Source organism: Pelodiscus sinensis, chromosome 2 (genome assembly GCF_049634645.1).
Source record: "Pelodiscus sinensis isolate JC-2024 chromosome 2, ASM4963464v1, whole genome shotgun sequence".
Lineage (NCBI taxonomy): Eukaryota > Metazoa > Chordata > Testudines > Trionychidae > Pelodiscus > Pelodiscus sinensis.
The window spans coordinates 14028803-14605518 of record NC_134712.1 but is presented as its reverse complement, the minus strand read 5'-3'; the positions used below and the strand labels follow the sequence as shown (position 1 = coordinate 14605518).

Genomic DNA, 576716 nt, shown 5'->3' with positions numbered 1-576716 from the left:
TTGCATATCTTATTTTGAACTACAGTGCAGTATAGACGTAGCCTATTAGACCAATGTACTCTGATAAGAAAGACAAGCTTTCAAACCAGAGTTCTGCGTACCTAAAGAAGTGCTTTTGTGTGGCTCAAAACTTGACTCTCTTATGAATAAAAATTGGTCCAATAAAAGACATTACCTCACTCATCATTTCTAAGTGCACATGGCATTCTTCTTCACTTTCTACATAAAATTATTTTGCAAATGTTGCTGTATGTTGTTTAAACAGTCACTGCAAATGCTACATATCAGTTGAGGATTAAGTTTGTAAAGTTGGTTGGGATATTTTGGGCTGAATGGCATTTGCCACGAAAGATTTATGATAGTCACAATTTATTTATAATTCCTCCCAAGATCACGTGCTCATAAGCAGAAGTGCATGAATAAAGTGAAGAATTCCTAGTCAGCAGACTCAATGATAAAATTAAGTCAGGTTGCCTGCTTTGTTTTCATATTCTCTCTGCCTAGTTGAAGAAAATGGCAGATCTCTCATTGATTTCAGTGGGGTCAGGATTTCATTCAATTTAGAGTTCTCTGACAGGGTTTAGGCAGGGACAACTCAAACATGACAGTGACAATAATTACACAATCAATTACTGTTGTTGTTGCTGGAATCCGGAACTGGACTTAAAGGTTAAACAAAGCAACTGGTTTCAAACATGAAAATTTACCATTGGTTTATGGGGGGCAGGTACATTGGCTAGTTGATATGATTGTCATAATTTTAGTGTCTAATATATTTTTTACTTAATTTCCTGAGATTCAAAATATATCTAAATCTCATGGCCCCAAAAATGTTTGAGATAGGACCCATCTCAAGATTCCCAAATAAGTTTCTCATTCTCAAAAAAAAAAAAAAAAAAATCTTGTTAATATAGAAATGAAAGTCATTTTGCTTTCCAGGGCACTTGAAGAAATAAAATTAAACTTATCTTTCATCCTTTCTGTAGCAGGATAATGACAGGGCAATAGAAAATAGAAGCAATTGGAATGTAAAAGCAATTTAGAGATATTTGCTTGATTGCAGTAATTACCTTATTTAGATCAGTCAGGGTTGGTTAGAAAGGGTTATGTATGTTTTTGTATTTACAACTATGTTTCTTGTGTTTCAGAAGGGAAGCCCATGTTAGTCTGTAATTGAATAAACTTAAAAAACAACTAATAGACTTGCAGCACCTTAGAGATTAACAAAAAATGCAGATGGTATCGTGAGCTTTCATGGGCACAACTCACTTCATATGAAAGAAACTTTCTTGAGCTGCAGTAAATATGTGGTATAAATGTTTTATCTGCTCTCATAAGCACTGACTTCCCCTCTACCTGGAGTGGAAGGGGAATGCTCAACCCCCCCCTTGCCTGGTCCCACCATCACTCCACCCCTTTTTCCAAACCCTGCCCCTTCCCCACCTATTCTTGTCCCTGCTCTGTCCCTGCCCACCCCATTCCACCCAAGCTCCCACCCTGTCTCTTCCCCACCTCCTCCCCAGAGCATGTCATGTCCTCACTCCTTCCCCCCCCCCTTTTGGGCAACTTGAACGCGATAAAGCAGAGGGAGTGGATGAGTGGAAGGTGCTGGGAGGCAGGAGGAGAAGTTGATCAGTGGTGCTGCCAGCGGGTGAGAGGTGAAAGAGGGAGCAAGGGAGGAAGAGATGGGACTTGTTTGTCAGCGGATACTGAGCACCTACTAATTTTTCCTCTTAGATGCTCTAGACCTGGAGCACTTACAAAGTCAGTGTCTATGGCTATGTCTACACTACAATGATCTATCGGGAAAAGGTAGTTTTCTCATAGTTTTTTCTGAAGAGGCTTTTCCGAAATATGGCCCATCTATACTGGACCAAATTTTGGAAAAGTCTCTTCTTTCAGAAGAGCCTTTCTTCCTCGTGGGAGGAGGAAGACAGAGTTTCCGAAAGAGCACATCTGCTCTTCTGCAAAAACAAACAAACAAACAAAAAAACCGAAGAACAGATGCATTCCCTGGACACCGCTGAGTTTTTCTGAGGTATCCTGGAAAACCTGAGTAGTGTAGACATAGCCTCAGTCTGCTCTTCTGCCAAACCATAGCAATAAAAAACTAGAATATGATCAAGCAATAGGTATTTTTACCTTCTGCAAATTTTTACCTTCTGGGCCAAATTCAGTTTATTTATGTGTACGCAAACTCATCAATGGGCAGTCATTTGGGAATATAAAATCAGAAATGGACCCTGTGAGCAAACTCTGAACAGAATTCACACAGTGATATGAGAGTTCACAGGTATTAATAATCAGCATGTTAAAAATCATGTTTTTTAAACAAAGTACTATCCATTTAAATACATAATTATAAGCTGGGTAAAAGACTGTTAACGACTGAGTTAAAACTTCATAGAGATGGATAGGTATGAACACACCCTTCCGTTAGCATAACTGTAAGGATAAGACTCCACCTAGGACAAAAGGTGTATGTGAACTTACCGAGGAGTTTTGGCTAGGTGGGTGTGAGCAAAGGGAAGCAGAAGACAGGTGTCCAGAGGGAAACATGGGGGGAGCAGCTGAAAGAGTGGTTTCTGATCCCAAAAGAAATCTGAGGAAAGGTTCCTGAATGAAGGAAACAGCCTGAGAGGAGAGAGATTTTTGTGAGCAAAAGAAGCTGCTTTCTGCTATTTGATTCCTTCTGTGTTTAGAGAAACAGAGCTTTGCACATTCTTTATAAATAAGTGTAACCATTCTTCCAGGTGGAGCCAGACCTTCTGCCAGGTGGTGGTAGCAGCAGCCATGGAGCTCCTCCCCATTAATCTAATTCAGAACTAGCTAAAGCCCCCATCCAGTAACCTGGGAAATTCACACAACACCCCTGGGTGCCTCTGAAAGACCATGCTTCCCCATTTAAAAGCAGAGAGTCTGAGTGCAGAAAAGAAACATTTAATAAATGGAGGTAAGTAACTTGGCATTAATTTGGCAAAACACCACAAATAGAGGTTGATAAACAAAATCCATGAGTAAAAGTCCACCCCAAGTAGGTTGGGCAATGACCTTTTCCTCTCAGTTTCTTAAGTTCAGCAATCGAAATATTCCTTTCACATGCCCAACCTTTCTCTGCACCTCACTCACAGTTGCTGCCCTTAGTCAGGGCAGACCCAGAGTTTAAGGTGCATCTATGGAGTTCACCTCCAGTTCTAAGTGGAGGGACGTAAAGAGACATCTTACTCACTCTGCTGGTCATTCGCCATCACCTGCTCACTGCCACCACCCTGCTTGTCATTCCTTTCACCTCTCTGCTGTCAGCCTGCTCTCTGCTCATTACACCTCTCTGCACCGCTCTGCAGGCTTCTCATCATGCTGCTGCCACTCTGCTGGACACCCATCACATCTCTCTGGTGCCACCCTGCTCGCTCTTCATCACTACCTGCTGCCATCCACTTCTTGACTATGACTTCTGCCCATCAGTCTCAAATGATTTCAGCTCCCAGTGATTTCAGCTCATAGCAAGCAAGGTAGAAGAAATACAACTCCAACACGATTAACATAAGAAAAGAGGCACCTAATGATGCCTTTTAGCTCTGTTCTTTGAAGTGTGTGGGAGGGGGAGGAGGAAACAGGTCAAACTAGTTTAGGCAGGAGAGTCCATATGACCTCTTGACCAGAATAACCTTCCCTCTTTCTCTCTTAGGGCATGTCTACACTAGAAAATAATAAAACTCCCGAAATAAACTATTTTGAAATAGCATGTCCACCCTTCAGGGAAGCCTTGAAATTAGCCACAAACTCAGTCTGAGGCACGCTACCTGAAACGTCCACACTACTGCTATTTCAAAATAACTATTTCAAAATAAGTGTTATTACTCATGTAAAGCAGGAATTATTATTTCGAAATAACCAGCCCCTTATTTTGAAAAAAAACCTCCCTAGTGTAGACCAGGGCTCATAGACCTCTGAAAGCCCAGCCCCTACATGAGAAAGATTCTGTCCGCTAACTGTGAGCCCCTGCATTTGGAACAATTTAGTACAGTCCTGCTTTTCTGTACTCCCACAAAATTCTAAACATTGTTAGCCATATTTTAGCTATCCCTGCCTTTAATACAAACATAGATGGTGTTGGATCACAAATTAAGTTGGTTATAATGAGTAAAATACCATTCCATCTGTTGAATATCTAACAAATCTAATCAAAGCAGAAGCAAACATTATTTACATAGATACTCCCAGGTTCTCTCTCCATTTCCAGATCTCTGTAAGGGATGCATTTCTTCTGATCCTGCTTGCATAAGCAAAACTGCATCAAAGAAATATCGGTCACCAATTTCTACTCCTAATTCAAACATTCCCAAAGCTCCAACTTTTGACTAGCCACTCAGGACAAACAGGAGCAACAATATGCACAGTATTTCATACAGTACTTGGACATTCAGATTACTTTGGGAATGTCAGATAAATTTCACCTCCCACTAAAGTTACCTAGAGTTGACGAGGACACAAAGGGCATTATGGGCATGTCTACAAAAGAGGGCTAAAGCCGAAATAAGCTGCACAACTTCAACTAAATCAATAAATTGAAATAGTGTATTTCGGCCTTTGGCGCTGTCTACACAGCAGGAAGTCCGAGGAAGAACACTCTTCCTCCGACATCCCTTACTCCTCGTAAAATTAGGGTTACAGGAGTCTGAGTAAGAAGTCCTTCAGCTGAACATTATTTCGACATTATGTTGAAATAACTGCTTGTAGTGTAGACGCAGACTGTATTATTTTGGAATAACGTTATTTATTCCAAAATAATACTGCTGTGTAGACGTACCCTATCAGTGCCATTTTTTCTAGGTCACTGAGACCAAAAAATTCAAGTTTGGGTGCCTAGAATCAATGAATATTGCTCATATGCAGCACCTGTGAAAATCAGACTACTTAATTAACTGCATAACTTTCATAACTCAGAATCAGGAATCACAAATGGCTCCTTTGTGAGCTTCTCACATCACTTATGAACCAATTACATACTGGGCACAGCTAAAAACCTAGCATACATTTCTGTCATATTTGTACACTTGTTTTAATACTGCTTGCTTACTTACTTAGCGGGGGGGGGGGGGGGTGTTTGGGAAGACTAATTAATTAGCTCATGTTTGGAAAACACCATAAATATAGATGTTATAAGAAAAGAGCATGAGACAGTCAGTTTTTCCCTTTATAAAACCTAAATTTTGGACCTAAACTGGCAAACGTATCTTTCATATTCAAAGACATTTTAGATCCAGAAATTAATTAAATCAATGCAAGCTTAATACTTTAAACTGATTTGATTTCAGTTAGCAATTTAAAAAAGCTGCAAGGGGTTTTATTCCTTCAGTTTTGCTCCCAGAACTTAAAATTCTGACCACCAGCCATTACTGAAAACACACATTCACACACAGAGAATAAACCCAACTAAATTTTCTCTTGTCCAATTATCTGGGAATACTTTGGAAGTATTTTTGACTCACCGGCCAGATTGTTAGGTGGTGCATGTCAGCATAACCCCATTAATTTTAGTGGAGCTATGCCAGTTTGTATTAGCTGAGAGTCTGGATCACTGCAGTTTGAAGCAACATTTTTTCTCCGTGCAGATTATGTTCTGCAATCCTTTCAGAAATTTGGAGTGTATCATTATTATTTATATGACACTATATTGTCTGACTGCAGTACCTTCTTGCAATAGACTTTAACTATGCAACATTTTTTATAAAGCATTTTTTATTATATAGAACATAATGGGGAGCATTTGCATTCCTCATACAAAACTGCAGAAAAAATGGTCTTGTTATAAAAAGGAATAAGTTCATTCTTTTCTACAGGGATTTAATCAATTCTCAGAAAAGTCTAGTTGAGACAAAATGGAAGAGAATAATTAGCTTCTATTTCTGGAGATTATGATACTCAAAAATTCTGACATTACTTTTTTACTGCACAGCAGGAGGAAAAAACTGTTTCAGGTGAAGATACACAGAATATGCACAAATACATTATTTCCAGCTTCTGTGAAAATGGATTGGAAACTTGACTAATATGTAAAATCTTTCATGTGGGAGAGGGGAATATAGTGTGATCTACACATACATACCTTCAGTAATGGCTAACACTGCAGGACCTCTATATAAAACAAATCCTATTTAATATCTTATACTGTTCCCACCCCCACTAATAAAGTAACTCTAATTCCATTTTTACAGCTCCCTATCAAACCAGCAAATTAAATTTTAACACTTTAACTCTTGATTTAAATCTTTTATAATGAAACTATTCATTTAAAAAACCACAAATATCCCTAAAAGAACAAAACTAATTTTATCAAAGTTATTCTGATCTACGGGAAAACTTATCACTGCAAACATTTCAGATGCCAGAGGAAAACATGAAGTACTATTTGTGTAATGTAACTACAGTAAAACTCCAATAGTCCGGCATCCAATAGTCCGGCACTCCTGATAGTCCGGCATCAAAATGGCAAGAGCCTAGTGAGTGAGCTTCAGCAAAAAATGAGTCACAAGGTAACAGCGGCAGCAGCTGAACAGAGCAAAAAGGGTAAAAAAGGCTTAAAAAACCCTAAAATATTACAGTATACTGTATACAGTATGTATAATAAAAAGGGTTAAGAACACTTTATATACAGCATATAATGTATACAGTATATATATAAGCATCTTATAGTACCTCCTGATAGCCCGGCATATTTGATAATCCGGCACCACGTAGGTTCTGGATTATCGGAAGTCTACTGTAGAAAGACTTTTTCCCTCATTTGACCACAAATGAGTTTTCTTGTATCATTACGTAGTATTGGACTGCAAACAAGATATAGATTAATAGAGCATTTCCCATGCCTATCAAAACAGTGTAATAACATATCTATTTTTATTCCTCTGTTATTCATATAGACTGTATTCTGTCTGAATATATGCATTTCAATATTTATGACCTTCATTTTCAAAAGTTATTAGTGATAGTGGGTGCAATTTTTGATAGCCCAATCTGAATTACTTTAAGTATAGTATGTTTAGTTTTATGAGTGTGGGTGCTTAGCACTTCCTGAAAATTCTGGAGTTACCCTCCCCCTCCCATTCATTTTTTCTGTGCCCGATAGGGGACTCTGGTGGGAAGAGAAAGTGGTATACTGCTGTCACCCTGGGAAAAGAGTGGGGTGAGTATTTGCAGGGAGCCACTGGAGGGGATTTATGAAAAACATTTTCAAGATCTCCCTGCTGTGTTTGGATCTTGACTGTAAAGCTATTGGACTATAAAGCCAGCCAGAATCAGTCTAATAGATCTGATTCCTGTGTTTAATTATTTTTTGTAGGTATATCTTCTCTCCTGGTCTAAAATCCACCTGTTATAAAATATTCTAATAAAATATTTATTAATTCATATAAAGAAAAAGTCAAGGAAAAACAGTATACTTGGAGTAGAATTTAAAAAAATACAAAAGTTATCTAATTGGAATCTGATTGTAAAGACAAAACATACTCACATTTTTAAATATGCTTCTTTAAAATCTATCATCTCTTACTGGTAACATAGGCATTGCTACAGTAACTACCAATACTTTTTTTTCCTTTTCTTTTTTTAACTAATGAATACTAGAGTATATAGCCTTGAAAGATCTATATAATGTGCTGGATGGTAAATGTAAACCATCACGGGTCAATCATTGGATGGCTACAACCCTTATCTTACCTCCTTACCTAATTTCCTCAATGATAAATCTGCATTAAAACCACATGAAATAATACATTATGAGCCTGATTATCTTTTCACGAACACTAGTGTAAAATAGAGTAACTCTTGATTTACACAAGTGTGAGGGGGAATCAACATCACTGGTTTATTTTCCCCACAAACGCAGAAAGGTCATGAGCCAAACTCATGTACTGCGTTTGCCATCTTGCACTACTTGACACCCCCGTCTCTTTGAACTTCCATTGACAATTTTAGCTAAGGTACCTATTATTGCTGAAATGTTCCCTGTTTCTTCATTAATGTGAAGTAGGGTATATCTACAATATACAATTAAGTTAACCAAAATTACATTGACATATAGCTGCCACAGAGAATGGCAGCAGTCCCAGACATGGTGAGGAAGAGGGGAAGAAGGCGATTAAGGACAATAAGAAGAGAGAGCACATGGGCACCAATATATACAGATAGTCTACGTCTAGACTGGCATGATTTTCTGGAAATGCTTTTAATGGAAAAGATTTCCGTTAAAAGCATTTTCGGAACAGAGCATCTAGATTGGCACGGACAATTTTCCGCAAAGCACTTTTTGCAGAGAAGCGTCCATGGCCAATCTAGATGCGCTTTTCCGCAAGAAAGCCCTGATCATCACTTTCGCGATCGGGGCTTTTTTGCAGAAAACAAATCTCAGCTGTCTACACTGGCCCTTTTGCGCAAAAGTTTTGCGCAAAAGGGACTTTTGCCCGAACGGGAGCAGCATAGTATTTCCGCAAAAAGCACTGATTTCTTACAGTAGGAAGTCAGTGCTTTTGCGGAAATTCAAGCGGCCAGTGTAGACAGCTGGCAAGTTTTTCCGGAAAAGCTGGCCAGTCTAGACACAGCCATACAGCAATTGCATTGAATATTGGCACGATTTTACTCCCGAGATAGAAAGAAGGTTGAACAGCTCCTGCATATGTCTGGCTGCAGACTCATTTGTATGCTGATAGCCCAGGGGTGGGCAATAATTTTTGTAGGGGGTCAACTACAAGAATTTTGGTTAGTGGTCAGGGTCCACATTTTTCTATTATATTAATGGAGGAGATGCAGGGTCTGGGACACAGTCTGGGTGCAGAAGGCAGCTCCAGACAGGGGATTAGGTGTAGGAGGAAATGCAGGGTCTGGCAAGGAGTTTGGATGCAGGAGTGGGTTCTGACCAGGAGAATAGATGTACGGGAGGGAATACAGGGTCTTCTGGGAGGGAATTTGGGTGCAGGAGGGGTTCTGACCTGGAGCAAGCAGTTATGGTGCAGGAGGGGTGCAAGGTGGAAGCTCTGGACTTTTTCAGATGTTTATCATACATAGCTCTTGGCCAGCAGCACAGTGGTACGCTCAAGCAGGCTGCCTGCATATGATGATAGCTTCATGCCACTCAAAGCAGCTGGCCGTCACTAGCAAGCATCTCTGTGCATCTCTTGGAATAAGGGAGCTAGCCAATCTCCGTGCACTACCTATACCCACAAGCTGTGTGGCCAAGGCTGCAGCAGGCATGCAGACTGCCTGAGTGCTGTGTTGCAGTCCAGAGGGTCATGGACTGGCTGCCCCAGAAGCAGCCTCACTTGGTCACGCAGCCCGCCAGCTTGGCCACGTGGCTGCCACGGAGCTGGAATTGGAGTGATGGTGAGGCTGCTCCAGTAGGGACTGCCTCACCGCAGTCCGATGGCAGCTGCCTGCCATGTAGCCCTGCTGGCCACACCGCATGGCAGCTGCAGAGCTGCTATCAGGGCCGTGGTTAGGCTGCCCCGGAAGGAATAGCCTCACTACGGCCTGGCTCCGGCTCTGGCACACAGCTGGGGGCATGACCTGGCAGAGTGCGATAGTCCGGCAGGCAGGGGTTTGCGACCCATCACCAGTCCATGGACCAGTGGTTTGGAACTGCTGTGGTAGAGGAGCATGCACTAAGCTCTAGAAGTCCCAGGTTTGGTTTGATTCCTTCTGCAAATGAACCGGGGTCTGCCAGTGTTACATTGTGTTAGTTGAAAGTTACACAATACTATAGGTTTCTATCTCTTGATCACTAGTGTATTATAGAAGCTAAACTTGACCTTTTGGGGGAATTTATTTATGGTATGGTTGACTTCAGTACAGAGATTGTTGAGCATAAGCAGCTGGAGCTCTGTGCAAATATAAAATTGGCACCTGCATTAAGGATGTCAAAATGTATTTAACCATGAAGCTGCTGAAAATTTCAGCAGTTATATGTGGGGTGGAAATTGGCTCCCTAGGAGCTGGTATGCGCACGGAGCTGACTTTTAAGCTGGCTCCGCAGCTCCTGTCTGCTACCCCATGCTGCTGTGTCCATATCAGAGGCGGCAGCAGCATGGATGGAGTGAGGAACATGACAGGTAGATCTCTGGGAGCCTGCTTTTAAGCTGGCTCCCCACACTTACTGGGAGCCTGTGTGTAACCATGAAAAATCATGTAACCGAGGCGCATTGGTTAACCCTGTACATAGTTACACTTTCACATCCCTAATCTGCATCAACATCTGTAGATATCTGCAAATTTGCAGGGTTCTTGAGCTGTGGATGCAGATACCCATGGATAAAAAGTGAATATCTGTGGGTTTGCAGGACTCTATAAATAGGCTCTAAAATGTTTACATAAAATTTCATTGAGAAATTACTGATTTAGGGGATTAAAATACTGATTGTAGGGCCATTACCTTGGGAAAACATCACTGAGACTTTAAATTGCTTCTTGAAACACACTATGGACTCTTTCATAGAAGGGAAAAGACACTTTTAGAAGTGCCAAAATGAGTAACAGTTGGCAGATCTATGACTGCTCATTCAGAGAAAAGTGTTAAAAGTGGAACTGAAGATAAATAGCTTGCAAACACAATTAATTTCCATTTTCAAATAGTATAATGTGAAAATGCTTGTGACGGGACAGGCGGTTCATCCGCGCTACCCCGCACTGGGGCGGACGCCGGGGAGGGGGATGAGGGTCCCAAGGGAGGATTAGGCGGCTGGCAGCGCACCGCCGAGAGCCCGGGAACCGCGCCAAGTGACGGCGCGGCCGGCTAGCCGCGGTTCAGTTTTGCACCTCCCAGTGACGTCAGCAAGGGCGTCGGCTGGGACGCCGAGGAGGGCGGGGCCACGCAGGCGGAAGCGATGTCGGCCCGAGACACCGACCCGCGGGAAGTTCAAAAGGGCCGCAGCCGCGGCCAGGAGGGGGAGAGCGTTTGGCCTGGGAAGGAACCCCAGGCCCCAATGGAGTGGTCGAGTTCAGCGGGGCTCCCGCCGCTAAACACCCTCTGGAGGAGAGGACGCCGGGTGAGTTTATCCCCACGCTGGGGGAACCGGTGAATGACTGACCGGGAAGAAGAGACCCAGGGCGGGGCCGCGGACCCCGTGAGCGGAGGGTTTGGGGGAGCTTAACCCCCTCCACTGACAAGGGACGAACGTCCCAGTCTTAGGGCCCTGGGTCGGGGCTCAGAGAGAGGGAGGGCCCGAGCCCCCTTCCCGGTCCCCTGGGATCCTAGCGAATGCGAGTTACACTGAAATCACGAGCGACGTGCGGTAGCTAGGAGGCCGGCGGTCGCAAAGGCCTCCGACATAGGACGCCTATCCACCCAGACTCGAGGTGGCCTTTAAGGAGACAGTTACAATGCTAAACTTTCTTCATGCTTTCCTCTCCTTTGCTCTTCTCCTCTTAACCCTATTCTGGGTTAAACACCCTGTATGGGGGTGCATATGTATACCTAAATTTGGAATTTCTTTCTGATAAGAGACATGGGAATTCTGGCAACATTGACATTGCATTAGATTGTGCAATATTAAACCTACAAAGAATATGACTGACCTTCTGTTTCAGATCTAACAAAATGAGATAAAGAACATAAGAATGGCCATCCTGGGTAAGACCAGTGGTCATTTAGCTAAGTCTCTTGTCTTCTGACAGTGGACAGAATCAGGTTCATTCAGAGGGAATGAACAAAATAGAGTAATTAGTGAGTTGTCTGGTCCCCACTGCACATAGATGGCATTGGTTTGAGCCTCAGACCGTCTTGACTAATAGCTATTGATGGATCTGTCTGCCATGAGCTCATTGTTTTATAACTCATTTATATATTTGGCCTTCACAACATTGCCTGGTAATGAATTCCACAGAGAGTGGGTGTGTTGTGTGAAGTACTTCCTTAAATTTGTTTTGAATTGGGAATTAACCAGTGTAATTAATAGTAGGCTTTTGTTTGTGAAAGGGTGAATAGTGCTTCCCAATTGACTGACTGCATGCCATTTTCCCAACACAAATACAGTTATAACTCCAAGGAGGGGAATGGAGAAAATTCTCCTTGGGCAGAGATAATATACTGAACTTCAGAACAGGTTACTTGTTTGTAGTTGCTTCAATATTAATAACTTTTAACTGTAAGGATAGTTAAGTATAGGAATAGATTACCAAGTAGGTGGTGTAATACCTGTCATGGAAGGTTTTTAAGAAAAGGTTAAAAACACATCAGAGATGATTTAGATGACCTCTTGAGGTTTTATGCAGCCCTGAATTTCTGAAATTATTTACACGCTACTACAGTGAGTTCTAGTAGGTGCCCGCATTTTTATCACTGATGGATGAGATTCCCAGATGATTGATGGGTTGGTTTCTTAGATATATGTTGTAGAAATCGGCTGGGTAAGGCTCCACTGTTCTAGCTCCGGTAGCTTTAAAGGAAATAAACTGTTTCATGAATTTTGTGACATGTATCATCTGTATTTTGACATTGGCTAATGATAGGGGATTTAAACAAAAATGTCAATGAATGGAGTTATCATAGTTTAGCATAGAAAGCAAGAGTCTGACAGCCATTTAAAGAATCTTAAGCATCTCCAATAGTACATTTTTATTCCATAATATGTATGGTTTTCCATCTAATCCACTTGCATCATTTGTATGTGATTAAATTATATACATGCTATGTTATCCACATTTTCAGGTGATTTTATTTTAATATAGCGCTTCTCTAATATTTTATGCTAGCAGCCCCATTCTGAGGTAGCACTTCAGAGATGGGCCTTAACTGAGAGAAATGGAAACTGGTGGCTAGCATAAGTAGCTTAGGAGCATCATATCAGGTTGAAATAAGATACTTGTCAGTAAGAAAATTTCTTTCTACCCACTTGTTTCATATATTTTCTTGCTATGTTTTATAATTTATTGAAGAGTTGTTTAAAAACGGGCTTCTTCTTTTTCAGTCGTCTTTTTTTCCTTTTGAATGGATTCTGCAGCATATAAAGGTTGAATCTGTGGTAGTTTCCATGGCAACAGTGTCATAATATTTGTACATATACATTAGTAATACCTACTGAGGATCACTATCTGCTTTACACAAAAAATGCATTTAGCCTCCCAGATACCCCATGTGACAGTCTCAAAATTGCAGATAGGGATCTTGAACAGAGGTGGATGGCAAAGTGTACAAGTGAACAGTGACTTTGAATGCATCAGTTCTTGGGGGCCCAACCTGAGATTCTTGAGGCTTGATTATATTTCCTGGAGGTACTTAGTACCTATATCATTCTCTTTATTTGGACTTGAGGGCTTCAGCCACTTGAATTCTGCTTATAGCCTGGGCAGATGAATTTGCCACTGCATTTGAGAGTACTGAACAATATCTGCACCGGGTATTGTGAACGCACAGCTCTGAGATTTTGGCCTTGGTCTACTGCCATGTTCCTTTCCAGGGGCGGATGAGAGTTTTGCGGGGCCCAGGGCAGAACAATTTCGCGGGGCCCCCCTTTGGAGAAAAAATAGAAAAAAGGCATCAAATGCACAAATTGATGGCTATTTTCATATTAAATGTGAATTGGGTAAATTCGATAGAAACTTAATTTAGTTGGAAATTTTTTTTATTTTAATTATATTGTCATTCTTAAACAAAATTCTGCATTAATAATTAAACATTTTCATTTGTATTTAAGTCTATTATAACTGTCTAGCTCTTTTGGCAGCACATTCTTCAATTATGTCATTAAAGTCCATTTCTTTACACAGGTCATTTTCAATCGATATAATCGAAAGACCTACAAAACGCTCCTGGCTCATAGTAAATCTTAAGTAATTCTTTATTAGTTTCAATTTAGAGAAACTTCTCTCTGCCGAAGCTACTGTCACTGGACTAGTTAGAAGTATCCTAAGAGTGATATAGATATTAGGATATATGTCTTCCATATTGTTCGAACAAATTATTTTCAAACAATCATGAACTGTAATACAACTGTCTGGAATAATTCTACAAAAGTTCTGCAACTCTTCGTAAAGATCTAAACCTTCAATGTCACAGGCGTCACCAACTTGTAGATTGACATGAAGATCCATACAATGTTTTTTTAGTGTGTCCTTATCCATTTCTTTGATGCTTTTCATATCATGTAGAAAACCAAATATGTTTTTGTGATTTTCGTACAACTCGAATCGTTTCTCCATAGAAACAAGAGCAGAATCAACAATTATCAAAAAGTAGTTATTCGGTATGATTCCTCTGTGTTTTCAATAGGTTCGTCATTTCCCTCATATGAAAACTTGTTCGTTTTATTTGTTAGACATTTTTCCTGAAATGTTGGATTGATGTTCAATTCATCACACATCTCTTTGGCTGTAGTTAATGCACTTTGGAATCCTGAAGATCTGTATTCCTCCAAATATGATACAAGATACTTTAAATGATTTAAAGCAATATCCATTTCTATATTTGTCTTCTGCAGAATTTTGCTGGTAGTATTTAATTTAAGTAATACATCATACCAAATAACAAGGCTGGTTAAAAATTCATATGTTCATAGATGCTTTCTGACAGCAAGTACTTCACATTTAAGTTTGTGATCCGTTACCGTATTTAAAAGTGCACTTAAAGCATTGTCCAATCCAGTTGTTTGAAATCAAATTGCTTTAACGCTTTTAATACGGCACTCCCATCTATTTTCCGAAAGTGGTTTTGGTGAAAGTAGAAGGAGCATGTCTTTTAAATACATCCCATCTTGCTGTTGGCACCGCAAAAATTGTGTAAACCCTTTGTATTATCCCGATAAAAGTCACCGCTTGCATGGACGATTTTGCAATATCTCCCAACACTAAATTCAAATTGTGACAAGCACAGGGTACATAAAAGGCTCTTCAATTTTCTTGTAAAATTAAAGCCTGCACTCCTACATTTTTACCCTTCATATTAGCCCCATTGTCATAAGTTTGTCCTCAACAGTCCTTTAAATCTAATCCTACATCTTGGAGTTCATTTTTTAACCTTTCTGCTAACCCTCTTCCTGTTGTATCATCAACAACTAAAAAATTGATAAACTTTTCATCTATTTTAAAATCTTGATTTTCTATATTCACAAATCAGAGTATCATCGATAACTGTTCTTGGTGACTGACATCAGAAGTACAATCTAATATTATCGAATAATATTTTGCCCATTTTACTTCATCAATTATGTGTTTCTTAACTTTTTCAGATATTGATATAATTAATTCATTTTGAATTAAGTGACTCAAAAAATGGTTTCGAGTATCCTTTTCTGTAAAATGGTATATATGTTCTGCCATCACTGGGCCAAATTTAGCTAATAATTCAATTATTCCCAAAAAATTTCCATTATGGGATTGAAAAAGTTTTTCAGTTTTTCCTCTGAATGATAAATTTTGACTCGCCATAAATGTAATTATTTCAACTATACGTTTGAAAACTGCAACAAGTCTTTGTTTCTCTTTTTCTATCATGCTTTGCGTCATCTTATCGATAGTTACTTTATTCGTCAAACGTTTTTGTAGATCTGTCCATTTAATCATTCCTTCACGATGATTCTGTGAATTTTCATGCTCTTTTAATCTTTCAGCCAAACGTTTCCAGTCATTGAAAACGCCAGTGACAAGGGCAATTGGAATTGGTGCAAACAAGTTGCAGCTAAAGCAGTACACAGTATCTTGAAGTAAAGAATAAACTAACCACCTTCTTTCCATCATTTCTCCATTGTTTAATAATCTGGAGTAATGATTTGCTGAAAAAGATCTGTTTTGTTCATCTCTAGGAAATTTTAAACTTTTTATTTGTACGGGTCCTTGCTCAGCAATAAACAACCTGACTTTATCAGTTAGAATAGTTGGCCATTTTGCAGGGTTGGTTAAGCTACTTTTCGGGGCACATTCTAACTCACCATTATCTTCTTCTGATGAAAGCTCTTCTGAATACTTGGAATCAATTTCGGCAAGATCTTTGCTACTAATGTTGACTTCAGCTATTGTGGAATCTTCTAAAAAAAGTGGATGATTTTGCTTTAGTTTGTCTAATAACCTTGATGTTATTGCAGTTAATGGGTCATCTGGCAGATCTGGTGCCATTGAAGACGAAGTGAATGTTGATGTTAATGGCAGATTATGTTCTGTTGTCGCAATTTGGAGTAAATGTGGATAATTCCACAGAATCTACTTCTACTGGATCTGAATGTGATGACAGTGACGATGATTGGGACTGTTGTGGTTCTTCATCTAATTTTTTTGTCTTTTGAACAAATTTTTCCATAGTACCTTTTAGACTGAGATTACATTCTTCAAGTTTTCTTTTCTTCTTTAATTTTTGGCTTCCTGACAAATATTTTCTACCTGCATCTCTCGCTCTGCTAGTCATTTTATAATTTGGGGTTGTTGGCAAATTTACACTTATAAAATTTTTATTTATCTGTAAAAAATGGAGTGAGTGACATGGAGCATGTGCCACGAACACAACCAACTGGTAGTAGTGTATGTGCAAATCAGTTTCAATTTGTCACCCATTGCGTATTCACATTACTTCATTACACATGTTTCACATATCAATGTTAAATGTTCATTATTAAAAAAACTAGCCAATAGCGCTTTCCAGGTCTCTCCTCCACGTCTGTCTCTTTCCTCCTCCTCCAGCCTCACTCTCCTTTTCTCTTCTTCTCCTCCTGTCTCACTCTCCTTTTCTCCTCTTCTGCCACACTCTCTCTCTTCTTCTCCTCCTCCTCCTGCCTCACTCTCCTTTTCTCCTCTTCTCCTCCTGCCTCTCTCCTCCTGCCTCACTTTCTCCTTTCTTCTCCTCCTCCTGCCTCACTCTCCTCCTGCCTCACTCTCTCCTTTCTTCTCCTCCTCCTGCCTCACTCTCCTCCTGCCTCACTCTCCTTTCCTCCTCTTCTCCTCCTACCTCACTCTCCTTCTGCCTCACTCTCTCCTTTCTTCTCCTCCTCCTGCCTCACTCTCTCCTTTCTTCTCCTCCTCCTGCCTCACTCTCCTTCTGCCTCACTCTCTCCTTTCTTCTCCTCCTCCTGCCTCACTCTCTCCTTTCTTCTCCTCCTCCTGCCTCACTCTCTCCTTTCTTCTCCTCCTCCTGCCTCACTCTCTCCTTTCTCCTCTTCTGCCTCACTCTCTCTTCTTCTTCTCCTCCTGCCTCGCTCTCCTTTTCTCTTCTTCTCCTCCTACCTCACTCTCCTTCTGCCTCACTCTCTCCTTTCTTCTCCTCCTCCTGCCTCACTCTCCTCCTGCCTCACTCTCTCCTTTCTTCTCCTCCTCCTGCCTCACTCTCCTTCTGCCTCACTCTCTCCTTTCTTCTCCTCCTCCTGCCTCACTCTCTCCTTTCTTCTCCTCCTCCTGCCTCACTCTCTCCTTTCTTCTCCTCCTCCTGCCTCACTCTCTCCTTTCTTCTCCTCCTCCTGCCTCACTCTCCTTCTGCCTCACTCTCTCCTTTCTTCTCCTCCTCCTGCCTCACTCTCCTTTTCTTCTCTTCTGCCTCACTCTCTCTCTTCTTCTTCTCCTCCTGACTCGCTCTCCTTTTCTCTTCTCCTCCTTTTGCCTCACTCTCCTTTTCTCTTCTCCTCCTGCCTCGCTCTCTTCTCTTCTCCCTCCTGCCTCGCTCTCCTTTTCTCTTCTCCTCCTCACTCTCCTTTTCTCTTCTGCCTCACTCTCTCTCTTCTTCTCCTCCTGCCTCTCTCTCCTTCTGCTGCACTCTCTCCTTTCTTCTCCTCCTCCTGCCTCACTCTCTCCTTTCTTCTCCTCCTGCCTCGCTCTCTTCTCTTCTCCTCCTGCCTCGCTCTCCTTTTCTCTTCTCCTCCTCCTGCCTCGCTCTCCTTTTCTCCTTCTGCCTCACTCTCTTTTTCTCCTCTTCTGCCACACTCTCTCTTTTCTTCTTCTCCTCCTGCCTCACTCTCCTTTTCTCCTCTTCTTCTGCCTCACTCTCCTTTTCTCCTCTTCTGCCACACTCTCTCTCTTCTTCTCCTCCTCCTGCCTCACTCTCCTTTTCTCCTCTTCTGCCACACTCTCTCTCTTCTTCTCCTCCTCCTGCCTCACTCTCCTTTTCTCCTCTTCTGCCTCACTCTCTCTCTTCTTCTTCTTCTCCTCCTGCCTCGCTCTCCTTTTCTCTTCTTCTCCTCCTACCTCACTCTCCTCCTGCCTCACTCTCTCCTTTCTTCTCCTCCTCCTGCCTCACTCTCTCCTTTCTTCTTCTCCTCCTGCCTCACTCTCTTTTTCTCCTCTTCTGCCACACTCTCTCTTTTCTTCTTCTCCTCCTGCCTCACTCTCCTTTTCTCCTCTTCTTCTGCCTCACTCTCCTTTTCTCCTCTTCTGCCACACTCTCTCTCTTCTTCTCCTCCTCCTGCCTCACTCTCCTTTTCTCCTCTTCTGCCACACTCTCTCTCTTCTTCTCCTCCTCCTGCCTCACTCTCCTTTTCTCCTCTTCTGCCTCACTCTCTCTCTTCTTCTTCTTCTCCTCCTGCCTCGCTCTCCTTTTCTCTTCTTCTCCTCCTACCTCACTCTCCTCCTGCCTCACTCTCTCCTTTCTTCTCCTCCTCCTGCCTCACTCTCTCCTTTCTTCTTCTCCTCCTGCCTCACTCTCCTTTTCTCCTCTTCTGCCACTCTCTCTCTTCTTCTTCTCCTCCTGCCTCCTCCTCCACTGACAGAGCCCAAATGGCGGTTTGCCCCGGCTGAGCGGTGCAGAGCCGAGTGCCAGGGCGGGAGGCGAAGGGGGCGGGGCAGTGACTTACGCGGCTCGGGGGCAGGACCTGGAGCTTCTATCACGCGCTTTGCCTCTGCCAGGGCCCTCAGCTGCGTTCTGTGCGGCGCAGCCGTGACGTCACGCGGGAGCAAGCGGCGCCGGTGCAAACCGCCGTTTGGGCTGCGCTGGAGTAAGCGGCCGCTTCAGCCCGGCGCGGGGCCTACTGGAGCGCGGGGCCCGGGGCAGCCGCCCCGCTCGCCCTGCTGAATGTTCTGTTGACATGAGGAAATGCAAGTCCTAATATCCAGTGAGTAGCTTTATATAAAGCGGCAGGGGAAAGGTCTCTCTGCATTGCACACCCACAGCTTTAGAGAAATGCAGGAAAAGCTGTTAACCAGTATTCAGTGTCGCTCGGATGTGGGGACCATGCAACAGATTTATTAGAGTGTCTGGGGCAACAGCTCCTTTTTGTAGAGTGAAAATGCTGTCAACTAAATAAAAAATGCTCTGTTGAGAGATGCCGTGAGACATGGAAGGTTAAATTCTCGGTGCAGATCAGCAGCGGAGAGGGTGTTCATTGTTGACTGCCCAACAGCGAGCCCTGATTGCTTTGGGTGACAGTTTCTCACAAGGAGAACATGACGAAACACATTTCAAGGGACTGATAACCATGCAATTGGCCTGTAATTGCCATGCTTTGCCCTTGTAGAGAAACACTCTGTTTTGTTTGTTCTTTTCCAGGTGCCCAAACTTTGAAGAGTATTTGTTGCAGGCTGATGCTCACTGCTCCCAATCCATCTTTGAACAGGTTGGGGAAGAATATCAGACCAAACAGTACATCCATTCTGTAACTTCAGAATGGTCTTTCATACTTCCTCAACTGATACAGGGGATCCGTTTTTGTCTCTGGGTCTTCGGCTTAGGGATGTTAAATATCAGTTTATTGTATAGTTGATTAACTTCATGAATTCTTATCAGTTACTCGACTATTCTGTAGTACCCTGGGATGGGGCTAGTGCGCTCAGGCCCCACTTCTGAGGAGTCCCCTGCCACTCCGCACTGCTGCCTCTGATGTAGATGCGGCAGCGCAAGGTGGCAGCAGCTCTTGTATGGGGATGTCTGAGCTCCTGGACCCGGTGTGAGCTGGAACTGAGCTGAGCTGCCTGCCCCTCTGGCTCCTAATACTCTTTAAATACCCCTGCAGCAGCTCTGTATGTCTCAGACTCGGCACAAGCTGGGACTGAATCAGGCTGCTGGTCAGTCTGCTAAAAAATGTACTAAGGGGGGAATGCATGTAGTCTATAGCATTAACCGATAAGCTTTTGCTTATTGGTTAATCAGTTAATCGAGTACACTATTATATCCCTACTTCAGCTGCCATTCATCGCTTTGAATAGCTGTCAGTGACTGTGTGCTTCATCATGTTTCATAATGTGTTTTCCCTCTATCTGGAGACTTGTCTATCAATGAACAGGGACAGCTGTACGATTTTGTGATGGGGATTCTGGAAGATTGTTTATGACTGCCAGCTAACTTCCTGGTGGCAGTAAGCAATATGCAAATGGTTGAACTTCAAGCTGTCCTCTGCTTCCTCATCTGGAGAGTTTATGTAAATCTCAGTCCTGTTTTGCCATGGTTTGGAAAATGCCTTTCAACCTTCACAGACCCCAGGAAGAGCTCGCACTGTTCACACTGCATTTGTTAAGCATTAGCTCTTTGCAGCAAGAGACCTTGTATATAAAGCATCTAGTACTCACCAGTACTGAATATAAATGACATACAAAAAATTATAATAAAACAATATTGAAGTTGCTAAGTCAAGCACTCAAAGATTTAAAAATGCCATAATTAAGGTTGCACAATTCAGTTGTGTGTGTGTTAGGATATAATTTTAAATTAAATATTTTCCATGGGACCCTTGCCTCAGTCAGTGGGTTCTAGCTAATTCATTGCTCAGAGAAGGAAGGCTTTCCTGCGTTCTCAGCTCTTTTAATCAGAACTACAGCATCCCCCAGGAACTGCAGAAAACTTTTTGCTTAACCTCTGCAATTTTGGGAAGAAATGAGCTTAGAAGCTTCATAGGGATGGTGCATGAGTGGTCTGGGTAGCATATGGTAGCTTTTGGGCATGGATAAAATGACAGTATTTCCCAAAGGGAAAGTTGGACACTGCATGTGTGCCCTGTTTCCCCTGTCCTTGCAAAGCATTGCTGCTTGCCCACTGAATATTCCTATACACCAGACACCACTGTTTTGACAAAAGTGGGCATTTGGCCCATTTGCTGTTGCTGCCTGATGAAGACAGGAAAGGTAAACAAGATAAATACCCAGTTTTGTGGAAAAAAGAGTCGGTACAGCCAAGACAGGACTTGTAAAAAGGGACTGTCCTGCCCAAAATGGGACATACAGTCCTCTAAGGCATTGTGCAGATGGAATCCTCCGAGAAATCAGTTGCTGGCCTCTCACATAGCTTTGTAAAATGCAGAGTTTCAGGAAATTATAACTAGGTCAAATTTGGAGCCATTACTTTTATTACTGGAGTGGTAGGAACCCTAGTGTTGAGCCAATACCAGGGAAACGGTTAACTGGTTATCCCTTTACATCCCTCATATCACACAGCACTAGGAGCTCTGAATACAGTACAGAATGCTTACAAACTAAGAAAACAAGAGATACAGTTAGGGTAGGGATGTAAGCAACTAGTTGACTATCCGATAAGCAAAAGGTTATCGGATAGTCGACTAGTCCCTCAACTAGTTGTTTTCCTCCCCTCCTCTCCCCCCCCCGCTGCCTCTATCAGAGGCAGCAAGGTGGAGAGTAGGAGCCGGTGCAGGGGAGCTGGCTTAAAAGCTGGTTCCTCCCCTCCACCATCCCTGCAGGCGGGTCACAGGGACTAGGCATGAGCCGGGAATCATCTGAAGCTTGTGCCTAGTCCCAGAAGCTGCGCCTGTGCTTTTTAAATGTATTAAGAGCCAGCAGACTTTTAATACAATACGTTTCAAAACAAGAACTACAGTGGTGGGAACCCAGTGCAAGTCAGCACAGCAGATTCCTGACTCAGGTAGGGCCCTCCTCCCCCCAGCTGCGCAACAGCAACTAAATGTTGTCTTAACTTTTTGCTAACTGAAGGATAATCAATCTGTACTTTCAAACAATAATATAGCTCATATTTCATGGCTAAATTTTTAGTTTTATGATGTTAGAAAATGACAAATTATTTACTCAATGATTTTTTTTTCACTTGTGAAATGTCGAGCTGCATTTGGATGGAAAATGGAATGCAATTAAATGCACCAAAATGCTTTTGGTTTTTTAGTTATATAAAACTGCCTTCAGTGTGATGTATACGTAAGGGGAAAATTTTATCAAAACATGTTTTGCTTTTAAAGTAAATATACTAAACCAATGTGTATAATGTCATCTAACTCAGATAATGTTTTTGTTTTTCTTATAGCTTATTTCATCTTGCAGAACTGAAGACAAATTCCTGGATAACAATGCCTGGTAGTAAGTATTGCAACCTTTAATCACTTTGAGAAAACATTGAAAGACATCCTGCTGTGCATTAAATATTGCTTAATTGGGGTGAGAGAAATAAGGGAACTAATAATGCAGATATTTTTAGTTTAAAATGGAATTTGATTTGTAGAGGACCGCGTGATTGGCCATACATTATTGAGTATATTTTAAAAATTAAATCTAATATATAAAGTTGGAGGCTTCTTAACTGCTCAGTGATAATAAAATCTTTCATGGTTTACAAAATTGTTTAAATTACATTGAATTTAGTATGTGACTTGAAGTATGTTATTTTGGAAATTTGTGGTGGTGCCAAAGAAAACTACAAAAAAATCTGTGGTACTTGAATACAACTCTATGCCCAAAATACTTTAAAATAGTAAGTAACACTGTATAATACATAGAATTTACAGGTAACTTATCAAATGGTAGGCCTAAATTAGGGATGTAAAAGGTTAACCAATGGGATGGGACCGCAAGCATCCAAAATATCCCCTGGGCCGTGGTGCAGCATGGCACGAACCTGGTTGGCTGGAGCAGACCATCTGTTGCTGCTAGTTGGGGGAGCTCTACTCTGGCAGCAGCAGCAGAGGGACTGGTACTGAATGAAGGGGGATGGGAGGGTGCTTGAGGGAAGAGGCAGGGTGGCTGTGGAGCCTGGAGCTTGAACACTAGAAATAAAGTATTTCAGTGAACTTGTTCATAATGTATAGTCCTGAGATTTCTGCTGTTGCAAATTTTTGCCAAGAATGATGTATAGTAGTGCATCTACCATAAACAAGCTCAAATTCAGCAAAATGCTTGTAGCTGTATTTCCCCCTTTGTAAAAGAACTAAGTAATAATGTGTAATTCCTTAGGAAGCAAGGGAAATAGAATATTCTGGAGCAACCTGAAGATGGATATTTCCTTCAGGAACCAACAAAACTTCTATCCAAATTAATTTATTATGATGTTAAGGTCCTATTGAACTCTAGTATGGACAAAGCAGAAATATGTGATACTTAGTGGGAGCCCAGAGTGTAGTTTCTTTGACACTGAAATCACAATAGTCTATAAATAAGTGAAATTAGCATTTCCAGTGAAAAAGAAGCTACGGGGTTTAAAAAAATTCTCCTATGAAATACAGTTTTAAGTGATTGCTGTGATAGACAATGTTTCCTACAGTCTTAGATATGTTTTAAATGTTTGTATCTTTGTATTCTGTATTGTGATGTTGAAGCCCTCACTGTATCTTGCATAGGCAAGATAAAGAGTTAGGCCATGTCTAAACTGCCAGTGCTTTACATCTGCCAGTGTCACTGCTATGCTCAGTGAGCAGTGCTGTTAATGCCTTCTTTACCAAAGGCCCAATACCCCATTGTTTCCCCCTTTCCCTTCCATTCCCATTCTTTTTGTCTCTGAAACTTTCTCTATTTTTCTCATTGTCTTCAATTACAGAAGACAGTACAGTGAGGCTACTTCTAGATTGCAAACCTCTTTCGAAAGAGGCTTTTTATTAAAGATACTTTTGAAAAAATCTTCTTTCGAAAAAGAGCATCTAGACTACAACCAGTACTTTCGAAAAAGCAAGCCGCTTTTTCAAAAGAGAGCACCAGGCAGTCTTGATGCTCTCTTTCGAAAAAGCACAGTTTGCATTACATAGCGCCTTTTTTTGAAAGAGCACTCATTTTATGAGGAATGTCCGCGGTCAAAAAACCTCCACATTCTTTCAGTTTACTTTCAAAAGAATGTGTCAGCAGTCTAGACGCAGGGGAAGTTTTTTCAAAAAAAGGCCACTTTTTTCAAAAAAACCTTGTAGTCTAGACACACACTGGGAGAACTGGAGCTCAGTTTCTCTGCCCTTCTGCCTCAGCTATTCAAGTCTACAGTGAAGCCTAGGGAGCCTTGATGTTCAAGGTCGTATGCAACCACAGAAACTTTGAGCAGGACAGTTGGGGCCGATATTACTTAAAGAGAATCTTGATGAGCCCAGTTTTTTCACTGATTCATCAGGCCAATGGAATGGTAGCGTATCAGTTAGCTTCAGAAGAAGAATAGTGATTGATTGGGTTGTGTCTGAAGGGAGGTGTCCTGACCTGGCCTGTTGATTTCTGAATCATGGGATGGAAGGATCAGACTTGTACTCATTAGTCTTTTGATTTGTTAAATAAAATATAACGATAAATTGGTTTAATTTTTGTTTGCTATGTGACTATGTGCATGTTATTATTGAAAGACCCAAAATAAACTGGTTTGAGATAATTGATAGTAATTTGATGATACACTGAAAGTTCTTGGCCTCTGACAAATGGCCTCTGGGTTTTCTTTTTTTGCCTACTGAAAAGGACCAATGATCACTTTCAGATCAGATACTTTGTGAATAATCAGGGGTAGAATTTAATTGGATGCCTCAATTCCAGCTTTCAAATGGTGTAATCTTATTTCTAGTAGTTAATGAGAATGTGTGTTGCTAAATTCATGCTGAAATTGAAGGAAGCTGATAATTGGAAAAACTAGATCTTAAAGCAAAGTTAAGATCATCATGTTTAAGGAGCCCTCTGGCAGTTACAGCCAGAACTCAGATCAGTTGGTAGAAGAGCGAAGGGTTTTAGTGATCTTTGGTACGAGTTGGCGGTGTCAGCTATGGGATGTCAGCTATACATCAAAAGATGATTTTTTGCTGAGTCATTCCCACTGTCGCCTAATAGAACTGGAATCTACTACTACGTCACCCTGTGCTTTCCATGGATGGAACTTTCCACTACCTCATCCACAAGGATCGGAATCTTCCATTACCAGTTATTTTGGTCAGCCATATTGAATATTCTAAATTTAAACTATGAATTTCTATTTAATTAAAACTTTAATAATTTAAGCAAATTAAGTGCCAAAAGCATGTGACAGATGTGTCAGATTGTTAATGTAAGAGACAGGGGTCCCTGAGTTTTTCATGACAAAATGAACTGAATAAAGTTTGATTGTTTATTACTGTCTGATATGGGTTGGAAGAGGGAATGCCTTTTGGAGAAAGTGTTAGCAGTATTGTATACAATGTAAAGATGGTAAAGAATACTAGAATGAAGCTGTTTTGAGTGTGTAGTGTGGGTTTTGTTGCAACCATAACGCATTAAATTTAATTTGTTTGTTAATTTCTCACACATTAACAACAAGGGGGGCATCTTGAGGGTTAAAGCCACGTTGTGGTAGGTGCTGTGTAGAAACATAGTATAGTATTTCATAATGTAAATCATTACCATATACAGTAGATTTCCAATAATCTGGAACCTTTGGGACCTAGCTAGTGCCGGATTATCAGGTATGCCGGACTATCAGGAGGTACTATAAGATGGTTTCTCTCTCACACTCTCACGCAGAGAGAGACAGTGTTTTTAACCCTTTTTATTGTAGCATAAGCACTGTCCAGCGTGTCAGAATGCCAGTGGCAGACTGACTCGGTCCCGTCTGGTTTTGCTTGGTTCAGCTGCTGCCGCTGCTGCCGTGTGACTCGTTTTTTGCTGAAGCTCACTCACTAGGCTCTTGCCATTTTGATGCTGGATTATCGGGAGTGCAGTACAATTGGATGCCGGACTATTAAAGTTTTACTGTACTTGTCTGTTATTTATGAAATGTCGCTTTTGTATCTTTAGCCACATAGTATCTGTGTCAAAGATGATATGCAATTAGAAAATGTTACCATGAATATTCTGTGAAACTTGAAAGTAAAAGTTTAATCCAAGATCTTCGAAAGCATCTAGGAGTTTGTGCCTCTATTTTGGGGGTTCTGCAGTTGAGACATACTAAGGTCCAAATTCATCAAGTCATTTGTGTCTTTCTCTTTTAACTTGACTGCGTCCCTAACTTAAAGCATAAACTGCTCAGATGCTTAGTTAGGTGCATGTTTAAGTATCTTGCTCAAATGGGATCTTAACTTGTCTCATGCTAGGTACCAAAATCATTACTTTTGAAAATTTTGATCAAGGCATTTATTTTTTTAATGTCAAACAGAGATGGCCGTAGCCTCTTATTTGTGGCCATGTAACATTAAATATCCCCCTCCTGATTTTATAAAATATAAGGTAGATAGGGAGCAAGATGTTCTGATTAGGGAACAGTATTCCAAGATGCAAAATAGATTGGGGGTTAATTGTTCCATAGCTAGGGTAAACCTTTAGAACAGGAGTGGGGAACCTTTTTTAGGTCGGGGTCTGCTGACCCACAGAAAAATCAGTCGGCCATACATGAGACGCAAACCCTGCCCCCCCCCCCCAAATTAAAAAAAAACAACCCAAAACAAGACAAACCCTCACTGATGTGGTCTCCGACTGAGAAGCAAAAAGACACTCCCCACATTTCCCTTATACACCAGAGCCTAGGGGAGCCCAGCCTAGTTGATGTTGTATGTTTGAGCCCGGTGGTGGGGATCTGGAGCACCAGTGCAGACCCCACGATTCTAGAGCTTCAGGAGCTGGATCCAGGCAAGCCACAAGCTGCATCTGGCCCCCCAGCCTGAGGTTCTCCACCCCTGCTTTAAAATGTTGACTGTTTCCTGAGAAACTTTTAGATTTAGCCAGGTTATGAAATATAAGTAAGATCTTGATTAGAAAACATGGATACAATCCTGTCTATTCGGTATGTTTTCTGCAAAAATTTTGGGACCAACCATGTTGTAAACAGGTTCTATTTTATGACAATATCTCAAGTCCAAATCTGGTCTAGTGCGCCTTGTACACCTGAACAGTATTACCAGGTTTTCAACTTGTTAGTGACATTCGTTGCTTCCAAATGTGCCATTTGTATATTATATTTGTTGAACAGTAATTCTGGGTGTTAGTTTCCCATCCAGCAGTCTAGGCTCTCAGAGATGTTGGCCTCTAATAAGGTTAGATCTGTTTAGAGGATGCTGTCCATATCATCAGACTGACTGGCTCTGTGTCCCATACATCCCAAACAATGGGGTATATTGCCTAATATGTTGTTGATATTACTCTGCATATATTATGAGGACTTGTGATGTCCTGACTTTCTCTGAATGCACTGATAAGTGAAGTCAGTATGGTGGGTATGAATACATAAACGAGTTTGATACTTGGTTTTGTTGGGGGGGGGAAGCAGTTCAGGGGATGCAGCTCAATCATATTTATTTACATCAGTATTTATACATCAAAAATGTGTAACCTGGCTAGTTTAACATTTGTAGTGTACAGATAGCCTTATAGAGAGGAACATGTGTGATGCGTGTATTGGAGGGGTAGAAAATTAAAGCTGCTTGGAACTAGGGATGTGAAAGCTTCACTGCTAAGTTGCCTCATTCTTGGTGAAGCTTACTGGTTTTGGTTAACAGGTGGACTGGAGCAAACCCTGCAGACCATGGGTAGGAGCTGCTCTAGTCATGTGAGGCCCACCATGGGCAGGGGCACTCCAGCACCTGCTGGAACAGCCAAGATGTAAAGCCTCCCCCCAGAAACTCCCGTTCAATCAGTTAACCAGTTAAACTTTCTCTTTAACCAGTTCACGAATTAAATGTGATTTTTTTTTTAAATCCCTATTTGGAATGTCAACCTATTAGAGAGCTAGGAGCAATCATTTGAGAATCTTGTGAAACTGCAGAGCTCAATATTACTCTTTAATTAGGTATAATTGCCCAAAAATGTTGTATTACGCTTTCAGAGTAGTAGTAGGCATCCTTCATCTTGAGAGGCCAAGGTACTGGAGCGAATATTACACTCTCAGAACTTAATATAATAATCAGATTTTCTTGACATGAGTTATGAAAAAAGTAATCTTAAAGCTGTGGCCCCTGTCATTACTATTTATAATGCGATAGAACTATATTAAGTGGACAATTGTAAGAAAAACTTATGACTTTTATTGTTGTTAGGGAGGCTATGATGGAAAATCTAATTTTGGACCAATCAACCTTGGCAGAGTACATCTTAAAGTAGTGTTGTGTATCTTACTGCCATTTGCTTTCTCAAAGTAAGCCAAGCAAGCAATAACCAAAGCAAGAAACACTAACTTCTATCAACATCTTCCCTTTCTGAAATGGTTTCTTTCTGAATTTCTTTGTTGTTGTTTGTGAGAGTAGCATTTGGGACTAATAAAAATAAGATCATTGTATATGGTATATTTATATTAGTCTCATTTCCCCTCCCCCCCCCCCTTTTTCCCCTGGAGATGGTGATCATGAGTTTTATGGCAGCTGACAAACATATTGGCAAACATTACAAGCATTTTTAATAGTTCAGAGAATACACCTTAGAAAGCTTTAAAGATTTTCAGTATAAGCCATTTTTGCTACAAATTTTCATCTTTGTTTGACTTAAACCTGCATCATTTTTCATTTTTAAATTTTATCAGACGACAGCATGATGGCAGATATTGTCTCTTCCAGAATTCTGGTGGGAAGTAAGATGTGATTTATACAGACCCAATTTTGAATAATATCTGTCAGAAAGGCAGATGATAGTGAGAGGTAACATGAAGATTTCAGTGATGGATGTTGCTTTCCTGCAAGCCAAATCCGAATAGCAGTCTTCTGTCTGTGATGGTAAATTGAGTCAGGAGCCAACTACAGAGAGGAGTGCAGAATTCACCATCATATGCAAATTTGACATTGTGTTCCTTGGCTTGAACAAAGACTTGAACTGGATAGACCATTATAAAGTCAGCTTTCTCACATTCAACACCCCCTTGACATCAAAAGCTAAGTATGCTACTGGTGTGCAGCACAGTCTGCATTGCCAGCACAGAGGAAGCCTGCCTTAGCACCCCCACTGATCACCCTGCCGCATTGATAACTAGTGCCTAACATTCCATGACCCAGAACTGGGTCGTGACCCCTAGTTTGTATGATCTATTTTCATATGTGTTATATTAGTGTTATTAGAATCTAAGAAGCAAAGTACAAGACATTTGGGCAATTCTGTACAGCCCTTCTGATTGAGGTTTAGAGACTTATGACATTGATCTTGGTCTTCACCACATCCTCTGGCAAAGAACTCCACAGAATTGGCTGTGAGTTGTATGAAGAAATACTTTTTTGTTGTTGTTGTTGCTTTTAAACCTGCCACCTATTAATTTAATTTGGTGACCTCCCCAGTTCTTGTATTATGTGGAGTAAATAACACTTCCTTATTTACTTTCTGCATGTTGGTGATGATTTTAGAGACCTCCATCATATCCCTCCTTAATTGTCTCTTTTCCAAGCTGGAATTTCCCAGTCTTATTAATCTTTCCGCATATGGAAGTTGTTCCAGACCCTCCCCCCCTTCTTACGCTATAAGGTTATTATATACAAGTAGCTTTAAGGTGATTAGTCTCCTGACTTTTAAATGGGTGTGTCATGATCATGAGAGATGGCCAGCAGCCTGGGGACTAAAGGGTTAACTACGCCTAAGCCAGGTGGAATGGCCAATAGGAATGTAGGTAGGAATTTCAAACTGGGACAAAGGAGTTTTTGGGGGGGGTTTCCTCCCTCCTTTTGACCTGAGCAGTTCTTCTCCAGACTGAGGGAGAGACAAATGTGTCTCTCTCCAAGAAACCATTCTTCACTTTCTGTAAGTAGGATAAAGTTTAGATGGTTTTATTGTTTTATGGTTTGGGAAATGGGATGTGATGTCTGTGCACTTTTTTAAAAAAAATGTTTTGGCTTTCCTTTGTAACTAAGTTCTAGGCCTATAGTGGAGTAGTTTCTCCATGAGAATTATTTTGTTACTTTTCCATCTAGACATTATGCTTGCAACAGGAATATTGTGGCAATAATAATAGTTCTTTCTCTTTTTTTTGTATTAACCTGGTATTGGTTAATTTTTGTGTCCTGATTTGTACTTTAGAGGTGAGATTTCCCAAGTGATCTCTCCCCTGATTTTGTATCAATACTTGGGTGGTGGCAGCAGAATTTTTATCCCCAAAATATAGGTTAAGATTTTGGGGGGGAAGTTTTATACCAAAGCCTGGTAGATAAGGTTTTGGGGTATTTTTGCTGCCCCCCCTGTTTCTGTATTTATTGTGCCAGAGTGGGGAAGGAGCCATGACAGGGTGTCCCTATCTTCAAAATTTAATATTCTTGTTTAAAAGTTGGTTTTGTAAGACTTATTAGCCAGGAATTTTAAAAAATTGATACTTAGTTAACATATTAAAGGATATCAAAATTGGCAATTTCTGATACTACTACTGAAAAGTGATATACAATGGCTGAATTAGCATGGCTTTTTAAAAACTAGACTATTTCTGTTCTCATAAAAATGAAGGGCTATACATACGTGAAAGTTAGATTTAATGAGACTGACTGTGTCAACTCATTCATAATATATACTTCATTCATAATATATCCTGTTCCTGGTGATGACAGAATTTGATACGTGGGTTGTCTTGTGTTTGGTAGCTTTATATTGATGTTACCCACACTTAATTAGATAAGTTTACAGCCTTCTAGTACATTTCAGCTCAATTTAGCCGTGCTTAATTCATGTAAAGATACTGAAATTTTTTTGGAAAAAAAAGACAGCTTAAAAGAATACCTGGAAAGTAACGTCGCGTACAGAATGAGGCAATATGTTCAAGTTCCGACAACTGAGCAGGAAAAAACTTATGACTACAATGCTGCATGGGAGCCAAGTCCATTTATACGTTTGGGTAGGTGGGAAGAAATCACTTTCTCTTTTTTGATATTTTGCAACATTTCTATCTGTATGTTCTGTAGAATACTTTAAAAAAGGCCATACTTTTGTTAATAAAACCTTGAAATGTAGACTATGAAATCTTGATTTAGGAGAACATGCATTTGAATTCTAGGAAAATATGTAGTGTTAAAGCTAGTGCTACTCTACTGTTTTAAACCTTTTAAATGGAAGAAAATGTGTTGGCAGCTTTTTCCACTGACCCAACTTCAAGCTTCATATATTTATTTGATTATGACTATTTTCCCCTTTGTGTGTGTGTGGGGGGGGGGGCATTTTTTTTAACGTAAGCAAATGAGATCAGGGCACAAAAGCATTCCAGACTTTTTTTCTTTGTTCCTGTTGCTCAGATGTTAAAATTATATCAGATACACTGCACCAAGATAGACTTCAAAGATAGCAGGGGAAAATTTTAAACCAACATATTAGTCTTCTTTAATATATGTCTAGTTTGATTATGATTATTTTTTTTTAGTTTGGCAAATCATTTGGTTGAACAAAATTCAGTGTGAAGAGGATATCCACCACACACGAGCAAGAATTAATGTTAGGTCTTTCACGTGGTCTGGTTTCCAGAATGAGTCGACAAAGCAGCTCATAAATAAGTGTGCAGATCAAATCCTTTTAGTTACTGTACATCATCTTACAATATAATTTTAGAAATGTGTGTCTGTCCTTCTGAGTCCATTTGATCAAGAATTCCTCCTAAATAGTAAGAACTAGGATAATCAAATTTGGTATGCCGTTTCCACTTATCATGACTTAAAGCACAAGGTGAGGGTTTGGTTGGGCCAAGACAATGAGGTGTGCTTGAAATTCTGTTGTTCATCATAAAATGGAAAGGGAAGGGTAAGAGGAACAGTTATACTGTAGAATGACCATAGGGGAGTAGCAAAGGGCTAGGAATCTATAACATCATTGGGACAGTAGGGATTAGGGGTGAAGGAAGAGTCATCTATCTACTATATAATTCAGAGTTTGTCTGGGTGTTTGTCTGAACCCGAACTGAGGGATATGCACTCCTCCCTAAGTTGGGCCTGCTGGAGCTGCATCAGCCATGGATAGGCACTTCTCACCTGAACCCAACCTGCTGTGGTGAAAGAGGCTGGGTGTGTTCTCTGTCCCTGGGGCAACCCACATACTGAACTCCTCTTTGTCTACCCCACCCCAGAACAGTGATTTAAATGAAGAAAAACAAAGCTTATTTGAGTTAAGAAACTGAGCTGCGCTAGGTAGATCTTCTAGTAAGATATGGAAGTCTGTATCAGAGCTTACCTTTTTTATACAGGCAGTCCCCGGGTTACATGGATCCGACTTACATCAGATCTCTACTTACAAACGGGGTGAGGCAACCCCGCACTAGCTGCTTCCCCCCAGCAGACCAGGGAGACGCGAAGCTAGCGCCTCCCCCCCCCCTCCCCCCCCGAGCAGACCAGGGAGATACGGAGCGGCTTTTCTCAGTAGACACCTCAGCTTGAGAATAAAGGACTGAGGGAAGTGAGGTGTGGGAGAATAAAACTGAGCTCTGGAGAAATGTTTGGCTAGAGTTTCCCCTACAATATGTACCAGTTCCGACTTACATACAAATTCAACTTAAGAACAAACCTACAGTCCCTATCTTGTACGTAACCCGGGGACTGCCTGTATTTAGAAAGTTTTTCTTAATATCTAGCCTAAATTTCCCTTTTTGCATAGTAAGTCCATTACTACTTGTTCATCCTTCCTTTTGTGAACAAGGAGAACAGTTGCTAAGCAGTCTCCTTATAACAGTCTTTCATTATATCTGGAGACTGTCAGGACCTTTCTGTATTCTTTTCTCAAGATGTGCCCAGTTTTTAAAAATCTTTCCTTGAATCAGATTTTTAAAATATTTTATCATTTTTGTTGCTCTCCACTGGACTGACTTCTGTTTGACAATATCTTTGCTTAAGTGTGGCTTTGCTAGTGCTGAGTGGAGCAGAACCATCACTTCCCATATATTATATGTAATGCCTTGATTAATACATCCCACAATATTTGTCTTTCACAGTTCCATCCACTTCTTGATTCATATTGAATTTGTGATCAACTACAGCCCCCAGATTCTTTTTAGCAATACTACCACCTCACCAGTTACATCTCATTTTTAGTTGTGTTGGGCTTTTTTATTTGTTTTGCATTTGCTTTTATTGAATTTCCTCTTGGTAATTTCAGAACAATTCTCCAATTTAAGGTAATTTTGAATTCTAATCCTGTGCTTACAAGTCCTAGCAATCCTTCCTAGCTTGGTGCCAACTACAAATTTTATAAGCATGTTCTCCACTCTATTATAAAAGTCATTAATGAAAATGCACAGATCCTTGCAGGACTCCACTAGATACTCTCTCTCTCCCTCTCCCCTTCTTCTCCCCCCCTCCCGGTCTGATAGCACACTGATGACGAGGCACTGATTTTCAACCACTTTTGCACCTACTTTTTGATAACTTCATATAGAACTTTTTCCCTGTTTGCTTATGGTGATCTTCAATTTAAATATAGTGTTGTATACTATATACTTGTTCTAGCCAGTTATTGCAAATTCAGTCTTATTCCCTTATTTTAATCAATATCAAATATTACAAAATGTTGTATGGTACAAAATAGGTTTCTTTAAGAAATATGTAGATATCTTTTTAAAGAAAATCACAAATGTCTTATATTTCACAAGAATCCTCCATAGCAAAATATGAGCCAAGTAATTTTTTTTCCTCCATCTTATAATGAAATAATATTTCTGTTCCTATCACAATCTAATCTGTGGAAATTATGTATTATTCTGTGTTTTCAACTGTGTGTTTATGAATGACTCAAAGGATTGATGAAGGTAAACTGAAGGACCAAGTGCTTACAAACAAATTGTTGTTAATGTCACAATAATTGTTTGCTAGTTACATGGGATAATTAAATTGTCGGAAAATTGTTAATTGTTATAACTGCAATTTCCCAAATGGATAGTTAATCATTTGGAGGTAGAGAATAGGTGGATAGGGTAATAGTATCTTGTGCTATACAGTTTCTGTAATGGAGAGGGATAAAGCAAAATATACAAGGAGTTGGGTTTCTGTTACAGCAACGCCTCTTGACTTATAGAAAGCAAGAGTGGAAAATTCCTGACCAATTAATGAGTTTGAAACTAGCAAATAGCTTATTCTTGAATCTCTCGTGAATCTTGTTGGATGATAAATATGATTAAAATGACACAGGTTTCTCAGTTGCGTTGAGTAAAGTCATATGACTGCAAAGGTAATCTTCTTCACCATATACCCCTACTCCTTCAGAAATACTTTTCCTACCCCCCAAATAAATGAACTGCATCCATCAACATAGTGCCAAGACATTCTTATTTCTTTTCCAACATGAGTGTTTTCTCTTAGCAGCCTTCCCTGTTTTAGCTAAGTTTTTGTATGTTTGAATTAGATATTAAGAAGTGGATCAGGTTGTTAGGTGGCTCCTCCTAAAGTGCCACCTCTGTTATATTGCTTGTATTGAGTAGGTATTTTATTTAGAGATTTGAGACAGATACCCAGTGATTTTTTTTAGACAATTACTAATATTAGCTTACCTCCTCAGTGACTCATTTGCATTTAAGTTCTACTGTGGATCTGTGATTTGACTAATGAATTGGAATCGCATCATATCTGACCCATTTCTGGAATAATTTGAAATTAGATTGGATAAAGCACTTAAAATACTGTAGGGAATAAATCTGTGCTGGTAGAGGAATGTACAGATGGATTGCTATATTCCATTTTTTATTTTTAATGTGTTAAATTACTGTAATGGCTGTTTCTTATCATGTATGTTGTAGTCTTTTTTCCTTTGAACAGTCTGGTTGTGCTCTACCCCAGGAAAAAATTAATTACAGGCAGTCCCCGGGTTACATGGATCCGACTTACATAGGATCCCTACTTACAAACTGGGTGAGGCAATCCCGCACTAGCTGCTTCCCCCCAGCAGACTAGGGAGACGCGAAGCTAGCGCCTCCCCAGCAGACCAGGGAGACGCGGAGTGGCTTTTCTCAGCAGACACCTCAGCTTGAGAATAAAGGACTGAGGGAAGTGAGGTGTGGGAGAATAAAACTGAGCTCTGGAGAAATGTTTGGCTAGAGTTTCCCCTACAATATGTACCAGTTCCGACTTACATACAAATTCAACTTAAGAACAAACCTACAGTCCCTATATTGTACGTAAACCGGGGACTGCCTGTATACCTAATCCATATTTTCTTGTCTTGGTGACATGAAATGTGATGTGTGCTGCTTATTATGATAGAAACTGAATATTTTACTCTGAGAATCTTAGTATATCAGAGTAGAATATTATTAGTTAGTGCTATTGACATTTTAAATGGGTCAAGAAAGTGGAGGAACAGGCATTTTAAAAAGTAATTTAATCTAGTTGTCTTAATAACCCTCAAGTGGTAGAGAAATAGAATGGGAAAGGAACATCTAATTTACATATTTTATATCTTAGTTTACATATTTCATTCACAAAATAATTGGCTACTGAAATACCAGGCTAATTTTATTGCTTACTGTAAATTACGGGTGTTTGTATGGAAAAAAGTGTGTGCGCATGTGTGTTTATATATACATATATATGTAAAATATTCCCCTTCTTTATATTGTGAAAGGATAATTCAAAGTCAAGATCAGGCAATAAATAGGGCAGTTCCTGTACAATATATTGTCCTGTTTGTAGATGTTTGCGCTTTTCTTTTGGCTTCCCTCTCGCCTCCTGTTTAATGTGACTTACATTGGCAAAGACATCTATAGGACGAGGTGGATTCCAGTGCTCAGGAAATTTACGTATTGTCTTGAATTTACATATTTAGAAAGTGGTTATAACAGCTTTGTAACAGAACAGGAGTTTGGATACTTTTCTGTTAACCATGAAAAGTATTTTCTCAGGGTTTTTTAAAAATAATTATTGATTATTTAAGAGTTTTGGTTTGGGCTATGAGAGTACTGTGAACATAAGATTAACTTTACAACAAATTATTTACTTCTAATATATGACTTATTATTTCATTGCCCCAGTGAAAGCACATTATATATGTATTTCAAAATATTAAACTGCCCCTAACAGCCATATAAAATCTAATGTTGTTCCTGTGACATTCTTCAAGATGCAGCATGAGTTGCTTTGTCCTCTTAGCTCTTCAGCCTGGAATGTTTTTTACACAGCTTTGCTGGTGAACAGCAAACCTGTCCAGATAGTAATCACTCTCAGCCATCAGCATGTAAAGCAGGGTGGGCAAAATACCGCCTTCGGGTTGGATCCGGAACAGTGGGACCCTAAGGGTACTTCTAAACTATGGGGTTTTTTTTGAAAGAGGATGTGCAAATTCCATGGGAATTTGCATATCTTCTTCCGATCTCACTTTCGATAGTGAAAGTCTGGATGCTGTTTTTTCAGGAAAAACCCTTTTTCAAAAAAACCATGTAAACCTTTTTTTTTTTTTTTTTTTTTTTAAAGGAAGAGCGTTTTTTTTTTTCCAAGGGTTTTTTTCCGAAAAAACCCACATACAGACTACTTTCACTTTCAAAAGATTCTCTTTCGAAAGTGAGGTCGGAATTTGCATATCCTCTTTTGAAAAAAAAAAAAATGTAGTCTAGACATAGCCAAGGGCAGGCTTCCTGGCTACCACAGCACAAAGAGCCACTCAAAGCAGAATTGCTGGGGCCGGTGTGTTTGTCTCTGTTCCGTGAGGGCGTGCTTGTATCTCTCTGTGTGGTGCCCCCCACCCTCAGCGCAATTCTTGTAGCTCCCATTGACTGGAAACCAGCCAATTAGAGCTACAGGGTTAGTACTTGTACTGAACATGTTCACATGGACCCAAATGGTCCTGTGCCCCAAGGCATATACCATATAGACACATACACATTGCTTTCAAATACCTCTGATCGGTTCTTGTTGACCCTCTGGAGCTAGTATGTGGATGTTACCCAGAGCTACAATATATTTCAGTAACTATCCTACAGTAGAACCTTAAGTCCATACACACTGTTGCTACACTTTTTTCAACCATACAATAATATTCAGTAGATTATGCACTTTCAAATGATACCCTGTTAAAAGGTGAATAATTGGGTAATCATGTAGTCAATACAGTTTGTACTGACTTCATGATTAGTTGATAAGGAAAGGTGCTACCCCTGCTATGGCTCTGCATTTTAAATGTAGTAAGAGCTAGGTACGTAGGCAGCTCTGCTTCTAGTACATTTAAACTGCAGAGCTGCAGCAGGGGACCCAGATCCAGCTGGGAGTGAGCTGGACTTGCTCCATCCCAGCTTGTGCTGGGTCCAGCAACCCGTGTCCGTGGGCAAGCGGTACTGTGGAGATGGTGCTGGGGGAAACTGACTTTTAAGGTGGCTCCCACCAGCACCAGCTCCTGCTCTCCCCCTGCTGCCTTTGAGGGGAGGGGAATACGAGTAGATGACTCGACTACCGGATAAGCCTAGTCACCTACTCAGCTATACTCTTTTACATATCTAGTAAAAAATGCCATAACTATCTAAAAGAACATATGGTACAGGGTGTCGCATGGGGTATAGTATCAGTTCCTTATTGTGCTTTCATGTGAGAGCCTCTAAAAGTCTTCAGACCAACAGAAGTATCTGTTCCATATTAACTAAAGAAAGCAATAAATCCTGAAATCTAATATATAAAGGAGAATGTATGTTTGTGCGCTAATAACTTGGGCACTATAAGAGCTACCGCAACCAAACTTTGCATGGGGTAACCTTTCCTCCAGGAGAAGGTTTTAAGGTACTTTTGGCAGTGCGGGGAGAAACAGCTTCCTGGGGAAAGCGGCAGGGACAGTCACTCACTGAGGCTGGAGGCGCAAGGGGAAGGGTGGCACTCCAAGCAGCAGCTGCCCCACTCGCCTCTACCAGGCCGTTCCACTGCGCAGGAGCGTCCGGGGCAGGGGAGCCCCTACCTCCCTCCCACCCGTGATGTCACTCGGACCAGGCCCCTCCCCTCTGATGGCGGCTGAGGGTTGCTGAGCGGAGGGCTGGAGCTTCCGGCCACCGCTAGCGGGCGGTTGCAGGTGCAGCGGGGCAAGCCCAGTGGGGAGGTGGTGGCGACGGTGCTGGGAGCGGCCCGGGGTCCGGCTTCCTGGTTGCGTGGCGGAGAGCCTGGCACCTGCTCGGCACAGGCAAAGGGAATCCCTGACGCGGCCCCGTGGTGTAGCAGGTAGCGGGGAAAAAGTTTTGGGGTGGCCGGTGCAGTCATTGCCCCCACAGCACCTGCAGCCCTGGGCATGAGCTGGGCAACCCCGCCCACCCTAGGTCCCGTGCTCGCCCCCTCCCACCCACCTCTTCCATGGGGCACCACTGGCAGGACCCCACCGCCCACACTGAGCAACGCCGGGTAACGCCAGCTAGTACTTAAATATTGTATATGTTTTGGTAAATTTCAGACAGATGTATTACTATATATGTAATACTACAATAATTATATTATAAATCAGTAGCTTAATGACTGGAGATGGGGGAGGGAAGAAGGTCTCTCAACCTAAATATGTGGAAAAAATCATATCCTTCCCCTTATCCTTTCAGTCTTTGGGGCAGAAAGGACTAAAAATGCTCAGTAATGGAATTTGTGGATTCCCCCCCCCCCCCCCCCAGCTGAGTTGATTCCCTTTCCTGCTGCAAAGTTTATAATAGCTGCTAGCTGTAATCTCTGTGCTTCTTCTGGCAATGCTTTCTTCTGCCCGTGTAGGAGGTTCTAATGTTCTAACATATCAACGGGCAACCAAGGCTAGTGTGTGGGGCACATGTGTGGCCCTCCTTCATCTCAGTGGGCCACAAGATTGAAATCAGGCATGTTCACTAACCTATGACCCCAAGAATAATCTTAAATACATTGCACTTGTTTCTCTTTCTTTACTGTGCCTTTTCAACACCAACAGACAGAACTATGTAGCACTTTAAAGACTAACAAGATGGTTTATTAGGTGATGAGCTTTCATGGGCCAGACCCACTTCCTCAGATCAATGTGTGGAAGAAAATCGGCACAACCATATATACCAAAGTGATACAATCAAAAAAATGAACGCATGTGAAATTGACAAATCAAATTTTAGAGTGGGGGTGAGGGAGGAAGTTTAGTTTCTGTGAGGTAATGATATTAGGGGTGATAATTGGGGAAGCTATCTTTGTAATGGGTGAGATAATTAGAGTTCTTGTTTAAACCCATACATAAAGTGTCAAATTTAAGCATGAATGACAATTCTGAAGCTTCTCGTTGAAGTCTGGAGTTAAAGTCTCTTTGAAGCAATATTCATGTTTTAAGGTCATTGAGGGAATGATCAGTCTGGCTGAAATGGCAAGTAACAGCTATCTCTCAGAGAGAGTCTTATGTCTGTTTTGTGTGCATTGATTCTTTGGCGAAGTGTCTGAGATGTTTGTCCAATGTACATAGCAGATGGACACTTTAGGCACATGATGGCATAAATTATATTTCTGGATGAACAGGAATATGTGTTCTTGATCTTGTAACTGGCATGATCTTGTAACCTAGGGGGGAGGGATAGCTCAGTGGTTTGAACATTGGCCTGCTAAGCCTAGGGTTGTGAGTTCAATCCTTGTGGAGGCCATTTAGGGATTTGGGGCACAAATTCATCAGGAGTGGTACTTGGTCCTGTTGTGTAGGCAGGGGACTGGACTCGATGACCTTTCAAGGTTACTTCCAGTTCTAGGAGATAGGCAATCTCCATTAAATTATTTATGGTTAGGTCCAATAATGGTGTCAGCAGAGTAACCAAGTGATTCAAAGTATTAGGGGCAGATTAAATTGCCAGCAAAAATAACATAAAGCTAAACTTTTTTTTCTAGCAACATCCACCATAGCAAACAACTTGATATTTTACTTGTTAGATTATACTGCTGAAAGGCGTAGAGAGAATCTTGAAGACTGATGCATTGCAAAGTTGATCCGTATTGTTCTTCAGACATATCCAGATCATTTTCTCCCAATTAGCAGCTTTCCCTATGATGATTCATTTTTGCAGCTAGCCCCTGCATCATCTTGCACTGCGTATACCTGATGTTTTCCTTTTTAACCCAGGAAACAAATTTCTTCAAAATATTCCCAGCTAAAGTCTCTTTTACACCCAAAAGCCATGACACACTTTTATCATAGAAAAACTAGGGAATATAGGAAGCCATGTGTGTGCTGAATAATGTCTTCCCTTTTCCTTTCCAGTGCATTCCAATGTTCCTTTCTGTGCTGCTTCCATCCATTCTTATATAGTGTGTCTCTGTCTTTAGACAAAGTCTTAACTAAATCTGCTATGTTTGGCCCAGGTTCACTACCACTTAAGCACAGAACAAAAACAATCCTGTCGAGCCTGTGTCTGTCTTTGCCCATGTTTCTCAGCAGACTAACAGAAATTGAAAGCCCAGAACTTTCAAGAAGCAAGAGCTGGTTGTTAGGTTGGACAGACTAGAGCCATTAATTCATATTTGTGAGGCGACAAGTGTCTGTGTAGTCTGTTTGTGATAAGATTTAATTGTAAATGTTATTTTTAAATGAGAAATTTAGTATTTTATTGGGAATTTTTAAAAACATAAAATCTGATTTAAATAAAAACCAGTTTGGGTGTTTGTTTTTTATCTGCCATGGACACATGACTTCTGGGTATGCTGATCAATTTCCCTCCAGTGGCACCATGACTAGTTAAAGATTGAATCTGCTACAGTCTGAGAGTGATGTGGCTTTCAGCTCGTGTAGTATATGCTCATGTACAAGTTGCCCGTCTCAAATTCAGGATTCTCTTGTCTGGCAGCATCCATGGTCTGGATGAGTGTGTCCTGGAGCAGGGGGGCCAGCAGTGGGGAACCTGGTGCAACCCTGCAAGTCTGCTAGCAGCAAGACTGCAGCAGCCTTGGTGGAGCGCGATCAGAACTGTCTGCCCCCTAGCAATGAGCCTGGGACCACAGCAGCCCAAGAGGGGAAGCCTGTCTGGGCTGCAGCAGCTCAGAAGGTTGTGGTGGCGGCGGCGGCGGCAGCACGATTGGGGTTGCCTACTACTAGGTAGCGAGGTCGGGACTATGGCCACAGCAGCCTGGGAGGGAAAGCTGGCCGCGGCAGCTCAACAGAATAAGCACGGCCAGGGCCACGTGCAGCCCAGCAGCAGGGCTGGGGCTGCTGCAGCCCAATTGGGCCATGTGCTGTTCCTCAGTGGGCCTTCAGCTGCCCGGCCAGCAGCAGAGCTGGAGGTGGGGCTGGCCTGTAGACAGCCCGTCTGGGATGAAGAAACTGGTCGCGGGGAGAGGCAGCGGGCCGAGGGACTGGTGTCAAGGACCTCCTGTTGTCTGGCAAATTCTCTCCTCCGGGACTGGTCAGGTCCGAGGTTGGCAGACGAGAGGTCCAACCTATACTAAGCTACAGAGGTTTCAGGTTTGATCCTGACTGCTAATGAACAGGGTCTGTTCTTGTACTCTTTCTCTCTTAAATGATTCTGTACAGCTTTAAAAAACTTCTCTTTATAATAACTTGTTTTTTGGTTTTGTAAATATTTTTCCAGGAGTATGCTGTTGTTGTGCTGCTTTGCGCCCTCGTTACAAGCGTCTGGTGGATAACATATTCCCTGAAGACCCCAAAGTAAGTTAACGATTTAACTAAACCTTAAAGCAGCTTCAAATTCTGAATTTTGGTTGTTTTCAAAAATATTATTTTAAACCTTTTTTGGAGAATGAGGCATTCAGTTTTAATCGGCCAGAGCCTTCTCTAGTAAAAGAGAAATCTGCAAAACTCTGATCCAAGCATTGACCACAAATATGTTAACACAGGATTTTAGTTCAGATATGACCACAAGTTTTAATATATTTCCTTTTCTCTGTAGGCCTAGCATTTTAGTCTTTTTCATTTTGAAATATATAGTTTAGTTTACTCCATGGATTATGATCCAGCTGTTTTTCCTTTCTAGTTGTGCACATGTATACGTTTATTGTAATGTTATTTGGATACACAGAGTAGAAATCCTTTCATATCATGTTCCTTTAATTCTTGAGTATTAGTGCTGTTGGAGCTAAATCTAGAGTTTTGTCTAAGACTTCCTTCTAAATAGAAAGAGTTAGAACAGCGGTCTCCAACCTTTTTACACCCAAGATCACTTTTTAAATCTCAGAACAAGCAAAGATCTACTGCCCCATCCTTCACCTAAGACCCCACCCCTAATTGAAGCCCCACCCTCTCTATTCTCCTCCTCTCCATCACTTGCTATCCCCAGCCCTTACACACTCTACACTGCCATTTTTTTTCCAGTTCTTATGTAAGAAGAGGTTTTTCCAACATTTGGCCTGTCTAGACTGGACCAAATGTTAGAAAAAATCCTTCATTTGGAATCCCCCTTATTCCTCGTGGGGTTACTGAAAGAGTATGTTTGCTCTTCCACTAAAAAAAGCAGAACAACAGATGCATCCCTGGATGCGGAAGAGTTGTTTCAGGATATCGCTGGAATCCTGGGGAAAAACTCCTACAGTCTAGCCATACCCTCACTGGGTTGAGACAGGATGTGTGGGCTCTGGGGTGGGAATGAGAGATTTGAGTGTGGGAAGGTGAGAGGTGCAAGCTCGGGGAGGAAATTTGGATGCAGGAGGAGGTGGAGAAGGGGATGCTGGCTCAGGGAGGGAGCTCCAGGCTGGGGAGTGTTGGGGTCAGATGGAGGGTTGAGGTACTAAGCAAGCCACAGGCTTGTGGCTGTGAGGGTGCAGTAATTTGGGTTGGGGTATGTGAAGGGCTCAGGGCAGGTGGTTCCGGGGTATGATACCCTCAGATCTAGGGTCTGGCGGGGTGCAGGAGTGTTATAATGCTGTGGCCAGATGGGGGCTTGGCCCCAATTGGGGGTTTGTTAGCCAGGCTTCATTTTTAACTAAAATACTATGTCAAACACAAAAAGTTTCTGCATTGTCTTTATGAGAAGGGCAGGGAACTTGTTTTGAGTTCACTGACCCACAGAAAAGCCAGTTGGAGCCACACAAGTGAGATGAAAAAAAAAAAAAAAAAAACCCTAAAAAAACAACTTTTCCCAAAACCCCCCCAAGCATCACTAATGTGGCCCCAACTGTGCTGGTGAGAGCTGGGGACATGGTATTGGGGAAGGGTGCTAGTGGGTACTGGGGCAGGTGACAGAGTGCTGTGGTGGAGACAGGGCTCTGCAGCAGGACCCAGGGGAGAGAGGACAGGGTGCCAGGGGGGAACAGGAGAGAGGGGACAGGGTTCTGCAGCAGGGGACAGGGTGCCAGTGGGGGCAGGGAGTCCTTTTCCCCCGCCTCCTCCCAGAACTCCCCCCTCCCCCATCCCTGCAGAGGGAAGCCCCCGCACATGCCTCTTCCGGGGCCAACTCCCCCCTCCCACGGCACAGGGGAGCCCCTGCTCGCGTGCCGCTTCCAGGGACCACCCTCCCCCCCCCCACACACACAAGTTCCGGCAATCCACAGACCTGAGGGATGGTAGCAGCTAGCGCACTTCCAGAACCCCTGGAAGTGGCGTGCAGCTGCAGGACTTCCGTCCACCCCGCAGGAAGCCGGCACTGCCTCAATTTTTGCTGGAGGTAGGTAGTGGGGCTTCTCGGGGGTGGGAGGAAATTGGGGGGGGCCTCGAACGCCTCGCAATCGACCAGTTGGTGACCCCGGTGTTAGAACCACCGTATTCAGCGTACAGCTTCCACTTAACGTAACTTTAAGCAACGTAAGGGGTTTGTTGTGCTAGGAAAACGGAATGTGCTGGAACGGGATTGCTTCTCATAAAACCATTTTTCTTTAAAACTACCATTTTTCTTTAAAATTGAAGGATGTGAATAGTATAGCGCCAAGTGTACAGGTCTCGCATTAGGGATGTGAAAAGTTAACTGGTAGGGGCTGGAGCAGCAACCTCCTGATGTGGGCAGGCGGCTGATCCAGCCTTGTGGGGCCCACTATGGGCAGAGTACCATCTAGCCTAGCCAAAGCAGCCTCTGTCTGCTGCTGGCTCAGCACAGTGCTCCATGAGCAGGAGTTCTCTAGCATGGCCGTGGAGAGCGGAGGGAACCAGTTAACTAATTAAATGGGATTTTACATCCCTATCTGGCATAAGTATGAGACAGAATTTGTAACGTGTGTTAGAGATGTTAAAAGGCTCTTATTTTGGTAAACATGTAACTGCTGAAAATTTCGCATGGGGAGGGAGTTGGCTCTGCAGGAGCTGGTGCTCAAGAAGAGTCTACTGAAAAGCCAGTTCCCCGTGAGCACTGGCTTCTGCCTGCCCCCTGTTTTTTCCCATCCGATACAGCTTGGGGTGGGCATGTGGCTCTGCAGGAGCTGGTGCTTGCAGAGAGCCTGCTTAAAAGCACTGGCTTCCGCCTGTCTCTCCCTGTCTCCCTGCTGAATCTGATACTACACTATCACATCCCTAGCATGTGTGGGCTTTTCCTTGAAGATCTGCCTTTATCATTGTAGACTTCCTACTGAAGTTTTGTAAAATATCAGTTGCAGGAGAGACTTATTCTTTCTGTTGATCTGGTCTCTTCAAAACATGGATTTTTTTTAAAATGTTATTTCCAGAGGAAACAATTGTTCGGAAGCATCTTGTTTATCTACAAGAGAAAGATGCTGATGATCTGTTTTCTATATGCTATCTTAGAAAGCAAATACTACTTAAAACTTGGTTGGTACTACTGGTATAGAGAAACATCTTTGAATATCTTTGTACTAGCCTTATTAGTGCTGTGTGTGCTCTCAAAAGCAGCCCTGATGCAGCAATGCCTCAGAATCGCCAATTGTGTTGGTGTGTGCAAAAGTTGGGGGAGGACAGAATATTGTCCAGCCCACAATTTATGACACTGCAAATCATTGTAAGCCTAATTTTACATGTTTAAAATATTTAATTGCATGATATCTAACTGATCTGTTTAGTTCTCTGGGACTTCTTGATACTAAATCTTTTTCTAATGACTCATTTCATATACCGTGGACATTATTTCCTTTGATTGCTCACACATAAGTTAATCATTCTTGTGAGAATTTGAGGAAAAACAAATTTTTATGTAACTTTTATATGTCTTAAATTGTTTTGAATTAATGAATCTGAAATATTGTTTAAAAAGCTATGCTGTTCATTGAATTTCCAATTAAACTGCTTTGTGGTGTCAAATAAGTTAGATGATAATAGACAATCATAGATCAATTATCCAGCCAGGAAAGAAGACTTTAACAAGAATACAGCTTTCTGCACCAGTAACACTGCAGAAATGTAATTATCACTGAGGGTTATAATGTAGCATATCTAATCACCATTGTGTGTTTTTTCCATAGTAATTGATCCCTATGTTCTCCAGTTGATTAAACATGAAATTTTCAAAGTGTAGAAAAAGTGAAGAAAAATTCCTATGCAATTACTAAGTCATTCTCTCTTTGAGGCTGATGCTCCTATACAGAAAGAAACCATAATTTTAAATAGGACTATTTGAAGGGGTTGAAGCCCTGATTGTGGCTCGACTTTCACCTTGATATCAGTGAGAGAGCCACAAAAAGTTTTAAAAATGTTCATGAATAACCCCTTTCCACTGAAAAATATATAAGAAAAGTGTGGTGTTTACCAGCTGTAATCAGTTATTCAGATGAGAAATGTATATTAAGTAGGGATGTAAGCAACTAGTCAACTACCTGATAAGCCTAGTTGACTACTCACATTCCCCCACCCTTTTATCAGAGGCAGCAAGGAGGGGGAGGAGCAGGTTCCCCATAGCACCGTCTCTGCAGTGCAACCTGCCCCCTTCCCCTGCTGCCTCTATCAGGTGGCAGAGCTGGCGGAAGAGGGAGCCAGGGGAGGCTGTCGCGAAGCAACCTCTGCCCGCAGTCTAAATGTTCCATTGCTCCTGCTGCGCTTCTGCATTTTAAATGTAGTAAAAGCCAGGTGGTCAGGCAGCCTGACTCTTACTACATTTAAAATGCAGAGCGGCAGCAGGGATCACTCCTGGACCCAGCACAAGCCAGAACTGAGCGCCTTCCCCTATTGACTAATTGTGTTGTCGATTAAAAATCCTGTCAATTACATGATTAAATATCCTCTTCTTAACATCCCTAATATTAACCCATTTATCTCTGCTCCGAAAATTAACATATGATAAGGCTAAGTACTCTTTATATGCCAATAACTGTAATTGGTATTGGGATTTCTAACTATCAGGTTGCTTCAGCCCCTTAATCACCAGCTGTAATACAGCAAATATGAAAGCAGTGGTCTGATACAGAGGAGAATTAGAACTGTTAAGGCATGATTTTGAAGCAATGGAACATTTAGACTGCAATTTCAGTTATACAAGAATGTGAGTCTGAAGGGATTAACTTGAAACTCACTACTGAAGTGTTTAATTGAAGTAATTAATGGTTTTTTTGAAGGACTCTGAAGTAATGAAAATGGAACCTTAGGAAAAATGTCTCAAATGAAATCACAGCTCCCCCATTATTGCCTCTGTTAGAAAGAAGGGGATACATTGTCAGTGTACGTCTCTGAGAAGTACTGGGCTTAATCCTTTATGGTGCTATTTCTGTATTTTAGGCCCTAGACAAGATTGTTAATGAACAATTTCACAGGTTCTGTCAAAGTTGACTATTCTAATTTGTGTTAGCCCCAAACATGTGCTTTGAATTGGAAAAATGAAAGGTTTTTCAGAAGCTTAAAAAATTGCTATGAATTAAAAAAAACAAACTTTTTATCTTAATATTAGGATGGTCTTGTTAAAGCTGATATGGAGAAGCTGACTTTCTATGCAGTTTCTGCACCAGAGAAGCTGGATCGAATTGGAGCTTACCTAGCAGAGAGACTGAGCAGAGATGTTGTCAGACATCGCTATGGGTAAGGGATTTCGTCACTGGCTAAATATAGATGCTGAAAGTTAGCTGCCTTTTCCTGTCTTTATTCTGGTTCAGTCTACAAGACATATAGAGTCAGAACCGTGAATGTTATTCATGCTGGTGGACAGCAGATAGATATTCAATTTTTTTTTCAAATATAAAGTGAATATTGGAGTTGTAGACAATGTTGGATATGAAAATTATCTGGAATTATAGGCCATACTTCTGGATTCAGCAGAACCTACTGTCTACTATACTTTGATTGTTTTAATTTAATATATCCTTATTGGTTATGGTTAACCACTGGCCCAGCTGGACTGGAGTAGCCCCCTACTGTCCCACATTTAAAGTGTTAACTGGTTAAACATAATGTTTATTTGCTAACTGATTAAATGGGATTTTACATTCCTAATACAAGCTAATTTTCTGACTTCCTGGGTTATTATTCTTAATACTTGAGTTAAATTAATTCTAATTTTCAAGTAGAACAGTGGGAAAGTATAGAAAAACAATTTCCAAAAGAGAACATAAGGGAGAGGAATATATAATGAAAATAGAGAGAGAAAGACACCATAATATTGAACGTTTTGGGGAAAAAAAAGAAACTGGCGGAAGGACCTGAAAGAGAATGTTGTGGCTGCCCGGAAGTTATTGTTGACGATAAAGGGATGCAGATATAAAAGTAACAAGACGACTTGTTAATATAAACTAACAGTGAGTGAGTGACAGTGAATGCACTTCTTGATCAGCATTCCTCCCACTCACCAACATGCTCTGTGTAGATTTGAGATGTCTCCTTAAATTATGGAAGCTTATCTACACTGCTGTAATTGTCATAGTACAGTTTGGTAGACTGACCGTGGTCCAGTGACTGGAAGAGTTATGCCTGCCAATAAATAAATAAATAAAATTTAACAAACTTTACAGGAATACCAAGGAACTTTTAATCTTCCTGGACACACAATTGCAGATCTAAAAGTAGCCATCCTGCAGCAAAAAAACTTCAGGACCAGACTTCAAAGAGAAACTGCTGAGCTACAGTTCATCTTTAAGTTTGACACAATCAACTCTGGATTAAACAAAGACTGCGAATGGCTTGCTAACTACAAAAGCAGCTTCTATTCTCTTGGAATTCACACCTCCAGATCAGCTGCTAGAAGTGGGCCTCATCCTCCTTGATTGGATCCACCTGGTCATCTCCAGCCTGATCCCGGCCTGCATATTTATTCCTGCCTCTGGAAATTTCCACTACATGCATCTGACGAAGTGGGTCTTTGCCCACGAAAGCTTATGCTCCTACACTTCAGTTAGTCTATAAGGTGCCACAGGACTCTTCGTCGCTTTTGCAGATTCAGACTAACACGGCTACCCCTCTGATACATAAGGAACTTTTACTTTCTTTGATTTGTTTTTTAGAAATAGTCATCTGAAATAAATGAAGACTATTATGGTGGGTGTATCTGACACCTATCTGACAGCTTAATTTTTTTTGCAAATTTTGTAAAATTTGGACTAAGGTAAATACAGATGTATGTTAAATGTCAATTTTCCATTTACTTTCAGGTATGTTTTAATTGCCATGGAGGCACTGGACCAGCTTTTAATGGCTTGCCATTCTCAAAGCATTAAACCCTTTGTGGAAAGTTTCCTTCACATGGTGGCAAAGCTGCTAGAGTCAGGGGAACCAAAGCTGCAAGTTCTTGGAACCAATTCTGTGAGTAAACTGTTTGCTATCTCATATCTGAATCAAATTCATTGAAGATGGTTGGTGGTAAGAGATGTTTCAGCTCTTATTCAGTTGAAAGAAAAAACTTTTAATAAAAGCCTGAGCTTGCACGTAGTTAGTGCCCTTATGACCCACATGAATGTAATTTCTGACATAGAGCCACTCCTCTTTTTTTTAAATTTTTTGCTCAATTGATCCTTCTTGTATAGGTCATAAAAATGAGTTACTTTGACAGTGAAAGAGCAGTGATTGCTCTGTGGGAGCTTGAGACACCAGATTGTTACCAGTCAATAGGGAATCAATTGAGAGTTGATAAATCCACCATGGGAGTTATGATCCAAGTCAACTTCTGCTAAGAAGAGTAATGATTTGGAGCATCATCCATGGACAAGTGGATGGTTTTGCTGCGGTGGGGCTATAGTTGGCGCACACATCTCTATCTTGGCACTAGACCAGTGAATGAAGCCTCCTCTCTCCTCTCTCATTCCTTCTTTGTGCTGGAGCAGAGTCACGTGTAGCAGCATACCCAGCACACAGACATGGAGCCTGTCTCAGGTTCCTGCAGAGCTTCTGGCTGGGAGCTGCCTAAGTAAGTGTATCCTAGCCAGAGCCTGCTTCTGGCACCCTACCCACACTCTCCCCCCAACTACCTGCCCCAGGCCACCACTCAAACCCTCTGTATCCCCTCTCCCCACCTCCTCCAGGTTAAAACTCCCTCCCTGCACCCCTCTTGCATCCCTCCCCTAGGCCAGAATCCTCTCCTACACTCATAACCCATCCTGGACCCTGCACCCTAACCCCTGCCCCAGATCATAACCCCCTCCTTTACCCAAAATTCCCTCTTGCACCCCAGTCCTGCTGCACTGCGGGCAGATTTACTGGTTAAACATATAGCCAGTTAATATTCTGAACAGGATTTTACATCCCTAATTCAAGGTCATGAATTGTAGGTACCCTTACCTTTTGCTTCACTTCTATTAAACTTCTGCACGAGAGTTGATGTGGACAGATCACTTCAAGAGGCTCTGAAGATATTTGAATGTTTGGGAATGCATAAAAATGATGTCTTTTTCTTTTTTTTTTCCCCTCCCCCTCAACTTCATAGCTTATTAAATTGTGGAAGATTGATTTGTCTAAAAGAAGCCATTTTGAAAACAATAACCTTATTAATCACATTGTCACATAATTAACAATGCTCTGAAACAAACAATAGGACAGCAGGTATTTGAAGCCTATTTCTGAAGCTTTTAGTAAAAGGAAAGCTTTAATGTTTTGATATAAAATAGTATCAAAAGAAAACTTTGCTACAGTGAGTGATAGTAGGCTTTTCTCCTTAAGCCAAATGAGTGTCAGTAGACCTTAGAAGATTGTTTTGATTTAGTCACTTTCTTACTATGTGACAAACCAGTGTATTCTGCCTCCAGAAAGAACTGAATAGTTCAGAACCTCGGGTTTTAGAGCCAGCTTTTTCAGTGATGCTTAGAATATAGTTGTAATAAATCTACTAAATTTAAACTGAAATGACAGCTCTCAATAGGTGGAGTGATGGCAGTAAGGTACAGGTTGTACCTCCCTTAACTGAGATTCTGTGGTTTTGCAAAATCCATGGCCTGGCAGGACCACAGATGTTCCTGGACCACAGAGTCCAGGTATAAGAAGGTCGGGTTGCTGGGCAGGAGTGGTGGTGTAGGGGTGTGACTCTGCCAAGAGCCCTGTGTTGAGGGAGTGGGGTGCAGCAGGGAGTTCTGGCCCCTGCTGCCAGGCAGTAGCAGGGGGCTGGCAAGGGCCACAGAAGCAACAGCAGTCAGAGCCCCGTCAGGCCCAGAAGCTGCAGCAGCCACGGAAATCCAGCCTGGGGAGCCATGACCAGTCAGGCAGTAGTGGGGCTCAGGTGGAGTCCTAGCCAGGGGCAGCATGGAACATGTTGGGAGGGACCTCCCCTTGTTTAACAAATCCCCTTATTTGGGACCAGTCAAGTCCTGAGGATTCTGGATGAGGGAGGTACAACCTGTAGTTGGATACAGAATAAATGTTTCAAAGGAAGCAGGAGAAGAAATGAAGGGCAGAGGAAGATAATGAATGGTAACAGTTTAATTATTTCCCTCAAATACAGAGCTTACACCTTCAAGTTTGTACACTGCTCCTGAAATATAAAAAAATAAAATATGCTACTGACTGCTGCAGATACCTGATGGCTTTTCCAGTCATATCTGAATAACGCCTTGACACAGGCTACCTCTACATTTCAGGGACCATGATGAAGGGATGTTCCAGAGCAGTGCTTCTCAATCTTTTTGATACTAGGTACCCTCTGTGTCAAGGAGATCTTGGGGCCCAGTGCCAGTCCATGGACTGGACATTGAAAACCACTGCTCTAGACTGATCGGTAAAGAAGTGTCAACCTTCTCTTCAAGTTTGGCTCACTTGTTGATTTGGAGATGCCAAAAAGATATTAAATTTCTTGTCAGACAGAGGTATAGTTTTAATTATTAGATGTGGCATCAAGAGCTTTTTCTGTGGTTTGAACTATCCTGTTTCTTTTTGAAAGTGATATTAGGTATAAGCAACTAAATTTGTGGGGGTCAGTTCTCCTGAGGCTTCTTCAGCAACTCTTTCTAGTGAAGTTATACAAACATCCTCTGGAGTTCATCACTCACATGTTCTTTTAAATGGAGAAACTCTTAATTGTAGCAAACATTGATTTTTTTTTTATAGCCTGTAATTTTGTATAAGCACTCTTAAAGATAAAAACACTGTCATCCCTATTCAGTGAGGCTACTAATGCAATTGGATTGTTTAGCGTTTGAAAGTTGCAAGCAATAATAGAATACTAGGACTGGAAGGGACCTCGAGAGGTCATCGAGTCCAGTCCTCTGCCCTCATGGCAGGACCAAATACTGTCTAAACCATCCCTGATAGACGTTTATCTAACCTACTCTTAAATATCTCCAGAGATGGAGATTCCACAACCTCCTTGGACAATTTATTCCAGTGTTTGACTACACTGACAGTAAGGAACTTTTTCCTAATGTCCAACCTAAACCTCCCTAGCTACTGTTTAAGCCCATTGCTTCTTGTTCTATCCTCAGAGGCCAAGATGAACAAGTTTTCTCCCTCCTCCTTATGACACCCTTTTAGATACCTGAAAACTGCTATCGTGTCCCCCCTCAATCTTCTCTTTTCTAAACTAAACAAACCCAATTCTTTCAGCCTTCCTTCGTAGGTCATGTTCTCTAGACCTTTAATCATTCTTGTTGCTCTTCTCTTGACCCTCTCCAATTTCTCCACATCTTTCTTGAAATGTGGTGCCCAGAACAGGACACAGTACTCCAACTGAGGCCTAACTAGCGCAGAGTAGAGCGGAAGAATGACTTCTTATGTTTTGCTTACAACACACCTGTTAATGCATCCCAGAATAATGTTTGCCTTTTTTGAAACAGCATCACACTGCTGACTCATATTCAGCTTTTGGTCCGCTATAACCCTAGATCCCTTTCTGCCGTACTCCTTTCTAGACAGTCGCTTCCCATTCTGTATGTTTGAAACTGATTGTTCCTTCCTAAGTGGAGTACTTTGCATTTGTCTGTATTAAACTTCATCCTGTTTGCTTCAGACCACTTCTTCAATTTGTCCAGATCATTTTGAATTATGACCCTATCCTCCAGATTAGTCGCAACCCCTCCCAGTTTGGTATCATCTGCAAAATTAATAAGCGTACTTTCTGTGCCAATATCTAAATCGTTGAGGAAGATATTGAACAGAGATGGTCCCAAAACAGACCCCCGTGGAACCCCACTTGTTATACCTTTCCAGCAGGATTGTGAGCCATTAATAACTACTCTGAGTACGGTTATCCAGCCAGTTACGCACCCACCTTATAGTAGCCCCTTCTAAGTTGTATTTGCCTAGTTTATTGATAAGAATATCATGCGAGACCATATCAAATGCCTTATTAAAGTCTAAGTATACCACATTCACCGCTTCTCCTTTATCCACAAGACTCGCTATCCTATCAAAGAAAGCTATCAGATTGGTTTGACATGATTTGTTCTTTACAAATCCATGCTGGCTGTTGCCTATCACCTTGCCACCTTCCAAGTGTTTACAGATGATTTCCTTAATTACTTGCGCCATTATCTTCCCTGGCACAGAAGTTAAATTAAGTGGTCTGTAGTTTCCTGGGTTGTTCTTATTTCCCTGTTAGGATAATGTTAAGTAACATTCAACGTTATCATTTGTCATTTCTGGACTTCTTTAATTTTATAATGTTCAAAGGATTTTGTGCAAATTAACATGCAGCATTCAATTTACAAAAGAATTCACAGGCTTAAGCAGAATTTCTCTAATACCATATGATTTGCACAACATCCCTTATTTTTAATTAGGATAAAAATAAAAAGAACCAGTCACTTATTACTTTGGCTTTAAACTCATGTCTCTTTTGTGTCATATGTATTTATATATTTTGTGCTGGACACGTTTATGTGCTCAAGGTTGGCAATACTCACTTAACTGAATTGGAGAGGAAAGGTTCTCTGGGATCCTTCATGTTTACTTGCTCCTTTTGAAAGGAAATATTTATGACCATACATCCTCCAGCTGTTGAGGGCGAAAGAAGTTTCTTCGGCAGCCTGCTAGTGTTACTCCATATGACCCACAGTGAATCACCTGCAGCAGCCTGAGGGCACTCCTTCCTTCTCACCCCCAGACTCTGATTATATTCCCTGCAAAATGACTTTGGTCTCTGCTGGCCTGGAGAACAGACTTGTGAACAAAACTGGTCAATCTAATACAGGCAGTCCCCGGGTTACGTACAAGATAGGGACTGTAGGTTTGTTCTTAAATTGAATTTGTATTTAAGTTGGAACTGGTGTCCAAATTCAGCCGCTGTTAAAACTGACCAGCGGCTGACTACAGGAAGCCCGAGGCAAAGCTGCTCTGCCCCGGGCTTCCTGGAATCAGCCGCCGATCAGTTTCAACAGCGGCTAAATCTAGACGCCTGGGACAGAGCAGCTGGTGCGCTGCTGGGTAGGTCCCCACAGCGCCGCACTTCGGCGCTGCGGTGACCAACCCGGCAGCGCCCCAGCTGCTCTACCCCAGGTGTCCCCAAGTCAGCTGCTGCTGAAACTGATCAGTGGCTGATTTCAGGAAGCCCGGGGCAGAGCTGCTCTGCCCCAGGCTTCCTGGAATCAGCCGCTGATCAGTTTCAACAGCAGCTGAGTCTGGTCACCTGGGACAGAGCAGCTGGGGCGCTGCCGGGTTGGTCCTGCAGCGCCGCTCCTCGGCGCTACTGGACCAACCCGGCAGCGCCCCAGCTGCTCTACCCCAGGCGTCGGCGAGAAAACCCTGGTCTGCTGGGGGGGGGGGGGGCGCACTAGCTGCCCCCCCCCCCCCACCCAGCAGACTAGGGAGACGCGGAGCAAAGCCTCTGAGGACGCGGGCGGCGAGACTGCGGCGCCTCTCTGCGGTCCCGCCGCCCGTGTCTCCCTGGTCTGCGGGGGGGGGGGCACAGCTAGTGCCTCCCCCTCCCCCAGCAGACCAGGCTTTTCTCGCCGTGGAGCAGCTTTTCGCGCCGCAGAGCGGCTTTTCTCGCCATGGCTTTTCTCCGCGTCTCCCTGGTCTAAAAAAAACCCTAAGCACATTAATCCAAAAGAAGAAAAAAAGCCTTAGGATATATAGTTCAACTGTGGACCAGTTTTCTGAGCAGGGCTGATATTTTTCTGGAGCATATTAAGGCAAGGCCTGTTTACTTTCTCATTACCCTGCATGTTTCATTTTTTTTATTTGATTATTCAAATAAATCAAGATAAATTAGTAATTCTGCTCCTAATGTACAACAATATTGTATACTGCATTGAAACAAAGATTATTTTTTCTCTTTAATGCTTGGAAAGAATAGATATTCAAGAAAATGAATAGTCTCTTTTAAAAGTTGTGGCATTCAGAATTAGAAAACTTTCTAGCTTTCTTTTGGAAACATTGCAGAGTTTTTCTAACATTGTCTTGGGGTTTGTTTGTTTGTTTTATATCTCCTAGTTTGTCAAATTTGCCAACATTGAGGAGGATACACCTTCGTATCACAGACGCTATGACTTTTTTGTTTCTCGGTTTAGTGCCATGTGTCATTCCTGTCACAGTGATCCAGAAATACGAACTGAGTAAGTACCAGTTTATATTGTATTAGTATGACTCTTTAAAAAAAAAAAAAATAAAGCAGAAGGGAATTGTACAATGTACAGCAGCAGTAAAAAACTCAAATAGAATGTTAGGAATAATTAAAAAAGGGATAGAGAATTAGGGATGTCAACATGTAGATGACTACATGATTAATCGATAAGCCAAGGCTTATTGGTTAATCTTGTTGACGATATGCATTCCCCTTTCTCCTCCTCCCCGCTGCCTCTGTATCAGCAGCGGGGAAGGAGAGGCAGGAGTTGGTGCTACTTTCCCTCCATCCCCCACGCTGCTGCCTCTATCCGCCAGGGATGAGGAGAGGGGAAGCTTCCACAAAGCAGCCTCTGTCTGCAAAGGTCTGAGCCCCTCTTGGACAGCAGCTGCTGTGGTATTCCGTGGAGCAGCCTCTGTCCCTGGTGAGCCTGGGCCTGCTACAGAAAGTGTCTGGTCTGCAGCAACAGCCCCTGTCGACTTCCCATGGACAGCGTCTGTTGCCACAACGCAATCTTTGTCCACGGAGGTCTCAGACCCCCCATGGACGGTGTGGCAGGTAGGAGCCGGTCTGCATGAGAAACTATTTTTTAAACTGGCTCCCCTTGTGGACTCGGTCCCGCTTGCCACCCCATGCTGCTGTCTCTGATGACATATAAGACAAGATTAATAATACTAGGACTATTCGGTTTAGAAAAGAGGAGATGAAGGGGGAATATGATGGAAGTCTAAAATCATGACTGGTGTGGAGAAAGTGAATAAGGAAAAGTTATGTATTTGTTCTCAGAACATAAAAACTAGGGGTCATTAAATTAAATAGGTAACAGGTTCAAAACAAAAGGATTGGACCCAAAATCTCTTAACTGTATTGTATGCTTTAGCTAAAATGATGTCCTTTGTCCTCCTTTGTTTCTGCAAAAAATAGTCCATCATTGCTGCATCTACAGTCTTTCTCTGAGTGCACTTATTAATGTTCTGGATAACAAGAAAATGAGACACTTGGAAGCTGAAATTGTGCAGTCTTTTTAAAAAAAATTGTACAATAAAAATAAAATGCTTTCTTGGCTCAAACCAGAAGGTACTATTCTATATGACTTGGTATTAGCTCCATCCAGAATCCTGGTCCACTTAGAATGCCTCTTTTTAAGGAGTCTCTCTGCAGAGATTGAGAGACTGATAATTGTTCGATAAGAGAAAGAGAGAAGGATTTGTGAATTATAAATGGCTGGAAGAGAGGTTGCAAGAAGTCAGTATTATATGGGTGTTTCTGTTCTCCATTAATATCACCCATGATGAATGACTTGTTTGTTTATTATGCTGGTGGGGGTAAGGCAGTGTGCTCTGCAAAATGGCACCCTCCTCGTGGTGTGGCACATACGGATCATGCATGTAAAGTCAAGTTGACAGAGATGGGTCCACACCTTTCTAGAAGTTCATACACCTGAGCCAGATGGCCTATATTCTGGGATGTCAGTGGCATCCTACTAATAAATCTCATTGTGGGTGTTACTGACAGTGGTTTTGAAGACTGAATTTAGGAATAAAGACAAGCTAAGAGTCTACCCTTTTCAGACCGATCGGGAGTATGTCAATATTTGTTAATCTCTTTAGCACTCTGACAACTTCTACGGTGATCATCGGGGTTCAGCAATGTGGTCATGGGCTGGGGATATTTTAGCTTGGAAAATGCAGATTGAGTAGCATCTTTTTGATAACTGTATCTTACTGCCATTAGTTCTAATTTTACCTATGAAGATCAGATGATCATGGCACTTGCTTCTTTTAAATGAATAGATTTTTTTTTCTGTTTGTAATCATTCGTTTTAGACTAGGGGAAAGCTCATTGCATGTCAAGTGTGAGCCTTTTAGAATCTCCTTAAGACTGGTTTTAGGAGCTGGAATTTAAGTAGACCTGGAGTAGTGTTACCTGCCTTACTTGCATATCAGACTTTTTGCACTGCATTTTCCTAGGTTTGTTAGTGTCTTCAAAGCTAGGCTTTTATTATCTACAAGAAAATATTTTAAACAAAAGCAGCAATATGGCCTTGTCTACATGTTTTCAGTATTTTTAAAATAATAATAAAGCAATCAAACATCTGTTCTTTTTAAAGAAATTTCTGGTTTTGCTTTCTTTGAATCTGATATTCCAGTGTGGATTTTAATATATACATTAGCCCTTTATTTTAATTGACTAAATGATAATTATGAATTGTCCCATGCATCTCAATGGGGAGTTAGCTCCAAGATCTCATCTGTCTCCCAACCTCACATACCACCTCCCTATCAGAATGGCAAGAGGAGAGTACAGCAGGGTCTGGCACACCCATCTAAGCAGATTCAACTCTCCTAGTGTGGGATAAGTACATGAGGTCTGCTTTGCCTCCTGAAAGAAGCCAAGAGGACCCCTGTTGATGCACTTGCTACTTCTAATCTGAGAAGATCCCTACTGCTATGCTGAGTTGAGGGAGAAGATGGCCTTATGCTGCTGCCTCTGCGTCTCTGGAAAGAAATTGTGCAGATCTCTGCTGCTGCATTTGTGGCAGGGAGGTGAAGATGTTTGAGGGATGGAGGAAGAGATGGGCTGATATTGTGGTGTTCTAGGGTCTCGGTTTCCTTCTAGGCTTGCACAGTGGGCTTCTAACAAGTCAGCACTTAGAAAGGAAGTACTTAGTTTGTCTAGGTAATTAAAATCTTTGTACTACTACAATAGCATAAAATGGTATGGTACAAAATAAACTGCCTAAGCTTAGCTTAATTTTCAGTTTTCAACTTGCTAACAATTATTAGACTGCTTATCTAAAGAATTGACATCATGGTGATGAGTGTGGTATGTTACATTTTAAATTAAGAAATGAATGGATTTTCCAGCTTACCATGATATTTTCTGCTGTATTTAGGATATAAGCTGTCATTAAGGGGGGCGTTTTGTATATAATTAGTGTAATTTAAGGGCCAGCGTGTCAATAGTGTACAAACATTTTAATTCATATAATGTAAGTATATTTACTAGAGCTTGATTTTTAGTGTTACATAACCACTATTTTTTTGTCCTTTAGCTCCCTCTAGTGAAATGTTCATTTGTTGTGTAAACTATATATAAGAATTATTGAACATACTCAAACATTAGAATTTGTGAGACCTTTTTTATAGAATGCGTTTTATAAGTTCACTGTGGTGTTACTGCTTTTTCATACTAGAGATTAACCTAAATTTGGGATCTGTGAGTTGTTTCTGTTAGGAGAAGGATGTGCTACTGGGGCTTTTGTCTGGGGCTTCTTTGTGCTTTCTTTCTAAAGCTCTCTAGTCTTTCTTTCACAGACACACAGCCTTTGTAAAACAATAGACAACTAAATCTCTTCCCTAGGTGTTCCTTTGTTTTGGATAGTGATATGCCTCTATTTGCTGGTGGAGGCCAATGTTGCCATAGCTTTCAGGTTTCTTAAGGGAACTTAATGGCCTCTACAGGTATTCTGAATGAAAAGTGGCTGTTATCCACCACTACCAAGGTTCATTCCAACCTATAACACTGGGTTTTTTTGCTTACTTTCATGCATTACATTGTTTAACTTGCCTTCAAGTATAAAAATCCAAATTGTTAAATATTTCTATTAGTCAACATTGGATGGAGTCCTACTCTGCTACAAGTCATTTTCTTTTTTCAGAGGAGTTTAGCATGTAAGAAGTAACTGAAATATTGATCTGAAAGCTGTACATTTTTATTAAATAAAGCATACTCACAATGCATCTTCATGGGCAGTAAAATAATTAACACTTATGTCACTTTTAACTTTGAACTGAAAGTACTTTGAGCGGGTAGATATTCTTTCAATTGTACAGATAATGACACTAAGCCCAAATGTTAATCAATTTGTGCAAGCTCATAAAGAACGCTGATCATAGAGATGGAGTTGGAACATGTTTCTGGTGATTTCTAATTTAGTTCCTCACACCAACAAACGGGCATGGAATCTGGCCTTAAACTAGAGCGTATCCTAATAAGGTTGTCATAAGACATCAGATTTTGAGGAAATCATCCAGTAGTTCCAAATATCCAGCATTTTTTTCTTTTTGGTGAAGAGTGGAGAAGAGTGAATAAGTGTAAAGTAATACACGTTGGAAAAAAATATCCCCAACTATATGTACAGTATGATGGGGGCTAATTTGGCTACGACAAATCAGGAAAGAGATCTTGGAGTTATCATTGATAGTTCCCTGAAAACTTCCACACAGTGTGCAGTGGCGGTCAAAAAGGCAAATAGGATGTTAGGAATTATTAAGAAAGGGATAGGAAATAAGACACAGAATATCTTATTGTCCCTGTATAAAACTATGGTATGCCCACATCTTGAATACTGTGTGGTCCCCTCTCCTCACCTCAAAAAAAGATATTTTGGCCTTAGAAAAGGGCAGCTAAAATGATTAGGAGTTTGGAATGGGTCCCATATGAAGAGAAGCTAAAGAGACTGGGACTTTTCAGTTTAGAAAAGAGGAGACTGAGGGGGGATATGATAGAGGTATATAAAATCATGAGTGGTGTGGAGAGGATGAATAAAGAAAAGTTATTTATTTGTTCCCATAATAGAAGAACTAGAGGACACCAAATGAAGTTAATGGGTAGCAGGTTTAAAACTAATAAAAGAAAGTTCTTCTTCACACAGCGCGTAGTCAACCTGTGGAACTCCTTGCCAGAGGAGGCTGTGAAGGCTAGGACTATAATAGAGTTTAAAGAGAAGCTAGATAATTTCATGGAGGTTAGGTCCATAAAAGGCTATTAGCCAGGGGATAGAAGTGGTGTCCCTGGCCTCTGTTTGTCAGATACTGGAGAAGGATGGCAGGAGACAAATTGCTTGATCTTTGTCTTCGGTCCACCCTCTCTGGTGCACCTGGTGATGGCCACCGTCGGCAGACAGGCTACTAGGCTAGATGGACCTTTGGTCTGACCCAGTACGGCCATTCTTATGTTATGTTCTTATGAGACACAAAGCTAAGATACTGAAGGATTTCAAGAATAATATACATTTGATATGTTAACGGTATTCTTATGTAAATCCACCCCCCTTTTTGTAGTATTGGAAGAGAAGTGTTTTAGTGGAAACTGAGCCATTCTTCTGTGCAGGAATTATACCAGAAGACGGAGAGGTCACATTCCTTCAGCACAACAAAATCCCTAGCTTCTTGGGGGTTGCCTGCACAACAGTGACTTTGAGGATATGAGGGCTGGACTTATGGATCTGAAATAAGTAGCTCTTCTACCACTGTGATAAGAGGAGAGGTACACCTTCCTCCCAGCGTACAGAATCAGGAATTTGGTCTTAAGTAATTTGCATTTTTCATATCTAAGTTTCCTGGCTGTAATTAAATAAGATTAATTCTCAGCAGAGGCCAGAGCATGTTAGAGTGTGAGTGTGAGTATTTGCGGTCAGAGTTCTTGGTGTATTTGGTTGATAAAACACAGATGGAAATGCCATTTTGTATTTCATGTTTAACTTTTATTCATTGATCAAGATGCAAGAAACTGTTCTAGCAATTCAGGCTCTTTCCCTTGCTGGCTTACTGCTGTCCTTTCTAATCATTTTTGTAGATATCAACCTGTAAAAATCTTGAAAGCATCGGGTTTTTTTTTTTTTTTTTTTGTATGCCATGCTCTTAATACTTTAAGAAGCAGTCTGTGCAGTTGAACAATTTTATATTTTTACAAGTGTGCCTGAAGATCCATATCAGTATAGTTTTTAAAGGTCATATTTTGTCTTCATGTGAGCGTGCATGGCTCCCATCAATGTTAGTAGGAGCCTTGTGTAGATTTAAAGGGATTATGTATGTCTTTAACAATTGTAACCAGTTTTCCAATTTAATCCCTTTTAGAACTTAAATGAAATCCAAATTCCATAACCACACTGCCTAAATGATTGATAAATCATGTCATTCACCTTTTGAAAACGTCTCTCTCCTAGGATCCGGATTGCAGGAATCAGAGGCATTCAGGGAGTAGTACGCAAAACGGTTAACGATGAGCTCAGAGCAACCATATGGGAACCTCAGCATATGGACAAGATAGTTCCCTCGCTGCTGTTTAATATGCAGAAGATAGAAGACATTGACAGGTATTACATACTAATTGGCATTGATTAGTATTAATTGATTTTTTTTTTTTAGCAAACTTTAGGCTCTCTTCCAAGAGTAGGTAGCTTTTTCTTCCCTGTTAGAGTAGCTTTTGTTGTGACTACATAATCTTGATACACATATTAGCATATATATGGTTAACTAGTAACTTTTTCTTTCTTTAAAAAAAAAATCTGTTAGACCTGCTAAAATTGATGCTAGAAGATTTACTTTGAGCATCAGTCTTCTCGTAAGTATAGACGTGCTCTTAGTGAGCAAAGGAAAGCAATATCTGAAGCTAACTGCTTATTTAAGATAGTTTTAAACTAAAGACACTGTGCAGAAAAAATGACTAATGCTTTCCCAAATGGCACATAAATTAGCTTTTATACACATGGCAAAAATGGAAAACAGTATTTATCAGTTTTTGACTCTTGGCCTCAAATTCTACAAATAATAATTTCTCCTTTTTTTTTGCTATTGTGACTTAATACATGCAGAAGCAGAGAAGAGAGGCATCTTGAAGAGTAGCAGTATGAACCATATTGTTCTAGCAGATGGCATCAAAACATTATTTAGAAAGGGCCAGACTTTCCAGCTCAGCTGCATACAGAATGAATAAATACACACTCCCATCTTAAGGGAGAATAAAATATTTCTCCTGACACTTGTTGCTTTTGAGAGAGATTTTTATGGGTTTTTTTCTTCAAGTTGTGTACCTTTAGGTGCGCTGCTTCAGGGAGTTCCTGTACCTTTGATCTGAGATTTTTAGTAGTGATGCTTGTTTGGCTTATACTTGCACCCCACATGTCCGAGTGCCACTTTCTGAGGTAATATGAGGCAGCATAGGCAAACTGGCCTCGTTTTTTTTTTCTCCACTGCCTTTGACCTGTGATGGAGCCTCTATATCCTTGTTTTCTTCAGCAGTTAGCTAGCTAGCATATAGTTATCTTGTAGTGTTTGCAGTTGTGGGAAAAGTTGTTCCTTCTATATTTTTTTCCTTTTAAAACAATTTTTAAATATATAACTTTAGAACTTCCTTTTGTAGCAACTTTTTCATTATTTTACTGTGAAATGCTGATTTTCAAAAGGGATGTCTCTTGCTGTGAGACTTTTCTGGTATGTGATGGGCATTCCCAGTTCCTCTGCTATTTGGATAATACTCGTATCGCCAGTAAGTGCAAGATCTACACTTTTTTTTCCCTCCAAAGATAAAGCCTAGAAAAAGAGGTAGATCAGGTTTAACTCCTAATGATGGAGCCTACTTTAGGACCGGCTTCTAATCCCAAGGTTCAGGACTCTCTGCTACATAGACCTCCCGGTAGTGCTAGTTCCCATACGTATGAAGATCATGGTGGCCAGAGACTGCTAGGGATGTAGGTAGGTACCATAACATGAAGTATATCTGTGGGACTGAGGTCCTCATGGACATCTGCCTTTAGCTAAGAGGAGGACATAAGGAGGAAATGTCTAAAACATTTTGCTCATATATGCATGAGAAAGCACAGCTACTCATTCTTCAGAGTCTGAACCTTCTCCAGTACCAACAGGCATGACACCATCATGGTCATCAGAGGAGGCTTCTTTGTCAGATTCTGAAGTTGGGTCCTGTGTTTGCTAACCTTAGCCAATGGTAGCACCTCCTTGCCCTAGTTTGAGCCTCTATTCCAGTAATAAAAGGGATCCTTGGGCTCTGCACATTTGGGTGCTGGGGCCTTTGCAGTGACCCTTATGGAAACCATGGAGCTTCACCTCTCAATCGAGAGCATCCCTGTAGCCACCTCAGCCCATTCAATGTACTGGTCATCAGGCATATCAAAGCCGCAAGCGTTCTAGTGTTGATTCTGAGCACAGCACCAAACAGATTCAGCATCTAGCCTCCAGTACATGTGACGTCCCTGATAAGATGGTGGAGGAACAACCTTGTTCTCATCTTTTTTTTAATTTTTTTTAAGACTCATCAGGAATTGTTGAGGCTGGATATGGCCCTAGATATTTGCCTAGAGTAGATGCAGGAAAAATTCCACAATCTGCAAGGCATTTAACATCTGCTTCTCCAACCAGAATAGGCTCATTTAAAGCCAACCAAGGAACTCCAGCAGACCTCGGCTTTCCTGCTTCTGCGGGGAGAGGGAGAGGAGAGGCGGAGGGGGAGGAGGAGGAGGGCGGTACTTATGTCCCTTCTCACATTCAGGCATCTGTATAATCATCCCCTCCAAACTTCCCTTGCAGTAGCATCAGCCAGTGAGGAAGAGATGGGTACCAGACCTGAATACAGAAGAAAGATGAGGAGGCATAGAATCTCTATAGATAGTAATTCCATACTCTAATAAAAATATAGCAGTAGAATCATAGAATACTAGGACTGTAAGGAACCTCGAGAGTCTAGTCCCCTGCCCCCATGGCAGGACCAAATACTGTCTAGACCATCCCTGACAGACATTTATCTTACCTCTTCTTAAATATCTCCAGAGATGGAGATTCCACAACCTCCCTGGACAATTTATTCCAGTGTTTGACTACCTTGACAGTTAGGAACTTTTTCCTAATGTCCAACCTAAACCTCCCTAGCTGCAGTTTAAGCCCATTGCTTCTTGTTCTATCCTCAGAGGCCAAGATGAACAAGTTTTCTCCCTCCTCCTTACGACATCCTTTTAGATAGCTGAAAATGGCTATCATGTCTCCCCCCTCAATCTTCTCTTTTCTAAACTAAACAAACTCAATTCTCTCAGCCTTCCTTCGTAGGTCATGTTCTCTAGACCTTTAGTCATTCTTGTTGCTCTTCTCTGGACCCTCTCCAATTTCTCTACATCTTTCTTGAAATGCGGTGCCCAAAACTGGACACAATACTCCAACTGAGGCCTAACCAGTGCAGAGTAGAGCGGAAGAATAACTTCTCGTGTCTTGCTCACAATACACCTGTTAATGCATCCCAAAATCATGTTTGCTTTTTTTTGCAACAGCATCACACTGCTGAATCGTATTCAGCTTTTGGTCCACTATAACCGTAAATCCCTTTCTGCCGTACTCCTTCCTAGACAGTCGCTTCCCATTCTGTATGTGTGAATCTGATTGTTCCTTCCTAAGTGGAGCACTTTGCATTTGTCTTTATTAAACTTCAGCCTGTTTACCTTAGACCATTTCTCCAATTTGTTGTGGAATGACGTGTAACAGTTAACTCGAACTAAGGACTTAGTTTGAGTTAACGTTTGACTGCTGCGTGTAGCTGCGGGCAGTTAGTTTCGACTAAGGGGATTTAAAAATGGCACCCGGCTGGGAAGATGCAAATCAGTTCCGGGATATTTAAAACCTGGGCTTCATTTGCAACTTCGAATGCCTACATTAGCCTCCCTAGTTCAAATTAGGGGGCTAGTGTATTTGCTTTGGTCTTCACAGCTGAGGATGTTAGGGAGATTCCCAAACCTGAGCAGTTTTTTAGATGACAGATCTGAGGAATTTTCCCAGACTGAGGCATCATTAGAGGAGGTTTTGGAACAAATTGATAGACTTAACAGTAATACATCACTGGGACCCGATGCCATTCACCCAACAGTTCTGAAAGAACTCAGATGTCAAATTGCAAAACTATTAACTGTGCTCTATAGCCTATCCATTAAATTGGCTTCTGTACCTAATGACTGGAAGATAGCTAAAGTCAACATGGATTCTGTAAAGGGAAATCATGCCTTAATAATCTAGTAGAGTTCTTTGAGGAGGTCAATGAGCATATGATTAAGGGGGATGCAGTGGATATAGTGTACTTAGATTTTCAGAAGGCCTTTGACAAGGTCCCTTACCAAAGGCTCTTAAGTAAAGTAAGGTATCATAGGATAAGAGGAAAGGTCCTTTCATGGATTGCTAACTGGTTAAAAGACAGGAAACAAAAGTTAGGAATAAATGGTAAGATTTCAGAACGGAGAGAGATAACTAGCGGTGTCCCCCAATGGTCTGTACTGGGACCAATCCTATTTAACCTATTTATAAGTGGTCTGGAGAAAAGGGTAAACAGGTTGCAAAACTTGCAGATGGTATTAAACTGCTCAAGGAACAAAGCAGACTGTGAAGAGCTTCAAAAGGATCTCCCAAAACTAAGTGACTGGGCAAGAAAATAGCAAATGAAATTTAATCTTGATAAATGCAAAGTAAAGCACATTGGAAAAAATAATCCCAACTGTACATACAAAATGATGGGGACTAATTTAGCTATAACCACTTGAGAGAGAGAGATCTTGGAGTCATTGTGGGTTGTTCTCTGAAAACATCCACTGATTTTTTTAGTGCAGCAGTAGTCCAAAAAAAAAAAAAAAAAGCACACTTCCTCAGGGGTAGCGTGTGGCAAATCAAAGACGACTTCAAGCCTCTACAAGAAAAAGAAAAAAAGAAACGCCTTTGACGGACAACATGCCGGGATCTCCTGATTTTAAAAAATGTGAGAAATACCAGGAGTCTATACCGAATGTATCCGCTGCCTGGGTGAGACCAATGTCCCCCAGAAATGCATCCATTGCCGCAACCTCATGACCAGGGCTCGCAAAGATAGAGAGCTAAGATTGCACATTTTACTATTTGACAAAGCGCTTCAACCTCAGTCGGACAAAGAGGATACTAATCGTTCAGACGCCCCTTCCTCTCGGGAGAAACCTTCAAGCCCTTCTGCATCTAAGCTGCTATCAAAAACAAAAATTATCCAGCTTGTTCTCTCCTGCCACGAATTAGCACGGAAGATAAGGCAGGCACTTTGGGTACTCAGAGGCCCTGTGTCACATCAGTGACAGGATCCAAGCCTCACTCTGAACTGACCACGGCACCGGCTACCCTGGCACCGAAAAGAGCACCCACTCAGGGCTCAGAAACTTCTACGATAACCTCTGTGTCGCAAGCACAGCCAGCACTACCAGCATTACTGGCTCCGCCAGCACCGAGGAAGGCCAGGTCAAATTCTGCTAACCCCCTGCCTCGCATTCTGAGCCCCCAAGTCCCCACCGACATCACTGGTGCCGATGCTTCCTCCACTGGCACCGAGCACTTTGGCACTACGGCAAATGTCATCAAGCCTCCACTGTTCCTCAACACACACTCAAGACAACACTACTCCGGTACTGGAACCGAGAGCCAGATCTACTCATGGGACTATATCATGATATTCTCGCTTTCCCCTATCAATACGAGACTCCCCTCTCTCACCATAGTCACCTACTCCATCTCATTACAGTGGCTACCCTGATGATGCTAGGAGTGTTTTCTCAACACTCCTCCCTTGCATGAGCCCACACATCATATGATACACACTGACCACAGTATTCCCACCACCCTCAATGGCATCTAGAATGGTCTTACCTTCCTTAGTACCAAAGCTGCTGTCATTGTGTCCCACCAGAACACAGTGCAGTTGTCCCCTCCCCCCCCCCCCCATGCCTGCTCAGAGATCGTTACTATCTATGCACCCATGTCCTTCACCACCTCCCACAGCAGGTCTTGACATGGAGGAAGGGAAGATTACCCATGATCCAGATACCCAACAGCCAGATTTGACACCCACTGACAAGTCTTTCTCTTCACCAGATGAAGCAGTCATTCCAGATGACCTAAAACAATTCCACAAACTATTCAAAAAGGTTGCTACCAGTCAAGAGGTCATATTTTCAGAAGTGCAAGAAAGACAGCACAAATGTTTAAAAAACCTCCAATCCTCAGCAAAATTAAAAAATTGCACTTCTCCTTGATGAAGCAATTTTGGAAGCAACAGAAAAAGTTTGGTAAACACCAGCCACAGCCCCCTGACGAGCAAGCCGGCTGACAGAAAATACTTCATCCTATCAGAAGGCATGGACTTTTTATTTCTACACCCTCAACCAACTCACTAGTTGTTGATGCTGCAAACTAAAAATTCAAAAACCCCCAATACAAATCAAATACACAGGACAAAGAACACAAACATCTGGACTTATTTGGAAGAAAGATGTACTCCTCCTTGACTCTCCAATTTTGCACGGCAAATTATACAGCCCTGCTTGCAAATCATAACTTCAACAACTATGTGAATCTAACAGACCTTATGCAACATCTTCCTAACAGCAAGAGACTTATATTAAAGTCTGTTCTACAAAAGGGGTAGACTGTAACTGCACAGTTTTACAAATGGCTCTCGATGCTGCTGACACAGCAGCAAGAGCCACAGCAACGTCCGTAGTAATGAGGTGCTCGTCTTGGCTGCAAGCAGCTGGAGTCCCCAAAGACTTCCAAGCAAAGGTCAAGGATCTAACGTTTGCCTGTCTGATTTGTTAGACTAACTCTGTTACTCCACTGAAGTTTATAAATAAAGTAACACAAAAGGTTTGTGTTTCTGGAATTAAATATACTTGCAAACTTTCAGATCTGTAGGATCTAGTTCTGATGATGTTACATGGGCAGCAGTGTTCTAATTAGTTGCAGCATTTTTTTTAAACCTGGAAACCAACTGTTATTGCAAAACATCTCCTCCAACTATATTGGAGTTTTCATTTCACACTCATCAACCTAATGAGGACTAAGTGGTGGGCGGGTTGAGCTCATTAGTCACTTTGCTTTTACCAGAGTTTTGCCAAAGTTCTTGCATAGATTTTGGGCCTTTAATTCATTTTGGAGTATAGCTGTATTACCAAAAATATGATATGCAATTTGAAACATCACAACTTTTTGCTTTATATTCTTTTCAACTTGTCTATTATTATAGGTTTACAGTTTGTTCCTATTTATGTAAAACCCTATTATCTGAATATTCACATTATCTGAATCCCTTCCTTGTCTCTCAGCGTGAGATACACACTATAGAGAGCCTGTATCTCATGCTGGAAGATAAGGAAGACATTTGGATAATGCAGACTTTCAGATAATAGAGAGAAACTTCCCCTGCTTCCCCCCACAACAAGACTGCAAGAGCGAAGAAAGGCACTCAGCTATGAGAGAGGCTGAATGGCTCCTTCAGCAGCACAAGAAACCCTCTGCAGCCCTGCTGTCATGGAAGGGAGTTTGTGGGTTCATGCCAGGTTTCTGCTCTTCCCTGCATGGCCCACAGCCATTCCTGTACTTTATGCCTGCGGGGGGATCGGGTGTCCCTGACCCTGTGGGAGTTCACAGAATTTTGTACTGCCCTGCCTTCATGGAAGTGAGTGAATGGAATAGAGTAGAGAGCCCTTGTTAGAACTGCAAGGAGGAGGATGAGCCCAGGCCATGGGAGAGGCTACATCCTGCCTGTACAGTCTGAATTGTAATTGAATAAAAGACATTAAATAAAGTTCTGTGTTCACCTACTTTTTTTTCCTTTATACTTAGAAGGTTACATAAGACAGAAAGAATGGCTCAGTTTCTTTGTATATAGCTGAGTTCAGGACTGATAAAAGTGCAGTTAGGGGTCCTTCAAAATTGTTAGACTTGTTGCTTTTACAAGACATAAGGTTTATTGCTGTTACTATTTGGCCCAAAGTGCACTTCTAGTAAAAGCTGCATGTGAAAGGGGAAGGCAGTACAAGGGCCAATTTTTTTTTTCTTGAAAGAGGTACAGCAGATAATATAGGTTACTTCAGGTCAGGAATCTCCAATTCCTTCAGATAACGACAGAATCCTTCTGATAATGGAAGGATTGAGATAATTGTTTGACATAACCCTAACCAAATCATATAGCTAATTAGTGTGTTTGATCTTATCATATAGGTCATAGGTGGGGAACCCAGGGGCCAGATGCAGCCCCTGGTTTGCTTGTATCTGGCCCCTAAGATTAGGGGATCCCCCGCACCATTGTCGAGCCCATGATGCCTCACCGGGCCCCCCCTCCCCTTCCCTACATGGGGCTGGAGCACACAATCTACTACCCTTTGCTCCGCTAGACTTATGTGTGAGGGGAATGTGGGGAGTCTTTCTCCTTCTCAGTTGGGGTTTGTTGGTTTGTTTGTTTTTTTTGTTTTGTTTTGGGGCTTTTTTGCATCTCACTTGAGTGCGGCCTCCGACTGATTTTTTTTTTTTTCCCCTCTCTCCCCTCCCCCAGTGGATCAGTGGCCCTTTAACCATAAAGGTTCCCCACTCCTGATAAAGATTATCTCTGATTTAAAGCTTTCAGGAATAAAAGGGCAACCGTTTGCTCACCACGTTACTGAAACCTTAAATATATAAAAAATGCTAGATGTGATGGTGTTACTGGATAAATAAACCAGAACTGATGGCCATTGTTTTGCCTCTTATCAGTTACTGTCCTGTGACTAGATTGAACACTCACACTCGACTTGGGGGAAAACTGATATGTAAATTTTCATATTCAGTCTCTGCTCCAGATTGTACTACGTTGCGAACTAACACAGATAAAATTGTTTGCCCACAGAAATACACAGGGCTTGACTAGAAGAGGAGTTAGTGCATAGCAGGCTGAAGTGTAAATCTGCAGTACACTAGCATGCAGTGCACTAACTCACCACTGAAATTGGAGCAGATAAAATAAAATTATAATTTTAGTGTGCAATAGCAGTATCCACATGGCTAGTTAGTGCTCCGCATTATAGTGTGCTATAGGTTTATATCCCAGGCTTTTGTGCACTGTCTGCATTGGGACAAGTTCACAAGGTATCTTGCAGAGGTCGTTGTTGCTTGGCTTTGTGTAAGTCAAGCATCCAAATACTAGATGGGTAAAAATCATGAAAGTACCTAGAAATAGGCATATGAGTAACAAGTAAGAGTAACTTTTTTCTTTGTTTCAGTCGAACTGGTCCACCCTCATCCCCTACAGCAGGAGAGAAAGAGGAGAACCCTGCTGTGCTGGCTGAGAATTGTTTTAGAGAGCTGTTGGGCCGAGCAACCTATGGGAATATGAACAATGCTGTTAGACCCGTATTTGCGTAAGTAGAAAACAAATATAAAAACAATTGTACTAAAAGTTGGAAGTGCCTAACGTTTCAATAAAAGGATGAACAGTTTGAATACTAATAACAAACATCATCCTTGTATATATGAAGAACTTCTGAAATACTCTAATCTTTCTTCTATGCCCATCACTTTGATCATGTAACTTTGAATTCTTTCATTGGGTCCTCTTGTTTCATGGCATGAAATTCTACCGCATAAAATTCTTGTTGCCTTTTTCAGTGCCCTTTATAAGTCTTTCCATCCCACCTAGAGGCTAGCTTGGTCTGCCCCCTCTGTTAGCTTCTCCTGTGCAGCCTTTGTATTACAATGCCCTGGATAGGTCGTGGGTTTGCTGTTTTAATTCATCAGTCTTCCTCTACTACCTAGCTAAAAGATTCAACTCTGTTCAGAAACTGTTGAATCATAAAAGATACGGGTTGGAAGAGACCTCAAAAAATTATCTAGTCCACCCCCCCCCCCCCCCAAAGCAGAACCAACCCCAATTAAATCATTCCGGACAGGGCTTTTTAAGCCTAGCCTTAAAAACTTCTAAAGAAAGAGGCCTCACTAGGCAAACCATTACAGTGATGAACCGCCTTCATCATCTGAAGAAGTGGGCTGTGCCCACAAAAGCTCACGATACCATCTACATGTTTTGTTAGTCTATAAAGTGCTACCAAACCATTTGTTGCTTTTTAAGTTTATCCTGTACAGACTAATTTGGCTACCCCCTGAAGCACCTTTCTAGTTAAATAGTTTTTCTTAATATCCAATCTAAATCTCTCCTCACCACGACTTGAGACAATTGCTTCTTGTTCAGTCATCTTCTGCTACTTGAGAATCTCCTTGGGAGGCAGAAAAGCGGAGAGTGAATAGTTGAGTAATGACTCAACTACCCAGTAATGTCTTGACTACCCAATAAGCCTAGACTTGTTGGGTAGTCAACTAGTCGCTTACATCCCTAGCCAGTGATCTGGAAACTTGAAGAAAGCCTCGCCTACCTCATCCTCTTATCTAGTGGTCTATAGCAGATGACCACCACAACATCACTCTTGTTGCTCTCACCTCTAACCTTAACCCATCATACTGCTCTCTTACAGTGCAACTTCATCCTTTCTCCCCCACCTGTCCTTCCTGAACAGTTTATACCCATCCATGACAGCACTTTAGTCATGAGAATTACTGTACCAGCTCTTTGTTATTCTAGTCATATCAGAGTTCCTGGATTATTCTAGGACTTCCAATTTTTCCTGTTTCCCAGGCTTCTTGCATTTATGTACAGGCATCTACAAGAACTAGTCGATTGCTCTATTTTCTCCATATGAATGAGGTCTCCCATATTACATCTTCCTCCTTGTGTTTCCTCCCACTATTCCACTTCCCCACTTAGCTCAGGAATTAGGTCACCATTTTATATGAATTCATAAATTGCTGTGGTCCAGCCAGCAGGAGATAGAGCCACATTCATTCTAATAAGCAGAATTACACTTGGAATGCCCTTCTGAATTAATACATATGGATACTAACTACCCTTGCTCAGAATCCCTCAACACCCACATACTTGAGATAACTACAAGAAATCAAACCGCTGATAACGATTTTTTTCTGCATCAGTCAGGGAAAGCTAATTATATTAAAGTGTATTGGGTACCTTCAGTTAGTTCCACGCACAAGCCAGAGATAACTAATGTTCATGTCCATTCCATGTAGGTGTGCATGCTCTAGGGATGTAAACAAGTAATCGACTAGTCGACTATCTGATAAGCAAAAGCTTTTGCTTATCGGATAGTCGGCAAACTAGATAACTAGTTGCTTCCCCCCCTCCCACTTGCTGCATCTATCAGAAAGAGGCAGCAAGGGGGGGAGGAACAGGAGGGGCTCTTGTACATTTCAAAGAGGAAATGCCCAAATGGAGCCCGGGATCAGCGGGGGACTTCCTGCTGGCTCCGGGCTCCATGCGGCGTTTCAATCGTTGAAATGCCACACTAGTCCTTATTGACTTATCAAGTAGTCGATGGAAATCCCATCAACTATTCAGTTAGTTAATTAATCGAATTTTAACATCCCTAGCACATGCTGGGTGCACCATTGAAAGTTTTTTCCCTTAGTCATACCCATTGGGCCAGCAGAGGAACCCCCTGGTGTGGCGTTGCTATATCAGCAAATATAAACCCCTAGGGTACGTCTAAACTACATGCCTCCGTCGACGGAGGCATGTAGATTAGCCAGATCGGCAGAGGGAAATGAAGCCGCGATTAAAATAATCTCAGCTTCATTTAAATTTAAATGGCTGCCCCGCTCTGCCGATCAGCTGTTTGTCGGCAGATCGGGGCAGTCTGGACGCGCCGCGCCGACAAAGAAGCCTTTCTTGATCGGCACAGGTATGCCTCGTGAAACCAGGTTTACCTGTGCCGATCAAGAAAGGCTTCTTTGTCGGCGCGTCGCGTCCAGACTGCCCCGATCTGCCGACAAACAGCTGATCGGCAGAGCGGGGCAGCCATTTAAATTTAAATGAAGCCGCGATTATTTTAATCGCGGCTTCATTTCCCTCTGTCGATCTGGCTAATCTACATGCCTCCGTCGACAGAGGCATGTAGTCTAGACACACCCCTACTGACCCTCCACCCCCTCAATTCCGTCTTACTGATGGTGATGGTTGTTGGAACGTACTTTGCAAGCACTCCGAGCAGTTCTCACCTGTTTTGGTTTTTTTTTATAGTGTTAGCCAGTGTTTTTCTAGTTGATTGTTTTTATCTTGTAAATAGTTAAGTGTTAGTAGTTACTTAAATTTGGGGCCCGCGTTGCATCTCCAGCACCTGCGGCAGGGCGTGCCCGGGCCCCAAGGCTTCAACCCTGTGTGAAGTGCCAGAAGCCTATGCCCTGTGGGGATGCCCAAAAAGTCTGCCTCAAGAGCCTCAGAGAAGCCCATCTGTTCGAGCCATGTAAGATCTGAAAGGGCTTCAAGCCACACATCAAGCAAGGGAGAGAGTCTCAGTTGAAGATTATCCTCATGGAAGCAGCCCTTCATCTGCCACTGGCACTTCGCCACTCATATTGGGGCTCAAGTTCAGTGACTCCAATGACTCGGGGCAAGCCTCACCTGGGCCCCCTGCTGAGAGAGAGCCACCCATGGTTCACCCTCCTATGGTGATGTCCTCAGTGGCTTCCCAAGCTCCCTCACAAGCCCGTGATCCAGAGAAGGTGGGCCTGAAGGGCTCATCTTCCTCTTTGCCAGATGAGGCTCTTGGTGGTGTGCTTCCTTCTCTCCATGGACTCGAGGTCACATCAGGACCTCCTTCGCTGCCTGGTCCAGAGTTTGGGAGTTCAGGGAGAAAAGATGTCGAAGGACTCAAACCTGACAGTTGACAGTCTGCAGCCTGATGCCCCTACTAGGGTGGCCCTGCCCCCAATAAGACCATAAAGGATCATAAAGACCCTTTAACAAACTCTGGTCTCCATCTCACTGACTGATAAGAAGGTTGAGAGGTGGTACTTTGTGCTGCAGGAGGGGAATGAGCATCTCTTCCCCAGTCCCCCTGGGGTCCTTCATTCTTGAGGCAGGGAACCAGGAGGAAAGACATGGGTAACTGGGTCCAATGCTCAAGAGCAGGGATGCTAAAAAAAGATGGACCTTCTGGACAGGAAGGCCTCTGTGTCTGGGGATCTGCAGCTTTGCATAGTGAATCAGGAGGTATTGCTGAGTTGCTATGCTTACAACACATGGGCTGCAATGGACAAGTTTATCCATCCTTAGTTCAAGTCTCTCTGAGGAGGGCAGAGTGGTCTCTCGGGTGGCCCTCCAAGAGGCCCTAGACGCAGCAGATGAGGATGTCCGCACCATGGCCTCGAACCTAGTATTGCTCCACAGCTCTTGGCTGCAGGTGCCGGGGGTGCTTCCTGAGCTCCAGACCACCATTCAGGACCTCCTCTTTAAGGGGCCAACACTGTTGTCAGAGCAGACTGACCATCATCTGCATGGCCTGAAGGACACCGGGCCACATTAAAATCCCTCAGGATCCATACCCCTGCCCCTCAGAGGCACTCCTGCTCAAGCAGAAATGCCCCCAGCCCTGCCTAACAGGGCATTTTCCTACATTTCTTCTGACATAGGGGGAGGAATGGCAATATTAGAAACAATAGGAGCCATTCTCGCCCTTCTTGGGATCGGGGGGCAGGCCACTCAAATAAGCTCCAGGGCCCCTGACAAGAAGCTGGCAGTACAGTAACAGGCTAGCCACATTAGTGCCTCATAAGATGGATAAGATTGAATGTCAACCTAGTGATGTTGGTCAGGCTGACTTTAAAATCTCTTTGCTGCTGGCAATTCTTAATGTTCTTTCAGTGTCAATATGATATGCCTTGTCTCAAATTCTCACTTTTAATTTTGATTAAATCTGACTGCTCCATCAGGAAAAAATTACTAGTTAGTGAAAGTTGAAAAGTTTTATAGTAAAATGTACATATTGGGAGTCTTTTTGTTGTTGTTAATGTTCTCAGTCTGTTTGGGATCACATATTTATAGTGCATATATGCAGTCTTGAATAGCTGAAGAATGTCTCAAAGGGGAAAGGAAGGATCTGCCCTATAAATTGTGTTTTCAGAATAGAATACCCCTACAGATAGGAATCTTGCCACAGCAACATCTGCATGAGGTTTTTGAAATAATAGAGGAGGATGGGTTGTCCTTCCTGTGATTCATTCTGAATGGTTCTTAAATTGTACTTTTTAAGATTCTTACACCCACGTCCTTACACAGTGTAGCGAGAACTCATTTGCTACTCTACAGGAATGGTTTCTACTTTATTGATATTTAGAAACACTAGTAATACCTTAACACTTGTAAGCATACCTTATGCTCCCAGCTCACTCTTCTTTTATAGAGAGATATTAATTAACTTTCCTTTTTAATACTCTTCAGCAGTTGTGCTTTCACATTGTTTATTTTTTTAGTCTCTTGCCTGTGAATTTCTTTTAATTTATTTGATTCCAGATGAAAAATGCTTTATGCCTAAAAGTATGGGAAATAACTGACTAGGCAGCAGTACTGGCAGAAATGATCTGGGAACTATAGTGGATTACAAATCAAACAAAAAGGCTAATTCTGTTCTGAGGTGGATTATTGAGTGTCACGTGTAAGCCATGGGAGATGATTCTTTTCATCACTGGTGAGGCCTCAGCTGGAGTATTGTGTCCAGTTTGGGGCACCACAAATCAGAAAAGATGTGAAGAAACTGGAGAGAATTCTCAAGAGAGCAACAAACATGATTAAATGTTTAAAAAATCTGACCGATAAGGAAAATTTAAAAATTGGTTATGTCTTCTCTTGAGAAAAGAGTGCAGAGGGGAACCACTGTTATAGGCTGAGGACTAACTGGCTAAGCAATTCGGCAGAAAAGGACCTGGGGAATACAGTGGACAAGAAGCTGGATATGAGTCGTCAATGTACACTTGAAGCCAAGAAGACTAATGACATATTAGTGTGCGATAGGAGAAGCATTTCCAGCAGATCTAGAGATGTGATTACTCCACTTTATTCGACACTGGTGAGGCCACATCTGGAGTATTGCATGTAGTTCTGGGCCCTCCACTACTGAAAAGATGTAGACGCATTGGAGAGGGTCCAGTGGAGGGCAACCAAAATTATTAGGGGGCTGGAGCACATTACCTTCGAGGAGAGGCTGAGGGCGTTGGGCTTTAGTCTGCAGAAGAGTGAAGGGGGATTTGATAGCAGCCTTTAACTGCCTGAAGGGAGGTTCCAAGGAGGATGGAGAGAGGCTGTTCTCAGTAGTAACAGATGGCAGAATGAGGAGCAATGGTCTCAAGTTACAGTGGGGGAGGTCTAGGTTGGATATTAGGAAAAACTATTTCACTAGGAGGGTGGTGAAGCACTGGAATGGGTTACCTAGGGAGGTGGTAGAATCTCGAGGATTTTAAGTCCTGGGCTGACTAAATTCATCCCAGCCATGACTTTGTTAGGATTGGTCCTGCTTTGGGGAGAGGGCTGGACTTGATGACTTCACTATGATTCTATGATTTTTAACGTGGTAAGTCTTCAAATACAAGAATGGCCATACTGTGTCAGACCAAAGGTCGGTGTAGCCCAGTTTCCTGTCTTTCAACAATTGCCAATACTGGGTGCCCCAGAAGTGATGAACTGAACAAGTAATCATCAAAAAAATCTAGAATGTTCCTGTAGCAGATTAGAGACTAACAAAATACATACACATACCAGGGGACTGCATCCCCTGCTCACTATGCTTGCCAACCCCCCTCTCTCTGGGAGTAGATGTTTGGCCAGGGGGAGGATACAGAAGCAAGCTGGGGTGAGGGTGCAAGAGCAGGGGATGGTGCAGGAGCAGGCTGTGGGTAGTTGTCTGGCCAGGGGGCGGGGGCAGGAACACACTGGGGTTTCGGGGTCTTGGTGGAAGAGCTAAGCAAGGGGACTGGAGTGTGGGGTCTCTGTGGAGGGGTGTGAGTGTGAAGATTTCTGGGTGGAGGAGGTGTGTGAGGGAGCTGGGAGTGCAAGGTCTCAACAGGGTGGGGAGTAAAGGGGCTGAGGATGGAGGGTCTCAGCTTCGGGGGTCTGAGTGAGTGGGCTGGGGGTACGTGGGGTCTCTGTTTGGGGGGGTATGAGTAAGTAAGCTGGAGGGGTGGGGACGGGGGAGGCCGCGTGTCTCTCGCATCCCACCTCCCTGGAGCACCGGGGCAGGGCACTGCGGGACAGAGAGTGACGTGATAGTCCACTCCCTTACCAGCACAAACTGTTCTGCTCTTCTGATGTTAAGGGCTGTTATAAAGTAGACATGGAGGACAACTGATCACTGTCCACGTACTGTAGGACAGGAATTATCTTAAATTTTGGTTAGATATTAAAAAAAAACTTTTTAACAATAAGGATAGTTAAGTACTAATAGGTTATACAAAAATAAAAAAATTTAAATAAATGTACATTATATTCAATAGACATGAAATGTTGCATTAACCTAGTTGGTACACACCTAATCTATAAACATAATGAAACAGAATTATTCTTTATCACTTGCCTTATTGGGAAACAAGATGGTAATTGCCCTTTCATGCACTGGAAGGTTCAGTATGAATATGAAAATAATAAAATCCATAAAATTGTCAATTTGTGTCTGCAAACTGTTTGTATAGTTATATGTAATCATTTAAAAATTGGCTACAGGTCTGAAAGTCTATTTAGTTTACTATGTGCTGAAGTTTTCATAAATGGGTTAGAGGGAGAGGTTTGCTGTGTAACTTTGGATGTATGGCATGCTCTGCATCTACCAGCAATACCTGAACCTGATAAACTCAACTGCAGCTTGAATGCATGCTAGTAAAGATAAATGGATGAGTGAGTTCAGAGTTGTACTGAACTCTGTTCTTGGGAACTAAGTGGGTAAGCCATCCCAGGATACTCCTGAGTGTGTTAGATCTCAGAGGCCACACCAATACTGTTAAAATTTTCATTTTGAGGAGGGGTGGGGGCGGAAATAAAGCATTGTAAAAAGTCATGTCTGCTGTATTAGGAGCCAGTGTGGATTTAAAAAAAAAAAAAAAAACTCTTGCTCACGTTAGTGTTTTGCAGTAGTTATGTTTTATCAAGTGCGCTTCAGAAATTTGTCAACAGGGTACTGTTAGTGATGAGTAGGTTTGTAATCCATTTTTTCTTATTTTAGGTCACGAGATAGGATTTATTATCTTAGAACTATGAATTTTCAAAATGTTGTCCTTCATGCCTCAGCTACAAGATTGGCATAACATTGCTTTATTTTTTAGGGGTGTTGCTTTCAGAGGGACCTGTGAATGCTCAGCACTTCTAATAATAAAGCCACTTATTTAGGTTCCTAAATAGAAACTAAGGTTACCAACTTTATTAGGCATCCAAATGTCAACATTCTGGCCATAGGTTTTGGCAAATAGAACATGTGTCTCCTGGGTTGTAGTCCTCTTCTGTAATTTATAAGGTCATCATTTAAGTGCTAACAAGGTGAAAATCTTTAGATCTGCAGCAATAACAGTTAGGACCATAAAAATAGTGTGTTGCAGCCAGGACTTTCAGTTTAAAATGACTGAAACCAATAAATTGCTAGGATACAATCCATATTTTTTTTATCAAGAATCAATATAAAAAAGAAACACTTCGAAAAATCCTGCATCTTCTGGTTTTGTTACAGACATTTAGACCATCACAAACTCTGGGATCCCAATGAATTTGCTGTCAACTGCTTCAAAATTATCATGTACTCTATACAGGTAGGTTTCTTCTCGTCTATTGATTAGACCTGTGTGTACTATATAAGAACAAAGCTGATGAGAAAACAAGCATATAATCCATATAATGATAGATCTTTCTGTTGGTAGATACAGGTATAGAATCTACAATGTCCCTCCCATTTATATGCCATACAGGAAAATTTATTCTCACCCTCCAGTATTTGTCAAGCAGTTTAACCCTATACCTGTGACCAAGAGTCTCAGCAACTGTGATTCTAATCTCATATGCATTCAGATTTTGAAGTGTGAGGAAGGAGAAAGGGACTTGAAAGTTAGTTAATTTTATTCTATTTGTTCTATTTTACACACATCCAAAAGGAAGTGAATTGTCACATTATTAACTCAAACCCTTGATATAAATGATATAACTAATATTTGCCAGTCCTTCAGTGTACCAATGACTCCACCCTTATTCTGAGAAATTTGAGAGATATGGGGTACTAATTTAAATTAGTCCGTTGTAGCATCTTTTATCCACCTTTAGTCCCACTCTTCATTGACTGGAATTTAGAAATGTATAATTGTGTCTGTGGGGGTTTCGGGGTGCGATCACCCCCTCTTGGTCCGAGAGGGGGGGTCAGCGAACCCTAGTGCCCCCTCTTAGTGCCTATCGGGCCCCCCAATACTGGGTGCGATCACCCCCTCCCAGGAAGAGAGGGGGGGTCAGCGAACCCGTCAATAGTTACCCGTCTCTGCGGGGTGGGGCAGCAGACCCCTGGTTCAGAGTTTCCCCTTGCGGGGTTGTGACTTGTAGCGTCTCTCTGTTCAGGCCGCGGGGAGTGGGATGTTCCCTTCGCGGAGGGAGGGGGACCCGGTCCCACCCTCTCTCCGGGTCCCAGCCCGGGGCCCTAAGCGGCGGGGCCTGCTAATGCCCCGACGCGGTGGATGAGGGAGTTAATCCCTCCGCAACTCGTCCACCGAAGGTCGCCAAAAGCGCCCTGCCCCGGGCTCCTTCCTCCCTCCGGGTGGCTCTCGCCAATCGTGCCCGTCGCCTTTGCACCTACCCTGGTTCGGTGTCCTGGGGTGTGTCGCTCCCGGATGCGGCCTCTGGGGCGCGCTCTGGGGTGCCGTTCTGCCTCCAGACGTCCCGCTCCCGTTGGGTGCGACGAGGTGGGGTCCGCCCCCCGTCGGCCAAGGGGCTGAGGGACCGCCAAGGGCAGTGGCTGTCCCGGAGACCTCGGGACCAGCGCCGGGCCGGCAGCCGTGGGGTATGCCGCCCGGGCTCCGTCCTGCCTCCGGGTCTGCTCCCCTGCTCCTGCCAGGAGCCTGCCTCCTCCTCCGTCGGCGGCCAGCCCTTTTGACCTGGCCCGCCGCGCTAGCCGCTCCCTGGGGCCCCGCCCCTTCCGGGTACGTCGCCGCGCCGTGCCCCGCTGCCCAGCTGGTTTGCTCCCTCCCGCCCCCGCCATCCGGGGACGCGGGGAAGGAGCCGTAACGACGCAGCCGGCGCAGGCGCGGGGGGAGTGCCTCCGCCCGCTGCCGCCTCCAGCTAGCGCTGGGGGAACGCCGGGGAGTCCGCTCCCAAGTGTCGGCTGCCTGCCGACCGGGGCTCCAGCTGCCCCGCCCCCCGACCAGTGACAGTCTGTCACAGTGTCCCAAAACAGTGCTAAGGAGAAGGGGAGCACCACTTATTAGGCTGAGTGATTGTGTGTGGAGGTATCTTTAATTGGAAAAGTAAAAAAAACAATTCTTTTGCAGGCACAGTATTCCCATCATGTAATACAGGAGACACTTGGACACCTTGATGCTCGCAAAAGGGATTCACCACGAGTCCGAGCAGGCATTATCCAGGTTCTTTTAGAAGCAGTTGCCATTGCTGCTAAAGGATCCATAGGTGAGTGATGGCAAGTGAATGTATCAAACCAATGAACTATTTCAACGAGTTTCAGAATGAATACAAATTTAAACTGTTGGTTGCAATTTTTACCACTGTAGCTTTTTTTTTTTTTTAATCTAAAATTAAATCACATTTTTTGTTCTTTGGTGCAAATGGAACTAGCCCTCCTTTTTTTTTTAGCACTTAGAATTTGTTCCAGAGCACTGGTTCTATAATTGTAAGTGTGGACCTACCATTACCGTTACAGGGCCTCTGCCCTTTACAACCAGGAATTCTACAGAATGTAGATTTGAGTAATTACAGGAGAAAAACGAGACCTATTGGTTAGTCAGAGAGAGACTAATGTATAAGAATCTCCACAAAGACCAGCAATAGTCCTGGCAGAGCTCCTTTCACAACGGACCAAGACCGTTGGGAGTTCTTGCTAAGGAAATTCAATGAAATTCTGATACAAAAGTAGATTTTGTGAAACTCTGGGGAAGAACCTAAAGGGACCTGAGAACTTCAGATACAATGCTGAATTTTTGTTTAATAACTGAAATCCTAGAGGAGAGACTTTATCATGAAATTCAACATTGTTTCTGACTTTGTTCAGCTCTGAATAGGAGGAGAAATCGAGACACAGCAGTGCACCTGTTTGGAGAGGTGCTTTTCATGGACCTACATACATAGAATCATAGAACTGGGAGAAACTTCAAGAGGTCATCAAATGCAGTCTCCTGCACTCATGGCAATATCTAGACCATCCCTGACAGGTGTTTTTCTCTCCTGCTCTTAAAAATGTCCAATAATAGATTCCACAGCCTCTCTAGGCAATTTGTGATTAAGCACTGGAATAGTGACAGTTAGGAAGCTTTTCCTAATGTCCAACCTAAACTTCCCTTGCTACAGTTTAAGCCTATTGCTGCTTGTCCTATCAGAGGATAAGAAGAATAATTTGTCCAGTTTTTAACCACTTAACCATTTATACAGGATTTTACATCCCTATACTGAAAAATGACTTGTCAGGAAAAATTCCCAGTTTTGACAGCAAAAAACTTCCACCCCTATCAAAGATTCCCTTCCCCCCTCATATTGTTGTTTACAAAGAGCCAGTGTAGACTCTGCTTTTGTTTTGTCAACAGAACTGGCTTCAGCCAATATCCCACAATGCCTGCCCTGATCCCTCTGCTCTTTGTTTTGATTCCTGCTTCTCTGCAGGCATGCAGCTGTCCCATTTCTAGTATCGACAGCTGAGTGTGCTGCTGTGTTTGGGGAACAAAGAGCAAATCATTGGACTGCCCCTTTTCTGCCCTGCTCTAGGAATAGAGCAGACTGCTGCTGCAGTGGGAGAGGGACAGTCAACTGTGCTGCTTTGGCACAGAGCTACTTGTGACACTGCTCCTGGCAGTTGAGGAGGCTGTGGGAGAACTCAGGGGTGGGAGAGTAATCCCAACATGCCCAGCAACCAGCTCTGCCTTTCCACAGCACTTTACTGTAGGATACATACCCACAATGAATTTGCTCACATTGTCAATGAAGGTGCCTCCAATGTGGACATAGTCTGTCGACGGAGGGAGTAAGTGTGAACTCCTTCTGGTGACTTTTGTCAACTTTTGGGTGTCAGCGTAAGTTTGTCAACAAAACTTGGTAGTGTAGACCAGTGTTTCTCAACCAGTGATATGACGAGTACCCTTAGGGGTACTCAAGAGAAGTCTGTGGGGTACATCAACACAACTGAAATTTGGAGAAAACTGAATTTTTGTGTTAAGTTTTACAGCGCTTTATTTTTGTACTTTTTTACACCCAAAAATGTCATCGTCCTCCCGGCTACAATTAACTTGTTTAAAGCAATGCGTTGCAATGGTAGAAAAAAAAATGTGACTGAAAACTGTAGATACTGGGGGTACTTATCATTTTTTTTAAAGGGGTACTTTATAAAAAAGGTTGAGACATTGGTGTAGACAATCCATTAGTGGCACTACGAGTGTATGTATGTTCAATTGATGACACCTGTTAGAAGTATTTAATCTTCCAAATGTAGACAAAGCTTTAGACTTCAGTGAGAACATGCATTTAAATTCTACTATTATTGGCTCTTAGCCTGGAAGGGTCAGGATTTTAGGGGGGGTATGTGTAAAATGTGAAGTCCCATTTTCAAGAGACGCAGGGATAGATTTTCTGGGATGTAGGCACTCTTATGTGTGCTAATTAAGAGTGTCACCATTTTTAAAATAGCCATAATGCTTCCTATGGTTTTGTGTTGAAGACTCTGAATTTGACTGCTTATTTTCTCCCTCAAACAAATCGAGTTCACCTCTGGTTATCATTAATATCTGTTACTCCACAGGACCAACAGTCTTAGAAGTGTTTAACACGCTACTGAAGCACTTGCGTCTTAGTGTTGATTTTGAATTAGGTGATAGGCGTAGCTCAACTGGCAGTGCCAGTTTCAGCACAAGTTCCAAAGAAAGCGATGAAAGGATTGTTCAGAATGCCATTATTCAAACAATTGGTGAGTAAAGTGTGTAGGTTTTTTTTTTTTTTGGTCTGTTGAACATGGACTCACTTCAATAACTTCACTTAAATTGATGGGTATGAAAGTCTAAACACAGAGCACTCCATTAAGTAAAGATCTCATTCACCTCTTCTCTTTTCCCCTTCATTACCACCAAAATAAGAGTGAGTTGTCTACCTGCACCAACTTTTAGAACACAAGCGAAGTTTGTGAGGGTGAGAATTAGAGAGAGCTGTCTTTTTACATGTTAACTGGGCCAAGGCACAATACATTTGGAAAGCTGTCACTTCTGCAGTTACATTATTGATTAATATGAACAAAAACTATGAGTTTATTACTCTTTCCTAAAACCTAACCCTTGTAATATAAAAATGAGGAGTCCTGTGACACCTTAGAGGCTAATAGATTTATTAGGGCATAAGCTTTCGTGAGTAAAACCCACTTAATCAGAATGAATACTATTCCAATTCCTTGTTGTTTTTACAGATACAGACGAACTCGATTGCCCCTCTGAGACTTTAAATATAAAGCTTCTCCCTTAAATTTCCATATTTAATGTACGCTGTGTATCACCCATAGCTACATGATATAACAACCACATGGGTATCTCAGTATACTGTAGTAAGATGAATTTTAATTGTTACTGTTTGCAGATTTGTTCAGAAGTCACAGCTAGCAACACCAATGACACCTAATGCTACTTGTATTTGCAGGATTACTGCTGTGTTTCCAAAATACATAAAATTCTGTTAGCATCCCCTTCTGTAAATAATTTGTTTAGCAAAACTTAGCTCTCTTTTCAGACATGCCTGTTACTTTAGTGCTATTTGTGTTGCTATACGTTTAATGTAAACTATTATTTTAAAATCCCCCAATTATTTAACTCTGATTACCTCAAATACTTTGTTTAGAAAATTAATCTTTCTTAAATTTCTTTATACTTTAACCCTTATAGCTGCAGTAACTATTTCTCAACTTTGTTGTAAGACTCAATTTTCTAAAGAAAAGCTTTGTCATAGTTTTAGAAATCTTTCAGGTCATAAATCCAGATTTAACATTGCTGTATTGAAGTTTGTAGGTGAAGCAAGAGCATAGTCATATTCTTGTAAGAGGTCTTTGAATTACTTCATTCATGTTTAATACTGGTATAAGAAAGTTCAAAGGTAAGAAGTTGAATTTTGTTCTAGCTTGGACAGTTTCCAGCTTCTGAGGACTCTGTTAACTTCCAATTAATGTCACATTCCCTGGTTTAAATAGTATAATTATTCTGGAAAGATGAGAGTAAAAATTGTGTTAGGGGAAAAGGGGGAATGAGGCATTTGTGACAAGATGGTGTATATACAGAGTTGTACAGATGACGACTCAGTAGTTATGTGACTGCCATAATACAAACTAGAAGATTTCCAAAGATATAGGAGACCCAGATAGAGTAGGTATTTTATTTCTTAAATTTATGAACCTTTCTATATAAAGAGAGTAGAAGCCTGAAAGTCATCTTTCTCTCTTTTTATTTAGGGTTTTTTGGGAGCAATCTCCCAGATTACCAACGGTCAGAGATCATGATGTTCATTATGGGGAAAGTACCTGTTTTTGGGATATCCTCCCATTCGCTGGATACAAGCCACCTTGGGTTTGTACTTTGTTTCTTTTGAGCTTCTGAATGTGAGCTCTGCCTTGTTCTGATGCCATGCTAAAGTAGAACTTCTAAAAAATGGAATTTAAAGTAACTCCAGCTTCTAAGTTTCTGTGAAATGTGATAGAGAAACAAACCTCACTCGGTGACCGCAACATGACTCCAGTGTCCAAAATGCAACTTTAATTACAGTTGATTGGAAAGCCCTATGTATCATGGACTACAAAATTTCTGCATTTCAAAGTTATACAAGTGTTTCTAAAAATCAGTACACTTTTTATGAAGTATGCTTTCTTAGTCATGGAGTTGTCTTCTGGCTACAAATTTTATAGACAGCTGAATAATTCAGAAGGTTTTCTGTTTCATTCTATGCTAATTACCTTTAAGATTAAGAAGGTATAATGCTGGAGAAATTATACTGAATTTGTTTAATTTCAGATGGCTGCTTTTTCTTTTTTTAAATTGGGTGTTCAACTTGGACAATTAAGGCTTGATTATTTTCAGAAGTACAGAGCACTTATAATTCCACTTGGATTCATTGGAAACTACCAGTGCTCAGCACTTCTGTTGTTTAGGCTCAACATGTACTATGTTCAGCACTTCATATAAGTAGGCATTCAAAACTGAGACACTTGTGAAATTTCAGCCCCTCTCCATTTACAGCTTTGTCCTGTGTTACTGTGTATGGGTTTTTTGTGCCTAATTGCTTACTCATTTGTGTGTCTTCTGTAACTATCATTTTGAAACAGTCTTTTCTCCATTTACTTCTTTAGTAGATATTCACCCTTTTCTTTTAATGTTATACTTCACTCTCCTAGTTTGCTGTTTTCTCTTGACACACTAGAAGTAATTAGAGAGTATTTTGAAGTTAATCCAAGAAATTGACTCAAAAGTTAGCTTGAATATCTTCCCCCTTCTCCTCTGATTCTAGGGATTTGGGAACCAGGCGGATTCAGATCATGTTGCTGAGATCTTTACTTATGGTAAGTCTTATTTGTTAAATATACTTTTTAAAGACAGCTTATTCTGTAAATGCACAGAGTTTTGCTCCTGGTGAAGTTATGAAATGGGTTGTACATGTTCAAACTGCCAAGATATGTAGATATCTAGAGTAAAATCACAGCTGCTCAAGCACAAGTTCTTTACAAGTATCAGAGATAATCTTCCATTCCCCCAGAGTAGTTTAGAGGATAGCAGTCATAATAGGGGCTGTAGGCCCAAAGAATGTCAGGAAGTTGAAGCATCTAGTTCTGCCAGCAGTGCTAGCAACCTCAAATTGGAACTTCTTTTCCCTCTTTACCTCTAGGAGAGCTGTAATTGGTAGGGCACTTTCTATACTCTAAGGTATAGCAATGGGCACTTATTAACTTCCCTATGCCTCAGGAGGCATTATGTCTTAAAATAGAATAGCATTTCAGACATCACTACTCTCAAGTGCCTCGCCTCCCAAGCCTCCCTCATTCTTTTAAAAAGCATAATTAGAAATATTCATTTTTTTCACACATACTTTTTAAAATGTTAAACTTCCTTCAGCAATTCAAATTGTACTTAAATATGAAATTTATTAAATGGTCCCGGGCTTTAGGAAACATCTTATCAGTTGATTTTAATAACCATTACTGGTAGAGAAGGCAAAATATCTGTAGAGTGACTTAAACTATGTTTTGGTCATTGTTGTGGACACATCATCTGATAAGGGTGATGCTTACTCTATAACCAGTTACCTTTACATCCCTAGTGCCTGGGCTTACACTGTTGTGTAGATATACCAGGTCACAGTAGCCAAATTTTCAAAAGGGAATAGCATGCAGTACTAGTGATGGTTGTTTACTGCTATGCACTCTTGAAAGATTGATCACCTGTTTAGGTGCCTAATTAGGAAGTGCTGAGTTCTGGGCTCTTCTGAATCTGTGCCTAAAAGCACTACATAAATGTTAAGTCATACATTTCTCTACAGACAGAGGGCATTAGAAACCTTTATTATATTATGCTTGGATTTTTCTATTTGAAAAGTAACATGGCATGCAGTTGTGTTATAGTATGGTGATCCCAGGATATAGCTTTTGTTTATGCTGAAAATTGAATGATACAACTTCTGTCGCACTCAGGTGTCTAAAGAGCATTTCCACCATGAAAAATAAGCTTTGTCACTGTGTAACCAGTTATTTGCTGACAAGAGCGCTCTCCTGTTGTCAACAGCGCTCTCCTGTTGACAACAGGAACTCCGCTCATAGGGCATGGAAATATTTTGTCAGCAAAAGTGTCAACAAACAGCTGCCAGACTTTTAACAACATATCTGAGTCTCTAAAAGCTGTGCCATGTAGACACAGCCTCAGAGACAAGGCTGTGAGGTAATACCTTTTATTGGATCAATTTCTGCTTGAGACATAAGTTTGAGCTTACACACAGCTCTTTGGTCTAGGGAATTTTACTCAGTGTGTTCCAGCTAAATACACAGTGGAACAAATTGCTTAGCAAACCTAGTTGTAACATATTTCAAGAGCTCATTGAAGTTGAAGTGGCTCATTAACACTCCTCCAGTCACGTGGGGAAAAGGAGGGGAAGAAAGGGAGCTTGAAGAGGAATTTTAGTGGGTTATAGGTTGCCACAGATCAAGTGTTTGTTCTTAAAAGATATTACCTCACCCACCTTGTGTTTCAGGTAATATGGAAATAAGTTTACTGATTACTGAATTAGAATCACTGCTGAATATAGGCATTACATGCATAAAGTCCTAAATTATATTTTGCTATATAGTTGGACACTTGATAGCTGTGTGTTTTCATTAGAACTACATTGTTTTAATTTGCTGTTGAATTTCTGGGCTGGAATTTTCTAGGTCTGGGGTCTGCCCACACTTCTTTAAAAAAAGAAATCAATTGTTTGAGTATGGGGGGGGGGGACGGTTTCCCCAATTATTTAAAAAAAAAAGTTGTGACTTTTTTCCCCAAAAAATAGATGTGCAGAAAGTGGTATGGTTGGTAAATTATTCAACTGTAAAATTGCTGCTGAAAATTGGTAAAATTATGGGGCTTGAAGGTAACACATTTTACATACACAATACTTGCAATATGAATGTTATTTTTACCACTTTCCTATGCAAATAAAGGCTGTACAGGTTGAACCTCTCTGGTCTGGGACTCTCTAGTACGGCAGCTTCCATTGATGAACTCCACACTCTCCTGGGCACAAGGCTCCACAGATATTGTCCAATCAGAGAGCCCCTGTAAACCAGCAAAACTGAGGGGAGCTGGGAGCCCTGGTGGCCAGGGCCAGGGGGACTGAGCCCATCCATCAGCACAGGGGACAGATTGACCTCCCCTGATTCAGCAAACTCCTTCCTTCAGGTGCCGGACCTGGGAGGTCCAACATTTATTGTAGGTGCATATGTGGCTAAGTGTAGTAGATAGGATCACAACAATCTCTCCCCTGTACACTTACATGGTTCATCTGTTAAGGGACAATTAAATGAGATGGGGCTCCTAACCTCGTTCTTTGGATTGAATGGTGTACTGCTTTCAAATAAGGGGGAGTATCTGCCCACATGGATACAATGTAGGATAAGGACTTTGAGGTCATGATGATCCAGACAATTAAACAATGGGGGAATCTTTCTATTGATTTTAGTGAGAATTGGATCAGACCCAAAGAGAGGCAGATCTTTGCAGAAATTGTTGCTTCATTCAATGCACATCTTTCATGAGCTAGGGTGTGCCTTTAATATCCAACTTAAATATATTTTTTTAGCAGGTAAAAGAGACTCGGAAATTCCAGTTTTTAATATGAGATAATATTAAGGATTCACGAATAAGCAGTCAAGTCAGAAAATGTCAAGTTAATTTACAAATGAACCTACTACCCCTCTCCCAAACAAAACCTGCTCTCACAGAATTGGAGTGGGAGTTAAGAATAATTCTTATCTAGTAACATAATAATGGGTTACAGTGGCACTACTTACATTCTCTTTAATACCGAACAGGTGACGTCAGGGTACAATGCAGCAAAGACTATGACTGCTGCTCTTCCTTCCCCATTTCTTGATCCTTTATTGTCTCCTTCACTCATGGAAGACTCAGAACTAAGGCAGCTGGTCTTGGAAGTATTGCATAATCTTATTGATCGACATGACAACAGAGCAAAACTTAGAGGAATAAGGTATTCTTCTTTTAATAGCCTCAGTTCTTACAATTGTTTCCAGTTAATATCCACATGCTAACGTAACACACATAGGTATTTATGTTTACCAAGCACAAACATTTTAATGCATTTTACTTTCCCAGGCTTTGAGTTTATAGCAGGGCTGGGCAAACTACAGCCCGGGGGCCGGATCCGGCCCGCCAAGCCACAGGATCCAGCCCTCAGACCACTCTGCCGGGACCCTCAGGTACACATAGCTGCCATGTTTGACACTGACCCTACGTTTCTCTGCTCTGCAGGGACGGGGAGGCTTCATGCAATCTTCCCGCCCCCAGTTCAATCCTCAGCTCCTATTGGCCAGAAACAACCAGCCAATAAAAACTGTCCTCAGTCAATCTCTCAGCTCTTATTGGCTGGGAACAGCCAGCCAATCAGAGCAGTGAGATTGGACTGAGAGACTGGGGCAGCCGGAGCTGAGGGCTGCGTGGATGGAGCAGCCTGTATTTTCAAGCGGCCTGGGGCTGCCAGCCAGACAATTAGGTAAACTCCTCCCAGCCAGCGCCTGCCTCTGGCACCCCAACTCCCTCCCCCAGATCACCATCCAAACCTTCTGCCCTGGGTGACAACTCCCTCCGAGACCTTGTACTCCCTCCTGCACCCTTCCCCCAGGCCAGAATTCTCTCCTGCACCCACAACCCCTCCCCAACCCCACACTCAATCCTCTGACCCAGGTCGCAGCCCCCTCCTCCACCCAAACACCCTCTGAGACCTCACGCTGTCTCCTGCACCCCAGTCCCATACCCTGTGTGCCCTTCTGCACCCAACCTCCACCCTAGACCCTGCATCCCCCGCCACAGAAAAGTGCGGCCCTTGACCACTTACCAAAATCTTGGAGTGGCAGCCCATCAAAAATTATTGCCCACCCCTGGTTTATAGGTCTGGTGCCTTACACATAGCTTTCTGTTTCTTATTGTTTACTGTGCATGTTAGTAATACCGTAGTTCATCTTACCATAACAGAATAGGAAAGCAGTTGTATTGATTGAAGGGCAGAGGTGGTTGTATGTCCAAGCCCTAATGTATTATTTATTACAGGGGTGGACAAAATCAGGTCCCGGGGTCAGATTTGCCCCACCAATCATGTCTCTCCAGCCCTTCCAGCTGATTAGCAGAGCATGCATACTGACAGAGGGCAGCTTGTGTTCAGCTGCCCCTCCCCCCACCTTGCTCTGACTTGCAGTAGAGCTGCTCCCGGGATTTTTCTGTCCACTGTGCAGAGTGGAATGGGGATGAGAGGAGATGAAGAGAGTGGGTGGTGCTGAAGTCAGGGTGTTCTCCTGCACCCCATCTCTCTAGAGCAAAGGTCAGGGAGAGAGAGTGATACGGGGGAGCTGCTACAATCTGAAGTGTGCATGGTAAGTGACTCCGAGCACTGCAGAGCAGGGAAGGAGGGAAACAACAGAGCAGGACAGATTTTCCTTAAAGACAGTGCATGGCTTCTCTCAGAAACTTACACAGCAGCAGCCAGTACACACATGCTGTCGCTGTCACACTCCCCAGTCTGTGCCACACTGTCTCTGTACCACAATCTGTGTCACAAAGTCTCTTACACACAGTGTCTCTCTTTAACACTCTCACGTTCTTTGCCTCCCTGGAGCTTCCAGTCACACCCCTTCTGTCTGAGCCTTTGCCCCTTCTAAAGGTCCCAGAACTGGCCCATACCAAGTATCAAAAAGTGGGTTCTCTGTGAAAATTATTGTTAATTTTCTAAACCTTACAGTCTGCAAATCCCTGCAAACGGCATGTGGCACTGATCAACCTCTGATGTTTGCATGTGCAGCCTGCTTGATTCCAGAACTAACATTGAGTGTATGGAGGTGGCACAAGAGGAGCAGCTCAGACATGCAAAGTGGCTGGCCAGGAGCAGGACATTAGCCCTGCAGGCCAGGTGTGGGTGTGGCAGTGATATCATAAGGCCTTTTGTAGGTGCCTCAGCTTATTGGCTAAAGGGCGTTGGGAGGTGGTGACCTCACAGAGAGTCCATGACAACAGCCAGGTAAGACAGGCTGCAGGGCAGGGGCAATCTCTGAGAGCCCCATGGCTTTGCTGCAGAGAGTCTTCCTTCTTGAGGCCTGCCCTTGAGGTCTGAGAGAGGATTCAGGGTAACAAACATGAGCATGAGGAGGAGCCTCTTTGGAGTGTTCTCCTTTCCCAGAACTAATTGAGCTAGAAGACAGACGTCCCTGTGGAGAAGGTAAGAGCCTGTGAGAGGTTTGGTGCTGATGCAGCCTGATCCACCTGGTGCTGGTCAAAGTCATGGGAAACACTAAGTTACATGGGAGAATTATTTTCCCACTGAGGCCTTTGTCCCTTGTTATCACTGAGAACATTGGAATTTGTCTTTTTCATTTCCCTTTCTCATAGCTTCCTGCCCCTCAGAGTCTCACTGCTGATTGGATGAGCTGGCTGGGGGGGGGGGGGGAAGAGGGGAGTGACACGGAGGAGACTCAGGACTTCGTTGTTCTCTTTTAAGGCTCAGCAAATGAGCCAGAACCAATTAGCTGCTTGGGGAATTGTTCTGCTTCTCTGCATTGGTTGGTTCTGAGCAGTTCCTGATTTGCTCTGTCAGCTGGGTGTAACAATCCTCTCCTACCCCATGGCTAAGTAGGTTAGGGAGCTGTGAGGATCCCTGAGAGTGTTGCTAGCAACAGTGTATAATACGAGGTGTCCTATCAGGTGGGGTCATTACAGATGGTGAGAGGGAGCACTAGAGCCCTGTTCTTCTAACCCTCCATTGTGCAGGTTTCCATGTTAATCCAACCAACAACCAGCACACACGGCCAAAAGCAGGCAATTCATCCTGGGGCCACTGCAGGTGCTGCTAGATGGCGCTGCAGCCTCGCACATCTCCATTTTTCTGATTATCTGAATTTTTGATGATCTGACTGGCCCCAGTTCCAGTTCGATGTGACAAATGGGGGTCTGCTGTGTAATAGCTGGAACAATCAATTTTATTGGTATTTTATTATGTTTAAATCATAGAGGAGCAATTCCTTAGCTGAGAGGCAGGCAAGATATGGCCCACCAATCCTTTCAGTTGGCCCATGGCCACTCACTTGGGACCCTCAGGCAGGCAGGGAGCAACCCCAGGGCTCAGAGCAGCTGCTCCCTCTGCATCTATGTAGGTAGGTGGGAGAACCTTTTGGACTCTGTCCCACCCCCAGCCCAATTGTTCAGCTCCCATTGGCTGCCCTTGCCCCCATCACAGTCTCTCAGCTCCCATTTGCTTGGACCAGCCCATGGGAGCTGAGAGATTGTGCTGGTGACAGGGAGGGGTAGTGCACATAGATTCCCCCAACCCATGCGGCACAGAGAGGCAAGTAGACCAGCCACTCTGAGCTCTGGGGCAATCAGGGAGTCTGGCACAGAAGCCCATTCGGTTGCTGGCCAGGAGCCGCTTAGATAAGTGCCTCCCGGCCAGCGCCTCCCTTTGGCACTCTAGCCCCTCCTGCACCCCAATTCCCTGCCCCAGGACACCACCCCCTCTTGCTCTAGGTCACCACCCAATACCTCTCTACCCCCTGTCCCCAGGTCACAACTCCCACCCTCTCCTGTACCATTCCCCCAGGCCAGTATTCTCTTGCACCCATATTTCCTCCTAGACTCCTTCCAAATCCCCTGCCCCAGGTCACAACTCCCTTCACCCATACTCCTTCTCATACCCCGTACCCATCACCCCACCCTGAGTTCCCTTCTGCACCCAGCCTCCATCCCAGACCCTGCACTTGCAGTCCTTGACCACTTACCAAAACCTTGGAATGGCCCCCATCAAAAATTATTACCTACCCCTGGTTTATTAAATGGACATGCTGAATTGTTGTTAGTTTAATTAAGTTTATAACTATATTATTGCTTTGTAGGAGATACTTTTTGCTCTGTAAAATGCAATCTTCTCTGTTTGAGTCATGATTACTTTTGTTTCCTTCCTTTAAAACTGAACATTGAATTTGATTGTTAAACATGGGTATAATTAACATGGAAATTACAAAACTGTTTTGAATAGCTCATATATATTAGTCTATTTTTCTCCACACAACTTCCCTTAAAGTTATAAATAGTGTATTTTATAATTTTATTATAGGATTTTATTAAAATGACATACTTTGTTGCCTTTGTAGAATAATACCAGATGTTTCTGATCTAAAGATAAAACGAGACAAAATTTCAAGGCAAGATGTGAGCTTCATTAAGAAGGTAATAGCATGAAACAATTATCTTATAAAGTAGATGAATCATTAACTTGTCTTTTTTTGCTACATTTTCACATCAAATTAAAAATCTCAATATAAAATTATAAGTTTGTTTTAACTTGTAGCATCTTTAAAAGCAAGATGGTACAGCATTTCTAAGAGAGTTCTGTGTACTCAGTCTCAAATCAGTGGGAGTACTCACATGCATAAAGTTATTTGTGTATGTCTTTGCAGAATCAGGGTTTAATGGCTTTAAGCCTGATATTGAAGTAAGTTCCATGCAGCTAGATTCATGTAGAGCATGAGTGTCATCAGTGTGGTCTTCCACTAGAAGGTCTAATCCTCAGCAGTTTTTTTTAAAGACAACATTTGTAGCCTATAGAACTAGCTTTAGCACTTTACTTTACTTAGAAATAACACAAGGAATCTTTAGGGCTGTATCCTATAAGCCATTAACCTAAGCACTTAGCATAAAACCTTGAAATTTAGTGTGGATAAGTGGCCTAGCAGTCACCCCAATTTTCAGGGAACTGGCGTTAATATGCTTAAGAAAGAGAATTGGTACAAAATTACATCAGGTAACCACATGAACATTTAACTGAGTCACACGGCTTGGATATTTCAGGATAGAAACACAAAATGGCATATTACTCTAAAATTGAATTGAACATATGGAAAATTACAGGAGACCCTTCCAAATCACTGTTTGCAGTTCTGCATATTCACAGGGGTCGCCTGGCCTTATCTGGGGGAGGCAGTTGGGGCCAGGAGCCGCAGTGTGTTTCCCATGGTTCCCAGAGCCACAAGGAGCTCACCCTGTGGGCCGGAAGCCTCAGCTCTCAATATTTGTGAATTTTGCCATTCACGGTGATGCCAGGAATGCATCCACCATGAATGACAAGGGTTTCCTGTAGTGCTGTTCTGTTTATTAAACTGTTTGGTGAATTATTTTAAAATAACCTTTATTGAATAATATTTGCAGTATTGAATGTCCCTTTTCTGCACTTTATAGCATGGACAGCAGTTGTACAGGCACATCTACTTAGGCTGTAAAGAAGAAGACAATGTCCAAAAAAATTTTGAGCTGCTGTACACTTCTCTAGCTCTTATCACAATTGAACTAGCTAATGAAGAAGTGGTTATTGACCTCATTCGACTGGCCATTGCCTTGCAGGTAAATTTAGGAATTAAATCTGGATTAATCTGTTCATGGTATATTTATGAATACAAGGTGGGTGAGGGATCTTTTATTGGACTAACTTCTGTTGACGAAAGAAGCAGGTTTGCACAGAACTTTTCTTCAGGTCTGAGGGGGAAAAACCTCTGTCTCAGCTAAATACAAGGTGCAGCAGATTGTTTAATAAAAGGAGTTAACATACATTACAAGAGACCATTCAAAGTGAACTGACCAGTTAATACCTTTTCGGTATTAGGACAAAGGAAGATTGGTGGGTTGCAGATTGTTGTAATGTGCAATAAATTCCCTGTCACACTATTGAGAGCATGATTCAAAGTTATGAATTTAAGCTCCGAGGCTTGCCCTTTGAAGATGTTGTACAAGCTTCCTTTGAAGATGACTACTGAGAACTCGGAGAGATTGATTTGTGGGAAGTGTTCACCTAGACATATGTTTTCGTCTTGTATCATTTTTCTAGTTAAGGTCATTTTGTACAGAAATGACTCAGATTTGGGAATCTCCCTTACATCCTCTGCAAACCAGTGTTAGTCATTCATTTAATTTCTCTGCAAGAGCCTTCTTTGAGTGCTACAGTGTCTGGATCCTCCAGTGTCCCCAATGATTGCTTGGCAGGCTTCTTGCATGTGATGTACATACAAAACTAACAGCAAAAAAAATGATCTCTTGTTAGTTGCTCTTCTGATTGCTTTTTAGCCTGCCCAGTTGTACTTCTGCTCTTGACTCGGCAGTGTTTATGCTCCTTTCTATTTTCTTCAGCAAGCTGTGTTTTACAATTTTGAAGGAATGTTCTTTTGCCTCTTAATCTGTTTAGTCATGGTAGCATTTTTTGTATATCTTGGCTTTTTTTGTTTTTTGTGGGGTTTTTTTTGTTTGGTTTTTATATATATTGGGGGAGAGGGGAATATTTAGTTTGAGCCTCTTGTGGTATTTTTAAATAGTTTTCATGCAGCTTGTAGGTATTTCACTTTTTATTCTTTTTTAATTTCTGTTTAACTAGCCGTCTCATTTTTGTGTAGTTCCCTTTTTTGAAATTAATTTATACAGTGGTTGGCTTCTTTTTTCTTCCCCTCATTTCCCCCGGGAGTTAACAGTAATTATATTGTGGTCATTATTACTGAGGAGTTCAGCTTTATTCACATCTTGGACCAGATCCTGTCCTGAATGGAGGACTAAATCAAAAATTGTCTCCATTCTTGTGTGCTGTACAATTAGCTACTCCAAGAAAAGTTTACCCGTTTTAGTATTTAGAATTATAGCATTTGCATACAAGCACCTATAAAATTGGTCAGCATATAGTTGTCCACTTTCATGTGATGTAATTATATTACTCTTTTTGTTTACCTGTTTCTCTTCAGTTTCTACCTGGACTTTACCAATGTCTGTCTTCTACTCTTTATTAGGATATAGAATATCTCCCCCCCCCCATGCCTCTGTCTAAACCACATTCCTACTCATCTGTCAGCTTTACCCAAAGTTAGTTTTAAAACTCCTTTATGACTTAGAGACCAGCAGTCTTTCTTCAAATTTGGTTGAGGTGAAGCCTGTCATTTCTGTGTGTACTCCTCCTTTCCCAAAAGGCTCCTTGGTTCCTACTCAACATGAGTCCCTCCTCCAAAAACCATTGTTTCCCACTCATTGAGATCCTATAGTTCTACCTGTCTAACTGGCCCTGTGCCTGGAACTGCAAGCATTTCAGAGCGGTCCAGAACATTTCATGGAGGTTCTAGATTTTAATATCTTACCAAAAAGCCTAAATTTGGCCTGCAGAACATCTCTCCTACTTTCACTATGCAGTTCTCCCAGTCATTACAAACCCAACAATCTACATTACTTGACTCTCCCATAACTATTATTTGTTTCTTCCTAATAACAGAAATCCCCTCCCATAAAGGGGTATTCTCAGCATGAACGGATATTATATTATCATCAGGAAGGAGAGTCCTAACTATGGGATAATTTCCTTCTGTTCCAGCTTAGTGGTGTCATTCCCAAAGTCTTTCCTTCTCTTTCTCCTCAACAGCACAGAGGCTGTCAGGTTTGGTGGGATTATTCTATTGTGTCATTGAAAGTTTCATCTATATACCTCTCTCTTCCTTCGCCCCTTCTGGTCTTAAGAGCCTGTACTGTTGTGAGGGCCATGAGTTGCTTGCACCAAATACACACACACACACCCCACCTCCCTACAATGCAGATAATCATGCATACCACATTCAGCATGGCATGTACAATTGGACTCGTTGGAAAAGTTTGATTTGCTAATTCTTTCACTTAAGTGGACTAAAATCTTGGCAATTCAGTTAAAGTGTTTATTCTTTGATATTTCTTCTATATATAAACACAATTTAACAGCATGCAATGCTGCCTAGCAATAATAATCATAATGAAGAAAGTTGTTTGTTAGCAATTTTTTTACATCTGTAATATTTTATCCACATCTGAGTTTAGGGCCCTGTAAATCCTCCTGGGTGTCGGTATATACCATAGAAACTATAGTATCACAACACGCTTTCTGAACTTCAGTTATCTCTGTTACTAGCCCTTTCCTTGTATGTCCATTCTTGCATCAAGAAAATGTTAATATAGAATGTATTTTATAATTTTCAAAGCCATCAATGAACCAGATACTTATTTGGACTGGCTAGGTAATGGGAAGAGTTTTACCAGACCTGGGAACCAACTTCAAAGAAAGACACTTTACCGTCAAGTTAATTTGATATACATTTAATAGTGTAAGACATTCTTTTGCTATGATGTATGTGTCTTACGGATGCCTATAAGTAGATATCCATCTCAGCTATTCACATTCACTTATATGATTTTAATTTGGGTTGGGTTTTACATACCAGAAACAGAAACATGGTAGAAATCTAAATATGTGGCATAAGAACCAGCAGCTTCCTAGCATCTTTGGAAAATAGGCCACTTATTTATTTGTATAAAAGAGTTTGCTAAATACCTTTGGAAGGCAGTGTCATCTGGAAGAATGAACAGTAGTATGGATTCAAACAGTTTAGATACCATGGTTATTGGAACAGTAGAAGAATTTGGATAGAAATAAGTCCTGAGCAGTAATCCTGGCTTTTCTAGTGACTTATTGTGGGTGCTGTACAAGTCACCTCTCCTTTCTAACAGTTTAATCGCTTATCTCCAGAGAGATGCTAAAGATTAAGGAGCTATTATATATGTGTTTTGCCTGTGACTCAACCAATATTTTGTCCAAGTTTTTAAATCCTCTTACGTCCTTTGTCTTATACATACAAGGACTAATTTGGCTACAGTTACTCAATTGAGATCTTAGAGTCGTTGTGGATGTTTTCAGAGACCAATCCACTCAGTGTGCAGTGGCAGTCAAAAAAGCAAATAGAATGTTAGAAAACATTAAGAAAGGGATAGAGAATAAGACAGAAAATATCTTATTGCCTCTGTATAAAACCATGGTATGCCATATCTTGAATACTGTGTATAGATGTGGTTGTGCTTCATGTAAAAAAAAAAAAAAAAAGATGCATTGGCAATGGAAAAGGTTCAGAAAAAGGCAACAAAAATGATGAGGGGTTTGGAACGGGTCCGATATGAAGAGAGACTAAAAAGACTGGGACTTTTCATCTTAAAAAAGAGGAGACTAAGGGGGGATATGATAGAGGTCTATAAAATTATGACTGGCATGGAAAAAATTGAATAAAGAAAAGTTATTTACTTATTCCCACAATATAAGAACTAGGGGGTCACCAAATGAAATTAATAGGCAGCAGGTTTAAAACAAACAAAAGGAAGTTTTTCATCACTCAGTGCATAGTCAACTTGTAGAACTCCTTGCCAGAGGATGTTGTGAAGGCTAGGACTTTAACAGCATTCAAAGAAGAGCTAGATAGATTCATGGGGATTACGTCCATCAATGGCTGTTAGCCAGGATGGGTAAGAATGGTGTTCCTAGCCTCTGTTTGTCTGGAAATAGGTGACGGGAGGGATCACATGAGGATTACCTGTTGTGTTCCCTCTGTCTGGGGCATCTGGTATTGGCCACTGTCGGCAGACAGGATACTGGCTAGCTAGATGGACCGTAGTCTGACCCAGTATGGCTGTTCTTATGTTCTTATCTCTTTAAATAGTTGAATTCCCTGGAAATGCTGCATTGAGGTGGGAAGGAGGCTTTATAGGGAAAGCACAGGATTAAATATCAAGACACCCTTTACCAACATAGGTAGGGCCCTACTAAACTCACAGCCATGCAAAACGCATCACAAACTGTGAAATCTGGTGTCCTTCCATGAAATCTGGTCTTTTGTGTGCTTTTACCCTATGCTGTAAAGATTTCACGGCGGAGCATTTTCAGCATTTTTCAAATTAGGGGTCCTGACCCAAAAGGGAGTTGCAGGGAGATCACAAGATTACTTTAGAACTGTCATAGTATTGCTACCCTTACTTCTGCGCTGCCTTTAAAGCTGGACAGCTGGAGACTGGTGGTTGTAACGTTGGCTGGGTACCCAGCTCTGAAGGCAATGCCCTGCCAAGGAACAATACAAAAATAAGGGTGACAATACCATACCGGTGTTGCCCTTCTTTCTGTACTGCTGTTTTCAGAGCTAGGTGTCCAGAGAATGGCAGTTGCTGACATAGGACCTAACTCTACAGAAGTAAAGGTGGTGATACCATATCATACATCCTTACTTCTGCACTGCTGCTGGCTGTCGCTCTGCCTTCAGAACTGGGTTCCTGGCCAGCAGCCACTGCTCTTTAGCTGCCTAGTTCTGAAGGCTATGCTGTGCCAGCAGCTGCACAGAAGTAAGGGTAGCAATATCCTACAATTACAGTGTCATGATATTTCAGATTTAAATATCTGAAATCATGAAATGTACCATTTTTAAAATTCTATGACTGAAATTGACCAAAATGGTTTGTGAATTTGGTTGGGCCCTAACCATAGGACACAAATAACCCTTAGATTTCAAGAGTCATTCATATTCTATGGGGGTAGCCCTGGGCTTTGTTCTGTCATACTTGTGGGATTTAAATAAAGATGTCCGCCGCTTTTTCCGGCTTGTAGATAAGCCGGAAAAGAGCGTCTAGACTGGCCCGATCCTCCAGAATAAAGCCCTATTCCAGAGGATCTCTTATTCCTACTTCAGAGTAGGAATAAGAGATCCTCCGGAATAGGGCTTTATTCCGGAGGATCGGGCCAGTCTAGACGCTCTTTTCCGGCTTATCTACAAGCCGGAAAAAAGCGGCGGACATCTTTATTTAAATCCCGCGGGGGATTTCCCTATACTGAAGTTTAAAATTTGCATGCCCCTTTCGGAAAAGGGGCCAGTGTAGACGTAGCCACGGTGTAACTGTGAGTCCTTACATTCCCTTATTAGCTGTTCCCAAGTGTAAAGTGCAGCTATTGCTTACCTACCTCAAGAATGATAAGAGGGTGTGCTGTGAACTGCGCTGAAACCTTCAGATACAAGGCACTAGTTAGTAGTGTACATACAATGATTATGAAACATTCATGTAAATTTAGAATAATTTGTAAACATTGGGCCATTAAATGTTTTCCTTTTTATTGTAGGACATTGCCATCATTAATGAGGATAACTTACCAATGTTCAATCGCTGTGGTGTTATGGCGCTGGTTGCAGCCTACCTTAACTTTCTAAGTCAGATGATTGCAGTCCCTGCCTTTTGCCAGCATGTCAGCAAGGTAGTATAAAAATCAGCCACTTCGATATTCATCATGGCATTTCCTACATGACAACAATTAAATAACTTTTGCTAACTGTTTCTTCTGTCATTCTTTTCTTTTTACTATTTTAGCATGCCAACATGCTGATTGATGTAAAGCTTTGAAAGACTAGATGTAATCAATAGAATATACAAAGATATTGCCATTATTATCATTTTTGCCTTATAAGCATACCCTCTTAATAGCATAATTTGTGTTGTCATCATATCCGTTGCAATGGCCTGACTTAGTAGATATGTTTGAGACTACATTTCTTACCACAGAATCTCGGGTCTATGAAGCTGGACTTACTGTGAGTTAAGTCAACTCTCTCTCCAGAGACTGTATAGTAAAAATTAACGCTCATAATTTATCTGACTGCTAATATAATACTACCGTGCTGCAGTCTGTAAGCTCAATGGAAATTGCAGACTACAATTGTACAACTGTATATGTGCATACTGTTTTAACTATCACCTCTTCTAATGTAGCATTTTAAATTTATTCTCCTATATTACTTTTCATTATAATTGGAATTTTATATTTATTGTCCAAGTTCTCAGCTAGTGTAAAACATATTGCTCCATTGCCTTCAGAGAAGCCATGCTGATTTACACCACCTGAGAATCTGGCAAACACTCTAAAATAAACAAAATAGTTACTTTGGATATTAATTAGTTTAAGGGAAAATATATCTTAGCTCTTTCAAACTAGTAATTTACCATGGTGGTGGCATCTGCTATGATATTATGCATGCACAAATAAATATTAAACATGTAAGTATAAGAATGAAAAGTTTGTTTAATTGACTTCAAGACAGCCTGTGTTACTCTGCTTGTTTTTCAGGTCATTGAAACGCGAACTGTGGAAGCACCCTATTTTTTACCAGAAAATATCTTCAAAGACAAGTGTGTGTATGTAGATTAAATATTTGTGCATGACAGAACATGAAAAATATTTTTATTTCAAAAAAGAGAAGTAGGGTGAATCTATGGAGATGTGGCACAGAAAGAATGACATATAGATTGGGAATGAAATGTATTAAAGATAAGATGGGAATTCTTATTTTTAATTCCTTAAAGTTACTCAGCAGTAAGGTTCATCTTGCTATAGCATATGAGCAATATTAGGTCTTTTATTAGTACTCTGTGTAACTTTAAAATGCAGTGTGGTATCCTAAACCCTTCTGAAGTGAAGAGCCACATTTAATTGGCTGCATGATCTTTCAAATTCATGAAAGATTATTGGTAAAGTTATTCTTGATTGTAAACTTATCTGATTATTAGAATTTCTCTTTTATTTGTGATTACTTTGAGCTGGTCAATTAAAGGGAGATGAAGAATATTTTAGCAACTCCTAGAGCAAGAGAAGAATAAACAGTAATGATTAAGTTCCAGATTGTCTAGGTGTGTTGTGCTAACACACCTAGAAAATATTTTAAAAAAAATTATATACAGAGACATTAGAAACAATGAGCAGATCAGATGAGTTGGATTTGGTGTAGATGATGAAGTGGGTTTTACCTATGAAAGTTCATAACCTAATATGTGTGTTAGTTTCGAAGGTGCCACAGGGCTGCTCATGGTATTTAAAATTACAGACTGACAGGGCTACTCTTCTGAGAGAAGTTAGTTTTGAATAGATCAATAACCAATTTAGCTCTGTTGTTTTCTATTGAAACATCAACACTGACTTATTGTGATTGACTTCTAATATGATTGATTTATTTTATTACATGCATAGATCTGTATCAATAAATATTAATTGCTAAATATTCATAATTTAACAGTCTTCCCAAATCTCTGGAGAAGCATGAAAAAAACTTGTTTTTCCTGACCAACAAGATTGCAGAATCACTAGGTGGCAGTGGATACAGCGTGGAAAGATTGTCGGTGCCATATGTGCCCCAAGTAACAGGTAAGCAGTAATTGATGACACAAATGTTACCACGGCAGCTACTAAAAATTCATTTTTATCTCATGTCTACTTTTTTAACCATATCTGGCCTGTATGCAACTTGAATGCTTTATGTTCATTTTTTTAGTGGCAGTACAATTCCTGTTGTCCTCAGAAAAAATATTGTTTTCATGGTGTACTGGATAGTTTACCACACAGGATTTTAACTCTTAGAATTATTTTCTGCATCCTTTAAAAATTGCCACAAAGAGGAAAGTTTGTTTGATCCCACTTCAATTTTATTAAAAAGTATTTCTTGAATGTCTACTTCGATGAGGGACAGCAAAGCAGTCCTGTCTTGCAGTGCCCTGAGTGCCCGCACTCAGGACACCACAGCACTCGGCCACATGGAGCCAGAGCTGCCCCGGGCACGCCAGTGCGTCTCGTGGGGTCGTTGCCATCAGCCCAGCTGCACTTGCTGCAGGCTGCCATCCAGGGTGTCCATCAGGGGGCTGTCAGGATCCAGGAGGCCCTGAGGGAGAGCGTCCACCCGAGAAGCCCTCAGAGCCTCCCCAGTCCTCTCCACCAGGGGCTCGTGCCCCATTCCTCCCTCACGTCCTTCCACTTACCCTCCCTAGCCCCCCTTCCTGATGTCAAATAAAAGACACGTATGTTCAAAAATAGAAACTGGGTTTATTGAACAAAACTGGGGGAGGGGAGGATGAACTCTGGGGAGACTGGGAAAAGGAGGTGGGAGAGGGGAAGAGAGAGAGGGGAAGGGGGAGGGGGAAATCTGAGAGGAGGGAGCTAGAAGGGGGAAGCAAGGGGAAGAAGGGGGACCAACCTGACTTTCATGCTAACCCGCTCCTGGGTTCGCATGTGGCCTTTGGTGGCCAGGCTGGCAGCTATCCTGCCATAAACGGCCACATTCCTCCATCTAGTGTGGAGATCATGGACGTTGGGGGCATCCCTCCCCCCAAACCTGAATAAGGTCCATGATCTCCACCCTGGACCAGGAAGGCGCTCGCCTTCTCCAGCCCCTGTCAGGCTCCTGCGAGCTGGCAGACTGCTCCTGGGGAGTGGTGGAGGACTGGCTGCCAGTGGCTTGCTGGCTCATGTTTTGGGGCCACTGGGTCAGGGGCCCCGGTGGCCACTGCTGGCTCTGGGCTGGCAGGCTTGGAGCTGGCACAGGCACTGTGGCCAGGGTCTACCCCTTTAATGTCTCCGGGGCTGGAGGAGAGGAGAGTAGAGTAAGCTTTTCTGGTTGTGCCCAAAGTGGCCACCAGGGCTCCCTGGGAAGGGCTGGAGGCCCCCTATTTCGAATTAAGTGTCTACACAGCACTTAATTCGAAATAGCTATTTCAAATTTGGTGTTACTCCTTGTAGAATGAGGTTTACCAAATTCGAAATAAGGGTTCCACTATTTCAAATTTATTTCGAAATAGCGGTTTGCCTGTGTAGACGCTATTAAAGACAATTCGAAATAACTGCTGTTATGTCGAATTAACTTTGTAGTGTAGACATACCCTCAATGTTTTGAACCTTAATAGTGTTATTGTAAGATAAGTCTAAAGCTCTTCTATCTATCTACTTTCATGCCAGTCACTAATACTGCACTAGTATTATTATTTATCCGAGCAATAAAATTTGTCTTATTTTTCCTGCATCTTTTGCTTTATAGCTGATAGTTAAACACGTTTTTATTCTCATTCTTGTTTTCTTAATTTAGCTCTATTTCCATCAGGCAAAAAGCCTCATAAGTACAGACACAAATCAAAAGGTAAATCTGAACTATAGGGTCTGCCTGCACTCCTCGTAGCTGTCTTGTATAGATAGGACATACCCAACTAAACAAACAGCTTTTAGAAAACCTTTAGATAACCCAAATAGGCCACAAATTCTGTTGTGAATAGCTTTAGTTTCTTAGTTTTCCTCCTGTTTTTTTTTTTTTCTGTCTCAGTCCTCATATCATAATTAGTTTTATAGCTGTAATTTTATCAGGTTTCCCTTGGATTTTCTTCCAAGTCTTGAAATTCTAAAATACGGTGGCTTCTTTTCCCAACAATTTAATAGCTTAACTAAAATTTGTTTTTTAAAATTTTAAAATTGATGTTTTTATTGTGAAAATGAATAATAATGTCACTAGCTCTTGTGAACATGAAAATAAAACATTTCAACTTATTTTCAGCCTGTTCTACACATTTATTATGCCACAGGTTTTTGTACTGAAATTGTATGATTACAATATAGAAGTTATAGGAAGCAGATGGTGGTTATCGTAGCGGAATCTGGGACAATTGGGTCTTTCGGTTTGCCAGGAAGTTTCAAAGGATTTTGGGGTTCATAAAGCAAGCACAATAGCTCAATGTTTCAGGTTAAAAAAAAAAAAGTAAAATAATGTAGTCCTTTAAATATCCTGGTTAGGTGAAGTGCATGCATCCCATAGAGATGAATGAGGTTATTAACATTTTATACAGCCATTGTTTAAGACTGCACAGTCAAGAGCATGACAGTGTATTGATTTGCAATTGGGTGTATCTGTACAGAATGGTGAAACTAAGTGTTTGGCACCTGGCTTAGCCTATTCCTGCTGCAAGCATCCTTCGACCGCTAAGCCATAACCATGTTGTTGTGGTCTCACTGTTCTGCACTTCTATTTTAGAATAAGCATGTTCACAAATGGGAGTTACTCAGGACTATCTACTGCACTTTGTAAATTAATCTGGAGTACAGTAGGGTGTGAAGAACATTTTAAACATTGAAAGTTGGAAGAGAAAGTAATGGGAGCTTACATTCTAGATCAGAGTTTTTCAAACTTTTTTTTTCTTGCAACCTAGTTGAAGAAAATTGTTGATGCCAGTGACTCAACATAATTATATCTTTGGACTAGAGTGCAGGCTCTAGGGTGGGGCAGCAGTGATGAGGGGTTGAGAGTGCAGGGGGTAAAGGCTTTGCCTGGGGGTGTGGGCTCTGACATGGGACCAGAGATGAGGGGTTGGGGTACAGGCTGGGGGGGGGGGCAGAGGGGTTCAGTATGTAGGTGGGGACTCTGGGCTGCGGCATGTGGCTGGAGTACAGGGGTGCAGGCTATGGGATGGGACTGGGGATGAGGTGTTTAGGGTGCAAGTCGGGTTTCTGGATTTGGAGAGGCTCAGGGCTGGGACGGCATTGTGGGGACACAGGTTTAACTCTGGTGTCTCCCAGTCAGTGATACAATGGGATGGTAAGTCAGGCTTCCTGCTTGTCCTGGTACAGTGGACCACACTGCACCCTGGAAGTGGCCAGCGTCAGGTCCAGCTCCACATGCTGCCCCTCCCCAAGCTCTGGCTCTACACATCTATTGGCTGATTTCTAGATTGTTACCAGGCATTGTTGAGCAAAAATGGATGGAGCTCATTTTGGGCTTTTTTTGAAATGGGATTAACTTCATTTTTTGGATTGTTTTATTTTTTTATCTTGTGAGAGTTGGCTGCTTGCCTCCACCTAGCAGCCAAACCTGCTGCTGAATGCTTAATCTAGGGCATAGCATGGTCCACAGTGGCAGGATAGGCAGGAAGCTGGCTTTAGCAGCTCAGCTGGTCACCTTCTCACCCTACAGCAAGGCAACCCAGTGCCTGACTTTGCGGGGCCCAGTACTGGGTTGCAACCCGTATTTTGAAAATTGCTGTTTTAAATCACCAAGGAATCTTGTGGCACCTTATAGACTAACAGATGTATTGGAACATGAACTTTCGTGGGAAAAGACCCACGTCAGATGCATGTGACATGCATCTGACGAAGTGGGTCTTTCCCCATGAATGCTTATGCTCCAATACATCTGTTAGTCTGTAAGGTGCCACCAGATTTCTTGTCACTTTTGCAGATACAGACTAACAGACTAACCTCTGATACTTGTTCTAAATCATTTGCTTACCAGTAGGTGGATTCTGTATTGAAATCTCAGTGTCCAAAATCAAGCTCTATAGGATTTTGAATAGTTTTGTAAACACATATTTTTTGTCTCTGTAAACACACTAATATGAGAGAATAAAATTTGGTTCCTTCTCTACTCTCTGGGGGATGAAAGCTCCTGAATTTACTTGAAAATAGCATACTGGAAAAAAAAGAAATATACCAGATATTACCAGTGGTCCTCTGTATGTATGGAAAGTTTAGCCCATGTAGGTTCAGTTGCAGCACTTGGGTTATAGCCTCCAATACCAGATCTTCAAAGTAAGATGTAAAAAATACCTCATTGTGCAGTGTAGTACTATGGAGTAAAATTCCTCTGGACTCTGTGTGATGCCCTGAAGCATGAGTTTTTAATTAGCCTGGTCTTTTTATTTTGGCTATCACGTAACTGATACTAAAGTACTGTTTAAGTGACTATCAGGTTTTATTTGGATAGTTTTTTCTTAGACTTATATAATGTATTTAATCTAAACACTTTATGTTCATTATAGTCAGATCTTATGATGCAAAACAATTTTAATTGAAATCTCAGCTACTCAATGAAATTACAAAATAGTTTATTTTGGTTTTCGTAAAAATAATAAAAATGTATAGAACTGTAACGGACCTTGATAGGTCATCAGTCTAAGCCCTTGCACTGAGACGTGACTTAAGTGTTAACATCTTACCCATTACAAAGATAGCTTCCCCAATTATCACCTCTAATACCATTAGCTCACAGACATTTACCTCTCCCCGCATCCCCCTTCTGTTCTGAAATTTGATTTGTCCTTTTCATATGTGTTCTCTTTTTAATTGTATCCTTTGGTATATATGGTTGTGACTATTTTCTTCCACTATTTGATCTGAGGAAGTGGGTCTGGCCCACGAAAGCTCATCATCTAATAAACCATCTTGTTAGTCTTTAAAGTGCTACATAGTCCTGTATTTTGTTTCAGCTACACCAGACTAACACGGCTACATTTCTGTCACTAGCAGTGTTTGTCTAACTTGTTCTTGCAAACCATGGCTGGTGAAGATCCACAACCTCCATATATACATATAAGGGTAGTTAAGCACTAGAATGCAGTTAGGAGGTTTTTCCTTTGCAATTTAAGACCATTACTTTTTATCCTTTCCCTCAGTGGATAAGAAGACAATTTATCACCTACTTTATAACAGTCTTTAACACACTTGCATATTGTTATCGTGTCTCCATGCGGTCTTCTCCAGGTTTTTTTTTTCCAGTTTTTCCTTGTAGGTCATATTTTTTCTAGACTTTTAATAATTTTTGTTGTTCTTCTCTCGACTGCCTGTAATTTGTCCATATCTTTATTTCAGACCAAGTGTGTCAAGATCACTTTGAATTCCAATACTGCCTACCAGAGTGCTTGCAGCCCCTTCCTGTATGATGTCATCCAAAGTTTAAAAGCATACTCTCTATGCTCTTACCCATATAATTTATGAAGATTTTAATAGAATTAGCTCCCGGAGAGATTCCTGCAGGACCCCTGTTGATATATCCTTCCAGATCAGTTGTGGACCACTAAAAACTACATAGTGGAATTGTAGGACTGGAAGAAACCTTGCTAAGTCATCAAATCCAGTGCCATGCAGTCATGTCAGGTCCAAGCACCATGTAGATCACCCCTCACAGATGTTTGTCTAATTGGCTCTTAACATCTCTAGTAATGGAGCTTTCACCACCTTCTTAGGCAATTTATTCCAGTGTGTTAATCACCCTGACAAGAAGTTTTCCTGATGATCATCCTTGCTCCAATTTAAGCCCATTGATTCTTATACTATCCTCAGAGGTTAAGAGGAAGAATTTTTCCCCTTCCTCCTTGTGACAACCTTTTAGGTACTTGATAGCTGTTTTCATGTCCCCTCTGTCTTCTCTTTTCAGACTTAAATAAACCCAATTCTTTCAATATTCTCTCATAAGTTGCTCATCTCTGCACTTTATCCCCATCTTTCCTGAAATATGGCACCCAGAATGGGACACACTACTCCAATTGAGATCTAATCAGCACAGAGTAGAGCGAAAGAATTACTGCTCGTGTCTTGGTTATAACACTCCTGCTACTACATCCCAGTATGTGTTTGCTTTATTTTCAACAGTGTTACACTGACTCATATTGAGCTTGTGGTCTACTACCATATTTTAGCGAATATAACCCGCAGGTTATATTTGTTTTTACAAACCCCGCACCTCCCCTGCGGGGTATACTTGGGTGTGGGGTATACAAAAAGTTTTTTATTCATCTGGTAGTGAGTGCTCCCCGACCCCTTCCCCCGCTGCACAGCCTCCAGCTGGGGGAGCGCTCAGCTCCCAGTTCCTGCGCAGGAGCGCTCCCCTGCCCTTTTCCCCCGCTGCACAGCCGCTAGCCTCCAGGCGGGGGAGTGCTCATCTCCAAGTTCCTGCGCAGGAGTGCTCCTCCTGCCCCTTCCTGTGGCTGCACAGGAACCGAGAGATGAGCGCAGGAACTTGTGTTCCACCTTAACAGCTCAGACATCTATTGGGAAAATAAAGTCTGTCATTGGTACCAAGTCCAGTGTTCTGGATGATTTTGGTAGTTTCAAAAGACTCATCCTTCGCCTCCTCTTGGTTAGATGGTCTATAGTAGATACCAACCGATACAACATCTTTGTGTTTTTCTTTATTCAGAGATTTTTTTTAACAGGTCTGCCTTCTGCTTTTCTCTCTTGTTCATAGTTGTCATTTTCAAAGATTTTACTATCATTCAAACATGGATCACTAGCTATGTATCCTGCTTTTGATTTTCCTCTGTCTTGCAATGGACACCTTTGATGCTTTATTCTTTTGAATTGCCTGATGGTAAAGAAAGAATAGCACTGTTGTCTTTCTGAAATTGTCCAATATAATTAAATTTGTTATAGATCATCTAGCATCTCATGTTTGCCAGTCTTTCCTCTTCTGCACAGTAGGATTCAGACAGAATGAAGGAAACTATTTCCTGTGGAAAAATCTTTGTAAAGCCTGCACTATTTTACAGTTTGGAGAATATAGTATTAATCTTCTAATATAGTGGTGTCTAGTTCTGAAAGTTCATGTGTCTGGCTAATATACTTAATAGTATGTTAAAATTTGTTTATTTTGGTAAACTTGTACCCAACTGAAATTTTCAGTAGGTACACACGGTGGTGGTGGGGGGGGCATGTTAAGCCAGCTCCCCCCCCTTACCGCACGTTGCTGCCTGCTTAACCCCGGTGTGTAAATATGTACCTACTGAAATTTTCAGCTGGTATACATTCACCAAAATAAATGAATAAGCCAGCTCCCTGCAAGCACATCCTCCTCCCCCACGCTGCTGTCTCTGATGGAGGCAGGGCAGATGGCTCCATAAGAGCCAGTACATGCGGGGAGCTGGCTTAAAAGCCAACTCTTCGCAAACACCAGCTCCCACCCTGCGCTGCTGCCTCTCATTAGGTATGTTAAATATCAGTTAATTGAATAGCCAATTAACCTCATGAATTTTTATTGGTTAGTCAACTATTCTATAGCCCCTGGGCAGCCCCTGTCCAGGGGGAGGAGTCTGAGCTCCCAGATCTGGCATGAACTGGAACTGAACCGGGCTGCCTGTACGCCTGGCTCCTAATACACTTTAAATGCAGAGCTGCCGCAGGGATAAGTCCAGGACCAAGTGCAAGCTGGAACTGAGCTGGGCTGCTGGCCTGTCTGCTAAAAAATGTATTGCTGGGAGGGTGGGGGAAGGAAATGCGTGTAGTCTGTAGTGTTAACCTATAAGCTTTTGCTTATCAGTTAATTGACTATGCTATAACATTCCTACCTCTGATACAGTCTCATGGATGGAGGAGGGAATAGCAATTCTGCGTTTGAAAATTAAATTTGAACCATCTTCTCTAAAATACCTCTAATAATGTGGAGTATCTCTGGCAACCATATTAAAATACATATCCAGCTGTGGTTCAATGTACAAGTAAGATTAAGTTATTTGCTAAATTAATCCCACCTAATGCTTCTGTTATGTATGGAAATCTCAGGTTGTCATGCCTGTCTCTCCTGAAGTGTTTTGGTTTTCACTCTGTCCTTTTTATGATATAAAACTAATCCTCCTTATTTTTCGAAACTATGCCGTGCCATATTTCTTGTCTTTCTGAAGAGACAGGCAGCAAATGTAAAGTTACTGAAAAGAGTGCTTGAGTGTGTGCTTTGTACTACTATACCGTGTTTGCAAAGGAAGATGTGACGATAGGAAAGTCCAAAACTGAATTAATAGAAGGGAACAATATCAAATTCAACACTCAGGAAATTTTGTAGGTCTCGGGTCTAGTATTGAAAACCTTGAGCCAGCATGGGTAGGGAAAGCAGACAACATTGCTCAGACAAGAGGTCAATTAAGGAATAATAATGTTCTCCTTCAAGAGATGTCCCATTGTACTCCACTCAGGTCAGGGTGCACCCTGGCACCTTTGATCAGAGATTTTCTCAGCAGTACCCCTCCCCTATTCCGCACCAGATTGTATGCATTCTCTGCCTGCCTGATGAGCTGTCAGAGTATAAATAACACATGCATGGGACAGGCTCTTTGGTTTCTTCTCTACCACAGACAAGTGTCCTACCCGAAGTAAAGGGGAGGAGGGCAGGTAGTGGAGCACCCACAGGGATATTCATCTTGAAGAATGTCAGTTTCTGCACAGGTGAGTAACATCCTCTTCTCCTTTGAGAGAGATCTCTGTGGATGCTCCACTCAGGTGACTGTAAGCAGTGTCCCTTAGAAAAGCTGTTTAGTCTGCAGCCCTCTGGCCTGATTCGAAGCCCCTTACCATTCTTTCACTGATACAGAAAATGATAATGCTATTTTTGTTTAGATGAAGATAGACTCTCCAGAAGGAAGAGCATTGTGGACACTGTATCTATTCAAGTGGATATTCTGCCTGGAAATAACATAGAGGATAAGGTATGTGAATAACAAGGTATCCTAGGAAGTATCCCTTTCATTCTGTAATCTGTTTCTTCATACAACCTTTCCAGAGAAACTCTTACAATCTTTTTTGTTTTGCATGTCTTATTTTCTGTCTCTTCGGTAGAGATTTTTTATTTAATTTATTGAGGCTGAGATACACTACAGCAGGGGTTCCCAAACTTTTTGACACGGGGACCAGTAAATCCATTCACAAGCTTTTGGAGGACCGGTAACATTCACTTGCATATTTTCATATTCAAACTAATGATGAATATTCAAATAAGTTGTTTCTGATCCTCCCAAAGCCCCCAGTGCCAGCTTTAGCAAAGCTTTTGATATAGTCACCCACAATATTCTTGCCAGCAAGTTAAGGGAATATGGATTGAATAAATGAACTGTAAGACGGCCAGAAAGCTGGCTAGACCAGGGTTTCCCAAACTTTTTACTTTAGTTGAATCCATTTTTGTTCAGTACTGTTTTTTTGCAGCCCAAAAATATAAACACATATTAAAAAAAAAAGAATGAAAAATTTAATAAATTTTCACTGTTTCACCCGTCTGCATCCTCCACCCAGCCTGGGCCAGGGCTTGGGGGACCCAGTGTCACACAAGCACTCCAGGAGGTGGGAGCAGGAGCAGACAGGGGGAGGAAGGGGTAGGGTAGGGTAGGGTAGTGTATCTGGCTAGGAGGGAGGGTGCAAGGAGGGGTAGGGTTGCTAGGTGTCTGGTTTTGTACTGGACAGTCTAGTATTTGAGGCTTCTATCCGGGAAACTAACTGAGAAAATGCCGGACATATAAAATGTCTGGAATTTTCTCTTTAGGTAAGTTTTATTATTATTAGGTGTATCAGTTGTAGTTGCGAACTGCCTGCCTGGTAGATGTGCTCAGGCTGTGTGTGTCTCTACCAGCCAGGCAGTTCGCAACTACTTGAGGGGACATGGGGGGGGGGGGGGCGGAATGGAATCCCCGGGACCGGACTCACTTGTGTTTCGCCGGGACTGTGCGTGGGATGGGCAGTGCCCCGGGATCTGCACGTGCCCGGGTCAGTCCCGCTTCCTGCCGGCTGATTCGCTTCCCCCCTCCCCCGCTGCCCCTCCAGCCAGCCCCACTTCCCCCAACCCCCCTCCCAGCCGGCCAATTCTCCTCCACTTCCCCTCCCAATCTCTCCCGGCCAGCCCCGCTAGCCCCAACAGCCCTGCTTCCGGCAGCCAGTTCTCCCCACCCCCATCTTACCCGGCCAGCCCTGCTACCCCCGACCTCGCACTTCCTGGCAGCCCTGCTTCTGCAGGCCCCCCGATTTTCCTCCGACCCGACCCGCTGCCCCTGATGCCGCCTCCTTCCCTTCCCCCCCGCCCCTGACTAGCCCTGCTCCTCCTAATCCCTCCTCCCAGCCAGTCAGTTCTCCCCCGATTCTCCTCCCAACCTCCCCCGGCCAACCCCACTGCCCCAGTCCAGCCCTGCTTCCGGCAGCTGGTTCTCCCCTCTACCTTCTCCTCCTGACCTCCCCCAGTCAGCCCCGGTGCCCCCCAACTCCGCCCAGCTCTGCTTCCCGGTGGTCGATTTCCCCCTCCACACACACACTTCCTCCCTGCTTACCCAGCTCCCCTCCCGGCCGGTCTCTTCCCCCCCCCCCCCCCGGGGTCCCCGCCCTACCATCTGAGATCAAGAGTTCATGTGGTGTGTTTTTTTTTTGGGGGGGGGGTGTTAAATTCACCCTAGCTACGCCTCTGCCAGGAGCCTGGAACATCTGGCTTCAGACTCCGCCCAGCCCAGCCGAGGGCTTGGGGGACCCAGCACCGCACAGGCACTCTAGGAGCCCAGAACACCTCGGCAGCCATGCTGAGGCCCAGTATTTTTTTCCAGGCCACAGCCCATAGTTTGGGAAATGCTGCACTACAGTATCTGAGTTACTTTTCACCATTAATATGGGCTATTGTGTCACTGAAGCTTCTAGACTAGTTACCTTTGAGACAGTGTAACACATTGAGGAAACATAATTTATATGCTATTTTGTAATATATTTAGACATTACAGCTTAACTGAGTAAAATATTAGTAACTCCAAATATGTAGCTTGATTCCACTGAACAGTACTAAGGGAACTGTACTCAGGAAGAGAGTCCACACAACATATATTGTAAATCTTATTTTTATCCTTTCTATTTTCAGGAATGTATAATAATCTATTTAAGGCAGAGGAAAGAATTGATAGAATCAAACAAAAGATACAGACATAAGGTACAGGGATTGAGATTAATTATCTTGTAGGAAGGCTACTATATGACTATTTGAACAAATCTTAGACCCTTTTCTGAACAGATATTCCACTTCCCAAAAGCTATGGAAATGTACCCCCAATCCTTCAAAAAATAGTGAGTTAAGCATAAAATGTACATTCTTTCTGCAAATTCTAGTTTGTCTCAAGACGTGTAACATAAAAGTGAAAAGTAATTAATTCCCAATTTTCAGTGAGCGCTAAAGGGAAGCAATGTTTGCACCCTCACATGAGTAGAAGTGTAAATGCTGATGTCCTATCCAAATTCCTATTAGTTTTGTTTGTGTAATTCTAAATCTGTGTTGAAAGAACATTGATTACAAGTTTATGTTCAGTAGTTAAGAAATAGAAGAATTAAGGTTGCCTTCCCTTTTGACTTGATACATATGCATCATGATAGTCTTTAATTACTTAATTACATTTTAGTTTTTCACAGGATTCCCACCTCATTCAGTGCACAAGAGGAATGTTGGCTCACTGAAAAAGAAGCTATTTTGTATTCTGTCTCATCCTCATTAACACGGAGGCCTGTCTATTTACTTCACATTATTCAAACCCTGCTCTGAATTATAATTTCCTCAGGATCTTTCGTATGGTGTTCTCAGCATAGGGTCTAATTGAATCACAAATATTATTTTTCCCACACCCCAGTGTGATGGGGAACTGAGGCAGTAAAAGTAAGGCCAAAAGTATGCACTATTTTTATACATGCAACTTGAAATGGCTGAGACCTTTCTCCTTGCCCAGTATGTGCCTGTCCCCACACCACTTCCCTCCTGTGCCTAAACTGCTCCCATTCTTCCGGCCTAGGGCCTACCTTCCCTGGTTCCCAGCCCCAGTCTTTCCTTCCCACACCATGCTCTTTGTTCCAATCTGCTCCTGCCTTTATATTTCACAACATTCTGCCTCCGAATTCCAAGTCAGGCTCTTGTATCCTCTCCACTTGAGTTAGTTTCCTCCTTCACATTGCCTGAGGGAAAGTATTGAGAGCACAGAGCTGAATCTCTTTCTCTGTTCCAGTGCTCGATTCCGTAGCCACTCTCAGCAGCCAAGAACAGTAATTACAGGAAAAGTCCTGCTCGGCCCTGCGGTGGGACAGGCTCAGTTCAGGCAAAAATTTTAAAGAATTTAGCTGCCATTTCTTAACAAGTCTCTACTGAGCATATGCAAGCTGAAGTTTTTTCAAAGGCTTATTATAACTTGGCAGAATTATTTTGTTTTGTTTCTCTTCCCCAGGGGAGGGGGAAGAGGGAAGCTGCCCTGCAAAAAGCATATAATGACACATAAGCCACACCTTGACAAATTTCAAATCTGTGTTACAAAGCATAAAAGCACTAGATAAAATATATTTTTCCTTAATCTTATTCCCAGAAGTGCTGAACTATTTTTGCTGAAATTTACCCGCTCTCCCCCCCAATCAACTTGAGGCAGATGTCAGACAGATACATTTCAACACAAATAATTAATTTTGTTAACTTATAGGCAACTTAAAAATGGGTCTTTTTATAATGAAGTATCAGTCAACCATAAGTATGGCTTGAACTACCAGTTCTGTCTGTAATAAAAGGTGATTCACTACAAATCTTTCTCTTCTGCATTATACTGATCTTCAATCACAGTGAAGCATTGCAGTATTGAAGAAATATAAGATTACTTTATGTATTCATAGTAATCTGCCTCTTTAAATAAAAACTAAAAGGCTAAAAATGTAAAAGGTATTTAGACATTCCTACACTCATTGCAATACCCAACTGACTGAGAAACTTAAATCTAATTTTTCAAAATGGTCTTAAATGCCTAAATCCCTTTTCAAATGTACAGCATTAACACAGCAACTCCTAAATACCTTTAAAAATCTGGCCCTTAGTCTTTTGGGAGAAAAAGCATTGCACCACTTGAGACAAATTATGGTTGTAACTTTACGTATTCTTCAGCAGTTTGTTTCACTGAATTAAAAATCACTTATTTCCTTTAGGTCAATACTGAAGAAATTACCTTTGAAGCTTTGAAGAAAGCAATTGGTGAGATTTATTGCAATGTTACATTTACACTTCTTCAGTAAATGAAATATTTGTCACAAAAAAGGCTTTGCCAGCATAGTACACTTAAAATACTATATTAGTTTCTCATCATATCGCAGGTTTGAAACCACAAACCAAATGATCTTCAGCATTTCTTAGAAAACTCTTCTCTTTACCTGTAGATGGTATAACTTACTGAACAGCTGGTAAATCAATTTTTATTTGTAACTTCCTGGATAAATCCTTCAGTCCCTATTCAGGCAAAACTTCTACTTAGTTCATAAGTTGGGACCAGAGACTATGATGTTATATTCACTTTTTTACTCTGCTTCTCAATTATGTGTTCCGTTATTACAGGAAATTTGATTAACTAGAATTTACTCAGTAAGTTGGCCTAAGCTGCAGCTACTTTTTACCATTCACTTAAAAAATTCTGTTTTTGTCTTTGTTTTAAGTAGTAATAATAAAAATGAAGAGAGAGAAATCTCTAAATGTTTTGTCAATTCACTTATTGTAGGAAGTCTATATAAGCATAAGTTAGAACTGTCTTCATTTTTTAAAAGATAATACTGGACTTGAAGAGCAGGAAAAAGAGAAGAGGCGTCTTGTGATTGAAAAGTTCCAGAAAGCACCTTTTGAAGAAATTGCTGCACAATGTGAAACAAAAGTGAGAATTTAGAGCATTTAATATTTTTGAATGGCTTTTGTACAAGTGGTAATGGCGATGGGGCAGGGAGTGATTTGTGGTAGAGTTTACTATTAAAACAGTTTTTGCCTTGTTAACTTTATCGGTGCTCTAAAGACCCCACCATCCTAAGGACTGTATGTGAACTTTCTTTTAGTTGGTCTATACTACAAAATTAGATCAACATATAACCACATCAGCAATTAAATCAGTTGTTGGTGTCCACCAGGAGTGTTTGCACAGCTGTTGGTGTCCTCCCTGTGAGTACTTGACTCACTGACAAGTGGGGCATTGTGTGTGCACTGACAGCCTCATGGGTCTCAGCTGGAACCCTTACCTGGGGCTGACAGCTCCAGCTGAGAGCTGGGCAGGGCTTAGTTTCACAGCAGTAAGCCTTCCAGCAGTGAAATTGACATCCTTGATTCACAGATTCTGAGACTGCATATTTCCTCTCCTGATACTTTCAGGCCTGCGAGTCTGACAGCTAGAGTTGAAGATGAAATGTGAAATAATAGCAGCTGTGAAACTGACAAGAATGTCAATTTCACTGCAGATAGACTCCTTGTGGTAAAATTAAGCCTTACACCAGGCTGGTAGGGGGACTGGGCCCCCTACATATACACACTTTTACCTTTTCTGCCTTTGAGACTGGTCTTCAAAGACATCGTTATTTCACTCTAATTTCAATAAAGGGCAACATTTGGATCATGTCAACATGCTTTGACTGGATGGGCCTTTTCCACCTCCCCTTTTAATCTTTTAAAGTAGATTTTGATTTCTCAAGTTTTGTTCATAAATTCCCAGTTGCAATTCTTTTGCTTTCATACAACTAAACAGTTCTTGTTCCAACAGGGAAGCAAAACTCTGCAATTGAGAGTATATTCCACTAAACCAGTCTAGGCTGCTTCTTATAGTCATTCTCTTTACAATGATTTTACAAGATCTCATTAAACTAGTTATTTTTTTTCTTCTTGTAGGCAAACCTACTTCATGATAGACTTGCACAGATATTGGAGCTCACCATCCGGTAAGATTTTATGCATGAAATAAAATTAATTAAAAGTAGTGGTACTTGTCAGAAAATGGTGTGGTACTTTAAGATGCTAGTTTTATGTGTGATGTGCTAATTCATTAAGGTAATTGACTTTATTTGAATATTCTCACTTACAAAACATTTGATTTTATTGTTAGTATTCTAATTTGTTTTTATTTAAAGGAAAATATCCTGTGTCAAGATCAGCCTATTAGCCCATAAAATATTATCTCTTTTTAAAAGGTCAATTTGTTTTCCGTACAAACTATAGAATTACAGGTATTGTTGTTAAGAATAAAGCATGTTTTTTCCATTAAGGCTTTGGTCTACACTTACAGTATTAAAGTGCTGCCACAGAGCAGCTTTTCTATGCAACAGTGTGGTCATGGCACCAGTGCTGGAAAAGAGCTCTCCTAGTACTTTAGGAATAGCACCTCTATGAAGGGTGTAGCCTCGCAGTACTGGGAGCCTGTCTATGTAGCATGTTACTGTGCTGAAACTTGCTGCGCTCATAGATGCTTTTTCACACCCTGAGCAAGAGAGTTTCAACTCAGTAACTTGCTGGTGTAGATAATCTTCAATAACTGCAGGGATATCCATGACAATTGTGTCCATTCATTAGGGTTTAATTGGGTTCCCAAGGAAGCTCCACCTATATAACTCTGGGCAGAATTGAGCCTCATTTTTGGAAAATATTTGCTGAAAGATGTGAAAATATATATTGACAACACAGTGTTGGAGTATCTTTATATTTGTATTTTAGGTATATATTTGTCATGATTGCAAAAATGTTGAATATTCCCTTTTCCCTGTGTTGTTACCTAATTCCTAGAGCACATGCAATCTGTGTATTGTGAAGTGCCATACACCTCTGGTTTGCATTTTAGGCAGTACGGTAAATAAAAAACATACCTATCAAGATAAGGCTGTCATCCATTAGGCTGGTGAGTCAAACAAAGATGCAAACAAAAATCAGCCCCTATAATTTGTCTTCATTAGATATGTAGGAAAAAGACACAGTAAGGATGGAAAGATTTGATATCAAGTTTCCAAACATACTCTATGAAATTAAAAGTTATAACAGATTACGTAAGTATATCATTGTGAAACCTTAAATTATATACCTTTTTCTTCTTCCCCCTTTACAGTCCTCCTCCAAGCCCCTCAGGAACTATGACAATTACTGCTGGACATGCTCATTACCAATCCGTTCCAGTCTATGAGATGAAGTTTCCAGATCTTTGTGTGTATTAAGTGTCTTCTGAAGTCTGCAGAACATTATTTAGAGTAAAGTACAATAAACAAGATGAGTTTTCCAAGTTCTTTGTTTAATTTAGATTAAGTAAATAGATTTTAGGGGAAATGATGTACCCACAGCATATAGGAAAGATTTTTTTTTAATAACTTTCAATTTTTTTATATATTCTCTAATACTTGAAATTAGTCTTGTTGTGTTTTCATACTATTTCATATTCAGTCATTTTTCATATTCCAATTCACTTAAGTCAAAAGTAAATATTTCTTTTTTTGTCAGCATATTATAATTTCAGAGACTTAAATAATAGGTTTATAGAAATAGTTTCCTGGAATTGGGTAATGTATCTGCAGTGCCTAGTGGTTTCCTTCCATCTGGGTTTCCAGATTTGGGTAGAGTCGGGCATGCTTATTTTTACCACATGTCTCAGTGGAGCAATATCTTAAGCTACCTATACCACTGCTATCTAGTGCTGTTTATTCCATTATTTTGGAATACATTAAATAGACAACCTTTTTTATTACCTATTCAATTTCAATAATAAATATGACTGGTCAGACAGTAGTTAAATATTGTTCCTGGTGAATGATTAACATAATGTGCTTCTTAGAAATCTAGTACATGTACTGTTTACTGCCGAAAGATACAATGTTCTGCTTGAGAGATGTAAACCCTCCTCTTGGAGCTCCAACTTGTGCAATATTTTTCATGTCTTATGTGTGTAGTTTACAAACTATGCTTTTGAAAATGCAGTAGTATTTTGATGTCTGAAATACAATAAATAATTGATATATATTTAGTACAGCAACAAACTGAGGGCATTTTAAATGGATAAGTACTTGAAATACTTGTTCATTTATGAAATTATAAACACATAAGAATATATGAAATGTTCTATGTAGCTTAGGAAAATAGGTTTTTAATGATATTTTGCCAATTTAAAGAAATCTGTGGATGAATCCTCTTGAAAGTTATACATTTAGATGTATTTTCAAGCAAACGCATTTTGCAGTTATCTGTTTGCATACATAACAAGTCTTCCCATGATTACTGAAAACAGATGTGCTAACTTTCATAGGTTTAGGTACCTGAGTATAAATTTCAAATAACTTTTTATTAGCTCTGTACATAAAACTGTACTGTACAGTAAGTTGTTTGGCCCTTGATGGTAACTGACAATTTCTCCATAACCTATTGAGAAATTCTGCGTGTATAACTGAAAAGTTGTAATGGTCCAGTGCCATATGCAGTAAGCTTTTTAATCTAGGTCTTGCTGGATTTTTCTGAAACAACAAATCAACTTAGATTCTCAATACTTAAATATATGGTTTTGAATTTAGTAAGTCTTTGGGTCAGGGCTGAGACGCATAGTGTATTAAATTAATAATTCTTCTTCTAAATTGATTAGGAAGCTAGCAATAGGTTAATTGTCCTTGGCAATTTTTGCACTGCAAAATGTAGGATTTCTGGCTTTTTAACCTTAAGTACCATGTTCCTTTAAACTATCTTTAAAGGAGTGAAATAGCACAGTCCCAGAGACATTTCAGCTATTTAGACCTATGAGATGGCACACACAGATTTTCAGGAAGCATTCACAAAATTCAGAAAGGTAATTGAGACCTTTTTTTCAGTTTGACAGTGCAATCACAGCTGTTAGTGGATGACGAAACAACCTCTTACCTACAGCATTCCGTTGTGATTGTTACTGCTGCAACGTATCATCCTGATCAGACCAGAGTCAACCGCATTAGTAGAACTCGTTGTCACCTTAGCTTTTAGTTTTCACTTTTTGTTTTTTAAGGTAAGATATTAGATTTTGACCTATATAAACAGAATGTATTTTTTTAATTAGGTGTAAGCTAGGGACGCAATGTAAAACAATCATCCACACTGATGTGATTTTTATAAAATAACACTGTGCACATTTGTACAAAGAAGAAATAGAATTAAAGAGTCTAAAGAATAAGAAATAAAGAATGTACTTTCATTTGCACTCTTGTAATACACAGACTGTGGTGTAAATACAGAATTTTCTCAAATTAACTAAATTCTGTTGCATGTATCCTGCATGCGAAAAATTATATTCAACATTTCATTTACCATTCATTTGAAGTCTATTCAGGAAGATTTTTTTCATTTAATCACAAAATAGGCTATCACATGTCCTAAATTCAGACTAGTCTTGTTCACGATGTGCAGATGTAAGGAACTGAAGATCTGTAATCTCCTGGGACTTTACCTGATAGATACTTTCTCCCTTGCTGAAAAGGCAGAGAGTCTGCAAACTGAGTACTGTGGCCACTTTGGACAGATGAGAATTGAGGATTTGTGGAAGTCTGCTGTATAATATGTTGTACTGATAGTTTACTGTAAGTAGTAAATTGTTTAGGCATTTTGAAATCAAATTCGTCAGAATATTGTTTTAATGTGTACTGTTGCTTTGAATTCTTTATTTCTTCCTGGTCTTGAAAATAGTTGCAGAGCTTAGAATACAATGTGTGCTCACTGGGCCTGTAGTGTCTGTGACAGTTTTAATACTGTTTGAATGTTTATGACTTCATGTCCAGTTAACATTTGTAAGTATTCCAGCTTATGCTTTAAATTCTTTTAAATGTAATGTCACTGAGTAATTATGGTTTTTGAGAGCAGTTCATTTTAATGTAAACTATGTGTTAATTCTGAAGTAACAACACTAGCCCATTCAGAGTAGGGCTAATTGTTTTGTTGATTCCCAGACATTCTGTACTGTTGGTATCAAACCAGCTTCATGAAATGTAAGAATACACTGTGCAATGTACATTTCAGCAATAAAATAAACCAAAAAGTTAAAATGTTTGCAGATTCATTTTACTCAGGATTCATTACTGTAGATGTTTGAGGTCAAGAAATCAGTGCTGTCCTAAATAAGGTATTTGTTTATTGTAAAGAAGCAAAGCACACTTTAACTTAATATAGAAACAGTTATTTTGTAAACACAAAACATTTCACTTCATAAAGTTGGGATTTTTTTGGAAAAGTCCAACAAAATATTAAGCAGCAGAAAAACTTAAAATGCATCCCTATGGCCATATTGGGTCAATCCAATGGTCCATTTAGTGCCAGTATCCTGTGTTCTGAAAATGGCCAATGTATGATGCTTCAGAGCGAATGAACAGGGAACCAGACAATTTCAAATGATCCATCCCCTGTCATCTAGTCCTAGTTTCTGGCAGTTAGCAGTTTAAGAACACCCAGAGAGCTTGGGGTTGTGTCCCTGACCAATGTGGCTATTAGCCATTGATGTATGTACTTTCTTAAAAAATATCTCATTTGTTTTTGAACCAGTTATAGTTTACTTCACTACATCCCCTTGCAACAATTCCATATGTTGACTGTTCATTGTGTGAAGCAGTATTTACTTTTGGTGGGTTTAAATCTGCCTGCCCATTGATTTCATAAGGGTATCCATAATTCTTTTGTTATGTTAAGGGGTATGTAACATTTCTCTACTGCCTTTCTGCTTACCATTTATGATTCAGTAGATTAGAATTTTCTCTCTACCTTGGTTATCTCCTAAAATGAAGAGGTCCAGTTTTTTAATCTCTCAACAAGTAGACTTTTGCATACACCACATCATTTTTGTTGCCCTTCTCTGTTTTCCAGTTCTGTATACTTTTTTTTATAAGTGGCCAACCACAACTGCACACAGTATTTAAAGTGTGGGATTATCATGACTGTATATAGTGACTCTCTTTTTTGGGGGCGGGCGGGAGGGGGTTACAGTCCCTTTCCTAATGGTTCCTAACTTTCTGTGGGGGGTGTACGTTTCTTTTTTGGGTTTTGTTTTGTTTTTTACTGCTGCTGCACACTGAGCAGATGTTTTCAAAGAACGATCCAAAGAGAATCCAAGATCTTTTTGAGTGGTAATTGCTTACACCCCATCAAGTTTTATGAATAGCTGTGATTGTTTTCCAATATGTACTTATGAATGTTGCATTTCATCTGCCATTTTGTTGCCCAGTCAATCAGTTTTGAGAGATCTCTTTGTAATTGTTGACAGTCAGCTTTGGACTTACAGAATTACTCATTATAATTACCTGCAAACTTTGCCACCTTACTGTTTGCCCCTTTTTCCAGATCATTTATAAATATGTTGAGCAGCACTGGTCCCAGTGCAGACCATTGAGGGCGACCCTCTTACCCCTCTCAAGAGTGAAAACTGACCATTTGTTCCTAACCTTTATTTTTATCTTTTTAACCAGTTACTAATATCAGAGTGGATCTTTCCTCTTATCCTGAAACTTCTTAGTTTAAGAGCTTTTGGTAAGAAATCTTAAAGGCTTTCTGAAAATCCAAGGATACTATCTTGACTTTATCACCCTGGTCCACTTGCTAATGGCAAAGAATTCAAATTGGTGAGGCATGATTACCCTTTACAAAAAGCCATGTTCCAACATGTCACATTTATTTATGTATCTAATGATTCTATTCTTAACTAATTTCAACCATAAATAGTCTAGTAGCACCTTAAAGACTAACAAAACATGTAGATGGTATCATGAGTTTCGTGGGCACAGCCCACTTCAAGTTTATCATCCTAAACTGTAAGAGCTAAGATCACCAAATTTGGTATGCAGCTTCCTCTTACCCTAACTAAAACCAAGGTCAGGGTTTGGTTTTGTCTGGAAAACGGAAGAGCCAAGAATAGGACTATTTTCCATAACACAGAAAGGGAAGGGGCAGAGAGCAGAGGGATATGAAAGGGAGGGGCATAGACAGGAGGGATGTGATACTGAGTGGCTGCTGAGGACAGCTGCAGCAGCAAGAGAGTGGTCAGCAGGGCTGGGGTTTTGCCATCTTGCCTGGCAGCACACAGATAAGGATCCCTGAGAGTTTGACCCCTCCCCAGACAGCCCCCAGAACCTCACCTCCACCTCCACAGGCTGCAGGGGGGCTATTGGAGATTGGGAACAGCTTCCAGACACTAGTGCCCCCCGACAGACAGCAGGATGCAGGGGAGCCCTGAAGTCTGGGGGAAGCCCATGGAGCCTGGCCAGCCCTCCAGGCCACCCCAAAAAAGATTGCAGGGTAGAGGAGGGCTGCTGGAGGGTGGGGGTAGCTCCCAAAGCACCATCCCCCCAAACCATGTGCAGGGAAGGGGGAGGCAGTAGAGCTGTACCCCTCCCCAACAGGCTTCAGCACAGAGGGGCCACTGCCCCAAGCAAGCCCCCACTCCTGGAGCAGATGCAGGCCATGTATGGTCCTCCCTCCCCATCCCCTGCGCTGCTGTCTCTGAATCAGAGGTAGCAGCACGGGGGAGGGTGGTGGCTCCAAGGGAGCCTATCTGTGAGGGGAGCTGGCTTAAAAGCTGGCTCCCCATGCGCACCGGCTCCTAGGGAACTGCTTTCCCCCGCCCCCAATTGTAAACATGTACCTGCTGAAATTTTCAGTTGTTACATGTTTACATGAATAAACACATTTTAACATGCCAGCCTAACATATATGAGCTTGGAGAAGGGAAAAGTAGTCCTTTTTGAAAGAGCACTGAATATGATGTATCAGAACTTGAGGGGCTGTTCCTGCCTGGCTAGGCTAGAGCGCCCCTCGCATGGTGATCCTGGCCAGGCTGGAGCAGTCCTCTATCCGTGACATGCAATAGGTGGGGGGGGGCTGCTTCACCCAGAAGCCGGTTAACCAGTTACTCCCGTAAGCATGCTGGTAAGGCAATACTTACTGGTTGGCGGGTTAAAACTTTACATCCATAATCAGAATACATTCATTTTTTGACATGTATCAAAGATGTGTGAAAGGTTGGCATGTGGCTGTTTGGCACTATACAGCGAATGTACTGTACACGTTACAACTTTCTGGAATCTAGTAATACCTGTTCAATATCTTGTTCTTGAAGAATCACAAAGATAAAAAACTATATCTTTCACGAGTAATCCAGATGTCCTTCAAGGTTTCTGTTGATGACAGTAAGGCTATGTTCTCTTTCCCATTTTTGAAACTCAGATTGACTAGAAGATAATGGAAAGCATTAAGCCACCTATAAGTCCTACGGAGTGACTTTTGTTTCCATATTTCTTAATATGTTGGTGTAGAAATGAGAACTGCCACATACCACTTGTCCCTTATTCCTTGTATGAGTCCTTGAGGAGCATAGCTGCTGAAAGAAGGAACAGCTGAAATACAGAGGCAGCTGAAATTAGTCGCATGTGTAATTGAAGGAGGCCAATGTATCATCTTGTATCTTTAATTTTTGTTTAATCCTTTTTCTACCCAAATTGTCTTAAGTGTGGAGTTAATCCTTGCCCCAGGATCAAGACCATCTCATAGTGGTAGAAGAGAATTAGATCAAATTCTGAAATCATCTTAGGGTCCGTCTACACAGCAGCGTTATTTCGGAATAAGTGATGGTATTCTAAAATAACGCGACTACAATACAAGCCATTATTTCGAAATAACGGTGAGCTGGAGGACTTCTTACTCCGACTCATGGTAACCCTCATTTCATGAGGAGTAAGGGAAGTCCAAGGATGAGTGTTGGTCTTCCTTCGATTTCCTGCTTTGTAGACTGTGCCAAAAGCCGAATTAAGCTATTTTGACTTCAGCTATGCAATTGATGTAGCTGAAGTTGCGTAGCATAATTTGACTTTAGCCCTGCTGTGTAGATGTACCCTTAGGCTGCGTCTAGACTGGCATGATTTTGCGGAAATACTTTTAACAGAAAAGTTTTTCCGTTAAAAGTATTTCCGCAAAAGCGCATCTAGATTGGCATGGATGCTTTTGCGCAAAAAATGCTTTTGCACAAAAGCATCTATGGCCAGTCTAGACACGATTTTGCACAAGAAAGCCCCGATCGCCATTTTAGCCATCGGGGCTTTTTTGCGCAAAACAGTTCTTCCCTGTCTACACTGGCCCTCTTGCGCAAGTATTCTTGCGCAGGAGGGCTTTTTCCCGAGTGGGAGTGTGAAAGTATTTGCGCAAGAAGTGCTGGTTTTGTACATTACAAAGTCAGTGCTCTTGCGCAAATTCAAGTGGCCAGTGTAGACAGCTGGCAAGTTTTTGCGCAAAAGCCACACATAAGAATCTAGCCACTCCGCACTATGATTTTTGCAACTTTTCTACCAACACAGCTTGTCTGGCACCCCATCATCCCCAACCAAGCATTCTTTTAGCTTTTTGAGGCGTATGTTCTAAATAGCTAAGCCCTATGGCAAACTTGGATCATCCTTCCTCTCTTTGTGCCTAGGATTTCTTTCACAAATTTCATAATCCTATGTTGCAAATCATAATGGCTATTTTGCATCATGGAGCCCTTACTGCCCTTCCAGATTGCTGTGATCACTAGCTTATGGATTTTGCTGAGACAGCCCAGAACCAACGCAGAGCAAAGCCACGTTCTGAGTGAACTGGTATGTGTAAAGAAGGTGAAGTGAAATGAAAGGGTTCTGTACACTTATAATGGCAAACTGAATAATGAAGGCAAATTCTGGGCCAGGCCAAACTCTGTCTCCTGGCAAGACAATGAAAGGGCTATTAGGAGGATATGACACAACTATGGTATCATAACCCTGTAATGTACCCGCAGCCTAGCCCAATATAGGAATATCACCTCCCTAAGCAAAAGTAGCTGTGTTACAGAAGCGTTCTTCCAACAACATGGCTGCACCTACACTGGGTTGGCTGAATTGTTTTTTTCACACCCTAGTTGTGTTATCCTAGCTTTTACGTAGACCAAGCCTGTGTGAGTTACAAGCGGGAGCCAAAACAAATGCAGCCTTATGACAACTACTTTACGCTGGGCAGATGAGTAGACCCAGCAGTTCAGAGACTGCTCAAGAACATGGGACTATTGCTGCCTGGCTTTATTCTGACACACGGAAATCTGCATTGGGGACGGGGTGGTACTGCAAATGTGCATTGAAATAAAGCTAGTCCTACTGACTTGTGGGATCAAGGTTACCACTTTTCCTGAAATGCCAGACCTGGGCATTGAATGTAGTTGGGATTGTTGATTGAACATGTTTCCTAATGTTAGGACATCGATTAGGCCACTGGCAAAAATAGGTGTGCATAAACAGTTACAGCAACCGGGTCACATGCCTGATTATCTAATAGAGGCAGTAAACAGCCATTAGCTCTTATTTACTTAGTTCTTCCTGACCATGACCCTATTGTGTTATGTGCATTAATGCTGCATACTGTGAACATAGATGCGTTTAGCCAAATGGCGATCGGGGCTTTTTTGCGGAAAAGCGTGTCTAGATTGGGACGGATGCTTTTCCGCAAAAAGTGCTTTTGCGGAAAAGCGTCCATGCCAATCTAGACGCTCTGTTCCGAAAATGCTTTTAACTGAAAACTTTTCCGTTAAAAAGCATTTCCGGAAAATCATGCCAGTCTAGACGCAGCCGTAGAGTAAAACCTTATGTTGTTTGAATATAAATAGAAATGCCTGTCACAGATTTCTATTTCATTGTATTGTATTACATACTAGAAGATTTACCTGGTATTTTTCAGGTCCTTCATGGAGTGGCAAGTGCAGAAGTCAGGGTAGGTTGGGAAATGTGGGGGCTCAGGGCAGGAGGTGGGTGGTGCAGGACTCAGGGCAAGGGATGGGGGAAGCTACCGGCTGCTCCTCAAAGCTGGCCCAATGTGGCAGGAGGGAACTCTTCCCCAGGTGGAAGGGGCTGCATTCCCCAGCCTGCAGCTGCTCTGTGGCTGTCTGGTGTTGTTGGGGGAGGTGGTGAGTGTTATTGCTTGCTGCCTGCTTCTGGTCATTTTGCAGTATAACTCTCCCTGTTATCGCAGCCTTCCCATTCTGACTGATGAGAAACAATTGCATTCCTTGCACATTCCATTATCCTAGCACAACCAAACCCTCCCCTTGCTTAAATTATGATAAGAGGAAGCTGCATACCAAATTTGGCAGTCATAGCTCTTACCATTTAGGAGGAGTTCTTGGACAGACTCACAAACAAACAGAGACACTCAAACTCTCTCAAACTCTCTCAAACACTCGGCTGCATCTCTCAAATAGATACTGTGTGTTTATGTATCTATAATATCATGGAGATAGATTCTGTAGGATGTTAAAAACAGTTGATACTCAGTTCAGATTTCATTTTATAGGCATTGATCCTGTAAGCACTGAACTTTACATGCTGAATAATTTCAATGATTTCAGCAGGTCCCCTAGTCCGTGAGTAAAATTAAGTAGGTGATTAAGTTCTTTTCAGGACTGGAGACTTGTAAAAAAAAAAAAAAGGTTAGATATAAGTAGTAATGTTAACTGGTCTAACGAACATTAAATTCTTCATGAAATACCAGAGGTGGGGGAAAATGTCTGCAGAAGGCACACATGACTTCATCTAATGGTCACAGTAAAATAATGGCATATTTCTAAGGGAGTCTGTCTAACATAAGGTAGGTAAGGATCGTTTGAACAGGGCAGATGGAGAAGCTCAATAAAGCTGATGAAGGCATTATTGGCCTGTAACTTTATCTCTGAAAGAAGGTACTGTGTTCATTATGAGCTGGAGAGTTCTGTATGTAATATTCAATCCAAATAGTTATCAGAAAAGAGTTTCTTTGGAATGTTAATTTTATCGGAGGGTTTCAGAGCAACAGCATCAATCTATATCAGAGGAATTAGCTTGTGCTCATTTGAATTTGCTGACTGTCAGTTGCATTTCTTTCAAAGGCCAGTTTTTCCTTTCAGCTAATTAGCTGACTGACCTTTTTGTTATTTTTTATTTATAAATGATTGCAATCATTGTGCTTAAAAGGCAGTTAAGATAACTTTTAAAGATCCAGTTCTGAAATTAGTACAAATGCCCATTCTTTAGTATCAAAATTCATCCTCTGTGTCAGATGAGAATAACGGGCAGTGACATCTTGTAGATTAATCTTTTTTTTTTAAAGTGGATATTTTAATGTTTATTTTCAGACTCTGCTGTGCATCTTGAGTCTGTGAGGTTCATTTGGTTTGTTCTGTGGGTGTTATTTCTCAAGCCACTTTGCCAACATTTATGCCTTTTGTGATTAAATGGTTTTAGGCTTAGTGCTTTCTGTCAGTTTTCTGAAGACTTGCATTGTAAAAAGAGGTGTATATGCCTCACTTGATAATGAAAGAAGTGGTTCCTTCTACTAAAATGAGGCTTCACAACCACATACTATCCCTCCCTTCAGTTTTTTGTGTTACTTTGTTGCTGTTCCTTTGGTTGGCTTTTCCTAAAAGGCCTGACAGGAACCCCGGACCCATATAATTAAATGAAAAAACTCCCATTAGCAACTGTTAGGTCAGAATTTTGATCCTTTGCATGTGGGACATTTCCCTAAACATTTGCTAGTTGCTTTCTTAATTATGACCTCTGATGACAACTTGTACCTCCATCAGAGAATCCTCTGCTCTGTCACAAACGCAAGCTCTCTCTCCACTTGTTTTGCTCCATGTTGTAAATCATTACAATAGAAATGCAACTCTGGAAGAGACCTTATAAAGCCATCTAGTCTAGCCCCTCACACTGAAGCACAGCTACTTTCTCAGTTGTCTTTGTACTTTTTAAAAAAAAGATGGTAAGTATCAAACATCAGTTTTATGATAACTTAGTTATCAAAGAACATGGAAATGCAGCACTGGATTTCAAGAGAATATTGCATATTTACCTAATGTTATTACAATGCTGACTTAAGGCAAAAAGACTAGATAACTTGGGCAAAGTCAAACAACTTCATGATGTGGAAGAACCTGTGCGGGTCTTCTGCTTCCAGAGCCTTTGCTTTAGTTGTTGGACTACACAACTTCCTTGCACTCAACAAAGAGCAAAGTTTTTATGACTAAGTAGCAGACTGACTTTTCCAGGTTCTTGTTTTAATGGAAATACAGAAATAATTTCAGATCACTAAAATAAAAGTAAGATGTTGCAATGATAAGTTAGTAAAAAGTTTCTTTATTGTAAAAAATATTAGTGAAAATTCTTCATTTGTTTCAAGAGGAACTTCAAAAGAGTTTTCATTTGAAAACATTTGAGTTTTATTACATTGTAAACTGTTTACTTCAAGTTAATTCACATTTACAATAAAATCAAATCAAGAGTAGTTGTAAAGATTGTCAATAATTTTATAGATCTATTTAAGTTAAAGCATAATATGAGAGCACTGCTAGAAATCTTCTGCATTACAAAAACAAAATATTTACTCTCACGTATGCAGTGAGATTGTATTTAATATTTTAGGTCAAATCAGAAAGTGAGAGTGTGTTTTGATTTATAGTCCGAGCTTAAAACTTGCTTTGAATTTTTAGATGATGAAGAAAATATCCCAGACCACCAATCTTTCTTGCAAACTGGCTAAAAGTTCATTCAGCCACCAATAAGAATTTCTTATTCAAAACTCAGAGGGGTAGCCATGTTAGTCTGAATCTGCAAAAGCGGCGAGGAGTCTTGTGGCACCTTATAGACTAATCGAAGTGTTGGAGCATAAGCTTTCGTGGGCAAAGACCCACTGACATGCATCTGATGAAGTGGGTCTTTGCCCACGAATGCTTATGCTCCAACACTTCGGTTAGTCTATAAGGTGCCACAGGACTCCTCACCGCTTATTCAAAACTGTATGTCTAATGTGAGCTTGAGACCAAGAAAAGCTCAGAATGGACTGGAGAGAACAGCCTGTTTTGTTTAAGACCCTGACCTTTGAAACATATGCACATCCCTACTCACTCTGAAACAGCTGAGTAGTCCCACTAATTAAAACTTCATGGTCTAACACCTACCAGAGGTGTTAGCAAACATCAGTCATTTGCCAGATGGGTCTTTGCTTAAAAGTTGAACAAAACTGTTCTGGATGCTTTCAAATAATCATGTAAGACAAGTGGAAAGGTCCTTAGTGCAGGTTTCCCTGTAGTACAGAGTTCTATATCTTAATGTATGTAACCTGTTACTTAGTCTGTAGGAAAATGGAAAAGAGAATTTACAAAGATAAAAGAGAACACAACAGTGGTTGATTGGGAAACCCTCCATGCCGCTTCCCAATTGGTCATAGAGACTTAGCTATCTCCACAATTTGATCTGAGGAAGTGGGTCTGCCCCACGAAAGCTCATCACCTAATAAACCATCTTGTTAGTCTTTAAAGTACTACATAGTCCTGTTTTTTTTTCAGCTAGACTAGACTAACACGGCTACATCTCTGTTACTAGTCTCCTGTGTTGTGAATCTGGCTTTTCCCAGTGGATGGTGGGCAGCTCTCTTTATTCTTCTTAAAGCACTCCTCCACGGACCTGCCTCCTCACTGCTTTCTTCAGAACTGGATGTTCTGGTGCCTACTCCAATGGCACCAGAGGGCCTTTCAGCTATGCCACTCCGGCATGAGGCTTTGTTCTCTTGGCATGCTTGCCTGGTTAGGAACCTCAAGCTTTCATTGAAAGAGGCGGCAGCCATACACTCAGCAGCTGTCCTGTCACAGGTACAGAGTAGCTTTTCGCACATGCTCCAGCCAATGCCTTAAAAAGGAGGTTTTAAAGATGTAAAACAAGAAAATGGTTGAAAGCAAAGTGTAAGTGGTGTAAGCAGTTTCAAAATTATCTAGTCAACTGCACAACGTATAGTAAGGCTTCAATCCACAATTTTCAAACTCAGATTTTTAATATTCATATTTAGGCACCTAATCTGATTTTTCTAAGAGGCTGAAAAACTGCAGCCGCCACTGACTTCAGTGGGACTTGTAGATCTTTGCACTCTGAAAATGACTAATGTACAGTCAGGTGCCCTCCTACTGGGAGGAGCCAGCCATACCCCGAGATCCACCAGTGCTCTGTGGACAACAACAAGGTTTTGCTTAACTAGGAAAAGTGCTCAGGTGTAGGTCAACTTTAGGAAGCGCACTCTACCTAAACCTCACCTAAACTTGATCACTTTTTTTTCTTACTCAAGGCCAATTCGAAATGGATTATAGACCACAATTAATATAACACATTTTTTCATAGAATATTAGATCTGAAACAGAGCATGAGAAGTCATCAAGTCCAGTTCCTTGCACTCATTGCAGGACCACACACCACCTGAATAATCCCTGACAGATGTTTGTCTAACCTGCTCTTAAAATTTCCCAATGATGGAGACTTCACAACCTCCCTAGGCAATTTGTTCCAGTGCTTCACCACTCTGACAGTTAGGAAGCTTTTCCTAATGTCCAACCTAAACCTCCCATACTGCAATTTATGCCCATTGCTTTTTGACCTATCTTCAGAGGTTAAGCAGAGCAATCCTTCTCCCTACTCCTTGTAACAACCTTTTAAGTACTCGAAAGCTGATATCATGTCCCCTCTCAGTCTTCTCTTTTCCAGACTAAACAAGCCCAATTCTTTAAGTCTTCCCCCAGAGCTCATGTTCTCTAGACCTTTAAGTATTTTTGTTGCTCTTCTATGGACCTTCTCCAATTTCTCCACATCTTTTCTTAAATGTGGTGCCCAGAGCTCGACACACTACTATAGTTGAGGCCTAATCAGCACAGAGCAGGGCAGAAGAATTATTTCTCATATCTTGCCCACAACACTCTTGTTAATACATCCCAGAATCATGTTTGCTTTTTTTGCAACAGTGTCAGATTGTTGACTCATCTTTAGCTTGTAGTCCACTATGACCCTGATTCCTTTCTGCAGTACTCCTTCCTAGACTGTCACTTCCCATTCTGTTTGTGTGAAACTGATTGTTCCTTCCAAATTGAAGTACCTTGCATTTGTCCATTTTGAATTTTATCCTGTTTATCTCAGACCATTTCTCCAGTCTACGCAGATAATTTTGAATTATAATCCTACCCTCCAATGTACTGGTAACCCCTCCCATCTTGGTATCATCCACAAATTTTATAAGCATACTCTCTATGCCACTATCTAAATCATTCATGAAGATGTTGAACAAAACATATTTTCCCAGTTGCTAATTTCTGTGATTGTCTTCTATTTGTGTGATTCTATATTGATCTCAATTTTGCTCAAAGGGATTGTCAAACTTAATCATCTCACCAAACTTACACTTTGGTTTGTGATCTAAACATATGACTTCAGATCTCAAACTTCCTTCTGGCTGGCATCCAAGTTTTTTAACTTGCTCCATACAGCAATGATGGGAAAAACAGCACCTAAAACATAAGGACATAAGAACAGCCATACTGGGTCAGACCAACAGTCCATCTGCCAACAGAGGCCAATACCAGATGCCCTAGAGGGAGGGAACACAACAGGTAATCCTCATGTGATCCCTCTCCTGTCACCCATTTCTAGACAAACAGAGACTAGGGACACGATTCCTACCCATCCTGGCTAATAACCACTGATGGACCTAACCTTCATGAATCCATCTAGTTCTATTTTGAACCCTGTTAAAGTCCTAGCCTTCACCACATCCTCTGGCAGGGAGTTCCACAGGTTGACTATGTGCTGAGTGAAGAAAAACTTCCTTTTGTTTGTTTTAAACCTGCTACCTATTAATTTCATTTGGTGACCCTTAGTTATTATGTTGTGGAAATAAGTAAATAACTTTTCTTTATTCAAACAAAAGCAAAGAACAAATGTTTCCCTTTCTTAAAACTAACACATTTTTCTGGAGCGCACAACATTTCTAGTTATTTTGGCTATTCCTTTTCATCATATCTTGGAACTGGGAAAACATTAGTTTATAAACTTTTTTTAAAAGTTTTTTTCTATGCCAAGTTGTTAAAAAAAGCATTTCATCAACTTATTAAAGCTTTTCTACTTCTCATTCATTCAGAGTCCCTTGCTTTTATCTTTATTCAATTGTGAGCTCCTGGGGGAAGAAACTGGGCTCTTGTTTTACTTGTCTAACATAAATTGCATAAGTAATCCTTTCAAAAACTGGGCTTCTGTCTCCTAATATAGTCCTTAAGAACTGTCACTGGCTCACAACTTGGAAACTGCCTTCTATGACATAACTCATATGAATTATAACCGAAGAAGACTGATGCTCAAAGTTTAGTCTCCTGCCATTTCCTTATAATATATGTTCTAATAGTGAAACTTGAGATGGTCTGGGTGATCAGGACTTTGGTAGCATCTCAGAATCATGGGACTGGGAGAGACCTCAAGAGAACATCTAGTCCACTCCACTGCACGCATGGCAGGGCACAATATTATCTTGAACATTCCTGACTAGTGTTTGTCTAAACTGCTCTTAAAAATTACCAATGATGGAGATTCCACAACCTGCCTAAGCCATCCTAACAGGAAGTTTTTCCTAATATACAACCTAAACTTCCCTTGCTGCAATTTAAACATCTTGCCTCTTGTCCTGTCATCAGAGGATAAGGAGAATAGTTTTCTCCCTCTTTCTTGTAACACCTCTTTAGGTACTTGAAAATGTTTATCATGTCCCCTCTTCTCTTTTCCACACTAACCAAACCCAGTATTTTTAGTCTTGCATCATAGGTCAAGTCTTCTAAACCTTCAATCATTTTTGTTGCTCATCTGTGGACCTTCTCCAATTTCTCCATAGCTTTCCTGAAATATGGCTCCCAGAACTGAATATACTACTACAGGTTAGACCTAATCAGTGCAGAGTAGCGAGGAAGAATTACTACTCGTGTCCTGCTTGCAGCACTCCTACTAATACATCCCAGAATGATACAGTAAACTTCCGATAATCCGGCACCTTTAGGACCCAAGAGGTGCCGGATTATCAGATGTGCCGGACTATCGGAAGGGGGCGCTATGAGGGGTCTGGGATGGGGTGGGGGGATGCCACCCCAGACCCGTCATAGCCCCCCCGATAGTCCGGCTCTGCCCCAGGCATCCCCGATTCAGCCGCTGCTGGTCAGTTTCAGCAGCGGCTGAATCGGGGACGCCTGGGGCGGAGCAGCTAGGGTGCTGCCGGGTTGGTCCCGCAGCGCTGCCCCTCGGGGCTGCAGGACCAACCCGGCAGCACTCCAGCTGCTCTGCCTCAGGCGTCCCCAAGAGCAGCCCTACTGCCCCAAGGGGCAGCACTACGGGACCAACCCAGCAGCACCCCAGCTGCTCTGCCCCCGGCTTCTGCCAATTCAGCTGTTGGTCAGTTTCAGCAGTGGCTGAATCGGGAAGGCCAGGCACAGAGCAGCTCCAATTGTCCAGCAGCCAGAGCACTTACAGGTTCCTGATGGTGCTGGACCATCAGGAATGCCGGAGCATTGGATGCCGGACCAATAGAGTTTTACTGTATTTGTGTGTTGTTGTTTTTCTGCAACAGTGTCACAAGATTCCTTTCCACTGCACTAATTTCTAGGTAGTCATTTCCCATTCTGTATGCATGCACCCTATTGTTCCTTCCATATTGGAGTACTTTCATTTGTCCTTGTTGAATTTCATCCTATTTACTTCAGATCATTTCTCCAGTTTGTCCAGATCATTATGAATTATAATTCTATCCTCTGAAGCACTTGCTACCTCTCCTAGCTTGGTATCAACTGCAAATTTTATAAATGTACTTTCTATGCCATCCCTTTCCCATGGAGACTCTTGAACATGCTACTGGAACTCACTCTGTGTACGTCTACATGGCAGCGTTATTTCTGAATAACTTTAGTTATTCCGAAGTAACACAGTGAGCGTCTACACTACAAACCTTCATTTTGAAATAATGTCGAGCTGGAGGACTTCTTACTGCGACTCATGGTAACCCTCCTTTCATGAGGAGTAAGAGAAGTCAGAGGAAGAGTGTTCTTCCTTCCACTTCCTGCTGTGCAGACAGCGCTAAAAGTCGAATGAAGCTATTTCGATTAAACTACGCAATTGACATAGTTGAAGCTGCATAGCTTAATTCAGCTTCTCTAGCCCTGCTGTGTAGACATGCCCTCTGAGAAATCTTTCCCTTTCCTTAGAGTTAGTGTGAATTTCTATATTAATTTTTATCTCCTTCTTAGAGAGAGCCTCCAGTTAACACAAATCTCTGCATTGAAATCAGTGAGGCCAGGATTTCACCCTGTTGTTTATACCTGTGGAAAGGATACAGCAGCATAGATCTAGATTAACAAGCTACCTTGTCTATCTGCAAGTTATTCAAACCATCCATTCCATAACTATGCTCTACCTCAGTATGCTCCACACCTGATCCTCATACCTTCCCCCCCCTCTGTCTTCTCACTTATTGTGACCTCCATGCCCTTCTCCCTTCCCGTATCTTTCCATTTAGCTAATAACTATTCCTGACCTCTCTATCTCTCAAGCATGAGAAGTTGACAACATTTGTCACCATCCCATTGACTGCTCTGCTTGAGCGGTCTAGCCTTTTCCCTATTGCTTCTGTCAGTCTATTTAGATAAACTCTTCAGGGCAGGGCCTAGCAGAGTGGGGTCCAAATGTGGACCTAGGCACCACTATAATTAACAAGATTAGCAACAGACAGTGCCAAGTAGCAGGTTGTTGAAGAGTCAGCACCTATCCAGTACATCCGTGGGATAACCTCTTCCTTCTTGGCCACAGTAGCAGCCGTAGGATTCAAATTCCTGTGGGCAGCGATCAGTCAAGCAATACAGCATTTCTCCTAGCTGAGGCAGCTCCTGCTTCACCTTCCCATTCCTTCTCATTTGCAGGAAGGTGAATCGGTCACAGACTGTAAAGAAAGACACTTTGTTTAATGGGCAGCATACAGAGTTTGACACTGGACATTCCTCAGGGCAGAGACCAGGTCTTCTCTGGCATGTTCAAAAACCCTCTCTCAAATTCTCATTTGTTTTACATAGTTTCTGCCTTCCATAATCCGTGTCTCTCATCAAGATCTTATTGAATATGCATCTAATTACACAGTAGCCTCTGGAATGGGCCTGAATTGACTGACTGATTTTTCATTAAAATGGTGAGTGACTTACAGCTTGTGTGTGATTTCGAAATACCATATGCTTTGCAGGATCACCCGGAGAATTGCATAAGACTGTAAGCGTCTTCAGGCAGGGGTCAGCTTTTGGTTCTGTGTTTGTACAGCAGAGTGGGGTCCTGGTTGATGACCAGGACCCCAAGTCACAATGGTAATATACAATTTTACAATCTTTGTATTATGGGTGTTCAATGCCTAACCTTACTGGGTGACCAGGGCCTGTAGCTACTACCATAACAGAAGCAAGAGTTGTCGGAGCACTCTGCTAACAGAGGTCAAATGTGTTCAAATCAGACTCAGGGAACTACAACTGTTGTTTTAGATAGAATCATAGAACACTAGAACTGGAAGGGACCTTGAGAAGTCATCAAGTCCAGTCCCCTGCCCTCATGGCAGGACCAAGCACCCCATCTAGATCATCCCTGATAAATGTCTGTCAAATCTGCTCTTAAATATCTCAGTGATGGAAATCCCACAACTTCCCTAGGCAACTTATTCCAGTGTTTAACCAGCCTGACAGGAAGTTTTTCCTAATGTCCAACCTAACCCTCCCTTGCTGAAAATGACTTCAGAATCCTACATCTGCCTTTTCATTAGGATTAGGATTAGATTTTCCTTCATTTACTTTGTTATTGTATTTTGTGCTAGTGTTAAAGACCATCCCAGTATTTCTGTCCTCGAACCAAAACCATGACCATCTTTCATCCTAGCTGAAGTAACTCTTAAACTTTGGTTACTCTCCAATTATCTCCATGTGACTGGTTTTCAAACTGGCTGTTCTACACTGAGCTCAACTTCTTTGCTTAGAATCTATGCTAATGACTATTTCAATGTGGATAAGGAAAGGCAGATGAAATGTGAGCTCACATGCAAAGGCACTGGCGAGTAATTAAATGTTGTCATGCCAGCAAGGCATAATTAAAAAAAGAGAGGCCGAGAACAGTAAAAGTGGGAATGTGGATGTTCATGAAGGGAAAACTTTGCTTTGCTAGGCAAATATAAGATGCAACTTAAATGGGGTTGTGCTGTTAATGTTTTGCATTTAGGTACAGTTTCAGGCTGAACTGCCTTTTTCCCCAGGTTCTCAGCCATTTTAAGATGGTAGAAAATAAGAATGCAAGGCATGAAGATTTGACTATTTCAGAAAATGGAGTGATTAACATCTAGAGCTCACTCAATGGAAAGGATGGGTGCTGGATAATGGCTGTGTTGTGTCTGAGTGAAGGAACAATAGGAGCTAGCAGCTTGCAGCAGGACTGGGATCCCCCGGGTCCTGCAGGAATCAGTGCTGTAAGAGTGAGAGCAGAAGAAATATTCACCAAACAACGCGGAAGCAGGTGGCAGTGGGTACTGCAGGGTGGGATGAGCATGATGGAAAATACCCTGCGCGGGGCTCTAATAGGAGCATTTTTCAGAGTGGATTTTTTTTGGCCAGGTAACCGTGCACGTCATTAATGCTAAAGTGATATGTGTACGTGAAATTCTTCCATCATCCACTTTAAAAATGTGCCTAATAAAGTTTGGCTACCAGAGGGGGAAGCGAGAGGAATCTGATTGGCTATCTATTGAGAAGAAGGATGGTCTTGAGATTAAGGCTCTGGACTAGGATGATCAGCTCAGTTCCCTCTAAATTGCACGGCTGCACAGCAGGCTGTAGAGGGTGGCCCAGGTATACAGCCACATGAGGCCTGTAAAGGAGATAGTTGGGGGTATGTGGGGAGAGGAGCATGTTGGGGTGGGCAAGGCGGTTGCGGGCCTCATCCTCAGCCCTGGAGCTGCTGCCAGCAGGGAGAGGTGCCCCTCCTGCAGGGCGTCTGCTGGTGGGAAGAGGGCTGGAAGGAGTCCTCTGGCCCTAGCCACAGGGCAGCCTGCATCCCAACCCCTCATCCCCACTGTCACCCCAGAATCTACACCCCCAGCCAGAGCTCTCATGCACACCACACCCCAACTCTGCCCCTTCCCTCCTGCGCCCCACACCCCTATCCTGGCCCACCCCAGAGTCTGCGCCCCAGCCAGAGTCCTGTGCACTCCAGCACTCTGTCCCAGCCCTGAACCCTCTCCCTAACACCATGCCCTTCAGCCCCACTTCCACCACACGTCACCCCCATATTAGTACACAAAACACAATGCGTTCGTTCCATGCACGGGTATGCAAAATTAGAGGGAACATTTCATTGGTGACCAGATGTTCCAATTGTATAGGGACAGGCCCGATATTTGGGACTATTTCTTATATAAGCACCTATTACCACCTACCCCCGTCCCAGTTTTTCATGCTTGCTTTGTCATCTGGATAAAGACTCAGATTGGGGGTTGATTTCCACCTCTGCTACAGACTTCCTGTGCGATCTCCAGTAAATCACTTCAATCCCTCTAGGTCTCAGCCTTCATATCTCTAAACCACTGACAATACTCCCTTTGTCTTGTCTGTTTTGATTGAGAGACTTTTGGGGCAGAGATTGTGTTTCTACAGTATGTTTACAGAAGAGGCGGGAGGTGGATTTTTTGGGGTCAGGTGCTGCTGACCCACAGCAAAATCAGTCGGGGGCTTCACACAAGTGAGAAGCAAAAAATACTAATAATAATAACCTCACTGACGTGGCCCTTAACTAAGAAATACCACATTCCTCTCGTACACCAGAGCCTCGTAGATTTTGAGTGCTCCAGTCCTGCAGTGGGAAGGTAAAGGAGCTGAAGCACCAGCGCAGGCTCCCCAGTGCTGGGAGGGGGGAGCCCTGAGCCTCAGGGGTTGGATCCAGGCAAGCTGGGGCCTTAGGTTTCCCAGCCCTGGTCTCACAGTAATTAGTGACAAAGTAAGCAGTCAGAATTGAAGGAAAGACATTTTTGTCGCTATTACATGCTGAGACACCCATGTTTGGTACAGCCTGGCCCTAAATGCATTCCTGCACTTCTGGTGTCACCCCAAATTATGTCCCTTCTAAAATGTGAACCTCTTTCTCCAGTTCCACTTATATTCCACAGCCCTGATCCCAGACTGGAGGCTCTGGGCACTACCAGACTATGAATAATTATCTAAAAACATTAGCTTACATAATTAAATCATTTGGGTGGCTCCTGCTCTCTGGCTCTTGGCAATCTATAGCCCCTCGCTTTGGGGGCATTCCTGTCACCATGTCTAACACACAAGGGAGATCCTGTTAAGGTTTGCTGAGACCTGGGGTGTGCAACAAAGACAGCTCTCAACCTTCTAGGAGAACTCTTAAAACTCTGCACAGAGGTGCTGAAATTAATATTGAGATGGGGAGCCTGGGAGGAGAGTGGAGCTGTCAAGGAGCAGAGGGAGTGTTTGGGAGGGAAAAAGTCCTTTTACCACCTCTGATACTTGCAGGCAACAAAGTGTCATTTAGACTGAACATTAAATGTGCTTAAAAACAAAGCGAGGGGAAATCCTTCCTCAGAGTCCATTTTTATCCACCTTTTACTTTAAAGGTGCATTGACAAATAGTTTTATAACGAGAGCTACTCGTGTTAATAAATGGTGAAGTGTAGAATGTTAGTCCAATCCTGTTACAGATGGTTAACACACTTCAGCAAGAGGTGTTAGAGAAGTTACTACATCATTGCTGATGTGCTTATAACCCTCAATAACACACGCTAGCCATGTCTGTCACATGCTTATCACAGCCTAACCATTTGGCAATGCACCTTCGCTGTAAAGCATGACCTATTTTTCATTCGAGTTAACGGAGAAAACCAGTATATCTACCTTGTCTGACAGCTTCATCAGGCCCGCCCTCAGCGAGTGTCACTTCTGGGGATACCACAGAGGAAGCTGGGCTCACTTCTCCTATCGTAAAGTTTGTCCCTGCAGATCACATGAGATGCATGTTAACTTGCATTCGAAAGAGTCGCACAAAGACAAGAGATTGCGCCCCTTGCTCCAGGCTCAGTAGCATATCAACAAGTGTAGGCTCTGAACCAGCAATGTGACTGAAATCCTTCAGAATGTGTGCGGTTTGCAGGTGGGCAGCAATTTGTTCCAAACATGACCTGCTTGTAGCCTTAGTCAGTAGACTGTGCTGATCAGTACTCTGGATAGTGACAGGCTATTGTGAGTAAATCTAGTGTTGTTCTAGCAGGTCCATAAATCTAGGGAGGGAATACTGCCATTCCACATGACCTTGGGAAACATTGGGCCCTGGGCTGCTGAGCACAGGAACAGGGATGTGGTTTAAGTCAAACAGAAAAAGTCTTTCATTTGTTCTACACTTACTTTGTTCCGTTGTCCTTGCGGGATCGTTTTCAGTGGGTATCATGTCTGGCTCTGTGGAGTTAATACCTGTTGTAGCTGTGGTTGTCCCTTCTATCAGGAAAGCATCCTCAGAGACAGCTGAAGGTACCCTTCCAATTACATCGCCTGCCTGGCCCCTCTGAACTGATGGGGGGGAAAGAAAAGCAGGAAGAAGACGTAGCAGGATAATCACCAAGAATGTCAATTGGTCTTAACAGCAAGACAAAGTAATAATCCCAGACAGAACTGGCTTAAGCTGCCAGTCATAGAAAGAAACCCCAAGTTTCTACTCCTGTTCATTTCTTCACGTCTCTTGTGTATCTTAGAGTCATGCTGGTTAAAGGTGAAGGTAAGAGGAATCTGTGGCTACGTCTAGACTGGCATGATTTTCCACAAATGCTTTTAACGGAAAAGTTTTTCCATTAAAAGCATTTGTGGAAAAGAGCGCCTAGATTGGCACGGACACTTTTGCGCAAAAACACTTTTTGCGGAAAAGCGTCCGTGTCAATCTAGACGCGGTTTTGCGCAAGAAACCCCCGATCGCCATTTTCGCCATCGGGGCTTTTTTGCGCAAAACAGTTCTCAGCTGTCTATACTGGCCCTCTTGCACAAAAGCATTTGTGCAAGAGGGCTTTTTACCCGAACAGGAGAGTCGTATTTGCGGAAGAACACTGACAATCTTACATGAGATCGTCAGTGTTCTTGCGCAAATTCAAAGCGGCCAGTGTAGACAGCTGGCAAGTTTTTCCGCAAAAGCGGTCGCTTTTGTGGAAAAACTTGCCAGTCTAGACGCAGCCACATGTGTGTATTACAGATTGAAAGGAACACGTTACAGGTGGAAGGTGAAGGATTATTGTAGGTAGCTTAATGTCATAAACAGGTGATTGGACAACCTGTGTGCTACCAGAGAAGGTGCAGATCAGTGTGTGATTCCTGAGTACGAAACTCCTCTGTTCATGGTTCATCACCCCACTCAGGCAGTCCAGTGATGCTGTGTGAATAGCAGCAGGAAACGTGGTAACTCTTCTCTCTCAGATTTGTTGTGAGAGTCAGGAGGACAGGAAGAGACTGTGAAAGCTAGAATGCAGTGCAGTGGTGCCAGTCACTTATTTTCTTTTGTATTCCCCCCACATACACACATACACAGTTTTTGCTTAAGGAACTCAGCAGGTTTTTCTGGAGAGCAGTAGCCAGTGAGAAGAACAGTACAGGCAGTCCCCGACTTACGCGGATCCGACTTATGTCGCATCCGCAGTTACGAACGGGGCTGCCCCAGAGTACACGGACTGCGGGACCTCGCGGTCCTGCCGCCCGTGTACTCTGGGGCTTTCTCTGCGTCTCCCTGGTCTGCATACCAGGAAGACGCAGAGCAAAGCCGCGGAAGGGCTCGGGCAGCAGAGCACTGCCCGAGCCCCCCCCCCCCCCCCCCCGCAGCTTTGCAAAGCCGCCGGGGGGGCTCGGGCAGCGAGGCAGCCCAGGCGCGCATGGACTGCTCCACTGCTGGCTTCCCCGCGGCTTTGCAAAGCGGCGGGGGGGGGGCTTGGGCAGCGGGGCACCCCAGGCGCGCCTGGGCTGCTCCGCTGCCGGCTTCCCCGAGGCTTTGCAAGAAATTAACGTGGCTGTCTACACTGGCCTCTTGCACAAGAATAATTGTGCAAGAGGATTTATCCCTGAGCAGGAGCGTCGGAGTATTTGCGTAAGAACCACTGATTTTGTACATTACAAAGTCAGTGTTCTTGCACAAATACTCGCGGCCAGTGTAGACAGGCGGCAAGATTTTGTGCAAAAGCAGCTGCTTTTGCACAAAATCATGCCAGTCTAGATGCAGCCAAAGTGTGCTGATTTCTAGTTCTACACTGAACTATAACAATCTCCCAAGGGCAGGTAGATAACTCCTCTTTGGCTCAAAGACACATCTTTCTGGTATGTGTTTAAGGCCTAGGACAACAGGTACTGATCCCAGATCCTTGAGCACTATGGCAGTTCAAATAATTTCAATACCTGGGTCAGAAATAGCAAGATGAAAACTTGCTTCTTCCCCCCCATATTTAATGTCCCCTGAAATTTCTATGATCCAGTTCAGTTCATCTGAATGAGCTTCATAAAGATCAACTAACAATAAAAGTTGCTCTAAGCTATCAAATCAGTGGGGGTTATGGTGTTGTCGCCTTACTTTTCGTTCCAGCTGTGGGTGTGACTGTGATCTTCATTGTAGTAACTGCAAAATATTAAGCAGCATTTAGGTCATGAAAGAATTCTATGTCATGCTAGGCTGGTGGCGAGAAAAGAGGATTATAATGGTCCCCTTTGGTTGTAATATTTATGAATGTACTTTAAAGATCATTGTATTAGAAAACTTAATGTTAAAAGAGGGTTAGCTTTTCAAGGCACAAAGTGCATTGGAGTCAAGAAGTGCAGGGCAATTAACTCCCCTTTGGACTTTTGAAATTACAGCTAAATATAACATGTGAAAACTTAAAAATATTCACTGAAAACGGCTCTTTGCCATGATTGTAAGATTCTCCAGCAGAGGCTGCGAATCCCAGCAGTGCACTATGCTGCTAGACAGGGCCAGAAAATGGCAGTGACCTGTCTCATGTCACTGCTCAAATTCTATGAAAGGCAAAAACTAAATAGTGTGAAAATGGTGAAATGTACAAGTGTTCAGCTTTAACACTTGTCATTTCAATGAGATGTGTAACTTGACTCACTGTTCCAAAAATCCTCCCCAAGCCATTTTTCTCCCAGGAAAGAGGATTTTAAAAATTAATTCAAAGCAGGTGAACCATAATATTATGATAGCAATCCCTTCAAATGCTACTGAGTTACCAAGTGCCTTGCTATTGTCACCCATATGCAGGTTTATTCTCACCACTGTAGTCCAGACGGTGACACCATATGGTCGGGCTCTAAGAGTCACTTGCCTTTTAGTGTGGGATCCATGAAGGAAGCAGAGATACCTTCGTGATCTCTTGCGATAACTGGACAGGAAAGCAGAAGCACTATGACAGTAAACCAAACTATGTCCCATGGCTTTCATCTGAGCTTCTCAAAGAACACCCAACCATTGTCATCACCTCCTTTCGCAGAGGAGGAACTAAGGTACAGAGATGCTATGGTGATGATCCTCAAAGGGACTTAGGCATTTGCTCCACTCAGTGCTGTGATGTCTAAACCCCAGGAGACCTGCCCTCTAGAGAAATCTTCAGCCCTGGGTCAGGTGCCCAGACTCTCCATAAAATGCATGGGTGAGTCATGACCTAAGAAAGGGAGCCTCAGGACGCCATTACCCGAGCAGGCAGCCACCTAAGCTAGTCAGGATGAAATAACAGGGAGAGGGGCTTAGGCACCTATGCAGCTGAGCTGGTGCACTCAGTAGATGGATCCAAGTTAGGATCCTTGGCCTGATCTCTTTCCTGAAGTGAGGCTCCTAAGCCAAGACAGCTGCTTGGGTATCTCCGGTCCAAGCTGAAACCATATTTTCTCAGTCTCCTGCTCACTCACATTCCAGCCCCCTCTCACATTCACCCATTTCCCTGGGGGCTGCCTTTTGTGTGGCTGCTCTGCTGCCCCTCACCGCCTGTCAGTGGGCTGCATCCGGCCCTCCTGCTGATGGGTCTGACAGGTCTCAGGTCTTAGGCATGCTCAGAGCATGGCTACCGGGTCAGGCCATGCAGGCAACATTTCCTTGCCTTCTTTGAACAGCCCACTGCAGAGCCCATGGCTAGAGCCCTGCAAATCTGCAGCTATTCACTTTATCTCCGCAGGTGTCTGCATCCATGGATGTCAGTGTGGATATCCACGGCTCATTTATGGATACGGATGCAGACACACATTTTGTATCTGCACAGGGCTGTAGCTATGGCTTGAGCGTGGGCTCTCAACGGCTCACTGGTGGCGGGGCGGGGGGGGGGGGAGGGTTCGTGAATAGGCAGCTGTGCAATTGCTGGCCTGCCAAAACTTGCCTAACTACAGCTCATGCTGCTGCATGACCACAAGAGCCACAAAAGCCTCCCTGTTGCCTGTTTTGGGAGTCCGCAGGACCAAGTCCCTGGACTCAGCAGAAACTGTTACTGAAGAGAGAAAATGTGAGTAAATCATTGGAAAAGAGCTATAAGGAAGTACAGCCCTTGGTGAAAGGCAAAGGTGGTTAACGCAGCCTTTGCACAAGGACCCGTGATAGGGTGGAAAAAGTGAAAATGTCTCAGGTGGACATTTATATTCTCTTCTCTTTTTGAAGGAGATGAAAATGTGTTTTGTGAATAAATTGATAAATGTTTTTGACCCTAATATAAAATACATCTGTTACTAAGCACTCACAATGCCTTTTATATTACTGATAAGCCCCACAAATGCCATTCTGAATTGGCAAGTATAACAGCATGCCCATTTTACAGATGAGCAAACCTAAGACAGCAAAATCCCAGTAGTGCCCATTTAAGCTGAATATCCATAATTAGTGAGCAGCTGGGCTGGATTCTTAATTGCTTGTCTATGGTTGAACAGAAAAGTTAGTTACAGAGCTGGGAATGGAACTCAGCCCTTCTTCCCTAACCATTAGGCTGCATTACCTTTCCGTGTTATATAAATCCTGAGGAGAGCTTTTTTTTATTTTTGCCTGTTTTTAATCACTTAGAAATGCAGCTCTTAAATGACCCTAAATGGGGTATCTATATATTTGCACCACAGAAGTTAGTATTTGCATCTGGGTTATTCTGATGTAAGGAAGCACAGATGCCCTCTAACAAAAGACACACAGCACTGGCTTGACTCTGTTCTTGTTAGGACAATGGGAAAATGCCACTAGCTACCAGTGGGGCAGAGGTGGGCCAGTGCTCAATGCTTTTCAGAATCCCACCCTACATTTGGCAAGACACATTTGCTAGACATGTTACACTTGTGCAGGTTCCAGTTTTGTGGCATTCCCAATAAAGGTTTCTGTTCACTGCAGCTATTTTTGCTCTCATGCTGATGTGCTAACTGCATACACCTCATTATCGTGCTGTTTTCTTCAAAGGATCAAATACAGAAACTGCCACTCACCTTCTGCTTTGGGCGTTCTCCCCTGTGCACTGCCAAGCCCTCGGGGAGTAACTGTAGATACACAAACCGAGACTGGAGTGGTCTGCTCAGAAAAGCAAGCTGCCAACTATAAAGAAAGCAATGTGGCATACAACAAGGGCAGGACAGCTCTGAGGTAACAATATCACTTACACGCCGATGTGGGGGTTCTCAAGCTGGCATGGCTGGCTGCAGGTGGAATGCCTTTAAAGACAGAAACCACAGAATTGTCCTTACATTCACAGGCAACCTGGGGGGTTTTTACTCTTTCAGACTCATGCTTGGTGTGATGCCTCACAGCAACCCCACTGAACTGGGACCCCAAGCCTAGCTCCTCCTCCTCCTCCTCCTCCTCCTCCTCATGTCTGAAGCAATAACAGGCCATGCATTTCTGTGTCCCTACAATGAAATCCTATGGCCTCCATGCGATGTGGAAAATCCTTCAAAGCAGCAGCATCCCCTCTTCCCCACAAGGGACATGTTTGGCTTTGGAGAAATCTGCTCATCTGGTTTCTCTTCTGTGTTTCTCTACATGGAGCATTAGCTTTCACCCACAACAGTCCAGCATAGCTTCTCTGAATAGAGGGCAGAGATAAAATCCTTGCACATGACACCACCGATCTACACTGTGCTATCCATAGCTAGGACCCATTCCCTTTAAAAGTTTGTTCATGGAATAGCTCTGCTGGCTCAGGCAATAGAGAAAGTCTAAGTTGAAGTCTTATTGTGAAATGGTTTTTGTTCTCACCCACTGTACACCAGTCTAATGCAATGGCTTTACTATCCATCAAATCCTGACATTGACAAGTCTGCTGTTGTCTTCGCTGACTAATTTTCTCGAGTAAGAGCTAAGCAAAACAGTGACTTCATGCTTTGATCCTGGACCTCAGAATTACATGTGGCACATTCCAGTGCATTGGAATGATTCCAGTGGGGACTGTCATTCTGTATTGTACTGTATACAAAATATAAAAGTATTCTGCCTAGCAGAAAGCATGTATAAATCCAAAACATTGTACTCTGGGACTTAGTCTTGTATTGGCACACAGGACCAATGGTAGGTTCTTTTATATTAGCTCTTTTGGTTAACTGGGAGCACATTTCAGTCTTTTCCCTGCATTGATTTAGTGCACCATTTCTGAAATTTGCTGAGTGTGTTTCTTCTGCCGAGTCAATGCACAAACCTTCTGCCATGGAAATAGTTGTCAGTAGTGGTTTATCACCCCTGTGGTAAAGAAGCTCTGCAAAAATAAAGGAGTTCTCATTTCAAAGTGGTGCAATAGCCATCAACTCCAGGGCAATTCAAGAGACATCAACCATCAATTGAGTATAACATAACTACAGTGCTTAGTAATATTGGTGCAACAGGAACCTGCTTTATTTCTGATAATTATTGCTTGCAATATTTGCTCGCTGCTGACAATACCTTGTATTCAGTGCTGACAATATGAAAAACATCCAGGCCCTGCTCCACAGTTGAAAACATTGACTGAAACTCCTTCATGATCATTATTCTTTAAAAGCGGCAAGGAGTCCTATGGCACCTTATAGACTAAACAAAGTGTTGGAGCATAAGCTTTCGTGGGCAAAGACCCACTTCATCAGATGCATGTCATCTGTTGAAGTGGGTCTTTGCCCATGAAAGCTTATGCTCCAACACTTTGGTTAGTCTATAAGGTGCCACAGGACTCCTCGCCGCTTTTGCAGATTCAGACTAACACGTCTACCTCTCTGATATTATTCTTTAAGGCTCTCCAGTTCAACAAGATACTTTAGAACATCACAACCTTTAACAGATCAGCATGCTTAAAATTAAGCACTTACTTTAAGTATCTTGCTGAATCTGGGCGTAAGATGTTATGGTTAGAAATGGCATGACTCCAATCCTTTATCATGGCTTTATCTCCCAAAATATGGGGGAGTATCTGTTTTGAAACAGGTATGTGGATATTATAATACACATGCACAGGTGAATTTGGACATTTGAACCAGTCTTTATTTTTGGAATGAAAGTGTTATTCTTTAGTTGGAAGCACAGACCTACTTCTTAAAACTATGAGCATTATGGATAACATTTTCAAAAGCACCCTTCAAAGAGCATGTCTGCCCTGTAGTGCCCCCTGCTGGCTAAGTATGGCTCAGCAGCATTCTTCCTCAATTTCTCCTGCGGTTTTTCCCAAGAATAATCCACAGAAACTTTTATGTCCAGTAACAAGCAACATTCTTAAGGACTGGTTTATTGAAATATACCCAAAGTAAATTATCTTCCATCTGAGTCTCCTATGGGGCACAGCCTCTCCTCTTGGGTCTGTCTGGCTCCAAATTTCTCTTCACAATTATCAGCCCTCCCCAAATTCTGCTGAGTCAAGTCCCTCCTCTTGAGGTCAGAGGTTCACAGGCCCTTACTTGGGCTTGTGTGTTTTGGGTCTCAACTGGTTCCTTCCTGAGCTATTTCATCAGCTCTGCTCTTTCAGTTGTTGTTTTCCCTTTATAAGATTCAGGTGCTTTTTTAAGCTGATTTGGGCAGCAGGCAACCAGTCATGGAGCACTGAACCCTGCTGCCTCTTGAAGGAGCCATTCACCCTTATGACAGTGACTCAGTAACTTTGACTTCTAAATCCCATTTGCAAAAGTGACCAAGGCACCTGCCTTTGAAAATAGGACTTTGACTTCTTATGCATGTTTGACAACGTTCCCAATTGTATTTTAGCATCTCGCTACACAGGTGCACTTTGCTTTTCTCTGTAGAATCTCTCTGCTGAATGTACACTAGCTTTTCTTGCAATCAATAAGCCACGATAAATTGAAAAAGGCAAAGGATTTTAGCATTCATAACATACCTTCAATGTGATGTGTTGTTAATCCTTTCTTGCTAGTTGTTTCTGAGGAGAAGAGAAATCAGAGCTGATATATTGTTAGGAAGCATTCCCCCCCCCCCCCTAAAGCCTAACACACACAGTGCAGCTATATAAGAAGACAACTAAATGAGTGTCTATGAGGGGGCATTTGACCCACACTGGCATGAAAGGGGTTAATAGAATCCTAGGAAAGCTGTGGAGGGAGCATCCGATATGAAAGGGACTGCAAGGAACAGCCAATAAGGACTCAGCAGGCCTATATAAGAAAAGCTGCAGGGCACAGCCGGGATGGTTACTCCCTGGAGCTCAAGGAGGTAGAACAGAGTATCTGGCAGTCAGGTGGAAGAAAATAGCACCCTGGACAGAGCAGTGCTGCTAACAAGGACTGGGGGACATAGAAAAGAGCTCCTGGGATTTGCAGGCTAAGGCCCCAAAGCAAGGGCAAAGAGGGTGCTGGGGCTACTGAGGTAGTGGCCATTCATGGGCTGCAATAGAAAATTGAAAAAGCGGCAGGACAGTTGAACTGCAAGACTTGGCCCAGGAAAGGGGGAAGCATAGAGCTGGACATGACTTGAGGGTTATGCCATGAAGAGAACATCACCTTCCTTGGAGTGATGTGGGTCTGGGAATAGAAGTGACTATGGGCAAGGCACTGCTGGGAGTGGGCGTGTTGACCTGGGGAGCTAATTCCCAAGATGACTAACAGGTGTGGTGGTGGTGGACCCCCATCACAGTGGCCATCAAGTGAAAAGCTTTCTTGATTTTATGAGGGCTCTGTTCCACCAAGAAATATTGCTGGGAATGCCAAAGTTGCTGGAGGGATCACTGCTCTGAGAGAGAACCAGCCTCTCACATCAGTACTAAGCAGAGCTGTCTGCAGGATGGGGGTGCCATTTAGCAGCCATTTTGGAGGTTTGAGTGCAGCTCTAAAACAGAATCTTTTGAATGGGCTTGGGGAACAGAATTGTATTGAGAAACCTGGTTTTAGATCAAATCATTGAGCTCTTTGATTTGGGTCTCACACATTAGAGGTGAATTTCCCGGCTTCGATGCCAACTTCTTGGCTTTGGAAGGCTTTCCTGTCGCTTCCTCCATTTCCCTGCCTCTAAAGAAGAGGGCACTTGCCTGCTTTGCAGTGTTCGGGGAGGAGTAACTCTACCAAAAACGTTATTAGTTGATATTGGTAAAGTACTTGGCAGAGTGTAAAAAAAATAAAATAAAGGCCAGATAAATTAGTTAAGTGTTGGCATAACAATCTCTATGTACAATAACATTCCTGGTGCTTCCCTGAGATGCCTGCAGGCAAGCATACAGAGGACGCTGAGCACTTTTGGAAACCTGGCCACTTACGGCCAAAGGGACAGATTGTATTAACGGAGATGAATGCTCCTATCATTCTACCCTTACATTGTGCCCTGCCACGCCAGAGAGTGGGCATATCAGCTGAGCAGAATGGGGTTTGCCTCCCTCCACACCTATGAATTACCTTTACTGTGAGCAAAGAGAGGATTTCAGCCTTCAGGACTGTCCCTCTGTCACCATTCACACGCAGACTTGCCCTGGAGATCTGGCCATCTAGTCAAATCATCTGAATGAATCCACACCCACCTGCTGCTGTTAGCATTCACGGAGTCACAGTAAATGGAAATGATTCATGAAACAGAACAGCACAGGCACTGATGCCATCTGTGGCATAAGAAACTGAGACCCCAGCAGCAGTACTGTTCTCCTGGGGTCCAATTTGGTGCCCTTTCTACTGATGGAAAGATTCCCATTGACTTGAATGGTCAGTAGATCAGGCTTTTGATTATTACCTGTAACCTGAGCTGGACAGAAGGAGACATCCAGGCCGTTCAAGGAAGAGTTAATGTGTGAATGGACAAAACACTCAATAGCAGCTTTGTCACAACCGCAGAGAAGCTGTTCACAAGGATCCCCTGATTCTGGAGTGAAAACAAAAATCCAGACAAAGTGCCATTGAAATATCCGTTTCCACTATCTGCTTTTGCCTCTCTGGCTTTCCATCGACCACTCCATTTCATTTTGTAGAATATAAACCTGTCCTGTGTTTCTGCAAGTACCAAAGTTACATGAACTCAGGCTTTACAAAACAATAAGCTTGAGTTATCCTAGGGAAATCCATGGGTAAGTGTCAATTAAATGTTGTTTTTCTATCCAACCACTGGCCATTGCCGGCTATAGGTTGTACTTGGTGAAGCTTTCATTGCATTTATTCTAGGGGTATCACAAAACATGCTGTGCATTACAACACAGGTTGCCATACAGTTTCCATCGCAGCGTTCTGTTTTCCCACACGGATACCTTTGCGACAGATTCACCTTGGAGTAGAACATGTATTGCTATGCTCACGCACTAAGCAAGGGCAAAACCTTTTTCCAGTTTGAGAAAAATACCTTTGCCATTTCCAAGTAAAGGGGGACAGAGAAAAACACTTTTCCCATTGAAATGTGACTATTTTATTCTTTTTTAGACAGAGCTAAAGCAAAAAAAGGCTTTGGTTTGAGACTAGAAAGGATTGTGGGATCAGATTGTTAACTGAGCCAGGCTTAATCCAGAGTGACACTCTCAATTCGTTAGCTATTCTACATTTACACTTGTGTCACCGAGACCAAACTCTGGCCCTGGTCTCTACAGAGGACTAGAGCTTGGTGGGAACATTTTAACTAGGAACCAGATAGATGAGTGAGAAAATCACTTTAAACATCAAGGCAACATCTGCTCAGGTTTTACCAGAGCTCCCCTGATGCAGTCATCTTACAGGCTCTGAGGGCATGGCGCTTCTCCCCCTGTTGTGAAATTGTCCCATGGTTGCTAATACCAGAACAGCTCCAATGTTAGCAGTGTTGGGAGTCCTGGCTCACTTCACACAGGGCTCATCAGCACCTTTCACATCATTATCAAGCGGCCTTGCTCTCAGCTGGTGTATTACATTTATGGTGGAAACAAAAGCTGCCAGTTGGCTGTTTGGCATTAGATGGGACTGTGGTGTGAGAGACGGAAGGGAATTATTTATGGCTAAGCAAAGGGAATGACAACTTGTAGCTTGGATGCTAAATGACTTAAATCCTTATTTCCTTGCTAGATGCAGTTTGCACTGGGGAGCTCTGCGACGTTGCCTGCAAGTGAAATAAATCTCTTTCCGTGTGACTCGAAAGGGGAAGCCAACAGAAAGGGTCACGGGGAATGCCCTGCCTCTTCCGACTCGGCACCATCTTTGTCTAAATAACCACTTTAAAGTTACCTCTGAGCCCTCCAGCTCAGTCCTGCCCAATCATTAGCTGGAAAGCATGTCTGGAAGGTGCCTGACTTTTGCTTTGGATGATAACTGACCACAGCTTTCCCAAGGGGCATCTTGTATTTTAGGCTATAGGCCAGACTACCAAATACTTATCAAGTAGTAGGGATGAAGAGCACCAATGCAATCCATGGACACTGTTGAGATATGCTGCTATTTATTGCCATGCCTTCCCCTGGATTTGGTAAGCTCCTCATGACTCAAAGTGATGCTTTAACTCAACTACAAGTTAGTTGGGATTGTCCTGCTGTTAGCAGGGGGCTGGACTCGATGACCTCCTGAGGTCTTTTCCAACCCTAGGATTCTGTGACTCAGCTTGATGTAGGAGCCACTGGGAGGACTTTTACGGCCCACTGCTACGCAGGAGGTTAGACGAGATGATCAAAATGGTCCCTTTTGGAATCTCTTAGGTACCTGTATGAATCCCCATCTCCATAGTATCTGAGCACCTCGCAATCTTTAATTATGATGCAATCAGTAGCGGAGGTTCAGCAAAGACAAACAGGGCTTTAAAACACGTCATTCCACACTCTTGAGCAGTCAGCTACAGGTGTAAGCCACACAGATGTGCCAAGCAACGCTAAATGGCCTCCAAAGAGAACACTCCTGCCACCGGGGATCCCCAGCACCTTGTTTTCTACAGCATTTGCTGGATTTTTGCTTTTCCATTCAATTGAATACTGATAGTGCTGAATAGCATCAGCACAGGAGGAGGGTCGCTATTCCATCTGCAATCTAGAGAGCCATAACACGGGGCTTGAAGGGACCTTGAGAGGCCATCTGAGGTAGGATCAAATACACCTAGACCTACAAGGCAATCGTGGGTGATTTCTGCTTAGTCTTAGTAAACGAATTGGAATTATGATTAATTATTTGTATAATTATAGCCCCAAAGATCCCATTATGGACCAGGTCCTTGTTGCATTAGGAGATGTACAACTACAAAAGCCAACTCTTTTCCCCGATCAGTACACAGCCCTGGTGACTGGCAGCAATCCCCATTTCACCTTACCACAGGTAATGTTTTTAGTAAGGCAGCTGAGGTCCGTAGAAATCTTTGCAGGGTCCCATGAGCACTCCAGCTCCACAGCTTCTTCGTAGCATTTGCGGTGCTGGAAGCAGCAGCTTAGAAACAAAACAAAGGAAGTATCAGGGGGGTGGCTGTGTTAGTCTGAATCTGCAAAGCAATGAGGAGTCCTGTGGCACCGTAGAGACTAACAGATTTATTGGAGCATAAGCTTTCACAGGCAAAGACACATTTGCATCTGACGAAGTGGGTCTTTGCTCACGAAAGCTTATGTTCCAATAAATCTCTTAGTCTATAAGGTGCCACAGGACTCCTCGTCGCTTAAAACAAAGAAAGACATACCTGAAAGAATGCAAGGGACACACCTTCATTGTCACGTCACTTCCTGACATCTTTTTGGGATGGTGACACACTGAGCAGCAGGTGGGAGCACAGGATGCTCTTTCAGTAATGAGCATTCATTCCTCTGGCCCCTAGAAGGTGGGCCGGTGATTCTTTTCCCCCCTCGTGGCTGACTAGGCCTAATAGACTGAGCACAGCAGGTGCAGTGAGAATCTGTCTGTCCTTTGCTGCAGCCCCCTTGCACTGGATTGGTGAAAAGGGGCCCTATGGCACAGTCTCCATGCCCAGCACAGAGCTATTTCCAGAGTCCTTGTCCCAAAGGTTATAATGGGGCCAACAGGAGACATTTCTATGCCCTGGCTATTCTCTGGCTGCTGTAAAAGCCATACTTCAAGTAAGGACAGTTCAGTGCTGAGGATAGAACCAGCCCTCGCCAGCCCCACATTGCTCATGGAAGTACAAGCTTCTTTCCCTCTGTCCTGAGACAAAATTCCAGACCTGGAGTTCCTGGGTATGAACACTGCTGACTTCCTGGCACTAGGGAAGCCATGCAACCTCTCGGTATGCCTCTCAAGGAGGTAATAATAGGATCTGTCCGTCAGAGGTAGTGGAAGGATTGTTAATGCTGCAATATGAATGCCACGTCGTCCTCTACAAGTAGAGAATAGGCTGACAACCATGCTGGCGTATGGCCACGGATGATTGTATCCATTGTATCCTGTGAGTGGTGTGTTTCGTTGCCCCCTGCTGTGCCTGGGAAGGCAATAACAATCTGCAGCTTATGACATTGTCATGGCTCTTGGCAATAAGGCAAGCAGGAGGGCTCCTAACATGGTGGTTGTGCACAGGATGTTTTTCTTGGTATGGAAGATTTATCTGAGGCCTTGTTTACGCTGCTGCAGACCATTGATCTAAGTTACATAACTTCAAACATGTGGCTAACAGCTGAAGTCAACATACTTAGGTCTGCTTACCGTGGTAATTCGGCAGCTGACGCACGCTCATTGACTCTGCTTCTCCTTTTGGTGGAGTACCCAAGTTGATGGGAGAGTTCTCAGTAGTTGATTTATCATGTCTATCCAAGACGTGATAAATCAACCCTCAGTGAATTGATCTCTGCCCATCGATCCAGCAAGTAGTGAAGATGTGCCCTGAGGCTATGAGACTCCCAGGGATTGTTTCTGAATAGAAGTCTCCTACTAGTCCTTGGATAAAGTCCACACTGGATGGACTAAAACTGTTTGATTTCATGTGCATTCTCTACCAAACAGGAGCAAGTAACAGTCCCCCCTTTGTATTACAGTGTAACTCTAAAAGGTGCAGAGAACAACAGGAAGCATCTGTTCTAATAAATATTGAGTGTTTGATCTGTTCATTGTTTCTACTCCCTGGCATCCATCTGCTACCTCTGCTGAAACCTTTCCATGGTGACACTGCACTTAAGATATCAAAGTCATACCAGGGGGATATTAAACAAATATGGGGGTGACATCGTTCCGTAGAAAAGCCTTGACACAGTCTTCAGCTTGGTAAATAAATCTGTGTCCAGATTCCAAGATCCAACTGCAGCCTGTGATCTCCAAGATGAACGGCCTGTTCCAGTAACAGGCAGAGAAAATCCTCACCCGAGTCCTTCGGCAGTTTTGGGAAAGCATTCTATGTACAAACAAACCTACTGTGCAGAGCTGCCAACCCCTGCCCTGCACACTGACTGCATCAAAGGCCCGGGTTTGTAAAATGAAAGAACAATGTAAAATGGGATAAAAGTAGAGCAGTCTATGGCCTTTTATAGCTGAAACCTGCATGGCATATAAGGATACGTTCTATATTTTTGCTCCTTTCTTTCACATGCAGGAGTGGGGGGGTGGGGTTTGCTGCTTAGCGTCAGCAAAGGGGAAGCCAGTGGAGGGCGGTTTTGTTTTGTGGCTGACACACAGGACTAGGATGCTGATCCAACAAAGCACTTAAGCATGTGCTTAATATTAAAGTGCTTTGCTGTACTGCGGCCATTGAAAAGTGGTTCCTATTCCTTGCTCTGTCATAGGCAGCTGGTAGGACCCTTGGCATGTGACTCAGTACCAGATTCACAAAAGTACTTAAGTGCTGTGATGTTCAGCAAAACTGAGCTTCGCGCCTTGGCTTCCTGTATGGTGAATAGGCAGAGAGAGGCACCTGAGACTGCAATTCATAAAAGCTAGCACAGAGGCTGGAAGCTGCCTGACCTAGCCAATGAGGGATGTGTTTTTGCTAAGCCCCACCCCTTTCAGAGAGTGGTAGAATCATAGAATACTGGCAAGAGGTCTTCAAGTCCAGTCCTCTGTTTAGAGTTTAAAGAGAAGCTAGATAATTTCATGGAGGTTAGGTCCATAAAAGGCTATTAGCCAGGGGATAAAATGGTGTCCTTGGCCTCTGTTTGTTAGAGGCTGGAGAGAGATGGCAGGAGACAAATTGCTTGATCATTGTCTTCAGTCCACCCTCTCTGGGGCACCTAGTGTTGGCCACTGTCAGCAGACAGGATACTGGGCTAGATGGACCTTTGGTCTGACCCAGTACGGCCGTTCTTATGTTCTTATGCCCTCACGGCAGGAGCAAGCAACATCTAGATCATGTGCAGGCAATAACTTTTGATGGGGGAACCACCAAGGTTTTGGTAAGTGGTAAAGGACCACAGTTTTCTATGGAGGGTTTGCAGGGTCTGGGATGGAGGTTGGGTGCAGAAGGGAGCTCAGAGTAGGATACTGGTGTGCAGGAGAATGTTTGGATGTAAGAGGGAGCATGGGTGAAGGAGAGGGTTGTGACCTGGGACAAGGTATTGGGGTGTAGGGTCTGGGAGGGGATACGGGTGCAGGAGAGGATTCTGGCCTGGGGGAGTGGTGCCAGAGAGGATTCAGTGTGTAGCAGGGAGGGTGGTGACCTGGAGAAAGAGGGGGTGGTGACCTGAGGGAGGGGGCCAGGTGCCAGAGGCAGTCTTTGGCTAGAAAGCACTTACCTAGGTGGTGCCTGGCCAGCAGCCCAATGGGACCCTGCCTGTTGCAGCCCCAAAGCTCAGAGCAGCTGCTACATGTGCCTCTCTGTGCTGCATGGCGCGGGGGAAACTCAACACACGCTGCCTCTGCCCCCAAGACAATCTCTCAGCTTCCATTGGCTGTGTCAGCAAATGAGAACTGAAAGATTGTGATGGGGGCAGGAGCAGCCAATGAAAACCAGCCAATTGTGTGTGTGGGGGGGGGGGCAGTACACAAAGGTTCACCCTCCTCCCTGCGCAGAGAAGCAGTTGGAGCAGCCGCTCTGAGCCTTGGGGTTGCTCCCTGCCCGAGGGTCCTGGCAGGGTGACCACTGGCTGGATTAAAAGTCTTGGTGGGCCGTGTCTTGCCTGATCCGCAGACCTCAAGAAAGAGACTCCCTGCAGCAAAGCCACTGAGATTGCCTGCAGCCTGTCCTACCTAGCCGTTGTCATGGCCTCTCTGTGAGGTCACCTCCTCCCAACATCCTTTAGCCAATAAGCTGAGGTGCTAGAAAAGGCCTTGTGATGTCACTGCCACATCTGGCCTGCAGAGCTAATGTCCTGTCCCTGACCAGTCCCTTTGCGTGTTTGAGCTGCTCCCCTGGTGCCACCGCCAATGTTAGTTCTAGGATCAAGCAGGCTGCTCATGCAAACATCAGAGGCTGCTCAGTGCCACATGCCGCTTGCAGAGATTTGCAGACTTTGAGGCCAGAAGAGACTGTTCGATCATCTAATCCAAGGGCAGGCAATCATTTTCACAGGGAGGCCACTTCAAAATTTTGATTCTTGGTCACAGGCCAGCTCCAGGCCCCCTGGAAGGAGCAGGGCCTTGGGCAAAAGGGATGAGGTTGGGGGGCTACAGAGAGAGACAAAGAGAGTGAGTGAGTGCGAGACACTAGGTGTATGGGAGACAGACTTTATGACACAGATTGAGGGTGTTCAGCAATGTGTATGTGACAATAATTCTGTGTGTGTGGCACAGACAGGGTGGCACAGACTGGGGTGTGTGACAGTGACACAGAGTATGTGTGCTGCATGGGTGGTGGGAGAATGTAGTGATAAAGTAGGTAAGCTTACTGGTCTATAGTTTCCTGGGTTGTCCTTATTTCCCTTTTTATAGATGGGCATTATATCTGCCCTTTTCCAGTCCTCTGGAATCTCTCCTGTCTTCCATGGCTTTTCAAAGATGGTAGCTATCAGCTCAGATACCTCCTCTATCAGTTCCTTGAGTATTCTAGGATACATTTCATCAGGCCCTGGTGACTTGAAGACATCTAACTTTTCCAGTCCAAGTCACAGAGGGTATGTCTACACTACCCTCCTAGTTCGAACTAGGAGGGTAATGTAGGCATACCGCACTTGCAAATGAAGCCCGGGATTTGAATTTCCCGAGCTTCATTTGCATAAGCGGGGAGCCGCCATTTTTAAAACCCCGCTGGTTCGAACCCCGTGCAGCGCGGCTACACGGGGCACGAACTAGGTAGTTCGAACTAGGCTTCCTAGTTCGAACTACCGTTACTCTTCATTTCACGAATGAAGTTTGTGACTAGCGGGGTAGTGTAGACATACCCTTAGACACCTACATCTGGAGGTTAGGCATTTAAGTACTTTCTGAATGTAAGCCTCAGGTTCAGAGTCAGAATTGGCCCAGTAAGATCATGGAGATGGTGCTACTTCCTGCTCTCACAGAGATGCTGAAAAGCACAGTGCTTTGAGATCCTTCAGCGGAAAGTGCCAGTGAACAGAGACCAACATCTGATGAAGTGGGTCTTTGCCCACTAAATTCTTATGCGCCAATAAATCTGGTTAGACTATAAGGTGCCACAGGACTCCTCATCACTTTTGCAGATGCAGACTAACACAGCTACCCCTCTTGATAGATGGAGAAGGGACTTCAACAATTGCCCAACTTCTTCAAAACTGGCAGAACTGTTTCTTTTAGGAGGATCTTTTCAGTGTCAGAGTCTCCTTAACGGGGTTCTCTGAATTTGAACAGTGTCTAGTACATACACTTGGAAAAGCAGCCTATACCATACAGTGGCATTTTCATTAATGGAAGAGACACTGCTAAGCCGTTTCAAAGCTGCCTGTTTGAAAAGGAAGTGTCTGTGAATGTCCTGCTGCCTTGCTCTGCTTTTTTTTACCCCGCTTTTCATTAACATAAGTGAGTGGCAAGATCAGCGGTTGAGCGTTTGAGCTGTCAGTTCATTGAACAGGCTTGCGCTCTGATTTCAGAGCATCAGTGCGTTTATTTGGAAAGCCACTCCTGAGGACTTGGCCCAGCTTTTCTCTGGTGGGAAGTTTAAAATTCCATTTTCCTCCCCTTCCAACGTTGTGGGATGGGAATGGATTCATCCCTGGGCATAAAATCTACATTCACCCTCACTCCACAAATGAAATCACTCCCTTCCCCAGCTATGCCTGGGCAGGACTTGGACCTTATTGCATTTCTTTGCATGTGCTCACCACCCAAGTGGCCATGAGGAAAAAGGACTCTCAGCCCTGGCTCATCCTGCCCTAGCAAGGGGGAGCAGGCACTGAATTACTCTCAAGGATCCATCCACCAGGGGCAGAGGCTAAAACACAGGGCTGGGAGTCAGGCATTTATGGTTCTCTTCCCAGCACTGCTGACAGTTTCCTATGCCATCTGGGGCAAATGACTTTACTGACACTGTGCCTCAGTTTGCCCATCTGTAAAATGAAGCAAATGGCTTTGTGCTTTGATGTTGCCATGGGGTGTAGCCCATGATGGCACTTCGATGGACAAGCACTGTGACAATGAGGATGTACATAGGGAGTACCCGCTGCCTCCCAGGAGTGGTTCCCTGTTGCAACTGGTTTAACCCAGCTTTGCAGCCCAAACTGCAGTGGAAAAGGGGGGGCAGAGGTGTGGACTATGCCCGCTTTTCATTTCAGGAGCAGAGTGGTCCACAGCTGAGGGGGGTTCAGGGAAAGAAAGGCCTGGATGACAGATCTCCATGTCTGTGCACAGTAAGGGAAGAGCACACTATGGAGAGAAGGGTTAGTATCCATGCATGAAGATTCAGTGTATGGGGTTACGCTGGTGAATGGGGAAATGGATGGCACCAACAAAGGATATTGATGGCTTAGGGAGGAAAACAGCTGACCCTGTATCTTATGTTTTCTTGGGTATTGGAGACAATCTTGGTTGTGCCTGGGTGCTTACAGTTTGCAAGCCCAGCCTGGATACTTGGGGTTTTCCCATGGGAGCCAGTCATCCATTTGCAAAGGGAAGGGCCCCCGTGGTATGACCATAAGCAGTTTAGCCAGGGGCTAAGTTTCAGAGGGACGCAACAAGGTTTCAGCATTGCTGCTCATGACCCCAGGAGAGCTATCTCCCGGGAACACACACCTGTCTGCCTCATCCACAGGGAGGCCTTCCATCTCGAACCGGCAAGAGCAGCCATAGTCTTCGAAATCCCGGGGGCAAAGTCCGGTGACACATCTCATTTTGCTCACGAAATGGAGCAGGGCAGGGAAGTTAGTGAATAGGGACTGCAGCCAAGTGAAGTGAGAACCCAGGCAGTCTAGGAGAGAACAGACATTGGAGGATGGCAGTCAGAGTTGGGCAAGACCCGGCCTGCTCCTGGGGCCCCCCTGCAGACTGAGGCTGTGTCTACATTGGCAAGATTTTGCGCAAAAGCAGCCACTTTTGCGAAAAACTTGCTGCCTGTCTACACTGGCCGCGAGTTCTTGCGCAAGAACACTGACGTTCTAATGTAAGAAACCAGTGCTTTTTGCGCAAGAACTATGACAATCCCACTCGGGGATAAGCCCTCTTGCACAAGTGTTCTTGTGCAAGAGGCCAGTGTAGACAGGCAACATGAATTTCTTGTGCAAGAAAGTCTGATGGCTAAAATGTCCATCGGAGCTTTCTTGCACAAGAGAGCGTCTACACTGGCATGGATGCTTTTGCGCAAAAACACATCTCTTGCGCAAAAGCACATGCCAGTGTAGACGTTCTCTTGCGCAAATACTTTAATGCAAAAACTCTTGCGTTAAAAGTATTTGCGCAAAATCTTGCCAATGTAGATGTAGCCTGAGGGTCTAAGAAAGAGGTCCCAAACTTTACAGGGTAGCACCGCCTTTACCCTGTTTGTGCTCCACCCCCATGGGCTGGGAGTGGGGGTGTGGCTCCCAGGGGCTGAGCGATGCGGACAGGGTAAGGGACTGCAGCAGGGGGCAGGACCAAGTGTGAAGCCATGGCTGGGGGCAGGGCCAAAGCAGAGCTGGGAGTGGAACAGGGTTGGTTGATACTCCCGCCGCACTAGGGGCTGGTCTTGCCCCTACCACATGCTCCTGAACATTCCTTCACCTCCCCCCCAAATGTTCCTCCATGTGCCCCAAGTTCAGGGACCTCTAGGGACTGACGTTGTGCAGCAGCCCTTCTGGGAGCTTAAGAACTGCAGACAATTCAATCCTTAGACACCGGCTTTACAGGAAACCTATACTTGTAAGAATTTCTTCTCTATTGTCATGAACAAATCCCATTTTTTATTACCAAAAATACCAAACCATAAGGCTGTACTTACCGAAAAACAGTGCAACACTGTCCACATTTTGAAAGACCCCATTGAAGAACGTGATATTGTCTAAACCAAAAGCATAATACAAATTGTGAAAAAATGGTTGCCTCTATATAAACATATGGGGCCCCACTGGTTTTAGTATGTTGATTTCAAGGGAAGGCATAACACAGTTGCAGGCATGAAATAGCCCTTGCAGCCCCAAGTGTCCAAAAACTTGAGTCAAGCCTCCCAAAATAATGATATATTAATAAGTAATACATTTGGGACTCTATTTTATTTTTGCCTCCTGTTTTTGAGCCCTTTGTGGAGGGGGAGGAAAGAAGAGGAGGGAAGATTCCTATTGTCACACTTTTCTCTGAGAGCTAGAAACTTTGGCTGTGTCTAGACTGGCAAGTTTTTCTGCAAAATCATTCGATTTTGCAGAAAAACTTGCCAGCTGTCTACACTGGCCGCTTGAATTTCCGGAAAAGCGCTGACGATCTCCTGTAAAATCATCAGTGCCTTTCCAGAAATACTATGCTGCTCCCCATTCGGGAAAAAGTCTTTTTCCGAAAGACTTTTGCGCAAAAGGGCCAGTGTAGACAGCACAGTACTGTTTTCCGCAAAAAAGCCCCGATCGCGAAAATGGCAATCGGGGCTTTTTTGCGGAAAACCGCGTCTAGATTGGCCACGGACGCTTTTCCGCAAAAAGTGCTTTTGCGGAAAAGATCCTGCCACTCTAGATGCGCTTTTCCGAAAATGCTTTTAATGGAAAACTTTTCCGTTAAAAGCATTTTCGGAAAATCATGCCAGTGTAGACGTAGCCTTCATGTTTTTGACAGACATAATCAAAGATGAAATGTTCATAGAATCACCTGACTCCAGGAGCTGGGGTTCTAAGAAAATTCCACAAGGCATATGGTACAATGGGCAGAGATGGCATCGCTGGGTTTGGAGGTGGGCTGGCGTTCTTTTCAGGTCTTTTAACTCTTTTGGGCACAGTAGTGTGACAATTAAGTTGATAGCCCTTGATCCTGAAGTCTATGTATGAAGTACAGCATATGTATCAGCAGTGCAAGCTTCCTTCCCAATACCCTCTCATTCCAATGCAAGTCCCAAAGAGCTCTCGTTGTGCCTGTAACTAAGGGAGAGGGCATGGCTGTTCCTGGGAGGATGGGGCCAAGGGCACATTCAGAGTCTGCTAGGCATCCAAGAAGGAGAGAGGAGGAGACTGTTTCGAATGATGTGGACCCTGTCAGCCTGGCGGGATGATAGCAGGTGTGCCTGGATAGTCACTAGCCCACCTGCTCAGAGGAAGGGCAGTGTCCCAGAAAAGGTGGGCGGGTGGGGGAGTCAAATGTCTGACAAGCCAGAGCCTGGGAAGAACTAGCTTGACCAATAGGAATTCAGATGCCTTTCCCTTGGGAGCCTTGTGAGAAGTAAAAAGCCGTTTTGGAGGAGTCTGGAGCCAGCCACAGAAAGGGAAGGACACTGTGCGATGTGCTTGGCAGTCCCAGGCTTGCATGCAGGATCCCCCTCAGAACTGGCATCTGGGGGCCTGGAAGCCATTTCCCTAAGCCTGGTCCTTTGCCTGCTCGTGGTGACTCCCAGGCTACATTTACACTACAGGGATTTTGCACAAAAACGGTTGTTTTTGCGCCAAAACCTGCGGCGTGTCCACACCTCAAGCACGTTTTTGCACAAGAAAATTGACATAATGGCAGAACAGAGGGCTTTTTGCAGTGCAGATATACCTCTTTCTACGAGGAATAACTCCTTTTTGTGCAAGAGTTCTTGTGCCACAAGGTGTGTGTGGACACGCAACAGGGGTTTCTTGTGCAAAAAGAGCCCATCAGAAAAAGCACAGGTGCTCTGATGGCAAGAGCATCCATGCAGTGTGGATGCTCTCTTGCGCAAAAGCACATCACTTTTGCGATGCACTTTTGTACTGTGGATGTGCTTTTGTGCAAGAAGTTTTTGAGGAACATCTCTTCTGCAAAAGCTTCTTGCACAAAACGCCTGCAGGGTAGATGTAGCCCCAGTTGTTAGAGCTTTGTTGGGACAACTCCCTTGCCAGCCAGACTGAGTTAGCCCTCCAACTCCCTAGCTAGATCAGTTATCATGGGACAAGTCCTGCTCCGGCTGCTAGCCCAGGGCTGCCTGCCTGCTGTGACTGTAGCTGAGCACTAGGTCAGGAGAGCAGTTCAGATTTTAGAAGAGTGATAATTTGCAGCCTGAGCCATACGCTGCTGGAGTGAAGGGAAACCAAAGCAGCCTGATTCCTGCACAAAGAGGATGCCTTCCAGATGTGGCTGTCAGCCTTTCTGCAGTGACCAAGACATTCAGAGCCTAAACTGAGAGTGCACCATCCTTTAGTGAGGGAAATTGTTTGAGACTCCCCTATTCTCTGAGCTGTATCCTCAAGCCCTAGGATAGGTTTTGGGGATTTTATTACTTGCTGGCTATTAAATCTGTGAAGGAACGATGTGTGGGTTATCTGGGCTGAACCCAGTTAGCCAAGTTACTAAGTGCTGCACAGAATTTTACTCTTGCTCTGTCAGGTCACATGACTGGGGAAATTTGGGGGTATTTTCAGCCCAGGTAGCTGAGCACAGTGGTTTACCCTGTAGTTGCTTCCTGTTTAATATAGATAGTCTCTTCAACATACTTTGCACTTGTTTTTATTTCTTGGGAACCTCTAACTATTTGGCAAGTAAGTGGGGCTTGTTCTGTGATTAGAATTTTCCTTCCAAGCTGCTCTGGGGGTGAAGCTCTGCCAAACACTTCCATATGGGAGGAAAATGAGGGTTTCACACCCTGCTGAGCAGGGGGCAGGCTGCAGGTGAACCCGGGCCTGTCCATCAAGGAGGTAACCTGGCGGATAGAGGCGCAACCCTAATGTAACCCCCCTCTGAAGGAACACCTCTAGTGGAACGGCTGTACTCATCGGAGCCTTTCTTCTGAATCTGCCAAAATGCCAGCTGTGCTTGTGATTTTTTTATGTGACTGTGTGCGCTAGGGACAGGAGTGAAATTGTCTTTCCGCTACAAAGATCCCAAATAGCCATCAGAAATTCCCCATTTTCTAATCTCTGGGATTTCAGAATAAATCCAGTAGAAGTTTGTATGAAACATGTATGCTCACTCACTCTGTTTTCAAACCCACTTTTCTTTTGAGAAAACTCGATTTAGTAGTTTCAAATGTAAATTCCTAGCTAGTTCATTAGCTATAAACACCGTTGCAACAATCAACTCAGCATCAGTGGTACAAATTCTTCCCTAATCGATGTGAGGGCCCTCACTTAGGTTATAGCAGAGATGGTTGTGGCTCCGTAGGTGTTGGTTTGTGTTACAGCAACAGCAATGATGCAGAATCTAATAGAGGCGCTGGATCCTCCTCTTACACTTCATGTCAATCAATAGGAACTCCACCAAGGTCAATGGACTTATATCAAGGTAAAGTTAATGTAAGTGAGACGTTCTGATGTTACTTAACCTCTGCTAATGGTCCAGTATGATGAGTGGACATTACCGAAAAAGTTCTTTCTGGATCTCTTGCCCAAAGAGACTGAACCCTGGTGCCTCTTAATGCCTGAAAATACTGGTAACAAGGAAAGTTTAAAAGTTCTTACTCAGATTTCTCTCAGGTGCAAGTGGAAGTTCTGGCAGACGGGCTGGGGGGTCCAATTCTTGGCCGCCTGTCTCACCAAACATATTCAAGAAGAGAGAATTTTAAAATGAAATATATATAATGTACTATATTGTGGGTCTTTAAATGATCTATGATCAACTGACCATTATCCCATTGTTCACAAATCCCTGAAACCTTCATTTGTTTGATTTTTTTCAGAGCCACGGAGCATCTGCACTAAAGCACCATTGCTAATTTGAACCCTCTCTTTTCCTTTTCTCTGCTTGAATTCCCCTTTCAGATACAGAATTATTTTCCTAATGCTCCCTCAGCTTCAGACCTAACTTTCATTTTCACTGCAACCACTTCAATGCTGAATGGCTACAGCTCAGACAAGATCTTGCCCAGTTCAGGGAGGGAAGCAGCACCATGAGAAAGTTATCAGTCTTCCAATGTATCTTATCAGAACAGTTTACCTAAGCTATTAATAGTGAATTGCAAGAGTTACCCAAGGGATTTCTTCTTTGCTATGTTTCTGAGTGTTTCATTGGGGAGCCTAGATAATGGTTGTTTCTACAGACTTGTTCAAGTTGTTAAAGTCTCTATTAAGTAATTATTATTATTTAATTATTAACCATTATAATGCAATAGTGCCTAGACTCCAGCCAGATCAAGGCCCCCTTGTGCTAAGTCTCTACCCCAAAGATTTTCAGATTGGCTTGTCCCATTTGTGTGGTCTACACCCTTCTGCTATTTCTGCTTCTTCATTTGGATTATTGCTGCCTCCCTTTGGCCAAGTAGCATTTTTCCACTTTTACTTTTCTGTTTATAATATTCTGCATTAGGATAAAGGGAGTTGATTTGTTCTGCTGCCTCATGCTTTTCTCTACCTGACAGTGAGTAATTTGCAGACTGTGTGCTTTCTTTTGCTTCATTAAGCATGGGCAAAATATTCAGTAGTTTTTAGAGAGGGACGTAGCATAGACGAGAAGGTTGGAGCCCCTCATTTTATTTCTTTTACTACTTTCCAAAAGTGCCAGGAGGAGAATCAGTAAAAGGCTTTTGGGTAAACTGTGACCCAGCAAGATTATCATTCTGCTCATACCCAGCTGCTTTTCTCCAAACAGAAAAGTCCTTCTTCTAAAATGTGACCTTTGCAGAGAAGAAGTGGCCCCCTGAAACCTGGCTAGCGACAAGGAATTCAGATCACTAGCTAAAATGATGTGAAGTGTGCAGGAGTGTCATTTAATACTTTACATCCATAAACAGATTTGGCCCAGACTTGCAGTTAAGCAAAGCTATCATTGATCTGCAGGCTGCTCCTGCCCTCCCTTTGCAATGATACAAATCCGTTTGCGATTTCATGTTTGCTACTGTTCATTGTGCATTGAGCCAAATTCTTGGATGGTGTAAATCAGCATAGTTCAGTTGTAGGCTGTGCTGATTGGCACCACTTGAGAATCTGGATCAGTGGGTAACATTTTCAAAGCACCTAAGTCCATTGACTTTCAATGGGAGATGTGCTTCTAAATCACTTAGGCCATGTCAAAAATCCCACTCAGATACTTCAGGGCTATCATTTGCCAAGAAGTCTAAGTGGGTGAGTCTGGTGCTCAACTCCCATTGATTGTCAATGGACTATAGGTACCCAGCTGCTGGATAGTCCTTTATTAAAGCCCAGGCCAAATCCATGATTCTGAATCTGGAAGCAAAGAACTTAGGGAGAGCTAGGACAATAGCCCTAAACTCATGCAGAGGAGAGGCAATTTCTCCAGCATGTTTCATAGTTGAATTAATTCTTTTGAACAAGTTTAATTGGCATAAAATTCCTAGCACCAGAATCGCTTCAGCTTTCTGGAGATGTTATATAAGAGTGTCAGTCCATCAGTAATTATTCGACTCTCCTTTTCTTTTTATGACCAGTAATGGCATTTCCAATTTCCAGTTAGTATTAAAGGAGAACCAATGGTCTGTTCACAAAGTGAGATAATGTAGTTTACAGTCGAAATCTAAGGAAAGGAGCTCCCCACGTATTCTCCTTAGTACATAAAAGACAGCACAGGATTTGTAGTGAACAATGTAGCTGACAAAGATACCCGTTTCAACAAGTAGATTGCGATTCTCTACTACTTGCTTAGGCCAGGTCTACAGCGAAGGGGGAAAGTTGACTTAAGATACGCAGCTCCAGCAATGTTAATTATGTAGCTGGAGTCCACGTATCTTAAATGGTGTATTCACGCTGTTCACACAGCAGGACGTCTACGAGAGCAAACACTCCCATCAGTTTCCCTTACTCCTCATGGGGAGCAGGACCACCAGCGCTGATGGGGACGCCCTCTCAGTTCAAATTAGCGGGTCTTCCCTAGACCCACTAAATCGAACACTGGAAGATCGACCTCCGGAAGGCACTGGAGGAATGGGACAGCCAGGTAAGTTCATCTTACTTTTAAAGTCACGGCCCCTGCCACCTGGCCCAGCTGCTTTGCCTCACAGACTGCGTCTACACTGGCGCTCTCTTGCGCAAATGCTTTTAACGCAAGAGTTCTTGCGTTAAAGTAATTGCGCAAGAGAGCATCTACACTGGTATGTGCCTTTGCGCAAAAGCTGTGCCAGTGTAGATGCTCTCTTGCGCAAGAAAGCTCTGGTGGCTCATTAGGTATGCAAATGAGGCTCGGCGATATTCCATGCTTAGCCTCATTTGCATATGACTTGCGCAAGAAGCCGCAAGTGTAGACATAGCCCTGGAGTATTCTGTGCAGTTCTGGTTGCCCCATCTCAGAAAGGCTATAGTGGAACAGTAAAAATTTCAGAGAGGGCAATAAAGATGATCAAGAGTATGGAATAGCTTCCTTATGAGGAGAAACAAAAAAAAGATTAGGACTGTGCTACTCAAAAGAGAGACAACTAGGGGAAGATATGCCAGGTCTATGCATTCATCAATGGTCTGGAAAAAGTGACTAGAGAAGTGTTATTCACTCTTTCCCACAATACACTAACACAGTAGTCAATGAAATGACTAGGCAGCAGGTTTAATACAAGCAACAGGAAGTACCTTTTTACACACTACACAGCTAGATATGGAACACATTGCCATGGGATTTTGAGGCTGGTAAAAATATAACTGGGTTCAGAAAACAACTGGATACGTTCATAGAAGTGAAGTCCAACCATGGCTATTAGCAAAGATGGTCAGAGTTGCAACCCTAGGCTTGGGGAGATCCTATACCTATGACTGCCAGGATCTGGGAGTGAATCACTCCAAAATTGCTCTGTTACCAGCCACTGTTGGAGACAGGATACTGGGCAAGCTGGAGCATGGTCTGATCTAGTATAGCAGCTCTTGTGTTCTGTTTTAATTAAAATGTTAAATCTGGGTGTTCAGGCTAGGGTATTCAAGGTGTTTAAGAAGAAGTTAAGTGCTCAGCAACCCTTAAGTTTTATGCTGAATTGGGACTCTTTGTGGCAATCCCAGTTCTAATCATACCGATTTATTTTTAAGCAACTAAATGACCGTTTATTTGGATGCTCAATTTTAGGTGCTGAGGTTTGAGTTTTTAAGGGGTGGTGAATTTTAGAGTTTTTGACTGTGTATTTGATCAATAAGCAAAGTCCGTTTTACCTTTTTTTATAAATACCCACTGATTTTTCTAAAGCCAACATTGTAGCAGATATTTCTGTATTAGTAGCAGAATGCCCCATGCTGTCAATTGGATATAACCGATAAAGTCAAAATGACTGCAAACTTAACAATTGGATTGTAACAAATGGTGAAGCTCAGTGATGCTTGAACCTGATGATAGTCTGAACAAGAAGTTCTCTGAACCATGCTTGTAGCTGTTTCCATCTTTTCGGTCTTTCTAGGACAGATGGATGGCGGGGACTGTGCGCGCGCACACACACACACACACGCACACACTATCTTACACTATCTTATATAGATTCTCTGATGACAAACAGAACACAATGATATTCTTGATGGTTGGTTTGGTTATATTAGACTCATAACACTAAGTGTGATTAATATAGCAACCTTCTGTGGTTTGTGTTGGGTCAATTCTCCACTGAAATTCACACCATAAGAAACTAGAGAAATTAGAGAAATGAAGGTGGTGGTGTAAGTCAATGCAGAATTCAGCCTCGTGTGAGGTCTGTTAAAGTACTTCTTTCTAACTTCAGAAATAGTCATGTAGAGCAGCTCCTTCCACACACTGTGACAAGAGCAAAATAACGAGAAGTCCTGTGGCACCTTATAGACTAACAGATTTATTGGCGCATAAGGTTTCGTGGGCAAAGACCCACTTCGTCAGATGTTGGAGCTTATGCTCCAATAAATCTGTTAGTCTATAAGGTGCCATAAGACTTCTCGTTGTTGATACAGAGTCAGACTAACATGGCTACCCCTCTGATACTCATCAAGAGCAAAATAGCCTTAGGAAAAGGGGAAGAGAATCACACCATGATAAAAGTTCAGAAAGACTGTTTAACTGAAGCTCTTTCATTTATGTATTGGTGGAATGGTCCAAAATATGAGAATATGGATTTATTCAAAGACTAAACATTTTTCCTAGCTGTTCTGGAACAGTTTTATGTAATTAATTTGGAGGTTTTTTCTAATGAGCAATATATGGGGAGAAAAGGATTCCAATTGTGGTTACATTATAAGCCCATTTAAAAGTTTTTCTTGCATTGCACTAATCCTATAATACTTTTGAAATCCAACAACAACACATTTTACCACTAATCTGATTATTATGTATTTTTCAGTATGTTCTAGTCATGAGACAGGGTGGTAATTCAAAGGCTTTTTTCAAAAACTAGTCCACTTGAAGTGGTCAGTACTGTATTACATGTAAATGATAGAGAGACATAAAATATGCAGTCACTTACCACTGTATAATACCATCAACATATTCACCAGCAGAATTACAATCATTGTTTTAATCCAAAGAATGGAAAAAAATCACACAGCAGAAACATTTACCTGGTGAATTAAGTAAAACATTATGTAGGACATTTATGTCTTAAATATAAAAGTAAAAAGACATTTGTTATGCAGGAGAGGTGACTGAATTATTTGTGTGGCCTGATCATTTTTAATTCTGCTTTGACATGCACTTTCTTCCCTAATGCTTATGAGGCACACAGAGAGCAAAGATGTCACATGACATCCCAAGATTTTAATTTATACACTGACTATTTAAACTTGATTAACAGTATTCATTACAGGACAACAGACTGTTGATGGAGAAGCCATAACTGGCAACAAAATGGTGAACTTAACAATTGGTCTATAACAAAAGAAGTTTGTTTTGATTCTGCGATCAGTTTTTTTAGAGATGGCACATCATATAATTAAACATTGTATAGTGGGCCAGATCTTCTTCAGGTGTAAATCCGCACAACTCTACTGACTTCATTTACATCACCAGAAGCACTGCCCCAGTAATAGTCAAACATTAGTTGTAGCTTTTACAGACATATTGATATAGCATGTAACATTTTCATATTAATGTAAATTATATTCATGTAGGTCCAGGTCTGAGGCTGCTCTTCCTAAAACCAATATTAAAGTACCTGTACTGACTTGGTGGTGTTTTGCTGGTGTGACAGAGAAGAAAATCAGTCTCTCAGTTGCTGATTGCAGCTGTGGTTCATCCTAACTTTTAATTTTCTACCTCAGTCATGACAGGTTTTTCAAATGAGCAAATGAACATTTAATTATCAATGTGCAAAAGTATTTACTCCTCGTGATCTTTTCCCTTAAACACTGCTTATAATGTTTACCACCCACATAATACCGCCATTCACATTTATTAAATTCTCTTGTAATGCTTTATCTAATGAATGGATGTAAATATAACAGGGGGATAATCCTGTTTTAATAAAATATCCTAAATCATTTTGCCTGCACTTTATTCTTCACCCTCACTGTCCTACATAGTTGTATCTTAAATAGTTTTCTCTTGGTATAATAATGCCTTTCCAAGACAGTGCATATGAAAAAGAGCTTACCTTGAGGAATATTATTCAAGGCAGTTGCGTGGAAGACAAATGGATTTCAACAGAGTTAGCTGTAAGTGATTTATACTCCTGTGGACATGTATCTTACCCATGTGATCACTTTTTTTTAATCAAACCTACTTCAACATTTATTAATTAGTCCTTTCATGAGATTTCTGCAGGTCAGTATACCTGCTGCATAGCTTAATAATATAGCACTGAACATGTACAGGATCTATATTAAGAACCCTTTCCACAGGTGCAGTCAGGGTGTTGCACTCTGACTTAATATGATGCTGCTGTAATTAAATAACAATTGTTTCACTGTATTCTCTCTTCTACCAAATCTCTGGGTCATGTGATTATTGCTTTAATAACTTAATAAGAGGTAGTGGCCAGCGATGAAAGATGAGTGAAAACTTATACAGCATTTCCAGCTTTGGCATCTCACCAGTGTTGAAAACCCGCCTTTATCTAATCTCTGTGGGTCTGATCCAAAGCTTAAGGGTGTCAATAGAAAGGTGTCCTCTGATTGCCATGGGCTCCGGGCCAGGCCTTCTCTTAGTTTAATATGAACTCCTTTTAGCAAAACCAATTGCATTTAGTCTTAAAAGTCACCGTTGGCGAAGGACAGTGGTCATTCGTTTCAGAGGTACAATTGGAATGAAAATTAGTTTGCCATTTGGGGCTCTAAGAAGTCACTGTATCTGGGACTGAGGTTGGCCACATTAGCAGTTCCAGTTTACCTGGGTGGCGGAATGTGTCTCCTCTCTGAGGCAAGCCGTCAAGCTCCTGCACTACGCACCTCGGTTCAGTCATAGGCCCTTTCAAGGCCTTGGTCCTAAGATACAAGGACTTAAAGCAGTGTTCTTCAACCTTTTTACACCCAAGATCACTTTTTAAATGACAGACCAAGCCAAGATCTACCGCTCCGCCCCTTCCTTGAAGCCCCGCCCTCTCTATTCTCCTCCTCTCCATCACTTGCTATCCCCAATCCTTATACTGCTGCTTTTTTTAAAAGGTTTTTCCAACATTTGGAAGTGGTGCTCAGCCAGGGTGCACCACGCTCCACGTGGGTTGGTGTAGAGAAGAAGCTGCCTGGCCAGCTGGTTGTGGCCTTCAGCCCGGAGGAGGCTGAACCGCGCTCCATCTGATCGGGCAGCTTCCCCTCTGCACCTGCCCATGTGGATCTTAGTGCACGCTGGCTGAGTGCCATGGCCAGCTGGCCGGGAAACCGCTTCTCTTCACGCCCGCCCGGCTGCCCTGCGCTCAGCCTGGGAAGCTTGCTCCAGCACAGCTGGAGCTAGATGCAGCCTCCCTGGGCTGAGCGCAGGGCAGCCGGGCTGGAGGGAAGAAAAGTGGCTGCCCGGCCAGCTGGCCATGGCGCTCAGCCAACGTGCACCAAGATCCACATGGGCAGGCGCAGAGGAGAAGTCGCCGATCAGCTGGAGCGCGGGGCAGCCTCTTTCAGCTGAAAGCCACAGTCAGCTGGCTGGGGTGTTTCAGCCCTCCCGGACCTCTCAGCTCCCACCATTCCTCGCAGGTACTCACCTGTGTTGTTGCTCAGTGAGTAGCTGCTCCTCAAATGAGGAAATCTAATGTAAATGCACTGTGCAGGCGCGCAGTTCAGAGAGGGCTCAAGAGCTACTCTTAGAGCCCCTGAGATCGACCGGTAGATCGCGATCTACTGGTTGGTGACCATGGACTTAAGGGATCATGAGTCAGTGAGGCCAGGAGACTCTTTGGTATCCAAGACCCTCAAAGAGAGCAGCACTCTCTGTAGCAAAAGGAAATTGAGGATGAGGCTCATGAGAACCAAAATCAAAGCAGTCTTGACTGTGACCTGTCCTACCATAATGACTGGACTGAAGCAAAGGCCTGGACCCTTTCAAGCAGGCAGGAAGAGCAGCCAAGCCACACAGTTCTGCCAGGTTATATGACACTGAGGCAGTTACAGCAAAGATTCATAACTCCATTCTCTTGTCTTCCCCTTAATTTGTCAAGTCACACTCTCTGTCTTATGGACAGCTATGGTTAGGGCCCTACCAAATTCACAGCCATGCAAACGATGTCACAGACGGTGAAATCTGGTGTCCTACTGTGAAACCTGGCGTCCTACCGTGAAACCTGGCCTTTCGTGTGCTTTTTTACTCTATACTACACAGATTTCGTGCAAGAATGGCCCAAAAATGAGTTGCAAGGGATCACAAGGTTATTTTAGGAGAGTCTCAGTTTTGCCACCCTTACTTTTGTGCTGCCTTCAGAGCTGGGCTACTGGAGAGCGGTAGTTGTAATGCTGGCTGGGTGCCCAGCTCTAAAGGCAGCACTCTGCCAGCAGCAGTGCAGAGGTAAGGGTGACAATACTGTACCCATGTCACCCTTACTTCTGTACTGCTGCTTTCAGCACTGGGCACCCCGAGAGCGGTAGCTGCTAAGGTCCCATCTCTGCAGGCAGCAGTGCAGAAATAAGGGTGGCTGTATCATACCACGCCATCCTCCCTTGTGTACTGCTGCTGGTAGCAGCTCTACCTTCAGAGCTGCTAGCAGCTACCACTCTCCAGCTGCCCAGCTCTGAAGACAGCACCATCCCCAACAGCAGCACAGAAAGAAGGGTAGCTGTGCCGCAAGCCTCCCTAGAATAACCAATTACAACCCCATGAAATTTCAAATTTAAATATCTGAAACCATGACATTTACCATTTTTTAAATCCCATGACCCTAAAAATGGACCAAAATGAATTGTGAACTGGGTAGGGCCTTCTCTTTCATCAGTAGGCCCTGTGCTATCTGTAAAATGGGAGTCAGGGAAATCTTCTGGGAGTGCTCCAAAGGTGCTAGGAGTTAGAAATTAGCTCCTCCGGGAGGCAGGTGTCTTCAGTTTGAAATCAGAAGCCAAAATTGGTGTCTGATGCTCAATTGGCCGCCTTGCCAAGCAGTGTGAATAGGCACAGTTCTACTGACACTCATGGACCATATGCCAACTTATGCCAGCTGAGGCTCGGAGCCAATGTGTGAGTGGGAAGAGGTAGGAAAGGCTGGGCTGTCCACACCGGTTACAATGGGTGTGAGAAAGAGACTATAAAGTCAAGAGCTGATTAAAAAACATCCATTTCAACATTTCTTGACCAAAAAAATTGTTTAAAAAAATGTGCCCATTGTGCTACTAGGAAGCCTCTCACAGCAGAGTAAAGCCCCCCCAGAGTGATATCATGATGGTAAGAGTCTTTAATTTCCACACCTCTGAGTTCTGGCACGTCCTCCTGGGATTTCTAGCCAGCTCAGTAGCATGGTTATGGGTGGTGGTTTGTTATGGGAGCCTCATGGAAGTATTGAGCTTTGTAATGGCACATGAGGTAGACTGGTGGCTGATAATTAAGGCTGCAGGTTTCTCAGGGCGTGTCTATACAGCAGGGCTTAGCTCAACTTGCATTGCTTATTTCAAGTTATGTCAATTGCGTAGCTTATTTTGAAATAGCTTATTTCAAGTTTTGGTGCTGTCTACACAGCACTTATTTTGAAATAGAGCACTCACCCTCTGACTTCCCTTACTCCTCATAAAATGAGGGTTACAGGAGTTGGAGTAAGAAGTCTTCCAGCTCGACAGTATTTTGACATTATGTTGAAATAACTGCTGGCTGTGTAGACGTGGGCTTTGTTATTTCGAAAATAACACTAGTTATTTCGAAATAATGTTGCTGTGTAGACATAGACACAGGACAATGGTCACAGCTAGTGTGAGTTTTCCCTTTTGTCCATGACTCTTTCCATAGACTCTTATCCCATGGGGCTGGGCCAAGTTCCCCTTTCCTGGTGCCATGCCACTCAGATTTGGCCTGGCTGCTCATCTGTCCTGACATGGAGAGAGGGACGGGCCAAACCTAGCAGCACTGTGACCCAATGTTCCAGGTCATGAGGCCCAAAGCGGGTAGGCAGGCCCAGCCCTAGCCCTGTGGGGCGTTGGAGTGGCTGCTTTCCAGGCTCAAGGTGAATGCCAGTGAGCAGGCTCATTATCCAGCCCCTGCCCTCCGCATTTGGGCTGGGATTGAGGTTGTGGTGCCAGGCGTGTGGGTGGTAGGGGGAGGGAGGGAGTGCTGCTTAAAGGTGATCAATACCCACATTTTTTCAATTAGACATCACGGAAAGAATTTACCCAGCATCTTCCCACTGAAAGTGGCTTGTGTGCCAAAACACGCATTTTCACAGAAAATGCTTATGTCTTAAGAAATATTTTTATTTCTTTTCAGGGAAAAACCCCCAAAACTGAAAAATTGCTTTCTAGTTTTCTATTTTTGTGGGTTTTCATTCTCTTTCTCTCTCTCTCTGTCTTTTTCCATCCCCTTCCCCACTTTCTTCTCTTTCTCCACTCATGTTGTCACTCAGGCTATGTCTGCACTACACTTCTTTTTCAGAAAAAGGTACACAAATAGAGCTCTGCAATTTGCATACCGTTTTCTGATTCTTTTTTCGGAAGAAGCTTTTCTGAAATTTAGCCCATTTACACTGGGCCAAATTTTGGAAAAACCTCCTCTTTCAGAAGAGCCCTTTTTCCATGTGGAACAAGGTTTACAGGGCTCCCGAAAGAGCACGTCTGCTCTTCTGAAAAAAATTCAGAAGAGCAGATGCGTTCCCTGGATGCTGCAGAGTTTTTGTAGACTCCGTAGTGTAGACATAGCCTCAATACGAGAAGGGTATGGGGAAGGAAAGGAAAACTAAAAATGTCTTTTGTTTTCAAAAATCCTCAAAGGTTCAGTTTTAGTTTCTAAACTTTTGGGGGGATTTTTTTTAAGTGGTGGTGGTAATTCTGCAAAAGGCACTGGCCTGCCCTTTCATCCATGACACCCCTCATATTCCTAGTCTGACATACACAGTGGTCATACCGGGCATATCTCTTTCCATCCAGGCAATCTCTTTCTAATGGCCTGACCTTTATAAACTTAAAAAACAACAATAGTCTAATAGCATCTTAAAGCTTTCGTGAGCATGTGTTTTGTTAGTTTATAAAGTGTTGTTTTTTAAATTTATCCTGTACAAACTAACTCGGCTACCCCATGAAGCTTCCAGTACAATTATAATTTTTAAGTGGTGGTGGTAGTGGGGGAGGAGGGAGTCTGTTTTGTAATTCTGCAAAAAGCACTGGCCTGACCTGTACAATTATGAAATTATAATTTGTGTCATTCTAAATCCCTGCACCCTTTGCTATGACTGATAGCTTAGCACTTGCACCCTGCCACCAGGCACTCTGGTGAACATATGCTTTGTTATTCCTATAGAATTCTTTGTGATTCCCAGTTGTGATGTTCTTCTTTGGTATTGTGTTAGTTAAAATATTATTTTCTTTATTGAAATATCTAAGTTAAATTCGTATCGGTAGCCAGGAAAATACTTTTGCCTCATTTGAAATGTGAATGGTTGGATGAAATACTTTTGATTCACAGCAACGTTATGTATTAGATTGGAATACAAGTGTGATGTGATTTTTGTTTTCTTGTTCCTCTAATTAGCAAGACCTGTTGGTTCATTGCCAATAACTGCAATGAAGGTATACAAAGGGATTGAAGGCAGCAAGCGAAGCGCAAGAGTTTTAAGTTCTTGACATGAATCAGCATGAGCTAATTCAGATGCAGCATAGCGATGAAAGAACTGTAAGTACAAGCATTTCTTATAGAAGAAGGTGCAGTGGTTGTATTTACCTGCAAACATAACTCAACAGTAAAAGTGTGAAGAAAGAAGATCTCTTGATCTGAACACTGAATGATCAGAAAATGTTTTAAGTTTATGAAGTCATAAACATGTGTCAACTCTTAGACTTATTTTAGAGCTAATTTCAAATTATTTCATATTTATTATGATCGTTTTAATGTAATTTTGGACAAAACTAACAATCTGTTTACATACATTAACAGATTTTATAAATATATTTTATAAAGCACAGTTTAAAATTCATTTAAAAATGTTTAATTACAGTTAAATTTATTTTAAAATTCACCCAGTTTTATATCTCATTTATACAGTCCTTTGGAAAAAAATAACTCTAGAAAATAGCTGATTGATGCAAATATTTGTAACTAACATACTATTTTTCTTATATGGAAAAATGGAAAAAGACTACTAAAGACTGTCAGAGCTCTTCTTATTTGCAGTTTATTCCCTCAGTGCTTTAGACAGATTTACAGATGCTTGTAAGGCATTTTTGCTTTAACGCTGGAAGAACAAAAGAAAGTCAAACTCAGAATATATTTTACAAGCAGAATTTCTAAAACATTCTATACACGTAATTATACCTTTTTATTTCATAAATAAAAGCTAATTCATTAGCTATGGAGGAAAGACTCTTAATCACTCTGTGGAGATGGATGGAGAGCTTCTTGTAAATGATTTTTAGATCATGAGCAGCTCTATACACCTTTGGCAAATTTACTGAGCCAGATTTTCATTGGTAGTAAATTGGAAAAGCTCCAGTTGGCCAGTGAGGCTACACAGCTAATAGATTATGATACTTTTAATAGATTATGGCAGAGTACAACTAGAAAGTTTACTTACTTTGTGAGTAAGCCATTCTTTTGACCCTTTCACAGATGTAAGTTGCATTTTTCAAGAACCAGGAATAGTATTCAATACAATACCTAAAGATTTAGTCACAGTTAGGGTAGTAATATCCTCTGAGCCCTTGTGATTTTATACATACATTTTATAATGTAAGTGTTCTAGTTTAAATATACAAAAAGTATACGCTGGAATCTGATCGTGCTTATGCAGCTATACATCTGGAATAATTCCGCTGAAGTAACTGGAGCTACCCATGAGTCAAACCCATTGGATGTCAGATCAGATATCATCCCAGAATATTTATGCATTTGATTCTAAATTCCCAGCCTTTACTTAAGTAAAACTGCCAATAACTGCAATGAGAGTTTTTTTGTGTGGGAGAACAGCCTGACTTTATTTGGAGATCAGGTAAATCTTCCCCAAACTTGCGCTTTCAAAGATAAACACACAGTTAGCCCAACATTATTGTCACCCTAAAAATGCAATATAATGGGCTGGCACCATATATTCTTCTTCTGCAAGGGATTATAAAGCCTACACTCTGCACATTAATCCCTCTTAATCAGTGGAGAAGATGCTGATTCACACTGATTGAAGATAACTCACTATCAGCCATATTACATGTACAACTTCACCCAATGATATCCACCAGGGATTTGCTTCGGACAGATTTGAATATAGGAACTGATCTAAAGGCCATTAAAAGGCTTCTATCGATTTCAATGGGTTTTAAAACAGGCCCATAATGGAATCTGGAATAGTTTCTTAACAGAGATCTAAGGTGGGTAAATTAATATATTTTACTAAACCAACATCTGTTGGTGAAAGGGACAAGTTTTCTCCAAAGTTTTAAAGCTTATCTCTTTCACCAACAGAAGTTGGTCCCATAAAAGATATAACTTCATCCATCTTGTAGCAATGTTGGTGCCAGGGTATTTGAGAGACAACAACACTGCAAACAACAATGGAAGACATTTTTTAAATGTCTCCGTTTTCCATTCTGTATTTCCATCTCTCTTTCCCACATGTGGAAGTTCATAATTTAGTTGGCTCATTATAGGTTTTCCTCTCAAAATCTTAAGCTTTCAAAACTGTCTGCCTTCAGGGCCAATGATCAAGTATGCAGACTTCTGTCTAAAGAAATTATTGTAAGCTTAATTACAATACTCAAGGTTTATATTTTTAGAATGTATTAGTAGCTCTAAAGTTATTTAAACATTTGGGTATTTAGAATAGGATTTTCAAGCACTTAACATTGCCCCCAGACTGCTCCTAGTGAAGCCAATGGCAGTTTTGTTATGACACACTGTGGTAATGATGCAGAGCACATTTGAAAATCTGTCCCATAAAGCACACTTAAACAGCCATTTTAATAGAAAGTTTAACAGAGGAACAAGCTGTATGTAGCACATTAAGGCCATGTCTACACTATGTGGAAGATATCCGGAGTTCGATTTAGTGGGTCTAGTGAAGACCTGCTAAATTGAACTCAGAGGGCACCCGTATGGTATTCTTGCTCCTCATGAGGAGTAAGGGAAGCCGACAGAAACATTTGCTCTCATCAGCCGTCTGCTGTGTGGATGGTGCAGAAATTTAATTCAAGATACATCATCTCCAGCTATGTAATTAATGGAGTTGTGTTTCTTAATTTGACCTTCCGCTGTAGTGTAGAGCAGGCCCAAGAGCGCTGGGCTGAGCATGACATACATAGAAGCCTTGTGGGCTGTATGGAAGGAGGAAACAAGATAAAAACACCTTCCAGCCCAGAGCATACTGTTCTCTCTCAATTGCACTGTCAGTTCTGTCAATTTGACTCTCCATGTTGTTGGTGTAAGTTCTAGATGTGAGAGAGTTCCCACTTCCCCTCCCTGCCACCTGGTTTTTCATAAGCTCATCACTAATCATATTTAAAAGGTATGGGGAAAAATATGTCTCTTCCCCTCCCGACCATCCAACCTGACATACAACTAGGAATCTAAAAATGATGGTCCTGGATTATCCAGCTACATGCGGAGTTCAAACCCCTCTTGGACTAGGGGAAGACAATCTAGTGCTGATAATGGAAAGGCTCAAAGGCTGTCCTGAGCATAGAGAGGGAGCACAGAAAGAAGCACAGTGCACACAAGAGGGGAAGTGGCATGATCAGTGCCATGCCTCAAAAAGCAGATCACTTTTCAAGGCAATGGTTTTCCAGAATCAGCTGAAACAGCACTTTTCCTTTACTGGCAAGATAGTTCAATTGCAAAGACACGAATTGCTAGTTCTGTTCCTTTGTTTCATTTTTTTTAATTATTGGGGGGAGGGTGGAAACCCTGCTAGTGTGGAGCCTATTAAAATATGCACTTCAGCACTGCTTCAACAGCAGCTCTGCAGCTAGGATTTCAGATGGATTCACACTTCACAATGGCAGCTTGAAATAAGTGAATGCCTTGAGTTTATGCTCATGATATCAGGAACACAATTCTCTTTTTTTTTTTTTTGCTGCATGGTCAGAGTTAATATCAGTCCAAGAACATAGTGAGCTCCAGAGATCTGCTACTATCATTGAGCATTGCATGACACTTGCTTAATAAAAATGGGTAACAATTTTCCAGTGAACCATTTTCGCAACTGAAAATGGCTTTTTGGGAAAAAAAAGTGTTTTTTGTCAAAAAGTAACCACTGTTGTCAAGTTTTTTGGCAAAATATTGAAATTAGATTTTTTTGTTTTGTTTTTAAATGGACCTCCTCCCCAAATCAAAGAAAACCTTTGACAAAAATGAAAACTCATTAATGTTCATCAGAAAATTTAAAAAAAAAAATTTCAACCCGTTCTGTTGCTTACATTCCCTGACTTCAGTAGGACGTTGTTCCCTAACAGGTGGGCTACAATTTGGCTTTTTCATCTTGGGAGCATGCAAGCTCTTCTCCTACTTTTCATGTATCTGTAGACAAGCTACCAAGTTATGTAGGAAACCATCTCCTAAACCAAGAGGCTGTGTCTAGACTGGCCACTTTTTCCGGAAAAGCAGTTGCTTCTCCGGAAAAATTTGCCAGCTGTCTACACTGGCAACTTGAATTTCCGCAAAAGCACTGACAATCTCATATAAGATTGTCAGTGCTTTTGCGGAAATACTATGCTGCTCCCGTTCAGGCAAAAGTCTTTTTCTGAAAAACTTTTGCACAAAAACTTTTGCACAGCAGAGATTTGTTTTCTGCAAAAAAGCCCCAATCACAAAAATGGCGATCGGGGCTTTTTTTGCGGAAAAGCGCGTCTAACTTGGCTACGGACGCTTTTCCGCAAAAAGTGCTTTTGCAGAAAAGTGTCCTGCCAATCTAGACGCACTTTTCCGAAAATGCTTTTAACTGAAAACGTTTCTGTTAAAAGCATTTCTGAAAAATCATGCCAGTGTAGACGTAGCCTCTAGAGAGTGTGATCTGTGCCAGATGGTTTTTTTCATCAGCATTTTCAGCTGAATTTATGAGCAGGTGTTATTGGGTTTTCAAAGAATGAGAGAACTACAAAACACCCCTCTGCTCCAATGTACAACAGAGACAGAGAGTCCTCTACTGGACTACACATCAGTGTAAGTAGCAGCCTGAGGCCCATCTCAGGAGAACTGGAGAGCAATGGGAGAGGCACATTTTTTCCAGTTCATACAGTGACTTTCATCTGCCATTACAGGCTTGTTTAGTCAGGGGAAAGTTTCTTTCTGCTAATCTTGAAGCTTCCCCCACGTATGGGTCTTGGGAATCCTAGAGTGAGTCCCAGTGGGACACCTGCAACAACAGCCTGCTGTGGGATATTTCACAATTCCCTCTGTGAGGCAGATGAGTGTCCACCGTCCCCATTTTCCTAATGGAGAAACTGAGGCACAATATTTAGACCATTGTCCTCTCCTGGGCTTTACCAGTTCCAGTCGCAACTTGCCAGCTCAGTAGCAGAACAAAGCCCAGGAGTCCTGCCTTTTCCAGTTTCTAGGCCTGAGGGAAGAGACTGGTCCCTCAGCTTCACTATCCCTGTTGCGCCTAGTCCCCTTCTCTTGTGTAAGTTGTACAGCAGAGCTGGGAGGGGTGGAAAACCAACCTGCCAGAAGGAAGTTGCCCCAGTGTACTAAATTGTCCTCCCAGGCAATGAGCAGCCTATGTGAACATAGCATTCCGGTGTTGTATCATGCAAGCAAGGTAGTAACAAACTTCAACAGGCCTTTATTTACCAAAGGTGAAACCTCTTTACAAAGCTGCTGCTGCTCTCCTCTGTAGCTCTCACTCAGGCCTGGCCCATCTCCTCCCCGCTCCTTCCTGTTTCCTGTGCTTCCAGATTCCCAGCAGCCAGCGCTCCCAGTTCTAATAATTACAACCAGCATCTAAAACACCACATCTGGTTACTTTTATTCCAAAGAAATCCTGACTAGAGCTGAGGAATAAACCCTCTTCTCAGACTCCATTCCCTTCCTCCCCCCATACACACACACACACACACACACACACACACACACACACACACACACACACACACACACGTGTGAATCCCAATCAGAAGCATTTCAGGCTGAGGCTGCCATGAAATGTACCTTCCCTGCATGCTTCAAGGTCCTTTAGGGCCAGACTTGCAGATTTTCAAAACTAAGTACTGGAGATTGGAAACTGTCCTTTAAGAGAGTGGCACAGAACATCCCCAAAAGGGAAAGGACCATAAAAGGAGGGCTGGATTTACCTCATGGATTCCTCTCTTGAATTTCTTCTTTGAGTCACACAAAGGCACTGCTGGAAAAATTTACACAGCTCCATCACGCAAGGATTGATCTTTTGAGCCATAAAGGTAACAGGAGGGGAGCCCATGAGTGTTTCTTTAAGAGTTGCCTGTGGACATCCTAGAAGAAATATAACTCTGAACTAGTGTGAGTACTTGGGAAAGATGCGGCGTGACAAGTTCATTGTGCTAAATGTCATAAAACCCCCAAGTCTGTGTGGAACAAAAAATAATGGGAAAACACAATCCACAATGTGGAATCTTTGAGCGAGATGAAATTTTAAACTAGGAAGGTCTCTGTTCGATCCATGATAACAGCTATTCAATATAGTTCTAAGGACTAATCTAGTGGAATTCCTATCTAGGTTTTTTTTTTTTTTTTTTTTTTAAACAACGCATCATTTGTAAGTGGAATTTCAGTATAACTTGAACTGCAGTGTTGTAAACTGTGATACACTGAAAAGGGGGAGAACTTTATTCTATTTAATTATAAATAACATTCTTGATTTAGGTTCCACTTTACAGAGGTCCTAGTCTACAGTTTTTGCATCCATATATTTAGAAGGTCACTGAGAGCTTAAAGCAGATTTTTTTAACTAATTCTAATGGGAATTGGGCATCCAGTTCCCTTAAGCAGCTCTGAAAAATCTCAGTCTAAATACCTTAGTGGTGGGTAGAATTGGGTGCTTAGGTGAGTATATACACTAAATGGTATCGGGTGAAGAGTATGCTGAAAATCTGAACCAACACCTATTGGGTAATATTATTTCCATTTTCATTTTCATTCTATCCATGTGTTGATCATCTGCACTGAATGTTTTAGCTTCATAAATTTCCAAGTCTATATCGTTAAGGTCTAATGACAACCCTTAGATTCAGTGAGGCTTCTCAGTGCAGTTGTGAGACCATACCTCCTCCTATAGACTTGGGATGAGCTGCTGGAATATGACTTGTTAAGTAATGCATCGTCTGATTCACATTTATTTCCCCTTAGACCGATATATGCTGGAATTCACAGATGGAAGCCTCTCTCTCTCTCTGCACTTTTTTTTAAATATCTATTTAAAAACAGGCTTTGGTACTGGCTGAAATGTTACTGAGTAGGCATTGTTTTTACATTTATTTCCTTGTATGATTTAAATAATAATGAGAAAATACAATATCAGTTTGCTAGGAGATGAATTGTTTTGGACTGACAAAGTACACATCTCTGTTCTGTTTACTCTATGACATTGGTAACCAGGTAATGATTCTGAGGCTCCAGATTTCCAGATTGTGCCTCTTCTACTCCCATTGAGGAATACCAGCCCTTGCTAGGTTTCATTTACATTCTCAAGCACTGTACGGTGTAAGCCAGGCCAATATTTTAACAGTGTTTTAGTAATAACAGATAGTCCCCTCTCCACATGGGAATTTTAAGTAAATGTTTGTTTTTTTAAAACACGTTTATTGATTTTGCTCAATAAATATAGAAAACGTCCTGTAAATCAAATCATGCACAAGGCATGACAGGAAGTGGTTTGCATGGTGAATATTCAACTTTGCACATAGAGTCATAACTTTTATCCTACAAAAATGCAGGAACTCAGAGGAGAGGTTGACTTGGAATAAAAAAACATTGAGTTCAAGTACCAGTATCACAGGGCCAATCGGTTGATAGCCAAATGTTGCAGTCATCCATTATGAGGTGACTGTTTCCTTATTATCAGATGCCTAGAAGAAGGTAGCATTTTTAGCAGTAGGCACAATTCATGGTGATGGCCCTGGTTCACATACCACCTGGCTGATACTCCTTTTATCACGGGGTTGTGGCCATAAGTAAATGGTATTTTGATGGATTCCATCGTTTTCTCTTTTTCAAAATGCAGGGTATAAAGATGTTTGTTTGTTTAAAGCTGGGGTGGGGAACCTAAGGCCCTGGGGCCAGATGCATCCACCAGCTTGCCTGGATCTGGCCCCCTGAGGGGTGGGGCTCCCATAAGCACTGGGGAGCCCATGCTGGTGAGGAGTGGAGGTTTTTTGTTTCTCACGTGTGTGCAGACTGATTTTTCTGTGAGGCAGTGGCCTCTGACCCCAAAAAAGGTTTCCCATCCCTGGTATAAAGTTACCTGATCCAAATAGGTGTCTTCTGTTGATTTTAGTAGAAGATTTTCTCTCATTGTGAAGTCAGGTTTTAATTGACATTTTGGATTATGAAGCTTAGCACGCTTAAGTGAGTAAAACCCTTAATGGTTGCCCTATTCTGTTTATTCCCTTTGAAGCATCTGACATTGGCCAATGTAGGAAGGCAGGATACAGGGCTACATGCATCATTGGCTTGCTTGGGTAAGACCATTCTTATGTAGGCATTCTTAATGGCAATGAACGTGAAAACCAAAGAGGAACACGCCCTTCAGATGAATTCTACCATGGCCAGATATGTTGAATTCCATTGTCATTGCACAGGTCTAACCCTCTCTAACCCATGAAGACAATGGTCTGATGATTTTTGCTTGAAGATTTAGCAATTATCCTGTCTTTGCTTGTAATTACATCAATATAGCACCTCACATTGAGTTACTGGATTATTTATCCTATAGATATAAATGGATTGTCTACAGCTAATGTATCACCTGTTGGGATGCTAACACTGTTTCCTTAGTCCCTGTGGTTTTGTTAATTAAATTTATGCAATGATTTCCTCTCCTTGTAAGGCTCAGTATCCTTCTCCTGCTCCACCATCCCAGCTTTGTTTCTTAGTAATTTCTGTACATGGGTAGAAAGACTCAGAGTTTTTATCCAAAAGAATTTTCAAAATATGGAATCCTCTATCAACATGTGACCAGATTTTTTTTTACTACAGAGTAACCTGAGATCTGAATCAGACATGGATAAAACATTTTTTCTGTCCCTTGTGATATAATTAAGCTGAAGAATTTATAGTGTGACGTTAACAGATGATTATCCATTTCCTACTGCTGATGGTGTGTAGTGGCAAAGGGTGACGGTTTTATCTTATTGAAGCAGAAACCAAAGCATGGTGCCTTAAGGACTAAACTACACCGGTGCGTCTATACTTACCGCCTGTCTACACTGGACACAAGAATTTGCGCAAGAACACTGATTTTGTAATGTACAAAATCAGTGCTTCTTGCGCAAATACTTTGATGCTCCCACTCAGGCATAAGCCCTCTTGAGCAAGAACCAAACACAAGGGAGCAGATGTTGGGAGACTGAGGCTACGTCTACACTGCTTCCCTCTTGCAGAAGAGGAAACGCAAACGGAGCGCTCATTAGTAGATGTTGCACTCTCATTTGCATATCCTCTTCTGATACTTTTTGTGGAAGAGGTTTTTGCACAAAAAACCGCAGTGTAGATGGGGCCATTATGTGCAAAAAAAACCTCTTTTGCACAAGAACCTTTATCCCTCAAAAAATTAGGTTTATGGGGTTCTTGTGTGAAAGGGGTTTTTTTGTGTAAAATGCCCCCATCTACACTGCTTTTTTTTGTGCAAAATGCCCCCATCTACACTGCTTTTTTGTGTGCAAAATGCCCCCATCTACACTGCAAAAAGCTCTTCCACAAAAAAGATCAGAAGAGGATATGCAAATGAGAGTGTGACATATGCTAATGAATGTTCCATTTTTATTTCCTTTTCCTCAAGAGGGAAGCAGTGTAGACGTAGCCTTAGAGGCAGCATGAAAGCCTCTTGACCCTTATAGGGCATCCCTTCCCTCAGAGAACAATCTGGTGGTTTTCATGGGAGGAGGGAGAGCACTCTAAGTTGTGGAGTAAATTAAATGCATGGTGTCAGTGCAGTGATATTGTTGAAGTTAACTGGCTTCAGCTGAGTTGCCCTTGGATTTAGACTTGGGGTCAGAATTTGGCCTTACATCTATCTAAGATTCCCTTATACCTATGCTATAATCCCTTTGACAGAGTAATTGTCTTTTTGGGTCCAAATACCTCACATTCTTTATGGTTTCTGCAATCTTATGTTATATGATCAGAGAGGTTATTCCACTTACACTTGGATTAATGAAGTTCTGTTGAAATATGCCTGAGTTGTCTAGTGCTGACATGAAGTTTTATATAAAATGGCATCTGGGGCCATGAGGAAAATGCGGTTGCTGCCAACCTCAAAGAAATTACTACAAAGCAACTTCTGCCCCTTTTGGCACTGGCCAACCTAGCAGTAAAACATGGTTCCAAGCATTCCTGATGTCTGGCAAACTTCTGTATGTCAAGAGTCCAGTGAAACAAGCCATCAGATATTACACAAGCACGAGATACAAGAGAGAAGAGCATTATGGAAACGCCACATCAAGTTGTTCTAAAAGACAGTCTTTAATGACGCCACATTGAGTCTGAATTTTAGACTGTATACTGAAGAGGATGATAAAATTACCATGTAGATGAGCAAGTATTATTCTCTTTTTGCCAAGGTTAGAACGTGTCAAACAAGTTTCCATGGAACAGTTTGCTATTAGAAAAGGCAGTTTTGTCAGTCGGATTGTTTTGTGGGAACATGTCAATTCTGAGGAGATGTTCAATGGGAAAAAGTTGAAACTGTTCAGCTTCTCGTTCCATTTTCATAATATTGAAATGTTCTGTTTTGACTTTCGTGCATCATCTCCTTTTATATAGATTTTTATATTACAATTAAGTTCATACTTTTATATCTAATACAGGAAATTCTAATGTTTTGCATTATCAGAATGAAACATGTCAGTTTCCAAATTGGCATTTCTGTTCTGTGGGGGAAAAAAGAGGGTTTTTTATTGTTCTGAATCAAAATGAATTTTCCACAGAAACTTTATACAGTGAATCAGTGCCAGGCCTGTGAAGAAAACTGAGGGGTTGTGGACTTCTAGTTTTGTGATCTAATCCTCAATCTTCTTATAATGTTCTTGTAACAGAATGGTTTTCAAATGAGACTGCTGAATTTGGTTCCTCAGAAGGAAGTGCCAAGCAATACTGCCTCCTGTCACTTTCTGGAACAATACTCTGTTCATTTAAAAAAATACTCCCATCCCACTTCATGCCATGTGTGTGGAATTCACAGTGACAGAGCTCTTCTTACCACCACATGTTCCTCTTCTTGCTGCCATTTTACAGAATTATGTTCGAGTCAGAGAACACTTATACTTGTCCTAAGGGAGGGAGGGTTTCTTGGAACAGTGCTTTCCCAGATACGAGACACGTCACTTATTTCATGCTGAGGATGATGTGAATGTTGTACTGAAGGCTTGATTCATCCGCTGGGTTCCCAGGAGAACATAATGGTCCAGGCTGCCCATAGTCCTCTTCCATGATGAAACACAGCACCAAACAGAACACCCCACAAAGTGTCTGGCGCCAACCTAGCAGGGGCTAGAACCACGTGGGATGGAGATACTCTGCCATCTAGACTCTGTACTTCCCTGGGCCTTAATCAAGTCCCAACTAATTACAGATAAAGAGTCAGATCCTGAGAGGTGTTGGTAAGAATGGTGGGTATTTAGGATGAGGCCAAAAGGTATTGCATCATCTGAACCACTGTTTATTTTAATTACAAGATAACCTGGTCAACCATCAGGCCAGGTGGGTGGGTCGGTCCTGGGTCCAACCCCCAGAAGGGGTTGGGTTGAGGGCTAGCCTCCCCCAGTCAGTCCTTCAGTGCCACTGAATGCATGCTTCAGGGAATAAGAGGCTCTGGTGATGATTTAAAGGGTCCTGGCTCTGACCACAGCCACTGCTGAGGTAGTGGTGGTGACGGTCAGGAGCCCCTGGCCTTTTTAAATTACCAGGACCCGGGACAGCTGCCCTCTTCCCCCTCTCTCCCGGTTGGCAGCCTTGATAACTAGGATTTTCAGTCTTCACAGAGATGGTCAATCTCTAGCTTTGGTGGGATTTTTACACTGGTATAACTGGGATCAGAATCTGGCCTGCTGACTCTCTGAACTCTGAGGAGTGCTAGTTCAATTTGCACTCGCATTGCATTTATTCAATCCCAACACCAAGCTGATGTGAACCAAAGACCACAGAGCTTACAATACACACCACACAATCAAAAGCATCTTTGTGCAGAATAATTTCTGATAGAAAAGAACTACTACAGCATGGTCTTCTGCTTTCCTGTTGGGTATTCAAGTCTAATTCTTCTCAGATTCTTCATTTCTCACTATCTAGGATACAAAGAAACCAAAAATATGTCCACTGGTTATGCTCATCATTAATTTCCAATGGCAACCAATGAGTACTATGGGGAGTAAAATATTTGTAGCTATTGGAAGGGCTACAAACAGTTAAGAGCTCAGGAATAACAAAATCATTAGCTACTTACCATTCTTGCCTGGGGTTTGGAAGTCTTCCGTATTTCTTCCTAGTGTCTGGTATTTGTCAATTACTGCCTAATGAGTACATTTCAGAAGAAACTCTTGATCAAGAATTCCCAAGCTGGTTTACTCTCTCTTCTTCTTGACACTGTCTGTTTTGCTACAGGTCTGTTATTTGGGGGTTTATGCCTAATTACTTCTGCCAATTCAGCTCCATTGATTTTCCTAGTTGGAATTAACCATTTTAAGCTATACAAATGCAGTATTCACATGTGAAAATTGAGTCTAATTAAGAAACACACATCATCTAGCTCCAGGTCATGTCCCAATGTTTTGTATGTTTTAAAAAAAATGTTACTATCCAAAACTAGGTTTACATTACAAAAAGCATGTCAACCCAAGACATGCTGGCATACAACCATCACAGTTATTGTATTGCTAGCATATGTGCACACTACACTGTGTGTGCTGGAAGTGTGCATCCTCACCAGGAGCACTTTGTATCTGTGCAGCATGTCGTTCACGCGGGTTGGTATCTCCCAGTGGAACGTGCCATTATCCAGTGTAATATTTTGGGAAAATTTTGCAGTACTTTGTTTTGGAGCCAAACCAAGCTGTGCGAAGGTGACTGGGATCTTAGGATGAGTAGCCCACAATGCAGTATTATCCATCCCATAATTTCAACTGCATCCCATAATATTTAGCCTCTTTTCAAAACCACTCACATCTGCATGGGCCTCCCTGCTGCCCACCAACCCTCACGGGAGCATGGCACTTACATAGTTCTGCAATATGAGCATGAGCTCTGCAACCACAGGGCTCACAATCCTGTAGTCTTAACAGACCTGCAAGAGGCACCCCAGGGGAACATGATGCATCCTTGGACGCAGAATCACTGTGGGACAATGAAAGAAACAATTGAAGGTTGGTGACGGTGATCGCAGAGCAGCTGGAGCGCCAGTTTGGAGCCTGAGAAACAAGCACTGCCTGGTGGGATCATGCTGTAATGCAGGTTTGGGATGATGAGCAGTGGCAGCAGAACGGTCAGATGCACAAGGCTACATTCCTGGATCGGTTTGTGGAACATTTCCCAGCCCTCTGGTACAGAAAGCCCCTAAATGAAAGCAGCACTGACAGCTGAGAAGTAAGTGGCAAATGCACTGTGGGAATGTGAAATCTGGTCAAGCTGGAATCAGCTTTGAGTTGGGAAGTTCACTGCAAGGACCAGTGTCATGCAAGTGTGCAGGGCCAGTAATCACCTTTGCAGCCATAGGTTTCCAAAATGCAGTGGGGCAATACATGGCATACAAATCCCCATGTAAGCAGCAGACTCAGCATATATCAGCAGAAAGGGTTACTTTTCATCGGCTGGTGGATCACCAGGTTTGCTTTACTGACATCTGTGTGGGCGAGTCAGGAAAGGTGCCTGATGCTTGCATCTTACAACACAGGACTGAGCAGAAAGCTGCAAGCAGGGGCTTTTGTTTCCTGACCGGCAAATTACCTTTAGGAACGTTGAAATGAAAACAGTGATCCTGGGAGATCCAGTTTGTCCCAGGTTTCCCTGACTTGTGAACTCCTACACCAGCCGCCTCGACAGCAGCAAGGAGTGCTTCACATACAGGCTCAGAAGGTGCAGGGTGGCAATTTAAACCACCTTTGGTCATTTGAAGTTTCCATGACATTGTTTTTTATGAGCTTGGACCTCAGGGAGAAAAATATCCCAATGGTTATAGTTTCCTGCTGTGTTCTTCAGACTATCTGTGAAGCAAAGCGGGGGAAGTTTCAGCCAGGGTGCGGTGGGAGTGACTGCTGAGTTTGAACAGCCAGACACCAAGGCTATTGAAGATCTCGACACAGAGCTCTATGGCTCAGGGAAGCTTTGAAAGAACATTTGAATTGTGAGCCAGAGTAGTATGTGTTGCTGAAGTGTGTCTCGGCGGTCTTGCTCTTTTGCAGCCCAGTAGGATTCATGTAGTGATTGCCATGTATGTAGGAATAAAATTTTGTCAATGCACCTATCGTTTGCCAGTGATGTTGAGTTCTATGATTTAAAAAAAAAAAGCAACAGGGAATTGGTGCATGTCATATCTACTCAACGCCAAACAGCACATATTGTGAACTAATAAAGATGAATCTTTATCCAAATAAAAATAGATTTTTATTCAATAACGTGAACAAGGCAATTAAAAAATAATTTAAAGCTTAATGAATTAAGGGAACAGAACCTACGAAAGGGGAACAGTCATTTCCATTTCAGCTACACCAATCATGGCTTTTACAGGTCAGTGTTTGTAAAGCTGTGATTGTCTTTACTGTGCCCTGGGGAGGAGTGGTATGGATAGGGCCATGACCCCTGATGCCATGTGGAATGTTGCAGGGGAGGGTATAGGAGGTCTCAATACTAAGTGCTCTATGGGCTACAGAAGGAGACAAGCACCAGATTGTTGAACTTGCAAATCTACCAGAGTTTGCAGTTTTTCTGTTTGCTTCCTCAGAAGCCCCATTACGCCCTGGTGCCTCTTCCTCTCTTTTTCCTGCTGGACTTTTTCCTCTCCAGGTTGTCTGCAAGGGAGATACTCTAAGCTCTAGTCTTATTCTCTGAAGCAGCACAGGCTTGCAGGATTTCCTGCAACATCTCACCTGGAGTCTTCTTCCTTCTCCCCCTTCTCTGTCTTAGGCACTCCATGGGTGTGGTGCAAGATAGGACACAGCAGTCCACAGTAGCAGCAGCTGTAGATACAACACATAGAGGTACCATTGTCCAGTGAATTCAGAATGGAATTGAAATTTAGGATGCTGACCTCACTCCCCTTGACTGCCAAAAGTTGTAAACACTACAGTCTCACTTCTCCTGGGAATTGGTACTGTCCCAGCACCCACCCCATGGCCTGGGGAGGGAGCTGGGGAAATAAGGGAGGAATAGATCATAGCTGTACAGGGAAATGGAACTCTATACTGACTGGCACACTTTTCCACAGGCCATGGTGATTTTAGCTAGCATCTCACTCCTGAGGGTAACAGAGGCAGAGAGTGCACTGTTGCTGCTAGCCTGTGTATTGCAATGGCGCCTGCTGAAGTAATCAATGAGTGGCACGGAAAAGTGTCCCAGCACTATGGAAGAAATAAAGCAGCCCTCCCTCAAGATTGCAGAATGCTTCCATCAGAGTTTCATAAAGATGTCTACAGAGTATTCCTGGGACATCCTGGTGAACACAAACTGCTCCATGTCCCCCTCTCCCCTGCCTAGCTTCAGAGGAGAATGACACGCAGGTAGGAACCCTCTCTCTCTTGGCAGTTGCACAAAGGCTTCTCTAGGTGGCCAGGTGGCCGGCTTTCAACTGGAGCGCCCAGGCGAAAAGTGGTGGCTCCCGTCCACACTACTGACCAGGCTAATAAAAGTCCAGTCAGTGATGCTACAGAGCTAAGGCAGGCTAGTCCCCACCTCTCCTGGCACCGTAATGTGCTCAGGAAGCTCCCAGCAGGCCAGCTCATAGGCGGGGATGCCCGCACCTCAAGCACTGGCTCTGCGCTTCCACCTCCCACCCTTTAAGTCCCTCAGCCTGCACCCCTAACCCAGAGCCCTCACCCATCCCACACTCCAACCTCCTGCCTCAGCCCACAGCCATCTCCAATATTCCAAATTTCTCAGCCCCATCCTGCAGGCCACTCGGGCACCCCAAACCCTTCATCCCCAGCCCCACCCCAGAGCACGCACTCCAGCCAGAGACCTCATCCCAGAGCCCCCTCCTGCACCTCAAACCTCTTATCCCTAACCCCATCCAAGAGCCTGCATTTCCAGCCAGAGCCCTCACTTTCCCCTGAAACAGAGCTCCCTGCCCCAGCTCAGAGCCGCCACCTGCACACTGCACCACTCATTTCTGGCCTCACCTCATAGCCTGCATGTCCAGTTATAGCCCTCACCCCTTCTTACAATCCAGCCCCTTGTCCCAGCCCTGGGAAAGTCGGCAAGAGCAAGCCACCAAGGGAGGAGGAATGTAGTGGGCAGGAGGTGTGGCTTTGGGGAAGGATTAGATAGGAGTGTGGCCTCAGAGAAGGGGCAGAGCTAGAGTGTTTGGTTCCATGCTGTTAGAAAGTTGGCAACCCTACTCTTCTACTCCATCCCTGAAATGTCAAAGCAAACTGCATACTTGACAGAGGTTTTCCTCCTGCATCAGACTCACCTGTGCTCGACGGTTGGGACTGCAGTAGCATCCAAAACATCTGGATTGCTGCACAGCTGGTTTCCCTGTTTGCCTGTCCTCCATACTCCTCCACTCACTGGTCACAAAAAGGGCCTCTGACTCAGGCTCCTCGGAAGTATCCACAATGCTGTTGAGGAGTGTCTCTGCTAAGGATGGCTTGCAGGTCCTTGTAAAATTGATGGTTTTGTGACTCAGCACCAGATCAATTGCTGGCTTTCCTGGCCTTCAGGTCAGCCTGCCACAGCTCCTTCGCTTTCATGCAGCACTGCTGCTGGTCCCTGGTGTCTGTCGCCTTTCTCCTGCATGCCCCAAGCGATCTGCTCATACATAACCACAGCTGGATCCCAGCTGTGCCAGCACAGCTTCTTCTCTGCACAGGAGATCCAATACCTCCTATTACTCCAGGCAGGAGTGTGTCTGCCATGTGCAGCCAGCCTTGTCATCTGGACAGTTAAGCTCAACAGTGGAAAATTGCCAGGTGTATTCACCAAGTGGGAAACCAGAAAAACGAATTTCAAAAACTTGTGGGGCTTAAAAGGGAAGAACAGCTTCCTGCCTACCTGACCCCTGGGCAACAGAGATCATAGCAGTAAGCAGAGTGGCCAGTGCAGGACATTGTGGGACAGCTTCTGGAGGCCAGTAACAGTCAGCACAGGTAACAGAGTTTCTACACTAACACTGCGTCAATGTAACTACATCAGCCTTGACTCTACAAGGCTCAAGGCAATGGCATTATTAAGTTGGCATTCCAGTGGAAGCCAAATTTAAGTGTAGACACATCCACAGCTAGATCAACATTAACTGCCTTCTGTCAATCTAACTGTGTAGTGTAGACCAGGTAAGTGAATAGTATTAAAATGAGAAAAGTGCCCAAGTACAAACACAGCGGAGAGCACAGAACCCTAGTTTCAAACTCCCATACAAGCCAAAAACAAACGGATAAAATATACTTAGACGTACTTAGGGTATGTCTACACTTGCACCCTATTTCGAAATAGGGATGCAAATGAAGACATTCAAAATTGCAAATGAAGCCGGGATTTAAATATCCCGTGCTTCATTTGCATAATCACATTATGGCACTATTTCAAAATAGCGCTATTTCGAAATAAAACACGCTGTGTAGATGCGTTATTTCGAGAGAAAATCCTTCTCTTGAAATAACCCTTATTCCTCATAAAATGAGGTCTAACAGTTATTTTGTAAACTATTCTCTCAAAATACAGTAAAACTCCATTGGTCCGGCATCGAATGCTCCGGCACTCCTGATGGTCCGGCACCATCAGGAACACGGAAGTGCTCTGGGCAGCCAGACCATTGGAGCTGCTCTGCGCCTGGCTTCCCGATTCAGCCACTGCTGAAACTGACCAGCAGCTGAATTGGGGAAGCTGGGGGCAGAGCAATTGGGGTGCTGCTGGGTTGGTCCCGTAGCGCTGCCCCTCGGCACTGCAGGACCAACCTGGCAACACCACAGCTGCTCTGTCCCAGGAGTCCTCAAGAGCAGCTGGGGTGCTGCTGGATTGGTCTCGCAGCACTGAGGGGCGGCGCTACCAGTCCAACCCGGCAGCACCCCAGCTGCTCTGCTGCAGGTGTCCCCGATTCAGCCACTGCTGAAACTGACCAGCAGTGGCTGAATCAGGGATGCCTGGGGCAGAGCCGGACTATCGGAAGGGGGGGCTATGAGGGGTCTGGGGTGGCATCCCCCCCACCCCACCCCAGGCCCCTCATAGCCCCCCCGTCAGATAGTATGGCATATCTGATAATCTGGCACCCCCTGGAGCCTAAGGGTGCCGGATTATCTAAAGTTTACTGTAACACATCTACACAGCGCGTTTTATTTTGAAATAGTGCCATAATGTGATTATGCAAATGAAGCGCGGGATAGTTAAATCCCAGCTTCATTTGCAATTTCGAATGTCTTCTTTTGCATCCCTATTTCGAAATAGGGTGCAAGTGTATACAGACCCATAGAGAGTTAACTCTCCCAGGAAGTGCCTGATGGAAGAAAATTAGATATTTGCAGTAGCATCTGCATGACACACATGCCCACGCCTACATTTAGATAAAGGCTTGTTGTGAATAAAAAAGAGGCGGCATAAGACAGTATGAGGTGGTATGTGCAAGAGTTTTTCTGAATCAGAAATATCATTGTGAGACTGCCAAGTAAATCTGAACCAAGGTTTTGTTTCCAAGTCTCTTCACAAAGAACCGAGGGTGTCGCTGAAAAAAATCTTTACCTTCACTGAGCATGCTGCTTAGGAGACATTTGCACAGGGAATGCAACGTGCCAATTCTCTCTTTTTAGAGCAGCTCCATTAGCACAAAAGGGCCACAAGGAAGCAATGTTTGCCTTAAAAAATTACTGCAGCCTACACTGTCAATTTTTCTTATTCCTTCCCCCCATTTTATCAAGGAGTTATCACAGGAAGTTCTGTCTTAGTCACGTTTATCAGAATCCCATTTCAAATGACTATTATTCCCTTTGAGAATGTCAAAACATTGTGTTTTATCTTTTCATAAGCTTTCAATCAATCCATCACGACGTGCTCCTCAAAGTGTCCTTCTCCTGTACTCCTTGGGAACTGTACTGGTACCTCATTTTGGGTACCTATTTATCCACACCACAGAGACATTCGTATTCAATTTCCTACCAAATTTATGGTCTACTATGGTACACTTAAAGTCATGGGATTTTGAAAATGGCAAATTTCATGATTTCCCATATTTAATACTTTCTGTGCCTGATCCTGAAGCCAATAGGTGTTCTTCTCTCAAGACAAGTGGAAATCATCACAGCTATCATAGGCAATGCTAGTGAATAAGTGCAGGTATGGGAGGAATATGGCTGGGTGTAACTGAAATGAATTACGGTAAAATCTGTGTTGCAGGTGATGAGGTCTACGTCTGGACATGCTCTTGCCCAGGATTGCCAAGGGCGAGGGGACTGGTTTCTAAGTCAAGTCTATTAATTACATGGAGCAAGGGATAAACAGCAACATTTGCAGATAATGCATTTCAAGAGTATATAAACAATGACAGTTTAGAGAAGGTAAATCATGTAAACCTGATCTCATAACTCAATAGCAAGGGGATGTTCAACTAAATTAAAAAGTGACAAAAATCAGAATTGATAAAAGGAAATGCTTTTTTACACAACACATAGACAGTGGAACTCATTGCCACAGGATGATATTGAAGATGAAAATTTAACAAAAATCAAAGAGAGAATGACAATGGATATGGGTAACCAGACTATCCCATTAGTTAATGTTAACAAAATATTTGCAAGGGATATTAAACCCCAGGCTTCAGGGTTTAAACCAATCTCTAACTACTAGGGAATTATTAGGATGAGATCTTCAGTGAGGCAGATTACTGACAGCTGCCTACTATGAGGTTTCAACCCATTTTCTCTGAAGCCTCTGGTGCTGGTCACTGTCAGAGACAGGCCAGTGGGCAGACAGAAAGGAAGGATCAGAAGTTGAGGTGCTGGCCTCAGAGTTGGGAGATACAGGTGCCATCTTGGATTCACCAATGACTTCCTGTGTGACTCTGGGCAACAGTGCCCCATCTGTAAAATGGAGATAATAGCACAGCCTGCCCATGGGGGTGTTCTGAGGAAAAACACATTCATGACTGTGAGATGCTCAAAAACTGTGTTAAAGGGGCCAAACAAGGTAGATAGACCATGGGTCTGATCCACTAAGGCATTCCTATGGATGCTGGGGATTCTCATCTGTGAGATGATGTGGAACAGTGGTCCCCAACCTTTTGGGGCTACTGGGCGCCCGGAGGCGAGGCCACACACACGCCTGGGGGTGGGACCACCCATACACCATGTGCCCAGTGCCAGCGCCACCCATGCGCCGCACTCCCAGGGCCGGCGCCAGTCCTGTGCCACATGCCCAGGGGTAGGGTTGCCCATACGTCATGCGCCCGGGGACAGTGCCACTCCTGCGCCATGCACCCAGGGGCGGGGCCACCCATACGCTGTGCGCCCGAGTCCGGAACAGCCCTTGCGCTGCATGCCCAGGGCCAGTGGCACTCCTGTGCCGCGCGTCCAGGAGCCGGCAGCACCCATGCGCCGTGTTCCTGGGGCTGGTGCCGCTTCTGTGCCGTGTGCCCAGGGGCGGGGACGCCCATACGCCGCACACCCAGAAGCCGGCAGCGCCTATGCGACACGTGCCCTTGGGTGGAGGCTGGGCCGGCCTGATCATTCAGCGGGCGCACAGAAATGGCCCAGCGGGCGCCACGTTGGGAACCACTGATGTGGAAAGACTCCTGTCAGCGAAACACCTTTTTGGCTTCTGTGTACAGAAAGTGGCTTTGAGAAACCCGTGAACTTACATGTAGGGGTTGCCTGAGCTGCGCATTTCAGTTCTGAATGCTGGGCTGGTTGTTCTTCACCCTGCCTCACCCTCCCACAAAGTAAAATTACATTTATCATCATTAACCATGGAACACTTTCTTTAACACTTCATGACCAGACAAGCCAGGAAGTTAACCTCACCCCTCCAAAAAGGGCTCAGAGCAGAACCCTGCCACCATGCCTGACAGCCTGGCTTTTCTCTTGGAACACAGAAATTATTTCATTTTGCTCACATGAATTAGCCTCATGGAACCCACCAAATCTCCTCTCCCAGGAGCAGTTTATAACCGAACAACAAAGAAACTAAAAGCAGAGCAAAACGAGCCAGGGAGAGATCAGAGTCTGGCTCACTGAGGGTACATCTACACTACAACATTAATTCGAACTAACTTAGTTTGAATTAGTTAATTCGAACTAAGCTAATTCGAACTAACGGATCCAGACTAAAAAACTAGTTCGAATTAGCGTTTTGCTAATTCGAACTAGCATGTCTAGACAGAGTGGCCCCTGAACCGGTGCTAAGGATGGCTGGAAGCAGTGCCGGCAGGGCATCAGAGGAGGACTTAGAGCATGGAGATGCTGTCTCAGGCTAGCCGAGGGCTGTGCTTAAAGGGTCCCGATCCCCACCCCGGACACACAGTTCTCTGGGGTGCCCCGCTTGCAAAGCAGTCCTGGCTTGGTGAGCCCGGAGTACCCACACTGGGCACATCACACCACTCAGCCATCAGACCGGCTGCACTTGCCGCAGGCTGCCATCTGGGGAGAGGGGGCAATTGGGGGGCTGCAGGAGAGCTTCCACCCCCAGAAGCCCACAGAGCCAGCCCAGTCCTCCCCATCGGGGGCTCGTACCCCATTTCTCCCTCACCTCCTTCCACTTACCCTTCTCTAGCCCCTCTTCTTGATGTACAAAATAAAGATAATGTGTCTTCCAAAATGGAATCTGTCTTTATTGAACAAAACTGGGGGAGACTGGGAAAAGGAGGTGGGAGAGGGGAAGAGAGAGGGTGGGAGAGGGGAGGGCAACTACAATGATGAGGGGTTGGGAACAGGTCCCATATGAAGAGAGGCTAAAGAGACTGGGACTTTTCAGCTTAGAAAAGAGGAGACGGAGGGGGGACAGGATAGAGGTTTCTAAAAGCATGAGTGGGGTGGAGAGGGTGCATACAGAAAAGTTCTTCATTAGTTCCCATAAAGAAGGACACCAAAGGAAAGGAATGGGTAGCAGGCTTCAAACTAGTAACAGAAAGTTCTTCTTCACAAAGCAAAGAGTCAACCTGTGGAACTCCTTGCTGCAGGAGGCTGTGAAGGCTAGAACTAGAACAGAGTTTAAAGGGAAGTAAGATCAAGTCATGGAGGCTGGGACCATGGAGTGGTATTAGCCAGGGGGTAGGAGTGGTGTCCCTGCCCAAAGTTTGTGGAAGGCTGGAGAGGGATGGCACGAGACAAATGGCTTGGTCACTGTCTTCCGTCCATCCCCTCCAGGGTCCCTCGGGTTGGCCGCTGTTGGAAGACAGGCTACTGGGCTAGATGGACCTTTGGTCTGACCCAGTACGGCCATTGTAAGCTCAGGGCTCAGGGTTGGGGGTCTCAGTGGACCCCCTTGATTCTCTTGCACACCTGCTCCTGGGTGGCCAGGCTGGCAGCTCTCCTGCCCTAGCCGACCACTTTCCTGTGCCTAGTGCGGAGATTGTGGACGAGGTCCACAATGTCCGCACTAGCCCAGGCGGGTGCCCGCCTCTTGCGGTCCCGGGCAAGCTCCCAGGAGCCGCCAGCCTGGTCCCGGGAAGAGGGGGAGGGCTGGGGGGCATCGGGTGGGTGGCTCTGTGCCGTGCCAGGTGCAGGGTCTGCTGGCTGGGTGCTGGCAGGCTTGCACCGTAGCCAGCCCATGGCCCTTTAAGGGCTCCGGGGCCGGGAGGGGGGCAGACAAGTTTCCCTGGTGTTGGCCAGAGTGGCCACCAGGGAAACCTGGGGAGGGCTAGCCTCCCACTAGTTCGAATTAAGGGTCTACACAGCCCTTAATTCGAACTAGTAAGTTCGAACTAGGCTTAATCTTCGTGGAATGAGGTTTACCTAGTTCGAACTAAGCGCTCCGCTAGTTCGAATTAAATTCGAACTAGCGGAGCGCTAGTGTAGCGCCTATGAAAGTTAGTTCGAACTAACGTCCGTAGTGTAGACATACCCTGAGTGCTTTAAAAGCATGAAAGACATGGAATCCATTTGTATTGTGTCATCCCAGACAGCTCATATTAGCAGACATGATGAGTGAATTTCAAGCCATGGAAGAACAGTGCACATGTTAACGTGGGGGCAGGAGGAAGGAATGTGCACGCAGTCCATCATTCCTGACTTTTGACAATGGCAACTCAGAAATGGAGCAGGAATCTATAGCAAGTGAGAGGGACAAGAGGGGGTTGTCTGTGAGGGTATGTCTACACTACCCCGCTAGTTCGAACTAGCGGGGTAATGTATGCATACCGCACTTGCTAATGAAGCCCGGGATTTGAATTTCCCGGGCTTCATTAGCATAAGCGGGGAGCCGCCATTTTTAAATCCCCGCTGCTTCGAACCCCGTGTAGCGCGGCTACACGGGGCTCGAACTAGGTAGTTCGGACTAGGGTCCTATTCCGAACTACCGGTACTCCTCGTGAAACGAGGTGTACCGGTAGTTCGGAATAGGCACCCTAGTCCGAACTACCTAGTTCGAGCCCCGTGTAGCCGCGCTACACGGGGTTCGAAGCAGCGGGGATTTAAAAATGGCGGCTCCCCGCTTATGCTAATGAAGCCCGGGAAATTCAAATCCCGGGCTTCATTAGCAAGTGCGGTATGCATACATTACCCTCCTAGTTCGAACTAGGAGGGTAGTGTAGACATACCCTGAGTGAGCACAGGTTAAAGATGACTAGCATGACAGGGTAGGTCACAACAAGAAGTAGGAGGCTGGAGGCCAAGGGGAGAATGGCTGATAGGGAGCTAGAGAGTGGAGTGGCAGCTACAGTGGGCATAGAGAAAAAGCAGAGATAGGTAGGCAGACTGAAAGTAGATGGGGGCATACATGTGAGGAGGAGAGGTGGATGTGCACTTTGGGTGGGAGTCTTTAGACTAAGAGATGTGTTGCCTGCCTGAGAGAAGGTCTAGGACAGTCAGCATGGGCTATTCTCAGAAATGAGACTGAGTATGAAAAAGGACAAGAGAAGTAACCTTTCTGGACTGAAGCTCGGCAGGAAATTTCCAATGGGAGAAGGGAAAAAACATTCAAAATCTATGAAGCACCAGCAAAGCATTGGCAGCCATTCCAGCTTGTGCCAGGACCAGGTTATATCACACCATGCTAAACAGGGACAGGTCAGCAGTTGGCCAGAAGACTACCAAAGTGCTGCAATACATGGTCTGATGATTCAGTAGGTCGCATTCTTTTCTCTGCATTCCTGTCTACCCAAAGATACTAGCAACAGTTGAATCAGGATCTTGAATGTTCATGGTCAACACATATCCCGTGGCTCTTTCTGGATAAACCCTTGGGGTCCCGACTAGATTCCAACTAGGGAATCGGCATGCCGCTGAACTGAATTCCTTCCGCCCTTCCAATCAATCACCCTTTTCTTTTTTCACAGGCTGTCCTGCTGTATTGTGGAGCATTGCTGCTGTGCACTGTCAAACAGCCTGCCTGTCCTGCCCGACAGGTGGCTGAAGTGACACCTTTGCAAAGGCACTCTGAGATGTATATTGAAAGTCACAGTATAAAAGCAAATAGCATTCGAGAACTGAGTTCAGTGGTGGCTTTCAAAAGCTAGCATAGCTGAGTTGAATAAAGTGAGATTAAAGTTCAGTGTTTCAAAGCTGCCTATACAACTTGGATGCCAAATTCCCATTAAATGTAGTGTCCTATCTGGCGCTGAAAATTCTTAGCATAAATCAAGATATATTCTGAAAATGAGATATTCACATTCCTATCCAGGAGACCACTATGAAGGTGTAAATATAAAGTGAAAATCAAGATTAAACAATCCCCCCACAAACCACCAAATTCCTCTCTTCTACCAAAAAGAGGTATCCCCCGGGCTCAAGATAAGGTATATCTACATGCTTGAATCCTTTTCCAGCCCAAATCTCAGTAACCCTGTGAGTTTTGCCAGAAACTGACTGCTGCTGGGGAAACCATGATTAAGGTTTGGTTTCCCTTAGCTTCCGTATCAGAGGGGTAGCTGTGTTAGTCTGAATCTGCAAAAGCGACGAATAGTCCTGTGGCACCTTATAGACTAACAGATTTATCGGAGCATAAGCTTTCGTGGGCAAAGACCCACTTCATCAGATGCATGCATCTGACGAAGTGGGTCTTTGCCCATTAAACCTTATGCTCCAATAAATCTGTTAGTCTATAAGGTGCCACAGGATTCTACGTCACCTTAGCTTCTGTGTTCTTTTCCTATCGTAAGCATACAGTATAAGCAATAGAGATATCCATGTTGAGCACAAAAGTTTCCTTCTGTTTCCAGAATCATATTGAAAGCTTCGATTTGCCTTGCTATGGAGATTTAGCCCAACTATGCTTCTATGCTACTATGCCTTTCAGTTGTCAGCTGTGATCTAGTAACTTGGGGCTAATTTCCAAGCGAGCTCAGAGCCAGGTTTTCACAAGTTTGGCAACCATGGTTTTGACCAGATTTTTCAAAAGAGTTCCCTCTGGATATTTAATAGAGCCAGGGGTTTAAAAGTACTCACCTCCCATTTGTGACATCTCTGGCCAGGGCTACATTCCAAATCTAACCTAATGTGCTGAGATCTTGTGAAAACCTAAGATTTTTAACATGCTAACATTTACATCACAAAAAGAAGTTGGCCTCATTCTGAGCATATGGGTCTGCTGGACTATTAAACAGTCTTGATTTTCTTCCTATAGCTGTGTTTGTATCTACAGGGATTGAGTTTTACCAATAAGAGTATTGGAAGCATGCTATTCTCTTTTGGATGAGGGAGTTTTCAGATTCTCTCCAAAGTTAAAACCAACACATGTACCACATAGGCGAATGCATTATTAATATCATATTGAGTATATTAGCCTTATATGACCCACAAATGAAATCAGTGTGGGTATGCATAAATATATGTAATATCAAAATATGACATAGCATCACATATTTAAAACACATCAGTTCTTTTCACAGGGGAAAATCTGAGCAAGTGTATGTTGTCAGTACCTTCATTTTTTGCTGCATAGAGAGCAAGTACTTACTAGAAGCTGAATGAAGTTTTGGTAACACTTCAGGCTTGTCTACAGGGGTGGACAACAATGAAGAAGGCAGGGCTGTTATAAAGGAAGGAGAGAAAAAGATGTCACATGCCTTGGCATTTTAATAGCAACATATGGCTGTTTCAGTAAAAGGTCAAGGAACCACACAGAAATACATTCAAGAAATCATATGAACTTTGATTTGGAAAGTTAGCACAAGTAACCAGTGAATTGGATAAGTATATACTTGATATCCTAGGGCTGTGTGAGGTTCAATAGAAAGATCAAGGCTTGTTAATATCAGGGGCCAAAACAATTATTCAGGTGGAAGTAAACATGAGCTAGGAGTCAGAATTATAATGAATACAGCTGTGAAACAGTCACCAATGACCAGGCAGCCAGCATGAATACTCATAGTGAGATTTAAATCCAGACATACAAAGTGTACTGTAGTACAAGTATATGCACCCACAAATGATGCTGGTGAAGAAGATAAAAACAGCTTCTATTCAGAACTAGGAAATGTAGCGAAAGGAACACCAAGCCATGACTTAGTGCTTGTTCTGGGGGACTTCAATGCCCAGATTGGGAAGGATAGAAATGGCTGGGAAACAGTTATAGGCCCTCACACACCTGGAACATTGTCAAGTAATGGTACTGGAGACCTATAATTTTTGTTATAAAATAAGTGTAGTGTTTTCAATTCAAATTTTTAGCACAAAAACATTCAGGCAAAGACCTGGGTATCACCAGATGATCAAAAATGGAATGAACTAGACAATATGTGTATCAATCAAAGATGGAAAACATCTGTTATAGATGCCAGAGTTTTTAGAAAACAAGTTGGTACTTGGAAATGTGGATTTAAACATCCAAATCAATGGACAGTAGAGAGGGTAGATTAATTCAAATCTCTTGGAAGCACAATAAACCAAGATGGTACATACTCTGAAGAAATAAAAATAAGGATCAGCAAAGTGAATGCAGCCTTCAGTAAACTTAGGAACATTTGGAAACTTTATACCGTATCCTTAGATACAAAACTAAGGCTATGTCTACACTGTGCAAGAAGATATGCAAATGAGGCATGGTGATGAATATGGTTGCACCTCATTTGCATACCTAATGAGCCGCTATTTTTGCACAAGGGGCTTTTGCACGAGGAGCAGTCTATACTGCTCCTTCTTGTGCAAAAACCCTCTCTTGCACAAGAGCAGTGTAGACGGCTCCTTCTTGTGCAAAAGCCCCTTGTGAAAAAATGGCGGCTCATTAGGTATGCAAATGAGGTGCAGCGATATTCATCACTGCACCTCATTTGCATATCTTCTTGTGCAAGAGTGCGCAATGTAGACGTACCCTAAGCATTTACTCAGCCATTGTTGTAGCCATAGCAACCAACAGTAAAGCCTAGCAACTTAACAACACAGATACTCAGAAGTTAGATGCATTTCATCACAAGTGCTTGTGGAGATTATTAGCTCTAAGCTATGAGGAAACAAAAAGGAATGATGAGGCCAGAAAAATGGCTAAAATGAGGTTTCTATCCCAAATAATTTGTTAGAGAAGACATCAATGGCTAGAGCATGGATCAGAACCGTCTACCTAGTATGGCTCTTAGTTGGAAGCCAGAAAATCCAACAAGAAAGAGGGGTAGACCTAGAATGACTTGGAAGTGTCTGATTATTATCAAACACATAGCAAAAATAATTTGAAATGGGAGAATTTGGGTCACATGGCAGCTGATAAGCAAGCATGGAGAATGTGGGTCGTCCAATGTGCTGAAAAGCACAGGACGGACTAAGGTCTAGGGTAAGATATGTTTGAGAAGGAAAATGTATGCTGTTCTAGATGCTTGTATGTAACTGACTGAATGTGACCCTGCACTGTGTGACAGATAGTGAACCGACTGAAACCGGTCTGATCTAGTGTAGCTGCTTGTGAAGGATGAGCTAAAACTCATGTAACTAAGCTTATCTATGCATACTTGAGATAGAAGTAGCTCTGAAGATTAAGCCAATCATAAGGCTGTTACTAGCGTACATATTGTCTATTCCATTTTGTTGTAACCCTGGATATATAAGGTTGCTGCAGACATTTTGATTTTGAAGTCTTCCTTTGAAACTTCCCACAGCTGTGTTTCAATAAAAGTGTTTCTCTCCTTCCAACCCTGAGTCTGGGTTTCCGTGACAGTTTGTACCCACATACAGAGACAAATTAATTAATTCCTCTATCATAAATGTATCAGCCAGAATTCTTTACTAGTTATCTCAAAATAACCTCATTGCTGTACATAAGAAATAAACTTACCCGCCTCTGTTTGGATAGGTACTTTGTCTACTTCAGGAGGAGCTGGCTGTGTCCAGAGTGGATACATTTCAGCTATGGGGACAGAACCAAGCACATTTCAATATCATTGTAATTGTTGGTTCTTACCTGTATGATGCCAAAGGCATCCTCTGTGCACTATAGGCAGATAAAGAGCCAGGCTCTCTGCCCCTCCCTTGAACTAGACAACATATAGAAGATGGGGAGATGATGAAGGATGAAGTTAAATGTGCGCATTGTCAGTCCGAAGTTAAAGGACTTGGCAGGTCAAGAATTAAGTGTGGGTAGACATAGATTTATAATACACTCCCCAAGAATAAGAATAAAGACTAGGAGCATGTCAGGGAAGGTATTCCAGGCACACAAGGCATGGTGGCAGCAGGCCTTGGTGTGAGAACAGCAGAAGGTGGATTGATACCTGACTGGTGTGGGTGGAGCCATGAAGGCAGAAGAAAGAGTCAAGAGCATGGAGCACTTGCCAGGGTAATTAGCTGCTTTAGGACAGTCCCAATAATGTTACTTGTCTGTCCCCCCCACAATGATGAAATCTCCTCACTAGGAAGAAGAAGATGCTTTGGCAAATCCTGCCTTTGTTTAGTGGAGTTAGAGGGGCCCTGGCAAAGATGTACCTGCTGCTGCAACAAAGGGTATATATTAAATTGTCCAGACAGACTTCTGAACTAATTCAAGTCACATAATATATGTCTGTGGGAAAGAATTGTGGCCTAGATTCTCAAAAACATCTAGTGATTTTTTTTGGTGTCCAACCTGAGCCTAGAGATGCGCAGAGCAAGGTCATGCCATTTCATGGAGGAGCTTCATATTTCAAAATTAGTTTTTGTTCCAATTTGGAATAAAACCAAAACTTTAGAAATTCTGTGAGGAAGAGAATAGAGTCCTGGCCCCAGGAACCATCCACCATGGACCTTGGAAGCCCGGGAGCCATGGTTTGGGAGGGGATCTGCATGGTGGGCTGCCCAGCGCCATTCACCTTGGAAGCCCTGGGCCCCCATTTGGGCTGTGAGTCACAGTGCTTAGGTACCGCAGCCTCCAGGCTCTCTGTTCCCCATTAAACTCACATCCCCAGTGAACTGCCAAAGACCAAGAGGGGATAACTAGCAGGAAAGCATGCACGAGTGTACCAATTCCTCCAGAATTTTGTCAAAATTGAACCATGTACACGAAAGATCATAGAATGCTAGAACTGGAAGGGACCCTGAGAGGCCTCATGGCAGGACCAAGTACCACCTAGACCATCTCTGACAGATGTCTATCCAACCTGCTCTTAAATATCTCCAATGATGGAGATTCCACAAACCCCCTAGGCAATTTATTTCAGTGCTTCGCCACCTTGACAGTTATGAAGGTTTTCTTAAAGTCCAACCTAAACCGCCCTTGCTGCAGTTTAAGTCCACTGCTTCTTGTCCTATCAGCAATGGTTAAGGAGAATAATTTTCTCCCTCCTCCTTGTAACACCCTTTTAGGAACTTAAAAGCTGTTATCATGTCTCAGTCTTCTCTTTTCTAAACTAAACAAGCCCAGTTCTTTCAGTCTTCCCTCATAGGTCATGTTTTCTAGACCTTTAAGTATTTTTGAAGATGATTAAAGGTCACTTTTGAAAATCATAGGCTCTTTCCTCTTCTGACTTGAAATGTTTCAGCTTTGACATACATGGATGCAAAGAAGTTACATGTGCTGGATGCTGACAATGCTTGTGGGGGCTCTGAGCTCTGTCCAAGCAAGCTCTGCCCTTCTATCACACACCAGCTCTTATTTGATAGAAATGTAGCCGTGTTAGTCTGGTGTAGCTGAAACAAAATACAGGACTATGTAGCACTTTAAAGACTAACAAGATGGTTTATTAGATGATGAGCTTTCATGGGCCAGACCCACTTCCTTAGACCAAATAGTGGAAGAAAATAGTCACAACCATATATACCAAAGGATGCAATTAAAAAGTGTCCGTCTGCTATGTACATTGGACAAACGTCTCAGACACTTCGCCAAAGGATCAATGCCCACAAAACAGATATTAGACAGGATCACAAAGAAAAAACAGTTTCTTGCCATTTCAACCAGAAAGGACACTGTCTCAACGACTTAATTACCTGCATCCTGCTTCAGAAGCCTTTAAAATCTGCACTTGAAAGGGAATACTCTGAACTGTTGTTCATGCTAAGATTCGACACTCTACGTGTTGGGCTCAACAAAGACACCAACTACCTTACCCATTACAAAGATAGCTTCCCCAATTATCACCTCTAATACCATTAGCTCACAGACATTTACCTTTCCCCACCTCTAATATCATTAGCTCACAGACATTTACCTTCCCCCCCACCCTCCGCATCCCCCTTCTGTTCTGAAATGTGATTTGTCCTTTTCATATGTGTTCACTTTTTTTTTAATTGTATCCTTTGGTATATATGGTTGTGACTATTTTCTTCCACTATTTGATCTGAGGAAGTGGGTCTGGCCCACGAAAGCTCATCATCTAATAAACCGTCTTGTTAGTCTTTAAAGCGCTACATAGTCCTGTATTTTGTTTCAGCTCTTATTTGGCCTTCTGAGGTGCCATCAGCCTGAAACACTTCCCTTCCTACTTATGCTCAGATTTTGGGATAGAGGCTGGGGTGCTTAATGTCCGGAGGGTCTCAAGAAGAGTTTTTATTGTTCTTTGCACCTCCTGACACTTCTTGAGCTGGCTGTTCCCTGAAAATGTCAGAAGCAGGCTTCTGGATTCATGGATTGTTTTCTCAAGCTGGCAACCAGGTTTGATGCTTTTCCTTGGGGTGTAACATTTCAATGGACTTGGGCCATAGAAAATCCAGGGCTGGATCTACTCTTGGTTTTCCCTCCCTACCCCATCCTGTTAAGCCCACATTCTCCTGTCAGAACACAGCCCCCAAGTGGCTCTGCAGAGGGTAGGAAGTCGGGCCAAGAAAAAATAATTTCTCCAGGCTACAGCGTGTCTGAAGAGTCACTCCACAGCCACTGCTCCAATGCACTCCCTACACAGGCAGGCAGGACAAGCTAACTGATCCCCTGAATGGGATTTGGTCTTTAATCCTCCCTGAGGGTGTATAAGCAATGGATAGTCTACTGGGTGAGTGAGAACCCCTAATGTTCCCAGGTATCTGACTACAGCAGACCATTTTCTGAACTCACTAGATGGCTGGATTTTAGGTAAAATATCAGATCTTTCCACAGTAGTAGCAGGTGGCCTTGTAGTGCCATGTCCTTTTGAAGCATCTGTCTGTGACCACAAGGGCAATTGCAGAATTGGAAATCCAGATCCTTTCAGACCAACAGTCTTTGGCCACATGGGAAATTGTGTAGCGAGGATTTCATCTCCTTTCCGTGCAATAGTCTGTGCCCAGGAAGGCATCCTTGTCGCTAAACCAATAAAGGGACAGGAAAGATATTGTTATCTTATTGCACATTGATGTACCCTTTAGGTACAGCTGGACTGCAGGGTTTTTTCAGGGTATCCCAAAAAACTCCACCGTGTCCAGGGAATCCATTTGCTCTTCTGCTTTTTTTTTGCGGAAGAACAAACACGCTGTTTCGGAAGCCCCTGTATTCCTCATTCTACAGAGAAGAAGGAGGCTTCTAAAAGAGGGTTTTTTCCCGACATTTGGCCCAGTCTACACGGGCCAAATGTTGAAAAAGCCTCTTCCGACAAAAGAATCGGAAAAAGGTATGCAAAATGCGGAGAGTTTTTCCGACAAAAACTTGTAGTCTAGCCATACCCTTCTACTGCAGCACAGTTAGTGCCAAAATGGTCAGAAAATAATGAACATAACTCTTTGGGGAACAGTCATTCTACAGTACAAATGGTAAAACCTATCAATTCCTAGACCACTTTGAGTGGCAATTGCTTAAACTCATTAGCAAAGCCACGGGAGAGATGGATGCATGGAACAATTTTCTGTTTTCTGAAAGAAAACCTGGAAATCCACTCCCCAAAAAAGTTTTCAAAGACAGATATTTTGCTGATATTGTTTCTGTTTGCTGTAAAAAAAAAAAAAAAAGGAAAAGAAAATATTCATTTTCATTTCCACCCCCTTCTCAATATTTTATCATTTCCTAATCAGCTCGCTTGTATGAAGAACATGTGGGGGAAAATAAAAGGGAGCAGACTGGAGAATGTAGGGGGGCAGAAACTGGGATTTGAGAAGGACTGGAGAAATTGGGTGGAGGCAGGTGAGAATGGAAGTGTGAAAGACTGAAGGTTTGGTTTCAGAGGCATGAAGGAGGGGGAAATAGAAAAGGTTTGGCGTAGAGAGAAAAGTGTCTGTGAAAAGGGAAAAGATGAATATTTATATAAAGCTGGGAGAGAAAAGATAGTCCAATAACTTGGGCCTCATCTAGACTTGACAGAAGTGGTTCAAATCCCTGTTCTGACACAGAGACAAACCTCCAACCTATCTCACAAGGTTTTGTGAGGATACATTGAAGACTGTGAAATATTACAGCAATGGAGGCCTTGTAAGTATTTAGATGAAGAGGAGACAGACTGATGAGAAGGAGGGATTTATAGGGAGAATACGTGAGATTTCGAGAGTATCTGGAATGGTTTCCTCTATCTCACATGACCAGCAACCGCGTTTTCTTTTGTCTTCACACCTCACCCCCACCCCAGAAGGCCTTTCTGTAAAGAATCAAGATTTTTAAAAAAAGCTTTGGGCCACATTGTGAACAGAACTTCTGATCACCAATCAGACATCATTAGCCTGATTTATAATGTTTCTCCAGTTTACATATTTTGTGTTTTAGGAAAAGGTTATGCCTTCCTCTACTGTTTGCACTGCACTGAGCACACAGTGATGTGAACCAAATAAAAATCATAAATGCATTTCAACTAGTCTGCCCAGGAGATTAAATATTTAACTCTAAGAATACTTGCATACTTTTAAATGTCCAAATGTCTTCAGGGGGCTCATCCATGATCTTGTCAGGGTCTTCTCGTAAGGTCATCAAGCTGGGAAGAATTGAATCTACATCTTTTAGTTAGTAAAAGTTAAGAGTTAGTTGCATCCAGGTCATACTTATAAACTAAACCAAATTCTATAGCATTTGGATATGTAAGTCAAACACACAGACGTAGATCTCGTTCTAGTGTAAGCAAATCAACCATTGTCTTTGAAATGGGCAGCTATTGGGTAAAATGTCTATATGTTTTTACTGTTCTGTTAAACAGGAGAAATAATTCCCTTGAACTTTATCCCAAATAGGTAAAACACTCTCTGAATTACTATATTGTGATCAACATTTTAGGTGTAGTTCAATTTATCATGCAGTTAAAGTTATCAGACCAGTTGTTACTGTAGCAAATGGCCAAGTTTGTCTTATCATCCTCTAGGGGCTAGCTCACATAGAAGATAAGAGCTTATTATGGCTGAGAGCTAATGAAGTTAGTCCTTCAAATGCAGTAGAGTCCTGTGGTTTTGGTGCTGATGGTCCCCAGCTCTGGACATCCTATTTTTATACAAGTATTAGTTATTTTGGGGACATTCACCTAGATTTACTTTTCCAGATGTGTATCTATGGCATGATCCCGGGTGTCTAAGAAACCTTACAGAAATACTAGATATCAAATATCATTTGTTCATTTCTAACTAGCTCTTTCACCTCCCATCCACATCTTAGATCCTCCCATCTCTAGGAGGAGATACAGCCCACGGGGTACAATTACTTTTCACACCCCACACTAGTGTAGTGTATAGAAGAAAAGACTTTTTTTTCTGCCCCTAAACATGGTACCAGCATGTCACTTATCCACTAGACTTCTCTCCATTATCTCCCACCATTCAAAGAGATGTGCAAATTCCCCACCGTATCTCCAACTGGGGCAAATGCAACACCTGTCCCCTAAATAACTATGCTTTTGTATCCAATAAGAAGTATACATCTTTGGCTTCTAATATCTCAGTTAGCAACCCACAGACACTTCCTAAATCTTACACAAGGCCTTAAGACCAAAGTCAAAGCATTAAGCATTGGATGAACATCTAATCAATCTTCTTATATTTTTTTCTAATTATCTGTGCTTTCTGAGAGCAAGCTCAAGGTGATAGTAGTGCTGGCTGAGTTAAATCCTAGGTTTTGAACATCTACAAACCCCAAGGAACAAAAAGGGCTATACTTAACCCTATCCTCATTTCAGGGCACATTGAAGGCTACTGGAAGATTCCCAGTGACTTCAGTGAGCTTTGGTTAGGTCACAAATGTCAGACCAGGGCCAGGTTTTGATTTAAGCACAGTAGACGTGCATAGGGGCACTAGCTTTTTAGAGGAGCTTGATCTCTCTACAACTGAGTATAACATGGAGATCAGTTATCAACAGAGGAACCAGTGAAGATGTGATTAGGAGCGTGTAAACTGTAAATCCAGCCCCGGGCCAGATATTGTGTGCACTGAAATCAAGAGAAGTTTTGCCTTCAATGGATAAAAGATATGTCCCTAAATTTGGTGATGTGCCTGTGTGGCATTTAAATCGCACACAGTTTCCTGTGGTTAATGTGTGATAAAACCAGGCAAGTAAATATCTGCATTCATTACATTGATAACAAAATATGTTGTTATTCATTTATTCCTTCAGGAGGTACTTACCCAGGAGTGCAGACATATTACTGGAAAATGTGTAATTAATAACAGGAAACTGCTCTATCATTTCCCAAAAGTCAGACATATTTCTGCCTGCAAAAACACAGGCACAAAAATAGCAAAGGGGATTAAAGCAGTAGATTCTTGAATCAATCAACACTGTAAATGTAAAGAGTTATATTCCTGTAAGGCAGGGGTGGGCAATGATTTTTGGTAGGAGGCCACTTTTTGGAAAGTGGTGACGGGCCCCACTTCTCTGTGGAGGGAGTGTGGGGTCTAGGATGCTGCAGAAGGGCACACAGGGTAAGGGACTAGGGTGCAGGAGATGGTGTGAAGTCTGAGAGGGAGTTTGGGTGAGAGAGGGGGTTTTGACCTGAGTCAAGGGTGCAGGGTCTCAGAGGGGATACGGGTGCAGGTGAGGATTCTGGCCTGGGGAAGGGGTGTAAGAGGGGGTACAGAGTCTGAGAGGAAGATGTGACCTGGCACAGGGGGGTACAGAGGGTTTGGATGGTGGCCTGGGGGAGGGAGTTGGGATGCAGGAGGGGCTGGAGTACCAGAGGTAGGCTCTGGCTGGGAGGTGCTTACTTAAACATCTCTTGGCCAGCAGCCCTGCAGCACGCCCAAGGCAGGCTGGGCTCCCTGCATGCTGCAGCCCCAGACTGCTTGAAAATTCTGGCGGCTCCCTCCCTGCGACTCTCAGCTCTGGGAAGGGGGAGAGGCTTGTGCTGCCCCCATGGCGCAGGCCAATCTCTCAGCTCCTATTGGCTGACTGTTTCTGACCAATAAGATCTAAGAGATTGGCTGGGGTCAGTTCCTATTGGCCAATTGTTTCTGGTCAATAGGAGGTGAGGATTGGGCTGGATGTGAGGAGATCACACAAAGCTTCCCCCTTTCTCCAGAGCAGAGAGACACATGGAGCAGCCCTGCACTTAAAAGAGCAGCAGCTGTGTGCCTAAGGGTCCCAGCAGAGTGTCTGCAGGCCGGATCCAGTGACTTGGCGGGCTGCATCTGGCCTACAAGACATATCTTGCCTACCTCTGCTATAAGGGATAAGTCCCATGCTTACCTGTTCGGCCTGCCATCACGCAGATATAGATACAGTCTGAATCATTGCTCTGACTCACTGAAAGGAAAACACATGTCGATCAAATGCTTTCCATTAGTATACTTTAAAGGAGTTGAAATCGGGGAGCCAATCCTCCTCCCAGTAAATACTAGAGCTGGTTGAAAAATCACCATAAAAAAACTGGTTTTTGACAGTAAATTCTGTTTTTGACTAAATTAAATTTTTCACAAAAGTGTCTGCTTTCCATGGAAATCTTCAATTTTTCTTCTAAGAAGCAGAATATTTCAGTTGGTGTCTTGTAGGAATTGTAGTGTACGTGTCTCATGTTCCCTTTCTCCTCTATGGGCTAAACTCCTCCTTGCGAACTACATCTCCCAAGAAGCATTGCCTCTGCTGTCCAAGAAGATATGCAAATTGCACTCGCATTTGTATATCTTCTCCCGATTCTTTTTGCAGAAGAAGTTTTGATGCTATTTGTCCCTGTGTAGACAGGGCCAAATGTCGCAAAAAAAAAAAAAACCCTTTCACAAGACCCCTTATTCCTCATAAATCCCGTGGCCCATTGAAATCAATATATTCATGCAGTGAAAGTTTGAAAGATTTGTGGGATGATACTAAAGCTGATGAAGGGAATCTTAATCCAGCCCTAAATTTATCCCTTTATATGTTTCATGACAAAGGTGCTGAAAATAATTAAAATTCCTTACATTAGGAAATGTAGTTTTAATAAAAATGTTTTCTCAAGATGATTTGGTTTACAGCTGCACCCTCTAATCTGTGAGGTCAAGAGAGCAGATAAAGCAGTAGCAATACTTACCCCATTAGGGTTTATAATATGTCCTTTCTATGTTTTGGGAGTGAGCAAGACAAGGATAAAAAATATGCACACCTGAGACTATGGAGGTAGATTTGAAAATTTCTGTGAGGTAACTGGTGGAGTTTCCAATAATATCAACAAGTAAAGCTGTAAAATCTAGAAGACAAAACAGAACAGTTTTACAATCTAAGGCCCCAATTCAGTATTCCATCCCTGATCAGCAAAGCACTTACATATGTTCTTAACTTTTAGGCACATGGTTTGCCTTGGATTTCAGTGGTAATTAAGAATGAGTTTAGTGTTGTATGCTTAAGAGTTTTATTGAACAGGGATGGATTTAAGTACAAACTGGAATACTTTGCTGAACTGGGACCCAAATGCTTATCAGTAGGAATGCAATGAAGCATAACACAGAAGCTATGTCTACACTGGGAAATTATTGCAAAATAAGTTATTTTGAAATAATAACTCCCAAAATAACTATTACAAAATTGCACGTCCACACTACAAGGCACCATTGAAATAGTGCAGAATTATTTAGAAAAAGTGCATCCATACTCATTGGAGCCTGCATCGCATTTAAAGCCCCTGGAAGCATTCCGGGGAGGGGATCCGGAGAGCAGTCACTTCCTGTAGCTGCTGCCTAAGGCTAGCTCAGACTCATGCTTAAAGGGGCTCTTCTTTACATCCACGTCTCACACGCCACTTCTCCATTGACTGACTACCCCCTTGAGGGACACCAAATGGATGCCACATGCTCTGGTTGCCCTTACAGATGCCACAGCACTTCCAACATGGAGCCAGAGATGCTGCAAAGCAATGCCAGGCTCTTGGGTCTGTTGCGCAAGAGGGCTTTTGCCCAAACAGGAGTAGCATAGTATTTCCGCAAGAACACTGAAAATCTTACATGAGATCGTCAGTGTTCTTGAGGAAATTCAAGCGGCCAGTGTAGACAACTGGCAAGCTTTTCCGCAAAAGCAACTGCAGTCTAAACTTGCCAGTCTAGATGCAGCCTCAAAGTAAGACTTAAGTGATACACAGGTCTTCACTGGCCCTCTACCCTGAATTAAAAAATCTCTTTTAGAGCCAACATTGTGATATCAATTGCGGGCAGCTTTTCAAAACATGTCATTTATATTACAGTGAACTTATCACAAATGTAAGCGTTGTCCCCATGCACTGTAATTTGTAGGCAAATTGCTTAGTGTTATTCCCTTTTCCCAAATTCTGTCTTTTTACTTTCCATATCTTTTATTGCTTCACTTGCAAGTTCACAGGTGTGGGTTGGTTTCGTATTTGTACTGTGCGTGGCACAATGTGCCCCTGGTCCATGAATGGTACTCTTACAGGCTATCACAATACAAATACCAAATAAATAATAATCCTTACAGCAGTGCCCAGAGTTCCCAACTGATGCACGGGAATCCCATTGTGCTAGTAAAAAGACAGAATACAGTAAACTTTCGATAATGGCACCTTTAGGACCCAGGGGGTGCCGGATTATCAGATATGCCGGACTATTGGAAGGGGGGGGCTATGAGCAGTCTGGGGTGGGGTGGAGGAGATGCGGGACCAACCCGGCAGCACTCCAGCTGCTCTGCCCCAGGCGTCCCCAAGTCAGCCGCTGCTGAAACTGACCAGCGGCTGACTCGGGGAAGCCCGGGGCAGAGCAGCTCCAATTGTCCGGCTGCCTGGAGCACTTCCAGGTTCCAGGTGGTGCCAAAGTAACAGGAGTGCCAGATCACTGGATGCCAGACAACTGGAGTTTTATTGTACATGGGCCCAAGCCTCGAAAAAAGCAGGAGAAATAACAAGGATCATGGAATATCTTTTTTCATATGTCACAGTTTTGAGACACTGTATGAGATCAGAGCCAGGCCCAGGTTTGTGCAAGAACAAAAGACACAGAAGCTCTATATGACTGCAACAGCTGACTAACAAGTCACCCGTGCTGGGAAATGGCTGAATGCACAAAATGGGGAAGAAGTGGCCTCACTCCCATTCGGGAATTTGAACAGCGCTCAGAGCAGGTAAAGGGAATTTGTGCAATGGAGCATCTCCCCCCACTAAATTGCCCTTTATAGACCCTAATCCTCTTCCCCCTTTCCTTCTCCTTTCCCCTCCCACTGAGCTTACAAGGGTTACCGCATTCTTGGTGTACTTCAGAGTAGCCTCTTACCTTGGCTTTTGACTTCAATGTGACTACAGCACTCTCACAAAGAATGTTGCAGGACTGGGGCTGAGAATCTGTCTCAAATGGAAATAGTGTGACTTAAACACACCCAAATGCCAGCTCACTCTTGGTCTCACTGCTTTTACACCCACCTGTTAAGTCGTTTGTTACGTTGTTTAAACAGTAGCAATACCTCATGGGGAACTTGCTGGGGTCAACATTTTTCAGGTTAGAAACTGCAAAGAGGGACAGTGGAAATTGAAATGTTGATGGAATCACCTTCTAAGAAAATGCATTTGAGAGTAGAATAAAATGGTATGTTACCCACTGTTATAAATGGCGACCGAAACTTTGTGGAAGGCAAATGAGCTATAAGAGGTAATGCTCAGCAAAGAGAAGAATTTTTTCGTACCTGCAGAAAAACATGTACATGTCTAGTAATGAATTCAATGGGTTATTAGCAACCAACCTAATGCGTCTGATATGGCAGTAACATGATTTTATTGCTAAAGCACATCATATAAAGACTGTAGATAAATGCATCTGAATTTTGTTTTCATTGCAATCTAGCAGAAATAATTGTAAATCAGCATTTTTTATTTTAAACAAACCAGTACAACTATAGAGTGCGGGTGGAGAAATAAAAGGGCATTACGATAGATGTGGATCAATGGGGTCATTCTGAAGACTTCTTGTTAATAATTACGCACGCGCACGCACGTGCACAGACACACACACACACCCCCCACCCCACACATATATAGTGTGCTTTAGCCATGAAATCATGTCACTGTCCAAATACAGCGGTATACTTTGCTAGGTATATAGTATATCACAGTATATGCTTACAGCGTTTTCTCTTAACTTCTTTAGCTTCATATTTCAACTTACATGGAGCTGACAGTCAACAGCATGTTTCACATCCTTTTGTAGCACAACCTTACCTTTGAGAGCTGTATTTAACATTCCATTCACTAGTTCAGTTAGGTTAATAGCAGTCAGATCAATTGATTTGGCAGGCAGCTCTGAAAAAGAAGGAGCATTTCTGAACAATCAGACATCTGACAGGGTCAGGAACTTGTCAATGTGCTGTGTATATATTCTACTGAATGACTTGGAGAAAGTGATTCAGTGAGATGCTAGCATCAGTGGGGAAATGAAAATACCAGATTGCTTATTAGGACTAGAAAACAATGTATGACAACTCTGAGAAGCTAAATATACCATGTGAGGGCAGGTGAGGATAGCAGGGGCAGTGCTATTTCACAAAAAGGAGTAGTATGCATTCACTACTAATTGAAAGGACCTTTTGACAGTGTTCGTCAGTGCTCTGCTGTGGATGGCGGATTAGTCGGTAAAAGCTTAAGTTGTTGGAGTCCCTTACTGGGTAATGCACATTTTAATTCAAGAGACATTGAAGCAGGTGCTCATTTATGAACCGCTTTCAACTGGGCAATATTTTCTATTAAATTTCCACCTGCGAATGTCGCATAGAATTGGAATGAAGATTCAGCTCTTTTAATTAGATGCCCTAATGGGCCAAGGAGAATTGCCTAACTATATAACTGGTCTTTTGAATTTGAGAACATTTTTTGACCAAAAATTATTAAGACGTTTTTCTAAGTCAGAAGTCTGGAGAAAATGGTTTTTTTTTTCCGTTCAGACAAGACATTTAAAAGCCAAGGGAACGGGCAGTGGTGGAGGGTAAGAATGTGTGTACAGGGGATCAAGGATGAAAAAAAGCCCAAAAATCAATTTTGAAGGAAAACAAATATCTACTATGACAATGTCTTACCATTTTGGACCAGCTCTGAAGCAAACTCATTGCAAACTCTTCTTTGAGGAGTGGAAATGAAAAACCCAACTCACCTAACATGGGTATTTAGAAAAACAGGTGAGCTTCAGTACATAGAGTGCAGCAAGAAAGGGTATGCCTACACTAGCTCGTTAGTTCGAGCTAGGTAGGGTAATTAGGGCAACCGGAGTTGCAAATGAAGCCCGGGATTTAAATATCCCAGGCTTCATTTGCATGTTCCCGGGTGCTGCCATTTTTAAATCCCCCTTAGTCTGAACTCCATGCCCGTGGCTACACGCGGCATGGAGTAGGTAGTTTGAATTAGAGATCCTAATTCGAACTACTGTTACTCCTCATTCCACGAGGAGTAACGGTAGTTCGAATTAGGATCTGTAATTTGAACTACCTACTCCGTGCCATGTGTAGCCGCGGGCAGGGAGTTCGGACTAAGGGGGATTTAAAAATGGAAGCACCCAGGAACATGCAAATGAAGCCCGGGATATTTAAATCCCGGGCTTCATTTGCAACTCCGGTTGCCCTAATTACCCTACCTAGCTCGAACTAATGAGCTAGTGTAGACATAACCAAAGAGATATAGAAGCCACACAATGTGCTATAGAAATCAAACCACTCCTCGTCCTCAATAAGAACCCATCAGAAGTTGGCAGGATGGTTTCTGGAACAGAAATGGGATTGCAGCTCAGGGCCTGGAGGGCACCAGTCACTGGAAGTGACGTTCAATTTAGGTATCTGTAGGATGAGAATGAGGAATTCCCTTGGGAGGGAGATTAGTCACATGTTGGGGAGAGGGAGTGAGCAACATCAGGGAAGGCTCATGGAAAGATGGATATAGTGGGAACCGCCAGTAGAGTGGTATTCAGGTTGCATGATAAGCAGGCTGATAGCTGCTGAATCACCTTCTAGGAATTTGAGGTGAAGTAGACATCTGGAATGGGGTGTGCTTGTTTTGAGGTGAGGAGCTGTAGGGAACAGTAGCTGTGGAAGGGTTTGCCTGGCTGAAGTTCCAGAGTGGAAATGAGTCCATTTCTTGCTTCTGGAAAACAGACTTCTGACTCAAACTTAACACCATACAGTAAGAGTAACTTTTGAAGTCACGCTCTAGGCCTTACCTGCAGTAGCCAGCACTGGCACGTTCTTCTCCTTTTTATTTTCTCCTTTTATGCCTGCAGCTTGAAAATGGAGAAAATGGATTCTGAGAAATAACTTTCCCACACAGATAACCAACCAAGGATGTCAGGGGGTTTCTTTGTTTATCTAGAGAGGGTTAAGGCTGTGAAATGACTGGACAACAGTATAGTCCATCACTCAGAGCCACACGTTATTTCTAACAGCAGCAGAGTGTGTGCCTGCCAACCAAGAAGAATCTGACATTAAAAATGACTTGTCTTTTAAAGAAACAAAGGTTAACAAATTAGCTTTTCTACTTCTTCCCTTTTCCCCTGCCCTCTGGCCTCATCCTGCTTTCAGTAAAATCAATAGCATAATAATTTTCAACTTCAGTGGTACAAAAAAAAAAGCTCCTTGACACAAGTGAGTAACTCTCTTTAATGGGACTCCAAGGAAGAAGAGAGACACAAATCTTGTAGAGATTTGGAGCCACATTTGTAACAACATTAACCATAAGATACACTTGCCTGGCAACGGTAAGAGCTACAAGTGTGCTGGTTATTCAAAGTGTGCTAGTCAAGATATTATTTCTTACACTGGGTAGTTGTGCAGCTCAGGTGCTGGGCTGGGACTCCAGAAATCAATTGCCCACACTGCCACAGATATATTGTGGAACCTTGATCAAGTCATTTAATCTCTCAAAGCCTCAGCTCCCTGTCTGTGAAATGGGAATAATAATACTCTTGCTTTATGAACTCTTCAAGGCAGGGTTTGTCTTTTATCCTGTATTTGAGCCATGCCCAGGACAGTGAGCACCTGATCTCCACTGGAGCCACTAGAAACAACCATACTACAAAATGGTAGTATAGAAGAGGTAGGCTCGACAGTGCAGGAGAATGAAGTCTTCCATTTATTTGCAGATCAGGTGTAGACCAGACAGCATCAATGCAAACCTCTCAGGCCAACATGTCTCTCCATCTTAATCCTGGTGTAACACCAACAGAGCATGGTCATTGGCAGGTGGGACTGAAGCTGGGGCCACTGAAGCTTAGTGTATGAGCCTCTGCTGCATAAGCTAACAAGCCAGCTGCTACTCAGTTGACTCACCAAGTGCTGGATGATCTAGGTGCCACTAGAGGAGGCCCAACCACCATGCCAAATAAGTCTGGATTGCACTGGCAGACTCAAGAATATGGTTCATTGTGAAGCCCATCAATTGCTGGCCCCTAGATAGTTCTAACACAGCTCTCCTCAGACCTGAAAACACACAACACCAAACACATATTTTACAAATATTTATGCGTCAGAAATACTTTGCACTTACCCAAGTTCCATATGAGAAGGAAGCATAGAAATCCTATACTCAATTTAACAGGCACATGCTGATGGAACCATGGCATTTTGGCAATCTACCTCCTAGTCGTTTCAACTGTTTTAGGAGAAATAAACAAGATTTTAGTGAAGCTAAGTAGAGCCAATACGCTTGTCAATTTCAGTGTTTCCAACTTTTTGCAATATCTGGCATTCTTCTTAATCTTCACATTCTAGAATCATGTGAGAATCTCCGCTTTCACTTGAAACAACAAAACAAAATTAAGTTTCTTGCCCTCATGGTTGCAGAGAAAAAGGTAGAAAATGTGACCTGAAGGCTCAGAAACTCAGAAGGCAAAACAAAACAAAAGAAAATAGAAACAAACACACAATTAACCCTGAAAAAAAACCTAAACAAAAAAAATCTAAAATTTCTTATTTATGATTTTTGATTTGAACTCATGGTATTTTGCGTTCTGACTCATGATTTTTGAATGATAGGAACTGTGAATACTGCAGTTTACAGATGTTTCACCGACTCATAATGAGAGACAGAGCTGGGTGGAAAAACGGAAGAAATGTTGACAACGTCTATTTAAATTAGTTTCTCCCGTTTTTCAGTATCAAAAAATGTCAGCCAGGTTCATCAATAGCAGAAACTCAGAGGGACGATTTCATGAAAACAAAGAGCAAACTTTTTTTCTAATTTATTTTTCAGACACAACTTTCTCCGTGCTTGATAGTTAATGGTAAGAATACACATTTGACTCTTAGCCTCAGGATAATAATGTTTGATTAACAAATCATTACCATGTCTGTTAACTCAGCTTTCCTCGTATTTACATTGTTATAAACTAAAATAAAGGCTGAAAATAAAGCGGTACTGAGGGATTCCATTTTTAGTGGGTCCATGTTACATTTACTTATCTTATGAGAGAAAGATGTTTCTCTTAACTGCTACCTTTGCAAATTCAAACTGGGATCTGACAGTCAAGCTTATTTTTTTCTGAATAATGCATCCTTACCATCAATATATAACAATAATACCTAACTCTTATATAGCACATTTTCTTCACTCTAAAAGCTTTTCACCAAGGGTACGAGTATTATATTCATTTAATAAATGGGCAAATAATGCACAGGAAGGTGAAATGACTTGCCTAAATTCACTCAGCAGGCCAATGGCAGAAACAGAAATAGAACCTAATCTTGTAAGTCTTAGGCTAATGTTCCATCATCCAGATCACCCTGTTTCTCACTCATCTGTCGAAGCCCATTGCCTTCTGTGCACTGGTTTAGTGAGAAAGCCCCTGGGCAAGATGGCAAGGGGGTGCTGACTCCATACTCCCAGAAGAGGTGGGGCCACAGGCAAAAGGGGAGGGGCTGGGGGCAACCAACCCTCAGCACTGCCTGGAGCATATGACATGACATTTTGGTGGCAATTTAAAAGGCCTGGGGCTCTGGAAGCTGCCGCTGCCACAAGAGCAGCAGCAGTATCTGGGAGGCCCCGACCCTTTTCAATCACCGGGCCCCAGGGCAGTTGCCTCCTGGGGATGGGCCAGGTAACCCTGCATTTGGACCTTAGTTAAAAACTCTATTGATGAAGCATGAGACAACCAATTGCAGTTTACTTTCCCTTTGTCTTAGAGAGTGTGTAGAACTGACGGGAGTGAAAAAGAGTGAAACTGACCTGTCACTAACATCAGCAGATCAGAGTTCAAACAGGAAGCAGATGTGCCCACTAGGTAGGTGCTAAGAACTGTACTGGATCCTCCTCTGGTCATTTCTATTGGCCAGTTAGGTACGTTGGGACTAAAACAGTTCAGTTAGAACTATTCAAAATGGAGGCAGTGAGCTTTTGACCCAAGGACTCCATTTGATGGGCGTGCCTGTCAGCAGCTGGGGACTTGGAACTGTGCTGGCTCTTCCCAGCCAGAACTGGTTTTCAGAACATGCCATCACCTCAGGGTGGCAGGCCACAGATAGGGTTGCCAGATGGTTTAACCAAAAATACCCCATGCCCCCTCCCACACACACCCCCCAAAAAGAACAGGAAAAAAATTCTGTTGAGAAAAAAAAAGCGGGGGGGGGGGGGGGAGAGAGATCAAAATTGTTGAGCAAAAAAAAAAATTAAAACATTAAAAAATAAAAAATCAGCATGGCCCCTTTAAGAAGAGGCTTTTTTTGCCGGTGGCCATTGTGTTTTTCTTTCCAGCCACAAAACAAGCTCCTGCAGAACCAGGTAAGCAGGGGGGGGGGGGTACTGGTGGGAGGTCCAGGGGGCCCAGCGTAGGGGTCGGGGGGGAGAGCTAGGCCCGGTTGCTGAGAGTGTCATAGGGTTGCCAGGTATCCGGTATTTTTGCCTCCTGGCAGGGAAAAAACCCAGAAAATAATGGACATTTTAGGTGTTCGGTATTTTCTGAATTTTTTTTACTGGACAGGAGGCAAAAATACTGGACACCTGGCAACCATAGCCACAGAAGGGGTTTAAGGCCCTGCACAGCTGCTGAGGGGGGGCTTCTTCCATTTATGCTCCTGTCAGCATCAGACCACCACAGCTGTGATGAGGAAGGGAGAACAGTTACCATCTGTGATCCACCATCATCACAGAAGTTCTTCTCAGGGATCTCCCTGGAGCGCCTCCCTGAGAGCTTTCAATTAACTCGAGGGTGGTAGGTCCCAGACCTCGGCAGTACGGGCACCATCCAGCTTGATAACACCAGCACCTCTGAATGGAACAGAGGTTTACTTTCTTGGGGTTCTTTCCTGTCATCTCTTCTTTTCCTTCTGACCAATGGGAACATTTGGGCCCAGGCTTCATGCCTCCCTGATGAAATCCCTACACTGTTACATACTGTTATTTAGTCACAGTTGAGTAAGGATGCTTACTATCATTTGTGTTATTGTTTTAGTTCTTATGTGAAATCCCCATTTTTTCCCAGTTATTGTTATTTCATGCCCCAATACATTTGTTATCTTATTTTAGAGTGTCCTTCTTTATTTATACATCACACTGGGAGGACTCACTGAGGGTTTACTCCAACCATTGATAGATGCAGGAAAAGGGACGTGCATCCTCTGAAACAGGGGCCCCCCGATATGAGGGGTCACTTTTTAATTTCTATTTTCATAGGGTATGTCTACACTACCCCGCTAGTTCGAACTAGCAGGGTAATGTAGGCCTACCGCAATTGCAAATGAAGCCTGGGATTTGAATTTCCCGGGCTTCATTTGCATAAGCGGGACGCCGCCATTTTTAAATCCCCGCTCGTTCGAACCCCGTGCCGCGCGGCTACATGCGGCACGAACTAGGTAGTTCGAACTAGGCTTCCTAGTTCGAACTACCGTTACTCCTCATTCCACGAGGAGTAACGGTAGTTCGAACTAGGAAGCCTAGTTCGAACTACCTAGTTCGTGCCGCGTGTAGCCGCGCGGCACGGGGTTCGAACGAGTGGGGATTTAAAAATGGCGGCGCCCCGCTTATGCAAATGAAGCCCAGGAAATTCAAATCCCGGGCTTCATTTGCAATTGCGGTATGCCTACATTACCCTCCTATTTCGAAATAGGAGGGTAGTGTAGACATACCCTTAGTTGCCCTTGCCCCTAGGTAACAGGTATGATGAACCAAATGGGGTTCTTAAGGCACTTGTTTGTTGAGGGTGTCCCATTCCAGATCAGGTTTTTTTTGGGGAGGGATGTCATTAGAGGGGTATGAAAAGATACTTTATACTTTAGCAAGGGTTTTGCTAAATTTTAAAAGGCTTTCTTTAGCCATGGTGCAAAAGGTTGATTCAATTTTGCAAACATGTTAGATATATGAACAATGGCACCAGCCACATGATTAAAATTCAACACATCTGAATTAGCACAAGTAGCCTTAATCAACTGTGAGAGACAACCGGTGGGAAAAGACCAGAACTTGCCATACAGCTATCACCGCAGGTCAGGTAAGTGAGAGCAGTGCATGCATCACTGCAGCCTGTGTACTGTACGTGCATAAAGCAAGCATCAGTAGCACACATGTGTCTGTTTTCTTCTGCTCCTATGAGGATTTGACACATTTTAAAAAGCAAAAATAAAAAACACAAATAACAAAGCCTGACCCCCCCATTTTGTTGGCTCAAGGATGTTTCCTGTTGTATTTCTTTCTGTTGTGCACGTTGAATGAATGCCTGAGCCTGGGTCACTGTGGTAAAAGGAGACCAAATTCCCTTTGCAGGCTCAATCTGTTCCCAAAATGAACAAACATGAAAGAGAATTAACTCCTTCGATAGGACAGTGGGGAAACGGCTTCTGGGGCCTGGTAACAAATACAAACCCTCTGCTTCCCTCACACAGAATAGCATGGGAATCCAGGGAGGGATGCTCCCTCACTAGGCTGCCTGGTATCCAGGGCTGCATGCACTGTTTAGAATAGGGCGCAGCTTGTTTCTCACAGGCCGGGTCTACACTACAGCAGAAGGTCGAATTAGGATATGCAACTCCAGCTACGTTAATTATGTGGCTGGCGTTGACGTATCTTAAAACGCATTTTCACACCGTCCACACAGAGGGAGGTTGATGGGAGAAAACACTCCCATCGGCTTCCCTTACTCCTTGTGAGGAGCAGGAGTACCAGTGCCAACAGGGGCACCCTCTGACTTCGATTTAGCAGGTCTTTACTAGACCCGCTAAATTGAACCCTGGAAAATCAACCCAGCAGTGTTGATCTTCCATGTAGTGAAGACGTGGCCTGTTCTGTGGGCTAGATTGAATGAGGGAGTCCCGGTTCTGTCCCACTGAGGATGACATGTATTTTGAGGGTGCATGCATCCAACGGGGCCTGCAACTGTTATTGGACCAAGCAGAAGGTGCACAAGATTAACAGAATTCAGAATTATGAGGCAAATGCCACAAAATCACACAATTGGCCCCAACATCCTGCGTCTGTGATTTTTGTTCTGCCTTTTGAGTTTTGAACTCTTCCTCTCCCTCCACCTCCTGTTACGGTGATGGCAGTTACAGTGTTGCCATCTCTCCCAAATTCACAGTTAGGTGATTGTGGCCCTGTTGCAGGAGCTCTCACTGGGAGAAACATCTGAGATCAAATTACAGGGATTTGTATGAAATGATGCCAGGTGGTTGCCCCCTAGCCAGTCTCCATGGGAGGAGCAGCCAGTCAAAGCTGTTGCCTGTGGAGCTCTGCCCATTTCCCTCAGGAGCCGACGCTGTTTTCACACGTGAGAAGAGGGCAGCAGAAAGAGCTCCTCAGGTCAGGGTGGCTCTCTTCTTCTTTCCGCTTTCTTGTGAAAGTGCCTCCTCCTTCCCCCTCACCCCTCCACAGAGGTGTCCCTAGGAGGCTATGGGACCCAGGGCAGATGAGACAAATATGTCACTTCCAGGACCAATCAGTCACTTCTGGGGCTGACTGCACTAGCCAATTATGCCAGTATGTAGGACCCTGTAAAGTGAAGAGCCTGCAACACTCCCCCCCACTACCCGATTAGCCATCCCCTAGGGACAACTCTGCTTTTCTATCCCTGCAGCTCCAGGCACAGGGTCATTGGAGAAGTGGGTGATGGACTCTAGTGATGCAAGAGAAGCAGATGTAGGGGACAACAGCAGATGTGGAGCTGCAGGGGAGGCATAACTGATTGCTGAGCTGGGGGGCAAAGTTGATGTGGGTAGTTGGGGGATGTATAATTAATTTCTGGACTGTGGCATGGGCAACTGTGGGCTTGGTGGGGCACAGAATTAGTTAGAAGTGTGGGGAGAAGCTGCAATCACAGAGACCCAAGGAAGTACTTCACATAATTCACAGTCAACCTGTGGAACATGTTGCAGAGGGAATGTGTGAAGGCTAGAACTATAATGGGATTTAAAAAAAAAAAGAACTAGATAAGTTCATGGATCCGTCAATGGTTATTAGCCAAGGTGGTCAGAGATGGAACCTCAGAGATGTTTTAGGTAGCCTTAGCCTCTGACTGTCCAAGGCTGGGAGTGGATGATAGGGGATGGATTATTTGATGATTGCCTGCTCTGTTCATTCTCTTTAAAGCCCCTGGCATTGGCTATTGTCAGAAGACAGGATGCCGGGTTAGATGGACCAATGGTCGGACCCACTATGGCTGTTCTTATATTCTTATGTTCCTCACCATCAGGTAACAGCAAAGGCCAGAATCACATTACCCTGTACATTCGGGTGTATTGGCAACACTAACTTCACACACACATATATACACACACTGGCAATGGTCAAGGGGAGTTCAAAAATGCAAAACCAAACTAATATAAGAACATAAGAACAGCCATATTGGGTCAGACCAATGGTCCATCTAGCCCAGTATCCTGTCTGCTGACAGTGGCCAATACCACATGCCCCAGAGGGAGGGAACACAACAGGTAATCCTCACATGATCCCTCCCTTGTCACTCATTTCCAGACAAACAGAGGCTAGGGACACCATTCCTACCCATCCTGGCTAATAGCGATTGAGGGACCTAACCTCCATGAAGCTATCTAGCCCTTTTTTGAACTCTGTTAAAGTCCTAGCCTTCACCATCCTGTGGAAAGGAGTTCCACAGGTTGACTGTGCACTGAATGAAGAAAAACTTCCTTTTGTTTGTTTTAAGCCTGCTACCCATTAATTTAATTTGGTGACCCCCAGTTCTTATATCATGGGAATAAGTAAGGGTACGTCTAGACTACCGCGTTTTGTCGACAGAAGTTTTGTCGACAGTATCTGTCGACAAAACTTCTGTCGACAAAAAGCGTCCAGACACATTGAGTTCTGTCGACAAAGCAAGCTGAGTTCACACCTATTATTCCATCATGGAAAAGTAAACCATTTAAATATAATCAAAATCCAGAGAACCTTCCCTCATCAGCATTTGGTCCTAAAGTCCCTTTAACAAAAAATTGGAGAATTATTGAAGTTCTGAAAAAAACTTGATTGCAATGAGAAATTGAAAAAGCCCAATCTATTTAGCTTAACAAAACAAAGGATAAGAGGTGACTTGATCATGGCATGAAATCCTGGATCCATGGAAGTACATGGAAGTTTTGCTATTGACTGCCACGAGACTAGAATTTTACCCATGATAAGTACCTGCATGAGGAGATAGATCTGAAATTAGAGGGCTCTTTAATATAGCTGGTCTGAAAAGAAAATTTCCATTCCACAGGCAATTCTGATATTTTGATATCTGTTTTGTTCTGGATTAGAATTTCAGGTAATTTTGATTTGGAGCTATCAAAATGTTTTGACAATGTTGAATTGTTTTGTTATGCCAATGTTGACTATACATTACAGAGTTTTTGCTAATGCCAAAACATCATAATATAAAATATTAACTATATTAAAATATAAAAGCTTAATAGAGATGATAAAAGTTGTAACTGATGTTTTACCTTATTGAAATGTAACATTTTGACATCAGAAAAATGAAGAAAAAAAAGTGTTGATGGATACATTCCTGCAAAATGTTTAGGTTTTGATTAAACTGGATTTTCTGATAGTAAACTATTTTTTTACCAGATCTACTCTTTGATCTATCATAACATAACAAAGTCCAGTGTCTGAAAGGTGAAGCTTGACACATTCAGACTGGAAGAAAGGAACATGTTTTTAATGGTGAAAGGAATGAATTATTGAACAGCATCGCAAAGGAGGTGGTGAAAGCTGTACCACCTCAACTCAACTTTGTCTGTCTCTCTAAGGACACGTCTACACTGCATCCCTCTTGCTCAAAAGCCTATGCAAATGAAGCACGGATTAGCATATTGCCACACTTCATTTGCATAATTAATTAGGGGCTGTTTTTGCGCAAGAGGTTTTTTGCACAAAAAGGAGCCATCTAAACAGCTCTGTTTTGAGCAAAATCCCCCTCTTGCGCAAGAGCCATTCTTCCTGAAAAAATGAGCTTAGTGTATTAGCCTCTGGATCTTAGTGTATGAGCCTCTACAGCAGGGTTGGGCAAAATCAGGCCTCGGGGATGGTCCCGCCCACCAAGCATTTCTCTCCAGCCCACACAGCTGATTAGCAGAGCGAGCATACTTACAACCAGCAGAGTGTGTTCACCTGCCCCTCTCCCGCCCCACCTTGCTCAGTCCTGCAGCTGAGCTGCTCCCTAGATTCTCCTGCTAGCTGTGCAGAATGGGGGAGGGGAGAGACGAGTGGTGCAGTCAGGGTGTTCCCCTGCCCCTGCATCCCATCTCGGCAGAGAGAGGGAGAGACACAGTCAGGGGAGCTGCTCCTGATGTTCTCTTCTCATAGTCATAACTTACATGAGACGAGTCAGTGCATGTGCAGCCTGCTTGATCCCAGAACTAAAACTGAATGACTGGGGTTGGCACAGGTGGAGCAGCTCAAATATGCACCACATTAGCATTGCAGGGCAGGGGGTGAGTGGTAGTGACATCACAAAGCCATTTGCAGCCCCTCAGCTTATTGGCTAAAGGACATTGGGAGGCAGTGACCTCACAGAGAGGTGATGACAACAGCCAGATAGGACAGGCTGCAGGGCAGGGGCAATCTCAGAGAGCCCCATGGCTGTGTTAAGGGAGTCTCCTCCCTGAAGTCTGTTCAGGGTGACGAATGTGAGCATGAGGAGGAACCTCTTTGGAGTGTTCTCCTTTCCCAGAACTAATTGAGCTAGAAGACAGACGTCCCTGTGGAGCAAGTGAAAGCCTATGAGAGGTTTGATGCTGATGCAGCCTGATCTACCTGGTGCTGGCCAAATGCAAGACATGGGAAACACTAAGGGTATGTCTATACTAGCCCCCTAGTTCGAACTAGGGAGGCTAATGTAGGCATTTGACGTTGCAAATCAAGCCCGGGATTTAAATATCCCACGCTTGATTTGCATCTTCCCGGCCGGTCGCCATTTTTTGAAATGTACAAGTCCAGACGAACTGCCCGCGTCTACACGCCGCAGCGACCCAGTAGTTTGAAATAAAGCCCTAGTTCGAACTACCTGTTATTCCTCCTGGAATGAGGTTTAACAGGTAGTTTGAACAAGGGCTTTATTTCAGACTACCGGGTCCCTGCCACATGTAGACGCGGGCAGTTAGTCCGGACTTGTAAATTTCAAAAATGTTGACTGGCCGGGAAGATGCAAGTCAAGATGCAAGTCAAGTATGGGTTATTTAAATCCTGAGCTTGGTTTCAAGCTAGGGGGCTTGTGTAGACATACCCTAAGTTACATTGCGAGAATTATTTTCCCACCAAGGCCATTGTCCGTTATTATCACTGAGAACATTGGAATTTGTCTTTTCATTTCCCTTTTCCTATAGCTTCCTGCTCCTCAGAGTCTCTCTGCTGATTGGATGAGCTGGGGGAGAGGCCAGTGACAGGTAGGAGACTCAGGACTTGGTTGTTCTCTTTAAGGCTCAGCAAATGAGTCAGAACCAATTAGCTGCTTGGGGAATTGTTCTGCTTCTCTGCATTGGTTGGATCTGAACAGTTCCGATTGGCTCTGTCAGTTGGGTGTTACAATCCTCTCTTACCCCCGGGCTAGGGAGGTTGGGGAGCTCTGAAGATCTGTGAGAGAGTGTTGCTAGCAGCAGGGTGTACTACGAGGTGTCCTATCAGTTGGAGTCATTACAGATGGTGAGGGGGAGCACTAGAGGCCTGTTCTTCCAACCCTCCATTGTGCAGCTTTTCCAACAACCAGCACACGCAGGGCCAGGAGCAGGTGATTCATCTTGTGGCCACTAGATGGCGCTGCAGGTTCACACTTCCCCATTCTCTTGCTTATCTGAATTTTTGATGATCTGAACTGGTCCCAGTCCCAATTCAATGTGACAATGGGACTCTGCTTGTAATAGCTGGAACAGTCAATTGTCCTGGTATTTTATTTTGTTTAAATCATTAAGAGGAGCAACTCCTTAGCTAAGAGGAGGGCAAGATATGTCCCACCAAGACTTTCAGTCCTGCCCACGGCCAACCCGCTGGGACCCTGTGGCAGGGAGCAGCCCCAGGGCTCAGAGCTGCCTTTCTGTAAGGGGGTAAAGGGAACCTTTGTGTGCTACCCCACCCCCAGCACAATTGTTCTGCTCCCACTAGTGGATTACCATTGGCTGCCCCTGCCCCCATCACAATCTCTCAGCTCCCATTTGCCAGAACTAGCCAATGGAAGATTCAGTGTTCCCTGGAAGCCGTGCGGCAACTCACCTTCACAGATGATTAATCAGCTTAGCCCACTGAGAGGCTCAGGGCTCCCTGTACAGAGCTGACTGACTGGGTGGCGCTGTGCTGCCACATAGCTTTAGAGGGAACACTGGATAGATCCTCCTCCCCCCCCCCCCATGTGCTTCCATATGAAGAGATTAATATAACTGGGACTTCTGAGCTTGGAAAATATATAACGAAGGAGAGATATGATTAAGGTCTATAAAATCATGATTGGTATGGAGAATGTAAATAAGGAAGTGTTATTTACCCCTTCTCATAACACAAGAACTAGGGCTCACCAAATGAAATGAATTGGCAGCATGTCTAAAACAAACAAAAGGAAGTATTTCTTCACACAACACAGTCAACCTGTGGAATTGACAGAGGATATTGTAGACATTAAGGCTACGTCTAGACTGGCATGATTTTCTAGAAATGCTTTTAACGGAAAAGTTTTCTGTTAAAAGCATTTTCGGAAAAGAGCGTCTAGATTGGCATGGATGCTTGTCCGCAAAAGCACTTTTTGTGGAAAAGCGTCCGTGGCCAATCTAGACGCGCTTTTGCGCAAAAAAGCCCCGATCGCCATTTTTCGTGATCGGGGCTTTTTTGTGGAAAACAAATCTGAGCTGTCTACACTGGCCCTTTTGTGCTAAAGTTTTACGCAAAAGGTACTTTTGTCCGAATGGGAGCAGCATAGTATTTCCACAAAAAGCACTGATTTCTTACAGTAGGAAATCTGTGCTTTTGCGGCAATTCAAGTGGCCAGTGTAAACAGCTGGCAAGTTTTTCCAGAAAAGCGGCTGATTTTCTGGAAAAACTAGCCAGTCTAGACACAGCCTAAGGCTATAAGAGGGTTCAAAAAAATACTAGATAAATTCATGGAGGATAAGTCCTTCGATTGGTATTTCTATTTAGATATATAGGGTCCCACCAAGCAAAAAAATGTAAGCATATCTATAAGTATGTTGTTGAATTGAGGCTTCGGAGCTTTGCTGAGTAATTAGTCTCCACCTCAACATGTCACATTTTGGGAGGATAAAAGAATAATAGAAATTCTGGATGTTTGTAATTGCATTTCATCTAATAACAAGGTTTGTCAGCACAGTTATAATTAATTCTTTGGTTCAACAAATGTTCCCAGATAAAAAAGGGGACTTCATCATGTATCCAAGTATTTTCCTAGCCAGGTTTCAGCTTCTTTGTTAGTTTATTTAAAACTGATAGAAAGCTGAACAGTGTAGCAGAATGGGGGGAGGGGGGGAGAGAAAGAGGGAGAGAGAGAGAATCCGTGCAATATTGCGTGATATAACAGGGAGTGGAGAAAGCAAAGCTTGCAGCTGAAAAGCAGAGCTGGGAGATAAAAGAATGTAAGAATTGCCACACTGGAAAAATTAGGAGAGAGATGTTCTATTATATTAGCTACTTTCCCCATGCCCTTTTACAAGAATGAAGTGGAATGATCTGATTAGTAAAATACTGTGGCTATGAAGAGACCTACATCTGCTCCCTGTAAACTGTCCAGATATTTCTGTTTAATTCTATTCATTATAATAGAATATTCAGATATTTTTCATCATACAATGTCATTCTGCATTAGCATCTCTCACCTGATATTATCCTAATTCTGTGCCAGTGATCCACCTGTATTCTAGGTGTGATTACACAGTGTAGAACTGCTAAAGCAAAATCAGTATGTCTATTTCAACATGATATGGAAAGGTATATCCTCATAAAACAAATCTTGAAATGCTGTTGGGGAAGAGATTAAACAACATTAAAGAAGTGAAGTTGGAAGTAGGATTAATACACTTTAATAAAGATTTGCTCAGGAACTGATTTTCTGTTGTTGCAGGTTTTGCCTGAGCAAACAATGCAGGATTTAGCTGTAAAACACAAACTGACATCCGATGATAGACTTCAGATAGAAAATTAGATCAGTGATGTTATTGCATCTAAGTGAGGAATGAAAGGGTGGCAGCAGCGAACTCAATCAATGAACTAGAAACTGCCACATGGGATCAGACCTATTATCCATCAGATCCACTGTGCTTTTTCTCATCGAGGCGATTACCAGATGCTCCAGAGGAAAGTGAAAATCCTCCCAGAGTAGACAAGTTTGGGATAACTTGATTTTCATGAAGGACTCCGCCAACTCCTAAGAGTTAGAAAATGGTCAGAATTGGCTTTACCTCCCTTCCATATGCTTTTGTTATCATTATGTATTAAAACTTGAATATTCCTGCTAGCTATGTCACTATACAGGTTGAACCGCTCTGATCCAGCACCCTTAGGAGTGGACCTGACTAGTCCCAAGTCAGGAAATTTGCTAGACCAGAGGAGGTTGATTCCAGACTAGAAGCGGTTAATTCCGGCCCCTTTGCTGTCACTGGCATTGACACAGCAGTGATGTGCGGTAATAAGGGGAAGTGGTGGGACAACTACAGAGCCTTTTCTCCAGAATGCCCCCCTTCCTTCCCTTCCTTGCTCCTTTCCCTCAGCTTGAACACCGCAAATCAACTATTTGTGGCACTCCAGAAGCTCTGGGAAGATGGGTGAAAAGTTGCTGAGTGATGGACCCCGACTGTTTCCTGTGAGTGCTTAATCCTGGATCACCACAGAGGCCAGACCACAGATAAGAGATTTCTGGATTATAGAGGTTCAACCTGTACAATACCTCTTTGACAAGTCAATTTAAGCCCTGCTTTTTGAAATAATGTGTATATTAATAATGTGATTACTGGGGTTATTGCAATGTTCTTAATGTTATTTATCCAAATACCCAGCGAACTGAACTATAATGGACACATACATATTCTAATTTCAATAGTATCTTTCCTTTTTTACAAATACAAATGTGAATTTTGCATTGAGTGAAATACACAATCAGACTAAAACTATACAACTTCTTCACTGTCAATGTCTGTTCCAGTGATCATTTTCCTCCCTAACTCATCTTACGTGTAGGATGATGATCAAACTCCTAGCCACAAATACTGACACCAATCAATCTGATATGATAATTCAGTTCATTATTAATTTTAAATTCATTCTTATTAATAATATATTTTCATGACTTGAATCAGGTAATTGATACACTAAAAAACACAATGAAGTTTTAATCCAATCCAAAGTTTCTAAACCCAAGATACAGCAAAAATGTTTCAGCGGTTTGGGTTACACTTATGTGACCCTAGAGATTCAGGACTAAGTACCTCTTCATTATTCTGGCCAAACAAAGAATTCAAGGTAACTAACTTATTAGCTATGCTTCATTTGCATCCACTTTAATGTGACAAGTAACCATGCAGTTTGAAATGTTCTCTTTTTTCCAACACATAAGGAGTCCAATCAGATACCAACTGGTTTGTCCCCTTATCTATAGTGCTAAACAGAGCAGAACAGAAGTTAAGAGGCTGAAGGAGAGAAGAGGAAAAGACCCTGAATACTAATTTCTCTGTTTCTGTTCAGATCCAAGATTTAAAGGTCACCCTCTCAGGTGAAAGCACACTTTGAAAAACAGGTCTAAAGACATTTTCTCTGGCTAATATGAAAAAAGAAGGTAGTTCTACTATGATCTTGACTGAATTTTTACCCTCACCTCATTTGTATTAGACAAAAATGTACACTTTCTATAATAAAGCAAAATTTAAGACATCACATGTTATAAAAAAGCTCTCCTAACATTTTTCATGTCCAACAACCCCACTGATTATTAATGGCACAGACAAAAATAGATTCTTTAGGTATTTCTGCATAAGAGCACCCTTTGAAATTATTCTCATTTTGAATATCTAGTAATCTTTTAATACTGACTTACCTGGCTTCTCCTGATATGACGATTAACTTCAGAGAGTTTAAATAGACAGGAGGTTATCACACTGTTTTAATAAGCTATTAGTGAAAGGTAATAGTCTGTGAGTGGACAGGCTTAATAAAATTGCCTTAAAAATCTTGTGAAAATGGTATGATAATCCCAAAGGCGACAAGGCTAAATGAAATAGGATCATGTGCAAGCAAAGTGCCTGTGGTATGTACTGAACTGAATCCCTAAATGGAATGACTTAGCCGTAGTGCAGGTCAGGATGTGAAACCACTTTGGGCAGTAATTACTTACACTGAAAAATAGAACTGAAAGGATTTTTTTCTCATTTAAAGGGACAGCACCTTCCAATGTAAATTGGCTGATGTCACTGTGGACAGACAGTGGTTGATCTGATTTAGCCCCTCAAAAAAAAGTCGTGGAGATTTTTGGTGCTTCAGGTGAGTGATTCTGGACAACAGAATGGGGTAGGAACACTGAAATAAAGTAACTGATAGTCAACTAAATGTCTGCTTCAGTGGAAAACTTCCTGGCCATTTTGCTAAGGCTATGATGAGGGAAGACGAGAGTTGAGCAAGGGATGATGGTGATGACATGAAGTAATAAGGATGAGGTGTCACTGCTCTACCGACTGCATCCGAAGCATCACAGGAAGCAGTGAAAAACTCAAAGTTGCCATAACCCCTTCGTCCTTGGAACTCAACATGCTATGCAGGTGTTAATCAATCAAGTCCCAAAGCTGTCCTGTGTGCGTAGGGAAGTATTATTACCCCTATTATACAGAAGAGGAAAATAATTAAGTCCTGGGGCTGTTGAAGTTAACAAGAGCGTTGTCATCCACTTCTGTGGCGCCAGGACTTTACCCAGTGAGTTTCAGATCCAAAGTCCCAAAAGAGGCCTGCAATTTTGAATGCCTTCTTTTTCGGAGTGTCCAGCCTAAATCCTGATTTTCAGAGGTTCTATCCCAAATTTAAGACACCCAACATTATTGATTGTATTTGGAAATCATACCTCAGCAGCGATTTAAAGTAGCTGTAGCCCCAGTAGTGGGAGTTGGGAGTTCTGGGCCCTTTTGTATCACTTAGCATCAGGGCAGTTGTCCCCTGTCCCCCTCCCCTATCAGTCAGCCTGCTCATAGTGTATCCCAACTTTGTGAGCTGGAGGAGCGCTATGGTGTTACCCAATTAATGCAGCAAAACACTGTTCCTTGGTGTAGCACTTTGGCCTGCTAGTGTGTACTATTTGGAAAATTCAAAAGCCATGTTTTGCTGGATTTCCGAAAACAGGTTGCATTAAGTAGGACTGTCAGCTCATCAGGTGTTCCTGGTTCATTGGGCCCAGAGCTCTTTGCCAGCTTTCTTGGGGTTCTCCTGCATATCTGCATCTAAGCACACTTGTAGAAAGTTCAATCTAGTTATTTCTCTGCCTGCCCACCCTTGAGCAAATACGTCTTACTTTAGGAGGTGTCTCATCAGTCACAACAAGAAACATCAATGAGAGACAGGCTCAAGCAATCAAGTTTGGATTTAAATCTGTATCCAGGCCCAAAGGGGCAGTTTGCTGGGCTCCAATTCAATCTGGGTCTGTATATTAACTTCACCATGGTCCACGGGTGTTGAGACCTAAGGCTTGGTTTGAACTCCCACCTTGTGCATTTGTTATTGGTGAAAATATTGAGGGAAGTGATTTTTGCAGAGGAACTCAGGGTGATGAATAAGCAAGGGGGAGAGAACGAGAGCGAGAGAGAGGGAGGGGAGTGTGTGTGTGTGCATGTGTGTGTGTGTGCGTGTGCACACGAACACGTGCACATAGTGAATGCTCCTATACATCTGTCCTTCTGGTGGTCAGATTACTGACCTGGAATGTGGAAGACCCAGGTTTAAATTCCTGTTCTGCCTGGTTTAGCGTGCTCTGCAATGAAAAACTCTGCTCGTCCACATCTCAGTGTGATAGAATTTGTTCGTGTCTCTCTCTCTCTCAGGGGTGAGACTCCACTACTTGTGGATCAATGCTGTGGCGATCGATCCACTCAAAGTCAATTTAGCAGGTCTAGTGAAGACTCACTAACTTGATTGCCGAACGCACTCCTGTCAACTGTAATACTCCACTGCAGAGAAAAGCTTAAGGTAGATGTATGGGAGAGTTTCTTCCGTCAACTCTGCACAGTGTAGACACCACAATAAATCGGTCTAAGTTACATCGACTCGGGCAATGGTATTCACATATCTGAAGTTGTATAACTTAGGTTGACTTTACTCCATTATGCAGACTTACCTTCAGACGTTACATTTCCAGTAAAGCAGCATATATGGGTGAAATCTCATTTTGGAAACAATGTACCAATTTGCTCTGTGTGACACTCACCTAATAAAAGACAGCATTTGTGAACTGGGATTGAATGTTGTAGCATGAGTAACTTGGAAACACGTTTTATTGAAAGGATCTGCCTTAGTCCAGCACAGATTTTATTGTCATTGATCCTTGCTGAATAACTCATCAACAAGACTGGGATGAAAGTGCCCAGTATAGTGACAGACAAAAACAGCTGTACCTGAGAAAATGTGTTTTCTGGGAGCAATTCCAAATCGTTTGATGTCTGGACATGAATATAATTTGACTTTCAGCAGGATTTACATCATACAGCGTTTCATCTTTGAACTCTGCAATTTTAACTTTGCCCCACTGTGGAGTGATGCTCAGCTAATATGGCCTTGTTCTGCAACAACTTTAACACAGGGATCATTATTAGATACAATGCTGACTTCTTACTCAAAACACTATCCCAGTGAATTATGTGATGCTTTCTCAGGGGTATAGTCTTTAGATTTCAACTATGCCTCACTAGGAACAAATCGATCATCATTTCATTGTTTATTTATCAAAAAAGAAAAGGTGAGCGCCATAAATGATAGATTTTTTTTTGCCCAGATTCTGCTGTGTATTTACTGTCATGTGTACTGGATATATGAGCATGGAGTTAGTGCCTTTTAAATCATGTAACATCTCTAAGGAGGACTCAGTAGTCAGATCTACAATATTTTCACCCAAGAGGATACACCCAGTTCTAATCAAATTATTATGAACATTAAGGTTAATTGGTTAGCAATTTGGCACTTTCTGATGGGCCATAACTGGCTTAACTGACAAATCCCTTCAAGGAATCACAGGAATCAAGGTCTGAAAGGATGCTTGATGGCCACTTCATGACATGCTCTGATAAGCCAGGTTCAACAGAGAGCATCTCTGAAGGTTATTTGTTTTCCTCTTCCCACGTGTATATTTTTAAATATGCCACGCTTCAGCTAACTGGCTTAGCATCCACTGGTAGCCCCCTCTCACAGCTCCTCTTCCACTCTCCCAGCTCCTCCCACCTATTGTGATCAGTTGATCAGCACCATCCCAGAGGCGCTGAGTGGAAGCAAAGAATTCATTTAGTTTTTCCTTAAAAAACTTATTGTCAATCAATTGTTCAGTGGCAGAACTAGCTGTTTAGCAGGGTTCCTGCTTCTGATGTACTTTAAAAATTTTTTATTACTTTTTGAGGTTTTGCTTACCTGTTCTTCAAATTCTTTTTTTTTTTTTTTTGCCTTCTTAATTATATTTTTACTCTACAGATTTTATGGGGATAGTTGAAATCCCCCATTATTATTGAGTTTTTTTTTTAATTTAAAGGCTCTTTAATCTCTATTAGTATTTCACAATCACCATTACCACCTGATCAGGTGATCAGAAATAGATCCCTTATGCTATATTCTTATTATTAGATCATTGAATTACTGTCCATAAAGATTCTATGGAACATTTCGGTTGATTTAAGATTTTCACTTCATTTGATTCTGTGCTTTCTTTCACATATAATGCCACTTCCCCATCAGCACAACCTGTTCTGTCCTTCCAATATATTTTGTATCATGGTATTTCTGTGTCCCATTTATTTTCCTCATTCCACCAAGTTTCTGTGGTACTATTATATTAATATCTTCGTTCCATACGAGGCACTCTAGTTCACCCATTTTACTATTTAGACATCTAGGCTGCGTCTAGACTGGCATGATTTTGTGGAAATACTTTTAACGGAAAAGCACGTGACCAGTCTAGATGCGATTTTGCGCAAGAAAGCCCCGATTGTCATTTTAGCCATCGGGGCTTTTTTGCGCAAAACAGTTCTTCCCTGTCTACACTGGCCCTCTTGCACAAGAGGGCTGTGTCTAGACTGGCCAGTTTTTCGGGAAAATCAGCTGCTTTTCCGGAAAAACCTGCCAGCTGTCTAAACTGGCTGCTTGAATTTCTGCAAAAGCACTGACTTCCTACTGTAAGAAGTCAGTGCTTTTTACGGAAATACTATGCTGCTCCTGTTTGGGCAAAAGTCCCTTTTGTGCAAAACTTTTGCGCAAAAGGGCCAGTGTAGACAGCTCAGATTTGTTTTCCGCAAAAAAGCCCCGATCGCAAAAAAGGCGATCGGGGCTTTTTTGCGGAAAAGTGCGTCTAGATTGGCCACGGACACTTTTCCGCAAAAAGTGCTTTTGCGGAAAAGCGTCTGTGCCAATCTAGACGCTCTGTTCCAAACATGCTTTTAATGGAAAACTTAAAAGCATTTCCGGAAAATCATGCCAGTCTAGACGTAGCCTACATGTTTAGTGATTTATCCAGTCCAGTTGGAAATGCCCATGAAAGAGGAAAAGGCCCCTGGAGATTAAACTGGCCAGGAAAGGATTCTGAGAGGAAGAAAGAGAAAGACACATGAAGGGACTAGTGACGGAAAAAGAAGCAGTCATGTTCCTTCTGCTGCTGTGACATTGGGGAGTAGTTGCCCAAATTATTCATGATTCTAGGAAAGGAGTCCCTCTGTTAGGCCCAGACCTAGGACAACGTCATGTGCCCTCCTGATGGCAGTCCTGCAAAAATCATGTCTAATGTACAGGGAAGGGAGGCTAGGTGGAGCTGGCTGGAGCCAGAATACAAATGCTCATTAATGTTGCCAATGTAGCACGCTATATATGAGCGCCTATTTAAAGATGATTACATCTTCTTTTCCTGGCTTGGATTTCTTTGTTAATTAACTTGTGTTGAGTTCCAACATTTCTATGAGTCTGTGATTAAACTGCTCAGGCCAAATTAATCCCTGGAATAACTGATAACTTCAGTGGCATTTTAGTAGAGATAAAATTGGCATGTGCAGAAACATTCTCTTCCTTGGCAAGCTTTAGTAGCTGGAAGATGGCTAGGGAAAAGATCCAGTGCAATACATTTCAGTGCCTGTAAACAATGGATTAATGGCTCACCTCCGTAATTGTAAAACGTCCGTCTAAATGTCACCCCTCCTGCTGTCTGCAAGTGTTTGCAGTGAAATCCTGCTGTGTATCTTTCCGGTTGCTTCAGATGTGTTCTCACACTATTATAGTTTCTAAGCAAGCCAAGCTAATGTTAAGACATTCTGTGAAAACATTTTAATGCATTTGATACTGTCCTCTTCTTGCTATGAAAATAGGTCAGGCAATAAAAGTATGTCTGCTGCGTGAAATCTTTAAAGCAATAAAATTCCTAATCCTAACAAATGCAGCTCAAAATTCAGAAGTAGCTTGCTGCTTTGTTAAAAAATATTGTTCTTCCTATTGCTATTTATTGAAATTTGGCAGTAAATAAGATGGGAATTAGGCTCTTAAGCTGACTTCAGACCAAGGCAGCTCCATTGATCAGCTGAGTTACTCCTGATGTACACTGGGGTTTGAATAAGATCAGAATAAGAACCAGCATATTTTGGCATGATCTGATTTCCAGCAAACATTTGGGCTAGCTTTTCATACTGTATTGCAACTTTTGAGCAGAGTGGACTGCTTGGTGATAGTCACATGGCTGAAACCATAGGGGTTTTCTTCTGGTTCCGTCATTTACACACTTATTCCAGGCTTTTTTCCCATGTAGACAAGCCTCCAGAAATCTAGTGTCTCGAAGACACACCCACCTCCCTTCTCTCCCTTAGGAAATTCCACTGCAATGTGATGAAACAAACATGGACATTGACACACAGCACTAGGGAACGTAGTCATGTAACTGAGCCAGTGAAGTGCATCTGCTTCCCGATCAGCTGTTGATGCAAAAATACACCCAAACCAGACCATGGTAATTAACATTAAACTTTTACAAATGCACTAACAGCTTCATCTCAGTGAAAACTACATCAATCTGTTCTTAGAAAGTGCTTTGGGGAAGTGGCACACATAGATCATCTACACATCAGTCATTAATAAAGCCTCACAACATCCCTGGGAGGTAGGTAAGTAGTATGGTATCCATGTTACAAGTAAGGAAACTGAAGCATAGAGCTATTAACTGATTTGCCCTGGGCCACAGGCCAAGTCTGTGGGAAAAATGAGAAGAGAACCCAGGAACCTTGACTTCCAGTCCCATATTTTAACCAATAGGTACATTTATTCTGGATAAGCAGATCCACAGCAGCTTTTTGCAAGGCCTCAAAGCCTAGAAAAACTGACAGGCTCTTGCAATGGGCTAAAAATAGAGCTTTTAGGCTCAGGCTGGAGCCTGGCTCCAAAATCCAGTGAGACGGGAAGGGCCTGGAACCTGAACCAAACATCTGCACTGCTATTTTTAGCCACACCACACAAACCCAAATCAGTTGATCCAGGCTCTAAGACTTGCTGCTGCATTTTGTTTTGTTGTTCTGCTGTGGAGATGTGCCCATCATACTTTTTACATTGTGAATATTATATTTTACATGTAGCTTGAATATACAGGTTGAATTTCTCTAATCCGTCGCTCTTTGGTCCGGCAATATCCGTGATCCAGTATGATTTTAGTTAGCTGGATGTCCATTTAGCATGGGCATGGCCAAGTTCCCACAGCCCATAAAGTTTGTTTACAGCCACCAGTTCTGACTCTGTGTTCTGTGCTGTTATTTGGCTCTAATTTACCCCTAAATGTCTTCTGACATCTCAGTAAGCAATGGAAGGCTACATCTACACTGCACCTCTTTTGCACAAAAGTCTGTGCAAATGAAGCACAAATTAGCATATTGCTGATCTTCATTTGCATAATTAATTAGGGTCCGTTTTTGCGCAAGAAGCTTTTGAGCAAAAAGGAGCTGTCTACACAGCTCCTTTTTGCACAAAAAATCCCTCTTGCGCAAGAGCCATTCTTCCTCATTTTTTCAGGCACAAGGGAGGTGCAGTGTAGATGTAGCCAAAGTGTTGGTAATGCTGCTAGACAATACTGAACTCCCATGGTCTGGCAAACGCTCTAGTTTGACATTGGTTAGGTCTTGAGGGTGCTGGACTAGAGAGGTTCCACCTGAATTTTAATAGATTAGTAGTTGTTTCGAATGGCTGGATTTCTATTGTTAATATACATCTCTTTTAGTAAATGTATGGAAGTAACTCATAATGCGACTGAACCACTATAGTGATATAATTGTGCGGCTAATTCCACCACCCTGATGTCAATGGGACAACGTGCAAGAACAAGAAAAATGCTCTGGATCAATTATGCACGAATGAAGTCAATGGGGATTTGCCACTGACTTCAGCTGGGGCAGAATCAGGCCTGTGTTCCTCAGACTTGCCTGATTCTAACGCCAGTATTCAAATCAAATGAAATTCCTCCACGTGATAATGGAAATTTCTATTTATTAATAAGTGGTGTGAGTTTTGAAAGACAGAACATAAAAAATCAGGTAAGAAGTATTGTTTGCATAATATATTGAAATAAACATATTAAAGTGGTTCAAATATCAGACAGTGCCAGAATATAAATTACACATACCGTTTAAAAAGTACAATAAATAATATTAGAAAGAGCACTAAAGGCCACTTGTATAAAAGTTGTGTTCCCTTGTCAGCCAGAATCTGAAAAGCATTTTTGTAGTATGGAGAAGATTTCAGTGAGCAAGGCACAAATACTAGTAATAATTATATGCCCTAAACTAGAAAACAAAATGCAGTTGGTTATGTCATCTTACATTTTAGCAAGTTCTTAAGAATGAAAATTAGTTCCTACTTCCACTGTTTTGCCTCACTTAGCTGCATGAGAATGGGTAAAAAAACTGGTTGTTAAGGATCAGACCCTGCAGCTGAAATATTCAAAAGTGACTTGTGATTGTGCAGCACCTCAATTTTGGGGGTGACCAACATAAGACACTTCAACGCAGCTTGATTTTCAAAAGTGCTGAATGCTGGTCCACTCAAAATGAAGCCCTACAGGTGTCTTAAAATGGGGCATCCAAAAATCAAGACAACTCCAAATTCATGATTTACCTTGGAGAAAATTTAGGCCTCCATTCCTTGTGCATCTGAACCCCCAAGCTAGACCAGTGTGAGTTTGTGCTGTCTCAGGATGCAAGATCTGACTCTTCATGGCATATTTTGCAGTTACAGGGACAAATTCAGACCTGGTGTCAGTTTCCACTGTAATCCATGGAGTTATAACTGAGATCAATTTGCTCCCTGATCTGCATTTTCTGAGTGTTATAGTGCACACCTCTCCCTATTCTGAGCCATAGGTGGGCCCTTATGCTCACATGAAGTCCATCAGAAGTCAGTAGGATTCCATGCAAGTATGAATAAGCATGCAGGATCCTGGGATACAATTTGCAGTAATAAAAACTTTCAACTATTTCCTCCTAGAACCTTAAACAGTGCAGCAAAGATATGGACAAAACCAGAGCTAACACACCCTAAATGCTTTTTAAGGATAGATCTGACATCCTTCCAGATGCTAAAGTCATATTAAGTTCTATGAGATTGATGCACAGTAAACCACTCTATGATCAAGCCTAAGAAAAGCCAACAGTCATCATTCAAACTTATAATTAAATTTTTCTTAAAGGTACAAACTCCATAAATGGACAATGGAACTGAGTTTGATAAAACTAAATAATTTTTCTTGGCATGTGCACCTGTAACAATGAAACACTGTAAATTTTTACGTAGGGGAAAGGAGTTTAGATGACAATAAAGTAGCAAGGATGGCTGAACAATATAAACAGAGATTACCTTTTCAAAAAATGATATACAGTTTGCCCTTTACTTATTAGAGTGAGTGGAAAAACACAGCTAAACAAAATTGGCCCATTCAAAGAGGAATAATGCTGATAGACTGAATAGATAAATTGAGATTAGTAGTTTGTACTGTAAAAGTCGGACCTTCTCCTGATCCTATTGAAAAAAGAGGTTAACCACTGACTTAAGGGAGAACGGTAAAGCCCTAAATACTTGCCAATTATGGAAGATGAATACAGTGACTCATATTGCAAGAAGCATTGTCAAGCCAAAATAGATGGTTGGTCCCTAGTAGGCTTTCAGAGTTAGCAAAGCATGGATTCAGACATTTCATCTTATTTAAGGTTAATAATGTGTAAACAGAGTCATTTTCAGCCCAGACTCAAAGGGACGCCCGATCTTACTGCAGTTACTGCCAGTAAAACAAACTCCAGGTGCTAAAGGAAGAACGATGTAAATACACTGCTCTGCTATGAAAATGAATGCTGCTTCAGATGTCACTCTCAAATCACATACCGAACAATGCCTCTCAAAGAATGTGGTGTGCCTAGTCTATAAAACAGCGCATGGCTTTTTAAGTAGTGCTTGTATGCAGACTAATAATCTTGAATACTGTCCTTTATGTCACAGAGCACAAATATCATGTCACTGCTATGGTAAATGCAAACATTACATCTATTAAGCCTTCTCCATTATGGTCACATGATTAGAACTTTAGACCCAGTTCTTAAAACCTGTTGAGGCTACTAACTTCCATTTGGAGCCTCATTACCTTTGAGGAACTGGGCCCTTGTGGCTAGTTACATTGTCTATTTAGAAAAGGCACCAGGGGTTAAATTTTCACACGTTCAAATTTTCAGAACCAGATTTCCAAATGTCTTCCATTTTATGTGCACAATCTCCCCACCACCATCACATTCGAATGTACAAAAGGAAATGCACACGAGACTATCCTGTAGACAACCTCCTAGCTTGTATATGCAAAGACTGGGTCCGCACATACAAACCTTGGATTCACACGATTCTGGTGAGCAGTTTTGGAGGAAAGTTTGGAATTTTTCACTCACAGGGCCAGCACTACAGCTGTTGTAAATTAGTGCAGTTTCATTATGTTGGAAAGGGATATGTGGATTTGTACCAGATGGGAGAAAGCCCATTATGGGGATGTTAGATAAGTGCAGAGTAGCTAAGCGTCCTTGCAAATTACTACGCACTTAACACTTAGCAGTACAAATGGCTTCAAGATGCAGAATTTGGTCTGTACAGAAGACTCAAAGTTTGGATGCTTTTCTGGTGAGTAGGCCAAAAAAAATATTTAGGAAGTAACCAGCTTTCTTGTTTTATTATTATGCTGCTATCTACTATTTCCTACCCACGGTAACCTTGAGTAATGGGTGATATTTGTACACTGTAAAATAAATTATTACAATAATTGGCCAGTTCTAGGGATCTTTTCTCACTTTCTCCTCAGTCTTTGCTCAGGATAACTTCCATTGATTCAGTGATTTGACCTGGCAAAGACTGAGTGAGGTCCCCTACCCCCTTCTTAGCCCCTAACTAGTCAGAGAAAATAAGCCTGTTTTATTAAGAAATTCTCTAGTTATTATTCAGTGTCCTAATTCTAAGTAACTGGCATGGTCTAATTTTGATAGGCGAGCTACATATTTGAAAATATCTTTATTTTCCACTGGTCAACAACAATGCTACACCTGAAATGATTTATAACAGGTTAAATTGAGGCCCTTTTTGCATGGTTGCAAGCATGTGCTGATACGCAAAAGCAGCATTTATATACACCCAATCTCAACCCAATTTCTGCTCCGTGCAGAGGACTTCTGCATAGATTACTTCAAAGGGAAGAGGGAGCTGTGCCAGATCTGTGTGGTGTGCTGGATAACACACATTAAAATGTGCTTACCATGCCTCCTGAAAGCAGAATTCCCACCTATGTTACAGAAGACCCCCAAATATCCACCTTGTAGACTTCAGAGGAGCCCAGCAGTTATGCCCTGGCTAGCCATGTGTTTCATTACAATCAAATATTAAGACACAGCCCTAATTTGACTTTAAGAATGTCATTACTATTTCAGTGTGTAGCTGTCTTAGCCTTACCCTGTGTTCCCAAAAGCTATGCATTGTTTCCCCCCTTTTAAACAGCAACATTCTCCAATGCTGCTTATCAAATCAAATCAGGGCTCACAGTCCAGTGTTGAAAGTTCAACGTTAAGGCAATTCCGCTAATACGTATAGACATTATGGGGTACTCCTCTCTTCCTCCCCCTTAAACATGCAATATTGGTTAAATCAAACCTTCGTTTGTTTCCTTCAAATAATGTCCCCTTAAGATTAAAGTATTCACAGCTTGTTTCCACTTTTTTTTTGAGCATTCTGTACTCTATTTCACATTCCGCTTTTTTTAAAAGAAGCTCACTAAAATCAGTACAGTGTCTAATAGTCATCCGGATTTAACACTGAAAAGGATTTGTTTTCAATTACTCTACTGGCTTAGGGCAGGACTGTGGCATGTAAAGCCTGAACTGCAATGCAGAGGGATGAAATAGGGGAGGGATGGAGCGAGGGGGCAGTACAGAGGTGCAGCCAATGGTAATCATTCTCACCCAAATTTTCCAAAGCGGCCTCCAATTTTGGGTGCCTTCAGCTTTGGTTGCTCAGTTTTAGGCAGGTTTTCAGAGGGGCTAAGCATTCACAATGCCAACAAGAGCTGCAGGGGCTTTGCCCCTCTGAAAATCAAGAGTATGTGTCTTGTAATTAATAACATGCCATTTCGATCTGTCACAGAGCAGTGCAACAGTATTATAAACAGAGGTAAAACTTTTCATTCAACCATAAAACAAAAGGGACAAATCCACTTCCGTGCACTAGTGTCATGTAAAGCACAGCTTCAAGTTTAGTGCAGGTCCTTCCTAGAATCACTGATGCCATCCAGAAAACTTGTGGAAAATGCCCTAATTGAAATAGATTCTACCATTTGTCATCTATTTTCTCTGTGTCTTGAATTTGGGCTGTGTAATTGAACCTAATACAGAACATTTGTTGAGATCAATAGCTGTTCTGTACACAAAACGGCTGCAGAAATCAGGCCGGATGTCACTGCAGCCTGTAGCCTAAGAACATCTCCACAAGCAGAGCCCTCTCCTTAGCTGATGTAATTGGCTGAGCTCTGTTTACTGTTGTGGAGCTAGGCCAATTTCCACTAGGTGAGGATCTGTTTAATTCTCAGTGTGTCATCTGCAGTCATTGACAGGACTGGGATAAAACGGCGCCACTTCATTGATGAGAGTGGAAGTAAAATAATTTGCACTAGCTGAAGACCTGCCCTTGAAGTGATGGATTAGGATTCAGGTGAGGGAGCAGCAGCACGAACAGATAAACTCTTGAGGGGGGAAAAAAACTTATATTCTTTTAAATGGATGTGAAGAATGAGAAATGACTAAAGCCCCAATTCTCCTCCCCTCCAAAAATCTAAAATACAAGTGGAATGGTTCCTAAATAAAATGATTGTCATGAGGTATCAGCAACTCTGTGAAGTCTCAATAAATAGACACAAGCGTAGATGGGAAGAAACCAACAAGGAATCTTCCCCTGAAGGACTGTGTGTAACAGGCATACGCGAGACCCAGCTGCACGGATACACTGGAGAACCAGGCCCAAGTATTTCATTACACTGCTGCAGGGCTGGATGTGCTCACAATGCCCAGCTGCATCCTTCCAGGACAATACCAACACACAAACAACGGGTCAGTTCATTGTGGCTTCCTTAAATCCGTACCCAGTCAAAGCTTTCCATGGGCCCAAACCGGATGATCCTGTCTTAAGAAACACATGGTGTCTGGTTCTCATGGGGCTGCACAGTGAAAGAGAAGAGCAAAGCTGGCTTGCTGTCGGGAGGGAGGGCAGGGAGATGCACACCATAAAAGGGTGCAGAAGCAGCTGCATAGATCTGCATGCTCATGGACTCCAGGCAAAGCATTCCTCACTGGCAATGCTAGTGCCACACTGCCCCAGGCTCTGCTACAGTACGCAGTCTGCACCTTGGCTTTCACTCTGTTCTCACTCAATCAGACTCCCACAGAAAAGCAAGGAAGAGCTTTGCTTAAGGAAGGACCGCACAGAACCCCAGGGTGTGGGCCCCACAGCTTAGCATAAATGGCTAGACAGCCCCATGTGGAAAACTCACAATCACGCCCTGCTTGACCATTCTTCACGCAGCAGTGTTCCCTAGAGTCTGTGGAGGATAACACAGAACTGTGGTTGCCACCTTTCAATAAGCCTGTGCTGGCAAATCAGTACTGCACAAGACAGGTTGTTGTCACAATATACACAGCAATTACAGTAGTGCCCAGCACCAACTTTCTTATTAACCGCCAAAGATCAAGTAGGAGTCACTGCGATATCTTAGTCTCTGTGTTTCCTATCAGGTTCCAGCGAGATGATCTATTTCGCAGTAACTCAGTAATCCTTGTTGGCCACCACACTAATACTCAGGACCAATTGCCACTACTCATCCCTTGCCAGGTGTGTATGGATTAACAGAGGCACACGTCCTCAAGGTTAGGCTCCTAACTTCCACTGAAATCAGTGGGCATTAGATACGCAGGTACCTTTGAGGATGTGGGCCAGAGTCTGTGCAGTTCCAGAACATGAGGAGTGAGGGCACTAGGATCTGGTGATGAGGTACATCAAGTCCAGGATCCCATGCACAGTCTGGAGCCCTGCTTCCCAGCCAGGTTTAGAGTACACGTCTTGGGTCTACGTTCCACTATCCCCTCAGTCACGGTGACTCCAGCTCTTAGGCTGGAATGGACTCCAAGCAGGCACTCCATTGTTGCCTTAAGGGAAAGTTTCTTTCCTTACTCCCTCTGAAAAATGTGCGGTTCCCTGTGGAGATAGCTGGACTGAGTCAGGGAATGGATCTGTCCCGAGTTGCTCGAGGCTGGGTCCATGATCATGGCATGATTTACAAACATGCTATTAAACATGTCATATATTTACTTAGATTGGTCCGTTTACACAACATCCTGCCAACAACCTGAACATGGAACTCCCCTTGAACAGTTTGTTGGACTTCGCACTCCTAATGTGCCTTACATCTGAGAGTCTCAAAAGGCATTAAAACAGGGGTGGGGAACCTCTGGCCCATGGCTAGATCCAGCCCGCCAGTTTAATCCAGCCCTTGGAGGGAGTCCAGCGGCCGTGAAACACTGCAGGGAGTTCCGGGGGCTGCTTTAAAAACTTCCCCCCACCTCCACTGCAGCATGGCCGGATACTTCTTATTCCTCTTCTGCACATGGGAGAGGCGCGTACAGGAGATTTGGCAGGAGAGAGAAGCCTCATGTGCTGGAGGAGCCTTGTGGCGTTTTGGTGAGGTGGCAGCAGAAAAAAGGCTGGAGCTGTTTCCTGGGCTCGGGCAGCTGCAGAGGCTGCCAGCAAAAGGAGTTTTGCTGGCAAGGAGGCTTGTGGGACCAGAGGGGGGGACCGTCCCAGAGTGGGAGGGAAAGGAAGCCCGAGCCCCTTCCTTGCATGGGGCACCTTTTCAGAAGAAGGGGAGGCCACAGTGGAGCCAGCTTTCCCCACCCCCCACCTCTGCACCCCTTTTCTGAATAGGCTGGCTGCAGCAGGGAACAGCATCTGGAAAACTGGAGACATGTTGCCAGCAATGCCTCCTTAACAGTTAAGGAGGTATGTGGGACTGGAGAGAAGGCGGCCGGGGGGGGGGGGGGAATCCTTTGCAGGACTAGGAGGGAAGAGAAGCCCCTTCAACCTCTTCCCTGCATGGGGTGCCTTTAGGGAGGAAGGCTTGGCTTCATCTGGGCAAGCTCCAGAACTCCTTTCCTTCAATAATGTGGCTGCAGCAGGGAACAGTGTGTGGTAGCTCCACCAAAAAAGGTTCCCGACCCCTGCTTTAAAACATCAATGAATTGAGCCTTCACCCCTATGTGAGGTAGGGAAGTATCATCCCCATTTTACAGATGAGGAAACTGAGGCACAGAGCCATTATGTGACTTGCCCAACATGACTTGAGTCAGTAAAAGAGCTATGAATAAAAGCCAGGAGCTCCCTACATTCAAGATACTTTCTTTTGCAGCTATTTGTTTTGTATCAATCAAGGTAGGAAGTTTGGGGCTATTACATATAAATAGAACTAGCAAGCTATTTTCTGCACACTAAGATTGATTATAATCACTCTGGTGGTGGTTTTATAACCTCTGAGCAAGATTTTCAAAGCAGCAGTCAAGGGGATGTAGATTTGGAACTTGCATTAATGAAATACATATTTCCACTTCTTCCACGTAGCTTTGCAAATCTCAAAACTGTCCCTAATTTCCATCTTACACTGCATTTGATACACTGATACTTGTATGATAGGATACAGAGAAGTCTTTCAGCTACAGAAATTATGTTAAATCAGTAATATACTTTGACCTGACCTTCTCCCTGCTAAAAATCCTGAAAGATTTTGGCTAGTTTGGATAGAGATTTACTCACTTGCATTGGAAAATGGGGCATTGATACGGCTCTGATAATTTATATATATTTCCACATATGAACATTGCTCTTGAAACTATTTTCTCTTTGTTGCTCTGTTTACAAAAAGTAGCATGAGCCATCATGTCTTGCCTGGCGTTGCTCTAACCCTCATTATAGTGAAGAACATCAGATAGATATGTTTCACAGAAGAAATTAGCTGGACCATTTATATAGTGTAAAGTCATGCAAACCATGCTCAAAACTACGCTGCTTAGTTTTGGTAGCATGAAAAAAACTGCATTAGTAAATTGTATGAAATGGTGCAGAATGACTACCACTAATATCACATGCATCTTATGCAGCCATTGGTGTTTTGAACTAGTAAGCTTTGGGTGTACAGTAAGTGAGATATACAAAGTATGTTTACATCACATGGAGAAGTCAACCAGTGACCCCCCTCTCCAACCACTTTTAAACCGGCTTGTTTGAAGGGGTCCATATTGAATCTGAAATCCCATCCCCTGTTGAAGACAGAGGCATGGAGCCACTTGGTGTAAACGGGTCAGTATCTGTATCTGTTTCACCCTCTGCTAGGTAGCGTTTCTCTCTCAACCAGCTGGATCCCCCGTTTGGACCAAAAGGGAAATCATCTTTATCTTGGGAGATACTGAATCCACTTGGTGAGCGCTCAAGTTCCTCATGGTTGACGGAGAGAAGGGATAACGGGGTGTCACTGTCTCTTGTCAAGCTTCTTTTCTGCCTTGGAGATATCCTGTCAGAACTGGGGCTTTGCAAGTCCCCTTGGGACCGGTATCTAACCTGGGAGTCAATTAAAGTGAGTATAGGCAAAACTGTTGGCCTTTCAGCATATGAAGTCGAAGAAGGCCTGGCCTGCAACTTGCCAGAGTTTTGCCCACCTAATGAAAAAGGCAGTGAATAATTCATTGGATCCTGTGCTAAGAAACCATATGGACTGACTTTGTGTACTGGAACCTGGTGGAAGTTATAAGGAGTTTCATGAGTGCAAGGCTCTGAGTATTTGTAGATTATGCTTTTCAATTCAGAGTATCTGTTTTCCTCTCTCTTCCCTTCTGTAGGAGAGGCAGCTTCTTTCAATGGACACAACTCAGTGACTTGTACTTGCAGCTGCTCCATATGCTGCATGTGCATATCTACTAGAAAATCCAGTTTCTTCCCCATATCGTGCACCTGAAAAATACCAGTTGTGAGATTCCAAATGGTTCATGGCTGGTCATTAATGCAACAAGTATCAGTTGTTTCCACTGGTACATTTTACTTGGCAATTATATGTTACCACTGGGGTTTGTCACAAAGGCAGCTACAGGAGAATGATGTGGTTTTCTCACTGAAATTGGTGCAAAGTATGCATTAGCTGCTTCATCCCTTCTCCTTAACCTGTTTTATGACTTTATGAACTCCAAGGATGTGTCTAGACTGGCCACTTTTTCCGGAAAAGAGGCTGCTTTTCCGGAAAAATTGCCAGCTATCTACACTGACCGCTTGAATTTCCGCAAAAGCACTGACGATCTCATGTAAGATTGTCAGTGATTATGCAGTAATACTATGCTGCTTCCGTTCGGGCAAAAGTCTTTTTCCGAAAAACTTTTGCACAAAAGGGCCAGTGTAGACAGCAGAGATTTGTTTTCGGCAAAAAAGCCCCAATCGCGAAAATGGTGATTGGGGCTTTTTTTGCGGAAAAGCAAGTCTAGATTGGCCACGGACGCTTTTCTGCGAAAAATGCTTTTGCGGAAAAGCATCCTGCCAATCTAGACGCGCTTTTCCGAAAATGCTTTTAACGGAAAACTTTTCCGTTAAAAGCATTTCCAGAAAATCATGCCAGTCTAGACGTAGCCCAAGGGTGTGTCTAGACTAGAGGAGTTTTTTTCGAAAAAAGTGGCCTTTTTTCAAAGAAAAAAACAAAAAAAATTCCCTTCCACCTAGACTTATGCCTACATTTTTATGCCTACATTTTTCCATCCATAACATAAACTGCTGATGCAAAAGGTCTCCTCCTTTTGTTGCACACACAATCATGTATTTAGAAGTGCAAGTACAGTGATCTGCATGTACAGTTTAACTGTAGGCAGAAAATAACACCTGTCATGAAGGGTGTGTCTACACTGAACCCTTAGCTCGAAATAAGCTATGCAATCTGAGCTATGCAAATTGCGTAGCTTATTTCAAGTGTATTTTGAAATCGTTTATTTTGTATTTTGGAGCTGTCTACATAGTGCCAAATTTCTAAATAAACTGCTATTCCGAAATGTCCCTTAATCCTTGTGGAACAAGGTTTACAGGGATGTCGGAATAGCACGCCTGTTATTTTGAAAGATATCTAGAAATAATGGGTGTGCTGTCAAGAAGTGGAATAGCTATTTCGAGATACCAAAGTATCCCAAAATAGCGCTGCAGTGTAGACGTACCCAAAAAGTATCTGCTAGAGGAGTATAAAGTACAGCCAGATAGTCATGGATAGCCTCAAAGCAAAGCACCAAAGTAGAACAATGATGAATTTTTTTGAGTTAGTAAATCTGGATTGAAACTTAATGGTGTAGGCCCATCTCACCAACCAAAATTAAAATGCACAAACTGCTTTGTAAAACACACAGCACTCAGTTGCTTAGTAGTTTCATGGAGAACTAACATACAAGTCTCTCTTTTTAAACTGCAAATACATACCTGTCTTTCAACTTTAACAAATTTGCCCATCATGCTTTGGTCTTCTGTATCTGCTGCGGATGCTTTGGCTATAAATTGATCATTTCTAAAAGGAACCAACAGTCTTGTTAGCAGTGAATATTCCATTTCATTACAATAAGTTATTTCTGTTGTATAAGACAACAGAAGTAAATAATAATAATGACCCTTATTTATTTCTATTATATTAGCACTTCGGAACCAGAATGATAGACCAGGACCCTGATGTGCTAGGCACTGTACAAACACAAAACAAAAAGATGGTCCCTTACCCGAACAGTGTAGAAAGCCAAGTAGATATAGAAACCTAGGCCTGACTAGCCACCGCATCATTCCTTTGGTTTACTTTGGTTTAATGGTAACTGTAGTGAGGAGGCCTGGTCTGCCTTAAAGAGTGACAGGGAAGGATCACAACACGCCCCTGGATGGGCTGAACCAGGAGAACCACATTCACTCCTCCAGAAGTGGAAGGGTGGGACAGGAAGGGGAAGTATAAAGGGTGGGACTTGCAGCTCAGTGAGCTGGGGCCACCGTGGAGAGGAACACATCCCTCCTTCTGCTGGAGCCCACAGAGTAACTGCCAGGGCAGCCTCCTGAGGTCTGTCTTTAGCTTCCAGGACTGTTGGCTAAAGACAGTCCAGGAGTTGTTGGGGCTGCCTCCTGAACACTGGCTGGTTCTCCGTGGGCTGCTGGCTGACTCAGGTGCTGAGGAGCTACTGGGGCCCCACCTGTGGACTGGCCAGAGCTCCCCAAGATGACAGACACAGTACACCTGAGGGGGAGGATACGAAGCAGCCCTGGGAAACCAGACAACAGTCTGGGTGGGAGCTGGCCTGATACAAGGTCACCATGTCGTGGGTGGATCCCCACTAACCCAGCAGTAGACCACTCTGCCACCTTGGGCCCTGGGTTGGAATGCAATGGAGTGGGGCAGGCCTGTGTCCCTCCTGCCACCCCACCACTGGGGAGGCATGACTCCCCCTCCTTAGACCATGAGGCCTGTACTCCTCAGGCATCCCAATCTCAGCCTCTTATTCTGTGCTTGGTGCTCACCCTTACCTGGCCACTCTGCCCTTACAGAACCTACTCATTGCTGGCTGTCCCACTATGGTGTGGGGCTCAAGGACTACTGAATTGCTCTGCCCCCGACTGCAGGTTAGAACCCTACCTACTGTTTGCTGCCTTGCCCTGACCAAGGGTCTGGAGTTCATAGGCTATTGCACTGTTCTGCTGGCCAGAGGACTGACACGCTAGGTTTAGCTAATTCCCCTCCTTGGAGCTCACCTTTGACAGCAAGGAGGTATGGCCTCCCTCAGAAACTGACAGGGAGAGATGGCCACACAGCCTCCAAGAACCAAAATCAACAGAACTACACTAGAGTAAAAGAGTAACTCAGCGGTGAATCAGGCTCACTCTACACTATTCTCATATTATACCTTCAATATCAAGTCTTTAATCTGCCATCCCTATCTCTGGGCAGTTACATTAAGAGAAGAATGTTTGTCCAGCGTCTAATTTTGTCAGCCAAAAATCCATTATCTTATGATTACAGATGTTTGTTCCAACTGGTAGCATTTCATATTCAGCCTGTGTTAATATGGCAGCATGATGGTGAGGTGACTGAAATAACTGCAAAGATGTTAGGACATGAGTGGCCACTTTATTTCAATTACAGCCTGTGCACAATGTTAAGCAGAATCACTTCACCTGGGAGACTGTTGTGAAGGGAAAGAAAAAGCTCCTCCCTTTTGGGATTTCTTATGCTTGGGAGTAGATGGAGGTCCGGGGGTAAAAATCATATCTACTCTGAAAGAAGAAAAGAACAAGATATGATAAAAGTGTGCAAGGTCTTCTTTAAACATCTACAGGAAATTCTTTAAACATCCACAGGAAATGAAAACCACTTTGAATCCCTCCAGCAATCTCAAATCTCAACAGGCAAGGGGGTGAGTTCATTGTTAAGGTGACAGACTGGGCTTCCCAGCTCAGACACCGACTCACTGTGTTACCACAGATTTGTCACATAGGCCACAATTTTCAAAGTTAGGCATTTAAAAATAGCACCAACATCTATATTTATGTCATTAAATCCGTGGCTTGATTTCCAGAAATACCCCCAAAACAGATGATTTCAGTGAAGACACACTAATCCAGCTGCATGAGAACAGAATTTGTCTCCAGATTTACAATCCTCTATAATCATATTAATAATCCAGTACATTTCTGGAAGTTTTCCTATTTAAATATCATCATAGTTTTGGTTATTAATGAACTATTTTAGCGGTTTGAAGAAAATATAGGCCATTCAAGCTGTCCACCTGCTGAGTATTTGCCTGTATTTGGAACCAAACAGGATGGAATGTTTTGGAGGCTCTCACATATTCTATTAACTCATATTAAAATTACTTTCCCAGGTTCAAGCACTTCTAATCCTGAAGTGTTAAAGCGTAGCACCAAAGGCAATCCTGGTACTTCCAATATGACTAGAAGTGAAACACCTGGAAAGCTAAACCACTTGCTTTTCTGAAATTTCCATAAAAATTATGCAGACTCCTAAAGTTCAGATGAGTATGGGTAAAACTCTAAACTGAGATTTACAGAGGAGTGTATAAAGGAGTTAGCTATCCAATTCCCACATTGCCATCCAATGAGATTTAGGCTCCTATGTAAGTTAACTTTGAAAATGGGCTTAGGCAACTAGTTCAACCACAGCTTCCAGGATTGATGCAAGAATTACTTGGTGAAAATCCATGCCCTGCGTTATGTAGAAGGTCAGACCACATGATCTCAGTGGTTTCTTGTGGCCTTAAAATCTACAAAGTAGTAGATTCGCAAATAGCCATTGTTACATAATGTCAATAAAAGTGAGATAGGAACAGAAGACACTAATTATGCAGAACACACACAACAAACTTTATAGAAAAATAAATAATAAGCTGTGAAGTAGAAAGAAAAGAAAAGTGCAGCTTGTTTTTTTAAAAGGGAAGTTTACCCATCTCCAACCAAACTGTAGAGTTGAGCTGAATTTGCCTAGGTTAAGAGAGATCAAAAGAACACTAGAATAAACCCTTTTGGATTGCTCAGCTGTTCGTTTTTACCTAAAGATCTGTAACAGCTCCAGGCCTGATTCTTCATTATCGTGCATCTTTTGTCATCACTTACTTTACAACTATGCATATGTAACCCACACATCTAGAGGCCACGTCTAGACTGGCATGATTTTCCGCAAATGCTTTTAACGGAAAAGTTTTCCGTTAAAAGCATTTGCGGAAAAGAACATCTAGATTGGCACGGACACTTTTCTGCAAAAGCACTTTTTGTGGAAAAGCGTCTGTGCCAATCTAGATGCGCTTTTGCGCAAAAAAGGCCTGACCGCCATTTTAGCCATCAGGGCTTTTTTGCGCAAAACAGTACTGTGCTGTTTACACTGGCCCTCTTGCACAAATGATTTGTGAAAGAGGGCTTTTGCCCAAACGGGCGCAGCACAGTATTTCCGCAAGAACACTGACGATCTTACATGAGATCGTCAGTGTTCTTGTGGAAATTCAAGCGGCCAGTGTAGACAGCTGGCAAGATTTTCTGCAAAAGCAGATGATTTTGTGGAAAAACTTGCCAGTCTAGACACAGCCAGTGAGTGTGGTCCATTATCCCATGTAGTGGCACTCAGACCACTTACAGAGAAAGATAAGAACAAGTGAGCTCTACTGCCTAAGACAAGAGTCAGGTAACTTCATAGTTCAAGCTGTAGTGGTTCCTTCACTAAGCTCCAAAGGTCCCAGGTTTGAATCTACTTGGTGGCAGCCACATTAAAGTAAACCTAAAATGTCACTTTCTGATTTGTCAGTGCTTACTTTTTAGCAGTTGTATAAATGATCACACAAGGTGCAGGTCAATAATGTCAAAGAATGGCTGTCATAGATTACCACTCCTACTTCAGTCTTATTTGTTTGTACAGATTAGAGGTGACTTGCCCAGTGTCACACAGAGACTCAACTGCAAACCTCAGAGTCATTTCCAGGGCTTCTGACTCCCAGTTGTTTGCTTTAATGCCTAAGCAATATTCTTTTCATACGAGGTTGAGACACTCCCAAACTATTTTTAAAGGGTGAGTTGAGAAACTGGCTCTTGTTGGATGCTAACCTTCCTTAAATGCCACCTGGATAGTTTAAAGATTCTATTACTGATGCTCAAAGGAACAACCTTTGTATACGTATCATTAGCAACATGTTGAGTGAGTCTGAGCTGTCTAGCAGCAAAAAAATAGGATCTTGTCAGCTTTTGCCCCCAAGCTATGAAATTCTCTCTCCTGGGACATTTGCGGGTGCCAATGCTGGCATTGTTTCGGCACCAGGCTAAAGCCAGCCACCCTTTTTACCTGTGTTCTCATTGGTGAGTTTTTGTACGTGTGTGTGTGCGTGTGTGTGTGTATGTATGTCCCTCTTCCTGAGGCGTCATAGAAGATTTTATGTCTCCCCCTTTGAGGTCTTGTATTTTATTCTTATATATAGTTTTAACAATTTTGTAAGCCCTTTGAATATTTTAAATAGCGAGGCGGGGTAAAAATATTTTAAATAAATAAATAAAATAAATAAACAGAACAATTGCACTTCCTCACCACATACCCAAAACTTCATTTACCACATTCTGCAGCAATCTTACCTTGCCTGAAGGTATTTTATTCTGGAAAGCATATCAAGGTGCCCTGCTGAATATTGCTCTATCACATCCTTTACATCATAAGGCCTCAAAGTCTCCTTGAATTTTTTTTTATAGAGACGAAACTGTAGTATTCTGTGGAGTAAATCGAACAATTATTAACCTCCTCTGTAAACAGTGCAATGGTCAATTATAGATGAAGCTCTAGTCGGGCAACATGCTTTGAATGATACGTAATTTAACATGTGGTATTACTTCATCTCACAACAATACAGGGAATACCTAATACTTCACCATTGTTAAGAACAGATTTCTTATTTTGCTGTTCATCATTATCCCATGTAAAACAAATGAATAAACAGAGCTTTCAAATGATGCCACACTAACATATATTAGCCAGTTTTAAACCAGTACCTTCTCTTGTGTTCATAAACTGAAAGTGTACGTGGGGGCACAATATATTACTATTCTGAGAGGCATAAATATTAAAATTTGTGAAAGAAAGTCCATTTGTACAGTATTTTCCTTTCTCACTTGTTGCACCTGTTAGTTTATATTAGCTTTACAGGAGAAAAATAACGAACAACCTCATCTCTAAGCTATAAGCCATCATTGGTTAATTTAGAGATGTTAGAGACCATACATTAACAGACAAGCCTTCAAAAGGGCAGTAAGATAACTTGCTCCCTGGAATGTCATTTCTTAATGTAATATAGCAATATGTCTAGGATGTCTCATAGAATATTTCTACATTGCAGTGAGGAACGAGCCTCCCAATCTAGGTAGACAGACATGAACCAGCTGGGCTCCAGCTGGTGTGTGAAAAATAGCAATGTGGATGTTGCAGCATTAGTGTAGTCATGGGCTAATCACCTAAACTTGGACCCAGGGAGTATAATGCTGTGAGATTGGGTGGCTTGTTTGGGCCTCTATCTGAGTTGCAATTTCCATAATGCTACAGTTAACACACTAGAGAGAGCCCCACTAACAAGTCTTTCTTCATCTGGCTTGCTCCCAGCTGCAATGTGAACATGTAGAGATGCATTTTAGCAACCACCCAGATGTCCAAGTCACTGCCAGTTTTGGAGCTGGACTACCAATTATTCTGCTTATTATATTTGGCCATTTAATAGACCTTTGCAGGAACTTAGAATAACTAAGGCAAAGTCAGGAGGAGGAGGCTGTGATCACATGGAGTAAAATTGACTTTATGTCCTCTCTGGGGTAAGCCTCTTTGAAAAACAGTTAGTCTATTTATATTTGACTTCTGGGGTGTCTATTTCAGGGCCCATGAGACTGCAGACTCTGCAAAAATACATCTATATAGCTAACAGCTTAAAAAGTGCTTATTTAATGTTTCTTTTCTTTGATTGACATGCTGTTGATGTAACTAGCAGTTCCTACCATAAAAGGGGAAGACAGGTCTCAGGCATTTGGATTTGACTTTCTGGACATATCTTAGAATCCCCAACAACAGGTGCACAGCGGCCACTTGAATCTTGTCATTTAATCACTCAAGACCCCTTGAGACCATAGATAACTATTGTTTGGGGCTGCTTTATAACCTATTGTATTTGTGTGTGTGCTTGAAACTAAATAAAGCAAAAACTTTGAGTAATGGAATTCTTGTGAGAATGCTAGAGACTAATAAAGTGAAGGCTTTAATTGAAAACACTTAATTTTGTGTGATTTGTGCCAGCCACACAGAAGACAGAGGTGCTGCATCTCTCCTGGGTGTATTTCCTGATTCCTCCTTGCAGAGAGTAATGTTACTGAGAATTTGGGTTTAAAGAATCCTGGGTAACAGATGCACCCCAAGGGTACATATACAATGCAAAAAAAAAAAAAAAGTGTATTCCTAACTTGGGTTTGCTAATTCAAGTTAAATAGCAGTAGAGGCACCATCCCACTTATCACACAAAAGATCCATGCCAGGGCAAGTGCTAGAATGCCTCACTCTGTTGAGCACGTCCTACATAGCAGCAATTCACCAGGGGTGTCCACAATTCTTTGAAACTCAGGTTAGCAGCTTGAGTCAAAGCCAACAGGGAAACCTGGGGTTTAATTTGAGCTGCTAACTTGAATTAAAAACTGAGTCACTGTGTCTTCACTACTGTTTGAATCCAGTGAGCTGACATGGATTCCTTTTTGTGCAGTGCAGATGTGCCCTAAGTCAAAATTATAGATGGGACACCACATTCCCATGCACTCATTGATAGGGTGCACGCCTTATTTAAGGACACTTCTGAACATGACCACGTAGGGTTCTGCTACAGCTGCCAGCATATTCAAAGAATTGTGGACACCCCCGGTGAATTGCTGCTATGTAGGACGTGCTCAACAGAGTGAGGCATGAATCTTTCCCCTGGAAGATGGTTACGCTATGGTGAAGAATGAACAGTTATCAATGGTGAGTGCAAGTGCCAGGAGAATAGATTTTTCTGTGGCTTTTGTGTGATAAGTGGGATGGTGCAGATTGGCCAGATTTTCTGAGTGGGGGAGCAGCAAGCTGTCACCCGGCTGATTTCCTATCCTGGATGTGTGGTTTGCATTACTGACCCTTGGAATTATCCTTTACTGTCAGCACTGGTCCTCTGCAACATGTTTCTTGTGATACCAATCAACAAGCATCACACATCTCCAATTACAATCTGGCCAAATGTAGGCTCTGAGGTCTGCTGAGTATAAAAACTGAATTGGGGAACAGAGGGGACACCTGTATTGGGGTCAGCTGAAAGCTAGAGAATTGTGTGTCCATTCCTACCTTGGAGAGTAGGGGCTTTCCATGTTGAAAAACACCCATGAGATTAACATTTCTTGTAATTTTCAGTAGAAAAAAAATAACAGAAGGTGGTTTTCAAATTTAATTAAGAAAGCTTTGCTTGAAGAATGAAAATATTAAGATATCTTCCATGCATACCCAAATGACAAATTATGTTCCATCATCAGCAAACAATATTAGGATAAATCATAAAAAAATAGATTGAAAAGACCTATTAAATCTTCAAGGCCATTGGATAGCACTGAAGGACTGTTCTCTAAAATAGGGAACTGTTCTGTCCTGTCTCATGCAATTTGGAACAATTTACCAAGGATTCACCATATTAAGAATTTTAAAATCTAGATTGGCCATTTTTCTATAAGACATACTCTAGGAATTATTTTTGGGGAAGTTATCTGGCTTGTGTTATACAGAGGACAGACTAGATACCCATCACAATCCCTTGTTGCTTTGGAATTTACAATCCAGTTCCCAAATAATGGGGCTTCCACCAATTCGCTAGAAAAATTATTTCACAATCTAATAGATCTCGTTGCCAGGAACTTCTTCTCAAAATTCTGCTTACATTTTCTCTTCTTTTTAAACATGGTCCCATTCATCTTCATTATATCCCTTAGTACCAACCTAAATAATTCATCGGCATTACTAGTGTTTAAATACTTGAAATGTTTGTCGATTCATAGTGCCCTTCACTAAACATTGCTTAACCAAGCTGCAAATATTGAGCTCTTTTAATAGCTACTCAAAAATCATGTTCTCTCTCCCAGCCACCACACCATTTTGTTATTTTCTGTTATCTCTGGAACTGATCGACATTCAGAATTTTTGTTCTGTGGAAAGAACTGACATTTTGACATTTCTTTTTATCCTGAATCAGAATGAAAAGCCAATTCCCCACAAAAAAGTGAAAATTTTAACTTTATTGAAGGACTTTATTTCAACCATTTCGAAGCACTTTATCATTTTGACATTTTATATGATAAATTAGGCAATATTGATATAAAAGTTCAAGTAAAAAAGTCAGAACAAAGTGTACTGACATTACTGAAGCGAAACATTAATAATTTTCATTTAATTTTTTTTAGAAACTGTTGAGTTTTCACAAAACATTTTAATTATTTTTTAAATCTGCATTTTCCTACTGAAAACACAACAGTTTTGCCTGGCTGCAGCTACATCTCTTGCAAGTTCCTACTATTATCTAATTCACTTCTCTAAAGACCCAACAATAATGAATTACTTGATGTCATGATTCAGTGACTTCCTCTAGGCCAAGCATCAAAGGTCAAAGCAAATACTGATGAGCATAAATATACCTGACAGCTCGGATAGCTGCCTTTAATGTGGGGATCATATCTTCCATGAGGAACTCATTACTATAACCCCTGTCTTCAGTCATGGGATCCCCTGCATCTGGTAAAGTAGATCAAACACGGACATGTAAAAATCAGACCACAATTTAGAGGCTTCTTTAAAACAATATTGGACTAAGTAAATAAGACAAACTAAATTCATTAAAAAATCACCCATGAGAAGTTCTTTTGGTTATTTTAGCCAGCATTTATCCTCTGAATAAGGTGATGTCCCACTGTGTTCTTCTTCATCCGGCAAAGAGAATGCAAAGTTTTTTTATGGTTTCAGAAATTCTCCCAATATTTTCGTCATTTCATGAGCTATCTAGAACCTTTCTTCTTTTCATCTGGACTTTGGACCACCCCTTTTTCAGTTTTTAAGAACAAGTCATTGCTGAAAGAGTCTATTTAGTGGGAAATGAAGAGAAAGCTCTATTCTCACTTGAACTGGTTTTACCCCAGTAATACTTCACTGACTTCACCTGTGTGAGTGACTGATCATCGGGCCCTATGTGCGAACTCACAACCATTCATAATCCAGCGGAGATACTGTAGGTGGTGAGATTAAGAAGAGGAGAATTAGTTTTCAGACGTCAACGGGCCATCAAAAATAAAAAAAAAAAAAGCGAGAGAGGAAATGTGATAAGGAGACGTTGAAAGGGAAAATGCTCTATGCTTTATACTGCCTCTGGCAAGGACCATTTTATGCAAGGTTACAGCTGAAAGGCTGCCCTCTGGTGGTGAAGAACTACTTCCTCCTTTCTTCAGACTGGATTTTCCCCAGGACAGACCACGGTGGATGTAGGCATTCGGGCATTCCCAGGGCACCCACTGACTTCAGGGGAGTCGGAAGGATCAGGCCCACTGTGCCTTGCCCCCAATAACTCCAAAGCACTATTCCTGCCCTGTCTTGCCCCACCCCTCGTTGTGCCCAGACCCCTCCCCCACTCCACCCCGTCACCCAAACCCACAAACTGCCTCTCCCACTCTGTTCTCTCCTTTTGCATGGGACTCTTTCTGCCCTCCCACGCCACACCTCCTGCACAACGATGAACTGACTGGCAGGGGGCAGAAGGCACTGGGGAAGCAGAGGAGTTGATCGGTGGAGCTACCAGCAGGCAAGAGGTGCTGGGGCAGGGGAGGTGCTGATCCATGGGGTTACTGGTGGGCGTGAGTGTTCCAGGACTGGAGCAACCACAGAGTTGGTGCCTCTGCCAACAAGTGACACGTGTCCCCTGCTTGGCACAGATCCCCACTGTGCCGGGAGACCCTCTGCAGAGCACAGATGTGCATGTGTGGCCTGGGACAAGACGAAAGGATGTGCTGTATGTAGCTCTCTCCTTTAGGAGCTCACGCTAGAGCAGAGGAGCATTATTTCTGCCCTGCTGTCTTGAGGTGCTGTGACGATTCCTTCCTCCTTTCCCCGTGCACATGCCTAGTGCTGGGCACAGCTACATGGGCACAGCTGTGGGCTGAGCCTGTGGCCCTAAAATCAGAGGTTCTTTATAACTGAAGTTATAATTTGCAAGTTTCACCTGATCAACTGAGACCATTTGGGATTTTCATTCTATGGCACTATCAACTGAGCAGCAACGGAGGAGATGCCTGGGCACCAATCTGGACTAGGATGCTTCACAGGCAATTAGGCTCCATTGGCCCTACTGCACCTACTCTAACCCTGTATGAATTTTACAGCTCGTCTACACTGGCAAGTTACTGTGCTGAAACTTTCTCACTTTGGGGGAGTGGAGGAGCGTGTAAAAAGCCACTTCCCTGAGTGCAGCAAGTTTCGGTGTGCAGGTTGTAACTTTCTTAACCGGAATTCTCTGGTTCAGCAACATCCATCGTCTGGCAAGGACGTTGCAGGATCAGTGTCCCGGTGTAGGGCCAACAGCAAAGACCCCTGCAGGGCCAGCAGGGCAGTGAGCTGCCCACAGTGAGTTGATGGTGGGGCCGCCCAACACGTGACAGTGGGGCTACCCAGTGCGGTTGGGAGACTCAGAGTGTGGCTGCCCGGCAGGTCCCAGAGCCCTGGGAGCTGTGGCTTGGTGGGACAAGGAGCCATGGCAACGATTGCCTGATGGGTCTCAGAACTCTGGTGCACGGTGGCAGCTGCCCAGCTGGTCCCAGAGACTGGCAGAGATTGCTGCTCAGCAGTGTCGGCAGGGCAGCAGGGCCAGCAGGAGGTGGAGAGCTGGGCAGGAGGCCAGTGGACCAGACTTGGGGGGCTGGTGATAGGGGTTCAGAGATGACCTCCCCTGGTCCAGCAAAATCCCTCATCTGGGACCAGTCAGGTCTTGAGGGTGCCAGACCAAGGAGGTCCAACCTGTAGTAAGGTGTCAGTGTAGACAGGCTCTCCAGTTAGGGAAGTGAATGGTTAACCAGTAAGCCTCACCGTTACTGGGGAAAGCTTACTGGTTCCAGTTAACTGGAGGGGGCTGAAGCAGCTTCCCACGTGCTGTGGTCAGGGGGTTGCTCCAGCCCCACAGGGTCTGCCACAGGTGGGGGACACTCCAACCCAGCCAGAGCAGCCCCTATCTCCACCCACCCCTCTTTAATCAGTTAACCAATTAAATATTGCATTGAACTAGGTATGTGATGAAATGGGAGTTTACGTCACTATTCTCAGCATTGGGAGCTATGCCCCTTGTGGAGGTGGCTTTCCTAAAGCGCTGGGGGAGTTCTTGCATTGTGGCAGCATTTTAATGCTAGTGTAGACAAAGCCTGAGATGCTGTCACTAGCAGCTGAAAGAAGGTGTGAAGAAAAGCAGTGCAGGGTCAGGCTTACTGTAACCCACACAGTCTTACATCTCCTGTGAGTTGCTACTCTTGTTACACTGGTCTGGTGACACATCAGGTAAGACTCAATGAGCCAAATTCACAGATGATGTGTAAGGAGCTGGGTGTCAAAGTTACACATTAGACAGTTCAGAGAAGTCTGAGGGATTCTATGTAAGTTTTACGTGAGTTTAAGTCACTGCAAGAAGCACGCTAAGGGTCTGTCTACACTTGCACCCTCTTTCGATAGAGGGATGCAAATGAAGACATTCAAAATTGTAAATGAAGCTGGGATTTAACTATCCTGTGCTTCATTTGCATAATCACGTTATGCCGCTATTTCAAAATAGCGCTATTTCGAAATAAAACACACTGTGTAGACATGTTATTTCGAGAGAAAACCCTTCTCTCGAAATAACTGTTAAACCTCATTTTATGAGGAATAAAGGTTATTTTGAGAGAAGGATTTTCTCTCAAAATAACGTGTCTACACAGCGTGTTTCTTTCGAAATAGCACCATAACAAATCAATTAGGCAAATGAAGCATGGGATATTTAAATCCCAGCATCATATACAATTTCAAATGTCTTCATTTGCATCCCTCTATCGAAAGAGGGTGCAAGTGTAGATATACCCTGAGCAAAGCTGGAAAAGAGTGTAGAGTATATACTAGCTTTGGGTATCACTAGACTTTCCTAGCTCCATGTAATCACTCCCCCTGAGTTCTCATATTTCCGCGCTGACTTTAAGTGGGTTCTAGAGAAAACAGAACATAGTTGGTTTTGAGGAATATATGCACTTTATTTTGAGCAGTCTTTTGCTTAGATTCCAGCATTATTTTCCAACTCTTCTCCAAATGTTCCATAAATTCTCTATGCAAAGGCAAGGAGTAGCTGAGCTGGGTTTGCCACAGTTTATTTTTAACAGGATTGATTTGTTATTTTCAAGGTCATGATGACTCAGAAGGAGATGGATAAAAAAAAAGGCATGGTAACAGGGTGAAGGAATCTGGAAAAGGTAAAAATGAATTAATATAGATGCGCTACCTTCTGAGCTTTGCCAAAAGGCGTATGCTTTCATTCGGAATGCAGTGCGAAAACGCTCCTTATTATTCAAGCCAACATTCTTAGGCTCTTTAGAAGGACTTTCTTCAATGGCATCTACATTCAGAGGGGTAAATAGCTTTCCTTTAGTATTGGTACCACGAACCCGATCCAAGAGACCCAGCTTTTGGCTACAAAATAAGCAAAAGTGATCAATTTTCCTCCATTAATGCAGACCAGTACACTTTAACTTGCTTTCACGATGCTTTTAACATATTAGATCCCAAATAAATGTTCCACATACAAGAAGAATACTGATAGAGCTATGTAATACATCACTGTCATTGTAACTAACAACTAGATTTATTTGAGAATTCACTGGGGTTGTTTTTTTTTGGAGGGGAGACCATAATATCAAAGCAGCCAATGTTACAATCCCTATCTACCTACTCTCTCTTGCTTCTGTTCCATTAATGTGGCTGACATGCCCGCTTTATCATTAAGACAACAAAACACCAATATTTAACCAGCATCATCCTCTGATGGTAGAGAGAATTGGCCTTTTCAGGTCAGTGCTCTCTTTAAGTTCTGGATCCATGGTAGACTATTAAATGAGCTACCGGTGTAATACTGAATGAGAGAAGTGTGAATGTGTGCTAGACTGAGAATAAATTATCTTCACTACAGCAGAGAACACAAAGACATTCCTGAGCAATTGTTCCGTACATGGCACTTCAGGATAGCCGGTTCCCGCTCCTTTAATTCCAGTCAATATTCATGGTAGGGAAAATGAGGATGGTGTTTACTGATTGATAAGAATTTAAAACAGCCCTTTTTTGACATTAATGCCATGAAAATGTATGTTCTTTGGGGACACTCTGTAGTTGGACCACACCAGCCCTTCCATGCTAAACTTTGGACAGGTGAAATGTCTATATTGATAACGCAGGAGATTACTAAAACTGCTTATGGCAGCATAAAGTTATTTGCCATATGTCATGCCCAGTGAAAGACTGAATAGGTGTCAGGCCCTAACTGAAAATGTATTTGGCACTCCTAAGGGATTCTCCTATAATGATTAAAGTATGGGGTAGTATGTGGGACAAACACAGATCCATGAAAACTGAACTACGCTCATCTTTACTAGGTGAGGCCATGAAGACAACAGGAATGTAGAACATAGGACTGGAAAGGGTGTCCTGAGTCACCAAGCCCAGTTCCTTGCTATCCCAGGTCACACAATTAGCATACTATTAAGTCATACAATCAGCACATGTTATTCCACATGGGCATTATAGTGAAGGGTGAGTGTCTGTGTGTATTGCTAGGGTGCCTGTCCCAGTCAGTAATATCCCAGAGAAAGGGATGTTATTTAACAAAGATCCTTGTATGGAGATGAGTTTTACAGGGATTGATCATTTTTCTTGAACAGTATTGTCAATGTGAACACCATATCTGTAGCCCAGTGAGATAAAACAAATGTATTGTCAGTACCTTAGATTTTGATATGTAAAATAATAATGAAAACCATTCTGTGCAACTCCCCCCAGATCCTCGACCTGCCTTACAGTTTCATAGCAGAGATTAATAGCTATACAATTTTTTTCCTGTCAGTATGGACTTTCCCCATTGATTCCTGGTCTGTATTTATAGTCACTCTGGTGATTAATGTCTGTATTTCTCTATGGGAGCTTAAAGTAGTGCCGCAGTTGACAGTAGGGGTGTTAAAAAAGTACATGTTTTGATCAGCTGGGGGATAATTTGGTCTCTGTTGAAAATTACAGAAGCCTTGGGGCTACTCTAAGTTGCACTGGTGGTAGTATTTCCCTAGAGGTCTGCCAACCCAGAATTACTAGAATGCATCATGCTCAGACTTTTAACTCAGGGAGGGTTTGAAAGAGCAGAGAAAATGAAGTTGAAGTCAGTAAGATCGCTTGGATGAGTCCTGCATACACCCGAAGGGTTACATTGCAGAGTTTCTGTTTGCTTATCTAACTAACATACAAAAGCACAGTTCTCAGGAGAAGCTGCTTTTATGAAGAGCCTTAAGGGAAAAGAGGGCACCATTACAGCAGACCCCTCAAAGAGGATTCCAGGAGCGCAGACTGAAAGGAAGAAGATACAGAAGTGGGTTTGGAGACCAGGATGAGTCAGATGAGTAACTTGGACTTAACAATCATGGAGAAATAAGAAGTATTTGAAAGGGAAGTGGAGAGCTTGTATCTGATGCAGGAAGAAAAAAAGCTGAAGCTATTTAAGTGAAGTTATTTTAAAGAGGGTCTGAACAGGGTCAGAGCCGGGCAAGGCGGAGGATTTTTGCAGCAGAGTTTTAGACAGAATGGAGGGGAGATTCCAGGAGGAAGATGTTACAGCCATCAGGGGATGAGGTCAGATGGAAAGTGGTGCTGAAATGAGGTTGGCTTTCTCCTTTGTTCAAAGCATCCTATGGGCATCGATCTCTGGTGAAGCAAGCTTCTCACTCACCTTCCTAAGGATGACTAACCTGCATAAGCTAAAGAGGTTTGCTCTGGGGGAGCACCCTAAGGTCACAAGCTGTCTGCAAAGCAAGTGTTCTAGCATGGGACAGCCAAATGTTCAAACTCAGTGCCCAAAGTAAGGCATCATAATGAGCGGCCTCATTTCAAATTACTCTGAGCACATGTCATTCCCATGAACCACAGGTACCCAGTACCTCTAAAAAAGCAGGCCTCCAGATGCCTAGATATGGAGTTAGTTGCCTACCTTTAGGAACGCCAGTGTGTGCATTTTGGCCTGGGCTCCCTCAGGATGTTACTAGTAAAGAGCCCAAACAATTAAGTTTAAGCCAAGTCTTTTTCAAAGTCCAGGGTTGTTCACGGGTCGTGCTTTCGTTTGGGACCATCTAGATTTTCTAAAACTTACTCATTTTGGTTGAGTCAAGGCTGTGAGAAATTCTGATGGGAAGCATGAAGTTTCTGGCAAAGGTGCTGAGTGCTGAAAAAGTGGCAAGTGGCAAAGATTGTGTGGTATGGGGACTTCTTCAAATATCCATAGTGGGTCAGAGGAGGGCTTATTCTGAAAACTGGGAGGGACATGTGTTTGAACTGGGCATGAAATACGTGTTGGTTAACTATGGCCTCCATGTCCATCTAAACTCCTCAGGCCTATCCAGAAGCATGATGGGCTCTTAGCCTTACAATTCAAATGGCAGTGTTAATTGGGAATTCCTCTTATCGCAGACAAAAGGGTTCTCCTGTATTATCTCCAGTTTGCAGATGGGGAAGTAACTTGCTCAAGGCCACGGAAGGAGTCAAACGTTGGATTTGGAATTTCAGCAATTTTAGAGTTGTGCTCACTGAACTAAACGTCAACTTTCTTAACAGAGCAGATGGAAGCATTAGCCTGACTGATTCTGTGAGACTGTGACCACCAGGAAATGGAAGTGTATTGGGACACAGCTGCAGAAACCACAGAGCTTATCTCAGGATTTTTTCTAAATTTGGAGTTAAGAATCCCTGCAATGGTTGTCTCAAAACAGAAATCCTCATTTTTCCACACCTCCCTTCTGGAATTTAAAATATTCCTCTCCAGTCAGCATGACAAATTACTTATTTGCAGCAGTGATCTCAACTGCACACATCCACAGGATGCTTTCTCTCTTTTATTCATGCCAAAAAATCTAATTCTAAATCTTTTCCAGATTCTTCTTGTAGGACAAAGTTCTACTCTCTGAATCTATAACCCAGCACTTTTATTTTTTTTAAGTCCTTCATTTGGATTCATTCTCCAATAACATCCCTGGTAGGGTGTAATCTGATGGAGAACTCTCAAACTAGTAGCAACACTTGCTACAATATTAAACAATTTCACAACAGATACTGATATTCATGTCTGAACTAGGGCTACTACAGCAGTATAGACTATTCAGAAAATCATGTGCCAATTTTACTTGAAAGAAAACTTCCTCAATTTACAGTGAGTTGTGCACTAAAACTTTCTGGATTTCTTTGCAGATAAAAAATTGTCTGTCATCAAACAAGGAGTGGGCATTGTCTCAGCATTTGGATCTATTAAAAAAAGGCCTGGAAATATTTTCTCTTATTACATGATCTCCTTCATGAACACATCATGCGCATGACTCCATAGCAATGTATCAAAGCATGCGGAGATCGCATCATTCTTCATGAGTTTGACTAGGGCAGTGGTTCCCACAGAATGCTGCTGGCAGAGCTCAGGCTTCTGGCATTGGTATTGGAGCGGTTTTTGTCTCCTTGACCTGTGGTCCCATAGCACATTCCTCCCTTACACAAAATTCTGATTTGGGGTCGAACTTCTAAGAACTTTCATTGTAAAGCCTCAACATGACGTGGTTACAGAATGAAGATCTTCATGACAAACCTGACCACCTCCCATTCAACTGTGCACACCCCAAGCTGTGAGGGAATCTCAACTGCTCCAAACCTCAGTCTTGTGGGACTAAGCAGGGTGCCAGGTTAGATGCACCGATGCTCCACTGTGGATCATATCAAACTTCTGAATGGGAGGCAGGTTGACATGGGGCTCTGCGGCTCAGCACAAAGGTCAGATACTCAGTTCACTGATTCAGAAAAATTCTGCCTTCAGATTCTCATTTGCAACTTCCATTGATTTCCCCGTGAATTGTGCTGCAGTTTCTCAGAGTGGAATGTGGTTGTTGAGTGTACGAGGAAGGGTTAGGGGGTCATTGGCCACTGCAGTTCAGGTTTTACATTCACTCTAGAAGGGTGGGAACCACTGAACTAGAAGATTACCTCCAGAAATGATCATGCAAGAGAATAAAGCAATTTCATCCCATCATGCAAGTCAGGCACTCTCCTCTCTGGGATGATTCTGTTGAAGTATATGTGTAGGGTTGGGTTTTTTGGGGGGTTTTTTGCACCTAATATTGGAGTTTCATAAACTGCCAATATTTCTGCAAGAATGAAGAAAAACTAAGTGATAACCCTTACAATGGATCACCAATATCCTCCCTCTTATCTTTATAATTATTATCCCAAAAATAAAATAAAATAAAAAGATCCAGTCAGAAACTCTTCTAATGCATTTCTCAAAAATAGTTCATAATCATATTTTAAATGTGTTTTGCAGCCTCAAATAACTGGAAGCACACGGCAGTCATGCTTACCCCAATTTTTACTACACTAGCTATTGTATCTGGGGAGTCAAACTTATATTACATTATCTTATAGAGCAGCTAAGTATGGCATACAAAAACATCAGATTAACAGGTGGGATTTTCTTGGCCTAACTGTACTCCCACTGAAGTTAATAGGATACCAATGTCAATAGGTCAACAGCAAGTCCTGAATGCCCACCCTCAATTAATGCTCCAGTTCAACATACATAAAAGCCTTCTGTAATTCTTTGTGATCACTCTTCTAAAATACTTCCAAACATTAGCCAATTATTTCCCAACCCACATTTTGAGGACAGTAAATAGATATTACATTCTGAAGAAGGGGAAACTCAAAGAGAAATCACTATATTCAGCTCTAAAATAATCAGCTATAATGCCTTCTAATAACTCACACCTCTACTTAGGGAGCCAGGAGGACAGCCCTAATTCGTGAGATCCAAAATTGCAGATGTCTAACATCTGAGCTACAGAAGAACTCTTCTAGCTACAAGTGGGAAGTAATAAGCCCCTTATCCTCTTGATGCGTCAGCCATGAAAGAGCAACATCAGTCATTCACAAAGCCAATATGTCACAGTTCCTTCATTAGCACCCGGTGGGCCCAATTATTCTGAGAGTGCTTCCTGGGAGGTACTCAGCAATTAGAAGGCCTGGGTCATGTAGGCTGAGTTGCCTACAAATGTTTTCATGTTTGGAGGTCATGGAAGGAGAACTAATGAGGTACAGCAGAATGGTAAGAAAAAGTGGTGAGAATAAAATTAAGTGCTTGATAATTTAGGGAGAAAATCAGTTTCCACAATAAGGTATCTGGATAGATCCCTTAATCATTTAGTATTTGCATATTATGTACCTGCAGTATGCAAGGTGCTGGCCATCTGTAGGAAGATGTAGTTCTTGCTTCCCAAGAACTTACATTCTTGGGCTTGGATTCAACTTCATTTACATGCTTAAAGCTAAGTTCTTTGGTGATTCAGAGTCTAGGACCTTGGTCCTGCAAATACTTATAGACATGAGTGAATTTACACAAGTGACCACTGAACTCACATACAAAGTTATTCACATGTGTTGGTGTTCACAGGACTGAGGTTTTAAAATAACACCTAAATCTTTCTTATGCAGCACATTTCAGCAGTGGATCTCAAAGCACTTTACACATGGGGAAACTGAGGCACAGGGTGGAGAAGTGAATTGCCCCAGGTCATTCAACAGTCTATTGGCAGAGCCAGAAATAGAACCTAGGTCAGCTGAATGATAAGCAAGGGCTCTAACCACTAGCACACAGTACCTACTTTAGCAGCTTTTAAACAGTGCTAACTTCCTGCGAGCTCTTTTGTCCCCTCACTTTTTTTGGTTTTTGGTTTTTTTTGGGGTGTTAGATGAACTATTGTAGTAAAAAAAGAAAGCACAGGCAGAAAATGGCATGCAGCAAACACGGAGAAGAGAAAGATAGGCTCAGTTATTACTGGAATGTATATACCTAAGTTTTCTTGTGACGCTTGATCCAAAGAATGACTCCCTACTAAATATGACATTACTGTAAAGTGAAGAAGAAGTTGTTAAGATGAGAGGTTAATGGTTATCAGTGAAACAGTGAAGTATGGAAACTGATGTGGTTAGGGCTTGTGGCTGTTGGCAGATCATAGATTGTCCCCCTTTCTTGTTTTGTGGAGGTCCATTCAGAAGAAATGCAGACAGTGACATTTTCCAGCTCTCTTTACAAAGTATGATTTTATTTTTTATCTTTCTATTATTACTGGCAACATGGAAATATTAATTAAATATTAGATTATACCCAATCCTTTCTAACATCATAACAAGGAGACCTATGTAGCTCTTTTCATTAAAAGATTTCAAACTATTGTTATATTTATGTATATTTATTATTACGTATGTATTATATCAACTCCATTTTAGAGATCAGAAAACAGAGATAAGTGACTTGCTGACAGTGGTAGAGATTGGAAAGAACCTTCATCTATTGATACTAAGTCCCATGGTCTAATCAGTAGATCATACTCCCTATACCCAGTCAAAACTCTTTCTTGTGTGAAGGCTGCAGAATCTGGTTCAAAACCCTGAAAGGCTTATCTATCATGGCTTGATATTAAGAGAGAGTGAGAATCCGCAGCTCCAGTTAAATTCAATGGAGCAGATGTCAGCATCACTGAAAACCAGTCTCACAATCCCTCTCTTGTCTCTCTCACCACTAGAAGTTGGCCCAATAACAAATATTACCTTGTCCCTCTCAAATACAGATGCAATTGCAAAAAAGCTGGAACAAAAAAGGTATGTTTCTGAATTCTATACAAAATTGGTGGAAGCTTTGAAAATGTATGCTCGCCATGCATATGTGTATCAACTAATGGCGATAAGGAACTCCCATTTCAAAATGAACCTAAGAACACCTTCCCCCTGGAGCTAAAGCCTCAGAAAAACCTGAGTCATCAGACAAACCTTGCAAGGCACCCTGGGGAAGAGAATTTGGTTATGTCAGACAAAGGGAGAGGGGTGAAGTCATCTTTCTACAGCAAAATGGCAATGTGATACTGCGCTCTTAAGCTATATATACACTGCACAGTTATTTTGGAATAAGCTATTCTGGAATAGTTATTCCAAAATAGCTTATTTTGAAATAGTACGTCTACACTGCAGGGAAGCCTCAAAATTAGTCCGAGGCAGGCTTCCCTAATGTAGACATGCTATTTCGATTTAGAGCCCCAGGAGGAATGATCCTGGAGAGGGGCTATTTAGAAATAGCAGAAGTGGAGCGTCTACACGGCTTCATCACTATTTTGGAATAGGCATTATTCTTCGTAGAATGAGATTTACAGAAGTCAGAATAAGCTGTCTATTATTTCAAAATTATTCTGAAATAACTATGCGAGTATCTACACAGCAATTCCGTTATTTTGAAATTATTTCGAAATAATGGAATTGCTGTGTAGACACTCGCATCGTTATTTCGGAATAACAGTTGTATAACCACACCCTTCGTAACTAGCAACCCAGTCTTTAAGGTGCTGAAGAGTGAAAGGCAAGTGAGCAAGACTTTTGAAGCCATTACCTGGTAAACTCCTGACTAGGGATAGGCTAAATGCTGTCTTGCAGAGTGTCAGTATGTAGCATGTATAGGGGAAGTAGTGGTCTTCTCAGAGCAGCAACAACATGTACCATAGAGGTGAATCTGCCAGGAAGGCATACCCAGAACTTGCATCAGAATCCTGTCCTTTCCTGTAAGGACCAACTTTCCTATCTTGTGCCATCACCAGGGACCATGGACTGCCAAGCCTGCTTTTCATCCAACTGCATCATACAACTGGGTGGTTGTACCCTGCTTGGAAGGTGAGATCTAGTTAAACTTTGGGGTTCCACAAAAATTATATTAGCCTTCTCCCATTACAGACTTTATCATGTTGCCTCACCACTCATTCATCTCCCCCCACCACCCTCCATCTCTGCCTCCTCAGTGGACCTTTTCTCTCTTCCCAAACGGTTCACCCACATAGTCACATAAAGTTGAATCTACTATATTACTGAGCCCAGATTACAAAGGTTTTGCCTTAATCCTCTCCTGCACCTGACTAATGTTCTATTTTTTTCATGGAAATGGGGGAGGGGGGAATAGTGAATTTACATTGGAGTGTGTGTCCATCTCTGTTTGTATTATCATTACTGTCACTGACATCATATGGAACTTTGCCACTAATTTAATGCATATACAATGGGGATTTAAAAAGCTATCTGTCTGTGTCTAGACTGGCAAGTTTTTCCGCAAAAGCAAAACTTGCCAGCTGTCTACACTGGCCGCTTGAATTTCCGCAAGAACACTGATGATCTCATGAAAGAAATCAATGCTTCTTGCAGAAATACTATGCTGCTCCCGTTCGGGCAAAAGTCCTTTTGCACAAAAGGGCCAGTATAGACAGCTCAGATTTGCTTTGCACAAAAAAGCCCTGATCGTGAAAATGGCAATCGGGGCTTTCTTGTGCAAAAGTGCGTCTAGATTGGCACGGACGCTTTTCCGCAAAAAGTGCTTTTGCAGAAAAGTGTCCGTGCCAATCTAGACACACTTTTCTGCAAATGCTTTTAACGGAAAACTTTTCTGTTAAAAGCATTTGTGGAAAATCATGCCAGTCTAGACGTAGCCTCCATGTATATCTCCATCACCCAAGCTTGCCTCTCTTTTAATCTGTACACTAGTTATTTCTTCCCAGCTCATCTTGGGCAGCACAGCTCAGCTCCTTTTGCTTCCTTCACATTCCAAAACTCAAACAATACATTATGCTGCTACCACTTTCTCTCTTAGAACTTCTCGGCTTTTAGGTACGGGAGATACTAAATCACTTTCTGTGCAGCTGAATGTACTAAGAAAGCAAGCCTTCATCATTTATTTGTATTTAATGTTATAGGAATGCTGCAAGAGTAGAAGAGTAGAAAAGAAAGAAAAGTATGCCCCTTAGTAATTTGTAATTGTCTGAACTGTTATGGAACCATTAGCAAACAGAAAGGAAAATGTCATACTGATTGCATCAGAGGGCCTGATTCAAAGTCCACTAAAGTTGATGAGAACTGCATACAGCTGCTGATTTTTCAGGAGTAGCCCAACCTCTTTCATGAGATACTAATTTCTGCTGCCTGGCAGTAATAATTGCAAGATCAGTTACCCCTCTGTTGAAGGAGGCCATTGTTTAAAAAGAAGCCGCAACCTAGGGAAAACAGGAATCCCAGGGTGATATTTTCAAAAGCCCCAAAGTGACTTCGGAGCCCGAGTCCTGTCAAGTTTCACTAAGTGTCTAAATGACTTAGGCACTTTTGAAATTTGTATCCTTGCTATGTATGTGGTTACAAGTGTGTTTCCGGAGTTGCCGTCTGACCAATAGTCCATTCCTTTGCAGTCATTGAAGAAATCCTAGTTCTCTTCAATAAGCCCATCTTCGTCAAGGGGAGTCTTCCACTGAGGATGTCAATGAACTTTACATCAAACCCAAAATGAAAGAGTTGGGTTTTTTTAGGAACTGCCAAGGGACAGAGTAATTCTGAGCTTGTGAATGTAGTGAATTACAACAATCATGATGTCTCATGATACTGCAATGATAATAACCAACGTTAGCTAGAACAGCCCAATTCTTCCTATAACAACATGAGTGCTAAGCCATGATTTTACTGCATAGTCTAGCAGAAGTCCATTTAGGCCAATCCCTAAACATAAACAACTAGTTAGGCTAGGTACAAAAATCCCATAGTACCTTACAAGTTGTAGACATGGTATCTTGGATCCAGTATTAAAGGGAAGAATAAAGGGGTCATGCGGAAATAGACTGTTTTAATTAATATTTACAGTGTTAAAAGTGTTTTTGGTTAGTGGAATGTGAGAATACAAGCAAAACAATAACCACAAAACATCCTTCAATAATGATTTTAAAGCATGGATATAATCATGACAGTTACGTACCTAGCAGTACCATCCAATTGCTCTTTTCTTTTGGGGAAAAGAAGAGTGAAAGCAGTAGGAAAAAGCAAGGAGAGAAAAAGTATGTGTTAAATTGAGAAGTTTTCCTTCTGGCATTATTGTAGAGTAGAGGTCCTAATCTTTTTCTATCATTGACCCCAAGTGACAAAAGTAGTAGTTCTTGCATTCCCCACCTAACTAGCCCTAAAGAAAAGGTTGACATGACCCCCACCTAAAGCTGCTTATGACCCTAACATTGAGGAAAATGTGAAAACAGAAATTTGAATAGTAGGGAGGCAACTGAGAAAAGTTGACAAATTACTGCATCCTAAATAAAGTCTTCCAAGGGATTTTCCCCCATGAAGATTTATTTTACAATACATCTCAGACTAGTAAGGGTGATAGATTTTGTTAGTAAATACATTGTGATGTATTCTTTCAGTAATGGCATGTGACATGTTCTTTTCTCTCTGAGGTTACTGAGAGAGTAAATAACTATCTACATTATGCAGGAATACACATTAGGACATATAGATTGTAGATAGTAATTTTAATACAGGAATATGCATAGATATAGTAATATACCTTAGTACATATAGGTAGTAGATAGTAATTTTCATACTTAGTATTCACGTGGCACTTTTAATCTATATAGCTCAATGTGAGGAAGGATTACCATCCCCATGTTCCAGAAGGGAAACTGAGGAACAGAAAGGTTTATGCCCAGATCTGCAAAAGTTTCCATTCAGCTGAGGTGTTTCTGGTTTTTGGCACCTCAACTCAGAGAGCAGATTTGAGGATAAAACGGCAAGAAAAAAGATGACCCCATTTCCCAACATATTATTTCTCGTGAACTCTTTCCACTGCAACATCATACCCTCAATCAATGGTTGTAAAAGGAGACAATTATAAAAATCATTTGGCTCTTTCCCCTGGATTCATTAGACAATTAAAGAGCTCCCCTTACAAAAGGCCAATATTAATTCAGTTTATTATTATCTTATACTTGGGTTCTGAACTATACCCATCATTGTGAGGTCAAAACACTGGCCCATACAGTTCAAGAGACAGGGGAAAGAATCTCAGCATTAACAAAACCCTTACATATAAAAACAGACTATTGGCTTGTGTGGCAGTCACCTATTCCCAAAGTTTCCTGTAAAATCCATGTTACAAGTTCCCTCAGGAATCAAAATGGAGGTACACAAAGCTGCTCCTGAGATGACATACTGAATGAAATCCAGAATACAAAAAGAAATTGACTCCATAGTAGATTCTTAGTTTTCCCCTTTGTTAAAAGCCAAGTTCTGCTCATTCTCCCATTTCAAAGAGGATTAGATCAAAGTCAATTAACAAACAAATAATATGCATCAGCAGGGTCGACACGGACAGTTAGTCTGCAGATTTTGAGGTGCAGGTTCATACTCTGTCTCACAAACGATTTATTAGTGAAGAAAGACAGACAGACAGAAAGAAAAAGAAAGGATAGATCAAAGGCCTGTTTGTTGTCAGGTAGATTTTTCTCAGCTTGTCTCTGAGCTGTGTAATTCCACTAAGCTGACCTGAAAAGCAGGTTCCCTACTTGCCCCTGAAATCTGCAGAAGAGAGTAGAGGAGAGATATGTAATACCACACAAAAAAGGCCTTACATAGCAGAGTTCACTTAACTGACATCTGAAAAGCAGCATGCCTGCCTAATTGGGACAATTTCAAAGATTCATGTATCCTTAATGCAGTGGATAAATGACACCCCTTTCTACAGATGTTCTGTCATATTTCCAAGAATAAAACTATCACTATCTTTTGTTCATCTCAAGTCAAAGGCATTCAGATGCCACTGAAATGTGAACAGCATAAGATTCTAAATGAAATAGAATTCCCTTCTTTGAATGGCTGTGACCTAAATTATCTCTAATTATTATATATTAAGGTTATTTTAAAGTAAAGTGGTCATCTCTTTGCTCAGTATTTTTCTATGAAATATTACAAATCTGACCCATCTTTTCTTTACACTGGGATCTTCCTCCTAAATTTATTGGAATCTAGGGTGATTTCCCCATGCTTGGGTGGAGCCTATGAACAGTATCACCTAAATAGTTTCAGGATCTGTTTCTTGTACAGAGGAAACATTTCTTGATGAACTAAAGGACAGTTTAGAGTCAGAAAAGTTATTTAAGCTACAATGCATTCAGGGGTTCCATATTTATTTTCTCTACATGATTTCACGATCAGACATGCTCAGTTTACAGCCAGAAATGGTTTTCAGACTAACAACTTGTCAAACTGAACCTGAATCTGAAAAACAAGCCTCTTACTCCATATATAGAAATTAAAGCATAGCTTCACAAGCAGGTTATCATGAGCGTATGTGTGTGGGTATTTGTGTCTGTGCGCATTATAAGACTGTGTATGTGCATGCATGCCAGTATATTACATCAGATGAAGTGGATTATTGTATTGCTCTGTAGTAATATACTGAACACACTATATACTACATAATTTACCATTTTTACACTTGCTTTTCACACTGAGGCAGTGGCTTCCCAGGGTATCTGTCGATGTGCTGGGCCAGTGGCAGCAGTTCCCAAAGCCACTGGGGACCACACTTGCACCCTGGGGTGCCCTGGGCCATGATGGACTGTTGTCCCCAGAGGCTCTCTGGGTTGTCTGGGGTTATGTTGAACTGCTGTCGGCGGCTCCTGCGGGGTTGCACTTCCCACCCAATGCCCCCTTGCCTAGCATGGGGGCTAAAGGCAGGTTGGTAGTAACTTTGGTTCCCCCTGTGGTGGGCACGCGAGGGAGCAGTGGTGTGGCCTTCCCCCTATGGTCACTCTGCAGTATAACTGTCCCTCCTAACAGCCCTCTCCCTTTCCTTGTTATAAAAAACAATCCCATTCCATTCACCTCCTGTTTTCCTGACACAACGAAACCCTGACCTTGCTTTAAAAGTTAGGAAAAGAGGAATCTGCATATCAAATTTGGTGGTCCTAGTTCTTACTGTTTAGGAGGAGTTCTTGAAAAAAAATTAACAGACAGACTGACAGACACAAGAATATTTCTAAAATCTATTGGTGGAAGCTCCTCTATAAGGGCCCATTTGCACCACTCTGAGGAAAATTTAAACTAAGTTATTAGGGCTGCAGAGCCCCATTCTTAGGGGCTGTAAATCAAAACACATAGAGAAACAACACACAAATACCGTTTTTCCCCAGTGTATGGTATCCATTTTTCAAAAACTCAAAGGTTTCAAAATTAGTTTCCCAGCCTCTATGGAACTGAATTATTATCGACAAAACAGAAAAGTCTGCAAACACTAAATTGATGTGTAATAAACAATAGTGAAGGACAGTGTTGGAAAAGATTATCAAAATGGCAACTGATCAGAAAAGATATATCGGTTTATGCAGCAGAACCCCTTATGGCCTGAAACCTCCCTCTAAACGAAATCTAGCGATGTTCCCTGATTTGCATGAGTAACACTGAGACAGCCCAGTTATCCAAAACATTGTTTAGCCACATAATTTCCACATCCCATTCTATGTTCCCTCCAATCTTTTCCACCCATGTATGGAATAATGTTTTATGTGCACCCAGGCATGTGCAAATGTGCACCACCAATAGAAACACAAAACCTAGTTATGGGGATTCTGCTAATCAGCTCGGTTTGAATGTATCTTCAGCAGCTGCATAAGCACTCTGCTTAAAGGAAACACTGATCCCATGTCCTGGCTGGGTTCTGCTGGATAGGGTATTACTGATCTGAGCGGGCAGCACAACACTTGCCTGAAATATGGAAACGATACAATTGATTCATAAAACCTCCAGGTGGCAACGAGATCCATCCTGTTGGGGTTAGTAGCATAGTACCTCCAGGCAGCCTGGATAACACATGAAGGGACATTAGCAGTATTAGGGGAAATGTTTATCTGTGCTTATAAGTGAATTCAGCCAGTTACTACTCTTCTTAGCTCAAAAGAAGGTATCAATGCACGTACTCAGTGAGTCGCCCTGAATTATTAAACAGCAATATTGAGAGTGGCCATTAGATGGTGCCATAGTTCATGTAAAGAGTATAATAGGAAAAAGAAGTGGTAGGACATCAGTCCTCAAAAACTGTTCCCAGGAGCAGCATATGTGGCAAGGTATTGTGCACTGCCCATCACTTTCAGATGCCCAGAAGATGTTACATACTACTAATCTTACTTTATTCTAAAGTCTGATCAGTCCAAAAGAGCATTAAGTGGAATGTACAGTACAATGGTGATCTGTCTGATGTTTCTGGGAATCTGAAAGAGCCTTGGTTAGCAGGCAACAATCAGTTTAATATACTGCTGTGGAAAGTTCTCTTGAGTGATTTTAGACTCGGCACTATCAAACTTCATTAGTACATAAACAACCGTACTGTGGTTACCCTGCCTGCCTGTTCTGCAGTGATTCTTCAGTATCAGTGAGTCAACCCTATCCAGACATCCTCACAGTAACTTGTGCTTTGTTAGATAACAATTTTAATGTAAAAGTATGCTGTTCAGCCTATTTCTCCTAAGAATGGGTCTGACCCTGAGAGGTGCTGAATACCCACAGCTTCCATTTATATCAAAGAGAGCAATACATCATTTGACTCAGGACATGGCCTGTAGTGCATACAGAGTTTCTGTCAAACTGATTGACATCCAAGCTACCAATTTTATATAATTTTTTACAAAATAAAATGTAAGGCTCTGATCCAAATCCCAGTGGAGCCAATGGCAGCCTTTCCACTGAATTAAATGTACTTTGAACTAACTCTTAAGACAGCCAGCAATCCAGGGATGCGTAACAGACTTTTTTTTTTTTGCTTTTGCAAACTACTTTTTCTTCTTGGTTCTTTTATAGAAACATTTATGCATGTTATGTTGCAGCCCTTATCAATAGAAACAAGTGACTCTTGAACAACAGTCCATATAATTATGAGTTTTTACAACAAAAAGGGTGGAAACAATGGAAACTGGGGCCTGTCAAAATAGGCGATTTCTCCCTCTGCTGCCCCCCAGCGCACAGCACAAAAGGTTTTGCCATCTTGTTTCAGGTGATTCTGGACCACTGAAATGAAGGTTGGTGGGGTGTTTCCCTAGAAAATTTCAGCCAAATGAATAATTTCTCTTTAAACATGCCACTTTTGCTCCAAAAGTTTTACGAATTCAGAGATTTTATGCTAGAAGGGACCATCCTGTCATCTTGTCTGACTTCAAAATGTACATCTTCATTACAAAACACAACTTCTCATAGGGTACGGCTAGACTGCGGGGGTTTTGGAGGTATCCCGAAAAAACTCCGCCGCGTCTAGGGAACACGTTTGCTCTTCTGCTTTTTTTTTTTTGCGGAAGAGTAAATGCGTTCTTTCGGAAGCCCTTGTATTCCTCGTTCTATGAAGAAGAAGCAGGCTTCAGAAAGGGGAGGAGGTTCTGACATCTGGCCCAATCTAGCTGGGCCAAATGTCGGAAAAGCCTCTTTCGACAAAAGAATCGGAAAAAGGTACGTAAAATGCGGAGCGCATTTTGTGTATCTTTTTTCAACAAACTTGTAGTCTAGCCGTACCCATATATGGCACAGGGAAATAAGAACTTCAAAGGAGAATTCCTTGCTCTATTACATAGCACCCTTATTATGCACTATCATTTCAAGAAGGAAACCCAGAGAATCCTAACCTGAATAAGTTCGGCTGCCGGCTTTCTTCTTTTCTCAAAATGTTTCTGACGATGTTGTTCCTGGACTTTTAGAGCTAGCCCTGACCCCAAGATGCCCTGAAAGCAGAAGTAGTAATGGTTGTCTCGTGTTGTTTGATTGAAAACACAAGAATAAAATAAAATCTGAGGAGAAAGTTTTCTTAAAACATATGGATGAGACAATCAGAATTATGGGAAATTAGTGGGAGCATTTCAAATGGGTCAGTGCACTTTTCTAGCAGTTCTAGTTCACAGGGCACCACCATTTTCTGACAAACCCTGCCTTCACCATAGGCCCACATTTCACAAGATTTTCAAAAAGCTTCTTAGTCTTCTATTGCCTTCTGAATAACAAGATGTGCAGCTGGTCTGTTTTCCTCCTCCCCTGTTTCAGTCAAAACCGAGCTAAACTCCAAGGTGGTGCATCTGAACCATATTCTGGATACTGCATCACCTGAGCACCCATCCCTGATGAATTTCTTTTTAAGTTTTGGGTAATAGGAGACCAATCTCAAGCTCCAAGTTTTTTACTGTTTCTATTTGAAACCACAGGTTGGTCCCGGGCCACTCAAAAGTTGGCACAACCACACAGGAGACACTTACAGATCAAGGTTAATTTTTTCAAAAATAACTTGGGGGCTTTGGTGACCAATCCTATCTTGAAAAGCAATTTAGGAATCTAAGGCTGGAATTAAAATGATATTTAAAAACTTAAGTCCCATTGAAATCCAAATTGTATTGCCTTTCAGTAAGGTTAAGGGCTTAAGTCACCTTTAAAAACTTTACCTTTACCCTTTTTGCAAATTTGATCCAAGCCTCAGGTTTGTAACAAAACCTGAAAAATTCTCTTTAGAGGCCTAGTTCTAAAGTTTTGCACAGCACACAGGATAATTCAGATTCAGCTCCATTTTATCTTAGCCACAGGGAGAAAAGAGATTGCTTTCCCCTCAGCATGCATGAATGTGATTAAGATTCCATCTTGGAATTATTATAGGAATTATTACAAGATTATTATACGTCTGCCGAGGTGGTGGTGAGGAGAGGGCAAAGAGAGCAACTTCCCCGGGGCCTGGTGATTAAAAAATAGAGGGGTGACATCAGTGTGCTCTGGGTGATGCTAAGGACTGACTGCGGGAGCGGGAGAGGGGCATGGCATAGTATGGGTGGTGCTAAAGGCTAGCTACCTCAGCGCTTCCACTTCTGTGATGCTTCGCCCCTTCAGGAAACACAGACTTCCCCCTCCCAACTTGCCCAGAGGTCCATCAATTCTGTCTGCCACTCTGCATCATTATCTCTGTGGTTTTTTTAAAACAAAAAAGAAGGATGGTACTTACGGCAGGAAGAGCAAAAAATGAAACTCCAATAAGAGAGAACGTGGCTGCTATCAGCCGCCCCTCCCAAGTTTTGGGGGTCTTGTCACCGTAGCCAATTGTTGCTAGAGTAATCTGTGGGGAGAATGGGTTGGCCATTCCATAAGAAAGACAACACAAATAGACGAGTAGGAGGGTTTCTTTTAAGCTTTACCCTCAAACGTGCATGACCAGTTTATAAATCTTTGCTTTGACCTCTGAACATTGTAGGAAAATGCACAAACACACACATTCTCAGCATGAATTCTGCAAGCAATCTGGAAAACATAAACTGTATATACAGTTTTTATGGTGCTTATCATAGTACCTACGAGTATGACAGATGTCAATGAATTTATCCTCTTCCTTCTCTGAACAGCACCCTGCTCAGGGGTGCTATTTACATAACAACAAAGGAAGCTTCTTCTCTGCTAAGGGTCTGTGCACATGCCATCACAGTGGGCACTACAACCTATATCCTTTGCTGAAATATAAGCGGAATTTAAGTATTTAAGACGTCAGAGTTAAGCTCCAGTATATCTAAATTTAAGATGCCGAGAGGCATATGATTCTTGTGCAAAAAGGGATTTTTGCACTAAATGGACAGATCCACACTGCATGTTTTTGCACAAAAACGGGTTGGAAGAGATTATGCAAATGAAGCACGAGAAAATGCTAATCAGCGCTTCATTTGCATTGCCTCTTCCGGCAAAGCGCATAGTGTAGACGTAGCCAAATTTGGGTTTGGATTAAATTGACACGTACAGGTTGAACCTCTCTAGTCTGGCACCCTCGGGACCTGAATGGGGGCCGAACCAGAGAATTTGCTGGACCATAGGATGTCAATATTGTCTAGCAGCATTACCAACACTTCCACTGCTTATTGGGCTCTTTGAAGACATGTGGGAGTAAATTAGAGCTAAATTACAGCAGAGAACACTGACAGTTGGGACTAGTGGCTTTAAACAAACTTTATGAGACCACAGGAAACTTAGCCATATCCCTGGTAAGAGGATATCCGGGTAACTAAAATCATGTCAGACCACAGATATTGATGGATCAGACAGTGCCAGACTAGAAAGGTTCAACTTGTTGTGAGTTTTTGTGAGAGGGATGTTGGAGAGTATTCTAAACAAAGGGGCAATGCCATGGTTCAGGTCTTATACCATGATTATCTTTGGTTCAGACTGCAGCATGACCTTGCAGTTGCCCTCACACTTGGAATATGCCCCCAACATATTTCCAACAGAAACATACAACGCATCAATTTAAGCCAAACTCAGACCACTCGTGGGGGACTGACTTCATATATTACGATCCTCTAGGGTTCAAACTTGCCTCTCAGATCTGCAGAAGCACAATGGACAGTTGTGTGCCAAAAACCCAGGGAAAATCAGGGGCATTTGGGCATCTGACTCCCACTTGTGCCTTTGAAAATCTCTGCCATAGGGATTTCTTCACCAGACTTTCTGAGCCACATTTGCAAGAGAGCTCAACACCCACAATTACAGACAGATCGCCATAAGAGCTCTGCCTCTCTTTAGGCCTGTAAATGGCCAGCTTTTCAAAAAGTGCTGAACATAGGAGCAGCTCCCCCTGTTCTGAGTTTTGAAAATCTGGCCACTTCATGTAGGTGACTAAACAGGAGCTGCTGGTTGCTAAAGACTGGCCCTTAGGCTCCAGCTAACGAAGTTCCAGAGTTTAAATTTTGAAAAACACTTAAATGACCTGGGCATCTAAGTCTCAATCTCAAAAGTGATTTAGGTACACGAGAGCTTAACGCTCACGGAAAGTCACTAGAACTTACTTGACACTTAGGAGCTTACATCCTATTGATTTTCAGCCAGACTTAAGCTCCTAAGTACCCAAATCACTTCTGAGAATAGGATTTAGGTGCTTCTGAATATTTTACCCGAATTCCTTCCATTCCCCTCATACTCTAATTCAACCAGAGACAGCTTTATTTCCATTAAACCAACAAATGAGAAACAGTTTCTACAGCGACTTACCAGCCCCCACCACAGTGCATCTGCATAGGTTTCGAACTCCTCTTTCATCTCGACTCCATGGGCATCCTTTTCAGGCACATCTTTCTCGACCAGGTAAACAAGGAATGAGGAGAGAATAAGTGTCAGGAACCCGATGTACCAAGCAGTGATGAGCTCCTGGAAAAGAAACAGACTGTAAAAGGGGGGAGACTGAAAACAGCATCAGCTTCTGCGATGGCAACACCAGACGTTGAGCCACAAAAGAGGAGAGATACACAGTGCAGAACAGCAAGAACTGTCGTTCCTTTCTGGATTACAGTCCGGGTCCAATGCAGCAAAGCGCTGGCTGTTCCATACCGCAGAGCTGTGATGATACTTAGTACCTATAAAGACCTTTGCTGCTGAGGAAATAAAAGCAATTTGCAGTTGTAGTTTGGCTCATGGCTGGATTCAGAGCCACAGCCTCATTATTCCATGGGACCTGGCACCAGGGCCTTAGCCTCTCATTGGGAATGCCCCCCTCATTTCCCTCCTACAGAAGCTCCCCTCTCCATGATCCCAGAGAGGCAGCAAAGCAGTTGGGAAGCCTCCAACACTACCTCAGCGGCCAAGGTGAATCTGCTCGGGATGAGGGACTGGGGCTGTTGCTCTCTATTGCTCCTGCCGCAACACACACAGTGGGTTTTGGAGATGACAAGCCATCGAGGTGCCTGGGGCAGTTTAACCACTCAACACTATTGTTTCAGGTTTCATGCCGATGTCACTGCATCAGTTACATTTGAGTCACACGTCTCAGCTTTTCTTCACAACCATCAGTTTAGAAACCTCCTATGGTTTTAAATGAGAAAATTGAGACACTGAGGGAATCCAATGAGCTGAGGAGTCCTTTACAGAGACGTATATTGCCTGGGCTTCAACCTGGCCCTGGTTTTGCAGCACCCCTTCGAGGCAGGAGTATACCAATGCTACAGATGTATAAATGAAGGCACGGAGGTTTAGGACCTAAATATATATTGTTTTGGTGGAGAAGGTAGCTTGATTTCCAAGCATGTTTGTAAGCTTTGGGGGAGTCAGGACTGTCTTTTTACTATATGTTTGTACAGCACCTAGCATGTTAGGCCATCTCGGTGCTACAGTAATGCAAATAAATAAACAAACAGCTACAGGTGTTCAGCACTTCTGAACATCTGCCACTTCTGGTGTTCCAAAGTCACAGAGTCCCACACTGGAAAAGGTAGGATCAGAGCCCCAGAGTCCTTTGTCAGGAAGTGAGAGAGTTTGCTGCATTCCTCACTCTGGCTGGGGAGCCCAGGGGGCAGACAAACCTGGACCTGTCCCAAGTGGGGGACATGAACCCTTCCCCCGGCTATACCTACTGCAGCTGCAGTAGCCATGGAGAAGTGCTTCTCACCTGGCCCCAATCTGCTGCGGTGAGAGAGGTCTGGGGTTGTCCTCTCTCCCCGGGATAACCTGCCTGCTGAATCCCACATCCCCAGCCCCATCCTAGACCAATTATTTAAATTAAGAAAACCAAAAATGAATTGAGTTAAGGAGCAACGCTGGGTAAATCTTTTAGTTTCACATAAATGGGTTGGGGGGATAGGGGAACCCAGTCACTGCTCTTTACTATATTTCTCAAGGGATAATTCTTTTAAGAGTCAGATGATGCCTTTTGGACACAGGTCTGTGTAAGGGTCAGCCCAAGGTGAGTTCTGACATGCAGATGTCAAACCCATCAAGGATCAGAAATCACCTCCTGGACCCAGACTCCAGTGATGCGTAAGTCAACTTGACCATTTGGTGAACTTATATTTCTTCTTAAACGGTGACAAAGAAATTCCCAGTCCCCTCAGAGTGAAGACAGCTGCTCTTCAATGCACGCAAGCAATCACAACTAAAATTTAATCTGATGCAGAGTGGAAATTAGATCCAAAATCTTAATGGTTGCCATGTAGAGAAAAGTCTGTGAATCCCCTCTCCCACTGGAATTCCACACCTTTGATCTGTGTCATGAAGTCTGTGTTAACACTTCACTATTATATTGGGCTATCTTCCCAAGAGCTTGACACACTTTATGAATAAGGGCACGATCAAACTCCCATTGAAGTTAAGGCCAAAACATCTCACAGGACCTAAGAGGATAGGAGATTTGACTAGAGCATGGCTACTCAACTTTGGAAGCCCCGAGGGCACAATGTTACTCACAGTGCATGCCAAGGGCTACAACTTAAGTATGGTTGATTACATGCAAATAGCTTCTTTTACACTGATGGGCATGAATACAAAGATTAGGGCAAGACTACACTACACGCAAGCCCCATTTAAGTCAGTTCTGTTGATGAGAATAAAATGCAATATTTATCCAATTTTCACCCATATGACAGCACTTTTAATGAGCAATGAGAGTCCAGGAATTTAACTACTAAAATGCATATCAACAGAAGACCATTATATTGACTACTTTTTTGTTTTGGCTCCCACCTGTGGGCCGTGTGTTGAGCCCCACATAAACCCAAACTGCACCCCAGGCCACAGGCTACATGAGGCCCATGGGCCTCATTCTGAGTAGCCCTGGACTAGGGTGACAGAGCATGTCTGCAGGAAAGTTGGGAACAGAACTCCAGGATCTTGACTACTAGCCTGCTGCTTTAAACACTAGGCAATACTTTTCTCAAGTGTCTGATCTGACTCCGTTTTGGGATGCTTTCTCCTTAACTCAGATTAATCGTGCAAACTCCTCACTTACTTTGCTATGTGCACAAATGGCTGATCCCAAAAGCTTCCATGTGCCTCCCCTCCTGTCCATTCGGAGCATCCGTAGGATCTGAAGGAAGCGCAGACTTCTGAGCGATGTTGCCAGAACATTGCCCTGGTTCCCGACAGCTACCACCGGCACAGAGGCAATTAGCACAAAGATATCTGCCCAGCATAAAGGAAAACAAAGACTAATAAAAAAGTGGGTCCATCATCTGCTGTTAGGGTTGCCAGATGGTTGAAACAAAAATACCGAACACCCGCACGTCCCCCTCAAAAAAACCCAAAAATTCCGTTGAAGAAAAAGAAGGGGGGGAGACCAAAGTTATTGAGCAAAAAAAAAAAAAAAGGACTCCAAGACTTATTAAGAAAAACATAAATAAAACAGCATTAAAACAGCATGTCCCCTTTAAGACCTTTAAGAGTGAGTGCAGGGAAAGGAAGAGGGAAGTGGTTGAGCACTAAGACCCAGGGCAGTCATTGTTTCCCCTAGGTCTTTTGTGCTGGCAGCCTTGCAGAACCAGGTAAGCATGGGGTCTGGGATTGGGGGGCTGGGGATGTTGGGAGCCAGGGGAGGGTTCGGGTGTGGGGAGGGGAGAGGCCAGGCGCTGAGTATTTGTAGGGTTGCCAGGTGCCTGGCATTTTTACCTCTTGGCCAGAGAAAAAAATCAGAAAATACCAGACATCTTAGATGTCCGGTATTTTCTGAATTTTTTTACCGGACAGGAGGCAAAAATACCAGACTGTCCGGGTGAATACCGGACACCTGGCAACCCTATCTGCTGTTTAATTCCATTTTCTGTGTGGGCTGTAAAATCCCCTGCAAAGATCTCAGATCCACCAATAAGCTCTTTCCCTAGCCAGTTAAATGGACATCTGTGAGTCAAAACCACTTATGGCACCAGTCTGGGATCCAGGTTATCTGCAATCTTACATTGGTATGGAGCACGCTTTGAGCTGGTTAACAGAAATGGGATATGAGAATCAGTGCTGCAAACTTCAGGCTAAGAAATCAAAAGGACAAACAACCCAGAGGACAAATATCCTATGAGTGGGATGCAGCAGAAGCAGGAATACCAAAACATACTGGTTAGTGAACAGGAAACCTCTTTTTCCTAATGTTTCAGCAAGTTGGCTGGCTGTCTAGGTTAAACTCTTAGGGTATGTCTACACTACCCCGCTAGTTCGAACTAGCGGGGTAATGTATGCATACCGCACTTGCTAATGAAGCCCGGGATTTGAATTTCCCGGGCTTCATTAGCATAAGCGGGGAGCCGCCATTTTTAAATCCCCGCTGCTTCGAACCCCGTGTAGCGCGGCTACACGGGGCTCGAACTAGGTAGTTCGGACTAGGTTCCTATTCCGAACTACCGTTACTCCTCGTGAAACGAGGTGTACCGGTAGTTCGGAATAGGCACCCTAGTCCGAACTACCTAGTTCGAGCCCCGTGTAGCCGCGCTACACGGGGTTCGAAGCAGCGGGGATTTAAAAATGGCGGCTCCCCGCTTATGCTAATGAAGCCCGGGAAATTCAAATCCCGGGCTTCATTAGCAAGTGCGGTATGCCTACATTACCCTCCTAGTTCGAACTAGGAGGGTAGTGTAGACATACCCTTATTACTGAGAGTGAGACAGGACCAACTGATCAATTAAATAGGTCTGAAATGGAGATTGCTTTTTTTTGAACTCATGGACCTTTACGAACCCATAATTATCGAAACAGAAAGGGATAGCAATTGTATCAGAAATATTCTCAGAGTTCTTAGCCACTCCGTCTTCGATGTATACAGGCAGTCCCCGGGTTACGTACAAGATAGGGACTGTAGGTTTGTTCTTAAGTTGAATTTGTATGTAAGTCGGAACTGGTACATATTTTGGGGAGGGACGGGGAGCTGGAGTTAGGTGGAAAAGACCCTGATTCTCATACAACTTCCTTATTCTAAGAAAAACACATACTGTTTTGATATGAAGGTTTTTTTGGTTGATATTTTAATTAAAAATTGATCATAAGTTTCAGTGTTTCATGCTATATCCAAATCTTCCTTTTGGGGTACCTGAAAGATCCCAGTTATTCATTTAATAGTCAGAATCTTTGTTTTTTATAACTAAAAAAGGTTTATTAGATGCATATTACTGTTCCAAATAGAATTTGCTACAGATGGTTCAGTGAAATGGGTATTAAGTGTAATCAATAGTCATTGGAGAGCACAGTGAAATATTGATACAATCAAAGCTGTTGTTGTATTCTGCTGAGCAGAAAATGGAAATCCCTTCCTGTGAAGTGTGTGTGTGAATTTATCCACAGGATTAATTTTAAAGAAAAATTCTGTATTGGGAACAGGAGTTTAGCCACAGGTGGGTCCTCATTGTCCACTCACCCACTTTGCAACCAGACCCATCCCCTCGGGGCTTACCTGCTCCGCTCCAGCCAGGGTGTGGGGTTGGGGCTTATCCCCTCTTCCCTTCTGTCCTGCTCCTCCCCATTCTTGCCCACCCACACCACTGGGTAATTTTTCAGCTTCACCTCTGCCAGGCTGGAAGGGACTTGTTAATTTCACGTGACGCTAACAAGATACTTGCAGCTCTAGTGCTGAAGAGGGAAAGAGCTGTTACTCCTAAGGTGGGGACTGTAACACAATGGGTCTCACTGCCTGCTGCTCCTGCTGTTCCCTAGGAAATTAATTTTTCCGCTCTGGGGTGCCCCCTTTTGGCTGGTGTCTTGTTCCCCCCAGCAGACCCACATCCTCTGCGGCGAGAAAAGCCGCTCTGCATCTCCCTGGTCTGCTAAGGTGGGGGGGGGGGGGCACTAGCTCCGCATTTCCCTGGTCTGCTGGGGGGAAGCGCCTCCCCGTGCCGCCGGAGGCGGCGACAGTGGGGGAGGCACCTCGCACTGGCTGCGCGCCCCCCCTCATTTGTAACTAGGGATCCGACGTAAGTCAGATTGATGTAACCCGGGGACTGCCTGTATTTATAATCAGGTGTCTTTATAATGATTCCATGTGGGTTTCTTACTCATTCGCTCTCAATAATTCCATAACAAATTTGTGTAATTTACTAATCAAGAGATGATTTTCTAATCTAGGATTTAAAAATACAACTGTGCTCTTCTTGGTTTTTACATAGTCATCAATAGTCTGAGCTTACAATTTAGCTGACAATATTTATGATGATACATGAGACAGAACAAACCTGAGCTTGTTTACCCATAGCCATACTCGCCCTAAAATACTAATAAGACTATTTTTATTGATTTGTGTTACAATAGCACTTGAAGACCATAATTGAGAACCAGAACCTATCTTGCTAAAGCCAGGTCTATACTAGCGGAGAAAATCAATGCAAGATACGCAACTCCAGCTATGTATATTGCTTAGCTGGAGTCGACGTACCTTACATCGATTTTCTGCAGTGGCCCCACAGTGGGAGGTCCATGGGAGAGTTTCTCCCATCGACTCCCCTTATTTCTTGCGACTGTGAGGAGTGTCATGGTCGATTGGGGGTGGTGGTCATCAGCATTTGATTTAGTGGGTCCTTACCAGACCCACTAAATCAAATGGTGGAAGACTGTCCTCTGGAGCATCCATCTTCCTGGAAGTGTAGATGTGCTCTTAGTGCTGCAAAAATACTTAGTGCTGCACTACAGAGCTTATATTTCTGAACAGCCACGACAAGCAAGGTGTGGCAGAGGAAACAGAGGTACCAAGAGAGAAACAACTGGCCAAGGATCATATGATAGAGTTTGGAAGAGATTTCTTGACTCCTAGTTCAGTGCCCATTAGCCCTCACTGCAGTAAAAGCTTGTTGGTGTCAGTAAAGTAGGCAGACAGAACTCAAAGATACAAGGTGAACAGATAGGTTTAGTAAAGATGTGCCATTTTTACAGTGCTTTTTCAAACTATAACTAGTGCGTGAATTAATGCTGAGGCAATCCTGCAGAACATCTGAGTAGATTTTGCAGTAAATATCCAATTCTGACTCACTGTCAAACCATGAACACTGTTCTCAACTGAACCCAGGTTATAATTCTTTCTAAATAGTGCAGAACTCAGCACACATGGCAGGGCTGAATTTCAGTGGCATTTGTATCTATCATTCATGGGGTTTTAGACATCAACCACATCTGACTCAGCACAGAAAAGAATGTACACATGGAGAACAATCAAAGAGTTTGTGCTTACCCAACATACACAAAGGCTTTCTGGCAAATTTGAGCCTCCCCCTCCATCCTTTATAGCGACAGCAACACCCAGCAGCCCAGATTCTTAAGGCAAATTCTGCTCCAAAGATGAAAATGGCAAATGTTTCCTGTATCAAAAACACAAACTATATTCTTAGACACATAACAAGTCTTGCAATAATTCTGGACTTGCAGCACTGGCTGGATCAGACGTGTGTATGTCTATATATACATACATAAATACACATACATATAAAAAATTTGATTTTCAAAAACCTCAGCACCTCCCATTGTTCTCAATGGAGAGGGGGAATTCTCCATTGTTTTCCGAAGTAGTAGTTAGCTGCTGAGTGCTTCTGAAAATGTGTCCATTTCATTTAGGTCCCTAGATGAGAGCTAAGCTCTTTTGAAAATCTGACCCTGAATGTCCTTGTAGTCTATGTACAAATGATTTGGGGCTTTTGAAATGTATACAGATAGACCTGAGCTGGAAAATTGGAATCTGGAATGAGATTCATATTTACTAATTTTTGGGTACATTTGGAGCCAGAGTTTTGATTTAGACCCATCTCTGAGATAATCAGTCCAATAAGCGCTCCTCCTAATTTCTCAGAGGCATTTACGATCATGCCTGTAAGACACTGGTAAGCTAATTTTAAAATCAAATCTCTTTTCTAGTCTTAATACAGCATGTCCAATTTTGCTTTAGCTGGCTGAAATAACTTGGGGTTGAGTCACTGGAGATAGTGTCATTGTGTTAAAGGGCTAACTCCTCAGTTACTCCACCCCATAAGATGGCCTTACTTGGGGGCTGCTCTAACTTTCACAGATGGTTAATTGTCACTGAAGGGTGGGCATGATGGCCAAAGCACATCTCCCTTCACCTCCACCAGACAGGTCCATTTCTATGAAGATTCACTACAAGGAATCTTCCTAAATCCTAATGCAGCAAAAAGGAAAATCTCTTAGGGTATGTCTGCACTAGCTCGTTAATTCAAGCTAGGTAGGCAAATCAGGGAACCGGGGTTGAAAATGAAGCCTGGGATTTAAATATCCCAGGCTTTATTTGCATGTTCCCGTCCTGCCGCCATTTTTAAATCCCCCTTAGTCCGAACGAACTGCCCGCGGCTACAGGCGGCAGTTTAAAGTTAATCCGAACTAAGTCCTTAGTTAGTTAAGTCCTTAGTTAGATAATCCAAACTAACTGTTACTCCTCATAGAAAAAAAAGTCACAGCTCATTTTAATCCCCAGCTAAAGAGCAGAGTCCTGACTTCCCACCAAACCTAGGGGCCAACTCCCCCTCCCACGGCACTCGGAAATCCCTGCGCTCAACTCACCCCTCCTGAAGCACACAGAAGCCATTGCACTCCTCTGGGGCTGACGCCCCCTCCCGCAGTGCGCCCAGCACGCCAGCACACTTCCAGATTTAGGGCACGGGGCCTTTTTAGGCGCAGGGTCCAATTCGGGGGAATCGGGCAAATCGGCCTGAAGCCGGCCCTGCGTGTGGGCGTTGAGGGTTGGGTGGGCTTGAGAATACGGTCTGCCACATTGTTCTTTCCAGTGCACTCATTCAATACCTACTAGTGCAAGTCTGTCCACCCGGGCTGAGCGGCTGCAGTCTAGACATACCCCTGGGGCTGGATTTTAAGAAGTGCTTAGCTTCAGCCGAGCTCTGCTTGCACTAAAGCCAATGGGAATTTTACTAGTTACTTCACTGGGTGCAGAATTAGGCTACCATTGAACAGGTATTACTGAAAATCCCACCCTGAAATTATAGGACCAGAAATTTCCTCCCCCATTCACTATTTTCTTCTATTTCCGGTGTTATTATAATCTACCAAGTGATGCACAAAAATACAGTCACTGCTTGAAAACCAGCTGCTTGCTGCACATAGGTGACTAAATCAGACTGCGTGATGGGGTATGCTGACTCTCCACTGAGCCCACAAGGGGTCATGAGCTGCTGTGGGCCCATGCAGCCCTGTCCCCCTCCCCCACATCGATAATTCCTGTCAGGTAATGAAGGGGCAGTTAAAAGGAGAGGAGGAAAGCTCATTTGCTGGATAGTCAGGAGGAGAACAGATCTCCTACCCTTTGCTCCTTGAGGAAAAGGAACAGCCTGGGACTTTTGTGAAGGCCGTAGACTGCCAGAACCCACTGGCTCAAAACTACAGTTTACTTTTCTTTGCCTGTCTATAAACCAGCTACTGGCCCAGGCTGAGCTGCTGAGGAGACACATGAGGGGCTTAGAAAGCCTGTTGAAGAACTCCAGCCTAGGAGGGATGTGGGGTAAACTACAGGGACTTCTTGCACCCGGCACGAGCCTTCCCTTCAGTGTGTCTGGGACCCTGAAGAGTGCGTGGTCACCAACGGTAATCAGTTTTCATTACTGCTGAATTCAATCCAAAAACGTTAACAACTCGACATTGCAATGCCAGTCTACTTACCAACAGCAGCAGCCAGTCTCCTGAAACTGTTTCGTATTCCTTGAACGTTGTTAGGATGGCTAAGATCAAACACCCCAGAACGATGAGAAATCTGGATTAACACAAAAGGAGAAATGGGGCATCATTACTACTGCATCCACTTAAAAAGAGATGGTCTAAAAAACCCTATAGAGGTCCAAAAGGAGGTCACCATCCATGATTGGAGTGAGATGAAATGTTGCCGGGATAAAGGGTTCTGAGCCTCAGGGAATCACAAGCAGTGTTGGGATCAAAACTATACTGCTCTTCCCATAATGTTAAGTGGGAAAAGGGCCCTGGCTTATTCCCAGAGTACTGGGGTCCTGGTATGGAAAAAGGGTTCACAGTATGGGAAAAGGGAAGATACTTATGCAGTCACTGACTCTGACCCATCAGACCAGAAGTTCTATGGAGGGAGCATAGCATCTCAATGAGATGTTCCATTTATGGGTATTACTGCCTATGTAAGGATTTAACTTATCATTACTAATAAAATGGCATTGCAGTAACGATAAAGCAAATCAACTTGGCATGTATTGAAAGCCAAGAGACATTAAATTAACATTTCTGCGCAATTAACATTTTGGCACCAATACTATCATCTACTGCTTTTCATCAGCAGATCGCAAAGAACTTTACAAAGAAGGTCAACAGCCCAGGAAGACATTAATAATTCACAAAACCTTGCTTACACTGAAAACTTTATTGCTTTTTTTTTAAAGTAATGCAGGCTATGTCTACACTATAAAGAAAAGTCGGAAAAATATACGCAAATTGCGAATGTGCGTATCTTTTTCCACTTTTATTTTGGAAGAGGTTTTTCTGAAATTTGGCGTGTCTACACGGTGCCAAATTTTGGAAAAACCTCCTCTTTCAGCACAACCCTTCTTCCTCGTACAAAGAAAAATTTTCCAAAAATGTGGATGTGCTCCTTGGACGCAGCATAGCTTTTCCAGGAAAATAGCTGCAGTGTAGATGTAGCCACAGATATGCTGGAGTATGTACTCCACCTAGGCGCTGGAAGGGTTGATACAGGCCTAAAAGGCCAATTATGCTAACTGGTTGTACCTGGAGGGTGGGGGAATGCTTAATTATTATGAAGCCTAGCTGCAGGAGAAGCTGGGTTGTTAATATAAATAGAGCAAGTTGAGAGAAGAAAGGGACTGGATTTTCACTGAAAGAATGGGGGAAGTATGGAACCAAAATTTCTATGCAGAGACAATTCAGGTAGTTTACAATTTTACATTCTTAGGATTTATGGTTGATTAACTTGGAAGGGTCGTATAGTTAATATCAAGAGTAAATGTATAAAAAGCATAAATCTGCCTCAAAGTATTGTTGGGAACAATACTCACTGACAACAACAACAACAACAACTCACTGACGATGCTGAAAAGGGCACGAATATGGATACCAAACCTTCACTTCAGCCTCAAAATCAACAATTAAAAAAATTGAACATCTGTCTCCAAACCCAAGTTTGGATCACATGTGGTACCACTATATAGTGTAGACGTGGCCAAGTATAGTGTAGACATGGCCAGTGAATAAGGGTACTAAATAAATATGTAAGGACTGTTGGGAATTAAGTAGACAAGATGTAACTGGATGCCAAATACTCCAACAGGCTAACGGTCAAAAGGTGGGGGGAAGGAAATGTGAATGAAAAGGAAGGACAAGAAGAGCTTGAAATCTTCAGCCAGGAGCAGTCAGATTACAACTGGACAGTTGTCTCACTATTTGTGGATTTGGAATTCTATAAAGACAGAGGAAAAAGCAGAACTGTAAAATATTACTGTGATGCTGACAAACCAGGTGACAGCTCATGACAATGTCCCAAGACCTCACTGAACACTGACAAATGCATAGTTTGAAACCAATGGGGCTCACCTGTGTGTTAGGGATATTGTAATCGATATTAGAGTTCTAATCCTGTGTTTAGACTTCATGGAATGCTTGTAGGATGCTTCATATATTAACCCTAATTGTAATATCTGTTCCTCATTGTAACACTGGACCCTGTATTCTTCACTGAGATATTAGTATGATATGCATGCAACATTTTTGCATCCAAAGTTAGGAATATTTACTCTATATCTGCATTACAAATGTGTTTATGCCTGGGGAATGACCATCAGGCAAAAGAATCTCTCTAGATAGCTCACTAAGAAGAAACGTATCTTCCTGAGGATGCTACTAACAGCCCTCTCATTATGGCTGCTACCACACTACAGAGACATATAACCAGCTCACCTGATACCAGACTCCATCTTGTGTGTGATATTAGTGTTTTTCCACAGACTGGTTTGGAAGCCAAGCTTTGAGACAAAGGATTCCCACCATAGCAAAAGCTATTTAAGGAAAGGGAGTGACATCATCATAGTTCTTCAATGACTCCCTACCAAAGAGACTACTAGAAACCCCTGATGAACAAAGACCGAACTGGGGAGCTGGACCCAGACTAAGGGGATTTTTAGCCTGTGAATGGAATATGTGGGGTTTCTAAGCTGTAAGGCAGCATACATTGCCCCTTAAGAATCTGTAGCCTGCTTGATACCATTTAGGGTGAGAATTTGCTATTCATAGCTGACGTATGTAGTATATTCGGTTTAGTTTGTGTGTTTTGTTTATTTGCTAGGCAATCTGCTTTGATCTGTTTGCTAACTCTTATAGTCACTTAAAATCCATCTTTGTACTTATTTTTGCTTTGTCTAAACCAGCGTATGGGAGTCATAACTCAGGGCAGAAAGCTGTTGTATATTCCTTTCCACAATGCCAGTCAGTGAATTGCATGAGCTTACACTGTACAGCTCCCTGTGCAGCACAAGACAGTGTAATTTTGGGCTTACACTTGAGTCCAGAGAGGAAGTGTGCCTGCATGCTGGGAAGTTCCACAGGTGGAGCCTTTCCATGCAGATCTGCTCAATGTCTGTCTGTACTGCAGTGTCATTTTTGGTGTAAGTGACTATCTATCACATAATCAAGATTGGCTGGGAGGTAAGATAGACTGGAATGCCCAAGGGAACTGTCTGTAATGCCACATTAAGAACATTATAGTACTTCAGGAGTTTACACTTGTTACTTGGTTGGGGAAATGTAATTATACAACATACACCCAGTTTGGGGTTTCTGTCCTGCCTTCTAATAATCTGGCCTGAGGTTAGCATTCATAGTCATGCACCACTCCAGACAGCATGACAATGGTGAATAGCATTTAGGAGTTTATACATGAAAAGTGGGGTCAGCACTGTCAAATCTATATTGACAAACCTAAAGATGACAACATTGGTAGTGTGGGAATGGCCTTTTGTATCCCTGAATCTACAATTAAGAGATCTATGGCATTATCTAATTTGGTGGCCATTATGATGGTCGAATACATGGGTGCTCTGTTGGCACCTACTTGGCTAAGGTATGTATACCCTAATATAGCTGCTATCACACCTGACTCTTTACTGAGTACAACCCCAATCAGTAAGGGAAACTCTGAAAGCAGGTGTGACAGTGAAATATTGTGCTTAACTATGGAGCTAGTGAAAAGAGAACAAAAGGACAAAGGTTCTGTCAAATAAGTGCTAGACTTGAGGATAGGGTTTATACAGAAGAAGCACACTGCCTATATTTAGAATGTCAACAGGTCACTGTGGCCTAAATGGTAATTTATGTCTACTAAACACACACAAAGATAGATTGTGTGAAACATGCAAGGTTAAAGAAACAGTTGACTATCTGCTGTGGCAATTCAGGGAGAATTATTCATAAAGTGAGACCGGAGATGCGTCCAAGTGAAAGAACACAGTCTGAATGGACTGGTGAGAGAACAGGGAAAGTGAGGTAGCATTAAAAACATTACTGTGCATTTCTAAGGAGACAGGACAGGGTGGGAGGACATAAGCTATTTGGTTATATGAAAACTGTGGCAAGTGGCATCATAACCTCACATGCTGAAGCTGCTGAGCCATAAAGTGACAGGAAAGGGAAAAAAATAAAGGGACTGAAGTCAGGAGAGAAAGGATCTTTACTGTGACTAGGGATGTTGTTGTGGGGAGGAAATCCAGGGGGAGAAGCCCTGAATAGAAGAGGCTGGCACAGGGGGAGACATAAAGCAGCCACTCTGATGAAGAAGGCAGCTCTGGTGGTATGCACTGAAAGAAGGGCAGGGTTTGGACATCCAGGGAGAGAGTGCTGGTAAATGTTCAGTTAAGGAACAAAGCAGGGGAAACAGCAGCAGAGAGAGGGGAGAAAGGGCCAGTCTGGGAAAGTTGGAAGTTGGTTTAAGTTGGTATTTTTAGCTGGATTCAGTTGGGGGATTCTAAGCAGAACCTTGTGAGACCTGGCATGAGACAAAGGGGAAACTAGAGGTTGTGGGGAGAATACTTGAGAAAAATTGGGTAGGAAGAAGTCTAGCAAGGCAATAGCAAGGAATTTTGTGGAGCAGACCTTGGCTGCTGGTTAGAGACCCTAGGTTGGAACCTAGTGTATGGGGAAGACCTGGGTTCCCTTACCAGTTAATCAAGAAAGTGATGTGAATTCCTCCCCATGACACCTGCAAATGATCTGGACCAAGGTCTCTTCTCCTCTCTTTTAATTTACTAAGATAAACATTTAATGATTGATATTGAAAATATTCAAGACAAAATACTTTTGCAGAAAGCTTTTATTTGGAGCCCTGCCCTGCACGAGCGCTGAAGTCAACAGAAGTGCCAAAGAGGTTGCAGGGTTGAGGCCCAGGTTCTCTTATTGTACGGCTTAAAGATAAACAAGATATTTATATTCTATTTCCTTTAAAAGCCTTATCCACTGAGTAGTGTGTGGTTTGTTTTACCCACTAGAGAGCACCGACGTTCCACAGAGTGAAACAATACTGCTCTCTCCTGAAATTTCTCTCCATTAAAAAAAAAAATACCACCCTCATTCCAAATGTTCAGACTATGAAATCCACAGGCAAGCAGTGTAAAGGAAATGAAAGTCTCCCACTCCCACCCTGCCTCATGTCTATTTAATTCTTGAAATGAGTGTGAGAGGTGCTGGCCGACTTGATAAGTGGGATTAATGGGCAGAGTCTATGAAAGCAAGAAAAGCTCCATCCCTTCAGGTGAGGCACTGGCTACAGGACCCAGAAATCAACAGAGGACAGGGGCACAAGAAATGAAAAACCAAGGACAGAGCTATATGTCATAGGGTCAAAATGAGGGCCTGGCAAGCAGATAACTCCGGATAATGCCTGCAGGGTACCACAGAGAAGAGCTCTGCCCAGAACATCCTCATTGAACTTCCTCCTGGACTGATAGACGGCCATCTTGGCCAGTGTCAGGAGGAGGCTGACGGGGAGGTCTTGCAATCTGGTGACACCAGAAGTGGGGAGTACCAAGAGGAAAAGATGTGGGAAGCAATGCAGCAGGAGTTTCTGGAGGAGCCAGAAAAGGGTCTGCAATCTGGAGTATTGCGGGTAGGTGTGGGCCTGGGTCTCTCTCTCGTCACAGAAGAGTAATGCATCTGGGGCATCAATGAACCATGCCAACCACACGTGATGCTCGCAGTTTTATGGAGGAACTGCTACCTAATATCACCAGTGGGACCTGGAACCAGGGTGGAGTAGAGGTGCCAGCCCAGGAAACAGAAGTGCACATTATCCAGCAGACTGGCTCAACACAGGAAGTGACCATGATAGCTGCACCATGCTGCACTCATGTGGCCCCACAGGGACCTGGGCAAAGCCCCCTGGTAATATAAGAGTGCTGCTGATGCTCCTGTGATCCTTAGTCTTCCTTCTCAGAATGCCAAGAAAAGTGCCAGTGAGGCATGGGGTCATGAAGCATGAACACTGGCTCCTTGGATATGTGTCACTGACCTGCTGTTATGTGATGACAATAACTGGCTGTTAGACACAGTTCTTATAAACATTAACTCATTAAACTGTACCAGGCCCCATTAAAGCAGGCTAGGAGCCATATCCCTCTCCAATGGAAAACTCAACCAAAAGGGTGAAGAGATTGACCAAAGGCCACATCTGAGGTGGTGGAACTTGGCACCCGGCTTTGTGTTCATTCCCCCAGAGCATGCTGCCTCACCCATTGGGTTTTGCTTACTACTGATTCAAACCTAGAAGTGAGACGCTCAGTGTTTCCTTACCAATCCTCTGGGCCATTCAGCAATCATAGGCTAGTGCATATCTAGGCCTGGCAGAATCCTTTCATTTTTATTTGTTTTAATTTCAGTGGGAAAAATATTTTTATTTTATCGGTTTTAATGTTAAGTTTCTGAGAGTTGTTCAGCAAGCTGGAACAATCCCCCTTCCCAACATAAATGGACACCCCACTTCTGAATAGGTCTTGTTGGGGGCTCCTCCTCCTCCTTCTTGCCGCCTTGATCAGAAGTCTTTGTGCAATGCTGACAGGTGGCACTGAACCTGGGACCTCCGGAGCTTAGTGAATGAGCCTTTACCACTTGAGCTAAAAGGCAGCTGGCGCTCAGCTAAGGCTGTACAGCAGACTCATTCTCTCGCTCTGTAAGTCAGGGGTGGGCAATCACATTTTTGAAGTGGCCCTGGGCCACGTCAGAAGGGGCGGGGCCAGAATGCTTCCCCACCCACAGACCATGATTGGTCTGGGAGTGGAGTGCCTTTGCCTCCCTGCCCAGGTTCCCCCTAGGCGCTCATGCCCCTGGTGGTGGGAGGAGACTTTGCGCGCTCCCCCATCTATCCACATGCCAATCAGGGCTTGTGGGAAGGGGAGCACACAAAGCCTCCTCCCACCCTGTCAGAAGTGTGTGGTGCTTCTAAGCGCCACTCACTCCTCGCAGGGTGGGGGCAGGGTAGAGGAAACTTTGCGCACTCCCCCTGCCCCTAGGTCAATCAGGACTTAGGAGCGGGGGAGCACGCAAAGCCCCCTCCCACCCAACTAGGAGCGTGTGACACTTCTAAGTGCCATGCACTCCTGGCAGGGTGGAGGAAACTTCGTGCTCTTTTCCACTTGCCCCAGGCCCTAATTGGCCTGGGGACAGGGGAGCGGCAGAGCCTCCGTGGGCCGAATCAATCCACTTGGCAGGCCGGATCTGGCCTACGGAGGCCCTTTTGCCCATCCCTGCTGTAAGTGACTTAAGGGCCAATACATGGGACAGTGGATCACACCCAGTAGGGCTATGTCTACACTGGCGCGATCTTATGCCAGAGATATGCAAATGAGGCTAGGCGTGGAATATAGTTGAGCCTCATTTGCATACCTAATGAGCTGAAATTTTTGCAGAAGAGGCTCTTGCGCTAGAAGGAGCTGTCTACACTGCCCTTTCTTGCGCAAGAAAAGCCCTCTTGTGCAATGCCGTTATTCCTGAAAATAATCAGCGTAGCAAAAATAGAGGCTCATTAGGTATGCAAATGGGGATCGGTGATATTCCACGCTTAGCCTCACTTGCATATCTCTGGCGCAAGATCGTGCCAGTGTAGACATAGCCTCGGTGCTTGGGTTATATTTACTCTACACTGCCAGGCCTGCAGCCTCCCCTCTCCAGCTTGTACCTGCAGGAACTGTGTGTCACTATCTCTGCAAGGTGCCCTCTGCAGCTCCCCTGTCACAAGTGTGAATGAGCAGCTCCTGGCAAAGCAGAGACCCCCTGCACTCCCAGCTGGTGAATGAGAGAGCGTGTGCAAGACTGCAGGGCTGCAGAAGGCTCCATGACTTACTGAAGGGTCACTGACACCCAATCTCGGTGGGTGTAAGTGCAGGAGCAGGTTACATGCCTGCTCGGAGTTGTGGGTTGGTATTTTTCTATTGATTTCCATGTAGACCTTTTCCAACCTTTATAGATGACAATTGAATCTTGCCAACCCTGCATGTCTCACACTGTGCTCTTTGTGCTCCTCAAGTGTCACAGGCAATTGTTAATAAGTTTATTACTTAAAGTTAATGCACCTGCTCAAGGAGTTAACAGCTCATGGTTTTAGATCTAGAGGTACAATATGCAGTGCTTCCAGAAGACCCAACCCAAGACATCAATGCATATGCAATTAATGTATTTAAAAAAAAAAACTCAGACTCTAGATTCAAAGACCATTTATATTAAACTACAGAGGAACAATTAATCAGCATGCGCTTATTTGGCATTAGCAAGGAAGTAGTCATGCGTATCTTCACCAGCCATATGCAGTGTTGTAGCTGCAGTGACCACAAGGCATTAGAGAGATGGGTGGATAAGCTTTAGAGGAGTAGCTAAGTTAGTCAGTAACTGGAAAAACTTAAAATACAACAAATAGTCTTGCAGCACCTTGGACTAACAAAACACATCTTCCTTGGGAGCAACTTCTGTTGGTGAGAGAGAGAAGCTTCCGAGCTCTTCCCTCTCACCAGCAGAAGCCAGTTCCATGAAAGATATTACCTTACTCGCCTTCTCTCTCCAATCACTGCTGTTAGTTTTCTACAATGGTTAGTTCTGCAAGTCAGCTTGGAAGCTTGTGGTCTTTTGCCCTGAGCTTCTGCATTGCCAGGAGTTTATCAAAATTAGTTTTGTTCCAATTTTCCTTAGGGGAAAAAAATTCTCTCTTTGCAGGGAGAGGGCAAGAACTTGTAACATCATGAAGAAATCTGTGCTTCAAAGCAGGGGCCATTTAAAGAAAAATGTACTAAGAGCTTTTTAAAGTAGGTTTCCTTCATGTACAAGCCAAGAGACAGCACCTAGTTAGCAAACCTCCACCTCCTTCTTCTTCAGACACATTCTTAAAAGCTCTTTGCTTCAGTGCCCAAAGCAACACCACCACAGGTGTCCCTAGAGTCTGACAAACTGCCTTTAAATGTGCTGGGGCAGCAGTATTAGGTTGCTCAAATACCAGCCTTCTGGAGTTTCAGCACTAGGCAATCTTTTCCTAAGAGCAGCCTGGCTAATTTGTTTACCCCCCTGCAATCCACGTTCAGAAAAGCTGCCATTTCTTACTCCAGTATTTGCAGTCCTGAAAGAAAAAACGCAATCTAGACACTGAGACAAGCGTTAAAGATTCTTAACAGTGTGAACGGGTGACAAGGAAGCCCCCATGTCCTACTTATCACATGAATGATCTGGAGGGGGCCATAAAAGCAAAGGTGAAGCTCCTATAATGCTTGTTACCTGGGGTTGATTAATCTCTGGTGGGTGTATAACCATATATTCTGAGTTGCTTTGCTCTTTGCTTTTCAATTTTATTGGTGTTAATAAAGCTAGCTCCGAGGAACAGGACTTGAACTCTACTTAGGGGATTTATTTTACCTCCCAGGGCTGGGTAGCTGCCTATTGGCTTACTGTAGAGATTGCCTTGTGTTTTACCAAAATCCTAAACCTGAGGACTAGAACTGGGCCCAAACTCCTCCAAAATTTGCAAGTCTTTTTAGACCAAATGTGGGTGCTCTGACAAAGCCTGAAATCAATGCAGAGACCATTGCTTCCCACATTAAGAGCCACAGGAGAGGAGATCTCCCTCAAAAACATCATAGCTGAAGGGAGAAAAGCCAGGGGGTCACCTGCAAACCTAGTGAAATTCTTGGACTACACAGGAAACCAGGATCATTCACACAGAGGTTCTTTAAACATCTTCCTGCTGATCTCTCCACAAACCTTTCCCATTCCCTCCCATGGTAAGACTGTGAGGGACACACATGGGTGGCGGGTGAACCCCAGCTTTGGGGAGGCAAGCCTGTCAGCCCCTTCCCTTTCGCCTAAGGCCCACTCCAGCATGCCAGAGCCCCGAAGCCTCCCCTCCATAAAGGAAAATTCCAGAAGGGCCCCTGGACTGGGGGAGCCCTGGCCTGCCTGCCCCAGCCATGTTGGGCCAAAGTGCCACCATTCCCCTCCTCTATGCAGACTGAGCTGCTGTTCTAAGCCCTGAGCACCAGTACCTGGTTGAGCCAGCAGCCTCCGCAGCCATAGGTCTGCCCTGCCACCAGTCGGGCCAGGTCAAGCTGCCAGGCTCCCCGAGCGCTGGGCTGGCCCCAGTGCTGCTAAAGTTGGATTGGGTCAAGTCAGAAGCCTCCTCAAGTGCCATCTCCTTGTGCCCTGAAGCTCCCACAGGCTTTCTGCATCACTGTTCACTCCCCTGTCTGCAGAAGGAGGGACATGGTGAGGAGGGAGGAGGCAATGGGGTTCTTAGGGAAGGCGGGACACCACGGTCCAGATTTCCAGCAGTGAATCGTCGGCAGCAGCCTACTATACCCACCACCTATGGGGACAGGAATATAGTCTCACATTTTAGTCAGTGTCTAAATCTGAACTCACAGAGGAAAGACTGGTCCAGATGCTGTGCCGTGGCTGCTGCCTTTAGCTGCTCAATATGGCTGAGTCAGGCAGGTTGTTTTCAACCCCATCTCTTCGAAATGATTTCACAGTAGAAGGGCTGAGGAATGGGCCATATTATGGTCCTAGGCTGGGTGGCTGTGAGCAGAGAGGTCAGTCATCCTCATGGTACTTGCCCCATTCCCTGGATTCTGCAAAGATCCCTCTGCAAGGTCAAAGATCTACACTTGGGGAGGGAGCAGGCCTGGGACTACACATGATCCCCAGCTTCATGGGGAATCCCTGAAAACGTAAATGCTGCCTGAGGCCATGTTAGTGTTTATCTTGCGTCCCTATTCCACAAGGGGAGCTTCCAGGGGCTCCATCGCTGTGGATTGGCTGGGATCTGCATGGTGGAGGGGGGCAGGACTCAGAGCTTCTGTTTGTTCTCCCCACACTGAGTTTTCCTGCATTAACTCTAGATCTACCTGTCGTTTTGCAACCTTAGCTTGATGCAACAAGGATCTCTACAGCTAAAATCATGAGCTGCTACAGCCTGAGCACACAGGCCAGAACATAGCTGGGGATGTAACAGACTCCTCTCCTCTGTGGATAATACACATCACCAGTGGGTCATGGTAAATCAGAACAAGACAAATAGCCTAGGCTCCCTTTCTGAAACAACCTGCTTGTCTTGTAAACAAAACAAAAAGCACAGTCTTCACTCAGACGAGATTAAAAAGACTGCCCTGTTCATTCATCCTCTTCCTTGACAGTAGCCCCGCTGCACTGCCCTGCTCACCCACACAGTGGAACTGTTTGACAAACCTATGTCACCCCGCAGGAAAAAGTGCTTTTCTCACTAGGCAGAATAAGCAGCCAGCTCTTTTAGGGTGGCACTGCCCTGATTTTCCTTATAGTGAAGGAGGAGGAGGAGAGACTAGGGATATAAAATCCCGCTTAATCTGTTAACTAGTTAAACATTAAGTTTAACCGGTTCACTGATTAAACGGGATCCTGGGCTGGGGATTGCTCCAGTCCAGCTGGAGGAGCTGCCAGCCCATGGCTCCCAGCTGCTCACCTTCTGGCCCCATACATAAGGGGAGCTGCTGCCAGTCTCCCTCCCAGCCCTGCATGAGGTTGCTGCCTGCTCTCTCCCAGCCCTGAGTGGCAGAGGGGCTGCTGGCTCTGCCGCCTGCCTCCCAGCCCTTGTTAACCAGTTACCCACTGCCATCCCTAGGAGAGACACGGGTGGTGATCTAACTTGGCTTCTTCCATTCCCGCTAGGCCAGTTTGTTTAGGGTGTTTTGGGAAGAGTGCACATTTGAGGTACACAAACCCAGGCAGTTAAAATATGAAACAATATGAACCTTCATTTAAAACAGGGATGGGGAGCCTAAAATCTGGGAGCTGGATGCACCCCCGGCTTGCCTGGATCTGGCCCCTGAGGCTTCCCCCCTGAGCATTGGGGAGCCCACGCTATGAGGTTTTTCTTTTTTTGCTTCTTACTTTTGTGTGGCCCCCGATTGATTTTTTTGTGGGTCAGCAGCCCCGGACCCAAAAAAAGTTCCCCATCCCTGAAAGTAAACTAGATTTCGTGGCCAGTGTACACCATGGCTACGTCTAGACTGGCATGATTTTCCGGAAATGCTTTTAACGGAAAAGCTTTCCGTTAAAAGGATTTTCGGAACAGAGCGTCTAGATTGGCACGGACGCCATTTTCGCAATCGGGGTTTTTTTGAGGAAAATGAATCTGAGCTGTCTACACTGGCCCTTTTGCGCAAAAGTTTTGCGCAAAAGGACTTTTGCCAGAATGGGAGCAGCATAGTATTTCCGCAAGAACACTGATAATCTTACATGAGATCGTCAGTGCTTTTGCAGAAATTCAAGCGGCCAGTGTAGACAGCTGGCAAGTTTTTCCGGAAAAGCGGCTGATTTTCCGGAAAAACTGGCCAGTTTAGACACAGCCCATCAGTGTTCTTTCAATCTTCCCTGATCTAAGACAGACACACTCCCCCCCCCCCCCCACAGGTCTCAGCTAGAGGCAGCATTCCCAAAGGCCACGAGTCTCCCAAAATGGTGGGACAATCACTTGTTGCTGGATGTGACACCCTAGTCACCCCCCGCAAACATGGCCCCAATGGACCAATGAACACTGTAGCAACACTAGTGGGGTTATTCCCTTGAACTCAGAAAGCATCCTGTTTAAAGGATAGGGTCGTTGTGCTCTCCTCCTTTTCCCCATAAGACATACTCAAGGGCAGCTGAAGATCATCCTTTTGATGAGATGCAGATATGCTTTATCCTCACCTCCAACCCGTTGTCACTTATGAATTAATGAGAGGGGCTGGGATGGCAGATGAATCATATCCTTCTTGAAGGCAAACCTCAGATAAGCAATTCAAAGGTCTTCATAGCACGAGAACTTTGATTTACACACCCGGTAGTATTGTACCTATGTAAATTTGACTAGACTTTCAAGTATTTCTCTCACTCTACATTACCATAAGCAATTAATCAGCCTTCAGAAAGTCAGGATGATCCTCCATAAGCAAGCAATATTTAATTTGAAGTCTGAAGTGGAAGTCTTTGGAGGAGGTTATCAGCCTTCTCCAGAGCAGCCCGATTATATTCCTGAAATGTTTCACCAGCATATGCAACAATGTTGTTTGACATAATATGCGATGGCTCCATTTACTCACTTGACACATTAATATCTCTGATTGTATTATCCCTGTTTAACTTGACTGTTTCAAATAAAGACAGTTCTGTCCAACTTCCAGGAGAAAGCATAACATGCGATAGGGAGGTGGGTGTGTCTTTTTTTAAAAAAAAGGCAAGCTCTCCATTAAGGCAATTCTATCATCTCAACTGGAACAAAATTTGGGACCTTTCATTCGTTAAAAAATGAAAACTAGTGTCATAAATCTGGACCAAGACCCAAACCCACTAACGCATGTAAGCAGGTGCTTAACTTTAGTCACATGAGTAGCTCAATCAAGATTGGTAGGATTATTCATACACTTAACTTTAAGCATAGCCTTAAATGCTTTGCTGAGAACTCATACATGAACTGTAGAAAATAACAATGAACAACTCCTCCTGGCACTAAGCCTTTTCTACCACCAACCTATTCGTGTCGACTTGATCCCTAGCATACCTTTTTCTGGTTCTTTTTCTAACCTTGTTGTAAATATCCCAAAGGATGGGCCTTCCACCACATCCACTAGGAGACTCTTCTGTAGCTGAATAGATGTTACCATTAGATAGATTTCTAGAAGCTTCTTTCAATGATCCTGCACTGTCTGCTACTTTAACACTGCAAATAAATCCTCTTCTCTGCCCCAATATTGACTCCTTTCCAGCAATTGTTAACTGTTGTCATATGACTCCTCATCCTCAGGCTGTTTAGCCAAGTGATGGTATTTGGTGCTTTTAAATCTTTCCTCATTAGCAAGTCCCCCACAAGCTCTCTAAACTTTGTGTGGCTCTTTTCACTGTTCTGCCTGAGTTTATTGACCGTCTCCTGGGACTGAGGTGGCCAGAGTTAAAGGCACTACTCTTGATGCATTCTCCTCAGTGACGTATGGAGAGTAGCTAGTATCTCCCTCCTTTATCTCATGATGTTTCTGTGTTTGAAGCCCAAAATTACACTGGCCATTTTGGCTGCCATTGGGCACTGCATGCCATATCCAATTTGCTCCCAAGTACCATTCTTTATGATTCTCTATCCATCCCTCTCCTGTTGAATATCTGCTTTGGTTCTCAAACCACCATCATGCATTTGGCAGAATTCTAGTTCTCACATGCGCAGAGCTGATTCACAGTTCTTAGAATAGAATGTGCGGATGACATTCCTTTCATCGGGATACAAGGGCATTTCAACTTCTGCCTTTGCCAGTCACTATGGATTCTATTGTTGGCAACAAACTAATCACCTGGAAAACTCTGATTCCCTTCTTTACAAAAATAGCAACACTTTTATTAGCTCATCTAGTCTATGATGCTTAAAGTTTTGGCTAGTCTAATTTTATATATTCCAAACAGGGTCTCTAGTGTTTCCTAGTGGACTATGTTGCAGTCTAAAAATACTTTAGGGTGTTTCCCCTGATGTGTAGCCCAAATTTTACTGTTCTTGGATCTCATCCTATTTATCCAGCATGATCCAGCATGATCAACTCCTCCTCCTCTTCGCCCCTTTTAATCGCCCCCCCCCCCACCCCGTTCAGTCAATGTTCAGCCATACTATATAGATGTTGGAATGATTCTCTACTACTTTGCAGTAGGAGATACTGAACAGTGATGACTGCAAGGAGAAAGTTATCGTTCTATGGTTCTAAGTCGCATGGTTCCAGTATACATTAGTCTAAAAGGGGCATCCTGAATTTCCCTTAGAAAAGAGGAAGATGGAGAGAAAAGTGGACCTGAGTTTTGCTGTGCCACCAGCCCTACCCTCTTCTCCCCAATGCTGCAGTGGCTGTTGTAGGAGTGTAAACTAGTCTGGAGAATTTAGCACTTTTTTTTGTATATTGAGACAGCATATAAACCTTTTCATGCCTGTATAATACTCCTTTTCTAAGCGTTAATTTATAGGGCAGCAAACTACACTTTCCCCTCGCTCCCTGCCCAACGGAACAGCCAGCAATGTTCCTGTACTGGGGGGAGGGGGCATAGCTCTCCCCCCCGCGCACACACACACACACACACACACACACATACTTGGGAACGTGGAGTTGGGAAACTCGGGGTTGGGGCAGTCCTGGACAGGCGGGGACCCCCAGCCAGCCGCCTTACCTGCCTAGTAATTCTGTCTCTTTTCTGCATGGTTTTATGAGAAGCAATCCTATTCCAGGCACATCCCATTTTCCTAGCACAACCAAACCCTTACTTTGCGTTAAGTTATGATAAGAGGAAGCTGGTGGTCCTAGCTCTTACTATTTAAGAGGCGTTCTTGAACATACGAACTCACAGACAGAGAGAAGCACATTTCTAAAATGTATAGTAAGATAAAAACGACGGTCCTCACCTAGCGTTAGGAACTGGGACCTGAAGCCAAACACTACATACTGCAGGACCCTTCATAAAATGGAGTTAGCTGGCCACACTGAGTTCTCAAGTAATTTACATTACCAGTGTATTTATGGTAAAAACTTGGCCAAGGACAAAATGTTAAAGAATTTAATGGAGACCACCGCACTTTAATTTGTGTGAGCTATTTCAGTCACTGTGACATTTTAAAAATAAACACATGAACACCAAGCTTGCTTTTAGCATTATTAAGCACATCTCAAGGTCCCCCCCTTTAAGTGAAAGCTAAACAGCTGTAATGAGGAGTCAGAGGTAGTTTATCTAACAACCAGTGATTCAACATGCTCCTAGTATGGAGCATGTAATTAAGTCCTGCCATACACCAGTATCTAAGTTAGAGGGTTGACTGGGAATATTTCACATACTAGGCTCTTCCGAGAGGCTCTTCAGGGCTCTATTTGTCAGTTAGGCTTGGTCTACACTAGGGGATAAGTTTGAATTAAGATACACAACTTCAGCTACATTTATTGTGTAGTGTGGCAAGGTCCTCGGCCAGGCCCCTTGCCCTGGGATCCCTTTTTCGTCCACAAATCAACCAGAGACCCCTTCAGGTGCAATCACCGGGTACCTTTTATTGCCCATGCCAATTTCTCACCACCGTCTATTTAAAGCTTTGTTCACAGCAAACATCTAACTTCTCCTTCTGGCTGGGGAGCATGCTCAGCCACTCACTGGCTCCTCCCCTTCCACTTCCCTTCTGGCTGCCTTATCTAGCCCGCTGGCTAATGAGGCCCACAGCTGCTTCCCATTAGCCTCTCAGGCTTGCTCTGCTGGCTTCCATTGCCCTTTTCAGACAGAGCTTTGGCTTAGCCAGCAGCCTGTCACAGTAGCTTGAGTTGAAGTATCTTAAATCAAATTTTGGCGCCGTCCACATTGAGGGAAATTGAAAGGAGTACACTCTGCCTACGACTTCCCTTACTCTTCATGGAAGCAGGTCTACTAGCATTGATGGGAGCACACTCTCAGTTCGAGTTAGCGTGTCTTCACTACACCCACTAAGTCAAACCCTGGAAGATCGACTGCGGCTGCTTCCATCTTATCTGTAGAGTAGACATGGCTTAAAGAGTTCAGAGAGCGCACTCTGTCCATTTCAAATCCAGCCATTATGTCCGGTAATACAATCTTGATATTTTCCTCACCAACTAAAAAGCAGTTTTCTGATACCTTGAGCATCAGATCCAGCAACCTCTTCTTGTCATTTTAGTAGCAGTCCCTTCCAGTTAGTTGATGTCTCACAGACCCACAGCTCATAAAAGAGACAATAAAAGAAGAGACAAGAAGCAGCCCCTAAAGTCAGGTTGACTTTAGAATATATTGGTTCCTCTCCATTTACTTTCACAGTGCAGCAAGCTAAATAGCTTGAGATTACTCTAACAATTGCTTCATCTAATGTTGCACATTGTTAAAATAAAATTACCAATACGCCAGGTCATACATTTCTTGTATGTACTCTTCTTTCCTGTTCTAGCAAGGGCTAAATATAGGTACCTTTTCAAGAATTCTACATAATATCATATATTTAAATCCTAGACCAGAGCATATTGCTTCGAGTGGTGCGGGACCTCTTACAGCCTGGCCCTCGTGAAGAAATGGAGGAGTCCTCACAATCTGCTGTGACTTGTTTGCAAAGCACTTTGCAGATAAAATTACTTGCATCCTGTCTGATTTGGACTCTGGCTGTCATGTAAGTGGGGTTCAGAATGTGTTGAGTACACTGCTTAGTCGTTTTTCTTTGGATCAGTTTCAGCTTTTGCAGACTGAGGATGTAGACAAGGTGCTTGGAGGAGTGCGACCGACCATGTGCTCGCTTGACCCCTGCCCTTCGTGGCTTATTAAATCAAGCCGAGAAGGAATGACTGGTTGGATCCAGGGCATTATTAATGCGGCTTTCATATCTGAGACGGTTCCCGCCACCTTGAAAGAGGTGGTAAAAAAGCCACACCTTGACAAGCGTTCCCTGGACCCACGCAATGTGAATAATTATTCCCCAGTTGCTAATATTCCTTTCTTGGGCAAGGTATTCGAGCAGGCAGTGGCATTGCAGTTCCAAATTTTCTTGGAAGAAATTGATTATTTAGATCCATTTCAGTCTGGCTTCGGGCCTGGTTTTGGAACAGAAACTGCGTTCTGTTCCAAACGACCTTCACTGAGAGCAAATAGAGGAAGTGCATCCCTGTTGATTCTCTTGGACCTCTCAGCGGCTTTCGATATTATCAATCATGATATCCTTCTGGAGCACCTGGTGGAGCTGGGTATCAGAGGGACTGTCTTGCAGAGTGGTTCCAGTCCTACCTGCCAGGATGCTTTTTAGCACAACTGGAAGCACATTTTAATAAATACACATGTACATTCCAACATATATTGCCTATCAGCAGTGGATGATTAGCTACTGGGACTATGGAGCCAGTGTCCAGGCATGCCCGGGAAAATAGGCACCCCCACACCATGAACTGTTCTGCCCACCTGGCACATCAGCCAGGGAGAGGGGTCAGGGCTCAGGAACTTCCCCTGCTCAACTGGTGCTCCTGCTGGGGAGCAGAGTTGATGTTTGGGAGCATCCCCTGTGCTCCAGCAGGAGTGCCAGGTGGGTGGAGCCAAGCAAGCCCCTCTGCCCTGATCCCACTCCCTGGCAGGATCCCCAACCCCATTTCCAAAGGAGTGCCAGGGGAGGGGCAGAAGATGACTGCAGGTGAAAGTGGCAGGGAGGGACTCCTACTTGTAGAGCCCCGCGCGGATGCAAAATTTGTATCCATATCTGCCTCTGTATCAACAAAAATGAGCCACAGACATCCACATTCACATCTATGGATGCATATACCCGCAGATATAATGTGGATATCCATGGGTTTGCAAGGCTCACCCTACTTGTTCTGGCCTAGACACCACAAACACTAGATTGCTATTTCTGAAACTGTCAGAGTATCCGAACTAGCTTACTCACCATCCCTGTCAGAAAAAGGGTTTCCCAGAATGCTTGAAGAAATTTGACAGATCACACTCTTCACTGGTTTCCTTGCTTTCTTCTCGTCTTTAAACAAATACACAAAAATGGAGCACATTAGTGCTCAGGTTTGATTCCCTTAAGAAGGAACATTTGGGAAAAATATAATGAAATGAAAAAAAAATCCTTTAAGGGATTTCTATTCTATTCTATTGAAGTCCTGGGCAAACCTCCGATTATGCAGAATCAGAGCCTAACTAAGCATCCAAGCTTAAGGGAAAAGAAACAGGTGTGAAGTGCTCTGGGTCGCCCAAGAAGGGGCGGAGCCTCAGATAGAAGGACAGGGGGGAAGCAAGGGGGACTGGCTTTCCCACTCACAGACTCTGATTGGTCTGGGGGTTGGGGAGCATGTGCAGTCTCTGCCCCCGCCTGCTCCTCCTGCAGCCCCTGCCCCAGAGAACCACCAGCTATTCTGAACAGCTGGCGGTTCCCTCTAGGATCCCATGCCCCCGGCGGTGGGAGGAGACTTTACATGCTCCCCTCTTCCCCCTGGCCAATCAGGGTTTGGGGGCGGGGGGAGCATGTAAAGTCTCCTCCCGCCATGCCCCAATCCTGCAAGGAGCATATGGTGCTTCTAAGGGCTACGCACTCCCTCCAGGACGGGAGCAGGGAGTCTCTTGCTCCCTGTATGCAGGGCTAAGAGTCAACCATCAAGGTTGACTCTAAGCACCACACACTCCCTGGTCTCTAGGCCCTGATTGGCCTGGGGGTAAGGGAGCAGCAGGGCCACTGTGGGCCAGATCAACTCACTTGGAGGGCCAGATCTGGCCACAGAGGCCCTTTTGCCCGCCCCACCCTAAGCCAAGTCCTTTCATGTAAATACTTCTTGCCTCAGTGATCTAGGTCCTAACTGCATCTGATGCTTGCTGGATGATCTCTTTGGGACAGGTGGTCCTAAATATGACCATGATGCACTGATATTGAGAGAGAGAGAGAAAGAAAGAGAGATTTATCAGCTGTCGGTTCACAGATTTCCCTCTCACTCGTTCCTTATGCAGACAAAGATCTTACAACTTTAAGAAAAAACCTTATAAGCTGAAATGGCTTAGACTACAGATGGCAAATCGAGATGACCCTAAGCTAATGCTCTAGCTTCATTTCTAGTTTTCAGCGGACAGATATGTCAAAAACAAGAGAAACTGATAATGCAGTAAAACACCAGACAAGCAGATAAGATTTGGTTAGGATTTTATTACAGGACAGAATTAATTTTATATTCTACCATAGCGACATTGAGGGAACAGGGCTCTGATCCTGCAATGACATTAGAATGCAGTAAACCGTTGATATTAGAGCTTCATCTTGGGATTTAATTGTAGCATTGTTTTCACATTCTGATCTTGGAGCAACTTCTGAAAAATTAAAGCATATGATTCACTTCTGTTACTCACTCCAGTTGCTCCAGAGCGGGGCCTTGTTGTGATGTCACCCTTTGGGGGAATTAAAAAATTAAACAGGCTTATATTTTTGGTGCGTTGTGACGTGATGGAGTGTAATCTCCTCTGTGACCTCTGAGGCAAAGAAGGCTGCTTTGTATTTTGTGGATCCAGCTGCAGAGGTTATCAGCAAGTTAGACCCTGTAAATGAGTTAGCAGTTCCCCACAAAGCACAGGGGTCTTTCCACAGTTCAGCCATTTGTGAAGCTGATTTTTAAAACATGTTATTTTACTAAGGCTTCATTACCAAGCCATTACAAAAAGGTTAAGCAAAAAGCTTCTCTACCCTGTTGGAAGAGATTAGTTTGTATTTCTGAATTCTCCTCACAAGCTTCATCATCCATTTCTTTGAGAGCACTTGAAATGTCTCTAGCTCTTGGTATAGGAAGCACATTATCAATTAGGAGCTACTGCAGATGCATTACTTTAAACTGGAGCTTGAAAGGTGGTTGGGAGGTTGGTAGATATTTTTGCCTGAGCAAAATTCAGAAGGCTACATAATGTGGCTCCTATACCTCTCTCAAGAATGAATTGATCAAATTGCATTCAAAGAGGTAATTATAACTGAAAAGGGCTTTAATTTAAATAAGATGAACTATGGGTTGCCGCTGTGGTTTGTGGGTAGGCACTGGGCATTAGACCTAATAGGATTATACTAATAATCCTGATTTTTTAAATTAGGGATGCCTTGTCTTATCAGTTAATCTTATTGATTACCTGCACTCCCCCTCCCCTTGCTGCCTCTGATATGGAGACAGTGAAGCAGGGGGAGCAGAAGTCAGTGAGGGTAAGGAGCTGGCTTTAAGCGGGCTCCCCATGAGCACTGGATCCATCTACCCTCCCCCACTGCTGCCGCCTCTGATAGAGAGGCAGAAGTGCAGAGGGTGAGGGGGACAGGCTGGAACCAATACATGCGGGAAGCCAGCTTTCAAGCAGGTTTCCTGCGTGTGCCAGCTCCGCAGACCTGCCTCTCACCCACATCCCCACAGCAGCCTGTGTCTGTGGGGAGCTCAGACACCTGTGGGCAGGGGCTGCTACCACCCCACATAGCTGCCTCTGTATCAGAGGCAGCAGTACAAGGGGGTACGCAGCTGGTCTGCACAGGGAGCTGGTTTTTAAACTGGCTCCCCTTGCAGACAAGCTCCCACCTGTCACCCCGCACTGCTGCCTCTGATAAAGAGGCAGTAGTGCGGAGTAGCAGGGGGCTCCCCGGGAGTGGGGCTAGGGTTACCAGGTAGACCCCCCCAAAAATACCAGACACACTTGATCGTGGGCGGAGGGGGAGGCACCAGGCGGGGGGGAGGAGGGAAGCCGGGGGGCTGGCCGGGAGGAAGGGGGGCAGGAGGCGGGAGGCGGGGATGGCGGGGGGGCGGGGGCCACGGGGCTGGCCGGGAGGAAGGGGGGGCGGAAGCAGAGCTGGGGGGGATTCGGGGATTGGGGGGGGCTAGACGGGTGGAGGGGGGCCAGAGGAAGTGGAGTGGGAAGCAAAGCTGGCGGAGGGGAGGGGGGGCTTGGTGCAGCCACTGGCCGCAGTCGGAGCCCAACCGGCCGCGCCCCCGGCAGGCACTCCCTCTAGTTGCTAGTAGAAGCCGGGCAGGAGGAGTGGCTCCCAGCGCCAATTGCGGCCCCGCTTCCCAGTCGCTCCCCCGCCCCTGCCAGGCTTCCATCTGGCACTCAGCCGGAAATTCAGAAAATACTGGACATTGCATATGTCCAGTATTTTCTGAATTTTTCTACCGGACAGAGGGTGCAAATACCGGACTGTCCGGTAGAAAGCCAGACACCTGGCAACAGTAAGTGGGGCCAGGAGTGCATTGGCTACCTGCCCTGCCCCTGGGGACCAGTGTTCCCTATAAGATTTTCCATCCGTGAGCAGAGTGAGTTATGTCTTGTGCACCAATACTGATGTCATGTGAGCTTGTTGGCCACTGTGGCACCCGTCGGTGGATAACAAAATTATATAATTTAAATTATATAAGGAAAAAATACTAAAACAAGGGATAATTAACAAGGTGCATGACCCTGCATCCATGCACCCAGTTTGGCACCCAGTCTCGCCCTGGCTCCTACCATTCCTGTATCCATGTGTTCCCCTACTCCTACACCCTCTGCATTGTGCCCCTTTGCTCCTAACTTCTGCACAGTGCCCCCTTCATCCCAACCCCTGCACTTTCCTTCCAGTTGTGCCCCCACCCCTTACCTAGTGCTTCTAGCATGTCCTGCCACACTGCCCCCCTGCCAAGTACCCTCCATCCCCTTTGCCCAAACACCTATGCCCTATTGCCTCTCAACTTCTGGCCATGGTGCCCTGGGCATGGGCCTAGTTTACCCAGCCCTAAGGCCGGCCCTGCAACAGGGCAGCTGAGCAGCCACTGGGAGGCTCTGCTGAGAAGGTGGGCGGGCCTCAAATTCTTGGTATGCGCCCATGCAGATGTGCACATTAGAAGGAACTATGCTGGGGCTATCGAATAGTCGTGTAACCACTATGATTTCATGTGGCTACATGACTATTCAGTTGCACTATATCTAACATCTGTATTTTAAACTAGGGATGCTTTCAAAGCTGTACACTTTTGAGGGGGAAAATGAGCCCTTCCTGTCTTCCACAGTGAACATTAAGGAGATGTTTCTATTTTCATACTGCAAACAGGCACTGCCATGTAATAATGCATAATGCATGATATTTGTGTGCCTGTCTCGTCACCAATAAAACCTACATTTACCACTGCCATCTTCTGGGTGGACCTCAGATATTCTCCGGCCAGAATGGACAGTTATGATAAACCAGTCTGACCTACAGCAGAGACCATAGACTATCTCCAAAATAATTTCCACCTTTTATCTTATAGCGTATCTCCTTCCTCTTTGTGTGTCTTCTGCACACTTAATCAGTGATCATTTTTATATTTTCTTCCAACTCACTTCAATGCAGGTTAAATAGGATAGAGCCAAGAATTGATTCTTGTGGGACCTCGTGGAAACAGACCTACTCACTGTCTCCCATTTACAATTACATTTTGAGACCTATTGGGTACCCAGCTTTTAATTCATTCAATATGTGCCATGATCATTTCATATCATTCTAGAGTTTTAATCAAAATGTCACACAGTAGCAAGTCAAATGTTTTACAAAAGTCTAAGTATATTACATCTACACTATTACCTTTATCAACCAAACCTGTAATCTCATTCAAAAAAAGATTAAGTTAGACAGGATTCGTTTTCTATAACCTATGTTAATTTGCATGACTCTCTTTTTCTTCATTATTAATAAAGTTCTGTATCAAGGATCTTTTATTTTGTCCAGGCTCAATGTAAGACGGACAGTTCTATAATTACCCAGGTCACCCTGTTTACCTTTTTTTTTTGGCACATTAGCTTTTATCCAGTCTTCTGGAACTTCATCAGGGTATGTCTACACTACCCCCCTAGTTCGAACTAGGGGGGTAATGTATGCATACCGAACTTGCTAATGAAGCCCGGGATTTGAATTTCCCGGGCTTCATTAGCATAAAGCCGGCGCCGCCATTTTTAAAAGCCGGCTAGTGCGAACCCCGTGCCGCGTGTTCGAACTAGGGGGGTAGTGTAGACATACCCTTAGAGTCTAAGACTTGTGGAAAATCAACATTTAGGGTGCATCTACATAGCAGGGCTTAATTCAAAATAAGCCATGCAAATTGAGTTACGTCAATTCCATAGCTTATTTTGAAATTGGGAGCGCCTACACAGCACTTATTTCAAAATAGAGCGCTATTCCTCCGACTCCTCTTACTCCTCATACAATGAGGGTTACAGGAGTAAGAAGTCCTCCAGCTTGTCACTATTTTGACATTATTTCAAAATAACTGCCTGCTGTGTAGACGCAGACTAAGTTATTTTGAAATAATGCTGATTATTATGAAATAATGTTGCTGTTCAGACGTATCCTAATGGACCAGTGAGCTCTCAGCCAGCTCTTTTCAAACTCTTCGATTAGGGTTGCCAACTTTCTAAATGCACAAAACTGAACACCCTTGTCCTGTCCCAGGCCCCGAGCTCCCCACCCTGTCTCTTCCCAAAGGCCCTATCTCCTGCTCATTCCATCACCCCCTCCTTCTATCATTTGCTCCCCCCCCATCCTCGCACACTTGCTCATTTTCATCAGGCTGGGGCAGAAGGTTGGGGTGTGTGGGGGGGGTGATGAGGCCTTTAGCAGCCCCTGTTGATGGCGAACCCATCCCAACTGGGCCACAGACAGGGGCACTCCAGCTCGTCAGGAGCTGCGGTGGTGGGCTTGGCCTGTTGGTGGTGGGCCAGGCCTGTGTATGGCGGAGGGGCTGCTCTTGCCTGCCTGGGCTGGAGCAGCCTTCCCGTCCACACCCCCTTTCATCAGTTCACTGGTTAAACATTACATTTAATTGGCTAACGAACTAAATGGGGGTATGTCTACACTACTCCGCTAGTTCGAACTAGCGGGGTAATGTATGCATACCGAACTTGCTAATGAAGCCCGGGATTTGAATTTCCCGGGCTTCATTAGCATAAAGCCGGCGCCGCCATTTTTAAAAGCCGGCTAGTGCGAACCCCGTGCCGCGCGGCTACACGCGGCACGGGCTAGATAGTTCGAACTAGCTAGCTATTCCGAACTATCTGTACGCCTCGTGGAATGAGGTGTACAGATAGTTCGGAATAGCTAGCTAGTTCGAACTATCTAGCCCGTGCCGCGTGTAGCCGCGCGGCACGGGGTTCGCACTAGCCGGCTTTTAAAAATGGCGGCGCCGGCTTTATGCTAATGAAGCCCGGGAAATTCAAATCCCGGGCTTCATTAGCAAGTTCGGTATGCATACATTACCCCGCTAGTTCGAACTAGCGGGGTAGTGTAGACATACCCTGGGATTTTACATCTCTAGTTGGGATGTGGGAGGGGGCTCAGTGCTGGGATGCAGACTAGGAGAAAGTTTGGGTGTGGGAGGGGTTCAAGGTTGGGGAAGAGGATGGGGGACCTAGAGGGACTGAGGGATGTGGACTCCAGGAAGCATTTACCTCAGACAGCTCCAGGGAAGCAGCAATATGTCCCTCCAGCTCTGTGTGCTACCCACACCCGCAGACACTGCCCCACAACACCCATTGGCCAAAGTTCCTGGCCAATGGGAGCTGCAGAGCCAGTGCTCCCCCCAACATCACTCCACTTCAGAGCATAAGGACATGTCTCTGCTTCCTGCGAGTTGCGCAGAGCCAGAGTTCCTGCCGGTTCCACCAACTGTACTTTGAACAGCCCAGTCAGCGGTGCTGACCAGAGCCACTAGGATCCCTTTTTGACTGGCCTTTCCAATCGAAAATCAGACACATGGGAGCCCTATCTTGGATGCAAGTTATCTGGCATTTAAAAATGTCTGTTAGCACAGTTAACTGTTACAGATAGTTAAAAGCACTTGGCAACACACACACAAAACCTGGTTTGCCTTGTCAGTGGTTGTCTTACTCCAAAAGTACTCCTGCTGAGTTCAAGGGAACTCTCTGTGGTGGAAGGTACTATCAGGCCTGCCGATGGGGGCGGAGAAGAGGAGGGAAAAGGGTGATTCAAAGGAGCCAGGAGGTCCCAGCTGCCACCACTACTGTGGCAGCAGTAGTGGCTGGAGCTCCAAGACCTTTAAATTGCCACTGGAGGGCCATGCACTCTGTGTAGCTCTGAGGGTGGGGATCACAGAGGGCTCGCTGACCCTGACCCCGCCCCTTCTGCCCAAGGCCCCACCCCCTCTGGGAGCATGGAGTGACCCCCCACCTTAGCCAGTGGCCCACACAGACTGTTGGCTCCCCTGGGTGCTATCCAACATAGGGATGAGTTCCACAGTCCTGTTCTCACTGATAGAAGAAAGGTACAAAACACACATGTTGATGAGATAAAACACAGAGGCAGAGTCGGGTTAGTTGGAGCTTTCTCATTTCAGAGTCAATATTTTCTCCATGCCTTGATACCGAAGGTCAGAATTATAGCATGTTCAGCAGTTTCATTTAACCTCCAAGGCACTTTAAATCCTTCTCTAACTAACCCTCTTAAAACCCCTTTGATAAGTGTCCTCATGCTGCCTTTGACAGAGAGTGTAACCATAGTTCTCTGTAAGGCGCGCACCTGCACAGCCGCACACAAACAATTCTACGGCCGCCCACCTCCTTCGCAGAGCGGCGTGGTGCGTTCCTGCTCTGGTGGCAGTGGGGTCTATGTGGTGGGCCCCATGTGTGTGGCTGGAGCTGAGGTGCCATGAGGCTGTCCCTGCTAGGGAAGCCTCATTGTGGCTCCGGTTCCAGCTCTGGCAGCAGCCACGCGGCCCGGCTAGCAGGCCGTGGCCCTGGTTCCAGCTCCAGCGGCCGCCCTGAGCTGCAACCACTGCGCCTCTCTCCCCCAAAAGGGGGGCAGGAGTGGCAGTGGGAAGGCACCCCAGTGAGGTGTGGCTGAGTGTGGCGGGTGAGTGTGTGCGCAGGTTGGTTTGGGAAGAGGAGAAGGGTGACAGGGAGGGGGAAAGGACTGTAGTTATTAGTCCACTGGGAAGAAGCGGTGGCTCTGGGTCACTTTGTGTGCATGTGGGAGAGAGGAGAGGTGCTGGTCACACCTTGCTAGTGAGCTCCGGGATCCAGCCCTTATGTCCCCACCCCAGGCATGGCCCTACCACCAGCAGCGCCCGGCTCCCCTCTGCCTGCTTCTTCAGCCCCATGCAGGGCTTTTCCTCCCCCACCCCCTACAGACCTCGCCGCTGATTGTTAATGACACTAGCAGGGTCCAAAGTAACTGATGGGGCTGCAGGTAGGAGGCTATCCCCTGCTGCCCCTGTCCCCAGCCCAACCCCACAGCAGAGCCAGTTTTTGAAAGTGAATTGAAACAGAGAGGGAGAGTCCAGAAAAGCGATTAGGGTGGACAGTGAAAATAGTATTTATCCCTATGTGTATCTCGAGGAGCTAATATTTATTTCCAGTACTTAGTTGAGTCTCATTGTCCTTCCCGCTAATATCCCCGATGGGCTGTCTGTCCCACCCGCCAGTTCACATCCACTCAACTCTGCCAGCCTAGCTAAGAACAAAATTCTTTTTGCCATATGTCCTCGTATCCTTGCAGAAACCTATTTCCATCTGAGCCCCACACCCTAGGCTGATTCCTAGCCACTCCTAGCTGAGCCAACCAGGCTCAGAATTCCTTCCCCTCAGCTCAAAAACATTCCCCTTCTTTTATGATCCATCCTTCCTCCCACCCCGAAAAAAAATCCTTCCTAGCCAAACTGCCCATAGCTCTGAGCCCTTCTCTTTCCAAATACTCCTTCACCCTGACTCAAAACCCTTCCTGTTGCAACTCGGTCCTGTTCACACCACCCCTGCTCTGAATATTTTGCTGCCTTCGATAAACAATGCTAGCTGTGCGGCACCACACAGTCTGTTTTATCCTATATTTTACTTTTTATTGCTATGCAGTCCAACATTCAGGCACTAAAGCAGCTTTATATTAAATCTCCACCATGTCTGTGTTCTGTTAATTCTGCTCTTTCTTTCCTTTCCATCTTTCCTTCCCTTGAAGCATACATAATTTTTGGTGTAATTTTTCTAATAATTTTTGGATTTCCTTTTTTCCTCACTTTCTTCTCCAACTTCTCCCTCTTCTTTTAATTCTGGGTTTTGTTCTCTCATGTTCTCCCCTCCATCCTTCCCTTGTTTTTCTCCCCTTCTACACTTTCCATTTTCTTGTCTAATTTACACCCTCACTTTTTTCATATTATCAATATGAAGCGCTTGACTGACACAAGGCAGTGGAAAGGGGGTTCAGATCTTATCTGACAATTTATTTTTGGCTTGGTTTTACAAGGAGAAAAGGTTTTCTGTCTGGTCTAGCACATACTGGAATATTTCTGGGCATTATTTTTTATGTAAAGTACTGGATTTCCATTTTTATGAATCTTAATATTCTTTCTTCCATAACATTTAATATATATGATATTTATTAATAACTTGGGTGCCTGCCATGGTGGCACACATCCGAACAAGTGCACATGACTTTAATATTGGTGCACAAGACAAAACTCACTCCACTCATGAATGGAAAATCTTAGAGGGAACACGGGGTGTAACTATGACACAATTAATGCCTTGTTTATACTTACGGGAAGAGCGGCACTCCAGAGGTCAATCTTCCAGGGTTCAATTTAGCAGGTCTAGTAAAGACCCACAAAATTTAACTCTGATGGCATCCCCATCGACCTCAGCACTCCACAGAGTTGTGAGGAGAAAAGGAAGTCGACGGGAGAATTTCTCCCATCAGCCTCCCACAGTGGGGACACCAAAGAAATTTGATTCAAGATGTTGTCTTCAGCTATGCAATTCTTGTTGCAAGAATTGCATATCTTAAATCAAATGTATTGTGTAGTACAGATCTGATCTAAGTAACATGCCTTAGATCAGTGGAAATGCTCAAATAATGATGTGAGTAAAGGTATCACACTTGGCTGCAAGCCAACAAAAGCACTTTGTGAGACTTCACATCCCCATGCAAATTTGTCCAAAGGCTATGGAACATCATTCTTTTGTTCTGTGAATTTAAGATTCTGGCCCATACAACTCAAAGTAAGATCATACAGAAAATTTATTGGACTCCTGTAATGCTTCTTAACACAGGTCCACATAAGGCTATGCACCCCCAGCATCTTAGAATCTAACACTAATTAATGAATTTGTTCTCACAATACAGTAGACTTCCAATAATCCAGCACCCTTGGGACCCAGGTGGTGCCGGATTATCAGAAATGCCGGACTATCAGGAGGTACTCTGGCAGGGGCGGGTCTCGTCGGAGCGGAAGCGGGGGAAGGGGCGGGGGTGTGCCAAACCCTCCCTCCTGCTGCAGGGAGGCAGAGCCTGCGAGCGGTGGAAGAGGAGAGGCGGTGACAGGCAGGCAGCCGCATTCAGGACGTTCTGGTCAGTTACAGTCACTCCGGCTGGATCCACAGCTGACACGCAGTTAATGTAATTTTCCTCTCTACTGCCGGGGGGGGGGGGGGGGCAGCGGAAGGTAGGGGTCAGTGGGAGAGGGGGAGGGGGAGGAGGAGGGGGCGAGGGTGTGCCAAAGCAGCCGCATTCAGGACGTTCTGGTCAGTTACAGTCACTCCGGCTGGATCCACAGCCGACACGCAGTTAATGTAACTTTCCTCTCTACTGCCGGAAGGGGGGGGGGGGGCGGTGGGAACAGGTAGATCCGCAGGTGATAGGCTCCTCCTCCCCCTCCCCTTCTCCCACCAACCCCTACCTTCCCCTGCCCCCCCCCCCCCCCGGCAGTAGAGAGGAAAATTACATTAACTGTGTGTCGGCTGTGGATCCAGCCGGAGTGACTGTAACTGACCAGAAAGTCCTGAATGCGGCTGCTTTGGCACACCCTCGCCCCCTCCTACTCCCGCTCCCCCTCTCCCACTGACCCCTACCTTCCCCTGCCCCCCCCCCCCTCCCGGCAGTAGAGAGGAAAATTACATTAACTGCGTGTCGGCTGTGGATCCAGCCGCAGTTAATCAATTACTCTAACAACTTGAAGCAGCTGCCGGAGCACTTCCAGGTTGCAGTTGGTGCCGGACCATCAGGCATACCGGACCACTGGATGTCGGACCACCGGAGTTTTACTGTACCTCCAGAGAAATATCATTATCTTCACTGTGTAGACGGTGAACTAAGGGACAGACTTACACAAGATAACAAGATCCTTATATTGGCATGAGATCCTTATCACCCAAGAACCAGGGCAAGGTCTTAACCACTGTACCATCCCATCTCTCCATGGTTCTGAGTCAGTGCTTTCTGAATCAAAGCCCATAACTGCAGGGCAGAAGAAAGTTCACAATGTCCAAATGTTTAATATTTCTGACATGAAGTGTTCACTGTAACTGGATTAAATACTAAAGTAATACACCAGAAAACTCACTTTGACATGTTAATGGGACTCTTGGGTGAAACAAGCCATAAAAAAAAGAGTATGGGCCAAATTCTGGTCTTGATGTAATCTAAATTCAGGATCAGAGGATTTAAATATTTATTTCAGTGGCCACATTAGCTACACAAAGAAGGAAAGCACTTTAGATAAGGAATGCTCTTTGGCAAACTTACATAGCTACCTGGGCCAAAGCCATTTTCAAGATTAGAGTTTAAATACCTTAATAAACCTCTAATTAAAAAAAGATTTAGAAACCTGTTGCCTACATTCAAAATTAAAACAAAAGTGACAGTGAAATTAGGTGTGTTTGACATTATTAATATGTAATGGTTCAGTAAACCTCCATCATCAGGGCACTTTCATGAGGAGATCAATCTATGTTCGAGGCATATGAATTACTTTTGGCCAACCCTATTGGTACCAGACCCAGACATTAGCTTGGGATGTTTGTGCTAGCTGCTTTATAGCCAGCTTATGCAGACGAAATTGAAACTGTCCAGTGGCTTGTCCAGTGTTTGCCAATTCTACAGCTCAATTCAGCCAAGATGTGACAGCCAAACTGAATCGTTGAGAGGAAAACGAATGTTATTTGACAGTCAACAGCACTGGAGGATTTTCAGGCAGAGCTGGCAGCAACAATTTAACTTGAATTAGATACTGCAATCAAATAGCTATTAAGAAAGGGCTCAACTCCACTGGCACCCCAGGTGGGAGGGAAGGTGGCTTAGAGCAGAGGTGGGCAAATATGGGACCGCAGGCCAGATCCAGTCTGTCAGGGTTATCTCCCCTATCGCTTCTCGCCACTCCTATTGGCCATTAACAATGTTCCACGACCAACAGGAGCTGAGATTTGCAGGTACCAGCTGCAATGCAGGTAAATATAGTGGCAACAGCCTACCATGGGCTAACTCTGGCTAGGGATGAAAGTGACTAGTTGAGTACCCGATAAGCCTTATTGACTAGCCACAACTAGCCACTTCTCCCTCCTCCTGCTGCCCCGCTGCGGGGGGAAAGGGAGAGCAGAAGCCAGTGCTGGGGGAGCTGGCTTAAAAGCCAGTTCCCCCAAGCACCATCTCCATGGCGGGGAGGGGGGGTGTCAGAGCAGGCAGAGGCTCAGTGGGGGACCAGGTGCAAGCTGGAATAGCTGAGTCCCAGCTCGCATCCAGTCTCACGCTGTGACTCTATCTTTCAAAATGTAGTAAAAGTTGGTTTTTACTATATTTAAAAGGTAGAGCGTCAGTAGGGTTAGCTCCCAAGGCTAACCCCTCTGCAGCTCTGCAGTTTCCTCCCTTATCAACTAATCAAGTAGTTGATGGAAATTCCACCAACTATTCGATTAGCTGATTAAACGCAATTTAACATCCTGATGAACCACTGCTGTGTTATTGCCCTCGCCTGGGTTAGAGCTAGAATTCCCAGGTTTCTCTGGTGTTCAAAATTGGGAGGTTAATATTGTCTATCAGCATTACCAATGTTCCCCCTGCTTACTAAACTCTTAGAAGACATTTAGGGGTAAATTAGAACTAAATAATAGTACCTAACAAAGAGCTAGTGTAACCCACACACCTAGAGGATGTGATTCACTGTCCCATATAGTGGCACTTAGATCCCTTATAGTGAGAGTTAAGAACAAGTGAGCTTTATAGCCAAAGTTGAAAACCAACTGGCTTTATAGCTCAGGCTGTAGAGTCTCTTGCACCAAGGTCCCAGGTTCAGATTTGCCTGGGGGTGGTACTCTAGGACTGGTGGCTGTAAACAAACTTTATGGGACTGCGGGAAACTTGGGCACACCCATGATAAGTGGACATTTGGCTAACTAAAATCATGCCGAACAAAAGACGTTCAACTTGTACCTCACTCCTTTGAAATCCCAGCTGTAAGTGCTCTGGATCTCAGCAGATCCACTGGGCACAGGGGTGCTGTGTAGCTTTATTATTTAAACATTTCGCCTTGCCATACCACGTGAGTGTGGCACTGAGACTGCAGACTTGACGGATTAGTTCAACTGCTAGAGCCAACCTTGAGACATCCAACCCATTTCTTAGGGACCCGCTGACTAGAGAGCCTGGAAACATCGGTAGCTCATGAAACTCAAACACACAGGGGGAGTTTTGCCAAAGTAAGCATGAAGTAATGTAAGAAAGGTCAAAGCCCAGGATGAAAATGCATAAGGCTAGAACTTGGGTTTGTTGGTCCTTCAGAGACTACCTCATCCACATTACCTCCAGCAGTTCTGGCTGAGAAGCAACTGACAGTTTGTGAGCTGTGTCGAGCCAAGCACCACAAGACATGTCATCCACAATGGGCCTGACTAGCAGTGCTCCAGCAAGGTCCCTACACCCAGTCCAAGCACAGTACTGAAGCATGGAAGAGAAACCCAAAAGTTGTCTTACAACTAGGTCAGTTCCTAGCCTTCTAACTCTGGCTCTAACTCTCATCTTTGGCTTATGACTCTAACCTTTGTCCCTGACTCTGCCAGGATGCTTGGCCCTTGTCCGATTCCTGCTCTGAGTCTTGTCTCAGGCCCTATCCATGAGGCTGGACTGCCCACACCCTGGATGTGACACTGAGGCTACGTCTACACTGGCCCCTTCTTCGGAATAGCCATGCTAATTTAGAACTTTGGAATAGGGAAATGCGCGGGGGATTTAAATATCCCCTGCGGGATTTAAATAAACATGTCCGCCGCTTTTTTTCCGGCTTGGGGAAATGCCAGAAAAGAGCGTCCAGACTGGCGCGATCCTCCGGAATAAAGCCCTATTCTTGAAAATAGGAATAAGAGATCCTCCGGAATAGGGCTTTATTCCGGAGGATCGCGCCAGTCTGGACGCTCTTTTCTGGCTTTTCCCCAAGCCAGAAAAAAAGCGGCGGACATGTTTATTTAAATCCCGCGGGGGATATTTAAATCCCCCGCGCATTTCCCTATTCCAAAGTTCTAAATTAGCATGGCTATTCCGAAGAAGGGGCCAGTGTAGACGTAGCCTGAGACTCCTCCATTGAGAACACCAGCTCCCAAACGAATATAAGTCATCACTGATGGTCTCAAGACCAACAGAGAAGTGGTTCTCTCAGGGACACAGAACCAAATCCTAAACCACTCTTCTCCAGCACCATCCCCATCCCTGCTTGGCCAAATGTTTCCCTCCCCGTAAAGGGACAAAACCATTTTGTGTTGCAAGGGCCAATGTGCAGACTTTGGGTATTTGTTTTACCCTCTTACAAGGCCATAGATCCTTTCATGTAGCAGTGACACACCTGAGAGATTTAACCACAGGTATTGTGTCTAGTATTGTGTCTTTTCTGGCATTTGAACGGTATCTGGGTTGGAATAGGGATGTTAAATTTAGATTAATTAAGTAATCAAATAGTTGATGGGATTTCCATCAACTATTCAATTAGTTGATAAAGGAGCCTCTGCCTTTGAAAGAGCCCACTCCTCTTTCAGAGCTGAGAGAGAGCCAGGGGTCCTGACAGTCAGTCTCTCTCTCTCTCTCTCTCTCTCTCTCTCTCTCTCTCTCTATCTCTATCTCTGCAGTTAGAAAGAAATTAAGACTATATAGCAAACCCCTGTTCCTTAAGTGACTTGCCATTCAGAACATGTTAATATCAGAGCTGAGTCTAATATTTATTTAAATTTTCTTTCTTTTATGTAGGGATTATATACAGTGTTCCTGTCCGCTAATTGCTAAGTTATCTGCCAAAAAAAAACCCACCCTAGAATTTTCCAGTACTCTGGTAGCCCTAGAAAGAGGTAATAAGTGTGTGGGGGGGAAGGCAAATGGAATCGGTTCTTTCCTACCCCTCCCCAATTTGCTGCTTGGCTTGTACTGAGCATGCTCAGTAACACTGCTGAAGCCGCTTTCCTCACCTGCCACCCCCCGTCATGCTCTCACTCTCTCATCACCTTTATCAGGGCATGCACAGGTCAGCTCCCCACTAAAATCTGAACTGGCGCCCCTGACAACTGTCATGTTAATATGTAAGCAAAGGGGCAGGTTCAAAGAACCAAACAGAAAATGTACTGCTGGGAAACAGGCATAGAAATTATTGTAGGGGATTTTGCACCTGTCAGTCTTCCTAGTGATAACCCAGTAAGAAGTTTCTCTAGGACTCATACTGTCTCTTCCTCCTCCCTACCCGCACACTTCTTGCTACCTTATCTATCTACCCCACCACCAAAAACATTTCTATGAAGAGGAACAACAACAAAAAAGGCTTTAAAAAATCTACATTGAAAAAAAGGGAGGGGGGTTCAGCTGGTGACTTCTCACTTCAGCAAACCAAATACAGCAAAACTCCAATAGTCCGGCATCCAATAGTCCGGCACTCCTGATAGTCTGGCATCAAAATGGCAAGAGCCTAGTGAGTGAGCTTTGGCAAAAAATGAGTCACAAGGTAACAGCAGCAGCAGCTGAACTGAGCAAAAAGGGTAAAAAAGGCTTAAAAAAACCTAAAACATTACAGTATTCTGTATACAGTATGTACAATAAAAAGGGTTAGGACCACTTTATATAAAGTATATAATGTATACAGTATATATATAACCAGTTTATAGTACCTCCTGATAGTCCAGCATATCTGATAATCTGGCACCACCTAGGTGCCATAGGTTCCGGATTATCGGAAGTCTACTGTATTCACACTTCAAAACCATTAAAATAGACCCTCTCTGAATGCCTTTAAATATTTATGCCACTTTTCACCCATCCAGAGTTTAAATATTAAAACCTATAGGCTCAATTCTGCTCTCACCTACAGCTTCTACTTAGATCATGGTCATTTAGATCCCAACAGGGAGATATATTTATTGAAATTTGTGGTAGAGTTGAAATTCAGACCTTGTATCTCACAGACACTTTGCTCTTCAGGTTACAGCAAGTTATCGACTCTTGACCACCAGAAAAATGTACTGGGTGTCCATATATTCAATTTCAAGTAGGATTCAACAGTACATAGTCAAGGTCTAATACATGAATAAATAATCACCGCACCATGGATCCTAGGAATTCAACACCTTGGTAAGTGCTTCCAAAGGTTACTACTGTTGTTATCAGAATACATCAGGAACAGTTCAGCCTTTGAGACTGGAAGACCAAGGGCATAATGTGGCCTCAAAGAAAACTGCCCTTGCCTACTGACGGAATTTTTGTTTCTCTAATAACATTTTTGGGCCGGGACAGTTTGTTTAAATGTATTCCCAATGCCGTGATTGCCTTTGAGGGAGGCAGGGAAGTGTTTTAACATTAAAGCCACAGAGCCAAGTAGCCGGCAGTTGGAAATGTTATGAATTTAACTTGGAGGTGGAGATGTGCTCTGACCTTGCCCTCCAATATGGTAAACCATGGCATCGGCAAAAATCAAATGTTCAAAAATGAGAAGACAAACCGAAATCCATTCAAGGGGTTCACTTCCAATCCACATTGTGCACAATTCTCATTCCTTTTTGTTCTTAAAAAAAACTAGTGTCATCTGCTTGTGTTTTTTTTAAATTTTATAACTATTCCCCACCCCACTCGTTTCTCTCACTTGTTGCTTCTTGCCTAAGCTTGTGTCTATAAAGCACGGTGGGCAATATTTTTTGATGGTGAGGCACTGCGTGGTTTTGATAAGTGGTCAAAGGCTGTACTTTTCTATGGAGGGCATGTGGGGTCTGGGATGGAGATTGGGTGCAGAAGGGAGCTCAGGGTAGGGTACTGGTATACAGGAGAGGGTATGGGGTGTGAGAGGGAGTTTAGGTGAAGGAGGGTGTTGTGACATGGGACAGGGTATTGGGGTGTAGGGTCCAGGAGGGAATAGGGGTGCAGAAGAGGATTCTGGCCTGGGGGAGGGGTATAGGAGGGGTTGTAGAGTCTGGGATGAAGTTGTGACCTGGGGCCGGGGTAGAGAGGTATTGGGTGGTGAACTAGAGCAGGATGGGGTGGAGACCTGGGGCAGGGAGTTGGGATGTGGGAGGGGTGAGGTGCCTGGCTGGGAGGTGCTTACCTAAGTGGTTCCCAGCCAACAGCCCAACAGGACCCTGTGCCAGGCTCCCTCCCTGATGCAGCCCCAAGCTCAGAGCAGCTACTCGATGTGCCTCTCTGCACCGCATGAATGGGGAGGTGGAATTTACATGCACTGCCCCTGCCCCCAGGACAATCTATCAGCTCCATTGGCTGGTTCCGGCAAATGGGGTCTGAGAGATTATGATGGGGGTAGGAGCAGCCAATGCAAACCAGGCAATGGGAGCTGAACAACTGCGCTGAGGGTGGGGCAGCAAGCAAAAGATTCCCCTCTCTCCTATGCAGAGAGGTAGATGAAGCAGCTGCTCTGAGCTCTGGGGTTGCTCCCTGCTTTAGGGTCCCAGCAGGTTGGCCGCAGGCTAGACTGAAAGTCTTGGTGGGCCATATCTTGCTTGCCTCTTAGCTAAGGAGTTGCTCCTCTTAATGATTTAAACATAATAAAATACCAATAAAATTGAATTTTCCAGCTATTACACAGCAGAGCCCCATTTGTTACATTGAATTGGGACGGGGGCCAGATCAGATCTTCCAAAAGTCAGATAATCAGAAGAACGGGGACATGTGAGGCTGCAGCGTTATTCAGTGGCCCCAGGAGGAATTGCCTGCTTCTGGCCCTGTGTGCGCTGGTTGTTGGGTTACCATGGAAAGCCGCACAATGGAGGGCTGGAAGAACAGGGCTCTAGTGCTCCCCCTTGCCATCTGTAATAACTCCATATGAGACGACGCCTTGTATTACATGCTGCTGCTAGCAAAACTCACATGGCTCCTGTACAGCACCCCCACCTCCCTAGCCATGAGATAGGAGAGGATTGTTACACCCAATTGACAGAGTGAATCAGGAACTGCTCAGAGCCAACCAATGCAGAGAAGCAGAACAATTCCCCAAGCAGCTAATTGCTCATTTGCTGGGCCTTAAAGAGAACAATGAAGTCCTAAGTCTCCTCTCTGTCACTGGCCTCTCCCCCAGCTCATCCAGTCAGCCGTGAGCAGGAAGCTATGGGGAAACAGAAGTGAAAGACAAATTCCAATGTCCCCAGTGATAACAAGGCCTCAGTGGGAAAATAATTCTCCCAATGTAACTTAGTGTCTCTCCATGACTTGCATTTGGCCAGCACCAGGTGGATCAGGCTGCATCAGCACCAAAGCTCTCACAGGCTCTTACCTTCTCCTCAGGGACGTCTGTCTTCTAGCTCAATTAGTTCTAGGAAAGGAGAACACACCAAAGAGGCTCCTCCTCATGCTCGTTACCCCGAATCCTCTCTCAGACCTCAAGGGCAGGCCTCAAGAAGGAGACTCCCTGTAGCAAAGCCTGGGGGCTCTCTGAGATTGCCCCTGCCCTGCCCTGCCCTGCAGTCTGTCCTACCTGGCCATTGTCATAGACTCTTTGTGAGGTCACTGCCTCCCAATGTCCTTTAGCCAATAAGATAAGGCTCTGCAAAAGGTCTTGTGATGTCACTGCCACACCCACCCCTGCTCTGCAGGACTAATGTTCTGGTCCTAGCCAGCCCCTTTGCATGTCTGAGCTGCTCCCCTTGTGCCACCCCCACTCACTCAGTGTTAGTTCTGGGATCAAGCAGGCTGCTCATGCAAACATCAGAGGCTACTTAGTGCCACATGCCACTTGCAGAAAAGACTGTAAGGCCAGACTGTAAGGCCAGAAGAGACTGTTAGATCATCTAATCCAAGGGTGGGCAACAATTTTCGCAGGGAGGCTACTTGATGATTTTTTTATACTTGGTTATGGGCTGGCTCCAGGCCCCCGGGAAGGGGCGGGGCCTTGGACAAAAGGGATGGGGATGGGGGCTACAAAGAGAGTTTGTGCAAGACACTTTGTGCCTGAGAGAGACTTTGTGACAGATTGAGTGCGTGCAGCAGTGTATATGAGAGACAGTGGCTGGGTATATATGAGAGACAGTGTGTATGTGGCACAGAGACTGTGGCACAGACTGTGTGTGTGACAGTGACACAGAGTGCGTGTGCTGGCTGGTGCTGGGTAAGTTTCTGAAAGAAGCCATGCTCTGCCTCTTTAAGGCAGTGGAGCCCCACATTTTTTATACTGGGGACCGGTAAACCCATTCACAAACTTTTGGTGGAGCAGTAACACTTTATTCGAATATTTGCCTATTTGTTATGTAAATGAATATTCAAATATGCAAATAAAATGTTACTGGTCTGCCAAAAGTTTGTGAATACGTTTGACAGTCCGTGGTATAAAATACCCTAGCCCCCCATGCCAGCCCCAATCCCTAGAGCCCCTCACCCCTCCACTACCCCCTCTCAGCACCAGCCACTGACCCCAGAGTTCCCTGCACCCAATCACCCCAGTGCCAGCTGCTCGCCCTCAGAGTTCCCTAGTGCCAGCCCTCCTGCCCCAAACACCGCAGTACCAGCCTCCTGTTTCCAGAGCTCCAAGGCACCCAATACCCTCAGGTCCCTCTGTACTAGCCCTCAATCCCCAATATTAGCCCTGTCCCCAATGCCAGCCCTGCCCCCTAGTCCCCTCACTACTAGCCTCACGCCCAATATCCCCCAGTGCCAGCTCCCTACCCTGGATGTCACAGTGCCCCTCATTGTGAGCTCCCCCATCTCAGACCCCCCCAGTTCCCATGCCTGCCCCGCCCCCCTCACCTAGCCCTGCCAGTGCCTCCCAGCCACCAGCTGAATGCAGAGCACTTCCCTGCACAGAGGGAGGACTGCATGTAGCCCGCAGCATGCCAGACTCCTGCTGAGCACCATGGAATCTAGGCTCCACATGGCACTTGACTCCAGCTGAGCATCGCAGCAGCCGGGTCCCTGTTGAACACAGATGCAGCACTCGGCCGGGGCCAAGCACTGCGTGAAGCCCGACTGCCACAGCGCCCAGCTGGGGCAAAGTGCCATGTGGAACTTGGCTACCGCCCCTGTTGAGTGTTGGCCCAGCTGGGCTCCACGTGGCATTTGGCCCGGGCCAAGCACTGCTGCTCCCCATCACACGGCCCTGCCAGCTGGGCCGCATAGCCGCCAACAGAGCAGGAACAGGGAGCCACGGTGCCTCTGCCCCATTAGGGGAAGCATCACTGCAGCCCTGGCTTTAGCTGCAGCTCACCCAGTTGCCTGCTGGGCCACTCACCCTGATGCTACATGAGGAACCCAAGCAGGCGGGGCTGATTAGCAGCTGGGGGCATTGCCTGGCAGGCAGGGATTCATGGCCCACTGCCAGTCCACAGACCAGTGGTTGGAAACTGCTGCTTTAAGGGAAATCTGTCCTGCTCGGTTGTCTCCCTCCCCCCGTTCTGCACTGCCCAGAGTCACTTACCATCCACACTTCAGATTGGAGCAGCTCTGCTGACTGTGTCTCTCACTCTCTCTGCAGAGATCGGGTGCAGGGGCAGGGGAACACCCTGACTTCAGTACTCCCCACTTCCCTCATCTGCTCTCCCCCGCTGTGCACAGCTAGCTGGAGAATCCTTGGAGCAGCTGGGCTGTAGGCTGGAGCAAGGTGGGGGGAGGGGCAACTGAACACATGCTGCTGGCTGTCAGTATACACACTCTGCTAATCAGCTGCGTGGGCTGGAGAGAAATGCTTGGTAGGTCAGATCTAGCCCCGGGGCTTGATTTTGCCCACCCGTGCTATAAAGATTGCACGGCTGTTTTAACTGTCTGTACGCCACTCAGCACACTTTGGGCCGCTGTATAAACAAGTAATAGTGATAAAATACTGCAATTCAGTTAGGATCTTTCTCTATACTACTCGAGTAATACAATCCCACCACACTGCAAACAGAAAAAAAAATGTAACATGGGTTTCCGAGTCGAAAATGCTCAGCATCTTTGTTTAAGAGTCACTTCTCCCCTTCACTGCAGTGTCACAAATTTTATTAAATGGAACATATATACTAACATTTTTAACCAAAATACCCTGAGCTTCAGATAACAGAGTCAGTGTAGATCATGTCCGATCACGATTAGCTCTATTTCTGCACTAACCAGGGAAACATAGCAGGACTCCGTAAGCTACTGTCTTTGTTGTCTATAATTTGTTATTATTTACACTGCAGTAGTACATACAACCTCTAATGGTGGAATAGGACCCCATTGTGCTAGGCACTGTATACACACAATGAAGACTGTTCCTGTCCCCAAGAGTTTACAGTGTAAAAATATATAATTTTATAGTCTGAAACAGAGGCAGACACACTCAGAGAAGTGCAAAATGTAATAAACACTTTATAAACATGCATGAGTTTCATATCCCAGCATGTCCAATGCGGCAGGCAAACTCATTTTACAACAGATGAAGTGAAGATCAGAGCTGTCATGTGACTTACTCAAGCACAAAAAGTGAGTCACTTCTTAGGACTGAGGTATGGCGGTAGGGATTTTTTTTTCAGGATTTAGTTGAAAATGCTAAAAACGTAGTTGTGGGTTAACCAAAACCACTTGCAAATTCAGGTCAGGTTTCCCCCAAACAGGTTTGGCTGAACAAACAAACAAACAAACCAGAAAAAAAATTGGAAAAAGTTGAAACATTTCCTTTCCACATTTTAGAAACAAAATATTTTGGACTTTTCAGTTAGAAACTTAGCTAGATTTAACAGGGAGCAGGAAAGAAAAAAGCCCCCGAAAACTGAACAAACAAAAAGAAAATTTGAGTTCTTATTTCTGTTAAAAAAGATACATCATTTGACCCAAAATTGTTTGTTTTTTTTCTTTTCAGGTTAGCCACAAACTCCAAACCATCAATTATTCTCATAGGTGAACTCAGTAGCAATAACTCCTAGTACCAAAATCTAGCCCTCAGGTAACATAATCTGCCAAAGACTTTAGCGCCAAATCCATTCCTGATGTAACTCACCTGACTGATGGTTTATGGTCCTTAATGTACACCCCTGAATATTTCCTTACTACCTAATCCAGACAAAAGGGAAAACTACTAATACTGGGGCATCAGTTTCAAACAATGAGAGGTCATCTTCATTCTCCTGCAGTGATTAATATTTTATTCATTTATAAGTGATCTCCATTTATTTAATTCTCCAAATGCTACCCAGCTTCTGGCAGCACAGTATTTGAAGAACAGTCAGTACTGATCTCCCGATGGCGTAGGCCTACGGCAGATGTTCTGAGCAGCTACTAATGTCAATGAGTGCAGCAGTGCTCTTAAAGGTCATCGTAACACGTTCTTCTGGACACAGTTTGGATTTTAGCTCCATTAGTGTTCTTTGCCAGTAAAAGAATCTTTTCCCAAATCAACCCGACACATCACATGTCAAAGTGAAATAATAACAAATGGGATATCGGCAACCGATAACGTGAATTGCTTCTGTGATGTCATTTCCTTTCGGTCAGATGTATTTTTAATTTTTCTCAGGGGTAGCCGTGTTAGTCTATATCTGCAAACACAATGAGGAGTCTGGTGACACCTTAAAGACAAACAGATTTATTTGGGCATTGATACATCTGATTAAGTAGATTTCGCCCACAAAAGCTTATGCTCAAATAAATGTTTGTCTTTAAAGGTGCCTCCAGACTCCTGGTTGTTTTAATTTCTCTGTAAACCACTCCTGATACTTGTTTGTGTCATAACAGCTGCATGGTGGCCTCGTGCTCCAAGCCGCATGAGGGGTAGGGTGGCTGGCATGGAGCTACATGACAAGAGAATTCATCGGAAGTATAATTCCAGAATTCCTCTGTGGAAGGGCACTCTCCAGTGGAATAGCTACCATCTTTCTCCACTGCTAGTGACTGGAGCAGTCCTTGCCTTTAGGAAGCACACAGACCGTGCTTGTGGTTGGAACATAACTGGGAGGTGTGGGATTCCCATCACTGGAGGTTTTTTAAGAAGAGGTTAGACAAGCACCTGTCTGTGATGATCTAGGTTTACTTGGTCCTGCCTCTGCACAGCTGTCTGGACTTGATGACCTCTCAAGATCTCTTCCAGCCTTACGTTGCTATATCAGAAACTAGGATCACTGTGTCAGTCACCACAGGATTCCATACTCAGGGTTGCCCCTGGGGGTTCACATTGGGACTATATTGATATTGTTTATTCTTCATGCCTGAGATTGCGGATTTGTGTCAGGTTCTAGGGCAATGTCCTTGTGACTCACATCACTTCATTTATACACATTTTTTCTGAATGTACCGTTAGCTGGAGCACTCAATAGGGAGCACTTCCTACAAAACTCTCATACTGCCAGTGAGAGGAAGAGAGTCTAGTGGTTAGTTAAAGGAACTGGGAGACTGAGCTACTTGATTCTATTCCTGGCTCTACTGCAGACTCACAGTGAAATTAAACGAGTCCTGAGTCTTTTTAGCCTCAGTTTACCCAGGTGGGAAATGGAAGTAGCGCTATTATCAAAAACAGGATGTTCTAGAGTCTAATTGATGCTGAAAACTAAGAACATCTTTAAATAAAAAATAGTCTGGTAGCACTTTAAAGACTAACAAAATCTGTAGATGGTATGATGAGCTTTCGTGGGCACAGCCCACAAAAGCTCATCATACCATCTACAGATTTTGTTAGTCTGGTAGCACTTTAAAGACTATTTGTTGTTCAAGTTTTTCTTGTTACAGACTAACTAAGCTACCCCATTGAAGCTTTAGAGCATCTTTAAATGAAATGTAGTATAATTTAGTAGAAGCACTGTTGTTGTTACACACAGAGAAGTCTAGAAAAATGCTGCCACTTCCTGTCACCACACAGACCCCTTCTTCCCCGCTTCCCCAAATAGCAGAGGAATTTTTACTAATGTATTTTACCACTACAGAGCATGAAGCTGCTTAGGAGGCCCTTGGCCATCACCACTCCCACCTCCAACATACATCCCCTTTGAAACAAGTCTTGGGGATGTGGTGTCTTAGTTGGAATTGGTCCTGCCTTGGGCAGGGGGCTGGACTTGATGACCTCCTGAGGTCTCTTCTAGCTCTATGATTCTATGACAAGGATCAGACGGTTTAGTAAAAATGTGTGCAAATGCAAACGTGTTTTAATGGAGCTCTGACTAGAGCAGTGTTTCCCAATTTTATTTGGCTGAGGAACCCTTTTCAGAATTTCAAGGAACCCCTAGGTTTCTCAAGAAAAAAAAGGGGGGGGCACCAATTCATGCAAATCCCCACCAATGCATGAAAATCACATTCTTTCCCCAAGACCCCCCTCCACCCTCTTCCTTGAGGCCTCATCCGCTCTGTTCCCCTCCTCTCCATCATTTGCTATCTCCAGCCCTTATACACTTTCCCTGGGTTGAGACAGGAGGTGCAGGCTCAGAAGTGGGAATGAGGGATTTGGGTGTGGGAAGGGGTGAGAAGAACAAGCTCTGGGAGTGAATTTGGATGCAGGAGAAGGGGATGTTGGCTCAGGGAGGGGGCTCCAAGCTCAAGAGTGTTGGGCTCAGGTGGAAGGTTGGGGTTGCTGAGCAAGCTATGGGCTTGTGGATGTGAGGATGCAGGAGTTTGGGCTGGATATGTGAGGGACTCAGGGCAAGAAGGTTGTGAGTATGATGGGCTCAGGACACAGATTTGTGATGTGTGGATGGTGCAGGAGTGTAGTGGCAGAAGACTGAGGCTGTGGGGATGCAGGAGTTTGGGGATGTAAGAGGCTCAGGACAGGAGGTTCCAGTGTATGATAGGCTCAGATTTGGGGTCAGGTGGTGCAGGAGTGTTATGATGCTGCAGTGAGATGGGGGTTTGGCCCCAAATGGGGGCTTGTTGGACAGGCTTCATTTTTAAATAAAATATTATGTCAAACTCAAAAGGTTTTAGCATTGTCTTTATTTATGAGAGGTGCAAGGAACCTGTTTTGAGTCAAGGGTCACTGACCCACAGAAAAGTCAGTTGGGGCCACACAAGTGAGATGCAAAAAAACCCAACAACCCTCCAAAAAACCCCAAGCCTCACTAATGTGATCCCAAATGTGCTGGTGGGAGCAGGGGACAGAGTGAAAGTGGGAGCTGAGGCTGGGGTTAGGGTGCTGCTGGGTGGAAGGATGCTGACTCAGGTGGCGGGGTGCTGTGGCAAGGTGCTGGGGCAGACAGGTGGCAGGGTGCTGGGGTCAGGGACATGGTCCTGCATGGGTGACTGGCAGGGTGCTGCTGGGTGCTAGCGTGGTTGGCAGGGTGCTAGGGCCAGGGTCAGGATGGTGCTGAGTCCTGGGGTGTGAGGCAGGGTGCTGGGGCCACGGTCAAGGTGATGCAAGGTGCTAGGGTGGATGTCAAAGCTGCCAAGGAGTGGGATAGGGATGGGGTGCAGGATCTGGGAGGGAAGTGGGGGACGGAACTCCACCCCCACCTCGCAGCCCAGCCCAGCTCAGCTCAGCTCCCCGGACCTCCCCACTCTGCAACCCAGCTGAGCTCAATTTACCTACACCTTCCCCCAAACCATGCAGACATGCTGAGCTAGAGTTGATTCCCTGCCCCTGCCTGCCTCTCTCCCTCGCTCCCCTTGGCTGTGTCTACACTGGCACGATCTTGCGCCAAAGCGGCCGCTCTTGCACTAAAACTTGCTTCCTGTCTACACTGGCCGTGTGTTCTCGCGCAAGTACACTGACATTCTCATGTATGAAATTAGGGCTTCTTGCCCAAGAACTATGATGCTCCCGCTCAGGAATAAGCCCTTTTGCACAACTGTTCTTACGCAAGAGGCCAGTGTAGACAGGCAACATGAATTTCTTGCACAAGAAAGCCCAATGGCTAAAATGGCTGTCGGCATTTTCTTGGGCAAGAGAGCGTCCACACTGCCATAGATGCTCTTGTGAAAAAGCACAGCTCGCACATGGCAGTGTGGACGTGTTCTTGCACGAGAACTCTTGTGCAAGATGTTCTAGCACAAGAAACCGCCAGTGTATTCATAGCCTAAGAGTTTCCTCGCATGAGCGAAATGAATTGTGTTGTGCACCAGTACTGAGTTCATGTGGCTTGTTTGGATGTGTCACTGTGGCACCCAAGTTATTAATAAATATCTCATAAACCATTACCTTTTCTCTCTGCTGCCATGTCTCCTCCCCTTGTTCCATCAGCTCCCCTGGTGCCTGCTGCCTCCCAACTCCTCACCCTCCTCTGCTGTCCTGACTTCTGCCCTTCTCACTGCCCTTAGCCCTCCTACAACCTTTCCCCCTTCTCCAGCCCTTCTCTCCTCCCTGTGCCCATTCCTCCAGTAGCCCCACTCTGATCATGTGAGCTACCTCTCCTCATCCCCTCTTCTAACACATCCCTCTACAAACCTGCCCTGCCTCTCTCCTCTAGTGGTGGTCCCTCCCCTGCAGGTGTCTGCCCTTCTGCTTCACTCCAGAATCTCCTGGCACTTGCACCTTCTCTTACTCCTGCACCCTCCTGTTGCCTCCTCCTCCCTCACTGCCCCTACCTCCTTTGCCCTCTTTTTCCCTGATGCCCACCCCCTCACCACCCTCTGCTCCTGTTCCCCTCATGTCCTTGTGCCCTCACACATGACTTGCTCCATCCTGGCCTTCCTCATACCCACCCTTTCTTTCAAGCCTTCTCCCAGCACCTCTCCCTCCCCCCTCTAGACCCCAATGCCCTTACCCTCTTCCCTCCCAGCATCACCCTGTCCCCCTCCCACTGACACCTCCCCTCCTGCCATTTTCCTCATTGTCTGCACTTGGCCCCCTGGCATTTGTCTCTCCTCTACCCTGTCCTTTTGGTGCCTTCTCCTCTCTTCCCCCTCTCTCTCTGCACAAGCCCCTTCCTCTCCCAGCCCTTCCCCTAACTTCTGCGCTCCATCCCCGGACTCTGAACCCACAACTTAGCCACACGGCGCAACGCAGCGCCCAGCAGTTTTAAAATCTCGGGATGTGACGTTATGTCACGCCCGGGAATCTCCCCGCCTACCGCTTTGAGCATGCTGCGAAGGGCAGCAGCAGCCAGCAAGGAGGAGCTCAGTGAAGCTTGCGCATGGCAGGGCCAGGGCTGGGGGAGAGACGCTCTGGGACCGGGGTAGGAGGATGCGCGGGGGGTCCAGGGCCCACTCCAGTTCCAAATATTGCTGTAACATGGGCACCATGAGCCCATACAATTCACTGCCCATGCCTCTGCTGGCTAGCTGGCTCTCTCTCTTTTAGAGGGGGAAGGGGAGTGCCAGCTCCTCACAGAACCCCTAGTTTTGCTTCACGGAACCCCAGGGTTCCCTGGAGCACCAATTGGGAAACACTAGACTAGAGCAATCTTAATTAGCATCAACTGCCAACTTGCAAGGGCGAAACTGCCACTTAAGCATCTGGGCTGAGTGAATATCTGTGCTTTGAGGATGCAGGTTCACTGAATTTGAAGATAATGGGCTGTTAGAATCATCATGCACTATAGCAAATACTGGTTGGCACCTGATTTCCTTACTGCCATCATGTTGCTTTGCCTTTCACAATTACTTGATGGGATGCCTCAGTGTTAAGTAGCTGATCATCACTGAGTTCTTAAGCATGTGCACACAGACGGAATAGGAGTCATGACTTCTGGGTTCCATTTTCCAGCTCTTCTTCTGATTCACTCCATAACCCCAGACAAGTCATTAGCAGGCTTCTGCCATTGGGGTGCATTGCTTGCCTACTTCAGATGGATACAGTCAGGCTGAGTTGACTGGTGTGTGTCAATTGCTTTGAGATCCTTGGGTGAAAGGTGCTTCTATAAGTATATCACACTATGAACGAGAAATAAACCGCATCATAGATTCCATGTGAGATGAATGTGCTTTTTCCTGCAGGCAGATTTTACGGTGCTTGATTATTGTGCATATTTCGCTGTGTTTTGAGGCTATGACTGCATTGCCGTCCCTTAGGAACTGCATTTTACAGCAACAGCAAATTTATAGCCCTGTTGGGTGTTTCACAAAACAAGACCAAGCCACATTTGGAAATTCTCTATCCTTGTTCTCTCATCTTTTGCAGTTCTTGTTCTTCTCTTTGCTCTGTTCTGGTGCAGTAGTAGTCCTCCTTTTACCATGCTACCCAGGGTCCTAATGTACCATTAGTTTTTATGTGGCATTCAATGCAGTTTAAAAACTGAATGTACAATTTGGACCATGATACGTACTGAGCTACATAACTTAAAATGAAAACCTGGGGTCCATTCTGTTCCCAGCTTAGATGGCAACTGGCTACAAGTCTGGACTGTGTCTATTTTTCAGTATGGGCCGAATCCAGTGAACAAAGTGAACTGAAGTAGAAGAGGAAGCTCTCTCTCAGTACACTGTCCTGTTAACAGAAGGAGCTGTGAATAAGTGCTCACTTTTACTTCCATCCCTGTCCCAATCCATTTCCCATTGGAGTGAACACAAAGTCTCCTGCCTATTTCTGTGGGTGTTGGGTCAGGCCATTAGAAAATTATGTATCTGCTTCTTTTAGCATAGGTTGCTGAAGCTCATCCAACTAAAATGTCAGCTGCCAGATCTGTGACCTAATACTCTGTAAAGACTATATTCATCATGCGTGCGTTATGGGCCTTCTGTGTTTCAATGGTCTGAGCTCTTTGCCTCCTTGGACATTTTTTTATCCTTTATAGCAAGCCAAACTCTCCATTAACTTCACCGATGATAAATATGAGACCAAATGTCAAGTTGGTGTTTTTGAGCTGGGGAAAAAAACTCATGCATTTATCAGACTGAATGATTCCATGTACCTTTTACACAGGCTAGTCACGTTCTCTCATTTCTCCAGGGATTTGTGTTCTTCTTTGCTGTCGCTCTCTTTCCTGTCTGACCCCTCAGTGAAGCCATAGGCAAAATTTGTGACCACACCAGTTGTTTATGTGTCAACAGACCTGGTTCTCATCAAGCATAAAACTGGGACTTCACTGCAAGGTTAAGCAGGAGAAACTGAGCAATGGGGAAAAAAACCCTTAGGAAAGTAGCTACTTCCCAAATATGTACCATCTCGAAACTAGCTAAAGCTTTGGGTTTTCTGCTGAGAAGAAGGGATTTTGGTTGCTGACAGTGGGGGATAATTTCTTAGCCCTGGTCTACAGTATGACTTTATTTTGAAATAATCCCCACTAGGTCGAATTTATAAGTGGAGCGTACACACTACCAACCCTGTTATTTTGAAATAACAGGCTACTTATTTTGAAATCTATACTCCTGATTTTCTCAGGGAATAATGCTAATTTTGAAATAGTTATTTTGAAATAGCTTTCATGTGGATGCTCCAGTGCCACTATTTCAAAATAACTACTCCTTAGAGGAATTCGTACTAATTACTCCCCAGTGCTTCCTGGGACTCTAAGTCAAGGGAATGCACCCAATTAATGGAACCTGCTTCAGACTAATTTTGAGGCTTCCCTGTAGTAGGGACACACAATTTTGATTTTATAAAGTCAGGAGTTAAGTTGAATGTAGTTATTTTGAAACAGTTTCCTAGTGTAGACATGCCTGTAGATGAGTCATATACTAAATTAACCCACCACCCTTTGCTTTCAGACACTTTCCCATACATTAAATCAGTTTGGAGAGGGTTGTGGGGACTGCAGTACGATGCAATTCAACTATGCAATTGGGCAGCAGAATAGCGCATGAAATGCAATGCAATGTAATGTAGTGCCTATTTGACAGAGCAACTTCAGCTATTCATATTCACTGACAGTTCCTAAAATTAACAAGTTATTCTGAGAATGGATCTTGGTACCACTATGCACAGCTCCTTTCAAACATATGCTCACTGCTCAGAAGGGGTCAAAATCACAAACAAGATATTGTGTTATGAAACTGAGAGGAAAAATAAATAATGAAGGATTCTGCTGTTATGTAAATTCATGGTATCTTGAACATGCAGGTTGCTTATGCCATCTAAATTTGAATATATATATACATATACACACACACACACTAGAAAAAGAAAAGGTTCAGACAAGAGCAACAAAACTAATAAGCGACATGGACAAACTTGGGAAGAGATAGTGAAGAATCTGGGGATGAAAACCTGGCCCAACTTAAGTCAATAGCAAATCTTCCATTGACTTCTGTGGGTCAGAATTTCACCTCAGGGCTCCTGAGTCTAGAAAGGAGACATGATGGAAGTATATAAAATAATGAAAGGTCGAGAGAAGTTTGTCTTGCTATTAAAGCTCTGTTAACAATTCTCTTGATAACTCACTAGCATGGAAAAAATCCAGCTGATTCGCCCAGAGCTATATTGACATTGCAGACCTAACATTCACAAAAAGGAGTAAAAATAAATGTAAGCCTTCCCTTGTTCAATAAAGTAAGCTGATATGAGCTTGGCTACAAACAAAGTACCTGCTCTGAATCAGGTGACATTTCAGTGCAGATCTATATTGCAAGTGATTTGTCACCGGTTAGCAACTGAATCGGCAGCAAGAAACTTACATGCAGAAAAGCAGGCATGAAAAGCAATGAGAGCATGCTTGTTATGATTATGGCAAGGTAGGAATTATAGATTCATTAACGGAGCTGATCAAATACCCACAAAACTATTTTGTGGAAAATGTCATTAAAACTTCTCCCTGCTTTTCATCAAAATTTCAAAAATCTGAAAAATTCGGAACAGAAATCTATTCATTTCTTCCATTCGTTTATCTTACCCTAAAAACATGTAGCCTGAAAACTGTACACTTGGCTAATCAATAAACTCTTGTCTTTCTATTGCTGTCACCATCGTCTTCCAATTTTCCTCCTCCTCCATTGTGCTCTACATTCAGTCAGTAGTGTGGCTTCTTCCTATTTAGCCATGCCCTTCTCCCAGTAGGTCACTAGCTTTTATTTTATGGCCAGAACAACCAAGACCTGAGCCTATTTGAGGCCTCTCAGTGCTACAGCAACACAAAGAAAAGCAGGGAGTTGTGGGTGATGATGATTCAATTGGTGGTCCACCTCTCTCTGACTCTGTTCTGGACCAACATCCTGCATCAGATACTCCTGTGTCACTGGAAGTATAATCAATTGGATGAAAAACAGAGGTCCTGACCACACCGTCATTAAAGATCCTGTAGCATATTATAGGAGTTATTTTTCCTAATGTTCTAGCCGAATCCTTAAGACATAAGACTTACTTTAAATTTCCCCTTCATTTTCAGATGCATAAATTACGCTTCACTTTCTCTCTCTAACCATTGTGCAGCACTCCCAAGTTTCATGCCCCAGGCTCTTGTGCCTCAGTGAGGAACAAATGGATTCTTGTGTGTCATTTGTAGCGGTAAGTCGGTTTTGTAAAGGGCAGATTGTGACGCATACTACTCAAGTTGTCTTACACCTTTTTGTGTGACTATCGGGAGCCAGATACTACTCACTGTGAGAAAGGGGATCAGTCTGGCTCTAAATTTGTAAACCAATTGGGAATCCTCCTAGCTGAACAATACAATGTGAGCATACAGGATGCAATTATAATTCTTATCATCAGTATCCAACCCTATGTATCAGTGGCCCGGGAACATTTTTAAGAGTGGAGGTGCTGACATGCCTTCCCCCTTATCCTGTTCTCCCCCAACAGCTGAGGCTCGGAGCAAAGCCCTAGTGCACAGAACCAGCAGCTAGGACTCAGGGCATGGGGTCAAAGGAAAGCCCTCCAGAATGCAGGGCAGCCAGCAGCAAAGTCCCCCAGCACACAGGGCTGGCAGTAGAGCCCCAGGTGTGTGGGGCAGCAGCCAGGACCCCAGGTGCAAAGCCAACAGCAGAACCCTAGAAGGTGGGGAGACATCTGGGACCCTGGGTGCCAGGCTGGAAGCTGGATGTGATGCAGCAGTCCCCGCATCTCTGATTACCATACCTATAGCCCTGCTTGTCTTCAGTTGTATTCTCTTCTGGGCTTGAGATCAGCACAGTGCTTTTGCACGTCATTTGAAGCTTTGTAGGAAACTTTGACTTTATACATCCCCCCTAACGTAAAGGAAACACTTTTTTAAAAAAAATCCCAATATTAGCAAAATTTAAAAACAAAAACAAAAAACAGGCTTTTGGCAAACAGGATGAAAGAGCAGAGGCTTGTGTGCACTTAAGTAATACACAGAATACTCCAGAGAGTCTACTTCAAACAGAGCTCCCTGCTATATTCATTTCCACCTTACCACTTTGTTCATGAATGTTATGGCATTGCTCATTTTTACTGCCCCTGGTTATCTATTGTGCCCACAGAACACACGATAATGGAATCATCCATCCAGTATTTAGAAATTCAGTATGATAGGAATAAGAAGCTCATCGAATTCTGTATTAAAGCAGTGTCTGGTAAGGATTGTATAGTAAAGGTTGCTCTTTAAAATAGCCTCCAAAATGTTGTATAAACCCTTGTTTTTCTCTGTAATTACCTCCAAGGCACAGTGCTGGGAAAACAGGAACATGTTCACTTGTATTTCCTGAGGTGCTTTAAATATCCAGTAAACTACATACTGAAAAGCAACTTGTCAAGTTTATTAAGACTTCAGTGTGCTCCCAATATGGACATGACAAATAGCACCACTAAATGGAGGTAACTTTAGCTATCTGTCAGATGAATCTTCAGCTAGTAAACACCTACAGCTATGGAACACTTATCTTGAAGAATTCTAAAGAAACGGTGGATTTAAATCAAATGTTTTGTTTCTTCTTTCTAATACTCTCTTTACCAGGCTAGTCATTCTCTTCCTATGCTCAGAAGAAACATGATGACTTTGGCAACAGAAGTTATGCTTTAAATTCAGGACAAAACCCCAAACTTTCCACCTAGCAATGGTGTCCAATCGCTCTCCAATTAAGTGCAGCGTACCATAGCAATGCAAGGTGTTCATTGTGGGCAAGTAAATGCCAGCTTTTCTTAGGAAGAGTCAGCTCTGGTAAAGTTCTACAATAATCAGAGAACTCTAGTATCACTATTTGCTGAACTACAAAAAAGTTGTACCTATTAGAAATAGGGGCTCTCTATTGTGGCAGTGAACTGAATATGGTATGGGTCTAGTTTCTCTATGACATATACAACTCAAAATTTTGCACTCAGACCTATGTTATGTCCCTATCACTATAGAACCTCACAGAAATTAGTATTTTTTTCCCTCTCATAGCATGCCAATGAAATAAAAACTGTGGCCAGAGGGACTCTGTTTTTCACACTGTCAAGGTTTCGCACTTTGGACCCAGCCCAAAAAAGCATTTACATTTAAGCACTTGCTTAAGTCCCATTAAGTTAAGAGGATTTAAGCACAAGTTAAGTGCAAACACAAGGTAAATGCACTGATGAGTCAGAAACTAAATACAGTCCTGGAAACAGAACTGCCGGGATGGGGAATCCTATTAAAACCACAGTGAATCTGTGTGTGAGAGAGAGATATTCCAGGCATGTTATACAGCATCGGACCTTAAAACTCTGAAAGGCCATTTGTCTTCACATGAATTATCACAGAATCTGGGGTGCTCTTGCAAAATATTAATTACAATGTTAACAAGCCAAATTCTGAGATCCTCTCTCATAGTTTACTGAGTCAAACTCATTGGCTCCTACAGCAGGCCAAATTCCAGCAAAGTCAGGATTTTGCCTGCAAAGCGGCAGAGTAAAACCTGAGTAAGGAATTCAGGATCTGGCCCAAAGAGACGTTTGCAAACAAAGATGGGAATGGAACCTCAGAGTCCTGGCCAACAGCCATATTTGGGAAGGGAATTTGCCTTCAGCACTTCACAACTGACAGGATATTGGGTGATTTGTTAGGTAATATAATTGTCATTTTGTCTCCATTCCAATTTGGAATGGATTGTCAGAAACAATCAAATGGTGACGAGAACCATAGGGACTAAGGCTATTAGCGTATGTTAGAATTTAATTTTAATATTTATATCCTCGTAAGCAGGGATTCTCAAACTTCACTGCACCGTGACCCCCTTCGTACAACAAAAATTACTACAGGATCTCAGGAGGGGGAACTAAAGCATCAATCTGACTGAGCCATACAGCCCTGAGCAGGGGGCCTGTAATCTGAGTCCTTCTCCCCCACCCCGGCTGTGGGGCAAAGACTTCAACCCCAGTAAATCTAATGCCAGCCCTAGTGACCCCATTTAAACTGGGTGGCGACCCACTTTGGGGTCTGGACAGATTGTGAGAACCACTGCTCTTAAGGGACTGAGGATGGGAGCCAGGGCTTCTGGAATCTGTTTCCGTTTCTTCAGTGACTCACTGGCTCACCACTGGCAAGTCACTGAGGCCATATTTTCAAATTCAGGTGCTCAAGTTAGACCTGTGTTAGTTAGGTACCTATTTTCCCAGATGAACAACCACACTCAGACTAAAAAATAGCAGGCTTTTTTTAACCATGAGGGTAATTAAGCATTGTAATAGTGTAGAGGCTAGGTGGACTCTCCATCATTCTGCCATTGAGAATTGGGATGCCATTCTAAAAGACATGCTCTTGCTCTACCAGAAGGCATGGGCTTGACACTGAGAGAAATTGTACCGCTTGTAACACGTAGGAAGTCAGACAAGTTGAGCATAATAGTCCCTATTGGCCTTCATATCTATGAATCACACCAACCATTGACATCAGATGTATGGAATATCCCTGTCCCTTTGGTATATTTAGCTGCAGTGTGACACTCATATTCCAGCATTCTTAGTAGAAGGCCTTACATCCTCAACGTAGCCTTAAAACAACAAAATTGCAAAATAAGCCATCTCTCTTTCAGACCTAATATCTGATCTTCAGATATCTTCTCCCATAGTATCTCTAAGGCTCTTAGGCCATGTCTTCATTAAAATAGAAGATTGACGTTGCTGCAATCGCTCTTTTGCAGTTCGATTTAGTGGATCTAGTTAAGATCTGCTAAATTGAACTCAGAGAGTGCCTCCATCAGTGGCCCGTACTCCTGCTTCTGCAAGTGTGACAGGGTGTCTGCCCTGCACTGGCCCTTTAAGGGCAAAAACCCAGCCCTGACTGAGGGCTGAGCGTGAAGCCCCAGCTGAGGTAGTTATTGCTCACTAGGGCTCAGCTGGAGGCTGTATAAAGAAGGGTTCCTGGAGGGAGAGTGTAGACTCACTTGCTCTGGCTGGAGAGCAGGAGAGATCTGGCTTCCTGAAGGTAGGGCAGCATTGGGGAAGGAAGGATAGGAAAAGGCAGCAGATCCACACCCCCTTGCCAATGATGAGTGGCCATTACAGACTGTAGTATGCCCCTGAGGCAGGGGCTAGATGAAGACTGGCGGTGGGTCACTGAGGCAAAGAGGGTAGAGGGGAACTGGGTATTCCCTGGGATGGGAGGACCCTGGAGTGCAGAGACTGATAAATACCTCCCTCCCCCGGAAGGGGGTCAAGAGACACTAGAGTGGGCACTGCTGGAGGCCACAGTTTGGGAGCGACATGGGTCCGGACGGGAGTGCATGGAGTGAGGACATGGGGAGACACCGGCAGAGGAAGGCATCCTGTGAGTATCTGAGCTAATTCCCAGTGCTACCGGAAGGAGGCGCCATGAGTCTGCCCCGTGACAGCAAGGAGTAAAGGAAGCTGATGGGAGCATTTGCTCCTGTCGGTCTCACGTTGTGGGGAAACTCGAAACAAGGTATGCTGACTCCAGCTACTAACATAGCTGGAGTTGCATTTTTTTTCTAACTTCCCCTTCAGTGTAGACCTGGCCTTACCTTCTCATACATTATTTGACCGATAATTCCTGGTTGTGGAGCATGTTGCAGACTCTAGCATATTTCAGCTTTCTAGATTACTATGATTTACCAAAAATGCCATTTTTGTTTCCGTAAACAAGGATTTAGTTTTATTACTTCTTGAGCTCATCACAACACACAGCATCACAATCTCCCTTGTGTTCATTGTCCTGATAAAAATATAGTTGCAGCTGCTCATTTGCTCAAATCTGACTGTTGGCAATCACAGCAGGGCCCTGAAAATAATGAATGTGATCTTATGGTAAGGTAAAGAGGCTAGTCTGTCTTTTAGAAAAGCTTTCTCAGTGCAGTGCTTCCATTAGCCCCCTATTGATACCTTCAGATGGTATTTTTTCATGTCTGATGCATAAAAATAAAAGCAACGCCTACTTATTTACCGCAGAATCAACACTTTCCCAGCAATCAATTAACAGTCCCTGTGACACAATGAGAACATGCTTACCAAACTTTCCACTCCAGAGTTTCTAGACTCCAACACATGAAAATAAATAGCTTAACTTCACTTACAGCTCACCACAGCCCTATGATGTGTGGCAGATTGGTATTTCATAGACAGAGGCAGAGGGATGTTAAGTGGCTTCTCTAGTGAATCAGCTGGCAACTGAACAGAGGAGTCTGGCTCCACAGCCCAGTTTTGAACCAGCAGATGTGATTAGGGCTACAGAGAGGAGGCTAGGCAAGTTCCTCCAGTCTGAACTTAAGTCTCAGAGAGGTCGCCAAGTTACCTGTAAATGAAAACACAACACTCCAATTGACCATTTTTCCCTTCTCTTTCCCTCCCCATCCCCTCGTTTTCTGCTATATATTCGCAACTCTGGACTCCTTGCTCCATTCATCTGAAGAAATGGGTTTTGCTCATGATACCATCTACATTTTTTGTTGGTCTGTTTGTAAAATTTGTTCAGCTGACAGTAGGGGCATCACGTCTGGTCTGGTCACTGATGAGCATGTCTAGGCCAGTGGTTCCCAAACTTTTTGGCATCATGCCCCCTTTTTTATTTTTGAGAAACCCTCATGCCTCCCCATCTCTTCTTTACCATCATCCAACCCCCCTTTTAACAAAAAAAATCAATTAATAATTTAAAATTAAAAATAAACACAAAAACTTGGTATACAAATTTTTATTTAAAATGAAAAATAAGCACAAATAGTTTTTCTTGGCACAAACATTCAATAAAAATGTAATATAACATAACAAATAGCAGAAACAAAACGAATTTAATGTGAAGGATGATGATGCATTTTCTTCACGAGTTGGGAAATCCTAGGTTTGAAAGATGAAAGTGTGCAATGAAATTGTTTTCAACATCCAGTCCATTTTTGTTTCGTTTTTAATGTGACTAAACTTGAAAAGCTATTTTTCCCCACAGAGGTAACTCGAAAAAAACGGAAGAATAATACGTAGCGCTTCTTCTCCAACTTTCAAGTAAATTGGGAAATATTTTATCCAAAATTCCTCCAAACTTGAGTTTTCGAGATTATCTTCCACATTTGAATCATATTTCATTTCAAGTGCTTGTTCTTTCAATACTTTTGGCAATGAATCGACATCAACTTTGAACGGATTGCGTACTAATTTATGAACAGGGTTGCCAGAAAAGTTGTCTGGAAAATAGCAGATGAATTCGTCAGCAAGGCAGTCCAGATGAAACACAATTTTGCTTTTCGCATCCTCTTTACAAAGTTCTTGGAAACCTTCATTTTCAGCAAATGATGAAAATGTTGGAAAAGACAGAAAGTTAGGCATTTGAGCTTGCGTTCAACATTTCCAAAGCTGGATTTTTTTCTGTAAACACTTTGATGGCATCGTGGTGCACTATAATGTTTGCAGCATTGTTTCCTTGCAGCTTCAAATTGAAGTTGTTCAAAGATTCAAAAATCCACAAAGTATGCAAGTGAAAGTTGAAACGTTTGGTCCATAAACACATTCGTCTTTCAGTTCGAATAATCTCAAAAGCATGCTATCTTTGGAAAGCCATCGTACCTCCATGTGAAACAAAAGAGTTTTATGATCCGCTCCCAAATCCACACAAAGAGCAGCAACAAGTCTTGTATTTAAAGCTCTGTTCTTCACAAAACTGACAACTCTGATGGCCAAATTCAGTGAGTCATGTAGGTCATCTGGAAGGGTTTTAGCAGCCAACGCTTATCTGTGTATGACGCAGCGGGGGTTCCAGTGTATGATAGGCTCAGGGTTGGGGTATATGAGGAGATGCAGGGGTGTTATGATGCTACAGTCAGATGGGGGCTTGGCCCCAACTGGGGGCTTGTTGGCCAGGCTTCATTTTTAAATAAAATATGTCCAACATAAACATTTCAGCATTGTCTTTATTTATGGCAGGGGCAAGGAATCTGTTTTGGGTCAGGGGTTACTGACCCACAGAAAAATCAGTCAGGGACCACACAAGTGAGATATGAAAAAACAACCCCTCCAAGCCTCACTGATGTGGCCCCAATTGAGACACCTCGCTCCACTGGCACCCAAGCCCCATGGGGGGAGGGTAGGTAAGACTGAGGTTCAAGGCCTCAGGCCAGATTAACTCCTCTGGAGTAACAGGGTTAGTGGAATTTGTGGTCCCCATACATCCTGAGGTGGGACCAAAAATGAGAGATCCAGTGTGCGGGACAGGGGATCCAGTGTGCCAGTGAGTAGGATAGGGATTGGGTGCAGAATCTGGGAGGAAAATAGCATACAGGAGCAAGCTGGGGTTAGGTGTCTGGCCAGGAGGGCAGGGTGCTGGTGGTGTCTGCGCAAGGTGCTAGATGGGGTCTGGCCAAGGGTCAGGAGCAGGGTGCTGTTGGGGGCTGGGGCAGGGAGCTGGTGGGGCCCTGGGAAGGGGGGCAGAGTACTCATGGAGGTGTGGGCAGGGGGAGGGCACAGGGACAGCTCAGTTGGTAACTGGGGGTCCCACAGCTGCGCACCAGGTCCAGGTCTCAGGAAGCACGTACACTGCTTTTCTCCTCCCCAAACAGCTGGCGCATTTCCTGAAAAGCTAGATCTGTCGCACCTTGTTCTTCTGCTCCTCCCGGAAGCTACATGCTGCCTGAGCAGTTGAAGCTGGCACGGTCCCAGGACTCCTACTGGCTCCTCCCCCCATGCAGGAAGGCAGCAGGGGGAAGGAAGTCCCCACGTCATGACAGACCTGGAGTTTCAGGAAATGCGCCGGCTGTTTGGGGAAGGGGGAAGCAGCGCACGTGCTTCCTGAGACACCAGCTCTAGCATGCAGCTGTGAGACTTCCCCCCTATGCTGCAGGAAGCCTGCACTACCTCCATTGTCTCAGGAGGTAGTGCCAGCGCGGGCTCTTTCTTGGGACGAGGGGGAAAGATGTGGGCCTGGGTTGCCTTGCACCCTTCTGGGGATTTCCTCATGCCCCCCCAGGGGGGTGTACCCCCCAGTTTGGGAACCAATGTTCTAGACAAAGGGTTCTGCTGTGCATCTGGGAACCATTCTGGGAGCACCTAAAAGGAGCCTGCTCCTCAGTTACAATAAGGCTCCTTACTCTGCTTTAGCAGTGTAAAGGGAGATGGTCCACAGAATAATCCCTATTATCTGATATAGAGCTGCATAAGGGTTCAAAACCAGCCTGATTCCCTGTTCCAGGCACACAGAGCATGTTAGGAGCCTGCCTAGAGTGTGCTGCACTATGGTTATTCTCCTCTTACTAAGGCAAGCCTCAAAAGGTCCCAGAGTAAGAAGGGTGTAAATCCTCCTCTAATGTAAACAGGAATTACTCCATTTCCTATAATGGAGCAATGACCGTTTACACTAGTTGAGCATTGGTCCCAATGAGCGCAAATTTGGCCTAGGGCAACCTCTGCTCCCCCTATCTCCATCACTGCCACAAGATTAGCATTAGGGTAACTGAGTTCAGGGACGGCATAGATGTGGATCCTACCTCTGAAGGGGCCTTCCCTATGCAGCATTTTCCTGGGAGCAATATAGGGCTAATTTCATGGAGGTTAGGTCCATAAAAGGCTATTAGCCTGGGGATAAAATGGTGTCCTTGGCTTCTGTTTGTCAGAGGCTGGAGAGGGATGGCAGGAGACAAATTGCTTGATCATTGTCTTCGGTCCACCCTCTCTGGGGCACCTGGTGCTGGCCACTGTCGGTAGACAGGATACTGGGCTAGATGGACCTTTGGTCTGACCCAGTACGGCCGTTCTTATGTTCTTATGTTCCTCCTACATGTGAAAGGGCATAAAGACAGAGGCAAGATATTCCAGCCTAGAGGCAAGGCTGAATTTTTACTCACACCACAAGTCTCCTGCTGCAAAATAGGAGCAGGGACATTGAATGGATTTTGGAAATCTCTGCTGGGGCTTAGAGTCAGTCTCCTCCGGATAGGATTATCCCTATGACCTGCAGCAGCTGTACATTGTTAGAATCTCTCCTGGTATTGGGTGCTCGCCTTACACCCCAGCTCCTGGATTATGTGAGAACCTCACCTTTCATGAAAAATAATAAAATTATGTTTATGTCCTTCATAGTGGTGGAGAAAGGTCTGAAAATGTGTACCTGAAAGACTCCAATACGAGCAGGCAAATAATAAGCACACAGCATGAATGATTTTTAAATTGGTGTGTTTTTAAGACAATCTTGTGATTATTGGGGGTCCTGATCCATGATGTCTGGACATTTAGATTTGTCGATCAGCACTGCAGCGCTCCTAGACAAACAATGCTGAGAACGAAAGGGGGTAGTAAGTCATGCAGCAGCATCCACAAAGTGCTTTCTCCAGTATATCTGTTGTCCCACAGGACAAAAGGTGTCATAAGGCCACATCATGTCCCAGGGACTCAACATCTAGCCAATAGTGCAGAAAGGGTTCAAGTCTATACCAAAGAGCAAACCCAAGTGTGTGTGTGTACTAGAATTAACATCTCTAAAATAAGGACAGGAATTTTCTAGGTCTACGAGCTTAGATCATATCCACAGCTCGCCTGTCCTTAATGAGGATCGTGCATTCCAAAAACTGTGGTTTGAAGGTGTTAATGTGTAATTCACGAGTAATGCTTAAGACATAAAATAGGCCCTGCGTGCAGAAAAGAAATTCTAAAGCACAGAGGACTCCAGAGTTGTATACACATTCAGCAAAATGCTTAAATGCGTGTGACTTTAAGTAAGTGAAGAGTCCCATAATGGGACTATTCATATCCTTAAAGTTATATGTCTACATGCTTCCCTGAAATATGGCCTTGATTTTGCCTCTCAGATGCCACCCTGTAGTTTCATCTCGATGGCAGTTGTGTAGTTTTGTTGGGCATTGTTAAATAGCTGCCTTATTCTTTTGCCATAGCACACTGACAATGCAAACTGATCATTTACTGCTAAGTTATGTATTCTTCTTCTACGACACAGCTGCTTTTCAGAAAGGCGCATGAAGTGGTTCCTGGTGGTAAAGTGTTTTGAGATCTTCCAGGGTGAAAGATGCCACATAAATGAAACACACTTAGGCTGTGTCCAGACTCAGGGTTTTTTTCGGGAAAAGTAGCCTTTTCCCGAAAAAACTTCCCCTGCGTCCAGACTCAAGCCGCATTCTTTCGAAATTATTTCGAAAGAACGCGGCTTTTCTTTCAATGGCGGTAAACCTCGTTTCACGAGGAAGAACGCCTTCTTTCGAAAGTTCCTCTTTCGAAAGAAGGCGTTCTTCAATGTAAATAGGGCTTCCTCGAAAGAGAGCATCCAGACTCGCTGGGTGCTCTCTTTCGAAAAAGCGGATTGCTCTTTTGAAAGATCCGCCTGCAGTCTAGACGCGATCTTTCGAAAGAGGCTCTTTCGAAAGAAGCCTGCAGTCTAGACATAGCCTTAGAGTATACTTAACACAGTGGAGCTATGCCAATTCCCACCAACTGAGGGTCTGATCTTTTATTTTTTGATGTTTGTAAATAAAGATAGCCAAACCTTAGGAAGGTTCAGAAGTACAATTCTACCTACCTATCCAAGGTTCAGAAGCTTATGGGAATCTCATTCATCTAAAAATGTCACTGAATTTTCAAGAGAACAAGCTTGATGATCTTTTCAGAGTGGGCATCCTTGATTATTTTATCCACAATGATCTTTGCTATCCTTGCACACTTTGCATTGATGCTAAAATTCCTTCCATGTTCATAGGAAGGTAATTCCTCCAGTTCCAGTTTTCTTTGGGATGCATATTGTGCTGTTTAAAGACATAGGGACACCACAATGTGATAGAGAGAGTAAACTGAAGTTAACCCAGCAGAAGGTTCATATTTTATACTTCCTATTTCTGTTGTTTCTTACAGTAGCGCCTGGGGACAAACCGAGCACAGGGCCAGGGGCGGCCCGTCCATATAGGTGAACTAGGTGGTTGCCTAGGGCGCCAAGTTAAATGGGATGCCAAATGGTGGCGTAATATCATTGAGGGGTTTGGAGGTGGGGGCGCCAATTGCGTGGTTCGCCTAGGGCACCAGTTGCTGGCAGCTAGTCTAGGGCCGCCCCTGCACAGGGCCCTTTTATGCCAGGCACTATACCAACAGAGCAGCCCTGCCCCAGAAACCTAACTTGCTGTTCATCCATGGGATGAGAGCTGGGAAGTCAGCAAAGGCTCCTGCCCCTTTTGGGTGATAGGCAAGATGGTACCTAAGATCTGAACTGGCTTTTTCCCTTTTGCGCACTACAGTTTAATAGCTGTGAAAAGCTCTTTGCCTGGGATCCTGAGCAAAAAGATTCCTGTGGTGTGTTACATTGGAGTCTTAATAAATACAGGATCCCAAGAAGGGAGAGACTCCTCTCTTTTCAAACAGAGTACAGAATTTCTGTGGTCTTTTTACCATAGAAATCTCAAGTCTTGTTGTGCTGCTCAATAGTTTTTAGCACAGTTTTTTAGCTGCATCAGTTTTTTAGCTGCAATGAGAACAGCTCTCTCTCTGTCTCCCCTCCCCTCTCCCCCCTACCCATGCCCTGTCACCTTTCATTAAGCATTACAACACAGCTAAGGTTTTGCATTTTGAGTATTCAAAAAGAATGCCCTTTTTGTGTCCGTGACACTTCTCATCATGGGCTTGGGCTGTGAGGAAACTGTCCAGCTGAGATCAGACCAGGCTGAACCAGCCACTGTGCTGATCCAGGAACTCAAACTTAACTCAAACAATGAAGCATTCAGTTTGTAAGCAAACAAGAACCTCTTCTAACCAAAGGCTGTTCTCCTCCAACTCCACATGCCTTGACATTTTTTCTGCACAACCAATGAAAGCAGCACGCACACACAGCAGGTTTTCCTGAGTAAGAACAATGCTGGTGTCACAAAGGATGTTTGATACCACTTCTAATAGCTTTGTGCCAATGTTCTGGTAGATAGATTCTGGCTAACCGGTATTACAGTGGCAACTTGTGTCATTTTTTGAACAATCACAAAATATTTAAAGGGATTGTGTATACAATATTGAAACTTTATATTTAAATATGATCTTCAGGGCCGACTTATCCATTAAGCACAGTGCCTAGAGCCCACAATACTTTTAGGGGCCCAAGAAAATGTTTTAATTTCTTTTAAAATCAGAAAACAAAAATGAAATTTTAGGGTAGAAGAAAATGTTTTAATTTTTTTCTCACATCAGAAAAAAATGAAACTTTTAGGGCCCATGAAAATCTATTAAATTTTGCCTAAAACAGAAGTATTTAAAGTTATCTTAAAAATATTTTTTAATATTGATATTATTATGGTGGGAGAGGCCCACAAAGGCAAAAGTACCTAGGGCCCAAGAAAGTCATAATGTGGCCATGATGATCTTCACCTGCAAAATGCTTTACTCATTGTCAATGCCGGGATTATTCAGCTACTGCTCTACTGAGGAACATGACAGCTCTGTCCATCGATGTTACATGGCAATTTAAGACAGGAATTGAAGAATATCATATTTGAAACTACTAGATGAATTTAGATGGATAGATTTTAATTACTATCTAGGTAAATGGGAACCTTTAAAAAGTTCCTGCCTACCACTTTGCTATCAGGTACGGGTATTTCTTATATTCCTTTATTCCCCATTCTAACTATAGGGAGTTCCACAAATACCATTGATATCTAATGGGAAAAATAATCCCAAGATTACCTTTTATGCAAAAGGTTCTTTAAGTTTACACCTCTCTGGAAAGAATAGCCAGTGCCCCCCCCCCCCCCCCCACGCATTATGCTTGAGTATAAATTCCTTTCTGATTTGAGATTATGAGTGCCACCTACTGAACTATGACCATTATTCTCTGGGAATTCCTTAAAGGTCTTCCATTCAAGACCTGATTCACTGGGGTTTTGAAAGCTAATAAAAACTTGCTGTGGTATGGCTATCGTGTCATAATAAAGAACTGAGCTAGAAAACCATGATGCAATTAAGATTAACAAGCATGTATTTGCCCTACTGGGCATTGTCTCTACTACCAAATCTATTTGAATATAAATATTCTAAATTTTCACTTCGTACACAAACTGATCATGAATTCAATACCTGTGTATTACGACAGGTACTACAGAAAAATGGAAGGACTAAATTTATTGTTTATCCATTTTTATGAGCAAAGGCACTTTGTCAAAAGATGCAGAAAAAAATACCTGAATCAATCCAAGTGGGAAATAATCCTGAAGGATTTTCACCATTAAGAATGTACTTTCTGCCTCGTAAGAAATGGACTGAGCCATAAATCTCTCAGAGATGTGAAAAGGGAAAAACAATCAGTTGCTGCTGACCTCCACACCCTTGATGCTTGCCTGGGAAAATGAGAGTGTACCATTCTTGTACAAAGAATGCAAGGCAGGCAAGTTCTGTAAAGAGAACCAGATTTTCCAAGACTTATCACAAGTTTCTATAATTGAAAGACCATTTTAGCGCAATAGACTTGTTTGGGCAGGTCTTAGTGGATCAGTAAATTGCCTAGGCCACTAATGGTAGTTGGAATGTTGATTGTCAAGCTTATTGCCCCAAACAGTCAAATCAGTAGGGCTTTAGTTGGCATGTGCAGCACCCTTAGCATAGCTAAGACAGGAGGGGAAGAGGGTTTGAGTAGTCACAAGAAGGGATCCTTTCCCTGCACCCTTCCTGATAAGATCTCTGTTGAAATTGCTGAGGATTGTGTTTTTAGAAAACAGGATCATGTCTATTTGTGATGTGTTTGTCAGGACCCCCCTCCTCCCCCAAACATGAGGACTTTGTTAATCACACATATGAGTTTTTCGCAGTCTGAGGAAACCTCTTGCTTAACCTTTGAAATTACTTGCTTAACAAGGGTTTTTTTGATTGACATTGTATTGCTGTACAGACACAAACAAGGGAGGAGAAGTGTGGGCTAGTTGGACCATTTGTGAACATAGCTGAAGGTCCCCAACAGCAGATGGAATCAGGAAAGTAAAATCCCATTTAATTAGTTAACCAGGTAAACATTATGTTTAACCAGTTAACTGGGGGTGAGTCGGCTGCAGTGGCCCCTCTGCCGCAGATGAGGGCTGCTCCAGCCCAGTCGGAGCAGTCCACATCTGCAGCAGGCCAGCTTGGGTGTGATGCAGACAGGGGCTGCTCCCATCACATCCAGTCTAGGCCTGCCATGGACTTAGGCTGCAGGGCTGGAGCACCCCCCTGCCGAGAGTGCACCAGGCCCACCATGGGTGGGGACTGATCCAGCCAGGCAGCAGCACCCCCTGAGCAGCCCCCTGCCTGCAGCTGGTGAGGTAACTGGTAAGCATCATGCTCTCCATTCATATCCCTAGACCAGTGTTTCTTAAACTTTTTAAGACCGAGGAACATCAAACAATGATTTTTTTTTAATGAGGAACACCAAATATTTTTTGTTGAGCCAAAAGAAAAAGGGGGGAGGGGACAGAGGGGAAGTTATTGAGCCAAAAAAAAAAGTCACCTGCCCCTTAAAGGGCAGCCATCTTGAATTCTGTTGTTCTCGCAGAACACAGTTTAAGAAACACTGCCCAGATGGAAGATGGGCCATAGGATGTCTGTCACTATACCACTCGGAAACTGCTTCAGACTTCAATAACTAGTGAGGTCTGGAGTGTTTTACTAACCATCTGCAGACATGTGTAAGCGCGTGAGACTAAATAAAGTGCAGCTTTAAGTAAGAGCATTCTTCCGTTGTACTGTTCGTGCGACCATCCATCGGTCAGATGGGCCATGTCCCATTGATTTATTTCTTGCCACTGCCTTGCCAAGAATAAAAGTTAGCAAACCCTGTGAGATTAGACAGTCCTGTGTAACACTCAATAATACTGCAGACAGCAATCTAACCTTATCAAGAAACTGGATAAAATCATAACCTCGTGGAATCAGAGAAAATGGACAGACCCTTCAAATCCCCGGGTAAATGCTTTATAGCCACAGATATCTGCATCCACGCAGGCAGATCTCCATGGACCATTTTTGTGCATAGCAGCGCCCATATGGATACAAATTTTGTATCTGCACAAGACTCTGATGGTAAGAGCCAGGCGGGTAGCTGTCACGAAGCAAAGTACAGACCGTCGACCTGCCCTGGGCAGGGAATCCAAGGTGTCAGGGATATGGACCAGGGGCTGCTCACCCATCAACCAGAATCTGCCAAGGCTCCCAACAGCTGCCCACCCAGCTTTTACCATGGGTGAGCTGCTGTTCTAAGCCACACCTCATCCAGGCGAAGCTGGGCTGGGGAAAGCCATGCTGGAAGCTGTGGGGAGTCCAGGTCCTTTCACCAGTCCAGGAGCCTGGCAAGAAGGTGCAGGGAGACAGCTCTGCACGCCCAGAAGGGGTGGACCCTGGGGAGGAAGGGACAGGGCTGGGGTCAGGAAGCAAACCTTCCCACTTCTACTCAGGGCAGCCCTAAAGTCTTCCCAAAGCACCCCACGCAGGACTCCAGAGCAATTGAAAGGGCCTGGAGCTCTGGCTGTTGCCACTGTTGGAATTGCCGGGCCCTGGGAAAATTGCCCCCAACGACACGCACATCAGTGGACATGCATCTAGCTGTACAGCTGTAATAATGCTTCTCTACCTTAAGGGGATGTTCAGAGAAAACAGAAATTACTGTTTATAAGGTGCTCAATTACTACAGCAAGGTGGCCATAAAAATAGGCAGAGAGTCCTGCTCCCCGCTCATTGAGTTATTTATGGTGTATATTGGCTTGTGTTTTCTATTGTCTCTAATGGACCTTCCACTACTTCCCTTAGTTGGCTTCTTCAGACTAACAGAGCACACAGCAAAGAAGGTTTTTTCCTGACATTCATTGTGACTTTTTCAGTTTCACCTGATTACATCTCATTTTCATCACCATACACAAACACTCTTCCTCTTCTTCCTTTGCAATCTTTACATACATTTATACGGTTATATCATTTTGCTTGTTCATGCCCATAATCATCTAAAAAGATGAAAGAAGAGGTCTTCCCCATGCCATTGCTAACTTCTATAATATGTCCATGCTTTTCAAAGCTATCCTTAAAGTCCCCTTTTTTGGCTCTCCAAGAAGATATGGCCTAACAAATAATGCTTTGTCAACCACTACATTTGTCTATAGAAGCAGGGAATCCCTCACATGAATAGCGACATAGCATAACTTGCATGCTTCATTGTAATTTCTTTTCTCACGGTTATTGGGATGGAAGAGAACATGGGACAAGGAGGAAGATAGGAAAGATCTGAGTAGACCAACTGAGAATAAAAACAGAGGGGAAGTACCTTTTGAATGTGACCTGGGAACAAAAGAATGGTGTGACTATACAAAGCACTCTATCCATCACATCAAGCACACCCAATTACCATGGGTCTGCTACAGCTGCTTCACTTGGATGCGATCCAGCAACTTACTGCCAGTCCAGACAAGTCTTCCTGTTGTTTCATCTACATACAATTCCAAATCTATCATAGGCCAAAAAATACTGAATTCGTTAGCAACTGACAGTCCTGTGTGGAGAGGCATTTATATCACAACTGAGACAATCGTTTCACGAGGTGTAACGGTAGTTCGGAATAGGAACCTAGTCCGAACTACCTAGTTCGAGCCCCGTGTAGCCGCGCTGCACGGGGTTCGAACCAGCGGGGATTTAAAAATGGCGGCTCCCCACTTATGCAAATGAAGCCCGGGAAATTCAAATCCCGGGCTTCATTTGCAAGTGCGGTATGCCTACATTACCCTCCTAGTTCGAACTAGGAGGGTAGTGTAGACATACCCTAAGGGATTTGAGTTTGTTTAGTCTGCAGAAGAGAAGAGTGAGGGGGGATTTGATAGCAGCCTTCAACTTCCTGAAGGGAGGTTCCAAAGAGGCTGGAGAAAGGCTGTTCACAGTAGTGATGGATGACAGAACAAGGAGCAATGGTATCAAGTTACAGTGGGAGAGGTCTAGGTTGGATGTTAGGAAAAACTATTTCACTAGGAGGGTGGTGAAGCACTGGAATGGGTTACCTTTGGGGGGGGGGGGGGAGGAATCTCCATCCCTAGAGGTTTTTAAGTCTTGGCTTGACAAAGCCCTGGCTGGGTTGATTTAGTTGAGATTGGTACTGCTGTAGACAGGGGGCTGGACTTGATGACCTCCTGAGGTCTCTTCCAGTTCCATGATTCTATGATATCAAGAGCTGAAAACAGCCCCTATAAAATAAAGGTAATATTCCTAACCATTCTTCCAGTTTAATGAACGACTGAGTTGATAATTTAAATTTCTGATATTCATAACAAGAAAAAACACTTGGATTTACTGCACCTTTCACCTTCAAAGTATTATGTGCATATTATCCCTCCTCGCCATATTTTTCATACCAGGATCTCCCTCTTGTATAGCTGGGCTCTAGCCAGTGCGCCCTTCCCTGAGTAAGAAAAAAGACAGTGTGGTCACATGCACCCATCTTAAAAAGCCACATTGAGAACACCTGAACTAGACTGAAGCAAGATCGGAGTCAACATCACAGTTGAGAATTTGGGAGTGCCAGACATTTAATTCAAAACAAATGAAGGTCAAACCTCTAAAGGGATAGCTGTGATAGTCTGTAACTTTAAAAACGAGTAGTCCTGTGGCACATTACAGACTAAGAAAAATATATATACTATCGTGAGTTTTGTGAGCAAACTCACTTCTTCAGAAGAGCTGGAGTAAAAAAAACAGGAACCCAGAATTTATAACAGAAAAAGAAAGGAGAGAAAAAAGAATACCTGTCAATTGTAGTGCCAGTGCAAATGAGGCTAATTGAGTGGGCTAGAAGTGTCCCATACTTACCTTTTGATGTAAATGAGGTATTAAATGTATGGAAGGTGACTGTTATGATGGGACATCCAGTTAATGTCTTTGTTCAAGCCCAGGGAAATAAATTTGCATATGAAGGTCAATTCCATACTCTCTCTCTAATTGGCTTGTGAAATACCTTTGAACAAGAAGGGCTGCTTTTAAATCCATTAATGAGCACACAGGGAGGTGAAATATTCCCCTACAGGTTTATGTGCGTTTCTGATATCAGACTTGTGTCCATTAATTCTTTGTCCTAGAAACTGTCCAGTTTGGCCAATGTACATGGCAGAGAGGCATTGCTGGCACTTGGCATATATCACATTAGAGGCTGTGTAGTTGTATGGTCCTCTGATGATGTGGCTTATGTGGTTAGGTCCTGCGATAGTGTCCCTCATACAGAAGTGTAGACAAAGGTGGTAATGGAGTTTATTGCACGCGTATGTTCCTGGGTGAGCGTGTCTGAGATGTGATGTGTGGCTGGTGGACAGAAATTGCCTCAGGCTGAGGAGTTATCTTTAGGCCTGTGAGAGCAAGGGATCGTTTTCGAGGATAGGTTGTCGATTGTCAATGATGTGCCGAAGAGGCTTAAGCTGGGGGCTGTAGGTGATGACCAGGGGGTGTTCTGTTATTTTCCTTGTTGGGCCTGTCTTGAAGAAGCAGATTCTTTGGATACTTGTCTGGCATTCTTAAAACTTAAATACCCACCTGGGCAAATGAAGAAACAGACTGACAGAGCCAGGTCAGGTCCCAAGGATGCCAGACCAAAGAGGTTCAACCTATACAGTTATGTCCAATAGGAACAATTATTTGCAAACTATGGACACAGCCTTGTGACCAGCTTTTCCACATACAAATTATCTTTACCCAGAGCCGCCACATGTGGAGTAGATGCTGAATTGAGTCCCGTATTTCAGCTCTTCTGTAGAACTAACAGTGATTCGATTACTTTTAAAATGAAGACTAACAATAATTCTGTTTATGGACTCTGCTGGCTGCCCAGGTCGTTTGCTGTTTTCCCATTCTTATACGAAGAATGACAAGAATATCACAGCCCGAGGGTACACAAGACACTTCATCCTGCTGCGTTTCCCCAGTGTGAAATAGACTTCAAACCAGGGAAATGAAATATATAGCTGTGAAGAGCAAAACAAGTACAACGTCTACATAGAGAAGTAGGAGATAGACCTGCACCTTTCACAAAAAGACAAGCAAATAAGTAACTCATCTGTCTGCCCAGCAAACAATAAATAAATAAATAAATAAAAACAGCAGGGAAAATATTTGGTTCGCTTCCAAAAATGTTCAGAATTTTTCACACACAGTTTGCTGGCCTGGGAGGACTTTTCCCTGCCAGGAACCATCCAGTCAAATTTGAAAATAGTTTGAGGTTGACCCCAAACTGCATTTTTTGGCATATACAGTATTTCTCAATTTTAATAGTCGATGGGGAGGGGGAGAAGTACAGTCATTTTCAGTGGAAAAACTTCTCACTGGTGGGCTGCATCGTCTTCACAATGGCAGAAGCCAGCATAAACTGGAAGTGAATTTAGCCCTAAATTGTTCCTTTGCATTTTTCAGCTAACACTTATCCAAGCCTGTGAATCTTGGACAAGCGTCAGCTGAAGATGGGAAGCTCCCAGTGCATCATTGCCTTATCCTTTGCTAATAAACAGCACAGATTACAGAGTCTTTACTTCCACCAGCGTCATCCATAGTGCAGCGAGAGACAATCTGCCCATGAAGGGGAGCATCAGACAGAAGGCCAAAGATGGCATCCCCCGACTCAGCTTCATCAAGAGGAACTGTACTTTCCACTGGAGGCAAAACAGGAGCCCGTCACATGAGGCTGGGTGAGCATGGGGCAGATTCCTGAATATGCCAATGAAGTCAATAGAGCCCCACTGAAACCAACAGAGCAATGACAGTTTACAACCAGCTTTCCCTATTCCACAGCTGAGAGGAGACTGCAGCAGCTTTGTGCCACTGTAAACTTCTTACTGGTGGGCTGCCAGCCACCAGGGGCTCTGTACTTTGTTCACGATGGCAGACGCCAGCATAAGTTAGAAGTGAATTGAGCACTAAATTGTTCCTTTGCATTTTTCCTAATGTTTACTCTTTTGTGCTCTGCTTTATCGAAAGTACAAATAAACTCTTGCTGGCTTCACTCCTCCCTGCCTGCCTTCGCAATCTCTTAAAAGAATCAAATGAGACTCCTAAAGGCATGATCTCTCTCTGGCAAATCTGTGCTGTCTGTCCTTAACCAATCTATACTTGCTCAAGAATTCTCCTCTTTAGCGGGTAATCAGTAAATGGATCTAAAATTAATGAGCGTGCAATTTCCGCGGCTTTCACAGACAGAGGTTTTGGTGCCTCTAATTATCTTCGGCGGAATATAAGTTACCATTTTTAGTAAGAATTTGTATCTTGCTCAGTTGCAAAGGAAAGCTTCCAGACATGAAGCTTTCTTCCTCTGTCTTCAAACAGAAACAATAGAAGGAACAAATCTTACCCATCCATTCCCAGCATTTATATGCATTGAGTGTTCCCCAGGCAATAGAATGAATACAATTGCACTGTACAAGGGTGTAAAAGGGGCTGGAAGTGGGATTTGGTTAGCTTGGGTAATCAGAGTAAGTTTCTCTAATGCTCACTGATGAGAGCAAAGGAATTGAGTGGCACATTGGGCTGAAAAGACCTATTTCAATCACTGGAATGAAGTAGCTTCTGTGGACCTTCTCTGTAGTCTTCTGAAAAAAAGTATTCCTCCTTCATCCCTTGTGTGCTTGTCCTAGTTGTAATTCAGTCATTTGAGCATCTGTATGTGTGGCTGAAAATTTGGGCCTAAGAGAAATGAGAGGTGCCCAATGCTTCTTAGTAAAACATTGACTCTGAAACCTAACGATGACCCTTTAACGGTCTACTTTTAAATGATTTCACATTCTTTTGATCAAGAGCACAGATGTTAATGCTTATCTAGTACAGTTACATTTAAATGAAAGGATAAGTAAAGCTCAGAAGTTTTAAAGGGGCAAATAATTCAATGTTCCATCACATTAGATAGGTATGTGTGGTAAGGGGAAGGGTGAGACTGATACATGCACAGAATGCACACACATCCTCTCCCTTGAAGGGGAGTGCAGACAGCAAGAATTCTGGAGAGAGGAGAAATATCTGAAGGAAAAGAAAGTCTGATGATAATGGAAGAGTTTTTTTGAGGGCTCAAATAAAGTTGTGTGAATAATGATTTGGTTTGCTATCACATTTGGCCCAAAATGTCTCATTTGAGGTAGTTTAGCTTTAAAAAGTTAAGCTACAATTTGCAATGAAAAGCCATTTCAGATGTCTTTAGAAAATTATAAATGTATAGGGCCAGAAAAGTCCTCAAAGGGAAACAAAACTTTTTGGGTTTTTTTTGTTTTTGTTTTGTTGGCTTTAACAATTTGGCAGATTCAGCATGAATCTGCAAAAAAGTTCCAATTGATCCGAGTCTGCATTTCTCTCCAAAGAACATTTGTGCTTACAAATTTCACTCAGTTCTTGTCTCAAAGAAGTTGAATGTGGATGTACATGTAAGACAAAACTGATCACATTAACATTTCCATTAGCGTCAGTTTGAATTCTCTGGTCAACTGTCTTGCAGGATTGGGTCCGTAAAGAGAACTGTGCAATGTGGCACAATGTTTTGTGAAATCTTTATCATCACAAGTTTGGGACTAACCTAGGTGACATGGATCCCTATCCCTTAGCAATTCTTATTCTGTTGTCTGAGGTGCTTACTGCCATTGAAACAATAAACATAGGAAGTCCTCAACTTGCCTGTGTGAAGAAGTGAAAACGAGGTGGCAGCTTGTGCAGTCTGATTCCAGTCATTTTCTTTCTGTCCTGGGGCAAATGTTAGCTGAGGGTGAGGCCTGACACCTTGTTTTATTGTGTGTAGAAAGGACAAAGATTTCTCAATTAGCTTTAACTAGTGCTTGCCATTATGTGTTCCCCAGGATCAATGAGAGGGGTTTGGAGTGTTTTCAAGCTGCCTTCATGTCAACTATCAGGGTATATAAAAACACTTGTGAATGACATTTCTTATTCTCAAATGTCGTGCTTTTAATGAGGTACCTTCTGCATGTCTGGCACATGGTACAAAACATGCCCCATTTTCTTGAAAAAGAAATTACAGGAAAATGAAGGATTTTTTTCAAAAATAATTTGCTTGGGTTCATTGAGCAGGGACACGGGATGCTCAGGGAAGGGGTGGGAAGAGAGGAGGAAGAGAGTGGGAAGGGGCAGAGCCTGGGCAGAGCAGGGGAGCTACTGCCTCCCCAAGTGGAAGCTTCTCCCACCGCCCATGCAGGACATCAGACTAAAATGAATCTATTAAAAAGTACATTAAAGGATGGAACTGATCCAAGCTTTCAAAATTTGTTTCCCTTCTTTCCTTAGAGAAATGTAGACTGGAAATGTACCTGGTTAACAGTGCTGACAGATGAAGTTCTAAGATCTTGTCAGCATGGTGGGGTGATGCACTTTGGGGGGAGGGACGGGAAGGGGGGGGAAGAAGCAACTAGTCGAGTTCCTACTCAACTACTCAATAAGCATATCCTTATTGGGTAGTCAACTAGACATTTACACCCCTACACTGGACTAAGTGCACCTCCTCATTAAAAAAACAACCCCTAATCAACCTTCTAACTGCTCTCTAGGTCATCAGCTCTATTATGTAGATTGGGGAGGGCAACTTACGGTCTGCAGGCTGGGTCTGGCCCCTATCTTACTTTGATCTGACCCATGGTGAAACTGAGGACTTCCAACCTCAGTAGGGCAAGCTCCAGCCCAGCCCTTTAACCCCAAATTGAGTGTGAGAGGGAGGTGTGTGGCCCCAACTGATTTATCTGTGCGTCAGTAGGCCCTGGCTGATAAAAAGTTCCCCACCCCTGCATAGATTTTCCAACAACTAACAATCATTTTCATGCTATGAATTGCTTCTTCACTCACTTACCGAGCTACTTTCCTATTGCCCTAAGCCAGGGCTGGGTAAGATGTGGCCCGGGGGCTGGATCCAACCCACCTAACACTTAGATGCAATCCATGGGCTGGATCAGACTCCTTTCTATTTATATCCTGCTGCCCATGCCACTGAATTTCCAGGGAGTGGCTCAGGCAAAAGGATCCTATTTAAATGGCTCATAGCTCCCAATCATGGTGCTATCCCGGCAGCGGCTGGAGCCATGAGCCCTTTAAATAGCCGCAACTACCCTGGGAGTCTTCCAGGTAATGTGGCAGAAACAGGGCTGGGCACCGCAAGCAATTTTCTGTGTTTTTAATTCAAAGCCTCTAGCACCAGACAACTTTGTGGGGGAGAGTCTAGTCCCCAGCTCTGCCCCTTCCATCCCAGGCCCTGCCCTTTCTGGGGGTGGAGCTGGCTCGTGACCACATACCAACATTCATCAAGTGGCCCCCCAGAAAAAATTATTGCTCACCCCTGCCCTAAACCAACACGGTCCTCCATTCGGGCATTTACTTCCATGTTGCCTTCAACGGGACTTAGAAACTTTTTCTCATTGTCACGCTGAGTCTCTACCCCAGTGTTGAAACCTGCTAGTGTAACAGCACAGGATTGGAAGGTATAGAGTGCGAGTCCCCCATCTTCACGCCGCACTTTCTATATATTGATGTGACAGATTATCACAGCTCCTTTAGGGCACTTACGGTCTGTGGTGCTAGTTCTTAATCCATGAATCAATGACATGACAGAACACAGTGGCACTTTCAGAGCCACTTACATTTTCGCTTGTCACTTTGGACACAGGGTGCCCTCTGTCATTAGACACTCAGGAAAATACTGTGTATGAGAGTGTGGTGAAAGCTTTAAAGTTTTAAGGCAACCACTTGGAAAGGACAATCACCTGGTTATAACTATTTTTTTTAATCACAAATCAAAATGATCAATTATAGTTAAACATACCCTTTTGATTTTCCTTCAAGGTCATTTGTAAAATACAAAAGCACCAAAACTTCCACATTTTATGTTTGCTCCTTCTTGTTGAGGTGCACCTTGCCCATCTGAAAGAGAGGACAATGACGGGTCCTCAGAGGCCCCTCGAATTCCTTCTCGGGGTAGGGTGACCTAAAGCCACAAAGCCTACACGCTTCCCCGTGTTCAGGGCAGTATGGCCTAGTGGCCACAGAGTTGATATACAGCACAGTCCAGCAGACAGAGTCTATAGCATTTCCCTGCATTCAGGATAGCATAGCCTAGAGGCCACAGAGTTAATATGCAGTATGGCCCAACGGCCACAGAGTCAGTATAAAGCTCCAAGTTCAGGATAGTATGGCCTAGCAGCTACAGAATCAATATGCAGTACAGCCCAATGGCTACAGAGTCAATACAATAAGCAAAGCTCCCCTCAAGGGGTAGGTAAGGCCCTCCTTCTCCACCAGGTCCCAGCCCAAGTCCCTATCACCAGTGGGGTGGTCCACTGCTAGCTCAGCGGGGAATCCCACTGCAACATGCCAAGCTCTTGGGGAACAATCCCCTGCCCTGTGCTACTTCCTACCCGTTTTTACTTTTTTTTCTGCAGTCATCGTAGGGGCTTTGCAAGCATCATTCATCTAAGGATCTGAAAACAATATGCACTGACTGGGCCAAAAGCTCGCACACTGCAAACAAATGGCGAGTGTGTCAAATCCAACCCAAAAGGGAGAAGAAAGTCAATGACTACTTTCAGGGGGGCAGCCATGTCAGCCCGTTTCAGCAAAAACAATGACGGGTCCTGTGGCATCTTGAAGACTCACAAATTTATTTGGACATAAGCTTTTGTGAATCAAATGCACTGATGCAATGGGCGCCAGCCTACGAAAACATATCCCAAATAAATCTGTTAATGAGACTTTCCCCTACTTGATTACCAAGGAATTCAGTTGAGGATCCATGGAATTTGAAAGGGTATGGTTGATCCCCCTATCCACCATGGTCCTTTCAGAAATATTTCTGGGGCCAACCTGAGTGCCAGTTACTACTGCTAAGGAAACTGTCTATGACACATGTACCAGGCTGTCTGCTCCTGGGGATCTCATGGGATGCAGCACTGCACTGCACTGCACTGCCATGTACTGACAGGACCAATAGCAATGGAGATGGAAGGCAGCACAGTCTCCAGACTCATTTGATCCTTGGCTTTGGTAGCCTTCAAAGACTACTGCTTATATAGACCTGGGTTATAGAATTGTAAATAGTCTCAAAACTCTATTTCCTGAAACTAGACTTCAGAGGAGTCAAGGGAGGCCTGGTAAAGCACAGTAAAGTGAAGTGAGACAAGTTAAAACACAACCGTAGGTCACGTTTTAAACATGTTTGGTTCTAACTGGTTTTTACGAGTGCTTTAGATGAAATGTGAATGTTCTGGAAAATACTGTTAGTTACTAGAATGGTATTTATTCAACTGTTTATTAAGACTATGCTTAAGGTTAAATAGTCAATGAAAAAGTAGAAAATATTTATCTTAGCGAAAATGTGGATATGGTTAAAGGTGGATTTAATGTTAATTATAGGATTGTGATTATTTTAAAAAGAGCAGCATATAATTTTATTTTAAATTAGATATGTCCATCCACCATCAAGGTACAGTTAAAGAAGGAGTATAAATCTTTTCTTCTCAGGTAGGGACAGATAACCACTAAATAAGTCCTTTCATCTGTGAATGAGAATATAAACACAGAGAATGATCACATTATAATGCTTGTTTTACTTAACTATTTTCTATGACATAAAGTTTTCATTTTTATCATTAATTGTGTCATTCATAGCCCTCCACTAAATTCAGTTATCTGTAATTGCTCTGATGGCTCAAACCTTAAAGAATTCAGTCTGGTTTACGTCCTTGTCTTTAAACTACTAATCAGGAATACATAAATCAAAAGTTATATCTTTCGACAGAGTACATCATAGAATCATAGAATACTAGGACTGGCAGGGACCTCGAGAGGTCATTGAGTCCAGTCCTCTGCCCTCATGGCAGGACCAAATACTGTCTAGACCATCCCTGATAGACATTTATCTCATCTACTCTTAAATATCTCCAGAGATGGGGATTCCACAACCTCCCTGGGCAATTTAGTCCAGTGTTTGACTACCCTGACAGTTCGGAACTTTTTCCTAATGTCCAACCTAAACTGGTAGAGGGGGACCAGTTCTGGATTGGAATCTAGATGGGATCCAGATCTGATTGGAATTCTATAGCTTGCCTTTATACAGGCAGTCCCCGACTTACGCGGATCCGACTTATGTCGGATCCGCACTTATGAACGGGGCTTTTCTCGTCCCGGAGCTCACGGGCAGCGAGTCGCTACCTGTGTCCTCCGGGGCGAGAAAAGCTTCTCCCGGTCTCCCTGGTCTGCTGGGGGGGTCCAGCAAAGCTGCTGGACCCCCCCAGCAGACCAGGGACACCAGAGCAAAGACGCCTCCTGGGCGGCTTTGCTCCTGTCCCCCTGGTCTGCTGGGGGGGTCCAGCAAAGCCGATGCCCCCCCCCCAGCAGACCAGGGACACCCGAGCAAAGCCGCCGCCTGGGAGCAAAGCCACGTCTTGTGGGAACCTACCGAGCAGCGCCCCAGCTGTTCTGTCCCAGGCTCCAGATTCAGCAGCTGTTGAAACTGATCAGGCTGATTCCAGGAAGCTGGGGGCAGAGCAACTCTGCCTCCGGCTTCCTGTAGTCAGCCCCTGGTCAGTTTCAGTGGCAGCAGCTGAATCTGGAGCCAGTTCCGACTTATATACAAATTCAACTTAAGAACAAACCTATAGTCCCTATCTTGTACGTAACCCGGGGACTGCCTGTATTTACAATGGGCTCAGTCAAAATTACAGATCCAAACATGCCCAAGTTATGTGTGACGGGATGCAGTCACAGAAGTCCTCTTGGGATTGTTCCCCAGTGTGCTGATCATGCCACTGATGCCCATCTTCTTGCTCTCTGGGGCTTCCCACCACCCTGTTCTATTGGACTAGATCCTCTGGTCTCCCCACGCAAGGAACAGAGATGGGATCACCGCCTCTTGACGAGCAATGCATGAAGCATGGGCAAGGGAGACTGTCATATTATGGATTTTTGCATCTGTTCTTATGACTTCTCCTTACCAAACAATTGTACAATATTTATACACTGTTCAGTGGAGGAATTGGTCTAACATGTTTTACACCAGCCATGAAATGGCAATAACTATTGGCCAATACTGATCCAATTCCCTTTAGTTTATGAGAGTCTTGTCTAAATGGGCATTGAATCAGATCCTTGTTATTAGATCTTTAAGCATGCAGAGCTCATCAGATCTGATTAAGTGGATTTTTGCCCACGAAAGTTTATGCCCAAATGAATCTGTTACTTTTTAAGGTGCCACAGGACTCCTCATTGTTTTTTCAAGATCATTGATACTAACCTTCCTAATTTTGATCCTGCTCCCTGTGAAATTAGTGGGGATTTGACCATTGAATCTGATGGAAGCAAGACTGGACCCACTATATACTTCACCTCCCCCACCCTATGCCAACACAGCATCACACCATTAAGCAGTCCATATACACCAGGCGTGGGCAAAGGGGCCTCCTCAGGTCGAATCCAGCCCTCTAAGCCAGTGGATCCCACCCATGGCCACCCTACTGCTCTCCTGCCCCCAGGCCAATTGAGACTTGGGGACAGGGGAGCGCGCAAAGTCTCCACCCCACCATGCCAACGGCATGCAGTGGCTAAAGAGAAATGCCTGCTGTTTTAAAACAGCCAGCTTTTCTCTCTAGCTGTGGTGTACCCCTGGCAAGGTTGGGACAGGGGTTGAAAGACCTCACATGCTCCCCTGTCCCAAGGTCTGATTGGCCTAGAGTGGGAGGAGCATGCAAAGTCTCCTCCTCCTGCCAGGGGCGCACAGCATCAGAGGGAACTGCTGACTGTTTTAAAACAGCCAGTGGCTCTCTCTAGCTGCCATGTGTCTCTGGAAGGGCAGGGGCAGGGAATAAAAGACATCATGTGCTCCCCCCACGCCCAGGCCCTGATTAGTCTGGGGAGCAGAGAGCACATGAGGTCTCCTCCCAGTGCAGAGCCTAGAGGGAATCACCAGCTGTTTTAAAACAGCTGGCGATTCTCTCTGGGATGGGGATTTCATGCATTCCCCCACCCCTAGGCCAATCAGGATCTGCAAGGGAGAGAGCACGAGAAGTCTCCTGACCCCGCCCCTTCCACAGCAGCCCAGGGACACTTCAGAAATTCACGAAGTGGCCCCTTTTTAAAAACTATTGCCCATCCCTGATACACACAATAGCATTTTAGAACCCAAAGTCACAACTCATGCAATATGTCAGAACAGAAGGAGATATATATGAAAGTAGTAACTGATCCTTTATCATTTTTCATGGTGATGCCTGGAGACCCTAGAAAGGACTAGGACTGCATGCAAACCAAGGGCAGAAAGGCTCAATAGTGGCTAGACAGCTAGAGTACTGGGATGTCTGCTTCTCACATTGATCCTAATCATCTCTGTTACCTTGTGCCATCCTGGTCTGCTCTGCCCACCTGCTACATGTCATCTGAATGGAAGCTCATTGGGGAAGAGGATTATATTTTCATTATATACAGTGAATGGCACACTGGGGCCTACAGATGTTATTGCAATACCTAGAATCATAGAATCATAGAATCATAGAATAATAGGACTGGAAGGGACCTCGAGAGGTCATCGAGTCCAGCCCCCCGCCCTCAAGGCAGGATCAAGCTCCGTCTACACCATCCCTGACAGATGTCTATCTAACCTGTTCTTAAATATCTCCAGAGAGGGAGATTCCACCACCTCCCTTGGCAATTTATTCCAATATTTGACCACCCTGACAGTTAGGAATTTTTTCCTAATGTCCAATCTAAACCTCCCCTGCTGCACTTTAAGCCCATTACTCCTTGTCCTGTCCTCAGAAACCAAGAGGAACAAATTTTCTCCTTCCTCCTTGTGACACCCTTTTAGATATTTGAAAACCGCTATCATGTCCCCCCTTAATCTTCTTTTTTCCAAACTAAACAAGCCCAGTTCATGAAGCCTGGCTTCATAGGTCATGTTCTCTAAACCTTTAATCATTCTTGTCGCTCTTCTCTGTACCCTTTCCAATTTCTCCACATCTTTCTTGAAATGTGGCGCCCAGAACTGGACACAGTACTCCAGCTGAGGCCTAACTAGTGCAGAGTAGAGCGGCAGAATGACTTCACGAGTTTTGCTTACAACACACCTGTTGATACAACCTAGAATCATATTTGCTTTTTTTGCAACAGCATCACACTGTTGGCTCATATTCAACTTGTGGTCCACTATGACCCCTAGATCCCTTTCCGCCATGCTCCTTCCTAGACAGTCGCTTCCCATCTTGTATGTATGGAACTGATTGTTCCTTCCTAAGTGGAGCACTTTGCATTTCTCTTTATTAAACCTCATCCTGTTTACCTCTGACCATTTCTCTAACTTGCTAAGGTCATTTTGAATTATGTCCCTATCCTCCAAAGAAGTCGCAACCCCACCCAGTTTGGTATCATCCGCAAACTTAATAAGCGTACTCTCTATCCCAATATCTACATCATTGATGAAGATATTGAACAGTACGGGTCCCAAAACAGACCCTTGAGGAACTCCACTTGTTATCCCTTTCCAGCAGGATTTAGAACCATTAACAACAACTCTCTGACTACGGTTATCCAGCCAATTATGCACCCACCTTATCGTGGCCCTATCTAAGTTATATTTGCCTAGTTTATCAATAAGAATATCATGCGAGACGGTATCAAATGCCTTACTAAAGTCTAGGTATATGACATCCACCGCTTCTCCCTTATCCACAAGGCTCGTTATCTTATCAAAGAAAGCTATCAGATTAGTTTGGCATGACTTGTTCTTCACAAACCCATGCTGACTATTCCCTATCACTTTATTACCTTCCAAGTGTTTGCATATGATTCCCTTAATTACCTGCTCCATTATCTTCCCTGGGACAGACGTTAAACTGACCGGTCTGTAGTTTCCTGGGTTGTTCTTATTCCCCTTTTTATAGATGGGCACAATATTTGCCCTTTTCCAGTCATCTGGAATCTCCCCTGTCTGCCATGATTTTTCAAAGATCATAGCTAAAGGCTCAGATACCTCCTCTATCAGCTCCTTGAGTATCCTGGGATGCATTTCATCAGGACCTGGTGACTTGCTGACATCTAACTTTCCTACGTGATTTTTAACTTGTTCTTTGTGTATCCTATCTTCTAAACTTACCCTCTCTCTGCTTGTATTCACTACGTTAGGCACACCTCCAGACTTCTCGGTGAAGACCGAAACAAAGAAGTCATTGAGCATCTCCGCCATTTCCAAGTTCCCTGTTACTGCTTCTCCCTCCTCGCTAAGCAGTGGGCCTACCCTGTCCTTGGTCTTCCTCTTGCTTTTAATGTATTTATAAAAGGTCTTCTTGTTTCCCTTTATGCCTGTAGCTAGTTTGATCTCATTTTGTGCCTTTTCCTTTCTAATCTTGCCCCTGCATTCCCGTGTTGCTTGCCTATATTCCTCCTTTGTTAGTTGTCCTAGTTTCCATTTTTTATATGACTCCTTTTTTATTTTGAGATCGTGCAAGATCTCCTTGTTAAGCCAAGCTGGTCTTTTGCCATATTTTCTATCTTTCCTACACAGCGGAATTGTTTGCTTTTGGGCCCTTAACAACGTCCCTTTGAAATACTTCCAACTCTCCTCAGTTGTTTTTCCCTTCAGTCTTGCTTCCCATGGGACCTTACCTACAAGTTCTCTGAGCTTATCAAAATCTGCCTTCCTGAAATCCATTACCTCAATTGTGCTGGTCTCCCTTCTACCTTTCCTTAAGATCATGAACTCTATTATTTCGTGATCACTGTCCCCTATACTGTCTTCCACTTTCAAGTTCTCAACTAGTTCCTCCCTATTTGTTAAAACCAAATCCAGAACAGCTTCTCCTCTGGTAGCTTTTTCAACCTTCTGAAACAGAAAGTTGTCTCCAATGCAGTCCAGAAACTTATTGGATAGCCTGTGCCTCGCTGTGTTAGTTTCCCAACATATGTCTGGATAGTTGAAGTCCCCCATCACCACCAAATCTTGGGCTTTGGATAGTTTTGTTAATTGTTTAAAAAAGGCCTCATCCACCTCTTCCACCTGGCAAGGTGGCCTGTAGTAGACTCCTAGCATGATATCACCCTCGTTTTTTACCCCTTTTAGCTTAACCCAGAGACTCTCTACACAGCTATCTCCTACGTTCATCTCCACTTCAGTCCAAGTGTGTACATTTTTAATATACAAGGCAACCCCTCCTCCCTTTTTTCCCTGTCTGTCCTTCCTGAGCAAGCCGTACCCTTCCGTACCAACATTCCAATCATGCGTCCCATCCCACCAGGTTTCTGTAATACCAATGATATCATAGTTGTATTTATTGGTTAGCAATTCCAGTTCTTCCTGTTTATTACCCATACTTCTCGCATTTGTATATAGGCATCTAAGATACTGATTTGATCTTGCCTCCCTGTTGTGCCCTGACCCTCCTTTCTCCTTCCCATTATAGGCCGTAGTCCCCCCCATTTCCAACCCATCTCCCAGTCCCGCACATGGAGCACTTACCTGTGGGCTTTGTTCACCTGCCCCCAACAAACCTAGTTTAAAGCCCTCCTCACAAGGTTAGCCAGTCTGTGTCCAAACAAGGCCTTCCCGCTCCTGGAAAGGTGAACTCCATCTCCGCCAAGCAGTCCTTCCTGGAAGAGCACCCCGTGATCAAGGAAGCCGAATCCCTCCTGGCGACACCATCGTCGCAGCCAGGCATTCACCTCCAGGATGCACCTCTCTCTGCCCGGGCCCCTACCTTTGACAGGAAGGATAGAAGAGAATACCACCTGCGCTCCAAACTCCTTCACCCGTACTCCCAAAGCCCTGTAGTCACACTTGATCCGCTCAGTGTCACACCTGGCAGTATCATTTGTGCCCACGTGGATGAGTAGCATGGGGTAGTAGTCAGAGGGCCGGATAATCCTCGACAATGCCTCCGTAACATCTCGGATACGGGCCCCTGGCAGACAGCATACCTCTCGAGATGAGCTGTCAGGGCGACAGATGGGTGCCTCCGTTCCCCTCAGAAGAGAGTCTCCAACCACCACTACCCTACGCTTCCTCCTCGCAGTGGTGGCAGGAGACTGCTCAACCTTGGTGGTGCAAGGCCTGGTCTCCTCCACTGTGGGGGGTGACTCCTTGTGGGGGGTGACACACTTTCCTGCTGAAAGTAAAGTGTAACGGTTATCTCCTACGTTCATCTCCTACCTAGCTCAACAACAGTGTAAATATATGTGATGGATGGGAGGAGTACTGCCTGTAAAGGGTTAAACTCAGAGAATGCCTGAAAAAAATCCAGGAAGTGTTGGCAGGGAGCCAGAAAAAACAATCTGAAGGAAGTGTTGAGATTTGAATTGATGTAGTGCCCATCTTCAAAAAAGGGAAAAAGGACGATCCGGGGAACTATAGGCCAGTCAGTCTTACCTCAGCTCCTGGAAAAATCATGGAAGGGATCCTTAAGGAATCCATTTTGAGGCACTTGGATGAGAGGAAAGTGATCAGGAATAGTCAGCATGGATTCACAAAGGGCAAGTCGTGCCTGACCAATCTGATTAGCTTCTATGATGAGGTAAATGGCTCGGTGGACATGGGAAAGTCAGTGGATGTGATATACCTTGACTTTAGCAAGGCTTTTGATATGGTCTCCCACAATATTCTTGCCAGCAAGTTAAGGGAATGTGGATTGGATAAATGGACGGTAAGATAGATAGAAAGATGGCTAGAAGGCCGGGCCCAGCGGGTAGTGATCAACAGCTCGATGTCAGGATGGCAGTCGGTTTCTAGCGGAGTGCCCCAAGGTTCGATTCTAGGACCAGTTTTGTTCAATATCTTTATTAATGACCTGGATGAGGGGATGGATTGCACCCTCAGCAAGTTTGCGGATGACACTAAGCTGGGGGGAGAGGTAGGTACGCTTAAGGGCAGAGATAGGGTCCAGAGTGACTTAGACAAATTGGAGGATTGGGCCACTAGAAATCTGATGAGGTTCAACAAGGACAAGTGTAGAGTCCTGCACTTGGGAAGGAAGAATCCCAAGCATAGTTACAAGCTACGGACCAACCAGTTAAGTAGTAGTTCTGCAGAAAAGGACCTGGGGTTACAGTGGATGAGAAGCTGGATATGAGTCAAGAGTGTACCCTTGTAGCCAAGAAGGCTAATGGCATATTAGGTTGCATTGAGAGGAGCATTGCCAGCAGATCCAGAGATGTCATTATTCCCCTTTATTCGGCTTTGGTGAGGCCACATCTGGAGTATTGTGTCCAGTTCTAGGTCCCCCACTACAAAAAGGATGTGGACACATTGGAGAGGGTCCAGCGGAGGGCAACCAAAATGATTAGGGGGCTGGAGCATATGACTTATGAGGAGAGACTGAGGGACTTGGGTCTATTTAGTCTGCAGCAGCGAAGAGTGAGGGGGGATTTGATAGCATCCTTCAACTTCCTGAAGGGAGGTTCCAAAGAGGATGGAGAGAGGCTGCTCTCAGTAGTGACAGATGGCAGAACAAGGAGCAATGGTCTCAAGTTGTGGTGGGAGAGGTCCAGGTTGGATATTAGGAAAAACTATTTCACTAGGAGGGTGGTGAAGCACTGGAATGGGTTGCCTAGGGAAGTAGTGGAGTCTCCATCCCTAGAGGTGTTTAAGTCTCGGCTTGACAAAGCCCTGGCCAGGTTGATTTAGTTGGAATTGGTCCTGCCTAGAGCAGGGGGCTGGACTTGATGACCTTCTGAGGTCTCTTCCAGTTCTATGGTTCTATGATTCTATGATTCTATGAAAGATAATCTACCTGCTGCAGTTCTTATGAGGAGTTTAAATCAGAAGCTGGGGCGGGGGGGCAGATGAATTGAACCAGGCAGAAATATCTATGCCTAGCAAAGGAATACCCATGCTTAGAAATGGACTGGACCTTGAACACATGAATATGTATGTGATAGGGAATGTTTAATTAGACAGGATCAGGTTATTTTCTTTGTTTTGTAGTCTGCTTGCTTAGGTTTGCAGTGCAGAGACCACGCCCCAAAGTTGAACCCCAGGGAAGCAATTTTCTGTGCTTTACCCTGTTTTTCTCAGTTGCTGTATAACACCTAGCAACCAAGTATGCTTTACCAAGTATCTTTGTTTTATTAATAAAATCACCTTTTTAAAAACTATTATCTGATTCTTGTGTCCTGGAAGGTAACAGGAGGTCTGTGTATGCATGCCTAGGACTGAGAGATCAGCTATCCAAAATCACACTTTGTTTTTTTTCAAGCTCTCATATGGTAAGAGCTTGGGGTACCCCTCTGAAAGTAGTTACCAAGTCAATCTTCCTGGGTTGAAGAAGAAATGGTGTGGTTTTTTCATTTGGTATGTCATGAGACACGCCGGCAGGCCTGCCTGCAGGCCTCAGAGAGCAGGGATGGAAGTTTCCTAGCTGTATCACGGCCTGGTATTCGTGTACCCTGCAAGCACAAACACCAGGTGTTTTATATCAAATGTCCTTCATCGTCCACAACTCCATATGCTTGCTAGCTGAGAGCCGACTATGGGATAAATAACATGACCTCAGCTCTCAGCCCCGTGGGAACGTTAAAAGTGGCATTGGGCCCACTCGCGCACACTCAGTCAACAGCTAACATATAAAATCACTGGGATCCCCGCCCCTAAATGAGTCTCAACCGGGGCCCCAACCTTGATGGCTGACCGGGATTCCCCCCATGCTGGAGTCACGTCCATTGTGGCTGGGTGTGAGGTAACCAGAACGGGACTCCCCGCAGGCCTGAAGGAACGTAAGCATTCCAAAGAGACTTTTACTCCTTTAACCATTGTCCTGTAGTGCTTTTGCTTGCTAAAGTGTACCCTGTGAAGTGTAGTAGCAGTAAAGTAGTAAGCTTAATAAAGTACATTATCCCTAATCGGCTCTGTGTCGCAGCGAATCTACAACCCTGTTGGGCCCTGGCCCTGTGAATTGACAGGGTGATGGCAGCACACCTCCTAAAGTCTGTGACCTTGGGAGATTTAAAACAGAAGCTTCAAGAGACAAGGTACTTTTAAGATCTCTGCAGGCCCCATCTCCTGCACTCAAAGTGACAGAGTGGGGAACAGCTGTGACCGTATATAATTCCAATTTAAAACAGGATACAACAATTGGTAGCACAACGCAGTTCATGCCTGCACTGTGGGATCTCATGTGGAACCCATTTATTACGTGATATCTTGTAGGCAGGAGCGGCCCAAGGCCAGCTGCAGTACCTGGTGCCCTAGGCGGAAGGCGCGATCGGCGCCCCCACCTGCTGGGCCATCAATGGCCGTGATGTAATAACGGGGCGCCCCAGCACCCTGTGGTGCCTGGGCCGGCGGCGCCCCAGGCAACTGCCTAGTCTGCCTAGCCTCACAGGCCACCTCTGCTTGTAGGACTTCAATATGCAGCATGTAATACTGAAGTGTTCCACTGAGTGAACAAGCATGAAAGCAGATAGATTGATTAGGAGAAGCATGTATAGGGAGTTTGGATGATAAAGAGTTTAATAACTGCCATGAATTTCTAGTTGAAATAGGTTTTAAAAATGCTGCTAATAACAAAAGAGAAAGAATTTCAGGAGAATCTCAAACACTCTACTGATGCTACAAAGAAAACAAATATAAGCCACACTTCATATTAATGATGCATTTATAAACAGTTTATCAAAGGGTTAATAAATGATTAATAGATGTTATAATAAATGGTTAAACAATCATTATAACTTTTTAGAGTCCCACAGGTTGTACTGATAGGCCATTTATATAATGCTTTCTGGTTTTAAAATGCTTAAAACCAGGGTGGATAAAATTCAGCGATTTAAAGAAAAACTAAAAAATTTAATTGGATTCATTTTAATCAATAAAATACTAAAATTCTCATTAAAAATAATAGTTACTATTAACTCTTATCACAAACATACTATACATGCTAAACCGACATTCTCATAAAAACGAATGAAGGGCTCTCGTCTGCCCAGCCTAACTACCAGGCTGCTTGCTTCTTGAAAATTCTGGGTATTCAGTTTCTGTCTCTCAGCAGACTAACATATGCAAAGACAGACACAGGCTGGATAAGATTGTTTTTATTCTGTGTTTATGTGGCGGTGGACCTGGACCAACCATGGCAGAGTTAACTAAGGTATTGTCTAAAGGCAGACAATATATAGGGAAAGGATAGACGCAGCATAGCAAGGAACAAAGTAGAGGACTGGAAAGGAAAAGGGAAGACATTATTTCCTATATTCAGCGGCGGATTTAGGGCAGGGCGAGCGGGGCGGCTGCCCCGGGCCCCGCGCTTCCCGAGGCCCTGTGCATGCGCCTTGGCACCACGGCGCATGCACTATGTCAAAGGGGGGGGCCCCGCGAAATTTTGCTGCCCGGGGCCCCGTGGTGCTGCCCTGGGCCCCGCGGCACTCTCCTCCGCCCCTGCCTATATTCCCTACACTTTTGCAATAGAAAAACCATCATGGCCTTTGGGTATAAAGGAGACCCTATCTGGGAATGTTTTAAGGAAATTCGTTCCCTGGGTTAAAAAGGAAAATATGTCAGGTGTAAGCAGTGTAAAAAGACGATACAGTTTCTAACCCTTCGGCTCTGTCTACATTGGCACCCTTTTCTGGAAAAGGGATGCTAATGAGACCAGTCGGAATTGCAAATGCCCCAGGGATTTAAATTTTCCCCGCGGCATTTGCATGAACATGGCTGCCGCTTTTTTCCGGCTCGGGGCTTTGCCGGAGAAAAGCGCCAGTCTAGACGGGTATCTTTCGGAAAATAAAGCCTTTTCCGGAAGATCCCTTATTCCTACTTAAAATCAGGAATAAGGGATCTTCCGGAAAAGGGTTTATTTTCCGCAAGATCCCCGTCTAGACTGGCGCTTTTCTCCAGCAAAGCCCCGAGCCGGAAAAAAACGGCAGCCATATTCATGCAAATGCCGCAGGGAAAATTTAAATCCCAGGGGCATTTGCAATTCCGACTGGTCTCATTAGCATCCCTTTTCCGGAAAAGGGTGCCAATGTAGACACAGCCTTCCAGCGTATCATAAACAATCTACAACCTATCCTGGAAAACAATCCCTCTCTCTCACAGGCCTTGGGGGACAGGCCAATCCTCATGGACAGACAACCCCCTAACCCGAAACAAATTCTTCCTAGCAAGCACACATCACACCTCAAACATATTCACCCAGGAACCCATCCCTGCAATAAACTCTGGTGCCAACTCAGTCCACACATCTGTACAAGCAGCATCACAGGACCTCACCACAGAAGCCACCACATCAGAGGCTCATACAACTGCACATCCTCTAATGTGATCTATGCCATCAAGTGCCAGCAATGCCCCTCTGTCATGTATACTGGCCAAACCGGACAGTCTCTATGACAAAGGGTGAATGGACACAAGTCAAATATCAGAAATGGTAACACCCAGAAATTTGTCGGGGAACATTTTAACTCACCTGGGAACTCATTAATGGCTCTAGAAGTGACTGTCTTCCTAGGTGTGTCCAAACTGCACCCTTAGCTCAAAATTAGCTACACATTTTGAGCTATGCAAATTGCATAGCTTATTTTGAGTCAATTTCAAAATATCTTATTTCACAATTTGGCACTGTCTACACCAGTAGTCCCCAACACAGTGTCAGAGGGCACCATGACGCCTGCTGGGCCATTTCTGTGCGCCCATCAACTGATCGGGGCTGGCTCTGCCCCCGGGCGCACGGCAAGGGGTGGCACCAGCCCAGGCGTGCAGCACATGTCCAGCACTGCCCCCGGGTGAGTGGTGCATGGGCGCTGCCAGCTCCTGGGTGCGCGGCACAGGAGCGACGCCGGCCCCAGACATGCAGTGCATGGGCTGTTCCGGCCCCGGGCACACGGTGTATGGGCGGCCTTGCCCCTGGGCGCGCAGCACAGGAACAGTGCCAGCCCCGGGCGCATGGCGCATGGGCAGCTCCACCCCTGGGCGTGCGGCACAGGAATGGCACAGGCTCCGGGAGTGCAGTGCATGGGTGGCACTGGCACCAGGCATGCGGTGTGTGCACGGCCCTGCCCCCGGGCGTGTGTGCAACCCCGCCCTTGGGTACCCGGTGCATGAGTGGTCCCGCCCCCAGGCGCCCAGCAGCCCCAAAAGGTTGGGGACCACTGGTCTACACAGTGCCAAATTTCAAAATAACCCACTATTCTGAAACATCCCTTAATCCTCATGGAACGAGGTTTACAGGGACGTCAGAATAGTGAGCAGGTTATATTTTGAAATAATGGGCGTGCTGTTAAGATGCAGGATAGCTATTTCAGGACACCAGAAGTGTCCTGAAATAGTACTGCAATGCAGATGTAGCCTTACAAAGTAATTTCAGAAACCAGCTAGAGAGAGAGAGACACTGTGGAACTTGCCTTCATATGCAAATTTGACACATTTAACCAAGGACTGAACAAAGACATGAACTGGATGGGCCATTATGTTCAACACCCGAATGACATCATAATCTAGGTATTGGGCACTTAAACCCACACTAGTAGCTTAATTTAGCGCGGACACTTTAATTGACAAAGGTTTCCCCCCCCCTGCTTTTTCTGCTATTTATTTGTACCTCTGGACCCCTTGCCCCATTCATCTGAAGAAGTGGGTTGTGCCCATGAAAGCTTTATGTAGATACCATCTATATTTTTTTGTTAGTCTCTAAGGTGCTGCGGGACCATTCGTTGTTGTTTTTTTAGTTTTTTTCTTCAGTTCAGTCTAACATGGCAACTCCTCTGAGACATCATAAGGAAAACTGCTTAGTGGGAGAAAATGAGGTGGATGAAGATGTGGATATGTCTGAAGAACAATATGGATCAACTTTGCAATGCATCATTCTTCGAGACTCTCTCTATACCTTTTATTATAAGTGTGATTTAACAAGTCAATTCCCAAGCTGCTTGCTATGTTGGATTTTGCTAGAAAAAAATGTTTCTTAGCTAATCCTTTTGGCTTGTTTAATTAGTTAATTAGATTTAGAATCTATCACCCAAGTACTAAAAGCTGCAGTAAGAGAAATCTAGAGCTGGTAAATGGCATTGCATGTCATTTTCTTATTTTATATTACACTACAAGATTTACCCAGCATTTCTCAGGTCCTTAACTCAAATAAGTTTTGTTTACTTCATTTAAATCATTGGTCTGGGGTGGGGCTGAGGAGGAGGGGTTCAGTATGCAGGCTGCCCCAGGAAGAGAGGACCTCAGCCCTCTGTCACTGCAGCAGCGTGGGGCCAGGTGAGAAGTGCCTCTGCATGGCTGCTGCAATTGCAGCGGGCACAGCTGAGGGAAGGGTGCATGTCTCCCAGCTGCGGGGGACACACACAACCAAACAGGCAAACTCTCTGAAATATATAGTAGGCAGCTGTTCCTTTCTCCACCCCTACTCCCTGCTGCCCAGTGGTGTTAAAGCTGTCCTGGTCCCCATCTCTGGCTCCTTGCTGCCCACCTTCTAGTCATTCTGCAGTGTAACTCCCTCGTACCAGACCCTTCCCTTTCCATTTTTGAGAAGCAATACCATCCCAGGCACATCCCATTATGCTGACACAACCAAACCCTGATCTTGCTTTAAGTTCTGATAAGAGGATGCTGCACACCACGGCTACGTCTACACTGGCCCCTTTTCCGAAAGGGGCATGCTAATTTCACAGGTCGTAATAGGGAAATCCGCGGGGGATTTAAATATCCCCCGCGGCATTTAAATAAAAATGTCCGCCGCTTTTTTCCGGCTTTTAGAAAAGCCGGAAAAGAGCGTCTACACTGGCCCCGATCCTCCGGAAAAAAGCCCTTTTCCGGAGGATCTCTTATTCCTACTTCAAAGTAGGAATAAGAGATCCTCCGGAAAAGGGCTTTTTTCCGGAGGATCGGGGCCAGTGTAAACGCTCTTTTCCGGCTTTTCTAAAAGCCTGAAAAAAGCGGCGGACATTTTTATTTAAATGCCGCGGGGGATATTTAATTCCCCCGCGGATTTCCCTATTACGACCTGTGAAATTAGCATGCCCCTTTCGGAAAAGGGGCCAGTGTAGACGAGCCCCACAAGTGTAGTTCTAGCTTTAAATATATCATTTAGGAGGAATTCTTGAACAGACTCATGGATGGACAGACAAATGCACATTTCTAAAATATATAGTAATATAAGGATAATACACACCCTTTGTTTTGGAACATCATGGTCACCGACCATGATGGTGATGCCTCAAGTCTATTCCCTATTTTACTTCATCGTAACTCAGCTTTCTCAAAGGAACTCCATCCTATATTTATTTTCAATGGGGATTACTCCAAAATTAAGTGCACTCTAAGAAGTCAGTCTTGGCTTTTTTTGGTAACTTGGAATCAGATCTGCATCAGTATGTCAGTGGGGAGTGGTCAAGATGAGAGCTAGTTGCAGAAGTTTTAAAGGACGCCATACATCATAAACATCCAGGAACCCAGCCCTGCAATCAGTCCCAATGCCAACTCTGCCCACATATCTATACAAGCGAATTCATTTCTGGAGTCAACCACATAAGCCATCAAATCAGCGGGTCATTTAACTGCACATCCAGGAATGTAATATATGCCATCAAATGCCAGCAATGCCTGACTACAATATATATTGGACAAACTAGACAGTTCCTATGGGAAAGAACTAACGGACACAAATCAGATATCCATAAAGGGAACATACAGAAACGTGTTGGGGAACACTTCAATCTACCTGGGCATTCATTAACAGATCTTCAAGTGGCTGTTTTGTTACAGACCAATTCCATAAGCCAAACACACAGGGAAGGACCAGAACTACAATTCATTCACAAGTTTGATACTTATGCTAATAGATTAAATAAAGATACCAGATGGCTGGGACATTATCTACCTACCAAACAATGAAAGTGCCAATGATTCTTTGTCTGTATTGTATCTGGTGTTAGTACTCTTCCTCTCTAATTGCCTACTAATGGTTCTTATCTGCCTCTTTTGACTATCCAGTCTTTAGGTGCTTATAGACTATGACTGCGTCTAGACTGGCATGATTTCGCGTAAATACTTTTAACCGAAAAGTTTTTACGTTGAAAGTATTTGCGCAAGAGAGCGTTTACACTGGCACGGATGCTTTTGCGCAAAAGACATCTTTTGCACAAAAGCATCCATGCCAGTGTAGACACTCTCTTGTGTAAGAAAGCTCCGATGGCCATTTTAGCCATCGGGCTTTCCTGCGCAAGAAATTAACTTGCCTGTCTACACTGGCCCTCTTGCGCAAGAATACTTGCACAAGAGGGCTTATCCCTGAGTGGGAGCATCAAAGTATTTGTGCAAGAACCACTGATTTTGTACAGTACAAAGTCAGTGTGCTAACGCAAATACTCGTGGCCAGTGTAGACAGGCGGCAAGATTTTTGCGCACAATCTTGCCAGTCTAGACATACCCTATTTGTTTTTCCTGTTACATTCCAGCTCAGCTTTCCCCTTGATATTTTTATACCCACTACCTCTTCCTGTTTCTTCCCTCCCATTTTTTTCCTTCTCCCCCCACCCCTTCTCCCCTATTTATTTTAGTTCTAGACATCCAACACTCTGGTCATCTGAAGAAGTGGGCTGTGCCCACGAAAGCTCATGATGCATGCATGTTTTGTTAGTCTTTAAAATGCTACCAGACTATTTGTTGTTTCTTAAGTTCAGACATTGAGGCTACGTCTATACTGTTGGTAAACAAATGAGGTAAAGTGTGGAATATCGCCGTGCCTCATTTGCATAATTAATAAGCGGCTGCTTTTTGCGCAATTGGAGGCTGTCTACACTGCTCCTTCTTGAGCAAGAGGGAGGTTTTGCATAAAAAAGCGGCCGCTCATTTATTATGCAAATGAGGCACAGCGATATTCCACGTGTTGCCTCATTTGCATATTTATTGCGCAAAAGCGCACAGTATAAATGTAGCCTTAATGTTCTGATGACCTGTCTGTTAGAGTTCATAACATTTGAAAATTTTAAAAAAGCATTTAAGGACAGCCATCAGCTGGCAACACAAGAGCCAGTTGCAATTGTGAATCTGAAATATTTATGTAACATTTACGATTTAGTTTAATAAAACGTAAGTGCTGTTGTATTTGTGTGTGATTTAATTCTTACCATTCTTAATATACTGCCACTGAATCTGCAACTTAACACAGATAATGAGTATTATTAATTTCCTAAATTAAAAACAATCAAGTTATCTAAACATATTATGCAAAGTATACCCTCTTAGATGTTGTAAAATGCTGTACTGAGCTGTAAATTAACATGTTTTAGTGATCAAATTAATAACATTGTTTGAAGAAATGTGTGAAGAAGATCAGTGGGAAACTTGATTTAAATCGATGATTTTTTTTTTGGTGATTTAAATTGTGATTTCAAGAGTTTTCATTTAAATCAATCCACCCTGCTTAAAAACATCTTTTGATCATTTGTCAAGCCTGTACATGCTATTTATTAATGTGCCCTTAGTGAGACCCGAGTATGGGTGTGAACTAAGAACAGAAGTGGACAGAATACTTGTTGGCACTGAAGAAAGGAAACTGCCTGTTAAAACGACAGCAATTAGCTAAGGACTGAATTCACATGCCAGCAACACCCAGCCAAGTGTCTGTTGTGGATACTGGACAGAAATGCCAGAGGGAAAGGCAGGAATCCTCTCCTAAAGCTGCAATGTGACTTCACAGTGGCTTCTTCAACTGACACACTCCTCTACTGCCCCACCAGAGGGCAGAGGGATTCCCCACCTTACTGAGCTCTACTCTACAAGGCAAACCCGGGCTGCCCCACCCTCATTATCCTGCCTGTTTGCTTGTGTAGAAGAATTGCACCAGTTCTGCAGCATGGGGAGCATCTGCAGTGAAGTCAGGTGTAGGATTGCTAACACATCTAGCATTGCTATCCTCCTTCAAGAACACAGAGCATCATTTCAGGGACACAGTCAGCCTGTATTCGGCTGTAGAAAAGATTCACTCCTACTGCTACAATGCTGATCCTCTTAGAAACATACCTGGCTGTTCACCCTGAAGCCAAGAACCTAACAGCACATAAGGAAATAGAATCACTGGCTCCAAACGTAAGGTGTCTAATTATATTTTAAATACACCTGAACTTCCAACACAGATCGGAGGTCACTGTGCAATGAGTAGGGGGAGTGGGAAATGATGTAGGAACAGGCTGACAGAGCTTTTTCTATTTTTGAGCACATGCTGCTGCAATTTGGCGCTTGCTAAATAGGTAGTTACAGAGCAGTAATCACTGTTGTATGCTACAAGCATAAGGAAAGTGAGGAAAATTCCACACGGGCTTTCAAGTTTGTGCTTAGAATTTATTCAGTAGCTTTTTTTCTGTTTATACGCCTTTCACTGTAAGATGTAGCTGTGTCTTTGCCCTCCACCCTCCCCCATCACCTCTTTGCAAAGGAGGTCTTGCATTTGAAGGCAGTGCTCTACTTAAAAGAACGACCGCACACAGAACGTTCCACAGAGGAGCCTTGTATTCTGCATCCCACTTCAGCTAGGTGATACTCAATCCCTTGCCTTTTAAAGTATATAAAACATAGGGCTTGATTCTCTTCTACGCTGTTCACTATACTGACTGCACTAACATCAACGGAGTACACTGGTAAATGAGCCAAGAATCAATCCCACAGAACTGGCATGGAATTGTTTTCTTTTGCTCCCCTCAGTCTTTTCAGCAACAGGGCACATTTGCTTTCACAACAGTCTAATTCTCTGGCCTCGGCAAGGCACTGAGTGCTAGGACTCCTGTTTCACCCTCCAACAACATCTAGGGTTGCCACATGTCTGGTTTTCACCTGGACAGTCCATTATTTCTGGCTCCTGTCTGGTAAAAAAACCCACAAAATACCGGACATGTAAAATGTCCAGTATTTTCTGTTGTTCTTGGACAGAAGGCCGGAGGGGACATTGTTCCTCTGCCACGTCTAGCGTGGAGAAGCAAGAAGCGCGGGGATTCCTAAAGGTGCAGCAACCCTTTTTTTTTCTCCCGGGGTTTTTGTTTTGTTTTGTTTTCTTTGCTCAACAACTTTTTTTCCTCAATTTTTGTCATGTTTGGGAATTTTGGTGGAAGCATCTGGCAAGCCTAACAACATCAGCAGAACTACTTAAAGGGGGCCAGTTTATGGAAGCCCACATGGTAAAAGCTGCTGCTCTAATTGTCAGCCTGGCAAGACCCCAACCCAGCTCAGGTTCTAGCCCCTTCCAGAAAACCACAACTCCTGTTTCATGTCCTGCCTCTAACCTTCCAATGGGCTCTTGGGGAACCCCCGCATCCCCACTGGCGGCCAAACCTTCCCTCTGATGGAGAGTGCTTTTCTCCTTTATTAATGCTGGAGAAGAAGTCTGCGCAGATCCACATCTCGTGGCTGCTGTGGGGCTCCCAACCACACACCCTTGGGGCACGTCTACACTAGGAAATGATTTAGAAATAACTAAATTCGACTTAACTCCCAATTTTACAAAATCTAAATAGCATGTCCTCACTGTGGGGAAGCCTCAAAATTAGTCCGAGCCAGGCTCTGTTACTGTGGACGTGCTCCTACGAAGCACTGGGGAGTAATTAGTTTCAGAGGGGTAGCCGTGTTAATCTGTAACTGGAAAAACTTAAAAAACAACAAATACTCTTGCAGCATCTTAGGGTATGTCTACACTACTGTGACGTAGTGGGGGTACCTGGCTGGTTTCTATGCTGCTGGCTCTGGGGTAACCCCCACTGGCTGCTGTGGGTACCACGACCCAGCAAAACAGGATGAGTCACTATGCAAACCAGTGGCCAGACACCCCCCATGGAGAGGAACAAAGGAAGGTGGAATGCTGCCCTGGCTGGGGGGCAGGGCTGGAAGGGAGTTAGTTAGTTGCTGGCTGTCTGGGAGCATGGAGGAGACAGGCTAGGGAAAGGGGCTGGAGTTTAGGGGCCCAGTCTCCCCCATCTCAAGGGGGCCTGAGGCATCCTAGCCCAGCTCTGTGACCAGATTACATCTGTGCTGTGCTGTATCCTGGAGAGGCAATAAACTTCCTCTATTCCACCGGCTGGTGCAGTCTGTTTGTGCCATTTCGGGGTGCAGGAGACGGGGGACCCCCAACGCGCCGTCACACTGGTGTCAGGAGCGGGATCCACTGCACCCCGTGGATGAAGCTCCCAGCGGCAAGCGACAAGGCGCCATAGAAGCAAGAGCCCTGGAGCCAGGCATGCTTGAGGCAGAGCGAAGCGGTTCCGGGGAATCGTGGGGCACTGCAGCACTAGACTGGTGAGTCTGCACCAAGGGGACCAGCGGGCAGATGGCCTACGCCCAACTCTTGAAGGCAGAGCTGGTGGGGCTGTGCAGAGAGAGGGGCTTGCCTGTGCGTAAAGCAACCAAGGCCCAACTGATTACCCAGCTGGAAGATAATGACTAGCCACAGGGCCAGGATCTTGTCCCCAGGGGAAGCAGCCAGACCCCCCCTGAGAGTGTGTCAGGCTCAGAGAGGGGGAGGAGCGCTGGAACCCAACGGAGAGATGAGACAGCATCTCCCGGGAGGCCTGCAAGCCGTAGCCCATCTAGGGCAGGGGCCAGCCCAGCGGAGCTGCGGCGGCTGGAGATCCAGCTGCGGATGAAGGAATTGGAAGTACAGGACCGAGAGAAGGAGCGCCAAGACTGAGAGAGGGACCGCCAGGACCGAGAGAAGGAACGCCAAGTTCGAGAGAGGCAGCGACAGCATGAGCTGGCCATGGCAGAGCAGAGAACCTGCAGGGCCCCAGCTGCGCCAAGAGTGGATGGGCCCCAGGGTCCCGGGGCTGCCAGGCGCTTGGAGAGGCTCACGGTGGCCCAATTGAAGGACGTGGGCGACATAGACGGGTTCCTCAGCTCCTTTGAGAGGGCCTGTGGGCTGCAACGGGTCCCCCCAGCTGACTGGCTACAGGAGCTCGTCCCCGCACTGAACGAGGAGGCGGCCGGAGTGCTCAGTCAGCTGGAGGACATACAGCCAGGGGATTACAACCGAGTCAAGGAGGCCCTGCTGCACAAGTTTGGGCTGACCGCCGAGATGTACAGGAAGAAGTTCCGGGGGGTACAGAAAGGGCCACGGGAGACCTATGTGGACCTGGCCTCCCGCCTGGCGCAATACTGCCGCAAGCGGGTGTCTGGAGTCGGAGCCCAGACTGCAGAGGAGCTGCTCAAGCTGGTCATGATGGAGCAGCTCTATGAAGCGTGCCCACCCAAACTGAGGCTGTGGCTCAAGGACCGGAGACCAGAGAACCCCCAGGAGGCCGGGAGGCTGGCGGATGAGTTCACGGAGAGCCGGTCCGGGTGTGAATGGGAGTCCCGGAGAGAAAGGGAATCGTGCAGAGACTGGATCTCGGCTGAGCAACGGAGGGAGTCAACTACGGGGCGAGACCAAGGAACAGGTCGTCTGCGCCCCAGGAAACCAGCCAGGTACCCCCACTACGTCACAACTACCCCACTAGTTCAAACTAGAGGGGTAATGTAGGCATACCGCAATTGCAAATGAAGCCCGGGATTTGAATTTCCCGGGCTTCATTTGCATAAGCGGGGCGCCTCATTCCACAAGGAGTAATGGTAGTTCGAACTAGGAAGCCTAGTTCGAACTACCTAGTTTGTGCCCCGTGTAGCCGCGCGGCACGGGGTTCGAACGAGCGGGGATTTAAAAATGGCGGCGCCCCGCTTATGCAAATGAATCCCGGGAAATTCAAATCCCGGGCTTCATTTGCAAGTGCAGTATGCCTACATTATCCCGCTAGTTCGAACTAGCGGGGTAGTGTACACATACCCTTAGAGACTAACAAAAAATGTAGATGGTATCTAAATAAAGCTTTTGTGGGCACAACCCACTTCTTCAGATGAATTAGTTAAAATTACTCTGGGGAGCAATTATTTTGAAATAGCGGCACTGGAGCATCCACACTAACGCTAGTTCAAAATCATCATTGGCATTATTCCCTGAGGAAAGCAGGAGTACAGATTTCGAAATAAGCAGCTCCTTATTTCGAAATAATGGGCTTGGTAGTGTGGCTGCTCTGCTTATAAATGCCACGTAAGGGGGGTTATTTCGAAATAAAGCCCTAGTGTAGACCAGAGCTTGGTGTCTCCACACTTGAGTGCTCTTGCCTCCCTTTGGTGCTTGTATTGTAAAGTACATGGGAACACTTTTGTGCTCACTGGAAACCTACTTTCTCTGCCTAGGAGCACTTAGGGCATGTTCCCACTAGAAAATTATTTCAAAATAATTAAATTCAAAATAATAACTCTTGAAATAACTATTTTGAAATAAGTTTATTCCCCAAGGAAAGCAGGAGTACAGATTTCGAAATAACCAGACCATTATTTCGAAATGATGGGCGTGGTAGTGTGGGCGCTCCAGTTATTTCAGTATAAGGAGAGGTATTTTGAAATAACTCCCTAGTGTAGACCAGGAGTCAGAGGTGAAGCAGCAGGCCCAGAAGTGTGAGACATTCTGAGCCAAGATCCCAGAGACATTCCTGTAACAAAGAAACATGAAAGCACTTGGGCACTAGGGATATGTCTAGACTGCATCCCTCTGTCGGCAGAGGGATGCAGATTAGGCAGGTCGACATTGCAAATGAAGCAGGGATTTAAATATGCCGCACTTAATTTGCATAAAAATGGCCACCACGTTTTGCCGACTCAGCACTTTGTTGGCAAAAAGAGGCAGTCTAGAGGAGGATCTGTTGAGAAAGAAAGCCTTTTTCGACAGATCCCTTATGCCTCCTGCAAGGAAGTTTACAAGATCTGTCAAAAAAGGCTTTCTTTCGCGACAGATCCCCCTCTAGACTGCCGCTTTTTGCCAACAAAGTGCTGAGTCGGCAAAACGCAGTGGCCATTTTTATGCAAATTGAGCGTGGGAGACTTAAATCCCCGCTTCATTTGCAATGTCGACCTGCCTAATCTGCATCCCTCTGCCGACAGAGGGATGCAGTCTAGACATACTTTAGGAGAGTTAATAAAATTGCGTCTCTCATCCAGCTCCTGGGCACTGACAACCTTGACTATGTAAGTGATGTAAGTAGCAATAACCTGCTCACTATTTAAGAATTAATAAGGAGCCAATGCAAAATCCAACTGGAATTTACCTAATCCAATACAAGAGTTAAGACAACACATTACTGAACTGAGCTGGGAATTATTTACTTGATATTGGTACAGCAAGAAGGGAAATTAGATCTGTATCTTTGACAGTCAAGCATTGTCAACTCAACACAAGTATAATTAGAAGCTAGAGACAGGGTGTGGAAACTATTCATCTGCTATTTCAGATTCAAATATCTAAAACTGATTATTTTGTTTTTTCAGCCTTTTGTCTTATTATCTAATTACAAAGGGAATAGAAAGCAGATACAGATACACAGTTTTTTATGAAAACGGCTGGAGAGATGAGAGATAGGAAAATAATTAAATTCCAAGCTGCAAGCTAAACCAGAAAACTTTTGATATTTCTGGCTACACCTAGACCGCAGGCTTCTTTTGGAAGAAGCTTTTTCAGAAGAGATTTTCCAAAAAAACTTCTTCAGAAAGATAGTGTCCACACTGAATAGAAGCTATCTTGCATTTAAGCTCTGATTACTATGGACGGAGTGGCCATCGGGCACCTGTGCTTTTTCCTTTTTCCTCTTCTTTCAAAAGAACTCCCTCTTCCCCGTCCACACACACCTGTTTCCGAAAGAGCTCTTTCAGAAAAAAGCTTCTTCCTTGTAGAAAGAAGTTTACCAATGTTGGAAAAACTCCTCTGTTCTTTTGATTTTCTTTTGAAAGAACGCAATTGCAGTGTGGATGTAAATGAAGGTTTTTTTTCAGAAAAATGGCTGTTTTTTCAAAAAACTCTATAGTGTACAGATACTAATTTGTCCAGTGCCCAAGCACAAAATTTGTTAGCATTCACCACTATATAAACTGCCAGTCTTCTCTGCATACATATTACATTGTCTCTGATGGCAGCTACTGTATGTGCATCCCCTTCATAAAATCCTGATCGGTTCACAGCTGCCAGTTCTGCTTTACAACTTCTCAGGCATAGCAGTGAATTCCCTGTACCTTGTTTGCTGTGGGCTTTTGCTTTGTCTTTTCTATGTGCTATGAGCTTTGCTTCTTGTCCCTTGGATTACATTTATTTACAGATATTCTACATCCAATCTGTGCATCGACTAACATTACTTCAGTAACATATATATGAGGGAAAAATTCACTTAGCCAATTATAGCATTTGATCTAGATCAATGGTGGGCAACCTATGGCATGAGGGCCATATATGGCCCCTTGGGGGTTCTAGGTGTGGCCCACAAAACGTTTTGTTTACCACTGCCCACGTGCAGGGTTGCCAGATTCCACTGGTTTCCATCCACATAGGTTTTTTCTACTGATACTATTAAAGTGACATGCATGTAAAGCAAAGGGCATGTGAAATGAGGTACGTGCTTATTACACATGACACTGACTGAGAACCTGAGCTCCCACTGTATCCAATCAAAGTGCTGCTGCAGTTCAAACAGCACAACCTGCAAATGCTCGGTATGAAAGTGAAGTTAGCAAAATTATACAATTTTGGGAGACTGCCTTGGTTATGACATTCTTGTGGCCCACTCAGATGGAGGGCCAATGAGGCAGCCCACTCACTAACCTAGGTTGCCTCTAACTGCTCTAGATTATACAATGAATATTTTACAGATTTCAGGGCTGATCTGTGTATCGTCTCCATCTCTTGATTCTCAGCTTTTCCCTTCCCCACCTTCTCTGCCCCTTTACAATTAAACCTTCATTCTTCTTCATTATCCTCATGCTCCAATCTGACTTTCCTGGAGTAGCACCAACATACAATGGATCTGAATTTGGCTTAGTGGCAGCCTGTATTACTGCATACCCCAAATTGCACACGCAAGGAGAAAATAATTGGTAACATAATACCTAGCAAAAGCAGTCAGCATTAAATCGAAGTGTTGTATAACAGTGCTTCTAAAAAAGAGGAGGTCTGTTTGCACAAGGTTAATTTGTGTTTACATTTGGCATAACGCTAGTAGCATTGCTCACTGCTAGACTCGATGGAATAGCCAGGAAAAGACAGATGCTGCTCTCAAAAAGCATATTTCAGTCATCGATCACTACATTTCATAGACTTACTCATGACGACAGTGACTTATATTGGCCTTGTAAACAGGCACAAAACTTTAATTCTCTAAGGGCCCAATTTTTAAACGTGGATGCTTGGATCCATATTTAGTTATGTAAAAAGTTGTTTAAGGCACGTTGTGGCTGGGTCTCCCGGCAGTGGGGTGGCCTAGTGGTTAGGGCCTGGTATTCGCTGGTGGGAAAGGGGTGCAGACCACTGCTACTAGTGCCCCAGCCTAGGAACTCTGGCCCACTATGTTACTCCAGGCCTTAAGTTTGGGGCATGGCCCCAAGAGTCCAGGTTTTCCCTCTTAGGGAGGGTTTCTAGCAGGTTTACCTCCTTCCCACCATGTCTCAGGTGGGCAGGGTTGGAGGCTTACGGTCTCCCGTGGCAGTCCAAGCAGACGGGCTTCAGTGCAGGTCCTGCAGACACCAGAACCATGCTCCTGTCTGCTTACTAGTCAGCCCCTAACTGCGCCAGGCTCCTTTCTTCTATCCTCCCTCCAGGCCTGGCCTTGGCTGCAAGTAAAGCAGGGCAGGGCTAGCTGGGCAAAAAGGCTTTGTTTAGCCCCTATACTGCCAGGCCCTCCTCTCACTCCCTCACACACAGAAGCGCTGTCTGAGGTACCCGATCTGTTTTTCAACAACCTTGTACGTGATGAGTCTTATGAAATATTATTTGGCTTTGAGTATCAGAGGGGTAGCCGTGTTAGTCTGAATCTGAAAAAGCGACGAGGAGTCCTGTGGCACCTTATAGACTAACTGAAGTGTAGGAGCATAAGCTTTCGTGGGCAAAGACCCACTTCGTCAGATTATTTGGCTTTGGTTTCAGACACTGAGCACCCCCGTTTGTGTGGAGTGATATGAGATCAGAGGGAGAACGGGAAAGTGCAATATGAAAGGTGCCTGGTTGACATCTCTGGAGAGCACCGACCTGTCCTTACCCACAGAATTTGGTCCAGCAGTAGGGTTGCCAGATGGTTGAAACAAAAATACCGACCCACCCCCCAAAAAAAAACCACTGGGAAAAAATTCTGTTGAAGGAAAAAAAAGGGGGGAGATCAAAGTTTTTGAGCAAAGAAAAAGAAAAAAAAAAGGACTCGAAGACTTATTAAGAAAAAAAACAATTAAAATAAAACAGCCCCTTAAAGAGTGAGTGCAGGGATAGGAACAGTGGAGTGGTTGAGCACTAAGACCCAAAGGAGTCATTGCTTCCTCTTGGTCTTTTTGCTGGCAGCCATTTTGTGCCAGCAGCCTTACAGAATCAGGTAAGCATGGAGCCAGGGGGCTGGGGCTGTTGGGAATTCGGGGGTGGGGGAAGGGAGAAGCTGGGTGCTGAGTGTTTGTAGGGTTGCCAGGTGCCTGGCATTTTTGCCTCCTGGCTGGGGAAAAATTCAGAAAATACCGAACATCTCACTATGCCACTCCTGAAGGTGGCCGGCACCATGACCCTGCAGACCTAGGGGGAGAGGGTTTCTGCACGCTGCTTAAGATGGTGCTTATGAGCAGTGGTACATAGAGACCCTCACCCCCCCCCCCAGCTAGGAACCCCCTCCTCACCTCCTTCTGCACCCCAACCCCTGCCCAGCCTAAAGCCCACATCCAAACTCCCTCCTGAAGTTCACACCCCAGCCCCCTCCCCCATCCTAGTGAAAATGAGTGAGGGTAGATGCAGTGAGCGGGGCCTCAGAGGAGGAGTGGGCATTTGCTTCTGCGCAATGAGGTAGTTGGCTCTCCCACCGGGCAGGTTTGTGGAAACCTTGGGGCATGCCAGAAGAGCATGCCCAGCAGTGTTCAGAGCATGGTTGAATGGCATGTATTAGATAATGCATGAGGCCATACATTGATGGAGGATAAAAGAAACATTGCAGAGCTACCCAGGCAGTGATTACAGTCCATCACATGCTCTGAAAGAGGCAAGGATCCTATGGAGAAAATAATATGTAATCATGTAATTAAAAACGGTATCAAAATGCAGACGCACAGGGGGTTGACTTAATATTGCACAGGGAATGTTACTTTGGGTATTTCCTAACCTTTTAGTGCTTGCAACCTTTCATCAAATTCTTTTAATGCCATATTTGGATAGAATAATACTAAAAGTACAGCATCTAAAGTAAAATAAAAAAACCCCCAATACACTGCACTTATGCAGGTCTGGATCATGACTAAGATTATGCCCCTGCGCTGAGCATTGCGGGGGTGCAACACACCCCTTTATTCCTCTGTGCAGGCCACTTGTATCTCAATGTGGTACGGTTGAGGTGAGAGTGTCTAGTACTCCCATCTCATGCAGGATGACATAGAGTAGGTGTAGCCCTGAGTTTATCCGTCCTTTCCTGTGCCAGCTAATGTGATTGGTCAGCTTAACAAGAAGACAGAAATAAGCTAGAACCAGGAAAAAGTCCCTGTTCCACTCCTGGGCTGCACAACTACATGCTGCTTCTTACTCAGGGCAAATGGCAAAGTGCCAGGGCAGACTGCAAAGTGTCCATCTAGCCCCTAGTGCCTTCCATCTTGAAAGTGCTGTACGAGTCACAATGCAAAATAATCCACCCAACTTCAGTAGTTGCTAAGAAAGTATTATCTCCTCCATGTCATACGTGCGGAGCCAACCTCAAGGACAGGGTGTCAGAGTATATCTTCAAAGCCAGCTCACTGTCCTCCTACAAATCCCTCCTTAAACTTCTAGTTTGCCATGATACCCACCAACAGTTTGACAATGGGTACACAGCTAATAGTTACACAGGTAGTGTGCGGAGATTCTTGCCAGGGCTGTCAGTATCCACCTGTTGTCCCTTGTCTTAGACTGTAAACTCTTTGGAGGGTAGGGACTGTTTTTTGTTGCGTGTTTGTACAGTTCCTAGTACAAAAGGGTCCTGGCTCATGGCTGGGGCTCTCGGTGCTATAATTATACACAGATTTTAAACGTCCATACACCACCACTACCACAAATATCAGTGAAGTTGGGAAGTGCTACTTCTCTCATTTTACACCTGGGAAAATTGAGTCACAAACATTTTAAATAACTTGTCAAAGATCACCCTGGAAGTCTGGCAAAGATAGGGCTTGAACAAAGACTGTACTGATTTTCAAACTAGTGTTTTAGCCATAGCCTTTCTCCCAATGCCAAATCTCTCTGCACCAGTTGTGCATTGCGGAGCACACTGCATTGCTCTCATTTTGGTCCATTGTTCAGAGGGCTGTAGGGTACCACATGCACTCTTCTCCTTTCCTTGAGTCATGCCTCAGAGCAGAGGACCATGCCTACCTGCTGAAGTGCGAATGTGTCTGGGTGGCACAGCGGGCACAGACTTCTATTCTCTCCTTGTATATTACAGGCTGAACCTCTCTGATCTGGCAATATCTGTGATCCGGCATGATTTTAGTTAGCTGAATGTTCACTCATCATGGGTGTGGCCAAGTTTCCTGTGGTCCCATAAAGTTTGTTTACAGCCACCAGTCTTGGCTCTCGGTGTTCTGCGTGGTTATTTAGTGCTAATTTACTCCTAAATATCTTCTAAGAGCCCAGTAAGCAGTGGAAGTGCTGGTAATGCTGCTAGACAATACTGACCTCCCCTGGTCTGGCAAATTCTCTGTTCGGGACCGATCAAGTCCTGAGAGTGCTGGACTAGCAAGGTTCAACCTGTACAAGCTGCTTTGATTGCAAAGCCATGAATCTCATTAACACTGGAGTAAGTATCATACATGTTTCCATGGGAAGAAATAGCTGTGTGGATATTTAAGCATCTGTAAACCTGCTTGCAACATATCTTTAACTCGCTTCCAGATAATAATGTACTTATTTAGGTATTTTATCAAACCTATTTCAGGCTGAAATAAGAAAAAAACTAGGGCTTACAAATCTGGGTCCAAAAGTGTGAGTGTTCCTGGGATTTATAACTAGGTCCTAGTAAGGATTTGGCATTTGCCTCAGAATCCTGCTGTGCCCTTCAGCATGTCCCATGGGTTTGACACACTTACTTGATGCCTAAAGCAAATGTGCTTTTAACACAAGAATCAGCTACAGAAAGCTGAGGCCCATCTTGATTCATATAAACTGGGCACCATGAGTATCAGAATCTGCCCATTGAGAATAAGAACCTGCTCATTGCCATTCTGAAAGCATGGCTGTGAATAGCAACTACAGTGCCCAGCAATCTCTCAACCTCAAGACCAACTTCTCCTCACTCACACTATTTCCTTTCCAGGTCAGTTTTCTGTGCCTTTGTTCTTCCTTTTCTGAGTCACATACTCTAAAGCAAGCGCTAAATAAGATTCCTCGAGTTTTCAGGAGCTCAGAAGTATACAAATTCCAGTGCGGCTGCCAGGAAAGTCAGAGCCAACCTCCCATCAGCATCAGTGGGAATAGGTTTGAGCCCCAAAATACACAGTCGAACATTAAAATCAGGTTCTGAGGTAAATTGCCAAAGCATCATTGAATCAATGGAGTGACGACAATTTACAACCCAACCGGGGAACTACCCCATGGTTCTGGAATAGCCTGCACTGTAGTTTTGTTTAATAAATGGACCAGAGATGATCAGGGGAATTAAAGATTAGTGAATATCAGGTAAATGGGACTGAAAAATAGAGACAGTTGTAAACACCCCTTCAAGAAACTCTGATAGAGACAAACCGGCCTGTCTTCTGCCCCTCCAGTCATTGCCCCTCCACTCTATTAGAAATCTTTCAGTCACTCAGCAGAACAGTGGTTGAAGTAAAACCAATTGTTATAATTTTCTTAAGTTTTCAAAGAGTGGGTGAAAGGGAATTAGAACTGGGAATTCTGATGCTCACATCTTAATGTGGCTGTCCAAGGTATTCCTCGACTTTCCCTACAAATCCTTGAACTGCGCAGAAATTTTGTAATCACCACCCCCTCCCATCTATCTGTGATGTTGCCTCCTCTCCTTCACTAAGGAACCTATCAGATAAGCAGCACCTCATGGAGTATTCAGTATGGCTGTGTCTACACTGGGCCACTTATTCCGGAAAATCAGCCGCTTTTCCAGAATAAGCTGCGAGCTGTCTACACTGGCCCTTGAATTTCCGGAAAAGCAACGATGCTCTACTGTACAAAATCAGCTGCTATTCTGGAAAAACTATTCTGCTCCCGCTCGGGCATAAGTCCTTATTCCGGAACACTGTTCCGGAAAAGGGCCAGTGTAGACAGCCCAGTAGTCTTTTCCGGAAAAAAGCCCCGATTGCGAAAATGGCGATCGGGGCTCTTTTCCGGAAAAGCGCGTCTACATTGGCCACAGACGCTTTTCTGGAAAAAGGGCTTTTCCGGAAAAGCAGACTGCCAATGTAGACGCTCCTTTTCCGGAAAAACTGAAAACGGAATAGTTTCCGTTTTAAGCATTTCCGGAAATTCATGCCAGTGTAGACGTAGCCCATATGTTTCCTTTTCAAGGAAGGGGAACGAGCTAAGCAAATGCTGGGAAATCCTTATAAGTCTCCAAGAGATTCTGAGAACATTCAAAACTCCTCCAGCAGATGCTCTGCAACCTTGTTCTGTAAAAGTGGAGACTCTGCTTCTGAAACCCTGAGAATCCCGCTGTAGTGTGTCTTGGGGCTCCAGTGTGCTGCTCTCACAAGTTTCCAGGAGAAGATTAGATAATAGACTTTTAAATATTTTATTAGCCGTGAATGTCAAGTATTTCCCTGGTGTGCGGAAATGTGCTGGGAATTGCAGTTTCTGGTATTAAAAAAATAATAATAAACTGTTGACCTGTTAAGTGAGCCTGTAGTGGGGTGGAATGGCCACCCACTGAGCCGGAGGCGGAGGAACCCCTCTGGCGGCCATTTTGGGCCCGGCCTAGCCCCGCCCCCTCACCTGACCGGAAGTCAGGGGGTGGGACTAGGACTATAAGAAGGTTGCCTGGGAGCTCAGTCAGGGCCCAGCCTCCGAGGGAGCCGGAGGCCTGGCTGGAGCTCCTGCCTGGGGAGGCTAAGACCCGGGCTAGGCCGCCCTCAGCCACCTTCCCAAAGGCCGGCCAGGGCCTCCCTGCCCGGGCTACTAAGGCCTGGTCGGGCCCGCCAGCTGAACCACTCGCGGACCCAGAGGACGGGACCGAGCCGCTGGACCAGCTGGACCCCCGGTGGGTACGAGAACGCCGGGCCGGACCGGCCCCGTGGAACACCCCAGAGCTCCGACCTCTTGACCCCTGGATTGGGCCTCCGGCCCCTGCGGAGACGACGCGGGCTTCAACTCCCCGACCTCTGGACCCCTGGATTGGACCACCGGCCCCTGCGGAGACGATGCGGGCTTCAACTCCCCGACCGGCTGCTGGGGCTACAGGTACTGGGGAAGAGGGAAGGGGGAGACAAGAGGCGGTCCAGGGGGTAGCGTGGGCTGAGAACCGCCCTAGGCCAGCACGTTGCGGGCTGGAGCCCCTGCTGAGCCCGTAGCAGCTGAACGGCTGCATCCAGGGCCCCTGGGCCGGGGCGCAGTGGAGTGGGTGGGCCTGCGCCCCTGCCACCCACCAACCGGGTGGTAGTCTCTCCCCCCCCCTTGCCACAGCTGCAGCTGCCCTGCGTGCCCCGCCCTTGAACTAGGAACTCCTACAGACCTGTGGGTTTGTTTGCGGCCCGCCTTGCGTTGGGGGCCTGGCCGCCAGCTGCTGCCCTGCCCTGCTCGAGGGCCTGGGCGTCCGTATGAGGGGTTTGGCACTCGGCCACGATCCGGATCAGACCTTTAAAGGGCCAGGACTCGGACTACTTTAAGGCCCAGTAGGGCCATAGGACGGGCTAGCCATCCACTGTACCAGGGTGGAGGATCCGCCTCCTAAAGGCCTGCCGGCCTACAACGAACCATCCCCCGGAAGGGGACAGCTTAGAGGCTATGGTTGTCACTGCCGGAGGGCAGTGACCAAAAGGGCGACGAGAGCCACACGCTACAGAGCCATTTACAATGTTCATCAAAAACCTCTGTAACAGTGGGTTAAAAAACCTCCCTATTTAAAAGGTACACTGTCAAGGATTTAAATTGACATTTACAATCATCACCATACATCTCTTTCGGGGATGGGGAAGCAAACAAGATCTAGGCCCACATATCCCCCAGCAACTGGCAGGGCTCACAGTATACTGGACGCATCAGCAAAGCTTCTTGCTGAGCCCTAAAAAACTGCCCAAGCTGCTGTGTCAATGCATACCGGGAAGGGCCATTCCGGAAGCCCATTGTCACAGCCCTGTGGACTAGTCACAGAGCTTGATAGTACCAACCAGTTGTGTCCATCATAGGATCCTTTAATGCTCTGCCAGGTATGGTAGAGGTTCCTTTAAATATAGTGTTTTACACATGGTGCCACCTCGTGACTGAACAGTGGAATACAGGTTAGCCCATTCCACTACACCCCTTGATACCCACTGGATCTCTCCATTGACTTTTGAACCAGGCCTCGAGTGACACAATCTGGCCCTTAGTTATTGTTTTGAGAAAGAGATCACCATCCTGAACACCATCCGTAAGAATGTTTTCATGATTATTCTGCCAATTAGGAGTTAGAATCATAGAATCATAGAATAATAGGACTGGAAGGGACCTCGAGAGGTCATCGAGTCCAGCCGCCCGCCCTCAAGGCAGGACCAAGCTCCGTCTACACCATCCCTGACAGATGTCTATCTAACCTGTTCTTAAATATCTCCAGAGAGGGAGATTCCACCACCTCCCTTGGCAATTTATTCCAATATTTGACCACCCTGACAGTTAGGAATTTTTTCCTAATGTCCAACCTAAACCTCCCCTGCTGCACTTTAAGCCCATTACTCCTTGTCCTGTCCTCAGAAACCAAGAGGAACAAATTTTCTCCTTCCTCCTTGTGACACCCTTTTAGATATTTGAAAACCGCTATCATGTCCCCCCTTAATCTTCTTTTTTCCAAACTAAACAAGCCCAGTTCATGAACCCTGGCTTCATAGGTCATGTTCTCTAAACCTTTAATCATTCTTGTCGCTCTTCTCTGTACCCTTTCCAATTTCTCCACATCTTTCTTGAAATGTGGCGCCCAGAACTGGACACAGTACTCCAGCTGAGGCCTAACTAGTGCAGAGTAGAGCGGCAGAATGACTTCACGAGTTTTGCTTACAACACACCTTTTGATACAACCTAGAATCATATTTGCTTTTTTTGCAACAGCATCACACTGTTGACTCATATTCAACTTGTGGTCCACTATGACCCCTAGATCCCTTTCCGCCATGCTCCTTCCTAGACAGTCGCTTCCCATCTTGTATGTATGGAACTGATTGTTCCTTCCTAAGTGGAGCACTTTGCATTTCTCTTTATTAAACCTCATCCTGTTTACCTCTGACCATTTCTCTAACTTGCTAAGGTCATTTTGAATTATGTCCCTATCCTCCAAAGAAGTTGCAACCCCATCCAGTTTGGTATCATCTGTAAACTTAATAAGCGTACTCTCTATCCCAATATCTACATCATTGATGAAGATATTGAACAGTACGGGTCCCAAAACAGACCCTTGAGGAACTCCACTTGTTATCCCTTTTTATTTATAAAAAGTCTTCTTGTTTCCCTTTAATCCCATAGCTAGTTTGAGCTCATTCTGTGCCTTTGCCTTTCTAATCTTGCCCCTATTGGAAAGTTCCAATTAATCCTCCCCCACACACGCACACACGCTAAGGATGTAACAGTGTAGTTGATTAACCGATAAGCAGAAGCTTATAGGTTAATGCTATAGACTACACGCATTTCTCCCCCTCCCCCACCAGTACATTTTTAGCAGGCTAGCCAGCAGCCCGGCTCAGTCCTGGCTTGTGCTGTGTCCTGAATGTACCCCCGCTGTAGCTCTGCATTTAAAGTGTATTAGGAGCTGGCCAGGTCTGGGAGTTCAGCACCTGTCCTCCCCCCCCCCCCCCGATAGGAGCTGCTGCCACTGCATCAGAGGCTGCCAGCACGGGGCAACAGGCAGCCAGTCCGCAAGGAAAGCTGGTTTTTAAATGGGCTCCCCTTGTGGACCAGCTCCAGCCTGGCACACCATGCTGCTGCTCCTCGGGGGTGGGGCCGGAGCTCACTGGCTGCTGGCCTCACCCTCGGGGACTATAGAATAATCGAGTAACTGATAAGAATTCATGAGGTTGACTGACTATTCAGTTAACTGATATTTAACATCCCTGTTGCACATGCAGCCCTCTACCAGGAAGTGCTCTAAACACAGAGAGATTGCCTCTCTGTCCTTTACCTCACTTCTGCCTGCCTTCACAAGAAAATAACGTTAACATTCCCTATGTAAGCAGGGTCTGAACCACTACTTCCAATGCAGCCACCTGAAAGGGAAAAGGAGTCCGGGGTGTGGTTATGTAAATCCAGTTCAGTCAGTACTATAGGCCCGATGGATGGTCAGTTGTTAGAATGGAATTTTGTGTATTGTAACTAATTTGGCTATTGTGGGGTCACAAGCCATGTTGACCCTAGATGTAGGAGTTGTACATTGTGACCACCAGTGTTTGCAGGAGGGACACTGTCATTGCAAAGAGTCGGATGAACAAGCCTTCCCCTTCCAGACTCAAGTGGATTGGGGGGGGGGGGCGGGAAGGCGCTTGAACCAGCAGGCTACATGCTCTCCAGGCATGAGCTGTAAGACTGGTTCAACCTGTCTCTTCTCCCTTCCTCCCTCCTCCCTGTTCTAAGGATAGACCTAAAACAGACTCCATAAGGAGTCTCTTTGTTATTTTGAAATATTATTCCAGTGGGAGCTGGAATCTTTTGGTCAGCCTAGGTGGTGGGCCAAGAGCTGAAATCACTGAGAAACTGACAAAGAGCTGAAATCACTAAGTTTGGCCCACAGCCAGACCCATTGTGGAAGCAGCAGCTGGCAGGAGCAAGCATCCAGCAGGGTGGCTGGCGGAAGCAGCTGGCAGGCAGCCAGTGGGAACAGTGGCAGGCGGTCAGCAGGGCAGCTGGCAGGCAGCTGGTAGGAATAGTGGCAGGCAGCCAGAAGGGTGGCTGGTGGGAGCGGCTGGCAGGCAGCCGGTAAGAGCAGCGGCAGATGGTCAGCAGGGCAGCTAGCAAGAGCAGACAACCAGCGGGGTGGCTGGCAGAAGCGGCTAGCAGGAGCAGCGGTGAGTGGCCCACAGAGTGGGTGAGATGCCTCCTATCCCCATCCGCACCCCCATGGGTGGGAGGTGAGCTCTCAAAATCACCCCTGAGCTCTGATCTGCCCTGAACTTCTGCAGTAACTGTGAGTGGGGTACGGAGAAAGTTTAGGCATATGAATGGGACACTTACATTGCTGGACTTGTGGGCCTGAGAGGCAAAGGACAGTGCTCAATACACTTGAGCTGGGACGGTTACTCGTGGTTTGGTTAGGAACTGAGTTTGTGGTATTTTCCCAAGCTAATGCCATATGACTTCTCTCCCTCTTTCATTAAAAGTTTCTTTTCTATATCAGACTCTGTGCTTGCGAGTGGGGAAGAATTGCCTCTCAGAGGCACCCAGGAGGTGTGAATTTCCCAGGCTACTGGGTGGGGACTCGAGCCAGTTCTATGTGTGATGGACGAAAAGGAACTTCTAGATATTGAACCCAGCCCTGGCTGCTGCCGGCGCTACCTGGCAGAAGGGTTACACCTATGAAAGTGTCTTGTTTTCCCTACATAAGTTAAGCATTCACATTTGGCTTCCTTTAGCAAATTAGGCTTTGAGTATCAAGTTTGGCTACACAGAGAAAAGCCATGGAAGAAATTCAGATCAGGGGATTGGTGCTGCTCTCAGTTACATGGGAGCAATTCAGATACACCAGTACAGGCAGTCCCCGGGTTATGTACAAGATAGGGACTGTAGGTTTGTTCTTAAGTTGAATTTGTATGTAAGTCGGAACTGGTGTCAGCCACTGCTGAAACTGATCAGTTTCAACCGCGGCTGAATCTGGACGCCAGTTCTGACTTACATACAGATTCAACTTAAGAAACCCAGGCGTCCCCAAGTCAGCTGCTGCTGAAACTGATCAGCAGCTGATTCCAGGAAGCCTGGGGCAGAGCAACTCTGCCTCAGGCTTCCTGTAGTCAGCCGCTGGTCAGTTTCAGCAGCGGCTGACTTGGGGACGCCTGGGGTGCTGCTGGGTTGCTCCAGTAGTACGGCTCCTCGGCGCTACTGGAGCAACCCAGCAGCACCCCAGCTGCTCTGCCCCAGGCATCCTGATTCAGCCGCTGCTGAAACTGACCAGCAGCGGCTGAATCAGGATGCCTGGGGCAGAGCAGCTGGGGTGCTGCCGGGTTGGTCCGGAGCGGCGCTGCGGGACCAACCCGGCAGCCCCCAGCTGCTCTACCCCAGGGGTAGGCAAGAAAAGCCTGGTCTGCTGGGGGGGGGCACTAGCTGCACCCCCCCCCCCAGCAGACCAGGGAGGCGGGGGTGGCGGGACCTCCCAAGTCCTCCACAGCTTTGCTCCATCTCCCTGGTCTGCTGACCTGGGAGACGCGGAGCAAAGATGCAGAGCACGCGGGCAGCAGGACAGTCCAGGCGCCCCTGGGCTGTCCTGCTGTGGGCGTGCTCCGCGGCTTTGCTCCCCATCTCCCTGGTCTGCTGGTCGGGACACGGGGAGCAAAGCCGCGGGGCACACCCACAGGGGGACAGCTCAAGCGCACCCGGGCGGTCCCTCAGCAGGTGTGCTCCAAGGCTTTGCTCCCCATCTCCCTGCAGACCAGGGAGACGGGGAGCAGCTTTTCTCGCTCCGGAGGATGGGGGCGGCGGACCACGGCGCATCTGGGCATCCCGCCACTCCCATCCTCCGGGGCGAGAAAAGCCCCGTTCGTAACTGCGGATCCGACGTAAGTCGGATCCGCGTAACTCGGGGACTGCCTGTATAACAGAGCCAAACTGAACCCAGTGTCTTTCAGTGCCCCATGTCTCCTAGCCAAAAGGATCTGCTGGTTAGCATAGTAAACAGAGTCACATACAGCACAGCATATGGTACATTTGAGAGCCCAGCAACAAACCACCTTCTCTCAGTTCACACACACACACACCAGTCTCCGGGGAGGAAAGGGTTCCTAAGGAGTGAAAGATAACACAGAGCATATGATGCTTCCCCCTCTGTTTTGTAAAGCTCCCCCACTCCAGGTGTAGGTGGAACACTGGAGCAGGGAAGCGTCAGTCGCATGCCAGATATCATCTCAGCTGTACATGGGGAAAGCTAAGGGTATATCCACACTGCAATACAACACCCGTACCTGGCCAGCATCAGCTGACTCGGGCTGGGGGCTATTGAATTTTCCAGTTGTGGATGCTTAGGCTCGACCTGGATTCTGAGCTCTAAGACTCCACACTCCAGCCTGATCCTGAACGATACACTGCAATTTTACAGCTCCAGAGTCTGGCCCCTGCAAACTGCAGCCAGCTGACGTGGGCCAGCCATGGGTGTTTCATAGTCGTGACATACCCTAAGAGATTGCACCCTTCTCTGCAGATCTGTAGCCCTGTAGAGCTGTAGACTACACATGGAGGACTATAGTCCATCTCTCCTAGTGACCTCGCAGTCACTTGTGCAGAAGAAGTGACAAAGGTATATATTGGAAAGCCACTGATACAAACAGCAGCTCAATACCACCCTCACGTCAGCAGTTTTGTGACTGCCACCTAGCAGGCAAAGGTATTTGACAGATCTAAACATGCCAGCCTAGATTTTCACATATTGCTAAAGAGAGAACATCATTCAGTAAGACGAGTGCACTCTTGTTGGCACACTCTGCTCTAAAAACAGGTTGAAAAGGTTCAGGAAAATTGGGGATTCCAGCTCATCTGAGGGCTGACTGGCACAATCTTCCCTAAGAAAGGGGAGGCTAGACAGAACGATAACTGATAACATCCGTGGCATCAGGAAATGCTTTCTACAACATGAGCTGCCTTTGAATCACCAAACCGATTAAACAATATCCAGCAACAGGGGACCCAACATCGCTGATTTCACCAGCCAATGGGGATGGGATTTGCTCACAGACTGAAGCCTGAAACATCTTCCGCTCTTCCCTGAACCTGAACCAGTGGCATAATGGTCAAAAAGGTCAGCAAACCCTGGCCATAGCCCGCTGGACTGGGCTCCCCCTTCTCCCACTGCCATCTGCCTGTGGCAGAGGAACACAAAGATGGGCCCTGCTTCTGTTTTTTATTGTGGGTCTCCCACATATCCCATTTTCAAATCAGCTTTCATTCCCCCCATCCCATTTCCATTCGTCCCTGCCTTCGTACCCCCACCTTGCTCTAAGCTGTGGCGTCTGGCTCCCTCTGGCCCAGACTGCTGCTGCTAGAGCCATCGCCCCCTCTCCTGCCAAAGCTAGAAGTACTGTCACAGGAGCCAGAGTCATGAGCTGCTGCTGCCACTGCCAACAGACCAAGAGTCAGAGCATCTAGGAAGAGCAGCGGGCCAGTTCCTGCTGCCAAATTTGGAATTTGCTCTTGCTCGAGAGAGAGAACAGTTTTGCACACAAAAAAAGAGGAACTTGATGATGTGTAACCCACCTCTTGGGTATGATGTTCTGTCCCCCTCTAATGGCACTGAGACCACTGAGCCATTAAGGAGTCTGCTACAGCCTTAGCTAAGAGCCACGTGGCTTTTTGTTCATGTGACAGAAGCTCATGCATTTAGCTCCAAAGGTCACAGGTTCGATCCCCATCCACAGATGACCAGGATCTGTCAGCATTACATAACCCTGAAAACAATGAAGTGATGCAATGAATAAAATTGAACAGATGGCAGAAGACCTTTACATCTAAGCACTCTGTAAAAGCCCCTGAGGCTGTGACAGTAAATGTTCAGAGTATAATTGAATGCCTGATGAAGATTACAACATTGCTGAAAGCAGGTATAGTGAGGACATACACTGCGCAAAAACAAAACCTGCTTTTGAGGGATTGGATGTTCTACCTCAAGCTGCTATGGTGGCACAGGATCTCAATAATCATGGCTCCACAGATGGTATCTTTCAGTCAAAGAAACTTGACCTGTTCCAATTCCTCAATATGACAGCACAGTGAATGAGCTCAGCAAACTCAGATCTGAAGATAGGAATGTGGAAATTGCAAAAGAACCCCAGAAGAGAGTTTTGAAAATGCAAACCGTCCAAGCCCCAACAAGAATTGTTTATGCCATACGGATATTAAATTTCCGTGACTCGGTGTTAGAAGAAGCAAAGGATAACCATAGAAGGAAACATTTGAAGGTCTTAAATAATATGACTGAGAAACTAAAATCTCCGTGTTAGGGATTTGAAGAGGTTGCTACTCTATATGGTTTCTGCCATTCCAGTCAACTTCGAAATATAACTTTAGAAGATTTCAAGGAATGCTTTTGAAAGCTCATGGGAAAAAATAGTTTCTTTAGACTTGGTTCACAAGATTATATCTTTCAGGATATATTATTTTACACAAAAGGACACAGAGATGTTCAGTTTGTCACTTGTAGCCCCGAACGGCTTGAATTACATAGTGTCGTGTTCTCTTAATGATGTTTTATCAGATATGAAAGTGTTGCATCGACTCTCTCCCCATGTAGGCCCATACGCAGGGCAGTGCAAAGGGTGCAAACACCCTTTCCCTCGCATGGTTCCCCATGGTCCCTGTCATGAATGGGAGGGGAAAAGGAGAGTCTAACTTACCTGAAGTACATTAAGGTTGGTTAGCTTAACTCTTTCCTCGCTCTCCAGGTAGGTTAGACTCTGACAGTCCCCCATATAGCCAATTCTGGATGGGGAAAAGGCAAGAGCGGGGCGCTTCCCAAAACTCCTCCCCACATTCTCCAGCCGGCTGGGGGAAGGTAGAAATGAAGTGCTGCTCCAGCCTCCCTCCTCCATGCTCCAGTCAGTTTGGGGAAGATAAAAGTGGTCTCTTTAGGTGGTCTCTTTAATGCTTGTCAGAATCCAGATGTTTGGATATTTATCTGAAGGATAGCCAAAAATCTGAGTCCACCAGGGGCAGCCTGATGACCATCCACAGTCCTTATTAGGTGTGAATATATAAATATGGTTCGCTTCAGGCAGTACATTTATTGGCTTTAATAGGATGTGAACAAGGTCAGAATATTTTGCCTTTATTCTGCATAGTGCACTGAGCATTGAACATACGGTACTGAGTTGTCTTGGGCTGAAAACTTCTGTACGAATAGAAGATATTAATTTATTTATTTGTTGCTTACTTACACTGTGGGCTGATGACCATCATACACAAAAGCTTGGAATTTACTTCCAGAAACTCCCCACGGGCCTGTATGCAGGGGGGAGAAGATGCAAACAAAACTCTCCATGGTCCCCAAGTAAGCATGCTGCGGCCAGCTAGGGGAAAGCAGGAGCAGCTGATTCATGCCCTCCCTCCACCCCCCCCAGATCGAGACCTGGATCCACATTTACATAAAAAGCATCCACACATCCACCCCCAGAAATTTCTGTGTACATGCCTGCCATCCCACTTGGAACGATTATTGCTGAATGTGCAATGGGCACATTAAGATGTGTCAAAAACAACATGAATTTCACAATGTCACAGACCGGGCTGAGTGACCCTGCTCTCCTGGCTGCTGAGAAAGACGAGACAGCAGTAAGAGCTGGACAGCATAGCAGAACAATTTGCCAAGGAAATGTCACCATGGTGCAAGGTTCCAATAATTGGAAATACACAAGCCAACACCATTTAGGTGAGGTTCTATTTTTATTTATGCCTATGAGTTTTGGTTGGTTTTTGTTTGTGTTTTTTTTTTTTTTTTACTTTTTATATCTAAAGAAGCTTAATGTGATGTGCTCATTGGGCTGACCACGCTCTGATCCTTAAAGCTGCCCCTCTTGCTTCTGCCTTGTCCCAATTCTGTCCCTGTTCTCTGATTCTTAGCTCACATTCCTGATTTGGGGTCTGACCCTCAACTTTGTTATCTGGCCTCTGAGTCCAGCTATGACCCTGAGCTCTGATTTCTGGCTGTCAACTCCTTTTCTAGTCAGTAGGCCTAACTCCTGCTCCAATCATAACCAGCCTCGTACGGGTCACTGACATTCTACAACATCAGCATGTGAGTGCAATTGCACCTCAACCAGAGAAAGCTGACAAAGGTCTGTTCACACAGAATGATCAATCCGTTTTAATTTAAATACATGATAACAGTGGCAGTAGCTAGAAATCTCCTCCCAGAGAGAGAGAAGCTCTCAGCTCTTGTTCCTGAGAGATGACAGTCTGGATTCACCATGCTGTCCAGCACCTGGAGTCCTCTGAATGCTTTTCCTGCTACTCAGCATCTGATCATGGCGATATGAGTGTGACCACAAATTGAGTTTCCATACGTCAGTCAACATACTGCTTGTCAATAAAACACATCTTCAGCCAACTGTTGTAAAAAGTTAAATTTTCAAAGTACAGTATTTGTCTTTAAAAAAAAATCACACTGACAGAGCAAATATTTGCTCTTGGTTATTTCCAGGCAACTCCAGTAAAGCACCAGCTTTGCACACATATATTTCCAGTATGTGCACAGTAAGTGTACAAATGTCCCTTCTGCTCTCTCTTCCATCCCAAGTGAATAACCAAGTGCTCAGCTGACCCATCAACATTGGAAATGGTCATGGTGTGAGCCTAGGTCTTAAAAAACAAACAAAAAAACACCACGATTTGACCTTACTCTGGGGTACATTTCTAGACCATAGCAAAACCTTTTCCAAAGTAATACAGATAACCTGTTCTCCTCTGCGCTTGCAGCTTTGTTAATAAAAGTGTGAATATTAGCAATATTTGATGAAGAAGAAAGGAAATGGGGGGGATAGAAAGGGGTTATTTTGCATCCCTGGGTGCAATGTTTCACAGTACTATTACGCATTTCCATTGGTCATTGTGGAGACAGCTTCTTCCTGATGTTTGCTGTAAATGTTGCTGATGCAACTGAACACATCCAGAATGACAGTGGTTTGCATTAAGATCACTGTCAAGTTTACAAATGCAAAATGTTTTGATCAGACTAAGATTTCAGAGGGTGTTTTTTTTTCTTTTTTTGGTTTGCGTTTTTTTGTTTTGTTTTGTTTGCTTACTGGGTAATGGATTTTTACTAAATTGCTAGCAGTTCTATAACGAAGCATGCAAATAAATGGGATACAAGACAGGTATTGAATATTCAGGATTAATGTTACATTGAAGGGGTCCTTTGTTGAATTTGGGGAGGGGTGGGAGAAATATAGAGACAGTAAATAAGGAACATTAACAAAGCAATCTCCTGGTCCCAAGTATTTTAAGGTCATATTTAATCATCAAGATTATAGATGGAATGCTAAGAAGATTCTATACGTGTTATATTGTGAGAGAAAAAGCTAGAGAAGAGAGGTTCTCTCAGAAACTAGAGAAGTCCAGGCAAACTGCTCAACTGAGAGAGCAGCTCCAACCATCGCTGTGGTGTCAAAGCAGGTTTTTATTCTCTCTCTGAGTCAGAGTGAGCGTGAGCAGACAGGTGTGTCTGCGTGTCTCCACTCACGGAGAGACGGTATGATTCAGAGTTCTGTAATGACAAGTGCATTCTCCTTGTACCATTCAACACATTTGAGTGTTATGGCTATTCGCTGGATGTGCTCTGCTTATACTAAATAAAGCCTAGCTACACAATGTCACCCAGAAGATGATACTGGATGTATGTAATATCACCACCCATTCACGACCAGCTGACACATTGTCTGTTAAGCTCACTGAAGTTGATGACTAGCTCACAATAACAAGGAGTCCTGCAGCACCTTAGAGACTAACAGACTGACACTTCAGTGGACTGAAAATGAATCTGTTAGTCTCTACAGTGCCACAGGACTCCTTGTTGTTTTTGCAGATATAGGCTAACACAACTACCTCTCTGCAGCTTCACAATGTCTCCAAAAGCACTGGATCAGGCTCACAGACTTCAATCAGAGATAGAGCAGGCTGGTGGCTTTTTCATTGCCATATATCTTCTACATTTTAATGACTTGACCAACCAACCAACGAAGGTGCTAACTGTTCTTATCAGCCTCTGATAACTAATTAGTCTTTATGGTGCTACTACACTATTTGTTGTTTTTTTCATTTTTCTGGTTATAGACTAACTTAGCTACCCCTTTGAAGCTTATCTAGTCACTGTCTCTCTTTTTCTCTCACCCCCCCTTTTTTCTCCTTTTTTGCTTTTGTTCCTTTTCTCCCCATCTCCCTTTCCCCTTATTTATTCTTGGCTCTGGATTTGTAATGCTTCTGTAATCTGAAGAAGTGGTTGTGCCCACAAAAGTTCATGATACCATCTACATGTTTTGTTAGTCTTTAAGGTGCTACTAAACTATTTGTTGTTTTTTAAGTTTTTCATGTATACTTGTGTTTGGTTTAATTCCTTAAAAACAAAGAGATTTGTATTCTAGTGAGTTATTTCATCCTGAAACCAGACCCAGAAAGTAAGAGGAGCATTAAATTATTAATGGCCCTAGATCCCGGCCAAATATGAGATGTATAACAGCACATTACTTATGGATGCTAATGTCTCCATTGGCATGAGAAAGAAGAAAAACACAATGAATCTAGCAGCTAGTCAACGTGGGGGGTGTAACAGCCTTTCCTATTGTGAAATTTCTCTTTTGAATTAATCTCTGTTCTGTTATGGCATAAGTCTTCTTACAGTGTGCACTCGTGAGCTGAGCTAGGATCTCCTGACTTCTAAGCCTGATCTGACATCAGCTCTAAATCTCTGAGGGTTCGTCTACACTTGCACCCTACTTCAAACTAGGGATGCAAATGTAGGTGACCGAAATTGCTAATGAAGCGAGGATTTAAATATCCCGCGCTTCATTAGCATGATCTTGCCGGCGCACTACTCCGCTCAACAGCTGTTACAAAAGTGAAAGTGTGCACCGGGATGCATTAGTTCAAACCAAATTCTTTGGTTCGAACTAACATTACTCCTCATTTGTTGAGCAGAGTAATGCGCCGGCAAGATCATGCTAATGAAGCGTGGGATATTTAAATCCCCACTTCATAGCAATTTCGGTCGCCTACATTTGCATCCCTAGTTCGAAATGAGGTGTACCGGTAGTTCGAAATAGGAATCCTAGTTCGAACTACCTAGTTCGAGCCCCGTGTAGCCGCGCTGCACGGGGTTCGAAGCAGCAGGGATTTAAAAATGGCGGCTCCCCGCTTATGCAAATGAAGCCCGGGAAATTCAAATCCCGGGCTTCATTTGCAAGTGCGGTATGCCCACATTACCCCGCTAGTTCGAACTAGCGGGGTAGTGTAGACATACCCTGAGGGAGTAGCACAGTGGTACCAAGAGGATGTGGGGAAATCAGGGGGGCTACTTTGGCAAATAACTGTTCACTTAAGTGGATATAGGATTCATAACCTGGCCCGTAATGGGGAGGATTTCTTTGGGTTACACAGTCAGTTTGCGATGCATTGTGGAGAAGCCCAGGAAAGAGACTGATCTCACTGATCTCATTCCTCTTTGTCTCCCTGCTGCTCCAAGGAAAGTGTCAGCTCTGACATGTCACAGCATATGTTCCCCAATGAGCTGCCAGAGCTGTGTCACCAGTGTGTTAGAGCAGGATGGAATCCAGACTTTGCTCTTGCCACCCATGTTCATGAAGGGGATTGTCGGAGCTCTGTAGCACATCTTTCCTCTTGTACACAGGGAGTTACAATATGGAACTCCAGAACAAGGGAGTGTGGGGTGCCGTATGCTGCTCCTCCACTCTCTTGTGCTGATCTATAGGACAGACCACTTCTGACCCTTTATTGGGATTTCCCCCAGTGAATAGTGGGTATGTATACAGTGCAATCCTGGGGGCTGACTGAAGCTCTTGCAGATACCCAAGCTATCTTTACTACAGCCCATTTGGGTACTGGAGACAACTGCAGCACCGCACATTTTAGCATGGGATGCACAGAAGCTTGGGTTACCCATACAGCTAGTCCTCGCTGAAACCCACTGATGCTATGGCTTCCCTGCTCTGGTCCCCCAGCTACCTAGATTACACCTAGCTAGGGTGTGTCTACCTGAGCTGCAACCGCACACTGGGATAGCGGCATCAACATACCGAGTGAATTGTGGTGACTGCCAATTGGTCCAGAAAGCATCCGCAGCAATGCTGCTTTATTTGGGATGCATATAACCCTGTGCCAAGGAGACAAGTGATGCTTAGCCAGATGAAACATAAGTATGAAATTCTGAACAGTTGCCTATTCAGAAGTTTCTAAATAAAGCTGAGATGAAGATCGAGCAAATACCGTTTTTATTGGCACACTCTTATGCAGCACCATATTTTATTTCATTTTGTGTCATTTCAGATTTTTTTCCTTAATTAATAAAAAAAGCAACTTAATTAGAAATAACACTTCTTTGGAATCAAATTAGAGTGCCCCACTTACGAGGATGCAACTTCATTTACTTCACAAGAGTGTGGCATGGAGTAATTACTCAATGATGTTAAAGTGCTTTGAAGATAAAAACACTAAGGCAAGTAAGAATGGTAATTTATTGGTATTCTCCCATTGACGACACCAACTGTGTACCCTAAATTGCTAGAGTTTTGCTAAGTCTCAGAAAAACACAGCTCTTCCAAAACTATGAGCTTTCCATGCAGTATTAGCTTCCCTTGTGAACCGTGGGATATAATGTTTAAGAATCTTGACTTGAAATTTCAACTTAAGAGAACCAAAAGCAGCTTCTTTTGGAGTCAGTGGAAGTTTATCATTGATTTCAATGGGAGCAGGAGCAGCCCATGTCCCCTGAGACTGGCATCAGGTAAACAAGTTAGATTAGATCAGCGGTTCCCTAAACCATGGTTCTAGGTATTGTTCACTCTCATTTTTTCATCCATCTGTGGAATAAATTTTGTTATATGTACCAAGGCATATGTGGATGTGCACCACCACAAGTGCACAGCTTACAGGGAGCACTGATTTCAGGGCCACCAGTGGTCCAAAGAGAATTTACCAGTGGTCACAAAAAAAGCACAGAATTACACGGTGGTGGCTCGTAATTCCCAGCTGTTACATCACATCAAAGTCAGCTAAAAATGAATTCAGCAATACCCTTTTATTCTATGGCCACATAAACAATTGCTGTGGCTAGCACAAGCACATATGCAATTGCATTAGCAAAGTGGTCCATGCAATTCCAAACGAGAGGGTTAATAGACTATTAAAAAGTGGCTGAAAGTATGACAATGTCTGGGATGAGACTGATCAAGAAATAGATGAAAGGACAGGAGGAAAGACAAGGAGACCCCAGAACAAACGAGTTCAGTTTACACGTGAAAAGGTTCCTTCCCATTCAAAAGTGCCAGCCTTCCAAAGGTAATCTGAGGCCTGAAAGATAAATTGTAATCTTGGGGCCTCTCCCCACCTACCAGGAATAAAGATATTTGTGATCAGAATTCAGCAGAACCATTTTGTGGATTATAGACAAGGCAGATAGAATCCAGCTCACTCCTCCATGTGTGCATTCGCTCTACAAGAGTGAAAACGTGTGTGCGGCCATCAAGAAATGCATCTGAATCACACACGAGAATCAGATCGAATGAGTAAGTCGGTACTATTTTTACATAGTTCCTCTTCTTATTATAACCACACTTTAAATGCACACTGCTCAATTCATTTTGTGACAGCTCAAGAACACAATATGGTTGAATTATAGGCTGGGATGAATTTTCCTCTCGCGACTGACTCCAAGAGAAAGGCACAAAACAAAACAAACCTATAGAAGATGGGCAGATGTCTGATTAACCTTGTGCTGTTAGGTGAATTCATTGTAGAATGCATTACCACATCCTTGCTAAGGATACTTCTATCTGTCCCTCACACACGAGCTCTGGCAAAGTTTGTTCTAGATGACCTCATACGTCTGTGCAATTTCTAGTATCTATGAATCTAAAGAAGAGCTAATGGAGAAAGATTTACTGGAACAAAGAAAGGGGAAAATAGGCCATAAGAAATAAATTAAAAAATGATCTCAGAGCATGTTCTAATAATAAGTTAATCAACTGGATGATAAAAATCTATTGGGAAAACTCTTAACATACACTAGACAAATCTGACTGAATGCCTTGCATAAAATAATTTCTCAGGTTAGGAATGTAGGTCAAATGACACATTGAAGCTGAACTTTTAGAAAACAGCAAAATTATCAAATGGTGATTCGGGCCTACTTCAGTCAATTAGCCATTAATGTACAGAAGAAACCAAGCTGGATTTATCCCCATGGTGGTGTATCAGGCACTGTTTTTCAGTCACTGCTATGAGATTGTAAATGCTTCCTGGGTGCCAATGAAAAGGAAGTTCTCAATGTTTACTTGTAAGTTCTTGCATCCTAGGGGGCAGAGACTGAATACTGACGAGTGGCCAAATTTTGGGCCACTTAGCTTGATTTAAGAATAACTTCTTCACCTGAAGTAGGAGAGGACCATTTATAAGATGCAATTAACTGTAAGATTCCAGTGGGAAACAGGCTAGACTAGACCATTTAGAGGGCTTTCCCACTATAAGTTACTCTGATATACATCCGTTCTGCACTTAATTGTTGATGATTGTAGGAACTCATGCATTATAAGTCCTCCCATTTCCCACTCTGAAGTCAAGCAAAAAACCCCCCAATTTGTACAAATGGAAGTCAGCCATGGGCAAGCTGTTTTGCTATAAGTCCACTTTTTTGGAACGTATCTTGGACTTTTAGTCTATATCTACACTGCCGGCTTTTGCCAGCAGAGAGAATGCAAATGAAGCGCTGATTAGCATTTTGTTGTGCTTCATTTGCATAATTTATTTGAGCTGTTTCTGTGCAAAAACAAACAGTGTGGGTGTTTCCTTTTTGCTCAAAAAACCCTTTTTGCGCAAGATCCTTATGCCTCTCCAGATCAAAAGATAAGGATTTTGCACAAAAGGGGAGTTTTGCACAAAAAGGAAATGTCCACACTGCTTACTTTTGCACAAAAACACCTTGCACAAAAACGGCTCGAATAGATTATGCAAATGAAGTGCAACGAAATGCTAATCAGTGCTTCAGTTGCATACTCTCTGCTGGCAAAAGCCGGTAGCATAGACAAAACCATAGTGAGGATGGTCTGTATGTTATTTAGCAAAGCCAGAAGGATAAAGTGGGATGGAAAAACTAAGCTTAGAGACATAGGAACAGAAATAGTACAATAAATACCAGGCTGACATACATTACAACAGTGATGTCCAAACAACCCTACATACCTCAGCCTTTACACTTGTAAAGAAACATGTTCCTACAGTTTCTTTAACTGTGATAAGAAGTAGCATAAGACACTCATTTTGTGTTTGGTTCCTTAAAGAACCAATTGTGGGAATTAACAATAATGGCTGGGGTACAAAGATATTAAGGATCTAGCTCCCATTTTACTCAACTGTCATGTTATCTGATCTTTGGGAAATAACCGGGAAGAGAAGTTTGCTGGGACATTGCTTAGTGCTTGTGGGTTGAGTGATTCTGTGTCTGCAGTTGCAAATGGAAGACCCGTTAATTTTAAATACATTTTACAGGATTTTACTTGATTTAAAAATTATAGGTAAATCTCATTGGTTTGCATGTCAAACGTTGCCTCCTTACCCTGAAGCTATTACAGGCAGTCCCCGACTTACGCGGATCCGACTTATGTCGGATCCGCACTTACGAACGGGGCTTTCTCGCCCCGGAGGTCAAGGTGGTGCTACCTGCGAGCTCCGGGGCGAGAAAGCCCCGTTCGTAAGCTGCTCCGGTGCCCCTGGTCTGCTGGAGACCGTCTCCAGCAGACCAGGGGCACCGGGCGGGTTCCCGCGCTTCTGAGGCTTTGCCAGAGCAAAGCCTCAGAAGCGCGGGACCCCGCTGCTGCTGCGGCTTCAGTCCCGGTGCCTGTGGTCTGCTGGGGACGGTCCACAGCAGACCACAGGCACCGGGACTGAAGCCGCAGCAGCGGCGGGGTCCCGCGCCTCTGAGACTTTGCTAGAGCAAAGCCTCAGAGGTGCGGCAACCCGCTGCCGCTGCGGCTCTGCTCCCGTGTCCCTGGTCTGCTGGGGGGGGAACCGCCGCTACTGCGGCTTCAGTCCCGGTGCCTGTGGTCTGCTGGGGACCGTCCCCAGCAGACCACAGGCACCGGGACTGAAGCCGCAGCAGCGGCGGGGTCCCGCGCCTCTGAGACTTTGCTAGAGCAAAGCCTCAGAGGCGCGGCACCCCGCTGCCTCTGCGGCTCTGCTCCCGTGTCCCTGGTCTGCTGGGGGGGGGGCGCAGCTAGTGTGCCCCCCCCCCCAGCAGACCAGGCTTTTGTTTTGGACCCTGGGGCAGAGCAGCTGGGGCGCTGCCGATTGGTCCTGCAGCGCCGCTCTGGGCACTACTGGACCAACCCGGCAGCACCCCAGCTGCTCTGCCCCAGGTCCTGATTCAGCCGCTGCTGGTCAGTTTCAGTAGTGGCTGAATCAGGACGCCTGGGGCAGAGCAGCTGGGGTGCTGCTGGGTTGGTCCAGTAGCGCCGAGGAGCGGTGCTACTGGAGCAACCCAGCAGCACCCCAGCTACTCTGCCCCAGGCATCCCCAAGTCAGCCGCTGCTGAAACTGACCAGCGCTGACTACAGGAAGCCCGAGGCAGAGTTGCTCTGCCCCAGGCTTCCTGGAATCAGCCGCTGATCAGTTTCAGCAGCAGCTGACTTGGGGAAGCTTGGGGTTCTTAAGTTGAATCTGTATGTAAGTCAGAACTGGCGGTCAGTTTCAGCAGCGGCTGAATCTGGACGCCAGTTCCGACTTACATACAGATTCAACTTAAGAACAAACCTACAGTCCCTATCTTGTACGTAACCCGGGGACTGCCTGTATTTCCCCTCTTTTGCAAAAAAGAAATCTGAGGCTCAGAGAGCTACAGGGTCGGCTCCCATGCAAGTAAGTGGAAGTTTTGCCACTGATTTCTGCAAACAGGCCAGAATCAAGGCCCATTTGAAGAGGGGATGTAAAAATTGAGGGCAGCAAGATTGAGTTCAGGGAAAAATCAGTTTTCCAGACTGAAGGCAAAGCACCTACATTCTTTGGCTACATGTCTGCGCTGTACTGCCAAGAAGCATAACTTAGAAGGCACAGCCCAGGTAGTGGCAAGACTATGTTGGCTTCAAGTCACTTTTCCACCTTTGGAATTCTGGGTTCAACTTTCCTACTTCTCTTCTAAACTTAGAACCACCACTGGGGCAGCTTTCATTTATGGCAGCCTTGAATGACCATCACGGGGCCATCCTACCAGCCCAACGTGACAGGAACATCATAGCTTCTGCTATATCACTTAACATCCTGGTCATAACGCTAGGCAGGAAAATAGTATAAGACTTCAGGATCTTCTTGGAGGTTAATATGAGGGGGAAAGGAGTCCAGGAGAGCTGGCTATATTTTAAAGAAGCCTTATTGAGAGCACAGGTACAAACCATCCCCATGTGCAGAATGAAGAGTAAATATGGCAGGTGACTAGCTCGGCTTAACAGAAAAATCACTGGTGACCTTAAACACAAACCGGAGGCTTACAAGAAGTGGAAACTTGGACAGATACCAAGGGGGGAGTTTTAAAACATTGCCCAAGGATGCAGGGGTGTAATCAGAAAGGCAAAAGTGCAATTGGAGTTGCAGCCAGCAAAGGATGTAAAGGATGACAAGAAGGGTTTCTACATGTATGTTAGCAACAAGAAGGTAAAGAAAGTGTGGGACCCCTAGTGAATGAGGAAGGCAGACTAATAACAGATGTTGTGGGAAAATCTGAAGTATTCAATGCTTTTTTTTTTTTTTTGCTTCTGTCTTCCCAGACAAGATCAGCTCCCAGATTGCTGCATAGGGTAGCACAGAATAGGAGGAGGCGATCAGCCCTCAGTAGTGAAAGGACAGATTAAGGACTATTTAGAAAAGCTGGACATGCACAAGTCTATGGGACTGGATCTAATGCATCCGAGGGTGCTGAGAGAGTTGGCTGATGGGATTGCAGAGCCATTGGCCATTGTCTTTCAAAACTCTTGGTGATTGGGGAGGTCCCAGGCAATTGGACAAAGGCCAGTGTAGTGCCCATCTTCAAAAAGGGGGAAAAGGAGGATCTGGAAAAATCATAGAGCAGGTCCTCAAAGAATGAGTTTTGAAACACCTGGAGGAGAGGAAGGTGATCAGGGACAGTCAACATGGATTCACCAAGGGCAAGTCATGCTTGACCAACCCGGTTGCCTTCTATGATGAGATAACTGGCTCTGTGGATATGGGAAGAGCAGTGGATGTGCTATACAGTGGAATCCAGATTATCTGACTCCCGATAATCTGACACTCCACTTTATCCCTGGGAGCTGCAGGGTTGGATACAGCGTGGGCGGGGACAACGACCCCACTTGCTGCCCTGTCGCTCTCTTGGAGCAGCTGCTGCCGCTCCTGCCCAGTACAACAGGGCAGCGAGTGGAGCCGTTCTCCCGCCGTTCTTCCCCGGCAGCAGCCCCAATCATCCGACATATTCGGTAATCCGACCATGTGTCGGTCCCATTTACATCGGATGATAGGGACTCAACTGTATCTTGATTTAAGCAAAGCTTTTCATACAGTCTCCATTAGCATTCTTGCTGGCAAGTTAAAGAAGCATGGCCTGGATTAATGGACTACAAGGCGGACAGAACGCTGGCTAGATTGTTGGGCTCAATGAGTGATCAATGGCTCAATGTCTAGTTGGCAGACAATAACAAGCACAGTACCCTAGGGGTCAGCCATGGGGCCCATTTTGTTCAACATCTTCATTACAATCTGGATAATGAGTTAGTTTGCACCGTCAGCAAGTTCATGGATGACACTAAGGGTATGTCTATACTACCCTGCTAGTTCGAACTAGCGGGGTAATGTAGGCATACCGCACTTGCAAATGAAGCCCGGGATTTGAATTTCCCGGGCTTCATTTGCATAAGCGGGGCACGGCCATTTTTAAAACCCCGCTGGTTCGAACCCCGTGCAGCGCGGCTACACGGGGCACGAACTAGGTAGTTCGAACTAGGCTTCCTAGTTCAAACTACCGTTACTCCTCGTGGAATGGCCTGGGGGAGGCCACGGGAAGAGGGGTGAGCTCGGCATGTGGACTGGAGAGGTGCGGGCATGTGACAAACAAAGCCATATATGGAAAGGTTGAATCAGATTGGTTTAGAAGTTTGTGTTATGTAACCTGTAACCATGTGCTATAAAACAGCAAGGGGAGGGGCTCCTGGCTCGAGGGGCTCTGGCTGATTTTAGTACCAGGGGCTCTCCCTTTGTGCACATTGAATAAAGTATTGAATTGAATTGAATTGAAGACCCTTGATTCTGCCCAGCACCTGAGTCTCTGGGAACCGCAAAATCCCAACAAGACATACCCTCAGTTAGGCTAGTGGGAGAGGTAGATAAGTTGGAGGGCAGAGATAGGGTCAAGAGTGACTTAGAAAAAATTGGAGGTTTGGGCCAAAAGAAATCTGATGAGGTTCAACAAGGACAAGTGCAGAGTCCTACACTTAGGAAGAATCCCATGTACTGAGAGAGGGAGGATGGGAGGAGCGGGGTAGGAGCTGTCCTGTGGATTCCTGATGCTGGCACCGGGCCTCCTGCTGGCTGTTCCTACTCCAGCCACAGTAACCCAGCAAGAAGGCATCCACTTACAGCTTCCTGATGAGCATCTTTGGTCATAATTGTGTAAATTTTCCAATCCCATCTGCATCTGCCTACTACAAGATTCAGCAACAAAACATTTAGTTATGTCAGCTCTTCAGTGAAATGTAGGAAACGGGAAGGAGAAGTAATCTTTTCTCTGCATTCAGATTTTACAAGTCACTCCTTTAAGAGACTGAAGCATTTTATTGTTTTAATATAACCATCTCCAGGCCCTTCTACCGACAGCTGAACTTTAACAATATAAAACAAGCTCCTTCACTGTATTTTAATCTTTATAATGAAACTTCTTTGCATGATCATTTCTCCTGATTGTGTCAGGTTATTACTCTCTGTCTAGCAATTTTAAACAACATATTCCTACTTATAAAAAAGTCATACAGTATAAAACTAGGGCAACAGAGGATTTTGAGAGCTTGCAGAAACCACTCACAAGAGGTATAGTCCAAAGCCCTTGGCCTACAGACAAAAGAAGATGATACCGAATAGAGAACACAAGATGAAGGCATTTATATATCATTCCTTTTACTTAAGGCTTAAATTCTTACAAACTATTTCCCGGAGCCCAGGACTCAAGTCATCAGCCTGCAGGAAGTACTGGGGCTTCAAACCCATGAGTCACACAGGGTCTCAGGGCTTCTGCCTCACAAGAAGCACTGGGGTTCCTGAAGGTTTGAAAATATTTATCAGAGCTCTATTCCAAACAACTCTGGTTGAATTCCAGCTTTGCTTTCATTGCTATCTTCTCCCTTCTCACTCAGAGAGATAGGACTTCCCTTGAAGTATTCTCAGCATGGTCATGTAGGTAAAGAAGTTTCTAAAGATCCCACGGGATCAGACGAGGAGTGTTCATTTCAATGTCCTGGCCAAATTTTAGCATAGCACCAGACAGACCACACCTGTGGGAAAATCTGTAAGAGGGTTCTAAAAAAAGTGGTGAAAGCATACCTCTCACGTGTGCCCCATTTTTCAGAACCTCTCTCGGACTGGCCAATAATTTTCAGTCAAAACTTGATTGAGCCTGAAATGGAATTTTTGACACTGCAAAATTTCTTTGGAAAGTGTCTGCTGATCTTTAAAAAAAAAAAAAAAACTCGGGGGGGGGAGCCCCATTTTTGTACCAGCTCTAGATGAGACTCGATGTAATCCCAAAGTTCCCTGGGCGCCATGCAAATCTGACGTCTTTCTGGCTTCACTGAAAGGAATTCACACCACTGGAATGTTAAAATCAATGGTAATAACCTACTGAGGAAGGATCGTGGGCTGGGGAACACTCTCTGTCAAAAATGCTATTATCTGTTTCCAAGTCACTGAAGAAAATGATCTGATCTGTAAGTATTCAAATGTCCTAATAGATAAAGCACAAGAGAGTATTAGGTCGTGTCTGCTACAGACCACCAATTAAACTAGAGAACAGGATGGTCCCTTGCTTATGCACATCTACAAAGCGTAGGGGAGAAAAAAACTGTGATCGTGAGGGACTTCAATATGAGTGACATATGCTAGTGGAATCACGCTGCCTGCACTAAAACACCCTTGGAATTTCTAAACAGTACAGATGACATAGTTCCTAGCTCAAGAAGTCTGGCAGTCAACATGGAAGAATAATTTATTAGACCTTGTCCCAAAGGAAAAAAGAGGAACAGATCTCAGAACTAAAGATTAATTGAAGCTTAGGTACAAGTGATCTTGGGAGATCATATTTATAATGTGCACCCAGGAAAAAAAGTTCAGTCAAGCAATATATATACATGGCACTTTAACAGGGTCAGTTTCACAAAGCTAAAAATAATTATAAGCCAAATCAGCTGAAAGTAAGAATTTAATCAGAAAATTGAAGTGATAATCAGGAATCATTTAAGAACACCTTACCCGATGCCCAGAAAAACCCACAATCTCACAATTACAGAAAGATGTGCTGGTTAAAACACAAATATGGTTGAGAGGGAAAGCGAAGGCTGCAGCAGAATTAATACAAGTTGGAACTCCCTGGTCTGGCACCCTTAGGGCCTGACTGGTCCCAAACAAGGAGATTTGCCAGATCACAGGAGGTCCCCTGCCATTGGTGTCCCAGTCCAATCCCCTCCCTGCTGGCTGCTTCTGGCCTGCGCTCGGCCCTGGGCTTTCTGAGGCTAGAGCTTCCCAACTACCACCGGCCCTGGTGGCACCAGGGCTGGAGTTCCTTGGCCAAAAGAACTGGAGCTCCTTAGCCACCGCCGGCCCCACTGACATCGGGGTCAGAGCTCCCCACATGCTGCTCACCCCCCTTGGCACGGAGCTCCCAACTAAGTCTCCGGCCTCCCCTGCCATGATCCTAGCCCCACCTCCAGATCACCCTGTCCCCAGGCTCCATAATCCAGGAACATCCATGGTCTTGCCAAACCATAGATGTTGCTGAACCAGAGAATCCCAATTTAGGGAGAAATAACCTGTATATAATAAATAGAAGAAAGGGGAAGTTTACAGTAATAAATATAAATCAGAAGTTAGAAAAATTGGAAAAGGAAGCAAAGGGACACAAGGAAGAAATGATGGCCAGCAGAACCAAAGACACAAAGGCATTTTTAAACCATTAGGAACAAAATTGTACTGGTCAGTTCATAGATGGGAGTGGGAGAATTATCCATAATAATTTAGAAAAGGCAGAACTCTTCAATAAATATTTCTGTCTGTTATTGGGGGAAAAAAAGGCGATACCATTTCATCATATGGTGATAGCACGCTTCCCATTCCATTAGTGCCTCTGGAGGATGAAGAAAAGAAAAGCTACTAATGTGAGACATTTTTAAAGCAGCAGGTGCAGAGAATCTGATCCAAAAGTTTTTAAAGAGTTCACAGCAAAGCTTTCTGGATCATTAATGCTGATTTTTCTATACATCTTGGAGCATTGAAGAAGCTGCAGAAAATGGGAATAAATCTAATTTGTGCCAATTTTAGAAAAGGATAAATGGGATGACCCACGTATTTATGGGCCTTCAGCTGAAACTTTCCCAGGAAAGCTAATGGCGTGGCTGATATGAGATTACATTAATGAATAATTATTAAGAAGGGCAATGTAATGAATGCAAATCAGCATGTGTCTATAGAAAACAGATCATATCAAACTCATATTTTTTATGAAAGGAAACTACAAGTTTGGCTGATAAAAGCTAATAATGCTGATGTAATGGATTTCTGTAAGGCATTTTACTTGGTACTGCACAAGATTGGATCCAGAAATTAGAACAGTCTAAAAATTAACATGATACATATTGCATGAATTAAAAACTAGCTCCCTAATTGGTCTAAAAAATAGGTAATAGGTAATCATCATGGAGATGGTGTGTTTCCAGTGGAATGCCACAAGGATTGGTTCTTGACCCTTAGACTATTTAACATTCTTATCTATGACCAGGAAGAAGAAGAAAAAATCAGCTAAAGTTTGCAGATAACATAAAAACAGAGGTAATGGTAAATAATGAAAATAATGCTAAAAGAACAGAGGCCACACTTACAGGATGGGGGACTCTATCCCAGGAAGCAGTGATTGAACAGATCTAAGGGTTGTGGTCAGCTGAAAATGAGCTTCCAGTGCAATGCTATGGCCAAGAGAAATAACGTGAGATGCATAAAGAGGGGAAGGATTAGGAGTACAGGCAGTCCCTGGGTTACGTACAAGATAGGGACTGTAGGTTTGTTCTTAAGTTGAATTTGTATGTAAGTCAGAACTGGTACATATTGTAGGGGAAACTCTAGCCAAACATTTCTCCAGAGCTCAGTTTTATTCTCCCACACCTCACTTCCCTCAGTCCTTTATTCTTAAGCTGAGGTGTCTGCTGAGAAAAGCCGCTCCGCGTCTCCCTGGTCTGCTGGGGGGGGGCGCTAGCTTCGCGTCTCCCGGGTCTTCTGGGGGGAAGCAGCCAGTGCGGGGTTGCCTCACCCCGTTTGTAAGTAGGGATCCGATGTAAGTCGGATCCATGTAACCCGGGGACTGCCTGTACAGAGGTTACTTTGCAGAGTCCATTTTTGAAGCCCAAAATTCAGGAAGGATGTTGAGAAACTGGAGAGAGTTCAGAGAAGAGCTGTGAAAATGTTTATGGAATTAGAAAACATGCCTTATGGTGACAAACTTCTCTTTGTTAAGAGTCTAAGGGGTGATTTGATTATAGTCTGTAAGTACTTGTGAAACAACAAACATGTGAAAATTGGCTTTTCCATCTATAAGAGAAAGGTCGAACATGATGCAGTGACTGGAAGTTGCAGCTAAATAAATTCAGAAATAAGGTGTAAATTTGTAAAGGTGAGAGTAATTATCCAGTGAAATAATTTATCTAAGTTCTTGGTGGATTCTCCATAATTGACAATTTTAATATCAACATAGGATGTTTTTCTAAACATATATATTTGTTCTAAGAATTATTTGGGGGAAGTTCTCTGGCCTTGGACGGTTCTTTCTGGCCTGGGAATCTATGAAACTACGATTACATAGATAATTGTTTACACTAAAAGAATAGATCCCACAGGATTTAAGTTGCTTCATGGACAATTAATGTGTTACCTTGGGTCTCTGTCAGATAGTCTGTCCTACATTTAGGATTTGACAGGTTGTGAATCACTAGGAGACAATGTCAGGAAAAGCTGCCCTCCTATCAGGGAAAAGGAACACTTGCCACAATATTTTTGTGTTGTGCTAAGTTCTTTTTTGAACATTCCATGTAGAATTTGCATCCTGAAATACGTGTGCAGACACATAAGAAGTATGAAGCAGTAGGGTGCATTTCTGGAGCACCCAGTAAACAAATCAGTAGATGGATCACAAAAACATAGGATTAAAATATAAATCTGCAGGCTTTTGGGCCCCCTTGTTTGTTTGGTCTGTGTCCTGAATTTTCACATCACAACATTGGTGATAGTTTTCTCTGCATCTCAAACAAAATGGACACCAGCAAGTCATATGATTGCAAAAGGCAAAACTGCCCTACTTTTCAGACTTCAGAATCTACTGCTCTTTGTTTGTTCTAGGATAGGGCAGGCAAACATTCTGTTCCTTAACACTCTTGTCTAAATGTGTTTGCCTGATTTTGAGAGCGTAGGGCGTGCTGCTGTTACCAATCTAATCTGGCAGCTTCTCAAAGGAATCATTAGTCATTCCTGAACACTGCAACAACAGGAGTTCCTCTGTGAATCTGCCTGAGGTCTCCTAGAGAGTGTGAAATAAAATGTGATTTTCTTGCAATTCTCCCAGTATTTGGTATTTCTGATATAGCACCAGCACTTGGATTCATGTGAAAATGTGAGAATTTCAGCTTTCGTATTTTAAAAAGAACCTTACACTTCCAGTCTCTGTGACTGAAGAGGAAAGCTTAGGTGCATGACGTTGCACTTTGCACTATTAAACGTCATCTCATTTCTGTTACTCCAGTTTTCCAGGTCATTCAGATCTTCTTTCATGATATTCTGATCCTCATTTTTATTGGTAACACCTCCCAACTTTGTATTGTCTGCAGATTTTATTAGCACACTCCCACTTCTTCTAACAAGGTCATTAATAAAAAAAAAAGACTAAAAAGGGGTGGGATAGTTCAGTGGTTTGAGCATTGGCTTGCTAAACCCAGCAGTGTGAGCTCAATCCTTGAGGAGGCCATTTAGGGATTTGGGACACAAATCTATCAGGGATGGTACTTGGTCCTGCTGTGAAGGCAGGGGACTGGTCTCAACTCAATGACCTTTCAAGGTCCCTTCCAGTTTCAGGAGATAGGCAACCCGCACACCTTGGCTACATCTAAACTAGCATGATTTTCCACAAATGCTTTTAATGGAAAAGTTTTCCATTAAAAGCATTTGTGGAAAAGAACATCTAGTTTGGCACGGATGCTTTTCCGCAAAAGCACTTTTTCCGCAAAATGCCATTTTCGCGATCGGGGCTTTTTTGCGCAAAACAAATCTGAGCTGTCTACGCTGGCCCTTTTGCGCAAATGGGAACAGCATAGTATTTCCGCAAGAAGCACTGATTTCAGACAGTAGGAAGTCAGTGTTCTTGCGGAAATTCAAGTGGCCAATGTAGACAGCTGGCAAGTTTTTCCGCAAAAGCAGCTGCTTTTGCGGAAAAACTTGCCAGTCTAGATACAGCCCTTGTGTGGTTACTGAGCAATGTAAGTGGAACCTAGACCATAGCAACAGTTAAGATCAAGAGATCTCTATGGTGTGAATTAGGAGCCCGCTGGCTTTTAGCTCAGAAGATAGAGGCTCCTATACTCAGCTCCAGAGGTCCCAGATTCAAATCCACCTCGTGATGCTTATATAAGCACTAACAATAAGCATTTTGCCATATCAGTTGGAAGTGACAGAGGTGGAGAAAGACCAGGGCATATTGGTTGAACTGTGAGTTACCAATGCGATATGACTATGAAAAAGGTTAATGCAATCTTAGGATGCATCAGGCAAGGTATTTCCGGTAGAAAGGTAGAAACTGGGAAGCATTTGTACCATTATACAAGGCACTGCTGAGACCTAATCTGGAATACTGCATGCAGTTCTGGTCTCTCATTTTTAAGAAAGATGTATTCAAACTGGAACAGGAACAGAGAAAGGCTAGTATGATGATCAAAGAAATGGAAAACCTACCTTAAGGGAGGAGACTAACGTTGCTTAGCTTGATTAACCTAACCAAAAGAAGACTGAGGGTAGATATGATTGGTGCCTATAAATACATCAGAGGGATAAATACCAAGGCAAGAGAGAAGTCATTTAACTTAAGCACCAATTTGTACACAAAAACAAATAGGTAAACTGGCCATCAAGAAGTTTAGGCTTGAATTTAGATGAAGGTTTCTAACTATTCAAGGAGTAAAGTGGGGTAAAAAGCCTTCAAGACTGACCTTAATATGGTTATCGAGGGGGATAGTATGATGAGGCTGCCTACAATGGCATGTACAATAGGATATCTGTGACCGCTAGCAGCAAATATCTCCAATGGCTGGGAAGGGCTCTGAGTCTACACTCCATGGGAAGGTCAAAGTAAGATTACGTAGCTGGAGTCATATCTTACATCACGTTTCCATGCAATACACAAACCCAGAGACCGACAGGAGCAAACACTCATGTTGGCTTCCCTTATGCCACGTGAGGAGCAAGACTACCTGCACCGATGCGGGAGCCCTTTGAGTCTCATCTACTGGGTCTATACTACCCCCGCTGAATTGAACCCCAGATGATTGACCGCAGCAGCACTGATCCATGTAGTGGCAGATGTGCCCTGGGTTACTATGGAGACTTCTGTCCCATGTACCGGGCCAGTGGGTCTTGTCCACATGCTCAGGGTCTAACTGATCACCATATTTGAGATGGGGAAGGAATTTTTTTACAGGTGAGATTGGCAGAGACCTGGCCATGGGAGGTTGAAGGGGCTTTCTTTCCTCTTCAACCTGGGGCACAGATCACTTTGGAGGTTAACCTCATATAAGTAGAGGCATCTCTAACTTGAAGCCTTTAAATTATGACAATTTATTATTCTTTTCAAGATTATTACTGGAAAACTTTATTTTTGTAATTGCTCAACTTCTTCTAATTCAGGGGTGGGGAATAGTTTTTGGTCCCGGGCTGCCCCAAAAGGGCGGAGCCTCAGATAGAAGGGGCAGGACCTGGACACTTCCGTGCTTCCCCACCCACAGACACTGATAGGTCTGGGGGTGGGGGAGCATGCAAAGTCTCTTCCCCCCCTCCTCAGAGAGAACTGCCAGCTGTTCAGAACAGCTGGAGGTTCTCTCTAGATACCCATGTGCCTGGCAGTGGGAGCAGGGAGCAAGAGACTTCACATGCTCCCCCCTGCTGCCCTCATGTCAATCAGAGCCTGGGGAAGGGGAGTACATGAAGTTTCTTGCTCCCTGCCCCCGCCTTGCAAGGGAGCGATGCACTGAGAGTCAACCACAAGTTGAGCAGCAGCAGGCAGTTGACTTTAAGTGCTGAGCCCCTTGAAGGATGGGAGGAGACTTCACATGCCACGCCCTGATTGGCCTGGAGGTGGGGAGGAGTGCTCAGAGTCTCCTCCCACCCTGTCCCCACCCTGCCAGGAGCACACAGTGCTTCTAAGCACCGCGCACTCCTTGCAGGGCTGAGGCAGGGTGGGAGGAGTCTTTGGGCACTTCTCCCCCACCTCCAGGCCCTGATTGGCGTGGGGGCTGGAGGAGCGACAGGGCCTTCACGGGCCAGATCAACTTGCTTGGCAGGCCGGATCCAACCCACGGAGGCCCTTTGCCCACCTCTGTTCTAATTGGATATAGGGTGTGGGAGAGGAGGAATCAAACAAGGGAATGACTTAAAAATGAAAGAGCTGACTGTCCTATTTTACAGGGAGACACATCTCTTAATAACTGTTACTTTCTGCTGTTCTACTAGCTACGTTACATCATGTCCTTCAACCAAAATGAAAGACATATTGTGCTAAAAATAAAGGAAACAGGAATTCACTTGAAGGAACTGAAATCCTTCACAACATGAATATTCTGACAGTGCTGAAGCTGACTAAGGAAAGAAATGATGGAATAAAGGGAACAATTGTCCTAATAGTCATTGCAAAGCTGGAGGAAAGGACTTTAAATAGTCTGGGGTTTTTTTAGAAACTGTATAGTCACTCTATACCTGTTCCAGAGCCTGCCGAACACAATGTGAGAGTTTCTATAGATTTCAGTAGCCTTTGGATTAGTCCTGTAGTGAAAAAACAGACTACTTCTGCTATTAGAAATGACACCTTACGGGCCTAATTGTAATCACATACCAATAGCTTTAATTCAGTATTTGGTCCTGCCATGGGGGCAGGAAACTGGACTCGATGACCTTTCGAGGTCCCTTCCAGTCCTAGTATTCTATGATTCTATGATTCAGGAATAATTCCACTGGCATCAGTCAGCTTACAGTGGCTCAAATTAAACCAGAACTATATTGAAGGAGCAGTCTAATTAAAGCACCAAAACAGTCATTGTATTTTCTTTATATTGTAATACCACTAGTTACACCCCTTTTTTATTACTTAGAGCTAGATGGTTGCTTGGAAATGCATCCAGCCCGGATGAGTCCAGAATCCCAATGGATGTAAATTGATGTAGTGAGTGATTTCAATAGGCCTATTCTGATTTATATCCGCTGAGTATCTGGCCAATGGTTTCTACAAATATTAAATGATTACATATGCTTTTTTTAAATGAAATATTTACCTGCTTATTGAATAAATATAATACAAAACAAAACACACTGCATCTGTTGACAGCCAGATGGTGAAAACCATCAAAATGGAGATTCCCCCATTAAAGATATCCGTATTTAAAGTCAAACTAAGACAAGTGCTTCAAGTGACATATCTATCTAGTTACCAAATGCATGGCAGATAAATACAATGCATGTCCCCAATTATGAAGGCTTACTTTCAGCTCCTGCCATAAATAGCAGGCTTTGGTCTGTTTAGACTGAAGATGTAAGAATGCACGGTTAGAATTTTGTCTTTATTCTGTGTTTTTTCACCAAGGACTTTTATTTTACTCATCATCACTAGCAGTCAATGCAGAGAAAAAAAATAATGGGTGCAAATCTTCATTTATCCACAGGCCAAAAAGTATGTGTTGGATGGGAATTCAAAACCCAAAACAAAAACCATGAACTTAAAATAAAAGACTCAGACATGGGAATTGATCATGGTCATGACAAGCCATTTAAAATTTCCAGCACCTACTCAGCATGGGGTGTCCTTCACGCAAGAGCTAGCATGAAGTAAAAAGCACTGTACACTCAGTACATTTAGCAGCTAGATACAAAGCTGTCTCTACACTACAAGCTGCGGGTGTAATTCCCTTGCTCATGTACACATGCTATCGCTCATCTAGCTAGCACAAATATAAGTAGCAGTGTTGCCGTGGTAGCACTGGTAGAGACCGAAGAAGAATAGCTTAGCTCTGCCAAGTACATACTCACCTGATTCAGGTGGATTTGTACTTGACACTACTAAGCCATACCTTGGCTGCCATTATCCAGGTTACCAAAGCTCCCATTTATAAGTGAGCTTGAGTAGGTGTATTCCAATAGGGGAATCACACCCTAGCTCACAATGTAGATGTAGCTTGGATGCACTGGGTATCTAAGGATTTTGTGTTGTGTCTCGTTGTTTTGCTCCCACCATAAGATTATATTTGGGGCAGAAGAAACAGTTCAACCCAAGATATCATGGATAAGAGATTCTAACTTGTGAAAAATGGGAATAAATTTGGCCTTGTTTGTTTCCTTAGCAATATCTTTCATAGGTAGCACTTACAAAGCAGCCTTGCACTTTTCCCTCTTTAGTCTCTCTTGTTCTTCAGCTTAAAAGCATTTTCTCCATTGTCTTTCAAATGACATCTCATGTGTCTTATAAGGAAAGCATTCAGATACCATCTGCAATATACGAATGTAGATATTTAATTACAAAATATTGTAAGCACACCATTTCCTGTCTTTCTAAATTCAAATCAATTGTTCAGTCCATGCAATCTATAGGTCATTGCTGATCCAGTTCTAACGAAAGTTACAGCCATTGTAGAGGTCTTTAAAATGGCCTGAAGTTTCTTTCTTCTTAATAGTTTTCTCAGGTAGAGTTGGAGGTGGCAGAAGCTTCCTAAAAGTGAGGGGCCGCTATTAAAAGTGTGTAGGCCATGTCCTCCTGACTCTCCCTCCCCAGTTCTGACACCTCTGAATGGAGTAAGGTATCATTTACAGACAGAGGGCCTGATTCTTGTCCTGCTGTATAAATCTGGGTAATTTTGCTGAGTGCCGATTCCAAAATCAGACTTGAAATTTGGACCAGTTTCAGGCTCCCTCACTCAGAATCTACAGTGAGACCAGTTCAGATACTGTGGTCTATAAGAACCCAAACAGAAAAGAATGGAAATACAGTATATCAAGTAGTGTCTTGCTCTGGGAAGACACAAATGAATTAAGGCAACCAGAACTGGGCCTACAGAAATGACATACAGGCAGTCCCCGGGTTACGTACAAGATAGGGACTATAGGTTTGTTCTTAAGTTGAATTTGTATGTAAGTCGGAACTGGCTCCAGATTCAGCTGCTGCCACTGAAACTGACCAGGGGCTGACTACAGGAAGCCGGAGGCAGAGTTGCTCTGCCCCCAGCTTCCTGGAATCAGCCTGATCAGTTTCAACAGCTGCTGAATCTGGAGCCTGGGACAGAACAGCTGGGGCGCTCCCATGGGACCAACCCGGCAGCACCCCAGCTGCTCTACCCGAGGCGTCCCGCAACAAAAGCCTGGTCTGCTGGGGGGGGGGGGGCGCACTAGCTGCACCCCCTCCTCCCCCAGCAGACCAGGGAGACCCGAACAAAGCCGCACAGGCGGAGGGACCCTGCTGCCCGTGCGGCTTTGCTCCTTTGCCCCCGAGCAAAGCCGCACAGGCAGCGGGATGCCACCTGTGCGGCTTTGCTCCTGTCTCCCTGGTCTGCTGGGGGGGTCCAGCAAAGCCACTGGACCCCCCCAGCAGACCAGGGACACCCGAGCAAAGCCGCCGCCTGAGCGGCTTTGCTCGTTTGCCCAGGAGCAAAGCCGCTCAGGCGGCGGAACCCCCGCCGCCTGGGCGGCTTTGCTCCTGTCCCCCTGGTCTGCTGGGGGGGTCCAGTGGCTTTGCTGGACCCCCCCCCAGCAGACCAGGGAGACTGGGAGAAACTTTTCTCACCCCGGAGGACACGGGTGGCGACCTGCCGCCCATGAGCTCCGGGGCAAGAAAAGCCCCGTTCGTAAGTGTGGATCCAACATAAGTCGGATCCGCGTAAGTCGGGGACTGCCTGTATTTCTCTGGCGATCTCTAAAGAAAACCTAATTTCTAGTAAGGTCGGTCTGTCTGGAATCTTATCTGGAGTATGTATGACGTTCCCCAAATGCTTCTTGGCAATTTGTCAGTGTGTTGGCATGCTGTTAGCGCACTGCAGAGACACAAATTTCCATGATGCAAATTGCTTATTTTTCTTAGTTCTTCACGTTGTGTTTTTTTTAAAACTATCTCTAAGCTTCCCATGGCAATCTCTGTTTTGATGACAGAATTATTAACAGTGGAGGGGAACGATGGGGGACTCTCAAGCTGAACAAACACAAATACACTGGCACAGCTCACTGGTTGCTGTTGCGTGTGTCATATAGCAGTTTATGAAACAGGAAAAATTCTACTTATCACAAAGCAAGTCTCATGGGAGGTAAAATAGTTGGTAAAGCAGCATTAAGGGGATGCCACAAATAGCCTTTTTGTCTTAATTAATCTACTATTTTAAAAGTCTCGGGGGCTAGCTGTGCTGGTCTGTAACTTTAAAAATTATGAGTATACCTGTGGTACCTTAGAGTATCCAAAATAGATAGGATCATGAGCTTTCATGAGTATAACCCACTTCAACAGATCAGTTGGAGTGGAAATAACAGAATCCAAGGCATATATATATACATATAGACAACAGCAAAAGCCGTTACCTATCACCTGTAGGATCTGTGTTAGTGAAGCCAATTAAGTGGGCAAAATGTATCCCATTCATAGCTTCTGATGTGAAAATACAAATGTCAAAGGCAAGGGAATTGGCTTTGTAGTGCGTTAATGAGTTGATATCTTTATTCAAGACCAGCTTGACACACCAGCCCTGGGAGCTAACCCTGCTGCAGCTCTGCCTTTTAAACGTAGTAAGAGCCAAGCAGCATTTAAAAGGCAGAGCCGCAGCAGTCGGGAACACAGTGTAAGCGGGGACTGCTCCCTTGTGCCGGGTCCCACACTGTGGCTCTGCCTCTCCTGCCTCTCCCTCTAACCCTGAACCGTGGAGATGGTGCTGGGGGGGAATCGGCTTTTAAGCCAGCTCCCTTCAGCACCAGCTCCTGCTTCCTCCCCTATTGCTGCCCATGATGTAGAGGCAGCAAGTGGGGGTGGAAATGCGAGTAGTTGACTCAACTACCCGATAAGCCTAGGTGCATCAGGTAGTTGACTCTTCGACTACTCTTTTACATCCCTAGTCCTAAGGCCACACCCAATTCATTCACTGGCATCATCTATCCTGTGCACTGAGGCAGGGATCTGGTAGAAGGGCATCTTCAACCTCCTGCATTCCCAGAGGAGCTGACAGCCACATGGGGCCCTGGGCAATGAGTCGTGGTGGGTGGCTCCCCACCTTGGAAGGAGGGGGGTCTCAGGTGGAAGGGATGGGGCTGAGGCAGCGAGTGCGCCTTCTTCCTTCTCCGCCCCTTCCCCCCCCCCAGTCCTCAGCACCGCCCACAGTATGACTTTTTTCCTCCTTGATTAATTCCCCTCACTCTCCTTTCTCTCCCTCCTAATCCCTTCCTAATCCCTTCCTCACAGGGTCTGTACTGCAGCTCTGTACCCTCTATCCTCTATCTTTTCCTCCCTCCTTTCCCTCAAGATTGCGCTTTGTTTTCCCCACTTCCATGTTCCTTCTAACTCATTCTCTCCTTCTTCTGCTTGGCTATGTCTATACTGCCGGGTTTTGTTCGGTTTTTCAGCTTGTTTTTCGGAAGAGGCTGTTCCGACATTTGGCCCATCTACACAGGGCCAAATGTTGGAAAAAACTCCTCTTTCAGAACATCCCTTATTCCTCATAAATGAGGAATACAGGGATGCCAAAAGAACACACCCGTTTGTTCCGAAAAAGCGGATGCATTCCCTGGATGCAGCAGAGTTTTTCTAGGATACCTGGTATCCCGGAAAAATTCTGCAGTCTAGACATAGACCTTGTTCAGTCCACCTTTCACTGCATACACTTTAAAAAACATGCAGCTTAACATGGCATCTTACTGGTCAGTGTGTTTGCATGTTAAACCCTTTCCCATCCTTGACCTGTCCTGTCCGTAAGCTGTTCAAGGCAGCTGTGTGTGAAAAATGCCTCATACAATTGGGTCCTGATACCTGATATGGCACCTTTAGGGGTTCAAGAATAATAACCATTTGTGTTTAAAAAAGATGGGGGCCTATTAATAACAAAAATAAATTAGCTCCTCTTGGAGGAAATACAATCAGAACCACATGCCATTTTACAGACACAATACTGCCAAGGAAACAGATTCCCTGCCCTAAGGAGCTTAATATAACAGATGTATGGAACCCCCAGTACTGCACGGAATTATTTTAAAGCATCTCTGCCATTAGCATATTGGCTCACAGTCAAAAGAAAGGAAGGCAAAAGAGAGAAGTGTAAGAGAAGTGACAGCTGATTTGCTTAACTATATGAACACAGACCTGCAGATTAAGCATTGCTAGGCTCTGACAAAAATATATTTTGCAGCAAGGCTGGTAAACCTTAGATTCGTAGCCTAAATATAGTTTTAATATAGGCAGTCAATAATCCTGTGACAGGTACAGAATTAACTCATTAATCGTATTCTCATCTTTTGTCAAAAAAAAGCCAGGAACTACTAAAATCCACAGCTACAGGTTTTGGTTTATTTTGTTCCCTGTTCATGAGGCACTAGCTACTTTGCAAGGCAGGACAGAGATTAAAAAATGAAAGCAGCACCGTATGTGGTGATGCTGTCGAATCTCAAGAACTAAGCAAGATTGCGTTAGCTCAGAACCTGGATAGGAGTCTGCCACATGGCGAAAAAATTAGTGACTCAGTAGATGACATTTCCTCAGTCCCCAAATGTCAACAGACGATCAATGTCCAGGCATGGCACTAGGGCATAGGATTCTGCAAGAGGTGCAAGCACTTTGAATGAACACAAGACTAAGTTCCTGATGACTTGTGGTTATTAACCATCCTTCGCAATTACAAAAGAGCAAGATGTGTTAGCTCTGGGCCCAAAGGTTCACAAATTACTTTCAGCCTTTCTAGCTTCTGCAGTTTTCATTATGTATGGCACTCTTCTTCATTTCCTGATTTAATCTGTTACTGCGGGGTGTTGCTGTGTGCTGTTACACAGCTGCTATATTTCACCCTGGAGCTGGATACATTTTTATTTTGTATTGATCAGTATATTCCTATTTGTGAAGAGCTTTTGGAAGAGATGTAATACATAGATTTAAGATATTATTAATTATTAATAAATCATCATCATCATCATCAGTATTGGTCCCGAGAAGAAAAAAATACTTACCAGTAAAAGAAGGTCATAAGAAATTATTTCCTCTTGAATCCTAATTTACATTTAAGCTATACATCTTTCCTGAAGTTACTTTTCACACTTCCATGAAAATCAAGAGGCATTTAAATCAGTCCTTGGAATCCCCAACAGACCAAGAGCCATGGCATACAAACATGTATAATATGGACTAATTTGGTTAATGCCACTAACACTACTGCTCTGTAACATTAGCAATGTTGGAGGTGTTAGGTAAGAGGCATGAACTTCCTCCGCACACCTAGTTATTCATTTAAGGCACTTTTTCGGCAACCCCCACTAAAAGGAGTGAGAAAGTTCTAAGACTGACAGTTTGACATAAAAGCAGCATAACTTCACACACACATTATACATATGGGATTATCCTGCTCTCTTAACATGTTTAATTCTGATTACCACAAATCCAACAGAGGAAACAGAATGGATAGACACTGGTCAGCTGACAGTCTGCTCAACAGTCACAGCAATCTCAACATCTGTCATGATGGAAAGGAGGAAAAACCCACAGAAAGCACCTCTTTTCAGCAGAGGCATACACGGCCAGAACAAATGCATACATACATTCACTGTGGCTGTCAGACACTGGAATCTTTGATCCAAATGCTCCTCTGCAACAAGCAAACCTTCTTTTCTATTTCACAGCTGCTGAATAGGATTTCCAAGTGACGGCTAGGAATCCACTGGGAATATAACACTGATGGCAAAGAGCCACCCTCAACCTGACTAATGCCTAGGCTTTGATGAAACAGTTTGAACTTCTTGTTGCCTGAGGCTAGGAGATGGGAAAACTTGTATTCTCTGCACATCTGAAAGGACTCTCGTGGAACTGGATGTAGCTTTCTTCTCCACCCATACGGTCACGGATTCCAAGGCCAGAAGGAACCATTGTGATCATTTCGTCTGACCTACTGCAAAGTAGCTATGTGAAAGGTTAATCGGTTAACTGGTAAGCATCACCCTAAGCGCGTGATGCTTACTGGTGCTGATTAACCAGTAACTGGTGGAGGCTGGAGCTCCCTGTCTGCCATAGGTAGGGGCTGTTCCACCACTGCAGGGATGCACTGTGGACAGGGACTGCTCTCATCCTGTCTCTGCTAGTCTGAAGAACCCATTATCAAGCACTTGTTCCCTATGCCGGTACTTACAGACTAATCAAGTCACCCCTCAACCTTTTCTTTGTTAAACAAAATAGAGTCAATCATGGGAAGGCAGATTTTGGCTCTTTTAACCCTCTCCAATTTATCAACAGCCTTCTTTAATTGTTGGCACCAGAACTGGGCACAGTTCAAGAACAAAACAATCTCTCTATTCCTGCTCAAGATTCCCCTGTCTATGCATCCTACAATCACATGAGCCTTTTTAGCCACAGCATGGCACTGGGAGTTTATGTTCAGCTGGTTTTCCACCACGACCCCCTAATCTTTTTTAGAGTCACTGCTTTGCAGGATGGTGCCTGCATTCTTTGATCCTCCTTGTACAGATATAGCCATATTAAAATTCATGTTTGTTGTGCCCATTTAACTGACCAACCCTGAATGCTCTGAATAGGTGGCCCACCAACAGGGCAGGGGATAAAGAGGAAAGCAGCTCCCGGCCCTTTAAATCACCACCAGAGTGCTGCCAAAGTGCGATGCAGAGCCGCGTACCACATGCTCTAGACTGCTTTTGGGGGGAGCAGGCCCCTTCCAGAGGCATGGAGCCAGCCTCCCCCACCCACCCATTTTACCCAGGGGCCTGGAGAGTCTGTCAGCTCCACCTGGTGACAGGCTGTCTTCATTAGTTACCACTCCTCCAGTTTCTGTGTCACCTGCAAACTTTATCGATGATGATTTTGTGTCTTCTTCCAGGTCATTGATTAAAATGTTAAACAGTGGCAGCACAAAGAATCAATCCCTGTCAGACCACACTAGAAAGATACCTGCTCAGTGATGATACTATTTACAATTACACTTTGAGACCTGGTGGGAAAGATAATATCTTGCACAAACTTCTGTTCTATTTGAGACCTGTCAGTTATTAAACAAGTTAAAATCAGGCTGCGTGCCATAATAATTTATAAAATTCTACCTTTTTTTTTAAATCAAAACATTGTGTGATACCATATTTTACAGAAGTCTAAATCTAACACATCAATACCTAAAATGTCCGGTATTTTCTGAATTTTTCCCTGGCCAGGAGGCAAAAATGCCAGGCACCTGGCAACCCTACAAACACTCAGCACCCAGCCTCCCCACGAGACCCAACACCCCCAGCCCTCCGCCCTGATGCTTACCTGGTTCCCCAAGGCTGCCAGCACAAAATGGCTGCGGGCCAAAAGACCTAGGGGAAGCAATGCTTCCCATGGGTCTTGGTGCTCATCCGCTCCCCTGTTCCTATCCCTGCACTAACTCTTAAAGGGGACATGCTGTTTTAATTTTTTTTTTTGGCTTACTTGGAGTCCTTTTTTTTCTCAACAACTTTAGTCTCCCCCCCCCCTTTTTTTTCCCTTCAACAGAATTTTTTTCCCTTTGGGGGGGGGGGGTCGATATTTTTGTTTCAACCATCTGGCAACCCTACCAGGACCCACAGGCACCCTCTTAACACCACTAGGCTGCCCAACATGGCTATGCTAACATGCAGGCGTGGGGAGCACCACCAGGACTGGCCTGCACAGCCCCACACTCCACCCACAGGCCTGGGGAGTGCCATAGGAAGGACTCTGTGGCTTTCTTCTCACCCCTAGGCTGGGCCCTGTCACCTCGGCCCCAGGCCAGCCTCCTGCTCCCCCATTCATATCCAATTATCTAATATATTAAGTGTAGTTTGCAAAGTTTATTATTTGTTAGGTAACCTGTTTTGATCTATTTGTTATCTCTTTAATCACTTTGGTAGCTAATAAACTTGTTTTTGTTTTAATCTAAACTTGTGTGCTTTGACTAGAGTGCTTGGGGGAAATCTCTGCTTGGTTACCACAACCCTGTATTGCCCTCCTCACACTGAAGGAGAGGCAGACCAGTAATTAAGCCCCTATATTGGCCGTATTTGACTACATCAGTACGGCTCTGGGGTCCTAGGCTGGGAAGCTGGCAGTGCAACTGGGTATGTCCGTACCTGTGTGAACGCTGGTATAAATACAGGCTGAAAGACTTTGAAGCTGGTCACAGTAGTACAATGTAAGAGGGAGCCCAGGCTGGTGCATCTGGGGCCTCAATGGTACCCATTCCAGGTGGCACTCTGATGGGAACGCATCACACTAACCTCTCAGCCAATGGTTCTTTTCCATGCCATCCACTCCCACGCCTCACACAGCAACAATCCCCCTCCCATTTAGGAACATAAGACAGACAGAGTGGCCACTGGCACCTGACACACCTATTGAGCCAAGACCCTCCGCGTACACTAGGCCATACTCCTTACTTTCCACTTCCCCACCCCCAACCCCAAATATCAACTTAGACTTTCGTATGAACCTCACAGCCTGTTACATACTCAGTGCTCACCATGTGCTTGAGCTGAGTAAGTCTAATTGGGTCAAATTGATGAATGAGCCTCTTTCACATCAGGGGCTCGTGCAGAATTCCTCCCTCAATTACACCCGTATCACATGCTCCTTTAGCAGAGGCAATAAAAGCTTGTGTCTGAATCAATACAAAAATGATTTCATTTTCCAGTGAGGTAAGGGGATATATCGCCCATTGTGACTACAGTGGAATGTTAAATGGCTGTAATAATCACACCAATAGAAATAAAGCACCAGTGCCTCAGAGCACTTGGCGAGAACGTGCATGCTCAAGGCCCATTGATTGCAGGGAGCTTTTAGCTTTTTAGCCATGTTTCTTAACAACTTTCTTAATATGTTTTTGCTAAAAAGTTTTCCCTGCCTTGGATGCCAGTGTAAGACAATGAAAATGACTGCTGTGTTTTGGTCCAGGGCTGGATGCATTTCACTAGTGGCTGAAGGGTCTCTACATCCACGCACTGCTCACAAAATATTTTAGAATCTCACTAAGTGAAAAAGGCTAGACAAGGGAGAATTCTCTCTATTGAACGTTCAGTTTAACATCATGGCATCTGAGGGTATGTCTGTGCTACCACCCTAGTACGAACTAGGGTGGTTAATGTAGGCAACCAAAGTTGCAAATGAAGCCCAGGATTTGAATTTCCCGGGCTTCATTTGCATCTTGCTGTGCACCGCCATTTTTAAATCCCCACTTGGAACAAGGCGTACCGGTAGTTTGGAATAGGAAGCCTAATCCGAACTACCTAGTCCATGCCGCGTGTAGCCGCGGGCACGGAGTCCGAACTAGCGGGGATTTAAAAATGGCGGTGCCCGGCAAGATGCAAATGAAGCCTGGGAAATTCAAATCCCGGGCTTCATTTGCAACTTCGGTTGCCTATATTAACCACCCTAGTTCGAACTAGGGTGGTAGTATAGACATATCCTGAGTGCCTTTGTAGTATTTACCCTCACAACACCCTAGTGAGGTAAGAGAGTGGAATTATCCCCATTTTAGAGATGGGGAACTGAGGCACTGAGAGGCTAAGAGATCTACTCACAGTCATTCTGTGGTGGAACAGTGACCAACACCCAGGTCTCACAAGTGCCAGGCTAGCCCCCTCACCAGTGTAGCATCTTCCCTCACATATTGCTTTTGGGTATGTCTACACTGCATTCCTCTTCAAATGAGGTTTAAGGGTTATTTCAAAACAAGGGTTTTCTTTCAAAATAACCACGTCTAGACAGCGTTTCTTTTTTCGAAATAGGGTACTTCGAAAAAGCGGCCAGGCACAATTATGCAGATGAAGCACCGGAAAATTCAAATTGGCGCTTCATTTGCAATTTCATTCATCTGTATTTGCATTCCTCTCTCAAAAGAGGAATGCAATGTAGACATACATTTTGTTATCAAGGGAAAAACTAGAGGTTCTCATTAAATGAAACACCTCTAAAACATAAAAATCACTGAAGTTGCAACAGGAACAGTTGAATTATTCCCCACAATTCTGTATTCTCTTCTTTTATAAAGATGATGTTAGTAGTAAAATTCCCCTTTAATGGGCTCAATTTAGTTGAGAAAAAGACAGAGTAACATTCCAAAATATTATTCTATGTGCACATTAAATCAAAATAATTTACCTCTTCATTTGTGTCCCTGACATCAGGGATGGGGTGAAGATGAAATCCATCACCTGATGACACAGGACTCTTAACTGTCTCAATCAATCTTCCCCAACACTTATTCGATAGTTGCATGACTCAAATTCATCATGTCAGACATAATATAAAAATTGAATTATCCTATTGAGTCAGACAGAGTACAGATTATCATATCTTTTCCAAAGCCAACCGCATCCTGTTTGTTTGTTAGAGACACAGCTGCACATTTAAAACCTTGTAAAGAGCAAATTACTTTACAAAGGGGTCGGAGGAGCAATGTCTTGGATTCAGCAGTTCCCATTTGCTCACTGTTGTCTTTTCTGGAAACCTACAAGGAGTTATGGAGTCAGCCTTTCTATGTCCCACTGAATACATTTACAGTGTCAGAAGTTGGGGGTGTCCGTGTGGGATGTTGGAGACCCAGGTTCAAATGGCTGCTCCAAACCAGGCAGAGCAGGGACTTGCATGAGTGACCCACCCACCAGCCTGTTGACTATTCTGACGTAGCACCTCTCTCTGTCTCTCTGAGCATAGATATCCTCCTAGCTCTGAGAAACCTTCCTGATGTCTGTAGGGAAGGACACCTTCCATCTGCATAGGGAGACTAAAATGTGAATGTCCCTTGCATCAACCCCCTAACCTAGAAAGTGTCCCCCACAAGTAGACAGCAGGATTTCCATCTCAGTGCTGTGTTTGCTAACAAGGACACCAATCCCTTCAAGTGATCTCTCCTTGTGAGTGCTGGATATATAGGACTCATTGCTGCAGACAAGTTTAGTTCCTCAGATAACACAGGTTTTGGTCATGAAGATCTGCACTTATCAATCCAGGAAGAAGGGGGAGGAGGGTGCTGCTTCTCCCGCACATGTAGAGATATTCACTTAGTTTGCCGCGGAGTATTGCTGTTGGGAGGATGCTGGCCACACTGAAGTCAATCGTTGGTTTACCATTGATGTCACCAGAGACCAGATCCAGGCAAGCGGAGGGCTGCATCCGGCCCCCAGACCTTAGGGTATGTCTAGACTACATGGCTCCATCGATGGAGCCATGTAGATGAGTTTACTAGACATAGGAAAATGAAGTGGCGATTTAAATAGTCGCCGCTTCATTTACATCAAAATGGCTGCCGTATTGTGCCGATCAGCTGTTCTTTATCGACCGCTCCGTTATGCCTCATGGAATGCTCCATTATGCCATCGACGGAGCCATGTAGTCTAGACATACCCTTAGATTCCCCACCCAGTTCTATGATTCAGAGATCAAAAGGGCATATTAACATTATGAGGGAACACACGTGTAATATCATTGTCTGTATTTCTCTTTGAAGTTTATAGTCAACTGTCTATGAACTGTTTAATGGATGATTATCTTATGCTAATGAATGAATCTAGTTACCTGTGTATACATAGGAAATGGGAGGTTTTATTTCAAAACCACACTGCTTCACCCAAAGAATAACTGCTGTCAAGAGGCTATTGATAACCTGCCAGAGATCTAGAAGAGAAATCTAGGGCCTTGATTCTGTATCTCAGATCTGCTCAAACATCAGGGGAAGTTCAAGCTGCAAGACTGAGGTGTCCAATAATCAAGGTGATCCACACTGGAGCTGGACATTGAATTATAACCAGTGTTCCCTCTAAGTGGTAGGGCAGCACAGCTTCACAGCAATCAGCCCCGCCAAGTCAGTCAGCTCCTGCATGGAGCCCTGAGCTTCTGATTGGGTGGGGCCGATTAACCACCTGTGAAGCTGTGCTGCTGTGCCAGTTAGAGGGAACACTGATTATAACCCATGGAACTAATTCTTAAAGCATTCTGTACAACGCTAAAAATTACCATCTCTACTAGGACACTGAGCTAAGAACTTTATACATATCTGTGTGTGCGATCTATTAACCTATACATTCTCTCTTCCTTTTGAATACATTTTACATTAGTTCATAAGAATTGTCAGCAAGTATTAAGATCTGAACTATTCATTGACCTGATGGGTAGTGTGTCCGATAGTTGGGAATGGTAAAACTATATATGACGACCAAGATTTTCAGTAATCCTCATCATTGTAGTCTTGTCCCCTGGGTGGGAGTCCAAGCCTGGACTGCCATAAAGGAGCAATGGTTTTGGCTTCTGCATAACCAGTAAAGGATTGTAGAAGCTGTTTTGCTGCTGGACTGGTCAATCTAATTATTAGGAATAATCACCACTCTGAATCAGCTCTGAACTGACTCAAGTCAGGTCTACACTAGGCCTGGAAGGTCAGGTTAAGGTACACAACTTCAGGTACATAAAATACATAGCTGGCATTGGCTTCCCTTAAGCCAAGCTTGGTGCCATTGGCTTCCCTTACTCTTCGTGACTCTGAGGAGTAGGGATGTAAAGGAATAGTCAAGCGTACAATTAACCAATAAGCCTAAGATTATCGGTTCATCTTCTCAACACTATATCAAAGGCAGCAAGAGGGGAGCAGGAGCCGGTTCTGGGGGGGAGCAGGCTTAAAAGCTGGTTCCCCAAGGATCGGTGCCATGGTGCCTCCTGGTCACCCTCCCTGCATTGCAGCGTGGGGAAGCAGGGGGAAGAGCTCCAGGGCAGGCTGCCATGGAGCAGCCTCTGTCTGCAACAAGCTTGGGCCCGCCACAGGCAGAGGCTGCTTTGCGGCAGCAGCCCCTGTCCGTGGGGGGTCCCAGCTCCCTGAAAACAGAGGCTGGAGTAGCCCATGTCTGCAGAGAGCTCAGAGCCCCCCATGGACAGGGGCTGCTGTCGGACCAGCCTCTGTTCACAGTGGGCCCACGTTAGCTGCAGGCAGAGGCTGCTTCGTGGCAGTAGCCCCTCTCTTATGGGGGGGTGGGAAGGTGGCAAGCTCAGAGGTTGGAGCAGCCTCTGTTTGTGGGGACCCCTCACGGACAGGGAATATGGCTAGGCCTGCCTATGTCTGGGGCCAGCCCGGGCCACTGTGGACAAAGAAAGGCTGCTTTGCAGCAGTCTCCCCTGCCCCACCCCCCAGCAGCCTCTGCCCACTGTTGCTACTCTGCACTGCTGCCTCTTTATCAGAGGCAGCAGCATGGGGTGGCAGGCAGTTGGTCTGCAAGGTGGGCTGGTTTTTAAACAGAGGCAGCAGCGCAGAGTAGCAGGGGGCTCCCCGGGAGTGAGGCCAGGAGTACACTGGCTGCTGGCCCCACCATCAGGGACCACCAATAGTCGTGTAACTGGATGGATGACTATTAAATTACCTGACATCTAACATCCCTAGTGAGGAGTACTAGCACCAACCAGAGCCACCCTCAGCATTCAATTTAACGTGTCCTAACTAGTCCTGCTAAATCAAATGCCAGAAGATTGATTTCTGGCATAGCAAGTGAACACGTGGCCTCAGACACAAGACTGCCACATACTCAATCACGAATCTCACTTACTACAGCACCCTGGATTTATTCTTGGAGGTCTCCTATGTCAAGCCACATGAGAGCTAGTATGAATTAATTTGGGGGAGGTAACAAGATTATAGCACAAGATGCAATGGTTGCATCTTTATGTACCTTATTTCTTAGGTATTAAATGTCCTAATCAGAAAAAAAATCACACAGAAAATGCTGAAAAGTCTTTTTTAATTACAGTTCACATGTAAATCAATACCAAAAAAACCATACATAGGAATGACAGAAGCACCAAACAAATTTAACTAGAGTTGCTTATGGTAGAAATTGGACCTAACTGCTTAATCATATGGATTAAAATTAAAATGATCATAGCATATCCGTGAAAATCAACCAGGACAAACTTTTTAACTTCAGGTCCCTAAAAGCAGGCTTCTCAAGCCACATTTCAGCACTTAAATAAAGATGGCCTGATTTTCAATGGTGCCGAGCACCCACAACTCCTGTCAACTTCTCAAGGAGCTGTGAAGTGTACACGCTCTCTTATATCAGGCCATCTATATTTAGATTAGACATTGGGATCAAAGCTTGAAAATACTGGCCTGAGTGTTACTTTAGAATTTTTACAGACGGTTCCATTGATCTTGGTGAGTGGGTGCCTGGAAAGTTATGGAAAAGGATTACATTGCTGGACTTATTTGTTTAATCAACCAGATTTATTATATTTTTGCACTTTTGCTCTCTATGCATGATAGGGATGTTAAAGATTAACCAGGTAACCAGTATCAGAGGGGTAGCTGTGTTAGGTAACCAGTGCGTATATGCCTTACCAGCATGCTTTCTAGCTAACCAGTTAATCGGAGCCCTCCATCATGGTGGCACAGCTGGCAGGGCCATAGCGGACCTGGAGCAGTCTCCACTGCCCATATTGCAGCTGGGTTCCACGAGGAGTACAGGTAGTTCGGAATAGGAAGCCTAATCCGAACTACCTAGTCCGTGCCGCATGTAGCCGCGGGCACGGAGTCCGAACTAGCCTGCATTTAAAAATGCCGGCATTTAAAAATGGCGGCGCCCGGCAACATGCAAATGAAGCCCGGGAAATTCAAATCCCGGGCTTCATTTGCAACTCCGGTTGCCTACATTAACCACCCTAGTTTGAACTAGGGTGGTAGTGTAGACATACCCTCTGATCTTAGAAGCCAGCTTGTGCAGTTGCCTCACAAGTGTTGCGATATTAAAGTTCTACAAAATCCCCAGCTCCTGAATTTGAGTGATTATGTATGAATTTCAGCTTTTACTTAAAAATAAAAGTAAGTTTTTAAACCCTCATGGTTAAGGAGAAAGCTTGTAAATGTGACCCGAGTGTAATATAAAGGCTCAGAAATCAAATGGCAAACAAACCTCAACGTTATCTTTTCTAAATCTCATGCCCGTTTTTTAGCAACAGACCTGTGATTTGTCAGTGCTTGGGGATGGAAAAACTGGAATAGTGAGAACTGTCAGACTTGAAGCACCTTTCTGTTCAGATTCTTGTTAGAGCCAATTGCATGCTCTGTGGCCATTTTCAAATACATTTATGAAGTGCAAGCCCCAAACTCATCTCAAAGCAGGGCACATCCATGTCAGTTTCTAAGACTGTTGGAATCCAATTCCCTACATTAGCCGGTTGCTTGGTTTCATACAGCTTGACCTCCTATCATGAGAGATATTGATACCTTATCTCCTCACCAACTTTGGACTATTCAAGACTTTTCAAAGGGACTATGTTCCTGAACAAAGGAAATTAATTACAGGAAACACACTTTGTAATATAAAAACAAGAGTATCCATCAACTGCATGAGAACATGTAGCATTCCCAAATCACAGATTCACTTCAGCATGGGACCCTACTTCCTAAACTGCTGCAAGGCATACATAAAACAAAGGCAGCTACAACCTAGAGAGGAAAAGCTAGCAACAGCTTAACAAGACAACATTAAAGTACCTTGGATTTCTTTTATCTCAGAGTAGGCTCGATAAGTTGTTAACTGGTGATATTATTTGATTAATTTGCTATTAATTAGTGATATTATAAAAGAACAGAGGACATTTTTGGAAAGGGAAAGATCATCCAACCAAACAGACTATCCCCCATTTTAAAATGTCTCAATCAAAGTTGGGGTGAGGTAGGGTTGCCAATTTCAGCTGGAAGTACACTATTCCGGGAGGTTCCTTTGCATGCCATAATCTTTAATTAAAGACTGATCTTAATTTCCTGGAGACTGCAGGTCAGTCCTGGAGGGATGGCAACATGAGGAGGTTTGCTGATTTTTTTTATCATGAGTTTCAATCCCTTCCTTCTGACGAAAAAACCCAAAACTTGCTGCTACAAGTGTACCAAGAGATCATTAAATATGCACACAGTACACAGAAGAAAGCCATTGGGTATTTCAAAATCCTATCCAAAGCACACCCAGTAAGCTGTAGGGTATTCACATGTATCTATCTAGCAAAGAGCGTTGACCTTGCCAATATTCCAACCTCTTCCCCCAGGAAGTCTACCTAGTTCTCATGCAAAGTTGCAACTATTAAGGCACCCTACAACTTTACTAACCTACCTCCAAATTATCCCCTTAAAGGAGAACTTGGACTGGGTTTGAACTGGCAAATCTGTATTCCTATAACCATGCTTTTGAAGTCAACTATTCACATCAGTAGTAACCGTCTATTAAAAAGTCTGAAGTCTAAGGCTACGTCTAGACTACATGCCTCTGTCGCCAGAGGCATATACATGAGGCTACCAGGCATAGGAAAATGAAGCGGCGATTTAAATAATCGCCGCTTCATTTAAATTTACATGGCTGTCGCGCTGAGCCGATCAGCTGTTTGTTGGCTCAGCGCGGTAGTCTGGACGCGCGGGTGTCGACATCAAAGGCATTTGTCGACCACCCAGGTAAACCTCATTCCAGGAGGCATACCTGGGTGGTCGACAAATGCCTTTGATGTCAACACCCGCACGTCCAGACTACCGCGCTGAGCTGACAAACAGCTGATCGGCTCAGCGCGGCAGCCATGTAAGTTTAAATGAAGCGGCGATTATTTAAATCGCCGCTTCATTTTCCTATGCCTGGTAGCCTCATCTAAATGCCTCTGACGACAGAGGCATGTAGTCTAGATGTAGCCTAAGTCTCAAGAGAGAATGTCTGGAAAGAGTGTGTTGACATGGAAGTTGCTTACGCGCCTCAGAATAGGTGCTGGTCTCTTTGTTTGTGTTTGTACATAGGGTTGCCAGGTGTCAGTCCGGCATTCACCCGGACAGTCCGGTATTTTCGCCTCCAGGTAAAAAAATTCAGAGAATACCAGACACCTGAGATGTCTGATACTTTCTGAATTTTTCCCCGGCCAGGAGGCAAAAATGCTGGGCACCTGGCAACCCTACAAACACTCAGCGCCTGGTCTCCCCACCCCCTGGCCCCCAACAGTGCTAGCCCCCCGACCAGGGGCACCGGAGCAGCTTACGAACGGGGCTTTCTCGCCCCGGAGCTCGCAGGTAGCAATCCGCCACCTCGACCTCCGGGGTGAGAATGCCCTGTTCGTAAGTGCGGATCCGACATAAGTCGGATCCCCGTAAGTCGGGGACTGCCTGTACTCTTGTAGCCCTCATGTAGATGCGATTATACCAGAATAAAAGTGCCTTTTCCAGTAAAGCTTATTTTGCTCAGGAAACTGTCTATATGCAAGCAAAAGTACATTTCTGCTGGTATAAGCTGTATCTACCCATACACCTATACCAGTGAACATTGTCTAGAGTTGACTTGGCCTAATATACACACTGCTGAATGGAAACCCTGTATTTTTCCGTATTTTGTAATGTAGGAGCATGTACATTTAAATAATCACAACTTCCATTTAGTGAATATAGTTTTTTTTCCCTAGCAGCCTCAAAAATAGATAAACAGTTGTGAGGGGGTTTGTTGCTGTTTGTTTCTTGTGCTTGTACCAGCACCATCAGTGATGGCAGCACAACTCTGGAAAGAAGATCTATTTGTTAGTCTTGACTCTGGCAAAACAGGTTTATATTTCTAGCTCCTACTTTGTTTAACAAGGGCTGTTTTGATTCATGACTTGCCCAGGTCAGTGTTCGGAGGCATTCCTGCTAATCTGCATTTTCCTTTTCATAATCCCAGCCCCTGGACAGACAGCCGAGATCTGTTCCATATCATCTTCCACCTGCCTCTCTGTTTGCCCTTCAACATGATTAGGCCACCCACTGTAGGAATTACTCTTCTGCTCATTAACAAATAGAATGTTCACAGCAAAACCTCTACATGGTTGATTTGAAACTAACTGTACGGCACAGTTTTCCATTCCTCATCCCCAAACCGCAGTTCGATCAGGTTGCAAGAGTAGCACTTCCGTATTCATATTTATTGACTGCCGTACCAAAGGGCCTTGGCATCCCGGTTCACAGAGCAGGAGCACACTGTGTTAGGCGCAGTACAAACAGGGTGGGGATTCAGTATAGATGGAATAAGAACCAGACCAAGCCCATCCTGCTCTCAATAACTGCAATGCTTCCTTTTTTATCCTGATCCCAAACCAGCCTGTGTCAGATCCAAGCTGGATCTCTGCATTCGTGTCTCATAATTGACTGGGCTGACTGAAGTCTTCAAACCATTGGCCTCTCCAGCAGCAGAAGGGAAGATGGCAGTGCACTTCTCGCTGAGATATGGTCCTTCTGGTCTAGTTGCCCTCATTTACACCACAAGGTGCTGGAAGGCCTTAGGATGCGAAGGTGCGTGACACCTCACAGAACCAAGCTCTGGGTGAGAGAAGAAACAGCCCAACAATCAAGGTTCCCTCTAAGCTGCACGGCAGCACGGCCCTGTAGCTGCTCAACGAGCCCCGCCCAGTCCATAGGGACATGTCCCTTCCCTACTGGCTGGGAGAGACTCGCTGCTCTGTCCTCAGCAGGGAGCTGCTGCTGTCGCTGAGGGAGAAATGCCCCTCCCCCAGCCAGGCAGCTGTGTGTATAGCAGCCTTGAATCCCTGGGCAGGGCCTATTAAGCAGCTGTGGGGCCGCGCTGCCACGTAGTTTAGAGGGAACCCATTGAGTATTTGATCCAACAATCTAATTTCCAGCCTCTCTGCTCATTCCATTAGTGCTTATCTTCCCTAACTCGGTACATTCACCGACCATTGTTGCTGTAATTGTGCCACTTATCTCTTCAGTGGGGGTCTTCACTAAACAAGGGAACATCTGCTGAACCTCTACTTCACAAGAGAAGATAGATCCACAAAAACGCACAACCCAAATTCCCTGCCTGACAACATTTTCCATCAAAAATGTAAAAACATCTTCAGAGAAGAAGCAACCTGACACCTGAGCAGGGCTTGTCTCCAATAAATTCAGTTCTCCTTTCCATAAATCTGAAATGTCTTATTCCAGAGCAGGTGCTCTGCTATAAAATGAAAGCCCCTGCTCGCTAGAGAGCCATGCCAGCTGTTCTGGATGTGAAAAGCAGGCATAGCATCAGATAGCATTTTCTGGGATGGTATTCACAGCAAAGAGATTCAGTCCCTCCCGGAGAAGCACGGCTGTACTAACCAGCCAGGTAGCACCAGAAAGGCTAAGAAACAAATCTTGTGAGCTAGAGTTCAGCAGTATAAGTCTGTGGGATTAAAGCCCAAGATTTTTTTCTGTTTATGTACAAGTCAGATCAGCAAGGGTCTGACAATAACCTACATGCTATTCTTAATGCCACCCGTCTTCAGTCGTGCCTGTGTAGGAGGAAGAAAGCCTAAGACTTTGTATCAGAGGCCTTGTATTAGGCAGGACATGCTCACAGAATCTGTCAGGAAAAGGGCTGATGATGCAGGATTGCACAGCCTTAAGTTGTACTAGTCACAGAGTACTCAGGCAAACACATCCCGGTATCAAGCGGTACCAGAACATCCTGATATCAAGGATGGCACAATAACATTCCTCAAGGATAACAGGAACAGGGTGCCCCCTCCTAAAAAATAAGATCAGGATGACGGTGTATAAGAGAGATGTTTTGCTGGAACCAACATGTACAAGGTGATAATTAGTCACATTGGGGGCAGTAATTATGTCAGACTTGTCTGTACCAGGGTATAAAGAGAAATTTCAGAAGGAGAATCTTTGTCCAGCTGTGGGGGGAATGGAAACTCCTGCCATTCACTGAGCTGGTCCATTGGCATGGGCACACATGTCTTAGTATCATCGTAGAATCTGCCTGGCATTATTACCGTGCTTCGCTAGCAATAAACCTGGCCAGATGCCTCTGCATCTTAATGGATATTCTGATCATTGGGCAGTTCAGCTGAGATCTGCTGTGCCAGCTATCTGTGCAAAGCTGGGACAGCACAAAGGGAGAATCCACACACAGCCAAACCACCGATGACGCCCTGTTAGATATACCACTTTGCACTACCACCTCCCAGGTAAAAAAGAACACTCGTGAAGGGACGATGATCAAATAGTTTAGCTCCGATTCAGATATATTTTAATAGGTTTTAACTGAAAATTTTGACAACAGGTTTGTTCTTCAGTTTAGAAACTGTAAACACTTCAGTTTAGTGGAACTGTAGACATGAAAACAAGAAAGTAAAACTGACTATAGGCAACATAAAGGGCTCAACACAAGACTGCCTGAGGATAGTTCAAGAGAGGAAAAGCTTGCAGATTTGGGAAGCTTGAAAATGCTGCTGGAGTCCTGGAAAGCAAAAAAATCAGGGGCAAGAACACTTTTCATGTAAATATGTATAGGAATGAGGACAGAAGATAGCCCTTTCCCAAACTGGAAATTTCCAGGGAAAAACGTATGGCAAGGGAAAGGAACAGAAAGAAAAAAACAAAAAAAATTAAAAAGGCTAAGGTGGAGCAATACTAGAATTCATGCCTGGCATCCATAGGTTCTAAATGCACCATGGCATCCTGCTCCCAAACAAAAGCAAACAAACATAAAGAAAACAATGTTCTGATTAATCATTTAACACTAACAAAATAGTCACTTGTCCCAACAATACAGTCTTAAAGTGATTGATGTGGCACAACAGATTTTTGCATTTAGAGTCATCTCATGCTATATTTACTGCAGCCTCACAAAGGATTGTCTCAGCATTTTTGTTATAAACTCCTGGGCTATGTCTACACCGGCAGCTTCTTGAGCAAGAACTCTTTTGCGGAAAAGTTCTTGTGCAAAAACTCTTCCAGAAGAGAGCGTCTCCACTGGCATGTGCTTTTGCGCAAGAGATGTGCTTTTGCGTAAGAGCATCCATGCCAGCGTAGACGCTCGCTTGTGCAAGAAAGCTCTGATGGCCATTTTAACCATAGGGCTTTCTTGCGCAAGAAATTCATATTGTCTGTCTACACTGGTCTCTTGTGCAAGAAAAAGGGAGCGTCAGAGTTCTGGTGCAAGAAGCCCTGATTTCATACATTAGAACGTCAGTGTACTTGTGCAAGAACACGCGGCCAGTGTAGTCAGGCAGCAAGTTTTTGCGCAAGAGCAGCCACTTTTGCGCAAGATCACGCCAGTGTAGACACAGCCCTAGAGCAAGAGTCTAAATTCGCACCAGTTAAAATTAGGAAATCAGGAGTAATCAATGGAAATACGCCACAGGTGTTAGGAGAGCAGAATCAGAACCTCTCCATTGCCAGAGGTTTACAATGTTATGAAATCCTACCGTTTTTCATCGGGTCATGTAATGTTTTGCCCTTTTTGAAGTGTGACAGACTGCTGGCTAAGCCAGAGCTCTGCCACAGTAGCCTGGCTGAAGAGGCTGAGGGTAAACAGCTGAGCATGCCCAGGCCTGAAGGGCTATTAGAAGCAGCTGTGGGCCTCATTAGCCAGAGGGCTATATAAGGCAGAGGAAGTGCACCAGCAGGAGGAGCAAAGAGCCAGGGTATGGCTGAGTGTACTCCCAGACAGCCTGAGGAGCTGGCTGAGTTTGCTGTAAGCTTTGCAAATGAATAGAAGGTGGTGGGAAGTGAAAATAAAAGGCAGGGATGACTGCACCAGAAGGGGTCTCTGGCAGATTTGTGGACCAGAAGGTGTCCCAAGGCAAGGGGCCTAAGTGAAGACCCTGCAACAAGAAGTGAAGACCCTGCAACAAGAAGACTTTTATTGTCTTAAAGAGATCACACCACTGGAGTCAAACTCATTGCACTACTCTACTAAAGAAATAAATGTGTTTCAATTTTTGGGCACATGGAGCCCAATCCCACATTGCTTAATATCTGAGTCAATGGGAGTCTTGCAAGAAATGAAGGACTAGGCCCCTTATCTTGGAGTCATACTTTCAGAGACCAAGGATCCAACTCTCTGCTGATCTGCACCCTGTGTAGTCATCTACAGTTCTGCAAAGGGGCTGTTAAACCAGATGCTAATTCTTTCCACAGAGGCAATTCAGAGATTGAGGCAAACAACCACAAAACTAGACTAGCTGCTGGGAGCAACCTTTCCTTATGGGCAAGTCAGAGGAGAAAGGAATCAGCTACTAAGCTAACTGGCAACTATAGATAGCCAATACATGACAGCAAACTGTAATGTGTTATGTTAGGATGTTTTACTGTGCATGCCTGGCATATACCACTTTTATGCACTGTTTTTCTGGCACAAATGGAGCAGGTTTTCCTCAACTAGCCCTGCCTACCCCCGAGGTCAGCATTTGCAGAGAAGTACATTTCTTCAGGAACTGCTCTTTTTCCTTTCCACATAGCGATGCCATAGCGTTATTAACATGGGGCCCATGGTTTGAGAGCCTGTGAGGGATGTGACTGAAGTTGGTTTCTTTTTAACTTCTGCCGCAGTAGCTCTTAACTGAGTAGAGAGCATCACTGGTTGTATTCAGATTATATCCTTGGTTTTCTTTTTTGGAGTGGGGGGGTTGGATTTCCCATCTGTCAGACATTAGATGGCAGATTCTCAGGTGGTGTAAAATTATATGTCCATTTAAGTTAGGGATGGGGAACCTTGGGTTTGGGGACCGGATGTGGGCTGGAGCACACACAATCTATTAGCCTGGGTTCCCCTAGGCGCTGGTGGGCAAGGGAATGTGGGGCATGTCTTTCCCCTTCTCAGTCGGGGGTCATGTCATTGACAGGGGTGTTGCTTCACACTTGTGTGCAGCCCCTGACTGATTTTTTTCTGTGGGTCAGTGGCCCCTGACCAAAAAAGTTTCCCCATTCCTGATTATAGTAAAGGGAGCTAGGACAGTTTACCCCAGATGAGACCCTACCCCAGCGTCTTTTTCTGTTTGAAAGACTCTAGGGCTATGTCTACACTGGAGGCTTCTTGCACAAGAACTCTATTGCGGAAGAGTTCTTGTGCAAAAAATCTTCCACAAGAGCATGTCCACACTGCCATGTGCTTTTGCACAAGAGAATCCATGGCAGTGTGGACGCTCTCTTGTGCAAGAAAGCTCTGATGGCCAGTTTAACCATAGGGGCTTCTTGTGCAAGAAATTCATGTTGCCTGGCTACACTGCCCTCTTCCAGAAGAGCTCTTATGCAAGAGGGCTTATTCCTTGTGGGGAGAGGAATAATTCTTCTGGAAGAAGCTCTGTTTTACAATGCTATACTGTAAATTTACTTGTGCAAGAACGCTCGTGCATTGTAGACAGCCAGCAAGTTTTTGTGCAAGAAGCTGCCAGTGTAGACATAGCCTGGCTGTTTTCTCCTTTGCATCCTAAGCACAGTGAGCTTTATATATGCTTATTTCTGCTTTATTTTCACTCCTTAGGTTTCCCTCAAAGTAGGGGAAGGGTGCACTAAAGTTAATCAAAAAATCTGAATGACTTTGTTAGATGGAAAAAAACAGTCTGTTTAAAAAACAAGTTTTCCAAAACAATTTCAACTTTTTCAAGTCAAGTTGGAAGGGGGGGGGGAACAAATCAAAATCTTTTTTTTTTTTCCCAGTCTTTTTTTCCCCACTCTTTTGACTTCACTTTTCTAGTTGCAAAATGGAACAAAAAAGGGAGGGGGAAAGAAGAAGAGGGGGAAATGAAAAAAGGAAGGAAGGAATTGAAAAAAACAAACATTTCAAACCCCAACATTTTCAGTAAAACACAAAAACAAAACTTCTCTAAAAATTTCAAAATCAACAAAAATGTTGATCTTTCCAAAACTACAGAGCAAAGTTAAAGATGAACATACCCCTCGGAGCCTTTCAAGCTGAGATTGCCCCTTTTCCAATTGATTTTAGGGGCAAATGCACAGGTACGGTAAGAAACAATTCTTGTCACTCTTCACAATCACCTAATTCACATCCTGATCATTACGACTGTTTCTCCAGGCCAAATTAGTCAAACTGCCTACAAGTTCAATCATTGCTAGATGCCCTCTAATGGCCAGATGTGACATAGCAGCTCCCTTTCTAGACTAGCCTCCTTACCAGTAGTTATTCAAGCACTCTGGCAGTTTCACTTTCAGTGACTCCACCCTCCAGCCAGGTCACTATCTTAAATCCAGCACCAAAATGTCTTTAACACAAACAAAGTCCTGCCACTTTTCAGGGGCTCTCTCTCAACCTCCCTTGCTGCATTCAGTAACTCTTGTGGTGGTCCTGCTTGGACCAACTGGGGAGATGCTCTGGTTGGGCTGGAGGGCCCCTGCCTCTGGTGCGCCCAGGCCAGGCCCGTCACCAACAGGGGCTACTCCGGCCATGCTGGAGTGCCCCCCGCTCAAGGGGTCCCCTCAGGGCTGAAGCAGCCTCCTGCATTTCGAGAACATAAGAACGGCCACGCTGGGTAAGATCAAAGGTTCACCGAGCCCAGTATCCTGTCTGCCGACAGTGGCCAATGCCAGATGCTCCAGAGGGCGGGAACACAACAGGGAATAATCAAGTGATCCCTCTCCTATCACCCATTCTGAGCCTCTGACAGAAGCTAGTGACACCATTTCTACCCACACTAACTAATAGCCATTTATGGACCTAACCTCCATGAATTTATTTAGTCCTTTCATGAACCCTGTTAAAGTCCTGGGCTGTGTCTACACTGGCATGAGTTTCCGGAAATGCTTAAAACGGAATACTATTCCGTTTTCAGTTTTTCCAGAAAAGGAGCGTCTACATTGGCAGGCTGCTTTTCCGGAAAAGCCCTTTTTCCGGAAAAGCGTCTTGGCCAATGAAGACGCGTTTTTCCGGAAAAGAGCCCCGATCGCCATTTTCGCGATCGGGGCTTTTTTCCGGAAAAGGCTACTGGGCTGTCTACACTGGCCCTTTTCCGGAACAGTGTTCCGGAATAAGGACTTATGCTCAAGCGGGAGCAGAATAGTTTTTCTGGAATAGCGGCTGATTTTGTACAGTAGAGCATCGTTGCTTTTCCGGAAATTCAAGGGCCAGTGTAGACAGCTTGCAGCTTATTCCGGAAAAGCGGCTGATTTTCCGGAATAAGTGGCCCAGTGTAGACACAGCCCTGGTCTTTACAACCTCCTCTGGCAAGGAGTTCCACAAGTTGACCATGCACTGTGTGACGAAACACTTCCTTTTGTTTGTTTTAAACCTGCTACCTATTAATTTTTTTAGTGACCCCTAGTTTTTATGTTTTGGGAACAAACAAATAACTTTTCCTTATTCACTTTTTCCACACCAGTCATGATTTTATAGACTTCTATCATACCTTCCTCCCCCTTTTCTAAGCTGAAAAGTCCAAGTCTTTTTAATCTCTCTTCAGATGGGACCCATTCCAAACCTCTACCCATTTTTATTGCCCTGTTCTGAATGTTTTCCAATGCCAATATATCTTTTTTTGAGATGAGGTGAACACTTCTGTATACATTATTCAAGATGTGGGCGTACCATGGTTTTATACAGAGGCAATAAGATGTTCTCTGTCCTATTCTCTATCCCCTTTTTAATGATTCCTAACATTCTGTTTGCCTTTTTCACTGCCACTGCACATTGAGTGGATGTTTTCAGAGAAGTATCCACAATAACTCCAAGATCTCTCTCTTGAGTACAGTAATTACTCGTTTAACATGTGCCCACTTAACACATTTTCGCAATAGCACGATTTTTTGGGGAAAATTTTTCAAATAACATGACCATCCACGAAATAACACAAAAATAATCAAGTGGCGGACTACTTTACGTGGTGGTATAAGTTGGTGAAAACAGTGGTAATACACATGAGCAGATGAATACATGTGGTCACAGTGCTCCTCCACTTACTCACGTGTTTTTCTTTGTGTTTTAACAAACCCGGGTGACTTGTGTTTCTAGTTATCTTGTGTTGCTAGACATCTAATGTTGACGTTGACCCACCACCAACAAAAAATTGACTTTGCCACCACCACCTGAAACACAACCCCCACCTTTTCCATTATTTTGATTGGGAAAATTGACCCCGCATAGCACGTTTTCGCTTAGCACAAACATTTTCAGAAACGCATCTATAGTGTTAAATGAGGAATTACTGTAGTTACAGCTATTTTAGTCCCCATCATTTTATATGTTTAGTTGAGATTATTTTTTCCAATGTGCATTACTTCACATTTATCAACATTTGCCATTTTGTTGCACAACCACTTAGTTTTGTGAGATCTTTTTGAAGCTCTTCACAGTCTGCTTTTGTCTTAACTATCTTGAGCAGTTTAGTATCTGCAGATTTTGCCATGTCACTGTTTACCCCTTTCTCCAGATCATGAATAGGATTGGTCCTAGTACAGACCCTTGGGGGACACTACTAGTCACCTCTCTCCATTCTGAAATCTTATGATTTATTCCTACCCTTTGTTTCCTATCTTTTAACCAGTTATCAATCCAAGAGATGACCTTCCCTCTTATCGCTTGACAACTTACTTAGGAGCCTTTGGTAAGAACCTTGTCAAAGGCTTTCTGGAATTCTAAGTACACTATATCTACTGCATCCCCCTTGTTCACATGTTTGTTGACCCCCTCAAAGAACTCTAGTAGATTAGTAAGACATGGTTTCCCTTTACAGAAACCATGTGGCCGTTTCCTAACAAATCATGTTCATCTATGTGTCTGAGTTTCAACTAATTTGTCCAGTACTGATGTTAGACTTAACTGCCTTAGTCTATAACTGCCACGATCATCTCCACAGCCCTTTTTAAATATTAGTGTTACAATAGCTATCTTCCAGTCATTAGGTACAAAAGCTGATTTAAAGGATAAGTTACAAACCACAGTTAATAGTTCTGCATTTTCACATTTGAGTTCTTTCAGAGCTCTTGGGTGAATGCCATCTGGTCCCGGTGACTTGTTACTGTTAAGTTTATCAATTTGTTGCAAAATCTCCTCTAATGACACCTCAATCTGGGACAATTCCTCAGATCTGTCACCTAAAAAGAAAGGCTCATGTTTGGGAATCTCCCTACATCCTCAGCCATGAAAACCGAAGCAAAGGATTCATTTAGCTGCTTCAGCCCTCACTAGTTAACCAGAACCAGTACATCTCAGCCATTGAGACTGAAGCTTACCAGTTAACCATTCACATCCGTAATGGCTAGGTCTGCCGTTTCACGTGGAACACTTCCTACCCAATGTCTTTAAGTGCTCACCTCTGTCTCTTCCCTGCTGAGTCAGGGTCTGTCCAGGAGAGAGGATTTGGAGAGCTTTCCTTCCTCTCTAAGTTTTCTGACTGATTCCTAATACAGCCCCTTCCCCATCTGGGTTTTATCACCATGTAAGCCTGGCTACTGTTCCCATTACGGCAACCATCTTCTGCTCTTATAGGGAATTTTCCTGATCCCCCTCAAGTGGGACTAATTCTGTAATCAGATTGCCTTAGCCCCAAGCTCTCCTGCCACCAAGCAAGCCACCCTATTACACAAACCTTTTCTGTCCTGCAACAACTCTAAATCTTGGAGATAAGGCTGAGTCCATGTTATACTACATTTAAAAACCATAAAACACATTTTATACCAATGCTTCTCTCCAGTATTTTAACCGGAATTGGATTATACTGTCATTCAATGTAGCTGCTTGGCAAAGCCCATATGCCCAACAGGCTTCATTATAGACTTCACTGAAAAATAATCAGCTGCTTCTGCTCCAGTGGTTCTTAACAGTAGAAATAAAACAAACAACAAATCATTGTGGGCCAAATCCTCAAGCCCAGTGCGAAACCTATGGATTTCCTGAAATCCATCTGATGAGACACTGTAACAGCTATGACATAATATGAAGCTCTTCCCTCCCACCCATACTCTGAGTCACATTCCTCATGGAATGGGGATGGGGTATCACATGAACAGTCGACTCCTCAATCTCCACCGTTTCCAAAAAAATCACAAGAATTGGCATCACTGACCTTCACAATGCAAAAGACTGCATCACTCTCACACAACAAGAGGCTGACATGGAAAGTGCCCTACATCTTTTTTTTTTGTGCAGATTCCTATCATATGCCGAGTCTCTCTCTCAAGATCAGAAAACCAACGTACTCTACCAGCTTTCACTTGCACAAATTACTCTTTGTACTCCATAAATCACCATCAGTAGAGAACTTGGAAAATATGGACCATTTTCTATACATTGGCAGCCACCTCTCCCAAACAGCCAGCACTGACATGGAAATAGAATACAGGACCCGCTGCACCAGCACATGCTTTGGAAGACGACTCAAATGAGTCTTCAATGAGAGGGATCTAAAAACAGGGACCAAGTTTTTGGGTTAAAGGAAGTTTTCGTCCTCACCCTTATCAATGGCGTAACCTACAGATGACATCTCAATCAGCTGGTGTGGTTTCAGGAACACTGCCTCAGGAGGATTCTCAGGATCACCTGGGAAGACCAACACACTAACATCAGCGTTCTCTCTGCAGCCAACAGCAATATAGAGGCACCTATCATGAAACACCAACTCTGATGGACTGGCTACTGTGTACCTATGCCTCACGTTCACCTCCAGAAGCAAGTACTCTTCCCTCAGACTACCTCTACACTGCAGCTGAGATCAGCAGAAGGGAAACCAATGCATTTGCGGTCGATGTAGGGGGTCAAGGAAAGATCCACCAAATTGACGGCCAATTGGTTTCCTGTCAACCCTGATATGCTTCTCATCCAGGGAAAACATACAATAAGTTGATGGGAGAATGACCCCACAAGATGTAGACACCACAGGAAGTCAACTTAAGGTATATCAACTCAATTTACATTATTCACATAGCTGGAATTCTGTACCTTGGGTCAATTTACATTGGTAGTGTAGAGGTAGCTTCAGTTAAGTAAAGAAAGAAGGGTTTGTGAAGGGCAGTGGCAGCGCTTTAGAGACATACTGAAAATACACCTTAGAAGGGGAGGTGCTGATAAAGTTTGGTGTGGAACAGAACACAGTGGCACCACACCATACATCCAGCCATGGCTCATTGCAAGGAGAATGAACATGCTCATGAGACAGAGAAGTGACAAAGGAGGAAAGAAAGGGCACAACAGTCCATCCAACAACAATGTCTCCTCCAAGATTACACTAGTCCCTTCTGTGAAGAAATCTGCATGGCATGAAATGGGCTTCTCAGCTACTTGACAGCTCACCAATGAACCCCCTTGAGTGATAGAGAAAGAAGACATTCATAGACCGTAAGAGACCATCGTGATCACCTAGTTTGACTTCCTGCTTAAAGCAGGCCACAGAACCTCACCCACCCACGCCTGTAATAGGCAATCTGACTGGCATACAAAAATCTTCAAATCTTGATTTAAGGACTTCACATTACAATGAATCCTCCATTTAATCTAGTTCAAACCAGCAAGTAGGGATGTAAAAATGTGTTTGAAAAGGTAACCGTGTAACTGTTGAAAATCCTAGCAGTTAGACACTGAAGCCTGCAGTATAAAACTTAAATTTAAAGTTTATTTAAGCTTTATACTGCAGAGCCAGCAGCAAAGCCCATCAGGGAAGTGAAGATAGATTGACATAGTGATGAGCTCCACAGAGAAGCCCATGAGGAGACTGATTAACTTTCTTTCCAGAGCAGGAAATAAGACATGTGGCCACCCACTGAATAATGACAGTAAGAAGCAATATTATCTCATCTGAAGAAGTGGGTTTTGCCCACAATAGCTCATGATGATATACATACATTTTTGTTAATCTTTAAAGTGCCATAGCACTATTTTTTTTAAGTTGTTTTTAAAGTAAGAGGAAATGTTGACTAGCTATAAATTGAGTGAACACCACCCAACTTGTGTGTTGAATAAGACAGAGGTTCTTATTTAAAAAAACTAAAGTGGCAAAAGACTGTATCATGATATATACGCAAAAAAGGGGCTGAATTATTGTGCATGCACAATATTATCTTTGGCACTTCCTAACTTCTGAGTGCCTGACTTTGCAATCTTAATGTTCTTTTAACATAGTTTTTTGTATGTAATTGCTGTGGAAGTAAGTGATGGAGAAGACCAGTTCTGTCCATACAGTGCTAGACTGTTCTTGTTGCCTACAGTGTACTTTCCTTGCTCTTTGTCTATTCTAGAAATGCTTCTACATTTCATGTTTCCTGGATTCAGAAAGGAAATTCTGAAGTGATTCTAGCCTGAGACTGACATAAGGTTTGTTTTTCTGGGAGACCCATCTCACAAGTTATGCACATTTAGATTAGTCCCAGTCATAACAAAAGTCTCCTTATCTTCACTGCATAGTTTTAAAGATTCCCCAACATGTGGCCAGCATATGCTAGCCATGTTTAACAACTGGCCCTTTCCACTTTCTGAAATCTCTTGGGCAATGGAATAGTTCCCAAACCAAAGATGTACCATTGTAATTTTGTTTCTACTGCTGCACTGAGACTTGGTAATTGAATGAAAAAACAAGGCTGACATCGCAGCCCCATTAAAGTCAATGGCAGTTTTTCCACCAACATCAATCAGGCCAGGATTTCACCTTGAAAGCAGTGAACATAATTTCACTTGATAATATTCTGTTCTCTTCAGCTATGTAGCTAAACTCTCTCCTCCTGAAATTGGTTCCCTCAAGCTAAAGAATGTGCTCACCTTTCATCTCTTTCTGTAGTAAACAAACCGGAGAAGATGAGGGGATAGAACTGTCCCCATTTTGGAGCATATGCTCAGAGATTAAGGTCAAAAGTGTCCATTAATTCTCTGTGTCTAATTTGAAACACCTAAGACATGGTAAAGTGCTATAAAATAGAAAAATACTCCTGAAGCACCATTCCCATTGACTTCAGTTGCAGATGTGAGCACTCAACACTTCTGCAAATCAAACCCCTCAGCAGGCTAGTCAAGCAGCTCCTCCGCCCTACTTCAGAAAACTCACCAACTAAACTCTAACAAGTCTCTACTGAGCATGTGCTAACAGATTTTCAGAGGCTCTTAACTTGGCCATGTCTAGATGCTTGTTCTACAGCAACAACAAAAGGCTTACTCCTGACAAATTTCAAATCCCTGCTCCAAGCCATGGACACTAGGGCTACGTCTACACTGGCATGATTTTCCAGAAATGCTTTTAACGGAAAAGGTTTTCCGTTAAAAGTATTTCCGGAAAAGCGCATCTAGATTGGCAGGACGCTTTTCCGGAAAAGCACTTTTTCTGGAAAAGCGTCCATGGCCAATCTAGATGCTCTTTTCCGCAAAAAAGCCCTGATCGTCATTTTCACGATCGGGGCTTTTTTGCAGAAAACACTACTGTGCTGTCTACACTGGCCCTTTTCCGGTACAGTTTTCCAGAAAAAGACTTTTGCCCGAACGGGAGCAGCATAGTTTTTCCAGAAAAGCACTGATGATTTTACATTAGCTCGTCAGTGCTTTTCCGGAAATTCAAGCGGCCAGTGTAGACAGCTGGCAAGCTTTTCCAGAAAAGCCGCTGATTTTCTGGAATAACTTGCCAGTGTAGACACAGCCTAGAGCTTTACAATGAAATGATGGGAAGATATTTTTTAAACATGGGTGAAAATATATTTTCCCTAATCTCGTTCTCCAAAAGGGCTGAACTTTTAAAAAACAATTCATCCAGACGCAGTCACCTGGCATGGGAAATCTCAGACGAAGTAATTAATGTTTACTAACTGGAAAATAGGGTCTTATAATGGGAAGTGTTGAGCAGCTCCACCTATAATAGTTTGCATATCTAGTGTATGTGCCATTGAAGGAGATCAATGCACTTTGGAAATATTCAGAGCCTAATTATCAGTAACACACAAAGCTCCAACTGAAGTCATCCAGGCCTAGATACATTCATCACCTCTGAAAATCACCCTAATCATTCAACCATCTCAACTCCCTTGTAATCCTAGTATTATAGACAGAGAAAATGAGACATTTAGAGAGCCAAAGGCCAAGTTCATGTCCCCAGGTCTCCCTTGTTTTCAGAAGGATTTTACATCTTACATAAAAACAGACACAGAGATTCAGAGACGTTGGTGGTGAAATGCTCCTACCAACTGCTCTTGTCTAGATGGAACCAGAATTCCTTGCACATAAACACTGCATTCTGTTACCACTTGCAGTGATGCAATCTCCCCAAAATACAATGTGTGACTTTTTTTTTAAGCAATAGAGATTTAGTTCATTAACAGTTGCAGAGCCCTTTCCAGCTCCCACTTAAGTTAATTGCAGTTTTCCCATCAACTTCAGTGGGAACAGAAATAGGTCAGGAGTGGATTCTAAAATCAATCCAACTACATGGAAAATAAGATTCAGATCAGACCCTTAAGAAGCATATAGTCATTAACAGTAAGACCTGCTAGACATACCTGAACATTTTGTAAAGATAAATGTATGTGGTTCCAGACACAGGTTACTCACCTATGGATCTTGCCCACTCCAATGATAGGATAACGCTGGAATCTGATGGTCTTTGCAGGGCCCATTAAGGGTGTTAGGGCCCAGTCTATTCCATCAGACATTCTGGTGAGGCAGCGCTAATGCAAAGCCCTTTAAAGGATAGTGGATTGATTCATGTTCCAGTAGGAACAATATCATATTGCAGAGTCAAGACCATAACTTCTGCGTTAGTGGTACCAGATCTTTTAGAAAGACATCTAGTCTTGATTTAAAGCCTTTAAGCGATGGAGAATCTACAACAGGAGTGGGGAGCCTATAGCCTATAGATCTGACCCCCAGCTTGCCTGGATCTGGCCCCTGAGGCTTAGGGCTCCCCCTCAGCACTGGGGAGCTGGCACTAGTGCTCCAGCCCTGTGATATCCCCACCCCCAGCCTGCTGATGCACCCCCCACTCTGCTCCTGCACCCTACATCCCTACCATCCCTCCCACCCCCATTCCGCTCCTACCCCCTACAGCCCTCGCAGGCCCTCCAACCTCTCACACTCCAAGCCCGCTTCCTGACAGCCCTCCTGCCCCCCCCACACACTGAACCCCTTTTGGCCCCACCGCAGAGTCTAGGGTACACCTAGGCTCTGGTGTACAAGGCGAACGTGGGCAGTGTCGTTCTGCTTCTCAGTTGGGGACCACATAGAATCACAGAACACTAGAACTGGAAGGGACCTCAAGAGATCATCAAGTCCAGTCCCCTGTTCTCATGGCAAGACTGTCTAGATCATCCCTGATAGATGTCTGCCTAACCTGCTTTTAAATATCTCCAGAGATGGGGATTCTACAACCTTCCTAGGCAATTTATTCCAGTGTTTAACTACCCTGGCAGTTAAGAAGTTTTTCCTAATGTCCAACCTAAGCCTTCCTAGCTGCAATCAGTGAGGTGATTTTGTTTTGGGGTGCGTTTTTTTGCTTCTCACTTTTGTGCAGCCCCCGACTGATTTTTTCTGTGGGTCAGCATCCCCCGACCCAAAAAAGGTTCCCTACCTCTGATCTACAACATCCCGTAGGGAGTTATCCCAATAATGAATGAGTCACACAATACCTGAATACCGCAAGCACTTGTCATCAGCGTACCCATGCTGTCCTGATAGCAAGGGTATAAACAGTGGTGCAGCAGGTGGAACACAGCTTAGGCAAATAAAGACATGCCTGAAGGGTGTAGTAAGGATGCAACTACATACTCTACAAGGCTCCCTATTCACCCAAGCTATCCCTCCCTCTCTACACTGCTCTTTTTTAGCAGTATGGCGTCCCACTGCTTCACTGGAGAAGGTTCCGGCAGTAAGGAGGCAGGGGAAAGACTCCATCAGGGGGAAAAGACAGCCAGGTCCCCATAGCTGGAGTTTGGAAGTAGTGAAAGGTTCTGCTGTGTCCCCACATAGGATTCCAGCAGCAGGGAAAGGCTCTGGCAGCAGGGAGACAGTGAGGAAAGACATAGACTGTCCCCATTACCTGTCCACTGCAAAATCTTTTCACCGACACTTGTAGCAACACATCATAGTAGACAGCATCTTTCCACAGTGCTGTGTAGTTACAGCTACACTACAGCATGCCATCAGAGGTGTGTAGACCCTAAGACTGTTTCAACAATAAAATGTGCACCTGATTTCTATTCTGAATATCTCTAGCTTCAGTTTTCATCCACTAGACTTTGTTATTCTTTTTTCTGCTAGAGTAAATAACTGCTTGCTATCAAAAGAATCTCTTCCCCAAACAGGTATTGGTAGACTGGTCAAGTCGCCATGCAACCTTCACTTGAATAAACTACATAGATTGAGGTTCTTAAATCTCTCACTGCAAGGCAGGTTTCCCCAGACTTTTAATCATTTTTGTTTTCTGAACCTTTTCCAATAATCCAACATCGTGAAGTGGGAACACGAGAACTAGACACAGTATTCCAGTCACCTTTGTATTGACAAATACAGAGGTTATATCACATCCCTTCACCTACTTGTACCCCCCCCCCCTGCTTCTATACACTGGGCTCAAATTCTTCATCTTAACTACTGATTAACTAGACATTACCTACAATAGACTTTGGAAATAATTTGGCCAAGGGAAACTTAGTATTTTCATGCATATTATGCATGGGATTACACCATCATACCAACCAGAAGGAAAAGAGGCATTTTATTAATTCATTTTATGTCCCATGCACCTTTATCAAAATTGATTGCAGTGATACCATATCTAATCTTTTTCTCCATTTCCTCCTTGCTCTGTATCCAGTAAGACTAAATAAAAATCAATATGCATAGCAAGCACACAGACATTCAACTGTATGTAAATTGGGCTCCCCATCTTCCCCTCCATAACCAAATATAGCTTTCTTTACAGCCAGCAGCTCTGAATTAATTGTATCTGCAGCAGTGAGGAAAACCTGCCACCAACTTCAAAGTCTGATAGGGGAAGAGAAATGCGGAGGTTTCCCCTTTTATACATCGTATGACAAAAAAAAAACCACACACAACCCAAGCCAAGATTTTGTATTTCCCAGCAAAATGCTAATTGCAGTGAGGAAAAGAAAAAAATTAAATGGGATGACATCACAAATATATGCAAAGAAGCCAAGCCTCTGTTCTCTCATTTGGTTAAGTTACACAAAGGGATGCTCTAACTTCCAGATTGCCAATTTATATAAACTCGGTGTACTAGCCTAGATATTTGATTCAGATCTGCTCTCACACCAATGTAATGTCACTGATTTCCACCAGGTCATCCTTGGTCAGAACCAGGTTCACAAGTATTACTCTAGGAGGACATCAATTTGGTTCAAAAGGTGCATGCGACTTGTAGACATCTGCACCCATCTTCTGTATTTTCTAGGGAGTCTGACCCAGGGCTTCACCACTGAAGCCAATAGCATGGTTTCAAAAGCCCTCTGTGGATTTTGGATCAGACTCTAACTCACGACAGGAAGTAAGTACAATATAAAAGCCACATCTCACATATGGATCTGGGTATGGATTTCATGTCATTCATTGTTAATGCAGCAGGGTTTGCAGAAGACTAAAGTGACAATCTAAAACATAATCATGTTCTGATAACTGAAGTTAACAGGAGTTTTGCCAGTGACCTCAATGGTACAAGGAACCGATCTGTTGTTTAAGTCCATTCTTTGAAGAGTACTGTTGGACAAACCCTGAAGTCCTCAACCATTACTCCAGCAACCCTAAAGTCTTGCCCCAGTAAAAACAATAAGAATGGTCTGTTTTAATCTATATATTTCATCATTCAGTTATAGCTGTTCAACCTAACAGAAAGCATGAGTATGATACAGAGGAGAATGCACATAATACCATGAGAAAGGAAGGGTGGTCTTGTGGTTTGAGGCACTGGACTGGAATTTAGGAGATCTATGTGCAATTCCTGGCTCTGACACAGATGGAATGACCTTGGGAAAGTCACATAGTGTGACAGTGCGTCAGGGTTCCCCCGACTCCTGCACCCCCGTAATGGCACGAACAGACTCCACCAGCCAGTAGAATAGAGGGAGTTTATTGCTTCTCCAGGATACAGCATAGCATAGATGTAATCTAGTTACAGGGCCAGGCCTAGGATGCCTAAGCCCCCCTTGAAATGGGGGAGACTGGGCCCCTAAATCCCAGCCCCTTGCTTAGGCTGTTTCCTCCATGATATCAGACAGCAAACTCCCCACTCTCCTCCAGCCCTGCCCCCCAGCCAGGGGTTGGTCTCTGCCCTCCTCCCTTTGTCTGACTCCCTGGGAGGCAATTGGTCAAACAGGTTTGTGAGACCCTTGCATAGTGATTCATCCGCTGTCCTGCTGGGCCGTGCTGCTGCCAGCAGCCAGTGGAGGTCACTCACAGCCCACCGCCCAGCATAGTAACCAGCAAGGTACTAGAACTGCATCACACATAGGCACTAATTCAGCACATCTATTAAACATTTGATTAAAGTTATGCATGATGGTTAGACTTTTCAAAAGCACTGAAACAACTTAAGAGGACATGCCCCATTGATTTTTCCAGGCAGACCTGTGTGCTTAGGACACTTAGGGTAGGTCTACATGGTGCTTTAAAACTCACAGCAGCGTCTTAGGGCTTGTCTCCACTACGCAATGGATCAACGCTGAAGCAATCGATCATGTCTGCTTTGACACAATAAATGGATCTCCAAGAGCTCTCCTGTCAACTCCGGTACTCCACCAGGACAAGAAGAGTAGCTGGAGTTAACAGGAGAGCAGCCCTCGCTGATCTTACTGCACAGAAGATGCCGTAGTAAGTATGTCAACTTCAACTACGCTATTTGTGTACATAAGAATGGCCATACTGGGTCAGACCAAAAGTCCATCTAGCCCAGAATCCTATCTTCTGAAAGTGGCCAATACTAGGTGCCCCCAGAGAGAATGAACAGATCAGGGGATCATCAAGCGATCCCACTCCTCTTGCCCATTCCCAGCTTCGGACAAACAGAGGCTAGGGATGCTATTCCCAGCCATCCTGGCTAATAGCCATTGATGGACCTATTTTTGAACTCTGTTAAAGTCCTGGCCTTCACAACATCCTCTGGCAAAGTAAAAATAGCATCTAAAAGACAAAACTGTGAACCACCCCAAGTTTGCGAGCCCTGTATGACACAACTGCAAATACCAACTTTTTAAACAATTCTTAACCCTTGCCAGAAACGATTACATGCAAATGTTTTCCTTTATCCTCTTTTGTTCTAAGCAGCAAGTACCTTCGTTTTGGTTAATGGGAGGAATGGCAACCATGGAAAGACACTACAATTATTAATTTCACATTTCTGTATCACCCCCTCCAGACAGGCATTGCATTTATCTCATTACAATATGATATTCAATCAGGAAGGAGACAGCAAAGTCTCTTATAAAACTATGTGGCTCCAGTTGAACTATCCAAAATATGCTGGTTGATAATGCTGGCTAATGAACTATTGCCAAATGCTGCACTCTTGGAACATCTCACAGTTGTGGACAGTATATGAATAATCACTGCTAGAGACGGAGATTGAGCTATTGGTTGGATGTAGGGCAGCAAATGAGACCAGAATTGTAAATTCAGAGTCAAATCCTGAGATCCTTACTCAAAACTGTCCTTGTAGGACTCAGTAAAGGCTTCCAGAGTTGGCTCACAGAAATTACAGGCAGAAAAGACTTGTGAGGTATATGATTGCTGCATTGATCCTGAACAGGTTCCACAGGTAGGCTCTGCTACCTGGTTAATAAGGGCTGGATCCATGTTTGCTTGGAGGTTCATGTTTTTTAAATACTAGATTCCTAAAGGAATCATGGACATTATAAACTCCTTCCTCCATGGACTGGGGTCTATATCATTTAGCTCCAGAGGCAGAAGCTCACACCTTTAGCTGCACAGGTCCCAGATTCAGACCCGCTATGATGCTGGATGATTAAAGATGACCATTTACATCACCGCTGTTATACAAAAATAAACCAATCTTCCACAAAATAGATCCCGTAAGGAATCAATGGACATTATAAACTATTGAGTGTGATTATCTTTATATTAAATCCATACATTAGCTTGGTATCTGAAGTTATGAATATTGGCTATATATTTGTATCTTCAACGTGCCTTTTGTTCCTTGGTGACACTCTCCAGGTAGATTTACCGCAGGACTTGACAGCTATTTGTTGATGGCCCATAAAGGACACTTCACTCACAATGGGACATTGAAGAAATTCATCTCCTTCCTGCCTCCACCACCCAGTATGGTCTTCCCTGTGGACACCTCAAAAGGAGTATGGACAATGGTGGCCCTGATGAGTCAGAAAGCATGTAAGGACACGTTACCCTGGACTCCATTCTGGGCCAGTAACTTTTCCATGCACCTAGGCTTTGGGCTTTGTATGGGACAGTAAACTTTCACGCACATGGCAAAGGTTATAAAAGACCTCTGAGACAATTCCATTTTGCCTCTTTCCTGTTCTAATTCTCTTCACTGTGAATTTACAACTAAAAGGAGCATCCTGAGGACTTTCTAATGCTTTGGAGCTACCAGAGAGATTTTTGTAGCCAGCCGTCTATTCCAGTGTTTCTTAAACTTTTTGAGACCACAGAACACCAAACAATAATATTTTTTTTATGTGGAACACCTATGAAATTTTTCTTTAAAAAAAATTGTTGTCAGACAAAAAAAAAAAGACAAAAACAAAGAAGAGGTCGTGGCACACCTGCGAGGAGTGTCTGACAGCAAGGTACTGAGGTAAGAATTGAGGTACATTCTGACTTTGGGTAAGTGTCTGATCCAGGCCTGGATTAAAACATGGTGAAGCCCTAAACTATGTCAAGCTTAAGAGGTCCCATAAAATGTGTATTATTTTACAAAAAGGACAATGAAAATAGAAATAATAAAAAAGTGATATATTTGTGCGTATATACCAGCACACAGGTGAGGATGCAACTAAAAATTAGTAATTTTTTTGTATTTAAAGGCTCCTCATAATCTGAGGCCTGAAGATGTAGCTTACTTATTTTATGCATAAATCCAGCACTGATCTGACCCTTTGAGATGAACATGGTGCAATGGGTTTTCAATAGCCACTCACTCTATTAGACTTGGTTGTCAGGCAGGGATGTAAAATCCCATTTAATTAGTTAATTGGTTAAACATTAAGTTTAATGAGTTAACTGATCAAATGCAAGTTTGCGGGGGAGGGAGGGAGGTGTTCCAGTCAGCAGCTTCGTGTGGGGCTGGAAGCGGCAGTGGGTGGTCAGGGAGAGGACTGCTGTCTGCCAGCCTGTGCGGGTTCGCAGGCAGGGAGTCAGCAGCCTCACGCAGGGCAGAAGCAGCAGCTGGGGAGATACAGTGGAACTAGAAAATATTCAGAGAAGGGCAACAAAAAAATCAGGGTTGTTCATCTTGGAAGAGACAGCTGAGGAAGATATGATAAAATCATGAGAGAGATCGAAAAAGTTAATAGGAAGGTTTGTTCATCTTTTCCTATAGTAACAGAGGAAATACTTTTCCCATTAACCTTACAAATACCCTGGAGAACTCATTGCTGTGTGATGTTGCTATGGTCAGAACTATAACTGGCTTCAAAGAAGAACCGGAGAAGTTCATGGACAACAGGTTCATCAATGGTCCGTGTGGTCAGGGATGTAAACCCATGTTCAAGGGGACTCTAAACCTCTGATGTGCAAGAAGTCAGGAGGGGAAGACAAGGGTAGAACTCTCCAAAATCACCTTCTTCTGTACACTCCCCCAACGCTCAGTTATTAGCCATTGTCAGAAACAGGATACTGCATTACCTGGACCATTGGTCTGACCAAGTATGGCAGCTTTCATGTAATTCAGACATGGCCTCTGGTCCACACCACATTAGACTTCACTCCTACGCTTGGACAATTAAATCATGGGTGAAATCTGTGCCTTACTGAAGTCAATGATAAAAATTCCCCAGGGGCCAAGATTCCATTCATATCTTTTATTTGTAGCATTAGCATCTAAACACTTTGAAGCAAGTATTTTCCCCTTCTTGAGGTCTCCTCCAATGTGTGCGGCATATTACTAGCGGCATCAAGCTTTTTGTAGGCCCCTGTGACTGGAGAACCCTCCCCCCCGCATTCATCATATATTTAGCCATCCGTGACAAACAAGTGTATTATCAACTTTTGCTGGATGATGCGTAGGAGGCTGGCAAGGCTCAGTCTAAATAATTCATCTTTAAAAGCTCATCTCAGCCATTCCAAGGCTGTGCACTCAGAGAGCTACCTCCTGCCACTAGCAGTCAGAGGTCCTAGACTATGCATAAAGCTGCCTTCAGGGTATCTGAAACATATGCAAGATGCTAGAGCTGCTCACCCTGCTTCCTATAAAATCCTAAACACGATGCACAATGTAAAACACTCAAAAGCCAAATTGTAAAATGTTGCTTCTTTTGTCTTCAATTTTCTGCTCTTTGGCTATTGGCACAACGGCCCTGGCAAGGCCAAAGTATTGGAATCATAGACTCATAGACTCATAGACTTTAAGGTCAGAAGGGACCATTATGATCATCTAGTCTGACCCCCTGAACAGTGCAGGCCACAGAATCTCACCCATCCCCTCCTAGAATAATCCTCTCACCTATATCTCAGATATTGAAGCCTTCAAATACTTTGAAGACCCCAAGATGCAGAGAATCCTCCAGCTGTGATCTGTACCCCATGCTACAATAGTTCCGTTTCATAGGCTACATAGTGATGCACAACAAAAAGAGTAAAGGAAAGATAATACAACAGAAGCGTAGCTGCCCAACAATCCCCATGGTACAGGCCTATTAACTGAATGTTTTCATATGCACCAATAGGGTATGAAAATAACTGCAAAACACTTAATAAAACCTACCTTACATAGGCCCAAAAGGACCATTATGATCACTAGACTGACCTCCTCCATAACACAGGCCAAACAGCCTCTGCCAAGAAGTTCTGCATACCTACTTGTCAGGGTGGTTAAACACTGGAATAAATAGCCTAGGTAGGTTGTGGAATCTCCATCACTGGAGATCAGGTTGGATAGACATCTCTCAGGGATGATCCAGATGGTGCTTGGTCTTGCCATGAGGGCAGAGGACTGGACTCGATGACCTCTCAAGGTTTCTAGGATTCTATACTTTTTGTGCTACAGCATCTCTTTTTCAATAGATCTCTAGCCCTGTTTGAAGGATGGAAAGTCATGAAAAAATGTACTGCACTTCTAGGCAGTCATCAACTGATTAAACCTACGAAACCATGAGATACAGGGATATACGACACCTCTTTACAAATAAGTAAACTGAGGCAGCGCCTTAGTGACTTCTGAAGGTCCATGGCAGAGCTAGGAAAGGAGCCCAGCCAACCCAAATCCCATCCCTGTGCTCAAGCCATTAAAAAAGGAGTAGTCTGCATTTCAAAAACGTTACTAGTGACTTTGGGTGCCCAATTTAAGCACCTTCCCTCTGAAAATCAGGCTGTGTAGGGTGTCTTACACCCTGGCCATCCAAACATTGAGGCAACTAAAATCATTATGTGCTTTTGAAAACCTTGGCCTCTCACCATTGCATGCTGTACAGCATTTAAACCCATACCACAGTTAAAGGATTAAACTGGTTAAAAAAAACCTTCCAACAGTGAATATAAAAACTGACTTCTTAAAATAATACATTGCCTCTCAGCTACATTTGTTTCCTAACAGAGCTGAGCTGTCTCATACAAATACCTTACGCCGTTATTTGTTTTATAAACAGAATTTAGCTGTGGTGACATTTTCCATTTCAGAGATTTCTACTGATTTGTTCCAGCTGTCCTGCTTTGCATGCCCAAACTAGCTCTAAAGCCACAGGGCAGGGAAACCCCATCTGGTCCTCCTGGATTTCAAGGCATCCGTGAGAAGCTACTCTCTTCAACTTTCGCTAGGAGAAGCACGTAGAAAATCAGGTCAGAAATGCTCACTGTGAATTATTCATTCTGAAAAACTCATCCTGGCCTTTCAAAGGCTGTGCGCAGCCAGAAAGGTACAGCATGATGCTGGGAACCAGACAAGCTGATACATGCCTTTGCTTACTGTCTACAGATTTGCTCTGTGCAGGGCATAGCAGTCTACTGCTTAGGTCAGGGGAGAGAGAGTTAACAGGCTTAGATTCCATTCCAAACTCTGCCAGTGTCTTACTGTATCACCTTGAGCAAGTCCGATATATTGATTTTAAGGCCATGACAGAACATTATGCTTATTTCATCCAATATCCTACATAGCTCGGGCCAGGTATTTGATTTCAGAGATCTTCCTGCATCACTTCGTGGTTAAACAAGGGCAAATGTTTAGAAAACCAGCTAGTCTTGACCATAAGATTCCTAGTGGTGTAGATGTTACTAAATCCTTTGGGGATCTATTCCAGCGATTAATCACTTGCATTGTTAAAAATTTCACCTTATTTCTAGTTCCGGTTTTGCTGATGTCAGTTTCAAGCCACTATATCTTATTATGCCTTTGTCTGCTAGACTGACACGTCTCTTCCTTGCCTAAGTGACTTGTAGACGATAATCCAGTTACCACTTAGCGTTCTTTAAATAAATTAAATGTAGAGGATTTCAATCGAAGCCATCTTTTTTGTGAGTTAAGGCCATTCTTGCAGCTCTTCTCTGTACTCTCCCAATCTTTCAATGTCCTTGTTCAAGCATTGACACAAAACTGGACTCAGTATTCCAGCTGAGCCAATGCCACAGACAGAGGTAATATCACCTCCCTTCTCTTCTATATAGCTGTCTTCCAATTTCCCCCATGTCTAAAATGGGGATAACAGATACACACCTCCTATGGAAAGTGTTTGAGAGGCTGTACTACCATGTGGTGAATCAGCGGCTGATTCAGCCAACTATAACTTTTGTCTTTGCAGTGATGAGGTTTGAGTGAAGATGACAATAACAGTGGTGCATGTGTCTCCTGGATTACACTGGGGAAAATGTATGCCCAGGGGAAGCAGTGTGTTTTGGGGAGGAATGAAGGGAGAAGACAAGCAGGATACGCAAGTATAAGGATTTTTTGAGGGGTAGGAGAACTGGCATCCAAATTTTTACTAATGCTGGAAAAGTAAGCTTAAGCTTTAAAATGTACTTAATTAAACTTGGATTTTGTAAGGGTGCCATTCTGTACACCCACAAAAATGGCAGGAAATTCAGAGTTACAGTCATTTCTATGTGCTATCCTACTGGAGAATCGGGGGCAGTTCGACTCAGCTTCTCAGCTTTATAACTGCTGGAATAATGCTCAATCCTGGGTGGTGTAGCATGTCCTCACATATTTGTTTCCATAGGAGCTGAAGTAATTTAGCATCTTGCAGAAGATACTTTACAGCGGGCACGGGGAACCTTTTTGAGTCGGGAGCTACTGACCCACAGAAAAATCAGTCGGGGGCTGCACACGAGTGAGAAACAAAACAAAAAAACCTTACCCCTCACCAACGTAGGCTCCCCAATGCGGGGGGCAGCCCCAAGCCTCTAAATCCTGTTTCAGGCCTGGTTTTGGAAAAGAAACTGCCTTGGTCGCTCTCCTGGTAGACAGAAGGAGTTGATTCTCTTGGACCTCTCAACGGCTTTTGATACTATCAACCATGGTATCCTTCTGGAACGCCTGGCAGAACAGGGTATTGGAGGTACTGTTCTGTGCTGGTTCTTGTCCTACTTGTTGGGAGGCTTTGAGAAGGTGGAGCTAGGGCGCTGATGCTTGACCCCATGGCAACTGTGCTATGGGGTCCCACAAGGTTCCATCTTGTCCCCTACACTGTTGGACATCTCTACATGAAACCACCAGGAAAAGTCGTAAGGAGATTTGGAGGATGGTGCCATGAATATACACATGACGCCCAACTATTTCTCCGTGACATGAGATCCAGGTATGGCGGTGATCAATCTGAACTAGTGTCTGGAGGCAGTGATGGACTGGATGAAGCTGAATCCAGATAAGACCAAGGTCCTGTGGATCAGGAAGCCATCTGCCTAGGAATGTGGTGTATTACCTGTTCTGGATGGGGTTATGCTTCCCCTAAAAGAACAGGTACACAGCTTGGGAGTCCTCCTGGACTCTTATTTAACATTTAAAAATCAGATTTCCTCAGTGACCAGGAGTGCTTTTGGGCAGCTTCAGCTGATCCGCCAGCTGCGACCCTTCCTGAATAAGAACAACTTGACTACAGTGAATCATGCTCTTGTCATATCCCGACTAGAGTATTGTAATACGCGCTATGTGGGGCTGCCTTTTAAGAGTCTTCGGAGGCTTCAACTGGTCCAGATTGCGGCTGCTTGAGTTTTAACTAATACTCGTTATACGGAGCACATTATGCCGGTGCTCCGACAGCTGCACTGGCTTCTGCTATGCTTCCGGGCACAATTCAAGGTCTTGGTTATGATTTATAAAGCCCTAAATGGGTTGGGACCGGGGTATTTGAAGGACCGTCTTCTCCCATACAAACCTGCCTGGGGACTGAAGTCAACTCTGCTCCATGTTCCACCACTTATGGAGATACGGTTGACATCTACGCAGAGCTGGGCCTTCTCCGCCTTTGCCCCTAGCCTGTGGAATTCTCTCCCCCGGGACATTAGCCTGGTTTCAACATTGGCCCTGTTTCGGTACCAGGCCAAAGACACCCTTTTTACCCATGCTTTTATTGGTGTTTAGGGGTGTGTCTTGAGGTGTTTTAATAGGTTTTATGCCCCCCTCCACCTTTTGGGTTCTGTATTTTACATATATATAAATGTACTGTCTTTTAGAAATTTTTGTAAGCTGCCTCAAATATTTTAAATAGAGAGGCAGGGCAAAAATATTTTAAATAAATAAAATACATAAAATCCAGGCAAGCCAGCTCTATCTGGTCCCGGGCCTTAGGTTCCCCACCCCTGCTTTACAGGACTGGACCACTGAATTAGATTGGGGGGGTGCAAGGGAATTCTGTTAAATGTAAAGATATAGAACATTCATCACTTACCTTCCTGGAACAAAGGGTACGGCTAGACTGCGAGGATCTATCAGAAAAAGATATGCAAAATTCGCTTCGCATTTTGCGTATCTTTTTCCTATACTTTTGTCGGAAGAGACTTTTCCGAAATTTGGCCCATCTACAGTGGGCCAAATTTCAGGAAAAAAAAACCCTTCTTCGAAAGCCCCCTTCTTCCTCATTGAACGAGGAATACAGGGGCTGCCGAAAGAGCGTGTTTGCTCTTCCACAAAAATATCTATGTAAATACCTCTTTGATGAACTAATTACAGTGCATGCGCAAACATTTTTATAAGTATGCAATTTATTCGGTTGAATCCATCTCTTAGCATATCTATTATTTATAAAATGGCAGAAGTAATTCCTGCCTAGCCCATGCAGTCTTTAGAATAATAACTTTATTTTTTAAGAAAACACAATGACATTAAAAAGCTGCATCATCATTATATATTTATTTGTACCACATTAGTGTCTAAGAACCGCAGCTGACATTGGTATGGAAGGCACTGTACAAACAGAATAAGAGACAGTCCCAATTCTAAAGGATTTACTGTTTCTATGAACAAGACAGACCCCGGGCTGAGGTAAGGAAGAGAGATGAGCAGAGTGAGAGTCTGCAAACATCAAATGAGTACCATCAATTGGTTGGTTTTTTTAACTGTGGTGAGGCTGTTGAATGGGAGGGTTTGACTAGAAAAACAGGCATGCAAAGTAGTAGGGATATTAATGGTAGCATATGGAAAAGATGGTACAGAGGCCCATTTAATTGGAGTTGGTCCTGCTCTGAGCAGGGGGTTAGACCTCTTGAGATCTTGACCAATGCTAATCTTCTATGAGTCTAGAGAGCAAAGCTGAAATGAAGAGCCTGATGGAGAAAGCAAGATGGCATCTATAAATACACAAGTTATTATCTACCAGAAGCCAAAGTCCCAAATGGGACAAAAGTCAAGTGTGAAACTAAGAAATTGTGGTATATGGAGAACTGTGTTGGAATTGCAAGCTATCACTTTAAGAAAGTGTGGGAAAGGAGGTTTCCTGGTCCAGCTAACAGACAGGCTAAGGGGCTCTGTAGTGAAGTGTATGATCTGGGAGCTGCAGGCAGGCTGAAAAGAAGCAACCTAGAACAAGGTGGGATGAGTTGTGCCTCTCTTCCCAAGGGAACAGCCTGCTTTGTCTCTCTCTGCTTTTAATTAGCGTATTATTTCTCTGGATTTAAATAATAACAGTGGTGTTATATTGGAACCTTCCAGTGGGACTGTGTTGATTTTTACTTAACTTCTCAGTTTACATGCCATGAGCATCACAGAAACCTACTTTGTTTCCACGTGCAAATGTGTAATGATTTGATCACTTCCTTCCTGACCCTGCCAAAGATTCCCTGCATGACAAATCAATGTCTATGTCTCCGTTCTCTGTCTGAAAAAATGGGGAGAAACCCATTTCCTCTCCCACGTCTTCTAGGCTCAACTATTTAGATTGTAAATTCTTTGATGCAGAGGTTCTTCCTCAGTATGTATCTGCATGGTGCCTACCACCATTGGGCCCGTATCTCAGTTGGGACCTTGGGCACTACCATAATATAATGATATCCCCAGTAACAGAGAACTCATTAAAGCAAAGCACTGGGACATGATAGTGAAGTATATACCTGTAAGCTTAAATATAGCTTATTTATAGGTACATACCTACAAGTACATACCTATAAGATCTTGCTGCATTGTGTGACTATTGCTCTAAATCCCAAAATCTTTCCCAACCTCATCTGGTCTTTGTAATTCCTCCAGTTGATTTTCTGCCCAGCTGTCTCTCCTTTGGCTGTTCTGAAGTATTGTTGGGAGTCTGGGAGGGATCCAGGACCTGAGACACAGCTCTAGTACACAGTGGCGAATCTCACGACAAACACAGTCTTTCAGGGTGTTCTCACTTCTTGGAACTCCAGCTGGTGTTCTCCCCCCACATTCCTCGATGAGCCATTGAGACCTGTTCTCAGTAGGCAGGGTTTCTATCTTCACCTCACTAAGGCACAGACAAAGGAGTGACATGGCTCTCAGATACCTTCCTAAAGGCATGTTCCAGGCTTCAGCCTCCCTGGTCAGTGCTTGTCTACACAGTAGGGCTGTGTCTACACTGGCCACTTATTCCAGAAAAGCAGGCGCTTTTCCAGAATAACTTGCCAGCTGTCTACACTGGCCCCTTGAATTTCCGGAAAAGCATTGACGATCTACTGTAAGAAATCAGCTGCTTTTCCGGAAACACTATGCTGTTCCCGTTCGGGCAAAAGTCCTTTTTCCAGAAAACTGTTCTGGAAAAGGGCCAGTGTAGACAGCACAGTACTGTTTTCCGCAAAAAAGCCCCGATCGCGAAAATGACGATCGGGGCTTTTTTGCGGAAAAGCGCGTCTAGATTGGCCACAGACGCTTTTCCGGGAAAAGTGCTTTTCTGGAAACGCGCTTTTCCAGAAAAGCATCCTGCCAATGTAGACGTGCTTTTTCCGGAAATACTTATAACGGAAAACTGTTCCGTTTTAAGCATTTCCGGAAAAGGGTGCCAGTGTAGACGTAGCCTAAAGGTTTTTCCGGTTCATGTTTCTTCTGCTGTACAAGTAGAAGCTACTTCCTGCGGGAACCACTTGTGTCATTTCTCCTTCTCCCATACTGGTTCCTTTGGCCACTCAAATCAGACCAGCATTCCTTGGAATGCCAAGGTGGGACTGCCCATGCTCCATCCACTGGTGGCTAAGGCTGCCCTGTGCAGAAGCACTGGCCATGGCAACTATAATCAGTATGTGAGGCTGGATATGTGCACTTGCCACAGGCTAGATTCACTAAAGGAGCAGGCTTGGCTGTACATCTGTGTTTAAACAGGGAGGTGACAGCTGGAGCAGTAGGGGGCACAGAAGTAAACAGGCTGATGCTGATGTGCAGCAACGTAGTGTGTCATAGCAGTGGGAGGACTGCCAGGAGCAGAATAATCAATGGGAAATGGGAAGGCTTCTGCACAAACTTTCCAATTGCATATTCTGGAAGTTACCTTGTTTCCAAACCATATTAACTAAAGCGGGAAAAGGAGGCAGATCTATTGAAAAAAAGAACTTGTGTGAGGATGCAAGAAAGTTTATCATAGAATCCTAGAACACTAGGACTGGAAGGGACCTCAAGAAGTCATCGAGTCTAGTCCCCTGCCCTCACGGCAGGACCAAGCACTGTCTAGATCATCCCTGACGGGTGTTTATCTAACCAGCTCTTAAATTGCCTAGGTAGGTTGTGGAATCTCCATCACTGGAAATATGTATTTCAGTGTTTAACCACCCTGACAGGCAGGCAGTTTTTCCTGATGTCCAATCTAAACCTCCCTTGCAGCAATTTAAGCCCATTGCTTCTTGTCCTATCCTCAGAGGCCAAAGAAAACAATTTTACTCTCTCTTCCTTATAAAACCCTTTTAAATACTTAAAAGTTATTATCATGGTTTATGTTGAAAAACAGTATGGCTGTGTCTAGACTGGCCAGTTTTTCCAGAAAAGCAGCTGCTTTTCCGGAAAAACTTGCCAGCTGTCTACAGTGGCCGCTTGAATTTCCTCAAAAGCACTGACGCTCTCATGTAAGATTGTCAGTGTTTTTGTGGAAATACTATGCTGCTCCCGTTCGGGCAAAAGTCCTTTTGCGCAAAACTTTTGCGCAATAGGGGCAGTGTCGACAGCCCAGATTTGTTTTCCGCAAAGAAGCCCCGATCACGAAAATGCTTTTGCGGAAAAGCATCTGTGCCAATCTAGACGCTCTGTTCCGAAAATGCTTTTAACGGAAAACTTTTCCGTTAAAAGCATTTCTGGAAAATCATGCCAGTCTAGACGTAGCCTACAATTATACCAACCCCTTCCCTCCCCCCCACCCACTTTTCCCATGCAGACAAACCTGAATCCAGAGTTCTGTAGAACTGCTGTCATTCCACTCAGATGCACTTTTGCAGAGTTGTAGGAGAAGAAAGAGGCTGTGACCGTCACAATAAACATGGACACTTTTTGTGGCTATATGCTTTCTTCACAGAAGAAACTATGGGGCACAGCTGGTTGAGTGAGAACCAGAGAAATTTAGTTAAGCAGCAGACCAGCGAGGTGGGTCACCTTTCCCAGCTGCTGCTCCATAGGGTTTGTAAGAGAAGCGTGGTAGAGACCAGACTTCTTTTTCAGCCTAAAAACAAAACCAACCCATGAGCCAGGGCATCCAGGAAGTTAGATATGAATGTGCAGCCAGTCCAGGAGATGATAATTATTTATATCTCACTGGATGAGATGGGGTTTGGGATCTGGCAAAAATGTGATCTTGTCCAGTCTGGTACCCAAAAATAGAGTACCTTGGAACCCAAAGGAAGAAGACCCAGACTGATCCATGGGAAATGCTGGCAGTAGCGCACTGATGGTGCCAGTGTCTCTGCAGAGAGCCACATTCTGCTCAAGGTAACGAGTTACTTCAGGGGCATGCCAGTGTAGAAGAATCTGATCCTGAGAACCTAGTGAGTTGTATTATAGTAGCGCATAAATCCCGACGGTCCTCACAGTAAGAGACAGCCTCTGGCACCTAGAACATCCACCCCCACACAACAGGGGGTGGGAGGAGGCACAGAGGGATGAAGTGATATTGCCCAAGATCACAGAGCAGACACAGGAATAGGATTCTGGGCTTCTGGCTGGCAGCCCAGTGCCCCTATGCTAGGGCTAGGATCATAGTGCCTGTCACAGAGCAGCGGGCCGCTGCAAGTGAAGTAAAAGCCAGCTCCTCTGTGCCAGAACAGGTGCTCCCATCCATCAAACAGAGAGGGCAGGGCAGCACCTGGGACTGTAAAGGATCAGGGAGAGTCGGAGCTGGTGAGACACCCGGTGAGTCAGGCAGGAAAGGGGCACATATGAGCTACCTGACTCACTTGGGCAGATGAGAGTGGAAAGTCCTGGAAGAGAGCTGCCAGTGGCTCCTGGGGCAAGCTGCAGGCAGGAGGGGCTTGCTGGCTGACTTCCCCAAGCTGGAGAGCCAGGGCAAGACACGTAAAGGTAGCTGGAGCTTCCCCATGTGCACCTCCCTGCTGGAGAGCTAGGTCCATGGATCAGTGAGAAGGCTGGGGGTGCTGATGGATGCTCACCTCACCAACATGATCTCCCAGCAGCAATGCAATGGGGGGGCTCACTGGGGAGGGAGGGGCTGCATTCCAGCTAGAAGGCCTGGGGTGGCTGCCTGGACAGAGGACACAAGAGGACCAACAAGGAGCCTGCGTGTGGCAGAAGACACCAGAATATGGTGAAAATGCACTTCCAGCAGAGAGGCCGGGGTGCGATGGGGAGGGGTTCCTGCTGGGAAGAATGGGATTTTAAGTATTACACGCTTTAGGGGTGATATGGACTTTGTTGGGGAACTTCTGTTATGGCCCGGTTTGGTAACACACTGGCTCCAAGGATGCAACAGAGCCTGGCCCAGAGTCCTTGGGTTACCTGAGAGGGGAAACTGAGGCAGACACACATCTCCTGCCACAGGATGTTCTAGGTGGGGTGAGCCTTCTGTCAGTGAACACATCCTCCATCCACCACTTGAACACTGCTCTTGAGGCTTCAGAACCTAATTAGACCGTCACCCTCTCCAGACACCTAATTAATGGCCTTCAGCCCCCATACCAGAGAATCAAGAGAATTCTTCATAGTAGCTGCATTGCTTAGGCACCGCTGTTCACTGTTTAGCTTTTAGTGTCCCTGACTTCTGACCCTCCCCCCTTTCAATTACTGGAACAGTTCATCAGAGCACGGGTCTACAGTGCTTGTTTTGTTTCTGAAGTGCTACCCCAAGCTACCAGATGCAGGCACTGGCGGGCATGCAGAGAAAGTTATTGATGGACGATCTGGGCAACTCTGTTACTCTTTCTGTGATTAACAAGACTTCAGATAAATACGGGTTTAGGAACTGACTCAGTAGGTGACCCATTCCTGTTGGAGTCAGCAACCAAACAATGGAGTATTAATGATGCTAAGCGGCTGGACCAGAAGTCCAAAGTGAAGCATGAAGACAGAGCTATTCAACACGTGGCCTGCTGCCCATTTGTTTAAGGTCCACGGTGCAGTTTGGGTTTATGCGGGGCTCAACATGCAGCCCACGAGTGGGATCCTTTGAACGTAGCCTCCACTGGGAACACGCTCCACAACGGCGAGTCAATATGATGGTCGTCCATTGATATGTGTTTTAGTAGTTAAATTCCTGGACTGTCATTACTCATTAAAAGTGCTGGCACATGGGTGGCAATTGGGTAACTATTGCATTGTATTCATATCAGCAGAACTGTCTTAAATGGGGCCTGCTTGTTGTGTAATCTTGCCTTAATATCTGTATTCATGCCTGTCAGTGTGAAAGAAACTATTTGCATATATATTTGCATGTATATGCAACCACACTTAAGTTGCGGCCCTCGGCATGTGCTGAGAGTATCACTGTGGCCCCCGGAGCTTCCAAAGTTGAGTAGCCCTGCCATGGGATGTGCACTTGATAAAAACCCAGAGCTCACATGAAATCAAAACAAAAAAGGGCCAAATTGCAGAGGATCCCGGTGAGGCTGCACTGGGGAAGAGGAGTGGAAGGAACCACCGAGAGTGCTCTCACACCAACTGCTGAAAAACTGTCAAGAAGGCCAAGGGAGAAGGCCGGTTAGAGATGGACAAAGAACAGAACTCAGGGTCATACCCAAAATACTTACACAGGCAGAAAACATCTTGACTGAAAGCTTTCTTTTATTCAGAGACTGGAGGTGGCTCAGGAGGTAGGTAGCTTTCACAGGCACATACTGTAGTCTTATTATTTAAGGGGCAAACAAATCCCCTTGGCAGTAATATGGCTTATGTGCCAATTTTTTATTTCAATTAAATCTGTATCCCCTAAATTCTATGGAATTACTGGGGCATAGTTGTTGGACAAGGCCTAATTTCAAATCAAAATTATATGATGGCTTGTTTATATGAATTTGTTGTTGAGTCCACATTGGTGCTTAACTTATTAATAACTCCTTTTCCTCCCTGATATTTATCCCTCTGGTGTATTTGTACAGAGCAATCACATCTCCCCTCAGCCTTTGTTTGGTTAGGCCAAACAAGTCACGCTCTTTGGCTCCTCTTATAAAGAAGGGTTTCTACTCCTCTGATCATCTGCACATGTTCCAGTTTGAATTCACCTTTCTTAAAGGTGGAAGACTAGAATTGCACACAGTATTCCAGAAGAGGTCTCACCAGTGCCTTTAATAATGGTACTAACACTCCCCTATCTCTACTAGAAACACCTCACGGATGTCTCCCAGGACTGCATTAGCCTTTTTCACAACTGCATCCCACTGGCAGCCCGTATGCATTCTGTGATCAACTGATAACACAAGGGCTTTTTCTTCCTCTGTCTCTTTCATCTGATAAATCCCCAGCTTACAGAAAAAATTCTTGTTAGTTCCTACGAACATGACCTTGCAGTTAGCACTATTAAATTTCATCCCATTTCTATTACTTCAGTTCACAAGAGCATCCAGATACTTTTTGCGTGATATTCCAGACCTCCTCCATTTTGGCAATACTTCCCAACTTTGTGTCATCTGCAAAAAGCATAGCACGCTGGTCTTCTGTATGCTACTTATGTCAAATACGTTGTTGTTTTTTCTCACTACTTAATATTCACCTTTCCCAGCTCCAAGTAAGGGGACTGTTAGCCCCTTACTAAAACTCAGTGGGAGTTTTTGGTTCACCAGCTCCCAGTACCAAAAGGGGAAGGGTCCATGAGAAATCAGGGCCCTGAGACGGACAGACCCCAGAGGCAATGGAAAGCAGCCAACACTCCAGCTCAGCCTGACTGACAGGTTGGACAGGCCAGTGAGGAAATTAAGAGGCCAGGTCCCGTCATCCGTGTGAGCTGGGATTTTCTGGGTCTCTCTGAGAGAAAGCAAAATACAGGACTATGTAGCACTTTAAAGACTAACAAGATGGTTTATTAGATGATGAGCTTCCGTGGGCCAAAAGCAGAGAGAACCAGAGCAAGCGAGACCGGCCTGCAGCCCCACTGCAGCACAGCTAGGGCCTGAGAGAGAGCCCTGGGACTTATAAGGAACAGACTGTAAACTGTCCTTACGCTCTGCAGACTGCTGTGATGTCCCTATGCTACAGAGCAGGACTGTGTGTTCTCATTTAACCTTTCTCATTTTTTCTTATTCTTTTCTCTTTAATCAGTTGATGTTTAATAAATTGTATTTGCTTTGAACTGTATGAAATGATCACTGGGCCAAGAAAGTATGCAGTGTGAAGAGAGCACCCCGGAGTGGGGACACCCTAGTCCCTGCCCCAAGTGACTACAAGGTCGGGGATAAAGTCCCAGGAAACCTGGGCCCAGCCTTGTTGGGATTTTGAGGACTCTGCTACTCAGGAGAGTGGAAGGGGAACCCTCAGGGTCAGGGAAGCCATGGGGTAAAGGAAGTGGGAGCGGGGACTCAGACCCTTTCATTGGTCCATTTCACCAGGGTAGTATAAAAACCAGGAAAGTTCCCCACAAAGCGGGACCATTCCCCCGTTTACATATACAGGGTCATTATTTCCAACAAATTCAAGGGGGAGGAGTTGTATCAGCACATAAAATATTACAGGATATTGAGGGGGAAGACAATGAAAGACCTAATGGAATATATTGACCTAGGGAAGGCAGGGGGAAGGAGGGGACTACACCTTTACCCCATGGAAAATGTCACTGTAGTAGTATAGCCTTTGTATAGAATTCCCCGCTCATCTTACTACACCTGTACCCATTTTAGTTGGGCTTCTTTCCAATGAAGACCTTGTAGCTGACACTTTGGGAAGTATTTTCAAAAGCACACAGGGCACTTAGATGCTTTTGAAAATTGTCTCCATTATGTTTAACTTTACTTCCTATTTACAAGAAGGAGCCAATGCTGATCCTTATATCCCTACAGAGAAAAGTGGTTTATGGAAGGAGAGACAGTGACCAGTCTGATCTCCTCTCTGCTGCATGACTCAGTTCTAACAGCCAGAGCACACCATCCTAATGCTACTTCCTGAACGCAGCCGGCATTTCACAAAACCATAATTACCATTTAAAACAGCTGTTACGCACCTAAGGGAGAAAGTTGTTATTGTTAAGTCCCTCTATGCAAAAGATGCCTAAATCGGTTTTCAATAAAAGCTCTTTAAACCCTTTAAAGGTTTTAATAAAAGTCCCAAAAGATCAATTGTAGCCAATTGTTTCCAGCTACTAGATAGGTAGTAATCACTGAGCTGAGGGCAGAAAGAGATACATATACTGTAACAATGAATTCCTCTCACCCTGGGCTAGCAACTACATTTTTCATAGTCCTTCCTCAGTCAAAAGTTCTTCAAAACATCTGGTTTAGGTGATAAGTGCAGCGTGAAAATCAGCTGATTAAACAAACATTCAAAGAGCATAAAAAGAAGAGCAGTATTTGGACCCTCTAGTCTTCCCCAAGACTGCACCTTGCCCTCCAGTTAGGCTATGTCTACCCTGCATGTGCAGTTTCCTGCTCAGGTAGTCAAAGCCATGCTGGTGGTAGCATGCTAAAAATAGCAACGTGCCCACAGATGCATGGGCAGCAAGACAGACTACTCCCCACCCCCTACCCCCCACTAAATGCAGCTCTGTGGACAATGCTGTCCAAGCTCACACCCACCCTACCTATAGCAGCTAGCCTGAGCCTGTGCTGGTGCTGTCTCATCCATACAGCTATTTTTGACACCCTACCACAAGCTCCGCTATCACAAGTCTATCTGCCTGGGTCAGGAGGCTCACAGGATAGACATACACTTAGAGGCATAAGCCATTTATGGAGCAAAACCCCTCTGCACTCCCCACCCCCCGACATGTTTTTTCATGAGGGTATGTCTACACTACCACCCTAGTTCGAACTAGGGTGGTTAATGTAGGCATCCGAAGTTGCAAATGAAGCCCGGGATTTAAATATCCCGGGCTTCATTTGAATCTTGCCGGATGCCGCCATTTTTAAATGCCCATTAGTGCGGACTCCGTGCCCGTGGCTACACGATTAGGCTCTCTATTCCGAACTACCCCTCGTGGAACATAACCATGGGCACGGAGTCTGCACTAACGGGCATTTAAAAATGGCGGCGCCTGGCAAGATGCAAATTAAGCCCGGGATATTTAAATCCCGGGCTTCATTTGCAACTTCGGATGCCTACATCAACCACCCTAGTTCGAACTAGGGTGGTAGTGTAGACATACCCTGAGATACCTTGGCCAAGGATGTGCATGTGATGGGGTCTCCAAGGTTGCCTGGACTGTAGGACCACTGAGTCTTCCAAACACACCAAACTGAACTTCCTTTCATGGTGATGCTCTGCCAGGCACTGCATTGCAGTGCCACCCACAGGCAGGGACACACCCAACTGAGGTACAGGAATGGCCTCCCAGCCACCCATGATCCATCAATAGACTGGCTCCAGCTAGTTCCTCCCAGCCCCCCAGCCTTGAACCAGAATTGTACCATCTTAAACTGGTCAGAAGTCTAACCAGTGCCAACTCATTAGTTAGATTGCTACTCCAATAAAAGGGTAGTGGATGCGCCATTGCCTTTGTCAACGTGGGCTGAGATTTCTGAAGCATTTCAACCACAACACACACTGCTTTAAGTAAAATATAAAAAAGGATTTATTAACTTACAGAAAGAGCAGATTGCAAATGATTATAAGCAGCAGGCGCAGAGATCAAAGTTGGCTAATAAGAAATGAAAATAAAGTTGCAGTCTAAATTCTACAAACTAAACAGGATTTGAATTATGCAGTGTCTCACCCGGACAGATGCTACAAGCAGCTTACAGTTCCTCCATACACAGACTGGGCTCCCTTTCCAGCCTAGGGCCAATCTTCCCCAGTGCAAAGTCTTCTTCCTCCAAACATTCCTCCGAGTGTTGAGAAGGGAGATGAGGGGGAAGGGAGACCAAGTGATGTTGTCACTGCCTCTCTTTTAATCCAGCTGCTGGGAAGATTCTTTCTGTGAGGTGGGGGTAAGTCAGTCCCCACTAGTCAAGCAGACTCCAGTGCATACATTCCTTCTCTAGGGACCCTCTAAAATAGTGGATTATTTTCTTAATGCAATCCTACCACTCAGTGCTGGTTTCCCTTTCTCAAAAGCTGCACTCTGCTCCGTGACATGCCAATACAATGTCACTTCTCCGCTGTCCCCGTCCCTCACATTGTCGTCCGCATCCGAGTCTTCGGCCTCTGCTGTTAAATTCATAAGTAGCTCTGCTGCTATATGAGATGTCCTCAGCACTTTGAACACAGCATGGGAGAGAAGTCTGGGATCCATGATTCCTCACAGCAGATGCTGGAGTTCCCAGCAAGGACTCTCATTGAAGTGGTGTGAAAATAAGCCAGGAGCCCAGGGAGGGCTGTGAAGCAAAGCAGGGGCTGGCGGGATGTTTTTCACATTCCAAAATGCCTAGAGCTACACTGCACATTCCCACAGTGCTTAGCAACTAAAGGTAACTCCAGACACTGTGGGACACTTTACCTTCATTGCTTTGCTCTTTCTGTCCACAGGGGAGCTAACAACGTGGCCACGACATGTTGACAAAGGGTGGCAGAAAAACCATTTTGAGGAGTTTTCCGTTTTGGCAACTTTTGCATGTTGACAGCACTTTCCTCACCAAACCTTTCCAGGGTATACATAGCTTTAGGCTCACTACGCCTCTTGTAAACTGACTGGCAGTTAAATACAGCAGAACCCCACCTATTGGCATGCTAATGAACTGCATACCTTATAGACCAACAAGAACTCTCTGTGGTCTAGTGAGAAATGTAGCCGTGTTAGTCTGTTGTAGCTGAAACAAAATACAGGACTATGTAGCACTTTAAAGACTAACAAGATGGTTTATTAGATGATGAGCTTTCGTGGGCCAGACCCACTTCCTCAGATCAGGTCTGGCCCACGAAAACTCATCATCTAATAAACCATCTTGTTAGTCTTTAAAGTGCTACATAGTCCTGTATTTTGTCTCTGTGGTCTCTCTGCATGTATTGGCAAAGGTCATCTCCCTCAGGGCCGGCTTTAGGAAGTGCGGTACCCAATTCGAACTGTTTTGACGGGGCCCCGGCAGCCAGGATTTTTTGGTTGACCCCCCCCAAAAAAACCCACACATGCACAAATTTTGATTGAACAACAACAACAACAAAACAGCACACAAAGAAAAAAGTCACAGCCCTTTCAAATTCCAAGCTACAGGGCAGAGTCCCGCCTTCTGGCTAAACCCAGGGACCAACTCTCCCTCCTGCGGCACACAGAAGCTGCCGCGCTCCTCCTCCGGAGCCAATGCCCCCTCCCGCAGCGCCCCTGGCATGCCAGCATGCTTCCGGGTTTAGGGTGAGGGGCCCTTTTAGGCGCAGGGCCCGATTCAGGGGAATCGGGCCAATCGGCCTAAAGCCGACCCTGATCTCCCTTTATGGAAACAAAATATTCTACAGTGCCCTTTGGAAGCATGACTATAAATCAAAGGTGCCAAATTGAAGCTCTTTTACAATTACAGTGCGACTCACAGAGCCTCCTCCCCCACATACATACATTCCCCTTCTGTATCTACCAGACTGGGAGGCAGAGCTCAAGGCTTCTGGCCAGAATTGGAGCGATAAGGTTAGAGGTGTGAGGACTGGTGCCTGCTGAGAGAGGGAGGGCATTCACCCCCAGCCACAGCTTGAGTCATGCCCCCCCCCCCCCCGTTTCTTCTCTTCAGTGGCCCCTGCCTGCAGTTCCCAAGTGTTAGCTCTGTGGGGAGAGGCAGCAGCAAGAACAATGGGTCTTCCTGCAGCTCCCAGCTGTTTGTAGGTGCCTCTCCCCAGGGCGGCAGCCCCCAGCATGCCAGCTCTAGCAGCAACTGTGCAGGGAGAGAGCCCGGCAGCACCATGTGACTGAGCAGGGTCAGTAAACCCTGACAAAAATTTGTGAGGAACATGATGTCCATATGCCCTCCCTGCATCCCCATGAGCTCCTGCCAGGAGGGAGGGGGGTCAAGGCTTCAGACACTGGTGCACCCCTCTTCTCAAACTTCTGAAGATTGTCGTCCACAGCTCAGAAGATCAGTAAGTCTGGTCTCGCCAGCCCTAATTCATTAAAGCTAGACTCTGAGCACACCCCTGGACTCAGACACACCTTGAGTCACAAGCCTTCCCCTGCTTCGTCTTTGCTCCTGGTGGGGACAATAATTACCGCTGGCCTATATCAGCAGTAAATTATTCTCCCATCTTCTGCCTCCCTCCCCCATCCCAGGCAGGCTCAGCTGTGTTGAACAAGCAGGAAAGGTGGAACCAAAGCTCTCTCCATTTGCCACCCACCTACTCTAGGGACAGAATAAGCAGGTGCAAACTCTGCTTACTCTTTGCACGTCTGGACTCAAGGATCAGCTAGCATGTGTCTGGGTGAGCTTTGCTATTTTACACCCTTAAGCGGGTGCATATGTAACACCAACAGACCCTGGTTGTCTCCGGGCACAATCAAACCTGGGACCTCTGGAGCTCAGAACGTGAGCCTCTTCCACAAGCTAAAAAGCAACTGGCTGGTAGCGAAGGCTGTAGAGCAGACTCCTTATTCTCTCTGTAAGTGGTCTCAGTGCCACTAGGTGGTTCAGTACTCCACACTCAGAAGGTACATGTGTTACACATAGCCAATCACAAACATCCAAACATAAACTAGTTGCCTTCGCTTCTCAGGCCTTCATGTTCTACCCCCAGCCTAGCCACAATCTCATTTCCTATTGAGCTGTTGACTCACATCTACTATGCCAGCCTTCATTGCCCACTTATTGTATTTTCCAACAAGCACCTTTAAGCTTTCTTCCTCTCTGGCATAGGAGGAACTCCCTGTAAACACACCCTAAGCCACTGCAGATACCATCTTAAAACCATCTTGTGCCTTGCGTTCACATGGCAAGCTATTGGGAAAGGGACCCGTTTTTGTTCCGTTTGTACAGCACCTGGCACAGTGGAGTACTGGTCCTTGTCTAGGAATCCTAGGCACTACTGCATGACTAATAATATCCGTATCCCATGTTATACAATAATATTTAAATATTTAGTCTATGATGGTAAAAGTGCTTGTTCTGAAACTGAAAACCCCCAGTCAGCAGTGAAGCATTACCAAGTATGAAACACTAGTTTATCACAGATGGCATTAGGTCCTGCCCACAAGATGGCCCATTGAAACAAAATGAGCCATGGTGGAACATACGAGAACAAAAGACTTTGTTCATTGCTCCCCACCAAACCAATGTTCCCTGTAAGCTATGTACTTCTGTGGCCACTGAGGAGAGATTCAAATGCTGCCCAATTCAAATGCTGCCCACAGGTAGGTTTTGTTTCTACTGCACATTTGTACTTCCCTTGGTGCACATAAAAATTTATTCCACACATGGTGGGGAAAAATTTGCACATGGATGAGAAAGATTAGAAGGAACATTGTCCCACACCCATGAAAAGGAGACCTGCTGGTGGATTCATTCCATCAGCATGAACTCTAGGGGAAGGCAATAAAAATCCTTACAAAAAGAATCTGTCTCTTTATGCTACTTGGCCTAGGAGAGGCAAGGATTACTAAGCATAAGCAACTGCTCCCTAGGCTTGGCCTGGGTTAAACCTAAAAGACATACAGAGCTTGATTTTTATAGAAGCTATTAGAACCTAAGACCATAACTCATTTGTCTTTGCAGGTTTGCTTTAACCTAGTAAACAACTCATTTCTTTTCTTACTTAATAAATCTTTAGTTAGTTTATTATAGAGCTGGCTACAAGCATACATTTAGTTTGAGATCTGCATCTAATCCATAGTTTATGGCTTAATTAAAGCAGTTGCTTCTAGAAGGTGATACAGTCACGATTTAAGACTTCTCTCCCTTGGTAAATTGTTCCAATAGTTAATTGCCTGAACAGTTAAAAACAGGTGTCTTAACTCAAGCCAGATTATATCTAGCTTCACTTCCAACCATCACTATACCCTTGTCTGCTCCCTAGTCCCAAGGCATTAGCCAAGGATAAATTACAGATGTTTGTACCTTGGTTAAAAACACTTGGGCTGCGTCTAGACTGGCGCTCTCTTGCACAAATACTTTTAACGCAAGAGTTCTTGCGTTAAAGTATTTGCGCAAGAGAGCATCTACACTGGCATGTGCCTTTGCACAAAAGCTGTGCTTTTGCTCAAGAGCATCCCGTGCCAGTGTAGATGCTCTCTTGCACAAGAAAGCTCCTGTGGCCATTTTTGCCATCGGGGCTTTCTTGCGCAAGAAATTCCTGTTCCTGTCTACACTGCCCTCTTGCACAAGAACACTTGCACAAGAGGGCTTTTTCCCAAGCAGGAGCATCAGAGTTCTTGCGCAAGAACACTGACAATCTTACATTAGATCGTCAGTGTTCTTGCGCAAGAACTTGCGGCCAGTTTAGACAGCTGGCAAGATTTTGCGCAAAAGCATTTACGCAAAATCTGGCCAATGTAGACACAGCCTTGGAGAGGATCCAGATTAGCCTTTACAAACACTTTAATTACCTCAAGTTATCTTGCAACCCATTAACTCAAGGGAGAACAATTCCAGTGAAGATTAGGTCTGAGAGACAGACGGAGTTTGGGGGCGAAGGGAATGAAGACAAACATGGGAATGGATATTAAGCCGCAGGCTGCAACTTTCACTTGCATCAAGAAGGGGTGCTACCCACACTGTCAGCCAGACTCTCACTTAAATGGTTCCAATGCAGGGGTTAGAGAGCTCCTATCATTTAACCCCTAAATTGGGGTAGATTTTCCTCAGCTTGACACTTGGATTCAGCTCACTCTTCTCTGTCCTATCATCACCCCCACCCAGGGCGAGGGACAGAGTGTATTAACGTGGGCTGGAGGGACCTCAGGAAGGCCACATGCTCTTCCCCAATCCTGCGAGTACAAGGCCCGCGGGTAACATCTCAGCTCTTTTACTTCTGGGAAGCATTCCTTTCAGCCACACTGGAAACCAGCCGCAAGTTGCCACAAACTCACACGCTTCCCGAGTGCTAGCACCAATTAATCCTAACTGCACCTCCAGGATACTCCAAGGAAAGTGAACAACTCCCCCCGTCTCTGCCAATTTGGTCTCTATAAAAAGGAATAATTCCTTCCTGAACACACAACAGGATGTTAGTCAGAGGGGCGTTACCCACAAAACACAGCTCCAAGGCTACCAATACAGCGTGGGTGGGGCTATTCAAATGGCACAAAAAGAGGCTCCACAGTACCCTACGTCAGGGAGACCAATCATCTCCCTTCCACTGACAGAGAGCCAATGATTGGCTAAAGACTCAGTGGTAGGGAGGCATCTTTGCATCCCCTCAGTGCGGGTTCCTCCCCCAGTTGCGGCTGTCCCAGTCACCACCGGCCACATGACGTTTCCATCCACAGGGGCATACTGCTTGCAGTGTCATCTACCTAAAGCCTTCGCTTCATCCCCCCTACTATATTTCCACTTCGCACCTCTGGGCTATCACCCTTCCGATGTATGGTAGAGGGCGCACATGGATTACCCTAGCTCCTGAGCGCTGTCTGGTCACAAATTGCCTTTGAGAAAAAAATAAGATCCCCCAGCAGTACTGTGTTGTTACACGCTCTGACAGTAGTGGTCAGCCTGCAGCCTGTGCCGATCAGTGTTCTATGTGCAGCATGCACAACCCAGTTCTGCCGCTGCACTTTTTGTACACAGGGGCCCTGCGCTTACCTACGCCTTCCCCCAAAAACTCTCAGTTAGGGGTTGGATCACCCCCTGCCCTGCACTCTTGATGCCTTCAACAATATGATGATGTGATTCTCAGTCTTGACACCACCAGTCTGCAGACAAGCATGCAGGTTACACCCTGGCTTCCACCACTCAGCTGTATTTTGCATAGTGACCCCTCCCACGCTCCCGTGTCTCTAAAGTTTCCCCAAAACTGTGTGTGTAGTGCCCAGCTCTTTCCTGAAACACTCTCAGGTGTTACTAATTTCATTGCTCCTTTAAAGAGTCAATACACAGCAGCTCATTAATTTCACTGGTGTTTAACATACACTCTTATTTCAGTCACAGCACTGAACTGATTTATAGTAAAGAAAAATGAATGTATTAAACAATCATAGGTTTAAGTGTTACCCAGAAGAAGGAATTGGAACAGAAATGGTTGCAAGCAAAGTAAAAATATGCTTCCGAGTCTAAAACGTATTTGTCTAAATAGGCATCCTACCTACACTTAAGTGCCCAGATATTTCAGTCACGTGGTTTAAAGACCCAACATTCTGTTATTTTGATTTCGGTAAAGAATTTGATACAGTGTCTCATGAAATGCTACTCCTAAAAATGAATGCTGGCCATCTGGCATGTATGCACTGTTATATAACCCAAAAACTGGCTTCAGAATTACAAAGAAAATCATAGTAAATGGTATCATATCTGACACAAGGGTGGTACTTACTAAAATACTGCAGAGATTTGTGTGAGGGCCAGTCCTATTAAATACTTCATTAATGATCTATAGAGAAAGCAAACTGCACAGTGATCAGATTAGCAGAAGATACCAAACTGGGAAAAATAGCTGCAAACACCACTTAGGCCAGAAAAATAAGAAAAGAATCTTCAGATACTAGAGCTATGCCTACACTCACGGCTTCTTGCGCAAGTACAGCCGTTCTTGCGCAAGAATCTGCAGAGCATCCACACTGCCCGCCCGCTCTTGTGCAAGTAAATTTACAGTACAGCGTGGTAAGAGAGGGCTCCTTGCGCAAGAGCTACGCTCTTTTTTATCAGGTGTAAGCCCTCTTGCACAGGAGCTCTTGTGCAAGAGGGCAGTATGGATGCTCGGCAGGGATTTCTTGCATAAGAAAGCCTTATGGCTAAAATGGCCATCAGAGCTTTCTTGCGCAAGAGAGCGTCCACACTGCCATGGGAGCTCTTGTGCAAAAGCACAGCTGGCACATGGAAGTGTGGACGTTTTCTTGCACAAGACTTCTTGCACAAGAACCCTTGTGCAAGATGTTCTTGCGCAAGAAGCCACCAGTGTAGACACAGCCTAGAAGCATGGTCAGAAAATAATAGTGAGATTCAGCTTCACTAATGCAAGCTGATACATCTGGAGGAAACTAATCCTAACTACATCAACTCAACAGTAGGCAGAAGCCTAGAAGACAGTGACACCAAAGAAAATGGAAGGGTAACAAGTATGAGCTGATAATACGATGTGATAGCAACAATTACGGTGACCATTTTGGATGACACCCCCAGAGGCGCCATGCTACAAATTAGAGGTATTCCCAGGGCTGCTCTGCTGCAACATAAAAATCTATGGACAAATTGGAGGAAGTGCAGAGATGTGCAGCAGAAAACATTAGGAAGCTGGTGAGCCTTTTGCAGGAAGAGAGAAAGCCTCATCGTGAGAGGTGTGGAAGTCAGATGCTCAACACCTCCCAGGATCAAGCTCCGGCAGCATTATGTATGTGTCACTTGGGTAAGCGACAATGACTAAAGAGAATCCATTTGACAAACGCTGGAAGGGGTTGTAGTACCAAGGAAGCCAAGCAGTTATATTGGGGGATATAATTAGTAAAGATGCTTGGGAAAGCAAGAACCAGAAGAAGCCTATGGAGAAGAGAGGCGGTTTCAAAGCAGCAGCTTCAAAGCCAGACCCCGGGTTCCATGTGGCATTTCTACTTTGAAATGCCATGTACAGCCCGGGGCCAGCTGCCCAGCTAACCCTGGGCTACACATGGCATTTCAAAGCACCAACACTCCATGGAGCCCAGGGCTCCATGCAATGATGCCACTTTGAAACACTGCGGGGAGCACGGGGTCAGTGGGGGAGTGCTTGAGTTCCCCACTGGCCCCCATACACCCCACAGCACTTTCGCCTTTGAAATGTAGCAAGAGCCCTGGTCTCTGAGCTGTTGCACAAAATGGTAGCTGTCCTCCCATCATGGATTAGTCTCAAGATGGATATTAATTTCTGTGAGCGCCATGTCATGTCAATGAATACTATGAACAGTTCCTGGTGTTACTCTCTGCACTTCTCCTGAATCTATCATGCCATGAAGATTATGTCATTTGGGCCATTCATGGGGAACCCCTGGAAAAGTGGACCATTTCCCATACCTTGGCAGCCATCTTTCCCAAACAGCCAACACACAGACAGAAATTAAATACAGAATCTGCTGCGCCAGCACATCTTTTATGCAGACTATGCAAATGAGCCCTCAATGATAAGGATCGACAAAGAGGTACCAAGATCGTGGTTTACAATGCCATTGTCGGCCCCACCCTTCTCTCTGGGTGAGAGACCCGGGCAACCTACAGACGACATCTCAAGCGGATGGAGTGGTTCCAGCAGCACTGCCTCAGGAGGACTCTCAGGATCGGCTGGGAAGACTGACACACTCACATCACTGCTTTTGCTGCAGCATCAGCGGTACAGAAGGTCATGAAATACCAGCTCCACTGGGTGGTCACCGTGTACATAGACCTGACACTTGCCTCCCAAAGGAAGTACTCTTCTCTCTGTTAAGCCAGGGGAAAAGGGCTCACGGAGGGCAGCGGAAGCATTTCAAAGACCCACTAATAGGACATATTAAAAAGGGAAGCATCAACCCAACAACCTGGGAGGACTCCAGTGGTACAGAAGAAAAGGGCATAATACCCCAGCCAACAACTAGGTCTCCTCCAAGATTATACTTGTCGTTTCTGTGGGAAAATCTGCAGGACAAGAATTGACCTCCTCAGGCACTTGAAAACCCACCAATGAACCCGGTTGGCAGACATCATCCTCGCACTGTGGGACAGCCCAAAAAGGGATGCAAATAATGAAGGGTCCAAGAGACAACATTCCCCACATTAAGTAGCTGGCAGTGTTCCTTGTAAACTGAATGCTTGGGCAGCCACCCAGGCTGCTCAGTTGATTAGCAGAGCACCCACAGCCGGTAGCATGTATTTCTACTGGTGGTACACATCTGCACATGCCTCGGTGCACATGACAAAATTTATTCTGCTGGAAAAAGTTCACACCTGGATGGAAAAGAATAGCGGGAACATTGCACTGAGAAATAATTGTTGGAATGAACAAACATCAATTCAGCATTTGGCACATTATTCTTCTCCATTTACTCAAACACTTTTATGACCCTGACAAGGAGGAATATTATCACCACAAACACTACTTTTGCAGAAATTATTGGGTGAGGGTTTTTTTGTTGGTGAAATTATCACAATAGCCCCATCCAGCATTTAAAAAACATTACGACTCTTGTAAACATATTTCAGAAACTGCAAAAAGCCTGCTATTCAAATAAAAAAGGTAAGTGCAGGTTTCAGAGCAGTTTCATAAGCAAAAATGTACTTGCGACTGTGTGCCTAATCTGCATGCCTAAGTACTTCAGTTGCATACACAATTCCAATAATTGTGCAAATAGCCACTTACACATGTAGACAAATAAGTTCATCTTCTTAATTTTGAAAACCATGTGAACACTCAGCATTAACATTACTGTTAGGTTGAAAGTTGCCAATAGGTGCCACAAGAAGTTTTAGAACCAAAGACATTTACAGCCCACACTGAACACAGTGGATTCCAGCAAACCTATTCCAGCCTCCACAGAAGCAATGAAGCCCATTTTTGTAGGGCAATAGCTGCAGACAATGGAAGGTTCCACTGAGTCACTAAACTGCATGGCAAGACCTGAGCAGAGCTAATCCAAGTAGATTGACAGGCACTTCCCCACTTGTAAACAGAAGAGCTAAGCTATTTGGGGTGAAGGCTGGGTGTGTTGGGTCCTGTCTACACTGAAAAGCTGTGTATGTGTAAGCTAAGGTGTGACTTTAACTCACTACAATGTTACCAGTCCCTGTGTGAACATTTATTCCAGTTTATATGCCTTTTCCAGTACAATTTATGTTACTATAGAAGGAATTTAAACTAAACAAAATTTAAAAAGCCACTCTTATTCCAGAACAGAATGTCCACACGGGAAGTTATACAGTTACAACTACAGCAGTTTAACTATACCTGCATAATCATTCAGTTATAATCGTAGACAGACTCTTGGAGGCAGAAAGCCATAGAGAAAGGTGTGAGCATGAACTGTGAGGTGTGAGAGGTTTCAGAGAACTATTGGTGCTGGTTTTCTAATGTGCCCAGGATTATTCCTCCCGGCTCCACTTCAAGGCCCCACCCCCACTCCATTCCTACCCTCAAAGTCTCACCCCTATCCTGCCTCTTCCTGTCCCGTTCTGCTCCTCCCCAACCTCCTCCTGCCCTTGTTCCTCCCCCTCAGTGCTTACTGGACACCATGGAACAGCTGATCCCTGGAACACAGGCAGTGCTTGAGGAGAGAGGAAGTGCTGATGGGGGCGGGGGCCAATGGTGGATAAGCACCCACCATTTTTCTCCACATAGGTTATCCAGGCTGGGAGCACCCATGGAGTTAGCACCTATGTCAGAGACACAGAGCTTCTTTGACAAAGGGCTCTCTGGAGTCATGGTATAGGGATTTCTAAATTAGGAAACTGTCAGTTGTTTATTCCCGTTATGTCCCAGGAAACAAGACTTTGTGTACACTCTTTGTAAGCAGACAAGATTTCACCAAAGAATATACCTGACTTGTACCATCAATTTCTCTTTCTAATAGAGCAAAATTCCTTGAGATAATTAAGTCCAAAGCTGACTGTGAGGAATGACAAAGATCTCTCACAAAACTGAGCAACTGGACAACAAAATAGTTGATGAAGTCCAGTCTTGATAAGTGCAAAGGGGAAAAAAATCATCCCTACCATTCATACAAAATAATAGGGACTAAATTAGCTGTTGCCACTAAAGGAGCTGATCTTGGAGTCATGACGGATAGTTTTCTGAAAACATCCGCTCAATGTGCAGCAGCAATCAAAAACATTAACAGATTATTAGGAACCATTAGGAAAGGGATAGATAAGAAGACAGAAAATATCAGAATGCTATTATATAAAATCCATGATACATCCACACCTTCAAAGCTACATGCAAATCTGGTCACCCCATCTCAGAAAAGGTATAAGGAAGGGCAACGTAAAGTATTAGGAGTACAGAAGAGCTTCCATACAAGGCAAGATTAAAAACACTGGGACTTCTCATCTTAGAAAAGACTGAGAAGGGGCATGATAGAAGTCTATAAAATCATGAATGAAATGGAACAGAGAGCTATTATTTACCTTTCACATAACACAAGAACTAGGAGTCACCCAATGAAATAGCATGTTTAAAACAAACAAAAGGAAGTATTCCTTCTCGCAATATACAGTCAACCTGTGGAACTCATTGCCAGGGGATGTTGTGAAGGCCAAAAGCATAACTGGGTCACAAAAAGACTAAAGTTCCTAAAGGACAGGTCCATCAATGGCTACTTGGCAAGATAAGATGCAAGTCCATGCTCTGAACATCCCTAAACTTCTGAGCCAGAAGCTGGGAATGGACGCATCACTCAAAATTGCACGGTTCCATTCATTCTATTAGTAGCATCTGGCATTGGCCACTGTAAAAAGGAAGGATATTGGCTAGATGGACTACTGATATGGACATAGTATAGTCATTCTTACATTGCAAATAATGGCTAACTGCTCAGGCCAAAGGGGCCACAATATTCTTTATTATCAGTTTGCATTAAATCTCTTTTACCAGTAGACTCAAACTACACTGGACCCAGTTAGTTACTCTGTTTACACTGACTTTTATGGGACTTAAAATTAAACACATGCTGAAGAACTGTGTTGGATTAAGGCCAGAGAAGGTAGCGCACAAAGACATCCAGCTTGGAAGTTCCCTCAAAAGTAGCCATTATGAAAATAGGTTAATTTGAACTTAACAATATCCTTCCTAAGCACAAATGAATAAGCCTCCTAAGGATAATTTTAAAATGAGAAAGAAGGAAGCACATATTTTGTGATTCTTGGGCCATATTCTGTATAAAGCTAATCATATTTAAGGTATCCCTTTTAATACTATAAGTGCCAGAACAAATGCCTCCATGTTTTCATTGTCCCTGTAAAGTGCTAGATAAGCCAGTACCTAATAGTGCTATATAACAGAATAAACACTATCATTTATTTATAAGGGTATGTCTACACTACCCTCCTATTTCAAAATAGGAGGGTAATGTAGGCATACCGCAATTGCAAATGAAGCCCGGGATTTGAATTTCCCGGGCTTCATTTGCATAAGCCGGGCGCCGCCATTTTTAAATCCCGGCTGGTTCGAACCCCGTGCCGTGCGGCTACACACGGCACGAACTAGGCAGTTCGAACTAGGCTTCCTAGTTCGAACTACCGTTACTCCTTGTGGAATGAGGAGTAACGGTAGTTCGAACTAGGAAGCCTAGTTCGAACTACCTAGTTCGTGCCGCGTGTAGCCACGCGGCATGGGGTTCGAACCAGCCGGGATTTTAAAATGGCGGTGCCCAGCTTCTGCAAATGAAGCCCGGGAAATTCAAATCCCGGGCTTCATTTGCAATTGCGGTATGCCTACATTACCCCGCTAGTTCGAACTAGCGGGGTAGTGTAGACATACCCTAAGTGTTTACACAAAGTATAACATTATAGTATCTGGCCATCCCCAGCAGAGTACCTAAAGCGCTAAAGTCCTGACTTATTTCATTTTAGGCCAGGACACAAAGAACTGTTCCAAACACAGGACTTACTGATTAAACACGAATCCTGATGGCTGCTAAATTAGATTCAAACTACCTAAGGCCCAATTGTCCACAGATATATGTCAGCAAAAGGCCCAAGGCAGAATTTAGCTTTTGTGGTACCAATAATATTATGTGTGGGGGGACGGGGAGGAGAGGGGAATCCAACAATTAGTAAACATTGAAACCAGATAATAATACACAGCCTCTAACCCTCTATTTTTGTGCTAGCTTTGTTTTACCATTACGTTAGACTTCACAGCTCCATCTGAAAATACGTAAGGCAGGTGGGAAAATCCCATCCATTTCTGGAATCTCTCTGTGGGTTCAGCTACAGAGAAAATATATGCATGCAGGGCATGAGTGAGCACCTATGAAAATTCAGGTCTCATTGGATTTGTCTGGTTTGTAATGACAAGCTGAGTAGCACAACAAAATCTTGATGCTTGTTTCACCATTATGGTTGCCACCCGTCTGCGTTTTCGTTGGACGGTCTGTGTTTTAGCTTTGTCTGGGTGCCATTTAAGGTTGCCACATGTCTAGTTTTCGACCGGAATGTCCAGTCGAAAAGGGGATCTGGCAACAATTAATGACCCCAAAAAGAAAAGTCCAGTTATTGTGGGATGAGGGGAGGCACCAGTCAGTAACCCCGCACCAGCCCCTGCTCTGCCAGAGCTGCCTTGTCCCTCCTTGCAACGATCCAGTGAGGAATGTGGGAGATGAGCTAATGATGGGGCAGAGACATGGGGTAGGAAGCAGAGAAGGGGTGAGGCCTTTCGTAAGCCTTGCTCGCTCTATGATCTCCTCTAAGGCTCAATTTCCTGCCCAGTTTCTTCGCTCCAGCAGCCTTTCCGCCACCACCACCTGCTGGGCTTCTGAGCTCCCATTTAACCCTCTCCAGTCAGAGCGTGCTCAGCAGGTCCAGAGGTGTGGAGCTACCTGGGCCAAGTATTGCCTTTTAGCCCCTTCGGGCTCACTTGACCATTTGATCAGAAGAATAGCGGCTGATTTTGTACAGTAGAGCATCGTTGCTTTTCCGGAAATTCAAGGGCCAGTGTAGACAGCTTGCAGCTTATTCCGGAAAAGCGGCTGATTTTCCGGAATAAGTGGCCCAGTGTAGACACAGCCTGATTGTCTCCCCAGGCCCAAGCAGAGTTGTATTAACAGAGGTGTGCATTGACGTCTCTAATTGCTGAGACTTCATTATTTTTTTACAAAGTATACTACAGAATATTTATTCATTCATTATGAAGTATTAGCATAAATAATTAAAACTGGACTAGAATTGTCAAAATAAATGAGTAAAGAGCATTCACTAATGGAACAGCCCTGCTTTTTAATTGTGCTAATTTACTTAGAGGCAAATCCAAGCTAATTAGCTAGCCCAAGTGCTAGGCAAATGGGCGGCAGGGTTGAGGGTTTCCTCAGCCATTCCTACAGCAGTACACCTACGAAGTCACCCCAAAGTCCTGATATGGCAGGGGGAAAGAATGGGAAGATCCATGCAGTTGCAGAAGCTCAAGACACACTTCAGCCTGCCCAGTCCCACATGCCGTCACTTCAGGGCTGCTCCCCAAACAGTTGATCTCTGTGTTGAGCACAGCTACATCCAGTCCCTCACACTGCACAGAAGAGCCACACACCAGTTCTGCTGTTTGGAGAGGTTCTACGTACTCACCCTTCCCCTTAGGGACAGATTCCATAGAACTCAGTGACAAAACTAGTATTGACTTCATGGAGTACAGCATCAGTCACTTGTCCAGTCCTGCAATGCTTTACTCCAATGAGTCATCCTTTTCTTTCAGAACCTTCTACTGAAGATTAAATACAGCTTGATATCTGTCTTGCCGGCTCTCGCAATATACATTATTTTTCTTAAACCTACAACTACCGGAGTCATGTGATTAGATGAGTCAGCTGTTCATAAAATAAATTTCCCACCCTCATGGTTGCCAAGAAAAACTTGAAAATGTGATCCAAGTGCACTCTAAAAGCAATAAAAAAGAACCCAGACAGTCCTGGTTAAAAAAAAATACAACTCATAATTTTGGGAGCCTGAATCTTGCTCTCTATGTATGGGTATGTCTACACTACAAAGTTAGTTCGAACTAACGAACGTTAGTTCGAACTAACTTTCATAGGCACTACACTAGCGCTCTGTTAGTTCGAATTTAATTCGAACTAACGGAGCACTTAGTTCGAACTAGGTAAACCTCATTCCATGAGGATTAAGCCTAGTTCGAACTTACTAGTTCGAATTAAGGGGTGTGTAATTCGAACTAGTGGGAGACTAGCCCTCCCCAGCTTTCCCTGGTGGCCACTCTGGCCAACACCAGGGAAACTCGTCTGCCCCCCTCCCGGCCCCGGAGCCCTTAAAGGGGCACGGGCTGGCTACGGGGTTTGTGCCAGTTGCAAGGCTGCCAGCACCCGTGCCAGCACACCCAGCAGCTGACACCCCATGAGCCAGTGACCGGATGCCCCCCACCCCTCCCCCTCTTCCCGGAACCAGCCTGGCGGCTCCCAGGAGCCTGCCCGGGGCCACAAGAGGCGGGTGCCCGTGTGGTCTAGTGCGGAGATCGTGGACCTCATCGAGGTTTGGGGGGAAGCCCCCAATGTCCACAATCTCCGCACTAGCCACAGGAATGCGGCAGTGTACGGCCGCATCCAGCCTGGCCGCCAGGGGCCACCAGCGCAGCCGGGAGCAGGTGCGCTGGAAAATTAAGGACTTGCGGCAGTCCTACTCCCGGGCCTGCCTGCCAGGTGCTGACCCGGAGGCGTGCCCCCACTTCCAGGCTCTGGACCGCATCCTGGGGGCTCATGCCGTCCCTGCCCCCGGGAGGTGATAGACCCTGGGGCAGAGGGACCACTCCCTGACACGGAAGAGGAGGAGGAGGAGGAGGAGGAGGAGGAGAAGGGCTCCGAGAGCCAGGAGCCTGCCGGCAGCCTGCCCAGAACCCAGGACACCCGAGGCACCCCACAGAGCCGCTCGCCTGTGTCGTCCGAGGCCGGGGAGGCGTCCACATGTGAGTACCATCGTGCTCCCCTTATGTGTACGGGGGGCTGGGGCAAGAGGGAGCCCCGGGACCGTGCGCCTGGGCCTTGCCCACCACGGAGAAGCAGCTGGGGATCCTGCAGGGGCCCTGGCCTTGCAGAGGGGGGCTGGGTTTCACACACCTGGGCCCCTGGGGTAATTGACCGCTGTTCTTGTTTCACCACAGCCACAGCACCTGGGACTGCAGGGCGCACCACCCCGCCTGCAGCAGCCGCCCACACCCGGGCCAGCAGGAGAGCCAGGAACCAAAAGGACTACCAGAGGCGGCACCTCCGGTTCCTGGAGCACCAGCTCTGCATCCAGGACCACTGGGTCCAGGAGGACCTGAGGCTGCGCCGGAGGAGCTTGGAGGCACTGGAGGAGCAGGGCCGTGCCCTGCGAGGCCACCTCCAGAGCCTGCTCGACCGCTTCCCAATTCCTCCTGCTCCGGCTCCTGCTCCTGCTCCCCCTGCTCCCCTTCCTGCTCCCCCTGCTCCCGCTCCTGCTTCCTCCACACCCCCCGTCCCTCCTGCCCCACCCTCCACAACCATTCCCCACCAACGCCCCCGGACCCGCAGTGTTACGAGACAGGAGAGGCAGCCGGACCCCCACCCCTGAGCTTTCCTTTCCCTTCCTCCCTTCCCTCCCCTTCCAGCTCCCTCGTCCCAGGTTTCCCCCTCCCTTCTCCCACCCTCATTCCTCCCTCCCCCCACCCCAGTTATGTTAAATAAAAAGACGTTTGTGTTTGAAAAACAGGTGTCTTTATTTGACAGTAGGTAGGGAGGGGAAAGGAGAAGGGGGGTAGGGTGGAAGAAGGCCCCAGTGGGGCATGCAAGGGAGAGGTCAGTCCTCCTCCTCTACCAGGAAGCTCTCCCACAGGGCTTCCCGGATCCGGACGGCCCCCCGCTGGGCTTCCTGGACGGCGGGGGTGCGGGGCTGACCGTAGTGGCCAGCCATGCGGTCAGCCTCAGCCTGTATTGAATGCTAGCATAATGGGGCCAGATTCTGTGCATTGAAAGAGATGGGAGATGAGTGGGCAGGATCCGGACAGAGCACTCCCAGATTGAAGAGCACACAAAACGAACAAGTTATGGAAGAGAGCCCATTCTCCTTAAGCGCTCCGGGGCCATAATATTCTGCCCTGGAATCACCGGCACAACCAGAAGGAGGATGGAGAAGTACTCCTTGCGGTTCACGTAACGGGACGCCTGGTGTTCCGGGGCATGGATGGGGATGTGCATCCCATCGATGGCTCCCCGCAGTTGGGGAAGCCGAGGGCGCCGAGCCCCCGGATGACGGCGTCCGGGTCGGCGAGGCGGACCACCCTGCGGAGCAGCACCCGGTTGATGGCCTTGACCACCTGTGGAGAGACACAGCAAAGTGCCAATCAGCGGGACGCCCGCGTGGCTGGGAGCATTCGTGTCCCGGCAGTGCTCCGCGCCCCACTCCCGGAAGCAACCCCCTGGCGGCATGTAGTACGGCCGGGACAGACCGACCCCTCCGGTGCAGGGCGCTTTCGCCTCCTCCCACCCCTCCTTTGTCCCGGGGGCGGCCCATCCCCTCCTCGCAGCCCCCCTCCGCCCTTGGCACAGTGACCAACAAGTGCTATACCTGCATGAGCACCGCTCCAACGGTGGATCTCCCCACGACGAACTGGTTCCCGACGGATCGGTAGCTGTCTGGCGTGGAGAGCTTCCAGAGGGCGATGGCCACCCGCTTCTGGAGGGGGATGGCGGGCCTCATGCGAGTGTCCCTTCTGCGCAGAGCAGGGGCGAGCCACTCGCAAAGCTCCAGGAAGGTGTCCCTCCTCATCCTGAAGTTCTGGGTCCACTGTCGGTCTTCCCAGCGCTCCAGGACGATGCGGTCCCACCAGTCGCTGCTGGTGTCCAGACGCCAGATGCAGCGGGGCACGCCGGTGCCGGGGCGCCGCCGCGGCTCCTCCACGGCCCCCAGCACGGCCAGGTGGAGAAGCAGGGGGCTGACGTGCACCAGGTGGTGCCAGGCAGCCTCGAGCCATTGCTGGCAGGCTTGCAGCAGTAAGTCCAGAAAGTGCACCAGAAGGTGCAGGGCGAGCTCTGGCTCCATGTTGCCACCTGCGGCGGCGTCCCCGAAGGGAAGCACCGACACAGACGGGCACAGAGACCAACGCTTTGCTGTCCCTCGGCGAGGTTGGCAAGCAAGCAGGAAAAGCTGAGAACCGGCTGTCCAGGGGGGGTCCCTTTAAGCACGACCCTCAGATAGCCTCAGACAGCAGCCACACAACGCAACTACTGACCTGATGCCCTGCCGGAACCGGTTTCAGCTGCCCTTAAATGCGCCCCTGCATCCAATCAGTGTGCACGTGCTAGTTCGAATTAGCAAAACGCTAATTCGAACTAGTTTTTAGTTCTAGATGCGTTAGTTCAAATTAGCTTAGTTCGAATTAACTAATTCGAACTAAGTTAGTTCGAATTAGCGCTGTAGTGTAGACATACCCACTATGATTTGGGTTGACAATACAGAATCTGTAATTTCTTTAAGGTAGATGACTGGATTCCTGGAATTTTTATAATGCTCAGCAGTGCATCTCAGTAAATAGTGATTTAAATGGGCAAACCTACTTTGCTGTTTTCCTGGGGTTTACTGTTGTCTGGGTTTATTATTTTGTAATTATGTAAAAACAAACCACTATTTTTTTGTTTTTAGGTAGGAGTTTTGAGTCCCTGATTGCAAAGCTGTAGTCAGATATTTCAGCATAAGATTCCCGCCCCCCCGCCCTCACACACATACACCCATGTTTAACCGTTGCCTTCTCAAAGGCAGAGTTTACACTTGTGGATTACTTGGACCTCACACACCTCTACTGTTTGAACATACAGCAGCACATATGGTGAATTGTCCCCACCTCCTTCGATTACCAATATCGAGTGACTGATCAGAGTTGTGGCAAACATGCACAGCACAGGTCTTGTCTTCCCTACACTGTGGATTGACGCTACATCAGACAACTGGGTTTTAAACTAAACAAAATAAAATCATGACTGGTGTGGAAAAAGTGAATAAGGAAAAGTTATTTACTTATTCCCACAATGTAAGAACTAGGAGTCACCAAATGAAATTAATAGGCAGTGGGTTTAAAACAACCATAAGGAAGTTTTTCTTCACTCAGCGCACAGTCAACCTCTGGAACTCCTTCCAGGGGATGTGGTGAAGGCTAGGATTTTAACAGGCTTCAAAAAAGAGCTAAATAGATTCATGGAGGTTAGGTCCATCAATGGCTATTAGCCAGGATGGGTAGGAACGGTGTCCCTCACCTCTGTTTGTCTGGAAATAGGTGACAGAAAAGGGATCACATGAGGATTACCTGTTGTGTTCCCTCCCTCTGGGTATTGGTCAGATGCTATGCTATATGGACATTTGGTCTGACCCACTATGGCCCTTCTTATACAAATCCATGGCATGCCCACAGCTTGAATCCTGCATGAAGTTCTAGTCTCTCAAATTCAAAGAAAATATACTATGATTGGGAAAAGTACGGAGAAGGGTAATGTAAATGATCAGGGGTATGGAACAGCTTCCATATGAGGAGAGATTAATAATACTGGGACTGTTCAGGTTTGAAAAGAGACAACTAAGGGGGAAGATATGCTAGAAGACCATAAAATCATGACTGTGCAGGAGAAAACGAATAGGGGAATGTTATTTACTCCTTCACATAATCAGAGAACTACAGGTCACTCAATGGAAGTAATAGGCAGCAGGTTTAAAACAAACAAAAGGAAGGACTTCACACAACGCAGTCAACCTGTGGCACTCATCGCTAGGGATAGTGTAAAAACCACAAGTACAACTGAATTCAAAAAAGAATTTGACAAATTCATGTGGAATAGATGCATGAGCGGCTATTAGATACGACAGGAGAGGGATGCAACCTAGGCTATGGGTATCCCTAAACCTCTGACTGCTCAAAGCTAGGGTTGGCAGGTGTCTGGTTTTGAACTGGACAGTCCAGTATGTCCGGGAAACAAATTGAGAAAATACCGGACATATAAAATGTCCAGTATTTTCTGATTAGGTAAGTTTTATTATGATTAGGAGTATCGGTACCTAGTTGCATACTGCTTGGCTGGTAGACACGCTCACGCTGCATGAGTGTGTCTACCAGCAAGGCAATACGCAACTACACGAGGGGAAAGGCAGGGCTGGAGCAATAGGGAATCCCTGGGGCTGGACTCACTTGTGCTTCGCCGGGACCATGTGCGGGATGGGCAGAGCCCCGGGATCTGCATGCACCCAGGTCAGTCCCACTCCCCGCTGGCTGATTCTCTCCCCCCTCTTCCCTCCCTAGCCAGCCCTGCTTCCCGCCGGCTGGTTCTCCCCCCCCCCCACCCTCGTCCCAATCTCCCCCGGTCAGCTCCACTCCCCCTGACCTCCTCCCAGCCAGCCATGCGTCTCGCCAACCGGTCCCCCCCAATCTCCCCTGGCCAGCCCCTGACCCCTCCCCCCAATATCCCCCAGCCAGCCCCACTGCCCCTTACCCTCCCTCCGCCATCAGGTCCTGCTTCCTGCCAGCCAGTTCTCCTTCCCCACCTCCTCCCAGCCAGCCCTGCTCCCCTCCCGGCCAGTCTCCCCATCTGAGATCAAGTGTGTCCGGTATTTTTTTGAAGCCACTTGGTAACCCTAGTCAAAGCTGGGACTTGATGGCATGGGTCACGCAATGTATTTCTGTTTTTCATTCCCTCTGAGGCATCTGATACCAGCCATGGTGAGAAGACAGGATACTGGGCTAGACAAATCACTGGTTTGGCCCAGTATGGTCTTTCTGATGTATGCATACTTACACATACATGCTATACATACTTATACCCACTCTCAGAGACACCCCACCCCAAAACCCCCAAAATTACAATTTGGAAATATCACTGCAGTGTCTCATGGGAGTTAATTTGTGTGATTCATACCTCTTTTCTCCTCTCTGGGACAGATTCCACACCAGACTACATCTCCCATGATACATCAGGGTCAGGATCTCCTATGATATGCTTAGCAAGAGGATAGATCATGGTGCATCATTGAAGGTGCAGTCACTGAAAAGTTTAAATGTTCGATGTTACAAAAAAAAACCCTACTTTTCCAATCAGCTGTATTATTAAGGTAATAGGAGATTTACCTAGCATTGGGTCCTTAACTCAGGTTTTTTTGCTTTTTGGTTGGTTGGTTGGTTGGTTTTTTTGTAAAATAAAGGAAAATGTACATAGTTTGTGTAAACGATCGTGTTTTTCAAAAATAAGGTGTTATGAGGTTAATCTTTGTTATGAATTTCTTAAAAGAGCGATTGTTAAATTTTTTCTCTTTAACTTTTGTTATTAAAATGTTTTAAATGGGAATTCTATCAAGTGCATTTTTTTCTTCTTCCCTCTAAACTCTTATCATTTGCTGTTTTAACAAAAAGGGTTATAGTCACTTTGGTTTCCAATAAAAGCGACAAGGAATCCTGTGGCACCTTAGAGACTAACAGATGTATTGGCACATAAGCTTTCATGGGCAAAGACCCACTTCGTCAGGTGCATGATACTTGGTTTCCAATAATATTCTTCTAGTTTTCAAACCTTACACGTTGATTTAGCTGTGCCAAAACAGACCACTACTTCAAATGTCTCTGTTTTATCACTTTTCTCTTAGGTTTATTGAGAAGCAATCCTATTCCAGGTTCATCCTATTTTTCTGGCTCATCTTGGTTCAGTCTCTTTCAACATTTGCTCAGTTATGTCAATTTTGAGGACTGTACTTGATTTGGTGAGTCCATCTGTTTATTTGATTTTATGGAAAGCGATCCATTCCAAGCAATCAAGGCACATTCCATTTTCCTGGTAGAACTCTTACATTGCTTTCAGTGATGAAAAGGAGGAAGCTATATATCGAATTTTATGGTCCCAGTTCTTACCGTTTAGGAGGAGTTCTTGATCAAACAGACAAACTCTTTAATCTCTACAATATATAGTACAATAGTGATGAGGTTTGAGAACACAAGCCCTTCACCACCATGGAACTTCTCAGATGCTAAGTGGACCTGAGTTCTGATAGACACTATGAAGAAACTACATATTTTAGGAGGAAAAATGGTGTCAATTTCTTTGGAACCAGTTCTCCACTCTACTCAGTATGTGTGCAGAAGATAGAAGATTCATAAGAAACACACATACAGGTAACATATTTTTCTGTGACTCACCTTTCCCTGTGAAGACTGCAAACCAATATTCCTCATCAAGAAGTATTCCCATCACCTAAATTAAGACCTGAGCCTGAAAACACTATTAGGTGCAGTGTTTACTGCCTTAGGAAGTCTCATTGATCAATTTCATTAGAACCAGAACTATAAGCAGTGTTTTGAACCTGCTCCATAGCCCCTTGAAGGTAATCTGAGTCTTTCTGTTGATTTCATTGGGCTTCAGATCAGGCTTTATCTGTACTATTCCTATTAGTAAGCAAGCACTGGGCCTTAAAATTGTCCATTGGCAATAAGTTTGCAATTTCCTTTTTAATTTTAAATCATTTTTTAAATTGTGAGGCTACCCAAAGGATCAAGTCCACTTTATTGACCAAGCAGTAACATTTCATTACAATACATTTTATAAAAAATCACAACAAATAGGCACTTGTTGAAATGTTTTGGATCCTATCACCCACCCATACGCCCCCCCAAAAAAGTAAACCAGCTGTTTGTGTCTCTGGCGAGGCTCAGTCTCAAGCATTCCAGGATAGAACTACTTTCCTGACAGAGCTGTAAATCCAACACAGGAGAGAATTTCCACAGAAATGTTGAACAAGCTCTTTCATTTCCAAGGCTCTATCATGAGCAAACAGAAACCAGAATTTCATCTAGTGCTCTGCATGTTAGTGTTCCCCACATTGTTGTTCTTCCTGAGGGTGGGATGATGTTCTCCTCTGTGAGAGGAACAAAGCTCTGCAAGTTGCCAAACTGTCATTTCTTCAGTTTTTAGAGTTTTGCTTTTGTAGGGTCTAATCGTATGAAGTGCTACATAGACTGTCCTTTTATTCTCTTTTGTACAGCACCTTGAACAGTGGGATACTAGGCGTGACAAGGGCTCCAAGAAGCTACAGTAATATAAATAATACATAAATCATAAGTAAGTGTGGAATGCCCTCCACTTCCACTCCCCACAAGTCTACACCATTGCTTAAATTGATCTAACTTGCATTGCTCAGGAGTATGAAAAAAGACACTACCCTAAGCAGCACAAGTTGCAGCAATCTAAATGCAGTCGACACCGGCACTATGCCAGCAGAAGAAACTCCTCCACCTCTGACATTGCCTCTCACAGAAGTAGAGTAATTTCCCATCGGCATGAAGCATCTTCAACAGTGGCACAGCTGCATCTGTAGGGCTGCACCACTGTAGCACTCCTAGTGTAGACCTGCCTGCAGCATCATGCACAATTAGGCCCTGTATTGAATGCTAGCATAATGGGGCCAGATTCTGTGCATTGAAAGAGATGGGAGATGAGTGGGCAGGATCCGGACAGAGCACTCCCAGATTGAAGAGCACACAAAACGAACAAGTTATGGAAGAGAGCCCATTCTCCTTAAGCGCTCTGGGGCCATAATATTCTGCCCTGGAATCACCGGCACAACCACCCCCACTCCATTCCCACCCTCCCCTGTGGGGCTTGTACAGCCCTTAATGTGTTTGGGTTCCTACTTAAGGGCCCAAATCCAATTCCCTCTGAAGTCAGTGAGAGTAGGATTTGTAGCCAGATCTATAGCTTAGGTATTAATTATACAGATTACTTAAGAATTCCCAGTTATCACTTTGAGGATGGAAAGATCCTTGTCCCAAGAGCATGCCCAGTATTCTTCAAATTATTATATACCTGGGAACTCCCACATGCACCACTGCAGCACTCATACCATAGGAAGTCTTCTGTATCTATAAACAACTTATTAAACCATTTAGCACAGTCACAAACACTCCAACCTTACTCGAGAGTTAGAGTTACCACAGAATGTACATCTGATCATGCAAATACTTGCACCATCCCTCACAGGACACCTGGAAATGTTAGTCATCATCTTCCTCAGAACTATCACCTTTCTCCACTTCCTCCTCAGTGACCATCATTCCAGCACCTCCCCTACTGCTGACAAGCTCGGATGCAACTTTATAATATGTTATGCTGACACCACTATCTCTAATGCAGGGGCGGGCTGGATCCGGCAATCCAAGTAAGTTGATCTGGCCTGCAGAGTCCCTGCCACGCCACTACCTCCTGGCCAATCAGGGTCTGCGGGCAGGAGGAAATGCACAAAGTCTCTTCCCACCCTGTCCCGGCCATGAAAGAACTGCGTGGCACTTAGAAGCGGCACACGCTCCTTGCAGGGTGGGAGACTTTGTGTGTTTCCCCTTCCCCCAAAACCCGATTGGCCTGGAGGTGGAAGGAACGCGTGAAGTCTCCTCTCGCCCTGCAAGGCGCACATGGTGCTTAGAGTCACCCGCCAGCTGCTGCTCAGCTGGTGGGTGACTCTAACCATGGCACTCCCTTGCAGGGCAGGGGCAGGGAGCGAGAGACTTTGCATGCTCCTCTGCCCCCAGGCCCTGATTGACCTGGGGGAAGAAGGGGAGCATACAAAGTCTCCTCCCATAGCCAGGGGCACGAGCACCTAGAGGGAACTGCCAGCTGTTCATAACAGCTGGCGGGTCTCTCTGGGGGAGGGCTGAGGCAAAGACTTCACAGGTGGGGAAGCATGGAAGTGTTCTGAACCCGCCTCTTCCACCTGAGGCCCCGCCCCTTCAGGGGTAGCCCAGGGCCATTTCAAAAATTTCTGAAATGATTGCCCACCCCTGATCTAATGTATATTCAGTAGGGGATTTTCCACTTTTCCACCCTACTAATGCTGAGGAGACCTTCTTCTAAAGCAGGGGCAGGGAACCTTTTTTGGTTCGGGGGCCACTAACCCACATAAAAATCAGGGGCCAAATCCAGCCCCTAGGTCTTACGTTCCCTGTTCTAAAGGTTAGCACATGAATACGTGTCACTACCATTTCAGCTCATGAGTGAATGGTTAATGGTAAGCCATTTTGCATCCTTAATGCTCATACCTATCTCCCCTGTTTAAGCAAATTTCCAGTTATTACTTCCATGTTCTTTGCAGTACCACTTAAGGGAACATTCTATGCCCTATCATTGAGTAAGCTCTTCTCAATACCCAAAATATAAAGATTACCCTCAATCTATGCCAAGGGCTACAGCCTACTTAACCACACTTAAGCTAACTTATGCTTCAGCTAATAGCTTCTAGGATAGAGGCCTGGAGGTTTCTTGCATTATGGCTGAATATAATGATAGCAGCTAATTATAATTAAGGCCAGAATATAGCAAAGGCAAGCTAGACCAAGTAACTCATGACATATGTGAAGCCATGAAACTATAAAAAGCTATTGCATTTATTTTGGAAATAAGATACCTTAGAAGTCTTTTTTAGTGACCATAGGGACTGATCCTGCTCCCATTCAGGTCAATGGCCATGGGTTAATCAGGTCCCAGTCCTAAAAGGTGCTGAGTTTCCTCCTTAGAGAAAATGTTCAGGCCCTTAGTCCTTACTCATGTAAATTTCCCACTGAAATGAACAGACCTGATCCTGAGAAATGCTGAGCACCCACAATTCACTGAAGGGACTCTGATCACATCAGCATTTGGCCTATCCTGCATGTCTGGTGACTGGTAGATGCTATTCTTACATGGAACTCATCCCCATGGTTTCTGAACACCTAACAAGTTATTTTGGATACCTCTTCTCATTATAGGAAACATTTGCACAAGTAATACAAAATAAGTGTGTAGCACAGGCTCAGAATGCATGTATTTCAAACACATAAAGCACATTCCTGTCCCAAAGAGCTTCCAGTGTACCAAGAAACAAAATACAAATGACGGGTGGAGGAAAAGGATATGTTACACAAAGTGATCAGAATGATGTAAGGCATGCAATACCATTTTTCCAAGCTATTAGGGCAGCTGGTTTGAACTGGGCATGTGACTCATGAAAGCTTATAACTGATGGAGAATGCATTAGGTATATATTAGCTCTGGAAAGGTTTATATGTAGGTTAATTTGATGGAAGGTCTTGCAGGAGAAGGGGACTCTAAGGTTGTTTGAAATACATGCCTACAAAACTCAGTACAGGGTTTTTAAAGAGTGGTTTAAATGAGGCAGAGTGGATCATAGACAAACAGATTTTGGGAGTTCATTTCAATCATACAGGACTGCCTAGAAAAAGATGGAAGTGATTGTGAAAGAAGGCGGTACACCGACTTCCCAAGTCTCTTCTCTCAAAAGTATCTTGTCTTAAAATCAGAAAATACAGAGCAAGATATAGGTTGTAACCTACATACAAAGAGTTATTCCCAGAGCTTAAAATATACCTAATGCATGCTCTATCAATTGTCAAAAGCTTTCCTATGTCACATGCACCATTCAAACCAGCTACCCCACTAGCCTGAAAAATGTCCCATAATCTGGGGCTTAGTTTTTCAAGCAGTTCAACTGTAATACTTTAAACAAAGCAAAACAGGAGAACAACATGCTGGTTCATGTGATGTACATCATGAAAAAACACACTAAGTTAATGATTTAGCAATAAGGCAGTATTATACCACTACAAAGAAACCCATCTCAATAATAAACCTGATCTTTCACTCCTTACATAGTCAGAACTCCTATGAAATTCAATGGGAGACTTGTCCAGTAGCAGGATGAGAGCCTTAAACCCAGTGGCTCTACTCATGGGAGTAAATGCTACTTATATGATTAGAGTTGACAGGCTCAGGATCCGGCTTCACAATCCACACAGACTAGAGAACTTTACTTCTTTCTGGTTAAAGCAACCAACTTCAGGAATAACTTCTCAATCTTCTACCACAGAATTTTTGTTCACTCTGTGTTACAGAATTTTTAAAAACAGTGATATCCAATATCCATACTGTTTTGCATGCACATCCACGCAACATTCTAAAACAAATGTATTTTAGAGGGACACTGTCACCTTAAAATATGTTGTAAACAAATACATTTTTCTATAATATGAAGAACATCTTTACAAATTATTTTCAAAGGTAAGAATTTTAGAAATCCAGCTTCTTTATAACCACATGTAACATTATGGACTAGATTTTAGTTATCATGTTCCTTTAAGCAATCTGATCCTTAAAATCTGTCATCAATTAGTCCTTATTCCATCTCTTTTCCCCAGTTTTCATAAAATGCACTTTTCACCATGTGTATTCAAGGGAATGTATTTAGATGAAGACATGAGAAAGACTTTTAAATAAAACAGCACCTCATTTGATGATAACAAGATGCTCATTCTTGATGATAGCAAAAAAAAATTCAAGACATATTTTTAGCCCATAATGAGATACTGGTAATTTTCTCCTTGTTCAGAACAAGTTCCAATGAGCATTATGCCTACAATGATAAAGCAAAAAGTGGCATAATCTGCATTTTGTACGAGAAATTCCCACACCTTTTTCAGGGTTTAGTCTTTAAAAATGTGAGCTCACAGGTGCACTGGTGACTTTATATTCTCACAGCATTCGTGTCCTATAAATTTCTACAGGGCCAGCTCTGAATCCAGGCTGTGAATTACCAGCCTTAAGACAAAGCCAATTCTATTTAGCACCTTTCTCCCTATATTTCAGAGCTCTCCGTGTAGCGTTGCCACTGCAATCGACTGCTCTTGCAGCGGGTTGTTCTGCATGTGTGTGTTCTGGTGTCGATTTACCAACGCTCCCCACTACATCCACTGGACTTTACCGGCTGCAGCACACAAGATCGGGGCTCCCCTTGGACCTTCCACCAAACCTCCCCCAGTGACTGGAAGGGGAGCCTTAGAGAAAACCACAGACACCGGAATGACAACACAACCCCTCTGCCGCCCCCTCCCCCCAGCAATACAAATAATGCGCCGCAGGAGAGCATCCCGGATACTCACACGAAGGCGTGATACACCAGCGCCCACCCTCTGGGTCTCTCCAGGGCATCGTAGATTAAAGTTTGGATCCTCCTGTACTTGGCGTTGTTCCTCTTGACAGGTCGGCTCAGAGGGGTTTTCGCCAAAAGCCCTATGCCTTGCGGATTCCTCCTCCCCCCGCCTTCCTTCCCGGAGCCTTCCAGCAGCAGGGTCCCATCTTTATCCGCCCCAGCTCCCAAGGCCCCTTGCTCCAGATCCCCAGCCGCAAGTCCTACTTTCTTCTCCTCTCGCTCCCCGCCGCCAGCTGCTGCCTTCCTGGACTTGAGTCCCATCGTCTGCGCTGGTCCTTGGAGGGGCAGCGGGAGGGAAGCGGCGGCGGCGGCGGCGGCAGCAGCCTGGCGAGCCCCAATGCCATGATCCGAGCTCCCCTCCAAAAAAAGCCCCCAAAAGCCGGGAGGGCAGGGAGGGGATCACATCGCTGTCAGGCCACCCTGGCGGGAGAGGAGCCGCGAACGCCCAGGCAGGAGCGGGGTGGGGGGCGGCAGCACCTGGCCCATGGCACCATCGCAGAGTTTATGGACCAGCCCGATGCCGGGGGTCCCCTCTCCCGCCGCCCCCGAGCCTGCGAGCGCCCCCCGAGCCTCACGCGAGGGAGTGGCCCATTGTACGGCCCCAGCAAATCGCAGCGCGCCGCGAGTCATTCACTTCGCCTCGGGCAGGGAGCGGGCGAGCCGGCAGGCGGCGGGCGCTGCATGGCTGCGAGCCGGGCACCGCGGGATGGGGCGGGGGCTCGTCCCCCCCCCCCCTCCGGCCCCGCCCTTTGCAGCGCCCGCGGTCGGGCAGGGAGATCCCGGCGCCCGCCACGGGGAGACCCCGCTCGCGGCTGGGGAATCCTCCCGCCGCGTCAGCCGCGGGGAGATCCCGCCCGCCCCACCCCGGGCGGCCCCGGCACCTTGCGGCTCGGCGGCCGCGGGGCTCCCCGCTGCGGCTGCGGCGGCGGCTCCGGCCCGGGCCTGGGGGAGCCGGCAGGAGGAGGAGGAGGGGAATGAAGGATGTCGGGAGAGGAGAGGCGGCGGGGGGGGGGGGGCTGCTGGCGCTGGCCGCCTCCCGCGGATGCTGCTCGGAGGAGGTGGGCAGCGAACCCAGCCCCCCATCTCCTGCGGGAAGGGGGCTAAACAGGCAGCGCCCCTGCCCCCAGCAGATGCCTGCCCCAGAGTCCACCCCCGGCTCTGGCCCTGTACGAGGAGGTGCCTGACCCCCCCCCCCCCCACACACACACACCGACCTGGGTCTGTCCGTGTACGAGGAGGTGCCTGACTCCCCCCCCCCACACACACACACACCGACCTGGCTCTGGCCCTGTACGAGGAGGTGCCTGACCCCCCCCCCCCCCACACACACACACCGACCTGGCTCTGTCCGTGTACGAGGAGGTGCCTGACTCCCCCCCCCCCCCACACACACACACCGACCTGGGTCTGTCCGTGTACGAGGAGGTGCCTGACTCCCCCCCCCCCCACACACACACACACCGACCTGGCTCTGGCCCTGTACGAGGAGGTGCCTGACCCCCCCCCCCCCCACACACACACACACACCGACCTGGCTCTGTCCGTGTACGAGGAGGTGCCTGACTCCCCCCCCCCCACACACACACACCGACCTGGCTCTGTCCCTGTACGAGGAGGTGCCTGACTCCCCCCCCCCACACACACACACACCGACCTGGCTCTGTCCCTGTACGAGGAGGTGCCTGACCCCCCCCCCCACACACACACACCGACCTGGCTCTGTCCCTGTACGAGGAGGTGCCTGACCCCCCCCCCCACACGCACACACACCGACCTGGCTCTGTCCCTGTACGAGGAGGTGCCTGACCCCCCCCCCACACACACACACCGACCTGGCTCTGTCCCTGTACGAGGAGGTGCCTGACCCCCCCCCCCCCCCCACACACACACACACCGACCTGGCTCTGTCCCTGTACGAGGAGGTGCCTGACCCCCCCCACACACACACACACCGACCTGGCTCTGTCCCTGTACGAGGAGGTGCCTGACCCCCCCCCCACACACACACACACCGACCTGGCTCTGTCCCTGTACGAGGAGGTGCCTGACCCCCCCCCACACACACACACACACCGACCTGGCTCTGTCCCTGTACGAGGAGGTGCCTCACCCCCCTCCCCCACACACACACCGACCTGGCTCTGTCCCTGTACGAGGAGGTGCCTGACCCCCCCCCCCACACACACACACCCCGACCTGGCTCTGTCCCTGTACGAGGAGGTGCCTGACCCCCCCCCCCCACACGCACACACACCGACCTGGCTCTGTCCCTGTACGAGGAGGTGCCTGACCCCCCCCCCACACACACACCCCGACCTGGCTCTGTCCCTGTACGAGGAGGTGCCTCACCCCCCCACACACACACACACCGACCTGGCTCTGTCCCTGCACGAGGAGGTGCCTGACCCCCCCCCCACACACACACACACCGACCTGGCTCTGTCCCTGTACGAGGAGGTGCCTGACCCCCCCCCCACACACACACACACCGACCTGGCTCTGTCCCTGTACAAGGAGGTCCCTGACCCCCCCCCCCACACACACACACCGACCTGGCTCTGTCCCTGTACGAGGAGGTGCCTGACCCCCCCCCACACACACACCGACCTGGCTCTGTCCCTGTACGAGGAGGTGCCTGACTCCCCCCCCCCCACACACACACCGACCTGGCTCTGTCCCTGTACGAGGAGGTGCCTGACTCCCCCCCCCCCACACACACACCGACCTGGCTCTGTCCCTGTACGAGGAGGTGCCTGACTCCCCCCCCCACACACACACACCGACCTGGCTCTGTCCCTGTACGAGGAGGTGCCTGACCCCCCCCCACACACACACACACCGACCTGGCTCTGTCCCTGTACGAGGAGGTGCCTGACTCCCCCCCCCCACACACACACCGACCTGGCTCTGTCCCTGTACGAGGAGGTGCCTGACCCCCCCCCCACACACACACACCGACCTGGCTCTGGCCCTGTACGAGGAGGTGCCTGACCTCCCCCCCCCCACACACACACCGACCTGGCTCTGTCCCTGTACGAGGAGGTGCCTGACTCCCCCCCCCCCCACACACACACACCGACCTGGCTCTGTCCCTGTACGAGGAGGTGCCTGACCCCCCCCCCACACACACACCGACCTGGCTCTGTCCCTGTACGAGGAGGTGCCTGACTCCCCCCCCACACACACACACCGACCTGGCTCTGTCCCTGTACGAGGAGGTGCCTGACTCCCCCCCCCACACACACACACCGACCTGGCTCTGTCCCTGTACGAGGAGGTGCCTGACTCCCCCCCCCCCACACACACACCGACCTGGCTCTGTCCCTGTACGAGGAGGTGCCTGACCCCCCCACACACACACACACACCGACCTGGCTCTGTCCCTGTACGAGGAGGTGCCTGACCCCCCCCCCCACACACACACACACCGACCTGGCTCTGTCCCTGTACGAGGAGGTGCCTGACCCCCCCCCACACACACACACACCCCGACCTGGCTCTGGCCCTGCACGAGGAGGTGCCTGACCCCCCCCACACACACACACACACACCGACCTGGCTCTGTCCCTGTACGAGGAGGTGCCTGACCCCCCCCCCCCACACACACACACCGACCTGGCTCTGTCCCTGTACGAGGAGGTGCCTGACCCCCCCCCCCACACACACACACACCGACCTGGTTCTGTCCCTGTACGAGGAGGTGCCTGACCCCCCCACACACACACACACACCGACCTGGCTCTGTCCCTGTACGAGGAGGTGCCTGACTCCCCCCCCCCCCCCCGCACACACACCGACCTGGCTCTGTCCCTGTACGAGGAGGTGCCTGACTCCCCCCCCCCCCACACACACACCGACCTGGCTCTGTCCCTGTACGAGGAGGTGCCTGACCCCCCCCCCACACACACACCGACCTGGCTCTGTCCCTGTACGAGGAGGTGCCTGACTCCCCCCCCCCCCACACACACCGACCTGGCTCTGTCCCTGTACGAGGAGGTGCCTGACTCCCCCCCCACACACACACACCGACCTGGCTCTGTCCCTGTACGAGGAGGTGCCTGACTCCCCCCCCCACACACACACCGACCTGGCTCTGTCCCTGTACGAGGAGGTGCCTGACCCCCCCCCCACACACACACACCGACCTGGCTCTGTCCCTGTACGAGGAGGTGCCTGACTCCCCCCCCCCACACACACACCGACCTGGCTCTGTCCCTGTACGAGGAGGTGCCTGACCTCCCCCCCCACACACACACACCGACCTGGCTCTGTCTCTGTACGAGGAGGTGCCTGACTCCCCCCACACACACACACACACCGACCTGGCTCTGTCCCTGTACGAGGAGGTGCCTGACCCCCCCCCCACACACACACACCGACCTGGCTCTGGCCCTGTACGAGGAGGTGCCTGACCCCCCCCCCCCCCCCACACACACACACACACCGACCTGGCTCTGGCCCTGTACGAGGAGGTGCCTGACCCCCCCCCCCCCCACACACACACACCGAGCTGGCTCTGTCCCTGTACGAGGAGGTGCCTGACCCCCCCCACACACACACACACACCGACCTGGCTCTGTCCCTGTACGAGGAGGTGCCTGACCCCCCCCCCCACACACACACACACCCCGACCTGGCTCTGGCCCTGCACGAGGAGGTGCCTGACCCCCCCCCACACACACACACACACACCGACCTGGCTCTGTCCCTGTACGAGGAGGTGCCTGACCCCCCCCCCCCACACACACACACCGACCTGGCTCTGTCCCTGTACGAGGAGGTGCCTGACCCCCCCCCCCCACACACACACACCGACCTGGTTCTGTCCCTGTACGAGGAGGTGCCTGACCCCCCCCCACACACACACACACCGACCTGGCTCTGTCCCTGTACGAGGAGGTGCCTGACTCCCCCCCCCCCGCACACACACCGACCTGGCTCTGTCCCTGTACGAGGAGGTGCCTGACTCCCCCCCCCCCACACACACACACACCGACCTGGCTCTGTCCCTGTACGAGGAGGTGCCTGACTCCCCCCCCACACACACACACACCCCGACCTGGCTCTGTCCCTGTACGAGGAGGTGCCCGGCAGCCCTCCCGACCCTGCCTGACTCTGAGCCCAGACCAGGTTCTGTGTCTGTAGGAGGAGGTGCCTGCCCCACACACCCCTGCCCAAAAAGGTTCTGTTCATGCACAAGGAAGTTCCTCCCTCCCCCCTTCTGTATCTGTAGAAGGAGGTGCCTGACCTCCCCAGCCCAGACCAGGTTCTGTTCCTGCACAAGGAAGTGCTTGCCCCCACACAGACCAAGTTCTGTCTCTGAATTAGGAGGTGCCTCCCAGCCCAGACCCGGTCCTGGCCCCATCGCTGATGCCTGATGTGCCCCAGCTCAGATCCAGTTCTGAACTAGGAGCTGTGCCTGTCTCCCTCCATGATTTCCCCCGGAACTCACATCTGTCCAGCTAGATACCACTTCCATTGGTCTAAAACCCTGTGCTAGCTAAGGAGATGCTTCAAGGGACCCAAGCTTGCCTCTGGCCTAGGAAATGCTTCTACTGCACTAATGTGTTTTTCATCAAGGGGCTTCTAAGCCCCTTTCTGCCCTAGGACTCAAAGCCACCTGGGTTTACACCTCCCTCACTGAGCTCTTTGGAGTATCAGCTTCCTCACATCCTTTCCCCATCCATCTTCTTAAATGGCAGGGAGGGATACTGCCTACCATACACTTAGGCTATGTCTGCACTCGAGGCTTCTTGCATGAAAAATATGCAAATGAGGCTAAGTGTGGAATAGCACCGAGCCCCATTTGCATATCTAATGAGCTGCCATTTTTGCAAAAGAAGCGCTTGCGCCAGAAGGAGCTGTCTACACTGCCCCTTCTTGCGCAAGAAAAACCCTCTTGCACAATGCTGTTATTCCTGAAAATAATTGCCATAGCAGCATTGCACAAGAGGGTTTTTCTTGTGCAAGAAGGGGTAGTGTAGACAGCTCCTAGTGGCGCAAGAGCTTCTTTTGCAAAAATGGCAGCTCATTAGGTATGCAAATGAGGTTCGGTGATATTCCACCCTTAGCCTCATTTGCATATTTCTCGCGCAAGAAGCCACGAGTGTAGACATAGCCATAGAGAGGATATTTCTGACATGAATCACAGAGAGGAACTTTTTTCTTGGAGATGATTTGGCTACAGAACCAGTAATCACTCCCCAAAATGCACCTCTACTCCCTCCTTGGATAACAAGAAAGAGCCCACCTGTTTTGGCCCCACAAGCCACCTGTGCCCAGGACTGAGAAGGTCCTTAAGTAATTATAGTAATCAGCTGATGCATTCAGTGCCTCTCACACTCAACGAGAAAAACTTGTACAGAATCCTTAGCTAAGTTTCCTCAATAGTGTCCAACACTCTTAACTCCCCTTCCCAACCTAGAAGGGACTTTAACCCCTCTTTCATCCACCTAGCTGCAGCTGCTTGTGATCCAATCCCCCCAGAGAACCTGTCCCCTGCCCAAGCTGTCTCACACCAGAAGGCAGGAAGGATTCCAGGTATAAAGATGTTTGCTGTGGGAGTCTGGGGGATTGCTTTTATCTCAGGCCAGACTCACCTGGCTATTTCAACAGCAAGCCACCTAGTTCCTCCCAGTCGGCAGGCTCACATTGGATGAACAAACACAAGCACTACCCCAGAGCAATTTACAGAGGATCTCTCAGAGACAAATGGGCTGTGCAAGATGACAAATTATTTTGCACCCAAAACCCCAGCCCTTCAAATAAGCAAACCATCAGAATTTACAACAAGGCTGTGTCTACATCGGCATGATCTTGCGCAAATACTCCTTAACGCAAGAGTTCTTGCATTAAAGTATTTGCGCAAGAGAGCGTCTACACTGGCATGTACCTTTGCACAAGAGATATGTTTTTGCGCAAGAGCATCAGTGCCAATGTAGACTCTCTCTTGGGCTACCTCTACACTGGCCCCTTCTTCGGAATAGGCATGCTAATTTAGAACTTTGGAATAGGGAAATGCGTGGGGGATTTAAATATCCCCTGCGGGATTTAAATAAACATGGCTGCCACTTTTTTTCCGGCTTGGGGAAAAGCCGGAAAAGAGCGTCCAGACTGGCGCGATCCTCCGGAATAAAGCCCTATTCCGGAGGATCGCGCCAGTCTGGATGCTCTTTTCCGGCTTTTCCCCAAGCCGGGAAAAAAGCGGCGGCCATGTTTATTTAAATCCCGCGGGGGATATTTAAATCCCCCACGCATTTCCCTATTCCAAAGTTCTAAATTAGCATGCCTATTCCGAAGAAGGGGCCAGTGTAGACACAGCCTTGCTGAAGAAAGCTCCGATGGCCATTTTAGCCATCGGGCTTTCTTGCGCAAGAAATTTATGTTGCCTGTCTACACTGGCCTCTTGCACAAGAGGGCTTATTCCTGAGCGGGAGCATCAGAGTTCTTGCGCAAGAAGCACTGATTTTATACATTAGAACATCAGTGTTCTTGCGCAAGAACTCGCCGCCAGTGTAGACAGGCAGCATGTTTTTGCACAAAAGCGGCCGCTTTGGTGCAAGATCTCACCAATGTAGACACAGCCCAATTGTTTGGAGGGGGTTTTCCTTTTATCAGCATCCTTCCAGCTCATCCTTCCAGCATCCTTCCAGCTCATGGTCTCTGACAGTAACCTCAACCTGCAAGGCTGAACCTGGACTATTGCTAATAAAGTACTAAAGGTTCAGTCACTATCCAGTTTGTGACCTTCATAAGCACAAAATAGCTGGCCCCAGTTGGACACTTACTAATGCTCAATAGAAAGCATTGTTAGCCAACAAAAGGAGGGGTGACAGCACTTCCTCTGTGTGACTGGAAGACCAGCAATGAGAATCAGGTGACGTGATGGCAGGATGAAGAGCATAATATAAGTCTCATAAATCTCACAAACCCGAGCATGGAGCAAAAACTCATAGGTTCAACTCCTATCTCTGATGATAGCTTGCAGAGTGATTGGAATAATCAAGTGTGGCCAGATTTTCAGTGGGAGCTGCTGGGTGCAAAGAAGTTTTGATCATCTTTATCGCGGATTCCCTTTTTATACCTGCAGAATGTGGAGGATACTTTCCAGCATCACAGGAGAGCTCTGAGGGTTAGTTTTATGCCCATATCCTGTATGTAGCCCACTCTTGTCAAAAGACTACTAAGTCTGAATCTTCATCATTGCATAGGAAGTGGAGCAGAAAGAGGAACAGTTCATCACAATTTCAAATGGCAACAGCAAATGTTCAAACCCAGTTAGTTAAACACAGTTTAAACATGGTTTAACTTGTCTTTCGCTGTCAGACTATGTCTACACAGCACTGTTATTTCAGAATAACTGATGTTATTCCATAATAACGTAGGCCAACATCTACACAGCAAACAGTTATTTCAACATAATGTCAAGCTGGGGGACTTCTTACTCCAGCTCCTGTAACCCTCATTTTATGAGGAGTAAGGAGAAGTTGGAGGAAGAGTGCTCTAACTTGGACTTCCTGCTGTGTAGACAGTGCCAAAAGCTGAAATAAGCTATTTCCACTTAAGCTATACAATTGACGTAGCTCAAGTTGTGTAACTAATTTTGACTTTAGCCCTGCTGTGTAGATGTGGCCAAAGTGACCAGCCATCCTGCTACTGTTGGAACCATCTTGATACTAGGAGCTTTGTTATTTATAAAAAACACTCTGAAAAAAAAGTGGTAACTTGCTATTTGGTCAGCCTGTTTGTTGTCAGAGGTATGTACAAATGTCAGCTAACAATGGATGATGATAGTCCATGTGTATCAGCTCCGTTGGCTTTTCTGCCCAACACAAAGAGGAGAAGGGGGGAAACTTTCCAGATTCTCAATTATCCAGTTTAAAAACCCATGACTGTGTTAATAAAAAATGTTGAGAATGGCCCTGCTGCCTGTACAAATGGAGTAATTATTGTGTGGCAACTGCCACAAACAATCATTTGCACTCCCCGTGTAGCAGTTAAGTAGCGAAGAGGGTAATCCCCTGATTTTAGCAAGCTTTGTATCTGGCCCAGCAGGATGGGGCTATTGTTTCTGATGGTGCTGATGCAAAAGGTCTGAGCCTTCAGTACATCTTCTGCCAAAATTTGTTTGATGTTGGGGGAAGTGTGCCTCATGGAGCATGCTGGGATAAGCGTGATTATGTCTTTTGGTCTGATGAGGCATTATGCTTCATTCTTATTATTTATTATGTATTCCTGGCAGCACCCAATGCATGCTTGCGTGACAGCTAACACCTTGGCTGACAATGGGGATTTCCAGAAGCAAATATCTATGTTTATACAGCTCAAGCTACAGAACCAGAATCGGTAGCTGGGGACTGGAAGAGACTCATGTCCTCCATGGGGTGGTTACACCATGCTCCTTCCAAACAGAAATATTGATTGCAAAGAGTATACACTTTAAAGTCAGGCAGAGGAACAGTCAGAGGCTAAGGAAAAGGCATATGATTTAAGTAGGTCGAGATCTTGCTTGGCTGACTCTTGGGCTAGACATTATAAATCTTCCAGAGTCCTTGTGGTTAGCCTGCCAGCAGAGGGTCTTGAAGAGGGACTTGAATACAGAGAAGCATGGTATTATCGATGATCAGAAATAAATGATAAAAGCATTGCTGGTAAAGATTGCAGAGGACACAAAGTTTGACAGAGTGGTAAAGAACAGTGAGGACAAATCAACCATAGAGCATCTGAATCACTTGGGAAACTGTACACAGACAACAGGCATATTAGCAGAATCAAATGCAAGGTCATTCATTTAGGAACACGGAATGCAGGACAATCTTACAAGATAGGGGACTACAACCTGAGAAAACAGTGACTTGGAAAAGGATGTAGGGGTCATAATAGACAACTGAACACAAGCTCCTAGTGTGAGGCTGTAGCTAAGAGGACTAAGTGTGATCCTTGGATGAATAAACAGGAATATTGAAGAGTAGGGAGGTAGAATAACTGAGACCAACACTGAAATGCTGTATCCATTTCTAGTGTCCACACTTTAAAAAGACTGCTGAAACTATGGTAAAGGTTCAGAAAAGCATCACAAGAATGATTCATGGACAGGGAGAAGATTTGATAATACATAACTTAGCACACAAAGTTATAAATAAGATCCAATGTCTTGGAAGCTAGACAACCTCAAACTGAAAATAAAAATGCCATTTTTTAAAAGTGAAGGTAATCAATCACGGGAACAACTTACCAAGGGGTGTGACAGATTCTATAATACTTGAAGTCTTTACATCAAGGTTACATGTCTTTCTAAGAGACATGCTCTAGTTTAACCAAAAGTTATAGTCTGGGTGATGCAAGAGGTCAGATTAGACTAGAATAATACTGTGCCAATACTTAAAAAGGGTAAACAGGATGACCTGCGTAATTATAGACCTGTCAGTTTGACATTGATCCAGAGCAAGATAATGGAGTGGCTAGTGTAGGACTTGGTGAATAAAGAATTAAAGGTGGGCAATATAATTCATGTCTTTCAATGTGGGTTTATGAAAAATAGTTTGTCAAACTAACTTGGTATCTTTTTTTGGATGAGATTGCAAAAATAAAGGCAATAGTGTGGACATAAGAGATTCTGGAAGGCACTTGATGGGAAGAAGAGCTCTGTACTCTGGAAAGCTTGTCTCTCTCACCAGCAGAAGTTGGTCCAATATAATATATTGCCTTGCCTGTCTTGTCTCTAGAAAATGAACATTTGTGCACATTAAATGAATTGAAAGCAGGACAACTGATAGGTCTCAAAATGTAAGGGATGAATCCACTGAATGGGTTTTTGGCCCTGCACTATTGAAGATTTTCATTAATTACCTTGAGACAGAGAGAAAATCTTCACTCATAAAGTTCATAGATGACACAAAGATTGGGGGCATGGTACATAATGAGGAAGGCAGGTCACTGATTTGGAGCAATCTGGATCACTTGGAAAGCTGGGCTCAGGCTAATATGGCTAAATGTAATTGTTTACAGCTAGGAACAAAGACAGTAAGCCACACTTACAGGATAGGTGACTGTATCAAGGGCAGCAATGGCAGCAATGGCTCTAAAAATTGAGGGTGGAGGAAGAGTGGATAATTAGCCAAACAAGAGCCTCTAGTGTGATGCTGTTGTCAATCCCTGGATGCCTTAATGAAAGAATCTTGAGTACTGGAGAGGTTATTTTATCTCTGTGTTTGGCATGGGTGTGATCACAACTGCAATATTGTGTCCTGTTCTGATGTCTGGAGTTCAAGAAGGATGTTGCTCAATTGGGGAGAAGAGCCCCAAGAGTGATTAAAGGATTAGAAAACACACCCTACAGTGATTGAACTCCTTGAATCTATCTATCTAGCTTAATCTATCTGTACCTAAAGAGAAGGTACAGCAGGGACTTGTTTACAGTCTATAAGTGTCTTAACAGGAAACAAATATATATTTTTTGTTAGTCTCTAAGGGTATGTCTACACTACCCCGCTAGTTCGAACTAGCGGGGTAATGTATGCATACCGCACTTGCTAATGAAGCCCGGGATTTGAATTTCCCGGGCTTCATTAGCATAAGCGGGGAGCCGCCATTTTTAAATCCCCGCTGCTTCGAACCCCGTGCAGCGCGACTACACGGGGCTCGAACTAGGTAGTTCGGACTAGGTTCCTATTCCGAACTACCGTTACTCCTCGTGAAACGAGGTGTACCGGTAGTTCGGAATAGGCACCCTAGTCCGAACTACCTAGTTCGAGCCCCGTGTAGCCGCGCTGCACGGGGTTCGAAGCAGCGGGGATTTAAAAATGGCGGCTCCCCGCTTATGCTAATGAAGCCCGGGAAATTCAAATCCCGGGCTTCATTAGCAAGTGCGGTATGCATACATTACCCCGCTAGTTCGAACTAGCGGGGTAGTGTAGACATACCCTAAGTTACAACAGGATAACTTTGGTTTTTTAGGGAACAAATAATTATTAATGAGCTCTTCAGACTATCAGAGAAAAGTGTAATATGATACAGTAACTGGAAGTTGAAGCTAGACAAATTCAGACTGGAAATACATTTTTAACAGCAGGAATAATTAATTACTAGAGCAATTTCCCAGGGGTTTTGGTGGTTTTTCCATCAATGACAATATTTAAATCCAGATGTAGGTTTTTCTAAAAGACTTGCTCTAAGAATTATTTTGGGGAAGTTCTGTGGCCTGTACCCTACAGGAGGTCTGACTAAATTATCATCATATCTGTGACTGATGATCCCATCTGGCATTTTAATCTATGAACATGGGAAGGCCATGCCAAACAGCATGGCTACGTCTACACTTGCATGATTTTTCGGAAATGCTTTTAACGGAAAAGTTTTCCGTTAAAACCATTTTCGGAAAAGCGCGTCTAGATTGGCAGGATGCTTTTCCGGAAAAGCACTTTTTGCGGAAAAGCGTCCATGGCCAATCTAGACGCGCTTTTTCGCAAAAAAGCCCCGATTGCCATTTTCGCGATCGGGGCTTTTTTGTGGAAAACAGAACTATGCTGTCTACACTGGCCCTTTCAGGCAAAAGTCTTTTAGAAAAAGACTTTTGCCCGAACGGGAGCAGCATAGTTTTTCTGGAAAAGCTCTGATGATTTTACATTAGATTGTCAGTGCTTTTCCAGAAATTCAAGCGGCCAGTGTAGACAGCTGGCAAGTTTTTCCGGAAAATCAGATGATTTTCCGAAAAAACTTGCCAGTGTGGACACAGCCCAGCAGTATGGAAGATGGTCAGGAGCATTTTATTCAGGTAGCTGACTAATACTCATATATTGCCCCCCAAAAGTCTTCAATCTGGAAGAGAACATCCCTAAAATCCATTGGTTGCTCAGAGAAAAGGGAGAGAGTGAGAGGGGAATCTGGTTCCTCCCTCCCAGGACTGTAGACAAACCTCAAGAAAACTTTATGCTGTCTCAAGCTGTGTTCTTCATTACTCATCTCTGAAAAGCCACAGAGGGGAGCTAAGGGACAGGTAACAAAAGCACCAGTTCGCATGGCTAGCAGGTTGGTAAAGGCAAGTTTCATGGGGCCTAAGGACCTAATCCCAGAGATCCCGTCTTTTTAGATCCTGTCATTTACTTTACACCTTTGCCAGTTCTGTGTGAGGGTTTGTTTGTTACAGTGCTGTCTGCATGAATTTTTGCCTCTTTAGTCTTTTATATGCAAGATGGGTGCCTGCAGGCTGTTGCCTTATCTTTAAACGGTGTATTAATTATATAGATTACTTATGAATTTCCAGTTATTATTCTGAGGGTTGACAGGTTCTTGTCCCAGGACCAGATCCAGAATTTAAATTATTCTGTGATTGGAACCCTGGTGTCCACAGTTGGAACACTCACGCCATAGGAACTCTTGTGTATATATACAAATATAGTTAATTAATACTTTTAGCACAGTCACAAACGCCCCAACTTAACAAGGTAGATAAGGAATATACCTCTACTATTCCCTATACTCACACCATCCCTTGTATCACACCTTGAAGTGTTATTCATCATCTTCCACAGCACAATCACCTTCACCATCATCACCAGTGCCCATCATTCTGGTACCTTCCAAAGACTACATCTCCTTCTCCTACCACCCCTAGGCCGGGATGCCACGTATATAATGTTACACTGAGGTTATGTTTAATGCATATTCAGTATGGAATGTTTCCTTTTCTCCTTATCTGTATTTCCTCACTTTAGCAATGGTGAATTTTTTTCCCTATAGGTCAATATACCATTGATCTCAACATAGTATCATATATGTCAGTTGGTTACCATGGCCCCTTTGTGGTTATATATAACATTTGTTATTTATGTCCTAAATGGTTATTTGGTCTGCTCCCAACCAGTTATTTCAGGTTTTCCAAGTTGTGGTATCCCTGTTAAGTTTGAGGGTATACTTGGAAGACTCTATGCCATTAAAGGTTCCTTATTCTTATCACTATCCCATGACATATATAAGCCAACTGTGTTATTTGGGTGAAAGATCCCAGCCATAGATATGCTAACTTTGCCAGCTTTCATTTGAGTAACCCTTTTGCCAGGTATCAATAGCAGCAACAGATCTATGGAATCTAGGACTTTTGACACAGTCCGCCACACCATAGAGCCATACCCAACAGAAAGCAGCAGACTTTTATCCCTCTTGCCTTCCTCAAGCTCTGGGCAGACCCTCTTTCCTAACTGTGCATGACTGTTGTCGTGGTCAATGTAGCCCCTGGCACATTTAGGGTGGGCCCCTCATCCTTGTATTTTCTTACAAAGTCACTTGCATTTTACGGCACCCAAACTCAGACTGTTACTGCACATTCTCCAAAATGTGCACAGCTTCCATGGAGCTAAAATGACCATGAGGTCTGGGGCATTTGGTCAGCTCTCCTTGCTCTGACTATGACAGATGGGCCGTGTCCAGACTCAGGGGTTTTTTCGGGAAAAGTAGCCTTTTCCCGAAAAAACTTCCCCTGCGTCCAGACTCAAGCCGCGTTCTTTCGAAATTATTTCGAAAGAACGCGGCTTTTCTTTCGATGGCGGTAAACCTCATTTCACGAGGAAGAACGCCTTCTTTCGAAAGTTCCTCTTTCGAAAGAAGGCGTTCTTCAATGTAAAGAGGCCGTCTTCGAAAGAGAGCATCCAGACTCGCTGGGTGCTCTCTTTCGAAAAAGCGGATTTCTCTTTCGAAAGATCCGCCTGCAGTCTAGACATGATCTTTCGAAAGAGGGTCTTTCGAAAGATGCTTTCGAAAGAGCCTCTTTCGAAAGAAGCCTGCAGTCTAGACATAGCCATGATGGCAGAGAGCACCCTGGCCTCCTACAATTAAGCTGCCCTGGGTTGTTCTGCCAATTCACCAATAGGTCCACACTGGTCCCTTCTCTTAGGCTTTAGGCCACAGGGCTTACATCTCAAAGAGATAGAGTTCCCAGACCCTGAAACCAGATCCACAGAAACCAGTTTCTAGGGACGAGAGGCAGGCAGCTGGGCTCCATCTATGCATTGTGACGTCGGGAGGAACCTCAGTTTCCTCTCACCATACATACCACATATGACACATCACAGAGTTGGTTCAATCTGGAGTGATGAAAGGATGGTCTCACTAACCTCCCACATTGTTCTTCAGCCAGCCAGCCAGGCACCTGAGGCGGGGAGCTCAAGTGACGCCCCCATGTCCCCTCGGTTGGGCCAAAACTTTGAAAGGTCTCAATCTTTGGGTCCTAGTGGTCCCTCCTCCCCCCCCCCCCCACACACACACAGTCTGGCACCTGAGGCGGCTGCCTCAGTTCACCTCATGGTAAGGCCAGCCCTGAAGCCAGCTGAGTGCCGAGTGGTGTGATCACGGGTGACAGGAATCAGGATTTTCTCCAGGAGGGGAGAGGCAGCCAAAAGTTGTGTTGCAAGCTCCACTGGAACATGCAAAGGAAGGCCTGCTTGGTGGAAGGTTTGGACCTTTCAGAGGAAGGGAAGGAGCTAGAGGCTGCTCACCTCAGTCAGGCACTGGCGCTGTGAGCTCTTCTTCTGTGGCTGCAGCCGCTCCAACGAGACTCCTTTCCTGGGAATCCTGCCTATGCCTCTAAGGCTACATGGGTTGCCTTATCACCATACCAGTTCTACCAGTGAGGAGAAGGGAAGGTCTAAGCTGCTGCTGCACTGGGAAAGAGCCTGTCTTCATTGGAATGTCCAGTTCCCCGGTTCCAGTATGAAGTCTGAGGTAACCTCTCCAAATCAGCCGGGGAGACCTACTCTCACAATTACTCTGGGAAGCCTTCAGCAATCAGGGGAGACATGCCCAGCTCATAGATTCAAAGGGATCCATGTTCCAAGCAACCACCCAGCTCCATCCCAGAAGGGATTTGCCCTCCCATCCATCTAGCCACCCATTACCCTAGATTACTGTCTGACCTGCCGGCTACTGCTACCACCAGCAGAGGCCACAGAATGACACTTGCCACCATTGCTTCTGCTTTCAGGGACAGCTGCCAAGTCATTGCCACTCTAGAGGCAGATCCTAGTTAAAATGTTGGCTTACACATCTTAGGTAAATAATAAAGGAAACTGTGTTCCAAAAGGCTATTAGCTGGGGATTCCATGGTGTCAAAATCCTGTCTCCTGAAATGGTATTCAAGTCTGGCTGGCTCTTAACATGTGATAACCACTGCAACTATTGGACCATATAATTAGCAGAGCATCAGCAGGAAAAGAAAGCAGGGCTCAGCCATGTGAAAATCACCCTCCAGATAAAAAGCAAAATGACTCATTTTCTGGCTACAGGAGAACTTCAGAGTTACAAACATCTATGGATAAGAGGTTGTGTGTAACTGTGAAATGTTCATAACTCTGAACAAAACATTATAGTTGTTCTTTCAAAAGTTTGCAACTGAACATTGGCTTTATGCAACTTTGACACTCTACTATGAAGAAGAAAAAATATTCTTTCCCTTAATTTTTAGTAATTTATATTTAATCCAGTCCTGTTCTGTATTTGCTTTTTTTTCTTTTTTAATTTCTATTGCTACTTGATTGTGGACTTTGGGTTCCAAAGGAGGTGTGTGGTTGACTGGTCAGTTCATAACTTAATAATTCCAAAGTTCTACTCCATATCACTCCAGTCTAGACCTTGTTTAAAAAATGTTTGTTAAAGTTGCTGAGTGACCATCTAGTTACTTACAGTGTAGTTACTTGTACCAGAACCAAGCATTTAAAGAAATGAACAGCTAATGACATCATAAATATTACAGTGGCACATAACAAGCAAACACCATTATTCTTTTCCTAAATGAAGAAACACATACTTCAACACAACCACCTTAACTATGCCCTTAGAATTTTTGGGCTTAGTTTTACATATTTTTTTTAATCTCCTGCCCCATCTCTTTCTGATTCTTTTAGGTATTATTACCCTGAGCAGAGCTGACACGAAAGAGGTTACCAGAAATGTGATACAAATGGAATTGTGTGCAGTGTTCCGTCTGCAAGAACCACAATGTTCTAAAAGTATCTCTCCCATTAAGACTTCATTGAAGAATGTAAATCCATGCCCCGTTCCTCACAGGTGGCTGGAGTGAACTAGCATCTCACTTTAATGGTGTTCATTTAATATAAAAAGGGCTTCTGCTCATTTGAAGGAATTTGAAAAAGTCTTAGGGTATGTCTACACTACCCTCCTAGTTCGAACTACCGTTACTCCTCGTGAAATGAGGAGTAACGGTAGTTCGAACTAACGGTAGTTTGAACTAGGAAGCCTAGTTCGAACTACCTAGTTCGTGCCCCGTGTAGCCGCGCTGCACGGGGTTCGAACCAGCGGGGTTTTAAAAATGGCGGCTCCCCGCTTATGCAAATGAAGCCCGGGAAATTCAAATCCCGGGCTTCATTTGCAAGTGCGGTATGCCTACATTACCCCACTAGTTCGAACTAGCGGGGTAGTGTAGACATACCCTAAGTGTTTCTGATTTCCTCCTGATGTAAATCATTGCACTTTCTCTAGCCTTAGAATCATAGAATCCTAAGGCTGGAAGAGACCTCAGGAGGTCATCGAGTCCAGCCCGCTGCTCAAAGCAGGACCAATCCCAACTAAATCATCCCAGCCAGGGCTTTGTCAAGCTGAGACTTAAAAACCTCTAGGGATGCAGATTCCACCACCTCCCTAGGTAACCCATTCCAGTGCTTCACCACCCTCCTACTGAAATAGTTTTTCTTAATATCCAACCTAGACCTCCCCCACTGTAACTTGAGACTGTTGCTCCTTGTTTTGCCATCCTTCACTTCTGAGAACAGCCTCTCTTCATCTTCTTTTGAACCTCCCTTCAGGAAGTTGAAGGCTGCTCTTAAAACTCCCCTCACTCTTCTCTTCTGCAGACTAAATAAGCCCAGATCCCTCAGCCTCTCCTCGTAGATAATGTGCTCCAGCCCCCTAATCATTTTGGTTGCCCTCCACTGGACCTTCTCCAATGCACCCACATCATTTCTGTAGTGGGGGGCCCAGAATTGGATGCAATATTCCAGATATGGCTTCACCAGTGCCGAATAAAGGGGAATAATCACTTCTCTAAATCTGCTGGAAATGCTCCTCCTAATGCAACCTAATATGCCATTAGTCTTCTTGGCTACAAGGACACACTGTTGACTCATATCCAGATTCTCATCCACTGTGATCCCCAGGTCCTTTTCTGGTGAACTTCTGCTTTGCCAGTCGGTCCCCAGCCTGTAACAATGCTTGGGATTCTTCCATCCCAAGTGCAGGACTCTGCACTTGTCCTTGTTGAACCTCATCAGATTTCCTTTGGCCCATTCCTCTAATTTGTCTAGGTCACTCTGGACTCTATCCCTGCCCTCCAATGTATCTACTTCTCCACCTCGCTTAGTGTCATCCGCAGACTTGCTGGGGGTGCAACCCATCCCCTCATCCAAGTCATTAATAAAGTTCTTGAACAACCATCTCTAGAATCGATCCTTAGGGCTGTGACACAGCTGAGGGCATCAGCTCAGGGTGAATTGCTCAAAACCAGGGCTCCTTACAGCCCCAGACTGGAGACCTTTCCCAAATAGGCCACAAACCAGTGACACCAAGTGCTTCAGCTTCCAATCCAGCCATCAGGAAGCCTCATAAGCAAAACCCCTCTAACACCGCAGCTCTTCCTGTGCCACAATCAGCCCTGGACCTAACACACAGGTGAGGGATTATAGAACTCAATCTCACCTACCCCAAACAGGTCCTCCCAGTCCCAAAGAACCAGCCACAAATCCCCGGTCAGTTTACACTTTGGATCTTACCCACAAGAGCACGCTGGGCCCATCCTTTAGAATCTAAAATCTAAAGGTTTATTAATAAAAGAAAGAAAAGGCGGAGAGTAAGGTTATTAAGGAGACTACATTACATGCACCAATCACCAAGTTGTCAATGCAGGCTCTCAGCAGAGATGTTCTAAACGTCTCTGGTGTATATCCAATGTCAGGATGGGTCCACAATCCTTCCCAGCTATTTGTCCCTCGCAAGGCTGCCTCTGGGATCAGTAGCAAGATTGAAGACAAAATGGAGACCACCACATGGCACTTTGTATCCATTCCTGGTATCTCCCCACTGGAGCAGGTCACATGGTCAAGTGACCTATCTCTGTTCCACATGCTAGCAGCTATTTTGCCCTGGCTGGTTTGCATGTTCCCAGACACATTCCTCAGGTGTGTACTGGGCACCTTGAGAGCCATTGTCCTTGGTGCCCTGCTAGTTAGTATAGTAATTCATTGGACATTCCTTCCTTACAGCAGGCAGAGAACATCCGCAGTATAAGCACAGAGTCCGTATTCACAACTCCACATATAGACATCACACAAGTACATAAGTAGCCTATATAGAATCAGTAGAACATAAGCTTTCATTTGACACCTCACATGGCCCCCTTTGGGGCAAACACCCACCCCTCCCCCCCCCAGCCGTGGGCACAGCAGTGATCTGGCTGCTCCCCTTAAAATCCAATAACGTGACGGGGCACTCTGCTAGAAACCGACCGCCAACCAGACATCAAGTCGTTGATCACTATCCATTGGACCCGACAATTTAGCTAGCTTTCTATCCACCTTACAGTCCATTTATCCAACCCACAGTTCCTTAACTTGCAGGCAAGAATATTGCCAGCCTTATTCTGTTCCTTCTTGTAACCCTGATCACTAAGGCTCAACACCTGAGCCTTGACACCAGTCTAAACTCTGGGTTGACACCAGGGATGATGCCAGAGCCTGAGCCCTGTAGTAGGAATGGGGCTCAGGCTTCAGCTTTGGCCCCAGTCTCCAGCAAGTCTAATGCCAGACCTGTGGACCCCATTGAAACAGGGTCCTGACCCACAGTTGGAGAACCACTGTTCTAGTCCCTAGGTCCTTATGCTCTGGGTTTGAGTCTGAGCCTGGGTTTACAGAGCAGTGTAGACATGCTCTAAGTGTAACTGTGTGGAGATGTCCCTTGGGTAGGACAAACTGGGGCAACCACTCCAGGCTCCATGCTTTAGGGGGCACCACACTATAGTGTGCCCAAGACATATGGAGCTCAGGCTGAGTCTCCAACAGCAGTTATACCAGCCCCTCCCCCCCCCCCCCCCCCCCCCCCGCCTTTCCATGCAGCTGTGTTTCCTGGCATCTGTAGAGCTCTGCAGGAGGACAGGCCTGCATGGGGGCCGGAAGTGGTTTTGGAACAGCCACGCTGAAGGAGCTGCCTGCTACACGAGGCCATCGGATGGGCCCACATTCTGCTCCATTCGCAGCAGCGGTTCCTGGGAGAGCCCTGCAGCTCAGTTCTGAAGCACAGAGCAGTGGTGAAAGGAGCAGAACATGGAGCCATCACTCACATGAGTGCGGCTGTACTGGTACTGACCCCAGTCCTGTCCCCCAGCGGGGCTGTACAGATCCCAGGAGATGCAGCTGCATGGAAGGGCTGGGGTGGGTGTGAAGTCATACTAGGGGATCTGCTCCTTCCGCCGCTGCAGGTCCAGAGAGCCCAGTAGCTCAGAAGTCTCTAGCGCAGAAGTGAAGTACAGAGCCACCCTGCCCTGGTAATCCAGGAGGGGAAGGAGTCAGAGGAAAGCACAGGATGGGGAGGGGCAGAGCAGGTGGGGGAGGAGTCATATGGGGGTCACATGAGGAGGTCACATGCCCCTCTTTAGCTGATGCCCCCGTTTGTGTCCCTCCCATTTGTCCTGGGTCCCACACCTCCTAGGGACAGCACTATAACTGAGGAAGGGATTTCTGCAACTAATTTCTTGCAGTGGGAGCTAGCTGTGTGGTAGGGTGTAGCTTGTGTGAGTTACACAAGCTCTGTATTGGAGCTCTGAACAATCTAATGAATGCTTTGCAAAAATCCATTGTGGTGCTGGCTGGTTAATCCCCTGAGTTTGTGTCCCAAACTCCTCCACGTCTCCATGGGCTTAGATGGGCTGAAGCATATCAGGTCCCACATAGTGTGGGGCGAGAAAGGGGTGGCTGGGAGTAAATAAAGAGAACCACTCTCCGATTCACAAAAATAATCCTCTCTCTAATGCTGCATGCGCTCTGTTGCCAACCTCCCCTGTTGTCAGAATCCATCCATTACAAGTCCCTCTGTTCGCAGCTCTTTTTAACACTGCAGCTTCATGCTGACACCAGCCATTCTTTTTAGGTCAAAGCTCTGCTCTCAGTTTCACATGGTTTATCACAGCTCAGATATTCTCCTTCCTCTCCATGTGTGGATCTCCTACTGAGGTGCCTTCTCTTGAAGAACAGAATAGCTAAGATGAGCTATGCCGGGGGAGAGGAGGGGGCTCCAAGAGCCGTTCACCCTTTGTCTGAAGCTAATCAGGCAGAGTGGCTTTTCTCCGCACACACCTTTCTGGTGGCTTTGCCTGAAGTATGCATTTTATTGTTTTGAAGCATCACATTTTTAATTAAATACAGACAGGCTTGTACTCGCTGCTTTCTATAGCTTCTAACTAGATAATCATGACATAGCAAATTGCAATTTGATTAATACTTGTACAATTAAGTCAGGCTTGCTAATTGTCGGCCCCACAGAATGACAATTGAAGTCTCCAGTCAGAAAGTGAACGGAGAGCTGTTGGCAGTTAGGTGGTATGGGCTCACTCCTTGTGCGCTCCCATCCCTGCCCAGATAGTTGGTTCAGCAGGCCTCGATAAAAGGACCCACAGAGACGGCAGACTTAGTTCAGTGACAAAGGCACTTGTCCAGGTTTACTGCCCTCAAGACACAATCCTACCGCCTTGGCTCCATGGTTACAGGTATGTTACCACACGAGTGCCCAGTAGCAAGGAGTGGTTCAGTCAGCACAATGGTGACTAATGCTGATTTTAAATGTGGTCCATGGGCATCAACAATTACTAGAGATGGCTGAGCGGAGGACTGCTCCGACCATGCAGGGCTGCTGGCTCCCAGAGTATGCGGGCTGGGAGTCGGCAACCTTGTGGTGGGGGGAGGGGCTGAAATGGAAGTGGCAGTGGGGTTGGGGGAGAGCTTCCACCTCGAGTTGGCAGCCTCGTGGGAGGAGGGAGGTGGAAGTGATGGGGGAAGGGCTGCTAGCTCCCTTCTGCCCTGCACAAGACTGCAAACTGCCAGCAGCCCGACGCAGGGCCAGCCCAGTGGCCTCCTCCCAGCCCCTCTTAATCAGTTAACCTGTTAAACTTAACATTTAACTGGTTTATTACTTAATGGGACTTGACATCCCTATTCTGAACCAGACTGGAAGCCGAATTCCAAGCCGTTGAACAAAATGAGATTTCAGGCACCAGTTCAGCTGATCACTGAAGCACATGCTTACATCCCACTAACTTCCCCGTGACTTACCCGCCCTGCTCAACTGGTGCTCTTACTCCTCGGAGGCCATCATGAACTCACAAGTGAAATGGCTTTAAGCTCAAGTTGGTCCGGCCCCCATGGGTGTGTTTACACGGCAAAGAAAATCCACAGTCAAGTTAGGGGCAGCGCTTTTGAGAGCTGTGGTGCTCAGTTTCAGAGCTGGGGTCAAATGACTTTAGCCAGGCTCACCAATAGGGGAGGCAAAGGGAGTAGTTGCCCCAGGGACTGGGGATTCAAAAGGGAGTTGTGGCAGCCAGGGCCCTGGACCCTTTAAATTGCCACTGGAGCAGCTGTGGCACATTCGGAGTGGCTCTGAGGACTGGCTTCCCACATTCCTATCCCTTCTGCCTGAGGTCCCACTCCTTCTGGAGGATGTGGAACCCTTCCCTCCCCCCCCCCCCACATACATACCTTGCCCAGGCGTCTTCCAAGTCTCCCCTCCCCTTCCCCTGACTTTTGGGCTCAAAGCATGGGCTGGAGGCTAAAAATGACAGTATGGACATGCTTGCTTGGACTGGAGCCCGAGCTCTGAGACCACATGGCTATTGTTAACCCCACAGCCCGAGTGAAGTCAGTTGACCTGGGCACTGAGACTTGGCCCCACAGGTAATTTATTGCAGTGTAGATCAGCTCTGTTTCAAAACCACTGCCTATAATTTGTCACAAGGCCTTCGGAGTCTCAAATAACTGAAGCTAGATATGATGCTCCCAGCAATTCATCATGGAGGTAAGTGGAAGAGCAGTTTAAGGATATTCTCAGAGCAGCTCATTTGACTGTACTAGTCTCTTTTTTTTTAACGATTTCCATCTCTCTTCCTGTTAAGCGTCCATTCTTTATAGGCATCACTAGTCATTGCAAGGAAAACGTCTGCCCAATAAATCATTTTAATCAGGAAACTTGCATGAGCATTAATTTCAAAAGCCTGAATAAGGCACCTTGCACATTTCTGTGCAACTCAGAGAAACTTGTGCTAGTCCTAATTGCTTCAGTTGTGCTTCATATTTTCTGTCTGCTGCATAATGGTGCTGAAGTAATGCAGCTGCAACAGCATTGATTGCTGGGTTTGGAAGCTGCAGGGGCAATGTGAGTGAAATGGATTGAGCATAGCACTAGGCCCCTGGCATTCCTGATTTCTAATCCCAGTGCTCCTACAGTGTGTCATTGGTTAAGTTATTGAGGCCAGAATTCACATTCATGTGAATGCATAAGGGATGCAAGAGCAGGAGTCCCATTGACTTGTGCTCCTAAGTAACTTAGGGTATGTCTAGACTACAGGGTTTTGTCGACAGAAGTTTTGTCGACAGATACTGTCGACAAAACTTCTGTCGACAAAGAGCATCTAGACTACATCCGGTTCTGTCAACAAAGCAAGCCGCTTTGTCGACATAACTGTGTGGACGCAAAGGACAGTGTAGATGCAATAATGCCTTCTATCGACAGAACTCTGTCAACAAAAGGCGTTATTCCTCATAGAGGGGAGCTAAGGGACAGGTAACAAAAGCATCAGTTCGCGTGGCTAGCAGATTGGTAAAAGCAAGTTTCATGGGGCCTAAGGACCTAATCCCAGAGGTCCCCTGTCTTTTTGGATCCTGTCATTTACTTTACACCTTTGCCAGTTCTGTGTGAGGGTTTGTTTGTTACAGTGCTGTCTGCATGGATTTTTGCCTCTTTAGTCTTTTATATGCAAGATGGGTGCCTGCAGGCTGTTGCCTGATCTTTAAACGGTGTATTAATTATATAGATTACTTATGAATTTCCAGTTATTACTCTGAGGGTTGACAGGTTCTTGTCCCAGGACCAGATCCAGAATTTAAACTACAAGGTGTACCGGTAGTTTGAAATAGAAAGCCTAATTCGAACTACCTACTCCATGCCGCGTGTAGCCGTGGGCACGGAGTCTGAACTAGCGGGGATTTAAAAATGGCGGTGCCCGGCAAGATGCAAATGAAGCCTGGGATATTTAAATCCCGGGCTTCATTTGCAACTTTGGATGACTACATTAACCACCCTAGTTCGAACTAGGGTGGTAGTGTAGACATACCCCTAGAGAGTAATGACAATGCATTTATTTTGTGTATCAGTGCAGCACGTAGACAATAAAACTATTGTATGATTCCTTTAGAAACCACATTAATTTTTCACAAAATCCTTTAACTTCTTTATATAGTCTTTAAGTAATCTCATTGATTGGTAGTAAAAAAATATGGACTGAAAAAAGTAGCATAAATATGGATACTGCAGTGACATAATGGCACAAAACATTTTCAGAAAAACATAAAAGTATATTCCTGTTTATAAATAAGTGATACTGTTGGCTTTTCATCACCCCACAGTAAAACTGTGGCTAGAATAAACAGCCACCTCTTGCAACGACACATTGGAGAATAAAAGCAATTGAATTACTAGTACAGCACCTGACTCTGTCTAAGCAGAAGCCAGGCTTTCTCTGGCTTTCTTATGAAGGAGACAGCCATTTAATGGGGGAAGGTTATAGGACTTCTGGCTTTTAACTTCTGAATGCAATTTTATTTTTCTTAAATAAGTACTGGTTATTGTTTGCTCCCCAATACAATATTATGACCATACTCTAGGGCTCTCCCCCTCCCACTTCCTGAGGCAATGGCCTTATCCTGTCAGCTCTTCCACTGGGCCACTAAAAGAGTTTAGTTTCCCTTCTGGCATGTAACCAGATTCAGACGATTTCCCTAGTTGCTAAAGAGAAGAAAGGGTGGGTGGGGGTGAGGAACAACACCCAGGCCTGCCAACTACTTTGGGTTCCAGCCCAGGGACTCTGGAGATAACAGCCATGCACCATATCCCTTTAACTAAACTGCTGTGCTGCTGCACTTCCCTGGGCCATGTTCCCATGGCTGCAGCACATTCTTCAGGTTTACCTCAGGGCCCTGTTCTGATTGAGGCCCAGCAGCCAGACAGGAGTTCCTTCTTCCTCTCCCAGTCCCTGCCACCATTGCTCTGTCCAAGGTCCTGTAGCTCCTTCAGGCACACCATTCACACTTACTCATATCCAGCAAAAGACTGACAGATTGTCCCTGCAGTTCCTTTTATGTGAGCCTGCTGGGTCTTCATTGGCTGTGCCCCAAAACCTCCCTGATTGGCTGCTTCCCCAAGACTGTTCTAGACTGCTTGAATGACTTGTCTCTTGTTCCTCTCTGGGACAGGAAGTGGCAGGACTACAAGGCCTCAAAGGGTTTGCTATACCAAATCATGTAAGCCTTCAATACAATATCTTTGGGCAAGGACGGGGGAGAACCAATTCCTTGAAACATTTTGCCCACCACAAAACACTAGAAAAAGATTTCTGTAAGACATGGACATCAAATAGACTTATTTGCCATATTAACTTGCAGACTGTTCCTGCATTTATCTTACTGCCACTCTGTGGAAAGTGAAGATGTATTTGCTCTGTTTGTAAGTGCAGTGATAATAAAAAAGACATTTTGAAAAATACATAAGTGAGGATTCGGGGACCAAAGGCTTACTTTTACATGAAGTATATGAGTGTATTAGTATCTAATTGCCCCCTGACTTCCTATTCTGTGTGACCCCATTTATGTCTGGGGTAAGCCTGAATAGAAATTGGCCTTTTATGTAGTTATGGTTTTTAATGCAAAAAAAGAATAAACACAGCTCACAAGTACTGTCTGACCCAAACCTGACTTTCTGCTGATCTTATTACTGTGCTTTTCAGACACTTGCAAGGCAAAGCAGAAACTGACAAATGACTTGGTTAAGACAACTACAACGTTTTGTGTCTAAAATGGGTGCAGTGCACATCTACGAAGTGCTTAGCAAGAAAGGACTGAAACCACGCTATCCCAAAGTGTTTGTGACTCACACGAATATCTGAGTATATTTACTGCAGGGGAAGTGACAGTGGATGGATGAGCCAATGTTTGTAAATCATGCTTCATTTGATGTTTCTCAAGGGCAAACCTGAATAACAGGCCACAGTTTTATGATATAGCTGTGGTAATGAATAACGTATATAAATATTTACAGGCTTAGGGTCTAATCCAAAACCCATAAAAATCAGGAGAAGTCTTTCCACTTATTTTATTGGCCTCTGGATCAGACTTGTAGTCACAAAATAATGGATATGCTGTACCTACCCATGATATTTGCTTAGAACTCCCATTGACATCGAAGGCAAATTTGTGGGCTGAACAGTTATACCAGTTACTCAGTCATCATGTGAAGGGGAAAAGCCTTGCAGGAAATTTCTGAATGAAAAAAGTGGAAAAGGCATCCAAGTCTCATTTATTCCTAATCCTTGCTTCCTGCTGTTCCCTCCATGCATTCAAATGCTCCTCTCAAAAGTTCATAGCCAAATTATAGCTCGTTTTATTTTCACTTGCTTTGAATCTGATCCAAAGTCCATGGAAGTCAATGGAAAGATTCCCCCTGACTTAGATGGGTTTTTGACTCAGGCCCATTAGTAGCCTGATTGGTTTCAATTAAGCATCTGGAAAAACTCAGATTTCAGTGGGAGAAAGGATTAGGTTCTATATAATATAAAGCACTGAACTTTTAAAAAATGCCCTCTCATTATTCCTACTAATAAAACAATGAGATTTTGTACTATTTCTTGTACTCCTTTGGACCAGCTCCTCAAAAACTATTTAGGAGTCAAACACTCATTGATTTCAAGAGTGTTAGATTCCTAAATACCATGGATGTTCTGGGCTTTGGTACCTCTAACTCCAAAGCTCTTGATGGACATGCTAATACATTTTTCATTATGGCACTGTTGTGAAACGCAAGTGTAATAACCCCAGGCAGAACTGAACCTGAGACCTCTAGGCTGTGTCTAAATTGGCAAGATTTTGTGCAAAAGCAGCCGCTCTTGCGCAAAACTTGCCACTTGTCTACATTGGCCGCAAGTTCTTGCACAAGAACACTGACGTTCTAATGTAAGAAATCAGTGCTTCTTGCACAAGAACTAGGACAATCTCACTTGGGGATAAGCCCTCTTGCGCAAGTGTTCTTGCGCAAGAGGCCAGTGTAGTCAGGCAACATGAATTTTTTGCGCAAGAAAGCCCGATGGCTAAAACAGCCATCGGAGCTTTCTTGCGCAAGAGAGCATCTACACTGGCACAGATGCTTTTGCGCAAAAGCACATCTCTTGCGCAAAAGCACATGCCAGTGTAGACGCTGTCTTGCACAAATACTTTAACGCAAAAACTCTTGTGTTAAAAGTATTTGCACAAAATCTTGCCAATGTAGACGTAGCCCTAGAGGTTAGTGCATGAGCCTCTACAGCTTGAGCTAAAAGCCAACTCTCAGCTAAGGCTTCTAGAGTAAACTCATTTTTTCTTGCTGTAAGTAGTCTGTGCCCCTACATTAGCCAGTACACCACACCCAGCAGGTGTATGAGTTAAGGATGTGAACGACTAGTCGAGTATCCGTTAATTAAATGCTTATCGGATAGTTGACATGCTAGTCGACTAATCTCTTTCCCCCACCCCTTGCTGCCTCTATCAGAAAGAGGCAGCACGAAGCAAGGTGGAGAGGAGGGGATGCTTCAAAGCAGCAGCACTGCATGGAGCCCAAGATCTGCCACTTTGAAATGCTGTGTGGCAACCTAGGGTCCCCAGATGGTCTGGGCTGCATGTGGTGTTTAAAAGTAGCAACGACACATGGAGCCCGGGGTCTGCTGCTTTGAAACGCTGCCTGCAGCCTGGGACCAGCTGGGAGTCCCCAGCTAGCCCTGGGCTGCACGCAGCATTTCAAAGCAGCAGCGGTGCATGGAGCCCGGGATCTGCTAGGGACTCCCCCATGGACCCTGTGCTCCACGAGGCTCCATGTGGTGCCACTTTGAAACACCACAGGGAACATAGGGACAGTGGGGAATTGCTTGAATTGGGGAACAGCTCTGGGGCTGTTGCTACACTTGAAAGGCAGAGGTGCCCTTATCGACTAATTGAGTAGTTGATGCAAATCGCAGCGACTATTTGATTAGCAAATTAATCAAAATTGTATATCCCTAGTATGAGTTACATAAGCTTTTGGCTCAAGGTGTTAAAATTATTTCATGTCAATATTTTTACAAGCAGAAACCTAATAATTTCTGTGTTTGCTGAATGAAAACAAGTATAATAAATACATTAGCAAAGAAATCCATTCTAACTCAAGTGAGGTGAAGAATAACAAAAAATACAAACAATGTAAGTTATCTTGAGTCCAAAAAACAAGAACATCCAACAGTATGGTATTTATGATTTGAGAAGAACTAGCATTTCGTTTTCTTCAGTGTTATAATTAAGTAGTGAAGTTATACTTAATAATCCTGCTGTCATTTTCACAGTGACACAAGGCCATCTCTCCATTGATGTCACATAGAAAGCCCAGATCTATAGATGCTGGGTTACAAAATCTTGGAAGATTTCTGTATTTCTTACTCTGATTTGAAAATAAGAGAGACAAAAGTGTCTTATCTCTATGGCTATGGAATGACATCAACAGGCTCCAGACACTCCTATATACAGAGTAAAACTCCCCCATGATGGCAAAATATAGAATAGGGTCAAGTGGTGATGGGACAGCCCACGCATATTCACACATGCACATTTTCCTCTGGAATATTCAAATTTGATTGCATGGTTTGGATGCTTATTGCTGCCCCCTTGGCCTCAGACTAAGCCAACCTTGGAGGTGGACGACGTGGGAGACGGCCAGTCAGGGAGAGGCAGGTGATGCTGCCAAGAACTACCAACCTGGTGGGGAGGTGTAGGCAGCAAGGCTCACCCTTATGAAGCCAGCGGGCAAGACCCTAGGCCCCCTCTTCCTGTGGGCACAAGCAGTGGGCACACACCTGCTGGTAGGTGGTCAGGGGGTATTTGATTTACTTGCTGATGTTCCTTCCTGTGCAGCCCGGCTGGGTTCCAGGGCCAGGAATTGGTCCTTGTTCCCTGCACTCCACCCTGCTGTTCTCAAACTCAAAGAAAGGGTGCCACAGTACAAGTTCACTAAAGTCACCATTTTCCCTATGGCCAGCCCTTGCCTAGGTGGTTAGCCAATATTTAAGGCCTTGTAAGGTTGTTTCCAGTAGGAAAAGAAATTGATGGTACAATTCAAGTGTATTCTCTGTATTAGCTCGTTTAAAAACAAAAACCAACAATCTCAAAGAGTCCTCCCTATATAGTAATATAGTCGCAAAAAAACAGTACTAGGCAATTTCCCTGCTCAGAAACCTGCATGCTTGCCTTTCCAGCAACCTCTTTGCCTGAGACGGTCTATCCCATATGGGTTTGGAACGGGTCCCATATGAGGAGAGGTTAAAACGACTGGGACTTTTCAGTTTAGAAAAGAGGAGACTGAGGGGGGATATGATAGAGGTCTATAAAATCATGAGTGGTGTGGAGAGGGCCGATAAATAAAAGTTATTTATTAGTTCCCTAAATAGGAGAACTAGAGGACACCAAATGAAATTAATGGGGAGCAGGTTTAAAACGAATAAAAGAAAGTTCTTCTTTACACAGCATGTAGTCAACCTGTGGAACTCCTTGCCAGAGGAGGCTGTGAAGGCTAGGACTACAAGGGTACGTCTACACTACAACGTTAATTCGAACTAACTAAGTTCGAATTAGTTAATTCGAACTAAGCTAATTCGAACTAACGCATCTAGAACTAAAAACTAGTTCAAATTAGCGTTTTGCTAATTCGAACTAGCATGTCCACATTAAGTGGACCCTGAACTGGGCTTAAGGATGGCCGGAAGCAGTGCTGGCAGGGCATCAGAGGAGGACTTAGAGCATGGAGATGCTGTCTCAGGCTAGCCGAGGATTGCACTTAAAGGGACCCGACCCCCACCCCGGACAGACAGTTCTCAGGGGTGCCCCGCTTGCAAAGCAGTCCTGGCTTGGAGTGCCCGGAGTGCCCACACTGGGCACATCACAGCACTCGGCCATCAGACCGGCTGCACTTGCTGCAGGCTGCCATCTGGGGAGAGGGGGCAATTGGGCGGCTGCAGGAGAGCTTCCACCCCCAGAAGCCCGCAGAGCCAGCCCAGTCCTCCCCATTGGGGGCTCGTGCCCCATTTCTCCCTCACCTCCTTCCACTTACCCTTCCCTAGCCTCTATTCTTGATGTACAAAATAAAGGACAATTGTGTTCAAAAATGGAATCTGTCTTTATTGAACAAAACTGGGGGAGACTGGGAAAAGGAGGTGGGAGAGGGGAAGAGAGAGGCTGGGAGAGGGGAGGGCAACTACAATGATCAGGGGTTGGGAACAGGTCCCATATGAAGAGAGGCTAAAGAGACTGGGACTTTTCAGCTTAGAAAAGAGGAGACGGAGGGGGGACAGGATAGAGGTCTCTACAAGCAGGAGTTGGGTGGAGAGGGTGCATACAGAAAAGTTCTTCATTAGTTCCCATAAAGAAGGACTAGAGGACACCAAAGGAAAGGAATGGATAGCAGGCTTCAAACTAGTAACAGAAAGTTGTTCTTCACAAAGCAAAGAGTCAACCTGTGGAACTCCTTGCTGCAGGAGGCTGTGAAGGCTAGAACTAGAACAGAGTTTAAAGGGACGTGAGATCAAGTCATGGAGGTTGGGTCCATGGAGTGGTATTAGCCAGGGGGTAGGAGTGGTGTCCCTGCCCAAGGTTTGTGGAAGGCTGGAGAGGGATAACATGAGACAAATGGCTTGGTCACTGTCTTCGGTCCATCCCCTCCAGGGTCCCTAGGGTTGGCCGCTGTCGGCAGACAGGCTACTGGGCTAGATGGACCTTTGGTCTGACCCAGGACGGCCATTGTAAGCTCAGGGCTCAGGGTTGGGGGTCTCAGTGGACCACCTTGATTTTCATGCACTCCTGCTCCTGGGTGGCCAGGCTGGCAGCTCTCCTGCCCTAGCCGGCCACTTTCCTGTGCCTAGTGCGGAGATCGTGGACGAGGTCCACGATGTCTGCACTAGCCCAGGCGGGTGCCCGCCTCTTGCGGTCCCAGGCAAGCTCCCGGGAGCCACCAGCCTGGTCCCGGGAAGAGGGGGAGGGCTGGGGGGCATCGGGTGGCTGGCTCTAGCCATGCCAGGTGCAGGGTCTGCTGGCTGGGTGATGGCAGGCTTGCACCTGGCACAGGCACCGTAGCCAGCCCGTGCCCCTTTAAGGGGTCCGGGGCCGGGAGGGGGGCAATAGAGTTTCCCTGGTGTTGGCCAGAGTGGCCACCAGGGAAACCTGGGGAGGGCTAGCCTCCCACTAGTTCAAATTAAGGGACTACACACCCCTTAATTCGAACTAGCTAGTTCGAACTAGGCTTAATCCTCGTAAAATGAGGATTACCTAGTTCGAACTAAGCACTCCGCTAGTTAGAATTAAGTTCGAACTAGCGGAGCGCTAGTGTAGCTCCTATGAAAGTTAGTTCGAACTAACGTCCGTTAGTTCGAACTAACTCTGTAGTGTAGACATACCCTAATAGAGTTTAAAGAGAAGCTAGATAATTTCATGGAGGTTAGGTCCATAAAAGGCTATTAGCCAGGGGATAAAATTGTGTCCTTGGCCTCTGTTTGTCAGAGGCTGGAGAGAGATGGCAGAAGATAAATCGCTTGATCGTGTCTTCACTCCGCCCTCTCTGGGGCACCTAGTGCTGGCCACTGTCGGCAGACAGGATACTGGGCTAGAAGGACCTTTGGTCTGACCCAGTACGGCCGTTCTTATGTTCTTATATCCCTCTCCGGATCACACTCAACTGCCTCTCTTGGTTTCCTACCTCCAACACAGCCACAGGGTGTAGCTTAATGAAGTTGGCATGGAGGTATGATTACAGTGTGTGTCAATATACCTGAGCTCCTGTTGATGTAGGTAGATCAAAGCTAACTTGAGGATCAGTAGTAAAATTGCTGCTCTGGCCTGCTGCTTGAGTGTGTCCCCACAGACCTGTGTCACCAAGTTTCATTGTTTTGTCATGAGACTTATGGTCATTAGAGATTTCCTTAAAGCCCCAGCACCTCAAGTCAAGAGCATATGCAATGATTTCAGCTTTCATTCTTAAAGAAACAGTAAGGGACATGAAAAAGACAAATTCCAATGTTCCCAGTCATAACAAAGGGCACAGGCCTAGGTGGGAAAATAATTTTCCTAATTTGACTCAGGGTCTCTCATGACTTGCATTTGGTCAGCACCAGGTGGATCAGGCTGCACTGGCACCCAGCCTCTCACAGGCTCTTACCTTCTCCACAGGGACATTTGTCTTCTAGCTCAATTAGTTCTTGGAAAGGAGAACACACCAAAGAGGTTCCTCTTCGTGTTCACGTTCATTACCCTGAATCCTCTCTCAGACCTCCAGGGCAGGCCCCAAGAAGGAGACTCCCTGCAGTAAAGCCAGGGGCTCTCTGAGATTGTCCCTGCCCTGCAGCCTGTCCTACCTGGCTGTTGTCATGGAGTCTCTGTGAGGTCACCACCTCCCAACATTCATTAGCCTATAAGCTGAGGTGCTGCAAAAGGCCTTGTGATGTCACTGCCACACCCACCCCTGCCCTGCAGAGCTAATGTCCTGCCCCTGGCCAGCCCTTTTGCATGTGTGAGCTGCTCCCCCTGTGCCTCCCCCACTCACTCAGTGTTAGTTCTGGGATCAAGCAGGCTGCACATGCAAACATCAGAGGCTGCTCAGTGCAACATGCCGTTTGCAGAGATTTGCAGACTGTAAGCCCAGAAGAGACTGTTTGATCATCTAATCCAAGGGTGGGCAATCATTTTTGCAGGGAGGGCACTTCAAGAATTTTAATACATGGTCACGGCCCAGCTCTCGGCCCCCTGGAAGGGGTGGGGCCTCAGGCAGAAGGGGTGGGGCTGGGGGCTACAGAGAGAGACAAAGAGCATGTGAGTGTAAAAGAGACACTTTGTGTGAGAGACAGATTTTGAGACACAGATTAAGTGTGTGTGGCTGTGTGTATGTGACAGTAACTGTGTGTGTGTGGCACAGAGACAGTGTGGCACAGACTGGGGGTGTGTGATAGTGACACAGAGTGTGTGTGTGCTGTGTGCTGCTGGAAAAGTTTCTGAGAGAAGCCATGTTCTGTCTCTTTAAGGGCAATCTGTCCTGCTCAGTTGTCTCCTTCCTCCCCTGCTCTGCACTCCTCTGAGTCACTTACCAGCCACACTCCAGAGTGGATCAACTCTGCTGACTGTGTCTCTCCCTCTCTGCAGAGATAGGGTTCAGGGGCAGAAGAATACCCTGACTTCAGCACTCCCTACTCCTCCCATCTCCTGCACAGCCAGCAGGAGAATCCTGGGAGGAGCTCTGTTGCAGGATGGAGCAAGACGGAGGAAGGGGCAGTTGGACATGCTGTTAGCTGTAAGTATGCACACTCTGCTAATCAGCTGGGTGGGCCAGAGATAAATGCTTGGAGGTCTGGATCTGGCCCCTGGGCCTGATTTTGCCAACCCCTGCTCTATGCCTTTATTTACATCACTGATGAAGATATTGAACTAGACTCAGAACTGATCCCTTGAGACTCCACTCAATATGGCCTTTCAGCTTGACTACAAACTACTGATAGAGTCTCTCAGGAATGGTTTTTCAACCAGTTTTGCACCCACCTTATAGAAGCTCCATCTAGATTGCATTTCCCTAGCTAGTTTATGAGAAGGTTATGCAAGACACTATGAAAAACATTACTAAAATCAACATATACCACATCTACCACTTCCCCCCATCCACAATTCTTGTTACTCTGTCAAAGAAAGTTATCATGTTGGTTTGACATGAGCTATCAGGTTTGCTCTTGACAAATCCATGCTGATTATTACTTATCACCTTACTATCTTCTACATGTTTGCAAACTGATTGCTTAATTATTTGCTCCATTATCTTCCCAGGTACAGAAATTAGGATGACTGGTCTATAATTAAAAACAGCCACACTGGGTCAAACCAAAGCTCCATCTAGCCCAGTATCCTGTCTTCTGACAGTGGCCAATGCCAGATGCCCCAGAGGGAGTGAACAGAAACAGGTAATCACCAAATGATCCCTCATCTGTCATCCATTTCCAGCCCCTGACAAATAGAGTCAAGTGACACCATTCCTACCCATTCTGGCTAATAAGTATCGATGGACCTAACCTTTCTGAATTTATCTAGTTCTTTCTTGAAACCTGTTAAAGTCCTGGTCTTCACAACATCCTCTGGCAAGGAGCTCCACAGGTTTGATAGTGGGCTGTGAAGAAAAACTTCCTTTTGTTTGTTTTAAATCTGCTATCTATTACTTTAATTTAGTGGCCATTAGTTCTTTTGTTATGGAAACAAGTAAATAACTTTTCCTTATTCACATTCTCCACACCTGTCATGATTTTATAGACCTCTATCATATCGCCTCTTAGTCTCCTTTTTTCTAAGCTGAAAAGTCCCAGTCTTTTTAATCTCTCTTCATATGGCACCCATTCCAAACCCCTAATCATTTTGTTGCCCTTTTCTGAACCTTTTCCAATGCCAATATATCTTTTTTGAGATGAGGACACCACATCTGTACACAGTATTCAAACTGTGGGCGTACCATGGATTTATATAGAGGCTATAAGGTATTCTCTGTCTTATTCTCTATCCCTTTTTAAATTGTTCCTAACATTCTGTTTGCTTTTTTGACTGCCACTGCACATTCCACATGTTATTCTTATTTCCCTTTTTACATATGGGCACTGTATTTGCCCTTTTCCAGTCTTCTGGAGTCTCTCCTGTATTACATGATTTTTCAAATATAATCATTAATGGCTCAGATGTCTCCTCAGTCCGCTTCTTGAGTACTCTAAGAAGCATTTAATCAAGCCCTGCTGACTTGAAGACATCTAATTTGTCCAAGTAATTTTTAACTTGCTCTTTTCCTATTTTAGCCTCTGATCCTACCTCATTTTCATTGGCAGTCACTATGTTAGATGTCCAATCACCATCCATCTTCTTGATGAAAACCAAAGTAAAGAAGTCATTAAGCACCTCTTGCCCTTTCCACATTTTCTGTTATTATTTTACCCCTCATTAAGTAATGATTGTACCTGTCCTAGGTTTTCCTCTTTTTTTTCTCATATATTTGTAAAATATTTTCTTGTTACCCTTTATGTCTCTAGCTAATTTGATCTTGTTTTGTGCCTTGGCCTTTCTTATTTTGCCCTTACATCCTTGTGTTATTTATTTATATCAGTGTTTCTCAAAATAGTCCACGGGCCTTGGATGAGGGGTGTGTGGGCCATGGCCCACTCAGGCCCACCCATGGCTACGCCACTGCTTTTGAAACATCTGCCTCCTATTTCCATCTCAACCTCAGCCCAAGTGTAGATATTTTTAATATGTAAGACAACCCATCCTCTTTTTTTCCATGCCTAACTTTCCTGAGCAAACTGTACTATTCTATTCCAATATTTCATTCATATGTATTATCCCACTAAGTATCTGTGATGCCAACTATGTCATAGTTATGTTTATTTACTAGCATTTTGAGACCTTACTATTGATTCCCAATACTTCTCACACTAGTATACAGAGATCTAAGATACTGATTTGATTCCCTCTGCCAGTTACATCTTGTCTCTCTTTTATGCCTGTTATGATACCTCATGCCCGCTCCCCCCATTCCAACCCTTTATCCAGGTCTCCATGTTTTTTACTTACCCGTGGGCTTTGCTCTCCTGCCCTGTTGAGCCTAATTTAAAGCCCTCCTCACTAAGTTAGCTAGTCTGTATCCAAGTATGCTCTTCCCTTTCCTTGATAAGTGGACCCCATCTCTGCTTAGAAGTTCTTCTTCCTGGAACAGCATCCCATGGTCAAGGAAGCCAAAACCCTCCTGGCAACACCATCTTCACAACCAGGCATTCATGCCTCTGTTCCTACCTGGGCCCCTACCCTTGGCCAGAGGGATAGAAGAGATTATTATCTGTGCTCCCAAATCCTTCACCCTTTCTCCCAGAGCCCAACAGTCACTTCTGATCTGCTGAGGGTCATACCTCACAGTCTCATTAGTGCCCACATGGATTAGAAGCATGGGGTACTAGTTATATCTGTAATGTCTTAGATATGGGCCCGTAGTAAGCAGCATACCTCTTGGGATGCCATGGCAAGGCAACAGATGGGTGTCTCCATCCCGCTCAGAAAACAGTTTCCAACCACAACCACCTTTCAATGCTTGAAGTCAATCGTATGATTGAAATTAGGCATGTGCTCATGTATCTTCCTGCATTGGAAGATCATACAGCCAAAACCTGAGAAGTGCTGAGCACCCAAATTCCCTCTCAAGTCAATGCAATATTCATAGGATGTTCCACATCTCTCCAGGGGCCCTGTTGAGCCACTGAGTTCTGGTTAAAAAATCAATAGCCCAGTCTGATCTATGATCTGCTATGGGGGGTAGCGGGGGGGGGGGGGAGCTAGAGAATCTAGAACAGCATTCACTGGAAAATAAGACAGTAATGCTATCTGAGACTGTGTCAGCTGCAAGAACAAAGGGCTATGAACCAAAGTGCTCTGAATTAGCATAGCTGGAATCACTTTACATGGTAATTAACATATTGAATCAATTTCTGGGGGGAAGACATGTGTTTGAGGCAGGTGTGGGGGAGGAGAAATAAGACAACCTGGTTTCATAGCAGCTCGATGAGCTCTTGGGTCAAATCCAGCCCTAATATAACACAACTGATGTGAATCCAGTCATGCCAGCGATTAATTTAGCTTTTTAAATATCCAGGAACAGCATGTTCTTTGTTGTTCGGGTTTGGATACCTATTGTATTTCTGGGAGTAATCTGCAAATCAGAGAAGCTGTGTCATAGATGGTTAAGGTAGCTGGGTTAGAGCCATCCTCCTTGCAGTCAGGAATGTGCCTAACCGGTGACAAGGAGGATGAAGTGGTATCTTTTAGTGCAGAGATTTCCAAACTTTTTTTCTTATGACCCGGTTTGAAAAAATTGTTGTTGCCCACAACAGTGTTCCCTGTACGCTGGGCAGTAGCACAGCTTCACGGGCAATTCATCAGCTCCGCCCAGTCAGAGGCTCAGGGCTGCATGCATGGAGCTGACTGGCTGGGCGGGGCCCATAACCCAACATAATTTGACTTGAATGTGGGCTCTGGGGTGGAGCTGGGTATGAGAGTTTTGGGATGTAGGAGGGGGCCCTGACTTTGGGGGAGGATCAGAGCTGGGACGCGAGGGGCTTATCTTGAGTGGCTCCCACGTCAGCGCTGCACAGGGATGCGAAGGCCTGACCTGGCACTGCAGATCCTGCTGCACCCAGAAGCAACCGGCAGCAGATTCCCAGCCAATGGGAGTAAGAAGCTAGTGCTCAGGGCAGGGGCAGAGCAATATATGGTTCCCCACCACCCACCTAAGAGCCAGCCCTGTTGCCAGCTGCTTCTAGGGAGCAATGCAGTCTGTGGTGCCAATGTAACCCACACGCCTAGTATGGATCACGGTCCTATGCAGTGGCACCTAGACCACAGCAACAGCTACGCTCAAGAGACCTCTACAGCAGGGGCTGGGAGCCAGCTGGCTTTTAACTCAGAGGGTAGAGGCTCCTATACTAAGCTTCAGGGGTCCCAGGTTCAAATCTGCCTGGTGGTAGTTACAGCAAGACAGGCACGTAGCTTGCCTTAGCACCCCTGCAGGTCACCTGACCCCAGTGCAGCAATGAGATCCAGTACCTGACATTATGCAACCCATAGTTTGAAAGCCACCGCTTTAGTGAACCCTGCTGGTCTCTCTAATATCCTAGGCCTGACACAGCTACAACTACATTCTAACCAGTGATGATTTGTTATATCCAAACTTTTAAGGGTCAAAACCTTTTTTTTTTTCCTGCTGTACAGGTGCTCTTTCAGCTGGGACAGTGGAACAAAGATGACACTCAGTGGCTGGCTGAGTAATCGCAGGTATGTATTTTCTACTGTATCCCAAATGACACAGCCTAGATATACATAGGAACATACCTTGCCATGTTAATCCCAGTACCATTTTGAGGCATTTCCAGTAGAAATATAATCACCAAGCTCCATCAGCTGTAGAGTACATAGGGTCTTCTCATCTAAATTTAATAAAATACATTTTTTTGAAGAACAAGAGACTCTGTTAACAAGATTCTTTAAAATACCGTATCCATAAAATATAAAGTTGGTAAAATAAAAGATATTACCTCTCTCCCTCTCCCCTGCCCCACCGTGTCCCTGGCTATGTCTAGACTCTAGAGTTCTATCAGAAAAAGATACACACATTTGGAACCGCAATTTGTGTATCTTTTTCTGCTTTTTTTTTTGAAAGAGGCTTTTCCAAAATTTGGCCCATCTACACAGGGCCAAATTTTGGAAAAACCTCCTCTTTCGGAACATCCCTTATTCCTCATACAATGAGGAATACCAGGATATTGAAAGAACACATCTGCTTTTTTGAAAAGTGTTCTGAAAAAGCCGAAGCGTTCCTTGGACGCAGCAGAGCTTTTCTGGGATACCTTAGGTATCCCAGAAAAGCTCCGCAGTGTAGACATAGCCTCTGTAAGATAAGTCACCATTTTAGGAACATCCTTACAAAAGTTTGATTCTTTATAATCCCCATTGGAAGTTGGCCACCATAAGTTGTTCCAGTGCCATAAGCTTCCACATGTCATTCTGCAATTACTGGGAAGATAATTTATAAGAGACCTATCACCTGAAAAACCCAAGAACCCTGCAAACTTATATGAGGCCTTGGATTCACCAGTTTGTGCAGAGATGGGGACTTGGAGAGTCAGACAGTGCTTGCTGCTGCGCTAACCACATGGTCCAGATGAAAGGAGTGAGTACATCTCTCTGGTTTCTGATGCCCAGGAGTCTTTGTTACAAGACCACTTTCACAAGTGGCCCCTTTGTTGACAGGGCCTGCCTGAGGCCAGTGATCAAATAAGCCTTTGTATGTCAGCTCTTGGCCAACAGATGATTTCCCTGTTGATTTCAGAGAGAGTATCGTACGCCTTTTTTTAGTGAAACAGGCACTCAATGTGCACAATCACATTGCAAGTAGGATAAAACACGATAAATAGTATTTGGAGTAATATGAATAACTTTTAAACGAAAGCTATGAGACAGTATATGTACTTTGTGTTCTTTACACAGACTCCTCCCTTGTGTTTCTGTTATGTATATGCAAATATAAGTTTCCAGCATAATATTTTCTATACTTTACAACACACCTGAGAACACCTCTGCTCGTCTCTTAAAGATGATTTCTCAGTCTGTCTGGCGTTACTCTACTATGCAGTCTGGATCACCTAGGGTATGACTAGACTGCATCCCTCTGTCAGCAGAGGGATGCAGATTAGGCAGGTTGACATTGCAAATGAAGTGGGGATTTAAATATCCCGCACTTAATTTACATAAAAATCCCCACCGTTTTTGCCGGCTCAGCACTTTGTCGGCAAAAGGAGGCAGTCTAGAGGGGGATCTGTCGAGAAAGAAAGCCTTTTTTGACAGATCCTGTAAACCTCCTTGCAGAAGGCATAAGGGATCTGTCGAAAAAGACTTTCTTTCTCGACAAGATCCTCCTCCAGACTGCCGCTTTTTGCTGACAAAGTGCTGAGTCGGCAAAAACGGTGGGGATTTTTATGCAAATTAAGCGTGGGATATTTAAATCCCTGCTTCATTTGTAATGTTGACCTGCCTAATCTGCATCCCTCTGCTGACAGAGGGATGCAGTCTAGACATACCTCTGGAGTCTTGCAAGCTTGAGAAATGATGGTGTCTTAATCCTTTCACACACCTTAGAACCGTGTCAGGACATAAAGTCTGGGGTCTCCAAAGCCAGCAGCAAGGGCGAGGGAATTGTCCTAAAAACTGGGACCCATAAGGTTCTTCCCCCTTCATGGCCCTGTCACAGTTCCTCCTCTTCCTCCCATGGCTCTGCTCCCCAGCCAAGCCATAATCCTGTGTGGGGGGTGGGTCGAGAATCCTGTGTCCATGGCTCCCCACAGTTGCCTGCATGGCTCTTACCCACGTCTGGCCTGGCCTGGGGGTGGGGCTTCTGGGGCCAAAGAGCTGGGACATGTTAAGAGCTGCCTGGGGAGCTGTGGGCAACTGTGGACCCTCCATCTGCCCTGGGGCGTGTCTGTGGAGCCGGGATATGGGGCGGGGCCTGCTCTTGATCTCCCCACCCTGGACCAGTGGAGGATATGACGCTCCCCACAGCTGCCCAGGCTCCCTGGGCTGCTCTTACCCAGGATGGGCTCTTGGCCAGCAGGGTGGAGTCTCAGGAGGAAGAGGAGAGGAAGAGGCCAGTCTAATGGTGATAAATGGCTGGGCCAGGCCCATGCATTTTCAAAAGTGGGAGGGCCTTTGCCATGCCCGTTCCAGGACCCCTGGCCAACAGCATTTCAGCTCTTGGGGCAGGGGCTCCTGGTCCACTCAAGTGCTGAGGAAACAGAAGTCGGTAGCCTGTACCTGAAGTCGTAAAGGGATCAGTATATAAAATATCTATTTCCTGGATCTTTTCTAGGCTCTTGCTCTACTGGCACCATCTTCTCCCCATAAGCCCAGCTAGAATTCACAATCCTCACCTCATTAAGTACTGCACCATTCTCTGCCTTAGACAGACACAGAGCAGTTATCTCATCGCTAAATACTAGCTCCACAAGCCCTGAAACCTTCAGCAGAAACAAATACTCCCCTCACCCTGCCCCACCCTCAGGTCCCTCGTTACGTCAGTAGCACACACTACAATGGACCACATATCCTAATGATGGGCTTCCTTAGTAACAAAATCTGGATAAGAATTCGCCTGTATTCCAAATAGTACAAGCATCAGGACCCGGCCAACATAATTCAAAGAGTCCTGCACTTGGGACGGAATAATCCCAAGCATTATTACAGGCTGGGGACCAACCAGCTAAGTAGTAGTTCAGCAGAAAAGGACCTGGGGATTACAGTGCATGAGAAGCTGGATATGAGTCAACAGTGTGCCCTTGTAGCCAAGAAGGCTAATGGCATATTAGGTTGCATTAGGAGGAGCATTGCCAACAGATCCAGAGATGTGATTATTCCCCTTTATTCGGCACCGGTGAGGCCACATCTGGAGTATTGTGTCCAGTTCTGGGCTACCCACTACAAAAAAGGATGTGGACACATTGGAGAGGGTCCAGCAGAGGACAACCAAAGTGATTAGGGGGCTGGAGCATATGACCTACAAGGAGAGGCTGAGGGATTTGGGTCTGTTTAGTCTGCAGAAGAGAAGACTGAGGGGGGATTTGATAGCAGCCTTCAACTTCCTGAAGGGAGGTTCCAAAGAGGATGGAGAGAGGCTGTTCTCAGTAATGATGGATGGCAGAACAAGGAGCAATGGTCTCAAGTTACAGTGGGAGAGGTTTAGGTTGGATATTAGGAAAAACTATTTCCCTAGGAGGGTGGTGAAGCACTGGAATGGGTTACCTAGGGAAGTAGTGGAGTCTCCATCCCTAGAGATTTTTAAGTCTTGGCTTGACAAAGCCCTGGCTGGGTTGATGTAGTTGGGATTGATCCTGCCTAGGGCAGGGGGCTGGACTTGATGACCTGAGGTCTCTTCCAGCTCTATGGTTCTATGATTCTATGATAATTCTTTCCAACTGAGTTGCCCTCTTTTGTTCCTGCACGTGAACAGTGACACAGAACCCAGCTAAGATCCTTCTCTCCTCTCTCTTCTTCTCTCCTCCTCCCCAGGAGAAACAGACAATGCTGCAGCATAGTGCATGCAGGGGAGCCGACAGCCACACGGGGCCTTTGGGCAAGGGGCACGGCTCCATGCTTCCAGAAGGGGAGTGGCCTTAGGTGAAAGGGGCGGGCCCAAAGGCAGCCTACCCTCAGAACCACCGGGCCATTGCTCCTGCCCCAGCGCTGCCTCCAGTGCGCCACTCGGCAGCCCTGCCTCCCCAGGCAGCCTTAAGAGCCACCAAAATTGTGTCACTCCGACAGCTGTTTAAAGGGTTTGGGGCTCCGGGTGCCACTGCTGCTGCAGCAGCCAGAGCCCTGGGCTCCTTTGAATCAACAGGACCTGGGCAGCTGCCCCCTTTGCTCCCCCCACTCAGCAGGCCAGAATGTATGTGGGCTACACATGCACTTGTATTCCCCAGACTGAATCACACTTTGCTATTTCCCAACCTCTGAGGGTCTACACCAGCAAGGTGCTGAGCGCCCTGTGCTAGATTTGCAGCACCTCAGCTCTCTTCATTGAGGCCATAAGGCCCTAAGTCTGCCTGTGCTCTCTGTAATCTCCCTGGTATTTGTTCTATTCCCCAGACTGAATCACACTTTGCTATTTCCCAACCTCTGAGGGTCTACACCAGCAAGGTGCTGAGCGCCCTGTGCTAGATTTGCAGCACCTCAGCTCTCTTCATTGAGGCCATAAGGCCCTAAGTCTGCCTGTGCTCTCTGTAATCTCCCTGGTATTTGTTCTATCTGTCATAGGATTTGCTAAGTGGTGTGCAATGAATGTAGAATTGCCTGGTCAGAATGCTTTTCACACCCACGGAGCAAGACCCTGCTGTGTAATTCTAGTCTCTGTGCTTATAGTCTAAAGGGGACTATGCCACTGATACTTTTTCCTGTGTGCTCTATTTGCCCTACACTGGCCGTTTTGCACTTCACATTTCAATGCATTGCTCCCCGCCCATAGTTTGGAAACATCTTGATTTTCCTTTAACTGAAACTGTTCTTAGCTCACTTTCAGGTATCATAAAGTGTACACATCGGTTCCTGATGTTTGTTTTTATTCTTCATGTCCCCCAGATGTGTTCCACATATACACATGGAATATGTGTTGGTTCATTCCTGCCTTTTGGCAGGGGGGTAGAGTAAATGACTCTTCTAACCATATTCTTCTCTTACTCTAATTAATTAAACTAATCCCTAAACAGATTTCATTCTCATATTTTCAGTAAAAAAAAGTCATAATAAGATCCTTCTCAGATCATCTGTAGTCCCTTTAAAAGGGTCTTTCTTTCATTCTTCTTTAAAGGGAGCAGAGACAGAGCTACAGTAATGCATTGACACTATACATCCATGCCCGAATGCCTTGTGAAAACTATGAGATGCAGTTATGTTGGTAAAGGATTATAGTGGAAAGATGTATTAAAAGGCTTTTATGACTGACAACAAGATTCAAAGGACATTATCAAAGAAAATAATCATCTGGCAGGTGCACAGTTGTCTCTGACTCTAATAATTTCAAGTATTTCACCCTGACCAGAGATGGTCACAGTCATTATAGCTTCTTTAATAAAGTACTCAAAGGGCTGCTTTCTGGGTTCGAAAGTCCAACCATTTGGTCTAAATAATAACCTTATATTTAGAAGCCTATGTAGCACTTTTCATCCATAGATAGATCTCAGAAAGATAGCACTGCCAGAGCCCTCTAGCACCATGCTGGGTCATTGCTTCACTGTTGACTCAGAGTGAAAAGCACCACCCACTAAATCCCATCTCCACAGCTGGCTTTCCCTGGTGGGAGCGGAGAAGTCACGATTTGAGAAGATCACAGCACCAGGCTACAGTCTCTCATCTAAATTTGACATTATTTCAAACCGTGTTGTTGTTTCTCCTTGCCACAGAACAGTGCTTCCAGCCTTGTTCCAGGACAGCATTTTCTCCTGGGCAAAGACAAAGGCTGTAAACAGAGGAGGCTGATTTACATGCCTGAATTTTACTGGCCTGTGGGCTGAGAGCAGGTAAAAGACTCGGTCGCACTCTATACATGGAAGAGAAGATTTTTTTCCACATTCTGCAGGCAAATTAGGACTTTGTTGTTGGATGTGCTGCCTCTCTGTGCTCTCCTGTCTGTGATGTGACTCCTACCACACAATTTAATGTCTGCTCCTTTGTAGCTTCCTAGCCCAGTTACATTTAACTAGTGATAGAAATGTAGCCGTGTTAGTCTGGGGTAGCTGAAGCAAAATGCAGGACAATGGACCATTAGAATCTCAGCAGCAGCTACACTCCCTGCTGCCTGGGCTCCAGCAATGTGGGTAAACCTTGCAAGGGAGACTGGCAATATAAAAGCCTACCACTGCTCCTGTGGACTTCAACAGGAATCACTTGTACCCTCTGATGGGACAATCAAATTGCAGGGAATAAAGTCCAGCCCAGATCATAACCAGATGACAATCATCTCTATTTAAAAGCCATAGAAGTACTGAGATGGACAGAAGCTGAAGAACAATACATTTAATAGCTATCATAAGAACAGTCATGCTGGGTCAGACCAACAGTCCATCTAGCCTGTATTCTGTCTTCTATGCCAGATGCCTCAGAGGGAATGCACAGAACAAGTAATCATCAAGTGATCCATCTCCTATTGCTCATTCTGGCAAACAACTAGTTATTTCATAAAACACAGCACATATGGTGCCATATGCACAAATAGTAAACGAATTTTATCCACATCAAGAGGAGTATGAACCTGGCAAGCCCAGTTCCTGTCATTATGCAAAGTGAAAGATCTCAACTTCCTACTCCAAAGAAGATCTGAAAGTCAGGCATCCGCTATTATAAGTCTAGTTTCTGCAGTAATATTATGTAGCTGTAAGCAGGGTCTGAATGAATTCTTCCCTCATAGCTATGTGCGAGAAAAAGAGACTGCAGGAGCAAACCATATTTACATTAACATACCTATTCTGCTTAGATATCTACAGATAGAGTGGTGTGCTCCTCAAAGTAATCAACTTTGGCTGGGTTTGGATCACACATCACCGTAGTACTGAATGCAGGGGTAGTGAAATGCTATTATTGATGTCATTTTTGAATGAATAAGGGGAAGCAGAACTGTGCTTAACTTGACCCTGTCAACTCATAGGGGTATGGCTAAACAGGATTATGGATTCGCTTTACAACAGAGTTGATTAGGAATAGTTGCTTTTATTAATCTCACTACGTCACTACTCCTACAGGGTTAATACTGCTAAATGGTTACACTGCTACCACGAAGTGACACATAATAAGCACAGGCAGAGCAATGCATAAGAGAGTAACAGGCACTTAGAAATGCTTACGTCTCTTCAGTTTGTAGGGAGTCCTGTTCCTGTTACCTCATGACTCCATCTGGGGGAATCCAGGGCACCCTCTGAGGTCTAGCTCGCTGGTTAGACTCACCAGGCATGGGACTCCCTACACTAGTTATACTACAAGGCTACGTCTAGACTGGCGTGATTTTTCTCAAATGCTTTTAACGGAAACGTTTTTCCGTTAAAAGCATTTGCAGAAAAGAGCGTCTAGATTGGCACGGATGCTTTTGCGCAAAAGCACTTTTTGCGGAAAAGCGTCCATGCCAATCTAGATGAGGTTTTGCGCAAGAAAGCCCCCATCGCCATTTTCGCCATCAGGGCTTTTTTGCGCAAAACAATAACACGTTGTTTACACTGGCCTTCTTGCGCAAAAGCATTTACGCAAGAGGGCTTTTGCCCGAACGGGAGCAGCATAGCATTTCCACAAGAACACTGACAATCTTACATGAGGTCATCAGTGTTCTTGCGGAAATTCAAGCGGCCAGTGTAGACAGCTGGCAAGTTTTTCCACAAAAGCAGCTGCTTTTGCAGAAATACTTGCCAGTCTAGACATAGCCCAGTGGTTTATTGGGTGTGCATTACTAGCTCAAAGTCATTCTTATTACTCTTATGAGCTGAGACAGAGGTCAACTTGTTTACCACTTAGTACAGGCAGTCCCCGGGTTATGTACAAGATAGGGACTGTAGGTTTGTTCTTAAGTTGAATCTGTATGTAAGTCGGAACTGGCATCCAGATTCAGCCACTGCTGAAACTGATCAGTTTCAACAGCGGCTGAATCTGGACACCAGTTCCGACTTACATACAGATTCAACTTAAGAACCCCAGGCATCCCCAAGTCAGCTGCTGCTGAAACTGATCAGCAGCTGATTCCAGGAAGCCCGGGGCAGAGCAACTCTGCCTCGGGCTTCCTGTAGTCAGCCGCTGGTCAGTTTCAGCAGCGGCTGACTTGGGGACGCCTGGGGCAGAGCAGCTCGGGTGCTGCTGGGTTGGTCCAGTAGCGCGGCCGCTCCTCGGCGCTACTGGACCAACCGAGCAGCACCCCAGCTGCTCTGCCCCAGGCATCCTGATTCAGCTGCTGCTGAAACTGATCAGCAGCGGCTGAATCAGGACTCCTGGGGCAGAGAAGCTGGGGTGCTGCCGGGTTGGTCCAGTAGCGCCAAGGAGCGGTGCTGCGGGACCAACCGGCAGCGCCCCACCTGCTCTATCACAGGCCCCGGGCTTTGCTCCGCGTCTCCCTGGTCTGCTGGGGGGGGCACTAGCTGCGTCCCCCCCCAGCAGACTAGGGAGACGTGGAGCAAAGCGGCGGAGGACCCGGGCCAGACCCGCGGCGCTTCCAGCTGATCTGGAAGCGCCGCGGGTCCAGCCCGGGTCCTCCGCCGCTTTGCTCAGCGTCTCCCTGGTCTGCTGGCTCCCCCAGCAGACCAGGGAGACGGGGAGCAGCTTTTCTCGCCCCGGAGGAAGCGGGCGGCGGGACCAGGCGTCCCGCTGCTCCAGTCCTCCGGGGTGAGAAAATCCCTGTTCGTAACTGCGGATCCGACATAAGTCGGATCCGCGTAACTCGGGGACTGCCTGTAGTTTTCCAGCTCAAGGCATGAGTTCAAGCTGATAAAGCCCAGCTGCTGTTTGTGTTTGCAGGGTACAAGGATACCAGGCTGTTTACAGCTAGGATGGAAACTTCTAAGTTGCAGGACCCACATATGACATTTTATGTGACAGACCCCCCTCTGCTGAAAGGACCTTGTTAAACCAGAGGCTCCAATGCCAGAGTCCTTTGAAAGTAAAAGAGGTGGGAGAAGACAGGGGTCCCAGCCAGGAGGTGTGGCCCCTCCCTACTCCCCACTATTCAAAGAAACAGCTATATAGGCTGCATTCAAACCTTGTTTTGTTATTTTAAATGCTCCCTCAGAACAGAAATCAATTGTGGTGGTGAAATGCTTATGTCCCACCCCACTAAGAGTTAAAAATCACTGGCAGCTGGAATCACATGAGGTGGGGCAGTGTTTCTGCCCAGCCTGCAAAGAGCTGGATATTACTAAGATACTGATGTGAAGAAAGCACAGTAGAGAAGCAGGTGGCAGCAGAAGGTGACTAACAGCAGCCAGAAGTAAGGAGCAGTGGCTGAAAGCTGGTGGAAGGCCAAGTGGCAAGGAGCAGCAGCTAGTGCTGTGGCCAGTCAAAGGGATAACACAGTGATTTGAGCAGTGGCCTGTTAAACCCAGAGTTGTGAGCTCAATCTTTGAGGGAGCCTTTTTGGGATATGGGGGTAAATCTGTCAGGGATAGTACTTGGCCCTGCCATGAGGGCAGGGGATTGGACTCAAAGACCTCTCAAGGTCCCATACAGTCCTATGAGATAGATATATCTCTATATTATAGGTGGTGGAGCAAGTAAAGTACCTTCTTCCCCAGGTGGGAGGTGAATTCACACAGATGCATCTCTGAACCCTGGATCCTCTCTAACCAAGGACAGCCATGGTGAGGGGGCAAAGAAAAGGAACTTTCAGTTACAGGACTCAAGAACATGAAGAAGATTCTGCCTCACACACTACGGGGTGTGTGCCCCACTCGTTGTTTTATGAATATGTATCCCGCTTTTGCCATTTTCCCTAATTAATGTCAGTTGACTTCCCTCCTTTCACTAAAAGTTTCTTTTCTACACTCAAACTCTGTTTGCAAGTGGGTAAGCATTGCCTTTCAGAGGTGGCCAGGCGTGGTGTGTAATTTCCCCAGGTTACTGGGTCGGTGCTCAAGCCAGTTCTGTGTTGTATTGTGGAAAAGGAACCCCTAGATATTGAACCTGGCCCTGGTTGCTGCCAGATCCATCTGGCAGCTGGATTTCATAAGTAGATGTTACATCTAGAGAACAAAAGCTGTCAAAATGTAGTATGTGGGAGCTTGTCACTTTGATGGACATCAAGGGGGAAGATGTGTCAGGTCACTATCTGTGAGACAGCTCCTCTTTTTACCTGAGGAATATATTGCCTGGAAGATGTTAAGTGGTTTCAAAGGCATTGACGTGAAATGCCAATCATATTTTAAGTCAAGCTTAGCAAATAATTCATAGAAAATAATGTATCTAGTGAATGCAGACTCTTTCCCTGTTCATGTATTGTCTGTGAGCTGCTTATGATTTGTTTAAAAGAATTAATTATTCAGAATTATTCCCCAAATAATTTCATCCAATAATTCTGGGTCTGAAGATTGTTCACAATCAGTCCAATTTTATATCTGAATTTTATTTTAAGGCCAGAATGAACCCTTTTGCGCCCAGTTATGCTGGTGTGTCCCAGTAGGATTGCATAGTTGACTGTGATGTACTAAACTGGTGGCACAGATTTTGTATCTGTCTGGGTAATAGGATAATTTAGGATCATTGGAATTCTATCAAATCTCATCCCCAAGTCTGTGTCTGTGTTGATGGCATTCCACCATTGCCTGGTGTTTTAAAGCAGTATTTCTCACCCTTTTTTTTATCAAGTACCCCTTTTTAAAAAAAAATAAATATAAGTACCCCCAGTACCTGGTTTTCAGTGACACATTTATTTTTCTACCATAGCAACACATTTGTTTAAACAACTTAATCGTAGCTGGGCAGGCGATAAAACTTTTGGGTGTAAAAAGTACAAAAATAATAAAACTCTTTAAAACTTAAAACAAAAATTCAGTTTTCTCCCAATTTCAGTTGTGTTGACGTACCCCCCAGACTTCTTTCAAGTACCCCTGAGTACTCGTACCGCTGTTTGAGAAACACTGTTTTAAAGCAAAGAGGTGGTATTTTCTGATCCCTGTGTTAGGTCTAAGATCTCATTTATTGTAAAGCGAGAAGGAAACACTGTCCATCTGGTCTGACCTCCTGTATAACACAGGCCATAGAACTTCCTTGAATTCATTCCTGTTTGAACTAGCACCGATCTTTTAGAAAAACTTCAAATCTCGATTTAAAAAATTCGCAATAGAGAGCCCCCATGGTCTACACTTGTTGTTCCTAGACTCATGCATCATTTGTCCACTTATACCTCATATACAAAAAATCCAGGTCAATCTGTATGGGTGATGGGTACATCATTATTTACCACTTTGGGGGCAATTTTTGTGTCATCTGCAAACTTTGTGAGTTTATGACTTTGTTTTCTTCCAGTTCATTGATAAAAATCATTCATTGATAAAAGCTTAGGGCCAAAAATCAGATCCCTGTATGATTCCACTAGAAAAACACACACTTGACTAGGAATCCACAGTTAACTGTTAAGTTAGCTGTGTTTTCAAACCATTTATAATGTGGGCCATGGTGATTTTGTACCATTCTAATTTGTTAACCAAAACAGCATCTGGGAGCCAGTCAAATGCCTTATAGAAGTATCTATGTTTCACCAACTCTACTAGTAAGGCCCTGTGGAAATCACAGGTTTAGGCCAGGTTCACATTATGGGGTAAGGTCAGCTTAAGGTAAAAAGCGTAACTAAAGTCAACATACCTTAAGCTAGTGGTCCCCAATGCGGGCCCGCGGGCGCCATGGCGCCTGCCGGGGCATTTGTGCGCGCCCGCTGACAACCTGGGCTGGCCCGGCGCGCAGCACGCACCGGCACCAGGTGCGCAGTGTTCGGGCGGCCCCAGCCCTGGGGCACATGTGGGTGCGTGGCGCTTGAGCGGCACCGGCCCCGGGCCCACGGCACAAGGCGCTTGGGAGGCCTTGGCCTCGGGCGGCCCCAGCCCTGTCCCTGGGGCACATGCCGGTGCCAGCGCCGGGTGCAAGGGCATCCCCATCACCTGGCGTGCCCTCGGACGCGCGGCTCACCCCCTGGGTGCCCGGCGCGTGAGTGGACCCACCCCCGGGTGCCCGGGAGCCTCTAAAGGTTGGGGACCATTGCCTTAAGCTGAGCTTCAGCAGCGCTCTCATAGTAGGAGGTCAACAGGAGAAACACACCTGTCAACTTCCCTTTACTCCTTGAGAAGAGTAGGCATTCTGGTGTCGGGGGCGCCTTCAGCATTCGATTAAGTGGGTCTTTAGTAGACCCACTAAATTGAACTCCGGAAGATTGACCGCCGCAGTGTCAATCTTCCAAGAAGTGAAGATGTAGCCTTAGACAATTCACAGAAGTGTCATAGATAAAGTACCCAATTTAACAGCATATGCATGGAATGTAGTCAGTGCAAGTCACTACTGCATCCCTTTGCATCCAACCACCTGCTGAATACTCCCTTCCCCATCCCTTAGTGCTGCAATTTTTCCAGTACTGGGAGGGAGAAGGAACTGAGTGCACTGCTGTGCTTGCATGTGGCAGTGTCACATCAGAGAAGCAGTGGGGAGGGAGGAGTGAAGGGGGTGCACTTGTGACGACGCGTCTGGGATCCCCCGATCCTGCACCCCTGTAGCAGCAAGATGAGACTCCGCCAGCCAGTAGAATAGAGAGGGTTTATTGCTTCTCCAGGATACAGCACAGCCTAGATGTGATGTGGACATAAGGAGTCAGGGGCTGGCAGCCCTAGACCCCTTGGGGCAGGGATACATAGGCCCCTCAACTCCCAGCATTCTGCTTAGTCTGTTCTTTTCATGGTTTTCCAGCCAAAAACTGCCCATCTCCCAGGCCCTGCCCCCCAGCCAGGTGGCCGTCTCCGCCTCCTTCCTTTGTCTCTCCCCCTGGGAAGAGACTTGTTATCTGCTCAGGCTAGGAGTAGGTGTCTGGGCCAATACACATGTGGGTGAGTCAGTGGGAATCACACATCATAGCGTAGGGGAACCCCGGGTTACAGAGCAGACAGCACCCCCACTATATCACAGCACTCAGCAGCTGGTTTTATATGAGAGGCAGTAGTAGTGAGTGCCAGCACTTCACCATGGAGGCAGAGGTAGGCATCCATGTATACCAGGACTGTGCTCAGTGCAGCTTGTAGCATGTGTTCCAAGCTGAGCTGCACCCCTGATCTGATGCTACAGCATGACGGTGCTGTGCACTACAAGTATCACAAAGCATGAGCCCAGCACATGTGAATGCCTGCTTTTGACTGACTGCTGGTATTCAGCTATTTCACTATTTCTATGCAGTCCATTAAGCTGTGATTTTCACAGGGTCCTAGCTATTACCTTTATCAAACAAACTTAGCTGTACAAGATCTATTTTCTATTTTGACTGCCATTAATTACATAACCCTCCTCTACTTCTTCATTAACTGAGTCCTGTGGCAGCTGCTTCATTATTATGCCTGGTATCAACTTTAGGCTGACAGGCCTGGGATTATCTGGATCATCACATTTACCCTTTACAAATATTGGCACTATATTAGTTTTCTTCCAGTCCTCTGCAGTGTCCTCACTGTTCCAAAACTAATTGAAAATCCACATCAATGGTCCAGAGGGCTCCTCTGCCAGCTCTTTTTAAACTCTTGGATGTAAGTTATCTGGATTGTCTGGTTTTAAGATGTCTGGCTTTAGCAGCTGTTTAACATCCCCCTTAATTACTATTGGAATGGAAAGTATATTAATATAATCAAATGATATAACTAACTCCTCTAGATTTTCCCCTGAATATACAACAGAAATATTTATTGAATACTTCTGCCTTTTCTGCATTATTTTGAATTCTACCATTTCCATCTATTAATGGACCGAATGAACCATTATAATTCCATTTGTTCCGAATATACTTGAAAAAAATATTCCTTGTTTGTCTAACTCTGCTGGACATATATTTTAACTTGCATCCTTTAGCTTCCCTGATCAATTTTCTAAAATACTTAACTTTTATTTATTTTAATTACTGTCAGCTTCCCCGTCTTCCATTTCATATATATGATTTCTCTCATAGATATGGATCATCTCAGAACATCAATTATTTAATAGCAGGAAAATTATATATAACAAAGTCTAATGTACTGTTAAACAAAAGTGATAAAAGTTAATATCTGTAGTATTCAGGTCCTGATTTGAAGTGAGTGGGAGTTAAGCACATGCTTAAAGTTAAGAAGGTACCTGAGCATGCTTCCTGAATGTGGATGACTTCTGAATTAGGGCCTATGGTTTAAATCTTGGCTCTAGTGAAATCAATGGCAAGACTTCCAGGTTATGTCTACATTGGTGCGATCTTGCGCAAAAGCAGCTGCTTTTGCGCAAAAACTTGCTGCCTGTCTACACTGGCCACGAGTTCTTGCGCAAGTACACTGACATTCTAATGTATGAAATCAGGGCTTCTTGCACAAGAATTCTGATGCTCCCACTCAGGAATAAGCCCTTTTGTGCAACTGTTCCTGTGCAAGAGGCCAGTGTAGACAGGCAACATGAATTTCTTGCACAAGAAAGCCCTATGGTTAAAATGGCCATCAGAGCTTTCTTGCGCAAGAGAGCGTCTACACTGGCATGGATGCTCTTGCGCAAAAGCACATCTCTTGCACAAACGCACATGCCAGTGTAGACGCTCTCTTCTGGAAGAGTTTTTGCACAAGAACTCTTCCGCAAAAGAGTTCTTGCGCAAGATCATGCCAGTGTAGATGTAGCCCCATTGATTTCAATGAGGTCAGGATGTCACCATAGGAGTTAAGACTCTAAAAAGAAATGTCTGCTTTACTTTGATTTTTTGCCGGTAATTTCCTGGTACGCAGTGGAGGCTAGCAAAAGCAATTCCTATTCTGCTGCTCTGGACAGTAATACTGCCTTTTTCTTTGTATAGCTAGGACATTGGTAGTCCTTGGAATATAGCCCTTGCTAAATTAGAGATCCCTTTAATGCTTTATATTAACAGCTTGCTAATAGCATGAGACCAATGAGTTTTGCTCTATAAATTATTTTAAAAATACAGCAAATTCATTTTTCTTGTCCCTTATTTTTATTGGAACAATTTTCTAGGGGCTCCATATGCCAAGATTTAATTAGTTTTTAGAGACAGCATTTGGATCCTTTGCATATTCCATAGTTAGTTTCATTGGCTTCTTTTCTGTTTCGTCTGGATGTCAAATACTGGGCAGATAACCAGCTGTTACTTATTCCATGGTATCGTTTGAGTTTAAGCCAGTGGCTTTCAAACTTTTTTTTCTCATGACCGAGTTGGAAAAATTGTTGATGCCCATGACCCACCATAATTTGACTAGAGTGTGGGCTCTGAGGTGCAGCTGCAGATGAAAGGTTTGGGGCATAGGAGGGGCTCCAGCTGTGGAGGGGAGGAGGCCAGGGCTGGGGTGGGAGGGGCTTACCTGGAGCAGCTCCCGATCAGTGGCGCAGCGGGGCTGCTCCGACAGGCATCCTGTCTGTCCTGGCACCGCAGATCATGCTGCGCCCCAGAAGCAGCCAGCAGTAGGTTCCTGGCCAATGGGAAGTGAGAGCTACTCCAGACCCAGGGTCACAGCCAGGGTTTGCATGCTGGGGCTTCTGCTTCCACCCCCTGCACCTCTGTGGGGGACCAGAGTCAGGGCACTGACGTGTCTGCCAGAGAGCGAGATTGGTCTTGGGGGGTTTCCTCTGTCACCACCTGCCCCTGCTTCTGCCAGGAACAGGGCACTGACTGCCTCTAGCTTCTCCTGGGGCCAGAATCAGAGGTGCTGGGAGCTTCTGGCTTCTGCTGGGGAAGGGGTCATGGGGCACTGGGCTTTCCTTGCTGGGCCCCGGCTCTTACTAGGGCTGGAGGGCATTGGGTGTTTCCTCTGCTGTTCTACCCAGTGCTGCTGCCAGAGAGCCTAGCTGGCCAGTGGTGCAAGCCCCCACACTCCAACATCTGGGCATCTGCCTTCCCAGCCAACCCCTAGGCATGGACCGCATAGTCCAAGTGGCTAATCTTCCACATCCCCAAAACTCTCATTTAGAGTATGTCTACACAGCAGGGCAAAATCTGAAATTAGCTATGCAAAATAGCTTATTTCAGCTTTTGGCACTGTCTACACAGCAGTAAGTCCGAGTTAGAGCACTCTTCCTCTGACTTCCCTTACTCCTTGTAAAATGAGGTTTATGAGTGGGAGTAAGAAGTCCTCCAGCGAACATCATTTTGACATATTTAAATAAGTGCTTGTGTGTAGTCACGGACTATGTTATTTCGAAATAACATTAGCTATTCCAAAATAACACTGCTGTGTAGACATATTCTTAGAGACTAAGATGCCATCTTAGATATTTCAGTTTAGGAGTAGGAAACAAAGTCACCAAAATCAGTGCCCACTTTGTAAGGGTACGTCTACACAGCAGTGTTTTGTCGGAATAATTGACATTATTCCGAAATAACATAGTCCGTGTCTACATACAAGCAGTTATTTCGACATAATGTCAAAATAGTGTCAAGCTGGAGGACTTCTTACTCCGACTCCTGTAACCTTCAGTTTATGAGGAGTAAGGGAAGTTGAAGGAAGAGTGCTCTTTCTCAGACTTCCTGCTGTGTAGACGGTGCCAAAACCTGAAATAAGCTATTTTGATTTAAGCTATGCTTTTGCCCTGCAGTGTAGACCAGTGTTTCCCAACTGGTGCTCCGGGGAACCCTGGGGTTCCGCGAAGCAAAACTAGGGGTTCCGTGAGGAGCCGGCACTCCCCCGCCCCCTCTGAAAGAGAGAGAGCTGGCTAGCCAGGAGAGGCATGGGCAGCGAGTTGTATGGGCTCGTGGTGCTCATGCTACGCCAATATTTGGAGCTGGAGCAGGCCCCGGCCTCCCCCACACGTCCTCCCACCCTGGCCCCAGAGCGTCTCTCCCTCGAACCCATCCCTGTCTCATCTCTGCCGTGCGCAACCTTCACTAAGCTCCCCCTTGCTGGCTGCTGCTGCCCTGTGGGCATGCTCAAACCGGTAGGCAGGGAGACGCCCAGGCGTGACGTAATGTCACGACCCGGGATTTTAAAACTGCTGGGTGCTGCATTGCTCCATGTGGCGGACTTGCGGGTTCAGAGTCCGGGGACGGAGCGCAGACTCCAGCCCCGCAAAGTGGAAGGTAGAGGAAGGGGAAGGGCTGGGAGAGGAAGGGGCTTGTGCAGAGGGGGAGGAGAGGTGAAGGCACCAAAAGGACAGGGTAGAGGAGACACAAATGCCAGGGGGGCAAGTACAGACAATGAGGAAAAAGGCCGGAAGGGGGACAGAGTGATGCTGGGAGAGGAGAGAGTAAGGACATTGGGGGCTCGAGGGGAGAGGAGGAGGTGCTGGGAGAAGGCTTGAAAGAAGGGGTGGGCATGAGGAAGATGGGGATGGAGCAAGTCATGTATGAGGGGAACGGGGGCAGAGGGTAGTGGGAGGGTGGGCATCAGGGAAAAAGAGGGTAAGGGAGGTAGAGGCAGTGAGGGATGGGGGAGGTACCAGGAGGGTGCAGGAGTAAGAGAAGGTGCAAGTGCCAAGGGATTCTGGGGGTGAAACAGAAGGGCAGACACCTGCAGGGTAGGGACCAGCCTCAGAGGAGAGAGGCAGGGCAGGTTTGTAGAGGGAGGTGTTAGGAGAGCGGATGAGGAGGGGTAGCTCACATGAGCAGAGTGGGGCTACTGGAGGAGTGGGCACAGGGAGAAGAGAAGGGCTGGTGGAGGGGGGCAGGTCTCAGGAAGACTGAGGGCAGTGAGACGGGCAGGAGTCAGTACAGCAGAGGAGAGTGAGGAGTTGGGAGGAAGCAGGCACCAGGGGAGGAGACATGACAGCAGAGGGAAAAGGTAGAGGTTTATAAGATATTTATTAATAACTCGGGTGCCACAGTGGGACATCCAAATGAGCCACATGAACTCAGTACTCGTACACAACACAAAATTCATTTTGCTCATGCGAGGAAAGTCTTACATCCACTAGCCCCTGGCTTGCTCGGCATTCCAACCTTCCACCTGAGCCCAACACTCCCGAGCCTGGAGCCCCCTCCCCGAGCCAACATCCCCTTCTCCTGCATCCAAATTCCCTCCCAGAGCTTGTACTTCTCATCCCTTCCCCCACCCAAATCCCTCATTCCCGCCCCACACCTCCTGTCTCAACCTAGTGAGAACGTATAAGGCTGGGGATAGCAAGTGATGGAGAGGAGGGGAACAGAGTGAATGAGGCCTCAAGGAAGGGGGGTGGGAGGGGTCTTGGGGAAGGAATGTGATTTTCATGCATTGGTGGGTCCCTCTCCCCCCCCCCCCCCCCCATTTTTTTTTATTTTTTTTGCTTGACAAACCTTGGGGTTCCTTAAAATTCTGAAAAGCTGAAGAGGGTTCCTGGGCCAAATAAAATTGGGAAACACTGGTGTAGACGTACCCTCTAATATTAACCATAAACTCTCAATGTCTCAATTTCTTTAGATCTGCTTTTCATAGAATCATGGAGCTGGAAGAGACCTCACAAGGTCATCAAGTCCAGCCCCTGCCCAAGGCAGGACCAATCCCAATTACATCAACCCAGTCAGGGCTTTGTCAAGCCAAAACTTAAAAACCTCTAGGGATGGAGATTCCACCACCTCCCTAGGTAACCCATTCCAGTGCTTCACCACCCACCTAGTGAAATAATTTTTCCTAATATCCAACCTAAACCTCTCCCACTGTAACTTGAGACCATTGCTCCTTGTTTTGCCATCCATCACTACTGTGAACAGCCTCGCTCCATCCTCTTTGGAACCTCCCTTCAGGAAGTTGAAGACTGTTATCAAATCCCCTCTCACTCTTCTCTTCTGTAGACTAAACAAACCCAAATCCCTCAGTCTCTCCTCATAGGTCACGTGCTCCAGCCCCCTAATCATTTTGGTTGCCCTCCGCTAGACCCTCTCCAATGTGTCCACATCCTTTCTATAGTGGGGGATCCAGAACTGGACACAATACTCCAGATGTGGCCTCACCAGAGCCGAATAGAGGGGAATAATCACTTCTCTGGATCTGCTGGAAATGCTCCTCCTAATGCAACCTAATATGCCATTAGCCTTCTTGGCTACCAGGGCACACTGTTGGCTCATATCCAGCTTCTCATCCACTGTAACCCCCAGGTCCTTTTCTGTAGAACTGCTACTTAGCCAGTCGGTCCCCAGTCTATAAGAATGCTTGGGATTCTTCCGTCCCAAGTGCAGAACTCTCCACTTGACCTCACCTCATCAGATTTCATTTGGCCCAATCCTCTAATCTGTCTAGGTCACTCTGGACCCTATCCGTGCCTTTCCCCCTAGCTTAGTGTTACCTGCAAACTTGCTGAGGGTGCAATCCATCCCCTCTTCCAGGTCATTAATAAAGATGTTGAACAAAACCAGTCCTAGAACCAATCCTTTGGGCACTCTGCTAGAAACCGACCGCCAACCTGACATGGAACCATTGATCACAACCCGAGTTATGCAGCCAATTACAGTAAGTCAAAGTCGATATAAACCACTATCCAGGTCCACTCTTACCCATACACACAATACACAACTGATTAGGGCGCCTGAAAATTTAGGGCACCACTGGGTCTTAATGTCCACCCAGCTACCTCTTCTATACCTATACTATGGCTCTGCTTCCTTCAGAGAGGACCTAGTTAACTTAAAAGTGAAAAAGCCTGCCAGGCCTATTAGCAGAACATCAAACCCGTGAAAGAGCCATTCAAGTGGTAATGAAGTCATTAAAGAAGGATTTGCCAACCCCAGGTATTTCTTGTCACTTTCTGAATTGACTGTTAGGATGCATCTAGACAGCACCCTTCTGTCAGAATAAGCTACGCAATTTGCACTATGGAAATTGCGTAGCTTATTCCGAGTTTAAATTGAAAGAGCTTATTTTGAAACTTGGCGCTATTTACACAGTGCCAAATTTCAAAATGTGTCACTATTCCGACAAATCCCTTAACCCTCATGCAACGAAGGTTACAGGGACTCTGGAATAGTGTGTCTGCTATTTCGAGAAATAGCAGGCACTTTTAAAGACGTGGTGTTGCTATTTTAGGATACTTCTTGTATCCGGAAAGAGCAATGCAGTCTAGATATACCCTTAGTCTACAGGACCAGAGTTTAATACTTGCTTTAAAATATTTCATTAGCACGTTGCTGAAGATTATAAAATCATGTCTCTAAAAAGTCATTGGTCTCCCCTCAGATGCCATTGGGCACAGGGGCACGCGTTTAATGGTATTAAGTAGGGACCTCAAAATTCTAAGGACCGCCCCGCCACGACCAGTCTGATCCGGTAGCATTTTGCATCCACTTTGCATGCGTGTTAGCATGGCAGAGAATCAGGTCCTTCATCTTGGAAACTAGGGTTCTACCTTCTGACAGGAGTGTTATAACATCAGATTAAACCAATGAATGGTTGTTAAGTGCTTGGACAGCCTCACAACCAAGGTGCTGGAAGATTAGTTATTGATTAAATAATTATAGCTGCATCATCTGAATCTATACAGGTGATAATGACAATTCATGGCAAACAATGTAATCTTTGGAGCTGGCCCCTTTTTCTGTGTGTGTGAATTGCCCGTCTTTTTTTAATTCAGTTGTCCCACTGGGAGTAATAGTTTGAATAGTTTAAACGAGCTATTTGATGCTTGTGCCTATCCAAGCCTGTTTGCAGTGCACATTCCCTGGTGTATTTGACATTCAGTTTCTAGGACCACTTGTAACTTTAGTCTGGTGGGCCCAGATCCTACAAGATATTTAGGCACCTGTCTCCCATTGCTGAATTTTCAATAGTGACTTGTAATTGTGCCTGCCCAACTTCAGAACAGTTTTTTGCCTGCTGTCTGGAAATCAGGCTCCTCTCAGCTGTCTAATGTGGGGCTCCCACAATCACCAGTCACCTTTGCAAATGTACAATGGCAGTGGATAATGGCAGTGATCTTTCCATACCAGTTTACCAGCAAGTTCATTTTTATTGTAATCTATAATTATTTTAATTATCAGAGTGAGAGAACCTACAGGAAAGAATACGGCAGGGGTGGGGAACCTTTTTTGAGCTGAGGGCCACTGACCCACAGAAAAATCAGACAGGGGCCACACAAGTGAAAAGCAAAAAACCCCAAAACAAACCCTAACAGACATGGCCCCCAACTGAGAAGGAGAAAGGCACTCCCCACATCCTCCTCATACAGCAGAGCCTGGGGTGGTGGGTGGGGGAGGCAGGCTACTAGATTTTGTATGCTCCAGCTCCACAGGGGACTGGAGCACCATCATGGGCATCCCAATACTGGAGAGGAGCCCCAAGCCTCTGGAACCAGATCAAGGCAAGCTGGTGGCTGCATCCTCTTCCCCTAATACTACCCATCCGCCAGTGATCACTGTTCAGCACTGTGTGGGAGGCACTGGGCAGAAGAGGAGATCTGAGCCCCCCACTATAGAAAGGATGTGGACACATTGGACAGAGTCCAGCGGAGGGTGACCAAAATGATTAGGGGGCTGGAGTGCATGACCTATGAGGAGAGACTGAGGGATTTGGGTTTGTTTAGTCTGCAGAAGAGAAAAGGGGGGGGGGGGACTTGATAGCAGCCTTCAACTTCCTGAAGGGAGGTTTCAAAGAGGATGGAGAAAGGCTGTTCACAGTAGTGACGGATGGCAGAACAAGGAGCAATGGTCTCAAGTTACAGTGGGGGAGCTCTAGGTTGGATATTAAGAAAAACTATTTCACTAGGAGGGTGGTGAAGCACTGGAATGGATTACCTAGGGAGGTGGTGGAATCTCCATTCCTAGAGGTGTTTAAGTCTCGGCTTGACAAAACCCTGGCTGGGTTGATTTAGTTGGGGTTGGCCCTGCCTTGGGCAGGGGGCTGGACTTGATGACCTCATGAGGTCTCTTCCAGCTCTATGATTCTATGAAAAGGAGAAGTGGGGGCAGGAAGAGGCAGGACAATGTGAGGGCCAGAAGAGGTAGAGATGGGTATGGGGAGAAAGGATGGAGCAAGGGTGGGGCTTGGGACAGAGCTGGGGTCCAGCACTTCTAGGGAAACCATAAAGTCAGTGCCTTTGGGTTTAATATATTACTTAGATATTCCAGCTGTTGATAAGGAGAAGAGAGAGACACTTGGTACACTGGATGAAGTTGCAGATAAAAAGATAATGCAGGATGTCCTAAGGGACATGGGAGAAATGGGTTGGAACTGAGATGTGTACATTTGTCATGTACAGCATAGGCGGTAAGACAGACTGGTCAGCATGTAAAGAGATGGCAGTCGAGACTGCACTTCGTGTAAGTACAATTAGACAAACTGGGAAGCTGTAGTTAAAAAGCGTGGGGCTTCAATTATAAAGCAACTGCATACATTTATCTCTCAGCTCTGAACTCTGAATTAGCAGTGGGGAGCTGTGCTGAATACAGAGCTGTGTTAGCCAGACGTGGATGTGGCCATAAAATAGCGAGACATGAAATACATTGCTAGCAGAGCATGGCAGGGCACTGCACCCTGGAGGGCAGTAGAAATAAAGCTTCTGGTTATTCAGCAACTAAATATGCAGAGCTATTACAAAAAAGTCACTGTTCACTGAACTAATTGCATAGCTTAATCTGTTACAAGGCAGTAGGAAATGTGTCTGGAGCCTTATATAATCCAAAAAGCTCGGTGTCAGGGAGATGATATTTTGTATGACAGTCAAGCTCCTGTTAATAAGAAGAGGTTTTATATACATGACATAATTTGGTCAAAAAAGGTGACAAAACTACAATTTAAAGCACTTCTCCCCTCAAAAAGAGATTTTAAAAAAAATTCCATGTAAACGGAGTATTCACACTCACCATTCTGCACGACACTCAGTGTCTTTTGTATCTGCAATGGTTCTGCATGCAGTTACCTTTTTGTGTGAAAGCTTCAGGAGGGGTAGCTGAGTTAATCTGTAACAGGAAAAACTTAAAAACCAACGAATAGTCTAGTAGCACCTTAAAGACAACAAAACATGTAGATGGTATAATGATGGTATCATGATACCATCTGCATGTTTTGTTGGTCTTTAAGGTGCTACTAGACTATTTGTTGGTTTTTAAGTTTTTCCTTTTTGTATGAGCAACTCACCTTTAAAAAAAAATCTCCTGCCAAAGAGCAAAGAACAGAAACACCAGCTGGTCTCTGGATATTGGTGGTATAACTACCATCTTAATAGCTGCATGAGAAGACATTTCAGACTTTAGTTGGGTGTGTGCAATTTTAACCATGATTCTGGAGGCTACTTGGGCACTTGAAAATCCTAGTTTTCTGGCAGATGATTTAGAATTTAGTGGGCAGGAGCCCTATATCTCATTTCTATATTTAAAATTCAGATAAATATTAGATTCTCTCAGCTCCAATAATAACATGTTCTGACATCTTGTGGCAAATCACTTAAGGGACACTGTTAGGTTTAGAATGTTTATATTGTTACTTTGGCTGTGTCTAGACCAGTGGACCCCAACTTTCATGGCTGCCGGGCGTCCAGGGGCGGGGCCACTCATGAGCTGGGAGTCTGGGGGTGGGGCCGCCCAAACTCCTGAGGCTGGCACTGCATATGTGCCGCGCGCCCGGGACCAGCACCGCACATGTGCCGCACGCCAGGGGTAGGGGCCACCCACGTGCCCTGCGCCCGGGGCCAGCCCAGATGTTTTGGTGGGTGCACATAAATGCCCCGGTGGGCGCTATGGCACCCACAGGTACCACGGTGGGGACCACTGGTCTAGACTATATCCCTCTTTCAACAGAGGGATGTAAATTAGACACGTTGAAATTGCAAATGAAGTGGGGATTTAAATATCCTGCGCTTCATTTGTATAATCGTGTCATGGTGCTCTTTCGAAAAAGCACCATTTCGAAGGTAAAACCACGGTCTAGACACGGTTCTTTTGAAAACGGCAAGCTTTTTCGAAAGATCCTGTACTCCTCAAAAAATGAGGTTCACAGGATCTTTCGAAATAGCCTGCCGTTTTTGAAAGAACCACATCTAGACCATGGTTTTACTTTTAAAATAGCGTTTTTTTAAAAGAGCACCATGATGCAATTATGCAAATGAAGCACAGGATATTTAAATCCCCGCTTCATTTGCAATTTCAACATGTCTAATTTACATCCTTCTGTTGAAAGAGGGATGTAGTCTAGACATAGCCTTTGTTACTAACTTCGCAGAGAGAGAGACAGACAAGACTCCATCAGATGTCCTGGGTTCTATCTCAGAACTAGGAGGAGGGGGAGGTCTAGTGGGTGGCAGCAGGGGGCAGCTACATCAGGGTTCTATCATCAGAATGGCTATCCTAGGTCAGACCAATGGTCCATCTAGACCCGTATCCAATCTTCTGGTAATGACTAATGCCAGGTTATTTAGAGGGAATGAACATGACAGGTAGTCATTGAGTGATTCATCCCAGGCTGTCACCCATTCCCAGCTTCTGGCAACCAGAGGTGAGGGATACGCAGAACATGGTGTTGGATCTCTGCCCACACTGGCTAACAGCCATTGAAAGACCTATTCTCCATGGACTTTTTTAGGGGTTTTTTTAGACCCATTATCTCATGCCTTCTTAACATTCTCTGGCAGACTTCTCCCCCTTAATCATCTCTTTTTCAAAATGAAATGTCTCAGTCGTTTTTAATCTCTCCTCATATGGAATGTGTTCAGTACTCCTAATTTCTGTTGCCCTTCTCTGTAACTTTTCCAAATTCAATATATATTTATTGAGATGGGGTGACTAAATCTGCACACAGAATTCAGTATGTGAGTGTACCATGGATTTAAATAGAGTAGACATTTTCAAACAACTATCCACAAAGACACCAAAATCTCTTTATTGATGGGTTTGGCTAATTTTGATCTCATCATTTTGCTTGTATATTTGGGATTATATTTTGCCATGTGCATTACTTTGCATTTATCAACATTAAATATAATCTGCCATTGTGTTGCCCCATAGCCCAATTTTATGAAATCCCTTTGTAACTCTTTGCAGTTTGCCTTGAGCTTAACTATTTTGAATAAATTTTGTATCATCTGCAAATTTTGCCAATTAGCTATTTACCCTTTTTTCCAGATAATTTATGGATCTGTTGAATAGCTAGCTAGCTAGCCAGACATGCACATTTTGGATCTTTTATGTGTTTTTGCTTTCTGAGACTTGAGGACACACTCAGATCATACTTTCAGCCTTTTCTGCGAAAACCTGAGGACTTGAAACACTTTTTATATGAAAGCTGATGGTGAGACTACACTACAGAGCCTATGTTGATATAGCTATGATAGCATAGCCCCCTAGCTTAGATGCAGCTTGCATACAGAGAAGGTATGTTTCTGTTGGCACAACAACGCCATCTCCCCAAACAAAGCCCTCTTAGTCATGCCTAGTAGTCAGAACAGTGGCAGTCATTGACCAAGAGCAAGCCAAAAGGCAGGTATTGTCAACTCAGACTTTAAGGATAGAAGGGATCATCATAACCATCTGGTCTGACTTCCTGCATGTTGCAGGCCACAGAACTTCATTTATCCATGCCTGGCTAAGTTACAGTCCACAATCACTGGCTAAGTTACTGAAGTCCTCAAATCATTGAATCCAGCAAATGACCCATGCCCCATGTTGCAGAGGAAGGCACCTTCTGCCCACGATCTCACTCCCAAGGTCTCTGCAAATCTGACCTATGGGAAAATTCCTCCCGGACCCCAGCTATGGAATTCCTCCATTAACTCCAGAACATGTATCTGAGCCAGAGTACCGTTTTTGGAACCATCCATGTGCATTTGAGCCTACAGAAAATCTATTTTATGTAAGGATGTGGAGCTAAGGGGGACAGAGATGGAGAAAACCTCTAGGTGGACTGAAACTAAATTTAGAGCCAAGAGAACAGGATAATGAGAGCTAGGGTCCAGGACTGGCAATCACAAGAACTGCCATTTTCCTGGATTTGTGACCATGAGCAAGTCCCTTCACCTCTGTGTACCTATCATAGAATCATAGGGTTGGAAGAGAGCTCAGGAGGTCATCGAGTCCAGCCCTCTGCCCAAGGCAGGACCAACCCTAACTAATTCATCCCAGACAGAACTTTGTCAACCTGGGACTTAAAAACCTCTGGAGATGGAGATTCTACTACCTCCCTAGGTAACCCATTCCAGTGCTTCACCAACCGACTAGTGAAATAATTATTCCCAATATCTAACCCAGATCTCCCCCACTGCAACTTGAGACCATTGCTCCTCCTTGTGCCATGTCACTACTGTGAACAGCCTCTCTCCATCCT

At 44.5% G+C, this 576716-nt stretch overlaps 3 protein-coding genes and 2 long non-coding RNA genes across 19 annotated transcripts; 2 read left to right on the top strand and 3 right to left on the bottom strand.

Annotated features, from left to right (window-relative positions):
* Nucleotides 1-18815: 18815 nt before the first annotated feature.
* EFR3A (EFR3 homolog A) lies at nt 18816-120022 on the top strand. Of its 5 annotated transcripts, XM_075920132.1 has the most exons (27): nt 18816-19007; nt 19442-19508; nt 22154-22206; nt 41432-41508; nt 46613-46740; nt 48303-48453; nt 54502-54623; nt 60582-60731; nt 69453-69590; nt 77781-77859; nt 79576-79711; nt 82044-82208; nt 83727-83841; nt 84776-84827; nt 87825-88000; nt 92160-92235; nt 93244-93405; nt 98981-99112; nt 99980-100047; nt 100923-101050; nt 109814-109902; nt 112077-112145; nt 114158-114203; nt 114767-114870; nt 115866-115915; nt 117070-117164; nt 118808-120022. In XM_075920132.1, exons 1-27 carry the CDS (start codon nt 18989-18991, stop codon nt 118810-118812), a joined length of 2652 nt encoding a protein of 883 aa, XP_075776247.1. In that variant the 5' UTR covers nt 18816-18988; the 3' UTR covers nt 118813-120022. The 5 variants fall into 5 exon arrangements, with proteins under 5 accessions (XP_075776247.1, XP_075776246.1, XP_075776245.1 ...); XM_075920131.1 differs by lacking the exon at nt 118808-120022 and having other exon boundaries at nt 99980-100041; nt 117070-117240; XM_075920130.1 differs by lacking the exon at nt 118808-120022 and having other exon boundaries at nt 18817-19007; nt 117070-117240.
* An 8994-nt stretch (nt 120023-129016) lies between these two features.
* Nucleotides 129017-231906, bottom strand: LOC102460920 (otoconin-90-like). 9 transcript variants are annotated; one of them, XM_006123551.4, is made up of 30 exons: nt 231604-231896; nt 229394-229535; nt 217647-217751; nt 216325-216384; nt 214344-214424; nt 213728-213811; nt 213552-213635; nt 211299-211382; nt 210410-210466; nt 209350-209436; nt 207648-207740; nt 205903-206130; nt 202717-202788; nt 200413-200484; nt 163035-163100; nt 159428-159487; nt 158248-158422; nt 151514-151626; nt 149000-149128; nt 147168-147209; nt 145512-145568; nt 144481-144531; nt 144310-144360; nt 142191-142247; nt 141440-141484; nt 139249-139410; nt 138742-138840; nt 134579-134753; nt 131189-131295; nt 129017-129658 (listed from the first exon to the last, which is right to left on the bottom strand). In XM_006123551.4, exons 3-30 carry the CDS (start codon nt 217720-217722, stop codon nt 129324-129326), a joined length of 2802 nt encoding a protein of 933 aa, XP_006123613.2. In that variant the 5' UTR covers nt 217723-217751; nt 229394-229535; nt 231604-231896; the 3' UTR covers nt 129017-129323. The 9 variants fall into 9 exon arrangements, with proteins under 9 accessions (XP_006123613.2, XP_075776240.1, XP_075776237.1 ...); XM_075920125.1 differs by lacking the exon at nt 229394-229535 and having other exon boundaries at nt 139315-139410; nt 231604-231902; XM_075920122.1 differs by lacking the exon at nt 229394-229535 and having other exon boundaries at nt 231604-231895.
* LOC102460681 (uncharacterized) lies at nt 226148-234126 on the top strand. Of its 2 annotated transcripts, none has more exons than XR_012901211.1 (5): nt 226148-226310; nt 226907-226966; nt 229639-229958; nt 231942-232046; nt 233588-234126. It is a non-coding gene; the product is annotated as an uncharacterized LOC102460681 (long non-coding RNA). The 2 variants fall into 2 exon arrangements; XR_003089443.2 differs by having other exon boundaries at nt 226148-226376.
* Nucleotides 234127-239235: 5109 nt separating this feature from the next.
* On the bottom strand, nt 239236-513317 carry KCNQ3 (potassium voltage-gated channel subfamily Q member 3). 2 transcript variants are annotated; one of them, XM_014573849.3, is made up of 14 exons: nt 512334-513317; nt 291454-291544; nt 289007-289133; nt 284822-284994; nt 282097-282252; nt 280073-280183; nt 278721-278816; nt 276820-276914; nt 262439-262626; nt 258579-258675; nt 254484-254615; nt 251532-251630; nt 249807-249891; nt 239236-248315 (listed from the first exon to the last, which is right to left on the bottom strand). In XM_014573849.3, the coding sequence occupies exons 1-14, from the start codon at nt 512642-512644 to the stop codon at nt 247578-247580; spliced, it is 2499 nt and encodes an 832-aa protein (XP_014429335.2). In that variant the 5' UTR covers nt 512645-513317; the 3' UTR covers nt 239236-247577. The 2 variants fall into 2 exon arrangements, with proteins under 2 accessions (XP_014429335.2, XP_075776236.1); XM_075920121.1 differs by lacking the exon at nt 512334-513317 and adding an exon at nt 301329-301491.
* On the bottom strand, nt 310962-328494 carry LOC142826932 (uncharacterized). Its single transcript, XR_012901209.1, has 2 exons — nt 328317-328494; nt 310962-311142 (listed from the first exon to the last, which is right to left on the bottom strand). It is a non-coding gene; the product is annotated as an uncharacterized LOC142826932 (long non-coding RNA).
* Nucleotides 513318-576716: the final 63399 nt, after the last annotated feature.

What these genes read in the sequence shown, in the direction of transcription:
- KCNQ3 (XM_014573849.3), bottom strand. Translation starts at nt 512,644, where the DNA reads ATGGGACTCAAGTCCAGGAAGGCAGCAGCTGGCGGCGGGGAGCGAGAG. An exon ending in CATTTTTTGCTCTTCCTGCC is followed by an intron (nt 278,817 to 280,072) that starts GTAAGTACCATC and finishes TTCTGCTTTCAG; the next exon opens with GGCATCTTGGGGTCAGGGCT. An exon ending in ATAAAATACCTTCAGGCAAG is followed by an intron (nt 251,631 to 254,483) that starts GTAAGATTGCTG and finishes TTCTTCTTTCAG; the next exon opens with AGTAGATATGATTTTTACCC.
- EFR3A (XM_075920130.1), top strand. An exon ending in AAGTTCTTGGAACCAATTCT is followed by an intron (nt 48,454 to 54,501) that starts GTGAGTAAACTG and finishes TATATCTCCTAG; the next exon opens with TTTGTCAAATTTGCCAACAT. An exon ending in GATCCAGAAATACGAACTGA is followed by an intron (nt 54,624 to 60,581) that starts GTAAGTACCAGT and finishes TCTCTCTCCTAG; the next exon opens with GATCCGGATTGCAGGAATCA.
- LOC102460920 (XM_006123551.4), bottom strand. Translation starts at nt 217,722, where the DNA reads ATGCCATGGTTCCATCAGCATGTGCCTGTTAAATTGAGTATAGGATTT. An exon ending in CGTGATGGCAGGCCGAACAG is followed by an intron (nt 209,437 to 210,409) that starts GTAAGCATGGGA and finishes GTGTTTTTGCAG; the next exon opens with GCAGAAATATGTCTGACTTT. An exon ending in CCTGTGGATGAGGCAGACAG is followed by an intron (nt 151,627 to 158,247) that starts GTGTGTGTTCCC and finishes TTTGTTTCTAAG; the next exon opens with CTGCTGCTTCCAGCACCGCA.